We start from the raw sequence: 567,708 nt of genomic DNA, 5'->3' as shown, positions 1-567,708 counted from the left end.
ACAAATTTATGTTCTAGTTAAGGAGGCAAAACATACTAGGAGACAATTATGTAACAATACAAGATACACTGTGGATAGTGCCAACCTAAGTTATAGGAATTCAAAAAAGAAGCAACTGAGAGAAGGAAATTTAAGGGGAAAAATGGGGAGGGATTTTGAGGAACAAGTATGAAAGACACAGGGATGAGGACTGGGGGGGCGGAATGGGAGGGAGGTGGGGAGACAGGGCGGGGGGGCTGGGATGGGAGAAATAGACAAAAAATGTTCTTAAAAAATAACTAAATAAAAATTTTAAAAAAAGAAACAACTGGCTATTGAGCATAAGCAGAGTCTTTGTGGAGAAAGGAAAAGGGTGTTCGGAAAGAGTACACAAGAGAGCAAGACTTTAGGGAGCAATGAGTAGACCAGTCTTGTGGTTGCTCAAATGTGGCATCTGTGGGGAAATATTTGTATATATGAGTGCTTTATATGACTATGTTACACAGAGCGTACCACTGGGTTTAAAAATGACCTTCAGATAAATAGTTTTATCTTCATTTAAAAATGTTAACCCTCAAATGCCACTTCCTATGATAATACATGAAACAGCTAACAATACACTATGAAAATATTTGCAAGAATTATTTACAACAAGATTTATATATTTACCTTAGAAAAATGCATACAAAATGATAAGGAAAACACTGATTTTGATAGGCAAGCTTACAAACAACCAATTCAGGGAAGAGACAATGCCCAAAATGTGGAGAAAATTAGAAATACAAAATTAAATTAAAAAATTAATATTTGCTTTTTTCACTTTTTTATTTTTAATATGTTTTTATTTGAACTTTTAAAAATTTATTTAATGATTTTTTAAGTACAGTTTTCTGTCTTTTACTCCCATCCCAGCCCACCTCCCCAGTGCTCCCCACCTCCCTCCCATTTCCACCCCTGTTAGTTTTTGTCCATGTGTTTTTTATACTTGTTCCTGTGAATCCTTCCCCTTTTTTTTCCCTGAAATTCCCTCCCCTTTTCCCTCTGGTCCCTGTCTACCTGTTCTCTATTTCAGTGTCTTTGATTCTATTTTGCTTGCTTGTTTGTTTTGTTGTTTAGGTTCCTGTTAAAGGTGAGATCATATGGTATTTGTTTTTCACCACCTGGCCTATTTCACTCAGCATAATGCTTTCCAGTTCCATCCATGCTGTTGCAAGGACATACAGAGGATCCAGAGACACAGGAAAAGATGCTCAATATCACTAGCTATCAGAGAGATGCAAATTAAAACCACAATGAGATACCACTTTACACCAATCAGAATGGCCATCATAAACAAAGCAACAAACAAGTGTTGGAGAGGTTGTGGGGAAAAGGGGACCCTAGTTCACTGTTGGTGGGATTGCAGACTGGTACAACCATTATGGAAAACAGTATAGAATTTTCTCAGAGAAATAAAAATCGACTTGCCTTTTGACCCAACAATTCCACTGCTAGGATTATATCCTAAGAACCCTAAAACACCAATCTAAAAGAACCTACGCACCCCAATGTTCATAGCAGCACAATTTACAATAGCCAAATGCTGGAAGCAACCTAGGTGCCCAACAGTAGATGAATGGATCAAAAAAACTATGGAATTCTATGAAGCAGAAAGAAAGAAGGAGCTCCTACCTTCTGCAACAGCATGGACAGAACTGGAAAGCATTATGCTTTTTTAACTTCTAAAGTTTGCAAATATATCTTTCAGGGGCAGATTGGCAGAGGGGTGTTTCTGTGAACATTTGCTTTTTAAATTAATAATTTTTATTCAGTAATAACATCTATTTCATTTGAAATTTATAAAAATAGAGTAATACTTTCTCACCTTTTCTAGTTGATGAGTAGAAGGAATTTGTGTCAAAGGTCATAAAAATGCTCACAAATTTGATTCAGTGATTTTTTTGCATTTAGTAATCAATCCAAAGAGAGTATTCCAAAGTATTACAGTAGGCATATGTGCCAAATGTCCAGTGCACTGCCATTTCTAATGGCAAGAAATTAAAAAGAGCCCAGTGTCCAACAATAAGAAAGTATACAATTTCATTAAGGAACATCGTCCATACAAGGAAATGTCATACAACTATTAAACAGATTGGTTGTGTAGTCCAACGTAAAATATAAAAGAAGGCAAAACTGTACGTACAACAATTTTAAAGTAAGAAAGATCGGAAAAGATAAATCCAAATGATTCAATGACTCACTTGGGTGTTAGAAAGGTGAGAACACAGATAGTTTTGTTTACCTCTTTTATTTATATGGTTATATTACTCATATAATAAAAACATTGCTGTAAAATTATCAAATATAAATTGCCTGAAGGTTGAATGTTCCTTTACATTCAGCATTCACAGTGCCAGGAATGGGAGTGGGAATAGCCAAAGCAGAAACTCAATAAATGAGAATGGCTAGAGTCAGTTTTTCCCACATGGAAAACCCTCCTTCTGATAACCCATTACTTCCCCTGTCCAGCTCCACAGGCCCCATTGGCTTCTCAGACTCTGACTCTCAGTTTAAATCACACTGCCTTACCTCTGGTTCATGAACATCATGACTGATTTACACTCACTTGCTCGGCTTCCTTCGTTGACCTCGGTGTAATGTTCATGTGGGAATGAAACTGACCCTCTAAACATCCTGTTTAGGTCAATGTTGAAAGATTCCAAGGTCTTTTGCATTTGTTTGGTTTTTTTTTCTTCCCATTTCTGTTAGGTACGGTTGACAAGACTGTTTTGAAGACTGAAGCACATATTTGCCGTTAAAAGATGCCTCCTGTTTTTAAACATATGTCCCTACATCAAGAGGGAGCAACTTCAAGACGGATCTTGTGTGGATGTTCTTGGTGCCACATGGAAAAAAGTTTAGACCATGGAACCATTTCTTTTAAAATATCTTTTGCAAAATTTCCTTAATTTAAAACATCTATTACTTTAAATACATAAACAACTCAAAAATTTTAGAGTAAGTTTTAGTTTTAGAGCTAGAAATAAATTTATGCCACCTAGATATTTTGCCTATTGCTCTTAGAGAAAAAATGGTCTCACTCTATGAAAAATAAAATATTATTTATTAAAATGTAGTTGAAATGTTTGCTCTTGAACCAAGTATTGAGTTTTGTCATTCATTGTACTTCACCTATCTTGGGTGTGCTTGGTGAGTTGAAATAATAAAGAATAGAAACTGATTAAGACCGAATCATAGGACTCAGACATAAATGAACTTTCCAGTGTTCAACATTATATTTACACAATGAGCACAATGCCTGTCATGTATTTTTTAAAATAGGCTTAACAGTTAAGAATTATTGTGTGCTTTCTGTATGCTAGATTCTACACAGTTACTATACAGTCAAATGCTGTAGTTACAAGCTTATATAATCTTCACAACAAGCACATAAGGTAAGTACTATTATTCCCAATTAACAAAAAAGTAAAGTAAAAAAAAAAAGAGTGTAATTTGCTGAAAAATTCACAGCTACTAAGAAGCAGAGCAGAGATTTGATAACAGCAGAGATTTTATAGTAGCTAATCAGCTGTTATATCATGTAGCCTTCCAGCATAGTAAGTACTAAATAAGTATCTGAAGAATTCATAAAAATTTAAATATTTATCTTCAGAATGATTCTTTCACAAGAGGTCAGGAAATCTAAAGGCTGTTCCCAACTTTGTTCTTGCTGCAGCTGATGGTAAGCACATTTCCAGAAGTCAAGTGTAGAGACTCCATTCACAAAAATGTCCTTGTGGAGTAGACAGGTTGGTTTGTTCTCACTGGGAAAGCCAAATCAAACTAGTACAACTTTTCTCTAAAATTAACCTCAACCCATTTTTTGCCCCAGGAATAATTACATAGTAGCTCTTTCAGTGTTTGAGGGATCCTGTCAATGAGTATCCTTCCTTTCCAGAGTTCTGAACTAACTGAAAATTAAAACAAAGGGTTAAGACAGGTGGGCACTAAAACACACAACCACACGCATATCTTTAGTAATGACTAAGCTAACATAGAGAATGTGGTTGCCTTCTGACCTACCGAATTGGATAGATTGACTACAGTAGGCATTTATCATTAAGCTTACTGCATAGCTGAGAACAGCAGAAAATACAATTTTTTACTTTAATATATTTTATTGATTATGCTATTACAGTTGTCCTATATTTTTCTCCCCTTCACACCTCACTACCCTGCACCACGCCTCCCACTATCATTCCTCCACCTTAGTTCATGTCCATGGGTCATATATATAAGTTCTTTGGCTTCTCCATTTCTCATACTATTCTTCACCCCCCACTGTCTATTTTGTACCTGCCATTTATGCTTCTTATTCCTGGTACCTTTTCCCCCATTCTCCCTACTCCGTCTCCCTACTGATAACCTTCCATGTGATCTCTATTTCTGTGATTCTGTTACTGTTCTAGCTGTTTGCTTAGTTTGTTTTTGTTTTTTTAGGTTTGGTGTTGGTAGTTGTGAGTTTGTTGTCATTCTACTGTTTGTATTTTTTATCTTTTTTTAGATAAGTCTCTTTACCATTTCACATAATAAGGGCTTGGTGATGATGAACTCCTTTAATTTGACTTTATCTGATAAGCATTTTATCTGGCCTCTCATTCTGAAAGATAGCTTTGCTGGATAGAGTAATCTTGGATGTAGGTCCTTGCCTTTCATGACTTTGAATACTTCTTTCCATCACCTTCTTGCCTGCAAGCTTTCTTTTGAGAAATCAGCTGATAGTCTCATGTGGGAACTCCTTTGTAGGTAACTGTCTCCTTTTCTCTTGTTGCTTTTAAGAGTCTTTCCTTATCTTTAATCTTGTGTAATGCAGTTATGATGTGCTTTGGTGTGTGCTTCCTTGGGTCCAACTTCTTTGGAACTCTCTGAGCTTCCTGAACTTCCTGGAAGTCTGTTTCCTTTGCCAGGTTGGGGAAGTTCTTCATCATTTGCTCAAATAAGTTTTCAATTTCTTGGTCTTTCTCTTCTCCTTCTGGTACCCTCATGATTGGGATGTTGGAACATTTAAAGTTGTCCCAGAGGTTCTTAAGCCTCTCCTCATTTTTTGGAATTCTTTTGTCTTCATTATGTTCTGATTGAATGTTTATTTCTTCCTTCTGCTCCAAACTGTTGATTTGGGTCCCAGTTTCCTTCCCGTCACTGTTGGTTCTCTGTACATTTTCCTTTATTTCATTTTTCATAGATTTCACTTTTTTCTCTATTTTGCAACCATACTCAACCATTTGTGTGAGCATCCTGATTACCAGTGTTTTGAACTCTGCATCTGATAGAATGGAGAGTTCAATCACTTAGTTGTACTTTTTCTGGAGCTTTTATCTGTTCTTTCGTTTGGGCCTTTTTTTTTTTGGTTGGAGTGCCTGTTACATAGTAAGGGGTAGAATCTTAGGTATTTGCCAGCATGAGCAACTAAGCTGTTCAATATTCTGGCAGTCCTGTTTATTTTTTCATTTTTAAATTTGTTGTTGTCTTCCTTTCGGTGTGCGAGGAGTCAAAGTGTATATACCTATGGCTCCATCTTGGCCAGATAAAAAATACAAAATTTCTAAGTGCAATTTCTCTTCAAAAATAAATCAGAAAGAAGTGCCTGGAAAAAATGTCCAGATTCTGCTTCCAAATTCATTGACTTGGTCAACCGTACCTCAACAGAAAGGAAGTGGTTCTGTCTGGCTCAGCATGATAGGAACATGGAGAGTAAAGCCCTGAATCTGGAACAAGACACCAGGAGGGAGAAGTTCTCTTCATCATAGTAGTTGTCAGTCACAGAGATCTCAGTAGGCAGCAGACACTCTTCTGAGGGTTTTGCCTGCATTAGCTTGGGCAATCATCCCATGATCTTTAGGAGGTGAGTACTATCATTGCCCCATTTCACAGAGAAAGTAATAAAGTTTAACAAATTCAGATCAATTGCTCAAAGTCAATGTTAGATGTAATGACACTGGGACTCAAATCCCCTAAGCACATTCAATGTAATTCGAAGTGATTTTTAAGTTCTCTCAAGTTCGTTTTGGATATCTAAGCCATTGGAGAAGTGAAGGGTGCTCACCACAAATGGTAGTCATTGTCATTGTCTGACTAGGTTTGTGTCCTGGACTGTAAACATTGTCATGTAGGGAAAGAACCCTAAACAAGGCACTGAGATATGCAATAATCAGCAGCATGCATGCTATATACCAGTGCTCATAAACAGGATACAGTAATGCTCAGGTCTCTTCCTTCATCTGAGAGAATTGCATGCACAGACTTTGGCCTGAGGAGGGCACTCAGCCCATGTCGATTTGACTCTTCTGAGGAATCCCACTTATTTGTTCACAAAGACCAGAAGATTGTCTGCTTCGAAAAGTTTTAAATAAAAGGCTTCCCTTAGTCCTTTGATTTCTTGGAATGTTTTCTTTTTTTAATTTAGCTTTTAACTTTCACAGTGATTTAAACTAGTTTTCATTTTCCTCCAGATAGTTAATGTTCTATATTCTATGTTAATCTTACTAAGGAGAGGCAGGGAACTTTACAGAAAGAGGCATTCTTTCCAAGGGTTGTTCACAGTCCAAACAATGACAGGGAGGTGCTGGAGCATCCTCCTGCCAGTTACATTCTGAGAAGCCCTCTCAGTGAGCTAAACAAATTCCTATTGTATTTTCAAACAGTCGCCCTGCCATAAAATAACCCTCTGTGTCATTATTGCTTCTGGCAAGTCAGTGGAGCTATGTGATAACGTTCCCACCAGGAAAGAAAATCCCAGCCCCAACATTTATTTAGAGAGATCCTGGAACTCTGCTGCTCCCTCCTCTTTAAAACCAAAAGCTCCTTAATAGAAAATATCGGCAATTAGTTGTCAAAGATTTCAGACACAAATTAGGCAATTTCTCTGAAATTAGGCAAGATTCCTATCAGCTCATATTCAGCAGCAGGAGTAAATAGTTAAAAAGTACTCATATACTGGGGAAGACTTCTCAGCACTGTTCACTACAGTCTCCATTGTCTCTGTGTACTTTCTGGAGGGAAGTAGGGTAGGGAAGTCTTAGCTAAGCTGTATGATTCCTGATTCTAAAAAAAAACTCTTAAATAAACCAGTCCTTTTTCTGTCATAAAATGTACCAAAAGCATTATCCTTATGCATGAGTAGCTCTCCCAGCTTCCTTCTCTAATCACAAAAATATAAAAAGGAGTAGGCTAGAGCTAGATTGATGCCATCCAGTTCTTTGAGACTAAAGGAGCTCAGAGTCCCTTAACTGAGAGGCCTCTAACCCGCTTTGGCAGCTGAGTCCAGCTGCAACTTTGAAAACCACTCAGAATCTGGGGAACCATAACATACTCCAAACACACAAACAATGTTTCAGCCTTTCCAGAGACACTGGAGTGATATAGACCAGAGTTCAAAGCCAAACATATTTTTCCACAGATACTTATTAAACAGGACAATGAATAGATAGATAAGGTCCACACCCTGTTTGAACTTATCCTCTAGCTCTCTCGCTTACTATTGGGGTGCCCTTGAGTAAGTCACTTTACTTCTATGAGTCTGGGTAGGATTTATTCCAAAGAATTCTTGCATGAGCAAATGAGAAATTGTATCTAAAGCATTTAACACACTATATATTATAGAAAGTTCTCAACAAATGGTTATTTTGATTATATTTGTTATCCTGTGATCTTGGAGGTATAGCAAAACAGTCTGCACTGGCCATTCATTCTTTAGAGTAATGCCAAAGGACAGGAAAGTCAATTTAAAAATTCTAGCTCAAATTTTCTCTAATTTCACCATTATCTGCTTACAAACATCCAGGCTTTTATTTCCAATTCAGTTTATGTAATTTTTCTCTGAATTATTAGCCACTGGGGAGAATAAAGAAAGAATGTAAGAATCAAAGATTTGTTACTTAGGCTTCTCTGGGTGGGGGTTATGTGTTGCTATGCTTTCACTTGTGGAGCAGAGGTAGATTGTTTAGTCCAGAGCCAGTTTCACAGCGATAAATGTATACAGTATAAATGTACTGCTCTTTCCCACCACCATACACAGTTACAAGAAATGTTCATGGTTAGTGAGTGACCTGGATCTCAGAAAAGAAGTAGCCATGTTCTTGGGGAGAAAAGAGCCAGTGAGAGCGTGGATTTAGGCCGGGAAGATGGCGGTGAGATAGGTGGGAGCAGAGTCCACTTCCCCGCACACAGGTGAAACACCTGGCTGATCTTCTGAGGAACAGAGCAAACAGCCAACAGTATCCCAGCATATATGAAGATTGGAGACCAAAAATTGTAGCGGACATTGAAAAACCAGATGGTAAGGAGAGTGCTTCAGGACAATAAGGTCCCCGGTTCCAGCGTGGGGACCAGGGCATCTACAGCCCCAGGTCTGGCACCCGCCAGGTCTGCCGCGGGGTTCTTGGGGGAGAGCTGGGTCAACAGCTCCCTCCCCCGAAACAAGGTTCGAGTAGCACCAGGATGGACCTGGTTGCTTAAAGTTGCAGGAGGGCAATAAGGATGAAGTGGTAAACACACAGAGGCTGTGTGCACCCGCTGAGACTGTGGACACTGGCTGGGGAGTGTTGGGCCCTGACGGACCCTGACCTGGTCAGTCCCCAGTCTGGTTGGAGAGGTGGGCTGTGTGAGAGGCCAGGCCTTTAATGGAGTGGAGTGGCAGGCTTGAGCAGGAAGAATTTTTCAAAAAAGAAAAGTGAAAAAAGAGGCATTCCATGGCAGTTTGGGGAATTCTCCTGCAGCAGCCACCCCGACCTCTGCTCCCCTAACCCTGCCCAGCTGTGCGGTGCTCCTGAGGTGGCAAAGAAGGCCCCGCGCTCAAGCGTGGAAGAGAGTGCTCACCCGAAGCTGCAGGTTGGGTGGCTTCCTGTCCCGTCAAACCCGTAGGCCCGGGATGAGGGAACCTGACCCCACTGCCCAGAGACACTGCCCACCCAAGGGGGGGGGAGCAGTAGAGGAGGCGCCCACCTGCATTCACAGCGGCAGCCACAGTGGCAGCCCTACCTTGCAGGGCCAACTGGCTCTCTAAGAGGAAGGCAGAGACAACCTCTGCAAAGGAGAACTGCAGGGCTCAGGGAATCATCAATCCCCAGAAAGACTTAACTCAGTGGGAGCGGGGGCTGAATTCGCCTGAGTGTTGAGAGTCCCTAGCATCTAGGACAGCAAAGAATGAGAAGGTGGTGACTTGCCCCAGTTGGTGCGCCTCAAGGACAGCGCAACTGATGGACTGAAGGCCTAGGCTGGGCGCAGAAGGGCAGCTTCTGGGCAGGCTTTCAACACACAAAAGCCCTGGACCAAATGGTTTCACAGGAGAATTTTAGAAAGTATTTAAGGAAGAGATAACCCCCCATCCTCCACAAATTATTCCAAAAAATTCAAGAAGATGGAAGACTCCCAAACTCTTTATATGAAGCCAGTATCACCCTAATCCCAAAACCAGATAAAGATATGATAAAGACATTACAAAGAAATAAAACTTGAGGCCAATATCACTGATGAACATAGATGCTAAAATCTTCAACAAAATATTGGCAAACTGCATCCAGAAAAGCGTTAAAAAGATCATACACCTTGACCAAGTGGGATTCATCATAGGGATGCAAGGATGGTACAATATTCACAAATCAATAAACATAATACACCACATAAGTGAAACAAGAAAAAAAATCACATGATCATATCAATAGATGTGGAAAAAGCATGTGATAAGGTACAGCATCCATTTATGATAAAAGCACTTAGCAAAGTGGGAATAGAGGGAGCATTCCTCAACATAATAAAGGCCATATATGAGAGACCTACAGCCAACATCATACTCAATAGGCAAAAACTTAGAGCTTTCCTGCTAAGATTAGGAACAAGACAAGGATGCCTGCTTTCACCACTCCTATTCAACATAGTACTGGAAGTGCTAGCCATAGCAATCAGACAAGAAAAAGAAATAAAAGGCATCCAAATTGGAAAGGAGGAAGTAAAACCATCATTGTTTGCAAATGACATGATAGTGTACATAGAAAATCCCATTGACTCCACCAAAAACTACTTGACCTAATAAATGAATTTGACAAAACAGTGGGATACAATGTCAATATCCAGAAATCAAAGGCATTTTTCTACGCCAACAGTGAAATATCAGAAACAGAAATCAGAAAAAAATATCCCATTTAATATAGCAACAAGAAAAATAAAATACCTAGGAATAAAAATAAGAATACCTAGGAATACCTAAGAATACCTAAAAAATAAGAGTACCCAGGAATACCTAGGAATACCTCCTAACCAAGGAGGTAAAAGACCTATACTCAAAAATTATACAACACTGAAGAAAGAAATTATGGAAGACGCAAACAAATGGAAGCATATACCATGTTCATGGACTGGAAGAATTAACATCATCAAAATGGTCATACTACCCAAAGTGATTTATAGAGTCAATGAAATCCCTATTAAAATACCGATGGCATATTTCACAGATATAGAACCAACATTTCAGAAATTTATATGGAACTATAAATGACCCTGATTAGCTTCAGCAATTCTGAGAAAGAAGAACAAAGCAGGAGGGATAACAATACCTGATATCAAACTGTATTACAAAGCCACTGTAATCAAAACAGCCTGGTACTGGCATAAAAATAGGCACATAGACCAATGGAACAGACTGGAGAGCCCAGAAATAAACCCAAATATCTACAATCAATTAATATTTGACAAAGGGGGGGAAGAAGCATAAAATGGAGTAAAAATAGCCTCTTCAACAAATGTGTTGGGAGCTCTGGACAGCTACATTCAAAAAAATGAAATTTGATCACCAACTTACACTATACACAAAAATAAATGCAAGGTGGATAAAAGACTTAAATATAAATCATGACACCATAAAAGTCCTAGAGGAAAACATTGGCAAAAAAATCTCAGACATTCCATGCAGCAACATTTTCACTGATATGTCTCGTTTATGCAAGGGGCATAAAGGAAAGAATAAACAAATGGGAGCTCATCAAATTAAAAAGTTTCTCTATGGCTAAAGAAAACAGCATTAAAATGCTGTTTATAGACTTGAAGTTTGGCTTGAAGTCTGGCTTTTTGTACTTATCATCACTTAGTGTAATTTAAGATCCTGCCGTGTTGTTGCACACATCAGTAATCCATTCCTTTTCATTTCTGGGCAGCAGTCTACTTGTGTAGATGCAACCCCTTAGGCATTCATCACTTTTTATGGGGCAATTATAAGAAAAGCAGCTATATCTTGCTCGCCTGCAGGTTTCCTGAGGGTCTTCATTTTTTATTTCACTTGGATAAACATTTAGGAGTGGGATTGCTAAATTGCATGGTAAGGCTATGAAAAATTGCCACACTGCTTTCCCATCAGCAGTGTGTGAGACTGCTAGCTGTTCTGCACCCCTTGCTAACACTTGGTATTATCAGATTTTGTTTTGTTTTCAATGTTAGCCATTCTGATAGATGTGTAAAGGTATTGCATTACAGTTTTGATTTACATTTCCTAATGACTTTTCCAGGGTTTATTTGCCATCTGTATATGGGTGTTTTTTTTATCCTCACCCAAGGACATGATTATTGATTTTAGAGATGGGAAAGGAAAGGAGACATTGATTGGTTGCTTCTCATAGCAATCAATCAAACCTGCAGCCTAGGCATGGGTTCTGACTGGGTTTACAACCATTCTCACTTCACAGGATGCCAGTCTAATCAAGTGAGTCACACAAGCTTGGGGCCATTGTATATTTTTCTTTGTTAAAGTGTCTGTCAAATATTTTGCTTATTTTGTTATTGGGTGTCTGTTTTCTTCTTAGTGAATTTTGAGAGTTCTTTGTATGTTCTGAATAAAAATCTTTTTATCAGATATAAGTTTTGCTAATATTTTCTACTGTTCTGTGGCTTGACTTTTAATTTGTTTAAAACTTCTCTTGTTTTAAAACCAAATTCCCCCCTCTCACTTTTCAAATGCTTTAAAGTGGTTTAATAAACATAGGTGTCTGAGGGGGAAACTTCATGGTTTGTCTATAATTGCAGAGGGGGCTTCCCCAGACACTGAAATCTTTCACTGACCAGTGACTCTGGTGAAGACCAATGGCCTGGTTCTTTCAGGCTCTGACATTTTAAGAAGTTGTGCACGTGTGTATCTCTGACTATCTTCTCTCTGGGCTCCTCCTCCCCTCTGCAGAGAGATATGCTTCTCCTTTTAGCTCTCTCTGCACTGGTGGCCAGAACAGCACAGCTCCCTCTCTGAGTCAGAGCTACCCTGAAAGAGCTCAAGGCCCGCAGAAGGGGAGGCACCTGGAGGACTGAGAGGATGGGGAACTCTCTCCTGAGAGAAAACAGGTGAGTCCAGGCTCCCTAAGAGGGACCAGAGGAGATGGGTCTGGGCAACGTAGTCAGAAAGTGAAAAAGAGGTCTGCTTTTAGGTGGAAAAGAAATTGAGTAAGAAACTGATGAGGATGAAGGGCCTCCTACTATGCCATACACCAAGTTCAATTCCTTACAAGTGTGGCCTTCTCCCAAGACCACAGTGAGCAGCTGGTGGAGAACAGCTGAGAGGGAGAGGACTTTGTCAATGGAGGTCTAGGCCACAGACCATCACCTGGGAAATGGAACAACTTTCTGAGACCCAGAAGGGACGCTCTCCTGAGCTCTTAATGACCTACAAAGGGCTCAGAGATACCACCACCTTTTTAATCACTGTTTAAGTTCAAAATAAATCACAAACTTCCCACCATTATGAGGTCATGCCTGGTGCACACTTCCTGCAACAGGTAAGCAGAGGTCATTGAAACTGGTAGAGAATTTGGCTTAAGTTTTCTGGACCCCAGTTTCCTCATTTCAAATGGAAATAATAATATAATATGTAGTTTGGAGGGTGATAGTGTGTGTGATGCTAGTACATAGTTCTTGACACACAGTCAGGTTCAATAATTAGAAGATATTTTTTTCTGGGGCCATCATGTTCAGTAACATCAAAGCAGTCATTGTATCACCAAAACAAGGAATCCCTAGGGTACAAAGCAAGGTGACCTAGGGAAAATGAGCTAATGAGGTCAGGGGCAGGGTGTCTTTACAGAATTATGCTTGGTGTCCCAGGTCTTGGTTCATCAGTTCGTGCCACTGGGAGCTACAACAAAATCCAAAATGCCACCTGCCGAAAGGAGGCTTGGGGAGCCTGTGACTTGTCTCCTGCCCGCCTCCTGAGAGCCAGTGAGCGCTGTCTGAGACCTCGCTTCCCAAATCCTCACAGTCCTTGGTCACTCTGCTACTCTGATTCTTTTATCAGATTATAAATTCCTGTTTTTGTATCTAGATATGAGATCCTCAAATAGAGAGATCGTTTCCTATTCATCTTTGAATCCTTGTTGTCAGACATTATTTCTGATGTATTGTAGCTACTCAGTGTTGGGTGAATGGTTGGAAATGTGGAGAAATACTGTTGAGAAGAAAAATAAAACTAAATGCAGATAGACGTGACTGAGAAAGTCATTATTGATGTCACATCTGTATTTTTGTTGTTTAGAACTGTGATGTGGGGGTAAAGGTTTACGACATGAATACTGTTGTAAAAAATTAGAAAATATGTAAAGTATAAACAAAGAAATAAAGTGGTAAATCACAGTTATAACTGCTGATAATGGTAGATTCATTATCTTTGCCAATATCTATATTTTCTAGCCATTTGTATTCCTTCATCTGAGTCAATAATGTCCTTAGCCCATTTTCATTTTGGATTTTGGTCAACTTTGTTTTACTGAGAGTAAATTTTATTTGTATTTTGAGGGAATTAACCACTGCTCATTAATATTACAAAAAATATTTTTCAGTCTGTGTTTCTTGTGCCATCCAGACTTTTTAATGTTTTTCTTATTCTATTTTAAACACATTTGAATTAAATCTAGAATGCCTTTTGGTTTCTACCAATTTATGCTGAAAATTCTTTCCCTACGCCAATATAAGGCAAATCCACACTATGATTTCTATGGCTGTATTGTTTTATATTTAGCCTCATATATTCAATATATGGTATCAGATATACCTCGTAAATATTTTTTCAAAAATACTAGTTAATAGTTGGCCCAGCATCTTCATTTCCATGTTGATTCAAAATGTCCCTTTTAATATATTCAAAAGCCTCACATTTACTTGCATCTGATTTTCAACTTCACTCCTACTACCCGGTTATCATGCAGTCTGCACACCGTACCATGTCTCTCCGGATCAAATCTGTTACAAAAGCCAGGAAAATTTCCCACACGCCCTCCCTCCAGTCGGAGGGAGGCTCTTTTCTAAGCTACTTATTCATTTATCATATATTTATTAAAAGTATAGTTGCTACGTGCCAGACACTGGGGCCTATGTTGGTGCTATACACCACGATGAACAGATAAATATGGTCCCCCACCTTGTGAAGCTCACAATCCAGTGTGGGATATACAGAAGTGAACAGGCAATTATAATATGGTGTGTATAGGAGAAATTCAGAGTGCAATAGAATCCTTTATAAATATTGCCTGACCCATACCTGGAAGAAATTTCTATAATGTCCACACACTATACCTTGCTTTCCTGGAGGTAACTCTTGTGTGTCCTTCAACACAGGAGCCAAGTAAATCACTGGAAGTGAGCATGAGAGACCCTTTCCCTTTCCAGAGAACACAGCAGACAGTTTCTTCCCTGACAGTGTCATCTTCAATAGTCCCAAAGGGCTGGTTAATGTCCTGGAAGGACAAAGGCATTCTAGCAAGATAGATGTGTCTAGAATGAATGAATACTCATTCGATGATCTAGAATGAATACTCTCTTGGAGAAAAAGAAAAAAGAAAGATGTTTCACAGAAATGGCAGAGGGAATAGAGTCACCCCAACAAAGCTGCCGAAGTTAACCGTGTGATTTGTATCATCTCTCAGGTATTTTAGGCGCTGGGGCCGCCACTTCACAGAAGGGTGTTTCTGCCTTCCATGGTGAGTGGAGCATGAAACATGAGCGTTGTTTTCTGGAGTTATTTCCTGAAGTGTGGTTTCAGTGTGTCATTTGCTGTAAGTTACCTGTTAACTACCCTTTGTCTGTGGCCACAGTGGAAGCCTGTCACTAGCCCGGATAATCATCTGAGAATCGGTCAGGGAAGCGATGCTTCGAGCTTGCTGAGAAACAGGAACAGCAGTCTCATGGGTGGTACGTGCTCCTCAAATAGGAAAACCATGGCAGCAGGGATGAAACTGGCTACCCATGCAGAGAAAGCCCCCTTAGCCACGCTGCAAATCCCAGAGTCTCCGTGTACGGAAGTGCACATTTCTGTCCCTTGCACAGAGAATTTATAACCAGGGTAATTATCCACCCTGGGAGAAACCTTTGAGAGTGAAAATAGGTAAGGATCGCTAAGTGATTGGTATCGACATTAACTGGACTGTCATAGCAAACCATGACATATGGTCATTCTCCTGAGAGCAGATGTCATCCTTGGCTACTGAGATGACAATGAGCTTCTATTACATTTATATAATGTTTTTTTCAAGGAGTCATCTATATAGTGTGATTACCTCTGTGCTCATATTGGACATATCTGTTTGTGTGTTTGCTTGTTTGTTTGGAAATCATAGATTGGGGTTAGGGCTGGGGCTGGAAAAAACCATGGCTTCTTAACTCACATGCTATGAAAGAAATCAGTATTTTGTCATAAAAATATCTCCAAAAATGTTACCTATAACATCGCCATAATTCCCCATCTATACAGCAATTTTCTATCAGCCTTAGAAAAGGGAGAAGAGAAACACAAAAAAGTGTCTCTGTCTCCTTCACTTTTTCTTTTTTTTCTATCCTCTTATTTTACCTATGCTGAAGAAGACATTATAAAGGCCTATACCTTCAACAAATAAAAGAGTTAAAAATAAGTTTTTATAAGGAGTATAATTTCTGTTGAGAGTTTCTGAACAATGAAACAACCAATCCTCTTTCTTTTACAGGAAAAAATTACCCATTTTTAAAGCCAGACAAGATTTCCCAAAGGAAAGTAAGTTATTGCTTTCATATCGCTTTCACTTTTGATAGACTTGCATTTCCAAACTGCCCCTTCTCTATGTTTCCAAAGCACCTTGGGCGTATTTCTATGAAACTTACACATTTTGCTTCAACTGGTCCAATTGCATGTCTTTGTTTCCCCACTTGACTGTGAGCTCCTTGAAGGAGGGACTGGCTGATTGGTGTCCGTATCTTTCAGTTAGTCCCTGAGGTTTGGAGGCTGAAGGAGTGAACTGGGAACAGTAAGCACAAAAGGTGGATTGCAGGGGCCCTCAGAAGGAGCAGCAAGGAGGCCGGCCTGGGCACAGAGAACACACAGCACGGGCAGGGAGCGCCTGGTCATCAAGTTTAGTAATGGAGCTTTTGTCTTGAGACTTTCAGAAAGTACTGAAAGGCTTTGCAATAAAAACACCACCCAGGTTACTCTGCAGAGAACGTATTGTGGTAGGGACTGGCCAAAGCAGATGCTGGAAGACCACAGAGAAGCTGGTGCAATGGTGTCTGGAGACACAACAGGGCTGAAGTTAAGGAGAAAGAAGAATTCGAGGAGAGGGTAGCGAATGAAATCATATGTAAGGAAGAGACTAAGAAAGCTTAGGCCTGACGAGAGGTCACTGCATTTCTAAGGAAGAAAAACAAAGTTTGCATTTTCCTTCCTGGGTTTACAGAGGAGAGCCTAGTTCATTGACTCCGAGTCTCAGAAACTGACCCTGTCAGGTGTGCGAATAATGGAGGACTGCCACCCCTGGCCGGTTCACGGGGGAACTGTGGTTCCTGGGAAACCCCAATCTGCGTCAGAGCAAAACATGGTAAAAATAAGACCTCTTCTGCGGCAACTCGCAGTCCCTCTCCCTGTAGCGACGGTCAGGGCAGTCCTAGACAGCCGTGGGGCTCTGTGGAGATGTGAGCGTCTGGGTGTCAGTGCTGAGGGGGTGTAACTCCAAATGCAGATGCTCACGGCCCACCCACCTCCTGTGTAGGGTGGGTTCCATGGGAAAGCACGGATTTTATATGCTTATTGAGCTGGTGTGTTTGCAAAAGGGTAATAAGTATGTCCGTTTGCCTCTTCGTTGAATGACCACAGCCAGTTGCCTTTAAGTAAACCGGCTTTTGAAAACTTGGGCTGCCAGCAGGTTCAGGAGTCGGAATGCTCGGAGTGTCCTCAGCAGTGCTTTCCTGGAGCTCCTGCCCCCACACTCTCACCCTCCCCTGGTACCTACAGTAAAAACTACAGCCCTCCCCTGAGTCGTGGGCCTCTCTTAGGCCCTTGTCTGCCTCTTGTGCTAGTGTGCGAGCCCCTTAAATGCAGGGTGTTTCTGTCTTTGTCTCCTCAATGCCTGGCACATGCAATGAATTTTGTGTAAGGAAGGAGAGAAGGGAGAGAGCAAGAGGGAAGTGTGGGAAGAGAGGGAAGAGCTCTGGCTGTGTCCTGTTTAGATGGCCCTGTCATTCCCTGGGGATGTGCCATAGGTCGGACAGTCTAGTAAGGGCTATCCCAGCTGTTCTGATTTCTCACATCCATGCCCCTCTTTAAGGCTCTTCACGACCTGAAATTCATTGAGTGTTTTCTTCCTCCAGGTGAAGGAACATCATCTGCTACCAACCAGGTATTATGAACATCTCTAAGCCGTTCCCTAAGTTGACAGTAAAAATGTAGACATTCCAGATGGCAGAAGTTGACCTGCAAGACCCCTTTTGACCTTAACAAGAAAGAAAGACTTTATTTAGATGCTCATGTTTGTAAGCCCAGGGGTGTATGCGGGCCTGGTGGCAGGAATAGCAGCCACCTTTGTTGCCCTGTTCATTGAATGAAACAAATATTTATTGAGCACTTAGTTTGTGCCAGGCAGTGTGCTGAGTGCTCCACATGCATCGCCTCACAGAACTGTCACCACAGCCCTTTAAGATCGGTACTATTATTTCTGCCATTTTATAGGTGAAAAAACAAGAGATGAAGTGAAATTCCCCAAATCTAAATAGCTTTCAAGGCGGCAGGGGCCTAATTCAGAAGCAAGCCTCCCTCCCAAATCTGTGCTGTTTACTGAGTACTTTGCTGCTTTGCCTTTAAACTTCTGAAAACTTCATTGAATGAGACCTCCTCTTGCATTATCTCCCTTTATATTAATGCAAACCTTTCTAGAATGGGTGGTTAAATATCATAAGCCATTCAGTAATATTTAGGTGTCATCCGAGCATTCTTTTTTTTTTTTGTAAGAATGGGCTGCTTTCAGGGCCTGAGACTGGGAATTACATGGAGTGGTCAAGGGTTACTCTGGAGCATGGGGCAGAGAGAATCCTGAGTAGGCTGAATACTCTAGGCAGCATGAGCACTCTGGCTGCCTGAAGTAGGTGCTGGGGTAGGGGCAGCCATTTGGGGGAAAAAATCCAAGAGATGGAGGGGACGAGCCTTGTGGAAGACAGACTTTGCTTAGTTGATACTGAAGTATAAAAAGAGTGACAAGAGGCCACGTCTTGATGATGGCTCTCTTTTGACCAGCAGGACAATGCTGACCAGAGCTCTGCAGAGGAGCTGTGCTATACCCTCATCAATCACAGAGTCCTCAGGAGAAGGCCGTCGGGGAACTCTGCTGAGGGCTACTATGAGAATGTCCCTCCCCTGGCCGAGGGGCCCAGAGAGTTGTGGAGAGGAACCGAGACTGACTACTCACTTCTCTGTTTGCCTTCCACCCCTAGGCATCCTTCTTCCCCAGAAAATGAATATGAATTTCTACCCACTAGACGCTCCTCTCACACCCTGAAATAGCCACACCCACTTATACCACTTCTGAGGCTCAGTTTTCCCATTTGTAATGAAGCAGTTGGACCAAAATTTGTTTCAGCCCAGCAAATAAACCTGGGAGTGGAAGGGCTCTGCTTCTCTCTCCCACCCCACCCCCACCCCACATACACAGAACAGCTCCTTCTACAGGTGTCTCTTAGCTCCTACTCAATATTCAACATCCAAAAATCAACCAACTGTCCTGAACAGTCTTTGACAAGGGAGTCACCATATTTGGCTCTAAGTGGCTTTGGAAATGGGCTGCTGCACTCAGAAGCAGGGGTGGGGGTGGGAGGGGGGGAGGGGGGTCCCCTGGTCTCCTACAGCTATGTGTATCACAAAGGGTTCAGCTCCTCTGTCCAGGTTCTTCAGAGAAAATGTCCCCAGGCTTGTCCTCTGAAGTCACAAGGAATCTGTACCCAAGGAGGAGTCTACTCATTCCACATGTGTTTATAGGCCCAACTGTTCACTCACATCTTTCTAGGTGGGCACCTGCGTGTTCCTCTTACGCCATGCCTCTAAACGGCATCTTTTGCAGTGTTCTTTGACTTTCTGGCCCTGGTGGCTTGGCTGGTTACATGGGTTGAATCTATAAGTCCCAGGCCAAAAATTTTACAATTTTTATGTCATTGTAATCCCTATGTATTTTTTAATTTTGCATTTAAATCTTAATAAGAAAATCATAGTATCAGAGAATGATAGTGTAGACAGATGTTTGGAGATCCTCTATTCCCAGTATTTTTTTTTTTTTGGCTCATTGGCCTTGGCCCAATGTAACATTGCAGGTTAGTGGCAGAACTTCATCCGGAGCCTGAGTCCCTGGTTTCCAATTTAGCACTCCTTCAATGAACTACATAAAAGAGCGTCTACTCCACAAAATATGTGCGTAGTAAGTAATGCATCACGTACAAAATAGGAATAAAATATCCACATAAAGAAAATAACACATACACACAATCCTTCTCTAATGAGCACTTCTTCACATGCTCGTTATTTTCCCTCATCTGTTCTGCAATGTTCCTAGAATTATATCTAGTCCCTAAAATAGTGGTCATCAAACTATGACCCCTGGGACAAATCTGGCCAACTGCTTGTTTTGTAAATAAAATGTCATTGGAATTATATGGCCATAGTCATATGCTTATGTAATGTCTGGGAATACTACAGATTTAAGTAGTTGTGATACAGATTTAAGTAGTTGTAGGACCTACAAAAAAAGCAAAAATATTTATTTTTGGCCCTTTTCAAAAACCGTTTGGAGACCCTTGCCCTAAATAATCAGAATTAAGATAAACTAAACAGAAATGTGTTGGGGTATTCATTTGACTTGTAAGAGCTGATACCAATAAAATGGTATGGAAATATGAAACCACAAATTAGATGAGTAAGTTCAATAACAATTAACAAATGAGGCTATTTTTATATTCCCACCTGTTTTCTCAACTTCCTGTTTCAACCCCTGGCTGCTGTCTTAATTTTAAGGATTTTAAAATAGTAAGAGATTTGTTAAGACAAACAATAGATGTACGTTTAATTACTGTTTTGTTCCCCAAACTTCTTTTGTTTGTTTAACCAAAGTTAGATAATCTCGTTATTTAAAATGCTCTACAAGGACAATGGGGGAGAGGATTGAATGGGTGGGGAGTGTCCAGGGTGGGGGAGAGTGATGGGGGGGTGGAATGGGAGCAACTGTCACTGAAAAACAATTAAAAAATTAAAATAAATAAGTAAATAAAAATGCCCCCCAAAATAAATAAAATAAAATGTTCTAAGTGCCCACTGGGGATAAATCCAGTGGTTGGAGGTTGGCTGTTTCAACACAGGTTTTCTGAGACTTCAGCCAGTTGATGGTCTTCAGCCCAAAAGCCAAACAAATCTCAGTGTCTTATCCTCTACCAACTTTCTCTTATTAGCACAATTCTTTTATATTGAACTCTAACTTTGACCTTTGGCCAAGATTCACTCAAGTTCAGTATGAGGCATGGGTGGAGGTAGGGAATACTGTGTGAGACGTCAGTATGGCTTAGGGGACAGAGCGTGAACTCTGGAGTTAGACAATCAGTTATTCAAATCCTCCATGGGCCTTGAGTGTGTAACTTGAAGGCTCGGCTTTTTCACCCACAAACAGGAGAATTCCATCTAATGTATGTAAATCCTTCATCACAGACGCTGAATAAATGATATCAAAAAGCAAAATGAAACAAAAAGCTTTATGATGTATATAAAGCAACACGTGCTTTTGTGCCTGGTGCTCCAGGTCACCCAGCAGTCTTTTAGCAAGGCAGAAACACAAAATTCTGGGTTTTGTGCTGCAATTTTTCACTTGGATATTGGGAGGCTGATGAGTTCAAATATTCTTAGTACATTATGTTACATTCGGTTGAGTCTTATCCTTACCTGTCTAAGATAGTATTTGCCTTTTATCAGGAATATATTAAGTACAAATGCTTAGCCAAAAATTGTTGTTCTTAAAATGAAATTTGAGAGATTATGAAAAAGAATTACATTTGAGCAGAAAAGTCCTTTGGGAGTGCTTTCAAATATGTACAATGTCTGTATAAGAGTACTAACCCCTTTTTATAGATATCAGGGTTTCTGGTGAAAATTGTGCAACACCTTCACAGAAAAGGCACATGAGACAAGGCAAGAAGCCAGGACAAGTGCAATATCAAAACTGAGACAGATAGTTAAACAGGAAATTTGTAGCCATTTAGTAAATTCTATCTTCCCTAAACCAAGGACACATAAGAGTAAATGGTGCGCACTTCTCCTCCCCAACCAGAGGGTAATCAGGGAGCAAGATAACAGAAACTTAATTAGTGTCATTTGCTGACCTCGTCCAAGGACAGATGAAGTTAAAAGAATTGATCTCATTTTGGCACATGAGCATACATTTGATGAATATTCCATTGAGATTGTTTCCAAGACTGCTCCTAAACTCCAAACCTTTAAACACCTCAAAAGAAAGGTCCCAACGCGCACTCTCCCTCCCAGGAACATGCCCGTGACTTTCCCTTCCCGTCTTCTTCCCCGACAGACAAGCATCTCCAACCCTAAGGGACCACATGAGGCTTGCAACCAGGGAGCAATGGGCAGAGGTCCCTAGGTTTGCCCCCTGACCCTGTCCCTAAGACCCCCTTTTCTCTGACTCTTAGTGAGCCAGAGAAGCCCAGCCTAGACTCATTTCCCCACCTAGTCCCTGTCCGGTTGCTTCCTCTATCCGAGGTCCTTCGTTGTTTCACTGTCCCCAGCTTTGATAAACACGCTCTCAAAATTACCTAGACTGGCAATTTGAAATCTTTCCTGCAGAAACTTAAGAACTCACACACCACCAGCCAGCCCTAGGCAGACCTGCTCAAGGTCAGGTCCTTATCAGTAACACACACACACACACATGCACACTATTTGTATGCAATTTCAAAGAATTGGGAATACAACTAATTAGTTTTAAAAATTCTTGTTCTTGATTTTTTAAAAAATGAGGCTAGGAATTTAAATTGTCCCCTCAAGTCCCAAATATATCAGAAAACTCGCCTCCCCCAGGCCGGTCTCGGAAGCGTACGCAGCCAAAGTTCACGGAGGCGCGTTTTACGCAGCCACCGAGGGCTGTGGTTTCCTTTTTATGATTAACTATCATCTATAAATAATCCCTAAGTCTGTGAGTAGATTTTTATTTAGAACAGAAAAGCGGCACAAGAAAACGGCAAGTGAGGAAAATCTACCGTTAACAATAAGTAAATTCAAATGCTGACATTATAAGAACAAATGGGTTCTACGACTATTCTCTGGGATGGAAGGACTTAGGCAGAAGTTGGAAGGTGAGCCGCAGGACTCCACAGAAGACTTCAGAGAATAGGATATTCTATCTACACTTCCTGACTCTGTTCTCTTCCTAGCCAGCTTCTTGTCTTCAGAAAGCAACTTGAAAGCCACTGGATCTGAGCATACCTCAGTTCTGCCAACTGTTAAATGGGTCAGTATAAGTCCCTCCCTCTTTCCTACAGACGAGTCTTTTGCAAGGCACTTGGGGAAGGATTGAAAGTCATCATAATCCCAGACAGTCTTCTACCATCTGACAATCACATTTCTCAACTCACCCTTCCCCCTCTTCATTCATGGTACTTGTGGATTCTCAGATATCCCACAAGCCAAACACTAACTGAACATGACTCTGAGGTGCCCGGCTGGGTGAGAGGCCACTGATGCTTGTGGTTGACCAGGGGGCTGTGCTTTGCTTCCCAAAGCCGGGGAGCTCTGGGCTTGTTCTCCTACTTCTCCTGGCCTTGGTTTCTTAACTATGAGATAAGGGGACTGCTTTCTAATGTTAATCATAAAGAAAAATATTAAAAGATGGGTCTGAATGAAGCTGCCAGAAATGCACTAGTGAACAGTGTGAATTAACTTATTTTTTTAAATATATTTGATTGATTATGCCATTACAGTTGTTCTATTCCCCCCTTCATTCCCCTCTACCCTGCACACCCCTCCCCCACCATTCCCCCCTTTAGTTTATGACCACGTGTTTTAAGTTCTTTAGATTCTATATCTCCCCTACTACTCTTGCCCTCCCCCTATCTATTTTCTACCTACCATCTATGCTACTTATTTTCTGTACCTTCTCCTCCTCCTACTCCCCTGTTGCTAACCCTCCATGTGATCTTCATTTCTATGGTTCTGCTCCTGATCTAGCTATCCTCTTAGTTTGCTTTTGTTTTAGGTGTGGTTGTTGATAACTGTGAGTTTGCTGTCCTTTCACTGTTCATCTAGAAGGGGCTGGAAAGATGAATTAACTTATTTTAAAGCCATGGAAAAGAAATGAGAGCAGAGAAGAGAAAACTGAGAAATGTCTCCCATTATTCTCAACACTGGTCAGTCTCTGAGTAGAGCAGAAGTTTATATCCGGAGTCCACACCTAAATGGGAGAGGAGAGAACACTCATTGAATGAATCCTGATGAGGCACGAACACACATAAAAAAAGGCAAACCTGTTTATTCAGATCCCACCACTGCTTCAGGATCAGTCGATGTTCTACTTCCTGGGCAAAGATTTTCCCATTTAAACTGTACTGGCTACTCTTTGTTCTGTCTTTATTTAATTTTAGTATATGACTTTTTTTTCCTGTTGCTTCTTGTATCAACATAAGAAATGCCCAGACCTATAAGAATTTTAATGAGTTTATCTGAGCCAAACTGATAATACTTGCTGGGAAGCAAACCTCAACAAATTAGAAAATGCTCTGGAAAGTGGCAATTTCGCACCTTATTTTATACATTACAATCAAAAGAGAAGAGGTAAGTGCCTTACATGAAATCCACTGGTAATAGGTTCAGCAGGCAAGAGAAAGCAAAGTGGGGGAGAACCTCTAGGATTGGATAAAAAGTAAAATGCTAAGGCACATATGAGGTCTGTCCAGAAAGTACCCAGCTGTGCACTATGAGCGATAGAGACGTTTGCTGAAGAAGGCACGAGACCCTCACACAGTCCTCCCAGCACAATGTTCCTTCTGCTCTGGTAGCAGAAACCACAGAACAAATTTTGCCCCATGTTTCCTGCCAAGACCCTGAGTCAGAATCTCAGACACAGTAGTTTTTGGAATCCCCAGATCAGCTTCGAGTTCTCGCACTGTGAGTTGCCGATGTTTGTTGACTACATCCCGTACAGTCCAACAGTGTCCAGCCCACGACCTGTCCCACCATAGGTGGCCCAGGATGACTATGAATGTGGCCCAATGCAAAATCATCAACTTACCTAAAACCTTTTTTCACTCATCAGTTTTCGTTAGTGTTTATGTATTTAATGTGTTGCCCAAGACAACCTTTCTTCTTCCAATGTGGCCCAGAGACGCCAAAAGGTTGGACAGCCCTGCATACATGTTCAACATTCTTGGGTGTTCTGCTTGTTGCAGGCCTTCCAGAATGTGGGTCACTTTCAACAGATTCTCAACCATCTTTGAAGCCTTCGTGCCACACTTTTATTTGCACTGCACTCATTGCACCCTCCCCAAAAGCCTTCTGAAGCATCCGAATAGTTCCCACAGAGGAATATTCAAGCTTAATGCAAAATTTGATACAGATTCATTGCCTTGCTTGTTCAGTCATTTTGAATGCGATGGCCACACAGAGCACATGCTCATTCAACAACATCTGCCACCCCCTCTGACTAGTACAGTGAAGTCATCATTGTTCACACACACACATTCCTGTCCACTCTCCTTGGCTGCCAGTTTACATTCATGTCATGCAAACTGTTCTCATTATATTAACAATAGCTGGACTTCTTTCAGACAGACCTCATACTTCTTTTACATAAGTGGGTACAATAGTTAGTGGGTACAGTAGAATAGTTAACAGTCAACAATGAACACAGTGACAGCAACAATGAGAGGGTCTGTGGTGCCCCTCTTTCACAGTGCCAGTACTTTGAGGGCTCTGGAAAAAGAAAATTTGACATTCCAAGGTATGTTATCATAGATGCAAAAAGACAATAAATAGACAGGCATTCAGTTTGTTGTGGACCACTCTGCCTGGTTTCAGGAATTGTAACTCGACCCCCTGTGGCTAAGGGCAAGGGACAACCTCTGGAATGCAAGCCGCAGGAGACAAAGCTTGTCTGGTAGCAAACGCTGCCTCAGTTTCCTCTCCCTGCCCCCAAAGTTTGGTCGGAAGTCAATGATGGGTAAGACCCCTCACAGTGGGGAGCAACCTAAGCCAGACACAATCACTTAGGAGGCCTTCATGGAAGGACTGGGGTGGGGGAGGCTGCAACAAAGAGCAATGGACTCTCGCCCCCTCCCCCGCCTTGACAAAGCCTGAGTCCCCTTGTCCTCTGGGAGAAGATTGTAGCCTAGGACATGACTGCTTGCCATGAACTGCTTTTAGAAAGTTTTTGATTTCAGACATTTCCATGTTGTTACTTTATGTCCCTGAGTTTGTAAGTCCATCACTCAGGCCTCACCTGGGCTTGCCAACTTTGGTATGTGGCCCCTTTTTGTCCACATTTGTTTTACCTGTGTGTTACCAGACAGCCTCATGATGTTCCAGAACTGTCAGTAAGGTCCTATTGCTTGCCACCTAGAGGCATAACTTTAAAGACAGGAGTTTGGTGCAAAGGAAAGGGGTTGTTTATTTAAAGGTTATAGAGTTTTAGAGTGGTGGTAGGTTTCTGCCTCAGGGCCCCTCCCCCTTTAAAACACCCAAAGACAAACAGCCATGCCACCCTCTGCCAGTTCAGGAATGTACCTGAAATCCCTTTTCCCACTCCTAAAAGTACCGCCCTTTATGAAATGCAGATAACTGCAGCAGGATTATGCAGGCAGCTGGGCAAATTTCTGGTCGCAGTTCAGCCAACGCTGCTGCTTTCTGTGCAGGTGGGGTGCAGGGGCTTGGTGCCCAGCCACGTGGCCTCAGGAACCTGCTAGTCACAGGAACTCAGGCTTCCTGCAGCTGACCGGGCCAGCCAGGGGAGAGGAAAAAGCCAACAACAGACGTTGTGCTTCCCGGCTCCATTTAAAAGTCCTCTCCCAGAATCCCATGTGCCCTGGAAGCCAGTGGGAGTGTCCAGCATTCCAACCAATGAAGGCCAGTGCTGGCCATGTGTGCCTCTGCCCCCTCCAGCTGCCTTGTTTAGTAAGGGAACAGAGTCCTGAACCATTCTTGCTCTGTACACGCTCCCTCCCCTGGTGGCCCCTTCCTTCACAGGGAGAGGGACCCACTCCTAACCTTCAGTTCTGCCCTGGGGTTTCCTCTCAGGCCCTGTGTTCTCCAGACGAGTGGTGTGACCCCTCTGTTGCCTATGCAGAGTCTGGCTCCCTGTAAGACCAGGATTTCTTTTCTTATTGTCTTCTTCTTCACTGGTGTCTCTTACAACCTTCCGCAAAACTCATTAAAAAGTCTACAGAACTCATTTAAATTGCAAGGCAAAAAAGAATTGTGCATGTAGATAGAATTTTTGCTGGGGCTGGAGGGCAGGTTTCTCTGACCTGGCTGTATGTATTCTTTCCATCCCTATCTAAAGGACTTCCAAAATAGACCAGTTTCACTTCTCAGATCTTTCCATTATTTTACGGATATGTGTTAAAACCTTATTATGCATCAGACATTATGCACATAATTAGAATGTGTGATGACCAACAAATTTGCCTCTGATAGCAGAAGAGTGTGTAAGTATCGTTATTGTGCAATGTATAATGTGCACTTTAGCCCAAATTTTTGAGGGAGAAATAAGGATGTGCATTACACATGAGTATAATGATTACATATCATGGGTATAAAAATGGGTATAATAATCCCATGTATAATGCACACAAAAATTTGGGTGAGTATTATATACAGCAAAAGATGGTGCCTTTTTTCCAAAAGCCTCAAAATGCTTTAGTCACAAAGTTCAGTTCTTTCCACACCAGTTGGGCCAAAAAGCCCGCCCTACAGAAAACCCTATGACTTGCAAGTTGTCAAAGCCCCAGACAAGACACTTGCATCTTGGTGCTTTCCAGAGGAGAAGAAAGGTCCAAACCAACCCTGTGTGGACCCCATAGGAACCAACTCTTCCTTCCAGCCCCAGGCCCTTCAGATGCCTGGCCCTGCCTGGGAAGACGTGGAGGGGAACTGAAGTACCCACCCCGCACCCACTGAACAGAGAGGAGGTGCCTCCCACCCCAGGTCAGTCTCATTCTCCCTCAAGGGGAAGCCGCCCTCAGGGAAATGAAAAGACCTCTCCCAACACCATTTACTGCACGAAAATACCAACCCGAGACATGGCCCTGGAGAGTCAGCATCAATGAAACAAACGTAAATGCAACAGGGTGGAGGCAAAAATAATTTATTGCGAATATTTTAAAATCCTTTTCCATTAAGGTTTTCCATTATTTTCTAAAAAGTACAAATATACTAAAGTTTCCACTTGACATGTAAAAAAATAAAGAGGAAGAAGGATAATTCACCTGTTTCGCTAGTTTGAGGAACTATCCTCAAAATGAGACCCTGTGTTAAAATAAATGTATCTTCCAGTTAAATAAGAAAGTTCACATTATGCAGAGTCCTGGGTCACAGGGAGCTCAAGGCCAATCCACCAGAGACGACACTCAGACACAGCCCCCCACACAGCTGCCCCTCACTCTCACTCCCACCTAAGGCCAATCTGACTGAGACGTCAGGGTGAAGGAGCTCTCATCACCGGATGACAAAACTCTTTCTCCTGGAAAATCTCCAGCGAACAATTTCCCCAACAAAACAAATATCCTGTTCCTTCATGACAGGCGGTGCCATGTCTGCAAATGACCGATCCAGGCACTAATATCGCCCCCACCCTGCCAACGAACAGGCCTTCCGCTTCCAACAGTTTGTTGCAGAGAGTGCTCCTTCCTGTTTCATCACCATCTTCGGTGAGACCCACGGGCAGTGAGTGCGTGAGGACACTGGGTCGTCCAGGAGGGCCACTGACACCCGGCGATGCGAAGCCAATGTGCAGCCGCTGCAGCAGACAGGAGGGAGTCTTAACGATTCCCTGATGCAGGGCTGTGAGAATGCACACAGAAGAACCATCTAAAACGACAGCGGTGTGTTCAGAACTCTCGGGGGAGCATGTTGCTAAAAGAGGTGTTCAGGAGCCACAGGAACAATGAGGAGATGCAAAAATAATTTAAAACCACACATCTTATGTCTGCAGCTATAGCTAAGACAGTCACATTGGACGCTGTGCCTGCCTACAGCTGGTTACCTAAGAAATGTAGCCGCAGGTTAGGAGAGCAGACAGAGAACGATGCTGCTTTGATCCTGCAAAGTGCCCTTCTTTTCCTCGCAGGCTTGCTTAGAGGTAGATCAAACATGGTGGTGAGTGGGTGGGGGATCTCAGTGAGCCGTCTGACCTGCCGCCACCTTTCCCTGGGCTCACTCCAGCAGCACGGGTCGGCGGGATCCGGCGGAAAGACTACTCTAACACTTAAAAGAAAGTGCCCACACGTGGGTGGAAACAGCCGGTGCTTCCATAATGGCCCGCCCTGATCTCACCCTGCAAGGTCCGTCCCCCAACCCCATCACCCCTGCCCCATCTGGCTTCCTGCCTTTATCACAAGTGGGGCCAGGTCAGCTCTCGGCTGCTGTTCTGCTGGACGTCATAACTGCGCAGGCAGGAGAAAAGGGACTGTGCCCAGCCCTCTGGTCATTTCGCATCCTTCAGTGTTAATTCACAGTATTTTTTTCCTGTAAAATGGAATGAATTCTCCTCATCCCACGATTCAGGGGATCACTGCTTTCAGACACAGGCTGACCTCGACCACTTCACTCTGAAAAGAAAACACAACCAACAGGCACTAAGTTTTTTAGAACCATGCTTCTTTTAAACATTTTAAACATATATGTCTTTATTTTTATCTGTTTTGAATATACATTCATATGAAATTGGGATATTTGTAAGTTCCTAACAAATGTACTCTTTAGTACACACACACACACACACACACACACACACACACCTCTGAGTCTTTTTCAAAAGGCAAGTAGCACACTGTTTGCTCATTGGTGTTGGTGTAATTCATGGAAACATTTGATGAGGCCGATGGGTGCTGTGGACATGTTAACATTCAGCCTTTTCTCACGATCTCACTATAAAAATACCTGTAAGTTTTCAGGGGGTTCTGGAAAGGTGCACAGTATATCGTGAGAAAGTCTGATGAGGAGAACGGTGTGGAGCTGGCCTGACCCGGGGGTGCCGCCCACACAAGGACCTGGGGTCACTCCACGAGAGCCCTTCTCCCCCAGGGCCTCACAGCTGGCACTGGGGGCCGGGTGGTTCCTCCTGGTAGCGAGCACTGGACGATGCTGGAGGAGAATCCCCGACCTCGACACTGGACAGCAGTATCCAACATGCACTCCCAGTTGTGACAACTAAAAATGTCTCCAGCCCTGACTGGTGTGTCTTAGTTGATTGGACCCTATCCCTCAAAGTGAAAGGTCACCAGTTCGATTCCCAGTCAGAGCACATGCCGGGGCTGAGGGTTCAGTCCCCATCTGGGGTTTGCACAAGAGGAAGCCAACAGATGCTTCTCTCTCACACTGATGTTTCTCTCCCTCTTTTTCTCCACCCCTGCTTCCCTTCTCTCTAAAGTAAATAAATAAAATCTTTTTAAAAAATTAAAATGTCTCCAGACATTGCCAAATATCCGAGAGGGGTAAGGGGGTGCAAAGGCGCCCTCAATGAGGATGAATTCTCTTTGGCTACACTCTCCAAGCCTTCCCGGGAGTCTGTAAACAGCCAGAATGGTTTCCCTTGACACCCCAGGTGGTTCTTTCAAGGACAAAACTCACACTGGCTTCTCTGCCCACAGCCGGCTCATCATTTTACCCAAAACGTGCAAACAAGATTCACTGTTCTCACTTCCTGGACCTTTTCATCTTCTCTCTCACAGAAATCCGGCTGTGCCTTTGCTGCCTCCTGGTGTACTGACTGTTGGCAGGTGAGAAACCTGTGCAAAGTAACCAGCCCAGATCCAGAATAGCTCACGACGTCCAGAATAAGTCACTGTTTTAGGTGTTCACAACAGACTTCCCCTCCTTAGACCCAGGCCCCAATCACACATTAGGTGAGCAAGCTCAAAAACAGGGGCGGTGGAAGGCATTGATGCATTAAAAACATTTCTTCAAACTACAGGGTATCATAAGTGAACTAAGTCAGACAGGGAAGGACAAATGCTACATTGCTCTCACTTATATGTGGAATCTAAAAAATGAACATAGACAAAGAGAGCAGATTGGTGGCTGAGTGTGGGGGGTGGGTAATTCGGATGAAGGTGGTTAAAAAGGACAAACTGCCAGTTATAAGATATGTAAATACTGGGCCCCAGCTGGTGTGGCTCAGTGGATAGAGTGTCAGCCTGTGACCCAAAGAGTCACCGGTTGGATTCCCAGTCAGGGCATATGCCAGGGCTGTGGGCTGGGTCCCCAGTAGGGGGTGCGTGAGAGGCAACCACACACTGATGTTTCTCTCCCTCTCTTTCTCTCTCCCTTCCCCTCTCTCTAAAAATAAATAAATAAAATCTTTTTAAAAACAGATATATAAGTACTGGGGATGTAATGTACATGTTCACTATAGTTAACACTCCTGTACGGTACGTTTGAAAGTTGCTGAGAGGGTGGACCTAGAAAGTTCTTATTACAAGGAAAAAAACATTTTTATGTCAAAAAGAAAACAACAGATCAAAATGAAGTCCCTTTTGCTAAGTCCCACCAAGACTGACTTACTGCCTAAGTCACTTGCAATGTCAGCCTTTCTCGGGAAAAAGACTGAAAACCAACGAGTCTGGAACTTCCTGGTCAGCCAGTGAGGTCATCTGCCTGGAAATTCCCCCCCCCCTCCTTCCCTTGAGGGAAGGTAATTTTGCCTGAAATAATCCATCCTTTCAATTTCTTTGCCCTGCCCTCTTCCTGCTTATAAAAACCTTTCCTCTTGTGTAATTTCTCTGAGCAACTCTCTATTCACTGGACAGGATGCTGCCTGATTCCTGAATCACCCACTAAAGCCAATGAGCTCTCTCAGTTCACTCAGGTGAATATCCGCTCTGTACCAGCAACCCCGAGGCAGCAGGTACTAACTGCACTCACTGGGGCAACCCCTCGGTGCGTGTGCTAGTCATCGTGACGCACGCCTTAAACCTGCCCTGGGCACGCCAGCTACACCTCCATAAAACCGAGAGGCAAAGGTAAATATTTAAAAACTCCCCTCTGATTATAATAATAAGGGAAGTTTTTATTTTTATGAGGCAGCAAAATATGCCTGCAGCTGGGTGGATGAGTCACTGTAGCGCCACATCCGAACGTGGAAAGCACGCACACACTTCCCCAGGGACCGGAATCAGAGCCCAACTTAAGGTTCTGACCCTAAAGGGCAAATACATTTGGCCCCAGGGGAACCAGAGGCTGGCCTCAGGGAATTCCCGGGAAAACTGAGATTGTAAAGTTTTGGGCAGAGGGAGAAGTTACACAGTTGCTTTTCTGGGGAGAAGGTATTTGGCTGACTTCAAATTCTCTAATGGGAATACAAAACAAACAATTAAAAGAATCTCTGCTCTTTGAAGAATTGGAGCATTATCTTTGTGGAAAAGCAGTTGCCCAGCTCATCACAGGGGTGGGGACACTTGTGTCCCCAAGTCCACAGTGCGTGTGAACGTGGGGAACTGGCCTAAGAACCGCACTGGGTCTCACTCGGCCCCTCGCGGGGGCCTCTGCCTGCCCCGACCACAGCCCACAGCCTCTCTTCCCCTCCTTTGGATTTTCCCCTCAACTTGTCCCCTCCCTTGGCCTACCTGCCTCCTCTCATTTGGTCATGGTGTACCCTTCTCTTTGAGCGCAGACTGATAGTCATATTCCTGAAAATATTGAACGGCTAAAATGCATGCCCTGGGAAGGGGATGTGGGGTCACAGGAGTCCCCTGGGAAAGAAATGTCCAAGAGAAAAGCACAGTCTCCTGAGGCGCTGAAACAGTCTACCTCATGCTGACCCCTGGGGCCAGAGGCAGAGTGTGGGCCTGGGGAAACGTCTGGGTCTGAGGCTGCCCGACTGAGCCGGCCCTGGGCCGGAAAAGCAATGTGCCCTTTACCACACTCCCAACCTCAAAATTAAATCCTCTTAAACCTTTTCTCACCCTCCTCTGCCCTCCCACACCTGTGTTTGGAAAGGGCAGGTAACCACAGAATTTACAGAGAGGCCTGAGGAATTTGAGATCAGTCGCACCACTGAAGCGGGTACAGTTCCCTTCTCTCGCCCCTTTACACAAGATGAGGTCATAGGGGTTTTTTCTTTCTTTTAAAAATTCTTGTAGAAAGTGCATAATCCTTCACCCCACACATGCGTGTCATCAGCCTAGCCCACAGACACACGTTATTTATTCAGCTGCTCTGTAAGTAAACTATTCATTTATGAGACTTTCCCAATGAGCCGAATGAGCCTTCTAAATGTCATTCTTTCTATCCGCTTGCTGACTACAATTTTCTGTGTTCTCAGGCCAAGATTCATCTGCTCTCACCTCCCATCCTCAAGAAATGCGCCATCACAGGGAGTGCCTCTTCTCGCACTCACGACGAAGTCACACAAGTGCTTCATAATCTCGGTTCGCACTTCTGAGGCCAGGCTGCGGGCACCGTGCCTGGTGCTAACCACATCTTCTTCTGACTGGCCTTTTTCATTCATTCAACTAGTATTTACGACCACGAATGTGCACAGAATGTTTCTGATGGACGGTAGGTGAGAATATAAAATACCCGAGACTGTTGACATTTGGGGCTAACGAGAGCCACTGCCTCTGCAAGGGAGGACTCAGAAAGGAAAAGTGAGAAAGTAAGAGGGCAAAGCTTCAGTGCAGAGAATGGAAGGATAATGCAGAGTCGCGGCTGTTCCGCCTCCCACCTTCCCCTTTTCTAGGTCTTGGGCATAGCACGAAAAGTTGACAAGCAGGGTGTCGTCTATGCTTATTAGACAACACATCACTTTTCTTGTTCTGCTGTTAGTCTTAAAAGTGAATGAGCGAATTTATTACAATTTTCTAAGGAAAGAGATTAATTTGACTTTTATGCCCCTCTGTCAATTTGTTAATGAACTCACTGGCCTTCAGCAGGAAAAGAGTGAAGCTCCCGTAGGGAGATAATCCTTCAGTGATTTAACTCTACTGTTTATCTCAAATTCTTTACCACTTACTTCTCTTGCAAAACCATGGTGTTTCCATGAAGGTTGCATTCATATCTCAGAGAAACTGAGCCTTGGGTTCCAGACCCAAAGAGAGAATAAAGACCCAATAAAGAGAGAATCGCAATAAGGCGTGTAAAAATCCTCTTGCTGGTGAGGGGTCTTGCCTTTGATTTGTAAAAAGTGCAACATCCATGAAGCACAATAAAGTAAAGCACAACAGAATGAGCTGGACCTGAACTAATAATATGACGAAGTGAAAAATGGGGCTTAGCATGTAAGTGAACTACAACAAGAAAACATTCAGCAATCCTCATCTTTATAGTTGAGTTATTTTTTCCAGCATTGTCCCCCAACTGTGCAGCCTGATCATGGGGGGCAGGGACTGTATCACCTTCACAGGAAACATCACCCGCACGGAAATCAACCAGAACCCGCTGTCCCCAGTCTGTCTCACTTGCTCACCAGCACAACTCTGCCTTCTTGACTTGCTCGACTTACCATCCAGCAAGAGGGACTCTGGATCAAGCTCCAGAGTCTCACAACCAGACAGCTTCTGATCATGGAAATCCTGTAGCAAAATGCCCAGCACCAATTCCTCGCTCATCATGTATTTCATAAAATTGTTATCTTCCGATGGAACCCCAAACTGCAGATGGTAGGTTATGGTGGCATTTTCTCCTCTGAAGGCCAAACTAAACAGAGACAGTCAAACACAACAAGATCACATTGCAACTCCGGATTGGTTTTAGCAACAACATTTTTTATTAGTTCTGTGTGCTCTCCCAAGTACCAAATAGCAAAGGGTGTGCTGCCTGGCAGAATCCCATTGGTCTAGCACAAAAGGTTCAGGGGGTCCTCACCCACTCCTCCCTCCTCCAACGCATTCCCTACAGGAGCCCACTGAGAGGCCAGTGAAGGGAGAGATGGGACCCAGCTATCGTCAAGGTGGATCCAAGCGCCGGCACCTCGTCTGCCCCAACACCAGCCTTTCTTTGACCTGCCCCTGCCTCCTGCCAAGGCAGACCAGGGAAGTCCTGTTCTCTTCCGCGTTCCCTTCTCCACATTCTCACACTACATCCATTCCCCGCCCCGATAAGTGGGGGTCAGTCAACCCTTCTGATTAATTATTAATTATTAATTATTAATAAAATTATTAACTGCGGGTCAGTAGACAGTTAACAATTTTTTATTTTTTTAATTTATTGGTTTCAGAGAGAGAGGAGAGGAGACAACAGACAGATGCACAGAAAAACAGACACCGATTTGTTGTCCCACTTATTGATGCATTCATTGGTTGATTCTTATATGTGCAGTGACCAGGAATTGAACATACAACATCCTTGGTGTATAAGAATGATGCTCTAAACAGCTCAGCTACCCACCCAGGGCCCTCGTGATTGTTTAAAGTAGCGTCCAAAGCTCTCTGCCGTCAGAGGTGCAGAACTCCTGGGCTCCCACCCTCCGCCCTGTCGTATCAGCAGCAAATCATACGTCCCCGGTTTGTTCCCTGAGAAACTCATTCCGTCCCATTTCCACTCCCAAGGCCGCCGGCCTCACAGCTCTCAGGAAGGACACCTGAAGAAGAGGAGTGTTCATCTTCCTAGAAAATATCTTCCCCGTTTCCAAAGTAATAATAAAAAAATCATAGAACTATTCTCGGTTGAGTAGCGTATATCATTTGTTAAATGGTACATCAACATTTAGGTTTTCCAAAATTATCTTATTACTTTCAAAACAGACCCAAATGAAGAGCAGGCAATAAAATTATTAAGAGATGGCCAAATCTGAAACTCACACCCCAGGGCAAGTTTTATAGACACACTAGTCCCAGTAGTGAACACAGACCTTCTCAAGGACAGGCAAAGGGCTCCCTCTTGTGGCCAGAGGTTGCAAATGATAAGGTCCATGGATGGACCTAGAGGGCATTATGCTAAGTGAAGTCAAATCAGAGAAACAACACAAATACCATGTGATTTCAGATATGGGGAGTCTAAAGAACAAAATGAACAAAACTGAAACAGACTGACACAGACACCAGACAGATGGAAGGGAGTTTAGGGGCGGGATGAAGAAGTACAAATCGGCAGTTATAAAACAGTTACAGGATCTAAAGTGCAGCACAGGGGACACGGTCGGCAATATTTAGTAACTATGTGGGGGGTCAGAGTGCGAGAAACTGCAGGGACAGCACGTCATAAAATATATGGCCGCCTAACTACTATGCTGTACAGCTGAAACTAAAACAAATTAATATTGAACATAAACTGTAACTGAAAAGTAAAGTTTAAAAGACGAAAGAAGTCACCAGAAGCTAACATGCGCATAGCGATCCACGAAGGAGGAGGCCCCGTGCTGCCGAGTCAACCTGCCGCTGCCTGCGTGTCCCCCCCCCAAGCCGGCTGCCACCCGCTTCACACGCCCCCCATCCCAGGACTATCCACACAGTGGATAGTGTGTGGCGACGGAGGGGACGTCAATGTGATACAAAGGCCTTGGACTGTCGCTTTCCAGGGATCTCTTAGGGATGGTAGATAATAATGTTCAGGTAAATTTTGTCCTAACAAACAAAAGGACAATCAAACGACTCTTCTGTATGTGTATACGCAAAAATATTAAAGATCAAGAGGAAACTTAAAAAGAAAAAATATGTGTTCATGCTATCCATGTATAGTACATAAAGTATACATGGTAAATACATGTGTAGAAGTCCCACCCAACTGTTGATGTCCTTCATTTTGTAGAAGGGCGTGCGTTCACTGTGAGTATGGAATTGATCGGCACGCACAGTGTCCGGCGACAGGAGGGCGGTGGTGGGGAACAGAAGGCAGACTTCCCCTGTAATATGTATCTTTATATCTTTAATATTGGACAGGGACTCTGGTATTACTTGCGTCCCTCGAAACCGTAAGCGGATGCACGCCTTCCATCGCTTACACCACATCACTGGCTGAGCTGCAGTTCCATTTCCACCCTTAGCTCGCGGGAGCGCCCCCTGTGGACAGGAATGGTGTGCCTGCGACTGGCTTTTCCTCCCTCCCGTGTGACTTTATGGAGTCATCTAATTAACCTGGGCTTCATTTTTCTCCTTTGTGACATAAGAGAGGTGGGCTAGTTGGTGTCCACAGGCCCTCCCAGCACCGACACTTGACAAGTCTATCCCTTTGAGCTTTGAGACCTGGGAAGTCCTTCTAGGCAGACGGTGGTGCCCCTTTCCAGATCCTCCAGGGTCTTACCTGAAGTTTGTTTCCACCGAAGTAAAGTAACGGCTCAGGGACGGTGATGAGCTGTACACATCTACCAGCTGAAACAAACAAGAACAAGTGAAACAAACACACGCATTACTGCTGGGTTTTACTGGGTGTCGCCTGACAAAGCAAAACCTCTCCCGGACCACGGGGAGTGCATGCCAGCTGGAAAAGGACTTATCCAGGGACTCTGGGTCAAAAAAGAACAAAGAAATGGGCCTAGCACCAAGCAAAAGTCAAGTTCACGCTCACTTAAAAAATCTCGTTTTATAAGGATCATATGACGGGGCTGAGGTATCAGCTTCTCTTATGTATTGCACAGGTCGTGGCCTTAACAATGAGGGGGGTCAGCAGCCTGAGCCCACACAGAGCCGAGGACATGGGCAGGAGAGAACAGCGCAGTGGCTTGGAAGACCCAGAACAGGCCACTCAGCTCTTCTCTCCTTTCTCCAGAGCTTCACTGTAAGAAGAAACACCCATTTTAAGCCACAGGTAGGGTACTCTCCCCTGGAAAATGGGACCAAGTGGGAACAGCGTATAATCGCAGAGACAGTGGAGTTCTTATTTTATGGTCAAATGTGCAGACTGAGCTAGAGCCCAGTGAGCTGATGCCCAGAGCACAGAGGCTAGTCAGAAAACAGCTTCCAGAATAAGAGAGCTATACCTCCCCTAGGTTATCAGAGGCACCATGCTTAACCCTTGCATCAGGCACACGCACACAGTTAATGGGATGACTTTAGCAGAGCAATGGCCCCACTGGAAGAGAACACTGGCATGGTATTATGAGATATGAGAGGGGCAAGGAAACCGTGTTCATGAAAGCAAGTCAGTAAAGCAAAGGAGAGGACACAGTGTTCCAACATCCACTCCCATTTACCTTCTGTATCCAGAAACTGTAGGAAACTGTCCTAACTGGAAGGGGGGGGGCTCTCAACTGACAATAAGGCAGTGACATTTCCAAGCTCCTTATTTCTGTTGGGAAGCTGGGCACCAGGAGTCTCTTTCACTTCACTGCACCTTACTTTCATCATCCACAAATCATTTTTTAAATTTTGTACAAGGTTCTTTATATGAATCTTTATATGCACCTGTAAGTACACAGGAGAGCGCGGTGACTCCCACCAGCCAGAGAGAAAGCAGCTCAGAGGCCCAGGCAGCACTGCCAGGCCCTTCCCCACCCCACAGCCACCACGAGCCACAGAGACCCATGGCATCTGCTCAAGTCCAGCTCTGTGCGAGAGATGCGGGTCTGAGGTGCATAATTAACATCCATTTCGCTTTAACATCGAGAGTCCAGAGTGTAACAAGTGACGTGTGGTTGCTGATTTGTTTCATTTCTGCTCATCCAATACAAAACCCCTCGGTTAAAAAGCAACCAAGAGGGAAGCAGCAAGGGGCTCTTCACTCTGCAACTTGCTCTGGAAGCAGCTGGAAGGAAAGGAGGAAAAGGGAGCTGCAGAAAAGACATGAACGAGGGAAAGGAAGAGGAGAGACGGGAATAATCTTCCCGGAGTGCAGACTCCAGTGACCCAGGCAGCGGTCGCTGCTAGGCACTTGGGCACTGGGAATGGACTCGGCCTGACCAGGGTGGAATCGCCTCCTCCCGGAGCTTCGGCAGGAACCAGACGGAGGTCGAACAGAGGGCTCACCCCATCCGACCTACCACTGCAAACAAGAGTGCGATGGACAGCAGGCTGGCCTTGCTCAGATTTTCTTATCAAACCCTTTTGGGTCTGGCTGTGCACCGCCCCGTCTTTGACAGGATGAGCAGACTTCCCCAGACACCCTTCATGGTCCCGCTGCAGAGCACCCATATCTCACAGAGGGTGCATTCTCCTGAATTTCCCACTCTGTAAATCACGCCATGTTCACCCGTAGGGCCACCCAACCAAGAGCCCAGAATCACGGTCTCCCTCACTCCCACACCAACTAGCCATTAATCTGGTTGAGTGAGAAGACCTCTTAAATCTCACTTGAATCTTCTTCTTCCCCCTGATATTGCCCTAATTCAAGGCTCCCTCATTTGCCATCTGAACTACTACAACACCTTCTAAATACACTCTACCTCTAGTGTTTTTTCACCATTGAAATGAAAGTTGACCATATCAACCTGCAGATTAAAATAGCTTAATGCTTTCCCAAAGAGTAGGAAAACCTTCAGGACCTGACCCTCCCTTCCTGTTCAGCCTCACCTCTGCAAGTCCCCACCACACAGCATGTGGAATCCATAGTACACCGCTGAGCAGACTCCCACCCAGAGCCTCACTTCCTCCAGGAAGCCTTCCAAGCCTCCATCCCCACCTCAGGGCATCCCCACCTCTGTGGTTGCAAAACACATACATTTTGCAAAACACATATGTTTGCAAAACAAAATGCATTCTCAACAATAGAATATATCACACCATCTTATTCTATATCTATTTAATCCCTTTCTCTACTTGGGCTGTGAGCCCCTACTAACGGCACAGAATTTGAGGCCCTGGCACTTGGCATGCTGTCTCGCACAGGATAGATCCTCAACGAAACTATAAATTAAATCAAATTTAAGAGCAGAGTGAAACAGAACACCGCCCTCCCTCCAGGATGCATTTAACTGGAGACCAGCAGAGGGCTCTGCTCTCTGGCTTTGCATGAGAGAAAATCCATTTGTGAGTATCTATTTCTGCCCAAACCCAAGCTTGAAACTACTTAGTCTGTAGCTCTATGCCAACCGTTGTAACAGAGTTCATATTTGCCTATGTTAGGAACTCAGTAAACAGTGTGTAAGGTCCATTACCCTCTTCTGGAGCAGGTGAGGCAACTCCTCTTCAGTAACACACTCCTCTGGAATCTTCAATGTGACCAAGAACGTTTTGTTTGAGGATAACTCAGGTATTTCATTTTCATCTTCATCGATGTAAGTTACTAAAGAGAGTGGAAGACGGAAATAAAAGGTAAACATAGGCACAAAATAATAAACTTATTTTACTTTAAAAAGAAACAAAATAAAACCAACCATTCAAACAAACAAAATGATGGGCACTCATCAAGAACAAAGGCTGGCAAGAGAAAGCAAGTATGAACAGAAATGCTTTCTCCTCTTGGAAAAAACAAATAAACACAGGGTCTTGCCTCCATCATGATAACAACTTTACCCATTTCCTGCCCTAAGGGGTCTCAGACTCCACTGAATATAGATGGGGGAGGGGCCAGGGGGATGGAGTGAGAAGAATACAAATTTTTGTGTTAAACTGGACCTGCAGCTTAGCTCTGTATACAGGTGTCAAGTCAGGTGCTGGGGGACAGTCAGGGCTGGAGGGGCAAACAATGGGGGGCGGGGGGCAGGGAGTGGGCGCAATGAATCATCATCCACCAGACAGAAGGGGACTTGCATGTGAGCATGTGAGCCCATGTCTTGAAACCTCCCAGGAAGACTCGGGATGGGCATGAAGTCATCACCCGAGAGTCTGTCTCACAGGAGGAATGATGACACAGTCTGTTTGCAGAAGGGAAGCCAAACAGCCCTGAGAGCCCCACACTGCAGCACCCACACTCCTGGGACAATGTGTTCTGTGTGGCTGCTTGTGCTCCACTGACTGAGCTCATTGGTTTGTATGCAGTAGAGCTGAAGGAAAAACACACAAGTCAGGAGCCAGGCGCTGGAAGCTGGCCCGCCAGGTCCTAATTACACACCTCGCTTCTCTCAGCCTCCCCAGCTGAGCTCACGCACAGACCACCTCTCTGGCCTGAGAAAAGGTGTGGGTGGGCAGACCCAGGTGTTCGAGTGCCCGTAGACTTTCTGTCCAATCCCAGGCTTTAAACTTCGAAAAGAACATAGTGGAATCAATTCTGCGTTTCTGTTAGAAGGGCAGGTGGAAAGAAGTAAAAATTCTGGCACCTATTCCCCAGTGAAGTCTGGAAATGGGAAGGCTGAGGAGCAAAGGTGGAGACTGGCAGCTGGGGAGGCCCCGCCGCTGGAGGCTGGCCCGGCCGGCCTCTGGGAACTTCGGTCTCGGAAGGGTCCCCACCGTTCCCTGAGAAGTGTGGCTCACTGTGCCGCAGCTCTGTACAAACAACGTGTTATGCTGACATCTCCTTTCCTTTTGAAAGCCTGGAATTTTAGTTTGTACCAGGCACAGGCTGCCTAGGTGACCCGCCCCTATAAAACCTGGGCACTGAGTCTCTCTCTGATGAACTTCCCTCGAGGAAAGATTTCACCCACGGTTGACACAACTCACTCACTGCCCGAGGAACTGTGTGTGCTATGGGACTGCTGGGAGCCTGCGCCTGATTTCTCCTGGATTTCCTCTTTATATTCTTCCTCTATGAACAATGACAGTCATTTCTACCGCTCGGTGGGGTCCTGTGAGCCCTCCCACAACCACTGAATCTAGCAATAATCTTGGGGACCAAAAAACACACGGAATTCTCCCTGCATCCTTATTTGTTGTAAGTCATTACATTATGTTGCCTAACAATAGCAGAAAACTGGCAAAGTATAGGAAATTGCACCAAAGCAAGATATTAACAATTCTTTAATCAAAAGGTTTCCCCCCAAAATTTTGTATTATATAGTTGAGGTCTTAATGAAAAGGTTATTTGTATCCTGCTTTGTTGTTTGTCTTCATTTTTTGTTGTTGTTAACATATCAAAAGCCATTCCCCGTGTGTTTGAAATTCCTTGAAAAGATTATTTTAATGGATGCATAATGTTCATAACTAGCTTGCTCATTTCCTTAAATCTTTTAGTGTTTTCAGATTTCACTGCTATAAATAATGCTGCAGTGGGTATCTTTGAGCCCTACGTCCACTGCATACATTTCCAAAGTAGATGTCAGTGCCCGGAAAAGGAAAAGGAAGCCAGAGCGTGGATACCAAGTTCACATGACTGCTGACCTCAAGGGCCCTGAGAAGAGATGCCAAGTTTGAAAAGAAACCTCCAGTAGTAGTTTCAATGACATATACTCAACTCGGATTATTGAGTAATGACTCTGTCCCAAGACATGGCCAAATAATTGTGTTTGTTCAAATAAACAACAATAACCATGGGTTTATCTAGTCAGCTAAGGTTGTAATGAGACCTCAGCTGGGCAGCATTTTCCATGTAGAGAAAATGTGTTTTAAAAAAAGAAGCTTGAAACATGTAAAATACATTGCAGGCATTGCAAGCCTACAAAATCAGCTCTTTGAAGAGCTAGAATATCGGAAATGAGGCAGAAGGGGGAGGCCTTAAATGCCGATGTCTAATGAGGCACTGGAGATTGCACGATGTCTCCCAGGAAGGAGTAGAGGTAAGTCTGGTGGTGACGGATGGGATGAAGGGGAACCAGGAGAGAGTGGAGGCAGAGAGGCCCAGAGGTGCAAAATTGGGGGAGGTTTTGATGGACAACAGTAGGAAGTACAAGGAAGGAAGGAAGGGAGTGAGGGAAGGAGAAAGAGGGAGAGGGAGGGAGGGAGAGAAAGCCAAGGATAGTGGAAACAGAGCTGACTTCAAAGGTAGTCAGACTTAGTTTGAATCCCAGCCCAGCTATTTATCAGCCATGTGATCTGAGCAAATCACTTAAATGAACTCTGAAGCTGTTTCCGCAACAGAAACGGCAATACCAACATTGTAAGTGATGATGAATTTGAGAACCAACATCTATAAAGTATGTGGCAGGGCGCCATGCAGTAACTGGGTAGTCACAATGAAAGTTGCCATGAAAACACGACCAAGGAATGACGGGTAAAACTTGGTCATTACCTACATATATGGAAGAGGAGAAGAAATAAAAAATGTTCCAGAGTATCAAGCCTGGGGAACAGGAAGAGTGATGGCCACTATGGAAAGCGTTATGTGCAGACACTCTTATAACACTTGTAGATATTACCTCATGTAATGCTCACATCAACCCTGTAAGTTAAATATTAATGTTTTCATTTTAAAATAAAGATACTGAGACTTAGAGAAAAGGCATAAGTTGTTCAGGTCAGTTGAGCTACTCAGTAGTAAGGTTGAGTACATTTGTAGACTCGGGTTTAGAATCATTTATATTTTACCAGTGTGGAAACTGAGGTCAAGTAAGTTGCAAAATTTACCTGAATTCACACAACTGGCTGGTGGCAGGGCTGGAATAAACCTGGTCTCATGATTCACTGTGAAACTACAAAGGGTCAGCTCGGTGGGAAAGAGGACACGTGTGAATTGTTGTTTCACATGCATAACGATGGACACGGTGATAGTTATTTTCAGGTAGAGATGTCTGGCCAAATGTAAGACTGAAACTCAGGAAAAGTGTGTGGACGTAGACCTAGGCGTCGCCTCCAAGAGGAGATGGCTATTAACGCAGGAGCAAATGAGCTCCTAAAGGGAAGAGTCAAAAATACAAAAGATAGGACAGCTGAATAGAAGCTTCATGCACCACATGTGAAGGTCAAAAGCAGAAACAGCAGGAGACCTAAATAAAGTCTGGGCATTCTGAGTACATCACAGTTAACAGAGCTGAAGGCTGCGAATAGATCAGGGGATGGAAAAGGGGCCAATCATTGGGTTTCAGGATCAAGCAATTGCCCATGAACTTGGGAAAAACAATTTGGGACCAATGGACACAAGTGGTTTAGGAATGCACAGGAGGCAAGATCCAAATGCAGATCTCTCTAGAAGCTTGCCAGTGCAAGAAAAGAAAGAGAAAAAAATGCCTAAATAAAGTGGCAAGATTCTGATGAAAGACTGCTTTGAAGGAGAGACGGTGCTAGCACATCTGAAGAGGCCCAAGGTAAGAAGAGTCTGAAGATGCCTGGAGAGAGGAATCTGTCTGAAGGTGCACAAGTCAGAACAAGCTGGTGAACCTCCGTGGGGAGCCCAGGAGAAGTGGTCAGTCTTGGGAAGGCGGCAAAACATATGCAACTTGAAAGGAAAAAGGAACAGGTGAACATGCAAAGAAATTTCATCGGACTGGGCCTGCAGAGTTGCTATTATGTTCCTGCTCCCACGGACCTTGGTAACTCAGAGCGTGCCAAGTCTGTCTGCCAAGGATTTTTCCATGAGTCACCCAACACCGGGGAGCCTTGACCCTATCTGTCTGCCAAGACCTGTCATATTATAAAATGGAGCTTTTTTCCCCAACTCACAGGCAAATAAATCCATTCAATACACCAACACTTGGGAAGTGCCCGCTTACATCTTACTACTAGAGCATCTTCTCATGGAAAAGCCTGTGCGTTAGAGAGCAAAGGGATTCCTAGACTTGAAATCACATTTCTGAGCATCCATTTACTTGTTACAGTTTGATTTTTATAACACTTAAAATATTTCGCCCAAACCAAAGAAGGTTTCATTAGTAGGATGCTACTCAGCATCTCTCTCCTCCCTGGTTGGGGCAAATTAGTTAACAAAACAGAACCCTTGAGGATACTTAACTGATTCTCCAAATTAACCAGAAAGGAGATCACTTAGAAAGAGGAAGCCTTTTTCTACCTTTAGTCTTCACACCGAGGAACTGATCACTCCTCTGCTAATGAAATTCTCTATTTAAAATGACGTCATTGTGGACTGTGAGCCTGTGAGTGCACCAGCTTCTCCTTCACAGTCTGTGCACAGCCTGGCTCAGCACCTTAAACTGAGCCACAACCCTGAGTTTGCTATCACTCCAATGGCATGCCACAGGCAGGGTGGCAGGAGGGCCCGCCCCACATGCAGGCAATAAGGGGTGCTCAGTTTGCAGAGAAAACAATAAAACCAACCACAGGTGGCTCTGCTTGCATTCTTAACAACGTCAGTGACAAGACGCACCTCCCAGCTGGGCGCCTCGCCCTGGGTACTCCATTGTCTCTTCCCTGGCTAGTTACCCTTTGCATTCTGGGATGCATGTGCTGTCCCATTCTGGGTCCATTCCAGCTCCAAAGTTGGAGCTCCTCTGCAACCAAGCCTCAGTCTGAGAACTACAGAGCCCCGACACATGAGATGGAGGAGTGGAGAGGAAGGGAAGGAAGAGGCGAAAGGCAAATGTAGTCCTGAGGAAGTAGATCACTTCTCAGTGAACCCAGACAGCCACAGGTACAACCCTTGGCACTCCCAGCATGCCCCTGTCCCACACGGCAGCATCTTCCACACAGTGCCTAGAAATTCCACAAATATTTGATTCCTATCAGTGGGCTTGGTAATTGGGCGACAGCTGATTATCACAGACTGACATCCCAGAAGCACCTCCAGAGCTGCTGTGGGTCAGAAGAGACTGTCCCAGCAGGCAGCCCTGCTGCTGCCCCATCTGTCTCTGCTGCACCCCACCCCCGCCTGTCCTGGCTCTCCCACAGGCCCGAACCCCTGAGGGCGGAGGTGCCAAATAAAATAAAAGTATTCCCCTGATTTAAAACAAAAGTAAAAGTTTGGGGCTTTTCCTTTCCTTCCACCATCTCCTTCAAGTCGAAACTCGAGCTAGTTGTCCACCAGCCTAGCATCGTTTTCCCCATGGCCCTCAGCAATACTGACGTGTAAAAACAGTTGGAGCATATGATACTCTTATTAAACAAGAAGCCAGAGAAAAAGAAGAAAGAGATGCAAAAGCAGAAGAAGAGTTCAACCACGAGAAACATCATCCTGTGCAAACCCAGAGACTGAAGATTATGGAATACCATAAGAGAGAAAGGCAGACAGAGCAGCAGGAAAAAATTCCTGTGTCCAACCTGATGAATCAAGCAAGACTCGAAGTCCCCAGAGTGAGAGATGACCTTATTATACACCTACTAAATGAAGCAAAACAGAGACTTGGCAAGGAGGTAAAAGATACAACCAGGTACCAAGTGCTGCTGAATGGACCGGTCCTCCAGGGTATGTACCAGTCATTGGAGCCCCAGATGACTGTTTGTTGCTGGGAACAGGATTTCCTGCTGGTAAAGGCTGCAGTGCAAAAAGCTATCCCTATGTGCAAAACACCCACCAAAAAAGATGCTGATGTCCAAATTGATCAGGAGGCCTACCTGCCTGAGAAGATAGCTGGTAGAGTTGAGATCTATAACGAGGATTGTAAAATAAAGGTTTCCAACACCCCAGAAAGCCGGCTAGATCTCACAGCTCAGCAGATGATGTCAGACGTACAGGGAACCTTGTCTGGTGTAAATGCCGCGAAGTTTTTGGACTAAGCCTTTGGGAGGCAGTTTATGTACTGCTATGATGTGGAAGTTTCTGCTATCTGAAGAGTCCGGATTATCTATAAAGCTTCCTCTTTGCTGTGCTAATATTCTGTATTTATCAATAGATATCCTTCTGTACTAATGCCTCTGGCCTAATTGTTAACAATGGGAGAAGGTTTCATTCTACATGATCGGGAAACCTACCTCTAGCTAATCTAGAAGTAACACAACTTTTAGCTGCTTCTGTATCATGAAGGTGAAGACATTAGGTGGTGATTGCACAGACTTCACCCAGTCTGCTCTTCCTCTGCTTCCAGTTACTATTCTCGAGGCTACGTGTACGGTGCTCTCTGCCACTGAGTCCCTGCTCTTTAGGCTGAACATACATGTGGCGCATGGGTTCCTTCCAGCAGTAGTAGCTCCACTGTTACCTGTTTGGGCCTAGAAGGCTCCTTACCTATAAATGTAATATGAAATCCAAGCCCTGGCTGGTGTAGCTCAGTGGATTGAGCACGGGCCTGTGAACCAGAGGATCACGGTTCGATTCCCAGTCAGGGCACATGCCTGGGTTGCAGGCAGGTTCCCTGCAGGCCAGTTCCCTGCAGGGGATGCACTAGAGGCAACCATACATTGATGTTTCTCTCCCTCTCTCCTTCCCCTCTAAAGATAAATAAATAAAATCTAAAAAAAAATTAAAAAAAATAAATGTAATATGAAATCCAAGCCATAATGCTTTATTTATAAAAACAAAAGGTTTGTGTGAAAAATAGTAGGACAAAATAAATTAAAATAAAAAAAATTTTAAAGTAAAAGCTTTAAAATCTCTCTTATAGCATTAACTTTTTAATAAGACAATTTTCTAACCAAACAGAAAATGATGTTTGCACTACAGTTCTTCTCCGCGTATCACCCTATGGACCTTGATGTTCCCTGAGAAACTGCTGAGGGAAATGGAACGCCTTCCTCGGCAGACTGCTCTTTGCAGACTGAAGGGGCAGGATAACCTTCGATAATGGAGGACAGCTCTTGAGTCTAGTGCTTTAGAATCCTGGATATTAAAGCACCTAGGTCTGTTGCACATCTTTTGTCATAGGCCCCAGATGCCAACAGGCACATCCGTCAACTTTCAGGCTGGCACCCACCAGCTGTGACAGAACAAGACTGTGTGACTCAGCTACAGTTTCCACATCCCCGCGTGGGAGTTGAAGGGAAGAGGGAGTATCAATGCTCACGCAAAAACTACAGTCCTCAGCATGATGGGGAGGCTTGGCAACTCTGATTAACTTCTCCCCACCTCAAAACCGGCCTGTGGCCTCAAAGAATCACCCATCCCACCTCAACAGCATCCTAAGGAAGTAAACACGGGGCCTGCCAGAGAAACTCACATGCTGCCAGCGTGAGGTTGGCACATGTTATCAGTGCTTTCCTGTTCCTTTGGGGCCGTAACACTTAGAGAGCAGCTGAAGGCATTGGGAGGAGGAGGAGGAACAGGAGGTGCAGGGCAAATGCAGCTCCTGAGGAAAAGTCCCAGGCCCCCCTCTGGAGAGACTCAGGAGCGCCCCTTCCCGCTCTCACTGTGTGCCCGGGTCTGCTGCGCAGTCTGACTCCGCCCGATACTGTCGAGACTTACCCCCAAGATCACCCCAGCTCCAGAAGAGCCCCCGCCATAATCACTCCCACATACACACAAAAGCAGTTTTCTTCCTTCCTGTTTTGAAATTGAAATGATTGCCCACTGGAGGGTGCTATTTTTATGCATCATAAAAACCTTAATATTGATAATCATAAAAAATTGATAACAACCTAAAGGGTTTTAAAATGATGGGGTCATTTTAAAATGACCACATGAGGTCATTAGAAATGGAGATTTTAGACTTATTGCAGCGATCATTTCACTAATACAAATACTGAATCATGTCACACACCTGAAACTAATAGTGTTATATCTCACTGATACCTCAATTTAAACAAAAGTTTTTTAAGATGTTGACAAATAATTTTTAATAAATTTGCAAAATGATCTCAAAATAACTAAAATCTTACAAAATAAGGAGGCCACAAGACTACAAAAACATCTAAACCCAAATTATTTTTAAAATGCAAGTAGCATAAAGAAAATATAACAGAAAACTAATAATATGAATGAATTTTATGAGTAGCTTAACATGAAGTTCTTATATTCATAGTAACTAATTTTTAAATGAGATGTTTGTAAAATATATAGTTAGCATCATATTAAGTCTTTGTTTTGTACATATATACAACATAAATATAATAAACAGTTATTTCCAAAATAAGTTCGAATAATAACAACTTACAGGTATACAATTATACAAAGTTTTTAAAACTTTCAAGTATATTATTCATTATTGAATAACGACAATTATTAATTCATTATTGAAAGTATGACAATTACTTTCACCAAATAAACTATAAGAAAAAAGTCAAACAAGAAGGTTTAAATATATAAAAAATATAAATTAATGTTTAAATAAGTGAAATACTTAGAAATCTTCAGGATCCAATGGGCAGAGTTTAAAGTAAAACAATGGTGCTCCTACTACTTCAGGGGCTTAAAAAATGAACAACGAATAAGAATCATATATTTCTCCCACCCGTATAACATACTCCAAACCAGTTTTAAACTCAAATTATAAATATCAAAATATCAGTGAGTACATCTACCAGTGCAGTGCGAATCATAAAGCATTAAACAAGTTGTCTTAAAAAGCATCGGTTTAGACACGTCTAAGTCCTCTTACCTTTCATAAGACACAAGCTTATGGTGATCATTATAATGAGACCTATGAAAATGGAGAGGATAGCCATCCACAGTTTACACTTTCCAAACAATTTCCTATTGCAGGAGCTCCAAGGGCTTTTCTGCTTAGCCTGAAAAGCAGAGGGAGACAGTGAGGCGGACATTTGGTTTCAACAAGCACGTTTGAGTACTTAGCATGGGCAGTGACACAGAAGTGAAGGCCGCAGGATCCTGACCTCAAGGGACGACATTTTACCGAGTCACGTTTACAAACAGGTAGAAAGGAACTTCATAAAAGTTAGCATGAAAATGGCCTAGGGATTCACAGGTGGGGGGAAAAGCAGGATTTTGAAGGTTAGGCAGAGGGAAGTATTCCAAACCCAGGAAAGAGCACCCTTGGTGTTGATTCATGATGGAAATGGCCAAGAGACTCATGGGATTGATTTTCGGGTTTCAGGAGCAAGTAAGGAGAGTGAAGATTAGAAAGAGTGGAAGGCTGGTGCGTGTTTGAGAGGGTTTTGAATGTTGCCAGAGCAGTTTGGACTTAACTGGTGTGTACTGGGAACCTGATGAAGGTTCTGAAACACAAAATCTGAATTAAAGATGCAGAGAAAGGCATTGAGTAGTTTAGAGCGACTTAGCCTCGAGAAAAAGCTAAGAAGCTCCTGTGGCGACCCCGACTCTACGTAACAAAGGCCTGGGAAGGGAAGGGAGAGGCACCAGAAAATAAGCTGTAATGGGCCTAGTGATTCACAGTGTGGGGTCAAATAAAATAATCATGGCCAACACCGTTTCACTTCATCCTAACAGCCCTGCAGGGAGGCTTTAGACCATTTAAAAGATGCAGCTCAGAAGCAGTGACCTGGACTGACCCCTGCTGTGTGCCACTGTGAAGCTGGGGCGCTCTCTGTCTTGTCCTCAGCCTCTCTGTGTCACTGTGCAGAGCTCCAGGCTATGAACAAGGCTGGTGGCCACGGGGCTGCCTCCACTCCCAGCATGACCGCCTGCTCCTAAATGTCCCCGGCCCTTCTCCTGCTTCCCACTGGGCCACTAGGTAATTTCCACATGGACACCATGGGAAATAATGGTATGTGAAGGGGGAAAGTGTGTTTCTGTATCAGAATTCCAATCCCACTTATACCACTTAAAGTCAGGGTGACCATCAGCAAGCTCCTAACACTCCCGGTCCCAGTGCCCTCAACTGTAAACACAAATAATAAATGTAGCTCACCAGGATGTTGTAAAAACTAGAGATCACGTATGTGAAGTACTTGCTAAACAAATATCAGGACCTCGACAAATGGGCGCAATCATTACTAAGTGTTCACCTGTCCCACAAAGCAACTGCAGGCCCTTCCAGATGCTCGCTCTCAAATTAACTGACAGCTTGCTCGGTTTTTCTCCCATCATGATTCTGGGGGTGGCCATCAGAAAACCGTCTGTCCCGTTTGAACTGTGCACAGTTCAGACATTCTCAGTGAGAGGTTCCTAAGCCTGGCTGCAATTGGAAGCACCTGAAGAGTAATTTAAACTACAGAGACCAGGGTCCTGCCAGGACCTAGAGGGCCAGATCGTAGGGAGGTGGGGGCAGGTGCCAGTTTATAATTTTAAACTTCCCCAAGTAAATCAACTGCTTTTACCAGGGTTGAGACCTCTGGTCTGAGGCCTTCTCACTCTTCAGGGGCAGGTCAAATCTGTCCTTTTGTGGAGGCCTCCCCACCACGGCACCCGTGGAGAGATGTCCCACCACGGACGTTGTCCACACATCTGCCGCTGCCTTGTCTGGTTTCATGTTCAAATACAGACACTGGCCTTGTCTCCTTAGCTAAAGCGAAAGCATATCAAGGGAAGGGTGGTTCTCAAACCTCCCCATTCTTACATCCCACTCTTGTGAACCATACAGATAACAGGCAGTTACTAAAGTGCTGCTGAGTGACAGAGGGCTCCAACAATTTTAAGAATGTACTCGAAACCGGATCATGGAGACACACTGCCCCCCTCACTGGCTGCTTCATCCTCTTTTGCCCAAATTTTAGGTCATGACGAGAAGCCACAGGCAGGTAGGTTCTTCTGGAAGGTGACTTAGAGTTTTTTGCAAACTGCATCTTACATTCCATGATTACAGTAAGGGACTCAAGAATTTGTGTGGCTTTCCAAATACAGGACAAAGGTCCTTCAACAATGGCAGGACTGCCTATCTCTTAGATACAAAAAGCTTTTCTTCCCTTTGGCTGAATCAGGGACAGATATGGCATAGATCTGGGACAATTTTCTTAGCAGCAGGGAACTCTGTACTTTAAAATCTCCCTTGTGGGACTGAATCCACTTGATCCAAGCACAAAAGCCAGTTGATTCTTGTCCTAAATTCTAAACAACTCATTGAACCTGAATCTTGTGTTTGTGCTACCCAATGTTTAAAAACTCTACATTAGTTGATTTTTCAATTTAAAATACACTTCAACTTATTCTACGGAACCAAAGAGAAAGATCAACACATTAGATAAGGGTTTTTTCCTCTTTGTAACCTTTTTAAAAAGTGTTTCCCATTCAAGCATTTCTAAAATGCTTTTCAAAAGTTCATGAACCCTTCACCTTCACGCCATTCAGTCACTCAACCCAAGTTTCCTATTCAGTGACATACAAAGCAAATGCACAAGGAACTCTAGGATACTTATGTATACCTGACTCAAGAGGAAGTAATTAGAACATGAAAGAGCAATCTATACCAGGCAGGTACTAAACAACTGTAAAATACTGATGTCCTACATGTGCTTGGCATTTTCTTCCACCCCACTGTTTTCATCAAGACACAGCCAGGCCTCACAGAGACTAACCACAGTACATTCCACCACGAGACAGCGGGGAAAATACAGACCTTCACACCTTGCCCTGGGACACATCTTCTAGCGGTGATGCTGTCACCAGGATCTCTGGCTTCAGTCCCAAACCGTGAAGTCTTTGGGGTGCCTTGGGTCTATCTCACATGAGGCAGTATTTCCAGTTTGCATCCCTACGCACTTCATGGAGGACTGATATAGCAAGCCACAGTGGTGGCCACTTGCACAAGAATTGGACCACCTTCCTCCAACTTTCGGTGGTTCATCTGTCATTCCAATATAAGGTACCACGGTACTCTCCAGGGTACCTGTAGGTCTACAAAAGCAGACTTCACAATATTCCCAGGAGTCAATGTGGAAGCAAAAATCAATGCTTTCACCACTGGAATTTCCTGCTTATTCCCAGAAGGAACAGTTAAGCAGCCAAAGGGTGGGAGAGGAGGAGTGGAGTTAGAAATAGCAGGATGGAGCCATGTACCTGGGGAGTTCCATGTACCCAGTACAACTGAAGCCAGCCTCAGAGGTTAATCACAAGCTACAAGGCTGCGTATTCCAAGTCTCTGCTGTTTTACAAGCATTTGATGAGGATGAATAATGCTCCCGTCACTGCTACGGCTTAGAGAAAGGAGTTCAGCCAAAACATTACCAAAGACTTCCTTAAAGACCAAGTTGAGGCTGAAGCAAATGAGACGCAGCCTGGTTCTTTGGGACTAAAACTTTTAAATTATTTCTCTTCATAATGTCCCCCCCCAATCCTTGTTGTTCTTGCTGCCGTTTCCCCCCTTGCCATCTCTCTTGCTGTGAAATCGAGTGGCCACACCGGTTAAAGACATCAAGTGTGTGTTTAGCAGGTGTGCGCCAGGCTGGGGGTGGCGGACGGTGGGCGAGAGGCGCGCGGTGGGAGGGAGCAGCGAGGTAGTAAGACGGACGCCAACAGATTCTGAAGACGAGGAGAAGATACTGTCTATCACTAGTTCTCTCTACTCGATAAAGAAAAAACCTAAATTAAAAGATACAGGACTTTTTTCAAATCACCTCCTCCTCTAGGGATTCTCCCTCGGAAGAGAGCAGCCACGCACCTCCTAGGTAGGATTCGTCCAGTCCCACGGGGGCCGAGGGCCGAGAGGGGCCCGGGGCGGCTCCGGCTGCAGGCGTTGCGGAGTCGCTCCGCGGAGAACCACCCGGCGCGCACCACTCGAACGCAGCGTCCGCGGCGGCGCCGAGAGAACCGGCTGGAAACCCGACACCGCGGGTGTCAGGCTCGGGTCTTGGCGGGGAGCCCCGATCCGAGTGCGCTCGGACGGCGCAGCCGGCGCCAAGAGACCTTACCTGGGCTGGACTTCGCTCCTCGGCCGGGAAGGGGACGATCTGGACGGCTCCATTGAGAGGCGTCCGCTCGTCCGGCTGCCTCTGCACCTCCGAGAGCTCCAGCTCGTCTCCCGGCGAGGGGGGCCTGGCTCCTTCCATGGACAGCAGGCCAGGACGAAACGGGCCGCGGGGAAACCGGCAGCACACACCCGAGGGTGCAAAGTCCAGAGCTGCCTCCGGGGCGGCGCGCTCTCCACCCCGGGCGGTGGGACAGGGGGCAGGAGGGGGCGGGGGGAGACCTCGGGCTGCGGGCGGGGCCGTGGGCTCGGAGCAGAGCAGAGGAGGGCTGTTTTTCTGGTTTGTTCAGGGCGCTGCCTGCATTGCCGGTCCCTGTGCTTGCTGATAGGAAGCCGAAGCCGAGCCTTGGGCTGGCTGGCTGGAGGTCTGTGGCGCGGATGGCCTGGCCCTGCCGTGCCGCGGAAGGAAGTCGGCATTCCACCGCCAGGAGCGGTCTGCTTCTGGGACTTGACCCAGCTTTCGCTGCCTAGCAAAAGTTCGTTCCTTTAATGAACAAATAACTATGAAGCAGCTTTTGCTGCCGGCAAAGGTCCTGAGCATATGAAGATGAGTAGTAATACACAAGAACACGCTCCTGCCTTTTACAAGTCCATGGGGCCGGCAGAGACCGGGTCCATGGTGGAAGGGACAGCTGGCCCTGGAGCCAGACCGCCCAAGTGACTTCCCTCTCACAGGGCTCCTCACTCTGAGACCTTGGGCGTCAGTTCCCTGGTCTGGAAAGTTAGCATAATATTACTGCCCACCTAATGGAGTTGTTGCCAGGGTTCAAGGAGTTGATGGATGTCAGTGAAACAAACACTCACAACAACGACTGACACATAGTGAATATTCATAAGTGCTGTATATTACTTTCTACATTTGTGAAGAGGAGTAACAGCCCCCACCACCACATACATGCCCCTACACACCCTGGGGGGAGAGTATACACACCCACACACGATCCATAGTTCACAACTTCTGGCGTCAGGAGCCTGCAATCATGTTTGCTAAGTTGGGTATGTACTGCTTCTGTCCAGCTCCTGTTCAGAGCAGGCTTGCTTCCCTGCTTCCCACCCCTGCCCCCAACACACACACACTGAGAGCAGCTTGAGGTGTGGACAGGACGTGTATAAACGAGCTCCACTTCGGAAGACCTTGACTTGTGGCACCCTCACTGCCTGTTCAGACACTGCCTGGATATTAGGTCTCTAGCTGTCTAGTACCTGCTCCCAGATCCTCTGGACCTCGGACTCCATCTGCCTGCTGATTGCAGTCACTCAGCTGCCGGCTTGCCCTGACTTCTGCTTTCTCTGCTTTTTCTATATTAGAGGCAGATCCTGCAGGAATCGACTACATTCTCCGCTGGAAATTTTTGTGTAATGGAAGAGCAGGGTTAAAGAAACCAAGAAGGGGCACTGAGGCACCTAAGGAGTAGGCAGCACCAGCAGAAAGCCATCATCACCCTGAGGACCACTGAGGAGGGCCCTGCTGATAGAATCTGTAGTCACAAAAGTTGCCACCACTGTCAGAACTACAGCCCAGCAGAGAGAACTAAATATTCTCATCTCTCTCCTAAACTGCCAGTCTGCTGCCTGAGATTTCTACTAGAAACTGGGGATTTAGACTGGGTTCCAGCCTCCCGGGGCTCAGAGCACAAAATGAGTCTGAGGTGCAAAGAGAGAAGACCCTGAATGTGTACCTTTCCCTGCAATGACTGACATATAGTCTCTCCTCTCAGACATTCAGTAGTCAGTAGACCCCTCTGGTCCGACCGGATTCCTCCTCCTGGCAGGCCCTTACCCAGCCTATTTTACTGCCACCCCCACTTCTTCGTATGTGATGTTTGCTCTGCTAGAAATATTTATCCTCCCACTCCAGCTCACTTTCTACATGGACAACACCCATTTACCTTTGAATCCCAGCTGAAACACGGTTTTTCTAGTAAGCCTTCCCTGACTCTGCTCCTCCACCAAAGTTATCCATACTCTTCCCTGCTACCAATACCTATTGTGCTGTGCTTAATGTGCCACATATTTCATCCAATTTAATTTACTAAGGAGTACTGCGTGCTTGCTATGTGTCAAGCATACTTCTGGGTGCTTAAGTTATATATGAAGAGATAGCTGAATATAAATAAAGCTTATATTTAATGAGGGAACCAAACTTAATAAATAATGTTTCTAGAATGTTAGAAGGCAATGTGTGTTGTGGGCTAAAAAGTCTATCAGAGTAAGAGAAGCTGGAGTGCTGAGTCGTGAAGGCTGGGGGAAAAGAAAGAGTTGACATTGTAAATAAAGCGATCAAGTTACACCTCATTCAGAAGGTGAAATAAGTCCTGGGGATGGAATGCACAGCATGGTGACTATGATTAATAATACTGTATTGCATGTTTGGAAGTTGCCGAGAAAATTGAGAGCAGGATGGCGGCTGGGGCTGGGGGTGAGGTTAGGGGGCACAAGGACTGAGCAAAAGGGAAAAAGGACTCCTGGACATGGACAATCGTGTGGTGACTGGGGGGGACAGTGTAAGGGGACTAAATGGTACAGGGAGAGTATACAACAGAGGTTAAATAAGAATCAAATAAAATATTTAAGTTTTTAAAAAAGTTTTACTGTGAGAAAAAATGTGTTCCTATGTATGGAGATAGACGTTGACTTACTGTGGAGATCACTTTATACAAATATCAATTACTTATCTTGTACACTGGATGCTAATGTAATGTTATTTATTAAATATGCCTCATTGTTTAAAGGTGAAATTTGAACGAAGGGTTGAAGGTGGTAAGGGAGTGAGTTAGCTGCTCAGATGGTGAAAAGACTAGGGAACTCCAGCACAAAGGGCCCGACACTGGCACCTCTGAGAATCGGGAAAGAGGCCAGAATGGCTAACGTAAAATACGACCAGTAAATTTCTCTCGTCTTTCTTCTTCATTGGTTAAACTTTGGAGGTATCTATGTATGCCCAGTGCATAGCTCTTCGTCCAGCACAGTGTTCCCTATAAGTGTTGATCAACTCGAATAATATTCTCAGCAGTGATGGTTTCTAGGCCCAGGGCTCGAGACCACAACTAGCAGCACCAAGACCTCTCGAACTCGACTCCCATCTTTTCCCGGGGCCCAGACAACCTTTCTCTTGGTTCCCTTGTTGACTGTGGGATCTCAGCCTTAGTGGGAGATTTCCTGTCCTGTCCGATGGATTGCAGCTATCTTCCAAACTATCTTCTCTCCATGAACAGATGCCTACCATCATCTTCACTCCCCCAAAGGATCAAAAAGCCTTTTTTTCCTGTCACAAACACACTCAAAACTAGATTTCCTCATACCTTCTGAGTATGGCAAAACAAAGTTTGTGTGTTTTGTAACCTAGACCACATTTCTAGAATTCCATGAGCCTAACCCCTGTATGCAATTGGCATCCACAGGGCAGTGTAGGTTTTGACCACAGGCAGAATTAGAACTTTCACAATCTAGGTGTTCTCAGGCAAGGTTTAATGTGAGATTCTTGACTCATTGCAAGATAAGTTTTACTCAGTAAAGTTAGGAGGATTAAATAAAGCAATCAGAGTAAAGCATTTATTACTGTGCCTGGCTATAGCAGAGACTCAGTAAATATTCCCTTACATTCTATCAGCATAAGTATCTTTGCAACTGATACCCACCCATGACCTTTAGCATCCAGCAATAACCCTTGATTCAATATATTTTCTTACAATATTAATTGGTCTTCCTGTCCTGCCATATTTGCTTGATCACAGACACTTGCTGGCACCTCCCAATATTACCTGAACCTCTTAAATTCTTACTTGCAACCGGTTCCTGATTTCCTGTAACTGCAGATTTCTTCACCTCCAGACAGCTGACCTAGAATGGAGATGAGCAACCCAGCCTCTACAGGAGGACTTTTTTTTATCCTCCTAGGCTGGCTCCAAACTAAGAATTCAAAACAAACTAGAAAGAAATGTTTCTTCCAGGAGGTAGAACTGAGTTTAGATTAAACAATTCTTGATGAAAGTTAAAGATTAGTGAATGAGGAACCAGATTCTACCTGGATTTCTTTGTGCAATTTCTTCAAAATCTATTCCTATGCAGGTAGCTTTTTAAAGGTCTTGCTCTTTCATAGATATTTCTTTAAACATCCTTTTAAAAAATGTACTATTATTGCAAAATTTGATTTATTAATAAATTTTAATATGATTTATTAATAAATTTTAATATAATTTATTAATAAATTTTAATATAACTTAAAATTATTTCTGACTCAATTTCTTTAGTTTGTTAAAGGAGTTAAATGTAAATAACATTAAAAAATTAAAACATCCTTGTTTCCAAGACTTGCAGACCAATATAAAATTTTCAATTTTGCTTTTCTTGTCGTAGCAAAGACGTTTTGCCCTTCTTCCTGTCCTCTTTGAGAGCAAATAATTTCCCAAGTGATTATTTTATAACCCCCCAAATAAACTAACATCATCGAAGTGATATCATCAAAGAACCAAAGCATCTTATTACCTACAAATAGATCTGTTCTCTTGAAAACTCAACAGTTTCTACTTACATGTTGTTAGAACACCAGAAATTGAGTCAGCCACTCAGGCTAATCAAACAAAAATAACTGAAAAATACTTTCTTGGCTTGTGACGTTTCATTTTGCAGGTTTTGAGGCACTCATGAAGAAGGATATGAATCCCTACCAATTCTTCCCACTTGCAAACACTCCTGTCTTAGTACAGGAAAGCCATTTCACTCTGCCAACTAATCCAGTCTTAGGATTTGCCTCTATTCACACCTTTGCAAGCGTGAAGTGGTCATGCCCATAGAGTTCAGGTTCTCAGGGCATCTTGGCATGAAATAGCCAAGTAAGTCAGGTTGGTGTTTTCCAACCTTCTCCCCACCTCTGCACTGCTGCGGAATATGCTGCACTCTCACATTTGCACCAGCAAGTGTTCAGGGTGGTAGCATGCATGTGTGGTTTGAAAACTCCCTCTGAGGAACCTGATAAATCTCACCAGCCCTCCTCCTTCTCCTAACCGAGATCACAAACTGACGCAAGGTTTTGGTGTGTTTTGTTGGGTAGCAAATCTTCTTAGAAATGACCAAAAGTAAAAAATATAATTTACCTAGTATCTAGGTCCCGGCAATACCAAGCAAAATAAAGGTAGACCTGAAGAACTGTTGGCCTAATCTGCTCTTCTACACAGTGAATTCAGTGTCTGAGTCCCCTTTTGTGAATTAAGGATACATTTGGCCCTCTGAGTGCTTTATGTCATAGCCAATTTACTGAATCCTTAGAGACCTATTTGGGAAGGTATAGTTCTTTCTGAATAGGTCCCTAATGTTTTATCCAAAAATGGTTTATCTTTTATCTGAGGGAAACAGTTTTTCAGCAAGTCAAAATATGTTTGGTGTACTGGAAAATATTTACTGTCTTAAGAAAATCATATCAACAATTCCATCTTCCTATCTGCTCCTGGGGCATGACACCTGTTGCTCTCTCTCCTTCTAAGGTTATGTTAAGATTTTCCGAGGTCCTATAAAAGCCATTTTTATTATTCTGGACCCTAATTAAAAATGGCATTATTATTACTTTGACTTTGTCCCAGAGAAAATAAAAGGTATCACTTTCCCCCTTTCTACCGTTTTTCCCTGGCTGGTGGTATTGTTAACCCCACTCCTGTTAATCACAATGTAACTCTGAAATCAAGTGTGAAGCCCTCTAAATGAAGGCAAATCAATAACTATGATGTGTTGAGTATATACTATAGTTTTACGACTATGCTAAGTACTAAAAGTCCCCAAAATTCTTGGCAATTGGAATTTTATAAAAGAACCAAAATTCACATGATAATATTTCTAAAAATGTTCACTTTCAAAGCAATCATTCAAAAATTTTTCTACTTTCAACTGCAGACCAGAATTACTGCATTTCCTTAATGGCACACAAGTGCTTTTAATCCAACTACCACGAGGCTGCATTCTATCTTTCAGTGAAAATTACTGTCAGGTCTGTTGGTTGGATGGTTAATTTCTCTGAACATAATATTACCATGTGCCATGGTTAAAGAAAGTTTGCTATGATATGGTTACACAAATCCAGACTGGAAAGCAACAATATACCATGTTTTTCGGACTATAAGACGTACTTTCCCCCCAAATTTGGGAGAATGGGGGGTGTGTCTTATAGTCTGAATGTAGCTTACCTGGCTCGCTGTGGGGTGAAGGTGGTGGTGGAGAGGGGTCACAGGTTATTAAATATTTTACCACATTTTTTGCTTCAAAAATGTTTTTCCTATTTTCCTCCTGTAAAAACCTAGGTGTGTCCTATGGTCCGGTACATCATATAGTCCTAAAAATATGGTAGGTACTTCCTCTGTTGATAACTGAGCTTAGCTTTACGTGCATTTGTGAAGGAGACATTTTTTGTGTATTTAAGTTCATTAGAACACTGAAGATCAGGCATGTTGTTTTCACAAATTTGTTACTTCAATAAATCAGATTCGTCTAAAACCTTATAAGTAGCCATATCTTGAGGAAGAACATAAAAAATGAATATCTTACCATCTCATCCATTTCTGATCTTATTTTAGAGGCTTAGTGCATAACATTACCTGATATCTCTTCCATTGCTGAATCAATGGCCTTTAATACTTGAGAATGAATACAGTTACATCCTTAAGCCAATGTTTTAGGGAATAAAATGGCTCTGCTTTTCAATAAATGTCAAAGCTATGCAATCTGAAGTTTGCTGAAGAAAAAAAGTAGGTGTCTCATTTTATTTATAATTACTGCCATGTTTTAAAAATAATTTATCACATAAATTACAGTCACAAATCCCACTTGCACTGTTACAAAAGAGAAGGGACGTATTTCTGAATCCAGGGAACAAAGTTGGACACCCTCGTGTAGACGCCAGGGAAGTTGGGTCTCCCGCATCCATGTCCCCAGCTGACGATGCCAGTCAGAATCCATTTCCCGTCACTTTTTCTTTGACAAGACAAGGGTCCACCCGAATCTCCCTACACAAAAAGATAAGTATGAAGCACATTCGCCATTAATTTTGTCATCAGTCTATCTAATAGGTTGTGTTCAAAACTTCCATTCTGACAGGTTTTTGCTTGACTAATTACCATACAGTTTGGGCAAGTGTCAAGAAATAATGTGCAAAAAAAAGAGAGAAAAAATAATGTGAAATTTCTAATGTCATTTTAGAATTATTCTTATAATCTAAATGCTGTATTCATCACAAGAAACTTAATTCTTTAGGCCAAGAGTAGCATTAGACTACTCTTGCAAGGGAAGAGCTCTTACATATGCCCCCAAAATAATAAACCTCAACAGTAATAATAAAAATAACTAGGTAACATTTAATGTGAGCTATGTGCTAAGCACTGTTTTGGGTCATTTAATCTTCACAGTGACCTTATGAGGCGTGGTTACCTTGGAAGGTTGACCTCTACCTGTAGTCCATGCAACCTCAGGAGTTGGTGCAGGGTCCCAAGGAAGACAGTAGAGGTGACCTTGTGCATTTAGCTGGGTCCGGTGAAGGAACCCTGAGGATCACTGTCACAGACGTCACAGGTGTATCACCCTCACCTGAGAGTCCCTTCTGATATCTCGACTCCACAAAGCAAAAGTGGAAATCATTCAAAGAATAGAGTCATTCCTCTGTTGATAATTGAGCTTAGCTTTACTTGCATTTGCGAAGGAGACATTTTTTGTGTATTTAAGTTCATTAAAACACTGAAGATCAGGCATGATGTTTTCATAAATTTGTTATTTCAATAAATCAGATTCGCCTAAAACCTTCATCAATTAAATTATAATATCTAGAATATCTAGATTTTTATTTTCTTATTTTGGAAAATAAGAAACGCTATAACGTACTCAGAGGCAAAGATAAAAAAAGCACTTGAAATTCCCACTTGTATCCCACCCCCACATTTCTAAACCTGATTTAGGTAAATTCCGACTAGCGGAGAAACTGGACTCTTTTTATTTTAACTGTTGCCAGCTCTACTAGGTCTAATTTAACCCATAGCCCTGGTGGCTAGGTGCAAAAGTACTACAATTGACTAAGCTGAGTGAAGCAGCCAGGACATAGTGCCTTAGCGTTAGAGAAACAAGCGTTCAAATCCTAGGCCATACGTTTACTGACGAGCACTCATCTAGCTGTGTGAACTTGGGTAATTTATTTACCCTCTCTACATCTCAGTTTCCTCTTCCATAAAATGAGGATGGAAGACTAATTTGAATTAATCTACGTAAAGGACCTAGCACAGTGCTTGCGACAAAATGGGAGTTCGGAAGATAGAAATCTTTATTATATTAAGGTGCATCTCTATGGCACGGTGGCTAGGGCTGTGGGAAGATGTGAGAGCAACTTCCACTGCCCTACTCATTCTGTGAATCGCCTGTTCACTTTTTGGGAATTATTTAGCTATCTGCATAAACTGGAATCTGAAGCTCAAAGCACTGTACCCCCAAAAGGGACCTCCCACTTTACCTCTGTCAGGAGATGACAGGGGCAATGAGTGTCTTCTGTCACCTTTCTCAGTCCTCTTTCCTTTCCCTCAACCTATGTCAAAGGAGTCATTGAATAAAACCTTGTTATTTCATAAAGTAAATGGTTGCTGCTAAGGTAATATACCTATACATCTGTGTGTGTGTGTTGCTTTGTTCTTCAGTATTTGGTTTTAAGAAAATCACAGCAGAATGATAAATGCTGACTTCATCCTCTAAATTTTGGGGGAAAATACATGAGGACTAGACAACTAAGTTTTCTAGACCAAATTAGGTAATCACCTTTCTGTGATCTTAGACAATTGGATTATAATTAATATCTGAATTTAGCGAAGCACCAACTAAGTTATTTTCCAGTGTTGTGTAGATCAATTGCGAAAGCATTTATGGAAAGTGTAACATGTCAGGCAAGGGCACAGTAGGATGGATGACTTACTCTGCAAGCATCTCTCTTGCCTGACATGACACCCGCGCAGAGCATCCGTGAAGTGATGATCCCATAGGTGGAAACACAGATGGTTTGGTCAATGAGCTCTACCTCTGCTTGCTGCAAAACAGGGGAGCCCTTATTGTCTGGAAAACATATTGGAAGCAGAAATTAGGGAAATGGCTATACTTATTCAGAGTCTTATTAAACAATTTACTCATATCTCCTTTCATCCTCAATAACAATTTTTTAAGATAAATCCTATTCTGATCCCTATTTTCCTAATGAAGCCATGGAGGCTCAGGAGGTTAAAGGATTTGTCCAATGGCACTCAACTAGCAAGCTACAGAGCAGGATTCAAACCCAAGGCCTGACTCGATCACCTGAGCTTCTGTGCCCTTCTCCTCTACCATGTCTTCTGCATTCAGTAGGACTGTGAATCAGCAACCGTTATTACCAATACTTATTCGTCAAATGGAGCGGCATAACTCATATGTGGGGGTGTCCTGGAAGCCATAACCACATAGCACTTTGGGTAGAGCCCTTTCACTTCCTTTTTAACCTATGTGGCTAAGGTGGCTCAGAAAAACACACACATATACTCATGCTTGTACAGCAAGCTGGCTGAGTAGACTCTTTCCTCCTGCGACATGTGATAATGTAATTAAAGTCCTGGTAGGTTATAAGTGTTCAAGCAGTTAGCCGATTTCCCCCATGAGTCTATGGAGACCTCAACAAACCCAAACTGGTGGTGAAGATCATAACTTTAATAACTAGGTAAAGGCAGTGAGCGTTTGAGAAGCTGCCCACAGTGAGTCTTTAGTTTGTTATTCAGGATGACTTTGCTGCAATGTACTTGTGATTCCAGTTTGGTCCTGGGAGGAGGTTTGCACAGCTTCCACTCACCGCCCCCACCACCACCACCACCTGGGTTCTCCGCCCGCTCTGAGATGGCTGAGAGGTCAAGAGAAAGTATTAGCACTAACTCTTGGCGAGATATCCACCAAGTTTGGGGGTTTTCTCTTCACTCTACATTTAGAAGCAGCTATGAGTCCTAGAGCATGGAAAACCTTGGCAGGGCAGATGCAGGGCTACCTTATCAGAGACTCAGACTCTTGTGCACAATGAAAAAGATTCCCCTTTTGGCTGGAGGGAGTTTAGAAAGCCACCCCCTCTCAGTAGACCAATTCTAGGCTGATGGAACCCCAGGCTTGAATGCACAGCCTGGAAAGCAAAGGGTAGGCTGGATTTCAGCCCCCACTCTCATCACCTTGGTTAGTTTTCCGATGCAAGACATACTTGTATAATCCTCCAGACAGCTGTCTATGAGTTGACACATTAAGGTGTGTGTGTATTTGTATTTTTCCCTCCTTTATGAAAATGAGCCCCTTGTTTGGGTGAAAAGGGAACCTTAAAATAAGAAAGAATTTCCTGCTCTTTTACACTGGAAAACGCCTCTGAGTTTACAAGGAAATCTATTCAGTCCTGCCTTGCTCATAGATCCCCTTACGGGGTGGATTCTGCTTCTTTGGGGGGTAAAGGTAAAGCATCATAAAACAAAACTAGTAACACTATCCTCCATGCTACTGCTCAGAGTTGTTAGAAAACTCAAATGTGACCATGGATGAAAACCCTGTCTATGAACACCAAAGCACTGCATCAGCGCAAGTCATTATTATCTGGAGAGGAAGAGCACAGCCGTTCAACCCCACACACACCTGCTTCGTGCCTTCGCCCCCAGCCGGTTACCCAGCACTTTTCCCCAGTGCGTACTTTCTGGCCCGCGGGAGGGATGCATATTGGCTGAATGAGCTGCTTGAGAGTCTCAGGCCAGGCGGTGCTGAGCTGTAGCAAGGCAATATCATAGTCAAAGGTCTGGCTGTTATAGTACTCATGGACCACAATTCTTCTCACTGGGGAGACGAACTTGGCATTCCCCTGCACATACATCCCAAGGTGAGCAGTCCACGGCGTGGGGTCTGATAGCCTGGTAGAGAAGGAATGCGGCATGAGGTCAGTGGCTTAATGAACCACACTTGGTGAACACAGCTCTCGCAGAGAGATGAGGAAAGGGAGGCCTGACTCTCAGTCCCTCCCTGTCGTAGTCACTGGCTCTGTCCTCGTACATGGCAAGAACCACTTCTCTGAGCCTCCCCCGTCTCCACAGTAAAGCCAGAGACAAAGGCAGGTATAGTAAGGGCGATAAATGATAGCTATGTGTCAGGAAATTCCCCCAGTGACATCCTAAGGGAATGTTTTAGATTTCCTTGCCACTGGTACTTCACAAACCGCACACAGGCCAAGAATGTTAGTGCCTAGAACTAATATTATTTTATTCCTATTGATGCTGGCAGCAGTACTAGTATTTGATGGAGAAGCCAGGCCCAGTAAGACAGTGGTTTGGGAAACCTCCTGACAAATTCAAATGATATGAATACCATGATAGATTAGAAATCAACATGCTATAAACAGGAATTTAACGAAAGTCTTTTTTGTAAACTGTTGGAAGCTTGGAAGATCACGGCCCTAACTGTTTAGGCATGGCCATTCCTGGGGGCCGCACTCCCTGTTAGTCCTTCCATAACTCTATCCCTGACCCCCGTGGCCTTGGGGGTCACCAGGGGTCTTGTAGTCTCCCTGGGAGGTTTCCGTCCGCACCAGCACAGCAGCCTCACTCTGGTGGGGTGAAGAGAGTGTGGGAAAAAAGGACAGAACCCAGAGTGTGGTCCCTGATTTGCATAGCTGACATCTCATTGGTGGTCCCGAGGACCTGGAAGGGTATTAAGGTTAACATGTCACTTGGAGCACTTTCATAGCATAAAAGGCGAAGGGTCAAACAAAAGCCACATTAGCCAATAATGAGAATCCTGTCCTTTCCAGCAGAAGCAAACACTCTAATTGTGTAACTTTGTTGAAATCTTCCATCCACTTAAAAATTTTTTGAATGAGAAATTAATGAGGGTTTCCTATCTAAGATACAGTAGGTTCCAAATAAGTTTATATTCTAAGTGAATTATTTTCTGAGCTTTCCTTGCCCCCTTAGCTGGAAGAGCCTCTGCCCCATAATAGTCCCACTGGCAGAGGCAGGCAGAGCCCTTCCAATGTCAGTCTCAGTGGCCCTTTCCATAAAGCCCTTCTGGGGTACTGGGATTTATGATAAGAAATATCTGTTTGGTCTTCATCTCCCTTCTGGCACAGAGCTCCTAAAACCCTTAGAATTTCCTAAGTGATGAGAGGCACAAAGACATCTTTTGTTATGTTAATGAGGGGATTTGGAGATTCCTGTTGCCAGGTTGCCAGGAGAACCAACCACTTGATTAGAGAATTGAAACTTTCAGTCCTACCCACCTGACCTCTGGAAGGGGAGAGGGGCTGGAGCTTGAATCAACTGCCAGTGGTCGATGATTTAATCAACCACATATATAATGAAACCTCCATAAAACCCCAAAAGGACAGGGTTCAGAGAGCTTCCCGGTTGGTGAACACATCGAGATTTTAGGAGAATAACACTCTCACAGAGGGCACAAGGTCTCTTTGTTTTTTCCCCATACTTTGCTCCATGAATCTCTTCCATCTGGCTATCCCTGAGTTATATTATTTTATAATAAGCTGGTAATCCAGTAGTAAACATTTCTCTGCGTTTTGTGAGCCACTCTAGCAAATAAATGGAACTCAAGGAGGAGGTGGTTTGAATTTCCGTCAATCTCTGGTGGTTCAGAAGTGAAGGTGACAACCTGGACTTGAACTGGCATCTGAAATTGCGGGGTGGGGGGGGGGAGGGCGGAGGGAGTCTTATAGGGCTGAGCCTGTAGCCTGTGGGAATGGCATTGTCTAGGCAGGGAGTGTCAGAACTGAGCTGAATTCAGGGCACCCAGATTGTGTGGGAGAACTGCTTGGTGGAAACTCCCTTCAGCACCTTGGAAATGGGTGCAGAATTGCTACCTTCCCACTCTACAGAGGGATCCCCACGCTCCAGCCGTCCTCCAACGCCCACTCTTCTCCACACACTCCACAAGTTGGCTCCTTCTGACTTGAAAGCCCTATCCTGTTTTCTCAGTTTAGTAAAAGGCTACCCACTCCATGTCCCTTTGTGTTGTTTAATATGCATCAATAATTCCTAGAAGAAATGTTTGCCACACAGTTGGTTCAAAAAAAAAAAAACCCACAAACTATCAATTGGATTAAGTGAATGCCACCAACAGGAAGCTTCTTCCCACAACGCGGGGCAGATGTATTGTGTGTGGTCAGAGTGTGCCACTTTCAAGTACAGATTGAGATGCCCTACCTGTTACCATGGAAACAGTGGGCCGCAGAGAGAAGCCACTCCCTGGAGATGACAGAGGCTCCACAGTAGGCAGATCCAATGAAGTGGAGGCTGACTTGCCACGGCCACCCACCCTCCAGCGTGTCGGTGCCCCCGATGATGCGGTGGAAGGCGGAAGAACTCCTGCTGCAGCCTTTAGGAGAGGAAAGGTCACGTGGAACAAAAATATAACTAAGTAGGGTTTAGTGCTGAGTTGGTAACTGATTAACTCTGTCCGCAATTTGAAATCTGCTTATCTAGATGGGAGGCGATATATGGGTCTTTGCAAACCAGCACCGGCTCCCTCTGTCCTCAAAGCAGGCTAGGGTAGTGCGTTTCTGGACGATAAGGTGAGGGCGGCAGGAGACCTGTTAGCAACCGCTGCACTGATTGGAACCACAGCCGTGGGCTTAGGTTGTTGGGTAAAAAGGCAAAGATTAGTTCCAAATGCAACAGTATTGAGAGTGTCTTTGAAGTTGAGCTGATTGGAGAAAAGCATTTGGGAACGAATTTGTAAGTCCAAAACTAATGCACAAAACCCATGCAGAAAAACTGGTTATCAGAGCAATTCTTTTCCAGTGTAAATAGTATTGATAAGGACGCAGAGTGACCGTGGCACCTCGTTAGAGGCCAAACAAGTAACAATGACAGGTGGCAGGTTGCAGTTCTCAAACCACAGCTAAAACAGAAACCAGCGCTTACATTTGACCTCACATGGCACAGTTCACAGAATCGCCACGGTGTGCCCGCATGCATTTCTTTTCTCATAGTTTTTTATTACCTTCATTACAGTCGGTACAAATTGAAGTTCTCATTAGAAACATCTGGTACATTAATGCTTGTTTTCAAGAAAGAAGGTGGAATCTACTCTAGCGTTTCTATTCTAAGGAACGGTTTCAGACTCAGTTCACCAATATTCTTCTCCAGGCCTACGGCAACCTCTGCCGGGGGGGTCACAGCAAGAAGGGAAAGCAAATGAAAACCTGAAGTGGGAACAGAATCGGAAGGAATGCACCGCTACTCACTGCAGCCTTCTTCATCGCTTCCGTCCGGACAATCCACAGTCCCATCGCATTTTGCATTTTGTTTCCTAAAGCAAATATCATTGCCACACTTAAAAGTTCTGTTGTTGCATGGAATGCCTAAAAATGAACAAAAGGAGACAGGGTTTTTCCTAGCCAAAACCAGATTTGAGTCAATGACACTGAACTCTGCGAAGGACGGCTTGGGCCCAGCTTTAGACCATGACCTCCCTGCTGTTATCTTGTTTTCCAAGAAAAATGTTGAGCAAAAAGCATCACTGTACTCAGTCCTTTTATACCCTTAGTGAGACTAAATGGACAGACTGGACTATAGCACATTTGTTCACAACCCTGGCAGCATGTGTTTCTGTAGGGGCTGGAAAATATACTGTGTCCCTTCACGGTTTCTAGCAACTTCCTCTATATCAGGTCTCCGGGTCCTTTAGCCTTGAGCAGCATTAGAAGCAAGTAAGCAGTGAAAATCTTCCAGTATTCACACACACACACACACTCCACCCCAGCCAGTGACTGACTGTCCCATTCTGTGCATGACTGAGAGAATTCCCAGGCTGTGGGATTTTCAGTCCTAACACAGAGAATGTCCTGGGAAAACTGGGACGAGCTAATTATCCTAATACAACAGAGGTATTTTGATTGGCATTGAAGACAATTTTGTAGGAAGAACAGCGGCGGGCAGAGGACCCTTCCTCACTCTGAGTGCAGTTCTGCTCATCCCGGCCATCCTCACAGTCCCTGAAGCCGTCGCAGACCAGAGGGCTGTGCTGCCTGGAGGAGCTGGTATTGCAGGTGGGCGTGAGGGCCGCTGGAATGAGAACAGACAGACTGCGCATGAGCCGGAGACTGGGCGGGGCTCTCGGATGATGAGCAGCGCCCCGCTAAGGGCGCACAGGGTGAGGATGTCAAATAAAATGAAGTTCGTTTTCCTCAAAACTGACACATTCATGGAGAAAAAGTAAATGTTTGCACTTTGGTGTCATTTCTAGCACTTTGATTTGCTGGACCTGATTTCTGCTTTTCCGTCAATGTATTAAACTCGGGGGGGGGGGTGTTTATTTAATTACAATTAAATGCATCATAAGATTTTATTTTAAGAAAAATAAAAAACTATAAGCTGTGACTTAGATTGGAATTATCTACCTTCCTAAACAAAGTGGGAATGTCCTGAGATTGCAGATTTTGCCTTACTCTTCTCTGCACCTCAAGCCTTTGACCAAGTAACAGGTGTTCATTAAAGGTTTGTTGAATGAATTTTACATGTGGAATCTGAGAGGACCACAGGCCTATAGTCTATATGTAAGGGAAAGTCTCTTCAAAATGATTTCACCCTGAGAGAGTCATATTCTGAATTAGGAAATACCTGTGTAAGTGTATCACAATTTTTCCAACTTGTTTTCAAAAATTACCTTTCTATCAGTGTTAGGCACAGTATATTAGCAGGCACTCTTAGAAGGTATGATTTCTTAGACATTTCTGGTTTCGTGAAAGTTAGCATTTTTGTTACCTGCTCCCCTTTTTGCAGGGGCAACTCTGTGAGGGGCGGAGAGAGACCACTGCCGCCCTGAAACGGCTCGCCCAGCCTCTGGGAGCCCCTGGCAGACTCCTGGGGAGTGGCTCTCAAACGGCACGAGGAGGGGCAATGAGCACCAGAACACAGCCCTTATTAGAAAGTGGCAATAACTGCTTTCGTTTGGCACAAGGAATAATAATGGTGTAAAAACAATCAAATGAACAAAAGCAACCTCAATTACTGTAATGGTCAGTCTTTGTTCTCTTAATAAATAGAGGACCCCACAGATTCAAAAGGCCAATGAACCATATGTGAAAAGGGTCACATATGTTTATTCTGTTTTGCCAATTAAAAAAAGGTATAGTGTCAAAAGTTATTTTTCATGAATATATTTTTTTCACAACTAGTTATTTTAACCACAATATAAAAAAGATTAAATAGCTTCACCACCACAATCAGCTAAGTCGAACTCTGGTCGTTGGGAGAAAGAGTTACCAACAGCGTCACTGGACGCTGTGACCTGTCATCCCCACTTGGCTCCCTGAACCGGGACACAGTCTCAGAGACGAAGCGCAGATAGTCACGAAAAGCCAAGGTGAATTTTCTGCCCAAACTAGGAGTAGCCAATACCCCACCTTTGACTCATCACCAGTGCGACGTTGATGTGAACTATACAGATAGAAGATACAATAATTATTTTATTCACAACACCTGTGCCCCCTAAATGAGCTGAAAGAGTTTACTTCTCTGCAGACAGAGATTCTCTCTAGAGGAAAGAACTGTGCTTTAAAATAGGATTGTTGTGGAAAATAAATAAAGAAATAACATAGGATTGCTGTATTTAAGCTTGTGGTTGACCCAAGCACTGGCCACAGACCCTCCCTCCCTGTGGCTACGTTAGCACCCCCGCCCTCACCATGACCTCAGACGGTGCAGGGTAAATTCCCCTCCCCTGACTGCGGCTTTAGCTCTCTGACTCGCTTTAACTGGTGAAACCTGACACAAGGGATGGGGTGCCAATGCCAGGTCCACAACGAAAGAGGAACCATGTGGTTTTGTTGAGTCTTCCTTTGCTTTTGGCACCGCCCTGGCTAGCCCCCTAGGTCAAAGAAGAGAAGAGCCATAAGGAGCAAACTTGTCCCTAACCTAGGAAGAACCAAAGTCAGGAGGAACCACTGCTTGAAGCACAGCCACCCAATGAGTCTAGCCTAGACCAGTCACATCTCAGAAGACCCACAGATGCAGGATGCAGAACAGATGATTGCTCTAAACCACTGGGTCTGGGGCAGGTCTGTATATAGCTGCAAGGACCCAGGAGACACACCAGGAGCAACGGTGGCCCCCGAACAGTTATTTGCTCATAAGGAAGTTGTAGTAGAAGCTTGATTACCCACCACAGAACAGCTCATCACTTTCATCGAAGCAGTCATTTACCCCATCACACCGCTGGGCCTGAGGGACGCACAGGCCGGAGGAGCATCTGAAAGATCCAACAGGGCAAGCTACAGAAAAGAAAAAACAGCAGATCCTGTGTGGGTCCCTAAAAGTCACCAGACCACACTAATAAAGAAATACAGGGGGTTCAGTGCTTAAGGGGTTGACAGTGTAGCAGTAGTAGTTACATAATTTCTCCATCAAATCCAGGTTATAGGTGGTAACTGAAAACCAAACAAACTTAAAAAAGCAAGATTTAGGAGAGCAAAGAAAGCAAACAAATTTGCCAGAGACTCTGAGTCAATGCTGCAGCCAGGTCACATGGACAGCCGAATTTCTGCTGCCTCCATCACTGACACGGCTCTACGGCTTATCACAGACTCAAAGAAAGTGCGAGCCGTAAGGTGCCTACAGAGGCCAGCACCCTCAGTGTGCAATCTTTAGATATCCCAGAAAATTATAAATGGGCTCTGGTGTCTGAATCCTCCACGATCGGATGCATTATTCTGAGGAGTCTGTGTCTTTCATTATATTTTATATCATTATGCATTATATCTCTGTCTCAGAGATTACTTGAAAATATATCAGTAACCACAGAGCTTAGAAATTTAGACCTAGAAAGTACTCAGTGACTGGCCTTAAAACTCAGGACTCCTGCCTCCACCCCAGTCCATTTTTTTTTTTTCACTTCAATCGGCCTGCAAGTTAGAGATTCCATCCCTGGTCTTGAATTGTGAAGACTGGCTTATAGCTGCATATAATAGAAATGACAAATCCTTCCTCCCTGCTATGGTCTGAATATCTATGCCCCTTCCCCAAACCCACACACTGAAATCCTAATGGCGGCTGCGATAGTATTAGGAGGTGGGGTCTGTGACAGATGATTAGGTGCTGAGGGCGGCACCCTCCCCTGAGTGGTATCAGTGCTCTGACGGAAGAGGCCCCCCAGAGCTCCTGGCGTCTTCCACCATGAGAGGGGACAAGAAGACATCAGTGATGCTGCAGAGGGCCCTCACCTGACCGTGCTAGCACTGTGGTCTCAGACTTCCGGCCTCAGAAACTATGAGAAATAAATGTCTGTTCTTTACGAGCTGCCCATTCTGTGATATTTTCTCATAGCAGCCTGAATAGACTAAGACACTGCATGTGGGCAAAGGAGTCGGGAAGAGCGTGTGGTCAGGTCACCACCATCTCAATGGCGCTCAGTGGAAAGGATGAGTTCCTGCAAAATAATCATGGTTTAAAGAAAAAAAACAATGAAAAATAACATGGCTTCCTATGTACCTGCGTCTTTGCTGGAAAAGCCAATAGTCTCATATTCAGACGTGTGCTATTCTAAGTCCAGAAACAGGTATATTGGGGATCAGCAAAAAAAAAAAAAAAAAAAAAAAAAAAAAGACGTGATCGAGAGGAGCTTTCTGTCGGGCTTTATCCTCATGGGGTTCTATGTGGTTAACCCCGACCTTTCCCCGTTTAAAACACATCAAGAATTTCCTGAGCAAGTCGGTATCGAATCCCTCCAGCGCTAATGACTTGCCTCAAACGTTGCTTTTTTCTACCGACTGCTTCCTGGACCCTGTCGCAGCCGTTCTCAGCGTGAAGTCTGACACCCTGAGGACCGGTAGCCGAGCCCCCCTTGACTGACCAGCTCTCCCTACACAGCACAGGCCAAAATGACTCACGACTGTTGCTCTCTGATTTCTCAAATGTTGGTGTACACGTATTTACCAAGAGTTATGGCCGGCAACAACAAATGAAGAAATGGGCTTGTTCTATATCTCGGGAGTAATGTGAGATGTTATTTTTAATTAAAAAAATTTTTATCCTCACTAGAGGAGATTTTTTCATTATTTTTAGGGAGAGAGAGAAATATGGATATGAGAGAGAAACATCAATCGGTTGCCTCCTGTAAGTGCCCCAGCCGGGGATCAAACCACCAACCTAGGCACGTGCCCTAACTGAGAATCAAACCTGCAACCCTTTGGTTACAAGACAGTGCTCTCAACGACTGAGCCACATGGGCCAGAGCGTGAGGTCTTATTTTTCAAATATTTTTATAAAGCAATAATACGCAGTTATATTACTTCTTTATAAATTATAGCAGTAATAAATATGTAACTTTGTGCATTCTTTATTATATACTTATTTTATATTATATATGTAGTCATGTAGTGTATTTTATAAAAATAAAAACATAATAGAAAACAGCAGAAATAAAGCAGCTTTCATTCCTTTAAATTCCCCAAGTTTAGAGTTAAAAAGTATTAGCCTCCTTTTACTGATTTGTTAAGATCTTTTAAGGAGCTGACCCCAGGCTTACGTTGACTGATGTTGTAACTGCCATATTCCACCAGGAGCGGCTTGTCTGAAAGCCTCGAACTGCACTGCAGCTGAATGTGAACCAGGGGGCTCGGCACTCGGAACACAGTCTGATGGTCCATGTAGGTGCCACAGTACCTGGGGAGGCCAGAGCACACAGGGGACAAAGACGCCTGCGGTGAGGATCTTTCCTTTGCATTTCTATTGACAGTGAACTCACTAATGAGTTGGTCATCTGGGTTCCGTAAGCATTTCTTTCTTCCTTTTTAAAAATTCTCACCTGCACCAGAGGACTTTTTTTCCCCGTTGCTCTTAGAGAGAGAAGAAGTGAAAGAAGACTGAAGAGAGGAACATCAGTAGGTTGCCTCCAGTACACACCCAGGCCATGAACCGGACCCACAACCTGGGTATGTGCCCTGAACCAGAAATCAAACCTGCAATCCTTTTGTTAGGGACCGAAGCTCCTCCCAACTGAGCCACGCCGGCCAGGACATGAGCATTTCTTATGGAAAAAATGGTAATCACTCTAAACTAAATGTCTGTGTTTGAGTAATGTCTGCCCCTTAGATGTTCTCCTCGGCTAAGTAAAACAAGAGCAGTACTATTGACTGTTACCTCCCCCTTTGCTCTCCTCACCAACACAAATTGGAAGAAATATGGGTTTCAATGCTCCTGGTCCCCACTCTGTTTTTCTGTGTAAGTCGCTCTGTAATATTGCCTGCTTTTGCCTCATTTTGTCTACAAACCTCTCCACAGAGCAGAGGGGAATACATGAGCTCAGGCTGAAAATATACCAAGAATCCCAGCAATGCTTAGAGCAAAAGACATTATTTCAAACTAAATTGGAATCTGATGCACACTTTAGAGATTGTCCTTGGCAGAATTTCTAAGTAGTAATGTCTGTCTGCAATATTTCTCTATCTCAGTTTTTCTTACTTGTCTTCAACTGATAGAAAATTACTCTTGTTCAAAATTCTTATCATATGAGCACTGCGGTTAGTGACACATGAAGTCCCACTACACAGGGGCTCGTGGTAAGGTGGGCCTCTGCCTGTGTAGGTAAGAAATCTGCAGGGTCTCAGAAGGAAACAGGAGACTCAAGGCTGAGGGGACGTCTTCCACTGGTATCTGTGACTGTCAGTCCTTCCAGGTCCTCATAGCACTTGGCACTCAATTGTGTTCCAGGATCAGACACTGGCATTCAGTGGGAGGAGCATACAGGTATCCTATGATGTCAACGCTTGAAGCAGGAAAGCATTCATGTATATTTAAGAAAGTACCTTTTGCAATTGGCTGAAGTTAGGACTTGTGGACTAATAAACCAACTCCTGGTGAGGCAGGAGACAGCATAGGAAGAACTCTGAGACCTCAATACTGTTACTGGCCAGCAGAAAACGCCTTTTACCAATTAGGTAGATTAAATAGTAAACCGAGGCAGGAAGGAGGAAAGAGGCATGTCTCAAATGCTAACTCAGCAGTCCTGAGCCTGGTCTGGTAATATTGCCAGGTGTTCCAGCATCACAAGAAACACTATGTTAGCAAGAAAGAAGAGAAGTCCTTGAAATTCCATGTAGCATTTCCACTATCTGGGAAAGAGAACCTTGAAACTGTGCTTTCATCCCAAGGCCTGAATGTGGGAGAGGGTCCCTGGTGCCCAAAGAAAAAGCCCATAAAACAACTTTGGTTAATTTCCTACCTCTGGTCACTATCTGTTTCATAAGGGAGTCCCTGATGCTTACAGAAAGAGCCCATAAATAACTCTGTGACAGACCTAGGTAGCCTGGGAGGAATGGAAAATCACCAGGCGGGAAAACTGTACCGTGGGAAACTGCCGGCCGACTCTACCCAGGACAAACAGACTGGGTAAGACTGGGGTCTGGGGTCTGGGGTCAGCCGAGCCGGCATAGCAGGATGCGGCTTTAACTTGAGCCTGACAAGATGTATCAAGAACATGGTCAGGAGAAATGGCACCCAGCAACCAGCTGTAGCCAGACAGACTCTCACAACCCAACCAGATAACCTTCATGGGTCTTGCGCTTAAAAACCCTGCCCTGAGAACAACCGAGTGGGTCCTAACCTCCCCTGGTTGGCCACACTTCCCCTCTTATTCCCGCTAAAAAACCCTGCTCCTTAGCTTGCTGCGTTTGTCTGGTTTCTTGAGAGACTCCGACCAAACATTTTGGAAAGTGCCCCAATTTTAATGAACTTCCTCCTGTCACGTATTTGTTTACAACAAAATGAACAAATGGCGTCTGGAGCAAGATAAGGATTAGGGCTAACAGACCCCCACACATACCTAAGTTTGGGTGGTCACATTCCCCCAGGAAAGCTGGCACCACATTTACCCCTTAATCAAATGTAACTTTTTTCCTATCCCACCAACGATATAAGTCCTCAGAACAAAGGACTCCCTCTCTCTCAGGGGCTCCCGGGCCACTGGGCCTCTGGCCACCCAGCCTAAGGCTGCCCAGGGACTTGCCACCCTGGTCTTCAGCTGCTCTTACGTTTGCCGCCCTGCTTTGCCCTGAAACTTTGCTTTTCACGCCCACTCTACCCAGTCCTGTTTTCATCCATGGGAACGGGTCACTAATAAACTGATTACATGCTAACAGAGCAAATCTATTAGTGTGTAATCACGTAACTCTTTGCATGCGTCAGCAAGAAGAACCAGGTCCCTCCCGTCAACACTGGGATAAGAGGAAGAGATAACAGCTGCAGTGGCCGCTGACCAAGTGGAAGCCAGTGTGAGAGGAACCTTAAAGCCACGTCAAGCTTCTAAGGCCAGAGCCCACTCTAACTGGTCATCTTGGGATCGGACTACAAACTTATATGTGGAATCTAAGAAACAACATAAATGAACAAACAAAATAGAAACAGACTCATAGACACAGAGAACAGACTGATGGTTGCCGGAGGGGAGGGTGGTTGAGGGACTGGGTGAAAAAAGGAGAAGGGACTGAGAAGTTCGGGTTGGTAGTTAGACATAAAGCACAGCATAGGAAATAAGTCAATAATATTGTCATAACAACGCATGGTTCCATTTGGGTACTGGGAATATCAGCAGGAAAACTTTGTAAAGTATACGACTGCTAACCAATATGGTGTACATCTGAAACTAACACAATATAATATTGAGGGTCAACTGTAATTAAAAAATAAATTAAAAACAAAAAGAATACGAACTGTGTCCTAAAAACACAATGATTGTAATCTGTGTTTTATAGTGACTTTATTCATGTTCTCTATGAACATTTACTAGAGTTTTCTTTCAAAGAGGCGCCTCCCCTGAGCGTTCAGGGAGAGTCAGAGGGGACCTTTGAACCCACGCTCGGGCCGAGGCTTAGAGAGGAGCCCTGTGTCGTGGAGCGCGTCGTTGGCTAGCAGAACAAAAGGTTTTAAAAAGTGAAGGATTGCAGTAGTTCAGCAAGATTTTGTTTACACGTACAGGCATGTAACCGGTAAGAAAACTGAGCTGTAAAGAGGTGAACTTGTTGAAGTTCAAACAGCAAGCAAGTGGAAGCAGGATTTGGACGCAACTCTGCCTGACACTAAACCCTAGCACTTTCTAGCACACCAACAGCATGCCCCTCAGGAGCTTCGTTTTGGGGGAAGGCCTTCCATTTTTTCAGGGTTCGCAGCTGCATTCAAGCTGCCCTGAGCACATATGCCCTACCCCTCCGCTCTTCAGCTCAGGATCACTGGGCTCACTGGTGTCGGCGTTCCTCCTCCCCCAAGACAAACCCTACGCTCTCAGGCTGAACTTGTCAGCAAGGTGTCAGAAATTAGTTCAATCAGTCTTTCCTTTGGGGGTGAAAAGGACTAATAATGAGAAGGGCTGGTATTTTTAAATCCCAAGGGTTCAGCTAGTATCAAAAGAATCTGATAGGATTTCAGGCAGCCCATAAGACACAGTGAAGAGCTGGCCCTTCAGAGAAAGTATTTGGAGTAGAAAGTTTTCCTGGTAGTGTTTGGAAGGAACTCTGCTCATATGTCAGCAGCAACATCATCCGGGTCGGGCCAACCTTACCTCCGGGTAAGGCCTTTCATCGCATTCCACAGATACGGAAATCAGGTGTGGTAGGGATTGCTACTTGGTGGGGAGAGGGTGGTATTTCATTGTCAAAATAGCTCTATCTTAGGCATGTGGCTTTACAAAAGACTTCTAAAAATTTATTTTATAGATCTCTAATTAGAATACCAAAATGCAGTATTCTTAAAGCCTTGGGAAACATTCTATAACATTTATCCATGCAATGTCATTTCCAAAGCAATCTTCTGAATCATTGTAGGGGAACTCACTGTGATGAAAGATGCAGTTGGACTCCCAGCAGCAAAAGTGCTTGGGAAACGTTGGACTCTTAACTCGCTGTAGCTTCAGGCTTGGCTGAGGACCTAGGAAAACCAGTGCTGCCCAGAGATAAATGTCATGCCCCCAGGAAGGAGGTTAATGAATATACCGAGTGTGACACCTGCCTGATGTTATCTGTTAGCTCAGGAATGCATTGTTCTTTCTGGTGGACTACGTGAGGACCCACCATATGGTTTTACTACTCACCCCCTATTAAAAGGGACTGTCCTGGGAGGGGTGTGGATTCTTCCCACCGGCCACCACTGGGAGCAGCTGCTCTGTCCCAGTGTATGTAAGTTTCTCTTATTAAAGCCCTTATGAATTTGAATAAGCCTACCTGTCAGTTCTTTGGAGTTGATCCTGAATTTAGACTTTCGGGGCTTTCTCCCAACAAACATAATAATGGTTAACTTTTTTTGCTATGTAATAGGCATTATTTCATTGAACATTTACCAAAAAATCCACATTATTAACTAGAAATTATTTTCTCATTTTACATACTGAAGATCAAAGAGGTTAACTAATGTGTCCTGGTTAATGCAGCTACTAAATGTGAGGGCTGGAATTTGAACCCAGCTCTTCTGCTTTTGATAACATAGACCTTTGATTCAAAGATACTCCCAAAGGAGTACAAGGCACATCTTCATGATGGATCCAAGAATGCCTCCAAATCAGATAGAATCTATTCCAGGGAGACTGGACCAATGACTAGTTAGCAAGTAATCTAAGAGTCTAAAGAAAATGAAAAGTGGTTGTTCAGGTTGTTCAAGAAAATGCTTTGGAAAGGAAAGGTTCTATTCACGGAATAACAATGAACAAAGAATGAGCAGACAAATCCCTCAGGCTAACTTCACAAGCATTCTTATCTCAAAGTAGATAAAGAAACTATTCTATTGCCAAGACAAAGAATCCTATACATATATTTTAAATATAAAACCTATTATAACTTTAGGAGCAAATAAACAATAACAACAACTAAAGGACAAACTAGGGATGAGAATGAGGACCTACTCTGTTGGTTCGGGAAAGCCAGACATCTAGATTTCTCTCAGCCTCTCTCTGCTCAGCCTCAACCCATGCCTCAGCCTCAGAATACAAACCGGCCCATGGGCCATCTCCGACTGGACGGAACTGCTTTGTGTTTCTACCTTTTATACCACCAGGGCTCCTACTTGCTATTTTCCTCCATGGTTTGAGACCCTATCTGCCAAACTACCTCTGTGAAATGTAGCCTGCACACCCACAGCCCAGCAGCACAGAGCAAGCACTTGGGGGCCATGAAACCGAGTTTGAGTCCTGCCTTAATCACCTGTGACCCGAGTGGCCTTGAGCAAGTTACCTAATGCCTGTATTTCTCAGTTTCCCCACCTGTTAATAGTAAAGTGTAAACTTTGGGGGGACAGGAGACTCAAAGTTTTGAGCCCCTGAGCAAGGCCTTTCATCAGGTTCCTCAGATGCGGACACCACTCACATGTGCTCATTAATTTCCCACCATCCGTGGTCACAGCCTTTCACGCTCTTCTTGGTGATTGAATAGTTATGGAATTTCAGCGCTATGCCTAGAGTTGATAGGGGAGTCTGTGAAAAGTAAACATAAGTAGGAAAAATTATTCAATTGAAGGACATGTTGCAGGCTAAGATTTTCTTACTCAAAACCCATTCCCTCAGCTTGCTGCTTTAAGGGCATTTTTATTCTTCCTGCCCTGTGGCTTGTGGTGTGGCAGACCACTTCCCCTGAGCAAACCCGGCGGGGAGTGGACAGCCCGGTGCTCAGGGAGCAGCTGTTAGGCCCCAGTTTGAAGTAAGTGACATTAGATCATTTCTAGGTTTCACTTTCCTCCTATTATATGAGCTTAACTTGGAGAACACCCACTTGTTAATGAGTATACACATTTTCCTCCTTCGATGGGAATGAAGTAGTCTATTTAAAGTACTATTCAGGTTCTTCAGACAAAGAGAAATGAATCAGCAGCGTTTTCACAGGAAACCTGGTTATTTCTAAGGGCAGTTGCTGAGTCACCCCGAGGCCTTCTCAGAGAGCGCGCACAGAGGGAGCTGCCGCAGGCGCAGGTACAGGCGCGGGCGTGTGCGCACCCCCCCCCCCCCGGGTCTTTTTATGAGCGCCGCATGACGCGTACGCACTTTATGTCTGATATGCCACCCCTTTAGTTTTAATTTTCATTTGGAACCAAGAATTATTTGAGACTTCCTCTATTTCCGGAGAGTGGAATTTTGGTTCACCCATTTTCAAGTTCTCTAATACAACTGTAATTAGATAAAAGATTGTTTATTGCCTGTACTGCTTTAAACTTTTTAAATTTATTAAGAATTATTGTGATCAAATTTATGAATGCTCTAAGGTCATTTTAAAAAGAAGGTAATTTCTGTGTGTGCCATATCCTCACTATTTGGATGGTTTAATACCCTTCCTAACCTTATTTGTCTCCCACTATCTCTGTCATGCACCAAGAGGAAGGAATTAAAAACTCTTTATTTTAGTATAGTTTATTTCTCTCTGTATGTCTTACAGGTTTTGACTTAGCAGTTCTAACGGCACGTCCTTTGCTGCATGAACAGTGGCGCAATGACGTCTTCACTGTGGACCGCCCCCTCTGTCGTACAGACGCCCGCCGTTTGCAGCCCTGACCTCAGCGTCGCTCCGCACTAAGGTTGCGTTCCCTGCTTTCTTTTCGCTGTCATTTGCCTGGTGTGATATTGCTCATTCATTTATCTTCAGCTTTATTAAATAATTTCTTTTCATTTTTGTCTTTTGAAAACAACATACTGCACAGTTAAGTTTGTACGGTACAAACTTAATACTTTGTAATTCGATTCTAGTCTCTTTTTTGTTGTTATTGAAATATTCTGACACAAACATTCTATGAGTTTCAGGTGTACAGTGCAATGATTTGATATTTGTATATATTGCAAAATGCTGACCACACTAAGTCTAGTTAACTCCATCACCACACAGCTAAAAAATTCTTATTCTGATAAGAACTTTTAAGATATTCTATCTTGGCAACTTGTCAATACACAGTATAGTATTTTTAACAACAGTTAAAAATATTAACTATACTGTTATTAACTATAGTCACCAATGCTGTACATTACATCTCTATGAGTTATTTACTTTACAATTTGAAGTTTGTACATTTTGACCACCTCCCCCCATTTTGCCCAATCCCCACACTTAGCAACCAGCAATCTCTTCTCTGTCAGTTCAGCTTTCTCCTTTTAGATTCTCCATCTAAGGACATCATATGGCATTTGTCTCTCTCTTCCCTTTTGCTTTCCCAAGCCCTCCTTTCACCTTCTCTTTCCCTCGCTCTCTCCCCAAACTTCAGACTTGATAGTCACCAAGGCCCTGAGATTCTGCTGCCTTGAGCCCTTAAGACTCTGGCAATGAGCAAGAGTCCCATACTTTTATGTTTTAATTATTTTGTATATGTTCGAGATAATGATTTAAAAAAACTTAAGGATGCATGCCATCAGGACATTGTCACTAAGGACAGATTTAGGCCTATGAAATTATAAGATTAATAAATATTATTTAAAACATTTAACTGACTTGTACAAATCACATGCAGCCAGTATGCTTCTGCCTCAGGGCCTTTGCTTAGCTATTCCCTTCGCCTGCAACACTCTTATCCTGGGTACACACGAGGTTAATTCCCTGACCTCTTTCAGATTTCTGTGCAAAGGTTCCCTGACCATCTTATTTAAGACAACAAATCCTTAACTTCCCACCTTTCGTACACCCCACCACTCACTCGGCCACGGAGCCCTTCCCTACTTCAGTGTTCTCCACAGCACTGTACCACCATGTAACATGCTACATATATTGCAGTTGCATGTTTGTTGCCTGCCTTACTGAGTGGTGAACTCCATGAGAACAGAGCTTTGGTACGTGTGTCTGATCTTATAGATCCCAGTGTCTAGAACACTGCCTGGCGTGCAGTTGGTGTTCAATAATGACATGTTGAGGGTATGCAAGCTGCATACTGCTTGCTGCTTACATTTAACCACTATGTCAGGTGACAATCATTTTAGATGTATACACTGAAAGAGCAAAGGTGGCATCTTGCCTTGTCTCCCTACACATGATACTACAGTTGGAGAAATAAAACTAGTTTACATGCTAAGATTTTTAAAAAACGCAGGAATACCATGTCTAGCGCCAGAGGTAGATGTGTGATTTCATATAAATTTGCATCCTGGTTTGCTTATGCAACTGAAATATATATTGCCTAATTGAATTTATTATTTCTGTATTATTCCTATTATAATGCTGATGATAAAGTAATTAAAAACTAATAAATGAGATCTGTGGTAATAAAATAATGAATTCTTTAACTCCATAATAATGTCTTTGCACTTTTAATACAAACAAACAAAATAATAAATTGGAAAAACAAGCCCCAGGCTTCAAGAGGCAATTTATTTGTGGGCACAAGGTTGAAATTGCAAAAATGTTCATGTTCTAGATAACATACTTTGAAAATGTTTAAACATTGTACAATTAACTAATACTTTTTTGTAATTAAATTTAAAAATAAAGGCAATTGAATTAAAAAATAAATTGCTACTAAAAATAGGATAACAACATTTTTGCAAGAAAACAGTTAAACTAAGCTACCTGAGTATTTTTTTCAAGAAAGCAGTTGAACTAGGCTACCTGAAATCTCCAGGTGCACTTGCATTTCGGAGGATAGTAGCTGGGGTAATACGGACTTGAGATTTTCCCTTCAAAGCCAATGGTTTCTTTGACCAACACCGTGTTTTCACACTCTGAAAAAAATCCGGTCATGCACAATGATTTGCAGTTGCGAGATTATGGGAAATACAATGCTTCTATTGCTTTAACTACACATGCATAGTTTCTTAATTGATAGGCTAATACATTTTTTGGAATTTAAACTATTTAAAAAAATAGTACTATATATATGTATAGCCACGTTATTTGTTCATATTCTGTATTTGTTTTCAAATAATATATTTTGGCTACAGATTACAGGATGCTATTACTTTCTAAAAAGCGTAGTTTAAATATACTTTTAAAAGCTTCTGAGCTTATTTTGTTCAAATAAGCGTATACTTGTTGAAATATACCCAGTTTACATGACATGTAGATTTGTCTAAATGAGACAATCTGAAGGACTGTTCTTACTGATATGCTGATTCTCCTGCTAGAAGGTGAGCCCCTTGAGAGCACTGATTCATGTCTATTTTGTTTGATGCCATTTCCCTAACACCAAGAGTCATTCTTGGTGTATAATAGATGCTCAGCAAATATTCACTGAGTGAATAGACAAAGTCCATGACAATATTTCTGACATAATCACAGTTTTAACTTTTGGAGTTAGAGATAATTTTCAACCCAACAATATCTCATATATAGTCTAATTTTGTTCAACAAATCCATTTTACATTAGGCTCTGTAATAATTTGAAGCAGAAAAACTATCAAATAAGTCATTGCCCTAAAATGTAGATGAAACTATAGCTATCAGTATTAAGCCATACCCCCTTCCCTCCTCACATAAGTCCATTGGATAAGTCAATTGCTTATCTCCCATTCTGATCCCTTGGCTTTATTGATGCTCATAATAAGTTACCAAAACATGACTAGCAACATCTGATCAGTTGCAACAAATATTACAAAGAGACTAGAGTTTCTTTTTGTTTTGCGTTACTTCACTAACCCAAGTCAAAAGGAGAAGAATGGAGTGGGGAGGGATCATTTTTGCTGCCTGTTACCTAGTAAAACCCATTAAATCCTCGAGGTTTTTGATTCACAGTACTTTCTAGGACGGCGTTTGCAGGCATGGCTATAAATCAAAAGCCACAAAAGACAGCCTACTGTACTAGTCACTGAGCTACTTGCCTGTACGCTCAGGCTGAAACCCTGCAAACCACTTCCTTTCTTTACTACTTGGTTGCCTGGTAGGTCTGCCACCAGGGGGCGCCATCTTATTCCCAGAAGTGTCACCCCAGTGACTTTTCTTCACCTCACCCCCCGAGATACACTTCATTCCTGTGCAGTCGGATCCTTTAGCAGTTTTGCCAACGTCCACATTATTGTCCAAAGATAATACCAGCCTCAACTGTCTGGCACCCCCTCCTTAGAGGTCCGGGTCCGAGGTCCAACGGCCCCCCTGCGCCCCCCCCCACCCGCTCTGAACGCAGAGACACAAGCACCAGCTGAGCAGCGACACTTCCTCAGTTTCACTCAACGGACCCCTCCTCCAAGCTCCAAACTGTACTCGTTCTGACCGATTTCCTTTGTTCCCCCAGACCTACAGGTGGGAGTTGCTTCCTACGTGTGTTACAGCCATGATAGCTTATGTTTGGTTTGTTTGCCTTTTGAGTTATCTGGTTAATACCTTTATACGGAGTTAACAGTTCTTAACATGAGATTTTCTCTGTTAGAGTAACTAATATGACCTGTCTCCTGAATGGACCCTGAGTCAGAGTCCCTGACCTACACAACCCGTGTTGGGACGCAGCCTGGGGAGAGATCACACAGGAATGTCGCAGATTTCCAAGGGGGACCTTTTGTTGCTGTTGGGGAAGACTTACTTTGTTCTGGGATGACCTCGAAATACGCCCGGATTCCCGATAGCCTCCGAATCTGAGGAGACTTAAATGTCACCAACATGAGATTATTTGTAGAAACAAATGACATTAATGTTCTTGTGGGCTCACAAATTCTGAAACCAGATAATAAAACAAGGGTACATGAGTCATAGGAGTGGAGCTCTGTCCATTGCTAATTCCCACACATTTTCTGGGCCGTCCACACTGTTCCTGTTCACCACCACCAGCCAGGCCGTCATCAGCTAGTGGCTACAGGGCACAGCAGACGGACAGGAGTTGATACAAGCACAGAAAACCACCAGAGAATTCTCTGGGATGGCCGTCCCCGGGCCCTCCTTCAGAGCAGACAAGGTGGAAAGGCAGGGTACTTAATGGCTAAGGGAAACTGTGTTCCCAACTCAGCTCCATCACTTAACTAACTAACTGCTTGAAAAACTCTGGGCAACCAAGGAACTAAGTCTTCATAAATGCCAGTTTCCCTGCTATACAATGGAAGTGGTGATAATGGTGTAGTGCTCACAGAGCATTGTGGTGAAGACTGAAGGACATAATAACCAGATGTGACCAGAAGGGCGAAACGAAATCAGTCACGATGATTGAGCAGTGGGAGCCAGTGACAAGCTTATGGCTCACTGCACATCTTTATATGCTGGACGAATTTTTAACATGCACTTTCATCCCCAAAATATAAATAAATACGGACACTGAAAACACTGTTGCGTATAGATATAAACACTAATAAGATAAGACATAATTCATACACATTTTAGCCCAGTGACTAGCAAATGATAAATTCTTACTAAAGCCCAACTGCCACTAGATGAACAAAATATTAGCACTCATAAAGCAAAGTAAAAAATACTAGCGTATGTATATGTATGTGTAAGCGTATATATGTAAATGAGAAGATTTATGCAAGAATATAACAGATACATGTTCTGGATTATGGGTTTGTGAAATAGTTGATATTGTTTTCTCAGACTTCACTTTCACAACGAACATTGTGTTACTTTATAATAGGAGAAAACATTGAATTGTTTTATTAATGGTATGTAATCACCACAGAATATTTATTCTTACCCTTATTGAAACAGTATACCTCATTGTGATTGCAATAAAAGCCAAATTAAAGGAAAAATCGGTCAGGTTTCAGAAATATTGGCTGAAGGTCCTGCTGCACTGATTTTGATTCTCCTATGCCGCAAAAGGACAGAAAACGCTGTGTCCAATAGGCTAATACAGAGGGCACTACGTGGGCCATGGGGCATGGGTCAGTCACCGACCTCATGTGCACACACAAAGATGGCTCACAAAGAAACCAAGGAAAACCCAGGAACTACAAAAGAGGGACTTTGTCAAAGAAAAAGCCTTTTCCTCCACAACCAGAGTGTCTGCGTAATACCTATACAAGATGGTGCTCCGGATTGGCAAGAGGGAGTCGTGAATGGTCAGGGAGTCGGTGATGCAGTTGTCGGCTTCGATCTGGACGGACTCTATGGACAGACGAATCAGATAGCCCACGATGGCCACCAGCTTGAAGTGGCACATGAGCCTCCCCGAGGTTGCAGAAATCTCCAGAGGGTAGCGAAGAGACAGGTGGTCTGCGTACAAGTACTCAGAGCAGCCTTTTTCTGTGGAGACAGCACTTTGGTTTTGTTTTAGGAATGACATTTCTGGACATCGTGATAGAAGAGTAAAGAGCAAAAGAAGTCACGTGGAGGACATCTGCTGTCTTTGCCAGTCTGGAGTCCACTCCCCTCTCTCCGGATCACAGCACTTAGATTTCACTCTGAGGAACTATCCCTATCACGTCTATATGGTTTAGTCGGGGTTAAACTCACCCCTAGGTGCAGAGGAGAGCACATGACTCAGACTGGCCAATCAGAGTCAAAGGAGCTAGTTCAGGAGTGTGCATGTCAGCCAACCCAAGACAATGAGACATAGTTGCAGCACCTTTGCAGGAACTATTGAGAAATATACTCGTATGTGGTTATTTTTTTCCACCACGTTTACTAAACTGATAAATTATAGCTTGGATCTGCACCACATTGGAAGAATACACTTGGTGAAACCTTAACAAGCGAGAGTAGAGATGCAGCATCCTAATGATATTTTATCTTAGAACTTGGCCCAACCATACCTGAGGCCAGGTCTCCCCACCCCAGGTGTGTCCCAGGTTTACGAGTCAATCAAGTTTCTTTGATGCTTAAACCAGTTTGAGTATATTTCTCTCATTTGCAACTTGAAGAGAGCACTAACAAATATCATCACTTGAAAAGGAAAACTATAGCTCCCAAAGACACTGATTTGGAGGCAGTGGGTGGGGGAGGGTGGGGGAGTGTGGGGGAGGGAAGAAACCACATGACATAGTTTACCAGATCCTATGGTTGAAGAATAATCTGACCGAAGCCCAGCTGCATTGAAAAAACACAGAAAAAAGACCATCGTTCTCAACTTTTCATGTTAGAATTTTGCCTAGAAAGCAAATATTTTCAGTCCTTTAAAAACAATCCAGCATATCTGGTATTTTTTTTAATTAATCCAGTGAGAATAGGGTAGGTTGTTTAGGAATTTAGAGATAAAATAGGCCAGGTATAAGTTGATAGTTTTTGAAGTTGACTAAAAGGTATATCAGAGCTCATTATACTATTTCTCCTCTTTTATGCTTAAAGTTATCCATAGTAACAACTTGTAAACAATTTTAAATGTAAAAAGGAAATGAAACAAATATGATAACAGTCATACTAATTAGTCATATATCTGAAATTGTATATGTGGTACAGAATTTTCATTCATTAAACAACTACGTATCAACTACCTAGTATATGCCTAGCGTATATAAAATTGAAATCAAAGGAGAAAGCCACATAAATTTTGGGTCATACAATGTTAAGCAATTATACTGTCAAGACAAATGGTGGAATTTGCATTTGACAAGGCTCTGGAGAAAGTCATTTGGAACACTGGGCAATGCTACATAGAATAGGTTTGGTTCAGTCTGGATGAAGAAAGAGGCAAGATAAGCCTCAGAAAAATTGTCCTTCCACAGGACTTATTCCCTGGAAACTTACTTTGAATAAGCCAAATTAACTATGGGGGGTATGCTCTCACAAGTTCAAATATATATAGATATCCCCCAACTTTACTGTCCAATCAATGTATGTAACATTTAGCAACTTCATCTACCAACACAGCTGCACGTCTTCAGCCCATCCTGCTGCACTGGGATTGTGGAAGAGAATGCTTCGCTTCAGCAGTGACTACACTAACGACAGTGTCAGGAGAGCTGCTGGAAGGAATGTGCGGAGAATTACCCAACATTCACCATTTAGCACCACAGAGTCCATGTCCACGGCCAGACCCTGCAAGTTTCCCACCGAGGTCCGGTTTATGATGCTCGTCTGGATGGAGTCCTTCAGGATGGCAGCCACGCAGTCCTCACAGAAGATGTGGCCCTTGGCATGTGGCATGACAAACACGATCCAAAAGTGTACAAGGAGGCCACCTTTGTTGTTACTGCTGCGGTGAAAAGAGGGGTGTTCAGGGACACCTCCTAGGAGGTAGACATCTGTAGGCAGCCTGCGACCCACCCCCAACATCTCACTGGTTAAGGCCAGTGAGCACACCTTTCAGCTACACATAACTCCTTCTTTAGTAAGTCATCCACTCCTGCTGCAGAGACTGGAAAGGGGACGCACCACAGTACGTGTGGTTTTTTCTGGGGAGCTCGGATCTAGAACTGTTAGAGAATAGTTGTATCTCCGTGACTAAAAATCAGTACTCACTGCTATTACAAATAGCAAGTTACGATTTTTGAAACCTCCTGGCGGGCATCCATACACAGTGTCAAATCTGCTTTATCCCATTTAACTTTACGAGAAAGGTCCTATTATTATGCCAGTTACTGATGAGAAGATTGAGGCCAACTGTAACAAGACCACACAGCCAGTACGTGGCCAGTCCAGCGATCCACCCCACTTTGGTTTCAGTCTGACCCTGCGGCAGGGATTCCTGACTGCACAAGTATTGTCATGGTTTATGGGAAAGAAAACATCAGGGAGTGTTCTTTAGTAAATAACTTGGGAAATATTATACAAGTGAAGAAAAGTAAACAAATTACTTTATTCTAAGATTTTCATGCCGAAGTGGATTTTGACTCCCTGCAGACATACTGGGGTGGTAGAAGGTGGGGTGCAACCCAGGGCTTATGATTTTTGCTAAAAAGTACTTGACCGTTGGATCCTTTTTTTTTTTCCTCAAAAGATCTCTAGTGATCAGTTGGGGGTTTTTAAAGAATTGTTTATCTTCACCTGAGGACATGCTTATTAAATTTTTAGAGAGGAGAAGGAAGGAAGAAAGAGGGAGAGAAACACTGATGTGAGAAAACCCTGAGGGAGAGAAACATCCATTGGTTGCCTCCCCTGTGCACAGCTGCCCCAACCAGGGACCAAACCTGCAACCTAGGCATGTGCCCTGACTGAAATCAAGCCTACAGCCTTTTGATTTACGGGATGATGCTCCAACCGACTGAGCCACACCAGCCAGGGCTCTAGCAATCAGTTTTTTTACTGAATGCATTTTGCAAAATACTGGTCTTTGTCTTCTTTTTGCCCTCGTCTAATCCAGCAGCCAGGTTAGCAGTCATTTTGTCCAGTTATGGGGTCCGGCAGGCTTCTGTAGGTAGAAACTCAACAGGACAGCACAATAAGGAACTGGGTCGCTTTTGTGCTAAAAGGGGGTTAACCCACAGCTGCCCCCAAGAAGTGACTGGAGTGGAGTGGAGAGCGGTGATACCCTGGCCCTTCTGCACCTTTGACAGGAGTTACCAGCAGTGAGGGGAGCGATCCCAAAGCAAGGGACACACATTACCTGACATCTGCAACGACAGACTGCTTGTAAAATTTGGAGAAGGCAGATGTTGTATAAACCAGGTTTACCTAGAATAGAAAAATGGAGGTGTCTGAAATCTTCCAAACTTGGCTCTCCTCGAAGTACCTAGCATGACCTGGGTCCAAGCTCTAATTCACTATCAGTGAGGAAAATGAGGAAATCAAGCCTCAAACTAAAGGTCTCTAACTCCAAACCCAAACATTATCCCTTGAATTCAAGTAAGTTTTTACTTCCTATACCAGTCTTAGTTACTTTACTTTCATTCTGCTTTCTCTGAATAATAATTTGTTACCTTTTTCATTTATTTTTGTTTTTATAGACCCTAATAAGCTTAACTTCTGTATTCTGCCTACTCAAAGGTTTGTTTTCTCCATGGTTAAGAAATCAAACTGCTTTAAGCACATTTTCAAAGTTTTTGACCCAATCTCCTTTCTATCAATAAATGGTGTTGAAAAATTATATTCTTAAGGACACATTCCTATATTAACCACTAGGGGGCGAATGATGCCCACAACGGGACTACCAAGCCTTTCCCAGGTCACCAGTCTCTGGGGAAACACCCAGCCCTTTTAAAACTCCGTCATTGGATCTCAAAAATAGAGCTATTTCAATCAATTTACCTTCTTTGTCCTTGCTTACCACTTCTAAAAGCAAACTGTCTCATCTGTCAAATCTTCCCTTGGATTTCCCTTTCTACACAGCAGCAAAAAGTCACCCACCTAAATGGCCCAGGAGGGGAAAATACCACCTTAGACATAATATAGCCCAGTGGAAAAACTGAGCTGTGGAGTTTTAATTCACTGTGCAACACAGGACATGTTACCTATACCGGCTGGGTCTCCGTTGTGTTTTGCTCCCCCACCCCCTTTTTCTTTTCTTTTTTTTTTTAATCTATAAAGTGGGGATGAACTAGGTGGGGAAATGATGGTGGGAGGGGGGTACGGGGCAGAGGGAAATAAAGGGGGGGAGTGGGACAACCATAATGGCATAATCAATAAAATATATGTTTTTAGAAATGCCCACCTCTTGGGGATAATTTGAGGAATAATGGATGTATATTAAAGGCAAAGGGGTTAGCCAACACACCCAGTGTGTAGAAAGCCCTCGATAAACAAGAGGCGCCGTGCCCACTCCCGTCTGTGCTGACTCGCTCTCTCAGCCCTTCCTCCCTCTGCGCTGCAGTGTGCCTGCCTCCGGAGTGAGTCACCACTGTGCCACCACCCTCTCCATTGGCTCGCAGACACCACTTGGCAGGAACTGTCTAGCTGGTCACATGTACCAAGATCGATGAATCAGTATCTTTCTATTTGACCAGTAATAATTTTAGAAAATCAGCTAAGGAAGTAATTAGAGATACACACGATTTATGCCCCAGGTTTGCTGTAGCATTACCAATAGTAGCAAAAATTGGAAACAGTTCAAGTACCCAATAAAAAGGGATTTTCTAAATTTGTAGCTTTGAAAATTTATTTTTTTAATTTTTACTTGCATAGAAATATGCAAACTAATAGTGAGAGTTAAAGCTCAGATTATAGAACTGAATATCTACTAAAATTTCAATATTACGCTACCCCCTATGTCTTTGCGGTCCAGAATAAAACGGGTTTTATCTTTGGTGATGTTAAAGATTTTAATGTTCTTTTGATGATTTTATGGGTTTTACTCTTCACACGTTTTTTATTTATGATTATTAAATTGACACTTTTACTTACTTATTCTACACCTCTTTTATGTTTTTAGATTTTTTTAATCCTCACCCAAGGACGTTTTTTCATTGCTTTTAGAGAGAGAGGAAGGGGGAGAGAGAAACATCTATGTGATAAAGAAGCACTGGTCTGTTGCCTCCCATACACGCCTGGACCAGGGATCAAACCCAGAACCCAGGTGTGTGCCCTGACCAGGCATTGAACCCACAACATGTCGGTTACGAGATGATGCTCCAACTGAGCCACACCAGCCAGAGTGACTTTCCTGTTTATAATATATATGTACTAGTTCTTTAATGAGAAAGCTTTTGTTTAAGTGAAGAGATGCCAGTGCATCGAGGTTGAAATGAATGGGTACTGATCACAGATTCAATCAGCACACATGTAAAGTCAGTACTAAAAGGCATTTTAAAGATGACCCGATCCAATTCCTTTATTTCACAGATGAGAAAACTGAAACTGAAGCTCAGAGAGCCATTTCTTTCTACTTCCAGCAGAAAGAAAGAAAGAAGCAATTCTATCAAATAAGCAATTCTATCGTATAGCCAACATGAGCAAAATCCCATGATTCCCGGACTGCCTCCTTCGCCGCCCTCCACACTGTGCCGCTGACCCTCCCCACACCCCGCCCTCCGGCCCCACCCTGCCCAGTCTCTCCCCACCCGCCATCACCTCACCACTTGCTGTACAGTGCGTGCCACAGACAGGAATTCCCTGGACTCCTTCTCTCGGTATTCAGGCAGAAACTCAATGTTGGTGATGCGAAACATGCCGGCAAAGTAAAAAGCGTCTTTACTTTCCGTCTTGCCTGTAAGACAGGAGAAAACGCAGGTAGGTGGTATTCCCATATGTGAGGGACTGAGGCATTGTCTGATCTATGTCATTCTCAGATTCCTAAAATGGCTTTATTTTAGGCAACTATTATTTTACTGGTTCACAGCATGCAGAGTTCTAAATGTAGTTAATAACATCTCTTCCATCATTGATAAATCACCATATCCCTTAGCATACTCCATTCTCTCTTTCAGCTTCTGAAAAATACTTAAGAACAGGATTAGAAAAGATGAAAAGGTAAAAGATGTACCTCTTAGACTCTATACATGCGTAGAGTAACTCAGGGGCCAAAAAGAATGTATACGATTTTTATGGAGCCCAAGTCTGTGGAAGGTAAGAAGGTAAGAAGGTAAGAAATGTCTGCTCTCAGGCTCTGAGGTGAAGTGAGCACAGTACAAGAAGAGGGAAGGTCCCCGGTGGACTTCCACGGAGCCCCCGGCTGCTCATCCCCTCTCTGACTTGTGTGGCTGAGGCCCGGGGTGCTGGGCTGGTCCGCAGTGCCATGCAGCGCAGGGAGAATTCACCCTTTTAATGACCCACAAAGTGTAGTCCTCAGCCCAGTGTCAGGTTGCTTTTGCTCAACTGCTTTGCCTAGTGAAGACCATGACCATGGCCTTGGGCATCAGGCTAGCCCCCAAACATGCAAAGACACTACTGCACCTGAGTCACCTTCAGACACTGCTGATGTTGAGAACAGCTTGGGGAAACGAAGGCTCTCTTTTCTCCCTTTGTTGTTGTTACCAAGGCCTTTCTGCCATGTGGCTCCGTCCCCCCAGCCCTCCCAGCAGGAGTAATTTCCTCCCTGTGGCTCCTGCCCTGCTGTATCATAACTTCTGTTTGGATGTCTGTCCTTCTAGAGGAATGGAACCTTCTTTTTGTCTCTCAACCTCTAACACAGGGCAGCCAGTGCCTGATTTAGCTTTGAAGCTCAATAAATGTTTGGGAGAAGGAAGTAAGAGAATAAGGGGGATGGAGGAAGAGCACACAGAAATGCTAAATAGGTGATGCGAAGTTAGAAAGATGGTGTAGAGACTTCCGGCCAAGATGGAGACATAGGTAGACACACTGTGTCTCCTCACACAACCAAAATAAGGACAACAATTTAGAAACAAAAAACAACCAGTACTGAGTTGTTTTTAGTATTCACAACTCAGTTGTGTATTAAATTATACACAATTTAGTGTACAATTGTGTACACTAAATTTAACTGTGTAGAAGTCCAACAACCAAGGAGTTAAAGTAGACACATTCATCCAGACTGGGAGGAGGGGCAGAGAAGGGTCTCGGCAAAGCGGTGGCTGGCAGACCAATGAGGTGGTGGATTGTGGAGTGGCTCTAGTGCACAAGGCAGCTGGCGGACCAGGTGGTCCCACATTTGGGTGCAGATAAACCAGGCAACACTGGGGAACGAGACAGACCACACAACGCCAAGGTCCCATTATGGGGAATAAAGCCTCAAAACACTGACTGAAAACACCTGTGGGGCTTGAGGCCCTGGGAGAGACTGCCAGTCTCTCAGGAGAGTTGGTTGGAGAGACCCACAGGGTCCTAGAATGTACACAAGCCCACCTACCGGTAATCAGCACCAGAAGGGCCCAGTTTGCTTGGGAGAAGCAGCGGAAGTGACTGAAAACCAGCAGAGTGAAGCAAGTGCCATTGTTCCCTCTCAGTTCCCTGCCCCTCATACAGTGTCACAACACAGTGACTGGGCTGCCCCGCCTTGGTAAACACCTAAGGCTCTGCCCCTTGCTATGTAACAGGAGGGTCAAGAAAATAAAATGGCCCAAGCGAAAGAACAATCAAAGCTCCAGAAAAAATACAACTAAGTGACAAAGAGATAGCCAACCTATCAGATATACAGTTCAAAACACTAGTATGTGTTTTGAATCAGGATGCTCACAGAGTTGGTTGAATTTGGTCACAAATTAGATGAAGAAATGAAGGCTATGCTAAGTGAAATAAAGAAAAATGTACAGGGAACCAATAGTGATGAGAAGAAAACTGGGACCCAAATCAATGGAGTGGACCAGAAGGAAGAAAGAAACATCCAATCACAAAAAAATTCAGAAACAAGAATTCAAAAAAAATGAGGAGAGGCTTAGGAACCACCAGGACATCTTTAAATGTTCCAACATCCGAATTATAGGGGTACCAGAATGGGAAGGGGAAGGGGAAGAGCAACAAGTGGAAAAGTTATGTGAACAAATAATAAAGGAGAACTTCCCCAATCTGGCAAAGGAAAGAGACTTCCAGGAAGTCCAGGAAGCTCAGAGAGTCCCAAAGAAGTTGGATCTAAGGAGGAACACACCAAGGCACATCATAATTACATTTCAAGATTAAAATGAAGGAAAGAATCCTAGAAGCAGCAAGAGATAAGGGCACAGTCACCTACAAAGGAGTTCCCATCAGACTGTCAGCTGATTTCTCAAAAGACACCTTACAGGCAAGAAGGGGCTGGAAAGAAGTATTCCAAGTCATGAAAGGCAAGGACCTACATCCAAGATTGCTCTATCCAGCAAAGCTTTCATTTAGAATGGAAGGGCAGATAAAGTGCAGATAGGGTCAAGTTTAAGGAGTTCATCATCACCAAGCCCTTATTATATGAAATGTTAAAGGGACTTATCTAAGAAAAAGAAGATAAAAAACATGTACAGTAAAATGACAGCAAACTCACAATTATTAACAACCACACCTAAAACAAGAACAAAAACAAACTAATCAAACAAGTAGAACAGGAACAGAACCACAGAAATGGAGATCACGTGAAGGGTTAGCAACAAGGAAGTGGGAGGAAGAGAGAGGGGGAGAAGGTACAGAGAATAAGTAGCATAGATGGTAGGTAGAAAATAGAGAGGGAGAGGGCAAGAACAGTATGGGAAATGTAGAAGCTAAAGAACTTATATGTATGACACATGGACATGAACTAAAGGAGGGGGATGTGGGTGGGAGGGGGTGTGCAGGGTGGAGGGGAGTGAAGAGGGAAAATGGGGCAACTGTAATAGCATATCAATAAAATATATTTTAATATTTTGTTTATTTATTTTTAGAGAGAGGGGGTGGGGGTAGAGAGAGGGAGAGAAACAGCAATGTGTGGTTGCTTCTTGTGTGCCCCCTACTGGGGACCTGGCCCACAACCCAGGCGTGTGCCCTAGACTGGGAATCAAACCAGGACCCTTTGGTTCCCAGGCCCTCGCTCAATCCACTGAGCTATGCCAGCCAGGGCAACAATAAAATATATTTTTTAAAAAGATGGTGCAGGACTATTATGCTAAGTAAAATAACTATAAAGAAAAAGGACAAGGACCATATGATTCCGCTCACATGTGAAATATAAAACAAAAAAACAAATGGACAAACAAAGTCATAAACGCAGACAACGAACAGTATGGTGGTTGCCAGTGGAGAGGGAGATGGGGAAAGGATGCAAAGGCGAAGGGGCCAAATATGTGGTGATGGAAGGAGACTAGTCTTGGGTGGTGCACACAGTGAAGTATGGAGATGATATATCATAGATTTTACCTCTGAAACGTATACGGTATTATTAATGAATGTTACCCCCAATAAACTTAATTTTTTAAACAGAAGGAATAAACTGTGAGTGATAAGAAGCAGTCTCCCTTGTATGACCCATTCAGGGTCTCATTAGTTGCAGACAGTGTAGGGAAGAGAGGAGGGGCACAGGGTAAGGGGCAAGAGGCCTCAGCTTCTGTCCTAGATTGGTTCTTTCAAGTTAAGTGACTTTGGATAGATCCCCTTGCCTCATGAAGCCTCTCCTATAAAATGAAGGTTGCTTTGTGTCTGATTTTACCAGGGAAGGGCTTGTTTGACTTTCTTCAAACTCTTTAAACTTTGAATGAGAGCTATGACTTCCATCTAGAAGCTCACGCATCCCTCTGGTATCAGTAAGTACTCAAGAGGAAGCATAACAGCAATGTGAGGGAGATCAGTTTGGCCCTGTTTATCTCTCACCTGACTCTTTAGCTCAGCCCAACACACAAGATGCTGCTTGGTCTTCCTGATGAGCTCTCTACCTCATTTCTCAAGGCTGCCCCCAAGCCCAAACTTCATGTATCAGAACTGACCTCTGCTGTTTGTTGAACAGTTCTTACTTGTCCATACCAGTTTCCCTTTGCTCATCCTGGTCTGTCTTCCTGAAATGCTCTTCTCTCACCTTAGCACAGCCAACAAACTACTTCTACACAATGAACTTCCCAAACTACTTCTCCACAATGATCTTCCAAAACTGCACACAAAATTCTAGGGCAGCAGTGCAATGGTACCCACTGAAGCCAGAAGAGAACTGATGGGAAGTAAGTTGTTTTGTTATGGGTGGGGGTTACATGTCTTCATGTTTGTGCCCATTGACTTGACTTTCCCCACTAGTCTATAAGGACAGAGATTCTTCCTGTCTACCAGGAGGTGAGGAACAAATACCTCGGTCTCCAAGCCCATTACAGGGCCCAGCTCACAGTGGGTACCCCAAGATATGTCAGATAAATTTGCAGAAGCCAGTTCATGAAGCCTTCTCTCGACTCTATCCCTGGGCATGTTGGGTGCTTCTTTTTTGCAATTATAAAGTAATTGCTTAAGATAACCAACCATATGGGAAAACATATTTGCCAATGATACCTCAGACAAGGGTTTAATGTCCAAAATATATAAAGAACTCCCACAATTTCACTGTGAGAAGACAAATAACCCAATTAAAAAATGGGCAAAGGACTTGAACAGACACTTCTCCAAGGAGGATATAGAAAAGGCCCAGAGACATATGAAAAGATGCTCAGCATCACTAGCTATCAGAGAAATGCAAATTAAAACCACAATGAGATACCACTTTACACCGGTCAGAATGCCATTATAAACAAAGCAACAAACAACAAATATTGGAGAGGCTGTAGAGAAAAGGGAACCAGGACCCCTTTTAGTGGAATTGCAGACTGGTCCTGCCACTATGGAAAACAATATGGAATTTCCTCAGAAAACTAAAAATGGACCTGCCTTTTGACCCAGCAATTCCACTGCTGGGATTATACCCTATGAACCCTGAAAATCACCAATCCAAAAGCACCTGTGCACCCCAATGTTCCTAGAAGCACAGTCTGCAATAGCCAAGTGCTGGAAGCAACCTCAGTGCCCATCGGTAAATGAGTGGATCAAGAAACTGTGGTACATTTACATGATGGAACACTACACAGCAGAAAGAAAGAAGGAGCTCCTACCCTTTGCAACAACATGGATGGAACTGGAAAGCATTATGCTGAGTGAAATAAACCAGGAGGTGAGGGACAAATACCATATGATCTCACCTTTAACTGAAAACTAATCAACAAAACAAACAAGCAAGCAAAATGTCACCAGAGACATTGAAAGAGAAAATGGACAGTAACCAGAGGGGAGACGAGAGGGGATAATGCAGAGGGAAGGGTGAAGGGCTTTTAGGAACAACTATAAAGGACACGTGGACAAAACCAACTGGGGCCGGGATCAGGGGAGGGAGATGATGATGGCTGGGGTGTGGGGAAAGGTGAGGAAAAAAGACAGAAAACCATACTTGAACAACAATAAAGTTAAAAAAAGTGATTGCTTAAACAAATAAAAAAAAAACCAAACTCACACTCCCTTCCAGCACTGAACTGTGAGATTTTTTGAAAGTAGAGAATCTATCTGCCAGCATCCTACAGGTAGAAGATGCCTGAAGATTCTTTTTGAAGGTCGTGGTATGCCTGATGTCTTGCATTGTACCACACCAATTATAGGTGACTTGAACTGTTCAAGACAATATTCATTCATTCTTTGCCCATGAATCTCACGTTCCAACCAAATTTTAATGTCCTTGACAGACTCATATCTTATAAGAAACATATTAAAATGTACGCAGTGGGAAGTCTAACATGAGTCAGCAAAGGCTATACTTGCTGAACTGCATGGGTGTGTTATGACTCATGTCCAATCAATCAGATTGACACAAAAATAATAAAACAAAATAGCAGAGGAGAGAAAGGTACAAGAGTACAGTGAAGCTCAGAGAGCTAGAATGTAAGGTTGCCTAGAGACAGGCAGTGGGTGGAATGAGGAGAGGAAGCAGCTTAACCTTCCATTCATTTTTAAAGCTAAAACTGGATTACATGGCTGAACTAGTCAGTATTTGTTTCTGAGCACACTCCTCGGCAGTTCTCATCCTATCACCCATCTCCGCTCCTCTTGCTTACCTGTGGGAGGAAAGCAGTAGTCGGAAAAGAAGCATAAGAAAGATAGTTCTGGTTTCTTCCTCCTTAAAAACCTCCAGAGTTTCAGAAATGGCTATTAGTCTGAGAAATGAGAAAATCCTATGAGATACACATAGGGGCAGACTGGGTCTGACTTTCTCCTGCTGAACTCACAGGGTGAGCCCTGACCCCGGGGCAGCGTTGGGTTTTACTCACTGATGTAGAGCCACAGAAGGGTCCAGGCTATGACTGCCAGGATGGACAAAAATACCGTGAAGAGGATGATTTTATTTTGGACATTCCAAAAGCGAGCTTTCTTCGGGGGCGGCTTCTTGAGTTTGGCTTTGTTGATGGGTTTTCTCGGTGGGCGTCTACCGGGTCTCACTGGCCGCCCCGGCCTCACTGGTCTCCCTGGCAGCTTCCCTGGGGCGCTGACCACCTCGACTGAGATGTTGGATATCTTCAAGGGAAAAAAGGCGTATTAGCAATTAGTAGTCTAGAGGTTAAATGGAATCACTCAGTAAAGGGAATCTTGGTGCTAAAAGGCCTAAAGATGTCAGGCAAATTATTTCCATAAGTGTAAAAAATTGACCTGTATTGAATCACACAATTAAGATCAGGAAAGAGAAAGATATTTATATGAACTCTGGTGAAATGGTTCCCAGGCCCTCTCTCAACTCCCCAGTTTGGCTAAATAGATGCTGTGGACGATTGGCCTGAATTTCACAGAGCAAAGACCAGAGAGGACCTGAGGTCAGGAGGTCAGGGTTTTCTGTTGGGCCAGTTCCTGTGTACACAGCTGGGGGGACATGTGTATGTTTAAAATGTTTGTATTACATAGCTTTTCTCCCACAACCAATTTCTTCTGGGCTAAAAGGGGATTGAAAATAAGAATATAAGTTTCTCAGAGAAATGAATTGATTTCCCATCATGGCTTCGGGACTGAGTGGGAGGAGCAGAGAGTGAGGAGAATGGTGCGGGGTGTGTGGGGCTGTGGGGTCGGGGTCGAAGCCCTCAGGTCCCCGGTTCCTCACATGGTTGCACCTGTAAGCCAGCCACCGCACTGATCAGCTTCTCAATCACAAATAAAAGAATCATTAAAAATAAAGAATAAAATAGAGGGTTCAGAGAGAATTATTGGTCTTACAGTATTCGTGTGCAAAGTGTTATATGCAAGAGGAAAAATACATTATTTAGCTGTTTCCCTTCCCCTTTTTTTTTTCCTCCTCTGCCCTCTGCCATTTGATCCTGTGAATTCTTTAATAATGTAGAGGAGAATTTAGCTTCTTTGAAGGAGAGATTTATACATGTCAGGGTAACTAAACTCCAGTGATGAAATGACTTTTAACCACACATTCTCTTAAAGGCAACCACCTAGAACATCAGTTCCAAAGAATAATCTCTCTTTTGAGCTCTTTTAAGAGTTCTCTCTCTCTCTCTTTGTTGCTTTCTCTTACTCTTCCCTTCGAAGTACATGTCTTTTAGTCTTTAATCCTATCAATTAATGGAATAATATGTGGCCAAGTTCATTCTGAATTATTCATGGCTCCCTCATTCTTTTTTTGCCAAACACCCTTGTCAACCCCTGGAGTGCAATGCAGCTTATATCCCTCCTGGTGAAATTGAACCAGACCAGACCTCATTTAATGTGATGTCCAGCAGGAGAGAGGAGGACATTTCCAAAGAGAAAAATATTCCATGGTAGAATGAGTTGATTATGGCGTCAAGCCATTTTCAAATATTGCCCCAAAGAAATAAAAATAAGACCCCCCCCCCCAAGCAAAAACGTTAGCACACGTAGAACCGACAAGGCCAAGGTTGGGTTTTTAAGTGCAGGAACACATTATAGGCAGTCTCAGTTAGCACTGATTAAATTTTAAAATGGAATTTGTGTAGAGATCAGTACAATTTCCCTGGAGTTTCAGAAAAACAGCTGCGAATCCATTGCCAAGTTCAGCGCTTCAAAACAAGGCCACATTTGTAAACTCCATTAAGTACCATAGAGGATAAAGTATTTCATTATCAGTTCCTTTATTTTTACAAAGTAACATTGTCTCATTTTACTAACAGGGTCAACTATAAGTGGCACTCAAGCAGCAGAGAAAGCTTCCCACACTGCACTTACATGCACATCCGCAGGTTTGGACGGAACATCGTCGTTTTCTTTGTCCATTGTTAGCTGTTCCGCCGCATGGGACCCTCCAGAGGTGTCTCAAGCCAGTGTTCACCCCCTTACCTTCGCTCTCGAGAAGAATTGGTCTCTGCATTCAAGCTAGCTTTCAGAGGAAAGGAATCAATTTACCTCCACCGGGTCCAGTTCAGAAACTGAAGCTGCCTCCTTGCTATGTAGTGAATGTTAAAGGGACCTAGCAGGCAGTTTGCACCCAAAACTAAAGGTCTCTTAATGGAACTCTAATGGGGGTCAGACCTCCCCAAGCTGAGCCTCGGAGCAAGGTTGTCTCACATGGATATAGTCCAACGACCCCCAAATATTCACAAGTCATTTAAATTTTTGCAGCCTCTTATAAAGACTATTCAGAGACCTGTAACCCTCAGCTCTGCTTCCCACTGCCCTTTCTCCAGAAGCTTCTTCACTCTCCAATTCAGGTATCCACAGTCCAGCCACCCTCTCTGGAAATCCAGATCCAAGAGGTTTGGGGTTTTTTAAATTTATTTATCTTTAGAGGGGAAAGGAAAGAGAGAGGGAGAGAAACATCTCTCATGTGTCCCTGCTGGGAACTGGCCTGCAACCCAAGCATGTGCCCTGACCGGGAATCCAACTGGGGTTGTTTGGTTCTCAGGCCCGCCCTCAATCCACTGAGCTACACCAGCCAGGGGTTTTTGTTTTTTAATTTTCCTTCCCTATCCTTTCTCCATTCTCAATAAACCCAAGTCCTTCCTGATAAAAATCGTCTGTTCACATCTCTCCCATTCTTCCCCACATCAGCCTAAATTAGGTTCAAGCTGGAGACTGGAGGGAACTGGCGAGGGGCACAGTCAGAATTTTCCTTAGGAGGCAGGAGACATGGGAGGGAAAAGCTAGGAACTGCTCACACTTGTCCTTGCAACGCGAACACGCTCTGCTGTCAGCTCTAGGCATCAATGGAAACCTAACTGATCGCCCCTTGAAAGGGAAACAATGTTCTGCTAATCCAAACGCAAACTTCATTCTCATTCAAGGCGAGGTCATAAGAAAACAAACGGGAAACTGCCTGGTGAAGGCGGTGACAGATTAGTGAGTGAAGACAGAACGGCAAAAAAATTATGTCACGTTGTACACATTTGCTTCGTGGCTTTTGTTATTTACTAAAAGTACTGATGAAATAATAATGCCTTAGGCCTTATAAATATAAGATTGAGATATTTGAAAATGAACTCCATACTCTGGTTTCTCTTCAGATCGTATAAATCTTTCGCCTTTTACAAAAATGAACCCCTTTTACTTGCCCATCTTTTCTGTATTCTTTTCCTTATTTCTAGAAGTGCTTGTTTTACTGATGTAAGTTAATGGTGTGCCCTGGGCAGTGGTGTGGAGAGCAGGATCAGTAAAATGGCCTTGGTCCGGTCAAGACAGCACAAAGTGCATGAAACAAAGTGGAGTCACTCGTGTCAACCAGGATGGCTGCCTGTCAGCAGCGACACTTTGGTTCAAGAGGGAAACTGCCTACCTCAGCAGACAGACCTGGCAAGGGGACACACTGAAGATATTTGTCTTCCCACGTGGTCAGAACAGCCAGATCTACAGAGCCGGACCACTCTTAAATAGGCTCCTGGGAAAATTCCCCACTTGGCATCAGGGGTGCCAAGACTGATCAAAAAGACCCAGAAGGGTGGGGTACACCACTTTCCAAGTACAACTGAGGCAGGCTCCAGAGCACTGCTGAGACAGCCGAGCGCCACACACCAGAGTGCTGCTCCGCGCCACGCTGGTCTCCCTTGGCATCGACCGCCAGAGGCTCTGCCCTGCTTGACTGAGGACTTTGCCTGCCCTGCTGCCCACCTGGCTCCCAAGGTCCTTCCCAGCAAAATGCTGACAGCTCCCTTACCCTCTGTGCTGTCTCCCAGACCTGCAGAGCGAGACTCTGGGACTCGGGTTTGTTGCCCCCATTGATTACTCTGTGTGTGTGTTTTATTCCTCTTAGATTGTTAGAGTGTGAGTAGGACATTAATGTATGCTGACATTCTCCTTTGAGTGAACCCGTTCTCAGTAAAAGCTGAGTGAAGAGCATTGTTACCGTGTGTGACTCTCGACGACTCCTAAGAGCCGGGCTGCCAGCAGGCAGCTGGCAGAGCAGTTACCCCGCTGACTTATGGGAAAGACTGTATCACAAACAGGTGCTCATGACATTTGTCAAGGTCGTCAGCAGAACATGAACCTATGCTCCTGACAAGTGGCCACTAACAAAGACTCTCTCCTTAAGAATCAAACCTTAGGCTCCTTTGAGCTCTCTTTTTGACTAGACTTCACCCTTGGGTTCAGAGAGAATCTCCACCTTGAAATTTGATCAAGTTCTTCATCCCTCAACTTGGTCTATAAATCCTTGGCCTGTCTTTAGCAAGAAACCCCCTACCCTTGATGTCTCCTCTTAGTAATTTTCTGTTCACTGGCCCCTCACTGTGCTCATTGGCCATAAATCAACAGCTATCTTTACTGTATTTGAAATTGAGCTCAGTTCTATTATGAAGTCTCTTTCCCATGTAGTGACAGGAGTAAAGTCCATCTGTACTGTCTTTCTCTAGTGTCCAGCCCTGTTTTTCTTTGGCACCACCAAGAATAGGAAATGACAGCAAATGCTAAGAGGCTGCACTCTATGTACAGAATTTGAAAGCAATCCTAAAACACACTAGGGGCTTTTAAAAATTATCACCATTTTCTAATAATTTAAAATAATGTCAGTGATAAAATACTCCTCTCTGAAAAAAATTTTGCTATAGGTTTTTATATATATCTCCAGAAAGTATCCAGCCGTATACTATGAAAAATAGACATTTACTGAAGAAGATACAAGAGACAAGAAACATTGTACATAGGACAATGACGCCTCAGTCCCCTTCAAAGTAGGCACCTTGGGACCTCACTCAGTTCTCCCAGCATATCTTCTACTGTTCAAAACACTCTGCAAAATTCTTTTTTGGAATTACCATCAGCTGCCCCGTTGTATTTTCCTAAATCTCATCAATGGCCTAAAATCCCTTGTCCTTCAAAAGTGATTTTAGTTTTGGGAAAAGCCAGAAGTTGCAGGGTGCCAAAGCTGGGGTTGAGTCACCTGGGTGATTTGACGTTTCACCAAAGAACTCATGGACATAAAGAACAAACTGACAGTAACCAGAGGGGAGGGAGAGGAGGATAATGGGGGAAAGAAGGAGAAGGGTTGCGAAGGAACATGTATAACGAACTCATGGACAAAGAGAACGGGGGAGGGAGGATTGAATGTGGTAAGTGGGGATGGGTAGGGCAGGGCAGAGTAATGGGGGGAAATGGGGACAACTGTAATTGAACAACAATAAAAAGAAAATAACTGTGCGTGAGATGAGATGCGTGAGCAGGTGCACTGTTGTGACGAGGCTGCCAATCACCAATTGTCCATAGCTGCAGCCATTTTCATTGTATCACATCTCTCAACTGTCAAAGAACATTGAGGCAGTGCTCCTTATTAATTGTTTGGCTTAGAGGGCCATACTCCTGATGGACAACACCTTACCAACCAAAAAATGCATGGTCTTGATCCTGCTGCGATTCTGGTGCGCCTTCTTCAGAAGTGGAGAACTAGGCAACTTCCACTGGGGCAACTGGGCCTTCATTTCCAGATCATAGCCTTAGACCCACAAGTCACTGCCAGTTATGACCTTCTTGGGGAAATCTGGTTCACTGGTAGCAGTATGAATCAAGTCGTTAGCAACTGCACAATGTTCCTTCTATTCTGGTAGAAGAAGCTCTGGAACGAATTTCATCATGACACATTTCATGCCAAGATCCTGTGTCAAAATCTCAGACACAGTAGTTTTTGTAATCCCCAGATCAGCTTCTAGTTCTCTCACTGCCAGGTGCCGATCTTTGTTGATTGCAGCCTGTAACGTTCAATATTCTTGGGTGTTCTGCTTGTTGCAGGTCTTCCAGAATATGGATCATTGTCAACATATTCTCAACCACCTTTGTGGCATCTGTTCCACACTTTTATTTGCACTGCACTGATTTCATTGTCTCCAAAAGGCTTCTGAATCATCCAGATACTTTCCAAGGAGGAATGTTCAAGCTTAAAGCAAAATTTGATGCAGATTCATTGCTCTCCTTGCTCAGTCATTTTGAATGCAATGGCCACACAGAACACCTGCTCAGCCAACAGCATCTACCACCCCTGCAGACTGACTAGCACAGTGAAGTCATCATTGTTCATGCATGTAAGCACCATCCCACTCTCCTTGACCGCCAGGTTACATCAGTGTCAAAACAAAAAACCATGTTCTCATTGTATTAACAATGGCTAGATCATTTCTGACAGACCTCATATAGGTGCTTCAAATGAACACATTTTTATTATTCACCTTTTATTAAGTAATAAATGTCATATAGAAGTCAGTTATACAGAACATGAAATGCCAGGTATGATATCTTCATACATAATATTCTGTATGCAATATCTATTTTGTTCATTTATTTTTACTAGTGTAGTTATATCTATAAAACTGAGTAAATTGTTTACTTTTTCTAGCCATTATCACTTATTTTATTTCATAATTATTAGTGAAAATGTCTTCATTGTTAGTGAGAGACACGAGTTATTAAAAAATGATTGATGCTGGCTGGACAAATATATGATCAAGCAAGTATAGCAAATGTTAGTGGTAGAATTTAGGTGTAGGTATATGCATTTACACTATAGAGTTTTTTAAACTGCATTTGAGATTTTTCTTGATAAAATGTTGAGGGGTGTGGAATCACCATCCCCAGGAGTCAGATACTCCAGATAAGCCACTAGATTTGACAGACAATAGCAAAGGAGGCTGAGGCACAAGATAAAGTCATGGTCAGTGAGCTTGCACCTGTCCCCTCGTTGCTTTCTCTTGCACGAAAGTCCTGGTGCACAGCCCCTTCGGTCCCAGAATAAATGACCAAAGACATTCACAGTGGTCTGATGTAGGTTGGTGCTTCCCATCAAAAACAGCTTGAATGACAGTGAAGAGGTTTTTATAGCTTTTTCAGGGACAAAGGCCCCCATGCGGAGGGGAATGGGGCAGATGTCTACCTGCTGGCCATCTGAGCAGATAGAGTGCAGTGACCTGGATCGAAGAAGAAATACTGCTCCATTTAATTCAAGCAGGGGTCACTGAGAGTACATAACTTATCCAACAGAATCAGTTCAACACCCAAAATCATTCTAAATATTTCAACCTTCTACCACAAAGGCAAGCCCAGTGCGCCTCTGGGACAGACGGCCTGGAGGCAGGGCCAAGTCATCTATCTAACCTGAGCAAGGTTGTGAGCCCCTGACACAGAAGGCACTCAGCATCAGGGGTGCCACATCCATCCTTGTTTAACCAGAAGAGAGGCCAGCTCTCCCATAACCCGCAAAGTTCATTTCTGCTGCTTAGGACCCACGTTTCTCTATTATGATAAATGGCCACGTGCAAAGGTGCCGTATGACCACCAGTCACCACTGTGCTCTCTGCAGAGGGGACGTGGATCCTGAGGAATCACAAGGTTTCACAGGAGCCTGGGAAGCCAGCTGGCCACCGAACACTGTCACCCTCAGAGTCCTGTAATAAAATGACAAGACAGTGATTGCGGCCCTCCTTTCCCTGCCAACTCACATCATTCTAACCCTTAGCATCACATCCCATGGATCTTTTGGAAAAAATGAAATGATGGTAAGACATCTTAGAGAACCCTTAGGTGGACATTAATGTAATATCCTCTTAACTGTTTTCCCCTTTCTGGGCTCATTCCTCACCTGTGCATATCCTGCTAGCTAAATCTTTGTAAACAACCCTAATGTCACCTCCATTGTTGACAATTGCAGCCCGGTCCCCCTCCTTGATACTCAAGGTCTTTCTCAGTGTGACACCAGGCTACCTCCCTGTGTCCTCCTGCCAGGTCAACCAAATTTGCTCTTTCTAAGTGTGCCTTTTCTTTCTTATTCATCTGTTTATTCACCCCTACATCTGTTTGCTCAACATTCATTGCTCGCCTACTATTCGACAGATGCCAAATATTTTTTTATCTTCTTTTTCTTAGATAAGTCCCTTTAACATTGCATATAATAAGGGCTTGGTGATGATGAACTCCTTGAATTTGATCTTATCTGAGAAGCGCTTTATCTGCCCTTCCATTCTAAATGAAAGCTTTGCTGGATAGAGTAATCTTGGTTGTAGGTCTTTGGTTTTCATGACTTGGAATACTTCTTTCCAGCCCCTTCTTGCCTGTAAGGTCTCTTTCGAGAAATCCACTGACAGTCTGATGGGAACTCCTTTGTAGGTGACTGTCCCCTTATCTCTTGCTGCTTCTAGGATTCTCTCCTTCATTTTAATCTTGGATAATGTAATTATGATGTGCCTTGGTGTGTTCCTTCTTGGGTCCAACTTCTTTGGGACTCTCTGAGCTTCCTGGATTTCCTGGAAGTCTATTTCCTTTGGCAGATTGGGAAAGTTCTCCTTTATTATTTGTTCATATAAGGTTTCCACTGGTGGCTGTTCCTCTTCCCCTTCTGGTACCCCTATAATTCGGATGTTGGAATGTTTAAAGATGTCCTGGAGGTTCCTAAGCCTCTCCTCATTTTTTGAATTCTCGTTTCTTCATCCTTTTCTGTTTGGTCATTTTTTTCCTCTTTCTGGTCCACTCCTTTGATTTGAGTCCCAGTTTCCTTTCCATTATTATCGGTTTCCTGTGCATTTCCATTCATTTCAATTAGTTTAGCCTTCATATGTTCCTCTAACTTGTGACTAAAATCAACCAGTCTGTGAGCATCCTGATCACCAGTGTTTTGAACTGTGCATCTGAAAGTTTGGCTATTTCTTTGTCGCTTAGAGTTATTGGCTCTGGGGCTTTGAGCTGTTCTTCTTGAGCCATAATATTTTGCTGTGTTCATGCCTGTTAGGTATGAGGAGCGGAGCCTTAGGTGTCACCAGGGCGGGGCCACCCAGGTTGCTGGTTTGTGACACTATATGTGGGCGCGGGGTCAGAGAGGGACAATGGCGGTCCCCTCTGCCACTTTCCGCCACTGGGGCCTGCACAGTCTGTCTCACTGCTTCGCTCCTTCACAGGTTTATCTGCGCTCGACTGTGTGACTTTGGTCAGCCCTCAGTGAGTCCACCGCCCTGCACCCTCAGTGGGTCTGCCCGCTACTCCACACCTGGGATCCACCTACGGCTGCCAGCGCGCCTTGGTTGCACCCTTGGGTTGCACGCCCGGGTTGCGCACCCAGGTCGTTTCAGTGGATCTTTCCTGCCCAACCCCGCTCTGCTGCTGGCTCTGCCCCTCTTACTGGTTTGGCTGAAGTATTGGTTGTTGTCAGACTTCCGTGTAGTTCAATTTTCTGTGGTTTGGCTGCGTTTTTGTTGCTAAAACTTTGTTGTTTTTAAACATGGTTGTGTGAGAAGGTGCAGTGCTTCCACCTATGCCTCCATCTTAGCGGAAGTCCGCCAAATATTTTTAAAATGAATTAAACATAGGAAGACCTTTAAAAAACTCTCAGTCAAAGAAGCCATCATGCAAACCACTGATTACAATGTTACATAAGAAATGCTATCAAAGAGGTGTCAACAAAATACCGTAGAGTCACAGAGGAGGCTGACAGTAGCTGCCCTCTGCTCTGAACCTCGGACCCCGTGCTCGTCACATTATTCCAGCCCTCACACTTCCCACGCCTCACTTGTGGCTCTCCTGCCTGCTTTTCCATCCAGCCCGCAGCACCCTCTTCTTTTCCTTAGCTTAAAAGTTTTATTGTATATACCGATATGCAAGAACTAAGTAATGTCATAATAATTAATTAAACACTACTTTGTAGTGTCTCTCACGTAGTGTTGGTTATTTCACTTTGTTGTATGTAGAACCTATCTCTAAAAGTCTTGAAGGCAAGGTCCTTGTTTAACCTCTTCCATGTAATAGCCTTGAGAGGCCGGGGGCAATAGCCCCTTCAGGAGTTGGTTGCATTTGTGGTGGCTCCAGCTTATCTACAACCTAGTAAGCTAGTCTGGTCTCTAACACGGATGGTGGTGGAAGACTCAAGACTCATGTCTCAGCAAACAGCATGAGTGTGCACATTTGCATGGCTTCCCCTTTTCCCTTAAGTCCCACAGGGTGATACAATGTAGTTTAGATGAATGGAGTTTAGGCCGCAGCTGAGAAATGCTGACCATGGGGCATCCACCATTTTTATAGCAAGCTGTAAGTAAGCCTGCCCACTGACTGACACATTCATTTGTCCTTCAGGTTGCTGCCTGAAAACACATCCTGAGAAATAGCCGAGATAGAGCCGTCTGGACATTGCATTCTTAGCATACACAGCACATCATTTTCTGGGGCCGCCATGACAAAGTACCACAACCTGTGGGGTTTAAAATAACAGAAATGTGTTATCTCACAGCTCTGGAGCCTAGTAGGCCAAGTCTGCAACATGTAGGGAAGGCCTTGCCTCTCCGCAGCTTCTGGCGGTAGCTGGTGCTCTTCGGAGCTCCATTCGGTGGCAACGCTTCGGTGGCAACGCTTCCGTCTTACTGTTGTCAGTCATCGCGTGAGCTCCTCCCCTCGGGTGTGTCCGTGTCTCTACTCTTCTCAGTAAGAACACCAGCCAGATTGGATTGAGGCCCCACCTACCCCGGTATGACCTCATCTTAACCAATTATATCTGCAATGACCCTATTTCCAAATAAGGTCATATTCTGAGGTAGTGGGAGTTAAAACTTGAACATATATTTTGGGAGACATCCTTAAGCTTATAACTCCTAGAAAAGTTTGTAGGACTGTGGTAGTGGGAGAGACTGTTAGAGAATGTTCTCTTTCAACAGAGTAAACCTGCTTCTAACAGCATCCCCCAGGTTCTGTAGCCTGGTCATAGTCTGGGGCAGCTGCAGGTGGCACTCTAGCCACACTGTCTAGAGGTTGTCCTGAAACCGCACTGTACACTCGAATGACTCTCTTTCCCTCCGTGGTGAGGGAAGGGAAGGATGACACCCTGGGAGTCAGTCACGATCCAGGAGGAGCCTTTAGTACATCTCCGTGGTGAGCCACGTGGACACCAGGGGCCCGCTGGTCCCCCTGCATCTGATCGGTACACGGGGAGCAAGAGGGTGAAAGCTCATGTTTCTTTTTTTTTTTTTTCTGGTCCAGTGAATTTATTAAAAAGACCTTTCTCTTTTTAGGTACCTGGTACAAGACTTCTCCATTCAATATAAATGTGTAGTCGAGCTAATGGGCACTTGGGTGAATTAATTCAGAAGTCCTTCTACAACATCCCCAGCCAGGCAAACCCTGGAGGGCCCAGATCCACCCAGGCTGGTAGACAGCGCTTCCTCGGAACAGTGTCAACATCCTGAGCCTTCAGAGCATCTGGCTCACGGCGGGAGCTGAGTCGGCTCCATGTTTGGTGAAGAAATGAATCTGCGGCACTAAAAAGTGTTGATTCTGGAAGTTATTCGAAGGTCACAAGATAACAAAAAAATGCTTTAAAAAAACTTTAAATATCAGATTAATCAGGTAAAAGAGATAGGGTGGAGGAAATAACTGAATAGTGAAAAATGAGAACAATAATGATAGAATGAAATGGAAGAGACGAATCAACTGAACTTGGCAAGGGGAGGCGTGAAGGACAAGCAGAGCCCTGATGGATGTGGCTCTGCTGGCTGGGTGTCATCCCGTAAAGTGAAAGGTCACCGTTTGGTCCCCGGTCAGGGAAGATGCCTGGGTGGCGTGTATGAGAGGCAACCGAGCGGTGTCTTTCTCATGCATAGATATTTCCCTCTCTTTCTCTCTCCTTTCCCCTCTCTCTAAAAAATAAATTAATGCATATGTATTAGGTACAAAAATTTAAAAAGCAGAAATAAAGGCAAGAGGAGGAGAAAACAAAGGGACAGCAGCAACGATGTTATTTCAAATGTGCATCCCATTGCTGATGGGGTCCCGGAGAGCATCTCAGTCCCCACGCAGACCCTGCCCGCTCTGCAACCTTAGCTTCCCCACCAGTTTCGTCTCTGCCACGCTGTTGCATGTGCTAAACTGCATCGGGTCTCTGCGCCTGGTCATGCCAGCCTCCCCACAGGCCACGCGCATATCCTGGAATCTGATATAAATACCGTTCACCTATTTGCTCATATCCTAACTCAGTCCCAATTAGAGGTCCCAATGGCCCTGGTGTAATTTACAAAGAGCAAAGGAGAAGTGCTTCCATAAGCATTCTGGTCATTTCTGTCAAAAGTCAGTCGCTTGGGGGCACAGCTGAAATCCAAATAAAAGCATTGGTGATGTGGTAAAGCAAAAATCCTACCCTTCCCCAACCCCTCAGCACCCCTACCTCAGAAGAAAAAACTATTTCAGAATTAAATTACACCCTTTCTCCTTAGAGTGTTTTGGCTCTCCAACATTTTCTCCCCTGACTGAGGAAAGTTACACAGTATTGAAACAGGGTTTTGTTTTTCCTTCTTTTATTTTTTAAATTACAAACTAACTGTAGGTTCATGTTTTGTTCCAGCCAATGCACACAATGTCTATATAATTTCTGTAGCATCAGCTACCAAATTAATTTTTATTCATTTCTACCAGCATCTCTATTTGATCAAGGCTTCCTTAAAATGGTAGGGCATCTGAGTTGGGTGTTTATTTGCCAGGGGTCCCGGCTGGCACACTGTTACTGATCTCACTTGAGAATTCTGAACTATGGCTGGAAATGCCCGTGGGCCTCGAGTCAGGGTGCAGGGGCCTCCGGCAGAACCTCACTGCCTTTCCCAGCAGGCTCTGCACATCTGACTTGCTGGGGGCGTTTGCTGCCTCTTCTCACGTTCTTGTCAAGCATAAAGGGCATATGAGTGGATGTCTCTGCTGAGTTATCTATCATTCAGCATGTCAACGTGCTCCAATGGACCAGAAAAGAGGTTTATCTGAAATGGTATTTTGTTTTACTTCTTTCACAAGTTGGATGTCATTAGAAGTCCTTGATAGCCCCAGCTAACAGTTACCCACAGCAGCCAAATTCTCTTTGTCAAGATTTAGGCTCTTCAGCCTCACTGATAAAATGACGTAGTGTCTTATAGCAAGCCCGCACAGGACAGAGTCTGTCCCCTGGGTCGGTATCAGAATGTGAGGGCCATCGTTCTCCACAGTAATCCGGAGCCACGAGGCAGGACCACACAGGTGTGGTGGGGCAGGGGGCCTTGGGGGTGGCGGGGTGGGGGTCTGATTTCTGACTTCCCTCAGCATAATACTGCATCAGCAGAGGGAGTCTGCTCCTTGCAAAAACCCAGGGGGCAGCGTGAGACCTGACATATAGCAGGTGCTTAGTGTATCTTAGCTAATGTCCTAATTAAATACCAATAATAACATCTACCAATTACTATGGATTAATGAGTACAACACTGCTAAAGTCCTAGCTTCTCCATCCTTATTTCTTTGGCCACAAATGGGAGTATTACAGACTGGCTCACTTCACAAAATTAAATTTTGTGCCCAAGGAGAGTGTCTGACTCATTTTATCTTAACTCTGGGCCTAGTTAAACAAACAAAAGAAAGATTTATACAACACTGACATAATTTTGCAGGAATAATTCTGATCAAGAGTTGTAGGTAAAACAAGGTACCTTACATATTGGTTACTTACGAACACATAATTACTTATGGCCTTCGTAGTTCTGGACTCAGGAAGGAATCAGCACATCTTTGGAGCTGGGTCCAGAAATCATTCTGTCTGTATGAATTACAGACAGCTCTTTCCTGAGAGCTCCTGCCGCGGAAAGATTAAGTGCTGGCTCCGTGCAGGAAACACATCTTCCCCTGAGTGTCCCCAGAGCCCATCAATGTGTCTAGGATCTAGAAGACAGTGTTGTATAATGGAATTCATAAAACTTCCAAATCATAATATTCAGAGTTCAAATTCTAGTTTCCCCTCTCACTAACTGCATGAGCTTGGGCAATTCTTTTGACCTCTCTAATCCTTATTTCCCTTCTCTGAAAAACTTTGCAAATATTTACTTAGCAGAATTGTTACATGCATTAGATGAGATGTTTTATGTGTAGCCCCTGATGCTTAATAGGTGCTTAATAAATATCTTGGAAGTGAAATCCTCTTAGGTCATCATTTTTTCCCTTCAGTCATTCTGAAGCAAGATTTCTTTCAGGCAGCCTCTTGTTTTTCAGTCTATGTAAGCCAAGCTCACCCCATCTTAAGACTGATGAAATATTCTCCCAAAGAATTATTCATCCAAGAATGTGGAACCAGAACGGATCTTTAACTTTATCCAGTAGACGGATACCCAATGTGTTTCATTAAAATAAAGGCCAGTAGGGCAATATTTGCCCTACACTCACTGGAACCATAAAGAAATTTAACCTTGACCTTTAAAATAGCTTTACATTTTTAGCTCGAGACTATAAAGTCAACATATTTATTTGGAGAATATATAATAGGCTCTGGTGTGAGGACAGATAAGGGGACTAAATGATAACAAAAAATACAATAAAGATTAATTTAAAAAAAAGATATATAATAGACTCATAGCCACATCAGATTTAACTGAGTGGCAAATTAACTAACCACATTTTGCTGTAGCTCTCTTGTCTAAGACATTCAAATTGAATTCTGGAAACAGTAGTTTGTGTTTTGGCCCCGTGTTTTTCAGTGTCATTTTTACCAGCTGACGCTGTTGCCCACCCTGTGTGCTACAGAGTCACTAACAAGCATGAACTGTTCATGGATTTACTATGCTCTTTGGCAAAGGTGAAAAATTCAGGGATTTGGGGCAAGAACACAGCAGCCATAAAATTCTTTTGCAGCTGCCTGGGAGGAACACCAAGTTCCACCAACATCCTAGTGAGCAGATGGTGTCCTTCAAAATATTGACAAACTTACTTTTAAACTGATGAGTGTGTAGAGAAATGGCCATGCTTACACTTTGCAAGTGAGACTGTAAACTGGTATGGTGGATGGTAGTTTGAGACTATTAGTCAAAAAGTGGAGATTTGGTCTCCAGGAACTTATCCTAAGAAAATTATTGTGAAGGTATATCTATAAGAATATTTTAGAGAGTTCTAAAATTCAGCAGTAAAGGATTAATTAAATGGAATGTGACCCATCCATTCAATGGATTTTTAGTAAAAAAAAAAAACACTTATTTAATCTTTTTCATGTAGAAGAGCTTTCCATGTAGAAAGGGCAAGTTCCTCTTTTTACTTTGTTGGGAAACCCCCGTGAGTCACTTACTCCTGTGATAGAATATCTGCTCATTTCCTTCCTTGTCCCTTCCTTCCTTCCTTCCTTCCTTCCTTCCTTCCTTCCTTCCTTCCTTCCTCCCTTCCTTCCTCCCTCCCTTCCTTCCTTCCTTCCTTCCTTCCTTCCTTCCTTCCTTCCTTGTCCCTTCCTTCCTTCCTTCCTTCCTTCCTTCCTTCCTTCCTTCCTTCCTTCCTTCCTTCCTTCCTTCCTTCCTTCCTTCCTCCCTTCCTTCCTTCACTGCTCCTCTCCTCATTTCTGTGAAGCTTCACTGGCTTCAATGGTGGACAGGTTGTAGCAAAGAGAAACTAATTTACTGCCAAGCGATAATATAGATGTAGACTTTCTAAAAATACTGTGGGAATTATGTGCGCCTTTTAATATTCTACAATCATGTGCACTAAATTGTGAGCAGTGGTTATCCTGGATGATTGAGTTAGAAAGTGCCTTGTATGTTCCCAGAATTGCCTGACTATTGTACAGAGTCTTATCAAGGGGGTGGGGATCTATTTTGAAATATAAAAAGGAAAAACCATCATGCTGGCCCAATGTACAAATACCTTGAAGCTAGAGTGGTAGTCAATAAATTAAGTAGGCTAAGCCTAATAATCCATGCTACTAATAAAGCAGTAGCAAGATAATAAAAGGAGCTTCCTGCGGGCTTCGAGGAGCATTGCCTCGGGCACTCAGCTGTTGTGGATCAGGTCACAGCTCCTTCTCGCCATAGCAGGCAATTTCGACTTAGTCATGTAGTACAGAAGGTATAAATGTTAAAACATATTCACTTATTTTTCTATTGTTTCTTAGGTGCCCATACAGCGAAGGGCCGTTCTGATGGGGAAATTCCCATTTCTGCAATGTCCAGCGCGTCAGTATCCCATGGAGGAATGAATACCAAGCACCAGAGGCCTGGAAGATCGCTGCTGAGGCCCCCTGCTGGCAGCGTCTCTGAGGAGACACAGGGTTTGCACAGAGACTATGCAGCGTGCAAACCCTGCATATTGTCTCTCCATCACTTCTGCTTATAATTGAAAAGAATACATAGCATGCTAAGTAGATCTATGATTTAAGAGAGGAAAACGTTGCTCTTTTTATTCAAAAAATGGACTTTACTCTGGATCTAATCAAACCACTGGATTTTTTTAGGGAACCGAAGTAGGTAGAGAAATTACCAAGGACGAGCACCTGCCACTTGAAGTGGCTCTTAAACAATGCTTAGGAGCAGAGAATGTTGTGTTACTTGGGGGTTATGGTGGCCTTAAGCTTCTCCATTATCTGCACGAGCGAGGACATTGCCAAGGCCACGTGAAAGATGGACTTAAATCTACATCGTTCAAGAAGCGGACCACGGCCTATGTAAATGAGGAACTGTAGCCTTCAGAACGTGCAAAGGCACAAAGCTCACAAAACAACTTGCAGGAATGGGGTTCACTCTGCCCCCAACGGTGCTCCCATAATTGAGAAGTTTATCTTCATGCTTTACAGTTCGCATCACAGTGAAAAGATGCACAGTCAACAGGATTATTTCCGTTTCAGTGACTGGTGAGCTTGGCAGTTTCGTGAACTTGACGTCATGGTCATTAATTGACTGTCAACAAGAGCGCTGCCGCCTGCAATTTCACTAGATCTTTCTGTAAATGATAACGAAAATGGCAGCAACCTGGGAAAAAAAGACACTGTAAAAGAGTGAGCTTCGTGTGTCTGTAGACCAGCTTCAGTCACAGCTGCTGGTGGGAGGACTGGTAGGAAATAGAGCGCTCTGGCCTGCTCTGCCTGGAGTCACATTTCCTTAAATCGTCTCTCTGGCTCTGACTTACTAGGGAATCAAAAAAATGGGACATGCATTCACGCTGCAGCCCAGGACCACCCTGCCGAGGTCATGAGCCACTGGCCAATCTTTTTGCTCCTATGCTCTACAGGGGCCTTCGCCCAGGCTCCTGGGTTGAGGCAGCGCATGCGCAAAGCTGAGATCGGGAGTCTTTTTTTTTTTTTTTTAATTTTATTTAGTTATTTTTCAAGTACAGTTTTTTGTCTATTTTTCCCATCCCAGCCTCCCCCGCCCCTTGCTCCCCACCTCCCTCCCATTACCACCCCCCTTAGTTCTCGTCCCTGTGTCCTTCCTATTTGTTCCTCCAAATCCCTCCCCCTTTTTCCCCTTAACTCCCCTTCCTTCTCCCCTCTGGTCACTATCCCCTTGTTCTCTATTTCAGTGTCTTTGTTTTTTGTTTTTTTTTTTCTGCTTGCTTGTTTGTTTTGTTGTTTAGCTTCCTGTTAAAGGTGAGTCTTGATTCCACGGTGGACCTGCAACCATCGTGGAATACTTTGTATCTTTGATAGCAAGGTGAGCTCTAACTAAGCTGACTGAATTTAGCCTTTTAAAAAGTAACTTGGAAACAAACGAATTTCACGACTTAAAAAAAAATTCCTGACTTTAAACCCTGCTCCCTAGAGGTCCAAGTTGGGATAAGACTCCCAGGCATGGGAGCCAAGGATGACTCTCCTATTGCTAGGGCCTTTGCTCAAACCCACCCGGGAAGGATCTGTCTCAAAATCCAAGCCCCTTCTTCACTGTTTCAACTTTATGGGGTTCAGGCAGGCTGGGACAAGTGGCAGAAGCATGCAACACATTCCTATATTGGCACAAAGCAGAGGTTTCTAAGTTCAGTCTCCTCTAGCAAACATTTCCTGACCATCCCAGGCCAGAGAACTCTTCCTTCAGAGGATCCCGGTGAGCACTGCTCTCATTTGGCCCCCTAAACTTCAATAAGCAACTAATTATACAAGGAATTGTAAATTATCAAAATATTAAAAATGAAACTGCCTTACAACCCAGTGATTCCACTTCTGGGACTATATCCAAAGAAACCTGAAACACCAATTCAAAAGAACTTACCTCTACATTCATAGCAATGCTGTTTACAGTAGTCAAGTGCTGGAAAGAGCCTAAGTGCCCACATCAGTAGATGAGTGGCTTAACAAACTGTGGTACATTTACACAGTGGAATACTATGCAGCAGAGAGAATGAAGTCGTGCCTTTTACAACATCATGGATGGAACTGGAGACTATTATGCTAAGTGAAATAAGCCAGTCCATGAAAGATAAATACCACACGATCTCACTTATAAGAGGAGTCAGTCTAATGATCAAAATAAACTAATGAGCAAAATAGAAGCAGAGGCGTAGAAACATGGAAGAGACCGGCAGCTGCCAGAGGGGAGGGAAGGGGGAATGGTGAAAAGAAGGGGAAGGAAAGGGTTAGTCAAAGAATATATATGAATGACCCATGGACATGGGTGTCGGTATGGGCAGTGACTATGTGGGTGGTGGGGTGGGGCAGAGGAAGGCAGAGGGAGAAAATTGGTACAAGTATAAGAGAATAAACAAAAATAAAAACAGGAATATACTCTTGGGAAAGTTATCCTTTAAAATAAGGGGAATTAGTGCCACTGTGCTTTTCTGTTTGCTCTACAACACCCAGATTATTGCTTCCGTAAGCCACTATGTTACCCAAAGGAGAGGGGATGCCTCTCAGGCTAACCGAGTTTGACTCTGACCTTGTAGAACATAGTCGCCTACTGGAAACACCTGGGAATCTATGCGCTTGGTTGTCCACTCAATCCACATAAAAGCTCAGACGCAGGACCTGGCTCAGCCCAGCACTGTCCAGGACAGAGAAAGGTTTGCGAATTCCAGATGTTTTGGTACAGGTGCCCTTAAGTTGAGTCCGGTGCTGGGTTACAGAAAATGGGCTTCTGGTGTTCTGTGCCAGTGACACAGTCATCTGGGGGGGGGGGCATGTGAGTCTCTTGAAGACAGGACCCACCCACTTTCCCACCACCCCTCTGACTACAGTTTTGTCCGTTGCCTAGAGCAGGGAGTACGCATGCTCTCTGTGCAGACATTCCTAGTACTCTCGGACCTCGGGCTGCTGTTCTACATTAAAAATTAATAAGTGGCACGCTGGTTTAAAAAACCAAATTAATTCACTAAATGATGTTGGATGAGTCATATCACCTTTGATCTCCAGTATTATAAATAAAATGCAGGGCTTGGAATTGGTGGTTTTAGAAGAGGAAAAAGGAAGCAATGAAAGAATGGAATGTGGGTCCTGGCTTTACTCCAGGCCAGCTCTGTACGGGGGTGGGGCTCCAAAGAGCCCGTGCAGGTTGTGAAGAAAGAAAGAAAGAAAGAAAGAAAGAAAGAAAGAAAGAAAGAAAGAAAGAAAGAAAGAAAGAAAGAAAGAAAGAAAGAAAGAAAGAAAGAAAGAAAGAAAGAAGGAAGGAAGGAAGGAAGGAAGGAAGGAAGGAAGGAAGGAAGGAAGGAAGGAAGGAAGAAAGAAAGAAAGAAAGAAAGAAAGAAAGAAAGAAAGAAAGAAAGAAATGAAGGAAGAAAAAAGAAAACGGATCATTCTAACAGATATTTAAAGTATACTGTTGGAGTTACAGTTTATTTTATAGAATCTTTTACGTCTACATTCTCCAGTGAAATTGCTCTGTCATTTCCTTTTTTAATTCTTTTTGGGCTTTGAATCAATGTGAAATTGGCCTCATGAAGTGAGTTGGCTTTTCCTAACAATTTCTTAAATTTATCACTATCTCTATATTTTATCCAAACAGGACATTGTCCTTAGCACATTCTCACCTACCCTTTTTCTCTGTCCCCTCCACTCGTGCTATACACACAGTATTGGTATTGTCTACACTTTTAGTTTTGAATTGTTAGAGATACGATTTTTATCTCTTATTTTTTTAGTTCATATTTATTTAAACAAGAATAAAATTCACTTAATCCACATTTCCCATATCGAATAGCACATTTCTAGTAATATATCTTTCATACTGGAATACTAATTGTTTTTTAAAGGGTCTTCATTAATATATTTGCTTTCAGTTTTTAAAAATTAGCTATTTATATAGAAAATTATGTGTTTAATTTTTTTCTTTAATACCTTGAAAACAGTACTTTATGGACCCAGAGTTACTGTTGAGAAGTTCAGTGTCAATGTAATTCTTTTTTCTTATCTATAATGAGCTTTTACTCTTTAAGAGCTTTGAGAGTTTTGTACTCATCTTCAGTAGTCGTACATTTTACTCTAATGTTTTCCATTGAAGTTTATTATTATTATTAGTAGTAGTAGTAGCAGAAACTTGTCTTTTAAAACTTAGCTCATGTCCTTTTTTTAACTCTGGAAAATACTCAAAGTTATTTCTTCAATTTTTTTCTTTCCTTTTGAGATTCCAATGATATAATTTTTGACCCATGTCACCTAACACTTATTATGTATTTACCATGTATCTGTGCCTATCTTTTTTGAGGGGTGGGGAACAATGTCTTTTAAAAAAATCAATTTTATTTTTGTGTATTATAAGCATTTTAAATGCAAAATGTAGTATTCTTTTTTTAAAATCCCACTGCCCCCCAAAATGTAGTATTCTTAAAGAATACACAGAAAAATAAGATATAAATTTTATAAAATTTTATAAAAGAAAATAGCCTAATCCACAATTCAGTTATAAAAAAAAGTGTGCTATGCTTCTTCTACTAAATCTGTTGTTTAAATAACAGCATCACGCTAAATGCCACCTAATCGATTTGGAGGGGTTTCTTCGCTTGAACTTTCAGGTTTAAATTAACACTGGTTGGTCCTTTCTTGCTTTTCTTTGTGTTGACGACCTTGAAGGTGAGATCTGAAAGCCGGGACAGGATCCTGGTGGTTGACGGCAAGCTCTGCTTGTTTTACATTCTCCATCCAGGCTGCACCTCCTACTCAGGGGTGAGTGATTCCAGTTGTCCTCTCCCAGAGACTGTTCATTCTTTCTCCCATCTCTTCTAGTGTATGACTTACTGCCTTTGGAGGCTTTCTCCTCCCTACCACCTGGAACCTAAAAATAGATATTTTCTCATGCCCAGCACGGGTACATTTGCACAAGGTAGAAATTCCACAAGGGTGGTGAAGAGGAACCATAAAAGACAGGAAAGAGCCGTTTCACTCCATGCGAAGCATTGGGTATGCCTGTGTTTTTCACAGAGTGCCTTGTCTTAACATTCTAATGTATTAATTTGTTCTTCTGACCCATTCTTCTATCAATCTTTATTTTATTTATTTTTATGTTCCATATCTCCAATTGATTTTTTTATTCATTATGGATTGTTGCTTTATGTTCCCAATATTTTCCCTTATTATTTTTAGTATGTTAGACTAAATTTAAATGATTCTTCTTCTGGCTTGTGAATTCTGCTCCATCTGATAAGAGTCGTTCAGTGTGTCTTTTGATGACAGAATTTACTACACATCTTGGGGGTTTCTAGTTGCTGCCTGTGGACTCATCTCCCTGAGGTTATCTGCTACCTTAACTGCAAATGCAAAGTTAGGAAAAGGGGAAAAAAATCTCAGGCTACAGGTTGGTCCCTTCTGATGAGTTTTGGGAGCTGGAAATACAGGGTCCAGCAGAAGTAACGCCTGCTTGAGTGTCGTTGGTAGGGTAATAATAATAAGGGTGAAATAATTTAGTTTTAATTTGAACATTTCACCCAATATGTTATACAGTGTACTTGAGTGTGATATTGTTATGTTACAGAATTACATGCTTATGTTTTATAATAAAATAGGGGTGTTATTTGTGCTAGACCCTGTATATGGAAGCAGGTAGTCTTTCGAATTACACACTGAGCTATCTCATTCCCTGTTCCCTCCTACCTCAATTCCGACCATTCTGCCCTAGGAGCTCACATTTTTCAACAGCCTCATCTCCAGGCTGTAGTCATCTGATGGGACTGAAGGGGTGGGAGCCCGAGGAGGTGAGTGGAACATGTCAGAAGGAGGAAATGCCCAGGTGCTGGCAAGTTTACCACTGTTCTTGTTACCTGCTGCTCACTCCAGCTGGGCTCTAGCACTGCCCTGGATTTGGCAGGCTACTTCCTGATAGTTCTTTGCTGACTTTGCTGTATTTCTGCTTCTCACGGTCTCTGGCATAGCAAAAGTGGAGCCTGGGCAATGTGGCAAACGGAACAGGCATAATGAAAGCTCTTTCCCTAACCTATCACCCCTCTGATAAAGGCTATTTCCCATGTTCCCCAACCCCCAGTCCCAAACAGAGAGCTAGCCACCTTCCACCTCTCTTTCTCTCTGGGAACTTCTTCCCAGTTTTATTTCACTTTTTGGGACCCACCAATCTCCCTCTTTTGCTTTTGAGACAACTCCAAGGTCAGATTTGAGGAAAGCACTCAGCAGCCATGTCCCTGCAACATCTTTCCTGGAACAGCGGTTGTCAGAGGTCATCAGAGCTTTGTCAGGCCCCTTAGGTGACAACTCACAGGCTAATTATGCTAATTTCTTTAGCATAATCTTCTTCTTGTTTTTTTAAGTCCCTTAAAAATCTTCTGCTGAGTCCTAACGTGTAAACTAGGTGAGATCTCAGCCTCGGCAGCCCGGCCCCACCTGCCCTGTGAATCCGACAGAAGTCTCCATGGAAACTCGTAGCTGCACAGAACAGTCTGAAAAACGACCACCCAAGCAGTGTGTGCGGCAATGCCTGTAGTTTCATTTATTTTACCTTCTCTTGCTTATTAATAATTTATTATATGGATAAAAGACCTTCTTTTCTTATTTAAATGCATCATTTTCCCTCCACCTTTTTACTATATATAGCAAGAATGAGATGAACTGGTGGTCCCCAGGCTTATGTGCCTTCCTGACTTTTCTGTGGAGGAGAAAGTCTTTAAAATGTATCCTGTCTTTGCTAGATCTCAGTCTTAGGTAGTAGTTTAGGGGGTTAGACCTTATAAACAGTGGCGAGCAAGCAATCCACATTGCCCATCACTCCTGACTGATGAAGAAACTGTGTAAATGTCAAAATCGGACCCATGGTCTGCCCTGTAGGGAGATTATTGCTAGAGGAGTGAAAACTGCTCATTCCTTCAACCATTCATCACCCATCCATTTGATAAAACCAACCATCCTTTATACACTTCCTGGGCATCTACAGAGAGTGCCTTAGGACTGGGGCTTTGGCTTGCTCCTTCCTCTGGGCCCCTCGAAGTTTAGTAAGCACAAGGTAGGTACCCCCAAAACATGTAGGTGTCAAAGACCTTATTCTTGAACTTGTGGCAGCTCTCAGAACAGGCACAACTATTTCTAAACTTTCTAGTACAATTGCAGAGATAAACATTACAAGCTTGTAAGGGCTTCCTCAAAGCAAACCTTCATTTTCACCGCTAACAGCTTAATTGCATCTTGCTGGCCCTTTGAATGAAATAGAAATCAGCCCTGCCTGCAGTCTCTGAGACAAAGAACGAACTTTACGCTTTAAGACACAAGACTAATCTGTTTATTCGGTGTGTTCTGTAAGTGGAGGAGGGAAATTGTTGGCAAATAAATAAATAAATAATCAGACGAACAGAGACTTCGGGGCGAAGAAGGAGCCGAGGGAGGGGAAGCGGAGTCTTTGCATAGTTCTAAATGAACACAAGGTGGCAGCGGTAGGCAACGCGGATTCTCAGCGGTGGTGCAGCACTTGCAAAAACCAAGGACGGGAGGCTTTGAGAAAGGTCAGAAGGTGACTAACTATTTGTCTTAGAGACCGTGGTCTTACAAGATCTGTCTGGGCATCCCGTACCCAGTCATGCCCGCCTGGGAGGCGCCTTTGTTGCTGCCCATCTGCAAGCCTATCACGTTCTGTCCCTGACGAAGCTGCTCCTCTGAAAATCCTCTTCGATTCTGCTGGGCTTTCCTGGGCAGAGAGAGTAAGATGGAATAATGTCATTGTGACAGTGTTGAAACCCTGCCCAAGATATGCAGTTATACAGGCGTTAGTGTGTGCGTGTGGGACAGGGTGGGGGAGGGGAGTGGGTCACCAGATAGGAGAGCAGGCCCCATCCTACGCTAGCGTCTGGGAACTAACTAGGCCCTACTCTGAACTGCGGCCTTACCCTGAGCCCTGATTCCACCCCGAGCAGGGCCCCTACCCCGAGCAATCCCTTCCATGATGCATGAGCTCCTACTCCTTAGAAGTCCAGGTGGTTTTCTAGACTTTCCAGCATCAAGGTCAGTAGCTGCCTCTTGGGGGACTTCACGCTCAGCTTTCCTGTCTCACTCTCCCTCAGCTACTTCAAACCCTTACGAAAATTAAAATCAGCTCTTATTACAAAGCATGTCATTAATCCCATTCCACCCTTCCCTGTAAAGGCCAAGGGTTCAAGTTCCATTTTAGAGGCTAAAGGTCCTAGGAGTTATAAGGGGAAATTTCTTACTAGAGACAAAAAGTCAGCAAACTTCAGTAAAGAACCAGATAGTACATAATGTTAGTTGGGGGGTCACAGAGACCATTCATAAGGTTAGGACTAAAACTGGGATTCCAACTGGTCAGCATCTAGGAGGTTTTCAGACCAGGTTCTTCTAGAAGACGGACACTTGCACATTCCTATAACCGCCAAGGAGAAGAGGGGGTTGGGGAACGGAAGAGCCAGTTGTCTGGTACAACATGCTCCTTTCTCTCCATCCCTCACTGAGTTACCGGGCTGAGTTTAAGCTCCCTTGCAAACCCCAACTGCCGAAAAAACAACAAAACAAATCTCCTTAGGAAAAGGCCTTTCACTGACCTGAACGTATGATTTATGAGTCAGACCAGGCCACTTCTGAGAGTGAAACAAAGGCTACTAATAAATATTCCATGACAACAAGCATTAACCACTGTCTCAGGCAACTAGGACACATTTTCCCTCCATTATGTAGATGGATAGATAGACAGACCGAATGACTCTGGGCTACTTGGGTTATGATAAAACCACGTTCAGATCAAGCCACCTTGGAGAAGAGCAGTTCAGTCTCAGGAGAGACAGCCTGGGCAGAGCTGAAGGATCGAAGTATCTGGCAGCAAAGGCCTGACCATTTTGTCCTGGGTGGGATGTGGGTGTCAGCATCGGTCTGTCCTCGCTCTGGGGGCTCAGCTGTGGGGCCAGCAGTGCTTGTCCTGAGGGATTTTGTGTGGAAATAGCCTCTGGGAGCTACAAGGCTTCAGATGCTCCCTTTGGGTAAAGTCATCCTCTGATCCGGCAGGGCTGAGAAGGGATTTTACCTGTGAAACCAGGATGGCTCTCCCCGGTAGCAGCCGTCATCCTTGGTGACCGCAACACTGCCTAGAGCCATCAGGGTCCTCTGCACAGCCGCCATGTCCTTCCCTGGAGATCAACCAAGAGATTAAAGCCAAGCATAGGTCGGGGCCACGGAATCTGGAAAGATGGGGCTGGACCTTCGGGAAGGAAGTTCTGAAAGGAGGCCGGCCACAGGCGATCACACTCAGGGGAGGGGGTATCAGATGTTTCTCAAAGTGGCCTGAAGACACCACAGCCAAACCGCTCAGAAAGGAGCAAAACGTCACCTGGCTCATCCTTTTCTCTATGGGGCAAGCCAGAGATGCCCAGTTTCTAATCCATTCAGAGTCGCTGCATGAATAAAACATTCCAAACACCCAGCAGCTCAGATCTGGGTTGGTCCCTGCCCCGAGCAGAGGCGCTGGGCTTGGCGGGTTCTGCAGGTTGTAGTGAGAAGTCCTGTGGCGAGGCAGGCACGGGGGCGCCGCAGAAGAGGACTTTGCTCAGGATGGGAAAGAGAAAAGGAGACTGGAAAGAAACTGGTTGGATGGATTAGCGGCACGAAACCCCAGGTGGCTTCTCTCTTTCATTTTATCTGGGTTAAAAGGGTCTCAAGTCACCCATGTGCATCAAATTGAGTATTCACATGGCTATTTGGGCTGGAGGCCCGGCAAGTGAAGAAAACAAATCAACACAGAAAGCACTTAGTGACACAAATGATAGGCCCTTTATTTTCTGCTGCTTGAAGGAGTTAATGGAGACAATAAATAACTGGCGGGCATGCGTGCATGAGGTGGGGGGCAGGGAGAGGTGTGCTTATGGGAGGAGAAGCACTGTTCATCTGAGGGGTCCAGTCACCCCCCAACCCATGGAGAAGGCAATTGGACCCTCCAGGTCAGCCTGCTTCTCCCATCTTCTCTCCATTCCTCCCTTCCAGTTGCCTGACACATCCTGGACTAAGAAAGATGCTGTTGTGTGATTAGCCCAGCAATTAAGACCTAGATCCAAGGTCCATTCAAGCCAAGAATGGAGCACGAAAGCTAAAGGTACAGCCTAACAGAGGAGGCTGGATCAGCCTGGTGGGGGGCTGGGAAAGTTAAAGGCAAATATTAAGATGCACTTTTTAGACCGAGTGAACTATCCATGGTCTCCCCAGCCCAGCTGCTGCAGCTCAGTCACTGGGAAATACAGAATTATGAAGGAAAGGCAGATGGAAAGTGAGAATAGAGTACAACTCTAATAAAGTAAGCAATTAGGGCTCACAGAGGAAGTCTAGTTCAGGATGTCCATTTATTCAAAAATGAGAGAGACAGCAGATCCTTCTTCCCTCGCCGCTCTCCTCCACCCCATTAACCACGGGGCGATTTCCTGGACCCTGAGTCCCTGTGGGACTGGTAAATGGATACGGGGATAAAAGGCCCTCCTCTGAGAGACCCCCAGACTCGAGAGACAGCTGGGGTGGTGGAGAATGGAGAATCGGGGCAGCAGATGGGAGGAGGGCACGAGGAACACTGAAAATTGAGACAGAGGTGATTATTAGAATGATTCGTCTCTACTGCAGATGAAAAACATTTCTGTCATTGTCATTGGATAACAGAATACTTGGATACTTTTCTAAAAAACCGGAACTGTAGCGATGATCTTCTGAAGGATCACTCTGGGAAGAGAGAGAGAGAGAGGGTTTGCTCTTGAGTTGTGAGTTGTTAAAGAGAACCTAGCAAAATGATTAAGCACAGGGAGGTTTAGGAAGGTTAAGGTATATCCCTCACCTCTGCCCTGGATAAGGAGCACACCAGAGAGGTTTCTGATGGTTGGAAAGCGTAGGCCTGGTATGTCCAGGTTCTGGGAGTTTGTGGAGCCTGACGGCCTGGCAACTGAGCCAGGCCCTCCCCTGGAGCCGTGGGTGCGGAAGCAAGTTCTGGGAACCATAGAGCCAGCCTCCTTCCCAAGTAGCTGGCTAATGTATCTGCTGCATGAACCCATAAAGGAACGAAGTTATGGGCAAATGGGAGATCCAGGAACCTAGAACTATAAATATCACCCATCCTCATCCCAAAGAAAAGGAAGCAATTCCACCATTGGGGCAAAAGGAGCTAGGGGAGGAGGCACTAGACAGGAGCAACGTGGAAAGTTTCCCTTAAGACAGTTCCCAAGGCAAGAGCTTTGATAGAGAGCATAGTCCAGACACTTTATTATACGTGGCATCGACCCCATAGAACTGATGTTATTCCTCCTGATGTGCAGATAGAAAACCTGAGTCAGTCTTGCCCAGAGACACCCAACAAGTAAACCAGGGCCTGGCTCTAGCTCTGGTGTCTGAAAATAAAGCCCACAGAGTCCACTGTACACGGGTCCCCATCGCAGGCTGGCCGAGGCCCCTGCCTCAGTGACGGGGGAGGTCTGAAGGGAGGGCCAGGCCAGAGGGAACAGGCTGGCAGGGGGAGACTGGGCCACAGTCTCGGGCCCCGTGAGATCAAGGGCACCAACCCCAAAACAGTGGTTAAGTCTTTGAGTGTTTTTGCCCAAAATATTTTCTCCAGGTCTCAACTCAAGTAAGATTAAAGCAAGAAAAAGCAGTTGGAGCCTAAAGTCCCCCATCCGTGTGCAGCTCAAGTTCATTATTGTCAAGACTCTAAATAACATAATGAACAGAAATCTGCATCTGCAACTAGTTCACATCTAACTTTTCTTGCCACATCTGGTCAGTTTTCTAACAGACGCTCCTGAGAAGAACTCCAGCACTCTTGGGCAGACAAAATGGCAAGGCGGCCTCTGTCCAGCCTCACTTCTCCTGCCAGTTCAGAAGCCCAGGTCAAGTGCATTGGTGGAGGCTGTTTCCTGCAAATGAGGGTCACAAATCTAAGTGACTAGTAGAGCAGGGAGGCGAAGCAACATCTACGAAGTGTGCAGGGTAGAGGCAACCAGAGCTAATCCTCTGTGTCACCACCACATGTACCACCTGCCTAGAGCAAAGCCTGCTTCTGGGCAGGGTTTCCAGAGCTTCTTGGATCGTCTATGGGAAGGCGCAGGGGATCTCTTTAAAAATGTAGGATTGAGGCCGTTCCCCTGAGAGACTCATTTGACAGGCCTGGGGTGGGGCCTGAGAGTTTATATTTTTAATAAGCTCTGCCAGGCAAATTTGAGAAATATAGGTTTCACCTGCTGGCTTGCAAACTAGACTGATCATCAAAATTACCTGAGAATCTTAAAAATTCAGGTTTCGGGACAATCTCCTGAGATGATTCTGATGCAGCCAGATTGGAAAGAGAAGCGCTGCTCCAATTCTTTGGTTTTCAATTTCTTAAAAAATCAAAATGTCTGGCATGTGGTAACTGCTAAGTAATATTTGTTAAGCAATAACTCTTTCCTTCAGAGATATCTTCTGCAAAGTCAAGCAATAAAATCAATAATTAGAAGGGCTCTGGTCCAAGCAGTGAGCCAGCTCAGAGGCTGGCAGATTCCAAACGAATCTCTTTGCTCCTGAAAGCTACTCCTAGATTCTTTGGAAAGACAGCTTGAAAAACACTGATCAAGGCTATTCTTCCAAGATGAAAAAGAGAATAGTCCTAAAAGAAGCACCAACAAGGTGCTGGGAATTTTCTAGATGCTCAAGAGCAGAAATAGAGACCAAGTCCTAGTGCTGATCTAAAAATGAGCCCTGGCCAGGCGTGGCTCGGTTGGCTGGAGCGTGGTCCTGTAAACCAAAAGGTCATGGGTTTGATTCCCAGTCAGGGCACATGCCTGGGTTGAAGGTTTCATCCCTGGCCGGGGCGTGTTCAAGAAGCAAATGAATGATGTTTCTTTTCTTCCCTTCTTCCCTCTCTAAAACCAATAAGCATGTCCTTGGGTGAGGATAAATAAATAAATAAAATTTAAAAAGTACCTGAAGCCTGGGTATTTTTTCCAAAATAAAAATAAAGCGCCCTCTGGCCATAAGAAGGGAAGTGACACAGGAGAGTGGAGAGGCCAAGGCACACTCATAGCTTGGAGTCTTCGTCAGGCTGCTTGGACTCTCCCAGCCCCTGCCACAGGGGAGGCTATTATCAGACTTGAAGTTTCAGACAATATAGGGCAGCAGAGTAGCTTCCCTGTGTCACCAGCAAACCTTTTCAGAGAGTCTCAGGTAGCAACAGACACTTTTACTCTGCAACGGAGTTTCCCCTGTCCCTGCGCTATCACAAAGCAGTGTTTCTCCCCGTGTGGTCTCACACGCCAAACGACTGAGAGACGATCCCTGGGGCCTGGGGCCAAGGGCACTGCACTGCAAGGACCCCGGCCCCACTCAGGGGGTCCTCGATGCCCGAACAGCGTGAGGTCTGTGACCCTAAAGATACTAGAACAAAGATTTTGTTCTCTTAAATTTAAAAAATTACTTTCATGGCAGCTTATGCGTGTCTTTGAAAATAAAAAATAAACAGATCGGTGAAAAAAAGGGGGAGGAACACCTGAGAGAGGTCACATTGGTGGGGACAGTCGGGTTGACACTCTGCTTCAATAGTACAAATCAGTCTTACAGTCAAAACTCTGCGTCAGAGCTTCCTACATATTATATCTGTTTGGACTTCTCCTTCCTGCTATTGGATTACTGGCTTTTTCATCTTTCTGGGACTTACAGAGAAAGCAATCTGTGGATGAGGGAACCATTTCTTATTTCCCTGAGCGATAACTTAGACAGAGCCCCCAATTCTCCATTCAAAGTAGAGGAAACGTTAGTCTGTCAGAGTGTAGGTTCGGCTTGCCCTGTGGTTTTACGAACTTTCGTTGCTTGTCTCCCTGAAGATTCTCTAGCACAGTGGTGGTCGGAGTGGGGTTCTCAGGCAGCAGAACGAGCACCGCCTATGAATTGGTAAGAAAGGCAAATTCCTCAGCCCTGCCACACACGTAATAGCTCAGAAACTCTGGGGCTTGGGCCCAGCAATCTGTGTTTCTATGAGGTGATCCAACACACACTGGAGTGTGAGAACCCGTGCTAGAGGGCAAACCAGCCAAACACAGTTGTGAGCAACACGTGGAATAAATGCTAGGAAGGCTTTTTGGCTAGAAAAGGAGGCTTCAAACAGGAGGCATCTGCGATGTCTCAAGTCCCTGCTGGCACCTCACAATACCCCAGAATATCTCCCAGGCTCTGGGTGAAATGTCTCTGCGTTGCTGTTGAGGAATGACAGGAGCGGTGACACCTCTGCGGGGAATGTGTCTGGACCTTCCAGGCGCTCCGCCCGGTGCGAATCCGCACCTCCTCCCTGACACCCCGTCATCGGGGGCGGGGGACAGGAGGCCTGATGCAACCACGAGGCCAGGATCATCGTCAGTAGGGTCACCGAGAAGAGTGATGGGATTGGGCTGGTCCTGAGCCTTGCCTGCTGTGACGTGCTGGAACGCCACGTGCGTCACGCTCACCCCAGAGTTGTGCGAAGAAACCCGAAGAGTTAGATGCTGGTGGACTTATAGCAGGGGAAATAAGCCAGAATGTATTAGGTACCTCTTAGGCACTTTACACATTTAAGTCTTATAAGAACCCTCTGAAGGAGGTGCTAGACCTATTTACAGAGAAGGGAGCCCAGCCGCTGAGGGGCTAAGTAGCTTCAACAAGGTCACACAGCAGATGTAGCTAAAGAAGAGTTTCAAGCCTCTTCCTGGCTCCCAAACTCACGCTCTTTCCACTGTACCAAGATCTGGGTCTGGAATTGGGGAAAGACATCAAGGGGGTGATGACCAGGAGGTGGGGAAACAGTCAGTAAGGTAACCTGTAAAACCTGTGAAGGTGGCCTGTAACCTCTCCGGAATGGCAGATGAAGTGAGGGCAAAGGTCGTCCAGGCAACCCTACCAGCTTCTGTGTGAGGCGTTAATGAAATCCATTTGTCATCAGACAGAACTGGTGCCTTTCCAGCCTTGCTCTTGTGCTCTTGTTTTGTGTTTGTCTTAAAACAAAGGCCAGGCTAATTACAGCAGCAGTGTTTACATTTATTATACTCTATTACTGCCAGACACTGTGATAAGCACTCCTCATGCTTTATCGCACTCACTGCCCACATGGACCCTGTGAAAGAGATACGATTACTCCCATCTCACAGCTGAGAAAGCAGGAGCGTAGAGAAGTTAACCAATGTGTGGTAGGGCAGAGGTTTGAACCACGAATTCTAATTCCTCACTCAAGTGTCTGCAATCGACTGCATTCCAGGATAAGTGTTCTTTGGGTCTGTCTGACCAGCATACTCACTAGGTCTCATGTGTTCTCTCTCTTTTGCACACACACACACACACACACACACACACACCTCCTTTTCTTGCTCCTACCTTTCTCTCCTTCCCCCTTTGCTTCCAAAGGTACTGGCAATCTAACCTCCAGTTCGCTCTCCTCTGAGCCACGGACACCTGAGACAGCTCTACCCCGGCCCCAGCCCTGCCCTTTCCGGTGCCCCCAGAGCAAATCTGAAAGTTACCTGTCAGGCATTCACCTTCCCTCGTCCTAGAGGGACTTGCCCAGTCTGCTCGCGTTGCTCTAAGCGCCTCAACTCCTTCCACGTCTCCAGCTTCCTCCCAGAGGAACTTCAGCAATCTCGTCTATAATGCCCCTGTGGTTGGGCTGTTTTCTGGACCATTCAGGCCTGGGCTCCTTTTTAAAACCCTGAGCTTTTCACGCTGGTTGCCCCTATTCCGTCCCAACGCTGCATGTTGCATCTACAAGGGTTTTCGGGATGGTGGGTGCATCTGGCACCTCTCCCTGTCTAGATAACTGAAGCCTAAAAAAGATGGCATTTGGAGAGCCTGAGCTCCTGCAGCTTTACGTGTCTGCGACACAGTGGCAGCAGAGTCACTGGGCAGCCGTGGGCAAGCAGAGCCCTCCTTGGACAGATGCCGGGCAGGGGGAAAGCTGCCTGCGGAGAAGGAAGAAAGGTACTCGGGCAAGGAAGGCTGGGCCTGCAGGAGCCGGAGCCACAGCCACAAGCAGAGAATCAGGAGTAAATGTGGGTAAACCGAAAACCACTGTCAGGGTGCAGAATTGGAGGGAGTATGTGGCACTAAGATAAGCAAATGGCTAGTCTAGTACTCTGTATACAAACATGTATGCACTCATGCACACAGACCACACACTAACCGTGCCTTGCAGCCTCCCCCAGATGCCAGCAAACTCATTCCCAAACTCTGGAGGACAACCAGTTCTTGCAGAAGGGACCCAGACTCAGTTGCTCAGTCCATGTGATGTACCGTGGGTCTCACCACTGGGCTTGCTAAGGCCGCCGCCTCCTACCCCAGCTTTCTCTGCTGAAAGCGATCCACCTTCCCACCTCTCACTGCACTGCACAGCAATCGGCCTGGCCTGCACTTCAGACAGTGCTCCTGGGGGATGTCAAGTGTCCCCTCTGACACTTGGAATGATCTCCCTGAACTTCAGTCCTCAGTTGCCCCTCCATGGAGAGGGCATCCAGACCTGCGCCCTCTAGAGGACATCTGGACACTCCTAAGCCATCTGCTTTCCTACGGCCAGCTATCCTTACCTAATGCATGACTTACCTGTGGCAGGTCAGCCATGGCACCCTTGGAGCAGTTTCCTCCAGTTTGCTCTCCAGTTTCTTTAAAGGAACTTTAATAGTTCCTTTAAAGCCCTATTCTTCTGCCCTGTGGGTGAGACCCCTCAGTATCTGCCCTGTTTATTTTTTTCTGGGAACATTAACCTGTCCTGGAGTTCACCTGTCCACTGTCCTATCTCATGCCCCTCAACCTCCCTCTTCCCTGTGGGGCATCTAACACATAGGGCTTGGCAGGCGCTGTAGACCTCCACCTGTTCTATTTATCAGGGACGCAAAGCAGGTGTCCCTCTGCACTCACTGTTGGCACCTCCTGGGTACCAAGTTCATCTGTATGGTCTTTGGAAAATGGGCAAAGGTGAGCAAAACATCCTCAGTAATTGAAAGAGAGAAAAGCACCCTGGGAATCCACACCTCCCACACACCTCCCAGGTTCTTCATCCTCTTACACTTCCTGTGCTAGGGGGGCCTCGTGAGGCCCCTTCCATTTACACAAATCCCCTAATTGGTGCAGGGGCTGCAGCCTTTTGTCCCACGCAGCCCTGACTCATCCTCCTCCTCCTCCCCTCACCAGTCACATCATGAATCAACAGTGTGCTCAGAGTATGGGTGAAGGCAGCAGCCTCCTGGCCAAAGTGTGCCAAGGCAGACTAGTTAAGGCGTTGCTGTTTGGCATCAGAGAAGCTGGGTTTGAATCTTGGCTCTGCTATTGACTAGCCAGGCATTGGATGTACATATGGAATCATCAGCAAAAGCCTCAATTTTGTCTTGAAAAAGGGCAAATTAACAACACTTCATGGAACTGTAGGATAAGTGACTGGCAATAGGTAGTAAAGCACTTGAACCCTGCCCAGCACACAGAAAAATATCAGTAAGCGGTAGCTATCTTTACTAGCTGAGGGCAATCATCATCATTTTGATCTAAAATGAAAAGTCTCAGCTGTGATATTCCATGGTGATTCGAAGGCAAGTGCCCATGGATTCAGCAGCCTGCCTTAAAGGTCTGGATATGTGAGTTTCTAAGGAATGGCAAACACAAGGAAAACTGCTGGGCATCTCTGTGAGGGGGACAGGAAATGCCAGCTCTCTGCCCGACACAAAGTGGGGTGTGAGGATTAGGAATGCAATCGTTTCTTTATAAGTTGTTTGGCAGAATGGTCCTCTGTTAGAAATCGCTTTCACCCATCACCTGCATGCCCCTTAATCTCACCGTCTATCCATCATAGGAAAGTTGGCCCTGTTCTCACTGTCGGCAGGACCGGTTTCATCACTGCCCTGAGTATCCTATTGGTTGGGCCACTCATGATGGCCAGTGACAATGAACTTGAGGAAGCAGAGTCAACGTGGAAGCCCTGCTTGGAGTGGCCCGCACCTCCCTGGGCACGGGCAGGCGTGGCGTGAGCCGTCAGCTGCAAGGGTGTGCGCCTACGTCTGGGCTCAGGGACACAGTGAGGACTGCGATCACAGGTCCCAAAGTCTCTGGCAGTGTCCCATTCACGTCATTTCTCCTAGTAATAGTGGATTGTTAAATATGTCCAGGATTGGGATTTGAATTTTATGCCTCTTAAGATTTCTCAATCATGTCAATTTGCAAATGCAAAAGAAGAAATCATGTGTCACACTCTCTGAGAAAAATACATATCTGGAAGGTATAGTCACCGAGCTCCCAGATACTAGTATAATAAACGGCTGAGGTGCTATTTATTTCTCAGATTGAAGGACAAAATGGCACCAGGTGGCTTTTATCCAGGAGCCCCACTGCCAGTGAGTCAGAAACACGGCCCCCACCCCCACCCCAGTCTTTCAGTCGCTATGATTTGTTCAGGAAGAGTGAGAGGTGGGAGGATGGCAGGAATGATAGGCAGCTGTGTGGGCATTTTAGCTTCCTCTCTGTTTACTCCTTAGTTTGCTGAGCTTCCTGCTGTGTCCTGGGGTGGGCATTCCCTTGGAGGAGGACACACCTTTCAACAGAGTATCATAAAGGGGAGGCTAACAGCACCCCCGGGTGACAGCTCGCAACCACTGCCCCGCCCCAGCACACACACACACACACACACACACACACACACACACACACAATGAACTCACTGGCCCAGGGAAGAACATCATGAGCAGGTTTCACAAAGAGATAGGCAACGGGAGGGGAAGGGGAAAACAATCCCCAAAGGAACAGGGCTGTTTACCTTCCCATAAATCCACGGTCTGAAAAATGTCAGTGGTCCTGACACCGTAGGCCTCTGCAGCTTTCAGGAACTGGGAGATTTGCTCCATCTGCTTAAAAGCCATCTTGGACTCTGAGATCTTGGCAATGGGCTCTTGTCCAGGCGGGTATAAACTATTTATCAGCTTGCACAGGACCTAAGGGGAGAAAAGGAGGGCCGCCATCAGTTTTCCCTTCACATTTACCCGTCACTAATGCAAAGTGAGTTCCAGCCCCCACAGGATACAGCTGCCAGGTTTGGGCACAAGCAAGTCTCGAGCCCAGGAAGGCATGGGCTCCAGGCTGGGCAGCCAGGCTCTCACACCGAACCCCAAGGACCCCGACAATCTTATTCCCGGGGCCACTGCTGACCTCAGGGAGTCCAGGAGCCCAGGAATCCCCTTCCGTCCTTGCTCCCCCCTTCCTTTTCTGGGTGAGGGTAAGAATGTTTACAGACAGGAATGCTGTGTGGGATTGGGGCCACGAGGCCAGACTTCAGTGCAGGGATGAGCTAGTGGTGGTGCCTGGGGTGGTCAGATGATACAGTCTCATATTATTTCCTCTATCAAAAGGCAGATCTGAGTCAGGCTTCAGCAATTCATCCCGTATGTGTGAATGATGTGGGCACCAAATGCACCGGGCACCCTGCTCCCAGGTACCTGTAACCCAAGGGCTCGGCACCCCAGCAGAAGTGTGGGAAAGCAGTTATGTAACCAACAACAGTTAATCACTCCCTGCAGGGAAAAGATGGGCTTGTCTGAATCAGCAGAGCCTGTGCTGCCCGATTCCCCAAACACACAGGCGCATCTGACGAGAAAAGCAGTTATCAAATAAGGATTCCCTTCAGCTTCTGAAGAACGCGTCCATTCAACAGACAGACACGAGCACCCCCAGGGAGCATGGCTCTGGGAAGGAAAAGTGGTTAGTCCCGGCCCCCCTTGCTTTGTTTTACTGTGTAACCAACCCAATCCCCTGAGAAAAGAATGGCCCCAGATGAGCTGATGCACTAAAAAAGCCTGAAGAGATCTCAAGGAAATACGCATCTCTATTCTCACTGGAAAGAGCAAAAGGGCTTAGGATTTGCCAATAACTCAGAAGGAAGCTGCGACATTGGATGGGTGGAGAATCCTCTGAGCTAGCTAGGGAATTGTGCACGGGGCTCAGATCTTCCATCCCCGGAGAAATAGAGGCTTTTCCTTGCCCTCCCCCGGGGACACACAGTGGGCAGCAGCAGCTCCTCTGGCAGCCTCATCTGAAAAGAGAAGGCCCTGGGGGTTTCCCTGCCCACCGCTTCCCCCGTCCTCACCGTCCCGTCCATTAACCATTGCTGAAAATGGGCCCGGCCGGGCGGCGGGTGCTCTATGTCTTCAGCGCACTGCAGGATGATCCAGTCCACCAGCTTGTTCTCCAGGTCAGCGTCATACTTCTGCTCAATCTTCTCCTGCACCTCTCGGCTTAAGCCGTAGCTCGGGCCCCTGTTAGCCATCTCTGCAAGAGAAGCGAGGACACGCGCGGCATCCACACAATAGCAGCCAGGGCTCCCTGCGCGCGGGGCTAGGACGTGGCTGGGCCGCCTGGCCCAGCGGCAGCAAAGCGGGCAGAAAGCCGGGCGTGGTTTAAATCAAGGAGCCAATGAAGCCACTGGGGTTTCACCTACAAACAGAAAAGAAAAGCGCAGCCACGCACCAGTGACTCTAGAATAAAGCCCCGGCGGGTCTGGGGGGTGAGGGTGGGGAGTGTCTGGAATCTGCCTCTTAGTCCCGCCTATCAAGCAGATGAGATGATGCACAAGGACTCACGATCACAAAGAAGGTTTCACCCCGGGGAAGCAAGGGAGCTGGGTGGTCGTTTCTTACCCCCTCTAGTAGCACTTTGCAAAGGCAGGAACCCTGAGATGCAAAAGAGCCGGTAATTAACAGGCAGAGGGGAAGGCTGCCTTGACGTTCAGCCGCGGATGCTGCATGGCGCTTGAAAGAATAGTGCACTGATTCGATTTTCTCCCGGCCCAGGAGGGTCACACCAGGGTCGTTGCTAAGAGCCCTCCAAAAAGCCAGCCCTCTCATGTGTCAGTCAAGCCTGCCGCCTCCCTCCCACCGAGAGCTCCTTTCTCAGCTGCACAATTCTTTCCCCTCCTCTGCGGGAGGCAGCGCACGTTGCACGGGGCCTGGGGCCTGCGAGAGGGTCGCTCAGTCAGCTGTCCATCTGTCAGGAGTTGCCAAGCCACTCTCCGCCCTGCCCTGAGGGAACAGCTGTCTGGCAGGACAGGACAGGAGGGACTGAGAGCTGCAACCATTAACTTATTCTGCTGCCAGCCAGATTTCATTTAGAAACTTCCATCCTGGTGGGAAACTCATGCCTCAGTTTGACTTATTCAAGGAAGGTAGCTTTTTAATGCTGTTTTTAATAGAAAGACAGTGAGAGTATGTTTCATAAATTAAAAAGAGCTCAATATGTTAAGAACTCTTGGAATAAAAGATTTGGATACAGTGTAAAGATTTCATTTATTTTAGTTAAGGAACAGTAAAAAAACAGCCGATATACTATCAGTGGTAACTGAGTATTTGATATTAGCCAACAAGACCTCAGGAGAAATCAGATTTATGTTGGCCTGAAGTTTTTATAACAAAGAGTCTGGCTTAGACCGAGGGTGAGGATTGAGTCTTAGTGGCTTTGTCTGTCTCTGGGTACTACTTACCACGAGAGAAAACCTAAAAACCTGTTCTCTGGTTCATTCAGAAAATAGTTTTTGAGCACTTAACTGTGTGTCAAGGACTGTGCTCCAGAGGAACAAAGTATAATTCTTGCCTCTGAAACAATTGATCAATTGTTTCAAAAAATCAATTCTAGAACATGGCATGGCAATCCTTGTTTCCGTGGGAAATTGATTAAACGCTATGCAGGAAATGACTCCTCAAATAATACAAGTATTAAGAAAAACCTACTGCCATCTGGGGCCTGGACTAGTGAAAATATAATTACTTAGCACATATGTGGGCAGTGTGCCTGAGAAAAGACTTAGTGGTCAATAGGCAAAGGCCTAGGAGAGAGGACTCTCAAATATAAAGGGTTGTGGGAAAACCAGGAGCCTTCAGGAGAACAGCCAGCTGAGAAAACGGCACAGAAGGGCTGACTCATGCATGTCTGGATGCTGCATGGATCCCTCAGATGAAGAAGCTCTACCGACGGATGACAGAGCTGTCTCCAGAGACTTGGAGCTCAGAGAAAGGGCAGGACAGTTGTCAGCAGAATCTTAAAAGTCACTGAATTGCATCATGGGTGGCAGCAACAAGGTCAATTCAAACCCAAGACCAAGGAAAGGGAGGCCCAGACAGAAGGCATGTCACTTTCTCTGTGGCTGGAATTGCTCTAAGGTAGATGCTGGCTTCTTAATAAAGAAAGGAGCAATTTTAAAAAGATGTATGTTTGCTCTCTCCTTACATATTTTTTCACATTGTGCTTTGCAGATCTTTTGTACCCAAAGATTTCTTCCCACCGTAACAACATAACTGGGTGTTTTAAGCGAGTGCTAGAGCTCAAAGTTTGGGAGGAGGTACAGTGGCAAAGAGGGGGGCAGTCTTTGCCAGTAAGAAATAGGTTAGACGTGTTCACAAATCCACAGAAAGTCTTTGAAGAACAAAGCATGATCCATCCCCTGGAGGAGTGACCGTGGAACTTGGCTCAGCCCTGTATTTACTGAGTGCCTACCAGTAGTATCATTTTTCGGCAATGTTTTTAAGGGCCTACATAGCTGAGGTTGTTGTTGTTGTTTAATGAATAAGACATGGCAACATGGTTTAGTGACAAAGTCAAACTTGTAAACAATAGATGCTGGGCAGGTATCATGCTAAAACTATGCACAAGGTACAAAGGTATAATTCTACCTACAGGAAGGTGGTAGGGGGCTATGGAAAAGGTCTATAAATGAGATGATTTTAAATCTTAAAAGATGAGCATGTTGGCCATGTGAATGGACCAAGGTGTTTGCCAGGTGGACGGGTGAGGTAAGAGGGATAGGCAATGTTTGTGGCAAAGGCAGCTTGTTTAGGGTGAAAGTGTTCTAATATCAGTGAAGCATAGGGTTACAGAGAAGAGACACACAGTAAGAAAATTGGGCCAGAACGGCAGGCAGTTTCCAGATCACAAAGTGGTGTGCTCGCAAGTGCCCATGGTTACATGGCCAGCAATTTTGAGGGCCGGTTGTTAAATTCAGCCATTATAAGTAATTAAATTATGTAAACTTATACTGAAATAAATGATATTACAAACCAAAGTCAAAAACTCAAAACAGATCCCTTTCTAATTAATTTTGCTACATTTTAATATTACCTATGTTTTTGAGGATATTTATGTATATTGTCTGTATATAGTTGTTGAAGAAAGAATATCCAGCCTAAGAAAAAGTCTCGTAAGAGTTGATTAATCCTAACTGACAAATATTACCAGGTGGCAAAATCTCAGCGGATTGGGAAAGGGGTCTGGAGCATGGCAGTTTTGCAGCTTCTTTGGGACATTACAGCCAAAGGAGAAAACAGGCAGGGTGCCACGAACCCCACTGGTGGCAGATTAGGAGGGTGGGAGAAAGCAAAGCAGGAGAATCTGGGTCTGGAAAAGAGTATCACTCTGATATTTCAAAGGTATGTCATCCTAGATGCACAAAGACAATACACAGTGTCAGAGGTAAAGATGGACCTTCAGCAAGGCAGCTCCGGGCATATAGGACATGACTGACTATCCCCCAAGCCCCACTTTTAGTTAGAAATGTTTGTGTTCAGACCAGCTTGTCTCTGAGTGTGTGAGGCCCATCACGCAGGCTTCCCGACCTTGTTAGATTTAGTCCACGTAGTGTATATCCTATGTAACAACACGCTGCTGGCCACTTCTTCCCAGCCCCTCGTGTTCAGTGACGCCACAACAGTAGCTTGAAGAGTATTTATGCCTTGGATGTTGGTATGCCTTGGATGTTTGGATCCACAGAGGATCCAAACCTCTGTGGATCAGGGTTTCCTTCCTCCCTGGAAATCTAGACTTACATATCATGGAAAAGGTTTTTTTTTTTCCCCATAGGGAAAGAGAACTGTGAGTTCTGATTTGGGAGAAGGAAAGGAAGAAGGTCAGATGACTCACAAGTGTGACTTGTATACAGGGGTGATGATGGTACCATTTATTATAAAGGGACTCATGGTGAGGGAGGTGCATTAAGGGGGAAAAATAGCAAAGTTTGTCCTTACTGCATTTCGGAGGCCCAGCATTCATCCCAGGTCATTAGGCAATGGTTTTATGGATTTGGAACTCAAGAGAAAAGTCTGGGATGAAGGAATGTACTTGAATCATCTGCATGCAGGTAGCTCTTAAAACCCAGAACATGAGTACGTTCACTTGACATGTGTAAGTACCATGGTCAGAATGGAAAGGAAATATTGACATTACACAGTGGATAAGAAGGAAAAACCAGCAAAGGGGTTGGCGTAGCATGGTCAGAGACTCCTGGGGGGAAGCGATGCCAAAGCCTCTGCAGAGGGAGGCTGGCGTATAACCTGAGCATCTCGAAGTAGTGAGTTCTATCAAAAAGGCATGAACAGAGCGCTTGCTTTTTATGAGAGAGCACAGAGGACCCACCAATGAACTTTTCTGGAAAGAGAGAGGAGGACGAAGTCAGGAAAGGCTTCAACTGAGCAGCTGATATTTGAGCTTCTTTTTAGTAAAAGAAAGTACATCTGTCAGCAAAACCCTGGAAGCCCGAGAAAAGAGAGAGCCCAAATGGGAGAGTCATTTCCTCTGTGGACACATTTGGTTTAAAAACACTGCCTGCCTTTTTCTAGGTACATTCTCTAAATATAGCCAATGATCACAGGTTTTCATCAAACCAAGTTATATACACAATTATGTTCTAAACTAAGAAGTTACTGTAAATTTGTATCTCAAGGGACCTTAAAAATGTTTATCCGAATTCCATCTACCTTCCTCCAGAAAATGAAAGTCCTTTAGTTTTTTTTTTTTTCTTGTTAAAAGTCCCAAATTTAATGGATATTTGACATGTCCCTTTGGGGCACTGCCCTGGAAGTGGTTATGTGGTGTGTAACGTTCTCCTTGCTCTCTATCTCCATCCTTCATAAACCTCAGTCTTACCTGAAGCCCCTTTCCGCCTCTCCTCCACACAGGCCTTTCCACTGGCTTCTCAGACAACAGCATACTGTTTAGATTTGTCTGGAAATGCCTCTGAGCTCAGCAGATGCAGCAAAAGCAAGTACAGTACATTATGTGGCCTCCCTTGGCCTTTTTTCCACTGGCACTTGCCTGATCCCTTTCCACTGCATGTTTGGAGACTGTTCAGAGGGGTTGAGTCGCTTTTAAAGGGAGTTCCATATGGTAAGGCACTCAGGGGCTGCTGGCTGTTCCACATTCTCCATGTCACTGAACACAGGGGACGGAGTGGTTTTAGAAAAACAAACAAAAAGCTTTGGGGGAAAATGAAGAACACTGAAGCAATTAATAATGTACTAGAATACACTAAATCTCACTGATTCAAATTCATGTGGAATTTGTGATGCTACCTTCTATAAAGCTAAATTTTAAAACAACTTTTTCTGTCTTTAGAGTGCAGATTTTCCCTCCCCCCTCTCACCATTGAACATTTGAAAGGATACCACACAACACTCCGATTTGGGGTCATGAGGTTAAGAAGGTCCAATCCAGGTCAGCTTTAGAAGCCCAATGCACTTTGCCTTTACTTTTCTTTCTAAACCCTGATGGCTTTTGTGTTCATGTTTCGCACTGGACTGTGCTCTGCGGGTAGTAAAAATGAAAAGGCAGTGACTCGTGTGTCATTCATTGTGTTGTGCTCAGTTAATTCTTATGCTTTATTAGGCAGGTTTATGTTGCCATTTTACAGATGAGGGAACCTCAGGTAGGGTAAGTATATTGCTGTCGCAGGGCTAGTTAAGTGGTGAGGCAGGCCATAACCGTTATGCTATACTCCCTCTGCAGATATACTAGGAATCTGAGTTCATATTGACTACACTTTATTACAGCTATATTTAACCCTAGAAAACACTCATGGGCGAGCACTCTTCCCCTTTAATTATTGTAACCCTCATGCCTAGCAGTGGCTGGGGAGAGAAGACCCTGAAATAGCCTCCCTGCCATCCACCATCAAGTCCCTGCAGTCCCAGGAACAGTGGCACACACACAGTTCATGTATTTTTATTTGTAAGTAATTTGTCTGGTATAAAGGAGACCAGAGTATAGTTCTACTGCCTTGCGGGAATTAACCTGCTTTGTATCTGTGGCAGGCGTCCCGAAGACCACCCCCAGGCTCGATCTGTCAGGACTCACAGAACGCAGTTGTACTCATAGCTGCAATTTATTACGGTAAGGATACAAAGCAAAGTCCACACAGGGAAAAGGAACTGGGGTGAGATCTGGAAAATCAGGGGTGAAATCAGGCACAAGTTCTGAAGAATTCTCTCCCAGTGGAGTCACACAGGATGAGCTTAAACCCAGCAGTGTTGAGACAGCACATGGGAAAGGCTGTCCGCCCCGGAAACTTGGTTGGACCCGGTGCCAGAGTTTTCCTCGGGAGCTGGGCACTCAGCCTCTGCCTGGCCCTACCAAAACTCCAGACTCCCAGAAGGAAAGCAGGTGTTCAGCACAAACCACATTGTTTACACAGACAATTTGCACAGTGAGCCACTTTCATCAGTGCTGGGAACCCTCCTAAAATTCAAGTTCCCGGATGCCAGCCAAGGGCCAATCTTGTAAGCAGGTCTCCAAGAGTAAGTGGTCAGGCTCTGTTAACTCTTTGGCACAAAAGGTTTTTTCTCAACATTATTTCTCAGTGTTGTCAACTTAAGTGTTACTTTGACAGACATAACCCAAGCAAGCTAAATAAAGTCCAAGCAAACTTAAAAGCTAAAAACCACCAACCCAATAATACCAAGACTGTCTACTGCACAGTAGTTTAAAAAAGGAAAACCTTTATATTTATATTTCCTATTTTCTTACTATATTTGCACTTCTGGAAGTCCTCTAATTTAGACAGCTACCATTTGGCTATTTAAACTTAAGGCACATATTAATAAGAAATAAACGTTTCTACAGGTAGGCAAATAATATATAAAGATTACTTCCCTCTTTAGAATATGAAAACTACATTAAGATGAAATACCCCCATTTCAATACACGTGAGCCAAAATTTAGAACATATCCCCTTTAGAGCTCTGTAGTTTTGAGCCTTTATACAAAAAATAACCTTAGTTTTAGCTCAAATATAACATGCAAAATATATAAAGTACTATTCTTTACTTTTCAAACTTTATTATGCTTCAGACATTTCCTTAATCACTTCAGATTTTCCCATATTTTGTGAACTGCATTTTACAATAGGAAATCTCCACATACAATGATACCAAACAAAATACGAAAATTTTAAGCTTTATTAATAATTCTAAGGAGGAAAGAACAGAATTAAAAGCTGGCAGTTAACTAAAGCACTAGAAGTTAAACATCTCTTGAATAAAAAAATAGAAAACATATTAATGGAAAAAAGCAATCAGAGAATGAAGGAGGAAGAGGATGTTCCAATTCTCCAGCAGCTGGTACAGCTGGCCTTTTGTAGCTGTAGGTTACACATTCTTGGATTCAACTAACCACAGGTCAAAAATACTTAAAAGAAAAAAGAATTCCAGAATGCTGATTCTTAAACAATACTGCGTAACAACTATTTACATAGCATTTACATTGTACTGGGTATTATAAATAATCTAGAGACGATTTAAAGCATACAGGAGCATGTGTGCAGGTTATACACACATACTATTTTCTATAACAGACATGAACATCTTCGCATCCTGGTATCCGAGAGCTGGGGGTGTCCTGGAACCAATCCCTGGAACATTCAGAAAAATAACTGTATTCTCTTCACAATTTGTATCACTTATGGGCAGACATCATTAAATAAAACCTCATGTGATATTTACAAAATAGTGGTAAGCGGAAAAAACCTTCTAAGTGTCAGGGTCTTCCATGTGTTATCCCTCTCTCAATCTCTGGGTCTACTGGTTTATATACAACGAACAGTGTGATTCTAGTTAACTACAGTTGAAAGCCTGTCAATTAAGTCATCAATAGTGTAGACAAGAAGTTGAAGGTCCGCTTTTTCCTTCATGCGGTGATCACTGTGCTTTCGAAGGATGACGTCTACATCTGTGCTGACTACTCGGTCAGCAACCTGAAGGGACGTGTGCCACGGCACGACGTCGTCCTCCATGCCGTGCAGCAGTCTCAGAGGGCAGTTCACAGGAATGGGGCTGTGTAAAAGGCAGTGGTGTTCAGCCTCTTTAATGAAACTGTACTGAATATGGTAAACTCCCTCTTGACTGTATTTTGATGGCATGCTCCAGACGCCTTTCGTCTCTATTTCCTTTTTTACCTATTGGAAAAAGTAGGAAAATAAAAGTATTTATTAAACACTAAGACATGCAATAATATTAAACAATCCAAAAATTTAAAGAGTAAAATAAATATACATGTATGTATTTAGGCATTTTAATATATTTCTTAATTCCAAAAAGATTTGATTCAGTGAAACTGAATGGCTGAAATCAACTGATTTCAGTAAAAAAGCCATACATATGAAAGCTATACTTTGAAATATGTCTCAAATGACTTAAAATTAATGAAATTTAAAAAACTATAAAATGTATGAATCTAAAAGCAAAAATGATACTAGGGTATCTTCAAAGTACTTGGGATTACTCCTGAACTTTCAATTTTAGTAATTAGAATTTTGTGTCAGTGGTTATTTAATAAATGGAAATTATGCTAATTACTGAGACACAACAACAGCTGCATTTTAAGTATCCTTGCCCAAACAGCTATTACCTGCCCCTAAACTAATATTGTTCATATGAAGAACAAACTTTACAGAATGTTATATATCCTGAATCTTTTTAAAAGAGGGGCTCAGCTCTAACTGGTGTAGCTCAGTGAACTGAGTGCGGACCTGTGAACCAGAGGATCACGGTTCGATTCCCAGTCAGGGCACATGCCTGGGCTGCAGGCCAGTTCCCAGCAGGGGACCCACGAGAGGCAACCACACATTAATATTTCTCTCCCTCTCTCATTCCCTTCCCCTCTAAAGATAAATAAATAAAATCTTTTAAAAAGGGGGGGCTCAAAAATAGCAAAGACAGAATTAATCAAAGAAAATGTACAATATGCATAAATTCTACTCCAAGGAGAAACTGTATAACGATAATGTGGTTGAGAAGCTTGGATTCCAAACAGCTGTACAGCCGTCTGACGCCCTCTGGTGTCCAATGAAGGAGACAATGATTAGAGCTAGTTAAGAGGCAAGCTGAGCTCCTACACAATGACAAGTGCTGTGTTAACATCCCTCTTCTGCTCCCTGGACACTGTTAGGCTAGCTGTTTGGGTGGAGAAGACAAGACAGTGGTCTCTGTCTCCCTGCTCTCCCTTACACATGCTTTTAAGTTAACAAGGCCCCACGTGTTTCCATTAACAACTGTTTCCTGGCCTAATTTAGGATTAGCGACGATAAGCTCTGATTTTCAGAATATAAATCTTCTCAGTCACTTGGGCAGTATCTACTATATCCCCTCCTTGAGTGTGGTAACACATGCCTGTAAATAGAAATGTACATCTGCAGATCTTGTCATCTGCCAATAACCAAAAGAAAAAAAAACCTTAAATCAAACCCTTTATAATGTGCCATATTTGTGCAATAATTTCTTACCATGAGAAGCATGGTATCAGTAAGTTACAGTGGGGTCCCCAACCTCTAGGCTGTGGGCCTGCACATGTCCATGGCCTGTTAGGAACCAGGGCACGCAGCAGGAGTGAGCTTGAATGTAATGAGCTTGAATCCCTGCACCTGGCCCCCTCTCAGTCTCTGAAAAAATGATCTTCCACAAAACCAGTCCCTGGTGCCAAAAAGGTTGGGGACCACTGAATTAAAGGATGGAGTCAAGAAGTCCAAGGTTTATACACAGAAAGGTGCAATGGTAGGAACATTTAGCAGCATCAAGATACTGAGCAACTATGAGAAATAACCAAGACAGTGTGTGGAGAAGGTAAGTGAGTGCAAGGAAAACCAGCCTCACAATTTCAGCCTCTACAGGAAATCGTAACAAACCTGGATGTGCAGAAAATGAATACCATTTCTTAAGGAGATGGGAAGAACAATGTAAGCCAAGAATGAACATAGAGCAGATAATACATGGCATTGGTTTTAAAGCAGAACTTGAGACAAAAGTTAATGACATTCTATGATTCAACACTTTTTTTTTCTTTTTCTTCTTTTTTACTTTTCTCTTCCCGCTCCTTTACTCCCTAGAGCAGTGGTTCTCAAACTTTACCTGAGGGACTTGTTAAAACAGCTTGCTGGGCCACCCTCCCAGTCTCTGATTTAGTAGATCTTGTGTGAAGCTCAACAGGCCTTTTGATTTTTATTGAATTAAATTTAATATGGTGATATTGATTCATGCTTTATATAAGTTTCAAGTATACAATTCTGTAGTACATCACCTGTACGTTGCGCGGTATGCACACCACTCAAAGTCTAGCCTCCTCCTGTCACCATATATTTGTCCCCCTTTACTCACTTCATCATCCCTCCCCTTGTTCTTTTGGTAACCACCATACTGTTGTTTGTGCCTGAGCTTGTTAACTTTTTTGCTTTCTGGTTTATATTTATACCCTACATGAGTGAAGTCACATGGCACCCCTATGTTCACTGTGCACTGCAGCATTATTCATAGGAGCCAAGACATGGAAACAACCAAGTGTCCTTCAAGGGATGAATGTATAAAGATGTGGCATATACATGCAATAGGAACACTACTCAGACATAAAGATAAAATCCTGCCATTTGCAACATGAATGAACTTTCAGAATATCATGCTAAGTGAAATATTAATAAATTCAAACAAAAAAGAACAAGAACCATTTAGAATATGCCTTTCTAACAAGCTGTGGATGCTGCTGCTGCCGGCCTGGGCACCATGCTTTGTAAGTCCCTGCTCTAAACTGCTTCCCTTTCCTTACTTTTCTCCGTCACAGGCCTGCCAGGATCTCAGTTCCACAGTTAAAACTGAGATTCCCTAAGAAAAGATGCTCAATGAAAACTCACTGATTGCAATAAATAAATAACACAAAAATAAACAGCTATTACTACTATTTTTTTTATCCTTGCAGGCAACTGAAGTGCTTAAACATATACCCAATAAGAAAGTATAATAAATTACCTTCCCAGTTATTTCAGAAACCTCATTTCTACCATAATTTGCTGAAGACCATTCTAACAATATGAACCATTTTTTTAAGGTGAAAATTTGGAGTAAAAAAAGAATGTCAACCAAGTGTCTAAGCCAGAAAGGCCCCTCTCAGCTCCTGTGAGATGACCCTGACGGACTGACAGTGTGCACTTGGAGAGCTCTGCTGAGAGGATCGGAGGCTAAGAACAGTCTCATAATCGAGGAGTCAAGTTTAATGTGATCGTAAGAATAGGTACTATTTCCCACATGCCTTAAAATAAGAAGAGGTCATGATGTACCATCCAAAAGAGTAAACGTGATTAATAAAACAAATATTGCTCAAAAAAAAAAAAGAAAAAGAAAAGAAACATAAAGTGTTATTTCATTAATATGGCTCAAATATTTGCCAGAATGAGTTGAAGGGACGGAAGAAAATGAAACCTTAAACAAGAAACCAAACAGTAAAGAAAGCAAAGAAATTTTATATAAAAAAGCAGCTAAGACAAAAGACAGGTCAATATAAGTCAAAGGAAGGATGACACATGAGCAAATACTCAAAGAAAGCAGCAGCAGAATGGTAGGAGGTACACACTGAGGCTGCCTGTGACTTACCTCAACAGGGAGCTGATTAAACTTTGTCACCAGGCCGTCTACAGCTGCGGCTATCCCAATAAGAGCCACAACCTTCTGTGGCCGTGCGATTGCAGCATGAAGCATCAGCCACCCACCGAGGCTAGATCCAACTAGTATCTAAAAATAAAAATGTGTATAGTTTTAAGGAGGAATTTCTTCCCCGCCTCATAAGTGGAGTAATTTCATAGAATGTATGTACTTTTTTTCTTTTATACCCTTTGGCTCCCATACTTTTAATATTTGGCACAAAGTAGAATTAAAATTATGTTTACTTCTTGTTAAAGTATTCAGTCTATAATAAAAAATTATAAAATTAAAATAAAATTTGTAAAATAAGTAAAATGATACTTGCATTTTATGAGAAAGTGAAAATGACAGAAAAGTTTAAGTCAAATGATCAAAATTGGTTGTTAAACATTTAAATAAATTTTCATACCTAGAGAAGAGCAAAAATACCATGAGGTTATCATCAACAATGACATCATATTTAACAAAAATAGTCACCTGTGGTCCTTCAGCTAATTCATCAATTATAGAAAGAACATCTTTTCTCCATCTTCCCACTGTACATTCTTGTAAGTTACCATCTGAATTCCCAACTCCTGAGTAATCAAACCTGAAAAACAGGAAAATACAAATACCTGTATCTAGGTATCCATGTGTCTGCTTCTCTGATTTTTAAGGAATATAGCACACACATCACTATACTGCGGGCAGCCTGGTCCACGTCACTATCCTCTCCTGACCAGACTAAGATTTTCCCTTTCCAATTTTCACCCTCACAGGTCATTCCCCATATTGTGGTCAGTGATCCTTTGAAGGCAAAAATCATGTCTCACACAAACCATCCAAAGGCTTTCTATAATCTTTAAATAAAATCTAGAGTCCTTAACACAGTCTGGCCCCTGACACTGCCTCTCCGATCTCCTTCCTCGCTGCTCTCTCTCCCTCTCAACTTTCTCACCTTCCTCAAGTTCATGGAAAACACCACCCATGTTCCTGCACGGGAGTTTTACATCAGCCTTTCTCTCCACATGGAATACTCTACCTCCAGACATCCACTCAGACTGCTCCCTCACTTGATTCAGGTCTTCCTTCCAACCTTAGAGAAGTCTTCTGTGATCATTCAATCTAAAATTGTGCTTCTTTCATCATTCTCTATTTCCTTACCCCGCTTTATTTCCTTCACAGAAAATAGTGCTACTTCACATTATATATGACATTTGCTTATTCATCTGTGATGTCTCCCACACAAGCGTGGAAGCTCCATATGAGCACAGGCTCTGTTTTGTTCACCACTGCTTTCCCAGTGCCTAGATAAGCGCCTTGCACTGGTAAATGCTTAGTACATATTTACTGAATTAGTGGGTGGGAAGAGATCAGAATCAAATTCATCATCACCAGTCCATCTACTTAGTTTGCTTCTCCTTCCAACTTCCTAGTTCTCCAGGATTCAAGTCTGCCTGATCTGTGAATTTCACCTCTCCTCAAGGTCTCAAAGTCAATAAATCATGAAGTATCAATGCCACTCCTGTAGATTTCCATAAACCCCATCATACTGAACTACTCCCAATTCCTAAATGCACCCATTTATAACTTTGAGCCTTTGCATGATGCCCCACTGCCTAGAAGACCTTCCTTCCCACCCAAATTCCTAGTCATATCACCTCTTGGAGGACCTTTCTTTGACATATATGCCATATATACCCTGTTTAGTACCAGTCACTTCCTTTTGTGTGTACTCAATCAACACTTTTCACATTGTGTGCTGTAATCGAGTTCTAAATATCTGTGTCTCCCTGACTAGAACATCGGCTTGAGCGGCAGACTGTTGTACTCAAGTTTGTTTTTCCAGGACACAGAACACTGCCTGCCCTAGACCATTCTCTCTCACTCTCATTTTTCCCTTACATTCACTCCTTTCTCTACAATTTGGTAAACCAGCATCTTGACACAGGTCTTTGTCATCTTAAACCAGCCACAGCAGCCTCCTAACTGTGCCTCTATGACTATTTTCTCTCCTCAAATAAATCTACTCTGTAACTGTCAGATTTTTCCTAAAAGATGATTATCAATATGGCATTAACTTCACTGGTTCCTGGTAACTCACAGCACAGAAATTTAGTACTTTAGTATGGTGCTGACCATCATAGTCTAGTCATCTCAGACTGACCTTTATCATTTCATCAAAGGGAACTACTGCTTTAAACAAATTGATCGACTTTCTGTTCCTAAAACCGGCTCCATGTTTTCTGTCTCTGCTTCATTGGTCATACTATTTCCTTCACCTGAATTATCTTCTCCTGTAACTTTCACTACTAATATCCTCTCTGAGAGCTTAATACAATGAAACTTCTGTTGCGGGAAGGCTGCCCAAATTGAAAAACAGATCTCTAACCAATGAAACTTACATAGAATTCACTTTTATCAGTCACATTAAATTATTACATCCTACTTTTGTGTGCATATGTGTGTCTCATCATTCCTCTGAAGTTTAAGATCTTGGATGAAAAAATAAAAACATTATCTTATTTGTCTTTGTATTTTCCAGAGTGGTTAAGTATGTAAACTTCACACACCGAGTATTACAATACATTCCAAATGAATAGGACTGGAAGGTAAAAGTAAAAAAAAATTATTCAAATTTAAAGCTTTCACATTTTTCTTATTCTTAAAATCTGAAGAAAACTAATAAAATCCTTGTATGTTTAGTATAAACATAAGAGTATATATGCGATATACAGTGTACACTTATTTATTTATAAGTGATGGAGGAAGAAAAAAAATTTTTTAGGTATATAGTGAAATGATTTTAGATCCTTGGGAAACAGCATAGCAAAGCGACTGCTTAAGTCTAAATCTCAGTCCAGTGTACGTAGGAGACCAGCACAGGAGAAGAGAAGAAGAAAGGCACTAACTAGTCCTCCTTTCCCCTCCTTCATAGACGTTCGGATATTTCTCCTTGCACCTTCTAAATATATGATGAAGACGAAAAATGTGCAAAAGGCCCTTCATAAAGGAAAGTATAACCACTGAGTGAGACTAGCAGGTTACGAGAACACCCACCAAAAGAAAAAGAATTCAAACACATTTAACAGTTTTAGGACCTTTAAACACAGTAACCGGTCTGTCCTAGCAGCCTCAATACTCTAGGACATATTCCCAAACCTAGAATTAAATAGTCTATTAGAAATAATGATGACAGAATACCAGCCCTAAAATGATATGCTCCACTCCTTAGCGCTGACTTTCTCTTACGCAAGGTGACAATCGGATATTAAGAAAACGTTTTCATACAGCCCTGTGTACTACTTGTTGTATAATACCTAACATTAACCATTTCCTCATTCAAGATATAAATTTTACAGCCAAAAATCACAACAAAAGTAAACTGAGAAACTAGAATGCAAATAGAAAATAAAATCTCTCATAATAGGTTATATGCAATCAATAGTTAATAGTGATTAGATTGTAAGACAGTTTTGATAAAAGCAAAAAAAAGAAACTTGATCAAATAAAAATTTATAGTGAACGGCTGTGTTTTATAAAGGTTTATAAAGCTATACATATGCTATATTTTAATACTGTACCACTTAATAGTCAATATACATTATAATTTCATCATATGAAATTATATCTCAATCATCAATTTAATATACCTTTAAAGAGACAATGTATTTCACAAGTAACCAAAGTGAGGAAAACCCATGTATGTCTTACAGGGAGACAGGCACTGACTATAGCTCTCACGGCCTCAATTTAAATTCAAGAACTGGTAAAAAGGTGATTTCTTGATTCAAAATCTTTTAGGGACATAAAGGGAGAATGATGGTAATATTTCTGTTATCATGTTTCACTCAGGCTACTCCTTCGTAGACAGCACTTCCTTCTTGCCCCAATCCTAACTGCTCTTCAGGGTTCCTTCAAAAAGACTTTTTCATCCACTCCAATCCCGCTTTCTTTCCCTCACCTGATACAATTAAGTGTACTGCTCTTTTGCCACTACCACACTCTGATGAATATTCTTGCCAAGCTTCTTGTCTGTATTTTATCCTGTTTCCTTATCCCAATAAAAAAGTTCTTTAAGGGCATGACCATGCTTTATATTTGAGAGCACCCAGTACGGTGCCAGGAAGACTACTTGCAAATACACCAGTCTTCCAAATCACCATTAAGCCAGAACAGATGTGTAAGAGTTCTGAGCATGGAAACAAAACAATTCAGTTAATCTGGTAAAAGGAATAAAACTAAATCCATATAATTGACATAATCTCTGCTAACATATTAAACAGATTAAGTCTGCCAGTTTTTTGTGTCCATTTTTTAATTTCTAAAACCTCTATTTTCTAGATCTATTGAGCAAATGTTAGTGGAACTACTCTTTTAGGCTGTTAGTGTTGAAAAAGAATTAAGAAATTACCTTAATTCAACCTCCTTTTTTTTTCATGATGAGAACAGGCCCAGTGTTTACAAACTGACTCATCCTGCCGCAGTTATCACTAGAATTGATTCCAGAACCCAAGTTTCTTGAATTCTAGGCCAATGCTCCTTCTATTAAATCATACTATCCTAAATGATTGTTATAGGTAAACAAACCTAATAATAACAATATAAACACGTTATTTTACTAAAATAATTGTTAGCATATTATGAATTGTGAAATCAAGTTTTAGTTAACCAACACATACTCCCATTTATGTTCATACATATTCAGATTACAGGTGTGAGGAGAAGGAGAAAACTCAGAGGAAATGTGAATTATACAATACTAACTTTACAATACAGGAGGTCCTCCAACGTTTTGTTCGCAGTTGTTTCATTATAACATTGATGAGATGTCATAGGAATTTAACTTTTGTTTATATCAATTAGTTTATGGTGAAACTGGTTTAATTATATGTCAATTTACTTCAAGTCACAGAACTTATCAATGATGTAAGGACTCTCTGTACTTTTAAATACATGTATTATTTTTTTTCCAGGGGAGAACATGAACACAGTACCCCACTACCAGAAATTATGCAGTCGAGTTTCCCACATTTGGGGAAATCAGAGGGGTCAGCACATCTGGAGTGCAATGGGAAAACCACCTTCGTGATCATGGCACCACCTCTGCCAGGTTAAGTATAAAATACATATGTTATTTAAATATGTATTTTAAAAAGTAAGGTAATAAACAGTAGTCAAACAGAAGTCGTAAAGTCCCTAGTGGAAAACCTCAATATAATTACAAGAAAGCCAACTAGGAGATTGGTTTGTCATCACATTATTGCATCTAAAGATCTTAGCACTTTCTGCCAGCATCCTAAATCACAAGAAAGCCTACAGACTGTTAAAACCAATTAGTCTGTGAAAATGCTGGCATTTGCTTCAATTGGTTAGAGCAGAAGAAATTCTCTGCTGCCATGCTAAATGGTAGTAATGTTTTCTCCGTAATGTGTTATTCCTACCTTATATAGGCGTGACCTAGAGATTTGCAAAACTCCTCAATCGCCAATGCCTTTGTACCATTCATATTAGAAATATAGCCAGGGATGAAGATAATTCCTGGACTTTTGCCTTTTAGTCTCTTATAAGCCAGGCTTGGAAGATCTGGTCGACTAAGGAAAGAGATTGATGTCTTTTGTCTGAAAGCTAAACAAAGTACATAAAAAATAAACCATAGTTTGCAAATACAGCTTTTGTAAAACTATATGTATATATATATATATTTTCAATCTTAACTTTCTTGTTGAACTAATGTCAAACACTATTTCAACTTCACAGAAAAAATAAATAACAGATTTAAGAGTAATAAAGTCACAAGTCTGTGCATATCCTTTAAAATCATTTTAAAATCAGTACCTTCTTTGAGCAAGGTCCATTCTCGATGCCTCCAAAATACACGATGAGGTGGAAATTTCAAGGCAACAAGACAGAGAGTCATCAAAAATGTTTTCCTATTGCTGCTATCGTATCTGTCCGAAATAGTATCAATGAACATTCAGATTTACTTACACTAACTTTAGCACTCTTGTGGAATTTTTGTCTTTTTAAATTTTTTAAATGTTTACATCCTCTACTTTCTGGTGGGGAGAGGGAAAAACAAGCTTGGTATGCCCTTGGGGGAAATACTTCCAAAGGGGAAGGTGCTTTGCCCCCTTTATTACTGACTCCCTCTGCACCCACTAAATCATGGGTCATAGCCAATAACAATTCTCTATCAGCTGAGGTGCATTCAATGAGCAGTTTCTTTACAAGTAACCTCAAAAAATGTATCATAGTGTTAATTTTCATACAAAATTTTATGATTTTCTAAGACTGTGAGTTACTGTGTTTTATTTGTTGGTCAGGGTTTCTGTGATTGGTACACACAGATGTTAATGTAACTTAAGTCCAACAGCACAAATGGTAAACCTTACAAGGTTACACCATTCCATTGTTTTTAAGTTCTTTCCCTACTATAAAATCAATACTTTATCTTCAAAAAGTGTGGACAGATATATTTAAAATAACAACAAAAACGTCATATATAAATCTACCTCCCTCCTCCAAAGAAACTGAGTTTGTGCATTTCCTTAGTCTTTTTCTGGACCAACAAAACCTGTTATTTTATATTATATGAAACCCCCCTCCACTTTATTGGGGCAACAAAAACTTCTCGGGCTCTTCTATTTGAGTCGATAAAGTTTACCTCATTCTGGATTTAAGAAGTTGGTTTTTAAAAAATTAAATTTGAGACCTTAAGGCTATTCCTTTTATGTGTAGTGAAATATTCCAAATTTAAAACTTTTAGTGAAAAACGGGGCTAGTATCCAATTATGTTGGCTGGCAGATTACAAAAGGAAAAATCTTCATTTCCCATTTCCTTAGCTCAGCACTCAAAAATACTTCCTATCCTCTTACTACTACTTCCCAACACAAGAATGTCTTTGTGAGACCATGATAATTTATTCCACCTTGGTAAATTGTGAGTGCACAGGTTAATATCGTATCTACAAATGCTCTTTGCACAATAAGGATGAGCTCAAAGCCTGGTGCCTAAGTGCTCAGTGACTAAATAAATGGAAGAATGTTAGTCTTTAATAAAATGACATACTAAACTCCGTTAGAGAAACATGTATCACTTCTTTTGGTGTGTACAATTAAATGTAAGTTAAACTGTTTATACACACTTAAAATTTTTTAACTCCAAACAAAGAGCATCTGCAACAATTCCCATTCCAAGCAATCACGCATCTTGGTGGTCAAGCTGTTAACACCGACAACTAAAAAGGCATAATTTACAAAGACAGAATATATATAATACATGAGGATGTGACTGGGGATGGAGTAGGAATGGGGAGGAACCAAACACAAGATAAAGAAAATATTCAAGGGCTCTGATTTTTAAGTTCCAGTTTTCTTTGTCAAACAATGATTATGGTTTTCACTGAGCGGGAGCATCGAGAAAACAAAACTAGAAATCAGGCTTGATCTTTATACACTTTTACAAAGAAAATGTTCTAATTGTAAATCGCCTCAAGTCAAAAGAGGGCAGGTCTAACTAAGCACGTCACAGAATTACAATTTGGACCCCCCCCCCCCTTAAAACCTGCAGAGAAAAGAAACAAAAGACAACTAATAATGAAACTCATTACATGCACATGTTACTTTTCCCTACTTTGAGCTTAATGCAGAGAAAGCAGGCAGAGAGCAGGATCCTTTAACTAAACAGCGTAAAGCGCTAGCACTGGTTGGGGCTGTCCAGGGTGCCCCCGGGCCACCCCAGAGCTCTCTTCACAGCCTTCACCAGAATTATCGCAGACGCCTACAGCTAGGGTGCCGAGAATGGGGGGAAGAACATTTTTAAACAGGGCGCCAAAAACGCACCGAACAAGAACTGACGAAAGTGGGATGTTCGAAAGAACGCGTTCTACTCCCGCCTTTCGGGCACTAACCTGGGAGCCTCCGTAGCACCCTATCAGACCTCCGCGCAACTACCGCGCTGAGGCCACGGTGGAAGCCGAAGGAGACGGCCGTCAAGCCCCATCTCCTACACAGATCCCAAGCACCCGTAGCCACCATTCCAACTCCAGCCATCTTCCCAGCGGCCCCTGCACCCCGCGCTGCCCTACGTAGACTCGCGGGGCGCACCGGAACCGGAGCTGCGCATGCGCCGCCGGCAGGAAACGCGATTTGCTAAAGAGCGTCTGGACGACTAGCGTCGTCTAGCCGTGCGCCGGGGCAGAGCATCAGTCTGTCAGTCTTTCGCCATTGGGTTTTTGGTTCTACAGTTTTTGCACGTTACAGCTGGAAATGCACGAGTGCTCTCTCGGCAGGCTACTTATTCAAGGGGAAGATAGTGCAGGGCTGGAAGCCCTGCGGAGAGGAAAGTATTCAAGATTCCTAGGTTGGAAACCTCATCAACCCCAGGATATCAGGCAGTGGAAGCATAAAATGCCAAGTTTGCTGCAATGCAGGCCGCTTTCACTTTTAACCTGTGCCGAAAATGCTTCCAAGACATGATCTTAAACCTACTTGTATAAATACCAAGAATAGAACGAAATAGTCGTATTTCGTTCTATTTAAAAGGCTCTTCTTTGCCCCTTTTAGTTTTTCTAGCTCGTCATCTGCCTGGCTACTGAATTATTTTGACCTCTGCCTCATGGTAAATGCAAAAATAAGCCGCAGTAGATTAAAAAAAATCTCAAAGAAAGAATAAAATCTAGAGGATTAAATACATTTAGGAGGATATTTTATAGTCTTGGGGTAAAAGGAACTTAAGATTTGAAACCCCAAAATCATCAAGAATAAAAATGTTAGACTATATACAGATTTAAACATTCTGAATTGAAAAAGGTATCTCTACTCCAATAAGTACAGAAAAACTCATTTTACAGCACAGCAGAACATTAATATTCCATTTAGTCTGCTTCTAGAAATGAAAAAAATATATAATTCCAGTAAAATTTTTCAATAGCAAGGAATAGGCAGTTCATATGCATAAACGTGGTGTTCAATGTCACTAACTGAAAAATGTTAAATATATAACATGCCATTTCCACCCACCCTTTAGATTGGCAAAATTAAAAACTGCAACTACTGCCCTAGCTGGTGTAGCTCAGTGGATTGAGTATGGGCCTGTGAAGCAAAGGGCCGCTGGTTCCATTCCCAGTCAGGGCACATGTCTGGGTTGGGGCCAGTTCCCCAGTAGGGGGCGAGAGAGGCAACCACACATTGATGTTTCTCTCCCTCTCTTTCTCCCTCCCTCTCTCTAAAAATAAATAAATAAAATCTTCTTAAAAAAATAGCAACTATCGGCAAGAATCTGGGAAATTGGCACTTATCTATGGTTGGTCGAACTGTAACTCTCTAAACTCTTGTCAACTAACTTGACTACATCTTTATAATTTAAAATATGCATCACTTTTAATGCCCTTGATCCAGTGGCCCCATTTTGTGACTATGTTTTAGAAAACAACGTTAACACATGGGGTGCATATTATTACCACAGCACCATTTTTAGCAGCAAACTAAAGAAAAAATGGAATGGTCAATAATAGAAAAATGGTTAAATAAATTGTTGTACAAGGGTTTCTGAATTCCAGCTCTGACAGCCTTCATTGTAATTCGGGAAGGTCTGAAGCAAGATCAATAAGCAAGGACTTATCTAGTTTTTTACTACTTAGAAGTTGCCGTGGTTAGTATAGTACTTTGAGTAAAGCCACTTTTGCTGTCTTGGTCTTAAATATTGGATAAGGGGTTGGGGTTAGAGTCAAAGGCAAAGACTAATATGAATGAGCCTGTCTTTGGAGTCCTGAGAACCTGTCCTATTGGAACATACTGGAAAAGTTAGCTACATAAAAACTGAATGGGTATATTTCTTGAGAGGTGTAAGACCAGAAACAGATAGCAAGGACAGCCGCTTTATTTCAGGACATACTTTGAAAGTTGCTGAGTTATTCTGATCGTTTTCCATTAGGCATGTTGTAGCTGCTGAAGGGACTAAGTCAATATGGTGATGCCCAACACACACCACGTCATCCCTTTTATCAGAATGGTAAACACTAATCCTCAAGGTTTTTGGATAATTGCAAATATTTGCAATCATTCCTGTACCTATTTTCTTTATTTTTGCATGTCTTCTTGCATTTTATGTGCAGGAAAAAATGAAAAAAAATCTGACTTTTTCTCATCATGGGAAAAACACTACACACAAAAGGCATGGACACCTGTCCTGGCCAGGTAGCTCAGTGGGTTAGGGCGTTGTCCTAATAAGCCAAGGTTTTGGGTTCACTCCTGGGAGGGCACACACAAGATTTAACCATGAATGAATAAGTAAATGGGACAGAAAATCAATGTTTCTCTCTCTCTCTCTCTAAAATCAATAAAAATATTAAAATTAAAAGGCTGGGAAACCCATTATTTCCTCTACCCACTTTTGTCAGTCTAACAAATCAGAAAGAAATTGTGGCTACTGTCAAATGAAGATACTTTTACTGACTGAGGGGCTTGAAGTAGGCAAACTTGTTTCCACTGACCTGCTGTATACGTTGTCTTCATTGGGGCAGGATGAGGGGAGACATGCTGAGACAGGGGCGGGGCAGGGGGAGACATATTGTTGAGGGGCAGTTTCTCCCTCTGAAATCTGCTGCTTTAGCTCAGGGAGACAAATGAGGTCCCCACAGAGTAAAGCCCTGGAGCTTTACTTCGCACCTGCATGATTTATTCCTTGTCAGAAGAATAAGTAAATGCAGTCCTCGTAATCCTCAGTACTAACTGCCTCTGCCCAAGAGGACGATGAGATGTCAGAGTTTTCTAGGTTTATCTTACTTTGTCAGCAACAGGAATGTGAGCAGAGAAACTTCTAAGCACTTGTTTTTAAACTACAAATCATATTGTTAGCACACAACATCCTTTATATAAATTCTACAATGGCCTTCGGGTGATTAATCCATCCCCTCAGGCCCCCTCATGTTACCAATCGGTAACATCCTAATGAAAGATGAGTTTATTTTCAAATGTGAAGTCTGATCAACACTTTAATCCAAATTCAACATATTTTAACACACATAGTTCAAAGGTTTACTACATCATGCAAGATATAAAGTTGATTAGAATATCTTTACAATCCTATGGCAAAAAGTACAGTACAGAAAAATGGTATCTTTACATTAACCAAGAAAATTTTAGCAATGGCGTTCCACTCTTTCAGATCATTACAGAATCTAGGGGGGATGTCTGATAATAAAAATGTCTTCTGCCATCGTAATGCTGTCCTCCAATGTTCAAGTGGAATCATGTGTCATCCAGTTGCAAAACCTTATGATTGGCAGTATGTACACATGCGGATAAAGCACACCGCAAGTGTAAAAAACCTGTACCCAGTCAGGCCTGACAAACATAGACACTTCCAATGTAATCATCTTACCTTGTACTAGGAAGTAATGTCATTATTTCCTACTTCTATTCATTTGCCAAGTTTTAGGAAAGTATACATTCATACTTACAAACACACAACATAACAAACCATGACAAATGGCACTTAGAAAACCGTTATGAAAAAGACTTGCCTGAAGTCATTTAATTCAACAAAAATTAATTTAACTCTAAACAACAAAGGCTTATTATAAAGAAATATATAACAAAAGAGTACATTACAGAGAACATTGTTGAACTTCATTTGACTTTTTTATAAAACCACAGCACTTCTGTAAATAAGTATTTTAATTGGTCTGTTCTTTGGTTTAAAAAAAAAACAGCTCTGATTTCATAGTTATATCACGCGAGGCTGCAATTAAGAGGTGTGCTCCACAAGAAAGAAAGATCAGACGATCTAAGGAAATTGGCTAGTGGTTATCTTCATTCTCAGCAGTGGGAATGGAGAACTCTTCAGGAAAATAAGCACCTAACACTAAGTACTCCGTTTTATAAATTGCCCAGTGTGACAGAGTATCTGTCTAAAACAGCTTCTTTCTAAACCATACAGCGTTTTGTTCTTTCTCCTTTTACAAAAAGTGGTTTGCTGTACATGTAGACTAGCTTACACTGGTGGTGACTCTTCCATGTCAACTTCCTGGGCACTTGATGTCATCGAAGTACCATTTTAAAGTGTAGAGTAACACTAGTGAAGTTTATCTCTTGAAACTACTGTCATTAAACAGAAGTCACATCAAGTCTTTGGTTTTGGTGCAATACTTAAAAAATTAGGGCAAAAGCTCCTCCTACAATATATTCTTCTCCAAGCCCTTGTTTGCTTATATTTATAAAATAATCTTCAGCAAAATGTTCCTAGTTTTAAAAAGCCAGTGGACTACAATAATGTCAACGCCAATGATTTGGGCACTAAAATAATTTCATATTTCCAAGTATATACATTTTGTAAACTGTTTAGTTCACCAAAATCAACAATGAATAAAAATAGTTTATTAGAAATGCGCTTATAAGTGATGCTCTTTACCAAAATAGTGTTTTCTTTCTCAGAGGTGCTTCAATTTTTTTGCTATTTTTGACCAAGCCTTGCATTAAAACTTCTTATTTCTCATTCACAAATGACTTCCTGTTAATACAAAAGGAGTTCTGAGTATACACAGCAAAAGGGATGGGTCTGTTGGGTCTTTCCCTCTGGGACAGATTATGGCTTCATTCTTGTAAGAGATTATTGCAGTATGCCCTGAAGTGGACTGTTGCTCCAGTTCACTACAACAGGAAGTGAGTGTAACCCTCTGCCCCAGTCACTATAACATCCATCCAGATCCGCATGGCTTCCGGCGATGGGGCCACCATATAGTAGATTCTGTCATGTGTCTTGACACTGAAGGTGAGTAATGGATTGGGGCTCTAAAATTCAAAAAAGGAAAAAAAATGTAACACAGCATCTTAAAATTGTAACATGAAATAACACAAGTCCCACATCAAGGCTTCTTCCTATTTAAAAGTTCCAATTTATGCAACTCTACACAGGCATTATTGTTGCTCTAGTACAACCCACAATCAGTCCTAAGACTCTTCTCAAAACTGACCATATTTCTAACCTTTCTGCAGAAGAAATTTCACAGAGAGCTCACCAATCCCCTTAGTAGCTACTTTGTAAAGCTCTCTGAGTATACCTAGTTGATTGTGGGTGCTCATTAATAAATAATAACTATTATTCTTAGCCTTACTAAAATCGTTCCTCATAAGCAGGCAGTATCTTCTAAGAACCTTAGCAAAGAATCATTTGGTGGGGTCTCTCCCAAATGAGGACGTCCAAAATATTTCCTCACTTTACCGTGACTTTCTTCCACAAAAAGATCAGCTATATTAACTACTTCTATGTTGACTTTTCCAGTCTCATTCACTCATAAATCTCTGTTACGTCAGAATAACAAATCTAAATTGCTTCAAGTTAAAAGAATTTTTCCAACTTAATTATGCATTCAAATTGTAGGAATCTGAAAACCGTGTTTACCTTATTAGCATTCTTGAGGTGATCATAGTACACTTCTTCAATGGCTTGGAAGTATATTACTCCTTTTAATTTAGTTTCATGCTTGTCTGCAAGGGTAGATGAGTGTTAAATACTTTATCACCACCAGTGGACAGGAAAAATTAGAATTCCTTATAATCATTATTAAAACATTTACCTAGTATAAAATGATTTAAGTTTAAGTTTAGTTGAGATATTTAGGTTAGTGCATTAGCCCGACTCTCTATTGGGAAAAGGGGAAAAAAGATAAAGCTATCAACCCAAATTGAAGGGACTAAGTGACTTTGCCCAAGGCTATCCAGCAAATTAGCAGTCAAATGATAACCCAGAACTTCCGACTGTTAGGTTAACACATAAAGTAAAAACACCATTATTACTCTGCATTCTCCAAGATGTTCAAACGGAAATATTAATAGGCAGGGCAGGGCTGTAATGAAGTGTGTAAGAACTGTGTTTTTGACTTATAATTTAAAAGAATATCCTATGTATATATGTTTTCTATCCATTTCCGGTCCAGCACGCTAGATTTACTTTTCTGCTCCCAACAGAGCTTCACATCAATCACACCCTTTCAATGCCGCGTTCTCCAAACTGTTTCAAAGGTTCCATCAGCTTGGCCACAAACACCAAGCAAAACATTAAAAAAAAAGCCAATAACCAAATCACCAACCAAATAAATCACATCAGGTGTGTGATCTAATAAGGTCCTGAAATATTGTGTAATTTAAATTCCTCAGGAATTGTAATACATGTGAGCACACTGAAACCTGTTTAAAGCCCGAGAAAGACTCCGTCATACCAGGTCGGTGGAAGTGCAGATAGAAAAGCCTCTTTCAGAAGGCAATTTGATAAATCAAACACAGTTAAAAATGAAAAAAAAACTCTCTTGCTTAGCAATTCTTCTTCTAAAACTTTACTGTATAAAACTCCTCCTGCACATGCACACGGATTTGCCTTTGTTACAGCAGAAGAGGCTGCCAAAGATCTGCTGGAACTTTAACAGGGAACTGATTCCATCTTAACACAGGCATAAAGTGGGGCCTGCCAGCCCTTGTATAGAACACTGTGAAATATTGTTATGCGAAAAATCTGAAACGTGAAGAGTAATTTGGTCCCAACTGTATTAAAGAAGAAGAACACATGCACATACTGAAATTTATATATAAACAAAGGAAATCTAAAAGGATATATCAGGTACAACAGTGGGAAAATATCAGAACTTTTGTGCTGGGAAAGAAGCAATTTCTTTATAGAAACATTGGTTGAATTTTTATTTTTATTTATTTTTTTACTAATGAAAGTCCCCCCTTTTTTTTTTCCCAACAACAGTAAAAACCTAGTCTGGAAAACAGCAGCCCTAAGAAGTTCAGTAGAAAATATAGTTTAATTGCATTTAACCCGTGTATCTCTCACACATTCACTAGAAAGAACGCTGCAATATTCACGAGAATACAATGAACTTTGTTTTCTGAAAACAGACACAAAACAACATCCTGAGGTCAAAGTAAATCTTGTCAGCATTTAGAACAAGCAGAAAACTGGGGACTGAAACTTGTTTCTAAGGCCTTCATATATGAGAAAGGACTGAAAAATACAGGCCTCACAAGGACACTGTGAATTAAGAGAATCGATAACGTTATTGTAAGTTGAAGAAATAATGCTATTCATTCTGTTTCAATAGCATTATCCTATAAATTTACATCTACATTTTCTGTGCCTCAGTGTTTTAGAGACATTTCTAAAGTGACCCAGTTAATATGTAGGAGGCCATGTACAGGGCCCAGGGTCAAGGTCAACAGAGAGACCTAAGACTAGTTTTCAGCACCCTCGTTCACAGGTCCTTCACACATACCACAGTATCTACCTCACTGACAAGCTGAAGGGGCATGGTGAATATGGGATCAAGTCCAGCCTGAACTGCAATCTGTATGACATCCCGAGGACTGATCTATTCTTGAACTTGGTGTTGTTTTTGGAAAAAGTGGGGGTGGACGTGGCTGGAGCAAACGAAGCTGATGATGGTTGTAAACAGCCAGATGGCTAGTGTTCACCAAACTAGGTCTCACCAGTTAGCTATATAATATTAAATACATATTGAAAAGCTGAATTAAATATCATTTTGTCTGTTTTATGCACTAGGATTCTGAGTAATCTTTCATACACCAAAAAGGTTTTGGTATTTATAAAATGTTGAAGACCAGTAACTAAGAAGTTTAAATTTGGAAAACTCACTTATATGGGTCAGAAGGAAGGAGTCCTTAATGTGGGGCTATTAAAAAGAATAAAATAAGAGAAGAGAAGAGAAGAATAAAGCTGTTTTGTCTCAAGTTATTTCAAAACTTTACTTCGGGAAAATTCTGGGGGAGACTAGCACACAGCAAAGTTTCATTTATGCATTTTGCAGACACTAAATTGGTATTTCTTATTAAAAAGATATTTTTTCTATTGTACAAACTAAAGATAATGTCTCTGGATTTTTATAAAACCCAAGGTCAGAAAGCCCCTCCGAGAGGCCGAGCAGGGGGCCTGCAGGGGTTTGGCCACTTGCTTCAGTTACCACCAACCACCACGGTAACCGGAACCCCACCCAACGGCTCCCAACCGGAAGGCATGGGTTGTACTCCCACCCTCTACTTACCCCAGTTCTGGGCTCCAGAGCCAGCATTTCATTTCTCTCACACATTGCTTGGCTTCTCACACCTCTCTTCATAAATATATCCTCGCCTCATATTATCGATTAAATGACTGGACCGTTATTTTTTACTTATCACATAGGTACGCTTTTTAACAATTCCTGACAAGGCTTATAAATGCTGATACAGTCACCCCAAAGCAGAGTCCCCTCATAACCTCTGGGCTGATTCCACCCCTTCTTCAGCTGCTGAAAAGAGGGCAGAACTATGCTCGTGGTAATAATGGACATATTTCATGTGTGACCAAGAGTGAGTGAGAGGGTTGTTGATAAGTATACCAGTTACACCGATATTCCTGTGTTTATGGAAGACTAGGTAAAGGTATTTCTCACTAACCATCAAGTACCCAAAAATATTTCAGTCACTTAATACTTACTCACTAGTTCACTGACTAGCTTTTCTCTCTGTGCTTAAAAGGCCATTTCAGTTTATAAACTAGAGCTGAATGACTGTCAGCTATGGCTGCCTAATTGTGTGTGACTTAAATAGGGCATAGGACAATAAATAAAGAAATAAGTAAGTACCCTTTTCTCCTGGCCTCATGGTTTAAAAAGACAGTATGTGGGTCTCAAAAATATAGTCTATTTAACATTTACTTGGGTTTGAGCTAATTTCATAACTAGAATAGACTAGTTCACACCTTTTATATAATGTAACTTATTATTTCTAAGAGAAAATTCATATTATGTGGACCATATAATCTGAACATAAAATATACATTTACAAAATTAATATTGTCAATATTTCTATTACTTCCCAATCTCCCTATTTATACCGAATTATACCATCTATTCTCTTTAATGGAGGGCTCCTAATTTGAATACAATACTTAGATTTCTCTCATCACTCACCTGCATAATAAGAGAATGTACGCTTGTTCCGATCAAAAACAAACCAGCGTTTTTTCCAAGTTTTAATTTTCCCGCCCATTTTGATGAGGAACCCTCGGCAGGTCTTCTCCGTGATGGACACGTGGTAGCAGGTGTCGATGCTGTGGCCCGCAGTCTCCACGTGGCTCCGCAAATCGAAGTCCTCCTTCCGGACAGGCAGATAGCGTGTCAAAGGTCGAGACTGGAAAAAGGCAAACCCATGGCATCTGTAGCTAATTATGCTTTTGTTTTAGGTCACAGGTATGTAGAAGCAGGAGGAAAAAAAATCTGAAAAGCTTAAGCGTTAAAATGCCTGTGTGGTTGTGAGACTTTAAGATAAACATTGTCCTGTGGGGTCGAAACAGTGATGGCACTTTAAGAAGGATGCTACAGTGTGGGGGTGGGGGGGATACACCCAGGCCAACAGATTCTATTTCTTGGAATGGACAGCTGAGAAAATAGAAAAGTGTCATTAGCTTAGCTTTAAAAAAGGTACGTAGTACTTAAAAACTGGTAACTAGAAGTTACCTGGGCTGCTTCCTGCAGATAAGGTCTCCTCCACTTCACAAGGTCCCAGGGATTCTCCCCACCACAACCTCACCATAGTTCTTAGATAGCCCCAGACATGATTGATGGGACAATCTTTAGTAAATGCAAACCTGACAAGATCTCCCAAAGCTGTACAAATAAGCTTCCATATACTGTCTAATACACAGGGGGCAAACACAAGGCCCACGGGCTGAATCCAGCCCTCCACCTTGTTTTATCTGGCCCGGCACCTTGTTTCTACCTGGCAGTACTGCCAAACTCTCGCTTAACTGTTAAGGAGTAGTTACATTTACACAGACCTAAAATTATATTCGGCCCTCTGAGGCTGATGTGGCCCCCAGTGACAATGAGTTTGATGCCCCTGCTCTAACAGGAACTGAAGGCAGAGCTGTGTTTTGCAAAGCAAGGCCAAAATAAGGTGAGAAGTGGAATCAAAACACAGTCCAGGACCAGACATTGAAGAAAGGGACATAGACGTCTTTTATTTTATTTTATCGAGGCTAGAATGGAGGTTCATCTAATCTAGGAAACAGATTACTATGGGTAATATTTCTAAAATAATGTTTCATTCCATGCTGTTAAATTATTCAACTCCTTTACCCTGGGGAAAGTGACCTCATCATATACTTGGAGGCAAAACTTATAATTAGGATTAAAACAGAATGGTGCTTTTTGGTTTGGCTTTCTCCCTTCACGGTGAGTCAAAATTTGGCAGAGGTTTGGCATAATAAGAGAAAATGAACATGTTTTACTTTGTAGCTCCCCTTCAATAATTTGCCTTTGACTCTGACTGTAGACAGATGTCGCAGGCTTATGACACATCAAAGCCTGAAAGAAAGTCTCTCACTGCTGTACTGCCAACTGCCAGCAACTGCAAAGAACAAGGGAAACAGTACCTTTTATCTTTGTGTTTAGTAATCTTTGGTAAAACTGATTTGAATGTAAATTACATGGACTTAAAATTTTATGAGTTTCTCAGAAAATATAGATTATGTAAGCAGCTCTAGTGACAAGGTCAGAAACTCAAACTCCCTAATGACCAAGACAGGAAGCTGAGCAGAATGGGTGATCTTCCCAAGTTTTGCTCGAGTCCAGTAATCTGGTGCACAGGTGTGTGGGCTGGTGTAGCACAGGGAACACACGTGACAGTACAGCGATGAGAGGAAAAAACAACAAACACTAAAACCACCACCAAGAAACAGGGCTGCTAAAACTGTCTGGTTCTGGAGTGTTTATTTCCAAATCATGGCTTAATGGAACCTGTTCTCTTCACCAACCAAAGGATGCTGAATTTGGTTTTATTTTTTTATTTTTATTTTTTTTTATTTTTTTTTTCTTAGAGGGGAAGGGGGGGTTTTTCCTTTTTTTTTAGGAGCAAACCCAGCTGCATTTCTCGAACCTGCTCAAAACGCATTCTCCTTTTTTTTTTTCTTTGTGAGTAGTTTTTTTTAAATTTATTTTTTATTGATTATGCCATTATAGTTGTTCTATTCCCCCCTTCATTCCCCTCCACCCTACCCCCCTCCCCACCATTACCCCCCCTTTAGTTTATGACCATGTGTCTCAAGTTTTTTAGATTCTATATTTCCCATACTATTCTTGCCCCCCATCAGTTTTCTATCTACTGTCTATGCTACTTATTTTCTGTACCTTCTCCCCCCTTCTCCTCCTCCCACTCCCCTGTTGCTAACCCTCTTCGAGATCTTCATTTCTATGTTTCCACTCCTGATCTAGCTGTCCTTTTAGTTTGCTTTTGTTTTAGGTGTGGTTGTTAATAACTGTGAGTTTGCTGTCCTTTCACTGTTCATGTTTTTTTACAAGCCCTTATTATATGAAATGCTAAAGGGACTTATCTAAGAAAAAGAAGTTAAAAAACATTCTCCTTTTAAATATATTCCAAAAAATAGGTAGAAGAAAAAGTGTCTTTCCCATCAAATGTTCCATGCATGTGCAGAGAAAAGTGTCATTAGAATTTTTTTTTCTTTTTTGCCTACTAACTCATATCTTTCCCTCAGCCATTACATGTCAAGAATTTAATAATCCGTGGAAAACATCGGGACCCAGTATTTCCATCCTCTACAACAGAACAGCCACTAGGGGGCAACATACTCTTATTTATCCAGATTGACCCACCAACCTGTGCCCTTTGTTTCTCCCTTATTTTCACTTCCTTTTCAATTAACTTCTGCCGCTGGCTCGTTTCCTCCTGCAATCGTTTTTCCAGGAGTTCTCGGCGTCTTTTCTCTTCTTCCAGAGCTCGTTTTTTGGCTTCCATTTCCCGTTCCTACATATCATTAGACAATAAATTTTAAGACAGAGTGGTTGTACTTGAATGATTCCGATTATACTATCAAAAAAAAAAAAAAAAAAAAGAAAAAGTCCTTGCTAGAAATTGGGCATTATAAGCTAGTCGCTCCTTACAATATAAAACCTCGACTAAAATGCTTGCAAACACCCCTCACGTAGCTTTCAAAGTCATGCTACGCGGAAAGGCAACCACTAACTTGAGTTAACAATAGAATGTACGTGGAAATCCATCTTGTGATTGCATTCAAGTCATTTGATGTTGACAACCACAATAGCCTCATTTTAAATAAAAATCCCCACAAATCGTCAGCCAACCCTCGTCAAGAGGGATTTAGCCTTTCTTTCAATTGCTGTCTTCCAACTGAAGGTCATGCGTGGGTCCTTCCAGTTCCTGTTGTTGCTCAGCAGCTTCCTGGCCGCAGGCTGCGGCGGAAGCACATGGGGAAGTCGCTAGAGGAAAGGAGGTACCCTCAGAGCAGGATGCAAAGGCATTCTGGGGGATTCCTAAGGAAGTCCAGATTTTGGCTTGAAATACAGTCACAATAATAAGGGGTTTTTAATGTTACAATAGCGTAGTTAATGCAAACTGGCAAGGAACAAGAATGCACACAGACATGACATTCATCCTCATTCTTTGGCAGGCAAACAAACTGGCCATCAAAGGGAAACATAATACAAAGCATTTATTTCGGTCTATATCAACACTATATATTCTGTTAAATTATGAAAAAATGTAGTGCAGTAAAAAAGCCTTAGAAATCCTCTAACACCCTTAGTTTTCAGATTAAGAAAATGAGGCCAAGAAAGGCTGAATGACTACTCCACGGTCATTCCGCCTTGTGCAGCCCAATGACAGCTTCCTGGTGTCAAGTGCAGGGCATGCTGAACCACCTCATCACTGCCTTCTGGCATGAAGACATTACACCTACCCTGGATTCAAGCAGCCGTGTCTTCTCTGCATGGGCCTGCTTCAAAAGCCTCTCCATTTCTTCTATTCTGGCAATATTTGAAGTGCTGGCACTAAATAAAACAAAAGCCTTTCAAGAATGTTGTTTCAGACTGAGGTCTCTTCAAGCACATCCACACATGAGCATCCAGGTTCTCAAAAATGTCTGACAAAATCCAGTACAATTTACAGGGTCACTGGTCTGAAAAGGCAAGTCAGTTCAACTCTGAAAACTGGGTAATACTGACTTACCTCAGTGTAGGAGGCAAAACACAGGCAAGCAAAATAACACCAAAGTGCTTTACTCATAAATAAAACCCAAACCAAGTTTTACAGAGTGTTCTCCAAAATGTTTCCTGTGAAGTCTAAAAATGAGGGCCCACGGGAGGCCCTTCCCATTAGCGGAATCATCAAAAAATGACAGACCGACAAGACTTTCACCGAAGTTTTATTAGGTAGATGACACCTAAGCTTTGAAGTCACTTTATTTGGTTTGAGAATGTGTCTTTAGCCACTTTTTGGTTGTGCGTTCACATACGTGGGCATTTTATTTCTCAAATGATGATGCCAATTAAAAAAACGACTTCTCTTATAGGTGCAATGGGAGGGTGGAGGCCAGTTTTGTCAATAAGTGCGCACTCACCAATACCAAAGAGCAAACTGTATAAATGGACCCAAGAGCTTCAAAAGAAATGCATCTTGGGAAACATATCACACAAATGAGAAAAGGAAAAAAGAAAGAGCAATTGAATGCTGCCAGAACAGTTAGGGATAACTAAACGAGAAATAGAAGAACTTGGAAATTTTTAACTTAGACAAAAATTTATGTTTTTCACTTGCTTACCTTTTATGTCCCTAGTTTGGAAAAGAGACTGTAACCTAGGTCAGAACATTTACTCTGATGTTCCAGCCATGGAGAACCAGTTGTTTTATGCACATTCACTTGTGTAATCATTTACGCTTCTCTCTTCTAGTCTCTCTTGAGAACAGAAAGGCCTTCATACCTCCACCTCCCGGAGCATACAACATGGCACCAGTAGGAACTTGTGTTTGTAAGGCACTCCAATAAAAATAAATTCACATAAAATGCATGAGATAGTTATTAATATGATCTTCCAAAATCGCATTTCGGATCATCTCAAACCTAGGTTGTTTTGAAAAGATAGATGACCACAGCAACATAGGACATATGGTTTATCTTCAATTCAGTACTGTGAACAGGAATGTTTCTGGCAGCTGTATTTGCCAAAAATTGGAAGCAACCAAGACGTACTTCAATAATAAATGAATAAATAAACTGTGGTTCATCCAGATGATGGAATATTATTTAGTACTAAAAAAAATTAGCTAGCAAGCCATGAAAAGACATGGAAAAACCTTAAATACATATTACTAAGTGAAACAAGCTAATCTGGAAAGACTGAAGACTGTATGACTCCAACCATATTATAATCTGGAAAAGGCAAAACTCTAGAGAGAGTGAAAAGATCAGTAGTTGCCAGGGTGTTGAAGGGTGGGGGGGACAGAGGATTTTTAGGGGAGCGAAAATACTCTGTATGATACTATAACGATAAATACATGTCCTTGTACGTTTGCCTAAATCCATAGAATGCCCAACATGAAGAGTGACCCTTAGTGGAAACTATGGACTTTGGGTGATAATGATGTGCCAGTGTAGGTTCATTGCTAGCAAAGGTGCCACTCTGGTAGGGGGTGCGGCTAGTGGGGGAGCACAGTGCATGTGTGGGGCCGGGGGTAAGTGGGAATTCTGTACCTTCCTCTCGGATTGGCTGTGCACCTAAAACTGATCTAATTGTGTTTTAAGTCTTTAAAAAACAAGCATCAGTACCGCCATCCCCGTTACAAAATGCATCTATCGAGGAGAGAGGCCTTAGGGATGCTGAAGTCTTACGAACTTAATAATCAGGCTGTCCACCACAGCGTTACCTTAGGCCGGTCTTTACCCAGGTGTGTTCTCCTGAGAAAGAGAAGAACATGGTGATTTCTCCTCCTTATTTCCATGAGCTGTTGAGGGAGGTACAAATGGGTAAGCTCTGTACTTTTCAGCCAGCAAGACTGTTTAAAAAAAATGTTTAATGTCTGTGCAGAAATGAATGTTCCCCTTTGTTGCGGATACCCAGCTTCATGAACTGGAAAGGGACAAACGTCACCGAGCCAGTGGAGAAGGCCTGACGAACATGCAGGCCAAGTCACGGCACAAACTTATGTTCAGGCTCCACAGCAGCAACCGTCAACCCTTCTCACCCCATGGGACACGGGCACGGACCACCACACTTCTGTGGCACACCAAAAAATATATGTTTTACCAATCTGACCAAAAAAGGCATAATTTTGATTTGTTCACACCAAGATGGCTCTTGTTGTGTTGGCTGCTGTCATTTTTTTTTATTTGAGAATCTAAGGGAAAAGAGGTCAGTGCCCCTGACTAAATAGTCAGGAACTGCATGTTTTAAAATTTTTTGTGGCACACCGGTTGACAATTGCTGTTTTACTGCATTGTCTGTGACATCAGATATACATGTCTTATGTCTACAACTAATTTGGAAATGCATAATCTGAGTTTCACTAAGTCTCAGGTTTTAAGAACTCACCCATAGTCTGACCCTTATCTGTCCCTAATTCCTTCGACAACATTCCCATTTTTCACCCAGCTGTGCCCTGAACACTGTTACCAGAAACTCAATGTGTCCACTCCTTCGCTGTTTGTGAAGCATTGTTAGAACGTTGATTCTTATGTCGAGTCAAAATCTATCCTACACTTCCACTCACTGGCCTGAGCGTAACCCCGAAGCCACGTGAAACCGATCCAGATGAACTGGTTACAAATAACTTGGTTGGAAACAAATATTTTCAGGCCATGATTTTTCATATATTTGTAATTTGGGCACATCCTAGACATTAAATTTTCAAACATTTATCCAACTTTAAACATTTCTGTTCATTTTTAAAGAATTTTTCAGGGTGTTTTCTATTATTTTATAATATTTCTAAGTAATTTTCTGCCAATTATATTCAATTTATTTATTTGGCAATGTTTTCACAGATGTCTTCATTTTTGCTCCAAATGAACTGAATTTGCTGAAAACAGTTGATAGAAAGTTCATGGTAATATTAACCACTTCATGTCTTCATTGCTTTTAGGTACATAAAGATAAATGTGTGTATGTACATATGTATATGCACATGTATACACATATATACATGTACATACATATATACTGCATACACTTTAAAAGGTAATTATTTTATTTAAAAAATATTTTTTATTCATAGACACTTGTTCTCCATAGCCACACTCTTGCTATTGTGGAGCTTTACTATTTCCTTCGAATTTAAGCCTCTTTTCTCCAGCAGAACTCTTGCTGCTTTCTGATATTGTGTTGCCACCACTCGATAAGAGAGTCACCTGAAAAAAGAGTCGGGAGGCTATTGAGGAGGTGGGGCCTGTGCACATCTGCCTGGGTTTTCAAAGCTGCTATTCAGTTGCTAGTATGTTGCTCCCCTCAGCTCAAGGCTGAGTCATAACCATTCTGGAACTACTGCTGAATGGACAGCTATGGACTTTTCTTCCTCCTCATAATTTCTGACACCCTTATTTGCATATGGGAACTACCCAATCCCTGCACTTAGCCAGACTCCTTCATTTGCACAGCGGACTGAAATGGGAACCACACTTGTAAATTTAACCTCCACAAACCCCTGCTTTTCTTTGTCCTCTTCGGAGCTCATTTAAATTGCTACCTGAACCCGTGCCCTCCTCAGGAGTACACCTTTTCATTCGATAGGTACTTTCTCTTTTTGATTGCAGCCTGAATCTCTTCTCTGGTTAACACTATCCAGGGGAGAAAGCCGAAAATAAGCCTGAACCCCAAATGAAGGGATTAGAAACATTTAAAATTCTGTTTCAAATATGTTTTTAAAACCAAGTTCAGCCATGGATTGCATTCAGTCCTATTCCGAGTCTCGCTTCTCCCCCCTTCCATGCAGTGCTGGTTGGTGTGCAAGCTCTCACAAGCCATCAGCTTCCTCAACGTTTTCTCAAAATGTGAGCACAGGGTCAGGACTAGAAACTTAATAACGGCAATAGTGATAGTAGTGTCATTGTAGGTGCTATTTAAAATACTACATTGTATAAGTAAACTCAGTAACTTCAGCAGAGTAGGGGTTTTGTGCAGAACAGGCTCTGTTACTGTTTTTTAAGATCCAAGACTGGTTTTCTCAACTGTTTGTTTACAGGGTAGGTAATAATGCTGAAAAGGCAAAAACACTGTCTGACTCACGTAACTTTGTAGTAGACACAAAAAATGATGTCTCAACAAAAACTGAAGGGCAAATGCACCCACAACTCTTGAATAATTCTACAATATAATTCTACAAATGCTTTTTTTCCTGACATAATAAACCACAAGACTAAGTTTATGTCACTAGAATTTCAGCATGGAATTACCTCTTTAAAATGTGTATAATTTCAGGATATCTTAATATATAATTACTTAAAAATCTTAAAAAGAGAAAAAATGAAGCCTTTATTTCTTTCTATCTATCTCCACAAAGTCCCCATCAAGAATGTGCTGTCATTAGGATTAAAGATGGCAGAGGAGTAAGTAGAAGCTGCACTAACCTCCTCCCAGGACCCAACTGGAATTAAAACTAAATTGTAGAGAAAGCATCCTGAATAACCAACTGAACACTAGCTGGAGAGAAGCCTTATAACTACAGATAGACAGGAAAACCACTTCACCACAATGAGACTGGTAGGGAGGGTAGAGGAGGTGTGAAGGGCTGGCAGGGCTCCCACTGGTGGTGCCAAAGTTCCAGAGGGACATTTCAGCAGCTGAGAAGTGTGGGGTCTAAACCCCAACCTGGGCTCCCCAGCAGACAGCACCAGAGCTGGGAAAAGAACCCACATAACATTAAGCTGTGAAAAGCAGAGGGGTTTCTGTCCACCAGGGAGAGACAACTATGGATGCAGAGAGCCTCTCAAAGGGCTAACACAAAAAAATTCCTTTTACAGCCACTTACCCTGGGCTCCAGCAGAGGAAGCACAGACACATGAGGAGAGTCTGGGGCTGGTTGCTCAGGGGAGAGAACTGAAGAAACAGCCACCAGGAACCCTGTGCTGAGTCATCCCCCATACTGCAGAAGCCATCTCTCAGGCAGAGCACTCCCCTCCAAGTGGCACCAGCCTGAGGGGAAGCTATAGCCCCACCAGGAGGAATTGCTCTGCCCAACTCTGTGGAGCTCAAGCTGGGATGCTGAGGAATATACTTGAAGATTATTTCAATGATTAAATTTAACAATTAGGGTGGATCTCTGGGATACATTAGGTGACATTCCCCTGGGCCTGGTGCTGGTAAAAGCTGCCTTAGTGTACAGCCTGGTTCTTTCTGCACATACCCAGGACCAGCAGAGGGAACCACAAGCTGTGGATCACTGGTAGCTCCAAACAGGTTTGACCAGGGCCAGGCACAGGCAGTGACTGATACAAGACTGCACTAGAGTCTTGCAGGTCTACCCAATACATAGAAACAAACACAAAGAGGCAGCCAAAATGGGAAGACAGAGAAACAGACTCCAAATGAAAGAATAAGAGAATCCTCCAGGAGAACAACTAAATGAAAGAGAGGCAAGTGATTTATCTGATAGAGAGCTTAGAGTAATCATTATAAGGATACTCAACATCATGAAAAAAGGCATAGAAACCATAAGAAAGGATGAGTCAGAAATAAAGAACATGATATCTGAAATAAATAATACACTGAAAGGAATAAGCAGTAAGTAGGTTAGATGAAGCAGGACTGAATCAGAGATTTGGAAGACAAGGTGGAAAAAAACACCCAAGCAGAGCATTGAAAAAAAAAAGGAATTAAAAAGAATGAGGAATGTTTAAGAAACATTTTGGACCACATGGAGTGTAACAACATCTGCATCATGGGAATACCAGGAGGAGAAGAGAGTAAGCAATGGACTGAGAACCTATTTGAAGAAATAATGACCAAAAACTTCCTTAGTCTGGTGAAAGAAAAAGATGCACAAGTCCAAGAGCACAGGCAGTCAGTCACTAACAAGATGGACCCTACACCAAGACACATCATAATTGAAATGGCAAAGCTTAAAGACAAGGAAAAAATCCTAAAAACCACAACAGAAAAGCAGGTAGTTACCTTCAATTAGACAGTCATCTGATTTTTTAACAGAAACATTTCAAGTCAGATGGGATTAGCATGAAATATTCAAGGTGATGAATACTAAAGACCTACAACCAAGGCTACTTTTACCCAGCAAGGAAATCATTTAAAACTGAAGAAGACATAAAGACCTGCCTAGACAAGGAAAAAGCTGAAGGAGTTTATTAGCAACAAATATTAAAAAGAGAAGGAGAAGAAAAAGGAGAAGGAGGAGGAAGAGAAATAAAAAGAAAAATAAGAACAGGAATAAAAACAACAAGAAGAAACAAAGAAGAACAAGAAGAGGAAGAAGAAGAAGGATAAGAAGAAAGGGGAGAGGAGGAGGAGAAGAGGAAAAAGAAAAACAGAGGACAACAGTATAAAAATAAAATGGCAATAAGTACATATCTGTCAATAATCACTCCTTAAATATAAATGGCTTAATTCTCCAATCAAAACACATGGGGTAACTAAATGATGAGAAACAAATACACACACACACTGCCTCCAATAGACCAATAGACCCATCTCTGGTCAAAAGATACACCCAGACTAAAAGGGATGAAAAATATATTTCATGGAAATGAAAAGGGAAAAAAGTTGGGGTAGCAGTACTTGTATCCAACAAAATAGACTTTAAAACCAGGACTATAAGTGCTGGAAACAGCCTAAGTGTTCATCAGTAAATGAGTAGATCAAAAAACTATGGTACATTTATGTTGTAGAACGCTCTACCTGGTTCTAGGAATCGTATCTTGACCCCTTGTGGCTAAGGGTGAGGGACGACCTTTGGAATGTGAACTGCAGAAGACAAAGCTTGTCTCTGGAAGCTAACGCTGCCTCAGTTTCCTCTCCCTGTCCCCAAAGCTTGAAGTCCATGACGGATAAGACCCCTCACAGTGGGGGGCAACTTAAGCCAGACTAAGTCTTCATGGAAGGACTCCAGGGGCTGCAACAAAGAGCAATGGACTCTCACCCTCTGGCTTTGACATAGCCGGAGTCCCCATGTTCTCTGGGAGAAGCACTTCCTGGCTCTAATCCCCTTAAGCCTGAATACCTGTTGGGGAGAGGTGCAGCTCCTTGCCTTGCTAGAGCCTGTCCTGGGGAACAATCTGGCATCACAAAGACTTCCTGATAAACCTGTGAAATCTGCTCTGCTAAGAGTGCTTTCATTCATATGTTAAGGGTCTGAGCAGGAAACCCTAAAACTCTGTTCCTGACAGACTAGGACTCATACTAAGCTCTCAGATTTCTTTGAAATGTTATCTACTGTTTGATCCTTGCCACCCTGTATTCCTGTGTATTACAACCCAATAAAAGGCTCTGGAGGATGGGGCTGGAGGCCTTTTTTTCCTTGGAGAAACTGGCCGCTGCTGGCCTTTGTCTCCCTTGAGAAACTGGCCACCCCTCCTCCCCAGGCAGATCACATCATGTCTCAGTCATGATTACTTTCATTCTTGGCACACAGGGGGACTTGCGAGGAAAGTTGCCCCCCACACATTTAAACAACAGAATACTACACAGTGGAAAGAAAGAAAAACTCCTACCCTTTGCAACAGCATAGGTGAAACTGGAAATTATTATGCTAAATGAAATAAGCCAGGCAGTGAAAGACAAATACCATATGATCTCACCTATAAGTGGAAGCTAATCAACAAAACAAACAAGCAAGCAAAATATAACCAGAGACATGGAAATAAAAAACAAACTGAAGTGACCAGAGGGGGCTGAAGAGATAATGGGGGAAGGAAGGAGAAGGGTTAAGTCAAGGAACATGTATAAAAGACCTATGGATGGGGGGTACTGAATGTGGGGGTAGGCAGGGCAGGGGAGAGTAATGGGAACAAAGGGGGACAACTGTAATTGAACAACAATAAAAACATTAGAAAAAAACCCCAGGGCTACAGTAAGAGACAAAGAAAGGCACTACATAATGATAAAGGGAACAATCCAACAAGAGGATATAACCCTAGTAAACATTTTAATACCCTATATAGTAGCTCCTAAATATGTGAAGCAAATCTTGATGGACATAAAGGGAAGATTAACAGGAATACAGTCATAATTGGGGACTTTAACACCCTACTGTCTTGTATGAATAGGTTTTTCAGACAGAAAACTCAACATGGAATCAACAACCCTAAACAGCATAATAGATAAAATGGATTTAATTGATATCTTCAGAGCATTTCACCCTAAAGCAGCAGAATATACATACATTTCAAGTGCACATGGAATGTTTTCTAGGATAGACCACATGTTATGACAAAACAAGTCTCAATAAATTTAAGAAAATTGAAATCATATCAAGCGTTTTCTCTGACCATAATGCTATTAAACTAGAAATCAATCACAAGGACACTGAAAAATGTGCAAAGAAAGGGAAGCTAAATAACATGTTATTCAACAATGAATGGGTCAACAACGAGATCAAGGAAGAAATCAAAAGATACTTTGAAACAAATGAGAACAAAGACAAAACAATCCAAAATCTGTGCAACACTGGAAAAAAAAAATCCTAACAGGGACTATTATAGCATTACAGGCCTATCTCAATAAACACGAAAAAGCTCAAATCACCAATCCAACTTCGCACTTAAAGGACCTGGAAAAAGAACAACAAACAAAGCCCAAAGTGAGTAGAAAGAATAACATAATAAAGATCAGAGCAGAATTAAATGACAGAGAGTCTATAAAAATATGAAAAATCAATGAATCCAAGAGCTGATTCTTTTAAAAGATAAACAAGATTGACAAACTTTTAACTTCACTCATCATGGAAAAAAAAGACCCACATAAATAAAATCAGAAATGAAGGAGGAGAAATAACAACTGACACCAAAGAAATACAAAGGATTGTAAGAAAATATTATGAGCAACTACATGCCAACCCATTGGACAACCTGGACATAACAGATAAATTCCTAGAAACATATAATTTTCTAAAACTAATCAAGAAGTATCAGAGAATCTGAATAGACAGATCACAACTACTGAAATAGAAGTCGTCAAAATACTTCCAACAAACAAAAGCCCTGGACAGAATGGCTTCACAGTTAAGTTTTACCAAACATACTGGGAAGAACACCTCTCCTTCTAAAACAATTTATTTTGTTAAATGTTATTTTGTTTTTAAGTATATTTTACTGATTATGCTATTACAGTCTCCCAATTTTTCTCCCTTTTATTCCCCCTCTACCCTGCACCCCCCCCACCCTCCAGCATTGCCCCCTTAAGTTCATGTCCATGGGTTGTACATATAAATTTTTTGACTTCTCTATTTCATACACTATTCTTAACCTGCCCCTTCTGCTTTACGTCTACCAATTATGCTTCTTATTCCCTGTACTTTTCCCCCCAATTTTCCCCATTGATTATTGTCCGTGTGCTCCATTTCTGTGATTCTGTTCCTGTTCTGGTTGTTTGCTTAGTCTTTGCTTTTCTGTTTTGATAGTTATGAGTTTGTTGTCATTTCATTGTTAATAGTTTTTTGATCTATTTCTCAGACAAATTGCTTTAACATTTCAAATAATAAGGGCTGGACACTCCTTTAACTTTATCTGGGAAGCACTTCATCTGCCTTTCCATTCTAAATGATAGCTTTGGTGGGGAGAGTAATCTTGGGTGTAGTTCCTGGCCTTCCATAACTTCAAATACTTCTTTCTACCCCCTTCTTTCCTGTAAGGTTTCTTTTGAGAAATCAGCTGACAGTCTTATAGGCACTCCTTTAGGCTCCCTTATAGGCTGTCACCTCCTGACAGTAGGTAACTGTCTCCCTTCCTCTTGCTGCTTTTAAGATTCTCTCCTTATCTTTAATCTTGGGTAACTTGATTATGATGTGCCTTGGTGTGTGCTTCTTTGGATCCAATTTCTTTGGGATTCTCTGGGCTTCCTGGATTTCCTGGAAGTCTACTTCCTTCGCCAGATTGAGGAAGTTTTCTTCATTATTTGTTCAAATAAGTTTTCAATTTCTTGCTGTTGTTCTTCTTCTTCTGGCACCCCTATAATTTGGATCTTGGAGTGCTTAAAGTTGTCCCAGAGGTTCCTAAGCCTCTCCTCATTTTTTTCTGAATACTTGTTTATTCATTCTGTTCTGGTTGGATGTTTATTTCTTCATTGTTTTCTAAATGGTTGATTTGAGTCCCGGTTTCCTTCCCTTCATTGTTGGTCCCCTGTATATTTTGCTTTATTTCACTTTGTGTAGCCTTCATTTCTTCCTTCATTTTGCAACCGCGCTCAATCAATTCTGTGAGCATCCTGATTACCAGTGTTTTGAACTCTGCATCAGATAGGTTGTCTATCTCCTTGTTGCTTAGTTCTTTTTCTGGAGTTTTGATCTGTTATTTCATTTGGGCCACATTTCTTTGTCTTGGGGCACCAGTCTAGATGAATGTTTCTTTAACTCCTTGGTTGTCAGGGTTCATGAAGTTTGCTATTATACCAGCTCTGGCTGTTTATTGTTTTTAAATCAGTTGTTGTCCTTTTCTTGGTTGTGCATGGAAGTGAAGTATTTCTGCCTATGCCTCCATCTTGGCTGGAATTTCTCCTAAAACAATTTCTAAACATTCAAGAGGAGGTAAAGCTCCCAAGCTCTTTAATGAGACCAGGATTATCCTAATTCCAAAACCAGATAAAGATACTATAAACAAAGAAAATTACAGGCCAATATCCCTGATGAACATATATGTGAAAAATCCTGAAAAAGAAATTAACAAACCAAATACAGCAATGCAACAAAAAGATCATACACCATGATCAAGTGGGATTTATTCCCGGAATGCAAGGTTGGTATAAGATTCACAAATCAATAAATGTGATTCACTACATTTAAAAATGAAGGATTAAAACCACATGATCATATTAATAGATGCAGAAAAAGCACTGAATAAAATCCAGCACCCATTTATGACAAAAACTCTCAGGAAAGTGAGAACAGAAGGAACCTACCTAAATACAATAAAGGCCGTATATAACAAACCCACTGCCAGCATTATACTCAATAGGCAAAAACTACAAACTTTCCCTTTAAGACTGGGGACAAGACACGGTTTTCTGCTTTAACCTCTCTTATTCAACATAATACTGGAAATTCTTGCCACAGAAATCCAACAAGAAGAAGAAATAAAAGGCATCCAAATGGGAAAGAAAGAAGTAAAACTGTCTTTATTTGCCTGTGACATGATATTATACATAGAGAACCCCTAAGATTCTACCAAGAAACTACTAGAGCTGATAAATAAATTCAGCAAAGTAGCAGAATACAAAATTAATATCCAAAATCAGTTGCATTTTTATATGCCAATAATTAACTAAATTAAATGAAAATTATGAAAACAATCCCACTTACAAATGGTTCAAAAAGAACAAAATGCTTAGGAATAAACCTAAAAAAGTTATAAGAGACTGTGCTTGGAATATTATAAGACAATGAAGAAAGAAACTGAGGAAGATACAAATAAGTGGGAGCACACACTGTATTCATGGATAGGAAGAATTAACATCATTAAAATGTCCATACTACCCAAAGCAATGGGTAGTATGGGCAATTGAATGTAGATTCAATGCAAGTTCTCTCAAGGTTCCAATGATGTATTTCATAGAACTAGAACAAATACTTCAAAAATTTATATGGAACCAAAAATGGCCCCATATGGCAACAGCAATACTGAGAAATAGGAACAATGTTGGAGGAATCACACTAGCTGATATCAAACTATACTGTATGGCCATAGTAATCAAAACAGCATGGTACTGCATAAAAACAGACACATAGATCAATGGAATGGTATAAAGAGCCCAGAAATAAACCCATGCTTTTATAGCCAATTAACATTTGACAGAAGAAGCAAACACATACAATGGGCTAAAGACAGTTTATTCAGTAAATGCTGTTGGTAAAATTGGACAGACACGTGCAGACATGTGCAGAACAATGAAACTAGACTACCTTTTTACACCACACACAAAAATAAATTCAAAATGGATTAAAGACTTAAATGTTAGAGCTTAAACCATAAAATCCTAGAAGAAAACATAGGCAGCAACATTTTGGGCATTGCTTGTAGTAATATTTTCTCAGATATATCTCCGCAAGCAAGGGAAACAAAAGAAAAAAATAAAACAAATGGGACTACATCAAACTAAAAAGTTTTTGCACAGCACAGAAAATCATCAACAAAATAAAAAGACAACCCACAGAATGGGAGACCATATTCACCAGTACATCTGATAAGGGATTAATGTCAAAAATTTAGAAAGTACTTAGAAAACTCAACACCAAAAAAATAAACAAGCCTATTAAAAAATGGGCAAAGGACCTGAATAGACACTTCTCTAAAGAGGACATACAGATGGCCAGTAGACATATGAAAAGATGCTCAATGTCACTAATCATTAGAGAAATGCAAATTAAAACCACAATGAGATACTACGTCACACTAGTCAGAATGGCCATCATCAATAAATCAACAAACAGCAAGGATGTGGAGAAAGGGGAACCCGTTTGCACTGTTGGTGGGAATGCAGACTGGTGCAGCCACTGTGGAAAGCAGTATGGAGATACCTCATTAAATTAAAAATGGATCTACCTCTTGATCCAACAATACCACTGTTGTGAATATATCTGAAGAAACCCAAAACATGAATTCAAAAGAACATAAGCACCTATGTTCACGAGGAGGAGGGTATACAGAAGCTAAATGGTGATGGAAAAAATACAATAAAATAAAAAAAATAATAATGTGCTGTCATAATGAACATTCCAAACATTAGTTCCTATTACTCCACTTACCTGATATTTACCATTTATTTTCCATCACAATTATGGATATAAGTTTATTTTAGGGTAGCATGCAATTTTTTAAATGTACATGGTGGCACAGAGGAGAAATGCTTGCTTTTCTCTTTTCCTTTTTTTATATTAGACCATTAACAGGCATCTTTTACTTTGGCTTCAAGTTTTTGAACTTCTTAGGATCTGACAGCAAAGTTAAATAAATGCTGTTAGTAGTTTCTGACTGTGGTGATTGGTTATCCACAATTGCTAGCACCACCAGGTCAGCTCTGAAAGGGGAAAGCCAGCCCCATCTGCTATCATGGCACCATTTGCTGAGCAGACATGTGACCTTGTTGAACACAACTGCCATTTTACTCCTCTGAGCTTGTCCCCAGGACTGGAAATCACTGGAAAGCAAGAACTGAAGGTGACTAACCGCGCCCTACAGCCACAGGCAGAAGATAACATTGGAACAAACTGCAGCCTTCAATTATGATGCCCCCAACAGCCTGGGGCCTCCCAACAGCAACCCCCCTTTTATAATCCAATCATAATTCAATAAAAGCTCAAAGACCCCACCCATCAATGTTGGTGTATCTCTGCACACCATGCCCCTCTCCTTTCTTGGAGAGTGAATAAAGTCTTTACTGTCTATACTTTATTCTCTTTGTGAATTCCTTCAAAGCCCAAGTCACCGACCACCCTAACAAGTTCTGTGTGAAGTGACTGTGGCCACATCTAACTATCATACCTGCCAAGAGTGACCACCCCAATAATGCTGCTTTCTAAATGTAGCATGTTCAATGGAAACATTCTTATTTCCTGCCCTTAGACAGCATTCTAAGAAAAAGCAACTGAATGAGCAACTAAAAATAAATTAAATTTTTGCCAGGCACTGTAATTAAGTGTTCAGATCTGAACTTCTAAGGCTTGGTCAATATAATCAAAGCGGCCCCTGTCTAGGTCATTTCCAGTAGTCACTGCTGCACTGTTCTTGTTTACCAGCATTAAATGTGAGAGATGGAGTGTGAGGAGTGAGGATTTGGGAAGATGCACATGAACTTTTAACTTTGGAAAAGAAGTGGGGCGCGAGAAACGGAAGAAAAGCCATTAAGACAGGAAAAACCTTAGAGTGTATTTATTTGTTAAAATGGCTCAAAAAGAAAAAGGAATGAAAAAGGTCAAGCTATCAAGAGTTCACCACGGGAATATTGTTATAACATATTCACGATTATTAGGAAAGACGGGACAGTAGTTTGATGTTTTCAAAATAACAACTAAGTACAAAAGTGCCAAAGACATGAGGGAGGTCCATCTGCGATAACTACGCTGGAAAACTAAATTGCTGCATTTTGCAGTCTCTCTGTTAGCATCCAACTTTTATCCCCCCATCATCATTATGTAACAGTTGCTGAGTTTCTGACTTTTGTTTGTGTCCTGTTATTCAAAAATACCATACCAAATTGGTCAGTTTACATTGGACACCGATCATTGATGAATAACTACTCAAAGTTCTAGGATTTCTGTCCTGAGAACCTTAGCTGCAGGCCCACTGGCGTGTCCCCAGCGGCCTCGGCGGGACAGCAGGCACCACCTGAGCACCTGGTGGGTGACAGACGGTTGGGTGCCCAACTGTTCCACACACCCAAGTGTCTTCTCCCAATGGTCATGTTACATTTTTTATTCGTGAGATGCTGCATCTCCTAATATGGAATAAAGTGAAATACTAACGCTTCTTACATTAACTAATGATGGCAGCAAAAATAGCATCTTTATTCATTATTATTATTATTACATAACTCCCTCCTTAAATTTTGGTCATTTCCATGTGACAAGCAAAACTACAGTTGTATGGTTGCTTTGTGTTTTTTTCCAGGAACTTCAATGGAATATATCCAGTAATATTAACATTTCACCCGTTAATGCCTGAATTAAAATACACTGTACTGTACTTACCACAGAAGGTAGTATCTATCCTTTTCTTTTTCCCCTCCTCCCAGATTTCCTGGCTCTAATGGCTGGTTACATTTGAGTCTCTCATATTCTTTTCATTAAAGAAATACTAACTAAAACTAACCCAAAAGCTAAGTATAACTTGCTAATGTTACTTTCCCTCTGCCTCTGTCACTCTTATTTTTTTAAAGATTTTATTTATTTATCTTTAGAGGGGAAGGGAAGGAGAGAGGGAGAGAAACATCGATGTGTGGTTGCCTCTCATGTGCCCCCTGCTGGGAACTGGCCTGCAAGCCAGGCATGTGCCCTGACTGGGAATCGAACCTTGATACTTTGGTTCACAGGCCCATGCTCAATCCACTCTGTTACCCTTTTTAATTTTATTTTTTTGCAGGGTGGGGGGATAATTATTGAGACCTTTGTAAGAAAAGAAATTACATTTAGATAATAGAAATGTTCTATCAAGATATTTAAAAATCCAACACCCCTTTATTTTCAAAAAAGAATCCCTCCATTTCACAGAGTAACAGTCGGGCCGAGAGAGGTCGGAGACTCGTGCGGAGCAGCGCAGGTCTCCCAGCCGGAGGCCTCGTTCCAACATAGGAAAGTTTGACGGCAATTATCCAACCAGACATTTTCTTTTGAGACACACAAGTGACCAACTGACATTGACTGAATATTGGATATTTTAGAGGGTTTAAAATCAACATGGTTCTCAGCCAATTAAATAATCCAAACTGATAAATATCAAAATTAAAAATATGTTCATCTTACTATATCCTGAGGCATTTATTTAGCCAACACTTATTTATTTATTTTAAAGTATGGAACTTTTAAAAAAGATTTTATTTATTTATTTTTAGACAGAGGGGGGTGGGAGGGAGAAAAAGACAGAGAGAAAGATCACTGTGTGGTTGCCTCTCGCACACCCCCAAACAGGGACCTGGCCCACAATCCAGGCATGTGTTGTGACTGGGAATCAAACCAGTGACCCTTTGGTTCCCAGGCTGGCACTCAGTCTACTGAGCCACACCAGCCAGGGTAAGCCAACAGTTATTGAATACTTACTGGGTATTCAATATCTGTCAATATCTCTACTGGGTGTGGAAAATGAAAGATGATTAGACATCTCCCTTGAAGTCGAGGAATTCACCAATTAATTACTGAAGAAAACACCTTATACTGCAATGAGATCAGTGATATAATAGAAAAAAATTATCTAGTGCAATGAAAACACAGAAGAGAAAGCCATGAAGGAAAAAATTTCCGTGAGTTTACAACTTAAGTTTGAACTTGAAGGATGAGGAGAATTTCCCCAGGTTTAGATGGGACGGGGCAATGGGAATGGAGTAGATATTTTGCAACGCCAGGCAAGATCCGTGCTCAGTAAGTACAGGTTGAGTGATTAACACATGAAAACATGAACCAACCACAGACAGTGGTGTGCTGGTAAACCAGTTCTCTGGAGAAAAACAAAAACCCCTGATGCATGGCAATTGTTGATTAATGGGTGAAATACACTCTCACCATGGCTGATCTCATACTACTGACATGACATCGCTGACCACAGAGTCAGGGGAGAAAGTGCACATTTCACACGTGCCAGCCAGTGTGAGCCGACTCCAGCCCACCACTGACTGTACAGCAATCTGTGTGTGTTTGCGGAATGAAGGGGCCTATAAAGGAATGAATAAACAAACTATACAATTCCAGGACGAGGACCCATACGGTCAAAGGCACAAAAACCTGAGAAGCCTTCACCTTGTCAATTAATAAGAAGTTCTGCAAGAGGTACCAGGAGGAGAGAATGACTGGGGAGTTTGGCTGAATCTAGACTGCCACGTTCTGGGGTCTGACTGTATTCAAATGTCATCAAAGCTTTTGAAGAGAAGCGGGTACCGTGACTAGATCTATGTTTTAGGTGTGCGTTTAGCCATAATTCCATAAAACATCTTTGCTTGTCTCAAAGTAGGAAAACAAATGTCAATGGTTAAATGCTTACAAAAATTTTAATATGCAGAACAGGTAAAGCCTCCCTTTTAATGAAATACAAGGGTAAGAAATCCTTCAAAGTTCATACTCTGTTGTTGGAAATTTTAAAAAAAAGATTTTTTATTTTATTTATTTTTAGAGAGGGGGAGAGGAGTGAGAGAGGCATTGATGTGAGAGGGAGACATGGATCGGTTGCTTCTCAGGGACTGAACCCACAACCCAGACACGGACCCTGTGCCCTGAGCAAGAATTAAACCCATGACCTTTCACTTTGCAGACGACACCCAGCGAACTGAGCCACACAAGTCAGGGCGAAATTATTTTTCATTTAATCAAAAATGATCCTTCACCTGGCTGGTGTAACTCAGTGGATTGAGCACGGGCCTGCAAACCAAAGGGTTGCCAGTTCAATTCCCAGTCAGGGCACATGCCTGGGTTGCAGGCCAGGTCCCCAGTTGGGGACACATGAGGGGCAACCAGACATTGATGTTTCTCTCCCTTTCTTCCCTCCCCCTCTGTCTAAAAGATAAATAAAATCTTTAAAAAAATTTTTAAAAATGGTCCTAATGAAGCTAGGAGTCAACTGACAGAAGCAAAACGAGTTCAAAGCACAGTATGCGTGTACACTCTAATGTAATAAAGGAGAAAGGTGAATTATATGGCGCCTGACTAGCTAAGTCACACAGGGTACAAAGCAATTATTTGAAAGGCCACCATCACACCCAGCCTTCTTCTGCACTACAAACTCTTTATGCACAGAAATCTGGGCTTGTCCATGTACACGTACATTACCCAAATTGATGTCCTTACTTTCTGAAACCAGCAGGTACTTCTCAAAACCAGAAACCTTACCTACACATAAATCTTACCTGGAAATATTGTCAGGAGAGCAAGCAGAGATGCTGGTCTCCATGCTATCAGAGCTGTCTAGGCTCAGAGTATCGAAGGCCTGGTCCTTGTAGCCGTGATCTGGGTAGTGGAAACTGTTCAAGTAGACATTTGATTCCGACGCTGTGCGGTTGTAAAATTCGGAAGATTTCTGCCTTTGTCCTTCACTCATCTGTTGGTGATTATACCCTAAGGAAAGAGCCATAAATAAGTTACTCTGCCTCATTTTTCAGTGTTAGATCTTATAAGACTCAAACCAGCAACCCAAAACATCTGCCTATGAAACTTGGCCCTTGGTCTAGTTTGTTTTGAAGCCAAGAAGATCAAAGAAACAGCATCATGCTCGGTGCAAGCAAGAATTTCAAAGTGCTCTCGCGAGTGATCTTCTTTTGCCAGCAGATCAGTTGACACTTTCCTGTACCAGGCCCACAGCTCTGCACAATGCGGAGCGACGCGCCAGCACACACAGAGACAGAGGAAAACCAAAACAGAAACTCAAGTGCAGGCCCTAGTTCCTCCCCAAATCGCTGGGTTCAAGTCCAGGCAAAAGGCCTCCTAGGTCAGGCCAGAAGGAGCAAGGGGATCACCTCGGGGTAGGGATTTGAGGAACTTGTCACTCACTCATCATCACTAACACTTGTGATCTGGGTAAGAGCCAAACTGCACATTTTTCTCATCCTTTTTTTTCAATTTCCTTATCTGCCAAAAAACTTACTTAAAACATTCAGAGGCAATAATTCTTTCAATGACTGTACTCCTAATTACTGTATACACAGTAAGTCCTAACATCATCGGCAGGTTCTTGGAACTGTGGTGAAATGAGCATAAGAAAACCAGTTTTTACCAAAGGCTAACTGACGTAAACAAGTTACGTTTCTACGGCATCTCACCAATGTTATAACCACAAGACATTACCCGAGGACCTGCTTATACAGATGTCTTCTTTTTCCACTTAACTGTCAGCCCTTTGCTAGTTGATGATATCAACTGCATGACACTGTAGGAACTGTTAAAATACAATGGCAGCAAAAGTGCCATTACTAAGGGGTGTTTTTCTTACCCTGGTACTCGGTCCGCTGCACATTAGGTCATTGGTTATTGCTATGGCTTTCTCTCAGGTAGCTGATTTTGGGCATTGTGAGTCAAGCTATTTTTTTCCTTTCAGTTCCCTGTATTTCATACACTCAGGAAGCAGGGAACATACTGATAAACAAATTCTTCACTTCATTTAAAAGATTTGTGCTAGCCAGGACTGTAGTTTGCATCATCTCTTTCTCCCTGAGTAAACTGACTGTCTAACTAAAAGTTTACAATTGGGCCATTTGAATTTTGCTTCTTTTCTTGTGCTCTCTGCCCATCTTTCAGTGAGGCTTTTAATTGGCCATGAAATGACCAAAACGCAGGCAAGAGGGTGAGAGAAGGTGAGTGATTCCAGACAGTTTCCTGTGCTGTGGGTTAAACATTTCTGATCAAAACCAGAAGCCACATCCATGATGCAAAGCATCATACCACCAAAGTTACTGTGAAGTGATTCTAGTTCTATGAGGAGTTTTCATGCATTAGTATCTGAAGCAGTTTTAGCTAAGTGAAAATATGTGAGTTCAGATTAAGACATCTTTTGGGAAAGTAAGTTTCCTTAATACAAAGTGTAATTATAAATACCAACACAGACACATGCACATATGTAAAAGCTACATATCACTTAGCTGAGGGAAGATGCACTCCAGGAGACATTAAGCAGATTATCATTAATTGCAGTGATCAATGCATAAAGCATAAAATGAAGCCAGTATGGACATACGCATGGATCGTGTGCTTTTATTAGGAAAAACAAAGGCAAACTAATTCACTACTCAATTATTTACCTTTGATATTTGAACTTTTTGAATTACTGACTGCTCCTTTGAAATTGTTTCCAATTATTCATAATGAAAAGGAGGGGGACAAAAAAACCCACCAGAAATGATTCAAAAAGATCATAAATGTTATCTTGCCTTACACTTTCAAAACAGGTTTATTAGCAAAGAAAACTTCCACATTGTCACCAACTGCATGGATGACGTTTCTTTGTGTTCGTATAAAAACTAAATCCCGAAAAGACAACCATGTCATGTAAAACATACAAGGGTCATCCGCTTGGCAGTGACATGGGCCCTGCCACTACCTCCCCTTCATCTGCAGTTTTCCGTAATGGGCAAAAGTCACCCCCTCCAAGGCAACTAATGCTTCCTTAGAAAAGCAGGGAAGAAGGTAAGTCTATTTCTCCTTAAAACAATGCACGCCCTGCTCCTCGGATCTTCCAGGATTTCCTCCCCCTCACCTCTAAGTATCACAGAATAAGAAAATGAACTTACCACCTCAGGTGAGCAGACAGTACATTAAAATGACTCAGAATGCTGAGATGCGGGCACGAGGAAGAGCAGTGTGACGGTGTGCGGGACTAAGGAGTGTGCGCATAGATTCCCCACAGCCCCTCACTACTCCTTGCGGTTTGGCTCTACGTCTCAGAGACCCTTCCATCATTCCGGTGGTAAAATAAGCCTTAGTTTTTACGGCAGCTTAAATGAACAAGCCTGCTGCTAATAAGCAAACATTTCACAATGCAGGGTTTTTATTTCCTGTGGATCCAAAGTGATATGGAAATGTTCTACCTTACGGAGCTTCGCATTTCTCCCACTGGCAACCCTTTACTGAGTACAATGAACTCAACTGTCACCTGGCTTAACCTCCTCCCTCCTGAACAATTTTCCCCCCCAAACAAGTTGCCCCTTCAGTTACAAATAAGGGCATGGGGCTCTCCTCTGGAATTGTACAAGTGGGATTCCAAAGGGCTGGTTTGGGGATTCAGCCCCTGGCCTGGCCATTCAAAAGTCTAGGTACTTTCGATGGAGGACACACCATAGGTGAGCAGGAGAAGGAAGGTACCTGGTAGGAGGCCCCAGGAGAAGCTCTGGAGCAGTGAAGTAGCACAGAACAGGTGTGCTTTATCAAGGCACACCTGTGCTGTTCATCACAGAATCCCCATTTATTTAGCATATGGATGTCATGAAATGAAGAGTCGCTTGATGAATTCATTTCCCATCTACAAACGGCAAACGAATTGGTGGCTAAATAAGAAAGTGGAATGCATTTACTGTTGGGGGGGGACAAAATCAGTGGATTGGGAAATATGATATTTTCCCAGCCTCTGAGACTGCTTGTGTTGCTTTTAAGTTATGCAGCAAGAATAACATTCAGCTGTGGACAGCAACTGAAAAGCACAATAAAAAGGGTCTTGTACATGCTTCAGATCCTCCCTATCCAGACAGAAACAACTAATTGAAAGGGTATCTTACAAGGTTTACACAGGGAGACCTGATAATATCTGAGGCTAGTTCCTAAGCATAACACATGCAAGGAACCCAAACAAACCAAGTCTCTTCGCTGCCCAAGAAGAGCTAGTATTTTGCATGTACCAGGTCCACTTACTGCTACTCTCTTCAATGCCAGTCTCTGTGACTTCTGTCTAATGGGACCTGAGAAGTGCTGTGTGAGGTGACCATTGTGAGATATGCATCTTCCGAATGTGTGGAATACACTTTCAACTACTATCTAGACCTTAGTATAGAAAATGAAATGACTTAAAAGTATAAGCTGGGCTTAAGAGGATAAAATCAGTCAGTATTTCTTGCATTTCAACCTTTCATCGCTCACCTGCTGGGAAATTCATTCTTCCTAACCGTGTTCCACAGCCGGAAGGTGAAGGACAGGACAAGTCAGAAGTGAAGAGAATCACAGGAAAAGGGAAGAAGAGACAAGATCAAAAAGGATGATTGGGGGGACGGGAAAAATATACACTCCCAACATGCAGTCATTGGCGGTGTTAGTAACGATAGATACCAGGTTGACAAGGCAAGATGTGCACATTTTTAGATTAAATCTGAGTTTATAGAGAAGAATTCAAGAAGTTAAAAAAATGAGCTTATGATACATGCACACAGTCAAAAAAGATTTGTTAAGGGGAAAAAGTCTTTTGCACACACCGGTCAACCAGAAAACAGGGAGAAGAAAAACAAGATTATATCTATAAAACAGTTCTTCTTTTTCATGCAGACAGTAACACACTGTTTTTAAGAGCTAAGGTTTATAAAATACCATTCAATTATTTGAAGCAGCTTCCATCAAATTTCATAACTGTCCTCTAACAGCCTACATTTCTACCAGCTAGCCACGGTAATAACATCTTATTTATTCAGGCCAGCCATTTCAACTGTTCTTCACGCTCCATCCAGTCTGTCATATATATAGTCTTAAATGGCATGATTAAGTAGGAACCTTTTAAGTCCTCCCATCCTCCCAGGTAGCCTGCTTTATTGTACCTGGCCTTTTATAAAGGAGTAACTTCCTGTTTTACACTTAGCCTATCTACACCACAAGGCCCACTCTTTTCTTTAGGTAGATTCCGAGTATTCATGTTTCCTGCACGGTCTGACCTCATCACAAAAAAGCAAAACAAAGAGGGTCGTGCAGCTGCCTGTGAGTGAACAGCAGCTGCACCCAGTGAACGTGCAACATTGTTTCTCTATTGTGTAAAAGGAATATAATCCTTACACTAAAAGTCTGCCAATTGTACAGCTTTAAAGCTGACCATTTCTTAAAGATGACTTAACAATGACCTTTCACTACGCGCTGGAAACAAAGACACCACACAAGGAGGTTGTCATACCTTTCTTGGACTTTCCTGCATTAAACGGAAGACAAAAGGACAAAGATTTCATTCATTCTAAAGCTTACAAAGCAATAGTTCAAAGTTGTACAAAAGCCAATAACCATTACAACTTTAAGAGCTCAGTTCCTGGGCTCTCTGTTTTCAACTCCGCTTTCTGGGATCGTCTGCGTGATTCACATTGTCGATTCCATTCAAGCAATGCCGACTGAAGGAAAGCTTATACTTACTTACACCATGGTCCTTGACGTGTCCATTATGAATAAGCAGCAAAAAAATAGTTCATTTAAGTTAATTGTGTACGTCAACAAAAATGGTATGACTATTAAATTTGAGTTCATGAAAACGTATATGCTAGATCCAATTTCTTTTGAAACCATGGAATTTTACTTGTGCTTGCTGTTTTAATGAAGGCAACAAGTGAAACACTTCTAAATGAATTATGATTCAACCCTCCGGGTCATGGTGGGCCACCGGTATGGGCCAGTTACACAGTCTGCTGTGGCCCCAAGAACTGCAGCCCAACCCCTCCCCCTCTGGGTGGGGGGGCCAAGGGAGGCAGGCTGGCCTCACGAGACACATCGCATCCAGTTGGATCCACATACACACGGTAGTTCTCTCCTCCCTCAGAAGCCGTCTCTCCAGCACCACAAACACTGTTTAAGGAACACCACTTTAGAGCTACAGAAGGAAAGGGCTGGAGCTGCGGCCTTGCAGGCACACAGAAGGCCTACCGGGGGAGACCCAGGGCAAAATGATCAAAGACAACAGATGTCACAGAGGGCGCATCCCTAATGTGATCTTAGAGGACCAGTTCAGTTTCCCCGGGGGGATGTAGCATGTGAATTCCCATTGTTTGAGGGGAAAACAGATTAAACTGTAAAACTACAGATCAAACATCTGTTCCGTTTTACCATATTCTCACAAGAGTCATCTTACACAATGATATTAACAGCTCTTGATTTTTACAAATCTACCCAGTTAGTATAAAGGTCTAGTTTTTCTTACTATTTTAAGAAAGTATTTTGAACACAAAGTATGGTACTGGGGCCAGTCCATGCTTTGATGTCTTCAGCCAGTGGGAAAAACACATTTAAAAAGAAGTCTATAACTACTGCAGAAAAATGCTTCAATTAAAAAATAGACTTGACCCACAAATGAACAGTGATAAATGAGAGCCAAAATGAGAGCCATTTATGTTTATTATTTATAAGTCATATGATCTGTTTTAGCTCATTAATAAATTATGGTAAAGAAAATAAAAGAGAAGTTCAATCAAATGTATTTAAATGTTAACATAAACATACCACACATTACAAACCTCTCTTATGACTACTATAGCCTCTGTTAACTCTTTTTTGCCTATATTAACTCTTAAAACACTTCTAGTGAATACTAAAAACCTCATTGAAGTTTTATATATATATATATATAGAGAGAGAGGGGGGTTATATACATAAATATACATATTACATATACATACATATATATAAACATGAGAATTTATATATGTATTTTAGGGTTTTTTTTCTGGTAGAAAAATCAGTGATTATCCTGATACCATTGGCAGAAAGGCTGACCAGTCAGAACTGAATGGCAGCCTTCTTGGAGGGAAGGCTTTCAATCCCACTAGCACATGAATACATCTGAGGGCCGAATGCCCATCACTCTGTCAGCCTCCATCACTGCATTTGCCGCATTGCATTAAAATGACCTGTTACGTGTCTTTCTCCCTCACTAGACTATGAGCATTTCAAGGGAAAGGGTCATGTCATTCATGTGCATTCCTGGTCTCTAGCACCATACCTGTTCAAAAGCGAGGGCCAATACAAGCTGTTGACCTAAACAACATGTTAACACAATAAATCTATATTTTCAACAAGAATCTCACAGTGGGAACTGCATTGCAGTACTTTCTTCTCGTCCCACAAAGACTATTTGAGAACCTCATTACAAACGCGTGCAATGTACTTTTACAAAGAAACGAAATATGCTGAGAATCAAAATCTACCTGAAACACAACAACCACAGAGAATAAAGGTTCAAACTACATTAAAAGTCCCAAGAGATTTCTGTCCTGGGCCACTAGTGCTCTATTTACTGTGTCAGCTCAATGAATCTGTAGCACATGGGTCAACACAGTGACTCAGCCACCAACCAGGTGAGTGACTTAGGATCTCAACGGTCATTCTTTTCTTTTTTTCTATAAAATGGAGAAGTTAGTAATTCTCTAGAGGCCTTTCTGGTTTGAGAATACTATTAAATTTATGCATACCAGTCATAGGCATATATAGGAAAAGTTACCTTTGTACCACTTGAACAATATATGTCTATATATAGGGTAGGGGCAACAATAGGTTTATAGTTGTTCATATGGGAAATAATAATTACTAAATAATAATACAAGGATAAACTCTGTGTTTTGCATGCTCACAACCACAAACTTATGTTTGTCCCATCCAGTACACCCCTCTCACAAAGGGGACAGGTTAAGAGTAAAATTGAGGACTTTCCTTGATGCCCTTTCCAATGAGCCTCAACCTTGTCCTCCTTTCCTCTGCCTCTGAAAAATTCTAGTGCTTAACAAAAGACATCACATTTGCTTTTAAAGCTACATACCTCTCAGCATCCTCCGAGACTCAGAGTCTTTGGTCATGGTCGCCAGCGAGTGAGGGAGCACACTGCCACAGCTGTTGCTCTGTCCCAGGGGCAAGTGAGCCTGTGAGAATGGGGGGCGGGGCAGAAACACTTGAAGCAACCTGCAGCTCAAGTGGTCCTTCAGGACATAACAGCCCTGATTCCACAGCTCCTATCTGAGTGCAGAGGGAAGGGGAGGGAGGTCTTCCATCCCATTACGGATGCTCCACGGTAAAAGACAGTCGCTGTTCCTCCCAAGGAGCTCCATGGAAGTCTCCACATCACAGAGATTCTGCCAGCAGCAGCAATTCCAAAAGATGAAGAAAAGACCTGTTCTCCAAAACCCCCTTAGAAAACAACTCAAAGCTCTTCATGCATAAGGAGCAGAGGGCAGATGCAGGGCAGGAATACATGCACAGCATGCACTGGAACACAGAGGACCTACCCTGTACCAAGGGCACCAATTCCCATCCGTCCCCAGCTATCTAGTAGCCTGAATGCTGGAGAAGACTATGAACTCCCCTAGCGGTTTTGGCATTCTCTTTAATAGCAAAATCCTTTATGTAAAATATACTTGGAACACCAATTTAGAAAATAGATAAAAATGTTACTCTGATAAAGGTCAAAGGAAGGGCCCCACAGCCTGTCCCCCTCAGAACCTCCTTCTCACTTGCCTTCCTCCTCTTCCTGCAATGACCCCTCTGGCATGTCAGCAGAACATGAATGAGGTTTTAGGCGTCAGACCCCATGGGTTCATATTCCAGCTTCGTGGCTGACCAGCTGAGGGCACTTGGCTAGTCACTTAGCTTCTTTATACCTCAGTTTATCCATATGTACAGTGGGGATTACAATTAGTACTGAATAGTGTTGCTGGTTTTTAAAATGAGACAATCCACATAAAGCGCTTAGCCCAATGTCGGGTTCAGAAATGGTGCTATTACTCCTGTCAGCTAGAGCTTATATCTTCCAATTTCCAGACCTGGGACACAGCCATGGGAGTGTGCCACATGAATGCCACCTGCCCCTTGTGTGGTGATTACCCTGGACCAGGTTCTTGGTCGCAGAGTGTACAATTCCAAATGTCTTCTGAATAAGAAAGAAAATGCAATTTAGTCATAATGTCTGCCCAACAAGCAAACTCACTGGTTTATTATTTAGCATTTTCTTTAAAGACCTTTGCACATCAATGAACACAATGACGAGAAGACTCCCTGAATGTGGAGCCTGTGGTTGTCCCCGTGGCCTACCTTTGGGGCGGTGCTTCTCCCCAGAGTAGCATTGCTGAAATGTGGGGATATGGAAGGTGTGGTTTTCTTTCGAGGCAAAGTGTCACTCAGATAGAGGCCTTCTTTGTGCTGTTTTTTCCTCTCTTCCAGACTTCTAAAGTGCTTTAAACGCAAATGTAAAGCAGAATAGCAAAACTTGACTAATTGAAACAGGTCACAGAAGAAATTAAGAAGTATGCATTCACAAAGAAGTTTGGGAACTTCAACAGATTTTTTCCTTTAAATTCAGCTTATGCTTGTGTTCACTAAGAGACTTGGGCTAGCTCGCAGTTGGTAAGATACATAGGCACTGGGAGAATTTATTACTGAACCTAGAAACAAAAGAAAATAATCTACCTTTCACCCTCGTAATGAGTGCCTGCTGCCTTGGGGGCCTCAGGACAACTTACAAATTATTATGATGGTCGCCATGTGGATGGCGGAACAGCCAGTGGACAAATCAAGTAAGCAGTGTCTCCCCTTGTCTGGTCTGGACAGTGCTGTGTGGTGGCACAGATCCCAGTGTGAGGAGGACAAGAAAAGGGAGGAGGGAGAAGGTGAAGAGAAAGAGCGAGTAAACAGGGGAGTTGTTTCAAAGTCGGAAGAATATTTCAGGCACATAAACACACTCCAAATGGACATAACGTTTGCACATAAGGCATTCTTCCAGGCTCCTCTTTTATTTTAAAAAGATCTTGGCCAAGAAGCCCCCATAGTCATTCTGAACATTAAAAAGTCCTCCTGTTGACTATTTCTTTTTTTTTTTCAGATTCCCAAGGCAATTTTTTTGCTAACTTAAAATTTATCCAAATGTTTCTTGGCCTCTCAAAAGAAAAAATGCCTTCAATAGTAAAGTTATTTCCTAACTCAAGTTTCTTTAAAGTTTGGTTATTTTCATACTAAGCTAGGGCTTTTGAAATATGTAAAAATTAATGCAAATTTGAGTGACCAACGTTTTTATTATCCTCCACACATGCCAATCATGAAAAATATCTGCATTTTAACTTTCGCTTTATCAACTTTATTAGCTAATATTTATTAACCTAAAAGTAGTGGGTACATATAGTCCTTTAACAAAAGGTAAGAGTCGTAAAGGCACCTTCAAGAAGTGTAAGGGCTGGGCACAGCACAGCAAGAGCTGTCTACCTTGGGAACTACTGTCTCCGACTCCTTCAGGTCTTCCGGAGCCAAATTCACATAGGAATTAAATTATGATTGAAAGGAGGCTCAAAACAGATTTTTTGAATACCCAAGCATGAATATGCACTAACTGTATTAAAAGGAAGACAACACCGAGAATAATAAACCATTTTTTAAACATCTGGTCAGTATAAACTGCTGTTCTAGGGATCGAAAGCATGACTTCCGGGGTGACCATGGACAAGCTACCTGCACTGAGCCTCAGTTCCCTAAATGGCAACGTGGAGTGAAGTTCACTTCACAGGATTGTCAGAAGACATGAGATTTTATCTGTAAAACATTTAGCAAATTTTGACACATGGCAAGGGAATGATGTCTATTATCATGATTTAAATAATGTGTGAAAAATTTGTGTTGACACAAATTTTTATACCATGGATTTTATGGCAGTAATTATTACTATCTTGAAAACTATCTGAGATAAGTTGCAGTATTTTGATTGAGTGGAAACGGAAGTGTGAGCATATAAAACTAGCTCAAACATATCAAGTTAGGAGCAGGCAGCCAAGCTCTCACACTTTATGTCACTCCCAGAACCCTTAGAACGTGCTAAGTGTCCTTTAATAAGAAAACCAGCAAAGGAGGAGGCATCCTGTCTTTTTTAAAGAACTTCTTTGGAAAAGTTGAAGAAAAGATTCCCAGACTCTGCACACCAGTGGCTAATTACCTGCTGCTCCTGCTGCGGCTGCCTCCTGTGTTTCTTAGCTGGTAGAGGAGGAGGAGTGTCATTTAAAGGGAAAGGATCGACAGATGGAGCCATGGCTTCAGGCCAAGGGGCTGATGGAGGCTGAGTGACAGGATGAGGAGAAAGGGTAGAAGGAAACATAAATCCGGGACAGACAGGTGATCTTTGCTTTATAAGAAAAAGAAAAAGTATACATGTGTCCATATAAAATGAAAGGATAATGGCAAAGGAATGAAATCAATAATCTGATTATTCTCTTTTCTTCTATTTTAATCAAGAAACCACAAATGATTGGCTGTCTCTTTCCACTTAGCCTCTTGTTAGAACCCCAACCTGCAAGCAACTTAGATCAGTAGAAGGTATTTTCATTTACTATTATTTGCCCTTTTCCAGATATTTTAAAAAGGTCCATACTGCAAAACATAATAGAAAAAAAAAACCTCAAACTGGAAAGATGACTCAATCCAACAATTTTAGAAAGACTTAATATTTAAGAAAACTATCATGTTAGAGTACTTAGACATAGAGTTTATTTTTTGAACTTATTTCAGTGTCCACTCTGTGCCACATACTCCATGGTTTCTAGGACTAGAAGTGGGAGACCAGTGCCCCAAATTGGTGTATTTTTCAAACACAACATCACTTTGATTCTCTGATCAACCAGACAATATATTTGTAACAAACGCCCTCATTTTCGGTAACCCAGGGTTAATCTCCGACATGAAGAAAGCAGTGGATGATGGAATGTCATGCCAACACACCTCTTTATTTTGTGGCTGGCTCACCAGTACAGCTGTGGCGGGCGTAGTGGCAGCAGCGTCAGCATCAGCAGGGAACTGAGTGGAAGGGGATAGATTCGTGGAATTGCCACATGGCTCATTAATTTCATTTACACTGATATAGCCCTGAAAGGAGGAATTTAGAAGTCAAACACAAAGGAAGCAAAAGCTGAGGCATGCGAGAGTATTAATGCTCTAATAAAATGGAGTTAGCGTAGAGCGGCGCGGCCAGGTATCTGTGGTATGATCAAGTGTTTCATCAGGTAACCATCAGCAATCAAAATGGGTTGACAGTGCCTAATCATTAAAAGTGGTATTCCAAACATTAAAAATATTTGTTTTCCAGTGGAATCAAGAAGACTGTATCATAAATAACCCAACACCTTCCATTTTAAAATATCGGGAAGTATCAGCATTTATTCCGTTGACTGAATGAGAGTGTCACTACACAGAATTAAAATAATCAGAATAATCACACGCACAAATCTGAGATATAAAATTGACAATGCAATCACTCACTCTCTAATTCAGGAGCCTTTTCCACAAATCACTATTTTTAGATTTTTCATTTTTCTGCTTCCTGACATTTTAATTAAAGTGTGAGTGAAAGGGGCTGAGGACAATGGGTCTTGGCTCTAAGATATTTATAAAGCAGTAATTTATTTGTAATGGAATCCAGCTTTTAGGCATCTGAACTAAATGAGAGTGAAAATGACACTGTCCTCCAGTGAGCTTTCCAGAGAAAGACAAATGAAAACACACACACACACACACACACACACACACACACACACACCCCTAATGTGGAGCTGCAAGTTGAGGGTGTTTCAATTCAAGGCAGCTTCCCCAATGCCCAATGCGAACCCTAGGACAGAGAATTTCCAGTTACTTTAAATTCAATGATTCAGTTTTGGGTTCAGCAAAGAGAAAATATCCATGAATCAAAATATATCATCTTCAAAACTCCTGAATTTATGTTTGAGGAAATGGCACTTGTATATTTTCATGAAAAGCAATGGTACAAACCAATGATTTCCTCTGTACCAATAAAACAGTATGAAAAAAGAATAAAGAGTATAAAATAATATCTCTTTCAAAAGCAAAAGTGTTAAATTTAACAAGTAGGGTCTTCTATTAGCCCATCAATCTTTTCTAAAAATGGCTCAGAGAAAGGCAAGATGTCGTTATGCTGATAAGACAAAAATCCCAGGCTGGAAAACACAGTTTTTACTTAGAATAATTTATAATTATGACAAAGTGGAGAAAGCTGAAATTGTCTGTTTATAAATTGGAGGTATCAGAGTGCAACGAGGAGCAAACAGCGCAGCCCAGCTGGCGTTGCTGGCCCACCCAGTCTCATGTGCGCCCAGCCCAGCCAGCATTGCTGGCCCGCTTCAAGGAATGGGTCACCTACAGGGAAAGGCCCACCATGGAGACCAAGAGAATCCAGCCTCAGCTCCCAGACAAAGATGGTGACCACAGTGACAAAGAAGATGAACAGCCTCAAGTGGTGGTTTTAAAAAAGGGAGACCTGTCAGCTCAGGAAGTCATAAAAATTAAGCAGAAATAAAGGCCACCAAAGCAAATCAAGAACGAGCTTTGGCTGATGGAAGAATCATGCATTAAAACCAGTCAAATGTTCCCCAAATGAAAGATACTCAGGTTTAACAGCAAGTTCAAAAGAGAAAAAGACAAATGAAGATGAAATAAATAAGCTGGACTCAGTTAAAAAGAACTCACAAAAGCAAATAAAAAATGGTACCCTCCCTTCTTTTGACAGTAAAGATGACAATTAATAAGTATAAACATTTGGGACATAGTCTTTAGGAGCCTATGGGTTGTTTTTAAAAGTAATATTATTTTCTTATAAAGATAATACAAGTACATTACAGAAAATTTAGAAAATGTAGCCCTGGCTGGTGTAGCTCAGTGGACTGAGCGCGGGCCTGCGAACCAAAGGATCGAGGTTCGATTTCCAGTCAGGGCATGTGTCTGGGTTGCAGGCCAGTTCCCAGCAGGGGACACACAAGAGGCAACCATACATTGATATTTCTCTCCCTCTCTCCTTCCCTTCTAAAGATAAATAAATAAAAATCTTTAAAAAAAGAAAATTTAGAAAATGCAAAGAATATTTAAGAAGATAAAAATTGTGTATCAATACTCCTTTGACTTGAAATGCTAACTCTGTAGACATTAACTAGTACAGTATACTACTTTGTTAATTCCTGTCTGGGGTGTATATATACATAAATTATATTTTTTAACAAAAAAGCATGCAATGGATACTATGTAAAGATTTATAAGATTAAATTGAAGAAAGGGAGCAAACAACCGGGTTGTCAGATTTCATTTCTTCTTTGATAACAAATCAGAATGAAGAGTAGCAACTCTGAGTGATTCTTTTACTCAGTTGATTGTAGAATGTTTCAAAATCAAGATTTCATTCCTTATATGAGTCACAGACCATACAACCCAATGAATTACTGAAAAAATATATGTCATTTATCAAAAGCGGCACTTGTTTAAAAGAGTTAGAAATTCACCACTCCTTAAAAAACAAAGAGAGAAAAAAATAAAAGAGCGAGAGTCAGAAAGAAAGAAATATGGAAAGGAAGAGAGACAATCAAACATCTTGTGAGTCAAGGTGGTTTGGCCCATGAAAGAGAACACATAGGGACACACAAAAATAATCAAAAAGCCAAATGGCCTTTCCACACCAGGAAGTCTGCAGAGAGAAAGAAGAACTCATTAATTGAAAAGGAAAGATTTTATTCTTCTACTAAACCCTGAAGCCTATTTAACTCATTTAGATGCCATCCATAAGCCCTTCAAACTCAGTGTGTCCTGCGTCAAATGCTCTTTAACCGATTCTTACCCCAGTGCCCCCAATCTCAGGGAAAGGTACTCACGATCCACCTCATTATCTGAACCGGGATAATGGCATCACCCCTGACACCTTCTGTAATTTACTTCATCTCCACCCAGTCTATCACCAAGAACTGTCTGTCAACTCTGGTTCCAAGATATATCTGCACCCAGCCGATTCTCTCCATCTCCGTGCCACTGCTCGGATGCCAGCCGCCAGCAGCTCTAGCCAATACAATTGAAATCACTGCCACACTGGTTTCCTGGCATCTCCTCCTCCTGTTCATAATCCAAGCAGAGCTGCCCAGAGTGATCTCTAACAAATGGACCTCAAAGAATGTGACCTCCAACCTTAAAACCACTCCAGGGCTTCACATCTACATAAAGGAAATCATGTTTCTTTAACATGACTCAAAACCCAGGCCCCTGACCACCTGACTGACATTATCTTATCCCGGGAAACCACCACCCCTTGTCCGTGGAGTCCGCCTGTTCTGTGTTCTCAGCAATGGGAGAGAAACCATTAAACTGAATGATCTGATAAAGCTTTTATAGAAATAGTTCACAAAACTCATCTGACGTACACAGTAGCACAGTTATTATGTGATGAACACTTACTTTACATGCCTATACACACACAAAAAAATTTCTGTGTAGGAATTTTTAACTCTGATTTTTTAAAAGCAGTTTATAAATAAAGGGGTTGTTATTATACCAATTTTTATGCAGAACAAGTTTTCCTTTAGCTTTTTGAAAAAAATAAATATAAAGAAAATATTTTCCAGTCAAGGTCATAGTCTTCCAGATTAGTTAAAATAGTCTACCATTGTAACAGTTTAGCTCTAGAAAAAGATACTAGGGAGGGGGGGTGACAGTGGCTGGGGGAAGATGGATGTTTGGGATAAAGAGCATGTACAGCCTAATGTCAGTGGGATTTCCCAATGTAGTTGGAAAATAGCAGAAATGACATTGTGAGAAAAGAGGAGACAGAGAGAAGACAGAAACCAGACTACCTTCTCAAATGTGAAGGGACATTTTCATGTTTTAGAAGATGTAGAATAAACAGAAGTAAAGTAAAACCAAGGAGAAAGTGGGAAAAGAAAATGCAGGGAGAAAAGAGACTCATTGAGAATTGAAGATTAATCTTGCTATGGGTCCTAAATTTCTTGAAACCCCAAGTGAACCCACCATATCACTGTAAAGCAAAGTACGCACACCACACACACACACACACACACACAGGCCATTCACACTAGACACAAAGATAATCCTTTAGTCCTCAAAGCCTAAATAATGAAAGGCAGAAGAGCCATCCACATGAGTGCTTTCCGAAGACATTTAAGTTAATGTTTTGTCTAGTCAGCTAATTGCATAAAACTGAGGCACATCTGTTGATGTCTAAGGTGATCTGAGCAGACATGTAAAATCGTAGCTTACCTCTTTCAGCACATTTGGATTGACAGGAAACCCTTTCCCCCCAGAGAGGCTGGAGTATTTCTTTTCCAAATTACAAAGATTTTCCTTTTCCTGAAGGAACACAAAATCCATTAAGTTTAGTCAACTTTGGATTTCCCTGATGACTAATGATGTTGAATACTTTTTCATGTGACTTAATAACTCTTCATATATATATTTTGTGAAGTATTTGTATTCAAGTCTTTTGCCTGCTTTTAAAAATATTTATTGAGTGTTTATATAATATTATTGAGTCATAGACATTTTAAATTATTATGGATAAAGTCATTTGTCACTTCCTTTCTAAAAAAAGTGTCTCCTTGCCCCAAGGCTCTGAAGGAGGACCTGCACTCCTATAATATCTTCTGGAAACTCCAGCACTTCAGTTTTTAAATTTAGGTCTATGATTTCTCTCAAATTAGCTCACATATATGGTGCGAGAATGGATGGTGTTAAGGTTCCGCTTTTTTCTTGTTTGCCCAGTTGATCAAGCACCGTTAGTTGGAGAGACTTTCCTCTACTAGACTGACTGTCTTGGAGCCTTTGTCAAAAATTAATAGACAGTGTATGTGTGGGTACTTGTAGACTCCCTGTGTGCTTCCATTGATCTCCGTGCCTAACACCCTTTGCATTTTCGTACACAGAGAATTCTCATTTTCTGTGTACTTAACATTCTATTATGGTGCCATGAACCCTGAATCAGTGAACACTGACCCTTGTTCCTAGGGGGACAACCGCACTGGGTGTCTGTGAGCTTCTAGTCATATTTTCAGCAACTGATTAATCAGTATATAACTTTATGTGTCTCTCTGTTTAAAGATACCTTATTTAATATATATTGTAGACTCATTAACATGGAACCTACAGCCAGCAGCACAACTGATGTCTGAATGAAGCCTAGCTAACACACGTATTTTCTCCATGAGGCACATCATAACCTTTTTGTACTTTGGGACATTAGATAGTTCTTTAGCATTGTGCTTGCAAGCCATTTCCTGTGGCAAAATCACCACCAAAAAACACAAAACTGTGAAAGCATGGCACTAAATAGTCTACCAAAAGGACACTTGTTTATAGAATGAGAGCTGAACAAGAAGGCAGAGGGTTGCTTTGCTCAACCTCAGCAGGGAATGTGCTTGTCCAGTGACTCAGACTTTTCTCTGCTCTGTGCATGTCCATGAATGACTGAATTACAGCACTTACTTTGGGGGTTACAAATAAATTTGAGTGAGGCAGCAAATTCACAAATATGGATTCCACAATTGATGAGGAGCAGCTAGCTTTTAGCAACAACCTGTCAGTCTCTACAGAATGTCTGTTGGGATTTTTATTGGGATTGAGATGCATCTATAGATTAGAGAAAATTAAAATCTTAATACTTGTGGACTGCAGTTTTTTACAATAGAATTATATTTTATATATTTTAATAGGAAAATGGTACTTCTGTGACAGCGCTTACCCATTTTTAAAAATTGATTCCTAAGAAACTTTTTTCTTTTCGCTAAAATTTCAGAAACTGCTTAAACACTACCCAGTTCACTATATAACTCGACCTGTACCTTTGACTATCACGTGGAAGGTAAAGTGGTGGTGGGGAGGCTAATGGCACTGGGTTCATTCCAGGAGCAAGAGACAGGAGTGGGGAATTTGGCTCCATTCACAGGTTCGTAGGTACCACAGAAGCAAGAGGAGAGGAGCTGCTATTGATCGGTGTGGGCTACAGAGGCGCCTTGATTGAACTCATAATTCTACATAAAAGACCAATTTTCCTCTCTTCTCAAACCAGAAATTGATAAAATGGGAAGACTCCTGCTACACTTCTTCTCCGTGGGATCATGGTCTAGCCTCATACTTTAATGCATCATTCTGGATTTGTATATTTTTTTCTGCACACCAGTCTGAGTCCACCTCATATTTTTATGATCTCAAGTGTGTCGTTTGTAGGACTGGCCTGCATGCAAGGCTCTGTCAGGAGACTAGCCCCATCACCTTTAACTTTGGTGCTTATTCCTGAAAGTAAACTATGGCCATTTCAGGAGATCTGGCTGCAGTTTGGGCAGAGGAATTCCTTTCCGTGTAGTCGCTTTAGGTGCTAGGTTGTGAACACAGTCTCTGTGGTGAGAATGACCTTGCCACCCACATGCAGGTATCTACCTCACTGATTAAATCAAACCAAATCCAAGGTGGCATTTGCTAGGAAGACCCCCACAGAAGGAACTGGAGTTCAAAACACCAGAGCAGCTGAGTCAAAATGTTTGATAGCCATAAAAAGAGCAGAACATGTTTTACTTATTTAAAGAAAAATATGATTTCTTAAACAAACAAAAAAATCAGAAAACAGATTTTCCACACTTGGGATTTTGATACTGTGAAAAAAACACAAAGAAAATATCCTTGCTTATTTTCTGAATTATAGTTAGTCATTCTCAGAACATCAGCCTATTAATGTGGAGGATTAAGTAAAAACATATATTAAAAAGTCTTCTTTAAATTACAATCTACTGTGCACTATTAAAAGGCACTTGATTGGAACAAAATGACTTTCCCCAAATTGAAGTCTGTGTTTTATTGCAGCCAGCTCTGAAAAGGAAATACTTACCCTTTGCAGCATCATTATTAAATTATTCTTTTCTTTCACAAAGTGGTCTTGTTCTCTCTGAGCCTGCTGGACAATGTGATTGGCTTGTTTTTTCAATGCAGAAATTTTTTCCTGTAGGAAACAAAGATGATCATAGAAAAGATACACGTGAGATAGTCAAAGGTTTGCCAGTCTGTTCTGGAAGCAGGAGAAAAGGTGTTCACAGCTGGAACAACAGTGAGCATGTCTTCACTGATGGTTGGCAGTGAGTATCATTCAGAGACAGTTTCTTTGACCTGCCAAGCTCATGGATTTTCCTTACCCAAGGCCAACACAGTTCAAGTGGTTTAAAATCTATTTTTAGAACCTAGAAGTCAACAGGAAATCCTGTTTTAGTCTTTAAATGAATTTTTGACATTGTCTGGGGAGACGCCTCATTGGAAAAACAATAGAATTTCTTATTTAAACTGAGAGCTTAAGAAGACACCTTCTCCATCTTCCTTTCCCTCAATTAGGTCCAGAGCGCTGGGGTGTGATTCTAAATTCTGAAACAAGAGCTGAATTCTGGGCTGGGCGGAGACAGTCATGTGCACGGCATTCCATGGGGCCGTTTCTAAGGGTGACGCGCCGCCAGCCAGCTTGGAGAACTATTGAGCAACGGACAGAGAAAGTTTCCAAACAGACTTTGGTCATACGATTATTCTGTATTTAGTGACGATGATTGCAAAAGGCAGTAGTTTAGAAAAAAGATCTAAATTTCACATTTTCACTGCCTTGGTTTTGACATAAAAGAAAAAATTAGATGACTGTAACATGTATATTTATCTAGTTTAAAGCATTTAAGGCGTTTGGCATATAAATGGCAAGCTCCATAATTGTCAAATGTGATATGTAATTAAATATACAAATATATTCAGATGTAAAGATGGGCACATTGATGAAGATTATTGTCACATGGTGAGGGGTATGTTATGATTTTTGCATTGAATGACACCTGGCAAAAGTACCTTTCTAGTAACAATGTTCCGTTGATATTCGGCCATTTCACGCAAGAGCTGTTGGGTCAGGTTCTCCTTTTCCTCGTCTAGACGGCTCTCGTGCTCAAGCTGCTGGAATTCCAGGTCCTCGAAGTGTTTGCTCTCAACATCCAACAGGTCAGCATCCTTTGGAGAAAAGCAAATGAAAACACGACATACCAGAATGGCTGCGGCCTTTTTAATGGGGACAAAAAGTATTGAAAGCAAATACTCCAAAATATTTTTTTGAATTACAACATTGAACAGGGTGATCCTCTCTTTTGGAATTAACCTTCAGTGCAGAGACTGTTGTTGGAATTGAAAGGGACTGCGGTGCGGGAGGTGGGGGACACATTTATTTCACCATTGATCTCAGACTGCTTTGTGGATATGGAAATTCTTGTTTTAAATCTACTAGGGGACTTTAAAATAGATCACAAAGTATAAAAAGAATTTAGTAGATAACCTAAATGTTATCTGCAGACCAAAGATATGGCATAGTCTTTTGAGAAAATTATTATTTTTCCACAAATTTTCAAATAAAATGAGAGTTCAGTATAAAAGTTGTCGACTGTAAGAAAGAAGTTGGCATACATAACACATCAGAGGTGCCTTGGAGGGAGAGAGGTACCGCAAATGGCATGCAATACAATCCACTAAGATGTAAAAATACTATAGCTTCTTTACAGTTAATTTTAGTTTTCTTTCTTCCATAATTTATGCATTCTTTATTGATCATTATATTACAGTTGTCCAATTTTTCACCCTTTGTCCCCCTTCACCCAGCAGAACACACTTCCTCTGGCAATCCCCCTCCATTGTTCATGTCCATGGATCATGCATACAAGTTCTTTGGCTTTTCCATTTTTTATACTTGCTCTTAACATCCCCCTGCTTATTCCGTAACTACCAGTTTGTATTGCTTTATCCCTTCACCTTTTCCCCCATTCTCCCAGAGCTCCCCTCCAAAAGGTGACCATCCCAATGTTCTCTATATCTATGATTCTGTTTCTGTTCCACTTGTTTGCTTAGTCTGTTTTCTAAATTCAGTTGTTGATAATTGTGTATTTATTGCCATTTTAGTGTTAATACTTTTGATCTTTTTCTTAAATAAGTTCCTTTAACATTTCACATAATAATGGTTTGGTGATGATGAATTCCTTTAGCTTTTACCTTTTCTTGGGAAGTACGTTATCTGCGCTTACATTCTAAATGATAGCTTTGCTGGGTAGAGTAATGTAGGTTGTAGGTCCTTGCTTTTCATCACTTTGAATACTTCTTGCCAGTCCTTTCTAGCCTGCAAAGTTTCTTTTGAGAAATCAACTTACGGTCTTATGGGCACTCCTTTGTAGGTAACTCTTTGCTTTCTCTTGCAGCTTTTAAGATTCTCTCTTTATCTTTAACCTTTGGCATTTTCATTATGATGTGTCTTAGTGTGGACCTCTTTACATACATCTTGTTTGAGCCCCTCTGTGGACTTGAGCTTCCTGGACTTGGATGTTTATTTCCTTCACCAAATTAGGGAAGTTTTCTTTAATTTTTTTTCAAATAGGTTTCCAATTTCTTGCTCTTTCTCTTCTTCTGCTGGTACCCCTATGATGCAAATGTTGGAATATTTGAAGTTGTACCAGGGAATTCTTACATTATCCTCAATTTTTTTGGTTCTTTTTTCTTCTTGCTGTACTGATTGGGTGTCTTTTTCTTCCTTATATTTCAAATCATTGATTTAATTCTTGGCTTCATCCATTCCACTGTTGATTCCTGTACATTTTCCTTATTTCGATTAGTGTAAACTTCATTTCTGCCCACGTCTTTTTTATGCTGTTGAAGTACCCACTTAGTTCCCTGAGCATCCTTATAACCAGTGTTTTGAACTCTGCATCGGATTAGATTGCTTATCTCCATTTTGTTTAGTTCTTTTTCTGGAGTTTTGATCTGTTCTTTTATTTGGTCCATATTTCTTTGTTTCCTTATTTTGACAACCTCCCTGTGGTTTTTTTCTATATATTAGGCAAGGCCTCTTTGACTCTGTGTCTTGCTGGCATAGCCTATTGTAGCAGGTTTCCTGTAGGGTCCAGTGGCTCAGCCTCCTCTATCCCCCAAGCTGGATATTCGAGGTGTGCCCTCCATATGGGCTGAGTACTGCCTCCTCTTGTAGATGAGTCTTGATTGCTCTCAACAGGTTAATGGGAGGGAAGGTTAACCACCTTCACAAGCCACAGGCTTGTGAGAGGTGGTTGGGTGGAGCTTTGCCGTGGTTTATAACTGCCCACTGGGTGTGCAGGCTCCGGGGTTTCCTGAGTGGTGCAGACCAAGGTCAGCCTCCACCGGTGTTCTGTCGGGGGTTCCTTGGCATAAACTATAAAATGATCTGCAGATTGCTGCTGCTAATGCTGGGCCTGGGGCCACTCAGCAAGAGGTAGGGGGGGTGGGCTCAGCCATTGCTTGTTTGAGCAGATTAAGGAAGGTCTGAAGCCTGTGCCCAGCCCAGCACTTCATATGGAAAAGCCACTGTTACCAGCTCAGGTGTGCCCATAAGTAGGATGGGACAGACCCTTATGTAACAGTCAGGGCAGGGCTTACCCTGTGAGCCAGGTTGACAGGGATTCAGATATGGTGCTGCCACACTGTGCTGTGTGGCGGGGAGGGCTCACAAAAGGTTTACCAGCCACTGTCTCCAGTTCTGTCTGGCAGGAAGCTGTCCGCCAGCTCTTGCTCTGATGCCAGATGATTCACTTCCTCCTGGCGTGCTACCACTCCCCTTCCAGGTGCTTCCCCAGTGCGGGAGCTCAGAGGGAGTCAGTCTGAGTAAGTCCATGTGTGGTGCGAGGCCCTTTAGGAGGAGCTACCCGAGAGTCCTGCAGTTTCTTCCATTGGCCCAACCCCTATAGATTCTTACAGCCAGAAGTTATGGGGAGTTATCTTCCTGGCACTAGAATCCTGGGCTGGGTGGTCTGATGTGGGTCTGGGACCCCTCACTCCTGAGGTATCCCTCTGTCTTATATCCATCGCATATGGATTTGGGACCAGACTGCTCTGCGTCTTCATGTCTCTGACCCCCCGTCACTTCTACACATCTGGATGAATGGCTTGTTTAACTCCTCAGTTGTCAGACTTTCATATAGCTTGATTTTCTGATGGTTCTGAATGGTATTTGTTCTGTAGTTTAGCTATAATTTTGCTGTGGTTGTGTGAGGAGGTAGGTGAGCAACATTTACCTACACCTCCATCTTGCCCAGAAGTCTTCTTTTATAATTTCTAAACAAATGTTTTACAATGGACATCTATAGAATAGTATATGTACATGATTTAAAATAAATATACATTTTTGAGCATGCATAAATATATATGCTGTATATAATACATATAGAGATGCATGCTCACATAATTTTATTGATGATAAATATAATAAACAATATTTGGAGACTGGGGTTCTTAAACCAGGTTTCTGTAAATCCCTTAAAATTGATGAAAAACCTTTATAGTGGAAAGAACAGAACAACAGCTTTCATCAGGCACAAAGAGTGACTCAAAAGATTACATACCACTACTTTGTGGAAAATCCTAGGGCAGTTAAGAAAGATTAAAACCATAAAAATCACATGGTCTAGAACAGTCATTCTCCAACCTATGAAATGTTTCAGGATAAGGATGATCTGCATCTGTGCAAAGCTGGTTCATGTTGTGTGAATTATTCTCTAATCTACTTTATTAAAAAAAAACCACCTGCCCCTTACTTTTGGAGACTTTGACAGAGCTCTAAATGTAGTATATATAGATTTTTAAAATATATATAATTTATAAATAAGCTGTGGCCAAAAGGAAGAGCCCGCTGAACTACATGGCTTGTAATTCTACATGAGTAAAAGAGCCAGGACATATGTTTTTCAATCAAAACATCAAACAGATTTAGAAAAATAAACATATGATAAATTAGATCTGTCTCAGCATTTAGCTCCATTCACTTGGCTTTTATGTGAGTGATGAAAAATTAAAAATTTTAATCAAGTGGAATATATTTGTTGTATGAAATGAATGTTATTCTGGAAATGATTCACGGAAGAGCTATTAGCAACCATGTAACCATGTAGTTAAAACCAACACTATAGCAACGAGGTTATTACATCAACACAGACCATGTGTTCTCAAAACTTGAGAGCAGGAAAAACAATTTAAAAAATTCATCATTTAAAACTTCTTTACATTTTAATTGGCCAAACAAAATGTGGTTTTGGTTTCAGGTTATTGGCTGACATTTCAAGTTTCTTAGATATTTATTTCATGCTTACAATTTCTAAAGAAACTAAAAAAATTCAGACTAAATCTAGTCACTACTAAAGGAATTTTGAGATAACTCAAGTATTATCTCTCAAAACAAAATACCTGTAGTCTTGAAGCAGTGTTAGATAATATATTTATTCCTACAGGCATGTACACTCAGTTTTAAGGTCTCTCCATTAAGCTTGGTTTGTTTGTGTCTAGAAGTTACTGAGATAAATTAAATAAACTTCCTTTTTTAGTTTATAAAAAATCTATATTCAAAGTGGATAGATGGCTCACGATATATACACTATGCTGGTTGGTCACCCACTCCACATCTGGTTAACATGCAACATGTTATTTTAACCGCTTGAAGGTCATGGAGTCACTTATTTGTAGTAAATGTTTAAGCTACTGCATGAAAATAATAGCACACTAGGAAGGAAATTTGAAAACCAAAGCTAAACTCAGCACTTGGATTCCACAAGTGTAATCATCTGACCAAGTTATCTAAACTACTGAATTGTATGTATGTAAACTTACACCGTGAAAGAAAAACAACTTGGGGGAGACTTTTAAAAGATATTAGACAATAAAAATTCAGGAGATGGAATTTGGGGGCAGGAGGTTTCACTGAGCACAGAATAATATGTGCAGGGAGCTCAAAGTCAAGTGTATGATAAGTTGAATGAAAATTTGAGCTCCAACTCATTACTAAAGGAACATTACAAACCTCTATCAGCTGGCAAGCTTAAAGACCAGGTGTGAAAAGCTATAAAACAGCTCAGTAAAGAAAATTTAATGCAAATTCCTTTTTTTCTTTCCAATAACTTTTTTTGAGAATTTATATAGCAGAGTTTACACTCAGATCTTGATGTTTCTATGCTTACAGAAATAAGAGAACAGATGTGTAATGCCAGGAGGAATTAGAGTACTAATCTAACAGCTCAAGACCAACTCTGAAAACACATTTTAATGGGCCTCAGGGTTTGTCAACATCCTCCATCTTGTGCTATAGTCAAACACTTTAACTGCACACTTTTGGAGTTTGGAAAGACAATGGTACAATGGCCCATCTAGTAGAAATTCCTAATTTTATATATGAGGATGTTGAGGCCCATGGAGGCTGAATGAGTTGTGCAAGATTGTATTATAAGCTGCTTGTACTGTCAGTGAGAACAAAGGTTTCCTAATCAGAGGTATCACTGAATAATTTTTTTTAAATCAAGAGACTGAAATCAACCAGACAGCTGAGTAAATATCAAAAGCACAAGAAGAATGTTTTTGCCAGGTGTTGCCTGCATTTAATAGTGGAACTTATCCCAGCAAATGAGAGACTCATTTAACTTCATCTTTCCTTTCCATGCTACTCCTACCCCAGAAAAGAATTCGATGAAACAGCATCAGATGTAAACTGTATTGTGACTCTTAAAGCAATGATTTAGAGGTAGAAGCCCAGTCGTTAGCCCACAGTGCTGACATTCCAAGTCATTTTAGTTTCACCTTAAGTGTCTGAGACAATATACAGTTTAGGAAAACGACGTTCTCCCTATTCCTTTATTTTGTATAACTTGCTTCATAATAAAGTTTGTTGTAGTAAAACCCACTTTATTGAATCGAGTTAAAGTAAATGCCTTGGGGAAACTTTGTAGCAAAGTGGTATTCTGAAGTGTCTTAAGTCTGAAGGGAAATAAGTTGTGATAACATAGGAAGTTCCTACTATGAATGGACTTCCAATGAAATAAGTGAACTTTTTACTGATTAAACCAAGGGATTGGAGAAGACTGACTCTGGTCATCATTCCTGAAAAACAGAATTAGTAGACTTCATAATATCTAGTGAACAGAAGCTACCACAAGGTAGCTTCTGTCTCCTAAGAAAAGGGGTTTTATGATAACAAGATTATACTTGGGGAGGAAGAGATAGAACTCTTCACCTTCAGTTAGTGGAACAGACTGTCTGCACCATTTTCTTTCCTCCTTTATAGTCAAATGCTTGGAACATATACAAATTAATGAGTTATATCTCCTAGAAGCTAGATTAAGCAAACAGCAATTACATCAGCCTGAGCTCAGGTTATTAATAGAATCTACCAGTTTTTATTCGAAGCAATGTTTATAAAGAATACAAAAATTAACTGCATAACTAAAGAAAGGAAAGAACAAAATACATACCTATGTTACTGACTCAAAATAAAGGATTACAACTGCGTAAAACTTTAGTAATCAGGAGAGTGAATGACATTAAATAACTATAAATGCGCAGTTTCCCAATCTCTTTTGTGAACTGGCATAAACACAAACAAATGAGAAACTAAAATAATTTTACAAATACCATCCTTTTCCTGATCATTTTACCACACTTTCAGAGAACAGTGACACTGAGGAGTGAGAAGTCTCATCCCTCCCACAGCAAACTTAGCTGCACGCAAGGAAATGAGTGAAGGGGCAGAAACACGGCTGGAAGTTTCTTTGATTCACGATTGTAAGAAAGAACAAATATTAAAACTGATGTGCTGCAGTTTAATTTGTCTGTATTTGGTCATCTTTATTAAGATGCTTTCGACCTCTGTAATATATTGAAAAGTTTTAACTAATTTTTCATAACCTACTGATACTCAAGGCATCAAATATTGTTGTATTAAAGGTCCTCTTAAACACTTTCAAGAGTGGGCTATCTTAACTTATTTTTCCACTTGGCACAAACATAATCACATCAGTGAAACTAGCCTTCTTTCCTACCCATGTGCAATCATAAACTGTCAGTCACTCAGGACCAACTACTATTAGGTGACTCCTTTAAAAGTCCAAGACTGTCTCCCAGGGTCACAATTTATTCGGGCTGCTGTTCAGAGGAAGTGACCTGTTGTCTATGACATCATGAGTGGCCTTGCCAGGAACTGTGAAACCACCCATGTAGGAAGTCTTGGTTTCAGAACGTGTGCATCTTAGACACTGCTGGCATCAGGATCAGCAAACAACCTGACAAAGTTCAACTAGAAGGTCTATACTGCTCTAAGTTCTTAAAAGTCATGAACATCCTATGAGAAGATGTTGAGGGCGTTGGTACTGCCCTGCATCTTGGACGTTTGACCGTTGTGCTTGTGCTACTGAGTTCAGTGTCACTAAGAAGCAGAAAGAAAAAGAAAAACAATACAATAAGCAGTGGTGGGGAATAAATCAGAAAATAGGATAGTTTTTGAATGGGAGTATAACATCAAGCTAAAAAGAAAACATTCAAGGGGAAACAGTACTCACGATGCAGCAGAGAGTAGGGCAAAGATGTCAGCTGATGAAATGCTACAGTCTCGGTGACCGTTACATGTCAGGAATCGCTCTCTTTGATTACAAAGAATGACTCCAGAAATGTTTTTACATTTATCAGTTAGGTGAGGGATTCTAACGAGGAATTCTTTAACTGATTAGCATGAAATAATATATACTGTCAGCATGCATATTCTATTTACAAAGTATCTAGTGATCAGAACTTAAGCAAATTTATGGTATGTGAAGAAGGAAGTCAGAGAGGTAAGTGGAATTAAATTGAAAAAAAAAAGAAAGCAAAAAAACAACTGACACATTCCTGTTTGCTACTGACCCTCTTCAGTTGTTGCTGTAACTGTTCTCTCATGGACTCAGGACAATTGTCCAGCTGCGTCTTCTGCTCGGAGTAAAGCTCCTGAAGCCTCTCTAGTTTTTCCCTTTCAGCATCAAGCTTTACCTTCTCCTGAAGTTCAGAAATCAGAAAATAGAAGAATAGAAATTACCTTCATACCTAAGCAGACGTTAGTGCACATTTCCCGGGGACCACACAGACAAGTATACACAAACACTCGATATCCTATGAACACAGAAACATATGTTAGTGACTAGGATGAGGGGTGTAAATGGAAGCAAAGACAAGGGACCACATTTCTGTATTCTCAAAACACAACCTACTTCCTTGAGCACTGGCGTCGACCTCCACCCCTCCTTCCTTCCTTCCCTATTTCCTGCCACCGTGTTACAAAAGCCAGGGAAGCAACGGTAGTTGGTTGATGGTCAACAAAGAACAAAAGAAATGCCAACCAAATTCCTAAGATAGCCCTGCAAAGTCACTGGGCAGAGAACCAGATAATGCAAAGCAGGCATGTGCCTCGAGTACTGTGGCAGTCCCATTTGCTCAAGGCATTTCTCAGGCAAGCTTTGGAAATTACTGAAATTTTGTTCCCATGTCAGAGGCACATTAGGCGCTCGAGCTGATACCCTGGTCATCTGAAACATTCTAGCTATCTGGTAAACTTCAGAGCTTCAGCAATTGGAGAATCTGATTCCAAGGAGAGCATCTAATTCAGAGGCTGAGTGAGACAGTAAAAACGCAAAGCTGATCAAGCAGCAAGAGGAAGGTATAGCAGGCAGCTCAGGGACACCGCAACTTGTACTGTGCAGATAAGAACTTCCTTACAATGACTGACTTAAAAAGTAATTGAAACCTCGGCTGTGAATAAAGAGGAGAGGAAAACACCCAGGGGTCAGAGAATAGAAGCAAAAGTAGAAGATAACACTAAATTCTTCCTAAGTCACACATTCCAAAGTGACCCTAGACATTTTCCAGAGTGTAAGGCAAATACTGCAATACAGTGACTATGAGGCCTTACAATGCCACCTTGTAAATAGAGATACAAAACTTCTACGTGTTTAGTGCTGGCCTTCCCAGTTTGTGTTCCCTTTATGATACTCTGAACCCCTGAAGCAAATTTGAGACCTGATTCTCTGCTTGCCTATCCCTCTGAGACTAAACAGAAGCACTTTATGAAGCGTTGCCACAATTGCACTCTCAGTAGGCAAAACACCACGCCCTTGCTTTCCTTAGTGCATTCTACGTGAATCGGCAGAAAGAGAACTGGCTTCTAAGTCTATCACAGAAGGATATATTTTGTTTGAGGATGAAGCTCTGAAACAGCCGTATAAAATTATACTTACTATAACTTCTTTATCCACATGGCCATGGTTTCCTGTGTAAACATACAGTCAGATTCTTTATAAAAGATGTTACGGTTCAGGTCTGAAACTATATGACAGTAATGCCTATACCAGTTCACTTGAGTCTCCATTTTTGGCTTAAATTTTAAAATTTCAAGGGCATTTTAGAAATGTATATTTTGATTTAGAAATGTATTCTTTTCTCAAAATGATTAGATCCAGAAGTCATAAAACCGAGAACCCTACTTCATCTATCAACCTCAAAATGAATGTACAACTCAAACCTTAGCAGACTATGAAGACAGTATCCCCGTCTTCAATGGTATAAGTTTGCCCATTGCGCACATCTGTTGTGCAGGAATTGGAAAAGCGATGGCACCGTTCTCAGAAAAAAGGAGTCTCGTGTTAATTCATAGTAAATCTGAACATACTCATACAGTACCAGTTGGTTTAGTCTTTACTTTCAGAATTAGTAATGTTTTCCCTTAATAAAGCCAGCAGTACAGAATGCCCTTTGTCTTCTGGCTAAGAAAAGGCATTTCCTCTGTGTGTGGGTCAAAGATGGCCCCATTTACAAAGCAAGAGAATTTTATCCAAAAACAGTTCTATTTCTAAATACTGTAGCACCAGATTTTGCAGCAAATCCAGTTCCAAACAGAAAGTTAAGCAAGTAAGAAAAAACATTCATTTCATTAAATACCATAGGTTGAAAGCCCTAACATTTAAAGTTTTATTTTATAGAAAACACTGATTTAATATTTTACCGTATGAAAAGACACTGGCCTAAAACGCAGGTCTCAGTCCGAAGAAATAATCAAACCATTGCTCTGCTCCTCCCATTTTTTAAAATATTGTTAATCATCATCACAAATAAACAACTAAGAAAAAATACCTTATGTTTACAAAGTGCCTTCCTCCTGAGGTGTTCAAAACCTCTTGCAATTCTATACAAGGGGGCCATTAGAAGAACTGTGCAAGCGGCCACCATCAGAACGGTCTGCAGCTTCTCTGAGACTTATCGGTAAGGCTGTGATCACCACCTAGGTCTCAGAGCAAAAGCTCCCTGGGGCCAAAGCTCGAGCAAAGGAAGTCAAGGGGAAGGATGAAAGGACTGGTGGCAGGTGGGCCTGGCCATAAATCACAGAGGCCCACAGAGGCGACACCACTCCTGTGAGAGCCAGGAGCAGACCAATTCTGAGCCAGAAGGAAATGAATATTCCTGTCTTCTATTTACTGCCCAGGAAGTTTTCAAAGGAAAGTTAGCTCTGGACAAGTAGTTAATTAGGGCTGAAAGTATCACCTTTCTATAGTGAAGGTAAAACAGATGGACAACAAATCAGATGGCATTCCAGGGTTCAGGGGTTCATCCTTTCACAGGGAAAATATTAAAACTGGGTGTTGTTCTCTTCCCCCAGATTTAAAGTGGTAAATGGACTCACCTATTCTAACTAGTACAGGCACAGTGCTATTTTCAAACACTAAATTGTGAAAGATACAATTTTTTAAAGACCCCTAAATCTATATTCAGGAGATAAATAAAGGTAAATTGTCAATATTTCAACGAATTTAACTTTGTTGAAAAAATTTAGATTTCAAGGAATTGGAAACTCAAGGAAAACCCAGATGTGCAAGGGGATGCTTCTAACACCAGGAACAGAATGAGACTTTCCAGCGACAGCGGCTTCCATCAGCACTGTGCTCCCACGAACTTGTCTTCTCTTGATATACTGGCAAAGGTAGGGTAGGGCCCAAGTTCATTGCCAGATTCTGCCTATTTTGTATATTTAAGACTAAAGTATATTTACAGCCAAAGGTAAATTATTCACAGGCAAATGAAAGTAGAAATCAGTACATAATATTGGGCTTATATTTGTTCACTCATGCGCTCAATAAATATTTATAAGGGACTGGAGGTAGAGAAAAGAGGGAAGCTGATCAGTTTCCTCATGAAGTACAGGCTATTTAGCTTTGTGGTTCTTAGCCCTGACTGCTTGTTAGAATAATTTTTGTGAGCTTTTAAATATACTCTTTCCAGGCCTCCACTTAGGGAGAAAGGCTAAGGAAGGAGTATTTAAAAAATCTCTCCACCTTTTCTAAAATGCAGCCAGGTTGAGACCCACCGATTTACCCACCCCGGATGATGTAAGAAGCAAAGGCAATCAGTTACAATTTGGTTTTTCTAATGAAGACACCAGATTCTACCACAGGATCCACCAGAAATTGTTCTTAAAACATTTGGCCTTAGTACCCTTGCTTCATAGTATAAAAGGCCTCTCTTACAAATAACATCCCAGTTGTTTTTGTCCAAAATGTTGACATTCAGCTTAAACACCTCAAGTAAACTAAATAAAAAATAAACTGTGAGAGATTCCAGTATTGAATATGCATTCAGAGAGAAATGATGCATTTTAACTTCAGATGCAAAATGATTATCTTCTAATAGACAAATGGTCAAGAGTATTTATAAATTTACCATAAATAATCTGAACTTGTACACAAGAGTCGCCTATTATCTTGAGTGAACATAATAATAAAAGGTTCATTTTGCTCTATCTGTGGTTAGAAGACAGTAACATAAGTATTCTTTCTTTAAGTTGTATTGGTGAACTGCAATTTAACTCACTGGCTCTATTTGAATTTCAATACCACACAGAAATTCTCAAATACCAGTGAAAAAAATCACTTTACCATATTTAAGTGTGCAATGCTTGTTAAGCACATGTTCAAGGTCACCCTGAAAAGATGCTACTTTATTAGCTTGTCTAACTGCTAGATAAAATAGAGGATACCCAGTTAAATTTTAATTTCAGGTGAACAGCAAATTATCTTTCAATGTAAGTATGTCCCAAATAATGCATGGGACATAATTACACACAAAAATTCTTATTATTACTTTTTAACAGTTCAGAGGTCTTTTATTTTCTTACACTGCTCATGCTGCGAGTTCACAGGGAAAGGGCCCAAGCAGCTCAGGCTCCTTGCCATTGGTTCTCACACTGTGCTGCTCTGGGCGGTGCAGGCTGGCGCTCCAGCTGACCCGGGTACCGGTCTCTTTGGCTTCCTCCTTTTTCTGATCACTTCCTTCACACGTTTCAGGAAGCTATCTGGGCTCTTAGAGTGCTTTGTATATTACAAGGATGCCCACTGCACGCTGGGTGACACTGTAGACCCTTCTGGTTCTGCCACTCAAGCGTTGGAGGGGCATTCCTTCATGAACACTGCCTGCTCCCTTGACGTCCATAATATCACCTTTCTTGTAGGTTCGCATGCTTGTGGCCAAAGGCACAACCCTGTTTTCTAAAAGGCCCAGAGAACATACAGTGGATGCCTTTCCTCTTTTTCTTTGTGTTTGTCATTTGGTGAATTACTGGGAGATGGCAGATATGGCCAAAAGCAAAAAAATTATTTTCTGTTTATCTGAAATTCAAATTTAACCGAGCATGCTATACAAACACGCACACACACACACACACACACACACACACACACACATATATGGAAAAGGAAACATCTGGCAACCTTATTAACTTGAAAAGGTTTTCTTGAAAATTAAGATTCATCTTTTAACTTCCAAACTGTTCAGCACAGAATCCAGCAATGCTGGGTAATCAGGCCATGTTTCATAAAACACTGGTTCAGGTTTTGAATTGATACAATGATGGGTTAAAATCCATAGTCCCTAAGCCAACCAAAACCCTCTTTGTACCAGAGAATCCCTCTCCTTCCAGTTCCTAAATGCTGTGCGGGTGTTTACAAGGCAGGCATCATCCTAAATTCATGGGTTAGGCAACTGTTTTAAGCCCCAAATTCCTAAGGCCACATGTATTCCAGATTTCAGAATACTCTGAATTTTTGAGGGGGAACACAGTTCACACAACATATTATATGAGGAAGTACCCTTTACCCAAACACATTACTACTTCTATAGCTACTTAAAAATATTCACACCATGTGTGACTATTAGTCAAAGTCAGATTTTGCAACCATCTAAACTGTGGTGCCAACCTTACAAAAGGATGTTTTCTTCTCCACCAAATGTTTCAGATTTTGGAATGGCAGAGGAAATAAATCTGTGTCCACAAACACTGATTGTTGAGAACCCATTCCCTGCCTGCCTGTAAGGAGGTATATCCCTGTATTTCCCTTTACGATTTTTTCTCTTTGGCTTTGACATTTTAATTACACAATGAATGGATGTTTAGTGTAGAAAAAATTGGAAAATCAAACCCTAAGATTTATGTAATCAAATAACTACCATAAAAAAAATACCCTAATCTGGAATCCTGTTGATTTAATCCCCAAATCCTATGATATACTTCTACTTCCTCTAACCAGGGAGCTACCTTTGAAATGTAAGAAAGAGGTACGGGAAGGGCTGGGTCCCTCTGAACATCCACTGTGACTTGGCCAAAGCTGTGAACTCAAGAGGCATTAACACTTTGCTGAGGAATTCTGGGCCTGGCTCACTGTCATCCCCTGGCTCTGAAGGAAGGATGGGGAGGAAGTAGCAGGTACTTTGGCAAGATAATAATAGGGAATAAAATCTAACCATTTAAAATATGGTGATATATGCTGACTGTAGAACAATTCATCCAGTAATTTAAAATTTCACTCAGGAACATATTGTATGGCATAGATGATTTAAGCTTCAGTTCACACCTGTAAGCTATTTAGCTATAAGTCAAGATGACTGCAAAATATCATCACTTATCTAAGTAAGGACCATTAAAAAATGCAGAAGATGAGGGAAGTGGAAGGAAGGGAGGCCAGTTCCACACCAGGCCCTCTCCCAAACCAAGTTTTACAGCCCCGGTAGCTCCCCCAACTCTCCGCCACCCAGCCCAGGAAACCGAAGCCGTGTACTGGGGCAGAAGTGAACAACCCTCTCTCCTTGCACTCACCCCAGGAAACATGGCGGCCTCTCTGCTTACTCCTTCATTAAGTAAACATCTCCTCTGGGAAGATTTTTGAATCAGATACTTATATCAGTTTGGGGGTTAGCCATACTCATAGAGACTCTACCGGTGATGGGACAGCTGTCTGAGAACACACAGGCCGGGCCTGGGCTCAGGGTGACATGGAAACAGCTCACTGGTGTCTGTGGCAGTGAAGGGTCAGTCCAGGGAGCTACTGCGAAAATGTTCAATAAATACATAACACATTGTCTGTTTTATGTTGTATATATAACTATGTCTATAGTTTATATTTTATGTGGTAACATATAATAAATAATCATCTCTAATATATATTAACTTACACTAAATATATCAGATAGAATGATAGTTCTCAACTCAGTTAAAGGAAATAATGCTAAAGACTGGTCTTCAGAGCCAAGGAATGACGTCAATGACTTCACACCAGGATTTGAACTCTGAGGTGTTATTAAACCTTCTTCCTATGGAGGCCTTGCCTCCAGACAAACTAGAGCTGGGCCTACAGGATGTGCTATCGGCATCTGAATCAGAACTTGCCCAACAGGGATATCTTTTCAGGTGTTGGTTTTCTCATTCCACAGTTTATATCTGACAGCAGCAACAGGTGTATGGAAAAGGAAATGAGAATCCAAAAGAGCAAAGGCTACTTCCTCCTTCTGTCTTACGCTCTGGCTCGACTGGCAGCGTGGTTACAAGCTCACTGGCATGTGCAGCTGAGCAGACCGGCCCAGCTGTCCAGACACTTGGCTGCTTAGCTGTTGGGCAGGTGTTTGGCTGAGTGCTTGTGGTAAGGCCCAGCCTAGACTTGTTGCTAGCAGGAGATCCATGCTCAATTCTCAAAGAATACTGGGTGCTACGCTGGCACCCAGGGCAAGCTCAGAAAACAGTGGGTAATGCTACCTTCCTCTGTTTCACAGGCTGCAGAAGGATATAAATATCTAACAAGCCCAGAAAAATGTAAATTATCATATATGATTCATAAAAGGACTAAAAGAACAATAGGGAAAACATAGTGTGAACTAGACAGGCTTGGAAGGACTTCGCAGAAAAACGAATGCTAAACCTGAGGCCTGAATGGTAGAAACGATGGGCTTGGACTATGATGAAGGGCGTTCCAGGCAGAACAAACCGATCCACTAGGGACCTTCGGTGGCGGTGGGGTAAGAGAACAGAGCTCTAAACAAATGGATAGAATAGAATACCACCATGAGAGAGGTGTGAGGAAGGAGGAAGTGTGTAAAATATATAAATATTTTATTTATATAAAATACAATTTTATATAAATCTGGAACACGAACCAGAGTGATGTGATCTAATTTCTATTTTTTAAACAAAATCACCCTGACGGCTGTGAAAAGAATGGCCTGAAAGAAAGCAGCTGGAAATGGGACTGAAGAGGGTACTTTGAAGATGAGAAGAAAGTACTGTTGGTGGAGATGAGAGAAGCCGAAGTAACTGAGAAATGTTTTCACAATCAACTGGACGTGGAGTGATGAAGAAAGAAGTGTCAAGGATCTAGGTGGACACAGGTGCCATCTGCTGGACTGGGCAAACTGGAGGAAGAGCAGAATTGGAAGGGGCAGGATATGGAAGGCAAGGGGAAGGATAAGATTGAGAGTTCAGTGATGGGGCGTTTAGTTGGCAATACCTGTGAAATATTTGAGCGGAGATGTCAGGTAGACCACAGGACATGAGTCAGAGTTCAGGAAGGGCGGTAGGCTAAAGACAAACATGAGACAGTCACCAGCATTGGGAAGCATGGCCATAAAAGAATGTGAAGACACAAGAAAAAAGGGTTCAGATCAGAGACAAACACTCCTAATAAATGGTTAGATAGAGATGGAGGCACAAGCAAAGAGGACTGAGGTAGAGAACTCAGAAAGACAGGTAAGAGAGAAAAAAGGAAAACCAGAAGAGTGTGGTATGTGGAGGCAAAGGGGTGCAGGGCAGGGGAAGTGCTGAGGGAAAGTTGTCCCCTGTCTCGAATGCCCCTCAGGAATCTAATCCTAAGAGGACTGAGAAGCACCCACAGGCTGGGCAACACCTCGGTCTTTAGCAGTCTCAGCAGGAACAAATCTGACGTGTGGGAGCCCAGCCTACTGGAATGAGGGGAACGGTTAAGTGGGAGCGGAGAAGGGCAACACACAGAGTGCTAAGAAAACTGAAAAGTTTGGCTATGATGAAGAGAAGTGAAATAAGGGAGCAGCTGGTAGAAAGTTTGTTTTCCAAATAATAATGTTGGCATTTTGACAGTAAAGATCCAGTAAAGAGGAAGAAGGTGGGGGAAGAGGGACAAAAGACTAAAGATGTTGAGATGGCACATGGCATGAGGCCCACGGAGTGTCCACAGGCCTTGGTCTTTGGGGGGAAAAAAAGAAGCTTCCTTAGGCTGTGAAGAGATGGGATGCTTCTAACTTCTCAGTGAAGTGGGTAGTGAGATCCATCTCAAAGCCGGTGGGAGGAATGGGGACCAAACGTTTGAACAAAGAGAAGGTATAAAATCGCCATGCCATAAAATGGTAGAGTAAGTTTGAGAAATACAGTAATGCCACCAAGCAACACTTGAGTCTCTATTCGAGTTCGGTTGTCAAGAATGTGCAGTAACATCATCTAGCCCAGTCAGTCTTCACGTCTCTCGACCTCCTCTGGCATCTCTCACCCAAAGCCAGTTTCTGCCATTCTTCACATCACGTGATGACAGACAATAATCCCATCATCCAAGACCAACTAATCCCCTCACAGCTGCGTGAGCTGATCGTACACTTCAGGCCCCCAGTGTCCCCTCTTCTATGCAGAGCCTCTCTCCAGCCACAGAAACAATCACAGGAAGGATGATGTTCCTGCCCACGTTCCTGGTATTCCACATTACTATAGGTCTGAGAACATAACACAACTCTCCCTGGGAAGTGGGATTCAGCGTTGACCCTGCCTACTTCACTTTTGTGTAGAATCTGATGCTAATGACAACCAAATAGAATTTGTCAGCCATGCCATGCGTGGGCTATACAGAGATAAATAACTACATAAATGGGGAAGGCAGAAAGGTTCCCTGGGGACATGGTACCAGTTCCTATGCCCCACAAGTTCTCTGGAATGACATAAACCATAAAATGCTAGCAATCCCAAAACAAAGACATCTGAGGCCTCCCACAAAAGTTTTTTGCTGTCTCGGTACAGAACCTTTGAAAAGCATAACCTTCCCATACTGCAGAACTAGACAATCAACGCTTTGACTTGGTTTTGAGCTGTTAAAGAAAAATATACCTATTACCCAAATGGGCTCTTTGTTAATTCAAAGTCTGGGGCTAGACGGAACATACATAAAATTTAATATGAAAAAGCTGTGCAGTTTAATCTTGACAAGCAGGAAGCCAAGATATTGATGTGTAGCTTTTAATCTGACTTCAATTTCTGACAATATCTTTTTGAGCTCATTTTCTGGCACCAAGATCAAATGCCCTTATTTATTGGTCTCAAACAAAGAAGGACCTATAAAAAGGAATCCACATTCAACAGAAATCCTTCCACATATTACCAGTAGAACTTACTCAAACTGAACACTGTTTTTCTTTTTCTCTACTTAGTGGAGAACATGAAGAACAAGGAAAAATGTGTTAAAGTTCATTTTCCTTTTTCTTCCCCAAACTGGAATTTTAATTCTTGGTGTAGGTTTAGTTCAGCTGTAACTAATTCAGAACGTGAGAAGAAACTAATCAAAATATTTCCCAGAGAAAATAAACAAAAGCAGACAAACAGAAAACACAACTACCACCCCAGATTCTAAAAACTACAAGTAATGTTTCATACTTTCCCTAGTAGATATCAGCTACCATTCGGGTCATGGCCTCAAATGCATAAACAAGACATTTTCCAAGGTGAGTGTCAACTGTTTCAGAGACAGAGTTTACTGGGCAGTGTGGGAGGATCTCGGGAAAACGGCAATGGGTTTTCCAAAGAGCAGTGCACTTGCATTGAAGACCGTGGCAAGGCAAGGCAGGTGAGATGAATGGCTCCCATTCATCTTTTCTAATAAACAGAAAAAATGAAAAGAAATGCTGCGACCATATCTGCATATGCTTAAGCCATTTCTCCAGGGCCCCAGTGGTAAAGAAGTTCAGTAAGCTAAAGTTAATTCTTTAAAAAAAACACAGTGGAATTAGAAGAGCAGAAAGGCTGATGAAAAAAACAGTTCACTCATCTTAGGTAGAAAATGCTGCCACGAATATCAGCTTGGAATTACACCAGCTGTACTCTCTCAGCGTCAACTACTCGGAACCTGACAGTTCTTAGTTGGTGACGACTTACCTCCTCTTAAGATTTTTCTCTAGTGCCACCATCTCCGGGAGCGGGACACAGAAATCCAAAACCATGGCAATTCATACAACATTTAGATCCAACAAAATGGGACCACCCTTTTGCCCATAAAAATTGCGTTCAAACAGAATTTTCTTTTACCTTGGTCTTTTCACCAACGATGTTCTTTTCCAGTTCTGCTATCTTCCGGTTTAGATGGTCCAAAATTTCCTTCTCTTTCATCAGTTCGGTTGTTTCAGATTTCTGCTCTCCATCCAGAAGAGCACATTCCATATCCAACTGAGGACACAAAACAAAGCCCAGAGGTGTTTCACATTCAGGTCAATTCTTAGCTACTTACTTTAGAGGTGCATTTTTAACAGCTATAGATTTCAGAAAGTAACTACTGAATCAGCCAGACTGTGGGGCCTACAGACCATTTCAGAGAGCCCGAGTGAGGCTCAGGAGTCCTACAGAAGAAAGCTGGAGAGCCTAGAATATGAGAGAACTAGTTATTTCATTTTTCTGTGATGATCCCCTTTCTGCTTATTTCTCAAGAATATTTTGCCTATTTGCTTAGACTGAGGCTCAAGCATGAACCCTCTGGGGAACCACCACGTCTTTCTTTGTTTGTGCCTAGAGCATGGGAAGTAAAAATTACACTCAGCCCAGCATGCAAGCACTGCATTCCTTAGCGATGCCAGCAGGAGGGGCTTGCAGGGTTTCTGCACAGGCTGACAGGTGAGCAGCCCCCTGCCACATATGGTGCTGTCTGCATCATCTGGGAGTACAGACACGCAGATCCTGCCTGGGCAGAATTATTTGCTTTGTGTCATTCCATGGAGGTAATGTAGAAGTTGCCCCTCCCTTCAGTTATGGTTATTAATTCTGTAACCAGAATTATAGTCTGTCTGTGTCTGTCTCCTCCCTGGTTTGCAAACCTCTAGAAAGCTAGGTCTATGTTCAATTCATATGTAAATCCACTATACGACCAACATGACATCCAATTCATAGTAAGCACGCTCAGAAAATATTTGTTGGATTTCTGCTTAAATGCCTAAATTCACGTTACCTCAGCTCAGATTTCCTAGCAAGTCAGAAAGCATATACAGCAAGTCCTCACTTAACATCATCAGTAGGTTCTTAGAATTGTGGCAAAATGATGTTTAATGAAACCCAATTTACCATAGGCTAGTTGATATAAACAAAAGTTCCTACAGTATCTCATTAACGTTAGAATGAAATGAAGTTGAACAAAACGTTATTTGAGAACCTGCTGTACTAGTTACAACAAAGGCAGTTTATACATAAAGCACATAAAATGGCTGAATGTCTCTTTCTTATTAAAAAAAAAGGAAAATGAGATGTAAAAAGAAGGCAGTTTTATCTCACATATGTACCTACTGAACAAACAATGTATTCTGTTTCCAATGCCTAGACCCTAATGGGCAGCAATATTTTTAAGCTAAAAAACAAAACAAAACAGGGAGTTGGTAAAAAGTGAACTCATGGCTTATACCTCTCGGGAAGATTCATCCATCTGGTCATTTATATCTTTGATTTTTTGTTCAAGTTCCTCGAGGTTGTTCAGGATTGCTATCCGGGCCTCTTCCATGGCAGCCAACTCCTGAATCTTTTGTTCCTCATTTATACCCTCTGGCGTCTGTAGTTAATCAAGGCAGAAAAGAGATACTCACACTTCAATCCCAGAATTCCCCAATTCACAAACCAGCCCCAGGTCTAATGTTTCCATCTCCATGCCTATTTGGAGTCTAAAAGCATCCTTGATGGTTTAGTAGGGACTCTGCATTTTCCCACAGAAACACTCAGCTCATAGTACACAACTTAAATTTATGAATTCATATCTTTTTAAAGCTGAAATAACTAAGAAGTTATACGGATGAGGAAACTGTGGTCCACAGAGATTGCAGTGACTTCTCTAAGGTTACACACACAGCGGGGCACAGCAGAGATGCAGAATCCAGACGAGACCGGGGCATATTCCTCAGGTATCTCTTGGGCCTGCCTGGGCCTTTCACTGCAAACTCCACATCCCTCCCGTCTCCTTGTGAGTACACCTGCAACAGTCTCCAGAATCTCTACCATGCTACCGGGTCCCAGTGCTAAGGTTATCTGCATATGGGCTTTCACACTTATTGACTTTCTTTCCAACACAAGGTGGGGGAAGGCAAGGACACATCACACCTGGCCCAGGTTCACAGAAATGTTCCACAAAGTTAATAATTAGGACAAAACAGGCTTAATTACTTCTGTGACCCCCTCTCCAAATGATTTAAAACTAGACTCGATATTAAGTCAATTCACGTTTCACTTTTTGTGTTATCATACTACTTACAACCTATAGGACTTTTTTCCTACATAATGTTTAAGGCATTAACTAGGCCAGTGGCCTTTAGTGACGTGAGACGGGACACTGGCCATCATTCATAAAATGATTTCATGAAAAATTGAGTTCCTCAGTGAGAAATGAGAAAGTCAAGAAAGAAATTAAGTGAGAGAGGGCATATTTTTACTCCTGGACAGTTATGACAGATGCCCAGGGTGAAAAGGAATACTGATCACACACATAGCCAAAATACAACAGCTTGTCATTTTAAGAAGAGAATATGGTGAATTGCAAATAGCCTCTTCTTTTAAGAATTTCAGGTTAATTATCTTGTATATCACCAGGCAGAGACCAGTCTTTCTGTATGTCAAGGAATACTGGTATTTTTAAGTTATATTCCTCCTTTTTTAAAAAATCCTCTTTTTTTTTTTGTATCAGTAAAGTCAGTGGTTCCACAATTTCCCAATTAGAAATTAAAAGCAGCAGCTCAGATAAGTTATTGAAGATAATTCACTAATCATTAAAAAAAATATTCAAATTAATCAGAGCAACCATTAAGATGTATTGTACCTCACTAAGTTCACTTACTTTAACAATCCTGAAAATAGCTTTAAGGAGACAGGCATGGGGTTGTGTTCTTTATTCTTTACCCACTGAAGGAGACTACATGACTGAGAAGTCACAAGTATCTCAGGTTGATTGGAACAAGGGTGTGTAGACCTTCCAAACTTGGACATTTGGCTTCATACTCGCCACCTAAAATCTGAACCTTATTGACTAATAAAACATCTGTGCCCTTTTGATCACAATGAAGCTCATTGTCCTAATACTAAGGTGCCTGCTGCAGGCCCGAGGAATGCCGGTGACAGTGACTGGCATCCGAAATCACCGATGACTAATCCTAGCAGGAAAGCCTCAAGAAGGCCAGTATCCTGTTGGGTCAACGTTTCATATTAGATTTCAACTTCCAACATGTTTTAAAAATATCTCTCCCACAGGTGGAAGGCATGTGGCAAGAGAAAACAAAAAACTGAACAACCTGAAAAACTATAAAAATAGGTAATAGCAGTGATTATAAATATCTATATAATTCAAAGTTCCAAGAAAATTGATCACAATAGATATACTTAATGAAAAACAACTTGAGAGGTTGTTTATAACAATAAATATCATCTAGGAAGTGACTGGTTTTTAGTATTATTTATAAAAAACAGTGTGTCCAAAAAAGTATTCTAAAAGTCTGGTTTGTAATAATACAATGTGGTGAGGATATAGTTATCTCATTTTTATCCAAATTAAGAAAATCAATAGAGAGCCATGGTGTGGTGTCCACTGAGTATCTTCAGTTTTATGGTGAAAGAGAAAGCTTTCAATTTAATCCCTCTGGGATTTAAAAAAATTGTACTGGATAGGATTCCAATGAGAGTGACATGTTTTAATAAGCCATTACACATGGATATGCACCCTAAATATGCCATTTGGAGGTAACTTGATACACACAGAGAAAGGGGAGAGAGAAAAGGAACACACTTTGCCTCAGCCTCCTTTTTGTAGACCTCTTCTTAAAAACCTCCGCAACCAGCAGAGGCTGCAAGGGTGAGGGCCGTCCCCTGTCAAAAGAATTGCTCAGAAGAGTGAAAAATTCTCATAACAAAGAAAAAATTTTTAGTAACTAGATGAGGTGATGAACATTTACAAAATTTATTGTGGTCATCATTTTGCAATATATGCAAGTGAGGTCATTTACTGTATACCTTAAACTTTCAAGGTGTGGTATGTTAATTATATCTCAATAAAAGTACGAAAGAAATGGAGAAGAGTGAGCTACTCCTAACTTTCACCTCAGGTGGTGGTAGTTATGTTGACAAAAGCTAATTAAAATTAGCATATTTCAAAGGTCATCTGCATCTTTAAGTAAACCAAGTTCCAGCATGGTAGATCTACAGTTTCCTAAATATCACTAAAATCTTTGTTTTATCAAAATCAGATTAGAATGTTTTTCACATTCCTTTCTTCATTGAACCTTAGCTTGATGAATAACAAATGCTGTACTTTGTTAATAATTCAGTGAGCAGATTACTCAAAGAGGAAGGGCATCTAAAACTAATGGCCAGGACTTTTTAAAAAGATTCTTCTACCTCCTGGCTTGAGACAATATATGTCTGTCTTCAAAGAGTAATAAGCAAGCCCGGGCTGGATGGTTCAGTTGGTTGGGGCATTGTCTCATACACTATGGGGTTGTGGGTTCAATTCCCAACAGGCAACATTAATGTGTGTTAATAAAGGAAAATGTATTCCCGGGCTCCCATGACCGTCTCCCTCACATTCTGTTAAACTGCTGCGTGGTAAGCAGAGGAGCTCCTGATGTTTCCTGTCTCTCAAGGAGGCAGTCTTCCTTCTCGTGCACAGAGATGCTGCGCCAAGCTCCAGAGGCCTCCTATTCCACAAAAGCACAAGCACGTTCGAGCAGTGAAAAACATCTGTCACGATCTGCTCATTTCCATACCAGCAGCCTTCTTGTCACAGCCCTCTTCAGGAGGAAACCTGTCTTCAAAAAGACAGTCCTTAGAGAGAGCACACAACTTACCACCCTGACAAGACTCGCAGCTGTCCATGAAGGAAGAAATGTGAAAGGACTTAAGATAAAAAGGGGGCAAGGATTTCTGAGAAAACACGACATCTGATGACAACAGGTCAGATTGTCAAATGATGGCTCATTTACTCTGCCTGAACACCAACAACTCTTGATCTTCCTCCCAGATCCTAGTTTCTAACATTTGCATCATTCTAGCAGTAGAGACACCTGTTCTCTTCAGGGTTCCGTTGTACTGAGACAACTCCACGGAGTAAAGCAAATGTGGTCATTAGGAGAAAGAAGGGATGAACAGTCTAGAGTGTCATGGTCTTGGCGTATGCAACTGGAGAACTCAAGGTGGGTAAGGACTTCTGACCAGGAATATTCAAACTTTTTTTTAACAAGAAAAATCTTATTTCAGTCAAACAAAAAAAAAATGAAAACAAACACATGAACTTTCCTGAATAGTATTCCATGTGATAAATTACTTCCGGAATTTAGCATGTCTTTCTCTTAAACAATCAGTATGTGGTCCTTCTCTTATAACAAAAATACACCTGATGTATCTGTTTATTTTTGGTTCTTGGGCCATGACCACCAAGAATCTCAGAGTTGCACTTCACGGTCAGAGTTACTTAAATACATTAATTAATTAGTCTTATTTATCCTTAAATAAATAAATTCTTGTGATTATGGTATTGGCTTCTCCAGGATCTGCTTTTCCTTGTTATTTACTATCTTGGTGTTCTAATTTTATTGTAATAAAATATTGATCTTTTAATATCTTTTATTATAAGCATTCTTAAATCTTTTCTACAAAAACAGGTAAGGAATTTTTTAAAATCTTACAGGGAAAAAATTCTTAACCTGTGTGAAAAAAAAACACCAAATGATTTTCTTTGAACTCCATTTTAAAATTCCTTAAATTTGGGAGATATTTTGAAGTCAGCAAACAACCAGAAGATAAATAATAATTATGATAACATATTAAACTTTTATACTTCAAAAAATGTCGCAAAGAATGTAAAAAGTCAAAGTTACTACTCATAATAAAAGACTAATGTCATTACCATAAATAGTTATAACTCAATAAAAACAAGACATTTTCAAAAAATGGGTGAAGATCATGAATAATTGTGTCAAAATACAAATTAACAACTAAATATGAAAAGATGGCTATTTTTATGTGTATTAAAACAAGCTAATTAAAACACCTACTAACTTAGCGAACTGAAAGTTTTTGATAATACACAGCCTTAGCAAGTGTATGAAGAATAAGATGTTATCATGAAATAAACTTTAGTGAAAGTGTAACTCTTCTGAGAGTATAATTTAGAACTATTCATTAAAATAAATAATATTCACTCTATAATAATAATTCCACTTTTAGTAAGTTATCCTACAGATAACATTTGCCTATATCCTAGAATATTTGCTGTGTGTAGATTTTATTAACCAAAAACTAGGAACAACTTAGATTGCATTTCCAAACAGAACACTAGTCAACCATTGAAATGACTGAGGTAAAGCTGTGTATACTAATGTGCTAAGATGCTCAGGACATTTAGGGAGGGAAAGAATGAAGACCACTATGTGTGTGTGCATGTGTGTGCATGCGTGTGTATCTATGCCTATGATTTGGCTGTATATGCATAGAAATATTAGGAAACCATGCAAAATACTTTAACTGTGTTTATCTCTTAGGAGACAACTAAGATAGGACAAAATGAAGAGAAAACTTTCTTTCTACTTTCCTGAACTGCTACTTATTTGCAGTGCAAATTTATTACTTTATAGTAAACACTACACCTTTGCTGATGACCTCTTCAATGGAAGCTTCACTGAAAACATTTTGGAAAGCAAGCATCATAAAGTGTCTATAGTCTCTAGGCCAATGCAGATGCATTGTCCTAGGCCCTCAATCCCAGTCTTTGTGCTCTGCCTCCTTTACCTTTGGTAGGATACTTAAGTAAGTGGACTCGTTGGAAGCTTTCAGAAAAGCAGAGGGGGGTGGTGGGGGAGTCCTGGTGAGGTCCCTGAGCAGCTCCTCATTCACGGCGCTCCTGGGGGAAAGGAAGCTGGCACTGCTCTGACTGAGGCTCCCGAAGGCTGCCAAGTCTGCATCCTGGCCAGAGCCTTTCTGGTGGCACCTGTATCTGACATCGGGGCTCACCAGGGCTTCTTCAAACACAGACTCCTCATCAGAGAGCTGCAGCTTCTCAAGCTCCTTATTGATTTTCTGTACGTCCGCCACCGTGGTGCCAGTGGACAAGCAACTGTCAGGCTTTGAGTATTCAGCACAAAGGCTGAGGATCGTCTCCAGACGCTGTCTCTCCTAAAACACAGAGGGGAGGGGAGGTCAGTGAGAACAGAGACAACTCCAAATAGAAAGACTGAAGAGGCTGGGACCACTGGTGATTTCATCCCACACATAAGCCCACAGTCTCTGATGGATGCATTTAAGGATCCAGATGACACACAGGCTAACTGTCTGATTTCCCTCCCAAACTCACTTCTGGGCTGCCCCCTTTATCTGTGTATCCCAGTGCTGATCCTAGCCTGGAGCAGCACTCAGTAAGCCTTTTCTTGCTTTATCAATTATCTAAACACTTGAAAGGTTTGTTTTTTTTTTAATTTCCATTTTTTAAGCTCTTCACTTGCACTTCTCTCCCTGTACCTACCTACCTTCAACAAAACCTAACTCTTCCACCACTGCGGATTTAATATCTGCCCTTAAAAACAATCCTCTAACTTCTCATAGAATTATCATTCTCCTGTTAGACATACAAAAAGAAAAATGTGACTTTAAGAATTTTTTAATTTAAAAGGCATTAAGTAGGTCTTCATTTATTTTCTTGAAATGCTCCAAAGTTTTCAAAACGTTTTTTATGTCTTTCCACCATGTAAAGGTATTTTCCACCAATTTCTCACATAATTCAAATGATAAGGTGGAAATGTTGCATAAAAATAAAGAAAATTTTACATCATCACAGAAAGACATCAATGTGTTTCACATTCTGAGATCATCAAACCTTTGATTTATTTGTCTGGAAAATAAGATGATAATTCATTTGTTTTTAAAATAATCAATATATAGGCCAGTAATGTCTATACTGGTAGCACTAACTGCCACTCGCCAAACTCCCCATGCAAAACAAACAGATAAATATGATTCTGGACTCTAAGTAAATTTACTGTATATTTGTGAACAACAGGATATAATCGATGAAATGCTTATCAGAAGCCTAGATAGCACTGTTTGGGTTGGGGAATCTCAACATCTTCACCTTAATTCTAAAGCCTAAGTGGAAAGAAGAAAATAAAATCACAAAAACCATCTATTATGATTTCATCCACTACACTTATAAGAGAATTCAAAAGCCTTCTAAAGAAAAGCATTTTCCAAACTGGTTATCAGTAACAAAATAGAAACATTTTAAACAGCATTGGGCTGCTGTTTTGCATTTCTAACTGCAGCAAATCTGTAAAGATAAAATTCTGAAGGCAGTTCGCTTTTGAATAGTCAGAGGAGTATCAAATGGAAAAGTCAAATAAGTATAGACCAACATAAGTTCTGGTTTCCATTAGACATATTCATTAAATGCCGAGATAGAAGTCATTTAAATTGCATCCAACTTTTATCTGTCCTCTAAAGCACTCCTTCAACCGCACCCCGGCAAATGCGATAGCTTCACAAAAGGACTATTGAACCGGTTGCTGTAAACCGCCGCCTCCCTCTCACTGTCTGAACTCCTGGACTCCAGCTGCAGCTCCGTCCTCACGGCCTCTTCCCACCGCAGGCACTCACAGCCATGCAACCTCATCCCAGGCACTGAGGCACCCTGTTCATCCGGGAGCCCTGGTGCTTATTTATCACCACAGCTGCCACCAGTTGCCAAGCCCTACCCACCTCAGCTTTATGGGGAGGGACTGTAGGGAGGGGGTGGACTCAGCATTCATTGTCTTATTTTAAACTGCTCCAACAATCCAGAAAAGTCTACACAGGAATATGCACAAACAACCTGCAAGGGCATGTATGTAGAAGGGGACAGGAACAAGATGTTATATTTTATACCCTTTCTCAACAGCATCTGCATTAAAGGCTGATCTCCAAAGAAAAGTGTTCTTTCTATCCTGTAGGTAAATTAGGTTGCAGTCTTTAGTAATCTTTCTAGATCATAGTGTGTATACATTAGTCTGGACATTAATTCCATTTGGAATTTCCCGAAAGTTGTCAATTTCCATTTACCAGGGCTCCAAGGGAGTTGGTCTTCAAAAGCATAAAATGTACTTCTGCCTCGCCTGTAATACATAGCAAAATTCCTCCCACATCTACTTCCCAAAATAGTTTCTTTTGCTGCCAGTGCTATTGCTTAATTCCAGAGGGAATAAATGATCCCAGCCTTAAGATGAATTCTATTTCAGAGAGTGAAACGCAGCATTCAAAGGCTTGTGCACAGGAAGTTTGGTATCCTGGTATGTGCTTCTCTCTATTCTTATCACCCCATTCACAAGCCAATCTGTCCAGGGTTGAATCTCTCTCTCTTTCTCTCTCTCTCTCTCTCTCTCTCTCTCTCACACACACACACACACACACACACAGCCCTGCTGCCCATGAGTCTGTAAGACATCCAAGCCATGCTGAGACACACAGGCCCCATGTAAGCAAGCACCAAAGAAAAATGATGAAAGGTGCTTCTGAAGAAAGTCTTCAAGATATTTCAGAAAGCACTATAAGAAGCCTTTTAAGGAAAACCATGAACAAAAGTCCTCAGACAATAATTCTCCCTTGAGCCCTCTTCACTCCAGAAGTTCTGGAAGGAACTTCTTTGTTCCCATTCATCACACCAATATTCTCCTCTCTGCATGACCTAAAACCAGGGCAACTGCTCCAGACCAGGACACTGGGAAACAAATAGGCCACTAGTAATAATTATGCTGGAACATCAAGTGCAACTGGGATTGGAAAACTACCTAAAATTTGATTTTCTTTGGCGTTTCACCTGGCAGTGTGCTGAGCTGGGAGGCTACGCTCCTGGAGATCTGTAACTCCCACCACCTCTCCAAACCAGCATTCTACTGTGCATCCTCCTGAAGAGCTGTGGGGACAGAAACTAGCCACCCAGTGGTCCGAAACACTGCCGCCAAGGGTTGAGAAAGCAGGTCACTTGCAGTCAAATTATTTCAAATACACTTTAACTTTCTCCCTCTCCATTTTCCCTTTCCTACATCACTGCACGCCATGTATATCAAAGCAAGCTTTGAAAAGAACACAAGATATTAAGAAATACAGTTTCAGAAAATGGTGTGCAATTCTTGCCCTAGGGTTTAAAAAAAAAAGGCGTGGGCCGAGTGTATGTTTTATGAGCTCAGAGCTTCCTTTCCTGTTCAGAGGCATGTGTCTGGCTTTGCCTCTCCACACTACACAGCCAACTCCTAAAACCACTGAGTTTCCTTGTAAACAATTTACAGCCAGTCTAGGCCATAGCACTGTAAATATAATGCAGAAGTAAATTATGCAGAAGACCAATTGTTGATACTTATGCACAGGTGAAATCTTTTTTAAAAATCCTCCCCTTATTATTAATTATATCGTGTCATTTATTACATAAAACACAGGGTCGATCTTTAATGGTTATATACAATTTAGCTGAAAGAAAATTGTTTTTTATAATATTAAGAGGACTATTGTAACTGATAAGAATGACTTTACTTCTCTCTACTGTTAACCCTTGAGATTCAATAGCTCCATAATCTTCAATTTAACAAAGACATTTTAAGTAATTTGATGCCCAATGTGCTGGGGATACAAAGATGAAAAAAGACAGCATTTCCACCCTCAAAACTTTAACAGAAGGCACAAATGAGTAATCAGTTAAACAAAACAGCGATAACAAAGGTTTACAGAAAATGTACAGGTTCATGTATGAGGAAATACACAGAAATTACTGAACAAATTTGGGTTGAGTCCTGAAGAAAAAAATGCATCTCTGTGGCCCGTTGAACAGTAGGGTGGCCAGGGAGGGCGTTTCTGTGAAGGAACATCAGCAAACACACAGGTGCGTGGAATACCACAATGCCGCTCAGGGACCAGCAACTACATATGCGGCTAGAGAGATGGGGTTCTTCATAGGAAGAGAGATGAGGTACCTGAAGAGAAACAGGCCAACTTCCTTCCTATTTGTATCAGGACTTAAGTGATCCCAATAGCCCTACACAAACTTCTGGAATAAATTCGTGGGATATGCCAGCGAGAGTCAGAGACTGTGGTCCGAAAGTGGACGGCAGAATGAGAAGGGCCGGGCTGACAGCAAGTATGCAAAATTTCCAGGATTCCACGAACACATTCTCATGTCTTAAATTAAGTAGCTAAAAGTCTTTTATACAAATCTGCTTGTTTTAAGAGATAGATCCCTTGGGACAGTTACTGGGGCTCCTAAGATCAGTTCTCTTCCTGGGCACAGTATAACAGTTCTTCTCTTCCCTGCCCCCAAATTAGATGTGACTGTCAAACTTTCACTGGCCAATGAAATGTGAGAAGCAATGTGTATGACTTCTGCCTGAACAATGGTGCCTGACTCATTACATGCCTGTCTTTGCCATGGCAGAGTGACAGAGTGCTGTCTCCACCTGCCTGCACTGAGTCAGGAAATGTGGAGTGCAGGCGTCATTCAACCCATGCTGGCCATGGGGTGTGAAGGAGAAATAGGCATATGTTGCTTTAAGGCTCTGAGTTGAACGGTCTCGTCTTCTTTTTAACCCCACAAAAGTCCACTATACCTGACAAGTCTTTCCTAATTTCAGGCAGGTAACTGGCCCAAAACTTAGAGATGAGGGACTTGGGGATTCTCCTAAAGGAAGCTGAGTTACTTACTATGTAATAAAGTACTTGGCTTCGCCCAAAGAGCAGTCTGGCCCTTGTTGTTGGCTTCTGGAAGGTAATCTATGTCATACCCAATGACATAGATTTTTGCTTAGGGCAAAGTCGGCTGGCTGCACCTAATAATCTTAAGGTAGAGGCTGGAGGCTGTCCAGAAAGACCAATCACATGAGTCAGTGTAGAAGCCTTGGGTCACGTGGTCTCGGTCATCCTGGAGACAGACACTAACCCCAAGGACAATCCATCCATCATGTTTACATGATGAAGCCCCAATAAAGGCTTTGGACAGTAAAGCTCAAGAAAGCTTCCTTGGCTGACAATAATTCAGTGCATTGTCACACACCTGTGTGGGCACACCTGACTCTATGGGGAGAGGCAGGTGGGAGCATCACTTGGAATCTCCCGACTCTGCCTGACATGTTTTTTTTCCTTTGGCTGATCTGTATCTGTAGCCTTTCCCTTGTTAGTAATAATAAACAATAATTGTGACTATAACCTCTTTCAGAGGGGTCTGTAAGTCTTTCTAGCAAATTACTAAATCTGAAGGAGGCTTTTTGGCAACTCTCTGAACTTGCACTTGGTGTCACATGAAGGTGGTCATGTGTGGAGACAGTGACCTTTTAATTGCCTTCCCACTTGCCTAAACATTACCTTAATATTTTTTTTACCATTTTTGAACAAATGACCTAATTAACAAATTGTATATATAAGTAAAGAATTTTTATGGTTTGGCTTTACTAAGTATCTTCATGCAAGTCAGCTTAATTATCTAAGAACACTTTATTTTATAGTCTGCTCCATGTTCCAGCTTATTGTCAGAAAAGCGCTTTATTCTGCCACCTCTTACTTAAATAGGTGTGCGTGTGTGCCTCATTAGAAAGACTGAGCTGAAAAAGAGGCCCGATGGACAAATGAAAGAGCAATGGTTTTGTATGACTATACCTGTTCCAGAGGTGACTGCAAGTTATTTGGAAATTTACTAAAAATATGTAAGCTACTGATGGATAAACATTTGTTATGCGCAGATTACTACTAGGGTATGGCATCATATACAGCCACTCTCCACCCATAGTAATGGGAAACTATGTACTGAAGGAGAGTAAGATGTGCATAAGTAACTAAGACAGCATTTCCCATGCAGTGATTTTTCAGTACCCACTCCTAAAATATAATCCATGCACTGATGTATGCGAGCACACTGCCTAAGGAGATCAAGGCCAACCTACTCAAACTCCCTGAAGTGTCCTCCCATATCTGTCTCCATCTGTCTGGTCCTCCTTCTTCATTGTATCGTGGTGGTTAAGAGCATGAACTCTGGAGCCAGACTGCCTGGGTGTGTTTTGTGTTTGTTTGCTTATTGGATATTTTTATTACCTATCAAGTTATACTTTGAGCAAATTATAGAGAATGATTTTAATGATTCTAGAATTAAAAATAGGGTTCAGTCTGATGGCTGGGATTCTAGACTTGGTGCTTTTGTTTGACCATTTGGAAAAGGAGGTAGATGATATGGTATAAACTGGTTTTAAAATACTCTTTTAGTATGAAATTGTTTTGTCTTTTTTTAATTTTATTTTTCCTGGTTTTCTTGCTACTTGCGTGGCACTGGGCAAGTCATTCAGCTTCTACATGTCTTAGTTCCTTGCATAAAAAATGAGGTTACTGGGGTGTCTACCTTATACAGTGGCTAAAAGGATTAAAATACACAATAGAATATAACATATGGCTGACATTTAGAATGGTGTCTGAGACAAAGTCAACACAATAAGTTATCTAGTAGAGTCCCTCAGGCTAAACCCTCTTCCTGTGACATTGCACCCATATGCCCTTGCACTGTCCTTGTGGGATGTCCCAATTATCTATTCTCCTACACTTTTATTTCTTCACTATTGACTGCTGCTCCTCTGTCTGAAAGTGTCCTTGACTCCCCTAAAAATAATGAATGAATTATCTTTATCAGACTACTCAGTACATCTACTCTTCTACTTCCTTCCTTTCCTTCACACACCCACCACCTCTACACCCCCAATCACAAAGAAGTTGCTAAAGCTTAAACTTAACTCTCCATCACTTCCAGCTGTTTGCAATCTGGAACTGTGTGTCTTGCTCGTGTGCAGATGGGGAACCCTGTAAGGGATGGGGCACCTCCCATTTTTTTCAGGAAAATTTGGGGTAAAGTGACCAGAAATAGAATAAGTGCTTTGTAATAAATACATCAGGACTTTTTATGAAGGAAGCTCAGTGCTGCTCTTGGAAATCTCCTCCCTATAGATTGAAAAAAACACTAGTATAAAGGAAATAAATTCATGTGATCACTATAATCATAATTTCTACTTGGTGTCTAAAGAGACTATTTCAGATATTGTTCATCTTAAATGGGCAGTGTTTCAGAAGAGAAATCTATAAGGTGTCTGAGCCCCTTCTGTTAAATCTAATAATGCTCTTGTTCCCCACTGGTAGAGAAACAGGACAGGCTCTTCTGGTCAAGATGCGCTATAGGCAGACATGGCTCACCTCCTCATACAACCACATCAAGATTACAACCAAATATAGATGAACCATCACTCAGAACCATCAGAAATCTAGTTGAATGGAAGTCCAACAACTATGGAATTAAAGAAACCACATCCATCCAGACTGGTAGGAGGGGTAGAGACAGGGAATGGGCTGGTCCCACATCCACGTGTGGTGGATAAAAATTAGGGAGGGACATCTTAAGAAGAGGAGTCCCAGCTCCACATTAGGTCCCCGGCCCAGGGATCCAGAACCAGGAAGATAAGTCCCCACAACTTCTGGCTGTAAAAACCAGTGGGGACTGAGTTGGTAGAAGAAACTTCTAGAATCCCAAGCAGTTCCCCTTAAAGAACTAATACAAAAATGTATTCAGACTTACTCCTTCTGAGCTTCAGCACTGGGGTAGTAGCTTGAAAGGCATCAGTGACTAACAGGGAGGAATTAAAGTGTCTGGCATCAAGGCGAGCAGACCATTGTCCCCTCACAGAGCCACAGAACCACAGAGCCAGCAGGTAGGTACCATATCCGAGACTCCATCAGCTTGGGTAAGACGGTGTGCCCCACCCTGCAGATCCCTAGAGACTCCGTCTCACCCAACTTACAGGCCCAACCAAGCTGCTTTTCTATATGAATGGTTGGTCTTGGCTCATGCTTCACAACTTACTGAATTTTCCCAAGCAGCAACAGCTGGCCTCAGTGAGCCTCCAGCCCTTGCACTCCTTGCTAAGTGGCCCCAGGCCCAGCATAAGTAGTAGCCATCTCAGATGGCTTTATGGCTCAGAAAGGGTGCCCCAAGCAAAACACAGGTGGGGGCTGACCGTGGTCTGCTCCACCTGGGAAACCCCAGAGCCTGCACACCCAGTGGACAGCTACAGACCATGTCAGAGCACCACCTCTGTGCCCCTGCACAGCTGATCTTCTACAGAGGGCCAAGGTTAGTGTCAGTGGCCAGTCAGTCCTTACAGCTGACTGGCCTGGGTAAATTCCTCCCAATAACCTGCCAACAGCAACCAAGGCTCAACTACAAGAGGAGGGTGTACTCAGCCCACATGAAGGGCAGACCTTGAGTACCTAGCTAGGGGATAGGGGAAGCTGTGCCACTGGACTCTACAGGACATGTACTACATTAGGCCACACTACCAAGACAGGGAGTCATAGCAGCTCTACCTAATACATAAAAAGAAACAAGGAGGCTGCCAAAATGAGGAAACAAAGAAACATGGCTACAATTTTTTTTAAAAAGATCAAAACTCTGGAAAAAGAACTAACAAAATGGAGATAAGCAATCTATCAGATGCGGATTCAAAACACTGGTTATAAGGATGCTCAAGGAACTTAGTGAGGACCTCAACAGCATAAAACAGACTATCAGAAACAAAGAATATACTAATTGAAATAAAAAACAATTTATAGGGAAACAACAGTAGAGTGGATGAAGCCAAGAATCAAATCAATGATTTCGAACATGAGGAAACAAAAAACAAGCAATCAGAACAAGAAGAAAACAGAATCCAAAAAATCTAGGCTAGTGCAAGCAACTATAGGACAACTTCACGTGTTCCAACATTTGCATCATAGGGGTGCCAAAAGGAGAAGAGAAACGGGGAAATTGGAAATCTACTTAAAAAAAATTAATGAAAACGTCCCAAATTTGATGAAGGAAATAGACATGCAAGTCCAGGAAGCACAAAGAGTCCCAAATAAGATAGGTACAATGAGATCTGCTCCAACACACATCATAATCGAAATGCCAAAGGTTAAAGATAAACAAAATCTTAAAAGCAGTAAGAGAAAAGCAGAGTTACCAACAAAGAAGCTCCCATAAGACTGTCAGCTGATTTCTCAAAAGAAACTTTGCAGGTGAGAAGGGATTGGCAAGAAATTTTCAAAGTCATGAAGAGCAAGGACCTACAGCCAAGATTTATCTGCCCAGCAAAACTGTCATTTAGAATAAAAGTGCAGACAAAGAGCTTCCCAGACAAAACTAAAGGAGTTCATAATCACCAAGCCATTATTATATGAAATGTTAGAGACTTACTATATTTTGCTGTGTATAATGCACAATTTTTTGCCCAAATTTTTGAGGGAAAAATAAGGATATGCATTATGCATGGGTATAATGATTACATACCATGGGTATAATATTCCCATGTGTAATGAACACAAAAAATGGGTGCACATTATACATGGCAAAACACAGTATTTAAGAAAAAGACCAAAACTATGAACAATAAAATAGCAATAAATACATATCTATGAACAATTGAATCTGAAAAACAAGGGGAACAAGAAAAAGGGAGACAGAATCATAGATACAGGGAACATTTTGATGGCTGCCACATGGGAACAGGGTGTGCAGGAATGGGTGAAGAGGTGAGGGGATTAAGAAGTACAAATAAGTAGTTACAGAACAGCCTTGGGGATGTAAAGTACAGCATAGGAAATGGAGTAGCCAAAGAACCTATACCCATGACCCATGGACATGAACAAGAAGGTGTGGGGATTGCTTGAGGAAGTGGGAGCTACCGGGTGGAGAGGGAGAAGGAGGAAAAATTAAGACTACTCTAATAGCATAATCAATAAAATAAAATAAAAATAAATAAGAGAAATGGAAGAGATGTCCAATAGTACTATCATTTATTTACATTTTCACCTTGACTTATATTTCAAAGAATCTCTTTATTTGTTTCCCCTCAACAGCCAGTTTTTAAAACACAATCCATTTATATAACTTTAGAATATTATGTAATATTTTACTTTGTTAAGGAAAAACCAATGCATGAGAGGTACCAAGACCTTAAGCTAAATCTTCAACATTTAAAAACTAAATCTACCCTAAAAAATATAAGGAACTCTTCATGCATAAAGAGGTTGGTAATATAAAAAAGTAGGACAGTCTATCTGTATTTAAAAAAAAGATGTGCGATGTAACTATTTTTGAGAGATTATTGCATGGGTAATATTATGTGTTAACATGTAAACAGCATGCTACAGTATTTTATGTATAGAAACTCAGAATAAGCAATAACATGCCTTCCTTCTATATTTGAGATATTAGGAGAGTAACATTTTCCTTTCTCCTAGGACAACTTTGTGGTACAATAGAAAAGACAGACTTTCAAAGTTCCAGCTCTGTTACTCTACAATGAAAATGATTAATAATTGTCTGAGAATCTTGTTCCTTTTTTTCTACTTAGCATTTTTTCAAAATTGTCTTTTCTTGAAATCTAAATTGCAACCCCAGATCTGGGAGATGGTTTTAGCAATCTTAAGTAAGAAACATCAATTTTTCCAAACCAAAATTCTTCAACAGACCATGTCCTGACAGAAAGGTTTGCCCTGCAGGCGCTTAGTACTCACCAGAGCAAAATTCTTGAATGTTCTGAACTTTGGAATACTAATCTCACTGACCTCTGTTTCTGGGAAAAAACACTAAGTATAACTAAGAACCCTGGACATTTTATAATGTATAAGACAAATATAAAAGACTGAAACGTGGAGAAAAGGCAGCAAGCAAAGACGCTAGGAAGTAGGACCCCAGGAAAAGACACAGAACCACGTTTCTTGGGATTTCCGCTGCAGCATACATCCCAGACTTGGAGCGCAAGACAGGCTACAGCACTCGACACCCTGCCTCAGTCTAAAGAGAATCATGCAGAGTGAATAAAGCCAAACTCAAAAGGTTACATAGCATAATGTTATATTTATATTCTAGTCTTGAAAATGAAGAACAGATGAGGGGTTGCCGGGGGTTAAGGAGATGAGGGTAGGAAGAAAGGGGGAGTGGCTACGAAAGGCAACAGGACAAACTCCTGTGCTGTTAGGAGGTCTTCTGTATCTTGACCGTATTAAGTTCAATATCCCGGTTGTGAAATTGCACTGTAACTTGCAATTTGTTACCACAGGAGGAAACTGGGTACAGGGTACACAAATTCCCCACGTTATTTCTTATAAGTGTACGTAAATCTACAGTTTCCTCAAAATGAAAAGATGAACATTTTTAAGTGTCTTCTAATAGGTCTTAACCTGCAATTTGAGATGGCTGAATCAAAAATTTTCTGTTGAAAAAATGATGTGTTTGTATTATTGTATATTACTTGTTTTGGACTTAAAAAAAAAAGCTCAAACTTCTAAAAACATTCTTCATAGCAAATATTCCCATAAACTTTTCTAGAACGGGGGAAGAAAAATTCTCATTGTCAGAATTAGCCAGCACAGTTACAAACTTATTATGTGATGAGAAAAATTTCAAAGGTAGATCATAAATGGCTTTTAATTTAGAGATATTAAGTAATTTGACAACAAATATGGGAATCGCTTTTCCCGGAAAGTATCAACAGTCCTCCCTCACTTATATGTACCTGCTGGCATAGTTATACCACATTTTGAATGTTCATCTAGTTTGTACAATTTTCTATGAATTTTACTAATGTCATTTATGTCTTATGTAATGATGAGTCCTCATAAATATTGATCTATCATTTCTAAAAAAGAACGAGGCTTTTTCAATAGCCAACACGGTGGCATACAGGGCCTCCTTTTAGTCTAAATTACCTTTTGTATTTCAGTATTTAGCCCCAGAATGCCACAGCACGCTAAGGAAGATTCACAGTACAGGTCCCTGCATTCTGAGCAGGAATTTTTAAATGTGTGGCACCATCAAGAGGCAACAGCTTATACTGCTACTGTAACAAGAACCTAGGGTTTGCCGTCAAATACAGAAGCACCTGCTTTTAATAATAACTGTCATAGACCAGTGTAACACAGAATTACTCTCTAAGAGAGATTAGCTCTATGTTTCCCCAATGTGGAGTTACTAGATTATTGCTAAACACTACTTTTTAGTTTTTCAGCCCCCTCTTGGCCCTATAATTGAAGAAGAAAAATAATGCGATAACTGTTCTTATTCTAGGTTAACTGGGGACCGTTGACAATCCTAATTTGCTAATGATTAGCTGTTTCAATATTTACTGAGCATCTACACATATGCCAGCAATTTGCTTTTTAAAAAGATGTCTTTATTCTCTAGTGACTCAAGGTGATCCAACAACAGAAAACAGTCTTTTTTATATTACTACTAGTTACAGACTTAATTGTATTTTATTAGAAGTGAGAGAAGTCGGCTTAAAGAATGGGTAACTTGTTTAGGCAGTAAATAGCATCGCTATTCGATCCTGTGCTGTCCGCTATATTGTAACTGATTTCACTTGTTTTCTCATCTTTCTTAGCATAAGAAAATTTTTAATTATGTGGTTCACATTTATGGCTCACATTGTATTTCTGAGCTAGACTCTATAAACCTTACAATCAAGGCATAAAAGTGAAAGCAGGCAGAGATTGGCAAAGAACTGGCTGTCTGCTTTAAACATCAAAGCTAAGTAAACCAAACAGAAACAAGTCAGACTGTGCTAAATCTGAAGACTAAATCAATTAATGTAATAATGCACGTTCTGACTCAGAATGTAGGGAATTTGTGATTCCTTAATATCCCTTTAGAATGTTGCAGCCACCAGGTTTCTTTGGTTAGAAAAACCTACCTCTCACCCCATTGCAGTTGAGCTGGCTCCCTTCCCACTACTGCAGTCATTTTTTAAAAAATTAAAGCTACAGTCAGGATGTAGCAAGAGGAAGGGCCACATCAGCAAGGAGATGCCTTTCAAGGCAGATTACAGGACAAAATAGTTTTCAATACTGAAGCTTCCCATCACATTCCAAACACATTCCTCTTAAAAAAAAATACTATGGCTAAGCAACAATAGTCATTCTCTTAACATTATCCATTCTGCACCCACCAAGAAATGATGTTAAATTTACAAAAAATAAAAGGGTGTGAATGGCCTAATTTCTCTTTTGGGGTAGAAGCCACTGAAGTGGACACAGGGAGAAGCAAGTGGACAAGCAACACACAAATTGCAGGTGGTGGCGTGACTTTCACCTGGCGGTCCTCACTCTGCCGGGGTTTGCACCCAGTTTTTCCCAGTTCTAAACCCTGTTGACTCTCAGGTCTTTAAAACAGTATCTGCTATCTGTGTCGTATCACCATAAAACTAGGGAACATATATATTCATGTTATAGAATCCCACGATTCCTTAAATATGCTCAACTGTACTTTTAGTTACTTTTAGAAACAGTAGAGGTCTATGGTCTACTCAACAGTACGCAAGCCTTGGTTTTCGTATGACCCTGGAGAGCACCAATTCTTACAAAGAATGCCGTAAAATTTCCAAAATAAAAATAACGCATGTTCGCCTTTTCATTTTAATTGAAAATGAGGAGTAAATTTCTCCATTTCTAGGAGTAAAAAGAATGCATTTACGCTGAGCTATTTGTATTCTTTTGTTTAGAGCTTCACTGTTACCTGGAACGAAGAGCATGCACTTAAGGTTGACATGTCTGGGAACGAGGGGTACCCAGCGTATTCAGCACAGAGTGAGGAGAGCCTCAATGAATGCCATACGTGGGCATCAAAAACATCCACTTAGTGTTCTCACAAACTAACATATACGCATTTCTTCCCATCACTCCAGTCATCTGGCAAGGGGGCGGATGGACGTTGGTGGGCAACACAGACACAGTCCCAGCCTCTTACAATTTAAAATCCTTTAGTTATAAACTGCTTCCATGGGAGCTGTTGCAAAATACCTTCCAAACGGTGGAGAATCTTTGATCCAGACATTTCACCTATTCAAATAGTAACTACCATGGAAACATTAATATATGCCTTGAAAGAGAGCCAACCTTTATCTTCAATATGCATGTAAAAAGTTAGAAAGCCCTCTTCCATGATGCCTGATGAGAGCTGGCATCATATTACACGGTTGAGAAATGAATGCCAAGTTTGGTCCTACATAGTTCTAAATGGAGACAATGTTGTTTATCAGGGCACCGCAGATGACTGCTGTCAACCAGAAAGTAAATATTGGACTGCTACAAAGCAATTTGTGGGAGTGCACTGGTTCTCCACAGAAGCACAGATGCTTTCGGTAATGGAACCAAATGAATAATCTTAACAGCAGTAGGGTTTGCTTTAACATTGTTTTCCCCTGGCCTTTGTAAAATGACTTTAACTGCCTTCGACCATAAGAAGAATACGATGGCCATCGCTACCTCTGTATTACTGGGAGGGTATCAAATGAAATGAATAAAAGAGTATTCTGGCTACTTTGTAAAGATTTCTGTAGCCTCTGGAACATCTGTTTGTCAAACAATCAGCATTACCCCTACATGGAAAACAGCTCACAACCCGGAAGTTTAAAGGCCCGCCGACCAACGCTCATGATGTCATGACGTCTATGAACTGAAGGGCACACACTTCATGCACACATGACCCTCTCAAGACCTCACTTGCACCTAGTAACTGTTAGTTTTGGAACATTTTAAAACAAGGCTTGATATCTGATTTCTAAAATCATAAAAAAAAGAAAGAAAAGGCTGGCACAATGACAAAACCAAGGTTTGGCAGCTAAGAGCAAGAAAGAAGGAAGAAAAACTATTTTAAAAAACTAAACAACTCAACTAGCATAGCGGTTGAAAGCTATTTAATGTAGACTCCAAGAAAATTATTATGTCTCATTAATAGGTCCTTGGAGATTCATAATTAGGATTCGGCCTTCAAGACTCAATATAATTACCTTGAGTTTTCAAATAAAGATTGAACAAGTAAAAAAAAACAGATGAAACACTGCTATCATTAAAGCTAAGCTAAAAAATACCACAGAAATTATGCTTTGTGAACCATCTTTATGCCTGCTTGGTGTCCTCATTAATGAATTCAATAAATCTTTGGCATCTTTTCATTCTGTATTTGTGTAAGAGTTGTGTTTATTTTTTGAAAATCAGGCTTTGACAATTTGGAGGTCCCAGTGAAATGTCCAAGTGGACTGCATTGCGCATGAAGCATGTATCTCATGGGCTGGAAGCCCAGGCAGAGCTTTTCTTGGCTGCTGGAGCAAATCCCAAATGGCAGTAGAACTTCACCTTCACGGACTCAGTATTCTCTGAAGGTTTTGTTTTCCTACCCTATGCTCTTGTTTTTGTTTCTGAATCTCGGCCAAGTTTGATCCAGGTTTTGGTCTGCACACAGACAATTGTTACAAGCCCTCCGTGGCAGCAGTGACTGGGAAGCAGGTTTTACAGCCTGACCACTTGGTGATCTGTCCAGCAGACCTGGAACCTACTCTTGCTCAGGTGAAAGCTGACTGGACATTTGTTAGCTGTTGGTTTTAATTTGGTGGTTGTTTTTCCTACTTGTGAGTTCAAATCAGGACAATATTTGGTGCCCAACAAATAAGCCACCGGTCTGTTGAGATCTGGAACAGTGATATTGTGTGTTCCAGTATTTACTCTTCACCTGTGGCTGAAGCAGCAGAACTCACACTATAAGTTCTGTATTTATCTGTGTCTCTGTGCCTGAGGGGGGAGATCACTGTGTGGGGGGGAAATATTTTCCTACGTCCTAAGGATAATAACAAATTAAAATAAAGGACCTCTGCTTCTGATTAATTTATAGAGACCAATAGCATTTAAATAAACCTAACATTTCCCAAGTTCTAGAAAACAAAACGATTCTAAAAATTTTAATGTGTTCCTCTTTTAGAAAAAAACCTTTCTCATCTTAACTGCTGACTTTATGAGCATTTTCCCCTAGAAAATAAGTTTACATGATCAAAGCAAATGCTTATATAAGTCAGACTGATTTGATAATTCTTATTCTCAAAACAGCTGTATATCTTTGCCTTATTTTATCAGTGTATATAGTATAATACAAGTATAATTTCATTTTTAAACAAGTTGGATTTGGTTTATCATAGAGATTAATTTATCTGGGTGTCTTAAAGGTCATATATTAGTTTACTTGAAGAGATAAGCTAAGATTACTTCCATATGATGCTTAAGATTATGAAAAATATAAAACTTGTACTCAACTAAATAAAATTATAATGGTAACCAACCTTTTTATATCAATAGTAATTATGTTCTATGATGTATCAGGTTAAATATAATTTCTAGTACCTTTAAGTACCTCTGTCTTAAAGTGTCTAGTTGTCCCAGTATGTGAAAGAAAACCATGAAGAACAAAAGTTGATGAAAATTTTAAAAGTGTAGGTTTGCAGAAATGGAGCTTTATTTGACTTGTTTTATAATACCTGCAAAGAGTTACGTCTATAAAGACACAAGAAAATGTTAAAATTTTGGCATTTATGAACTAATTATTTCTTCAAAAATGATACACACAAGGGCCCAATTAATGCAAAACTAAAATGCAGTTATCTCGATTGAAAAGACAGACTGATCTTGGAGAAATCAGCCTATGCTTACAAAAGGCAGTAAAAGTATATTTTTCCATGTAATCTCCCCAGAAATGCAAACTTTCAGAATCTCATAAGAGCAACTTTGTGCACATTATGCTAACTGGGATGTATCCTTGCATATTGAAAATGACAAAAAAGTTTCTCATTTCTAGATGACTTAAGATTTCTTGTTTTTTATAAAATAAATTACTGCCTTGATTATTAGGTAACAAAACTGCACAGACAACTGGTTAAGATTTGATTCTGCCTTCCCAAGATCAGACCCTAAATTTAGAAAAAAATTTCCCTGGATAGTTTTCATATCTGAATTATCTTTAAATTTTCCCAGAGGACCCTTAGGCAGTCACAAAGATTTATTCCTTAATCTAACCCCCCCCCAAATGCCAGAGATAATTAGGTTTGCTTGCTATGTCCCTTATTTACAAATAGGTCAACATTGTCAGGAACTGCATAGGAAGATTGCTCAAATCAAATGAGAAGCTCAACCTTTCCCAGGCTAATTTCGTACAGGTAAAATGCTGTTATACATGCCCTGGCTGGGTGGCTCGGTGGGTTGGACTGTAGAGTCCAGGGCACCAAGAGGCTGCATGTTCCCTCTTGGTCAGGGCACATGCCTAGGTTGCAGGTTCGATCACCAGTTGGGCTGCACACAGGAGGCAACTGATTAATGTTTCTCTCTACATTGATGTTGTCTCTTTCTCTGTCTCACTCCCCACTCCTCTCTCTCTAAAATCAATTAGCATATTCTTGGGTGAGGATTTAAAAATATAATACAAATAAGCTCAGAGATCACATACTTATAGAAAGATCTTGGATATATGCCAATGTCCTCATCCTCTGGTTTTTACCCTCAGGTGAAACACTGACTAAAAAAAATCAACATCTTATGCCCTGATAGAAGATTTTTAACTCTCCTTCTTGCTGGTATTTGTTAAATCTGCCAAGGATGAACCAAGGCCACGGGCTCTTAACCTCACCAGTAGCCTCTGCTGTTCTCTCATGCTTCTCTAAAGACTCTGCTTACATTACAGACGAAAATGTTCCTTGAACAAAGAGTCTTGGAGCCTCATGGATAGAACTTTACCAGGTAGTCTTCACTCTTAATAATTCAAAGAACAGACTTGCAGGTAGAGGCTTTTGAGCCGACATTACATAGACGAGTAAAGGATGAGACAGTTTCAGTAACAGAAACAGCTAAATCAGATTTTCAGGGCTTCTCTTAGTCCAGAAATAGAGGATTTCACATAATTAAATTAATGCCCCAAGATGCAGAAGGATAAGAATTAACTACACAGAACCAGTGGAACTGACATAGGAAATCTAATTTCTAAATGTAAATATGTGTTTTGGAAAATTATGGGTATTATTTCCAATGTTCTGTTTTCTGATGGGAAAACCCTTGAGCATTCATCTCGATCTATCTCTAACCTTCAATTTAGTTGACTATGATTTTGCAAACTAAATGAAACATTCTTTTAATGGTAGCTGGTCCTTCTTGTTCCCTCAGATTTCAGGGGGAAATGTTTTTTTCTAAAACACTGTACTTTTTAATGACAGTAACATTACTTGCCGAGACTCAAGAATAATCTGTCCTCGGTTTTACTGGGCTGTAATCAGACAAACAGACCATGCAGCAGAGGCCAAACCTAGAGTGTCATACTTAAAAATAGCCTCATTTCATCAGCCATGACAAGCCCATTATTAGGGAAAATAACTGGAACCAGTACCCATAACGCTCTTCCAAGAAGCTGCATTATGACCTAAAGGCGGCTGATAAGACACCAGCTTTACAGGCAGTAAGGCAAGTCACTTCGCCGCCGCTAGGAACCTTAGCAGATGTGGGGACACTAGGGGGAAAAGAAATTCACCAACACTTATAAATGCTAAAGATGAAACCCAGCAGCAATGAATTTTGAGATTGGTTTCATATCCTTGGAATAAAAGTGTACACAAGAGCATTTAAGGAAGATTTTTGGAATGATGGACATCACTGGAATGCTCTCCTAGGTTCTTTAATAAATGATTAGATAGAGAAGTTAATTCTCTGGCTTCATAAATAATAGTTGTTCAGCACAGTACAGAGCTAGGTTTCCTGTCCATATACAATATGGCTTTCATATGTTAATCAAAACTTCTTTCTGATTGAGCAAAAAGGAAAAGGGCTCATGGGTATGGACAGCAGCGTGGTGACTGCTTGGGGGACTAAATGGTAATGGAAAAAAATACAATGAAGATTGCATTTAAAAAATTCTTTGGACTTATGCCAATGAATCGAGCTCAAATCCAATGCCTTTTGTGACCATGAAAAATCTCTGGGGATTATGATAACTAAGGAAACTATCATATTTGAGCATCATCTAACACCCACCCAAGGAATGGCTGTCTAAGGACATACCCACATTTGTGTTCATTCACTATCACATACTAAGATATTTGGAAACTCTATAAGAACAGACATTAACATATCACATCTAAGTAATGCAAATGGTTCTTTTGCTAAAATGTGAAACAAATTTTGTCCTGTATAGATGCAAATAGTTTCTGTTCATTATAATTAATCCAAAGGTTGCAACTGAATTGCCCTATAAGGCATTAACTAGCCTGATATATGATTCCAAAATCTTATTCCTTATTCGTCCTATACGTAAAAACTACACAAATAAGAAAACCTTTATGGTTTAAAGAAAAGAGAGCAGAACTATGTACTAGTTTCTCTCCATTCATTATGAAACTCTCAAGGAATGTTTCTTCCTTTATCATTATTTTCAGTATTTTCCACAACAAGCATAAATCCATTTGACATAGAGAAAGAGACCAGTCAAACCATCTGAGTGTGTGCAGCTGGGAGTCACTGTGGTACTGAGAGCCACGGCTGCGGGGAGCCTGAGGCATGTGGGGGGGCACAGTGCAGAAAGGAGGTTGGGCACCATGTAAGCAAACTCTCACTGTTCCAGTCACCTTACTACAGAGTCCCGCCTAGATCTCGATCCATTGTAATGTCACTAACCATTTCTATCACACCATGTACATGCAAGTTTGATGATATGCATAATACAAGTTGGCGTTTCCTCACAGCCTTTAAGGAAGAAGTTTGTAAGACCTAAGAAATTCAGTAAAATTCACAACTACCTTTGTTAGGTTTCTCCAGAATTTATGCCTATGAGAATTCTAAAGAGCAACTTAACATAACTTTGAGCAAATGTAGCCTACCTACCAAATATCCACAGGTGACTAAAAACAGTGATTTGGGAAGAGGAGAGGCAGCAGTGAAATTCTAGGAAGGGACAGCAGTGGCTGGTGCCCAAGGAAATTCTACATGCCCACATAAATCCTTGGAGTTGGTCTCCAAGAATCTGTTCAATACAACAGTGAGGTCAAGTAGGCTGATTACCAGTCGCTCCATCTCCTGCTCCCTGAGTCTCTCCTCCCTTTGCCGCCGGTGATAATCCATCAGGTCGTCGCGTCCTGAAATGGAACTAATGCTGCTTTTCCGTTCCCGAAGGACGGGCTGCGGAGTTCCTGAGGCCTGTCTGAGGCTCTCCAAATCTGCATCATCCAGCTCCACAGATCCACAAGAGAAGTTCCTCCTGGCCGTAAACACTCTGTCTGGCTCTATGGGAGGAAATGAATGGCCCGAGCTGGTCCCCGAGTAGGAGGCCTTATCAAGGTCGTCGGAGGTACCGGAGGAGGTGGAGGCCAGAAGCATCTTCCGAGCCAGGCGAGGACTGCCCGGGACACTGAGTGTGGAACTTACGTAAGGACTGCCCTCAGACACAGAGGTTTTGTAGGGTAAAGCCCCTGAGCTCAAAGAAGAAAAATTCAGGTAATTGTCATTGTCTATTACGCTACGAGGTAGATCTTTTTCCCCCAATTTTGTTCGTTTGGAATTGCCCAGAGAGTTTCTTGGGGGCAAACTGAGAGGCTTCAGCTGGTTCTCCGTGGCCTTGTGCAGCCTGGGGAGCGATCGGCTATAGGCTCCCATGTGACTCAGGCTGCTGCCCGAATACTTCCTAGTTCTTAAACTGATGTTTTCAGATGCCGGCTCCCTGTGTCTGGTCAACTTGGGCGGAAGCATCAGGTAGTCCTGGATGCTCATTTTTCTGGCTTGCTTTGGACTGGAAGGCATGCTCGCTGCCCCTGACCTGCTGGTGGGGCAGGGGCCAGTGTCCCCGGGGGAGCCTCCATTCCACATGGCCAGAAGCGAGCCGGAGGCCTTTCGGCTTTCCGGGCCCCCGAGAAAGTACACATTGTCGTGCGACTTATTCCTTGAGCTATGTTTGGAATAGGGAGGCTTCTCGGAGAGCCTCAAGGACCTCTCACTGTCCCGGCCAGAATAAGGATCAAAGTCCGCTTTCCCACGAGCATAGCCGCCGAGGGAGGGTGAAGCGCTGCGTAAAGGAGTGGGAGGCTTCACGGCGATATTTTTGTCAGTTCCATCGTAAGAGAACGGCTTGCTTCCCTGGATTTTGGCCAAGGAGGGGCTACTTCTGACACTCGTTCCCAAAGGGGAAGGGCTTCTCTTCGCAGGCACAGGCTGTGAGAGCGTTAAATAGGAACCAGAATAGTCTCCGTTGGCTTTAAATCTCAGGCTGGAAGAATATTTCTTTGAGCTCAGACTCTCCATCCTGTTTTGGGAATCGTTCTCCAGGGAATTTGAGGCAAAGCTTGCCTCTAAACTACCATGCTGTTGTTGCACGTGGCTATGCTCTGCCATAATGTTGCTGGAATCTGTAAAGGAAAAAAAAAGAGAAAGTTTTACTGAAAGGAGATTTAGAAAGACCAAGTGCTTGTCAGCCCACATCTGAACACACAGCCTTGCAGCCTGCCCTAATGTCATCAACAAATGCAATCTCTCTTTTAGTAATAAACCTAATGAAAGTGTACTGCAAAATGAGGGACAACGAAGAACACTGCTGTGGAATATTTTTGTTCAAAAGAAAAAATAATTCAAGAGAACATCAGTGATATTTGAGAGGAACACATCTCTAACCACGGGTGAAAGATTAGGCTGGCACATAAAAAAAGAAAATTTCCCCACAGTGTCCTAGTCCTGGGCGGAATGCGCGTCCTGAGCACCTGGCAAACACCCAAGGGGTGGATGATGCGATGGGCCTTCCTTTAGACGTCTCTGCTAGAATCATCAACTGCGCAAAAGTCAAGTCCCGAGGAAACAAAGTTCACACTCTGGCAGAGAAAGAACATGGTATGTGAGGCTCTGACCAAAAACATCAAGGTTAGAAGAGAACCTTTAAGAAAGGTTGCAGCAAACCTTCTCAACAAAGAAGACTTCTTACAGCTCCTGCAACCACCAGAAAAAGGCGGGTAATAGAGGAAATAGAGGGAAGAGTGTTCCCCAAATTACTGCCCTATCAGAGATAGGGTGGATTGGGGTTTTTAACCTAAAACTGACATATCCTTCGAGTTCCCAGGTACCCCAAGTGCACCACGCTCATCCTTGATTCTAACTCCCTCCTCTCAGAAGCACCTTCTCCATATTTTGCACCTGTTCGAACCCACCCATTCCTCAAGACTCAGATTAGGGTTCTATCTTCCACAGTTACAATTTCCCTGAAAATGTACACGTCCATACAAATATTTTTGGGCTCTAGCTTGAACAACATTAATTGAAGAAACTGAAGTTTTAGCCTAGTCCATGAAACTATATTTGAATTACAAAGTATCACTGCAAATGAGAAGGCTTACGCATCTCACTGAGAAAAAGATTTCCTTTAGATCGTCATCAGAGTGAAAGCATGAATATTCCCCTGGAACTCAGGCACGGCAAGGGCGCTCCTCCGACTCCTCAAGCCCCTCAGACACTAGTTATCACATCTCTGCTCTCCACCTAAACAGTGTCGCTTAGGGCTGGTAATCAATTTCAGAGTGTGCTTGTTTCTGTAACCTGGCCACAGGATGAAGGAAGAGGGTTATGGCTCACATTTCTCTTATCTCCACCCTCGCCTGACTCCCACTGTCCCATAGGTGAGACACTGAAAAGAAGCCAAGATTTTAATTTCAATCACAGCCTTGCCCTCTCCCTCCCAGGCTCAGATGAAGGAACTTCGCCTTGCCTGCTCAGCCTCACAGACTTCGCAGGCAAATTCAGGACAGCCTAATAAGGAACTGCTTTTTGTCCACAGAGTGGGACTAAGAAACAGCCTGGCTGCTTAAATCCTGGCAACGGACTCGGTATTATACATCGCCCTATAAAGCTGCAGCTTTTCCCAACAAGCTCTGCCTTGGGTTCCTTATCTTCCAACCGAAAGCCCTGCCCTGATGGATAAAAGCATAATTATCTTTTGAAATGTCCTCAAAAAAAAAATTCTCCTTTAGAATTGCCTCCAATTTCAGATTCCAGCTGGAATCTGGCCCTGCATTTGGCTCTCGCCAGATCTTTCATTGGTCAGGAACAGCACCATCTCTGCCCCCCCAGACAAACGTCCCTCTCAGCAACTGTCCACTACCACCATTCAGACCTAGAGAGCAAGAGCAGCCTGTTCTGAGACTTGTCTCACCACTCCCCTTTGGACGGAAACCAAAATGACCTCTAGGCTTGGTCCCTTCTATTCCTAACTATCTTCATCTCCGGTGGGTTTGCAGTCCCAGCAAAATGGCCAATTCCCTGAAGTTACATGTCTTTGAAAGGAGGAAACAAGCAAATAGGTGGTGCATAATGAGGATATTACAGCCTAATTTATCATGAGGGGGTTAAGGAACTCCCTCCCTCAGTAACTCTTCTATCCTCTATCAGTGCTCTATCATGTCCTTCCTCATTTTATTTATCAAAAAGTCCTACCAACACTGTCCTTAGAACATATTCTCATCTGATCTTTTCTTACCATTTCCACTGCCATCTCCCTGTACGGGCCAGTATCTTCTACTGCCTTGTCTATATGCCTCTTCTCCTACAACAAGAATAACCATGGACTGGAAGCATGCCAAAAAGTTAGCTGTGGTTTTATCTAGGTGGTGATTTTTAATTCACCTTTCTCATAGTCGTTTCTATTTTCCACAGTTTAAACAATGTATTTGGGTTACTTTAACAATCAGAAAAAATAACCTGCTTATTGTAAAATAGGAAAATACAACCTATAGCAATACTTCATTTTCAGGTTAATTAGACTTATCTAAGCTCCTGACCAATTTTTGAGCCAGGTATTGGCTCTTCCAAAAAAAAGTTTATTTTAAAGAACTTTTGACTAGACTAACTTAATATGCAAATATCTGAAGACTCTGACAAACCTCCTGAACTCATCTACATGGCTCAGACAAAAATGTTAATTATGACAATTTACCCATTTTATATTTTATGCATCTGAAAAACCACAAAATCAAATACAACACCATTCTAATATGAATATTATAAACACAGTGTTTATTTTTAAGTCTCCAGATGTTTGCCGAACATGCCTTAGACAATATTGGTATCCTCATTTTTTAAAAAATGTACTTATTAAGGTATTTTATGATTTCATGTCATTCTGCTTATTGTATAGAAAAAATTAATCTCAACAGGTAGTTTTAGGCACTTCATCAAGTAGGTATTAAGTGCCTACCACATATCAGACACTGGTATGCAGGCATTAACGTTGCCCACTAATATTCCTGCTCTCCTCCTTCCAGAAGCACAGCCGTGTTGCTCTTCCTCATCCCCATGACATTAGATGTGGCTATGTCCCTTGCTTTGAACAATCAAATATGAAAGTGATGTGTCAGTTCCAAGCTGAACCGTCAAGAACTGGAGCATGAGTCGCCATTTCCATCCTCCTGCACACATCCACGTCTGCGGAGGCTTCCTGAGGCCACACTCTCCAACAAGGACACCGTGGAACAGGGCTCTTGCCAACCCTAGATTGCTGTAAGCCCCAGAGATTTGGGAGTCATTACTGGGAAGGTGTTAATCCTTTAAGTGCCTGCATACACCAGGCCTTGAGCTCGGCACTGGAAAGGACAGCATCAAAGATACCCTGTTCTGCCTTTAGGTTGCTTACAGTCCAAAGGGGGAGACATGCGTCTGAACAAATGCTCTAACAGTGTGGTCCGCACATACCTCAGTAGAGGACTGAATTGACAGACTGGTGAAGGGGCCCGAAGGGAGGCTAACCCTGTGAGAGTGGCGGTCTGGGGAAAGAAATGACAATGAACTTAAGTCCTACTGAAAGAAAGGGAGTCTGATGGCTATTATCCGATGGTAGCATAAAGCCACGTCCACACCTGAAATGTTATGATTTTAAGGCTCCAAACTAAATCCCAAACCCATTTCAGGCCAAATTACTGGTACATCCAGCAAATCTCCTGTCTCTGACGGAATAAAAACTGGGTAGAAAAAAAAGTCAGTTATTTTCCATATCATGCTCCTTAAAAATCAAAGATGTAACTCTCTTGGGATAAACTGTATTTAATAATCATTTATTTCCCTCCCATAGTTACCCCTTCCCCACCTCTGCCACTGTGTAAGACATACTGTCCAGGCTTCAAGGCAGGTGCCTGCCCTCAGAGTGACTTAAATTGGACAGCATCTTCCAACTATTTAGAATATTTCAGACAAGGATTCAAAAGGAAATTCATAAGTAAGGTGTTCGAATAAACAAAAAGAGAATTTAGGCCAGTGGGGAAGACTTGGGTTTTAAGGTAATGCATAAAAAATGAGAAACAGAACTAAGATAGAAAAGTTATTCCCACAATGTGCAGACACAGCAACCCAGAAAGCAAGGCAGAGCAGATGTTACTAAATGGAAGTCAGAGCTAAGCAGAAGCCCAAACTTTGTGTGTTAAATATTTACCCTCACAGTACAGAGTTGAAAGGTTTAATACCTCATGTCCAAATGGATATGTGAAAGTTTAATTTTTGACTCAGAAATATAAGGTATTGATATAATTTTAGGCAAAAATGTATTAATACATTTCAACCTGTTTGCCGTTGCTAATGCTACTTAATCAACCCAAGTGAAATATTACCAAACTCTTCCCTTTTTACTTGGGCCAATAAACTGCAGAGTACCTCACTACCCTGCGGGGTGGTAACACTTGGTTCGCCCTCCACCTCACAAACAGTCTTATAAAAAAATAGAAATTAGTTAATTACTAAAGAAGTTTTGTTGGCCAGTCAAAATATAATACCAAAATATTCAAAGTAACATTGGCTGGAAGATCTGCTCTGTGGCCTCCAGGGAGAGACTAGCGGGACATTTGCACACAATAAGCCACATCTGAGAAGCAGCCGTGCAACACTGCTCCTCCACACGTGTTGGTGGGAGAAAGTTACAGATGATTCGGATGGAAGGACATTCCAGAAAATATTTAAAGGCACAGTCATGCCTGACGCCCCAGGTTTTCAGCTCAACCTCATTGGGTCTGTTAAAGCTATATAAAAATTTGTACATTTAAAGACCCATCATTGAGTAGACATGTGGCATTGATTCCTTTTCCTAAAGCTTAGTCGACCTGCCATAGCTGAGTGCTTATGTATAGTCATCTCGGCCTGCCATCTCTCACTCCCGCAAATCAGGGCAACGCTGAAGGTGGACAATCTGCCACACAGGTGGCATTTCTGACCCAAGGACTGACAAGAACGGCTGTCGACACCTCTCTCCATCCCCACTTCCGGAGTATTCTTTTCATTGCCTATGAGATCACCTGAGTGGAGGTCTAGAAATGGGCAGAGGATAGGAGAATTATACAACAGTACGGACCAAGAAAGGGTTCTATGGAAACTAACCCCACAGGGTGATCTGATCATAAATTCCTAACTGGGCAGGTCATGGCGGATGGTGATGCTCACGCTCCAAGCATGTAATCTCTTTAGTAAAAGGTTCATCTTTGCCTTAAGCAAGCCCTGTCCAATGTCCCTATGCATTTAGGTTAACACACTTTTGAAATGCAAACTGCCATTCTAGGAAGCACTGTTGTTTTCAGTGTGCTGAGGTCTTGCTGCCAGGCAAATCCCGTTTGGCTCAAGTAAATTTTTATAAGAATTCTCTACAGGTTTGGACATTCTTGTGTGTGAAAGAGTAACCAGTAACCTTCCCTGAATGAGGGTGAAGGTGTGGACAAGAAGGGAGGCAGGAGGGTGAAGAACATGATGGAAGAGCTTGGGTTTAACTCTCCAGCAAGGAGGGAGCTCTGCAGACAGACGCCAGCCATCAGAGACTGCAGTGGAGGTGAGGAAACGAAGGAAGCCAGGTGGAGGGTGAGAGGAACACCGCAGGTGTTGCCCAAGTGCCAAACAAGAGCCACCCACCCCTCCCCCACCCCGCCGTGCAGGGGAGGTCTGTGTTCACATGTGTAAGAGAGGAGGTGAGGAGGACTCCCAAGTTTCTACACTCTTGTGTTTATTTTGGGTTCCATGTATATTTTATGCAAACAAAGAAGTCCCCGGGAAATTATAAAATCACTGCAACGTGTTACTGTGGAAGCGTAACAGTCCCGGGGGCTGCCATGGCTGCACGTGCGTATCCACGGAAAGGGCCTGGAGAAGGCGTCTGGTGCCCACGTGAGGGAAAAGACGACACTGGGGAGTCTAAACAGGGAAGAAGCCGAAGTGTTGAAACGTTTGCACTTCCTTTCCAAGCCATAAACTTAATCCCCTCAGACCTCTCGTTACTCCGTCACCTGAAACGCACATTACCTCCCGGTCAACTAGAACACGGCAGGAATCAAGAAGGGATCTCAGGGAGATACCACAGACGGTCCAGTACTTTTTTCCTAGAGAAGAAAAAGATCACTTGTCACTTAATCTCAAGGATCATGTTCAAAAGTGTCTTGGTAGATTCCTTTCTCTTTGGATCAATTCTGGCATTCTTTCTTAAATATATAGTTCTCCAGCTCCGTTTGTATCAAATAACATCTCAGTGAAGCTGATCCCCTTCGAACTGTGCTGCCAACAGTGAATTTACTGCACGGTGACCGCTAGAGCCGTAGTGCTGTGGTTTCCAGGCTAGGAGAACATGCCCAGGAGCAAAGTTTTAAAAAAATTAAAGAAGTGTTTGCTGTGTTGTGTTGTGTTGGAGGCGAGAGACTTAGTCTGGCCTATATAAATGCAGTTTTCCAGGTACTTTATACCAAGACAGTTTGGAGAGTCCTGAATTATACAAGTTATTATTTTACGTCGCAGCGCACAGACACTTCTCAGATCACCTAATATGGCAGGAATTAATGAAAGGAAAACTGCAAAAACAAGTGATAGGAAAATGGAAATCATATTTCTGGGGGAAAGCAGGGATATAGATGAGAAGCAAATTCAGGAAAAAGGAATCTCAAACAAAAAAATCAGGAAGCATTAGGTTAACATTTTTTTTATAACAAAGATTGCTTCTCCACCTTGGTCCTGCACAAAGGGCCCTGAGAGCCACGGTGCTGGCTCTGGGGGAGTATTTGTCACAGACAGTGACTGCTGCCTGCTGTTCAAAGCTCTCCCAGAACACTGGTGGTCCACAGGCTGGTCTCTTTCAGCACTGCTGTTTATGTTCAGCGATGTTATAAATAAAGCATGTACTGATGACATGTAATTGAATTCAGAAACCAGCTTAGAACAGCCCCTCAGAAGCAGTGCCATTCTTTTTACATAAACGCTGGCAGGTATTCCTGTGGAGACCAACGGCAACAGATGGGGGCTGACGGGAAGCTTTTAGAGGACTAAAAGGTAATAACCAAAAAGTCTATTTCGGTCCCACACTTCCAACTTAAGCATGGAGAGCGATGAACACAAAAAATCCTCCCTCTTGTCTCACTAATCCCCACATGAAAACATGATGAAGAAGGGGGCTAATTGGAAACTCCAGGACGAACCACTTGCTTCTCTAGCAATAGTCTCACTTCAGAAACCCAAACGCAGCCTGTTTTCCTGCATTATCCAAGCACCACTGTGAGTGAAACCCCCGTCCTTTCAACTGTCCCTTTGCAAACTTCCTTTCCGTCTTCACAAATATTTCCTTTTACCACTAAATCCTTCTCAGCCTCCCCCATCTCTGCAAACAAGCCTCACCTCTTCACAAAGCCCCACGCCCATTGGCAAACACTACCTCCCCACACGTTTCCTGATCCTCTCTCCTTCCTTCCACATGTCACGTTCCCACAGTTTCTGTGAGTATCCCTACACCTGCACCTTCCCACTGTCCCCATGTCCATCTCCGCAGAATGTCATCCTCTCCCACTCACTCGTCGGCAATTCCTAGACTCTGTTCCTTTAACGCTTCCTCCACACTCAAGATTTTATATCCGAGGGCAGGAAAAACAAAGCTGTTAGTCGGTATAGTACTCTTATTATTCTTTTTGCAAATAAACATAGCAGCAAATGAATTCCGTTCCTTTTCTTTTGTACCAACTTCTTTCTCATTTAAAGATCTGCCCATTTGAACAAAATACTTATTATCCACTAGAGACTCGTAGGTAGGTTGATTATCTCCAAGGAGGCCATTTTCATGTCTCAGAAAGCACTTCTACAGAAATAATGTATTTTAATAGCAGGATAATAAGTTGTTTTATGCTTGTAGGTTGAGCCTATTACAACAGGAGGCTGTAAATCTTACTGTGTGTAGACATACACGCACACGGCCCACATGCCCACAGCAGTCTAAACACACAAAGGCTTTCTGTGACTGCCAGAGACAGCTCTTCAAGACCTAGGCAATGCGAGGCATCTCGGAGCTCACCAGGAGTGTCCAGGTGATGATGCACCACAGAGCAGGGATGGAGCGGGGACCGCACTAACCATAATATGAGTCTCAGGACACTGGGTTACACAAGTTTCTTCATTTTCTTTGGTTTTTGCTTTTAAACCTCTGCCTTATTACATTCTGAAAACATGCAGAAGAAGAGGTAAGGCAAACCATTAAGGAAGGTACTGTATCCGATGATGCTACCAGGAGGACAGGAGCACAAAAGGAAGCAGTGAGTGATGGGGAATAAGGAGAACATTAATGTAGAGGGAAGAAGTGAGGACAAAAAGTAAAAAAAAAAAGTTTCAGTTTGTTCCTATCACAATAAAGGAGTCCAACCACACACTACCATGCTCTTCCTTCACCTCTTGCTGTACGGAAGTCTAAGCTTTGTCAAAAAGAAAAAAAAATCACTCCAGATGGTATTCAAAGGTTCCTAAAAGTAATCACAATCAATAGCAATATTTCAAATGAGGATCTTTTTTTTCAGTTTCATAATTTACTTTTAAAAATGAATGAACATTCCTTGAACTTTGTACATTTTTATATTTTGTGACCCACGGGCCACATGCAGCCCAGCATGGCTGTGAATGTGGCCCAACACAAAATCGTAAATTTACTTAAAACATTATGAGATTTCTTTGTTATTATGTGTCGCAATGCATCTAATGCATGGCCGAAGACAACTCTTCTTCTTCCGGTGTGGCCCAGAGACTCCAAAAGGCTGGACAGCCCTGCTAGACCCTTCAAAAAGTGTGGATGCATGCTTCCTGTACTAATGCTCTTCAGTCAGGGAGGAAGACTGGGAGGGGCGGAAAGCAGGAGCAACCTCAAAAAACATCTGGGTCATTCAAATTTCCTTCCCACTTGCAAAATTCCTGATGTTCACCTCAATAATTAAGATAAGAATTTTATCAATTAGTCACATTTGTGTTTCTACGATCATTAAAGCAGCTAGTAATACTTAAAGGAGAGACGGTATTAATTCAATAAATATTAACATATACATTATAAATTAAGTTCAACACAATGATATGGTAGGAAAATTCTCAAATTAAAAGAATGCTGTCTCCTATAACATAAAATACAAGCGACAGAAAAAAGCGTCAAACAACTTCACAAAGATGCTTAAGTCTAATGCTCAATATCACTAGCTATCAGAGAGATGCAAATTAAAACCACAATGAGATACCACTTTACACCAGTCAGGATGGCTATCATAAAAAAAGCAACAAACAACAAATGTTGGAGAGGTTGTGGGGAAAAGGGGACCTTAGTTCACTGGTGGTAGGACTGCAGACTGGTACAACCATTATGGAAAACAGTATGGAATTTTCTCAGAAAAATAAAAATGGACCTGCCTTTTGACCCAGCAATTCCACTGCTAGGATTATATCCTAAGAACCCTAAAACATCAATTTCAAAGAACCTATGCACCACAATGTTCATAGCAGCACAATTTACAATAGCCAAGAGCTGGAAGCAACCTAGGTGCCCGTCAGTAAATGAATGGATCAAAAAATTGTGGTACATTTACACAATGAAATTCTATGCAGCAGAGAGAAAGAAGGAGCTACTACCTTTTGCAACAGCATGGATGGAACTGGAAAGCATTATGCTGAGTGAAATAGGCCAGGTGCTGAAAGACAAATACCATATGATCTCACCTTTAACAGGAAGCTAAACAAGAAAACAAACAAGCAAGCAAAATAAAAACAAAGATACTGAAACAGAGAACAAGGGGACAGCTACCAGAGGGGAGAGGGGAAGGAATTTAAAGGGGAAAAATGGGAGGGATTTAGAAGAACAAGTATAAAGGACACAGGGACAATAACTAAGGGGGGTGGAAATGGGAGGGAGGTGGGGAGCACAGGGTGGGGTGGGCTGGGATGGGAGAAATAGACAGAAAATTGTACTTGAAAAATAACTAAATAAAAAAATTTTTAAAAGATGCTTAAATCTACACTCTGGGAAAGTCTATAGAAAAAAGTCTCCAACCAGCAAATGACAAGAAAAATATCAAAAACAAGGGGAAAAAGGGACAGTTCTAGATTAAAAGAGACTCTGAAGTTGTACCAATTAAGTGCAATATATAGGACTTGTTTGGATCCTGTTTTGGACAATCCACCAATTTCAAAAAATGTATGAGATGATCAGAGAATCTATGCACTAACTAGAAAATAGATGACATTGTTAATCACTGTTTTTTAGGTGTGATAATTATATAGTTTTACTTTTTTAAATCTTAATCTCTTAGAATTACACTGTAAATTACTTACAAATGAAATTCTATGGTGTCTGGAATTTTCCTGATAACAATCCGTGTTTTGGGGGGAAGTGAAACAAGATAATTGTTGAAGCTGAATGATGGGTAAATTGGATTTCACTGTATCATTCTTTTAACTTCTGTGTATGTTGAAAGTATTCCATAATAAAATACTTAAAACTAAATGATGTATGCATTCTGAAAATCAAAATGAATAAAAAGACATGGAAACTGGCTTAAAAATTATAGCAGCTCCCTTGACTGAGGACAGGGTCGTATCAGTGACTCCTTGCTGATTTTTTTTTTTAGTATGAAACGTTGACCCTCTTGAATTAAGCTCCAAAAAATGGATATTTTTTTAAGTACCTGGGAGGAATTTGAAAGAAAATGCATTGTCCAGATCACAAGTATCAGGTCATTCATTATGTTTAGGACACTTAAAAGAAAGGGCTAGGTGAGTAACTAAATTTCACCACTTACATGAGCCCAAATAAAAACCATCTCTTTGGAAAGTTAACATGTAAAAGAGTATTCACAAAACCCACCAAACCTGCCGTATCTTGAAGAATGTCAGCCTCAAAAAGCATTAAAACATTATGTACACTTCTTACAAATTTGTGGTAAGACAGAGACTGACATATTTTGTAGATTCCTAAATTATGTTAATGCTTCTCTCAAAGTGGGAGAATTCTGTAGGGTGGAAATTACAGACCCCTATCTTCAGGGTTCTTTACAGAATTCTAAAACAACTGTAATTCAAGATAAAGATTTCTAAAATGTTCCCCAATAAATCTAATGTTTCCAGACATTCCTTATTCCTGATTACTGGTACAGTTCATGCCCGGTGAAGGTGATTCTGAGGGCAGACCAGGAAGACACCCTCTGCCACGGGATCACCACTGTGAGGCTGAAGCCCGCGGAGTGGTGAGCCCTGGGGTAACTGCACTGGAGGTCTCGGTGTCTGTGCACCCCGCACTTCAGATTCCCTTCTGAAGCAGAGGAGTCCTCCAGGACAAAGCAACCTTCAAGCTTAAAGTCCACTGCAAGAAAGAAAAGAACTGAGCCCTGGGTCACATGGGGATAGAGATGTTCTCTCCTGACCCTGAGGCCAGTGCCACCGGCTTGAATTGGAAGCTGAGTCTGTGGGAGCAAACTCTCTTTCCACCATCCTGTCTCCATTTCACACGACCGATCAAAATACACTCTCAAGAGTCATCTTTGATTAGGGGAACGTCCCCTGAACCCAAACAAGCTGCATTCCCCATTCCCTCACCCAATCTTTGTGAACCAGAAATGGGGCAGGAGTGGGCTCAGTAGCCATGAGCTGCCACACTGCTTACGTCATGGCCAGACAAACACCCTCTGGCCATGTCTTCATGGTCATGCCCTTCCCTTCAACTCGAAAATTAACTGAATGGATTTCAAAAATACTATAAAGTAAAAAAAAACAAAACAATAAGGATACTATCTCTCCATTACTTAAAAGTTGGTTATATGAGGTGGGTGTTATAAGACACTTAATTTTTCCTTTTCCTACCACCTACCTTTGAACTATTTATTTTGCTTAGAAGAAAAAGGGGAAGGGCTTGAACCAGCAGAGATCAATAAACAACTGACTAAATTAAATTTAATCGATGCTTTTCTTTTTATGTCCGGCCCGAAGACCTAAGACAGGAAATGGTTACATCGGGATGTTATTTTTATTGTAATGGACATTCTAGCGCAAAGGACACTGGACAGGCTGCCTCCAACATGAGTCAGGTGACCCATCCTGGTCCTGGTCCTGCCAAAATGACCAACAGACGCTAGAGCTGGAGCAGTCACTTTACCCGTCTGCACCTTGTTTTAGCAGAAGTTTGCACCTATTTTAAAAGGTAAGAATGAACTAGATGTTCTTTCTGCTCCGACTTCCTAGACTCCCATCCACAGTGGTTAAACAATAGGGAGTGCCAGTCACACACTGCAGGAAATGGAAATGACCACAGCACAGAAACATGTTTTAGTGATAAGGAGGCAGCTACCTAACTGGGAAAAGATTCCAGTGACGCGGCTGCCCATGGCATTCCAAGGGCATGTAAATTGTTTCAGCGTATCAGAGTGGGGAAAGGCCGGGTCAGAGTTATGATAATGCAATACAACATGGGCATTTGACTGAGCAGGATGTATGAGAAATATTTTGCCTGGATCCCCATGGCTTGTGATTTCCTTAATAAATCTGAAGCTGTTGTTGAAACCTACTTCTGCCATGACGTAAGCAGTGTGGCAGCTAGACATCATTTTCTAGTCCCGTCTGAGTATCTGCTTGCTCTGAAGCGCTATTCAGGCTGAGCCTGAGCGGGTCAAAAGAAACCAGGAGATGGCTTTCCTTCGCTTTTACCTGCCCTTGTCTCAGCAACACAGTGGTCCAGAAACATATCTGGGAAAACTCTTCTAACCTTTAGCTTTTTTGCTATTCCAGATGCTAGTAATTCCATACGCACACTGCCATCTAGAGAAGTCGTGTGCGACGTGCCAATAAAATACCCTAAGATAATAAACCCCAATTTCTAGTGAACTCTAGATTTAGCACAGACTCTTAGAAAAAAGGCCGACCCTGCTTGAAGTTAGCAATGTTACATATTGACATAAAGAAACTTCTTCTTCCCCTAAATTTGTAAAGAAAGTAAGGGAAAGCATACGATAAATCAACCGACACACACTAAACCAAAAAATTATCTCTTGTAAAAACCTCTCAAGAAGTTCTCCATATAATTTAGCCTGTTACTCTTTAGCTTATTTATCTGTTTCTCTGTATAGCAAGTTTGTCCAACCCCTAGTTTTCCCCCTGCCCCTCAATCGAATTTAATATTTGGGTTTTTCTTACTGACCACCAGCTTCGGTCTCTAACGATCTTGCCTTGAAAGCACACAGAGCACAAAGCTGTTTATGAACACCTAAGAAACATTCCCAGGAAAACAACCGTGTGCAAATTAACCCCAGAAGGTTAGAATTCCTGGGTGATGGGGACGAGCTCTGTCTGCCTTACAAATATTTATTTTTTTAAAGATTTTATTTATTTATCTTCAGAGGGGAAGGGAAGGAGAGAGGGAGAGAAATATCAGTGTGTGGTTGCCTATTGTGCATCCCCTGCTGGGAACTGGCCTGCAACCCAGGCATGTGCCCTGACTGGGAATCGAACCATGATCCTCTGGTTCGCAGGCCCACACTCAATCCACTGAGCTACACCAGCCAGGGCCAAATATTTACTTTTAAGGGATTTGAAAATCTCAGCTTCTTGATTTTATTCACTTTCATAAAAGTCACATTAATCAAATGCCAATAAATATTTTCACCCAACAGTTTTTTCCTTTAAAAATTGACTTGTGTCTTCTATTATTTGGAAAAAAAGGTAACAAGACCTCTTTAAAGAGTCATCACTTGATAATCATTTCTAAATATACCACTGTGCACTTGGCTTTGAGGTGCACCCACTGGCTAGTTGTCAAAATGATAAGAACCTACCTCAGCACAGTTCAGAGCTATGACCTCTTCCAAGAAAGGCATACTAAAAAATTCTCCTCTATTGCCAGAACCTCCCAGACCTGAGGATTCTAACTACTGTGGCAGGACCCCTTTAGCGCACTGAACTGGAATCCATAACCACAGGCCCCGCGGCTCACTGCGGTAATGCAAACAGGGGAGCACACGTGTTTGCAAGCCCGCAGGCCACATGTGTACAGCGCAACTTTTCTGATAATCAGACACTCGATGAGATAACTCCTTTCCATAAACAGAGCCATGCACAGTTACTGTGCTTTTTAAACTATCCTAGGAAATTAACGAAAACTTTATAGAACTGGCATTTTCTTCCCCGTGCAGCCAACGGAAAGGAATGGTGCTACCGCGGGGTAAGGCAAAGTGCGGGGAACCGCAGCCAGAAGAGCGGGCCTGAAGACTCTGCGGCCAGCTGGGGGGATCTTGGGCAAGGCGTTCCAATAAGAGAATTGGTGAGGTTCCTTTTACCCCCAGAATTATTTTGTCCTACTCACCCAAAAAATAGCTAAGTTTGAACCGTCTTCAGATTCCTGACCCAAGTTCTGTGCAACCACATTAATCCTAGATACCCACTCAGCCGCTTATCAATTTCCCCTGCAATGGCCCCGATGCACACTACTTTCTCCCAAAGGAAAGTGTTCATTTTACTTTTCTATTGTGATTTACTTGCAGTAGTATTTTGTAGTAGTTTCAGGTGTACAGCGTAGTGGCTACACAATCATATACTTTAGGAAGTGCTCCCCCGCCCCCACCCTGATATTTCAAGCACCCACATCAGGTGTCTCTTTAAACTCCACACTCGGGAGGCCCTGCTCACTGTCCCTTCTGTCTGAGACAGCCCTATCCATTCACACACTCTACTCTTAGCCCACAAGGCAGGGAGGGGCAGAAAAATCTACACTGTCCTGCTTTGTACCTGGATTCAAAAGCAGCATCTGCTACGTCTGTGGCTCCATCTGTTGCCCCCTTTGCCACGGGAAGGATGGTGCAGGCATCAGATGGGGAGTGTCACAGGTCACACAACGGAATTATCCCCTTCCTGGGGCTGACAGATCTAGTCACAACAGCTAATGCCATTCTTCCCTTCCCAAAGCGTTTATGTCCTCACAGGGAATGGTACCTGTAAACTCTCACGAAAGGTCAGGTCTGCTTTTTTAAAAATCACATCTATCTGAATATCATTCTCTAAATTCTCTAATCCTGGACTCTGCCTAGGATGATGTCTGCCACTAACTCACCTATGAGTCATTAATCTCTGAGCAACTCAGTCATTACACCTATGAAATGAAGAAGTGGAACTCAGTGAGCTCTGGAGCTTTCCTGTGCAGTAACACTCCAAAATTCTGTTATTTTAAGTGAATTAAAAGACCTCAGTGAACACAAGAAGACCCTTCAACTCTATGGTATATTAAAGCCTCTTAATGCTGAGGGCAAAAGAACCTGCTACATACAAAAATGCTTCTATGACATGGTCTCTTTGTTAAGCAGGAACACAATTGGTTTCTTGGGGATCCCAATTAGATTAAAATCTCTAATCTTGTTAACAAATGCCCGTGGGGTAATACTCCAGTGAAGGGTCAGGACTGGATAATTCTTTGTGTGTTCTGTGCACTGTAGGACAGTACACCGCCTCTGAGGCCTTGTCCCACTAGAAGCCAGCCCCAGTTGTCAGGTGTGGCTGTCCCCTACCCTCCTGTTGGGAGAACCAAAAATGTCTTCAGATATTGGCCAATACCCTGGGGGGGGGGGTGAAATCATTCCCCCTCTCCACTGAGAACTGCTATAATGTATACCAGGGCTTTCTTAAAATAAAGCACATCACTTAGTTTTTTTGTTGTTGTTGTTCATTTGTCTCAAGTGGGTGACATTTACACAGTTAACAAGTAAAGTACACCAACACCTAACAGTCATCAGATTTATAAAGCTTGTGCATTCCTCTTGGAAGATGTACAAAACCACAGTCTTTCCAAGTCATTCAGAGCACAGCCTCTCTGCAAATAACTGAGAATTAACACGCAAACTTGTAACTTCAACTGCTTTTTATTTAAAGTATTTAAAAGGAATCATGATTTTCACAATAACTTCTCTAGTGTACTCCAGAATCAACCCTTGCTTACAGACCTCAAAATAGGGCTTTGAAGAAAATAACAAGTACCAGTGGTTGGTTTAATTACTTGGCTTTTTTCTTTCTTTCTTTCTCTCTCTCTCACTCTCTCTCTCTCTCTCTCTCTCTCTCTCTCTCAAAAGTCGGCAACTAAAATGATTGCTAAAGAGTTCCAGCTTTGGCCTGTGCTCTTTAAGACGGGAGTCAGCAAGCTCTTAGCCCCTTTTCAGGGAGTATCATCTCTTCCCCCACTTCAAACAGGGATCCAAGAGACGCCCCCTGTAGTCTGTCCACAGCCCAGAAGAGCAGCAGCTGCCAGCTGCCTGAAAGATTGAAGCCTGCAAATTGAATGGAATGACAGCTACTCTTAACCAAACATTTCATTTTTCCATTTGTGAGAAAGGCTAGGATTTGCAAACCTCTGGGTCTCGGGAGGTGAAGGCTACATAGTTCACTAAGAGCAAAAACTCAACTCCCCCTTGCTGTTAAAGGAAACTCCAGTTATAAATGTTTTTTTGAGACCTCAGAGTTTCTTAATTACATGCTTAAGTTTCTGATTAAATATGTAAGGCAAAAAAAAACCCCAATTTTTAAAAAATAACTAAGCCTAGGATATTAAAAGAGAATCATGAACAGACACAACTGTTACTTTTCAAAGAACCTTAGCTCTTTATTCAAACAAATATTTACACAATCGAGGGGAATAGTATCAGCGATGCAGCCATTCTCTTAAAATTGTGGGCAATTCCAAAGGTTTATTTATCCCGAATTCAACTACTCTGTTGCTATCCTACCAGGAACCAAGAATTCAAGTGCTCTCCGGGCAAAACTTTAACCCTTTAAAATTGTGACCTTAACTTAGACCTCCCCAGCTGAATCCAGATGATGTCTGAATCTCAGAGAAATATCTCAAACGCCTAAGATAAGGTAAACAAAGTAAGAAGTCCTATAGTTGAAAATAAGTATCTTTACCTTACCCATTCATACAAGGAAGGGAAATTAACTGACAAATATTTACACTAAAAGGACTCCGCATTTTCCTGCCTCGTCCCCTAGTTCCACTCCCTGGCTAACACTAGCTGTGCACTGTAGAACTCTAGAGAGCTAATTCGGAGCTGCAGGGACTTCTAGGGATGAGGGCAGGGCCAGCCGCGCGGATTCCAGTCTCAGGGAAGTTTACCAACTTGAAAGGCCACGGGCGCAGCTCTCTCTTTAGAGGCGAAAGGTAGATGGGGGAGGCGCGGGAAGTAAGTTCGACTTCCGAAACTCTTTCCAACGGGAAACCCCAGCCCAGGAAGGGACAGCTTGTCAGCCTTTTAATTTCCTGGCAGTGGCCGGAGTTAGCCAGGTCGAGGGCGCTTTAATAAAGGATGACTGCTAGAGTTAAGTTCTTAAATGTACCAGCCAACCTTTAAAGCAGCGCGTCCGCTGTGCCGGGCGCGGGTGAAACGGGTTCAAAAATTTCCCCTTCGCGTCCAGCCGCTATCTTTAGGAGTGTGAAGACGGCCCTCCAATAAACTTTCGGGGGCATCCAAGGCCAAATCAGAATCGGAGGCTCTGCACGGTTCGAACTCGTGGGCCCCACTCTTGAAACAAAGTGGAACCAGAAGCGTAGTTAGCCGCGTATTTTGGGGAGTTGGGGGGTGGATCTTCTCTGAATCCCGCGCCCCACACAGCGGACCTTCTCCTTCCTCTGCCCACAGCGACAAAGCAGCTATATCCCGACGATCCCCATCCCTCTCTCGGGTATCCCAAAGTTCTCGGCAAAAGTTGCCCCGGGTCCCCCCAAATTCCGCCTCTACCCTACAATCATTCTGCGAGGGTCTCCTTTACCCCGGCAGTACCTTCCCCGGATCCTGGCAACCGGAGGTCCCCCGGGGTTTGGGCCCCTCCGAAGCAGCGCAGCCCGGGCTCCGCTAACCCCCAGCCTGGGCTTTTGTCCCTACAGTCTACAAGAGAAGCAAAGAAACTCCATCCCGGCGCCCACTCACCGCCTCATCTTTCCTCCGAGCCGCCTCTCTCCACGGGCCCCGCCACCCGCTCGCCTGGCCCCAGTCCCCGCCCGCCTGCCCGCCCTCCGTCCCTCCCTCCCCGCGGCCCAGGGATCCGGCCCGCCGCAGCCCCAGCCGCAGCCCCAGCCGCAGCCGACCAGCTACTCCGAACTCGCGGTGCGGTGCGCAGTCAGCGCGCCCCTCCCCGGCCCAGGCGGCCGCTGCCTCCTCTCCACCCCCAGCCCAGGGCAGCGCAACCGGAGGCGACCAACTCAGAGGCGGCGGGGGAAGCAACGCCCTACCGAAGCGGCCGGACGCGCGGAGCTGGCGCGGCCCCCTTTTCCCAGCCGGCCGCCGCCCCCTCCTCACCTGGAGCGGGGGCGCTGCTGGGTGCAGGCGTCTGAAGACGCCAGGCGCGCTCCGTGCGCCCAGCCACTCAGTGCGGTCCCCCTCAGGCCACAGTGGTAGGCTCCGCACCCCTTGCGCCCCCAGTGTCTTAGTCACTGCGGCACCGGAGGGACTTGGAGCAATGAAACTCCTGGGAAGTTTGCAGTTGGCACCCTACTGCTGCTGGCTGCGTTTGGCTGTGCGCCCCATCAACAGGCTGCACAAAGCCGCGTTTACAGCAGCGCGCTTCAGATTTTGTGGCAGTCTTTTTTTTTTTTTTTTCTTAAATGAGCTGGAAGAAGGGCGGAGGTACTCATCCCCGGTAATGATTTCCTCACCAGACCGCGGGGTTTCTACAGGAAAACTCCAGGTGGCCACACCTCCTCCCGGCAGTCCGCCGGCGGGCAGGTACCTGCTGCGTCAGAAATGCAGCGTTGCCAAGTGTTTGGGAAACGGCTCTGCTAAGGGCTAAGGATTTTTATTATGCAAATTTTCTTTCAGTTATTTCTCTTGAAACTTCTATGTTTTTTCCAATGTATTTTCCGGAATCGTTGTAATCAATGAAAACAACGTTAATGTGAGTATCTTCCAGTGAGTGCTTCTAAGGAAGGCAACGCATTGGAGCCAGGGTGGTCCTCAGACCGTGGTTTGTGGGAATGTGAACCTCTGCCAAGTTATATGCATGCCTTGCAGGGTTACAAAGATAAAGGCCGTTGGCCCTCAAGGAACTCACAACAGCCAGAAAGAGCCGAATGAAGTGCACACTAACTTAGGATCAGCATGGCTTTGGGCAAGTTGTTTTAGCTCCCACGACAATTTCTTCATCTGTAGTGTAGTAACAATTATCTTGATGCTGCAGGGTGACTAATAAACGTGCAGAATGCAACGTACCTGGCACCGTGAGTGGCACTCGTAGGTACTCAACAAATAGCTCATTTAATGCACTTTTCATTTCTGCAAGTAATAGTCTAACTTCTAATGCGCAGGAGAGGTTCGCCTATGGACAGCTTGGTGTGTATAGGACTTCCCCCGCCTCCCTCCCCTGGCTCTGGCCCACAGACCACGCTGGGATCATTCCAGCACTGAGGCGCTCCAGCAGTTCTCTCTGCTCTCCCACACCATCAGCTTCCCCATTTACTGCATCATCACCATCATCATAAAATCCTGTTATTTTTCCCATTAAAAAAAAACTCTCTCAACTCCACTTCCTTTTTCTTGCTCATTCACAGCAGTCCTCCTTTAAAGGGTTATTAAGAAAAGCCGATTCCAAGTTCTCCCTTTTCATTTACTCTGGTCAGGCTTTTGCTTCTATTGTGTCCCTGGAAGTCATTTTATGGAGATCAAACTACTCAGTTTGAAGGTTTCTCAGTCCTCACCTCACTTGAGGTTAATTGCTATTTGTAGCAATTAACAGTTTTTTTCTCCTAAAAACGATTTTATTTGACTCCCACGACACTGCATTTTCATGGTTTTCATCCTACCCCACTATCTCCTTTGCTGGTCCCTTTTCTTCTCCCAGACTCTGAGAAGTGGGAGTGCCCGAAGTTCAGACTTTGGATGCCTGTCTTGTCTACCTACACTCCCTCCCATAGTGACCTCATACTGTTCCGTGGCACTAAATACCACCTCTGTGAGGATGACTTTCAGATTTACCTCCAGCCCGGTCACTGCCCCTGAACTGTAGGCTCCAGGCAGCTGCCCATTCGTATGTCTATTAGTCTTCTCCCATTCAACATTTTCAACACTGAGATCCTGAAAGTCCTCCCTCCATTCCCCCAAACACCCAGTCATAACTGAAGCCTTTCTCTTATTGGGGCTACAACCTTGGTGTCATCCTTGACTTTTCTATCTCTCTTACCATTCAAATCCATTCCATCAGAAAATCCTTTTGGCTCTACTTTTAAAATACTGTAAACTTGACAGTCAAACACTTACCACTTCCACTGTTACTATCACCCAGGTTTAATCTATCTGTATGTCTGGACTTTGATTACCCCTGCTCTGTTAATACTTTGCCCTCCGTGCAGGCTGTTCCCAACACTGCAGCCAGACAGATTCTTTCAAAACATTTAAGGCATCTCACTACTCCCTGCTCAACATTGCAATGGTCCCCGTCTCAATCAGAGCAAAAGCCGAAGTGCGTAGAATGGCTCGGACCATCCGTGATCTGACCTCAACTCCAGTTTCCCTCACTTCACTCAGCTAGCTCCCGACACTTTTCCATATATATTCCACTATCAATCAGTTTCCACCCTTCTAGCAACCCTGTACGGTAAACACTCTTATTGTCCCCATTTTTCTAAGTAAAACAATGAGGCCAGACAAGTCAGTGATGCCTCAACTACTGAGGCGGTACTGTAGGGGCAGAATTTGAACACAGGCAGCATGAGTCCGGAATGCACGCTCTTAAATGCGCCCCTCCAACTCTTCCCGAAGTAGGAATGGTATCAGGGGAAATATCTGTGTTACGATACGAATAATTCCCAACCACTAGACAGAAAAATGATCCTCATTGGCCTCCTCTCACTGCCTTTAAAAAAAATCTGTCGACTCTTCAATTTCTTTTATTATATATAGCCAAGCTCCTTGAAAGCCATATGGATCATTTTTTTCATATTTGTGTAAACCATACTCCAAGACTTGATAGATACATGGGAAAAGCTCAAAGAATATTAACTTACTATAACTTTTTTAAATGACTAAATCCAGTGAACCGTCTCACTCGTGATGAGTTTAGTTATGGTTTCCAAACAGCTTTCGTAAGTAAGGCCATGCCAACCCCACGTAGAAGAAATCAACAAGGTGCCTGAGTGAAATGTGACAGGCAGACCCCAGCACCCTAAGATGTATAGACGGCACTCAAAGTTTAATGCCTGCTATTATTGTAATAGTCATTATTACCAGACTTCCTCTTAGTTGTGATATTTTAAAAAATAGGAAGAGCCCTGACTGGTGTGGCTCAGTGGGTGGGGTGTCACCTGCAAACTGAAGGGTCACCAGTTTGATTCCTGGTCAGGGCACTGGCCTGGGTCGCTGGCCAGGTCCCAAGCTGGGGGCATGTGAAAGGCAATGGATCCCTTTTTTCTCTCTCACTTCCCCTCTCTCTAAAGATAAATAGATACAATCTTTAATAATAAATAATTTAATTTAATTAAATAAAAAATAGGAAGAAAAAAGAAATGAGCTCTTGCCTCCTACATTTTCCATTTCCTGGGTTTTTCTTTTTTAAACAAGGTCCCCTGTTTTATCACAGACCAGAGCCACACCTTCTTCTGCCATTTTCTCTTATCCACTTGAGGATGTTGTGTTGTAAACCACACAGGAGCAGCGAATTCCCTGTTTCTTTCCCCAGGGTCCATGATGGTAAGAGCACCTGATCTCACTTTTCTGCATCCTTCACCCTCTCAGTTGGGGAAAGTGAAGCGTCACACACGGTGATATATGAATTATTTCATTTGGAATTAACTTCGCTATTGTACCCTTTCATTAGCAAAGACAGGTTGGACTTCAGTCTTATGTCCCAAATATGTACATTTTGTCCTGTGTCTGCAGTGATAGCGTAGCAGAGAATTAAGAAGCTTCTATTTACAGGGTGCAGTGACTACATCATGATTTTGGAGTCAGGTGGACCTGGATTTTAACCCTGACCTCAGCCCCGTTACTAGCCGAGGAATTTAAATGTTATTTACCTTCACTAAGAAACAAAATTCTATTCCGAAAAGTGGGACGGATAACATCAAACTCATATTTTTATGAATCACTTTGATAATATAGGTACCGTGCTTTGTTCAGGGGCTGGACAGCACACCGGAGCCCTCCAAGTGTAGTCCCTTTTTTTCATTAAAAAATTAAAATGGCATAGATTTAGGGTATAAAGCATGATGATTTGATGATGGGCACACATATAGGGAAAGGATGACGATAGTCAAACTAATGAACATATCTTCTCATGTTTTACCTTTGTGCGTGTGTGTGATGAGAACACCTGTTTCTACTCTTACCCCTCCTCCAATACCCACACAGCGGTGTTAACTACAGTCACCGTGCTGTGCATTAGCTCTCAGACTTCCTCCTCCTGCCCTCCCAGAACTCTGTCCCCTTTGACCAGCATCTCCCCATTTCCCTCACCCCTGGGCATCTGCTAAGCAACTTTCTCCTCTTCTCTTGTATGTATTTGATTTGTTTTAGATTCCACATGTAAGTGAGATCATGCAGGGCTTTTCCCCGTGTGTGGCCAATTTCACTAGGCATTGTGTCCCCATCAAAGAGCAGTTTCCAGCCGCACTGGTCCTTTTCCCGAGGGGCTGTTGTCGGTGGCGGCAATCACTCCGTTCTACTGGCCTCTGTAACTTGAGTTCCTCCTCAGAAACTCTTTTTAGAATTCGGGATTAGGATAAATTTTCTCTCTTACAAAGTCAGTGTACTTTTATTAATTAGAAAAGGTCTCTTCATCACTTTCACACTAGGTTGCAATAATTGTTAAGGAGAACTTTGTAAATCAGTGTTTTACTTTGGATCCTACTTGCCAGGAAGCTCAGCATCAAATTACTGTTAAATTATTTTACTATGGTAATGAAGATTTTGCTTTCTACTCCTGTTTTGTTTATGTCTTCTATGTATTTTTATTTTAATAACATTATTATATATTTGGATTTTACTCTATGTTCTCACTTACATATTTAAAAATATGAAGTATCAATAACACATTAGCTCTTCACATTAACACCAGACAATTAACCAAAATTAAAGTGAAAATTTATCACTATAAGCTGATTTTTGTTCAAACTATTTAAAGACTGGTTCTCTAGTCAATCATGAGAATAATCTAAATACCTTTGGACATCTGATTAATCTCTGTATAAAATGTTTCTTTTTGCCCTGCTCCCAATCTTTTCTGTTAGATTTTGTACGCATTGGAGTGAGACAGGAACAGGATTCTGGGAGTGTGTGTGTGTGTGTGTGTGTGTGTGTGTGTGTGTGTGTGTCCCCTTTAGACAGACCTCTCCCAGCTGTGTTTGTCTGGCCCACTTTTCTAATCACTCGAGGACCTTGAACTGGTCTACATTTCTTGCATGGCAGACTTAAAACAAGGAGTTTTCTTTGTAGCTTATCTGATCATCACAGAAATAGTACTCTATCAGCAGTACTCCTTAATTTATAAGAAACTCAGCCTCTCTTCCCTGTTGCTTTTCATTATTTTTTCTTTCACCTGACTTCCTCCATCCCTCTAGTTATCTTAAAACTTGACTTCAAATTCTCCTTTAATACAATATACGTATATATTTTTTGAGTTATGCTGGGCAGGAATAAGTGTTCCAACAGGTATGTCAGATAGAAGCAGACCTCCTTGCACAAGAGACGTCTGACGACTCAGAGCAGGGAGCAGGGTTCCAAACATGAGGAATGTTAAACACAAGGGCAAATTCACTAAGCATCCACTGTGTTCCACATGCTATGCCGAGACGGGTGGGAGGTGCAGATAAGATACGTGTAATGTGTCTCTAGTAAGGCATGTACTGTAACTGTAATGTGATAATGTAGTATTAAAAATACTGTAAAAATGAAAAGGTATCTCTGCCCAATCAGTCCTCTAAGGAAACATATGAGACCTTCACATTGAAAGACAAGGCCTTCTAGGCAGCGGTGATGACATTACAAAGGCAGCGTCACGTGAGGCCCAGGCCGGTCGGGGAAGTGGTGACCACGCGGCCTGCCTGCGTCCACGGTTCATGGAGGGGGCGTGGGAGAAGAGACCCAGGGAGGTGGGAGGAGGGGACGGATCCGGGAAGAGGAGTGAGAGGCTCTGAATTTTAGATTTTATATCCAATACCATTTTCATTACATCATTTCCTTGTTCTAGACTTGCACTGGCTCCTCCTCGCCTGACAAATGCAGGAATAGCCAGTGGCCATGTGGGAAGTGGAACCATTATGTGAGGCTGGGAAGAGAGAGAAAGATGAGCTCCAGCCACAGAACAAAGAGTCCAATAAAGCACCACAGATTCTGTTCCCTAATGCGTAAAACAAAGTATCCAGCCAAGTCAAAGCGCTCAATGGAATATCCCTAAGGGCCCAGTTAAGATCCTGAATCTCTCTGCCTTCTCTTGACTGCTGTCCTTTTTTTTTGTTTCATCTTATGATGACTCTATAGTCACAGATCCTAATATCCTCACAGAAATAAGCATGGATCAGGTACCTTTATTTTGGCCATTGGGTCAAGTGTTGGACTGGAAACTCAATGACTTAAAATTCCAATGTACTGGCTGAGTCACTGAGGCTTAGGGCTACTTGCCTGAACTTTTTGATGTTTCACATTATGGGGATATTAATTGCATTGTTTCTCTCAGGGCAGTTGTTAAGAGGGCTAATAAAAACATTATTATAGAGCACCCAGCTATGACTAGTGATTTATCAGAGCTCACAAAGTTCTAAATGATTGCTTGAACCATTTAGTTCTGAGCTACAGAGAATGGTGTTTATAACTAGTACAGTTCTTTTAGCCTCATTGGGATTTCTGGCTATCCTCTGGGACCAGGACAGTTTCTGTGGATTACAAATATGCCTAAAGAAGATGATGGAAATTCATTTACTGTGTTTCTCCAATAGGAATAAAAATAAGGTCTATTTTTAAGTCCTTCTCTTATTCATCTCAGGAGGTTTCTGCCCAAGGTATTTGTAGCATACTTATATGATTGACATAAGAACTTCTAGAATTTCAACATGGGTAGACGAGAGTCCATACCTTTACTGTTACTACTAAAGTTAGCATGACAAAAGGCTTAGCAACCCAACAATGCATGAGAGGGGAGTTAGATATATCAACTGGGTTTGCTAAATAAGAAGGCAAATATGGATACGGTTAAAAGGCTGTTTTCCTCCCTCTCCCCATGTTTTCGGTGGTTCTTCCTGTTTCCTCTCTAAAAAGCCCAGGTGAGGTCTGAGGACCCCCAACAATGGGAGTGCTGGAGGGGGGGCCACCTCATTACTTTTCCTTCCTCTGGTCTGGAGAGCACTGACAGACAACGCAGTCAAGACGAGCACTGATGTGGTGGATTATACTTCTGTTGCATGAGCTCGTTTTGTCCTTTGTTCCATCCAGTTTCTGAACTTTATCAAAGTGACCATGCAGGTGGAAAATTTCTTACACAGGCAATTTTGAAGGATCCAAATGGGTGGAAAGCAACAGAATGCCTAATGAATAATTCACTGGTAATTTGTCCTCAAAAGAAAGTTTTATCTCTCCTGGGTTATTAGCATTTCGTGTGAAACTCTCAGTGACTTTGTAAATAGTTGAATGCTTTGATCCTGTTGAAAATATCCATCCCTTGTCTTTTGGTCCAACTAGGACAATCCTCTCATTACAACAATGAAGGAGCATTGAGGGATACAATTGGCAGAAGGTGGCGATAACATATTGTGCATCTTTACAAGGATGTCTCCTGGGCACTGCCAATCACGCATGTCCAAATCTCTATCACCTTTCCCCATTGCCACTTCTTAATTCTCCTTCTTTATGATATTCTATAACTAAATAAAGGTCACGTTCTTATAGTAGTTCATCCAATCCCCCAATTTGGAAAGTGTCCTCAATCTCTTACTTTTTCTCAATACGAAGTCATATCATTTTTTACCTCTTAAATACCTGTCAATAGTACCATTCTCTCCATTCCCTTTGCCTTCATTTATCACGTGATAGTATTCTTAACCCCCACCCCTAGTGAGGGCCAGGAACCAGCTCGAATGTCAGGGGAGAAGTTTCACTGGGCCTGAGGCTGGAGGAACCCTGGGTGTGTGGTAGGCAGGGTTCATCCAAGGCAATGGAAGATGGAAGGGCCTACAGGGAAAGCTGAGATCCACACTTTCAGGAAAGAGTGTCAGTAAGCATCAAATCCAAGACCCTGTGTGTCTGGCTCAGAGAGAGATGGGGCATGGGGTGGTAGCTGAGTGATTACTCAGCATTTGAAGCTTGTACTTGTGGTAGGGATGTGATGGCTGGTGTGAAAAGCAATGGGCAGGTGCTGGGATTATCAAGTTTCTAAATGAAGTCTGTCTCAATAGCACTAATTCAAATGAGTAGTTATTATATTTGTTTTTTTCCTCATTTCCTCACTAAATTCTTGGCTTTGTGAGGTCAGATACCGTTATACCCTGAGAGCCTCCCACAGTACTTCATACATGACAGACACTATCAGATATTTGTTGAATATGTGAATTAGTCCCAAATACTAAAAATCTATTCTCATCACTTCAATCTTAAGAATTCTTCAGCAACTCCTCCAAGTCTTTAAAATAAACCCAGAATCCTCGGTTCAGCTTTAACAATTAAACAACAACAACAACAACAACAAAAGTTGTTTGGTCTCTCCAGGTTATGTTTTCACCCAGTGGCTTGCCATTCCCTCCCTGCTCTTCCTGCAAGGCGGGAAGTGTCCATCGTGCTGCGCTTCTTGCAGTTACTCCCAGGTGTCGTGTTCGTTCACCTCTTCTCTCATAACCAGCCACAGTCAATCCAGAGATCATGCTCTCCAGAAAGCTTACCCAGCTCCCTCCCCAGTCTCGGTCAGGTGCCAATGTACTTCACATCACTGGCTTCCAATTTTTTCTGTTTTCTCTTTCACCTTTGCTGGAGAGATAAACTCCCTAAGGTTAGATAGAGGACTGTGATGCTTAATTTTGTGTCAACTTGGCGAGGCTGTGCTGCCCAGTTGTTTGGCCAAACACCAGTCTAGATGTGTGGCTGTGAAGATGTTTCTTAGAAGTGATCAACAGTTAAATCAGTATATTTTGAGAAATGCAAATGAGTTTTTATCATGTGAGTTGCTTTCATCCAACAGGTAGACCTTAAGAACAAAGACTGAGGTTTCACAAACAAGGAATTCTCCTCAAGACTGCAACATACAAGTGCTGCCTGAATTTCCAGCCTGTGGGCCTGCCCTGCAAATCCCAGACTTCCCAGCCCCCACAACACACAACCCACAACCTCATGAGACAATGTTTCAATGCCTTAGACAAAATCTCCACCTCTTCTCTCTCTTTCTCTCCCCCCCCCCTTTTGCTCTCTTTCTCCAGGGTGGGGAAAAAGTAGGTTTATAGTTGTGAGTACAAGAACAGAGTTTATTCTTGTATTATTATTTATTAACAATTATATTATTTTCCATATGAACAACTGTAAACCCACTTTTGCCCACCCTGTGTGTGTATATCCCGTGTGTGGATGTACATATATGTATACACACACATATATATATGTGTGTATATTCTACTGATTGTGATTCTCTGAACAACCTTTGCTAATGCTAACACAGGAGATTTCTATGTTAACTTCTGTGTCTAGAACTCAGCACAGCAATTAAATGAAAAAGTTAATCTAGCTTGAAGTCTCCCTTAATAAAGAAGACTTTGCAGCGTAGAGAAAAGGAGCTGGTTTCCGGGAAATCCTAATGAGGTCACCTGACACCAGGTTCCCAGCATGTCCTCTAGCACCTCCTCCCCGATCCCCGGTTACTTGACATTTTGAAGCATAATAAAAAATAATGAGGAAAATATACATTTTATGAGTTCATTTATTCAGTTCCAAATGCCAGGGACATACTAAAGACTCCATCAGCAGCACAAGCCCTGTGCATGGGGAGTGGTTGGGTGGCAGCCTCTTCCCTTCTGGAAGGTGACAACAGGGTCAGCCTCTCTTCTGGAGACCCTAAAAACATGGTGCCTTTCTCTGTGTGTCCCATCCACCCCTTTTTGTGGGAACTTTGATGTCTGAATGACCGGGGAAATCACTGGCAGGAACCTTGGCATGCCAGCTGCTTTGCCCTGCCGGCCATTCAGTATCTGGTCCAAGTTCAATGTGTCTTCCTGGCAGTAAGTAAGCCCATGACCAAAGCTCTAGACAAGGGTCACCAGCCTGAGACTATCTTCCTGCTGCTTGCTGAACTCAATGCTTGTCATTCCGTATGTACGGTGGAGAGTAGGTACCCATAAGTATTTACTGAAAATCTCTGAGAATGCAGCGCACACCCAGAGAGTTCTCACCTAAGTGCCGCACATCACTGGCTCCATTCTCCTGGGGCTCCTCTTTCTGGGCATTGTCCTCCTCCATCAGGACCTTCTGTGGAATCTCAGAGGAGAAACTGGGATTGATGCCAGCCTGCACACAGCAAGGACAGAGAAGTGCCGTGATTGGGAAGCTGAGGTGACCTTGACAACTGACAGTTAACCAAGTTAGCATCTCAGGAACACTAATTGCTCTGAATGTATAAAACAGACATCCTGGATCATCCTATAATCCCACTGCTGACTAGCCTTTAGAATGACAAAACACAATCACCACCAATCAGAATCAATGGAAGCACACTTTGGGATAGAATAATCACAGATTAAAAAACATGTCAGCAAACAGCAATGGGTAATAAATACTTAAACAGTAAGAAGAGTCAGCTTCTCAGCATGGTTGTTTCTGCTTGGAGTTTGTTTTTGTTTATTTTCTATTTTTTCAGCGCATGCTTATTATTTGCCAGCTATCCTATTAGATACTTTGTCTTTATTATTTATTTTAGTATTTACATAATCTCATATTGTAGGAAACAAAACCAGTATCTGTGTTCTTAAGAGATCTCTGCAAGGAGCTCTTGAATTTCCCAGGCTTCTCGCAGCTCTCATAGGTCCGGTTTTGGTTTCCTGCAGACTCAGGGATGTACTGGGAGATAGTGTGGTGTCACTACCAAGGAAGGGCTCCCTTCTGCCGTGTTCCTACTATCACTGCCGTTTCACAGAGAGGAAACCTGTGTGTGGCCCAGGAAAAATAAGAGTTGTCACAAGTCACATGACCAGTATGCACACTACCTTGTGAAGTGACAATTCCCATTCCTTATTCAGTTTTTAAATTGCTCTTGAGGTATTAAGGAGGGTGGATTTTAATGGTGGCAGAACTATAGCCACAAAGACCAGTTAGAGACTTCTACAGAACTTCAGGGGAGGGATGCTAAGAAACTAATCTAAAACATTAGATAGCAAGATTCAGACTGTGATACATAAGGGAGATTGAAGTTATCAGGCCAATATGATTTATTGGTACGGGGAGGTGGGTGCAGGGGAGAGTCTGGTGCACATTTGGGTAGTGGTAGTTGCTGATGCTGTTATCTAAGAATGCAAATACAGGTTCACAGTCTGAAGGAAGATAGAGAGGAAAATGGTAAATATCCAGGAGAAAGGTGGGCCAAATGATGGAGTAGGGTCCTGAGAGAAGCAGGAGAGGATAGGATCAAGGACGTAATTGGAGGGTCAGCTTTGACTACATGCAGTGCTCCTCATTCCAAGAGAACAGATGGAGAAAAGCAGATGAGAGCAGACGTCACGTAGATCAGTAGCTGAGTGGGAGGAAAGGTTGAGAGCACAGCCATTTCATACCGAGGGTCTCACTTTTGTCTGCGAAGTACAAGGCAACACTTCCATTGGAAGTACCAACTTGAATATTACTTGAGAAGAAAATGCTGAAATACAGATTTCTATTGTTATATTAAATAGGAACTTGAGAAACTTTTGTGTGCCAATAATACTATCAAGAAAGTGAAAAGACAACTCACAGAATGTGAGAAAATAGTTGCAGATCAAGTAGCTGATAAGGGCTTTGTATCTAAATCATAAAAAGAATTCTTAAAACTGAAAATAGGGCTTCTCTGGAGTGGTGGTGGGACTGTTTTCTCTAAATACACAACATACTTTGAAAAGAAGAGCCTCAGGAGCTAGATGTTCTATTTAAACCTTTGGTTGCTGCTCAGAAAACAATGACAAAGTTAGTGGTTTGTATGTTCTTCATGCAAAAGTAATGTACTAAAGGAGAGAATTAAGCTGTGTTGGTCAGTGACTCAGGTGAAGGCTGAGAAAGTTGAAACCAGTTTGCGGATGACACACAACTTCTAAGGATCCAAGATGATGGAGTAGGTAGAAGTTGCACTCACCTCCTCCCATGAAGAAATTAAAATTAAAACTAAATTATAGAACAGTCAACCTGAATAACCATCTGAAGACTAGCTGAACAGAAGTCCTAAAACTGAGTATATACAGAAGAAGCAACATTGAGACCAGGAGGAGAGGTGGAGACATGAAACCGGCTGGCTCCACACCCATAAGCTATGGTGGAGAGTCTGGAGGGTTATCTCAGTTGATCTGGAGGATCAACGGGTCATAACCCCAAGCTGGGCTCCCCAGCCCAGAGCATCAGTGCTGGAAAGAAGAGTGCACATAACATCTAGCTGTGAGTGAGACAGAAGGCTGCTAGAAACCCAGGCATCTCCTTACCAGGGCTGTGCATACAATTTCACTCACATGCACTCATTCTGGGTGGCGGAAGAGTAACTCAGAAGTTTCCAGAGTCATACATGGAGAGATTGAGTTGTGTGGCTGCAGAGAGAGCTGGAGAGACAGCCACCAATGTCTCTGTGTTGAGTCCCTCTCCTGTACCACCTACTAATGTTATCGTTGCTAGGTCAACTAAATGACATGGGTCTAGGAACCTGCAATAGATCTACCCTGTAGTCTCCTTGAGGCCCTGCCATACCCAGATTGTTCACGGCCGTGGGCTCTGCTGGCAGTGGCAACCCGAGCCCGCATTATAATCTTTCTTTAAAAACCCTTAAAGAATTCAGGCAAGCTCAGGAGTGCTAGAGATACACAGGGAAAAACTGAGTTGTGTGGCTTTAGGGAAAAGGCTGTTTCCCCAAACACCCAGCAGGCATCACTGATCCAGTGTGGGGCCTTCCTCCCACACACATTAACCCTGAGAAACACACTAGCTCCCTGAGTCCCTTCTCTACTCAGTTCTCCCACAGCTGTGAGCTTTGCCAGCAGCAACAAGCCCACATCAGCGTTGTAGCCTTAAAAAAAACTCTTAGAGAATTCCAGGTGAGCTCAGGGTAGTGCTGGAGAAATACAGGGAGAGGCTGAGTTTTGTGGCCATAAAGCAAGGGCCATCTTCTGGCATGCTCTACGGGTGCCACCATTCCTACACAGAACCCTCCTTCCACATGACCAATACTTAATTTGCTCTGGTCTGATGAAATCTATTGGCTCTAACCTGATGATTCCCAGACACCCTGTCCCAACACAAAGGTCTTTGGTGTACCCTGAGACATTTGCTCAGTGGTCTAGGACCAGCAGTGGCACCAAGCTTGAATCTGTACTAACCCGGTGAACATCACTTGCCATGTGGCACTCAAAGAACCCAACTCATGAAACTTGTATACCATCTGAGGTTTGTTCAGTGGCCGTACCTAACAGGTAGTAGAAGATGGCAGTGGCTCTCATGGTGCCTTGGGCCTTTTGCTGACCTGCCTCAGGACAGTACTGATGGCAGCTGGTTTTGGAATGCAGTTTGACTGCTCTCAGGCACATCCAAGCCCAGCACAGACAGCTATCAAATGTGGACCACGTTGTGTTCCTATCAGGTAGCCCAGGACCAGTCACAGGCAGTGTCTGATATTATCTGCATCAGAGTTTCTCCCTAGGGGCCCCAGACCCAATACACCTGGTGGCTGGCTTTAGATCACATCACAGCATGACCTGATTAGTTCTACAAGCAGCACACTTAAAGGTAGCTCTTGGCAGGCACCAGAACTTGCTGGGGCTAAATCCACTTTGAAGGGTTATCACTGACATGGATACTGTGGTAGTGGCTAATTCTCATAGTCAGGAAACCTGAGGGTCAACTCCATCCACAGACATACCAACAGCAATTAAGACTCACTTTCAACAGGAGGGCTCACATGATCTTCAGAAGGGACACTCCTGGAACACCTAACCCAAATAAAAAGGGAGATTGAGCCACTGGACCCTACATAACATGTATTATATGAAGCCATCCTATCAAGACTGAGAGGCATAGCAGACTTGAAATACACAGAAAAAAAAACACAGACAGAAAAAAATGGTGAGACAAAGAAATATACCCCATATGAAAGAACAGGAGAAATTAAAAAAAAAATGAAAGGAGGCAAGCAATTAGTGAGATAGAAAGTTCAAAACAATGGTTATAAGAATGCTCAAGAAACTTAGTGAGAACTTCAAAAGCATAACAATGGACATAGACACCATAGATAAGAATGAGTCAGAAATGCTAAATACAATAATGAAATGAAGAATACACAGGAAGGAATCGACAGAAGATTAAATGAAGCATAGGATCAAACCACAAATCTGGAAGACAAAGTAGCAGAAAACACCCAATCAGAGTAGCAAAAAGAAAAAAAAGGAGGGCAGTTTAAGGTACCTCTGGGACAACATCAAGTTTAACAACATCACATCATAGGGGAACCAGAGGAGGAGAGAGAGGCTAAGGCCTTAGGGACCTATTTGAAGAGATAATGACTGAAAACTTTCCTAATCTGTGAAGGAAAAAGACACACAAGTCCAGGAAGTACAGAGGTCCAAACAGATGAACCCAAAGAGGTCCATATCAAGACACATCATAATTACAGTGACAGAGGTTAAGGACAAAGAATCTTAAAAGCAGCAAGAGAAAAGCAGAGAGTGACTTTCAAAGAAATTTCCATAAGAGGATCAGGCCTCCCCCACACAGAGCCACAGAATGGTGACACCATATCTGAGACTCTATCAACCTGGTTCACATGGGTTGCCCTGCCCAGGTGACTGCATAAGTCTCTGCCCCATCCACCTTAATGTGCTTTTTTATATTAGCTCATGCTTCTAAGACAGGGAGTCAAAGCAGATCTACGTGATAAATAGAAACAAAGACAGAGAGGCTGCCAATATAAGGAGACAAAGACATATAGCCCAAATGAAAGGATAGAACAAAACTCCACAAAAAGAACTAAACAAAGTGGAGATAAGCAATTATCAGATGCAGAGTTCAAAACACTGGTTATTAGGCCCTGGCTGGTGTAGCTCGGTGGATTGAGTGTGGGCCTGCAAACCAGAGGATCACGGTTCGATTCCCAGTCAGGGTACATGCCTGGGTTGCAGACCAGTTCCCAGCAGGGGACACATGAGATGCAACCATATATCGATATTTCTCTCCTTTTCTCCTTCCCTTCCCCTCTAAAGATAAATAAATAAAATCTTTAATTTTTTTTAAAACACTGGTTATTAGGATGCTCAAGGAAATCTTTGGGTATTTCAATGGCATAAAAAAGATCCAGGCAGAAATGAAGATTACACTAAGTGAAATAAAGAAAAAAATTACAGGGAATCAACATTGGAGTGGAAGAAGCCAAAAGTCAAATCAATGATTTGGAACACAAAAAGAAAAAAAATCAAGCAGAACAGCAAGAAGAAAAACAATTAAAAAAAGAAAAAAGACCGAGGATAGGGTAAGGAACCTCTGGAACAACTTCAAATATATCAGATTTGCTTTATAGGGGTGCTGGAAGGAGAAGAGAAAGAGCAAGAAATCAAAAACTTCTTTGAAAAAATAATGAAAGAAAATTTCCCTACTTTGGTAAAGGAGGAGACAGACACACAAGTCCAGTAAGCATAGAGAGGCCCACACCAAGACATAATTAAAATGCCAAAGGTTAAAGATAAAGATAATCTTAAAGGCAGCAAGAGAAAAGCAGAGTTCCCAACAAAGGAGTTCTCATAAGACTGTCAGCTGACTTCTCAAAAGACACTTTGCAGGCAAGAAGGGACTGGCAAGAAATACTCCAAGTGATGAAAAGCAAGGACCTACAACCTAGATTACTCTATAGAGAGGCAACCATACATTGATATTTCTCTACCTCTCTCCTTCCCTTCCCCTCTAAAGATAAATAAATAAAATCTTTAAAAAATATCATACTCCATGATCAAATTGATTTTTTCCCCAGGATACAAGTTTAGTTCAATATCTACAAGTCAATTAACATAATATACCACATAAAGATGAAGAATAAGAATCATATGATTATATCAATAGATGCACAAAAAGCCGTTGACAAAATCTAGAGCTCATTTATGATAAAAACTCCCAGCAAAGTTGGAAAATAGGGAACATAACTAAAATAATAGAGGCCATATGACAAACTCACACATAACAACTAAAAGTGTCTCCCTTAAGATTAGAAACAATATAGGGGTATGAACTTTCATCATTCTTATTCAGCATAGAATTGGAAGTCTTAGCCATAGCAATCAGGCAAGAAAAAGAAATAAAAGGCATTCATTATTGGTAAGGAAGAAGTAATACTGTTATTATTACAGATGACATGATATTATATATACAGGACCCTAAAGCTACCACCAAAAATACTACTAGAACTGATAAATGAATGCTGTAAAGTAGCAAAATACAAAATAAGTATTCTAAAGTGGGTTGTCTTTAACACACTAATAATGAACTATCAGAAAGGGAAACAAAGCAAACAATCCTATTTACAGTTGCATTAAAAAAATCTTAGAAATAAATTTAACCGAAGAGGTAAAAGTCTTATACTCAATAATTTATGAGACACTGAAAAAAAATACAGATAAGTGGAAGAATAAACTGTGCTCATGAATTGGAAGAATTAACATTGTTAAAACATGCATATTATCCAAAGCAATGTATAGATTCAACATAATTCCTATTAAAATATTAATAGCATTTTTCACAGAAGTTGAACAAAGAATCCAAAAAAATTATATAGAACCACAAAAGGCCCTGAATAGCCAAAGCAGTCTTGAGAAAGAACAAAGTTGGAGGTATCACATTACCTGATATCACACTATACTATAAGGATATAGAAATCAAAACATCTTGGCACTGGCATAAAAACAGACACATAGATCAATAGAATAGAATAGAAAGCCCAGAAAGAAACCCACACCTATATGGTCAGTTAATATTTGACAAAGGATGCAAGAACATACAATAGGAAAAAAAGAACATACGATAGAGTAAAGACAGTCTATTCAATAAATGGTGTTGACAAACACATGCAAAAGAAATAAAACTATACCACTTTTTTTCACCTTACACAAGAATAAACACAAAGTAGATGAAAACTTATATGTAAGACCTGAAACCAAAACACTCCTAGATGAAAACATAGGTAGTAAATTCTCTGGCATTTTTTCTCTTAGCAATATTTTGTTGATGTATATTCTTGGGCAAGTGAAACAAACAGACAAACAAACAGGAACTAGAACTACATTAAACTAAAAAGTTTTTGCACAACAAGGGAAACCGTCAAGAAACTGAAAAGATAACCTACTAAATGGAAGAAGAAGATATTCGCCATTGATACATCAAATTGGTAAATTAATATCTCAAATTTATAAAGAACACATACAACTCAACAGTAATAAAAACAAACAATCCAATTAAAAAGTGGGCAGAGGACCTGAATAAACACTTGTCCAAAGAGGGCATACTGATGGGCAGTAGACATATGAAAAGATGCTCAGTCACTAATCATCAGAGAAATGCAAATTAAAACCACAATGAGATATCACCTCACACCTGTCAGAATGTCTATCATCAATAAATCAATAAGCAAGTGTTAATAAGGATGTGGAGAAAAGGGAAACCTTGTATACTGTTGGTGGGAATGCAGACTGGTGGAGTCACTATGGAAAAAGTGCTGAAGTTCCTCAGAAAAATTAACAATGGAACTGCTTTTTGACTAAGTGATTTCACTTCTGGTTATATATTTTAAAAAATCCAAACATTAATTTGAAAGGATATATGTATTCCTATGTTCAATGCAGCATTATTTTCCGTAGCAAGATATAGCAGCTTCTGAAGTGCCCCACAACAGATAAATGGAAAAAGCAGCAGTGGTATATATATATATATATGAATATTACTGGGCCACAGAAATCTTACCATTTGCAACAGCATGGATGGGACTAGAAAATATGTTAAGTGAAGTAAATCAGACAGAAAAAATGGCACATGATTTTACTTATATGTGGAATCTAAAGAACTAAATAAATTAATAAACAAAATAGAAACAAACTCACAGATACAGAGATCAGACTGATGATTTTGAGAGGGGAGGGAGATTGGAGGCCTGGGTGATAAAGGTGAAGGGATTAACCAGTACAAATTGTTGGGTACCAAGTAGTCACAAGGATGTAGAAGCATGGGGAATATAGTCAATAATATTGTCATAAATATGTGTGGTTCCAGGTGGTTACCTTAAATATCAGAGGAATCACTTTGCAGAGTACATGATTGTCTGGCCACTGTGTTGTACTCCTGAGAGTGATTGAAAGGTAAAATAAAATAAAATAAATAAAATAAAATAAATAAAATAAAATAAAATAAAATAAAATAATAAAATAAAAATAAAATAAAATAAAAATAAAATAAAATAAAATACAACTTTTGAACATCAAAAAATGCAGTGGTCACAGATTCTGTATAGACATTTCTGCAAACTGAAAATGGCCACAGGATCTGAATCAACATTTCTCCAAAGCAGATATACAAATGGCCAATAGCCATTAGGGAAAATGCCATTAGCCATTAGGGAAAAGCACATCAGTATCACAATGGGATACGACTTTATAGTTTCTAGGATGGTTATAATGAAAAAGATAGGTAATAATGGAGAGCATCCTCTATGGTGCTTGTGGAAATGTGAAAGGACACTTTGGAAGACAATGAGGATGTTTCTCAAAAGGTTAGCATGGAGCTGCCATGAAACAGAACAATCCCACTAGTAGGTGTATATCCCAGAGTGATGAAAACAAATATTCACACATAACTTGAATGCAAATATTCTTATTATCATTATTCATAATAGCCAAAAAGTGGAAACAACTCAGATGTCCTTGAAAGGGGAAAAGGATAAATGACATGCTGGATACTTATACAATGAAATACTAGTTGTCCTGAAAAAGAAAGGAAGTACTAACACATTCTCCAACATAAATAAACTTTGAAAACATTGTGCTAGGTGAAATAAGCCAGTCACAAAAACTTAGATATTGCCTCATTCCATGTATATGAAATGCCTAAAAGAAGCAAGTGCATAGAGAGAGAAAGTCGAGTAGCCACTTGGAGAGGGTTACGGGTCAGTGGTGGAGGAGGGGAAGTTGGCAACTGCATTGGGTGTGGGGTTTCTTTTTGGAGTTGATAAAAATGTTCTAAAATAAGATCGCAAAGAACTCTCTGGCTATACTGACCACTGAGCTCTGTGCTATAAATGAATGAATGGTATGGTATTGAAATATCTCAGTAAGCTGTTCTAAAAAAAAGAAGCTTGATGACTGAGGTAGAGGTTATTGACAGAGGCAAGAAGTAAAGAACACTGTTGAAGACCAGAAAATAACAATGACAGCCATTATCTTTGAGTGCTCACACACTGAGCACTGTGCTAAATATTTTATCCACATTTTCTCTTGTAATCTTCAAACGACAAACTCACAGGCATTAGGTACTTTTCCCCCAACAATCTTCACCAAAAAAACATATATATTGGGTACTTTTTCCTTATTTCACAGAGAATCAACTAAAGCACACAGTATATAAAGACCCTGTTCAAATTCAACAGCAAGAAAGAGACAGACTTACATATGCAGATTTAGGTCAGTGTCGGTCTGGAGCCTGTTTCTTAATACCTGCACTGTGCTGTCTACCATGAGTTTTGCTTTTCTATTTAGCTCCAGCTTTCTAGGTTCAGCACCAATGCCAACTTCAGGCCAATTTCTTTCAGCGGCACTCCTGCAACCTTGTGTGTCTGCCACTCTTGGAGCAGTAAACGGCAGGCATTTTCATCTCTGCAGTTCTAATAAGGGCTGTAGAATGAATGCATCAGTAATAGAGTTGTAGAATAAAGAGTTCACAATAAAGGAGCACTCTCCTTAGCTCCGCCACACGCAGGAGTCCTAGCTGCAGGGCTGCTGTGCACAGAGGGACTTCCCAGAAGTCAGACACTGACTAAGAGATAAAGTAGCCAACACCTCGACCCAGAGACAACGCGTCTTTCTATTCTCCTCTATTGGAGGAGATGCATCTCCTCTATTGTTATGGGGTGAGAACAAAAGAACAAAAGCTAATCTCACCTTTTAGATAGAAAAACACACTCATACCCCCTTTCAAGATGTTTCTAATAACCCTAGGTATACCTACCGCATTTTGGACTATAAGACACCCCCCCAAATTTGGGAGCAAAGGGGCTGTGTCTTATACTCCGAATGTAGCCTACCTGGCTCACTGTGGGCAGGGGGTGGCAGTGGAGTGGGGTCACGGGTTATTAAATATTTTACCACATTTTTTGCTTCAGTTTTATTTTTCTATTTTCCTCCTCTAAAACCTAGGTGTGTCTTATGGTCCGGTAAATTACTCCCTGGCTTGCAGTAAGGATCAAGACATTTTATCTTTCTTTCCCATTTCTTTCAAACTGACGCCCATCAGAGCTTACCCTTTGCATTGAAACCTCTAAAAGAAGGGACAAAATGCAAACATGACTCACTAAACACATCTGCTGGGGACCATTTCAGCTGAGACACTACGTGCGTCTTGGGGAGACTATATGTGTCCATATATCCTAACACCATGTTTTTTAAAATAAAGTGAGACACATCAGAGAAAATATTGTACTCCTTAATAATGACATGTCTCAAATGTTTATGCGCCAGACATTGTACTGAAGAATTTATAGAAATCTTAACGTTTAATCCTTATACAACCTGTTGTGGTAGGTTTTCTTATCTGACAGATGAAAAAATAGAGGGTAGAAGAGGGGGGGAAATCACTGAGGTCACCCAGTCAGTAAGGAAAGGGATGAGCAACCTCTACAAGGTCTGTGTGACTCTAAAGTCATGTCTCTCCATTTCCCCATTACACTGATTCCCACGGCCTTTCCATGATCACGAAACTCCTTTTGGAGATTGTTCTAAAAAGTGTCCAGTCAAACCTTGGTTCTCAAATGTCTTGGTTCCTGAAGGATTCAGCTCTCGGCCATGTTGCTCAGGGAAAAACTGTCTTGGCTGTCTAACAAAGCTTTGGGTCTCGATCCTCTACACAGCAACAGTTCCATGCTGGTACCTGCATGGCCAGTCAGGTGTTTCTCAGGCAACAGACAAGGAAGATTTGTTTTTTTTTTAACAAGCTGCTTCTTGAATAGTTTTCTGGAATGAATTAAATTCGAGAATCCATAGGGGAATGTGATTCTAACATGGAACTCCATTATCAGCAATCATCCAATATCACTGCAAAAATATTGAATTAAATATCAAAAAACAGAACCCAACACTATATTAAGAAAATATACCATGACCAAGTTGGATTCATTTCTGAAATGCAAGGATAATTCAGTATTAGGGAGTGTTCAGTATTAGGGTCAGTACTAGGGAATCTATTAATATAAACACCATGTTTGTAGATATAAAAGAAATAATCACATGATTATCTCCTAGATGAAAAAAACCACAAACCTTTTGACAAAAGCATCCTAGTTAAAACACTAAAAAAATAGGAATTGATATATATTTCCTAAACGAAATCCCTCAGTCCCAAAGCCAGCACTGTGCCTGGTGGAGAAACACTACAGACATTTCTACTAAGATTAGGGAAGCGACGAGAATGCTCACTATCTCTACTGCTTTCCAACCTCGTTCTAGAGTTATTGACCAGCACCATTTAAAAAGAGAAAACAATAAGAGACCCTGGAATTGAAAAAAGTAAAGGTATTTTTAGATGACATGAAAATTTACCTAGAGGACCTGAGAAAATCAACACTAAACGAACACAAACAATAACATAAATATTTTTAAGTGCTAAAGATAATGTTAATTTTAAAAATGATTTCGAATTTAGAAAAGTTGCATGAATAACACAAAGAACATTTTTATGGAATCATTTAAGAGTACGTTTTGAACATGGCGCCCGGCAGCCCTGAACAGTGTGTAATCATTCAAACAATGGCATTTTCTAGATAACCAAAACAGGAGAACCAAACTCCAGAAATTATCATTGACACTTACTAACACTGAATTCATTATCTCCATTAAAGTTTAGTCAACTGTTCCAATAACATTTTTTACAGGATCGAAGCTAGGATCATGTGTCGTGGTCAGTGGCCACGACTCGTGGTCTTTGTCGGTGTGGAAGACTGCAGTATGGGTGGTGTCTCAAAGACAGATTTATCCTCACTCCCACCCCCACTGTACCAAAGATAATAGAAAAGTCAGAGATTGACCTCAGCCAAATCCCATTCTGCCAGACATCTAAAATGAATAATTGCTTGAGTGTGTAGAGAGAAGCCTGGAAGTGATGTCATGCTTTTATCTTCTTTTATTTTTACGCTGAAAGTTTTAAAGCAGCCTGTAAAAATAGAAATACGTTAAGCCATTCACTCTTTACTAAGTTCTTCCTAGATAGAATGTTCACAAGAAAAAACTGTCTCATTTCCAAGAAGGTTTTTTAAAAATTATTTCATAAATTATTGTTGTTCAATTACAGTTGTCTGCATTTTCTCCCCACCCCTCCCCCCACACCCTCCAAACCCACCTCCCTCCTTTGCTTCCACCCTCCCTCCCCCTTGGTTTTATCCATGTGTCCTTAGAGTAGTTCCTGAAAACCCTTCTCACCACTGTCCTTTCCGCCTCCCCTTGGGCTATTGTTAGATCGTTCTTAATTTCAATGTCTCTGGTTATATTTTGTTTGCTTTTTTCTTTTGTTGATTATGTTCCAGTTAAAGGTGAGATCCTATGGTATTTGTCCCTCACTGCCTGGCTTATAAAACAATCTCTCTTAGGTTAGATTTATCAGTACATCCGTTAGATCAGAGCGTTATCAGATCTGATTGTTTCTAAGTAGCTCTTCTTAAGGATCCTGATCTCAGGTTAAAATTTAAGTGGTCACACAGGGAGCCAAACCATTCCTGTTGTGTTGGATATAAATTCTAAATAAGTTAAATAAACATTCTTTCTCATTTGACCGCCTCAGAGTTATGTTGGGAATTCTTGGAAATCTGTAAGATTACCACTAATTCTGTGAGCAGTAGTTTGAATTTTTTATGTGTAGAGTCTACAACTACTTTTCCCTAATAATATTTTTATGGTAATCAAATCATTAGTTTTCACCCATGTTGAATATCCAAAGGGTTTTGAAAGCATAGCAGGTACACAGGTAACTCATGCTGTGCTTGTCTGATGATAAATATTGGTCCTCATTACATTTCTGGGTAACTTATCTGGACACATTACTGAATATTCCTTATCCCCAGAGTCCAGACAACGTCCTTAAACCAGTTTAAAAGATCACATCAAGACTTTCCAGTTTTTTAACACCGAATCCTAGGTTCCCTTCAGTGTCCAGGATCCATGTCTCTCGTAGCTGACTTGGTAGAAAAGTGGTTACTAATGTCGACATTCTATTTTCTGGTCCTCTCATGGAGGACCCACCTCTCATGGGTGGCAGAACAGTCACTGTTCTCTCCCTCCACCACCACCTCCTGTTTTGCTACTTTTCTTTGCAGGGGCCATTTTTCTTCGAGCAGGTTGGAAAGAAAGAGAGAGGGGGGAATTATGGGAAGGGTCAAATTCTTCTGAGTTGCTTAGAGACAAGGCACCAGGAGGGAGCTCTGTAAAAATACTAAAACAAATTCCTTGACCTCACTCCAGACTTTCTAATCAGAATCTGGAGGTGGATCCAGTAACGTGCATGTTTAAGAAATTTCCCAAGAGATTCTTCCTCGACCAGCACTGAGACGTTGTGGTCCACACGTACGTTTAGCATTATGATCCCTAAAAATAGCTGGGAAGGGTCTGGGAAAGGATGCTGTCCGTGTCCTCTTCTTTGCATGCTGATTTATATTAGCATATCCTTAAGGAAACATCTATTTAATTCTGTTTCATCCAGCATTTTCCAAATTTATTTGTGTAGAGAACACACTAACCTTTGACAAAACACGTATTGCTGTCGCACACCCAGAAACCCAGACTTTGTGAAGAACTGGTGTAGGAAACATAAGTTACCCTGTGGCCCCCTCTTTATTGAGGGAGTCAGCAATGCTTTGATGTTTGGCAGCTCAGTAATGAACGCAACCACAGCTATCCATCAGGGCTATTATGCAAGTTTTCATAAGGCCTTCATGCCCAAATTATTCTTTGGCTCTTATGCTTATTCCTCAATTTAGATGTTAAAAAAATCTGACAATAGTTATGATAATTTGTATGCACCAATTACTTACTATAGGCCAGGCTATCTTCTAAATGAATCCACAGTCTTCTAAGTAGGTTTTATTATTACAACAATGTTGTAACAGGATATTATATCTGAGGAACAAATATTAAGTAGATAAATCTTTAAAAAAACACAGTTGTTACAAATATTAAACTCAGGTGTTTAGATTCAGAGCCTATAGCAGTGATTTTCAACTCGTGTGCTGCAAGAATTTTTAAAACATGCAATACCTGACTATTTTAGTCCTGGGTAGTGACTTCTTTTTCTTTAGATTGTCAAATAAAAAATGACAACAACTGATACAACAGTAGCCATACGGAGTGAATGCTCTGTCTTAAACCATACGTATATAGGTCATATAATTGAGTTGCATCACATTGGACATGTTTCATCCAATGAGGTTTCGTCTGATTCTGATTGGCTAATTCTTGGTACCAGAAATGCTTATGTACAAGTACAGGCACCTGATTTTTTTTCAAAGTCACTTTAAAACAAAAAAGGTAAGTCATTCCTATTATTTATTTGTAAATCAGTCAAAATTATACCTATTTTTGTCAGAGCAGCAAAACTGTATTTTTTGATACGACACAGAAGATCATGGCCTGTAGTATTAATGACTCTATTTTGCTTGAGCTGCAGTCATTGGACCTTCTTTACATGCTCCTTGTTGGCAGTCTTCTCCAGCCAAAGCTTCCCCTTGTTCATGGCTCCCTAAGCCCTTTTCCTAACTCTTGGTCTCTTCCGAACCACAAATCCACCTCACTAGTGGCTTCTGAGGTATATCAATGGAGAGCTATGACAGGAATGTCAAATGCAACATATTTCTTTCCTTCCTTCCTTCCTTCTCTTCCTTCCTTTCTTTCTTTCTTTCTTTCTTTCTTTCTTTCTTTCTTTCTTTTTCTTTCTTCTTTCTTTCTTTCTCTTTCTTTCTTTTCTTTCCCTTCTTTTCTTTCTTTCTCCTTCCCTCCCTCCCTTCCTTCCTCTCTTCCTTCCTTCCCTCCTTCCTTTCTCTTTCTCTCTCTTTCTTTCTTTCTTTCTTTCTTTCTTTCTTTCTTTCTTTCTTTCTTTCTTTCTTTCTTTCTTTCTTTCTTTCTTTCTTTCTTTCTTTGTGTGTGGAGAGAAATTCATCTTCTTTATACTCAAGGAATTAACAGGCATGAGTTATGTTCTATGTTCATCTGCCCTTCTGGAATCTTACCCCTCCTTTTCTGTTCCTGCATTCCACTTGTTCATGCATTTCTTTGTATGACACGTATGAGCACCTACTGTGTGTTTGACACTGTTCTCTGTTCAGGTTATATATTAAAGTGAACAGAACTTGGAGTTCTTGTAGTTTCCACTGCCTCATAACTTCAGCAAGCACAGGCGTCAGCATGTCCTCCTCGTCTGTCTCCATTCTGTCCTTCCAGATCCGTCTCCAGCAGCTATTTTCTTCTCTAAATTGTGTGTGAGTTACATTCACTTGAAAGGGAATTAGGGTGTCCTGGATTCTCTTCCTGGGCCGGTCACTGGCACATCTGTAGGTGCTGTGGTAGGTTGCATTCGAAGGAGGGCAGCACCACCCCCACCTGTTCTTCTTGCAGTGTGACATGGGCAGCCCTTTGTCATGATGGGGGGGTCTACATTTCCTGCCCTTGGACCTGGGTGGGCCTGTAACTGCAGTGGAAATAATACCATATGCTTTCCGAGGCCAGGTTCTACTAGGCAGATCAGCTTCTGCCTGGCCTTTTGGGGATACCAGGCCCCAAGCTGCAAGGAAGGGGAAGATTACATGGAAAGTATGCCAGGTGACAGTCGCACTGAGAACACAGCTGACAGCCGGCACTGACCTCCAGACTAGCGAGTGAGCAAGATTTCAGATGACTCCCAGTCCTGGTCTTCAACCGATGCTGAGGGGAGCAGAGAAAAAGTGTCCTCTTTGAGCCTTACCTCATTGCAGATTTGTGAGCAACATAGTGTTGCCATTGCTTTGAACCACTGAGTTTTGGCCTGGCTTTGAGGTAGAAATAGATAACTACAAAAGGTCCCTACCTTTGTTTTAACCAGCTATACCCAGGGGCAAGGTCACACGGTACAAAGTATGCTTCCTGTAAGAAATTGCTGCCAGAAAGACAGGCACTGTGATTAAACATCAATTATGTGCCATTTAAAAATTTTTTTAATCCTCTGTAGCATATAATAAAGTACTTTGTGTGAGATATATTTCAAATAAGCCCTTTAAAAAAAGATATAATTTATTTCTTTTTAGAGAGAAGGGAAGGGAGGAAGAGAGAGAGGGAGAGGTGTGTGAAAGAAACATCATCGTCTCTTGCATACACCCTGACTGGGGACTGAACATGCTACCCAGGCATGTTCCCCGACTGGGAATCCAATTGGCGACCTTTTGCTTTGCATAGTGACACCCAACCAACTAAGCCACAGTGGTTATGGCAAATAAATCTTAATTGAATTGAAATGTAGTATGATAGTGAGTACATACATTTTGCTGACGAATATACTAAATTTCAAATGACAAGGATAGATGCTACAGTGCTGTGATAAAGAGTAAATTTCCTCCCCAATTAATCAGTTCCCCTCTCCTGACACTGATGTGAGAATTAAAATATCTACAGCATGTGAAAACACTCAAGTGTGTGACTCATGACAGATCTCTCCCCATCCTACTTTCTCTAAAAATTTTAAATAGAAGAAATAAGGATAAAATGAGAAGGATCGAATCTTTCTGGTAAAAGATTTTGAGTACATGATTATGGCTGATTCTTTTAGGCAATAGGGATGCATGAAAGATTGTAGACATGTAACGTGTGCAAGGCAATTTTTGAGATTACAACATGGTTGTAATGTGTAGAATGAGACAAGATATAAAAATAAAATTCAGAAGCTAAAGGCAGTGTCCAGACATATTTGGATCTAAAAATGTAGCCAAGGAGGATGTCAGGTCGGGGTTAAGTGATAGGAAGATATTACAAAGAAATTTTTCTTAGATTTTGAGTTGAAGCTGACAAAGGAGAAAGTTGGTAAAGATAAAAGGAGAAGTGCAAAAATTGTTCACCATGAACGATGTTTAACAAATGCTGTCAAATTATTGCAATACTGTATGATCCAGCAATCTCACCTCTAAAAATATGCCTTGTAAAGAAACGGTAGCAAAAGTTACATATGCAGCTCTGGTTGTGACAGTGTCGTGAAGAAAAGGAAAAGCCATCAGTCAGGTGGTGGTCACGCCAACCACGTGTGTCTATGTAGCGGAGCAACGTGGGAGTGGGGGAAACGTGAATACACTGACCCGAGTAAGTTTTAAGTGGGAAGAGCAAGTTGTAAACCAATGTATGCAATGTCATTTCATTTTTGTTAAAAGCAGAAAGAAAAGCTTCAGTGTCACAAAGGAGAGACACTAAAATTAATGTTTTCTTCTGATGACTGGGAATGAGAGGGTGTGGGGATGGAATGGTCTTAAAACATTTACTTTGAATAATTTGTATAAATGACATTTTGTGTTTTTTGTTTTTCCTTTAATAAAAACATTGCAAATTTCAGACCATTACAAGCAAATAGTACCATTAACAGAAACAGTCTAAAAAGATTTGGGGGAAAAATGATGCTTTGATGTAGATTGACGTGTGTTTGGTTAAAGGGCTGACTTGTGGTTGCCACGTGGTTGCCGCTGGCAGCGGTGGAGTGTGTGTCTGGAAGGCTTTCCCTGCTGGTCTAGTGGGGCTCAGAAGGCGCAGGGCCCCTCTGGGGAGGGCTTGCCTTGAACACCGCAGGGTCAAAGGCGAGAGTCCTGGGCCAGCATCCAGAGAAGAAGCACCACAGACCTTACTCCTCCCTGATCCCAGGATTGGAGGAAATAACTCTGGCATAGTCTGTGTACCCTAAAAATTAGATCTTGCCATCAGTGTGGACCCCTAACAATTCTGGGCCTTCCAACCTATACGACCATCGGTACGGAGTATGACACACTATTGGTGAAACTAGTCTTCATGACTTTATCGATTTACACCTTAAACTTATTTATAGTTTTAACCTCAGATATATATATATGCATATATATACTTATATCTATATTCATAGCATCTATGTAACCTATATGTCCATCTAGATGCATGGACAGATAGCTATCCCTATTTGGATAATCTCATATGAAACAGTCAGCATTTACTCACATTGATCCTTGAACAGTGCTGAGTATTGGGACATATTAAACACAGAGTAAGCACACTATAAAAATGAATTTCATATGGGGTATTACAGTAGTACGTTATAGAGCCAGGGTTTTAGTGAGGGATTACTGATTGCTCTTCCAGATGGATTTAAACTGATGGCTCTAAGACAATTTTTGCAAAAGGGCTTCTTCTAACTTATCGACCCTAAAAATGTGTTTTATCATAGCTCCTGGGAAGATCCCTTTTCCCTTCCTGGCTTCAAAATGTTTGGGGGCAAAAGCAATACTTTGTATTTTATTAAGTGGATTATACATTTTTTAATACATGAGAAGCCTCTTTTAAATTTTATTAATATTCAAGGCACATTGTATTGGATAAATATTAAGTAATACATGTAAAATGTTAAAAAGTGTACATGGCCCTGCTGTGTAAGAGTGGCTCGGCCACTCGTGGGGCTCAGTTGGCTGGGCATCGTCCCACAAAGCGAAAGGTCGCTGGCTCCATTCCCGGTCAGGGCACATGCCTAGGCTGTGGGTCTGGTCTCTGGACGTCTCTCTTGCCCACACTAATGTTTCTCTCTCTCTCTCCCTCCCTCCCTTTCCCTCCCTCTCTCTAAAAGACAAAAGAAAAGCAAGCATATGAAAAGTGATTTGCAGAAGCCCTCCCTCACTATATTTGTAATTCTGCTGTCTTTAGTTTTCTTTTATTTAATCTATCTCCTGTAGACTCTGAACAAATATAGGGGTAACAAAAATCATGCTGTGATGCCCTTCTTTTCTTTTCTTTTCCTTTTTTTTTTTTTTTTTTTTTATAAATCTTGGAAAAAGCCATGGAAGTATCATTTGTTGCCTAAGATCCCACAGCCCTCCATACTGGCAATGATATTCTTAGACTCTGGGATATGTTGCCTCATTTTGCCATTTTCCTTCTTAAGGATACCTACCCAAGAAGTTATATGTATTTGTCGTTATCACTGCTATGGATTCATATGCTATCTCATAATTTAATATAAGAAATGTTGCATTTCAAATAAAGAATTTTAGATTACTTCAACTGTCCCCTTTGCCCCCCCAAAGAGATACACCAGCCCTAATTTCCCAGCTTGTGTTCATGTAGTGTATGTGCCGAACTATGACAGAGTGAAGCCAGTTCATGCTTTTGCTGTGGGTCTGATAGAAGTATGGAAGTGGGAGGAAGAAGAGAAGCTGCCTCTCTGGCAGTCAGGAACAATGCTGAGAATGGGGATGCCTGTCCAAATACCGGCAGTAACTGGTACATCATTTAGTATATTACTTAGCATCGCTAGAGGGGAACAAAATTACAATTTTTTATAATGGTTTGACTAACAAGTTGAAGTTGGGAGTAGACCCTGAATCTAAATCTCTTAGCATCTAGAATCATATCTCATCTGTATCTTTTGAATAATTCTGTCAGTTTCATAAAGAGAAAAATGTAAGACAAAATGAAGTAGAAACAAAACAAAACAAAAAGTATTGTGAGTTTTACTCACTGAAATAATGTGGATAGTCTTCCAGAGTCTTGTTAAATAATAAACAAATAGAATTCTTAGACATGGAAAAATGTTACAATTTCTTTTTCTCCTAAAGAATGATGAAAGGTCCAGGAATCCAGGAGAGGAGAGGGGTGAGTGAGGTGCCTTCATGCAGGGAGGTGACATCATCCGTCTGTCAGTCTGAGTTGTTTTTCAATGTGGTGATGGATCTGAACAGGCGCCCAAACCCTTTCACCCAGTTTCCCTCTGTACTCGTTTGCAGGCCTTGGTGAAATGGGGCAATACGGGCGAGAGGAGAAAGACAAATAGTTCTCCGGTGGTTTCCATGACCTTTATTGTTAGTATCTTGGCTCTGATTGATGCTGGTGATAGGAGAAAAGAAATGCCTTAAATTTGGGGTGAGCTGTCACTTCACTACTCAGAAAAACATTTAAAAATTAGGAAAAAAATTGTAAATATTAGTCTGCTCTTTTTGGCCTCACAAATGGCCTTGTTTCCTTGCTGTGTCTAAGAAAAAAATCCAGGAGAATGCTGACTGGGTTGTAAGTGCCTGAAGATCAATCACTAAGTTGTCTTCATCTTTATATCCTATGGTGTTTGGCCCTGGGCTGAGTCTTGATAATATCAGCTAGGTTTCACTGAATGAACTGAATAAAGAGGGAGATATAGGTTTCTTTTAGAAGCCACAATAATTTTAAAATCTTGATACGTTTATTGAAGTATGTTATGGCTCAATTGAAAATAAGGAATTGGAGAGGGAAAGTCAAAAGATAATCCATTGATATCTATATAATTTAGGGGTATATTTGTGATTCATTTTTCCTGCAACTTGTGGTAAATATCATCAGCATCTAAACCACTCAGTATGCATGAGGATATTGGGGTAGGGGAGCAAAGCAACTTCCTCTGGCTCCATTCTTACAAGCCCAAGATACATCAGTTGCTGTAATCCCCTTGGCCTCTCTCCCCAACTTGAGTCAGTTTGCCCTAGAGGAGAAGGGGCAACTCTTCCCCCGGTGGGAAATAAACTGCTCTGTGTAGGTGGAAGCCAGCCGACCTCAGGTAGTACACATTCCAGCCTGCTCCTTCATGCTCTAAGTTCTGCAGAAGCCAGTCCCTTCATGGGGAGCAGTACAGTGACTGGTGCACAAGTCTGCCGAATTCTGAAGTACAGGTTTAGGAAGTCCTCTGTGGTCATACACCTAAGCCAGGTCCTCCTTTATCAGCTTTATTGGTAGCAAGGATGGCATTTTTATCTTCTGCCAGGCTCCCATATCTATTTTTTCATTGCTTACAAACTTGATAGATATCATTTTTTTTTTCTGTCTGCCTCAAGCACTATGGGAGTACTGAGCTCCGGCAACTCTATACGATAGTCGCATCCGATAATCTCAGCATTCATTTGCTCATTTAGCCATTCATTTGGAAATAATTATCGAGTCCCTAAAATATGCCAAACTCTGTGGGAAACCCTGATCCCCTCCCCATAAAAAGTGCACAGCATAGTGTGTTTATAAAGCAATTTGTCAAGTCAGTGAGCATGGAGCTTCCCAGGAGGTAACAGAGTCTGAGCAGAGATGTTCGGTTTTCTTAACTGAGTCATGACCTGGAAGGATTTGGCCAGGACGTAGCCAGGTCCACCTAGTCTACCTGATCTAATCTGGCTTTCCTAACTGAGCTGAGGCTGAAGGGGCATGCCTGGGCTCAATTCTGAAAGACCCCACCTAAAAGCCAGACTACAGGTCCCAGCCTCTGTCTGGTAGGTAACAAGCGCCTGTGTGAGAGGTTAGAGGAATGATATGACCAGGTGTCTGTCCTAGGCAGGCCCTTTCGATAGCTTGGAGGACAGACTCAGTAGGACAAGACTGAGGAGACCAGTCTGCTGATTGTTCTAGGCAACAGACTATAAAAATGTGATTTAGCAGCATCCCTGTTTATTTTGGTTTTTCCTTTTCTTTTTTTCCTCTTAGTAATCCTGACATTTTGTAAAGGAGAAATTACCACCTGTGGTGATGATGATGATGATGATGAAAGAAGATATGGGCTAACATTTATCGAGTTCTTGCTATGAACTGCCACTAGGCTAAAATGTTTTTGTGCATGAGGTAGATAATATTACTCTTTTCTCACTTTCTATGTGAGAAATCTAAGGCTTGCTGGGGTGAAGAAATAACTTGCTTAAGGGTGCAGAGCCAACAAGCAGCAGACCTAGAACTTAAACTCCAGCCTGTCTGGTTTCAGCGTCCATCCTACTAACTGAAACAACCATGGGACAGCCACACAATGGAATACTACTTGGTCATAAGGAAGAAGAAAACTCTACACTTTGTGACAGTATGGATGGACCTGGAGAACATTATGCTAAGTGAAATAAACCAGCCAGAGAAAGACAAATACCATATGATTTCACTCATAAATGGAATCTAATGAACAAACTGAACTAACAAGCAAAATAGAGACAGACTCATAGATAGAGAGCAGATGACAACTAGTGTGTGTGGGGGGCGTTGGGGGGCATTCAGGGGTTGGAGGGTATGAGCAAAAAGGAAAAAGTACTCATGGAGATGGACAACAGTGTGGTGATTTTGGTCGGGGAGAGGTGGGTATAAGGGGACTATATGGTAGTGGAAAAATTACAACAAAAAAGTATGCCATAAAAAAAAGCTTCATAGCTCTTTACAAAGCACTTTCTTACACAACGTCTCACTAGAGCATTAACAGGATCCTTAGGTCAACATTAAATTCATTGCAAACAGAATTGCTCACTTTCATTTAATAGAATTATGTGATCATGAAAATAGTTTTTGATGCATTTTGAAATTACAAAATATATTGCTCATTTTCTGTGCATAGATGAGCAGTTTAGTGCCTTCTTGGCCAAATTTTAATAGTCAAATGTTTTCACCTTGTCATAGAACAGAGGCAAACAGAATGAATTTTAATGTTAACTTTAAAAAATGAAGTAAATACTCTGTAAAATATAACTAAAATATAACAAGAGAAGTGGTTCACAGTTTTTCTTTTGCTATGGATTACTTATTCAGCACTCAGCAAATACCAACTAAGCACTCACTGTGTGTTCTGCACCATTTCCTTTAAGAATAAGGAAGATTCCTTTAAGAATAAGTTGAATCTATTCAACTAATGAGTTGTATAGATTTGCGATATCACTGGGAGCCTCGCTCAGTTCCATCACCCGGTGGTCCTCAGTCTGGGCTAACAGAACAGATGACACCAGTGGAAGAAAGCAAAGGAAGTACGTATAGGCCTGAGCATCAATCAAATTAATTAAATTAACTAATTAAAATCATTGTACTACCTTACATTTGCTAGCTTTATTCTTTGCAAATCTTTAGATTACCCCTACCCACGTTACTGAGGTAAAGGTGACTGTGCTGCTTACATGCACTTAGCATCAGTTTAGACAAAGAAGACAGCTTTCCATTTATCCAGCATTGTGAGTGCTTCAACACTGGCATTGGCATCACTCATTCCAAGCCTCCCAGTTTTAAACAGAAGCCCTAGAGCGCTATAACGAACCGGTTGTCATTCTTAGTGCATCGACTTATGCTTATTTCAAGTAAAGGAATTAACGATGAAGGGTGATTCCAAACCATACACCAAGCCCTGGGGGTACCAGGGCTACAGTGAGAAATTACAGATGTGTACCCCTGCTTTGCTCCCAGAAACGGACTGCCTCTTCCAGGAGGCTCTGGTTCCTCTGATCTTTGCTTTCTGCCCCACTTGCACCCCCTCACCACATGGACACTCCCTCCTGGGCAGGATTGCCCACGGAGTGGGGGAGGGTGGGCATGTCCTGCAGGCCTTAGGCTACAGAGCATCAGGGCATTACTGTTGGGTTTAAGGATTTTCCCTTTGTTCTACTGTCATCATGTCCTTTTGTGTCCTGACTCTATGCATTTGAGAGTAAATGCAGGGTTTAATTCTTGTTTTAGCTTCCAAGACTCCCCAGGGCTTAGACAAAGGGAAACTAAAAATGGCAAAGTGTTAAATATTCATATACCTCTGAGGCTACACTCTCTAGACATGAATAAATAGTATGCAGTTTAACTGATTCCTGATGGGCTAGGTTTATTTTTGTGAATAGTTGGATAATCCTAGCAAGTACCATATTAAAAGTTTTACCCGTGTGACACATTTTTAAGGCTTCATTTAAAAAACTATTGGATAAGACAATCAAATATTTAGCCTTATATTATATCAATATTAATAACAGTAAATGAACTAAGGAGAGATGACAGAGATGAATTTAAAGAAAACCCCAGAAAACTCTTTCCTAAATGAAGTTTCTTAAAACAATCAAAGAGAAACTAATTGATTGTATTTCAGCTTTCATTTCCTTTTCTAGCTCTCTTACAAACTAATAATTTAAATGAGGCAAAATTAAGAATATTCAAGAAAAAACCTTCATAATAATGTAGCACTGAAGGAGTTGTTTAAAAGTAAATGTGGTTTGTGTTTCCTGCCAATGGAAATGCCTGCTCACCTTACAGCACTACAAGCATTTTCCACTATACTTGGCTTCATTTAGAGTTTAAAAAGATGAGAATCTTTTGACACAACTAGGTTAACGTCTCCCTACAGACCTTTTCTTTTGATGGTATAAAAACCTTTATATATCACCAAAGTAGACCTACTTGTCCTGAGTTAAGAACCTGGATCTAGCTGATCAGAGAAAATCTCAGGCTTTTGTATGTTTGTTGAATTGTTCTATACTGATCTGTTTGTGACGATTACCTAGATTATGGAAATTTGTGGGCTTAGGTAAGTGTTTCCCTATGCATTATTAATAATGTTAAACTGACAAAATAAAACCTTTCTTCTTGGGAGTATGGCATGGAATAGTCATTCTTTGCAGTTACAGATTAAATAAATTTCTAATGTTCTTAGTATGAGTAGATAAAGCTATCAAGAGATAGGAAAAGAAGGTAAAAAGTCTAGAAGTAGGACTACAAAAAAGGACACCCCAGCAGACTGAATTTTTTATGCATCTATCACTAAAGAAGCTAACTAGATCTGCAGCATTTTTTCAACATCTTACATACTCGAAAATGGCCAATAAAGTTTGCGTCTGTGAGGATACTCCCAATTACAAGTCCACTCAGTCAGTTTAAACTGCACAGAGAGTCTCTAACTCATAAAATGGGTGTCATGAGTTCGCTGGGCCTCAGTTCATGCTCCAGATGTGTTTCATCTCTGAGCTTTGCGGAACCCAAGCTTCTGCCTAAGGATAGTTTTCTTCATAAATGCCAGGTAGCCGCCAGCTACAGTCAGGTCTACTAACCTTTTTCTTCCACTTCCAAGGTAAAGGAGACTTGCATTCCATATGGACAAGAAAGCGTTTTTTTTCCTGGAAGTATCTAGCAGAAGCTCTTGATTCTGATTTGGGTCCATGCCTGCTCCAGAACCAATCACGGGAAAAAGTTATGGGAAACCCCTTTGACTCCCAGGCAATTGAGGGACATGGCCTGTGTCAGAAAGAGCTGGATACCTAAACAAGAAAGCAGATCTGTTGCAAAGGAGGACAAAGGAACAAGGGATGCCGTAGGCCACCAGTGATGTCCACTCCAGAGTTCCTGGGAGGAACATGGCTCAACTGTAAGCACAAAAACCACAATGACCATCCATGCACAGTAAGACTGGACAGTGGAAGCTACGAAATGAGCCAGATAAAAGATTTGTTTATAAGGAGAAGTATTGGCCCTGGTTCTGTGGGCCCCCATGGCTGCCAGAGTGAGTGTCCAGCTGTTTCTGACTCAGCGTGCCAGACAGAAACTTGCAGACAAGCAGGGGGGCTGGAGACTGAGAGGGTATGGCTAAGGATTTCTTTACTTGTCAGGAAGAGGAGAGAGTATGGTTACATGTTGTCTGCAAAAAGTAACAGCAATGATTCTGTGACTGACCACTCTACTCTCAAGTATGCTTTGTGTCTGAGCTTTTTGCATCATGCCTGCACGAGATGATCCTTCCATGTGTGTAAGACTTAGAATTGTCGACACAATGGGACCCTCAATAGCCAGCTTCTGGCATCCTAAGTGAGATATTTAACTCCTCAGCAAAGCAAGAGACTAAAGTCAGATTTTTTTTTTTAAGAGAAAGGTACTTCTAAATTTCTTTCTTTTTTTGATCCATTAATACACAAGAGGTAAGGCCTGGTGGATCTGATCATGGTTTTAGAAGAAGGGTGTCTGAGTGAGAGAGGAAAATGAGGCTAAGAAAGTTTGACTCTTTAGGTCTTGCTGGGTTGCTGGGAGAAGAGGGAAACAGACATATGGGAAGCCCACAGCCAGCTTTGTGCCCTGACCTCCATGGGCTGCAAGGGGTGCAGGTAGGGTTGGGGCAAGGCAGACTTGGCCGAGGGAGAAGCCACAGGGTCTGCCTGGCTTCCTGCTTGTGATGTTGGAAGGAGGTCCCCTCATAGAACCTGGGCTGGTGTATCAATTTCTGGGGCTACTATACCAAAGCGTTACAAAGTGGCTGGCTTAAAACAACAGAAACTTATTGTGTTGTTCTGGAGGCTAGAAGTCCAAAGTCAAGATGAGAGCTGAGCCATGCTCCCTCTGAGACCTGCAGCTAAGGATCGTTCCTTGCCTCTTCCAGCTTCTGGTGGCTTGCAGCTGACTCTTGGAGGTCTTCGTCTCCCAGCCACAGCATTTCAACCCCCGCCTCTGTCATCACGTGGCATTCTTCCCTCATGCGTCTGTGTGTCTGTCTCTTCTTCTGATAAGGGAGACGGTCACATTGGGTTAAGAGCCTACTTTAGCTCTGTATGACCTCATCTTAATTTAACCAGTTACATCTGAGGTCACATTCTGAGGTCTGGGAGGTTTGGAATCCAACTATCTTCTGTAGGGACATAGTTCAACCCCTAGTGGGTGGTCACATGAAAATAAAAGTGGTGTGGATTAGAGACAGACCTGGAATTTAGCTTTGTCCCCAAGTGGCATAAACAAACTAAAAAATTCCCACTTGCCGCAGGAGGAGTGATGAAACTTTGCTGAAGGTCACCAAGTAAGGGCCAAGTGGCTTTGGAGCCGGGGCTTGCAGAACCAGAATTCCACCATCAGGGAAGAACAGTCAGACCTCAGGTGGATGCACGGCACCACGGAGGGCCGTGGAAGGATTGAGTCATCAGGAGAAATTCCTGGGCCCAGACGTGCTGAGAGAACAGACCATAAATTTCAAATTACTCCAGCTGCGGCCTTCGGCAGCTGATGCCAAAAGACTCGTCAGTCCAGGAAGATCAGCTGCTCCACAGAAAGGACCAGCAGAGTTCCAGGCAGCCCAGGATCGATCCTAGAGCAATGCCTCCTCTCAGCCGTACGTCTGCACTCAGGTGCTGTCCTGGAGATTCACGGGGGGGGGGGCGGGGACAAAATGGGGCTCAGAAAGACAGTGTTTTTGTGAGTAATCCAAGCTGAGAACAGGTCACCTGAAGAGACAGATAAGATCATTGGGTTGAACCAAATCTCCACCCCCTTTAACCATTCTCCTATTCCATTGCCCCAACCCCAACTCTGATGCAAAGTAAAAAGGAAATAGAGAAAAACACCGCAAGGGAAACTAATACCTAACTTTACTACTTAAGGCTCTGGCTTCAAGAAGTAGACTGGGAAGGTAATCAGTACAGTTATAAGTAACCTGGACCATTCTTATTTATGGGGTTTTATGTATCATCGACAATTGCCAAATACAGGATTTCATGACAACCGAAATTCAAACTCTGGTAGAAACCTGGTTATGCCTAGTAAAGCCGTTACCTTTCTCACATTATATGTCTTTTCAGCACCGACAGTTCTGCCCACGAGCAGTCTGGAACGGAAATAAGATCTAGAGTTTCTGACCCTCAGGCAGCCTGCTGTTCGACCCCCAGCCCCTGGCACTGATGTTTTCCTAGGTGGAGTAGTAAGAGGGACATAATCAAATACAACTTACAAAATGCGATAGCACTCGGCCAACGAGATCTTTTTAGTATCATTATTGCTGTTGTATTTATGAAAACAAATTTGCTGCCATGGAGCCTGTGACGGTTAATTTTGTGTCAACTTTAGGCCACGGTACTCAGATGTTTGGTCAAACACTAGACTGGATGTTGATGTGAATGATGAAAGTAGTTTTTAGAGGAGAGGAATGTTTAAGTGAATGAACTTTGGGAAAACAGCTCACCCTCCAGAATCTGCATGGGCCTCTTCTGATCAGTTGGCGATCTTAAGAAAAAAAAAAAAAAGACAGACCTCCACCCAAGAAGAGGGAATTTTGCCAGCAGACTGCCTTTGAACTTGAGCTGCAACATCCATTCTTCCCTGGGTTTTCCACTTGCTGCCTTACCCTGCAGCTTTTGAATTTGCCAGCTTCTATAATCAATCATGTGAGACAATTTTAAAAAGTAAGTCACATAATTTATTTATTTAGTGATAAAATAAATCACGGATATTTACATTGAACCCCCTTCTCAAGGATCCATCAGCCAGCTTTGAGCTGGAGGCCCGGCCGCTGCTCCCTTGAGGCCAGTGGCGGCTCCTTTGTTGTGTTTTGCCCTCCTCGCTGGTGACGTGAGGTTGGTCACACAGGCGCTCGGCTCTACCTCCTGCCCGCAGGGCCCCTCCCTGGTGTATGACATCCCTCACTCGGGAACTCTTCCTAGCACGTGTTTCCTGAGAGGGCAGGGCCCTGCAGTGGCTGTTTCCCCAAGGGAGCCCCACACCAGCTGTTCTGGGAGACAGGGTGGGGGCCATGGTCCATATATATTTGCATATAAAATCCCCAAATGCTCTGTTTCTCTGGAGACCCCTAATACAGAGCCTTTATACATCATCCCCTTGAGCCATGAGAGATCCAATCTCTTGGGCTCCCTGGCCCAGTGTCTTGGCTTATGGAAGAACTGAGTCTAGCCTGAAAAAGGCATGTGAAAAACCCATCGAGGTGATAAGATATCTGTTTCTTTGGATCCTGTCATTAAAAAGTTGCTGAAGGCAGCAGAATGACTCAGCTCAGACTCATACTAGAAGCTCAGAATCGTTTGGATCTGGAAAAGGGACCCGTGTAAGACCTAAAAGGAAACTTTCCCTGAAGTCTCCAGAGAAGGACAACTTCAGTGATTATCTTGGAATTAACTCTGGCTCCAGAAATGTATTCTAATTAGCACGTTTTGGCTGCTGAGGTCTCAAACCAGAATCTTGCCTGACTCTGGAATTTATTCTAACATTATGCTGCTATCTTAATTCTAAAGTGAGCTAATATTTTTGACAACTCACGGTGCTGGCAAACTACTGTGCCACTCACACACTTCAGCAGGGAGGCGCCTGTGCTGGGTTCAGTGGTACAGAGAGCCCCACTTTGCTCCTAGTCTTCCAGCTTTCCCCTTTTGGTTTTGTTCTTTTTCTTCCTTCCCCTTTTTGACAACACAGTGGGCACTGGAGATCTTGGAATTCAATGCCCCAATTCTTTGTCCATGACCTGTAAGATCTGTTCTATCCAAGGTACATACATGCAGGGCTGAGAAGTGGCCATGGGGCAACTGTTTGTGGGTAACATTGGTTAATTTATAGGTTTGGGCTAGTGTGCGGCACAACACAGTGCTGAGTGGACCCGGGATTGAAGAGAGCAGGGTCTGACGCGGTACCAGGAGCAGCTCCCCTGTGTTGCTATGTTCTAGAATAGAAATCTAGGAGGTCTGAGAACTCTAACTTGAACCTCACTTTTGGGGTACTTGTAAAGATATTTTAGATAGTTTATCAATGTTGGAAGACAGAACCTATTTACTTGACCACTTGAGCTTTGTTTTCAAATTTTAAATATTTAGACATAGGGTATTTTTACTCTTAACCATCTCTGTCAATCACTGTAATGTTGAAGAAATTTCTGACTCAAATAAAGGTTTAGACTAGCTGACTGTGGAGTCCCCTGCCAACCTTGTGATTCCATGTGTGGTAGCTAGAGAGAGGAGAATATGGTCAGCCTCTCTCTAGAGAGCTCAAGAAAAACAAAGAGTAACGACCTCAAGCCACTAGGGCATGGAGGGCTGGATAGTCCAAGTTTTCTTTCGGTTAGACTTTCTACTTGGGCACTAGTTTCCTTCAAATGTTCACGACCACTAATGCCTAAGAGATGGTATTCCATGCCAGATGTGGTTGCTGGATGAGGTCTGACAGCCCTCACCAACTTGCTGGGTTTCCAGCTCAATGATTTATTTGATAAATGTGGATGCATCTTGAGAAATCAATTTTCAGACCCCACTGAGGTTTGTTTATCTTTGGGATACACAGATTAAAAAAATCAGAATGAGCCAGGGTATGGCATCTGTCTTCTGAAGGATAAACAGCATCAGGGTTGGGAAAATACTGGGTCTTCTTCCTGAGAGGAAGTATAGTATATCCATAGAGAATGTACTAATTATATCTCCAGACACCCGCTTTGGTTTTGGGACATTTTAGGCAGCTTCTCAAGCTTCTAAACAGCTTCTACGCTTTTAGAACAGCTTCTAAAATTCCCTGTTCTATAAATTCTCTAAAAAAGAGCAAACAAACAAACTAGAATCTAAAGTGAGGCTTTCTTTGACACAGTGTCTCTCAGGTAAGAAGCCACCACTTCAGTGGGACAGCTCTGGTCATGCCGCGTATTAATCATGCTGTGTATTAAAGATGCAGACAGCCATCCCCTGCAGGGGTTCGGCATAAAAGAGACTAAGCGGCATTTAATTCATTTGGGTTATCTACCTTTAAAAAAACCCAAACAAGCAGATTCTCATGCAGAACATTGCTAGAATTCTACATCTCTAAAGTTAAGAAAATTTGTCTTTGTGAGCTAGGATAGATCTGAACATTAGAAGGGAAAATCAGTAGGATCTGTGAAATAAAAGTAACTTTGAGCAAAAGAAGCATCTGGTACAATGACCAGAGTTCAGGATGTGTAGGGAATGATTGTGCCATAGCATATAGCTGATGCCAAAATTTGCTCAGGATTTGGCCAGTTTGGACTGGTGTCAGCCTTGTGGAAAACGACATGAGAGAGTTACAATGTTGGAACCTTGCTATTGGACATCGCAGTGGTAATAGCACAGTTCCAGCTAGAAAGCATATTGCTACAGAGAGATGTTAGACTTTGTGGGGCCCATCTTTGACAGCGACAGTGTGTGATGTTGAGAACACACAGCCATCATGATTCAATCTGACAGTGACCTTAGAGCGTGGAAGCAGAATTAGTCCACTTGAGATAAGGTCAATTCCTGGAGTTCTGGGGTAATGGGGTTAAGTAGGAGACTTGAGAGTAGATATCAATGGGAGAGACTGGACTCAGTACTAATAATAGCTCATTGGGGAAAGGGTACATTAAGTAACAAAAAAACAACTATGTAACCATATCTTGTGAACGTATTTGAACTGAGTTTAGAAAGTAGATTGTATCACTCATTCTGCATGTTGCCACCAAGAGGATCTCCCTCTCCTCATCTCTGACAAGGGCCAGCATATCTCCACTTGCAAGGCCACTACATTTCCCTCTGATACTTGGCTGAATAGAACACAAACATACACAGTTAATTTTTGCTAGTTCTTTTCAAGTGAGACTGACTTCCCAAAATCCATTTCTGTGAGTCAGCTTATATTTAACAGACACCACAAGTTTCTGTCAAAGGCTTTTACACAAGAGATTAATCTTACAAATAAGCATTAGTATATAAAAAAAGAGACAAACATTACTGAAAGAAAATAAAGTACTACAATTTATCCAAGAAGAAGTAAAGGCCTAATAATCTATAAAATTTAGTTTGTCTTGTACTTAATTAACTCAAAAAATCTATTACCAACCTATCTTCTCTCCCAGGAGATACATTATTAATAAAGTGGACAAAATTCACTGTCTTTTGTACTCATTCTGAATCAATTCCTGTAACTCAGTCAACTAAGCAGTGTTATTATTGGCGTGTCTGTAAAATCCGAGAAGTCTTGGCCCTCACGGTCCAGACATCCTGAACCCATTTTCATAAGCTGGACTTCATCTACCGGAGAGCCATGGTCCTCATACCCATTGGCATGACCTAAAAGTTTGCAAAGATACAGCATAAATGCTAGCAAATATGGGGAAATAAGTTTGGTAGGGATACAAATCATTCTTCAGCCTAAGTTGTAGAGTAAAGCATTAAGAGCTGGGGCTTTTGAAGGGTTTAGATGTGGCATTCTGAAAAAGGGAACTGATGATTTACTTCTGTTACTATGAAATGATAAAAGCAGCCGCTGTGTTAATTTAAAATGACAATGAAATCCTGAGCCTGCATTTACATGATTTCTATGTTTTGTGCACTGTGCCTGTTTTACAGATATGTATGGGGTGAGGCAAAAGTACACTTACAGTTGTTCATGGAAAATAATACAGTAATTTATAAATGATAATACGAGAATAACTGTTTCATGTACTTACAAGTATAACCCTACTTTTGCCCAACTCTGTGTGTGTATACATGCACATACATCTGTGTGTGTGTATTGTATATATAATTGTCCCGAACGAATAGGCAGTAACACCGGCCATGCCCTTAACCAATAAACAAGTCTTGGGTCTCACAATTTCACATAGAAAGAAGAAGAGGTTTTCTGCACCCTGAGCCCTTATACTTATAAGATGGATGATGAGGAACCTCGTTCATATCTTGTATCCAAGAAAGGTAAGTGAACTGCTTCTCTTGTGCATAAAATAACATACGATATTAATTTACAAAACTTAACATCAGGTGGTACAATACAAAAATCTGTTTTTTAACCTTATTTTGAGGACTGCTCTAATTGGCTCATAGTTCTTAATTTACTAGTTTTTCCAAAAGTTTAGACATTCACTTGTACTCTTCATGACTTTTGCCACACCATTCATTACCTGGGCCCTTTATTTTTATTTAAATAATCTCCTAGTTTAATATTTGAATTAATAAAGGTAAATTCTGTATCACTACTATAAAATAAATAGAAGAAAACAGCAAAAGTAAATACATAGAAAATCACACTATTTATTCCATTCTAAGTAAAAATTGTTCATTAGGAAAACTGTAGCCTGAAACCTACTCTCTTTATATATATAGAGAGAGAGCCGTGGTATATAGATAATGAAATATTACTCGGCCATAAAAAGGAAGGAACCCTGAGCAGTGTGGCTCAGTTGGGCATCTTTCCACAGGTTGCAAGGCCTGCGGCTCCTTTCCTGGCCAGGCCGTGCGCCTTGGTTGTAGGCCAGGCCCCAGCTGTGGCACAAGCAAGAGGCCACTGATGGATGATTCTCTCTCACATTAATGTTTCTCTCTCTCTTTCTCCCTCCTTTTCCCTTTTTCTAAAAACAAATAAGTACTTTAAAAAGAAACAAAATCTTACCATTTGCAACAGAATGGAATTATGCTAAGTAAAATAAGTTGGCTGGAAAAAGACAAATTCCATATGATTTTACTTACATGTGGAATCTAAAGGGTAAAATAAGCAGACAGACACAACTGAAATAGGAACTGAGAACAGACTGGTGGCTGCCAGTGGGGTGGGAGGTTGAGGGACTGGGCGGAAAGGTGAAGGGATTAAGTATAGATTGACTGTTGAAAAATAGTCACGGGGAAATAAAAGCACAGCATAGGGAATCTATTCAAAATTAATATTGTAATAACTATATATGGCACCAGGTGGGTAGATGAATTATCGGGGGGACACTTTGTAAAGTGTATGATTGTCTAAACACTATGCTGTACACCTTAAACTAATATAATAATATTGAATGTAAACTGTAGTTGAAAAATAAAATAAAAAAAGATCTAAAACAAAGGCAGATTGGGGAGTGTTCGTGAGGTGTAGAAGACACATAGCACCCTTCTGTGACTTACTTTTTGAAGTCATGAGAAAGAGAGAAAGACAATTGAAAAGGGCCTCACTTTGTGACTCATTGTTATTTCATTCTGCACGAATGTACTTTCAAAAATCATCTCTCCCACTGTCAGTAGTACCTTTCCCTTTGAGAATCACTGATGTGAGCCTTTTACCTGCTACCTTGGAGTATTAGTTACTTAAGCTATAAACTCATCACAAATTTCTGCACTTACACTTGGGTAGGTACCAATTTCTGCACTAGGTTTTGCCAAGTTCAAAGCAGGTTTATAGTGGGTCCAGTTAGTGTATTTTCCAGGCAACAGGAAAAGAGCATATGCACTCCAATGGGGCTTGACAGGTGTTGAGAGCAGAGACCTGCTCTTAAGGCTCCAGGCACTTGTCCTCGCTCAGGTAAATGCTGACCCTGGTCTACAGCCAGGATTCTCAGGCAGGTGCGTGCAAAGAGCCATCCAAGGAGCTTGTGAGAATGTGAATTCCCAACTTCTGTCCCACAGAGTTTGATTTGGAAGGTCTGCAGTGAGTCACCTGATAATTCTGATGTAAAATGTATGACACCCAGAAAAACCCCTGGGAAGGGGAGAGTAGGTTCCAGTTTGGGAGTGGGCGGAGCAGGGAGTCTGATGCAGATGGAGCTGGTGCTCTGAGTGCAGGACACGGGGACGGCTCAGGGGAAGAAACAGGCAATGGGAGGTGGAACCCTACACAAACGTGGCCTCGCCCCCAAGTGGGCTTCGAAAGTGCTCTCCTCCTAGAGTGAGAAGAAAGAAGGCTAAAAAGTATGTTTCAAAAAAAAAAAAAGTGTCTCTTGGGACTTGTGTGCCAATGTATGCCAACCTGTAAGGCTTCTAGAACTTAGAAAAATGTTCAGGTTCTATTCCACTGAGATCTGAAGGGAAACACAATTTTGATGGATGTTTGGAATAAATGAGTTAGTGTTTAGTGACAGAATTATCACCTTAAGGAAGTGCTTGTATTTCCTTAAAATTTATCATAAATTGCTATAAACAATGACAGCCTTTGTATTTGGCACTTTGTGCACCCGAACCTCACACCCTCCCTGAAAGGTGAGTACTGCAATTCCAGTTTGAAGAAACTGGGATTCACGGAGGTGAGGTAACCTGTCCCAAGTTACATGCATAGCTGTCTCTCTTTCTGGATATCTTTGAAAATGCTTTCTTAGTGATTAATGGGTATTTAGGTAGCTGTGTGAACCAATTGTTCCATTTTTAAGAGAAGGAGTATAACTGGGCAGGGGCAGTAGGCTTAGCTTAGCTTCCACCCCTCTCAGTTACATACGCTGGACCCCTTTCCACCCAGGGGGTTGTGGTTCAGCAATTCCGTCCGGGGGACAGATGCTCCTGGAACAGGAGATGAAGAAGAACATGAGATGAAGAAGGACGGTTGGTCCGATAACTCTCACCAACGAGCCGAGCAGACATCCCAGCGCTGTCCTCTTCGGCAACAGTGTCTCCAGACTTGGGGCTTGTCTCACCCCCTTTCCACACCACTTATCTCCAAGCCCATCTCATATTTAGGGCCCCTTTGGAGAGACGAATTGGACTTCACCTCCTTCCCCGGGTTCTCTGAGGCACTCAGTCCTGTGGTGCTTTCCTCCGGGTCTGAGTCGCAGCTATTTGACCTTCTCACTAGTTTTCACCTCTTCTCTCACCAGCCTGAAGGCCAGCTCAGTGTGCTTCTCATCACCACTCACTCACTTACTCGTTCATCAGGCTCTTCCCTTTTCATTTAGGGACCGTGAAACTGCCCTTTCCTAAGTTATGATTTTGGCTTTCAGGAAAAAAACAACCCTACATATGGGTGAATCTTGTACTACCTGGCCTGCTGGATTCCTTGGATCATTCCTTGGATGCGTTTGGTCAGAACTCCCAATTCTTACGTCATTTTGGCTTGTGTTTTCGTCTGGAAGGTGTTTTTTTTAAGGATTTCTTTTGTTCCTATCAACATATCACCTATATTGGTTCTTTGTTATACTTAAATTCATTTGAAAAATAACATTATTATAAATTAAAAAACTAGTATCGCAACAAGTAGAAAATTTAAAAATGAATACAATAAAAACAAAGCAAATCTATTAATTTCAGTTAAATTAAAACCTGACTGTGAGCTGGGGGTCTGTTGTGTGTTACGATCGGAGAACACTAACTGTTAGAAAGGTGATAAAGCTAACGCAACATCTAAACACAACTTTCTTCTGGTTGTGCTGAGATATTATTTTGTGTCGTGTGCTTTGTGACCCCAAGGCAGCCCTGGTCTGGGCCATGTCCTCACAGATGGGCTGCAACTGGGTGATTGGGTGTGTCTGAAGCAATTATTTTCACTTTTAGGCTGGCAAACTGTGAAGGTCTAATTAATATCTCCCTTTGAGACAAAGGTGGGACATTTTGAACAAATATATGAGATAAAAAGGAGCCCCTTGAGCGGGCGTGGAGCGGAGCAGACCTGCGGGTTGGGCTGCCGGAGACAGGCCTGGCCTAGTGCCCCCTTTCACTTGCCACAGTGACCCAGTTTGGATGATAAATTATATATTCACCCTAATTAAGTGGCTTAAATATCACACTTACTTAATGAATCATAGACTTCAGTGTACATTACTTCTTTATTCAGTTGAGAAGCTGATGGCAAAGAAGAGAAAGTACAAACCAGGTTGGAACCTCAGATATGCTTTATAGTTTTCCAGTTAGTTTATTGTTATTAACAATTTTTGGCACTTTTTTACCTTCCCTTCCTTTAGCTGTTCTTTCCTCATCTTTGTATAATTTTCCAAATATACTGAATATGCTACTTCCTTTCCCTCTTTTCAAAAATTTCTGAGAGACTAAAACACCAAGGAAAGTGTTTCATCCCTTTTTTTTTAATGCTTGGACAGTCTCCCTTCAGCAGACATTCTTTCACTCAAATCTGCTACAAACTACCAGATACACTAAAGCATTCAGCTAGATTCAAGATGATTGAAGCCTAGGCCTCTCCTATAGAGAAGCTAACAGTCTTGTGAGTGATAGTTACGTAAACAGGCATCACAAAGCAATGTGATAAGGCTATTGGAAAAGCATCCTGCCAGTTTTTATAATGTCTCTCCCCCCATCTATTTTTCTACAGTCACATTATTTCTCCCCTGCACTATGGCTCTGAAGGTTGCCCAACTGTTCTCCCTCTGTCTTGGCTTTCAAAACAAATTTTAAAATAAACAAAAAAAAGTAAAAAATTAATTTGTCTAACTTCAAGCTACCTTCAGTAACTTTCCTTCCAGGAAGTCCAAGGAAAGTGGTGTGTGATGGAGCCCCAGCCTAAATCCCTTCTCTCCAGGACCTGGCCTCAGGGCGTTGCTTGGAACAGTGGGGTGAAACCAGGCAGCAAGTGACTGTCTTAGAACAACCCATAGTAAGTGAATTCCTATCCTAAGCCTGGAGATGACTTCATAGATTTGAAGAGGTGAATTGAGAATGTCCTAATAAAGTCACTATTCTTCCCTCTTTCATTGATTCCTTCCAAAGTTGAGCAGCTACATTATTAAAGCTTGGCTTATAAAAAATAGTATGTTCCCTGTTCCTTCCCCTGGATTCCTGAATAAATTTGGACTTCATAAACAACTCTGATCCCCTGTGTTTATTCTGTCCTCCTGCATTCCCCTTCAGGGCACTGTTCTCACAAAGTATCAGCTGTTGTGTTCACTGTTACCTTTCATAAAGACACAGTCCATGTACAGAATCCCCCACCCCCCTTCTTAAACTGTCTTCATTTATATCGAGTGAAAACAACTAGTGATCATGGAAAGATGGCCTGCACATACGGATGAGGCTCTCCGTGAGGACAAGGAACGTCCATGATGAGGATATGGTGTTAAAAAACACCCCAAACCCTGAATGGAGCCAAACTCCAGTCACTCCAGTGACCAAATACATCAGGTCACTAATGTATTTGACCTGAAACACATTAGTGACCTTGGAAATGGAATTGGATATAACATACATCAAGGAAGTGGCAGCGTGAGAAGGAAGAAAATTACGTGCTAAAGGAATATTTCAAGGTCTCTCACTTTAGGGCACCATCTTCTTCTGCAAACTGGAAATGGAAAACCACCAGGCCACACAGGAAGAAGGCTGCAAAAATGAACATTTCTCAGGCACCCTATTCCCTCTCTGCTGAACTTCATCATGGTGGCATGGTCCAATGTGCGGAGAGTGAGCAAAACATGCTTGTTTTTAATAACTCTGGTCAGCATGTAGGCCGAATATCACACTTTACTTGGATGAACCTGAGAAATAGACTGATAAAATTTTGAAGGCAGAGAGACTTTAAAAATTGTCAAAAATTTTTAATGTGTATGTGGGGTAGGGAGCAGGGGGCAGTATTCTGTTTACTGCCTGTATACTTCACCAGTAGATACAGAAAATCCCTGGGTCTTGCTACAGAGCAACTTAATCAGAATGGCGGGAAGCTACAGGTCAGAAAACCTACGTTTTAAATAAGCTGCCGAACTGATTCTTATAAACATTAAGTTTTGAGACTCGCTAGCCTATTTTACCCTTTATTCACTGAGGAGGAGACCGAGCCACTCCTCCAGCAAGGCAAACTGGTGGCAAAATGGGTGCGACCAGCGTCGTGCGACCCAGTCCAACACAGCTCCTTTGTGATTTGATAAGGACTTGTACCCTTCACAGGGGTCATTAACTCCTGTTTGAAAAGCTTCCAGTTTTACAGATATTTTGATTTTATCAGTAAAATTCGAAAGGGTGTACATTCTTTCAAGCAGCTTTACCTTGCAAAACCAGTTGCTTTAATTCCCCTGAGAAATGCCCTGATGAGTCAGGATGAGACACCCTCTGGTTGAGCCTCTTCATGCAGCCGGGATCATGGAGAGTTTGGCCAAGTTTGGCTCCAGTCTGCTCCATGGTAACCACGGGGCACAGCTGCTCTTATGAGTTTTCCTGTTGGTAGCAAAGATGTTTCCTCTGAAGGCTTCATGGAGTGTGTGGGTGAGCCGGTTGCCCAGGACGGCAGCCCTGGTAATCTGCTCTTTTCTCACAGACCCGGTTAGACGCAGCAGTCCACTGCCACGCACAGGCGAACCCATTTTCCAGCTTCACCTCCCAGCTTCTTTGTTTGGTCTCTCATTTATTTTTATACTATGTACTGGATATCTTCGTAAAATCTATTTTGGACTAAGGGCTCTGTCGTCAGAAACAAGGCATTTGTAAAATGTTTTTTAAAGAGTAACACTCACCTCAGCGTTTGGGGATTTCCTGTGTGGGTTGTTGGGTCATTGTTATGGACTCGATTCTGTTCCCCCCAAATCCACATGTTGAAACCTTATTCTCTAACGTGACTGTGTTGGGAGACAGGGCTTTCAGAGGTAATAAAGGTTAAATGAGGTCATATTGGTAGCATCCTAATCTGATAGGATTGGTGGTTTTATATGAAGAGGAAGAGGTACTGGCTGGTGTGGCTCAGTAGACTGAGCACCGCCCTGAGAACCAAAAGGTCTCTGGTTCAATGCCCAGTCAGAGCACATGCCTGGGTTGTGGGCCAGGTCCCCAGTTGGGGGTGTGTGAGAGGCAATTGATTGATATATCTCTGGTACATTGATGTTTCTCTCCCTCTCTTTCTTCCTCTCTTCCCCTCCCCTCTCTTTAAAAGTAAATAAATAAAATCTTTAAAAAAATGAAAGAAGAGGAAGAAAGCTAACACAAGTGTCTGTCTCCCCTCCCCCACCTTGCCCCCACTCCTTGCACAGACACTTAGGAACGGCAGTAGGAAGGGCAGTAGGAGCACGCAGCCCGAAGGCGAGTTGTGCACAAGGCCGGAAGAGGGCTCTCACCAGAACGGACCATACCGACACCCCGATATCAAACATCTCAGCCTCCAGAGCTGCGAGAAGGTAACATCTGTTGTGTAAGCAGCCTAGTCCATGGTGTGTTGTTATGGCAGCCCAAGCCGAGTAAGGGAGTCACAACGAGACAGCCTAGTTTCAGAAATGTCCATGGAAATGCAGTCGCCCGGCCCCAGGAAGATGCCTTCCTGGAGCGAGTGTTCCCCATCTCGGTCATCTGTCTGCCTGGGGTGCATGGCGTCTGTGTGAGGAATCTTTCATTTGGCCTGTCCGCCTCCAGTTTCTCTCAGACAGTTTCACATGCCAGTTTTCCTTGGGACAGGATGCTGTGAGTTCTGCCTGATTATATGAATAGTTTTTTTAAAAGGCCTTTCTTTCAACCTTAACATCACCAGAAAGGAGAGCTTCTATATAACTGGTAGACCTGCCAAGCTGTGCCTTAGAAACAAGAAAGAGGAACTTTATTAATAAGATATCAGGGACAAGGACCTGATATATAGTTATAAATTGGCATTAAAAAAAGAGAATTTACCTTAAGAACTGGGGGAGCTGGTGAGTCTTTAGGTTTTTGTGGAAAAACAGAGGAGGCCATCAGGCTGGTGTGACTAGGAAGTGGCCCGCGGCCAGGCCGGAGAGAGGCTCTCAGGAATTACTGACATGCTACAAAACCACAGGCTGGGAGACGGCATTCTCACAGGGACGGGGTTGAGCCGAAGGTCACCCAGAGGCAGAGGAAAATATTTATTTTGCTATTTGGGGTTGTTTTCCTTTCTTTAAACAAACTCTCCTTCAACTCCAGATCAGGAGCTTTCTTGTGGCACTTCTGATTTTCGTGGGTTTATTAGTGATTTTCCCAAGAAGCTGCAGCATTGCGCAGACTCCTGACCCCTTCGCCAGGAATGTCACGTCCCAACTTGGCAATACCATGGCCAAACAGTCAGTATGCCAGTTAGAGTTCGGTCATTGCCATGTCTGTACAGGATTATAATTTATTAATACTGGTTTTCTTCGATGACAGTTGTTAGTTCCTTCTAAAAGTTATAGACTGAGCCATTAACTTTCTTGGGAAACTCAATTTAAATATACTGTTCAGTGATCAAATATATCACTTATGTGTATGTGTTAATGGTTTTAACAGAGATCTAAACTCTCTTTTTTGGACTTGCTAAGTACCAGCAAGAGTCATACATGGGACCCAAATAAAGAATTTGCTCATTATTATATTAGTCATGAGAATTACAACCTTCCAATCACTGTACCTGAAAAATACCTTAAAGTTCATAAAATGAACTCTATTAATTTTATGAATAAAATCTTTGAAGACCAGAGAGGGTGAAGGGTTGTCCTGGGTCTCTGAGAGCTTTCAAGTTAGAGCAACAGTCCATGCAGATTTTATTTGTCTCCTTGAAATTGTTATTCATGTGGAATGCACTTATGGCTTAAGACTATGGTTTAAGCACCCAGGTCTGACTGAAGAGAGAGGAGTGTCAGTGCAGGATGTGCAGGTGGAGGACAGTCTATTCTTTCTGTGCAGAAGTAGGTGATGTCATTCAAAGCCCTCACACCTGATTGCACAAACATCCAATACTAAGAAACCGAGAAAAGATCCTCCACGCGTGAGTCATTTGGGTGGAGACAGGCGGGCTCTGTGGTTTGCCTCTGTCTAAAGTGTCCAAAGTGGTGTATTCTCAAAACAGTTTAATCTGCAATTTGGACCCAATTCCTAAAATCCAGGAAACACAGTGAGTTTTTAGTTTGGCCACAACTTTTTCACAATGGCTATACAGTAACATCACCAGGGGGACCTTTGAAATCCCCAATACCCAGGCCAGTGAAATGAGAGATTCTGGGCTGGGGCCCAGGTATTGGTGATTTTTAATTCTCCCAAGGTATGTAGCCAAGACGGAGAACTACTGAGTTAGGCATAAAACCAGGCAAAAACTACTATTCCTAAAATGTTCTTCCTACCAAGAGAATAAAACAATGTGTCAGTCACTACATTAACAAATTATTCCCAATTTTGTTGGCCTACCTTTGGGATTTTTTTACAATTTAAGTAACTCAGTATTTAAACACTAGTCATCAATTATTAACATTCATTACTTTCCCTCCCTATGTCCTTTGCGTCAAGATGGAATGTGCTTTAAGTGACTTTCCATCAACAGTAACTGTCATTTATCAAATTCCTAATGGTTGCCTAGCCCTCTTATGCATCTTGAACACATAACTTATTCCTCACAACAGAACTATGCATTAGATACTGTTATCCTCATTTTATATAAGGGACAACTTAGCCTCAGGGAAGTTGATTCAGTTGCCCAGACTTCTCAGCTAGGGATGACAGCAGACCTCATGATGCCCAGACCACGTGGTCTCTGGTCTGGCCTGCCTCTGGCAAGAGCGAGGTGCTGCGGACAAGGCCTGGACTGAGCACAGGCTCTTGTGCTCTCATCCTGGGTCGGCCATTCACATGTGACCTCAGACAAGTTCCACAGCCAACTGGACTTGAACATCATCTTATGCAAAAAAAGGAGAAAAAGAAACCAACGGAAATAGCTGGTAAAGAAAGCCAATCTCAGACAACTACATTTTGTATTCTGTAAAATCCTGTTTATATACAATTTCCAGAAAAGACAAAAACAGAGACAGAAAGCAGTGTGGTGGTTGCCTGAGGCTGAGGTTTGGAGAGGGGGCTGTGCAGGCAGGAGGCACGAGGGAACTTTCCGGGCGACGGAAGCGTGCTTAACTGGGTTGTGGTGACAGTTGCGTAACTGCACACACTTACCCAAAGTCATGTAACTACATCCTTGAAATGGGAGAACTTTACAGTATGTAAATTGCATCCCAATGAGCTGTAAGAAATGGTGCTGGGACTTGTAGTATAAGATTAATGGTGTGTTGACCATATAAATGCTACTTGTGACATTTTCACAGTAAATAACTTTCATGGCTGCCTGTTTAACAACATTTGGTCCTGCTTTTTTATGTGCACATTTTAAGTTGGCAACTGTTGACAATGTATATATCTAGGTTACCATCACTACAATCAAGATCAAGAACCCCTTCGTCACCCCAAAAGTCCCCTGTGTCCTGCCCAGTCAGCCCCTACCCACCATCCCTGGCCCCAGGCACAGCAGACCCGCTTTCTGTGCCTATACGTCAGATTTCTCTTTATCTGAGTTCCACAAAAACGGAATCAGACGATGATACGCATTCTTTGATTCTTTGGGTCTGGCTTCTTTTTCTAAGCGTGTTTTTTCCTGAGATTCATCTATGTTGTTGCATTTAACAGTAATTGGCTCTTTTTGTTGCTGAGTAGGATTAGATCCTATAGCTGTATCACACTCTGTTCTGGGCTATTATGAATAAAGCTGCTATAAACATTTGTGTACAAATATTTCATGAGCTTATGTTTTTATTTCTCTTGAGCCTAAGAATGCATTTTCTGGGTAACACGTGTTATAAGTATATATTTAACTTGTTAAGAAAATGCCAAACTTCTACAAAGTGGTTGTATCATTTCAATTTCTCCCGGGAAAGTATGAGAGTTTCACTTGCTCTCCAACCTCCCCAATGACTCAGTATTATTGCTTAGTATTATTCTATTTTTATTTTTATGTTATTAATAAAATCTGACCCAAAGTGGATGTTGTTTAATCATTTATATCAATAAATGATATAAATCTTTTTTCTGAATGAAATTCATTATTGCAAAATTTTAAGGTTTTCTCAAAATAAAAAAATATGGTTGACTTTTGAGAAACTCATTGTGAAATTGACTGATTGTCTTTGGAGTTATTGAAAAATTCAGGTAAATTCTGCAGTTTAGCAAAATTCTCTCATAAAGTTTCAATTGTATGTACTAAGATGAAAGAGGCACCAGCTGTGATTTTAAGTGAGGAATGAAGGTTTAATTGGGCCAAATCTAGACATCTTTATAGAGGAAGGCAGAAACCGGTTAGTCAGTCGACATGGAACTACTCGTAGTAGGCTTAGCCCCATTTGTTATTGCTGCAGCCATGATATCATACTGTCCCAAGGTGGGAAAGACACATCAGGGGTTTGGGGCCTGGGGTCATTTAATGTCTTGCAGCCTAAGCTTTTTCCTTTATTTCAGACGTGTTTGACTTGGACCTTAGGGAAAACAATAGTTAAAACTTAGCTAACTCTCTCCTACCTCTAATAGTAATGAGATGATGACGGGAAGAATGTTCTGAAACAGAAGCCAATAATGTCTTCCTCTGCAGGCTTTGAGACCGATCTCCTCAGCAATTCTAACACCTACAGATCAGACCATGCGTTCTCACTGGAGGCGAGATCACCACCAGAGTGGTGGAATTTGCTTCTTGGGGGAGGGGGCAAACAATGTTGCTCTTTTATTTTTAATGTATAAGCAGAGATATACATATAGTATATAATCACTTGTAATAGTATATCTGTGATATTAAATTTCATGGGGGAGAGGGCAATCAGAAAAAATGTCTATAAAGCCTCTTTAGGAGTGTGATGGTGAATGAAAAATCTGGAAACACTAGAACAGATAGAAGACAAAAAAGGCCATGTAGAGTTTCTGGGGACTGACTAAGTGAAGTGTCTTCTAATTGCTACCTGCATGTGGCGTGGGGCTGATTCCATGGGACCTCCTTACTCTCAAGACACCACCTGGCCTGAGATGATTAGCTTTGGAAAATGAAGGAAGAAATCTAAGATTTGTTAAGAAATATTTGTAAGTTGAAATTTTCATTCTTCACCCCACTTTCTTTTAAAACAACACTTGCAAAGAAACATCTCCATTTTTGTGAACGAGGAAACAGAGGCTCAATGGGATTAACACTGTTAAGTTCTACAAAGGATGTAAGGTAGAACTGAGAGAAGATTCCAGGTTTGTTCCATTTCACAGCCCATGATTCCCTCCACCTCAGAGGACAGCCCCGTTTGCTGGTTGGTGGGAGGGTGTCCCATTCAATTACCCTCAGATCACTGGAAAGTGATTCAAGTGCCTGAGTAAGGAACTGATGTGTTCTCAGAGTTCAAATTCCAGGAATGACTAGGTGGTGGGGGTGGGGCTGTCACTGAGATATCCTGGGAGTTGGGGTGGGGGAGGTCCTCAGGGAGGCTCAACAGACTGGAGCTAACAGAACGCTAGGAGGTTTGGCTGGAAGAGCACCAGTCTCGGGATTGCAGAGTGTCCATTAGTCACAAGCTTACATTCCATTCCATGTTGGTCGGTGAGGGAGAGGCACGCTGAGCCAGACCAAAAGTTGGAGAGTCACAGTTATGGCAAGTTGCCTATTTACTCTGCCTCCCAGCAAAAGGTGGACCTTTTGTTCTCTGTGATCTCCCATATTTTACTGCCAAGTAATGCTTCAGGAATGAACGGCTGCTGATTTCAAAACTAAAGAACAAAAATGAACATGTAGACAACATTTCTGCTTTTTGTTTTATACCTGGAGATCAGTGTAAAACTTTGTGAAAAATCCCCTACACACATTTAGAGTTAAATATTTAATCTCTTTGGTGCTACCTGGTATTGCATACCTGCTTTACTTTATATTTCTGCCTTCCCTTCCTTTTCCAGGGACAGGTTTGCCATTTTAAGTGTGATTGATGGTCTATCTTTGGAAGTAAGACCCTAAGCTTTAACTTCTCCTTTGAGGACAAAACACCACATGTTCCCATCACCTACCCCACTTCCGCTTCATGCGAATCTCTGTGGGGAAAAAGTGCAAGAAAGGCTGTTTGTCTCTTGGTAGAGAAGAAGAGAGGATACCAAACTCAAGGTTAGAAGAAGGAAGTTTTAGTGGCATGTTCGTTTTTCTTTTTCTTTTTTTTTGTAAAAGAGACATAATGCACGATGCTTGCCTTACTCTGCTGTAACAAATGACGCATTTACAAAATGAGACACCCCAGGAAACATTCACATATCACCCATAAGTAAGGACAAGCTGTGATTGCTGTTATTTTATTTTTAGTCAGATTAATAAGCCCAACATCTATTCTGAAGGACAAATACCAAGCATTTCACAAGAGGTTATGGGTCATCTTGCTCCATGGAAATAAATTAGACATAGGAAACAGGAAATAAATATTTAAGGTACCATGTCATACAACACAGGGCCAGTGAGGATAGTGCTAGTTATTTTGGATTCTCAAGCAAGACCTGCTATATAAGGGCCATTTGGGTGGAATCTAGAACAATAAAGAGAAAGTGAAGAACCTCTTGGAAGGTGCCCTGCCCTTGCTCTCTCCTCCGCCTTCTACACACTTCCTGCAGGCCCCAACCTTGGCAGTCAGAGGTCCAGAACCTCTGGGTGAACACTTCAGACCAGGTGGTTTCCTGTGTGTAAGTGCAGAGCACTCTGGAGCCTTAGAGCGAGCTGGTGGTGCTCTGCAAATTGCTGGACAGTATCCTGAGAGACTGGAAAAAGCTGAAGCCAGAAGCCATATTTGGTGCTAGTCTCAAAATTCCACTTCTTAGACATTTGATCTTTTGCAAGTTCCTTAAGTCCCTCAAACTTGGTTTATTTAGTTTAAAAAAGGTTTTTACATTGAGGTATAATTCATGTACTGTAATATTCACCCTCCTTAGAGTATATAATTCATTGGTTTTTAGTATATTCACAAGTTGAACACCATGAACACTTTCTAATTCAAGAACCTTTTAATCACCCGAATAAAACCAAAACTCTCACACCCACTCGCCGTCAGCCCCCATTCCTCCCCTCCTCTCAGGCCCTGGCAACCACTAATTTACCTTCTGCCTCTGCAGACTGGTCGGTCCTGGACATTTCAGATATATGGGACCATACACTGTGTGGCTTTTTGTTTCTGGCTCCTGTCACTGAGCACAATGTGTTGAAGGTCATCCATGTTGTAATATGCAGCAAAATTTCATTACGCTTAATGGCCAAATAATATTTTAATTGCAGTTCTGTATTTAATCACCCATCCATCATCACTCATTTTCGACCGAACACCTGTTATGAATCAGTCTTGTCCCAGGCCCTTGGGACATGCTGATTCCTATTTATTACATGAATAGAGGCACTCATTTATTAATTAATATGTCCAAATAATTATGAGACCTTCCAGTCCACTCAGTTAAGAAATCAGGTGAATAGATTATTTATGGTTTTTTTAATCTTGAAAAGTCTTTGTATAGATACAAGAAGAGCTGTGTATAACGCTGGCTTTGTTGGAAGCATGCTTTTCTGTATTCCGTGGGGCTTTTAAAATTGTAATCATTTTTAAAAAATGGCATTATAAATTCACTTATTTTTCATAATATGCAAAAATGAAAAGGAGAAATGCAGAATTCATGAACAACCCTATTGCTTGAAGGCCTCGGTTATTTAGCTATTAGAGCAACTGGCACAATGTGATTTTGTATGTGTTTCCTAACACAATTGTACAATTGTGTGCAGAAAAAAATTGTACAGTTTAGCTTCTATACATGGTTTTGGCATTCCCAGTTGTTGTTGGTTGTTAGGTCTAAAACTGAATAGTGCAGGAATGGAACAGGGCCTCAGGAGACCTGGGTTCTTGTTCAGATTCTGCCTCTTGGAACCTCTAAGAACTTAGATAAAAGGCAGGAGGTAGGCCTGCTTCATGGGCCTGAGAACAGGGCCCCCTGCTCAGGAGGCCGGTGCTCGGTTTAATGCTTTGCTGTAGCTGTCTTGGAATTCTTCATGGTTTTTGAACAAGGGGCCTTGTAAATTATGTAGCTGGCCCTGGAGAGAATAAACATTTATTAAGTGTTTATCTTTACTCGCCACTTAATTTGATTCCCACAGCCCTTATTGTTTTAAAAAGTAATATTTTTTTTTGTTTTTAAAATAGGAGGATTAGACTTCATATTCTTTAAGGTTGCTCGCTAGTCTAAAATTCTCTAATTCTAGCTCGTGCAAAATGTTCTTGTGAAGGCATATTATACCAATTATTTCTTCTTTTTCAGGATTCATTTAAAAAAATTTTTTATTTGTTTAATTTTAGAGAGAGGAGAAGGGAGGGAGAAAGACAGGGAGAGAAGCATCGATGTGAGAGAGAAACAGAGAAGCTCCGACTGATGGCCTTCTGCACACACCCTGACCTGAGACGGAACAGGCAACCCAGGCCCTGACCGGTAATTGAAAATATGACTTTTCCCTTTGTGGGGCGACGCACAACCAGCTGAGCCACACTGCTCAGGGCTCAAGGTCATCCTAATTGTTGTATTTTCCTGGAAAGCTTCCCTCCTTGATCCAGTCTAACTCTGTAAACTTTCTTCTGCGCCCCCATGTCCCTGTGTGTTGTAAGAGCTTTTTTTCGGAACTCAGTTACATAGAGTAAAATTAGTTTACTAGTTTCTGTCTCTCCGACTGCATCTTATGTTTATGTTCCTTAAAATCAAGTACTTTGTAACTTTCAGAAGGCTAGTTTAATGTAGCAGGAACTTTAAACTGCACTATTTTAACAGATATCTGTGAAGAAAGGGCTTCTTAACATAAGCAGGGCTAGAGTTCAGCAGCAGAAATGAAAACTCAGATTCGCCAGGGCTGGATGTTACTGAAGATGGGACGAGCTGAGGCAAATGCACAGCCCACAGCAGAGTCCCCGGGATACAGATATGGAAAGCATGCGATGAGAAAAGTAGTTAGGACATTTTCCCAAGTACGGTAAGTACAATGAAAAGCACTGTAGCTTTAAAATGATACAGGTATGAGAGTATAGAAATCTAATAAAAATAGCAATGCCTATTCATTATGGAAAAATAATCAAAAGGCACATAAGGGTATAAAATTAAAAAGTAAAATTTCTCTTCATCTCAAGCCACACTCTCATTTCCCAAAGATATACCCCAATACGAGTTTCTTGAGTACCCTTCCAGAATGCTTTCTGAATAGTATATTCATAGAGTGTTGTTTTATAAAAATAGGATTCTATGTACACATGTTTGTTCTTTACCTTTTTAAAAAATATTTTATTTATTCATTTTTTTAGAGAGAGGGGAAGGGAAGGAGAAAGAGTGGGAGAGAAATGTCAGTGGGTGGTTGCCTCTCATGTGTCGTCTCCTGGGGACCTAGCCTGCAACCCAGGCATGTGCCCTGACTGGGAATGAACCAGTGACTCTTTGCTTCACAGGCCTGTGCTCAATCCACTGAGCTACACCAGCCGGGCTCTTTAGCTTTTAATTTAATAATATTTCTTAGACTTTCTCCCTTGTTGGGCCTGTAGATCCTCTTATTCTTTTTCAGAAATGTATGCTATTCTACCACAGAGGCTGAACATTGTTAATTAGATCAACTGTTTCTGATGGATGTTTATGCTATCATCAATTTTGAAAAGTTATATAAAAACACAGTGAAGATTTTTATATGGGAATATATCCACTGGAAAAATTCCCAGTAGTGAAACTGCTTGAGGTCTCTATAATTTGGTATGAAGAAAAAAACTAATTCAGTACTCAACTTAATGACCTAAATATAACCTCAGATACATTTGTTTATTCTTGTATGACAACTGCTATTAGAAAGGTTTTACAATTGGTATGACAGAATTTTTCAAAGTAATTGCTAGTTTCCAAAAAAAATAAATTCTAAGTAATCAAGGCCAACAGAAAATTTCTGCTTCAACAATGTGAAGAATTGAAATGGGATTAATTTTCCTTTTTAATATTTTCTTCCAGAGATAAAATCAGAGACTGCTATTACTCATATTTATACAGTTCTTTTTCAAGTTGTGCTTGTCAGTTTTCCCCATGTGAGTGATCTCCCACCATAAGAGAGCGTGAGTCCCTTCAGGCCTGACTCCGCTCCTTCTCCACCTTCTCAGGGCCCAGTAAGCTCTCCTTTTCATGAAAGTAATTGAGTACGTGCTTTATAATTCATTATTTATATTGAGAACATCAGAAATATCATATCATAGAATTATTCAGATTAAAAATAATGTAATATTTTAAATAAACCATTGAACAATTTCATTGCAGAATTGTGGTCCAGGTAATTTTCATTTATTCTTACGTGATTACAGAAAGCAATACAAAAAGTGAATGCAAACAAGCCGAGAGCATCTGAAGATTCTACCGTACAGAATGAGTTGATTTTTAAATGTTTTTAGGCCTTCTTTCCTTGCTTTCTTTATCTCAATAGTGACGATGAACTAAAAAATCCTCTAAAATATCAGAATAGTCTCAGACTTGGAATGTTCCTTGTTTCTTTTCTTAAATAGAAAATGTGAGAGCCAGTTACTGGGACCATGCTTTTAAAAGGGCGGGCTGTTACCTTGTTTCCATTCCTCTGTAGCTGTGTAATCACAGTTGAATGGCCTTGGGCAAATCACTTCATCTTGCTGAGTCTTGCTTCTGTCGTATGTAAAGTTGAAAGGACCTTGAATGTCCATTTCAGCTCTAACACGGTTTGACTCCAAGGTCACGGTGAGGGTAGAGCGGGTTAGCAGTGTTGTAAAGGAGACATGATGAAAGAGAGAAGACTATGGGATGTGCATCAGGAGTTGATTTTTCTTAAAGTTCATTAATTAAAAAAGTGAATAGTTCTCGGTTTATGCTTAGATATAAATATATATTTATTTCTGACATATATTCCTTCTATTTGAGCTTGTAAACATGTTTGCCAGATGATAGAGGTCTCCCAAATGTCATAAAATGCCACATATCAAATGAATATTAAAATGCACAGATGTAGCAACTATAGAACCAAGGCATTTTGCCCTTTTCTCAAGATGGACGGTCTCATGGAACCCTAAACATGGAGGGAATTGTTTTCAGGTGTGGCGGTCAACAACAATATGAAACAGAAAAGCTGTGACAATGGCATCATGCTGTAACTCTCTGCCCAGAGTCTGAGCAGAGAATTGGGGAAGAGTGGGGCTATTCAATAATGCTGAGTGTGTGTTTGTGTGTGTATCTACTTAAATAAAACTTAAGCCATGCAAGATTCCATATCTACTTCTTTCATTCATTAATTCCTTGAGTGTCAGTCTGTTAGGCACTGATGGTAAGTGGTCGGTAGAAGGGACAACACTGACCAAGTAACCATACCAACACAACCATGAATTGTGATAATGTGAAGAAGGACAAGAAAGTGTAAAAGAGAAATAAAAACAGGGTCACATTTCGATGATGGAACCAAAAGAAGACGTCTCTGAGAAAGGAGGTTGAGCTCACCCTTGAGGCAGGAGCAGGAAGAGGTAGTCAGGGAAAGATTCCAGGCAGAGGACTAGGCTAACCCCGAGGAAGTGGCAAAACTGGTTGTGTCAGCACCTGGGGAAGGGCAGCTGAGAATAAGGCTGGGAGGCCTGTGGGCCGTGTGGACCTCAATAAGGATTTTTAATTGGATTGCGTGATTTTTCACACTGGTTTGTATCTTACCAATTAGAGATGCAACCCACTCAGGTTTGTTTTTAAAATATCCCACTGGAGGTTCTGTGGAGAATCCTTTAGAAGTGAGCAGTTGTGGATTTGGGGAGATTTGTTCATATTCACTATGTCGTCATGGTCCACATAAGGATGATGGTGCAATGAATTAAGGACAGCAAAGATGCTGGAGAGGAGTGAATCAATTTTTAAACATTTCTTGTGGGTAGAATCACCAGAACCATGTCTGAACATGTCTGGAATTTTTAAAAAAGATGTTTACTCTGTCTACTACTTTAGAAGATTCTGGAAAGATGCAGAGGTATTTTTACATTTCATCTCATGGTAATGGGTCTTTCTTTGTGAAAGCAGGGCAAACTGAGGCACGCTGAAGGATCCCTGAAGACAGGATGGGGAGGAGCTCCAAGGGTTTGAGGAGGCCGTGTGGGTGGAAAGAAAGTGCAGTTTCCTAAGACTTGAAGATTGTGAGGGTTGAGGAGCTATTCCTATTTATATACTTACCTGATACTTATGGTGCTTTAAACAAAAAGCAGACATGAGTTGTTACTGTGAATGATGATAATGGTGGACAGTGGGTAGTAGGATAGCACTGGCAAAGAACTGTTGAGAAAATGTTACTGATTTTTCAGAAGGCTGTGGCTGGGTAACCATGGAAACAACTGGAGACCATGTGCTTGCCTTCCCACCTGGGAGCCATGAAAAGCAATGGTCATAGAGGCGTTCCATATGGTTCCACCCCCCAGCCAAATGCTATTGTAGCTCTGTTTCACATCCCCTCTTCCAACTCCAGCCCAAAACAGTCAGGTCTTCAGCAAAGATGAACATGGCTTATCATTCAAGAATCAGGAACAGGACCTGGCTGGTGTACCTCAGTGGATTGAGAACGGGCCAGTGACGCAAAGGGTCGCTGGTTCGATTCCCAGTCAGGGCACATGCCTGGGTTGCAGGCCAGGTTCCCAGTAGGGGACACATGAGAGGCAACCACACATTGATGTTTCTCTTCCACTCCTTCTCCTTCCCTTCCCCTCCCTCTAAAAATACACAAATAAAATAAAATAAAGAATCAGGAACAGAAGTTCTGGTTTCACTTTGTATTTCATGGCTCAGGTAAATCAAATCACTTTACAGAGTAATTCAGGATGTTGTGAATTAGGTACTCACTTTGCTCAATTTTTCTTGAGATCAGATCTGGTTCTATCTATAAATAACCTTAAAATGTCCATTTCCTCCTCTCTCCTCATAGGAAATAAATTAATCGTAGTCTAGATTCATTGCACACACATACTTTTCTTTCTTGGTTTGTTGACCCGCTTCCTTATTTGTGATAAATACGTACAATGCACCACCCCCAAAATGTTCAGATCTGGATAATAACTGACACCTGACCATCACACCCCCGATTTCACCCTCTGATTCCCTCCTAGCTGAGGTAACCTAACTCTCCTATTACCCCATGCTTTCTACTTTACATAGATTTTTGGTAGCATGTGTTTTTCTAAAATTTCATTTTTGTTTATATATATCTATACACAAATATGTGTAGGTATGTGTTTTAATCTTGATGGACTTATGTTTTTATTTAATAATATGTTGTTAAGATATCCATAGTGTAGCATGTTCTTTGATTCACTATTTTGGTTTCTGAATAATATTACATTTTATACAGCACATCTCATTTATGCCCTTTCCTTTTCTTTCACTTTTCAAGAGTGGAATGTGTTATTTTTATTGTTGTTCCCGTTTTTCCCCCATTACTCTCTTCTGCCGTCCCCAACCCCCACCTCCCACATTCAATCCTTTCCTTGCTCCCCTTTGCCTTTGTCCCTGGGTCTTTCATACATGTTTCTTGACTTGACCCTTTCCCTTCTGCCTTCTTTTTTTAATAGGCTTTTGGGCCGTGTCCAGTTTTTGCTGGCTTAAACCAAACATACCAATAAAAAATAGTCAAAGTGTGTGAACAGGCATTATTTCAAAGGAGAGAAAATATATATGGCTAACAAGAATGCGAAATGATATTTAACAACAACAGAGATAAAAAAGTAAATTATGTTTATAATAAAATAGCATTTTATAACAATTTTTGGTTGATAAACATTAAAAACCCTGACAATACCGGGTGCTAGAGGGACCGTAGATCTACAGCTTCACTTATACACTATGGGGGGCTTTGGAAAACTTTTCCATTGTCTCTTAGAGGACAGTGTTCATCTACCTTATGACTAGGATGACAATATGTTGTCTAATTCAAGACATGACTGATAATAAAAAGTAGCACTAATAAGGTGAGCTCCTGGGCCAATAGAAATTACTGGGACTTCTTGGGAAAAATAAGTTTTATGGTCATTTATCCAAAAGTCAAAGTCCACTCCCAGGAGACAAACCATTGCTTCTGCTTAACAGGAGTCCTGTGCAGAGCAGCGGTCCTCACATGAATGACTAGGAACTTGTTGTAAGGAAATGACAGTAGCTAAGTAAACATTTATCTACAATGTTATTCATCAAAGTATTTTTATAAAACTGAAAATCTGGAAGCTATCCAAATATTGACAATTCAGGCTTAGTTAAATGGTTGTGGTACAGTCATAAAACAGATCATTAGGCCGTCAGTTAAGATGCTATCACAGAGGAACATTTATGGGAAATGCTCATAATATATTGAGGAAAAGCAGATTATAAATCAGTATACTCATTATAGAACTGTTTTTAAAAATGATTATTTTCATTAAAAAGAGACTAGGAGAATGCATTTTACAGCACTATTAGTAGATATTGGTGGATTTCTGGGAAACATTTAATTTTTAATTTGTTTCCCTATGTTATTATGCTTTCGTACAATAATTATGCACTTTTTTAACAAGTAAAAAGAAGAAAACCAAATGAGAAGCAAATGCTATTACACATTTGGGCTAGAAGCTGTTATGTTATGATTGTCTGCATAACAAGTCAATTTATGCGTAGTGTGCCCTGGGCGGTAGCTTTTCTTACACTATGCTCACCTCACCAAACAAAATTTCTACTGTACTCGTGAAAGATCATCTCCTGTGTCAAAACACTACCTAGGTGGCCACACATAAAAGTTAACTCTCTGTCATAGTCTGGCTCCTTAACTGCAATCACTGGGCAGCCTACAGAGTCCTGCGGCCTTAAGTGCTGTGAGGAGAGTGTGAAGAGACTGCTAACTGCATGGATTGGAAACTTCCTGATGGCATATACTAAACTTGAAGACTTTGGAGGTTGGTTTCTTATTAGAGGTGAGACATTGATCAAGGAGTTTGAGTAAATCTGCTTTATGGGTTAGAAAGGAGGCATTAGGAGCCTCGGAGTCACGGGGCAACAGAACGAGTCCGCATGTTGCTGCAATAGCAGGAGTTTCTCTCTGCCAGGACCTAATATTCAGGGCTGTGCTGTGAGGACTTCGGAATCATGGAACCAAGGCCATGGCCTGCTTATGAGTAGGAACAAACATCAGAAGGTAGGCTTCCTTCCACCTCCTGGTAGCTGGCTGAGCTGAAACTCCTCGGAGGTGATGGGAAGCTCCAGGCCAGTTTGAGGCCTCCACACCTCTGCCCTGTTAAGCTCCTCAAACTCATGGAAACACTATACGCAGCTATTCTGGTGTTGGAACTTCATTCCAAAGTTCCACGGTAGCTTTGTCTGGATAGACTCTGATTAACCAAATCATGGTGGTGGTGAGAATCAAAGGGGCTGCTGTTTCCAAGATTTTTTAGGACCTCCATCTCATGTTGTTCAGTTGGCTGAGGATAAGGGTTAAAACTGCTCTGGACACATAGCCTTAGTGATGGTAGTTTGGACAAACCTGGCACAGTTAGTAATCAATACCACTATATTAACCACCATTTATTGACACACCTCATGCAGTTATTAACAACCCTACAAGGTAAGCTATACAATTACCATGTTTACAGATAAAAAAAAATTACTTCTCAGAAAAGCTAAATAATTTACCCAAGTCCAGAGACCTAGTAAGGAAATTTGAACTCATAACCATCTGAGCCCAAAGCGATACTTTCACTCACAGTACATGGCTTCTCATGTATTTAACTCTTTCTTTTTTTTAATGGAAAATGTAATTCTATTTATTTACACAAAACTATTTTGTTCTTATAACCTCTACTACCATCCAGACAGGAAGATATATACTAATTGTGTAACCAAATATGAATGGTGTTTTCTTAATTGTTGGTTGACAAAAAGAGTACTTAGTTCCCACAGAAAGTATGTTATTACACCCTCTAAGAAAAGGGCTAATAAGAAGTTCTACTGAAGACAACAATCTTTTTTTCAAAGGAACTCCTAATCTGGTGCCAGGAATCTGATAGAACCTTGAACTACATGTATAATTTGTTGCTTAGCCAGACCCTCTTTGGCTGTGAGGAGGGCCCAAAACCTGCAGTGATAATGGGGAAGAATAAAGTTCAGTCTGAAAGAGTCACAAAGGGATTTGATGTGTGAATGTTGCTGTTTCTTTTTCACCAATTTGACTCCAACAAGGTAAGGGACCTAATGCAGCTCTCATAATGACACTTCTCTGTCCACGGCCTCACAGTGCTTTCCATCTGCCAGTAACGGAAGAAGGAGGAGTTATTCTTTATTGAGCATCTTCTCTGTGTCTGCCAGGTGCTTTCCCATAAGCCACCCTTTTTATCTTTAAAGCATGTCTATCTTGCTTTAAGTAAGGTTTATCCATTCCAATTTTCCTACCTCAGCTTGGTCTTTTGCCAGAGAGAAAGAATAATAGGTATATAGATTGGAGAAGTAAATAAAAGTCAAAGAAATATTCAGAGGGGTCTTTTGATTTAGGGAGTATCCAATTAATGTCCTTTAAAAGAATATTGACATATTCATTCTCTTCCTGGAATTTTCTCCCTTTAGAGGATGAAGATCTTGACATTAAATACCAGGATCGATACCCATGAGTTCTAGATTCTACTTTTGACCTATACTGAGTCCATCACTATACTAGCCTTAGTTTTCTGTCAGAGAAGGTTGACCATGCAGATCTACCATGGGCATTTATGAGACATAAAATGACAGTTATTCAAGTTACCACCCTGAAGTGACATTAAAGAGAGAAAATGATGATTCTTTTCATCTGCTTGTTCCTTTGCCCGAGTTCCTTTCTCTTGTTCTTTAACCATATTTATGGCTGAAATAGCCCATCAGTTCTTTCCCTAGAACCTTGTGACCTTCTCAGGTCAGAATGAATAAGGTGAATAAAGTGAGAAGGTAATTGTGACCAGGAGTCTTGGCTCATTTCCCATTCATGTATCCATTTCAGTCTTTGCCAGATTAACAGATTCCTACCATGTATTTCTAATATATTTACTAAAAAATGTACTGCTTAATTCTTGAACATTTATTTTGGGGGCCCTACAAAGTCTATGTTTGTTTAAAAACCAACATGTAGAAAATAGAACTTGGTGTGTGTTCAACCTGATGTTTTATTTTAGAGAAATATGCAATACGGTTGGATCTGTCCCAGAAAAACCTGGGTGGGCTGCCAGCAGCTGTACCCTGGGGTGGTCCTTTTATTCTTGGCTATGGCTATGGAATGTCTCCCCTTTCTCCCATGGGGGCCAATGTATTCTTTGACATGGGGTGGACTAGAAAGGAAATGACACAGTCAGATGCAGAGGCCCAAAGAACAAGCGAGAGAAAGCTCAGAGTCAGCATGGGCCACCAGCCATGGTTTTGGATATGGACAGAAGTAAATTGAGCACTATAGTTCCAGCTTGAAAGTGCTCTAATCTGTAGCAGGTGCTCGGTCACAGTCATACCTCAGAAAACATTGTGAGAAAAGTCTGTGGATGACACAATGGCGAGACCCTCACTTTCAGCCTTTGACAGCCAAGTGCAGCAAAGCATCCAAAGAGGAAGAAGGACCTTTTATTTAGGGCAATTTGCTTTTAAATTAATGGCTCTTTAAAGAAATTCTGATAGCATTAGCTCACTATAGAGAGTACAATAAATGCCCCCCCAAATGGTGAATTATTGAAATGCTTACGTAGAGCACACATTCACCTTGAGTAACTTGAAGTCATGAGGATAAGCATTATAAGCTGGATTTTCTGTTTCTATAGGGGGCACCTAAAGGCCAGGTATCTCAGCTCTACTAGACATCATAAATACCAAGAAAACAGAAGAACTGGGATATTCCTGAGGAATGGGAGAAACACCATAGTTGGAAGCATGATGCTCTGAGGGAAGGTGTCGCTGTCTTTCCAACACTGACTCACAATAATAGGTCCCTGGTTCCACCTACTGTGTATCGTGTCCATCAAAGGCCTTGTTCTATTTCTATTATTTCTCCTGGTCTCAGTGAACTGTTAATGATATTTAGTTGCATTTTTCTTTATTCCGTGCATTTTATTTTATTTTTAACTTTTTATCATATTTACTCCATTTCCGAGAGAACTCTCTGGGGAGACCATTAGTAGACATAAAAGTCTGGCTTGGCTTGAGAAGTTCTTGGAGAGGTGTAAGCATTTATTAGGTATCAGCTTACTGTCTTTTAGGACAGTGGTTTTCAGAGTTTGGTCTCCGTACCAGCAGCAATAGCATCAGAGACAATTTTGTAGGTACCATCCCAGACCTACATGAAGCAGAAACTCTGAGATGTGGGTCAGCACTCCATGTTTCAATGGGCCCTCCGGTGATTCTGAGACCACTATTCTTGGACATGTTTTTCTCCCTTGGGCTGCTGCATACCTGGATAGGTTTGTATCTGAAATCTAGTAGTGGGAGCCACAATCATGAGTGTCAAGGTCCTGTGGAAATGTTCCGTTCAGGCAGCTAATGTATTTTCTTTTCCTCTTGGTCAGGTACTGCCAGGTTATTCTTGATGAAACAAAAGCTAGAATTTCGTGAGAGTATGAGGGCTTACTGCTATATAAATTATAATGTGAGAAGCCTTCTCCAAATAGTTTACAGGCTCTACAAGGCAGATCATACAGCTAACACTACAAAGGCCAACTCTGGATGCTAGATGAGTCATCACCCAGTCATCACTGGAATCAGTGCCCCATTACAATCACACCTAAATCACAGTGTCTTGTCAATAGTACAGATGTGTCACTGGATCCTTACCTAAAACAAAACATGCCTTTTTTGAGCAGGTTGCTAAAGCATAAGAAGGCTGTCTCTGCAGATTTTATTTATACCATATACTAGGAAATCTTGGATGAGTCAGCACCATGGAAAATGTCCATAGAAGGTAATTGTCAGGAGGAATTTGTGGAGGTTATTTGTGGTTTGCTTGATTGGGACTCTAGGGGGGACTTTAATTTTAAACAAACAGTTGTGATCAAGTCTCTGACTTGAGCCTTGGGGGCACTGCTCAACATTTGTCTTTATACTACTACTGGTTACCCCTGGTGCAGTGGGGGTGATGGGCTGCTTTCCTCAGTTCAGAAGCATGTGCAAGATGTAGGGATGCAGAGTCTTTAGATATCACCTGACCTACTATTTAGAGACTTGGATAGAGACGAATGCCTCTGAACCTATAGCTGTTACAAACACTCATTACAATTATCACACTATACTGTAATTGTTAGTCTGCTAGGGTGTCATCGCTACTGAACTGGAAGATCTTTGAGAGCACAGATTCATTTTAATCATCGTAGACTCTCTGGTGCTTCACATAGCGTCTGGTGCAACAGAGGTTCTTAAATTTTTGGGGGTGAACATCAAATGTATAAACCTTAGATTTAAGCTCTGGATTTGCTTCTAGAGGCATTAACAAGATAAAGCATCAAAATGACCAGGGTTTATTGAAGAGACCTATGGCTTGGTATTTGGAATTCTGCTTATGTAGTTCATTCTACTTATTTATTAGACACAGAAAAATAGTGTCTTACACTTTGATGGGACCTGTAGATCATTTATAATAATGATATTTTAGTTTACTTCTCTCATTTTAGAATAACAAACACTAGCTCAGGAAAGATAAGTGATTAGTCTGAGGTGTTACCCCTGGTTACTGGGTGGTAGGGCCTGGGCTACCGTACCAGTGTCCTAAGTTAGTGCTGCTGCGTCAGGCCCTGTCTTACCCTCTCACCTGAAAGCATTTTCAGAACTCAGATCTAAGTGCTGGAAAGAAACGCAGGTTGTTTACTAAGCCACTTGCTTCAGGCAGGTTGAACATAGTCCAGAATCGTAAAAATCTAGACTTTGGAAAAGGCCTTAGAGATCTTTGGTCCAACATTCCAATGCAGACAAGGATCTCCTCTCCAGCTTCCTGACAGAATGGCATTTAGTCATTGTTTGAACTTCTCCAGCACTGGGTGTGTCAACATCTTGTTTTTAAAGGGCTCTAGTTGACACAAAGTTCTTCCCTTTATTTAAAACAAGCACTACTGTATATTTTACTGCACCAAATGCTGACATCTAGACTATATAGAATGAATTTAGTAGTTTGTCATGGCAGTCGTTCCTAAATGTAAATAAAATTTTCATCATCAACATTCATCTTTTCTCCAAGCAAGACATTCCTTGAATCGTTGTTCAAAAGATAGGAGTTCCAGCACCACCACCATGCTGGCTGCCTTTCCCTGACTCTCCTTCGGTTGAGATGTAAAGACAAAGCCACATATTTACATGCAGTCTAATGAACAGGGACAGCAACAGAATTCACTTCCTTTTGTGTGTGTCCCAGATTTGTGTTAAGAACACTGAAAATTCCATTAATACATTTGCCTGCCTCACTGCTGCTGCTTCTTTTATCTTAGGTCAGTTAAATGAGCCAGGTCTTTTTTTTTTTTTGAGGGGGATGAAAACATTCTTGTTATAGTAAATACTCATAAATAAATTCCAGGTGAATTAAGATGCGTATGTAAAAAAAATGAGTACTAGAGAAAAACATTACATTTTATTTGGAGATTGAGAGGCTTCTCAAAGCATGATGTCTGAAAATGTAAGTCACACAGGAGTGACTGATATGTGTTGTTAGTTGAAATGTAAAACTTCAATATGAAAGAAAATCATAAATAATATTAAAGAATAAAAAACTGAGAAGTATGTGTGCAAAATATATGACACAGGTTAATGGACTTACTATCTCAAGATCTGTTGTGAATTAACTAAAATAAACAAAAGAAAAACATCCTGAATGATTAACAAAGAAAGAAGTAAAACAGCCCGCAGACATGTGATGAAATGTTCGAACAAAGTAGCTACCAAAAGTGCTGACAAAATTAGATTGGTAAAAATAGATAGAAAACTGTACTTAAACAATAATTAAATTTTAAAAAATAAGTATAGCTAATATATTGCATAGAAAAGTATCTGATAAAACAGGGTTTCTCACACGCATCTAATGGGATTATATATTTCTATTACTTATTTTAGGATAATTTGGAAATATATGAGAAAAGCCCAGGAAAGAAATAGACTTTCTAAATACCACTTTTCTAAGTTTGTCCTAAGTAAAATATTAAACATGTATGCAAAAATGGTCATAGAATTAATTATAATATAATAGGAACAATAAAGTTTCAATGATAGGGGATTAGTTGAGTAATAAATGCAATGTGTTAATGACAAACTATTATTAAGCATTATAAAATTGATGTGTAAAAAATATTTATTTCACAATATAATGAAGTTAACTATATGTTACAAAATAGAGTGGTGATATTTTTATAATTGATGTGCCTATGATACACATGTACTAAAAAATCTGGGAGTTAACACTATACAAACACATTTCTTATGATCTCTGTATTCAGAAATACTAATCATCAAAACAGGTGAGGTTTTGCCGCAACAACAAATAATCCACAAATCTCAGTGACTTAATACAGCAAAAGATTAGTTCTTGCTTATGCTACAACAGACACAGGCTGTGAGAGAGGGGCCTGCTCCTCACACTCACTGGGACACACAGACAGAGGGAGACTCCGGAAGCCCCCATCATCACTGAGGCAGGAATAAAGTTGGGGGAGCTTACATACACTGCATGACACTTCTGCTATTTTGTTGTTAAAAGAAAAATCGTGAGGCCATGTCTCAGTTCACAGGGAGTAAGAAAGTACAATCCTACAATGAACTCAAAGGAAAACTGCTATTTCTATGGACATTTCTAATGATTACCTCACTGACAGTTTTTTTCTCCCATTTGTTTGTTTGTATTTTCTGCTTTTTCTAAATCAACATATGGAACACTTGATTAATAAAAATTACTGTTTAGACATGTGTCCTTAATAGTAAGTTTGCAGAATGTTAGCTATTATATTTACTGTTGGTTAAAATATTTCTCAATCCTGAACTTGATTTTATTAACATATTTTTCATCTTAGTTTGGTGCTTTGGGCAGTTTTGAAAAATGTCACCTAAATTATCAATGACACGATAGCAGGTAGGGTGAACACTATGACATGCCAGAAACATTGGTCCTTGCAAAGGACATTGATACACTGAACAATCCCTTTAATATGTTTTTTTAATTGACTTGGAATCCGTCCCCACTGTTTTCCACCTGGAAAAAGTCCACCAGGACTGTATTGGTATAGTACTGTTTACCACCTGGTTCTTAATGATATTACAACAAGCCTTCTTTTGTTGTAAATATCATTGCAACAACAAAGAAAAGGAGCTCTAGGAACTTCCTTCTGAACAGAAAGGGTTTTCTTATCACCTTGAGGCTGAAGCTACAGACCTCAAAACTCCTGCAAGTACAGTTTCTAAAATAAATGTGTAAAACAAGAATTGTCAAAATTTTGTGCTTATGCCCCCTTTGTTGAATGGTACAGCCACTATGGAAAACAGTATGAAATTTCCTCAGAAAACTAAAAATGGAACTGCCTTTTGACCTGAAAATTCCTCTGCTGGGATTACATTCTAAGAACCCAGAAACACCAATCCAAAAGAACCTATGTTCACAGCAGCACAGGTTACAATAACCAAGTACTGGGAGCAACCTAAGAGCCCATCGATAAATGAATGGATCAAAAACCTATGGTACATTTACAGAGTGGAATTCTATGCAGCAGAAGAAAGAAGGAACTCCTACCCTTCATAACAGCATGGACAGAACTGGGAAGCATTATGCTAAGTAAAATAAGCCAGGTGGTGAAAGACAAATACCCTGTGATCTCACCTATAAGTGGCACTTAATCAACAAAACAAACAAGCAAGCAAAATATAACCACAGATACTCAAATAAAGAACAAACTGACAGTAACCAGAGGGGAGGAAGACAGGCATAATGGGGGAAAATAGGGGAAGGGTCATCAGGGAACATGTATAAAGGACCCATGGACAAAGCCAAAGAGGGGTAGGGTTGAGGGTGGGAGGTGGGGGTGGGTGGGGTGGGTAGAAATGGTGGCAGGAAATTGGAGACAACTGTACTTGAACAACAATAAAAAAGAAAGAAAGAAAAAGAATTCTCAAAATTTTGAAGTGCACAGGGCTTTGGAATTTTAGAAAGAGCTGTCTTGGAATAGTCACTAGGTACAGAGGAAGGGAAAACAGGGACTAAGAAGAGACTAAATAAAACTGGAAGACAAAATAATATGTTATATAAAGTTAATATGTAAAGACTAAATAAAACTACATAATAATATGTAAATATAAATTTGTGCCCTAAACAGAGACACTATGTATAGAAATATTTCAAAATTTCTGTTCTTTCTGAGTAGGCTGAGAGCAAAAACAAGGCTGCATACATCACCTCCTGTGTGCTAAGCACTCGTTCTGAATAGAGCAGAAAGTAGAGAGGGTCATTGTCTCCACAGAATTTACCATTGGTCAGAAAGACAGAGCGTTACAAAGCTGGGACAGAAAGAGATGTAATAAACAGTCTCCTGGGGTCAGTACCTGATGCTACAGAAGCTGTAGCAGGAGTTCGTTTAAGTTAAAGAGGAGGGGAAATGGTCAGGGGAGGCTGTCTGGCACGAGTGATGACTAGCTCACCCAGCTGAAACCCAAAAGATAAGCTAGAATTTGACACCGTGAAGAGGAGGGTGAAGAGCATTCTGGATTGGAGAGTAATAAGAAAAAAAATTTAAATCAGTTAACTGTAAAAGCCTAAACTTGAGCTCAAAGAGTAGTCAACATTTCTGGGAGTCCTTCAGACACAGAGAATCTCTCCTCTTTCCCACTCTTACTTTACATTTTTCAACTGGGGAGCATGAGCCATGAGATGAGCTGAAGGTTTGATGTAGTTGTTGGGAGCTTGATGTCCCTTCCGAGACTGACCATTCAGCTTGGAATAGGAAGTCCCGTATATAACTAAGGTCCTTTTCAGTAGGAATCTAGACATTTGCTATGAACGCAAGAGCAGTCATGGCCTGTCTCCACATTCCATCATTATTGTCATTTTCATGCAAACAGTGACTGTCGGCCTCATAGTTTGTCTCTCTCCTTCAACTCCTCTCCTCACGTGTTGGCTCTCACCCTTGGATCCCCTCCCATTCCTGAGAGACTATGTGAGTAAACAGGATTTTTGCCTGGGGGAAATCAAGCTAAGTCATTCTTGCCTTGCTTGATAAATTCAGCGTAGGCAGGCCGACTGGGGTACTTTGGTGCTAGAACCAGTGTTGCTACTCCATCTGCAGCTGCCATCTCATACTCCAAATACCGAGGACTGTATTTTATTTGCACTAAGGGGAGTATTTGAACCACTTGAGAAAAACTTGCAAAGTTCTCTGGATTCTTTTCTAGATTAAAAAAAAACCAAACTTCTATGCTTAGGAACTTGAGAGTTCAGAGTGTGGGGAGGAAGGAATGCATCTGCATAGCAGAAGGCCGAAGAAAATTCTTGCTTTAAAATGGAACCATATTTGGATAACTAGTGATTATTTCTGCCATTCATTTGAGCCCAACCTTTTTTGTGAATCACACAAAGGAGAGATGATTCGATTGTTATTTAATAAGAATGGTTAGAAAGTAGAAGCAAAGAATGCTAGAAGAAATGACTTCTGGGAGTCATTTCTTATTCTCAGGGAGATCCTGATAAACCCCCCAAAGTAAGCTTAGTACTGAGGTACAGCATGAGTATTCCAGATGGCCCTGAAAACCCTGTTTTAGGAGGGCCATTGATACTGAATTTGTTACAAAATTCAGAGAAAGGGAGAAAAGTAGAGAAGGATGAGAGCCATGTGGGCTAGACCTGTGTGAAAGGAGGCTTTTAAAAGTGTCAGAGAAGGCTTGGATATGAGAAAATCAGGTGCAGAGAGAAAAAAATGTAAAGATATGATCTTTATGGTTAACATATCTCTTTTGTAGTTCTTCAGAAGTAAGCAAAGAAGTTATGTTTTGAAAAGAATTTTATCAATTAAACTTTTATTTGTAGTATTACTCTGTCACTAGACCACAAGGATATCAACTTAAATCATGAAAGTTGGAAAATGACTTCAGAGGAAATTCCATACATTATGATGATGACAAAGATAATGCCAGTGAAAATATTCTAACTACACAAATATGAAGGATGATGCCCATTTATTCGATATCAAATATTCCTCAGCATTTAATCTGTGTATAGCTCTATGCTTGGCCCAGGGGGAAAACCAAGATTCAGTAGGCTCTAGAGGAGCAGACAATGCACTTGTGAAGAACACAGGTCATTCTTGGCTAACACTCTATACATATACCCAAATATAGAAACACCTGTCAATAACCCTGTCGGATTTATCTTTGCTTCTCATGCTATTGCTATAGCTGGGTCCATTCCCTTGCCGTCAAAGCTCCAGCCTGCCAGGGCCCATCATGAGTTTACCTAAAGAATCTCTATGAGATGAGAGTTCTGCACAACCTGAGTCACAACTCTAAGTGTGCTTCCCGTTAGCATGACACCGTTTAACATGATTCTTAGATGCTATACTTTCCCCTCAAGGTTTTATATATTTATTGATAGAGAGAGGAGAAGGGAGGGAGAAAAAGAAGGAGAGCAACACTGATGTGAGAGAGAAACATTGATCAGTTGCCTTTCATGTATGCCCTGACTAGGGACCAAACCTGCAACCCAGGTCCGTGCCCTGACAGGGAATCTAGTGACTTTTCCCTTTGTGGGACAATGCCCAACCAACTGAACCACACTGGTCAGGGCAGATGCTATACTTTTAAATAATATGTAGTATGAGGTTAACATTTGAGAACTCACTGCAAGAAATACCTGACTTACAATCTTTTGACCCACATTTTGTGAACTAGACACATGTCTGAGTCCTTGACTCATGGCTCCACCTATAAGACCTACAGAAGGTGTCACTGGTAAGTGGCTAAATGCAGGGCACCATATAACCCAATCCTTCATTGGCCACAGCCAATTGAGCTACTGCTCGAGACTTACATAGCTAAGGCAAAAAGAAGAATGGTCACAGCCCTTTTTAAGAATATAAATGTTTGGAATCTGAAATGTTGTAGATCAGTAATCCGTGAAAACTGAAGCAGAAATGTCATATTCTAAAAGAGTAGTTCTCAAAATGTGGTCCCCAGATGAGTAGCATCAGCATCACCTAGAAACTTGCCTATTGAACTGGCAACTCTGGGAGTAGGAATCAGCATTGAGTTTTTACAAGCCCTTCAGGTGATTCTGATGTGGCTGAAGTTTGAAAATCAGTCTTGTAAGAGCAGCTGGAGAGACTGCATGTGTGGCCTAAGGACAATTTGAAAGCTAAAGTGAGCAAACTCTATATGAGCAAGAGCAAATTTTAGGTAGAAGAGAATGGATCAGAAGACAGAAAATATCTGGAGAACAAACATGATCTCCACAGATCCCTCAGTTCCATGTTTTGCCCAGGTATGTCTACACAACAACTGTCATGTTTTCTGCACAGATTCAGAATGGATCTTGGGTTTCTTAGGACCAGATTGGCCTTCTTGAGCCCTAGGGAATAAGTAGAGATGTTTTGTACAAGGTACTCTAAGGCAATCAACCCTATAATGAGGGTTGAAGCACATTTCACATGACAGTATGAGTTGTCTTCCAATTTCACTAAAACTGGTCAAGTGCAGTGTTCTGGTAAGGGCAGTTTCAGCCCTTAAACTGGATTGGATCTATAATAGTACTTGTATTATTTTACTGGAGCAACTACAACAAGGTAGCACAAAATAGCTGGCTTAAACAACAGAGAGAATAAATGTATTCTCTCACAGTTTTGGAGGCTACCAGTATAAAAGTCAAAGTGTTGATAAAGTTGCTTCCTTCTTAGGGTGGTGAGGGAAGGATCTGTTCCATCTTTCCTGGCTTGTAGGTGGCTATCTTCATGTTAACATGGTGTTGGCTCTATATGTGTCTCCGTGTCTAAATCTCCCCATTCTTTAAGGTACAGGTGGCAAACACAAGGCCCACGGGCCAAATCTGGCCCTCCATCTTGTTTTATCCAGCCCGGCACCTTGTTTTACCCAGTGGTAGCACCAAGCTCCTAGCTCCTAGTTAAGGAGTAGTTACATTTACACAGTCCTAAGATTACATTCAGCCCTTTGAAGGATACCTTGAGGCTGATGTGGCCCCCAGTGAAAATGAGTTTGACATCCCAGCTTTAAGGCTATCAAAGGTAAATACTGAGGTAAATACTGACCTCATTTTAATTTGGTTACCTTTGTTAAGATCCTACCTTAAAATAAGGTCACATTCAGAGGTATTATGAGTTATGATTTCAACATATGAGTTTGGGGGGTTCATAATTCAACCCATAACAGAATACCTATTTTCAAACTGAGAGTTTGTGTGGCTTCCTTAGGTACATACTTCCTTAGGAAGTAGATGGGTTGTGCAATAGCATGCAAACCCAGAGCTCTCCACAAGATTCTGTTGACTCCTATGTTTATAAAATATATTTTTTATGGCTTAAGTGGTCTGGATTTGCCAGAAGCCAGCCCATTTACCAGGAAAAAGGAGGGCAATGCTGTAAAAGAACATGTGATATTTATACTAGGATAAAACACATGTTTCAAATCTAAAACTAGTTGAATGTTTAGCACCCACGATTTTTGCCCAGTACAATAGTGCCATATACTTTTTTGGAGGGGGATCAGATGAATTCAGCTCATGTGATAAGAACTGCTAATTCTATTCTATTGTTTTTAAACAGGTGGCATTAAACAACAAGTTGAGAACATGAGGCACAAAAGGATTATGAGAATCCAGCGTCCTTTTGAAGACAAAAATGTGGCCCATAGTTGAAGGAAATCACATAAAGATGAATGGAGAGTGAAAGAGCTGAATGAATTACTGTTCCTAGTAATCTGGAACCAAAGTGCCTTTGGCCTTTTTGTTCTTGTAAGTATTCACATTTGAGAGAGGACTGGTCTGATTTATGATGCCACACTAAATGTCCCTTTGTTAGAAAACAAGAGAAAAGACATTATAAATTCTGAGCCTAAATTTTAGAGCTGGATATTAACTTCAAATTATGCTGCGCATGTTTTGGACTGTGGAAGAAGGAATGGGGGAGGGGGAGAGAAAGGAAGGAAGGAGGGAAAGAGAAAGAAAAGAAAGCATAAATCCTCATTTAGGAAATCTTAATGGTTCAATTTTAATAATCTATCCCTTATTACTGTTGTATTGTGGGACTTTCATTTACTAGCAAGAACCGCTATCTTCAGAGAAAACAATTTTCTCAGAACTTTCTGTGGCAAATCATAATGCCTTCTCATCAGAGCCCTTCTGTTTGGCTTCCTGTGTCATTGCATGTATGTGACTGCCTCTTGGCTTACCTTTCCGTCTTTTTAAATGTTGTTTGGTGGCTTTTCTTCTTTTGGCTCCTAATCTTTACACACTGCCCAAATTTGTGTACATTAATCATAAGCTCTTTAAGGCTAGAACCTACTTTCTATTTTCTTAGCAATACACTTGAATGTCTTCAGTCTAAGGATCTTTGGACAGAATGTATTTCTATCATCTCTGCCTGAGAAAGATTAGAATGGAGCAAACCTAATAATTACCATTGACTCTGGGGTCAACTATTAAATCTCAAGGAAATGCATATTGTTAAACTTCCCCTGACTAAGGGAAGGGAAAGTCATAAGCAACATTAAGAGTGAACTGTGACTACTTTGTACTTTTTCTTACACTGACCTATATTCTTGAATTCTACATCCAGATGTATAAATCATTACTAATCTCTTCCTCCACATTTTCCAGTTTTCTAAGACAGGTTACCGTTGATTCAGTATTTTGGCAGGGGAAGATTTACCCTCAGGACTTTCCAGGATGCAGATGGGACATCCCAAAATGATAAACTTGAAGGGTGAGGCATAATCATAGGAATGTGTGCTCAGATAGTAAATTAATATTGGTTTATAAAATAGACATCAAAGCCCATAAATCATAAATAGTTTGGAAGTATGTTATAAGCGTAGAAAGGGACTTTCCATAAATTGAAATGTTAACCTATCTACCATACTAAAGGAAGGCTTTGCTAGTCCCACTTAATTGACAGAGATGAAATAAAATTCAGGAGAGTTCATATAATAAATGGGATTCTTGCCCAGACCCACTTAACCTCCAATTATATAGGTCATTCCCCAGTTCACAGTTAAACAAGGCCTATTTTCAAGAGTGCCTTCTCAAATAGCAGTTATCAGTGTTTCTCATTCCAGTTATTTAAAAGCATTGGATCAGAAGCTTGCTCTGTGCTCTCTCACTGTTTTAAAGAATCCACTGCCATTGGTATTGCTGTGGGGGAGTTTAATATCTCTGAAAGGGAGCTAAATATGTTCCAAAGCTGGGACTGGCAGCTCTGAGACTTCTTCAGGGCTAATTTTACAGCAAAGCGATGAGGCACACTTAAACACCTTATCTGGGAAATGAGTTCCCATTTCCATTAACTTAGTGAGAATTCGGGGACCTCATTAATTTAGAAATAAGATATAAATCGGGTTTCTAAACATGCAGTTGTAGAAAAATTTGCTAAAATTAGCAAAATATAAGGATTTTGCTAATTTACTCACTAAAGAACTTATCTCAAATAATTATTCTCTGGGTTAAATTTCAAGCCAAAATTTCATTATATCAAGTTTTATATATATATTTTGATCATTCTACTCTACTTTTCTTTTTATCTAAGCTTCAAAATAAACTGGAGTCTGTGAACATAAATTGGATGATGTTAAAAAATGTATAATTAGGATACAGTGTGGAAAATGCTGCCCCAAATCTGGATTAGCTATCATTTTAAGAACTGCCAAGATCCATTTATAACACCTTTTCTGCAATCAGAGTGCTTTGGGCCATATCAAATTCACATCACATCTTCAGCACCCATATTCTGCATCTTCCCACTCCTACTTCTTGACTCATTAGTCTTTCTAAACTATCATCTGCATACTCTTCCATGTTATTTTCTTCCCTGGTTACTCAACTTTTTAATCTATGTGGTGGTGGGGGTGGGGTGGGGAACATCTTGACTGAATAGATTAGAACTGGATTCTTGAGGTTTGTTTTCTAAGGGTGTGGACCCACCATGAATCTGGCAAAATGATAGGCCAAGTTAGCTCCCTTTGATCTGTCTGCTCTTCTGTTTCATTTATAAATCATGATGATGATAATAATAATAGTTATGGGGAGGGTTAACAGTGTTAGATATGATATACATTTTTGTTTGTCCCCTATTTCTGCAACTCATTCCCTGTGGTGTGTCCCTCCTATCTGATGTAGGCAGAAGCTATTACATCAAGAGTAGGTTCCCATTCCCTGGTCATCATGTTGGTTTCTAGCAGCACCGAAGGGATGTTGAACTGGGGAGTGAACCAAACCCAGCTGCGGGGTTGATAAAAGAGCTGGATCACAAAAATATTTCTTTTGGGGCTAGGTTTGGCAAACTCCTCTGTTTAAATGAAAAACACCATGAAGTTTGGGCCTAGTAAATTGACATTGTTGTTTGAAATAAAAAGAAGTTAACATGACAGAGGAAGTGCCAGAGTTAGGATATACAAATGACTGACGTGATTTCAAGTCAGCTTTATTTCAGCTTTTCAAAAACAGAAAAACAAGACATGCAAACCACAGCACACCCTGGCAGCAGTGCCCTTTCCCAGGCCCTTGCATTTCTTCTCACATGGCCAGTCCTGGCACTTCCTCAGTCAGCACATCTTAAACCAGACGGGCCTTGCCCCTCAGCACTTTCATCCCTGGCATTTCCATTTCTGATCTCCATCAATTTCCTGGAGATAGTGTTCATAGGCCCCAGGACTTATGGCTGAATTTGTTTCTTCCTGAGTGTATTAATTTCCTAAACCAATAAAACATCCCTGAAGTGTCACGAATCAAAGGGTAACTCTGCAGCCTAAGAGCCAAGTTCTGAGAAATACCGGCTGTGAAATGCATCCCTGCAGCATATCTTCCAGAGGCCACTCAGCCTCTCGGAGCCTTTCACAGACCTAACCTGAGGGCTTCACGAGGGCTCAGCAAGCAGTGCAGTCAACAAGAAAGCAACCTAGGTGCCCATCAGTAGATGAATGGACAGAGAAGATGTGGTGTATACATATCATGCACATGCACACACACACAATGGAGTATTATTGCTTGGCCATAAAAAATAAAATCCTGCCACTTCATCCCTCATGCATGACCTAGAGGCTATTATGCTAAGTTAAATAAGTCAGACAGAGAAAAACAAATACTACATGATTTCATTTGTATACACATGACTAAAAACAAGGACAAACAAAAGAAAACAGGAAGAAATTGTGGATCCGAAGAACAAACTGATGGTTGCCAGATGATGGAGGAAGAAGGACAGAAAAGGTGAAGGGGATTAAGAAGTACAACTTCCATGTGTAAGATTAGTCACGAGAACATAACGCATAGCATAGGAAATGCAGTCAATAATATCCTAATAACTACGTATGGTGACGCACAGGTACTAGACTTAATTGTGGCGATCACTTTGTAAGGCATACACATGTCTAATCATTATGTTGCACACCTGAAATTGACATAGCACTGCATGTCAAATATAATTAAAAACAATAAAAACGATGACAACAAACCAATGAAGGCACTCCTGGCTCTGGCTTTCTCTTCTCTGCTAGCTGTAGTTCCTGCACACACGGAGCAGTAATATGCAAAGGGCCGAATCATCATCGTGCCGCTAAGTGTTCCTAGACTTTGGCTAAATGGAGAGGTCACTTCAGTACTGAATATATGAGGGGGGACCCCCAAAATGGGATTATTTATAAAAAGTGTGTATTTATTCTTACACATTTAAACTTCAGTCACCTTCAAAGTACTCTCCATTTGATGTAATACACCTATTGGGACATTTTTTCCACTGCTCAAAACAGTTTTTGAACTCATCGATTTTGATGCCTTTTAGTGCTTCTGCTCTTTTTTACTTTCACCTCTTTCACAGCAGCAAAACGTTTCCCCTTGAGGACTTTTTTCATCCAGGGAAACGAATGAAAAAAAAGTCACTCAGGAAGAGATCAGGCAAATATGGAGGGTGGGGCATGGGGGTCACGCCATTGTGGGTCAAAAACTGCTGAACACTCGGTATGGTGCGGGCAGGTGCACTGGTAAATCATCCATCAAGAAATGGGCAAATGCATTGAGTCTTCAAAAAAAATTCACTGAAGCCAAGGCAGCCTCTTGCAACACCAGCTGGTACACTGATACAGATGGGTTCCTAGAGCACTCACCGCCCGAGCAGGGGGAGCCTGTACTACAAGGGCTCCAGAACATAATTCTATTTTTTTCAGTCCCTTCTCATATTATCAACTAAACAGCATTTACAACTTTCTCTCTGATTAGGCCAGATTGGCTCCTTCCTGTTCCCAGCACAGCTTTTCCGTGGAGGAGTGAGAAAAGAGAGCTTAAACAAGTGTCTAACTCAAGAGATGATGTGGCAGGATTTGTGATGAAACTACTGTTTTGGGGATATCATAATAAAGGTAAAGCTTCAACCAGTGTTGCAATTACAACCTGTGTTGTAATAAGTCTCAATAGTTTATTGAGAACAAGCATAAACTCTTCGCTAAGTTCCTGATGGGTAAAGCAGCTGTGTTTATTTGTTTAATCAACAAAGGTTTATTAAGTGGGCATTCTTCCAGACAAGGGATGTACAAAGACATAAAGATAATAAGCCATTGTTTCTGCGTGTAAGAGAAATTCAAGTCAATTGATCATAATAATCCAGTGGGCATGGATGATACGCAAAGTTCTGGAGAGATCCCAAATGTGTAGAAACTGAATTTACCTGTCCTCAGGGGACCCCCAAATACATGCTGGGATCAACATTCACATAACCTTTGGTCATCCTACATGCATTTTGGTCAAGCAGTGACTCTCATCTCTTAAAATGCACTGAAGGCATCTGGGAAACTTAATAAAAATGGGATTCCTGAGTCCCCACTCCAAGAATTTTTTATGATAGTTTGGAGCAGACCCTGTGAAACCCTTGTTAATTTTTATTAAGTTTTTCATGCGATTCTCCTAAAAGTGGTTCTCAGACAGATCATTGAATTTCCTGCTTCTCCCAGGACCTTGACAAATTCAGTCCTAGAGGCAAAAACATAACTGCCTATCTTCTTACCGGGGTTTGTTTCTATGCTATGCCTAGGAAAAGTAGGCTGGGAATCAGAGTGTTTGATTTGCACCTGAGTGGCAGTGGATGGAGGAGGGGTTCTTGGCCTGTCTACCAGTTCCCATCTTTCTGTGGAGAGATCCCAAACCGCATTCCTGTTATCACAGCCCCGCTCGGGTGTGCAGACCTGGGGACCTCTGAAGAAAGCATGAGGGAGACACTCTGTTGAGGTGTTGTCTCTATGAAATCTTGTCTTTCACTGAGACATGGGGTCACCCAAGGCAAACAGATAAGCTCTGGGGGATGTTCTTTTGTGGTTCCTTTTACCCATGAATTTGAACTACCAAAAATGCTAAGGCACAATAAGGAGAGAGTTTACAGTTGGCTGGGTCCCTGACACACACTGCTCTATTAGAAGCATTTCATTCCCAGGGTCTACCAAAAACAGGGTGAACCTAGGCATGAATCTACCTAGAACAGGATAGATCAGACTGTGGACGAAGCTTTTTTTTGATGGAGCTTTTTTAAAAAAAAAAAAGAATTGCATTAATTTTTAGAGAGAGGGGAAGGGAGGGAGAAAGAGAGGGAGAGAAACATCAATGTGTGGTTGCCTCTCACATGGCCCCCACTGGGGACCTGGCCTGCAACCCAGGCATGTGCCCTGAGTGGGAATCAAACTAGCAACCCTTTGGTTCACAGCCAATCCACTGAGTTACACCAGCCAGGGCTGGATGGAGCTTTTAAAAGCTCTCTTTAGCTTTGGGGTGAACCTACTGTCACAGAAAGCTGTTGCCTTCCTTACTCACTTATATGCTACACCCTTTCACAGGTTCACTCTTCTTCCTTGTTCTTATTCCTTTCTTGTTCCCTTTTGTCAATAATTTAAAGTATTTCTCTTACTAGAAAAAGTATAAAAATAATTTATAAAAAAACCCAGAAATATAAAATTAAATTCTTGTGAACATACAATTTGTAAAACTTTTCCAGTATCATTTTGGAAAATATTTTTCTCTGAACAGGATATCCTTTCAATAATAATAATAACAATAATAATAATAGTAATAATAATAAGATAATAGATTTTGAGCCATTTTAACTACATTCCTTATTCTTGGTAATGTATACAAGTTGATAGTTCAAGCAAGAGAAAAGTAGTACATTCTCATAACGATGGTGGCCTTCTATTTTAGTAGAGGTCTGTGTGGGGATATTCTGTGATAAATTCAAAGGGTCTTTTGTCAAAATACAGAAATTAATACAAACCCAATGGCAAGCAATTGGCTTTGATTTAAAAGATGAGGATTTTTACCACTGCCCCACTCCGCTCACCTTCTGAGAGGAGCTTAGAGCACACACTGGCAAGTTCCTGGGCTGAGAAGTCAGATTCTCACTCTTGGTTTCTATTCCACTTTTTGTGATCTAACATTGGCAGGTTACTCCACATCTCTGAATAAGTTTTTCCATTTGTGAAATGGGTGCAGTAATATGAGCCCTCTCAAAGTATGCCTGTAATAACTTAAGTTAAAGTGTTTATGCGCTGTCAAGAATTTTCTCAAATGTGTTTCTGCACTCTTATAACCTGATACATGAGTGTGTGCTTGTGTGTGTGTGCTAGAGCCAAGAGGGTTGTTGTTCTGGAATAAAAAAAATAGTGTGAAAGTCATGGGTCTTCAGAAGACACCACTTAACACTGGCATTAAAAATAGTAGCAAAGTAATTAAATGTTAATCCAAATTCACAAAGTCTTTTGTGCATTGGTAATCTCTAAGGAAAAGGGTATATACACACATATAGGGTGGGCCAAAAGTAGGGTTATAATTATGAATACATGAAACACAGAGTTTATTCTTACATTATTAATTATTCTATTATTTTCTATATAAGCAACTATAAACTGACTTATGCCCCACCTTGTATATGCACACACCGGGAAAATAGGAGAAAAAGTAATGAGCAAACAAAGATCTAATACTTGCTGAGGGATGGTAAATGTTTTCCCAGACGGAGCTGCTATATCCCGGGGACCCTGGCGTCTGGAAAAATACACTGATGATGTAATGAGAATGTTTCCCAGAGGAAGCACCTTCTGCTGAGGAAAACACAGGCCTCTGGATGCCGCCAATGGTTTTCAGCTGTGTGGCTCTGGCCTGTCTTTCTCATTACCTCAGTTTTCCATTTACAAATTGATGATTCTGCTCGTTTCTCTAAAATGCTATATAAGAATACTGGAAAGTACATTTTGGGAATTATATAAGAAGCTAAAATATACAGTAACTAAAACTCAGCAATAGATTCTATGGGCTAAATGATTTTTATCTTCTAAACTACCAAGATACTTGTAGCATTCACTAATCAAATATACCCAATGCAGCAGGGTTGTTAATCTGTAACTGAACCATATGTGTTTCATCAATTTGCATCCATCTGCCCAAATACTTAATGAGCAGAGAAGCTAAAGATCATACACACAGTTTAAAGATGGAACAAAACACAGGGAGTTGACAGAAAAAAACCCCTGGAGATGAGGAAACCCATTTCTCTTACACCCTCTCCCTTGAGGTTGACTAAGTATGCTGCCAGAGCCTTGGTCCTATGCTCCATTTTTTTAGAATATATCGATGAGACTCCAACGAAAGCTTGATCTAGAGCCACAAAATGTTTAGATTGGGGAAAGATGGATGACGAATACTTGGTTTGCAGAGGTTTGTGAAATAAAAGAGCCTGTCTTAGTTATAAAGAGCCTTTATAATCTCCGGGATATCAGAATATGGGGAGATGATGGTGTCTGTCGGCACCGCTGAGCAGGGGTTTCAAACTCAGTGAACATGTTTATTTGGGCATTGGACCCCCGAATAATTATTAGGCCCTAACAGTTTGGACTGGCTTCCCCATCCTCCTTTCAGCCTGGGCACCTGGTTCCTGGTAAAGAATCTTGGAGGGGACACATTTTTCTCTCTTCCAGAGTCCAAGCCTTCTCCAAACACAGGGTTTCATGTTTCACACACACAACTGAGGTCACTTATGTATGTATTAAACACAGGTCAAGCCCACAGGATAACTGATGAGAGCTTCTCTTAGGTCATAAATAAAAGTCCTGTTAAATGTAGATATTCACTAACAATTTCCATCTGGCAACCCTCACAGTCACGTGTCTGACCACAGGTCAGAGGTGAAAGGGAGGCAGAAGTTCACTCAAGGTATTATTTTCATTGGCTCATTTTAAAGATTCAAGAAACTGCTTGTCTGTGGCCAGAGGGCTCCTCGGGCATTTGTGAATCGCTTCCTCAGCAAAAATGAGAGTGGGAGTTGGTTCCATGGTATGTTAAAGCATTCCAGACATGTATCTAAGCATTGTCTCAGAAGACCTCTGCACGTAGGCCCAGCTAGACAACACAAAATAAGCTGGAGAGGCAGAGCAAACTCTAGGAATGCAGATGGTCCAGGGAGATGAGAGTGTCTTCTTCCAGAAGACAATGAAATCCCTGGCAGTTAGATGAACTTTTATTCAACATGGGTCCATTATTAACATTGCCATGGTGGTGATTCACATGTGTGTGGCCAAAGCGGAGAGCGTGGGTGAGGGACTGACTGGCTAGCTGATGGGTGGATGTGCCACTCTCCAGAGCTCCCCCAACAGTCCCTGAATTCTTGTGGCTGACCACTTCCATTGTTTTCATTCACGGGTTAGGGCTTGGTGAATTAGAGAAAAGGGTTCTCTTTAGGTCGGATTTATAGTTCCATAGCTCTCTTACATTCCCTTCCTCTACAAATGCACCAGAACCTTAGTCTGCTGTTTACAGAAAATAAAAACCTTAACACAAAGTGAAAAACATTTGTTACAAATTATACAAGTAGGTAACTCAGCCATGAATTCCAGTTGAATCAATAGAATTTTCTATTAAATTCTTATTTTTTCTCAACATACATCACTACTTTCTAATATCGTTCCATGCAGAAATTCTGTTTTATTCCTGCAATCCAGTTTCTAGTCAAAACCAAGTGAATCTAAATGAGATTATTTGCCTGGACATTACTCAGATTATTAATGCAATTTATTTCCTTAATAGGGGAAAGTACCCCCATTTGCTGTTTTCTACTCTTGCCTATTCCTAATTTTCCTTTGGGCATGCCCAGTCAAGATTGATCACCTGTCTTTTTGATTCTTCTTCTCGAGTTTATTTCTAAGTCTCACCTGTAGGACATATCACTACCTCCTCCCAAATTCCAACTGCTTCCCTTTCTTTTTTTTATATAACCAATGTATACACTGCTCAATCAGAGCTTTGAAAGTCAAGCCTAAATCATTATAATAATTAATATCTCTATAGACAAATTTAATAGCAATATTTTAAATGATATTTTGGAGATAAAGAAATATGTTTTTTATGCTTTCTCAGGCTAGAAAGTGGAATAGAGATTTAAACAGCAAATTGTAGAAATTTTTAAAAAACATATAAAAACCTCTGCTCCTAGTGAAAGTGTTTTTATTCCAATTCTGATTTATGTAGCCAGAAATATTTGATTACCTGATTTGGCAGCAACAGTCTTCAAGATCTTCTCTGTGGAATGTGGAAGAGTGACAGATGGCCTTTCGCTGGCACAAGGACTTCTTACCGGGAGAACTCAGGCCTGTGAGGAGTTGTGCTTCACTCAAAGCTGAACGCAACTTCCCTTTGCTTGTCTGCACCCAAATCCTTCAGTGTATCAAGCCCTGGGGAAAAGAATACCTTTATAAATCTGGAAAAAAATCTCCTGACTTTTGTACACATTTCCTGTCTCAAATCAGAGGTGACCACACTGCCGTCTACCTGATGAGAGTAACCAGACAGAAAACTTGGAGGCCAGATGCCACAGGGAGGTGAACTTCTTACCTGAGAAATCCATGTGAAGGGACTCCTTTGCTTTAAATCTCCAAGGATATTTGTGTCCCTGTCGCTCCCAGTACCTAGTAAGGGTCTAGTAAGTGTTTATTGCACAAATGAATGCCTCACCCTAATGTATGCCCAGTTGGGAAAATTCTGCATTTGTCCAGAATGCAGAATTTTTCACATTCAGTAAGGACTTTTAGAGCAGGTGATGAGCTGAGGTGTTCAGAACGTCTGTGAACCCTCCGAAATTATGTGCAAAACTTGTGTCTACATGTGGGACATTTGGGAAGGATCATCAGCATTCATCAAATTATTAAGAAGGTTGTCAAACCAAATTATTTAAGAATCACTGGTTTGTGGTTTACAAAGCAGTTACACTTCATTATTTTGTTGGATTTATACAACAATGCTATGTAAAAGACATTATAATGATCTCTAATTTACAAAAGAAGAAACTATGAAATTGAGAAAGATTACATAGTTATTACATAAAAAAATCTGGTGGACAAAATTAGTACTAAATTATAGAATAGCCACACATGAGAATCACCTAAATACTAGCAGAACTTTTATAACCAAGGACATAAAGAAGTCACATGGAGACTAGTAGGAGGGATGGAGACACAAAATGGGTTGCCCCACACCCATGTAAGCAGTTAAGAATTAGGAGGGATATCTTGGCTTTAGTTGTCTCCCCTGAGCAGCTATCCCCCATACTGGGCTCCCCAGCCCAATCCACCAGTGCCAAGAGAAGTCTCATAACATCTGGCTGTGAGAATCAGCAGGGATTCAGTCCATATGAGAGGAAAGAATGCAGGAGTCCTAGACTTTCCTCTTAAAGGGCCTGGGCACAGACTTACTTGCTAAGAGACACATTCATTCTGAGCTCCAGTGCAGGGCCAGCAGCTCAAAAGGTGCCAGGGACATACAGAAAGGAAGCAAATCATTGGCTTTAGGACAAGAGCCTGAGGGGCAACTCCGTGCCATTTTGTTGAGCCCCCACAACAGATATAATAAGTATAGGCTGGCAGCACACTGAGTCTCCATTAACCTGGCTAATACCAGTCAGACAAGGAAAAGGAGTACAAGGTATCCAAAGTAGAAAGGAAGAAGTAAAACAGCCATTATTTGCAGATGACATGATACTATATAGAGAGAATCTTGGAGTCCACCAGAGACTTCCAGTCAGTTTGGAGGCATAGGTAAATGCAGCTCGCCTCCTCACACAACCACAGCAAAAAAAAATACAACTAAACCACAAAACAACCATCACCCTGAATAGTCAGAAAACTGAGCTGTATGGAAGTCCAACAACCAAGGAATTAAAGAAGTAATATTCATTCAGACAGGAGGGGCAGAAATGCAGAGATGCAAAACGGGCGCTCCAACAACTACATGTACTGGATAAAAATTGGGAGGGATATCTTGGAAGACAAGGATCACAGCTCCACACCAGACCACACAGTTCAGGGTTCCAGTGCCAGGAACATAAGTCCCCATAACTTCCGGCTGTACAAACCAGTGGGGGTTGGGGTGGCAAAAGACACTGTAGAATTCTCAGGTATCTCCTCTTAAAGGGTCTGCGATAGATAGACTTAGGACTTAAACAGATTCACTCCCTCTGAGCTCCAGCATAGGGACAGCAGCTTGAGGGACACTGGTAGCATATGGAAAGATACTAAATTGTCTAGCAACAGGGAAAATGCTGGGAGACAGCTTCCTCCTGGAAAAAACTCCAGAGGCCAGGCACTGGCCATTGTCCCTTTTCTGAGCCTTCCCCCACACAGAGCCACAGAATGGTGACACCATATCTGAGACTCCATCAACCTGGTTCACACAGGTTGTCCCACCTAGGTGATTACACAAGGCTCCACTACATCCAACATACAGATGTGCTTTTCTACATTGGGACACACTACTAAGCCAGGGGGCAAAGTATCTCTACTTAATAAATAGAAACAAACACAGGGAGGCTGTCAAATGAGGAGACAAAGAACTATGGCCCAAGCAAAACAACAGAACAAAACTCCAGAAGAAGAAGTAAACAAAATGGAGATAAGCAATCGATCAGATGCAGAGTTCAAAACACTGGTTATAAGGATGCTCAAGGAAATAATTGGGCACGTCAACAGCATAAAGAAGACTCAGGCAGAAATAAAGTTTACATTAAATAAAATAAAAAAATTCACAGGGAATCAAAAGTGGAGTGGATGAAACAGAAATCAAATCAATGATTTAGAACAAAAGGAAGAAAAAATTCAATCAGAACAGCAAGAAGAAAAAAGAATCCAAAAAAGTGATGATAGGGTAAGAAGCTTCTAGGATGACTTCAAACATACCAACAGTTGAATCATAGGGGTTCTGGAAGGAGAAGAAAAAGAGCAATAAATAAAAAATTTATTTGAAAAAATAATGAAAGAAAATATCCCTAATTTGGTGAAGGAAACAGACATACAAGTCCAGGGAGCACAGGGAATCCCAACAACATGGACCTAAAGAGGACCACACCAAGGCACATTATAGTTAAAATGCCAATGGTTAAAGATAAAGAGGTAATCTTAAAAGCAGCAAGAGAAAAGTAGAGAGTAAGCAACAAAGGAATTCCATAAGACTGTCAGCTGATTTTTCAAACAAAACTTTGCAGGCTAGAAGGGAATGGCAAGAAGTATTCAAAGTGATAAAAGCAAGAATCTACAACCTAGATTACTCTATCTAGCAAAACTATCATTCAGAATTGAAGGGCAGATAAAGTGCTTCCCAGACAAGGTAAAGCTAAAGGAGTTCATCATCACCAAGCCATTCTTATTTGAAATGTTAAAGGGGCTTATTTAAGAAAAAGAATATCAAAACTATGAACATTAAAAATGACAATAAATTTACAACTATCAGCAATTGAATCTAAAAAACAAACTAAGCAAACAAGCAGAACAGAAACAGAATCATAGATAGGGAGATCATTTGGATGGTTACCAGTTGGGAAGGGGAAGAGAGAGAATGGGGGCAAAGGTATAGGGAATAAGAAGTACAAATTTGTATGTATAGAATAGTTGGGAAGATGTTAAGAACAGTACAGAAGGTGGAGTAGTCAGAGAACTTATATGCATGACCCATGGACATGAACTAAGGTGGGGGGGATGTGGGATGGAATAGGGGGTACTGGTGCAGGGGGGGCAAAGGGGGAAAACTGGGACAACTGTAATAGCATAATCAATTAAATGTATTTTAAAAAAGAGTCCACAGCACAATTTACAATAGCCAAGAGTTGGAAGCAACCTGGGTGCCCATCAGTAAATGAATGGATCAAAAAATTGTGGTACATATACACAATGGAATTCTATGCTGCAGAGAAAAAGAAGGAGCTACTACCTTTTGCAACAACATGGATGGAACTGGAAAGCATTATGCTGAGTGAAATAGGCCAGGTGCTGAAAGACAAATACCATATGATCTCACCTTTAACAGGAAGCTAAACAACAAAACAAACAAGCAAGCAGAATAAAAACAAAGACACTGAAATAGAGAACAAGGGGACAGTGACCAGAGGGGAGAAGGAAGGGAAGTTAAGGGGAGAAAGGGGGAGGGATTTGGAGGAATAAATAGGAAGGATACAGGGACGAGAACTAAGGGGTGTGGAAATGGGAGGGAGGTGGGGAGCAAGGGGCGGGGGAGGCTGGGATGGGAAAAATAGACAAAAAACTGTACTTGAAAAATAACTAAATAAAATTAATTATTTAAAAAAATAAAATAAAATAAAATAATATATAAAAAACCTATTAGAATTAGTAAAATATGAGGGTACATAACTAATAATTAGAAATTGGTTGCATTTTATGCACCAATAGTGAACTATCAGGAAGAGAAATTAAGAAAACAATCCCATTTATAATTGCATTAAAAAAACTAAATTTAACTAAGGAGGTAAAAGACCTGTGCTCGGTAAATTATAAAATATGGGAGAAAGAAATTGAAGATACTAATGAATGGCAGCATATACTGTGTTCATAGAGAGGAAGAATTAACAGTGTTAAAATATCCATGCTACTCAAAGCAATGTATACATTCCATGGTATCTCTATCAAAATACCAATGGAATTTTTCATAGAACTAGAAGAAATAATCCAAAAACTTATATGAAACCATAAAAAGACACAGAATAGTCAAAGCTACCTAATATTAAATTATACTACAAGGCTATATTAATCAACACAATAGGGTACTGGTATAAAAACAGACACATAGAACAGAATAGAGAAAACAGAAATAAATCCATGCTTATGTTTAATTGATCTCTGACAAAGGGAGCAAGAGCATACAATAAGGTAAAGACAGTCTAGTCTATAAGTAGTGTTGGGGAAACCAGTAAGATATATGCAAAAAAAAATAACTAGACCAATTTCTGATATTATACACAAGAATAAACTCAAAATGTATTGAAGACTTGAGTGTAAAGCCTGTAAACATAAAACTCCTAGAAGAAAAAGTAGGTAGTAAATGCTCTGACATTGCTCTCAGCAATATATTTTTAGATATGTCTCCTCAGGCAAGAAAAACAAAATAAAAAGTAAACAAATGGATCTACATTAAACTAAAAAGTGTTTGCACAGCAAAGGAAAACACCAGCAAAATGAAAAGACACGTTCTGAATGGGAGAAGATATTTGACAATGATACATCTGATAAGGGGTTAATATCCAATATATATAAGAAACTCAAACAGGAATGCTGGCCAAGATGGAGGTGTGGGTAGAAACCTTTCACTTCCTCGTACCACTAAAAGGAGGTTAACGACCAATCTAAAATCGATAAACAACCAGAAGTGCCAGAAAATCAAACTGCATAAAGTCCTACAACCAAGGAATTAAAGAAACAGTCAAACAGAGCAGCCAGATGGATAAGGTGGCAGATGGAGAGAAAACATGGTGAGGCAGTAAAGCTGAGTAGGGGGGAAACACACTCAGAGCTGACTGTGGATTGTGGTGGTTGTTGTGGTGGGAGAAACTCCCAGTCTCACATGAGAGTTCACTGGAAAGTGGGCTATAGAGACAAGCAGAGGAGCTGCATCATTCCTTCTTTGGCCCAACCCCCACAGGCAGTGGTGCAGGGAGGGTTGCCCTGCCCTGGTGAATACCTAAGCCCCTGCCCCTTCACAATTTACCAGGCATGCCAGTTAAAGAAATGTGGCCCAAATGGAAGAACAGAGCAAAACTTCAGAAGCAGCTATGCGATAAGAAGATAGCTAACCTATTTGATGGAGAATTGAAAGCCCTGCTAATCCAAATGCTCACAGAACTGATCGAGCTTGGTCAAAAAATGAAAAAAAAAACCAAATGAAAGATACCCCAGAACAAAATAAAGCAAAATATTCAGGGAACCAACAGTGACAGGAAGGAAACTAGGATTCGAATCAATGATTTGGAACAAAAGGAAGAAATAATCATCCAACTGGAACAGAATGAAGAAACAAGAATTAAAAAAAAATGAAGAGAGTCTTACAAACCTCTGGGACAACCTGAAATGTTCCAATATTTGAATTATAGGAATTACAGAAGGAGAAGAACAACAGCAAGAAATTGAACACTTATTTGAGCAAATAATGAAGAAAAACTTCTCTAATCTGGTAAAGGAAATAGACTTCCTAGAAGTCCAGGAAGCTCAGAGAGTCCCAAAGAAGTTGGACCCAAGGAGGAACACACCAAGGCACACCATCATTAAGTTATCCAAAATTAAAAATAAGGAGAGAACCTTAAAGCAGCAAGAGAAAAGGAGTCAGTTACCTACAAATAAGTGCCCATAATACTATCAGCTGATTTCTCAAAACAAACCTTATAGGCAAGAAGGGGCTGGAAAGAAGTATTTGAAGTCATGAAAGGCAAAGGACTTACATCCAAGAATACTCTATTCAGCAAATCTATCATTTAGAATGGAAGGGCAGATAAAGTACTTCCCAGATAAGGTCAAGTAAAAGGAGTTCATCATCACCAAGCCACTATTATATGAAATGTTAAAGGGACTTATCCAAGAAAAAGAAGATCAAAACTATGAACAATAAAGTGAAAACAAACTCACAACTATCAACAAATGAACCTAAAAAAAGAGAACAAAACCAAAATCTAAGCAAACAACTAGAACAGAAATAGAATCAGAGAAATGGACATCACATGGAGGGTGTTTAGTGGGGAGGGGGAAGGGAGGAGTGGGGGGAAAAGGTACAGGGAAGAAGCATAATTGCATAAAACAGATGGAGAAAGATAAAAGTGGTATAGAAAACAGAGAACTCAAAGAACCTATATGTAGAACTCATGGAGATGAACTAAGTGGGGGAATGCTGGAGGGTTGAGGGGTGAAGGGTGGAGGAGAGATAAAGGGGGAAATTTGGGAAAACTGTAATAGCATAATCAATAAAATATACTTTTTAAAAAAAGAAACTCAAACAATTTAACACCAAAAAGACAATTTTTTTTTTTCAAAAAGGCAGAACACCGGAATAGTCATTTCTTCGAAGAGGACATACAGTTGGTCAATAGACAGATGAAAAGATGTTCAATGTCAGTAATCATCAGAGAAATGCAACTTAAAATCATAATAAGGCCCTGGCCTGGTAGCTCAGTTGGTTTGAGCATCATGGTGATAGGCCAAGGTTGTGGGTTTGATCTCCAGTCGGGGCACACACAAGAAGCAACCATAAATAAGGAACAACAAGTCGACCTCTCTCTCTCTTGGTCTCTCTGTCTCTTTCTCTCTTCCCCTTCCTTTCTCTCTCTAAAATCAATAATAATGATAAAAAATAAAACCTCACACCTGTCAGAATGGCTATCATCAAAACTCAACAGCTAACAAGCACCGATGAGATTGTGGAGAAAAGGTAACTTTATGGGACTGGAAATTGGTGCAGTTTCTATAGAAACGATATGGGGGTTCCTTAAAAAAATAAAATAGAACCAGCAAATGACTCAGTAATCACACTTTTGGGTATTAATCTAAAGAAAGCCCAAAACACTAATTAGAAAAGGTATATGCACCCTTACATTTATTGCAGCATTATTTACAATAGTGAAGATATGGAAGCCACCCAGGTGCCTATGAAAAGATGAGTGGATAAAAAAAGTGGAGATACATATATACAGGGAAATATTATTCGGTCATAAAGCAGAGTAAAATCTTATCATTTAAAACAACAAGAATGCACCTAGAGGGTATTATGCTAAGTAAAATAAGTCAGTCAGAGAAAGACAAACACCATATGATTTCATTTAGTTGTCAGGTCTCAGACATAAAATAAGCAAATAAAACAGAAACAACTCATAAACACAGAGAACAAAGTGGTGGTTGCCAGGTGGGAGGGGGGTTGGGATACTAGGGGGAAAAAGGTGAATGGATGAAGAAGTACAAATTGGTAGTTACAAGACAGTCAGGGGAATGTAAAGTACAGTATAGGGAATATAGTCATTGTTATTGTAAAAAATAGGTACGGTGTCAGGAGGTATTAGACTAATTGGGAGATCACTTTGTAAGTTATATAAATGTCTAACCATTATGATGTATACCTGAAACTAATACAATATTGAATGTCAACTGTAACTGAATAATTTTAAAAAAACCCTGGTGCTCTGATCTTCCCATTTGCTGTGTGTTTGTGTTTTCAGAGGATGAAATGATAACAATGAGTTGTCAAAGAGGAGTCTACAGGACTGGTGATTGGATTTTATCCACCTCAAGATTCAAAGAATGGGACCATGTCTTTTCATCTACCCATAAGCTTCAGTTCTCAGGGAGCTGCTTCATAAACGCTGGCTCTGGCCTTCAGCTCTAACTGGATCCCTCCACATATTTTCTAGCCCAGCAGAGTAGTTTAAGAACCAGGAAGAAGATATATTACCTTTTGCTTTTAACTTTATTTTTTGTCTATATAACAGAATTAAAAATGCCAGTTACTCTGACCTAAATGCACTTCTCTGTCCTTTTAAAGTCAGTTGAAAGCATAAATAACTTCTGGATTGATCATTTTTCCTGGATCCTTGGTACTGCCTGACACCAGGGATCCACTTCCTCATCTGAAAAGTGAGGGCCTTACGACAAGATAATTTTGTGGATGACTTTTAGCTGTAAGGTGCTCTTTGTATTGTGGAAGAAGAGGGTGGTATGGGGCAGGGCAGGGTCAGGGAAGGTATAAAAGCAGAACAGCCACCAGGCTGTGGTTCCTGGGGTCATTACTTCCCATTATCTTCCTCCACTGGCTTTTGGGTTTATCCATTTTTTGTTACTACCCCTGAGTACCGATATCAGTCTTTTCTCCGGCCTTACCAGGAAATCAATTAGTCACACCAAAGTGCTTAGAACACAGGTGCTGTTGGAATGAGCTGAGTAATGGGTTCCTTACCTCTGCCTGTTTTCCCCACCCCCCTTCTGTGAGAATGGCAGATTGGTGAAGTCGAACACTCCTTGGAAGTAGTTGCCCGAGGCTATTTTTTCTTCTCTATTGATAAAAGACAAATCTCAACAAACCATGGCTCTGACATGTTCCTCTTAGGGCACTGGGGAGGGTTGACCAGATGACCTGGGTAGGTCTTCCAACTGTCAGACTCGGTGACTCTGAAGTTCCTCTTCACCATTATATCATGGGGGGGATTAGCACTCCTCACTCAGCAATTACAAATTAAGGCTTGGAAGACAGAGTCTGACTCATGAAAAAGAAGGGAGGTCGGAGTTCAAGCCTGACTAAGTGGGCCTTGTTTCCTGTGCTCTGGCATCAGAGCTACTCTGTTACACAACTCCGAGAGGCTCTTGTTCTGCTGCACTCCCTATAAAAGACGACGGGGGCACAGTTTTTACATGATTGGTCAGAAACCGTGCCCCTGAAATTGAGCGCTACGGCTGCCTTCCTTTCCTCATGCAAAACTTCGTATCATCTGGAGGTTTAAATCTGAAGGTCCGGGGAGGACTTTCATCATAGCTGCCTTGTGAAACCTGGCAAAACTCTGTATCAGCAAGCACATGCTGGGGCAAAAATGTGATTGATCAAGAAGGGAGGCTCGAGTCGGGGTAGGGCGTTGAGTACTTTATAACCCGGGCAGCAAACCAAGCTGAACTCACAAGACAGAAAAATATACAAAAGACTACACTATTTTACCCATCATGCTATGTGTGTGTGTGTATGAAGTGCTTTCAGGAGTTAATGGGTTTCTTTGTTCATGTGATCCCTTTACCATTTAATAAATGCCATTCCCTGGCTGCGACCAAGGGCCAAGTACTTCCCAAACATTACTTCATTGGATCCTCCCAGTAACCCTATGAGGTAGGTGTTATTATCTCTATAAACAGAAAACTGGATTTCAAAGAGGTTCATAATTTGTCCAAGATCGCACAAGTTAAGTAACAGTGTCAAGGGTCAAACTCAGATCTGTCTGATTCCAAGGCTGTGACTTTACCAGAACAGCAAACTTATTCCTTTCTACTATGGCATTATATTGTTTTGAGCTAATATAGCCTCATCCCTAACTCTAACCCGCACTAGGGTAGAAGCGGTAATAATGATAATAGCAACACTTGTGGAGCTTAGTATGTGCTGGGAACTGTCCTAAATACTTTATAATGTATTCAGTAACTTATTCCATGTAAAATCTTACACCGAAGGGTCAAGACCCATTTCTGGGTGAGGGAACTAAGACATGTGAAGTTGAGAAACTGGCCCACAGTCACCCAACTAGCCAGGACGGGGAATCAAGGCCAGATCATTGGCTCCTGAGCCTGTGCCAGCCACCTCCAGTCTGAAATAGGTCGTCAGAAAGATAAATCACTCAGTGAAAACCCTGTGTACTGTTCAGACTGGTCCAGGCCCACATTAGAGACAGCTTGTGAAGCATTCGCACTCTAAGGGAGAAGAATCCTGGTGAACCTCTAAGTCCTTGGTTTCCATTGCCTGACTGGCCAAACAGCCAGGCGCAGGCAGGGTCATATTGCTGAGGGCAGCCTGGCTTTCCTGTCTTTCCTTGGGGGAACCTGTGGTAGCAGTAAGGGGCTCAGGAGAAGTAGATATATATCCTCTATCAAAAAGGAAGGTAGTTTTCATTTTTTCATTTCTCTTCTCGCTTCTTAGTTATTGCTCTCCTTTTTCAGGAAAGTGAAATCGATTCTTTGGAATTCTTAGGAACCCGAGGGTTTGTAATCTGTAGCGTTTATAAACTTGCTAAGAGCACTGGGAAATGAGGTGTCATTTTGCACATGAAGTCATATTTTAACCCAAACCAGAGAGAGAGAGAGAGAGAGACTTGAGTCTGTGGGGATCAGAGCTGGGTATTGTGTTACAGAAATTTTCCATTTCAGACACAAAATACATACAGCAGTATGTGAGCCAAAAAAGGCTGAGAGAGACTCCAGGAGGGCCTGAAGAAATAATACCTCCTCCTTTAATCCCGCAGAGTATAGCCAGGTTCTTGGGGAGGGCTGTCCAGAGGTCTGGATCAGATCCCTCAGCCCTCTGGGATTACTATGATGATAATAGCAGCATCACCAAGTAAAACTTCAGAGAGTTCCCTACAACGCCCTTGGGCAAGAACCTTAACTTTTTAGTCCTTGTTTCCTCTATCTGATGATGAGAGAAGCACCTCAAAATTCATTGAGAGTAGTAAAAATCTTATACATGTGACTGTGTGTGATAAAATGGTATGTTAATGCTAGTTAGATTATTATTAAACAATACTTACAGCTAGTATTCATTTAAACCTTACTATTCTTGGGGCACTGTCTTACAGCTTTCTCAGCGTTACCTCAATCCTCACAACAACTTGAGAGATTGGTGGTATTCTACTTATGATTTTATATGTGAGAAAATTGCCATTTAGAAAAACTAAGGGTCCTGGCTGGTGTAGCTTGGTGGATTGGTGGATTGAGTGTGGGCTGCAAACCAAGAGTCGCTGGTTCGATTCCCAATCAGGGCACATGCCAGGGTTGCAGGCCAGGTCCCCCCAGTAGGGGGTGCTTGAGAGGCAACCACACATTGATGTTTCTCTCCCTCTCTTTCTCCCTCTCTTCCACTTTCTAAAAATAAATAACCAAAATCTTAAGAAAGAAAAGGAAAGCTAAGGGACTGGCACAAGTTCATAACCTCAAGTGGTAGACCTGGTCTCAGACAGAAATCTGGTCTGGTCCCCATGAACTCATACCTTACCCTGTCTGCCTCCTCAAGGGCAGACCAGCCCGGGCCCACACTGCTCTGGTCCTGGGCTGAAGCTGGTGGACTGGATAGGGGGCATCATTTGTCTGCAAATGTGTTTCTTTGGCTTTTCACCCTATCTATTAGCAGTGCCCCATTCCAGTTAGCATAGAAGCATCTATTTTGAAGAAACTTTGGGGTGGTTTTCCAGGTAAATAAATTGTTTTTCCCCCCCTCAGGCTCAATTCCAAAACCGATATCACCTAGAGCAGTGGTTCCTGCGGCTCAGGATCTCTGACAAGCAGCCTCAGCCTCCCCAGGAAACCTGGGAGAAATGCAAATTCTCTGGCTCCACCCACATCCACTGAATCAGAAACTCTGAGGGGGGCGTGCAGCCATCTGGGTGTTTAACCAGCCCTGGAGCTGATTCTGATGCAGCTAAAGCTTGAGAACCTTAGGCCTCTGAGGTGGATTTAGGAGAGAGTTAAATCAGGAATTGAGGTCTATGATTCTTAACAGCTGCTAGTGACTCATTTCCCCCCAGTCATTCCCTCCTGGGTTTCTGTCCTTTTTAGGATGAAGGATTTGCTCTGGACCCATCCTGTGTGATAAATACCATCAACGGTGTCGTTCCTTTCTGAATCGAGGTGCACGAGGAGACTGAGCTTCACCCATTCCCATGTGGGTGCAGAGCCCACTTCTGTTTTTGGAACCACAGGCTCGTTTTCCAGTCTGGATGACTAGCTTCAAGTTATCCTTCATGCCAGAAAGGGAAAATAAGGTTTAATGAAACTGTGGTTCTAGGTTGAGCAATTGCAGAAATGGAGTAAGCTCTCCAACTGTGCTCAGTTTTAAAGGTTCTGAACGGAGTGATGTATGAGCCCTGTCTCCATCCTCCCCATCCATCCCTATGTAAAATTCATGGCAGAGGATGAAGCAATTAAAGCTGAAAATGGGAGAAATCATTGCCTCATTATTTTAAGGGAAGCTCTGACTCAAGCTTTGTCTGTTCTCAGGCTGGGGGTCCCACCAGTCTCTCAAAAGGAAAACAAAAACCGAATGCACATTTTCTTCTGTCCAGAGACTGCTGTAAAATGGGTTCCCCATTCAACAGAAACCTGCCTTTTAATAACTGTGTAAACATAAATTTCAACAACATTTACTCTAGGTTTGCTAGTTTGGTCACAAAAGCCTTTCCTGTCTTCTGAGACACTGCTTTTCCTAATTAAAAAAATAGTGAGAAATTTTATTCAGCTTTGCCAGAAAATGGTTACTGATGTGGGTTGTATTTCGCATCCTTGGGGTAGAAGGACATTTTCTTTTGTTTCAACAAAGACTCACTGAGTTCTGGTTCGAGGGGTCCCTGGAGTGCATCCGACATCTCCAAATTAGGTAAAGTGAGAATTTACAAAATGTAAACACGGTTTCTGTTGCTGGAAACTCTATTTGAGTTTCAAAAGAGTTTTGCTCAGCACTTTGTGTTATCTGGTCTTACTTTAATTCACTGCAGACATACTGAAAGAATACTAGTCATGAGCGTGAGTGAGCAGCACGAAAATGAAGGCAAGATGTGCTATGGGTATTAAACCCTGACCTAGTGGAGGGAAGACTGCCCAGAAATGTCTTTCCTGAGATGCTTTTGCAGAAGTATTGTGGCTACAACCTAAATCCAATAAGGGAGAAGGAAGAAACTGGGATTTCACATGGCCTTCCCTATTTGACAGATAGAGCAAGTTCTCTGCCCCTAAAGACCCCTTCCTTATAAATTGTGGCTATTAGGAGATTTCTGGCCAAGATGAAGTTGTAGGTGGAAATACTGAACCTCCTTGCACAACCAAATTTAAGGACAACAAAGATTTAGAAACAAAAACACAACAAAAACAGACAGAAAAGTGAACTATACCAAAGTCAGACAACAGTGAACCATTCATCCAGACCAGTAAGAGGGGCAGAGTCAGCTGCTGGTGGAGAGGGGTCCAGGCAGGAAAAGATGGTGGTTAGAGGACCTGGGCGGGTGCAGGAGGAAAACCCAATAGGCTAGCAAGGCAGCTGGCTGACCATGGACACACATTAACGCGCAGATAAACCAGGAAGATTTAAAAACAATCAGTGAGACAGACCAAGCAACCCAGGGCCCCAGCAACAGGAAATAAAGACTAAAAGCACTGATTGGAAAAACTTTCAGGGGTTGAGGTGCCGGGAGAGGCTCCCAGCCTCACAGGAGAGTTCGTTGGGGAGACTCACAGGGTCCTAGAATATACACAAGCCCACACACCCAGAAACCAGCGCCAGAAGGGCCCAATTTGCTTTTGGGAAGTGGCAGAGGGGACATAAATTTAAGAGAGAGAGGAACAAGTGCCATCGCTCCCTCTCTGACCCCACCCCCACATACAGCATCACAACCCAGTGACTTGGGTTGCCCCACCCTGGTGAATACCTAAGGCTCTGCCCCTCATACATAACAGACTCCACCAGACCAAAACATTATGGCTCAAGCAGAAGAACAGCTCAAAGCCCCAGAGCCAATACTTCTAAGTGACCAAGAGATAGCCAGCCTATCAGATGCACAGTTCAAAGCACTGGTGATCAGGATGCTCACAGAACTGGTTGATTTTGGTTGCAAATTAGATGAAAAAATGAAGGCTACACTAGGTGAAATGAAGCAAAATGCACAGGGAAACAATACTGATGGAAAGAAAACTGAGACTCAAATCAATGGAGTGGACCAGAATGAAGAAAAACAACAAAACAGAAAAGAAGGAAGAAACAAGAATTCAAAAAAATGAGGAGAGGCTTAGGAACCTCCAGGACATCTTTAAATGCTCCAACATCCAAATTATAGGGGTACCAGAAGGGGGAAAGGAACAGCCACCAGTGAAAAACTTATTTGAACAAATAATAAAGGAGAACTTCCCCAATCTGGCAAAGGAAATAGACTTCCAGGAAATCCAGGAAGCTCAGAGAGTCCTAAAGAAGTTGGACCCAAGGAGGAACACACCAAGGCACACCATAATTACATTATACAAGATAAAAGTGAAGGAGAGAATTATAGAAGCAGCCAGAGAAAAGGAGGCAGTTACCTACAAAGGAGTTCCCATAAGACTGTGAGCTGATTTCTCAAGAGACCTTAGAGGCAAGAAAGGGCTGGAAAGAAGTATTCCAAATCATGAAATCCAAAGATCTATATCCAAGATTGCTCTATCAAGCAAAGCTTTCATTTAGAATGAAAGGGCAGATAAAGTGCTTCTCAGATAAGGCCAAGTTCAAGGAATTCATCATCACCAAGCCTTTATTATATTAAATGTTAAAGGGACTTATCTGAGAAAAAGATGATAAAAAATATGAACAGTGAAAGGATAGCAAACTCACAGTTATTAAGAACCACACCTAAAACAGCAAACTAAGCAGACAGCTAGATCAGGAGAGGAGCCACAGAAATGGAGATCACATGGAGGGTTAGCAACTGGAGTGAAAGGAGGAGAGGGGGGAGAAGGTACAGAGAATAAGTAGCATAGACGGTAGGTAGAAAATAAGCAGGGGGAGGGCAGGAATGTATGGGAAATGTAGAATCTAAAGAACTTATGACACATGGACATGAACTAAAGGGGGGAATGTGGGGGGAGGGGTGTGCAGGGTGGAGGGGAATGAAGGGGGGAAATGGGACAATGGTAATGGCATAATCAATAAAATATATTTAAAAATAAATTGTGGCTATTAGGAACCAACAATAAATATTTTATCTCAACATAAAAGTTTGAATAGGAATGGAGAGAGACAAACCTGAGCCTAAAATTTGACTTTATCTTTTACTAGCTGTGTGCCCTTGGACCAGTTATTTACTGGGACCTGTCTCTTCCCCTACAAACTGGGGGGAACCCAACTCATAGGGTTCCTGTAAAGACTGATCTGGATAACAGCCAATTCTGGCACTTAGTAGCTATTACTACTGTATTTTTTTGGTCATGTTAAACTCAGTTGGTAAAAACAGTAAATTTACATGCTAAAGCAAATATTCTCCACTGCCTGTACTAAGGATATTATATATATCTTTATATATACATATATATATATATAAAGATATACATGTAAAATTACATTTTTTTTACTTTAATCAGCTCTGAAAAGCAGTAAGTTTACTCTTGTCTTTCCTTAAATTTCACAGCGAACACTACAGACTTATTCCTGGCATTCTGAGTGATGCTCCCAAGCTGAAGATGGCCTTGACTCTCCATTAATAGGACTCATTAGTAAAGTACAGCTACTGACATCTTTCTGTCTTCTGTCTACTAGGTTATAAAGCCACTGTCCTGGTTTCATCATGGTTGTTGACTGACCTCTCCCATGGAGTCAACCGTATGAAAAATGTAAAGCTATGGATTCTTCAAAGAATATCCACACACACACAATTCATTTGGAATATTTTGCTAGAAAAGAATTTAATGACAATTTGATGTTTCTAGTAAACTCTGATTTTGCAATTTAAAATAGATATACTCAAAAAGGCAAGAAATAAACTATTAATGTCACATTACTGTTTCCTGTTTTGTAATCCAGTTTATTGTTATTAAAGTGGTTCACAAATTCAAAATTACAAAAAATGAGGAGTCTGTGAGGAAAGAGGATGGTAGAACTTTAGAATGTATTGGAATAAGTTCAGGCATTTCTTTCATAAAAATGCCCACACACACATTTTGAAACCCCCGCTGGCTGGAGGAATGCAGAGAGAACCAGAGCTTGAACGGTGGGGGCTGGTGCAGAAATGCATGAGCTCGTGGGCCCCGCCCTGCCACAGTGAGATTAGCCCCCATGTGGCAGTTCATGTTTCTGTGGTTTGCTGAGGGCTTGGGCTAGTTTTAAGTAATTTTCTTCAAGGTCCTCCAAGCCAGTTTAAAGTTATTTTGTGAACTACTCATTCTATCATTTGCTTTAACAAAATCTACCACAATCTATTAAGCATCTGAGTGTGTTCTCTCTGAGAAGCAGCTTAGAGTCCGCTTTTCTTAAATTTCAACTTTCTACCTCATTGCAGCTAAATCTGTTTATCTCCCTGGTGTTTACATGTTTCCCAGGCACTGAGCTTTTTGACTCAGTCTTGCTACACAGTCCACAAGAAACTCTGAAAGATTCATGGTCTGTGTCTCTAACTAGAGGTTTTACAAAATGAATGGAACATTAGCTGGTAACAAATAGGTCATCCAATGCTTGAGGGCTACTGCTTGTTTCGTTCTTTGCCACATTTCTAATTCAGTCAGCACTAGGTACTTCTTGAGGGTCCATTCACTGTGTGAAGGACACAGGGTCTTTGCTCTTTGGCCCTGGACCTTGCACAAGTTTTCTCTCCTTGTTCCTTCTCCACCTAATTACTATCTATCACACACGCACACACGCTCACTCACATACACATCTTTGTCTCCATCTGCTTTCCTTATTCCTTTTTTTCTTTACATTTGGTACTTGTTTAATGTTTTATTTTCTGAAATCGCAAGATTGATTTAGAACAGGTTTCCTCAAACTTCCCAGTTGAAAAATAGTCACCTGGGATGTTAAAAATATATAGTTTTTTGGGCCATCTAAGCTGGTTTAAAATTGTTTAAATATAAATAAAAAAGGAACCATATATTTCCTGGCACATACAACTCAACAGGGCTTGAGGAAGGGTTCAGGGATTTTATTATTTAGGGCCCAGGTGGCAAACCGGCCCTCCCCCTTGTTTTATCCGGTCCGGCACCTTGTTTCTGCCCAGTGGCAGTGCTGAGCTCTCGATGAACAGTTAAGGAGCAGTTACATTTACACAGTCCTAAATTACATTCAGCCCTTTGAAGGCTATGGTAGATGCCTCAAGAGAAGGGACAAAGTTTTATAGATTTCTTTTGATTCTTTCATTTGTGTTCACACAATGCCTTTCCCTCAGATGAATGAGGTTTTGTTCCTGATTTAATTTTCCCTTTAAATATTCATATCTTTCTGCCTTGATAGGGAATATATCATTTCATCTCATATACCAAGAGACATATGATTTGGGAAACCTAGTTTTATTCTAGCTGGTGCAGCTGTTAGGTACTCAAATAACACCCTAATCCTTTATAAAAACTTAATCGAACAGCTGCCTTGATAATATGCAGCTTCAATAACAGCCTTTGTTGAGGAAAATAATATCCCATTGTAATAAGTCTCACAGATTGATGACGTTCCTCTGCAAAGACATGTCTAATGGGCAGGGGTCCCCCAAACTGGAAATCGAGATACACGCTGAAAAAAATCACCTGTAATTTCTGCCATGAGATGGAAATATATTCTTTGGGCTTAGCAACTGTTGGTATCTTTGCTATATTCGTGGTTTAATTAGACCATCTCAATGCAGTGGAACAGCTCTTTAAAGTACTTTGTAACAAGGATACTATTGTTAAAGAAAAATAGCTCTTTCACTTGAGCCATTAAAATTATAGAAGAGAAAAATGAAAAAAAATACCCCTGGCAGCATATTTTCTCATTTGGCTGTGACTTCTCGAGCTTAATCACCAAAAAGCCTCTGCAAAGCCATTCTTGTTTACACAGCAGTGTGATCTGGATTCTTGTAAAATTAAACATAGTTTGACGAATTAAATTTAACACCACCCCCCTCCAGGATGTTGTAAATGTAAAGGAGACTAAAACAAACATGGGGAATATTATAGTATTAAGGCAGCGTAAAGTCCAATCTAATAAAACATAATAATCATGCTTACAAATATAATTTAGTGTAAAGAATATTAACAGTTGGTATTAACTTTTAAAAATATGTACCTACATCATCTTTCATACAGATGTCTTTGTTTCCCCACAGATTTTTTTTTTAAACCAGAATTTACCAGAGACATTTATTTGAATATTGAGTTAAGCAGTTCGGTGGTTTTGCATTGTTGTGGTTTAAAATCTCTATGGAGAATTTGTGAAATTGGCATCTTACATTATTGATGGTTAATTACATTAGAAAGTGCAGTCTCTTTGAACTTATCTTCAAAATGGATTTTTTTTAATCAAAAAGGTTGACAGGTAATCTGAAAGTTATGTCCCAGTAGAACTGAACAGAAAAGACTCCCCAGCCATGTTCAAATTTATTTAGAAGTGTTTCTCTCTGGCCTTTGCAGTTTTCTGGTAAGTTCCCTTTCTGCTAAAAGATTCAGAGTCAGTGTTTGTTTGTGACGAACTATAACACAGAGGTTCAGTGCCAGATCTTTAGGACCAGAAACTCCAGTGTGTCCAAGTGCCCACAGCTGATCGGGCTCGGGGCTGCACACCTCACAAGAAGCTGATGTTAGTGTCACTAACATCATTTACGTAAACTCCTCAGTCCAAATAAGATTCAAGATTATACAGAAAAACACAATCCTCCAAGATGGAAAAATAAAAGAGGAAAATAGGAGGAGGCAAAAATAAAAGTAGTGGTGCATAAGTCAGATTGCTAAATGTATTATTTCACAATGAGAAATGGAACTTGTAGGCAAGTGAGAACACTCTCTTCCCTGCAGGAGAGGCTTCCTGGGAAGCCGAAAAATCAGAGGCTGCTGTTGGGGGCGGGCAGGGGGAGTGATGAATATGGAGTCTAAACAAAGGAAACTCTGCTACCCTCAGAGGTCGGTCACTAAACAAATAACATCCCCTGGGCTCCTCTGCCCTGGCTTTGCTGTGGCTGGTGAGTGTCTGCTTTCGGCCCTGCAGTGTCCTTTAAGTCTTTTTGGAAATGTAAGTATATTTGGAATAGAATACACGTAAAATCACTTACTTTTACAAAGTATTTCCCAAACCTCAGTCATTCCTATACTATCTTCACAATCTTGCTTATTCAGATACTCTCTGTTCTATTGCTTTTTTATACCTAAATACCTCCAAAACTTTTGTTCTAAATAATATACATTAATGTAACAGCTTACCATGCTACATATATATTTTTAATCCTCACCAGATGATATACTTATGGATTTGAGAGAGAGACATGATAGGGAGGGAGGGCAAGGAATGGAGAGAGAGAGAAAGAGAGGTTGATGGGAGAAACATTAATTGGTTGACCTTCAGTACATGCCTCTACTAGGGATTGAACCTGTAACCTAGGTGTCTTTCCTGACCAGGAATCAAACCCACAACATTCTGGTGCATGGGGCATTTTTCCAACCAACTGAGCCACCTGGACAGGGCTGTGCTACATATTTTTTTGTGCTTATAGAAATAAAACTCATAGTATTAAAATTATTATGTATCATCACCTTGCATTCTGCTGAAAGTTTACCAATTGAACTACAATTTTGTTCTTGTTTAAAAAATCATGCATACACGTTAAAATTTTTGGAGTTCTTACCTACCAGAAAATGTCTATGTTTTTCTGTAATCCTTAATTTATAGTTTGGCTGGGTATAGAATTCTCCATTGAAGTCATGTCTCCTCCAATCTTGGAAGGCATTCTCCCAATATCTTCTAACATCATACAGTGATTGATGTTCATGAGAAGTCAGAAGCCAGTTTAATTTACATTTTTTGTAGATTCCTTTTTCCTCTCCGAAAGTTCTTATGTTCTTTTAATCTTTGGCATTCTAATTTATTGTAAGGTTACCTAGTTGTTTTCTTTTTAATTTAATTGGCTAGAAATGATCTCTTTTGATCTAAACATTATGACTTTTGTATGCTAACATTCTTTTTGATAATTTCTTTTTTTCAATTTTCCGTGCTGTTTCTGAGACATCTGTTGGTTAAATATGGCACTTCTTGAATTGGGTCTTGATGTTTGGAGCTTGTATCAGTCTGAGCTGGTCAGCACAATAAAAGCCTTTCTGTGTATTCCCAGTAGAAAGCATTTCAATACACAGAATAAACATTGGAAGAGGTGGAGGAGTGAAAGTTTCTTGAACTGTCACTGACTAGCTCAGTCTGCCATCTCAGTGTGCATGCTTCTCTAGATGTTCACCTTGAAGATGCTTCTGACCTTGGGTGCCCCACTGCTAATGCGTCTGCTTGAAACTTTTCCCATTACTCTAGAGAAAAATGACCTCTTTGCTTCTACCTTCTAAGTTAGATACCCAGGCTCTAACCTGGAACCATGTGGGACCGGAAAATGCATTTCCTGAGATTGGCAAAAATAAGTAACAGCAGGTACTGGCTTGAATGTGGAGGACAGGCACTTTCACACACTGTGATGACAGAAGTGTGAATTACTACAACCTCTTTTCTCAGGGAAGTTTGTAAAAATTATATTAAAATGTTTTATTGTAGGTAGATTTTGACTTAGAAAACTCGCTTCTAGAATGTAAAAGACCTGTACCAGAAAATTAGATGACACTGAAGAAAGATATGAAAAAAGATACAAATAAATGGAAGCATTCACTGTGTTCATGAATAGGAAGAATTAACATCATTAAAATGGACATACTACCCAAAGCAACCTATAGAGTCAATGGAATGTCTATCAAAATACCAATGGTATTTTTCACAGAATTAGAACAAATAATCCTAAAAGTTCCAAAATAGCCACAGCAATCTTGAGGAAGTGTGGGAAATTGCTTCACATGCTGTGGAAATGTAGCTCAGCCCTCACATGAAAAACCAGTGGGGCGCGTGTGGGCACACAGGACTCATGCCCACCAATAGGTTTTCCTGTGGGGAATCAGGCCTACATTGTACCTAGGCCACAATGGGGCTTGCTTTTGCTAAAACTCCTTTACCCTGAATTGAGGCAAAAAGGGCTTACTGCAGCTTCCTAAAATCTGAGCTTAACCTCCTAAGTACAGAGTGTTAACAATCCAACCACTTTTCCCTTTACATTTGCAAATAGCCTTCCTCTTTGATGTGATTAGCAGCAGTATCTCCTTTGTTGTCTGTAAAAGGTAACCACCTAATGTGAACCTGTGCATAGTAAATGAGGACTACCCTCCTTGTAATCTACCCAAGAAAACAATAAAAGCCCGTCTAGGCAGGGGTCAGGGCTCTCTCTCTCTGACTTAGAGAGTGGCTGTGCCATCCCTTTTTTCCCCACAGGATTCCTGTAGTCCATGTGTATTTGTTCACAAGCAACCACAACATACATGAATTCTGATGGCCAGGATCCACCACAGGAAAGAACAACAAAATTGGAGGTATCATGCTACCTGATATCAAACTATACTACAAAGCTATAGTAATCAAAACAGCCTGGTACTGAGATGAAAGCAGACATGTAGATAAATGGAACAGAATAGAGAGCCTAGAAATAAACCCATATCTATATGGTCAATTAATATATGACAAATAGGCCAGCACATACAAAGGGGTAAAGACAGTTTCTTCAACAAATGGTGTTGGGAAAATTGGATAGATACGTGCAAAAAAATAAAGAAAGAAAATAAAAAGAAAAGAAGAAAGAAAGAAAGAAAGAAAGAAAGAAAGAAAGAAAGAAAGAAAAGTCTATCTTCTTACACCATATACTATAATAAACTCAAAGTGGACTAAAGACTTAAATGTAAGACTTGAAACCATAAAACTCCTAGAAGACAACATAGACAGTAAACTCTCTTACATTTCAGTTAGCAATATTTTTATCTGATATATATATATATATATATGTATGTATATATATATATATTTTTTTTTTTGGCAAAGGAAACCAATGAAAAAAATAGAGAAATTAGACCACATCGTGCTATTTTTTTCTCACAGGAAAAGCAACCATCAATAAAATGAAAAGACAACCTGTTGAATGGGAGACCATATTTGCCAATGATATATCTAATAAGGAATTAATGTGCAAAATTTATAAAAAACTCATATGACTCACCATAAAAAAATAAAAAAATTCACTTGAAAAATGGACAGAGGACCTGTATCGACCCTTATCTAAAGAGGGCATACAGATGGCTAATACACGTATAAAAAGATGCTCAATGTCACTAGTCATTAGAGAAATGCAAATTAAAACCACAATGAGATATTACCTTATACCAGTCAAAACAGCTGTTGTCAATAAATCAAACAAATGCTGGTGAGGATGTGGAGAAAAGGGATCCCTCATGCACTATTGGTGGGAATGCAGACTGGTGCAGCCACTATGAAAAACTCTATAGAGGTTCCTCAAATAATTAAAATGGAACTGCCTTATGACTCAGCGAGTCCACTTCTGGGTCTATATTTGAAGAAACCCCAAACACTATTTCAAAAGTATGTATGCATCTCTATGTTCATTGCAGCATTATTTATAAGAGCTGAGAAATGGAAGTAATCCAAGTGCCTATCAATAGATGAGGGGATAAAGAAGAGGCAGCACACATATACAATGCAATATTACTCGGTCATAAAAAAGAATGAAATCTTGCCATTTGAGGCAGTGTGAATGGACCTAGAGGGTACTTTGTGAAGTAAAGTAAGTCAGACAGAAAAAGACAAATGTCATATGATTTCACTTATGTATGGAATCTAAAGATCAAAATAAACAAACAAACAAAATGGAAATACATTAATCTCTATAGAGATCAGACTGATGGATGCCAGAGATGTGTGGAGTTGAACAGCTGGGTGAAAGGGTTAGGAAGTACAAATTGGTAGTTAAGTTACAAAATAGTGATGGGGGCGTAGAGTGCAGCAAAGAGAATGTAACCAATAATATTGTAATGACTATGTATGGTGCTGATGGGCACTGGAAATGTGTGTGGGGGGAAGTCTCTGATTACCTAACCCTATGCTGTGTACCTGAAACTAATGCAAAATAATGTTGAATGTAAATTGTAATTGAAAAATAAAAAATGAAGTATTATCCCAATGTTTAAACCTGCTTTTATTTTATTTTTACTGTGGCTAAAGAGCTTTTCATTTGATTATAGGTCATTTAATTTTCTTCTTTTGTGAATTGTCAGTTCAGTTTCTGCCCAATTTTCTCCTGGGATATTGCCATTAGCTGGTATGAATTTGTAAATATTCCTTATAAATGGTAATATTTTCCATGTTATTTATGTTGTAAACATACTTTCCAGGATCACTATTTCTATTTTTACCTTTGCTCATAATATTGGTAAAAGAAGTTTTAAATATTCATACAGTCAAATCTATTCTAGTTTACTTCTACATATTTTTTCCAGTGGATAAGAAAATGAAACCAGGATAAAAGTTGGTCCATTAGGCATTCAATAATCTTTTAGGTCAAACTTCAGGAAACAGGAACTGTTTAAGAGGTGAAAATTTTCACTTGCATACGAAATATTTACCTAAGCTAACTTACGAAGGATTTCTAGCCATGCTAGGTTGAAAGCTACTAAGCTTGCCCTTCTGGCTTGTATCCTGCTTAAAATGTGTGGCATTAAAGTCAGTGTTGGATTTGGATGTTAATGGAGGCTGTTGGGATGAGAGTTGAGTAGGTCAGCTCTATTTTTCAGCCCTGAGCTTTTTAATTGCTACCAGCTGCTGACATCAGAAGACAGTACTGTATTTCTCCAGTGTTTTGTTCTTTGTTCTTCATGTCTGTTTAAAGTTGCTCCCAGGATAACTGTAACTCAAGTCATAACTGAGTAGCGATCAGATTTATAACAAGACTGTCCACCAGGCAAAAGTCCCCAGAGTTTGCAAGAGCATGAGAGACGTGCAGGGAATGGTTCTAAATGAAGGCCCACATTTCAAGGGCTGTGAATTAGGCATAGGCTCTGATTCAGAGTAAAGTCTTAGCTCTTTCTGTTTCCACCAGTTAATGAGAAGGATCTCTCTGGCCCCTTCTATGACTTGCCTTCAAAACTTCCTCAGTCACACCTACTGCTACTGTCTTAATACTACTTTCGCCTCCTTAGGACATTCAGACGCATTCCTAAAAAGAAGTAGCCTTCTCTTCAAAATCTGAATTCTTAGAAAAGGAGGGATGCAAATGTTAATTTTTCTTTTAAAAACACCGCTTGGACCTGAGCCTCTCTGAAAGTCTTCCTCAGCATCCATCTATGACTTTCCTGGGCTGAGTTCAGTCGCTGTCGCCCTTGCAGCCTCACACAACGCTGCCTTGGCTCCTCACTGGTGTCTCTGCTCTGAGAGATGTGGGTCTTCCTTTGGGCGGAACTGAGATACTCATCTTTGTAGCACTTAGCACAGTGTCAAACATGTATTAGGCACTCTATAAATGTCTTTGTTTGGCCCTCTGTTAGAACAATGGAAAATATTTTATTCCAACATGCTATTATGAACTCGGCTTGGGGAAAGTGGAAATTAACCACTTCTGATATAAATGCATGTGAAAAATAGTAGTATCCCAGTTGAAGGCAATATTAGACAGGGATTCAAAGAGGAAAATGGTGACTCTTAGATAATCCCCTTAGGAGAATAGCAAAAGGTTCAGCATAGCTACACATGGTCAGAGGGGTTATTTGCAGAACAGAAAAGAAAAAAGTATGTTTGGAGACTGGGATAAACTCATAATGTAACCAAATAATGCCTACGCCACTGTGTTCATTGATAGGTTTACTTTAAATTTATGGGCTAATCTTACCTATAAGATCATGTAAAATAAAATAGTAATGGGATAAAAAATTTAGCTTGCCAAGAGTTACTTGAAGAGCCCTGGCTGGTATGGCTCAATGGATTGAGTGCTGGCCTGTGAACCAAACGGTTGCTGGTTCAATTCCCAGTCAGGGCACATGCCTGGGTAGTAGGCCGGGTCCCCTGTTGGGGGTGCACAAGAAGCAACCACACATTGCTGTTTCTCTCCTTCTCTTTCTCCCTCCCTTCTCCTCTCTCTAAAAATAAATAAATAAAATTAAAAAAAACCCAGTTACTTGAAGACATCTGAAATGTAGTATAATTGACCAACTGTGAAGTTTATTTTGGCATATCTAAAAAATTTTTTACATGCCAAAGATTCTTTTACATGCGAAAAGATAGTTTGCCTTTTCTAAAAATGATCAAAACATGTTGTGGTGATTTTAGAGAAAGGTGTATAATATCAACAGAAGTCTTTAAGGCCTATAATTAGGACAGTTATTTGCTAAATTAATTCTGGAAATTAAACAAGTGCCGAAGGTTTGTGTAACTCACACTCAGAAATAGTCCAGAAGAGATTTTTTTAAAGCAAAATTGATCAAATGTGTTTCTCATATCAAAATTATTCCTGTGCATTACACACACACATACACACACACATATACACACACAACCTATAAATTAGTTTTGTTCCACAGCATTTATAGCAAAACACTCGGTGCCCCAAAGTGCCTGAAGATTTATGGCACGAAAACACTGGTTCAAAATGCCACCTACCTACCTTTGGCTTGGTGAAAAATGGATTGTCAGGGACAGTCCTGCGTCTTCTGAGAAGCCCCTACTGGATATGCCTCTCCCCAGCTTTACTGTCTGGCAGAGTTTGGGTGCAGATGGCACACCTATGGGCTCCAACTCATGGGCCGAGGAAGACTGGGGGTAGGTGTACGTGTGGCCAGACAGCTACATGAAAGCTATATAGAAAAACAGAGTTCCCTATTGCCTCATGCTCTGAAAGGCTCTTTTTCCTGCTAGAAAACTGGCAAGCTGGAGAATCCAGTCCAGTATTAGAAATTCAGTTTAATTTAAGAAACAATGGTGTGCTCACTGTCTCTCTAGAAGAAGTCTTAAAGGTGCATCTGGCACTTGGTCATTTGGTCCTTAGCATTTGAGTACGTATGAGATTGTGCCATGTTTCAGCACCTTACCTGGTTTTTTAACTTTATTGGTGTACATTAAGATCTATATCTGAGTTAAGTTTGATCATTGATAATGATTGTTGGAATCATGGGCCATTTTAGTTCTCTGGTCTCATGAAGAGGTACTGCATGGTTGAAACATAAGCCTACCCTCTTCTTTTCCCACCTTAACTGAATATATATGATGGGTAATTCAAAAGTGACTTTTAGTGGTTGTTTGTTTTTGTGACCAGGAAGTGAGTATAGCCAATATAGTTGTATGCAGTATCAAGTGAACATTATGTATTAGGTTGCTCATCTCTCAAGAGACTAGTAAGCTGATTAGGTGTTAGGAATAAAGTGAATACTGAGAAGTGCAAAAACTCAGTAAGATTTTTTTAGTACAACAGAAAGTCATTTGAGGACCCTGTCAGGAAACCAGACTCTTCTTAAAGAATTCATGACATTCCTCCATCGCCCGGAAAATTACCAGTACCTCTTGGTGATAAAATTAATATTGTGTTTCTCTGTCTTGTATCTAAAAAGGGACAAAAATGGACAGTAAGGTGAGGCAGCCTCTGAATGTAACTGAGACATAAGACCATTTATGCTCAATGTCTTTCAGTGTTTTTCTTGTTGGATCAGAGGTTCCTGGCAGTGACTTGTGAGAGTAGTTCTTCACGGCCTGGGAGCTCCCTGGGAGCAGGTCTGGGGCGATCAGGTATACGGGGTGGGCCATGATGCTACACTTCTTACTGAAACTTTCAGTCATGCCTTGGCTCTTGGTGCAATGAGCAGTTTCCTCTGAGCAGTGTTGCCCTAGGCTGCTGACTGTCACGCACAGCAGCTGAGCATTATTCTTTCCTCTGTATGGGAATACAGCAGAAAGCAGTGAAATAACCCCAGAGGTGAACAACAACAAAAAGTCAACGCTTGGAATGGAATGGTGTCATTCTGTCAGTCATTCTGATGACCATTCATTTCTGTAGAATGTAGGGGGGAAGTCAGGGGAATCAGAGCCTCAGGGAAGATCCTTGGTGCATTCTTCTTCCTCCTTGTGCCTACTCTTCATTGCAAATAGCCTTTCATGAAGCTTACAAGAAGGGACATGAGAACGGGCAACCATTACCAACAACCTGGGTGAGTAACCCTGGGTGGGGCAGCTGAGGGGACTTGGGGGTGGGCAGGAGGACAGGGATGCTCTCGGGGTCCAAAGCAAACTTAAAGCCCCTCTGTGGTCCTTGACCAATGGTGTGTGAACTTCAGAGGAAGCACAGATCTGCCCCTCATCTCATTCTTCTACCTTTTGTTTATGTAACTGGAACTGCCCCCCCCCCCACAACACTCCCTCCTACCCTGCCAAGCTCATGCTGTTCCATCTGACTCACTGCCATGTTTCTGTAACCCTGGGCAAGTCATATCACCTCTAAGGGCTTCTGTTTATTTATAAGGGAGGATAATAGTCATGACTGCCTGCTGGCTGCAGCTTGAATTAGTGAAACGCAGGTGTGGCAGAGCTGGGTGTCAGTGCCAGCACCGCAGCTGGATGAGACAGCTCAGATGCGGTTCCTGCGTTTTTCCAGCTGAGTGGGCTCCTTCTCTAGAACAGACTGACGTCCAGCATCTCCAGTTTATAACAACCTCAAGGTTATGTTTCCGAGATCTCTTCGGCACTGTTTTATTCCCCCAAGGCCATTTACCTAAGAGATATGGATGATGGCTCTAAAGATAAAAACCATTGCTGTGTTTAATTTTTAAAAGAACTTTCTGATATTAACTTTTCTAGTTTTGCACAGAAGACAGATTATTACAACTGGAGTAGAACTTAAAAACAATGAAGCCACCTAGTCTCTATTTTGAAAAAGAGCAAATTGAGGCAAGGGTAGCTGACGTGACCTGCTCAGTGCTGTCGTGTGGCTGGCTGGCATGTGGCTAACAAAGCCATGACGTCCGCTTTGCTACGCCACTGGTACCCACAGCAGAAGAATAAGGAACTCTCATGCACAGTTCCTTCTGCATCTCAGGTTAAGGCTTCTAGTTTTTCAGTCACTCCTGGCAATTTTAAAAGTCACTTTGTATACTAAATTTACAGTCAATGATCAATTTATCACCACACATTAATATTTACTGAGAGCTTGTAATCTTCAGGGTATTGTATAAATAATTAAAAATACACACACACACAGGGGACTCTAAAGATACTGGTTAGTTCACCTGATAAGTGTAAAACTTTCAAGATTATTTAATCTTGTTTCAAAAATAGTGTCTAACATGTTTCTGGGAAAGAGTAGGCAGGTGACTATTGCAGAACTGAGGGTCACTCATCAAGAAATGTTTGTGGTTATTCACAGTGAGGCTACATCCTTTCTTGAAACTGAGTCACCACCATGAAATTTAAAAATTGGCACCAACTCACGGACCAAGGCCAGGGCAGAGCCAGGACGAGGATGTCTATTCTGGGTTGTGCTTTACGTTCTATCTGTTGGACAGCATGTTACCAATGTCCTATAATAATACTTCTTATCAGGGGCATTTCCACTTTACAGAGAGGAAGAAAATGAGGTGAATTTTGGTAGACAACAGTCAGGTTTGGGGAAGTCTAGCCTTTGGATCTTGCCTTTTTAAGATTCCTATCTGGCAAGCAGAGCTAAATTTTGTGGAGTAAATATATTTGAACTTGAAGGTTACATCTTCTTAGAATTGGTAGAATCTGATAGAGGTACCAGTTTTCCCTGGGTCATAGAGAAGCCTGCCATTTGCCATTCACTGTGACATCTCTGGTTGGGCCCTGGGTTTTCTCTTCCCTTGCAACCTGCTCACATACTCACTACAAGTTTTCAGCTTCTTACCTTGTGAAATCTCCTAACACCGTGGTAGGCTCCATGGGTGAAATCCATCATTACACAGAAGAGTTCCAGCTGGATGCACTATACAAGACTTATCTTAAGAAATGAAACCTTGGACTTCCAGCCAAGATGGAGGTGTAAGTAAACACATTGTGCCTCCTCGCACACCCAAAAGAAGGACAACAGTTTAAAAACAAAACCAAACCAGAACTGACAGAAAATCGAACTGTATGGAAGTCTGACAACCAAGGAGTTAAAGAAGACACATTCATCCAGACTGGTAGGAGGGGTGGAGTCAAGCAGCCAGTGGCCAAAAGACTGGGCAGACCCACATTTGCATGCAGATAAACCAGGTGAAAGTGGGTAGCAGGACATACCTCACAACCCAGGGACCCAGCGCAGGGAAATAAAGCCTCAAACCCCTGAGTGAAAACACCTGTGGAGGTTGAGACAGCAGTAGGAGAAACTCCCAGCCTCATAGGAGAGTTCATTTGAGAAACCCACAGGGGACTAGAATGTACACAACCCCCCTCACATGGGAATCAGCACCAGAAGGGCCCAGTTTGCTTGTGGGAAGCAGGGGAAGTGACTGAAATCTGGCAGTGAGCAGAGCAAGCACCATTGTTTTCTTTTGAACCCCTCCCCCACATAGAGCATCACAACTCAGTGACCTGTCTCTGAGCCCTGGTGAACACCTAGGGCTCTGCCCCTTACTACGTACATAAAGGCGTGACAAGACAAAAAAAGAAAAGATGGCCCAAACGAAAGAACAGATCAAAGCTCCAAAAAAAATACAACAAAGCAACGAAGAGATAGCCAACCTATCAGATGCACAGTTCAAAACACTAGTAATCAGGATGCTCACAGAATTGGTTGAACTTGCTCACAAATTAGATGAAAAAATGAAGGCTATGCTAAGTGAAATAAAGGAAAATGTACAGGGAACCAATAGTGATGGGAAGGAAACTGGGACTCAAATCAATAGAATGGACCAGAAGGAAGAAAGAAACATCCAACCAGAACAGAATGAAGAAACAAGAATTCAAAAAAAAAATGAGTAGAGGCTTAGGAAACTTCAGGACATCTTTAAACGTTTCAACATCTGAATTATAGGGGTACCTGAAGGAGAAGAGGGAGAGCAACAAGTGGAAAACTTATTTGAAGAAATAATAAAGGAGAACTTCCCCAATCTGGCAAAGGAAATAGACTTCCAGGAAGTCCAGGAAGCTCAGAGAGTCCCAAAGAAGTTGGACCCAAGGAAGCACACACCAAGGCACATCATACTTACACTACCCAAGATTAAAATGAAGGAGAGAATCCTAGAATCAGCAGGAGAAAAAGAGGCAGTTACCTACAAAGGAGTTCCCACCAGACTGTCAGCTGATTTCTCAAGAGACCTTACAGGCAAGAAGGGGCTGGAAAGAAGTATTCCAAGTCATGAAATCCAAAGAGCTACATCCAAGATTGCTCTATCAAGCAAAGCTTTCATTTAGAATGGAAGGGCAGATAAAGCTCTTCTTAGATAAGGTCAAATTAAAGGAGTTTATCATCACCAAGCCCTTAGTATATGAATGTGAAAGGGATTTATCTAAGAATAAGAAGATTCAAGATATGCATGGTAAAATGACAACAAACTCACAATTATTAACAACCATGCCTAAAATAAAAACAAAAACAAACTAAGCAAACAACTAGAACAGAAACAGAACCATAGAAATAAAGATCACATGGAGGGTTATCAACAGGGGAGTGGGAGGAGGAGAGGGGGGAAAAGGTACAGAGAATAAGTAGCACAGATAGTAGGTAGAAAATAGATAGGGGGAAGGTAAGAATAGTATAGGAAATGTATAAGTCAAAGAACTTACATGTACAACTGATGGATATGAACTAAAGTGGGGGAATGTGGGTGGGAGAGGGTGTGCAGGGTGGAGGTGAGTGAAGAGGGGGAAATGGGACAACTGTAATAAAGTAATCAATAAAATATATATTTCTAAAAAGGAATGAAACCTTGAGCTGTAGCTGGTGTGTCTCAGTGGATTAAGTGCTGGCCCGCAAATCAAAGGGTCACCGGTTCAATTCCAGTAAGGGCACATGCCTGGGTTGTGGTCCAGGTCCCTGGTAGGTGACATGTAAGAGTCAACTACACATTGATGTTTATCTCCCTCTCTCTCTCTTCCCCTCTCTAAATTTTTTTTTAAATGAAACCTTGAAAACAATCCAGCAACGACAAAAAAGAGTTCTATCTAGAGTTCTCTTCAGGAAGTATTTTTTGTATTGTTTTGGCTTTACAAAGAAATTACTAAGCTTTGTGGGGGTTACCTACAGTGCACAGTGAAACTGCCAATTCAGACTGTTTGAGTCCCACCCTCCACGTTCAGAGGTCTTATGTAAAAACAATTTCATTTTCATTTTGCTTTCTGGGAACCCCTCCAAGGGACAGTGAATTGCCAGTTTTTTGTGACCTTCAGTTTTTTAACTGCTCTCATGGGAAACTTGACCTTGGAACTGTAGAGAGAAGGTGAACAATTTTCAGTTTGGTGAGGGACAGGAGCACAAGTCCTTTTCTTTCTGTGTGCTCATAGTCCAGAGTCTATGGGTTCTCCTGTACCTCCGAGTTCACAGAAATGAGGAAAAAATGTGCAATGCAGGTGCACACTAACCCCAAAGTAAGGATGCAAACAACAAGGATGTCATATGGGATGGAGATTCAGGCAGCCAGCCAGGAATGGCTCCCAGTGAAGCATTAGGAGTGAGAAACGCTTAGTGCCCTCTAGGTGCACAGCTGATGCAGGGCTCAGTGCTCCTCAGAGCATGTTAGGACTGAGATGGAATTCACAGGCACCAAAATTGCCCCTGTAACTTCAGTCAGTTTCTGTAAGGATTGGGCCACACCCATGATGGATTCCCAATCTGTGAGAGAACTTCCTTAGGTGTCCTACAGTTTGGTGACTGGTTGGTCCACGAGACCTCTGTTTGGTTATAGAGTTAACCAAGAGAGCGTTCGTGTCTATCAGGGTGCTGCAGGGGTCTCTTTAATGCCAACCCGTGCATCCTGTCCCACAGGCATGCGACATAGCAGAGAAGAGTGGTTTCTTATTTTTCTTGCAGCAAGAATTCCTTCAATATCTTACTTAGCTCATGGGAATGTGGGCTTGAAAGACTTTTATCTTTAAAGCAGATTTTATTAAGTAGCTATTAGTGTCTTCATTTTCATTACTCAATGAAAATGGTCAGAGTAACAACATCACTCACGTTACCCACAAATCCCATTACCTATGGGACTTGCTGGCTGAGTGATGTTGAGAAGGGTGCTCATCTTGATGGCGTCTCAGGTTCCTTATCTGAAAAGATACCATCTGAAAACGACACTCCCCTTACAGGGTTGCTAGAAAGGTTAAATAAAACCATATGGGAATGTTTTGGCCTTGTTAGCTTTCTCAGAGACAGAAATTTGACAGCAAAAATAAACTTGTGAAAAATCCTGGCAAAATATATATTTGTTTCTATGTTACATTAAAATCAAATAAACAAATAAAACAATGTCTATAAACCAGAAGGTAAGAATAATTTTCCCTCACAGCTTCAGAAAAAGATCAAATTGCTGACCTATGAGTAATTGTTACTGTGTGAATGTGTGTGCGTAGTATGCTTGTGTGTATGTGTGTTTTGTGGTAACTTTCCTGGATGAGACAAAAATTACTGTGAAGCTAAGTTTTATGTTTGTACAGGATCAAGAACACCTGCAGAGGAGGTAATAAATATATACTTTAGGACCCACACAAATAATCTAGAAAGCACTCCTTACCCTTTTTCACTTAGAATACAAACAGCATAGATAGTGCTGGTTGGTAATTTTTCCCAGAACAGAGTGCTAAAGAATGTGAGCTTTGGAGTCCAAAAGACTCCAAGTCAAATTTCACCTCATCTTCCCAGTGCTGTGGTTTGGACAGTGGCATAAAATTGATCTAGGAGTTAAATGAAAAAATGTAGGTGAAAAGGCAGTAGCTCCTTTTCTGGTCATAACAAATACTGGATAAAGGTAAAATGTTGTTATGAGCCCTTGTATTTCAGCTTCATTTTTTCCTCTTTATGCTAAAAAGGACAGCATGTGCATAAAGTTCACGCAGGGTCAGCAGCTTAGAAAAAGGGACTCAGTGCACTTGGTGGTGATGCAATCCTTGTCCGTAATGCCTTCGCTATCATACTCTTAGGTATGTGTGAGGCAGGTCAGTAAAAAAAAAAAAGAAACCATTTGTTCAGAAATCTTTAGCCAACTACATTTCACATGGTACTTCTTTATCTTGATTTTGTGAATGCTCAGGAATTGTGACTGCTTTGAAATTTCTGCCAGGCAGCTAATGGGATTGGATCGAGAGGGAAACTGGGGTTGGGGAGCAGAGGAAGGCTTGTTTCTGCACATTACTCATTTACCTCTTAGATGACACCAACAAGCTGTCTGGACTCTAAGCTAACATGGGTCTGGTTGGGTTTCAGGTACTAGAAACTATGATACAATAGTATGTTGATGTCTCCTTTTGCCTTTTGCCTTCTTCTGCTCAAGTCCCTTGGATTTAGAGGAGTGTATATTAGCTTAGGTGAAAGGAAATAGCAATTGAATTCTTTAGTTCCCAGGTAAGGCCTGGGATGGTGTCATTTCTTTTCCTGGAAGCAGTTCAGATGTTCATTGTACTTTAGTTGGGCTCAGAGATTTGAGTCTCTGGAATATAAGGAGGTAGAGATCTAGCCTGAAAACTGCCTGGGTTTACTTAGAAAATACGCCCGATTATTAGGTAGACTCCAGTGACCGCCAGCCCTAGGAACACTCTCTGTTGTCCCCCGTCTGTTCCTCCCCCTGCCTGCTCTCAAAGAAGGTCAAGTCTAGTGCAATGCTGATCTTTCTGTGATAGCGGCACCCAGCTGGTCTGGGCATGACACATCCAAGGGTATGGCACATACCTAAGAGTATGATAGCAAAGGCATTAGGAACAGGGATTGCATCACCAAGTGCACTGAGTCCCTTTTTCTAAGCTGCTGACCCTGCGTGAACTTCATGCACATGCTGTCCTTTTCAGAATAAAGGTGAAAAAATGAAGCTGAAATACAAGGAGGGCTCATAACAACATTTTACCTTTACCCAGTGCTCAGGTATGGCCCATCCAAGGGCCAAGATGAGAACCTCTGACTTTGTTAGTCGGCCTCACTTTCCTCAGTGAACCCCCATCCCAATTTATGCTTCTTCATGCGCTCACCTCCACGACTGCCTGGGAACAGCAGCAGACTGAGCGTGAGGCAGGGCTGAGGAGAGTCCCGGTGCAGCCTCCGACTAACTGCAAACTTGGGCAAATTAATTAACTTGTAGTTTCTAACTTCCTAATATGTAAAAGGAAGAATATCTATCTAGTCTAGTCACACTCAAGTATAATCTTCCTCCTCTCTCACTTAATATCCAATTTTCATGAAATGGGTAGAAAGACTGAACGTACTCTCCGAGGTCACCAGTGTTTTGGTCTTGAGCCAGATGCTGCAGAGAAAGAACTGGTAAGACCCGAGTGTCTGTCCCCAGGGGGCCTGAAATATTGCATGAGACTCTGGCCAATGTATCTGAATGTCCTGACACCCTTTCCCCTCTTCAACACCACCTCCATCACTTGCATTATCTACAGACATTCTCTGGAAACCGGCCAGAGAGGACTTCGTGTCTTCACAGAAATCTACCAGTTTTCCATAACCCTCCACCACATTCCTGGAGTTAGCTGCAGACTCAACATCTTACCCGGCGTTCGTGCCTTTGCCACACTGTGTGCTGGCCTCAGCTCACCTCTAGTTAACTGCCTGAGCCACGTAAAAATTCCAGCCACAAACCTCACCAAAGGGGATTCACTTCAGTTTTATAAATGATTGACTAAATTAGTGCCAATCATTACCTCGTCTAATACATGGGCCAAGCCCTTCCCGGAAGAGAATTCAGAAAAAGAGGACTTCCCTATCGCCAGGCTTCTAGTAATTAAAAGAGCCAGAAATGATTGCACAGACCTGACAAGCAGATACGGTGACAATATGACAACATTTCTAGAAAAGTTATATTCAGATCTAAAGAAGAGTGGATAATGTTCATTAAAAATAATGTATTTCCAGACTGCGTAGGCTGGAAGGAAAAACTCATGTTTTTTGATAATTACTTAATAATCTTTTCCTCCTCAAAAATCACTTAATAGCTTTTCCTATAGTTCGTTTATTCCTTTTCTATAGCCCCCCACTGGTAGAGAGAGCTCCTCCAAAGCCACAGGCTCTTATGTCCCAGGTGATACGAGGTATCCAGTTGTTTGTTTATTGTGGAGATGGGAGGATTCCTGTGGCATTCACTACTCCTCAGATAAAACTTCACTCTGCGCAGAACAGAATATGGGCTAGAGCGTCAGAGAAGGGTGTCTGCTATGTTGCCTCGTGTCCATTCTATAGAGAGACTCAGTCAGGCACGGGCTTCAGTGGTTCTGCATCAAGGGGAGGAAAACAGCCCTGAGTCAGTAAATGATTGACCTGCTGCCCGGGCTGATAAGCTTGGGTAAACAGGCTTGATTTTGCTCCAGCAGCTTCAAGACTTTTAACTCCCTAGGTTCCAAAGGGGAAAAATGCATAGGCCTGCCTGAGGGATCCTATCATTTTAAGCTGACAGCCCTCTGTGGAGTGTCCCTCAGAAATATATGTAAACTGTCCTCTTTGGTATATCTTGAGAGAGGAAAGAATTCATACAAGCAAAATTCTGGAACAAAGCCACGTTCTGCAGAACCCAGATGATAGAAAAATTTAAATAAATCACAAATATAATTTTTATAATGAAAGATAAAATACTCTGCAAGCTTTTGAACAGTTTTGTAGAACAACAATTGTCAAAGATGAGACATGGAAGAAAAATAGAGCCCACTTCCAGGACATGCTGTTGGACAAATGACTGAATTCTCCCTACACAGCCACATCTAACACATTCATTCCCTCGGTAGACCGTTGTTGGACACTCTGGCTACAAGGCCAGGAAAAATGCTTGTTTTCTGATCATGGGAGAAGGGCCTGTGACCAGACAGATCACCTACCTTGATTGCTGAATTCAGCTGAAAGTCTTCTCTCAGCTTCCTTCTTGACTTAGTAGTGATACCCCAGGACTATTCCAGTCCTTGCTGAAGAGTTTGGGACGTTGGGAAGAAGCATCCACACTGGGCTTCTACTTTTCTCCAAAATTTTCCACAAAATTGAGGTGTTCTCCTCTGTTTTCTTTCCTGCTTTCTCTGGCTCTGGCAGACAGTGGTCACGGGCAGTGACTTGCTTGCAGCCAGGTATGTTGACAGATGTGAAGGAGGGAGCCTGCGCTGGTCTCAGCTGCCTGGTCTGGCCAATCATCGCACAGCAGGTCAGGCCCTCAGTCTTGCTCAAATCTGACCAGAGAGCTTGGTGACAAAAATAGAGAGCAGAACCAAGGGAGGCAGAGAGCAGGGTCTCTTAGCCACTGACTAACCAGAAAATAAATTTCCTTGCAGTTGGGTCTGTGATGTAGGTAAGTATACAGGACTAAATTCCCTTTCATTTTATTCCTTTCGATTTCAGCACTCTCAGAAGGGGATTTGGAGGCGACTTTATCAAACCTCACTTTTTGTAACAAGGTTTCTTCTATTGGATTCCTGTCTGGCGAGAATCACCTGAAGTTCCTTGAACAACTACGGCTGCCATTTTTTGTGAGTGCATTATATATGTTAGGCATCTTATTTGTATTATCATGAATTTTCATAATAACATCCATTTTATGGATCAGGGAGCAGAGGCTTAAAGGGATAATGGTCATGCAACTAGGCGCTAAAGCTAGGATTCAAGCTCAAGTCTGCTCAGAAATCAGTACCAGTATGGGATGATTTTTCCATGATTTACTCTGTGGTAGGCTGAATAAAAGCCCCCAAAGATGTCCATGTCCTAATCCCCAGAACATGAGAATATGTTACCTTACACGGTAAAAGATAGTGTAATGTGATGAAGTGAAGGCTTTTGAGATGGGAGACTACCCTGAACTGTTCAGGTGGGCCCAGTGGATCCTGGATGTCCTCTTAAGAGATTAGAATCAAAGATGATGTGATGGGAGAGGCCGAGTCAGAGGGAGGCGGGAGATGCTACGCTGTTTTACGCTGCGCTGCTTTAAGGGTGGAGGAAAGGGCTGCAAGCCAGGGAAGGTGGCTTCTGGAAGCTGAAAATGCATGGAAATGGACCTTCCTCCAGAGGTTCTGGAAGAAACCCAGCTCTGCAGGCCCAGTTTAGACTTCTGGAAAGGTAATACACGCGTGTTATTGTAAGCCACAGAATTTGTGATAATTTGTTGTATCTGCAATAGCAAACTGATAATACACCCACTGGCAGAAACACTCTTCATGGTGAGCTCACTCTCTCACATCTATTTTATGTAGGAACACGCTTTATTCAGCCAAGCTCTCCATTCTTATAATGGCAGCTCATGGGTTCCAGCTTTTCCCTGCCCATTGGGCACTCAGGGGTCCGGAAATGATGGGAAAGGACGCTGGGAAGGGACTCAGAGCCCAGACTCTATTCCCAGCTCTGCATTGGACAGTCAGTCTGGCTTTCAGTTTTCTCTCCTGTGACGTTAGTGCCGGGCAAATGTACTTTGGCCCCTACCTCATCTAAAATCATAAGAATCTAAAACCTCAGTTATATAACAATTTGAAAACATTTGAAAATACTCCTGCCACTTCGCTCTCTTTCTTTTCCAAGCTCAATCTCCCAAGTTTCTCATGTGATGTAAGTTCTGGACCCTTCACGCTCCTAGTTGCCCTTCCGTAAGAAGGCGCCGGGCACCCACTTCCTCTGAGGCGTGTACTCAGATCTGCACGCAGGGCTGAGACACCTGCCCCCATCTGCCAGGTGCCTGGTTTCTTGGGCTCTGCCACCACCCTCTCCTGCTTGAGCCCTTCTCATGATCCCTTAGGATTTGGCTTAGGTAGTTCCTTTTTATCTTATTCTATCCAACCTTGCTTCTTAAATAAGGACATCTATAGTCAATAAATAAATGTCTTAACTTATTGTTTTTAACAGGAAGGACTGCAGCTTTCTAGTGCTGATTAGTCCTCTCTGCTCACTTACCAACATGTACATGATCATTCTCACAGGCACTTGAAAAGCAGTGGTTTACAATTTTTTAAGATCATAGATTTCTTTAAGAATCTGATGAAAGTTCTGAAGCCTCTTCCAGAAAAAAAAAGTGTACATATATCTAAAATTTTGTGTGTCATTTCAGGGCATTCTGGCCTCCTAAAGTAGTCCACTAACCCCTCTGTTGTGCGGCAAATTAGTTCTATGCCCACAAGTTGTTGGTGAGAGCAGCTTTGGCAAAGGCAAGCCAACATCTTCTTTCAGATCTCCTTGTAATTCATGGAAGCCTATGGATGGGACTCTCTGAGCCTGGATTGGGCTAATACCCAGTGAGGGTCCGGGCAGGAAAGTCTTTAGGCTAAAAAGCAGAGAAGTTCTCAGGTTCAACAAAGAATACCTTTCAGTGGCCTCCTTTTGCAACAAGAGCTCTACTCCTTAGAGGTTTTCTCCATGGAATAAACCCTGTGCTTTGGACACTAGGACCCTTTAGATTAAAGCCATCTGCTTGCCTAGGGCTTCTCAAAATCACGTGATGCCACCAGACAGAGGCTGACACTTGTGTCCCGCTTCCCCACCCATGCTGTCCCAAAACACTGCCCAGCTGTGCAAACACCCTGGTCTGACCAGCACTTTTGTGTTACTGGCGCTGGTCCAGGCCATCCTGGGCGAGGCCTGAGGCACGCAGGCTTTGGCCATGGTCCCTCCCTGTGCCCTCCCATCCTCTCCGAGAAGGAACGTTTTTAAGTCTTAAAAATCATAACACTCCTCTGGTCATAGTGAGCAGATTTGTAGAGGTGCAAACAAAGAGGCATACTGCTGAGTAAGAAGAATGAATTCCTTTGGGGGAAAAAAAAAAACACCACGACAAAAATCCATGATATTCAGGCGCCTTCACCTCAGGGATTCACAGGAAAGCCATCGCTTTCCAAGCTCAGAAATGGGGTTTGCTCTCTGCATTCCACGTGAACCCGGGAGCGGTCTGTGCGACTGAGGGATGCCGCAGCTCTCTCCCGCTGCGCTGTTTAAGCTGCAGCTCAGGACAAGGTCAGGAGAGGATGATCTGAGTGTGGACTTCCGCAGGAAACGTGAAGAAAGTTCCGTTAGGAAAAAATGCAATACAAAGTGATAATAAATGTTAGCTGGAAACTATTGTCTTTTCTGTATTTGCTAGATAAACAAGGGCTAGAGAGGTTTCATCACTGGGCGAAGACACACCTTTTGTGTAATCAGAATGGGTGAGTGGTTAACGGTATTAATGTTATTCAAGGATCTGGCCATCTTCGGCCCCACACTACCACGCGTACCACCTGTGGCACGAGTTGCACTCTCTGAGCAGTGTGTGTCTGGTCCAGTGATTTTTCAACTTTCCCTTTCACTGTCTGAACTGATCTGCTTTGTCTTACATTACTGAAATTAATGTTTGCTAAATCCTTCACTGCTAACCACAGTCAGCCGTGTGGAAGGGTTGTGCTGGGTGCTATTTGGAGGCGAAGGGTGCACAGTTCCCACCCGTACTATTAAGATGAATAGTTACTCTTGAGTATTTATATGGCCAATAATAAAATGTGCAGACAAACAAAGGAGAAGTGTCTGCTCAAGTTTCGTATTTATTACTAGATTTAAGCTTATTTAGGTAGTTCAAATCAAATACAAGAAAAGACATCATATCATCATATCTATTGAACTTTTTCACAGTTAAAATGAGGTAATCTGGCATTATTAAACTTCAGTTTGAATTAAGCAGTATGACTCAGGTCACAAGACAGAAATAGAGAGATATATTTGAATCATTATTTCCTAGAGGAAGGAAGCCAAGTAAAATGTACACGAATACGATAATTATGCCACCAAATACATTTCAGCATATCAAGTGGCATATATGTAAAAATTGAATTCTAACCTTAAAATTGGTATAATTTACTATTATTTTACTGAATGTAGCAAACAGCATGCATTGGAATATAAAACAAGCAAAGAGGACAAAATATAATATCTAACAGAGCGTTTTCAGATTCACACACCCTCCAAATTTACCAAGACATATTTTCACTATGACACTCTGTATGCAGTAGTCCAACCTCACTCAAGGTTTTGCTTTTCATGGTTTCAGTCATCCATGGTCAACAACAGTCGAAAAAAATGTCAGATTCCAGAAATAAACAATTGATAAGTTTTAAATCGTGCAGTTCTGAGTAGCACAATGAAATCTCGAGCCGCGCTGCTCCATCCAGCCCCGGACGACTCCTCCCTTTGCCCAGGGTCTCCGCGCTGCATACACACTGCCTGCCCAGGACTCATGTAGCAGCTTTCCAGGTTCTCAGATTGACTGTCGCAGCACCGCAGTGCTTGTGTTCGGGGCACCCTTATTTTAGTAAATAATGGCCCCAAAGTGCAAGAGTAGTCATGCTGGCAATTCAGATACGCCAAAGGGAAGCCATAAAGTGCTTTCTTTAGGTGAAAAGGTATGTGCATATAGGAAAAAACATAGCATATATAGGGTTCATTATTGTTACTATCCACAGTTTGAGGCATCCACTGGGGGATCTTGCAACATATCCTCTGCAGATGAGAGGGGACTACTGTATTTTTAAAATGCTAATCAGTGAAGTATTACAGTTGGCATGTACACTATATTTATGCATATACAATATAACAATGCATACACAGTCTGTATGTAATTAGTATTAACTGGGGTATACTAATTAACTGGGGTATAAATTAGTAAGTATAATAGCAGCAAAATACCACTGCCTCTAGAATATGACTAAGATTTATCATGTTGCTATTATAGATTCATGACTAAGTGTTATTAGTGCTATAAACTAATAACAAATGTAAAACTGCAAATGTCCAAAGCTATCAAAGGCCTATTTGACTTTTCAAAGTGCTGTGCTTCTGGTTGGGCTCAAAGGTTATGCCAAGCCCCTGATATGTGACTGAAGTACTGGCCCCGAGTTCTGGGCTCCGATCAGGTATAGTTCTAGTGGTTGGGTGGGGGTGGGGAGGGGCGCCGAATCATGCATTTGAGAAGAGTAAGGAGCAAAGACCACTCTGAAAAGAGCGTGTTTAGTCATCATTGAATGTATGTGCCTTTTACTGGAAGTTCTGTCAGCGTCCTGTAATCAACAGTCCTCAGCAGATGACAAAGGATGGCCAGGAGACAAGAGGAGAAAGTGGTATTCTCTGAAGGAGATGAGAAGGAACGAGATGGAGAATATCTCTAGACTACTGATGAGTTGCCTCGACCATGGGATTGAATTGACAATGTCTAACGGGGCGCCTTTGAGAAATGTAGCTAAGTAGCATTTCTCCCCACATGCCACACGAGGAAGAATCACAACTGTACAACCCCATTAATATAAGGGATTTAACCTCACCCCTGGGGGACCTGATATTTTGAGGAGCTACTTGACCAAGGTTTGCAAAACAGCACTAAAGCAGCGGATTGAATCTGTGTTCCAGATGAAAGAACCAAGGCAGATCTAGCCCGGATCACTCTGTTGCCCAGCCAGGGGAGAGGGTCCCATGGCTGTGCCTCACACGTTAGCCAGTTTCGCTTAGCAGAACCTCAGGGTAAACATCCGCAGTCAGCCAATAAAGGACACCACAGAACTTCCTCTGTGTTGTGAACGGATTCTGTCAGACGGTCTGGATTTGTGCAGCCCTTTTGCTTCCCAGGAAAGCAGGTGGCTTCATTTCAGTCTTCAGCCCTTCAGTTTTTCCACCGCTTTGTACTAAGCCTTCTGGCTGGGTTGCAATAATGGCTCAATGGGGAGTACTTTCTTATAGTAAAATTCAGAAGAACAAAAACAGAAAATCCTGACTCACCACAAAGCCACATTGAATTCCAGAATGTCCCACTATATTCCTCTTGAACAGAAACTTAAACTTCGTGACATGAATTTGAGGTCATAAAAGAATAACTAGGACTCTGAAGATTGATCATTCCCTGGACCCAGGTCTTGTGCTTTTCTTGAAGTTTATATAAAATCCTGCCTTTAAGCTGTGATAGTGATTCTCAAAAATGCAGGGGTCGGGACTCAAAACTAAGAAAAGTAATTAAATGTAATTACTAGAGAGTCCGACACAGCAGAAACATATTTTTTTTTTGCGCGACCCTTTTAGACTTGCCATTAATTTAAAATTTTAATCCTCAATAATTTATCGTTTTACCCATTCTATCTTGACTTCTCTCTCTATTCCTAAGAATATCTTCTGTACCATGCAGCTGCAGTGGTGCCCCTGATGGGCTCCAAGTTCAAGCCTTTCAACACTGCTTTGATCTGACTGAAACCTGTAACGGTCCCCGGTGCCGTGATGCCATGGAAACACGGGAGCGCACAAGAAACTCAGTCCGCTTTTTCGAACAGCCATGGCCCTGAATACTATGGTCTTCTTTTGGATCAATCAAGTAGCTTTTCAGCTGATCTTGAAGCTAAGTCTGAGCAAATATGATAACACCATTTGATTTGAAAGGCGCCCAGAACTTTTGAGAATCAGCGCTATGGCTGGGTCACCACTTTCACTGCTGGCGGTTGCAGAGCAAGTCACAGACCCAGAGCCTACTTCCCTCCATCTGGTCACTGAGTCTCTCTGCTTGGCTTTATGTCAAGGGGCAGAATGCACACATTCCTTATAATATGTTGAGTAACTCTTTTGGGGGTAGAAATCTTGCTAATTGAAGGGTGTTTATCAGGGTGAACTGTGAATAACCCTCCTCCTATCTCCTAGAACTCCTGCACAGAATTTCAAAATGCAAGCCAGGCTGGCCATCCAGAGCGGCAGGAAGGATCAAGCACCTGTGCTCACCACGCACAACAGGACTCTGTGCACATGACCTTGGTACCACTGTCTGTGCTTTTTGTGTCGTGTTCAATGACTTTTATCATGCAGACACTGAGGTCCACTTACATGGTACAACCCAAGTGCAACTATATATTTCAAAACTAAAGGGAAAAATCAAGTAAACATTTCACTGAACAGTCAGCAGCCCTTGAGTGTCACTGGTATCCTGCACAGATACCTGTCACACACCTGGCCTCATAGCACCAAACACCTGGACAAAGCTGAGGCTCAAATAAAACAGAGAAGAAGAATTCTCCTCTTGCCTCCTTATCTCTTTGCCAAGTAACACGGGGTTATAGAAGGGAAGTGGTCTAGTCCTTAGTAATTGACTATGAATTAAAAACAAGGCCAAAAGAAAGCAATAACAACAAATAAAACCCTGAGGGTAGGCCAGGGATTTCAGAGCTTGTCACTGGACTTTAATACCAGAAGTGAAGGAAAATTGAGAAGTGAGGGCACTCACTTCCTTACTCCTTTTCACAAAAGGCCCTAAAGAACTTGATGATAAAACCCCAGCAACCTCTTTGAAGAGGGGTTCAAATGCAAGGAAAGGAAAAGTTACACCAGATTTTCCCAGAGGCATTTGTGTTGTGACCTCCTCCAGCTGCGGAAGCTAAAGGGCAGGGCTTAAATTACTTCACAGAGAGTAAAGGCTGGAAGACCGATAGTTGGGGCTGTGCACGGGCTTCCAGTAGCTCCTCTAGTGCACCCCCGCCCCCGCCCCAGCAATGAGCATCGAAAAACAGAAACGAGGAACTGCTGGGATGAGGCCCAATAATCTTTAGACATGCACGCACCCACCCAGGATGCTGTGTTTACCTTTTCTCCTAAGAATCCAGAAGCTAAGTCCTGCTTATGGATTCTCGGACAGTTCTTGGAGCACTGAAGAGCACACATTCCCATGCCCAGTTTTGTTTCTGGCTGCTTCCTTTTCGATCCTCTTTTGGAGGATCTTCCTCAAGAACTGAGAGTTTTTCTTGACCCAGTTTATCCTCTGCCCTGGGGCGTGGCTTGGGAGTGGCTTCCCAGATCTGGACCACACTCACACAAGAACACTGCCCGCCCTCCTGGCTGAGGGAGTGGGACATCCACAGCGGAGTCACAGGTCACTCACAGTCCTGAGCGGCAATGGTCCTGTTAAGGGATGAAGACCATAGCAGCATCGGGCCTGGGCAAGAAAGTTCAGGAAGCTCCTTTGTGAGTGCTCTTGAGGTAAAAAGCACTGAAGATACTTAATCTATAAAATAAATAAATAAATAAATAAATAAATAAATAAAACACAAGAGGGCCCTTTATAGATAAGCACCTCTTATCAATAAAAGAACACCCCCTCTCGAGTTTCAAAGTCCTCATGCAGTGGATTAGTAAGCTTTAAACAACCTGCAGAAAGGAGCACAATCAGGACATGAACTGGAAAATTTCCAACACTGGGTATTTCTCGCTTGATGACACACGAGTCCCCGTGACTGTCCCCGAGGTAGTCTTGTTTTCAAGGAGTTACAGAACGGCTCCACAGCCCCTGGGAGCACCCTCCTGACACCCATTGCACTTTCCCACGCCTCTTGTGTCTGTGTCCACGGTGTCACAGACCCTTAGGCGTTCTGCCCCGCAGAGCAGACTTGAGTCCAAGGCAGACAACAAAGAAATGCAATTCCAAGATCTGGCTTGGAAGACTGCACTCCAAAGAAGACTTTGCCAAAATGATGCAGGTGCTTACCTGGCAGCCATTTTGGGAGAAGCTACAGAATTAAATACATAACAAAACCTGATGTGCAACAAACATGCATGTCTCTCTGTTGTTGGGCCCCACGCTGAAAGGATCTCTCATCCTTGCTCCTTTCATTTTTAAGAAAGGGCCAAGAAAAGAGAAAGGGATCAATGCTTTAAAACTGGGAAACACATTTCTGACACTGAGGACACTATACAGTATTTATCTAAAGAATAAATTGACCAGTTGCCAAGCACGAGCTATGCAAGAACAACTTGTGGCTGAAATACCTCAGTGATAAATGTCTAACTCTCTGAGGAAAGAAGGGGTGACCTTCAACATGTCTAGAGAGAACTGGTGCCTGGCCCTTTCTACCCTCGAAGGCCAAGCTTGATGTTAGAGCTGCCCATGGGGCAGTCTACACCCACAAGGAGCCACTCTTTTGACCAGGAATGTTTTTCTCGTTCCGTTTCCTCACCAACTCAAACAGAGCACCCTGGAAGACAATAGGGAACTAGGCCTATTAGGGCACATTCAACACCCCAACGGTTCTTGGAGACTCCATTTCCACATTACGTTCAACATCATCACCCATCGAGGAGATCCTGGCCTTGAGCTCATGAAGCATGCTTTCTTCCCACAGACTTATTTTTCAAAAGTCTCATTGGGAAAAATGCAATTAAACGGACTGTAATTTTATCCAAATGGCCGTGTGAGGAGGGGGCAAAACACCCTCCTCCTCTTACTCACTCCACCATCACTGTCCAGGGGCCATCCTAACAGAAAACCCTTCAGACCTCCAGCTGGATCAACAAATTCAACATGAAGATAAAGAAAAAGTTAAATCAGCATTTAGCGAAAGCTCTATCCTCCAGTAGGAGGTCGTTCAATTCAATGACAGTTGTGGCAAAGTCCACCAGGTCCACGAAGTCAGACGTGATGATGTTGACACCCGTGGCCCCGGGCTTCTGAGCTTTCACCCAGTCCAGGATGGCAGGAAGATTCCTACACAGCGGAGTGTTGGGGGGAGAGAGAACAGAGAGCGGAGGTTAGCCAGAAATGGAAATCAAACATTTCCCTTAGGGTAACAAAAGTGTGCCGATAACAGCGTGAGCACCCAGAAGTTTGTCCTCATAGCCTTCTTGTCCTTCTGGGACAAAGCGCTGTCTACCCCGCAGAGGATGGTACTTCAGGGTTGCTGTGTTGGCAGAGAGATTATTTGCCTCAAGCCCCAAAGAGATGCAGGAGAACAGGATCTTAAAAACTAATATCAAAAGCCTAATGATTAATAGGTTCTTTATTTTTTATCGTAAAAAGTTTCAAGAACATTACAATACTGAAATTTACAGTAAGTATATCCACCATCTAAGTTTCACCAGTAATGTCTTACTGTACATACCATATTTATCAGTCAATCTGTCACTCTATCCTTCTATCAATCTATCTTACATTTTTGACAAATTCCAACCGCACACATCCATGCGCATAGCCCCAACACCTCAGTATGCATACCATTAACTAGGGTTCTAGATTTGTTTTCAAGTTCTCTTTTGGGATAATGCCTATATCCACTAAAATGCACAAATCTGAAGCATCTACCAGTTGAGTTGTGACAAATGTATACACATGACCCATCCTCATATCAAGGTACAGAACCTTATCAGCACCCCAGAAAGTTCCTGCATGCACCTTCCCCTTCAATCCCTGCCCCCATCTTCTCAGAGGCAACAATTACATTGATTTTTTTCTACCACAGATGAAGTTTGCCTGTTCCAGAACTTCATATAAGTCATGCAATATGTATTCTTGGGTATGAGGTTCTTTCTTTCAGTGAATGGGTTTGAAATTCACCCATGTTGTGGCTTGCATCCACACTTTGCTCTTTTGTTTAAATAGCTGCATAATATTCCATTGTATGAATATCCTGTAGCATGTTTTTTTGCCTTTTATTTTATTTTTAAATATATTTTATTGATTATGCCATTACAGTTTTATTTCCTCCCTTCATTCCCCTCCACCCTGCACACCCCTCCCCCACCATTCCCCCCTTTAGTTTATGACCACATGTCTCAAGTTCTTTAGATTCTATATTTCCCATACTATTCTTGCCCTCCCCCTATCTATTTTCTACCTGCGGTCTATGCTACTTATTTTCTGTACCTTCTCCCCCCTTCTCCTTCTCTCACTCCCCTGTTGCTAACCCTCTATGTGATCTTCATTTCTATGGTTCACTCCTGATCTAGCTGTCCTCTTAATTTGCTTTTGTTTTAGGTGTGGTTGTTGATAACGGTGAGTTTGCTGTCCTTTCACTGTTCATCTTTTTAATCTTCTTTTTCTTAGATAAGTCCCTTTAACATTTCATATAATAAGGGCTTGGTGATGATGAACTCCTTGAATTTGATCTTATCTGAGAAGCACTTTATCTGCCCTTCCATTCTAAATGAAAGCTTTGCTGGATAGAGCAATCTTGGATGTAGGCCTTTGGATTTCAGGACTTGGAATATTTCTTTCCAGCCTCTTCTTGCCTGTAAAGTCTCTTTTGAGAAATCTGCTGACAGTCTGATGGGAACTCCTTTATAGGTGACTGTCCCCTTATCTCTTGCTGCTTCTAGGATTCTCTCTATTTTAATCTTGGCTAATGTAATTATGATGTGCCTTGGTGTGTTCCTCTTTGGGTCCAACATCTTTGGGACTCTCTGAGCTTCCTGGACTTCCTGGAAGTCTATTTCCTTTGCCAGATTGGGGAAGTTCTCCTTTATTATTTCTTCAAATAAGTTTTCCACTTGTTGCTCTTCCTCTTCCCCTTCTGGTACCCCTATAATTCAGATGTTGGAATGTTTAAAGATGTCCTGAAGGTTCCTAAGCCTCTCCTCATTTTTTTGAATTCTTGTTTCTTCATCCTTTTCTGTTTGGTCATTTTTTTCTTCCTTCTGGTCCACTCCTTTGATTTGAGTCCCAGTTTCCTTTCCATTACTATTGGTTTCCTGTGCATTTCCATTCATTTCAATTAGTTTTGCCTTCATATGTTCCTCTAATTTGTGACTAAAATCAACCAGTTCTGTGAGCATCCTGATCACCAGTGTTTTGAACTCTGCATCTGAAAGTTTGGCTATTTCTTCGTTGCTTACATTTATTGGCTCTGGGGCTCTGAGTTGTTCTTGAGCCGTGTTTTGATCTGTTTGTGCCTGGTACATATGGGGAGTGGAGCTGGCTTGCCTGGGTCACGCTCTCGGGTCTGTCTAGTGGATCTTTCCTGACCGACCTCGCTCTGCTGCTGGTTCTGCCTCTCTTACTGGTTTGGTTTGTTGTTGTCAGACTTCCATATAGTTAAATTTTCTGTGGTTTGGCTGCGTTTTTGTTGCTAAAACTTTGTTGTTTTTAAACTTGGTTGTGTGGAAAGGTACAGTGCTTGCACCTACGCCTCCATCTTGGTGGAAGTCTAGCACATTTATCCATTTTCCTGGTGATGGGTAAAAAGGCTATTTTCAGTTTTTTAATGTTATGAATAAAACTTCTATGGGCATTCTTATACAAGTCTTTTAGTGAACATTTATGCATGTTTCTTGGGATAAAATAACAAGGAGTGAAATTGGTATTACACTCCTTGTTACATTGGTATTTGCATGGTAGGTTTACACTTAGTTTTATAAGAAACTTCCAAATCTTTTCTCAAAGATGTCTGTCCATTGTACATTGCCATCAACAAAGTATGAGAGGTCTGGTTGCTTCACATCTTCTCCAAAATTTGGTGCTCCTGGTCTTTTTAATTTTTGCCGTGTCAGCGGGAGAGTGAAAATACCCCCCGGTGTTTTACTATGCAATTTCCCATGACCATGGCACTGAGCCGCCTGTCCTGTACTTACTGGCAGTTTGAGTGTCTTCTTTGGGAAGCATCTGTTCATGTTTTCACTCTTTCTTTTGGCTATTAAGTTGTGGAAGTTACTTATATATTCTGGATACTAGTTGTTTGTCAGATATAAATTTCGATATACCCCTGCCTCAACCTGCCTATTAATTTTTTCACTGGCATATTTTGGTGAGCTGAATTCCTTAATTTTGATGGAATCTAAATTTTTTAAAATGGTTTCTGTGACTGACTTAAGAAAATTCTGCTGGCGCCCAAGTCACAAATGTATTTTCCTGTTTTCTTCTAAAAACTTTGTGGTTTTAGCTTTTATGTTTCGATCTAAGATACATCTCGACTTAATTTTCATAATATGGTGTTATAAGGTTCAAGGTTTACCTTTTCCGTGTTCATATACAGTTATTCTGGCAGTATGTATGGTTTCTTAATAGAAAAATGCTCACTTAGTTGCTCACATTTTATCATTTGGGGACTCTCCATGTGATACAATGTTTTGCCAAAGAAGCCCATACTTTAGTGACATAAACAGTGATGACAATTTAGTGTGATACTTTCTATATTAGTGGTGAATGTAAAACACCACAGGGAATAGAGAGGGGGGCGCTATGAATTGTCTGCGTAGTTTTGCATCACAGTCAAATAGAGGAGCGTGCAGGAGGCAACCGATGGATGTTTCTCCCTCATCTTATCCACGTCTCTCTCTCCCTCCATCCCCCCGTCTTCCTCTCTATCTAAAATCAACAGACATATCTTTCTGTGAGGATTAAAAACTAACAAACAAACTTTCCTAAAGTGGTCAGTCACATTCTGCTGCCCAGGTGGCAAAACGCTGTGGCCCAAGAACGAAGGGCCCAGATACAGCCTTGTCTTGGAGACAGGGACCTGGAATGCATGGCGGTTCATGAGAAGGCCACAGCAGTACTGATGCATTTAAGACTTTAAGAAAACCATTACTCAGTGTTTTACTATGAAATGCAGTCGCCATCTTCTGGTGATGGTGAGGAAATGAGAATGAAAGGCCCCGTGGCAACTCTTGCTGACTCCATGGGAGGCAAACCTCAGGGCAGCCCTGGAGCCTGTGCAGAGAAATGTGGGAAAGGCACGCATCTGCAGTCTCGGGTGACAATGAGCTCTCTGTCAGCTTGGGTTGCAGGTGTCAACCAAGGCAAGGATCAAATAACCAGGATTATGTACAAGGAAAGGGAACTGTAGAACCCACTGTGAGGAGGAGCCACTTTATTTTCTTAACTCCTGACATTTACCAAGATGAGGGATCAGAGGAGAAGACTGAGCCAGGTATTGCTGACAGACCGTGGGGAGTCAAACCCCAGGCTGCAGAGCAGCAGGTTGGGAATGTCCCTTTGACTGGGAGCCCTGTGCACTGTTTCCGAGTTTCCTTGGACAGGGATGCCAAACCTACTTTGTACCAGGTACTGCAGTAGGCAGTTTCAGGTAAAGACTCTACAGTTTTATGTGGTAATATTGGCCCCATTTAACTGGTGAGAAAACTGTAGCAAACTTGTTAAAGGCCACTCTGTTGTTAAGGGACTGCATTAATTTGGTAGGGCTGGCATAAGAAAATCCCAAAAGCCACAGACCAGGTGGCTCAAACAACAGAAATTGATTTTCTCACTGTCTGAAGGCTGGAAGTCCAAGATCAAGGTGTTGGCAGGTTTCATTTCTTCTGAGGCCTCCCTCCTGGCCATGTACATGGCCACCTTCTTGCTGTCTCCTCACATGGTCTTTTCTCTGTGCACACACATCTCTGATGTTTCCGTGTACCCAGATGTCCTCTTCTTGTAAGAGCACCAATCAGATTGCATTAGGTCCCACCCTAACTGGCCTCATTTTAACTTTATCACCTCTTTAAAGGTCTCTCTCTAAATATAATCACATACTAGCTACTGAGGGTTAGGGCTTCGGCATATGAATTTTCAGGGAGCTAGGTCTCTAGCCATGCAGGGACCTAGTCAGGCCACATCTCATCCCCTGCTTTCAGCCTGTGTCCCCTTCTACAGCCCCATGGCTGCTCTGTCCTCAGGCTTGGGCAAAACTTCCTGTCATTTGATTTTAGTAGGAGTGCAGTTTTTTAATAATCCAAGGGAAATGATCATAGAAATTCAGTCAGAATTCTATTCATATTCCTTTTAGAGTAATGAACCAATAACACAAGATTTCAGGTCTGCAAGTCACTTAAGAGTTGGGGTGAGGCGAGGTTAACTCTCTGCTGAGAAAACCCCCCTCCACATTTTAGGAAAATATACCTTGTCTTTTTCCTCTTGGTTAAGCTGATAACCAGTGCCCAAAGCCAGTTGGACAATGCCCCTATGTGCCACAGATAGGACAGATCTTCTGGGTGTTGACACTCCGGGGAAGGCCCTGTGACAACTGCTTTTTCCCTGTGCTTGTTCGATAGCCCAGAGGAAATGACAGGCCGTGCTGGGGTTAGGGAAGCCGAATTTCTTCCTTCAGCTGATGTGGAGGCCTGGGGTGCAGGATGCATCTCTGTAACATTCTTGAGACCAGAGGGAGTGCAGATGCCCATGTGTCCTTCAGCCCTGGAGACATCTATCTGCCTGCTGCCACTGGGCCAGGGCTCCAGCATGCCAGGACGCCTTGGCTTTGGGTGCAGACTGCCATCGTCACCACTAAGTCCGGGAGCCTGGTGCTTCATCCGCAGCCAGATCACAGCTCTGGGAATTTACATGTACGGAAAGCATTGAGACTTCATGGGTTCACAGCTGTAATCAGAAAGATCTGACCAGATTTAGGTGCTAATCAGGCAATCTCAGGCCAGTGGAGCAGAAAGAACAGGACTCTGAAATGTCTATATCAAGTCATTGCCGAACACTGAAAAGGGCAACAGTCCAGCAATCAGAAGTCCAGAGTTGAGACATATTATTGACTCTTACCAGCTATGTAGGTCTGGGTCACTGAACCTCACTGAGCCCCATCTGAAATGGAGACAATAATGTGTTCTAGACCAGGAGTCCCCAGTCTCCAGGCCGCAGACTGGGCCTCTTAGGAACCGGGCTGCACAGCAGGAGGTGAGCTTGAATGTAATGCACTTGAATCATCCTGAAACCGTTGCCTGCAACCTCTGGTTGATGGAAAAATGGTCTTCCATGAAACTGGTCTCTTGTGCCAAAAAGGTTGGGGACTGCTGCCCTAGACAACATCCCCTCCTGGTAGCTGGCTTAATTTAAGAGTGAAATAAAATCATCTACAAGAGGGTACTATATATTCAAAATACAATATATAAGTATAACTTATCCTTATTTTAAAATATGCTCTCTTCTTCATTAGTGTGGTTATCTGGATGGACTTTTGTAATAGTGATTTTCACACTGTTTTTAGTCATTTGTATGTTTATTTTTCCTGCTAGACCCTAAGTTCCATGAGGGCAGAGACTGCATTATTCACTGGGTATCCATGGACCCAGCTGCCCCTAGGCACTCAGTCTATGAGTACCAAATTTTAGTATCAAATTTGGAGAGTATTTATGGATAATGTGTACATTTTCATGAAGTATTTAGGGAGCCTTTGGACACAGTTAATGAAGCCACTTCAAATGTACAGCTTTTTCAAATATAAGACAGTTTGTATTGCTATATATTTTTTAAAAATTTAAAAGATTTTATTCATTTATTTTTAGAGAGGAAGGAGAAAGGGAGAGAAATATCAATGTGTGGTTGCCTCTCACTTGTCCCCTGCTGGGAACTGGCCTGCAACCCAGGCATGTGCCCTGACTGGGAATCAAACTGCAATTGTCTGGTTTGCAGGCCCGAGCTCAATCCACTGAGCTACACCGGCCAGGGCTGTATTGCTGTATTTTAAATCTTCATACTATATGGTTTTACTGCTGTTTTTTCTGAAGAGTCTCAAGAAAATTTAAAAAAACCCAACAACTTTATTTTGGGGATGGAAGTAAATTCTCACCTGTGAACCAGAGTGTTCTTAAGGCCACCCACCAGGCCTCGGGCGATGGTCTTCGCTCTGGGGGTGAGGATCGCTTGGGAGACGTGGAAGGCCCCGCGTGGGGCTCGCTCCCCCAGAGTGGTTTCCAAGAAGAGGATGAGCTTGCGCACACTTGTGGTATTTGCCCAGGGCGCTGGGATCTTCTTTCCGGGCCACAGGAAGGGGTATTGCTTGTAGAAGGGGCAGTGGTAGAAAATAAGAACCTGAAACATTCAAAACAGAAAAAGGTGCACGATTCATGAACGAACTGAATATCAGCTCCTTGGCTTTTATGCTGATTGCCAGGAGGAAAGGCAAACAAATATAAACACATGGAAATTCAAATTACTACATATATTTTTAGAAAAACCAATAAGCAAGGGTTAGAGCACTTGCATTTGTCTGACTTGAAGAATCTTAACTTTATCTTTGTCAGCATTTTGAAATATGGTAAAATCCTGAATCCTTGCTCAGACTATGATTTAAAGGAATGCCTAAAATAAAACAGACAGGATCACAAAGGGAATCAACGAGAAGGAAATAGAGCTATTAATCTATTAATTGAATTTGTAATCAATTAACGTATGTTTCATAATAAATACATTAAATAAAAGTATTTTATAGTATGTATAAGGTCTATAATTTTGAATTAATGAATATAAATGATATTTCAAGATATGTGCAGTAACTGATGTGATACAAAAATATATGTGATTTCTACAGGGACAAGTCACAAGTGGGGGCTAATCCCTCATACCTGCCTGCACTCATAATCCATGAGCACCTAATTTTCAGTTAAAGGCTAGTGGGAATAAATACATAGTTTTTTCTATCAAAATTCATAGACTTCTTATACTCTTCAGAACCCATGTGGAGAACCCCTGAGGCCGCAAATTATGGCTCAGATGCTCACAGAATCGACGCTGAGCCTTGCAGTGGGGATGAGCACACTGAACTGACTGGGAGGATGCAGATTTCCAGTGGTGCGTGCCAACTGTGAATGAAACGGTCCTTCCCAGGGGAGAGCAGGAGCAGACTGGAGGCTGGGAGGGCTTCCAGGAGGTGATGAGTCTCCCACGGGACCTCTCAGGATGCTGGTGATTTTGAAAATAACTAGCAAGCTGCATCCATAGCATTAATTAGTTTCTGAGAGGCAGCTGGGGAACAGGGAATTGCTATTTTGGTTGTCCCAATTCAGAGCCCTGCTGCTTAGGTTTCTAGAAGTAATGTATGTTTCCCCCTTGGGGCACCAGTGAGCTCTACCTGGAGGAATGTCTGTGTGCTATTTACACTCCCTGGACTGCAGTGCATGGATGGCTGGACTGGGAGCATGGTCTCCAGGCACCCAAGGTGGACTCTGGGTGTGTGTTTCGTTTGCAGTGCCTGTTTAGCTCCTAACTAAGGTGCCTGACTAACTGCTCCTGAAGGCCTAGAGGTGGGGAGTGCCAGGTGTGAAGCACTGAACAGGCTAAGAGATGTTCTTGTTTTTAATGGTTTTGAGTAATGTCTGACTGACTCTTAATGATGTCTGCGGTAAACGGTGTGTTAATGAGGTTAATCGCGGGCTCCTTGTAAGCAGATTGTCCGGGAGATTGAGGAGGATTTCCTGCTGGCGTTGTAATTGGCTGGTTGGGAAGGCTGGCGTCTCCAGAGTCTGTGAGTGAGGAAAGCTGGACTGTGAACCAGACTGTGGGAAAGGCAGGGGCTGTGTGATCTTCGGAAGGGGCCGTCCACCCACTGCCTGAGATGCCTATACCTGGGCAGAGTGTCAGGGCAGGAGAAGACAGTGCTCCCCTTTCCTTAGCCTTGCAAAAAGTACAAATTATGCAAAAGAAATTTTATGCCTTTCCTCAAGAGCCTTCTTGAGGAATCTGATCCTAAAGGTGCCAGGGAGAATTTCTATTTACAGTAGGAGGGTGGCCTAGCAAACCAACCCTCATTCTGCAGGATTCGAGGGCCAATGCTCCTTGCCCAGGGCCTGCGTTTTTACATCTTCATCGCCAGCTCGCTCTGCTGCGTTTTTCTCTGAGATACCTTCCCTTCCAGCTCAGCAATGTATGTTCAGTTTTTCCTTGAGACTCCGACTTAAAATTTCATTTCCTTTGAGAAATATTCCTTCATTGACTTCCTTTTATTTGGATTGGTCCTTTCCTGGAGGCCTCTGGGTTGTAGATTTACACTATGTACTATTTTTCCATTGATTAAACACAAAACCCCTTTCCTTCATATAGTACATTTGAGGCAGCTTTATTTTGCAACTGTGTATCAGCTGTTTTGTATCTTACCAGTGTTATGTATTCTTACCTTCTCAGTAAGATTCTAAATACTGCCAATTTGTAGATTAAATTTTCTAATTCATTGTACCCTGGAAACCCACAGCCACTAATGTACAAATACGTATCTCTGAGCTGTGATGTAATTGCATGGTAACTAAAGGAAATGTAACTGGATGGGGATACACTTCTTGCTATTAACTTGTACTAATAGTAAATTGCATTTTTGCTCAGGGGCTTACATGCAATGCATCTCATTACATAATGAATAAAGTTTAGCCACCAGTATGGTCCAGTGCGGGCAAATGGCTGAGGACTCTGCCATCTCTTTGTTTTGTTTTTAAGAAGAGACCTGCCAGGGAAAGCTTTGGGAAAGGAAGAACAGGGAGAGCCTAGAATTCAGATTAATGACATTCTCCCTTTTTCTGATGTGTTGTCACAGTATCTTTATAATTTCAGCCTTATTTATAGTTGGATGATACAGATTAGCCCATACTTAAAAGCTGTGCTACATTGTCACTGTGCTGTGAGAAAGTCACTGTCTGTGTTACTATCCATTATTTCTGAAGACACCTGTTACTCCCACGGATTTCTAAGCAATTCAGTATGCAGTACGGCAGCCTGTCCAGAATACCGCCTGTGGGTGCAATTCTAAAGCTATATTTATAACAGATACCTGTTCATAAACTTAGCTGCACTCAAATTTAGCCATGCTGGAATCCCAGGACTCTGAAGCCCTCCCGCGGATCTCCCTCCTTTCTCCCATTCCGAGAGCCCTCTAGAGCCCCTGATAGGAGGGGCTCATGAAAAAAAGAGTGTTTTCATTTGCATGATCTATAACACTAATTTTGTAAATTGCCAAGCCGTGTGAACAGCCCTCAGAGCATGAGGAGCTTCGGGAACACGGGGAGCCCAGCAGCCTGGGGGGGCCTCCCGGCTCTTCTCTCTCACTAATGGTGCTCTCCCAGGCAACTAGCTCAATCTCTCTGCACCTCAGTCTGCTCATCTGCAAAGAGAGAATAATGACCAAATACCTATCCCATAGTGTGGTTGAAAGGATGAAATGAGTTAATCCTTCTACTGAGCACATTGAAAGGCTGGGTCAATGTTAGCTGGTATTGTTGCTGCTGTTATAATTATTTAGTATTGTAAGAGAGAGACTCAATTGGGGGAGAAATCTCTCCACATGAGATCTGTGAGTCTAGATGTATATAAACTCATGTTTGGAAAAAAGAGGTGTGATAAATATTTGGTAAACCATCACTTACACACTTTTTTGTGAGAAATAGCTTAGATAAATTTTAACAGATACTAAGAGTTGATTCATTAGCCGCTGGAGTCTCTGGCCTTAAGCACTGTCATGAGTGTGCAAAGCAAGCTAGTATTTCCAATATTTCAGGCCAAACCTGGAGGTTAGCCTGAATCCTCTCTTCCTTTCACACCCTCAGTCCCAGCCACTAGGCAACCCTGTTGGCTCTCCTTTCCGATAGATTCACAAGCTGACCTCTTCCCCCAACAGTCTTCTCCCTGGTTTCCCTATTGCCCCATTCCACCTATACCAGGTGTCTTCCTGGTAGCCAGAGAGAGAGCCTTATAACCTAAGTCAGATCCCAGCACCCTGTGCTCAGAATCCTCCTCACCCGGAGTGAAAGCCAAGTCCCTGCAGTGCCCCGAGGCCCACACAATCACCCCTCCTTTCTCTGCCCTCCTCTGCTGCTCTGCAGTCCAGCCCCGCCCCTTGCTTTTCCTCAGCGGGGTCAGGAACACTCTCGCTGAGGCCACCCCACCCCTTGCTCCTCGCTGGGAAAGCTCTTCCCCAGTACCCATGTGATTAACTCCTTCGAATGTCATCTTGCGGGAGGGCTGTGTTGATCAACCTATTTAAAATTGTGACCAACTCTCCAACCCACAGAAGTCTGGCTCCCCCTCACCATGCTTGACTCTCTTTTTCATGGCTCTTAATACCTTCTGTCATTATATATAATGTATTTATTATGTTTATTATGTAGGAACTGTCTCCCTCCACATGAACAAAAGCTTCATTAGGTCAAGGATCTTTGCTGTATTTACTAATTTATTCCAAGTGCTTAGAATGGTACTTCCTTTGCACATACGTGGTGTTCAAAAAGTTTTTGCAAGTGAATAATCTTTAATTGATTTCTAATTAAAAGCTCTTCTCTAAGTTCAAAAATAACTGCCTGCTGACGATGCTTTGGTTAATGCATCTATGAGCAAGTGAGCAACTATGAATGAAACATACTTCCTTTTTTTAAAGAGAGTCTAAATTGGAAGCTGACACTTTCTGGAGCTCTTCTCTCCCACTGTGTACCATCCTGTGGGATCAGAGCAGAATGTATCCAAGGCCCACATTCCTTTTCTTGAGTAGGTCCCTCCTGGGTCTGGGTGTAGGGGCTCCTCTCAGCACAAGCAACCTGGCGGTTCGTCTCCCAGCTGGGATCCCTCCCACGGGTTCTTCCTTCCTTAACTCTCTCCAACTATGACCCAAATTCTGTAAAGATGGCCTTTTAAAATATTAACGCACCTGAAAGGATAACTTCACATGCCTTTGTCAGCTAATGCTTTTACTTAGCAAGCAATACTTTGTCGGGGATTATCTGACATTGAGTTGAAGGCAAGATTAAATAGTCTGTCCCTGAGGGAAAGCAGGAGGGTGAAAATGGGATTTTATGGGAGAGAGTCAAACAGTAGAACCAACTGGTTCAATTTCATAACGTTGCCTTGATTTGGTTCTGATCAGGCCACTTGAAGGCAATTTAGATGCCAAACAGGTTGCCAAAACCGTTTTAAATACTTGGCAGGTGTTCACCCCCATTCAAGGACCTCCAGGGGAGCCCATGGAGCTACCCTAGAGCCCAGGAACCTGTGTCAGTGTATTAAATATTCTCCCCCAACTATGCCTTCTAGATTGAGGGCCCGGGATGGAGCTGTCTGACAGCTGGCAATATGGAAAAGGCAGAAATAGTTCTTTTCTCGCCCTGGGAAGCTCATCTCAGTTTCCTCCTACCTGGCACTTCTTCTCCCACAGGATCTGCAGGGTCAGACTTTCCACACTGCAGGCTGAGCAGAGCTTGTTTCCAAAGGCCTCCTGGATTCGGTGAACCAGATGTTTGTGGTGGGCCTCGTCCATGGCGTAGAAATGGTTGAAGTCCAGGAAGACAATCTCTCGGGGGTGCTGTGTAAGAAACGTGTCAATCTCCATCAGCCCATCCCAGACCTTGATGCCGAAAAGCCCGTGGATGAAGTAGATTTCCTGGTCAGCATCCCCTGGCTTGGAGGACACGCGCAGGTCGAAGTAGCGGATCCCAGCCTCTAGCTGTTCTCGGAAGGTCAGGTTCTGAGTCACAGACCATTTCTTCATCAGCTTCTTCACCAAGGAGATCCTGGCGAGGCGTATGATAGCTGGGGTTTGGTCAGGTCCCACGGGAGACTTCTCATCCACCCAGTAGCTGAATGAATCATGGGAGCCTATACAAAGGAATAAAGGTGAGCAGTGCAGTTGAGACTAGACCTGGCAAAAATAAGCCAACTGACAGCAAAACAAAAATTAGGAGCCAAATACACACCAAAGAGTTGTAAACAAATATTTGCAAAAAATTTTCAGCTTGCTAGGAATGGAAAAACCACAAATAAAAGCAATGGTATCTTTTTATCAGCTTGTTAAGCCTGGGGTAAAACTATAATCCTTCTATATTGCTAGTGTAAGCTACCTTAATAAATACCCTTTTGGAAAGCAATTTAGAAATATGCTTGAAAAAAGGAGCTTGAAAATATTCATGCCACTTCATCTAATTTCATTTTGGGAAAGCCGTTGTGAGGAAATAAACTAATTCTGGAAAAACAAAGGTTTGCTGAAGAATAACCATTATAGAGACAAACTGGAGGTTGCTTGAGTACCCCTCACAGAACCATCATCGGAACAAAGGCTACGAAAACCCTGTGCCACCTCGGCAATGGTGGGATGGCATCTAAATTCTAGGAAAGGCAGAATTTGAAAACAAAACCCCGACTTGTTTTTATGCTTCCGTAAATACTAGTTTGCTATTGTACGAATGAGTCTGTAGGGCACATTGTGTCAAGGTAGCACTGGTAGCAGCTGCTCTCCAAGTTCACTGTGCCGCCCAAGGATGACAAGAAGAAAAAGGATGGTGGAAAGGTGGCCAAGAAAGAGGACAGAGACCCAGTGACTAAGTCTGAGAGCAAGCCAAAAAGAAGAAGTGGTTCGAAGGCAAAGTTCAGGAAAAGTTCAACAACCTAGTCTTTTTTGGCAAAGCAACATATGACAAACTCTGTACGGAAGTTCCCAACTATAAGCTTCTAATTCCAGCTGTTGTCTCTGAGAGACTGAGGATTGTGGTTCCTTGGCCAGGATGGTCCTTCAAGAGCTCCTTAGTGAAGGGTCTGTCATTCAACTGGTTTCAAAGCACAGAGCTCAAGTAATTTACCCCGGAAACACCAAGGGTGGGGATGCCCTGGTTGCTGGTGAAGACGCATGAACAGGTCCCTCCAGATGTACATTTTGAAAAATAAAACTTCACTAAGTAAAAAAAAAAATGAGTCCATAGGAATGACTTCTTGACAGATCAGATAAACATCTGGAGGAGTTCCACACAGGTTAGCTATAAGGTCTTTTTTTCAATTCATCGCTTAATGAGTTGAATCTGCTATTAAAGAATCAATCACATGTTTCCTTCCTCTGCCTTAAACTGCAGGAGGGTAGGCTTCCTCCTAGACCCTGAGATGATCTTATTGTTATAAAGTATTAGAAGCCACGATAGACACAGTTCTAACTATAGTGAGAAAATATTTCTAAGGTGAACATGATCTTTAACAAGTACCTTTCAGTTTGTCACTGGTTTCCATCTAGGGTCAGCCGTCACTATCAGGTTAGTCCTGTGACCGGCTCTGCTACTGCGGACTCTGCACAGATGGCTGTGCTTTGCAAGCAAAATCAAGGAGGAAAATGCCCTTGTTCCGACACCGTCAGTGGTGTTCCCAACCACTACCGTGCATGTTTGAATTTAAATGTTTAATTCCTACTAGATCGTTGTTTCACCAGTTGTCTGTGTTACTAAATCTTAAAAGTGTGCATTTCATGCACACTATAGAACTTCACAGAACTCTACTGTTTTGTGCTTTATTATTCCCATTTCCTTGCAAATAAGTCATTCTGGGATGGCTTTACTATTTTATCTTCTCAGAAATAAAGTGGAAAAGGGAAAAAAGGTGACAAGCAATGCATTATTTTTATGTAGTCTCTACAACATGGAGAATATTCAGTAACTATTAAGAAAAAAGATATTTACCAATCATTAGGCAAAGCCAATTTGCAAGCAAGAAAATTACTAGCATATTTCAGGTAAAGAAAATGCTGTTACTTCTAGAAATGTAGAGCAAGTCTCCCTGGATTTTCCATGTTGGTTGTTTCTGTTAACGAGACTCTTTGGATACTTGCCTAATGCTCTGCTTCCTTTGGCTGCACAGAAATAGGAAATCTTTATACCTCCTCATTGAGAGATTTATTATGAATACATTATATATAGATGGTGAAAAGCCAGTTCTCTCCTCTCTTTAACTCCTATTAGCAGCCCAGCTGTTCAGGATTGAGTGTGCAGTACAGCACGAGGTGCACATTGAACTTCATTCTTCTCTGGGTATCAGGGAACAGCCATTATCCAAGCAGGGGAGGGAAGGCAAATCCCCTCTGGAATTGTCTTCTGGCTGCTGAGCCCAGTCTCATTTCCAGAGGGAGATGTGCTAACAACCTCTAATGCTTTTCTCCAAGTCTGAGGGCTGTGCAGCGGTGTGACAGTGATGGGGCCCCAGGGACCATTTCTGCTTAGCCAGGGCCACACGTGGTACCCAGCCCATCCCGCAGAAGAGGGAGCGCCAGCACAGTCCCTGGGAACAGTCTCTCATTATCTCTTTGCTCCCTTTCCCATTGCCCCCCTCCTCTCCGACATCCTGTGTCCAGAGCTGCCCTCCCCTCCCCTTGACAGGAAAGGACAGGACAATGGAGCAGATTGTTTGCTGAATGTTGCCCTACCTAGGCTGACAGCAGTCAACACCAGCCTTCACTCTAACTACTAGCAATGTTTTTTCCTTTCTACTTATTTTTTCCCCCAGGAAGCTTTTGCCTCATATAGAGTGGGGGAAATAAAATTGGTACTTGAGCCATTCTATTTTTAACAGGATAAAATGCCCTCCTCTATCCTGCACATAGAATACTTAACAGATATGCAACCTGCAAATAGTTCTGACTTAAAAAATCCTAATATTTCACACCCCAAGTTCATTACCAGAGCTTCACCTTCTTCCTACACCTGATAGAAGTTATTTCACTCTTCAAAGAATGTCTATAGCAAGGGCTCCTTTTCTCTATGCCAGGGATGTATGGATTAAATTCAAGCATCCTCCTGAAGAGGAAAAGAAAAAACCCTGCTCCGTCGGTCCTTCCTTTCTTCTCTAAGAGAATAGCTGTGTGGGAGTCATTAGAAAGAGCAGCTCCATGATTTCTGGTTTGTTTTATGACAGGGTTAGAAGTTGAGGCCCTCTTCCTGCTGTGATTTCTGCCACAGAAAGTATTTTTGCTGCTACTGGCCCCTAGTACCTATGCATCTTCACTCACCCCTCTCCATGGCTTTTAGAGAGATAAATCGCTCTCTAAAATAGATGTAAGTGGTACTCTTTACCTGAAGAACCAAACAGAGCACTTTCCCTCATTCGCCTTACCCTTTCAAGTCTTCTTTTCCCTTCTCTTATCCTGTCTTCTCTTTCTTGCTGTCAAATTCTTGCAAGCCAGTCCCACTGCTTGGTCTCCTATGATCTACTCCCTTTTCCCATACAAGGCCACTTCCTATCTTTCCCCTGTTGCTTCTGGTCCTTAGAACCTTCGAATCAACAGCTCCAAATGGCTTTCTTCTTCCTGGCTTCTCTGAGGGTTTGCTAAGTTGGCTCTTCTCTGGAACTTTCCATTCCCTTGTCTTCCAAGAAGGTTGGGAATACACTTCAAGGTTTTCCCAACCTTCTGTTAACACTCCCTTTCTATCTCCTTTGCTGGCTCCTCATCTTCCTTCTTATTCCAGATTTAAACGTTTTTCAAGGATCTCTATTCTCTGCCTTCTCCCATCTTTTCATTCACTCCGAGTTCAACACAGTGCCATCATCCAAATGAAACCAAAATCTTCACTTCTAGCTCAGATTCTTTTAAAAGTTCCAACTTTGTCCCCAACTTCCTGCTGTGGTCTTCCACCTAATGGCCCTGCTCACACAACAAAGTACACATTTTGGAAGCCCAGCCACCGTGCTGCCCAGACCCTACAGTACCTCTCTCAAATTTCTGCTGATGGTTCACTCAGTTACTCAAATTGGAAACTTGGATTCAATTTAGATTCTTCCTTCTCCCTCACCCTTTGCATCCAACCAGTTACCAAAAGTTTGCATTTGACTTTTGCAACATATATCAAACCTATCTCTTCCTTTAATGTTCAACTGCCCCTACCTGGCTCATACATTCATTACCTATCACGTAATCAGGACCAAAAGAACCTTGACTTTTCTTCTTTCACCCCAGCCAAAAGTTAATCATCTCAGGATATTGTGAATATGTAATTTTCCTTCTCTCCCCTATCTCCCAAACTGGTTCAAACTCTGAGTGCCGCAGTTTAGGACTCCTTTCAGTGCGGCTTCAGTGCATTGTTTCAGGCTCTGCCAGGCCCCCACGCCAAGCATCTGCTGATGTGCCATACTCATTGATAGGCAGGCTTCTTCCTGCACTCTGTTCACTTTCTTCTGCTGATACCATCCATAAAATATTCTCTCAGCCCAACTCTGTCCACACCTCTCCAGCACTTACAACCCCAGGCAGGAGGTCAGGCAGGTTGCACAGCCCCATCTCAGTTTTCTCATCTGTGAAATGAGCACAATGGTACCTACCACCACACAAGTTGTGACTGTTAGAATGTAGGCAAAGTGCTTGGGACAATCCTGACACATGGTGATGTCTGAATTATTGTTATTATTATTATTAGTTATCACTGTTAGTTAGAAACTAGAGGTGGCAAAGGTGATTAACTGAAACTCTTTATCTTAAATACTTGGGGTCTGGAGGACTTTCTTTCCTGAAGAGGTGAGCCTCTATCCTGCTGTAGCTTCCACTCACTCTCTTGGTCCTAGCTGAAGCTTCATCACCAGCCACTTCTACAATCTTAAAATCAGTATTCTACTTTCTGACCACAATTTACTTTTCTCCTGCCTCATTGTGCCTTGACTCCTACTTCCCTGATCTGAGAGCCCAGGTTCCTGTTACTTGCCACTTTCACCTACAAAACTGTGAATGACAACTTTCTGTTTGGGTCTCCATTAAGGTCTGCTGTCCTTCCCCACATGCGGGCATGGGCATGGCCCCAAAATGTCCCTGGAAATATTAACATAATGTCTAACACACTTTTTGACTAACAACAAATATTTTCTCTTCTCCATTATTTCTCATTTATAGAGAATACTCAACAGAGTTTTAGAAAATAATAGGCACTAAATATCAGATGGCTGTTTTTAGACTCCTCTGTGTAGTGAATTTTGTCGTTATCTCAAGATTATTCCATATAGAGCGGGAAATACAGATATACAACCTCTTCCTTTCTACACTCTGTGGATTGACAGCAACCCTACTTCTGGCTCTGCAAAGATGAGGTGTTTTTCTCTCCAACTTTTGAAAACTTATTTCTCTGCATTCCTTTCATCTTTACAATCGCTACTCCTGTCTCTTCCTGTTTCCTTATACATTCAATAGGCATTACAAATGTCTCCCTTTTCCCTCTTTTCATGTACACCAAACCCTGCGTAATGTGTGTAAAAGCACTTTATAGTCTAAAGAAGTAATTCTCAACTTTGAACACATACCCAGAATCCTCTGCGGGGAGCTTCTAAAAACCACCAGTGACCAAGACTCCACTCCAGATGTGCCGAGTCAGAATCTCTCTGGGGTGAGAGTGGAGAATGAAAAACTTGAAAAGCTCCCAGGTGATTCGGGCACTGAGGCAGGACACCACTTGCCTTTGGTGTAATATTATCCTCTCCCGACAAGTTCTCTGATTTCTGGGATTGCCTTCTTTGGTTGGTCTTCTAGAACTTTCAAACCTGAGATGTCAATCTGTTATCTGAGATAACAATCTGGTGGGCTGGCTCACCCATATCTTGGTAGAAGAAGCTTTCTTCATCACTCCTTTTGTTTCCGGGACGTGTTATGCTTTTGGACCAGTTGAGAAACCAGTGCTTGTAAGTGGAGAAAAACAATGCAGGGAGGCTTTTCTTTCCTTATTATGCCTTCTAGTAAGTGATTATGTAGGTGAGTTAGGTTAATTAGAACCTTCCAGATGTGCATGAAGTTAGAGGAAAAAAATTTGAATGGGGGAAGGCTAGCAAGATATTTCCCCAATGTTATAGCTATTTCCTCCTAGAAAGCACTGGATGACAAGTTAATCCAAGAGACCAGGTAGAAGAGAGTAAGTAGGCCTTGTGAGAACCAGAGAAAACCCATTTGCTGTTTATCTGGAACACCAATTGCTACTTGATTCTTTCTAAGGTTTGTTATTTGAGGAAAAGGAGCTATCAAGTGAATACACTGTGATTTTTAGTTACAGCACTTTCATTACCCACTTCTTGAACATTAGAGTAGTAGCCATTTTTCTGAACTCATTTAAAATAATTTAAAGCAAGTTTCTTCTTGCTTTAAACCTGGTTTTTAAATAAAACAAAAAGAATTCAAACCACGCATCCTGAAATGACAGATTTCATTGCAATACAATAGCATTTCAGATTATATGGTAACCATACAGCTATGGAGGGGAAAAATGAAACAAAAGTACAGTAAGGAACAAATATGAGCGAGTAAGAGAAACTTCTCCATCACACCTCTCGGTGGCTGGGATGACGACCCCAGGTCAAAGAACACTTGACCTCACATATTTAAGAAAATCTCTCCTCCCCATCTCCTTTAGGTACTGCTCTGCCTTTAAGGAGCCCTTTCAGCTTTGAAGCTCATTATCCCCCTCCAAGTCCACTCACTTAAGTCCACCTCCCACCCTGTGTTGACCCCACCACTCAAAATTCAAAATTATCAGTGCCTCTAGGCTATGCACTCTCAACAAGAGGACAAAATTGGTTCTTGGAGGATGAGAAAAAAATCTTACTCTCTTTATATATAAAGCACAGACATGCATATACACACACAGGGTGGGGCAAAAGTAGTTTATAGCTGTGAGTACATGAAACTCAGTTTATTCTTGTATTATTATTTATTAATTATTGTCTTATTTTCTATACGAACCACTGTAACCCCACTTCGGTCCCACCCTGTGTACACACACATACAAATACACGTAGTACCTAAACAGATAAACTATGGTATTAAAATCTCATTGCTATGGTATTAAAATCTCATTGCTATGGTGGTAAGCAGGATAAAGATGGCTAAAAAGAGTCCTTAGTGAAGTGATAAAGGACAAAAGGCTGACAATATTGCTCCAGACTGAGCATCCTGGTAGGCAAATGGGCATCTGACCTAATTGGGCTGGACTGCAGACCCTGCCCCTCCTTTTATCCTTAACAGGCATGTCTCGCAGAGTCTTTAGCAACTGTTCTGCACTGGACAGCCATCCATCCAGTGACCAGTACTATGCTGCTGGTTACATCCCCTGTCGCCAGAGCACTAATGAATTGGAAACCAACTCCATTCCTACTTTTTCAGTTATCTTTTAAATATTTCCTATGCTGCCTGGCATCTCCAGGCAGAGAAATCTCTGCCCACTCAGCCCAAAGGACCCAAACTTGCAGTTTACAAGATGCCAGTTTAGCAAGAAGAAATTGACAAACAGCGAGTCCTGAGACCTAACTTTATGAACTATCACAGCTCTGAACAAGCTGAAAGGAGATGTCCCACAGTGCTTAAGAACATGGAGTTGGTGCCAGGCTGCTAAGTTCATAATCCTGGCTTTACTGCTTACTAGCTATGTGATTGAAATGCTGTGCCTCTGTTTCTCCTTTTGTGAAATAGGGGTAATAACAGTACCAACCATCAATGATTTGTGGTGAAGACAAAATGATTAACTCAGGTGAGCATTAGAAAAGGCCCTGGCAAACAAAATGAGCTCAAACATATGATATCATTATTAAGAAATTTGTGTCCTCTGCTTGGATGATACTATCTGAGAGACAAATAATTCTGGTTTTTAAATAATGTTGTGAAACCTCAAATACTTATATTCAGGTATCTGCCGTGGCTGTTAACTGGGAAAATGACATCTGCAATTTAAATGACTTATTTTAGGTTCCACCCAGAATCAACATCAAAAGGAGTAAATCCAGATCATAGTACTATACAGCTTAAGTATAAATTGGCACTAAAAGGAAAATTATAAATTACCTCTAGTCTGCTCCTATATCAATAACTTAGTAAATAAATATAATGACTAGGTGATTTGAAAGTATAGTAGAGAAAGTTCCAAGGATGTTCTTTTCTTAAAAAAGGTTTTATTTATTTTATGTTTAGAGTGAGGAGAAAGAGAGGGTGAAGAAACATTAATGTGTGGTTACCTCTTACATGCCCCTTACTGGGGACCAGGTCTGCAACCCAGGTATGGGCCCTGCCTGGGAACTGGACCGGTGACCCTTTGCTTGGTAGGTCCGTCCTCAATCCACCGAGCTACACCAGCCAGGCCAAGGATGTTCTTAATTTTTTTTAACCTCAAAAAATAAGACATCTTCAAGTGATTTATAAGAAAATCAAATACACAAAAATAAATCCAATCTATTGCTAAAAGCATGTTGGAGAGCAGACTTATATAGAGAGAAAACCTATAATCTATTGTTTACAATGAAAAAAATTCCCAGTTTACCAAAAACACCCATCAATTTTCATAAATATCACTAAATCAATCACACACCCCCAAAGAAACTTCCCAAAATAGAATATTTTGAACACCAAAACCCAGAATCAACAATATTTTCAGAAGTTTTTCTGTATTTTCTTACGCATTAAAAATATTAGTGCATATTTTGGCTGGTGTGGCTCGGTTGGAGTGTCATGCCATAAACCAAAAGGTTGCAGGTTCAATCCCCGGCCAGGGCACATGCCTAGGATGCGGGTTTGGTATATGGTCAGGACACAAATGAGGCAGCTGACTGATGTTTCTGTCACACTGATGTTTTTTTCTTTTTCTTTTTTTCTTTCCATATCTCTAAAAGTGACTAGCATGTCCTTGGATAAGGATAAAAACAAATGCATTAATGCATAGTTCTTAGGGAATATAAACATGGCTGAGTTTACATGTTTGCCTCTCTCAACTTTCTTTATCACTTCTTATTTTTCTTTGCATGAGTGAACTTTTCACTCATGGGTTTACCTATTTTATTCGCAGGCTTTTTGCTTTCTAGAAGTCAGTTTTACCCAATAGTGTGGTAAGTTGAGAGCACTGTGCACACGGCAAGCCTACTGGGAGAGCAGCTCCGCTACAGATGCAACCCCGTCTCCACCTTCTTGCCTGAACGTACCTGCAACCCACCGTGCAAAGGTGCTGTCATGGGATTTTTGATTCACGTAATGAATTTCAGATAAAACAAATCTCATAGTTTGTTTAGATCACAAGATTTCATTTAATAAAAAACTCTTGATGTTTTTTCTGAGGTTGGAGAAACCACAACTTAATTGTAGAAATGACAAAAACATGTGTCTAAACAGGCATGGGGGCTTGTCAGCAAGCCCAAATTTCCTGAAGAAGAGCCATTTAGGAGATGCTTATTCCACCCACTCTCATCTTCAGCCAGTAACAAGGGATATGTGGGGGCAGCTCCCTGGCCCTCCCTGGACTTCAGACCCACCACCAGTCCGCTCTCACTTCCTCAGGAGGCCATCACTGGCTCACCTCCCTGGCTTCCTGCGCATGGCAGACAGCTCTGGCAGGACTGCAGGCTCCCGGGGACAGCATGCTGAGGGCCCCCCAGCACTGCAGCGGCTGAGGGACCAGTCTACAAGAGATACTACAACGTTGTTGGGCTAGACTGCAAACTTGGTGCCGGCTGATGCTGGCTTTCACCAGTGATTCCTTACAAAATGGGCAAAATAGAAAAAAAGAATAATTCTCTTTAACGCACACAGTAAACTCTTTATCCTGAATATAAGCACATGATAAGAAAAAGAAACAATTTTTAGTTCACACTATCCTCTAAGAAGAGTGAATCCCGGTAACTGTGGTATCTTTTGTTTGTTCCACACAACTGAAATATTCATGTTTGGCATTAATGGCTTTCGATGTACTCGAAGCAGTATTAAGCAGTAGATGGGGGTGGGGGGAGCAAGCTTGGACAGAGAAGCTTAGAAAGACCCAAATTGCTCTGCTGAGGAAAGGGAGAGAGTGGAGAATCAGAAGGGGAAGAAAGGCGGGAATCACAGGGACTGCAGGGCTGAGGAGAGACCTGGGAGAGGAGACAAACCAAATGGGGATTTTTTTCAAAGGTGCGGTCCAATTCCACTTCTGTAATTCTCCCTAAATCATGCATAAGTTTTTAAAGTGAGAGCTTGAAGGGATGTCATAATATTAACTAGTCTGAAGCAAACGTGTGTCTGGGTCCAACCCTGTTTTTAGGCCCTGCCACCCCAGGGAGTCTCTTCCCCTGGACTCCCCAGCTCCTTGTATCACCTCGCCCGGGCCCAGGGCAGTTTGAAGGCTGGGGCAGGCCTAGCTGGGAGTGGTGCGGTACCACACAGAGGAGGAGAAGGTGGAAATGTACAACAGAAGGCTTCTCTCTGATGGACATACACTTCGAAAAGACCCTTTTATGAGAAATCTTTCACTTAGTATATTGGAATTTACACTCTACCACAAGGGCTAGTAATATACAAGTTCTGTTCAGAAGGCATCCAGCCATGTGATGTGAAAAAGAAACATTTGTTGAACAAGATATAAGTAACACTGTACACAGGACAATGACACCTCGGTACCCTTCAAAGTACGTACCTTGGGACCTCACACAGTTCACCCAATTGCCATCAGCTGCTCTGTAGTATTTCCCTGAATCTCATCGATGGTTTGAAATCTCTTCCATTTCAAAGGTGATTTTAGTTTTGGGAAAAGCCAGAAGTTGCAGTGTGCCAAATTTGGGCTGTAGCAGGGCTGAGTCACCTGGGCGATTTGATGTTTCACCAAAAATCTCTGCACAAGACACGAGCGAGGCATGAGCGGACCCATTATCAGATGAAGCTGCCAATCACGAGTTGCCCACAGCTGTGGCCTCCTGAGTCATCCAAATAGTTTCTGCAGAGGAATGTTCAAGCTTAATGCAAAATCTGATGCAGGTTCATTGCTCTACTTGCTTAGTCATTTTGAATGTGGTGACCACAAAGTATGCATTCTCATTCAGTAGCGTCTACTGCCCCCACTGACTAGCACAGTGAAGTCATCACTGTTCACACATGCACATTCCAGTACCCTCTCCTTGGTTGCCAGGTTACATCATGTCACACAAACTGTTCTCATTATAGTAACAATGGCTGGACTTTTTTTGGACAGCCTCGTGTGTGTGTGTGTGTGTGTATCAATAAACAAGATATATAGGCTTTTAGGGGGCATTCTAAGGAGAAAAAAGATGAATAGAGGAACAAAAGCATAAAGTATAAATGAAATGAACACCAGGAATAATGTTTCACAACACCATAGAGGTAACTACAGCAGTTAGAAAATGTACTGTCAGTTAATCTGACCAAATAGGAGACTTCTGTATATCAGGCTGGGAATATGTTTTCATTAGTTGACTTAAGATTTATGGCCACTAAGAGAGTCCAGCGCAAGCTCCATGCTGACCAGGGCAGCCTTGCAGCGGTGTCGAATACAGCATTCTTAGGGCTGGTCTGTCACTGCTGCCGGCGCAGCAGGGTGTGGCCATGCTGCAGCTCAGATGCTCCAACTCTGCGCCTCCACAGCCCTAGAGGGGCCTGATGATGAACTTCCACGAATAATAAATGCCTGGGCCTCAGGTGCTGCATGTGGCTTCTTTAAAGATAACAGAGATTCCAAAAAAGGGTGAGCGACCCCAGGAGCGAGGCTTGCAAACCAGGCAGCTTTTTCTCTGCTGCCGTAATTTGATAATCTACACAAACCTCCCAGGGACTGTGGCGTCTAGAATAAATACGTGTTTAGACAACAGAATCCAGCTTAATTTTTCCTTTTCTTAACATAACCTTTCCTTTTCTTAACATAACCTTTCTTTCCTTTTACATAACCTTTTCCCCAGGTTATGTAAAAACAAAAAGAAAAAGGAACAGGTGATGTGTACCTCTCACCCCGCCCCCTTCCTCAGTTGTACACTGTTGGGCTATTGCCCTCCATTCCCCAGTAAGCTAGTGGAAGACACAGACAGAACCGCCAGGCTCTACACTTCCACTGACATTTAAAGGTCAAGTCTCCTTGTGTTGCACATAATGATATCTCCCTCCCCCTTTGTCTGGAAAGGGCGGCTGTGAGGATTACTTGGGGGAGGAGTGCACCTCTGAAAGTTCACTGGGGCAAGTGGACTTGATTTACTGCAATTCTGCTCCACACTTCAATTGAGTGAGCTTGTTTCATAAAATAAATGAAGTTAAAGAAAATTAAAATCAAAGAATGAATTCATCCAGGTTTTGTTTTCTACCTCTGTTCTTCATTGATTTTAATATGGTTACCCTTTCAATAAATAAAGACTACCAAAAGAACTGGATCAATGTCTTAAATAGGATCCAGTTCTCAAACATTTTCTTTCTTGGTAGAGGCTTCGCCCTTGACTGCCGGACCCTCGGTGACAGAGAGCAGCTGCTACCTTTGAAAGAGGCTGCATCTGTGGGAAAGCCATTTGCCCTAGGGCCATTTCAATTTCCCCTCCTCAAGGAAGAATCTGAAAGAATCACATATTCAGTGCATACTTCTTTTAAAATTTTCTCATTTCTCTCTCCCCCCAGAACTCATGGAAACCCTCTCATCCAAGAGTTAAGAGCATCCCAAATATACACCGCTTACATCCCCATTCTCTGCACCCAGCTCCTTCATCACCAACTCCCTGGTCAGCCCTGGTGGGGGCTTCTTGTCTGACAATAACCAGTAACAACTTCAATTTATTGACCGTGTATTGTGCACCAAATGCCAGGCTGGGCACTTTACTTATAGAATCTCATTGGATGTCCACCACAGTCCTGCAAGACAGAGATTACCTGCATTTTACAGATGAGGAAACTGAGGTTCAGGCTGGTTTTGCAAGTACTTTAGGGTTATAAAGATTGCAAGTGGAGAAATCTAGGTCTGGCTGACCTGAATCCACACAAACCTATACTTGGAATACTACTGATTAAACAAGGCAAATGCATCGCGAATTTATTTCCAGTAACACAGTCATCACAGGGTTTGGTTTTAGAGCTAAATGCCTAAAACCACCCCAGTGCAGTCAGTCAAGTTGATGAAGAAAGTCATTTTAATTTTGTAAAGACCTGAAGAATTCCCATGCAGGGACACACGAGGGCACTCTAATCTTCTCTCAGTTGAGGGAAACATTGTCTTTAGCATTTCCTGCTCCAGAGCCTTGACTTCCATCCAGCCCTGGTTCTGCTCTGATGACTTGTATGAGCTTATACATTTATTTGCAGGTGAGTGAAATGAGCCTTAGGAGCTCTTCCATCTTAAGAATCAATGATTCGAACTTACTAACAGCTACTTAAAGGAATTTACGACCCTATTTTTAACAAGGGTTAATAACTACTACAAAGAAATAAGATGTTTCTTTCATACTTGCTATACTTATGCAAAAAATATGCTTACAGATTTAACTCATCATATTTGCAAATAGCAAATCATTCCCTAGCCTGAGGATGTTCTTTGTTTATTTTTGACTCAACTGTGAATTTTCCCAAACTGCTGGAGAGATGCTTTCCCCTGCTACAGGTTCAGGTTCAGGTTCTCGCATTGCTGTGAGCCACCTGCTGGTTGGCTAGCACTGGGTGTGGGCGTGGATCAACCCAGGGGCCAGCAGTTTGCTTCTTGCTTAGCCAAGTGTGGCATCCCCCTTCATTCCAAAGGCTGGCCTTTCTGTGCTTTGTGGGACAGTTTTATGAAATTTATTGTTGGGACCTTGAAAAATAAACACCTCCAGAGTCACCTAGCTTGGATGAAATTTTTCATGGGGCAGGGAGAGCTATTTGAAGATTCACTTGGCAAACTGCAGAATGGCAGGGATCCAGGGGCGTCCCTGGCTAAATCCCCTCAAGGACAAGAAGGGTTTTCCCCCTTTCCTACAAATGGAGAACTAAGCAAGCCAGGAGCTGCAACAGAGGAAAGGGATAAAGGAGGAGGGGAAATCCAAGTGGCAGTCTAAATTACACAAAACGATGGGTTTAGAAGTAATTTGTCCATTATACCCAGTGGGGAAAGGGAATGAAAACCAGCCCCACCCTGGAAGACGAGTGTTCTGAGAAGCTCGCACACCTGCTGAAAGCCCCCCCGCTGCGTTTTCCCTGCGGAGGCAAAAAGATGTTTCCTCGGCTGGAGCCTTGCGGGGTGATTACCACAGAGACCACTTAAACCACTGGGCTGCTTTTGTTCTGAGTCAATAAAAAGCCTCCTAGATGTCTGGTCTTGGGAAATAAGAAGTGACTTGTTCAGTGAGAACAGGGAAGCAGGCGGTCCTTCCGACACTGCTGTCGGCTGGTGTCCGGGCACTTCATCCCTGGCAGGCAGACGAATGCCCGGGATGAAAGGGAAACTGCTCTTTATTACAACCAACAAAAGGAATTAATCTTCAACTCTATACATGTCTTTTACTTAAATGTAATTAAATAAATTTGGGTTTTACAATTCTAGTATTACTATAAGGGTTTTTGTTGCAATTTGCTTCACTTTCCAGTATCTCCATTTCTTCATCTGTAAAATAGAGATAATAATAATAGCACTTGAATCCCTGGGTTGGAAAGATTAACTGGGTTTACATAAATCAAGTAGAGCAATATCAGGCACATATGAGTAAGTGCTTTAATTATTATTTTTATCCTCACTCAAGGACATTTTTTCATTGCTTTTTAGAGAGAGATGATGGGAAAGAGAGAGAAACATCATCGATTGGTTGCCTTCTGGTATGTACCCCAACCAGGGATTGAACCTGCAACCTAGGTATGTACCCTGGCTGGGAATCAACCCCAAGACCTTTTGGTCTGCGGAACAATGCTCCAACCAACTGAGCCACACCAGCCAGGGGCTAGTAAGTGTTTTATAAGTGCTATATAAGTAAGCTCTTCCTTTTCTGTCACAATTACCATTATTTTTGTATTTTTAAAGGCTTGGGACACCTTGAGAAGACTTTGTGATGCAGTTACAAGATTCTCTCTCACCTCAGGCACTATTACTTTCTCTCTGTGTGTCCCAGTTTCTTTTGAAATTAATAGAAATGCCAGCTCCTTGGGCTTAACATCTTTGTAGATATTTCAGGTCTCTCTCTTTTGCTCCCTCTCTTTTTTCCGTAAGGTATTGATTCTGAACCAGCGTACAGACACCACGGATAGAGACGACAGACACAGCTGTGCAGCGGAAACACCAGCGAACAGACCCAGTGGCACACAGTGTGCCGCACACTGGAGGTGTGCACACAAGCAGTTCCTGAGCTGATTCTCGCAGCCTGAGCTGTCACTGGCCCAGGGAAGTGTGGGGCACTGGGCGATGGGAGGTCTGGTAGAGGAAGGAGCATGTTTATGGACTGGAGTTATGAAAACAAACAGTGTGTTTCCTTTCAGGGCTTTCTTTGGGCCCTAAGTTGTCCCTGGCTCCCCACAGTCTACGAGACAAAGCACGAAGTGTTCAGCACCACACTGGAAACCTCTCTGAATCTGGCTGAAGTCTGTCTTTCCAGTCCTCTTCCAGTTCTTTCTCCTGTCACTTCTACAGTGAGCCACGCAGCCCTGCTCTGTTTGCTGAAGGTGCCCTTGCTTTCTTCTATAGAATTTTACTCGTTTGGTTCCCTTTGTCTGACATGCCCTTCCTCCAGGTACGGAAGCCTTGCCCATCTCTTCCAGTTCTGCTCTCAGGTGCTCTCTCAGCGCAGCTGTTTCTTAACCCCTGTCCCTTTTTCAGGTTCCTAAACAGTTTACTCTCTCTCTTTTTTTTTTAAACTGTGACACTGCATTCTGCTTTTATTGGCTTTAGTTGAACTATAGTATATAGTATCTTTCCTACAAGACTACAACCTATACCTTGTTAATATTCAAAAGATTCCCTATAGTATCCAGTATGAGACTAGGTACATATTAGGTGATCAAAAAGAACTGTTAATAATACTTGCTTATCCAAAATTTATGCTTGTTGTGTGCCAGGCAATGTGGACCCTGAGAAGAAAGATTCATTTGATGTGAACCCTGAGGAAGAATTTATCTGCTGAGACGGACTCTCCATGGCCAACCAAGGGCCCACATTCTGTGAACACTAAGAGCCTAGCAGGCATTTGCTGACTGGGGCTCCCCTGCTCTCTGTGTACTGGGAAGAACCTCAGGCTGAACCCTGGCTTTCAGCACTTTGCCCACCTTGTTTTCAGTCTTTGAGTCAACCACTGAGGGGAAACCCTGGTGTCCTCTTTCTACTGAGACCTGCCCTGTCCAATCAGAACTATACAATTTGGACCCCTCATTTACATAAAACAGACCCAATTGAGAGAACCTGGATAGAAAATTTCTCTGTAACAGGTGGCCTCCCCTTTGTCTCAGTGGAACACCATTTAGTTGTGACCTGAATCCATGTCTCCCGGGCTGCAGCCACTTTTTACTCAGATAAACGTTTTTTATTTTTTATACAGTCTAAAATTAACTTTGGTTTACAGCAATATTCTAAGCACATGATATGTATTATTTATTTAGTTCTTAAACAACTTTGCTGTGTAATGAAGATTTTAACCTCGCCCACAGAGAGTGCTGGTCTTTGTCCTTGGCTCTGGGAAAGAGGTAACCTCTTAGGGGCTTGAAATATCCTGCCTGGTAAGAGAATCTTTTTTTACCTGGTGGGCTTTGGGGCCACATCCAAAAGTCTAAGGAATAATTTATGGTGGTGGCTTTAGTCACATGGGTACAGGCTTGCCCTCTGGAGGCCTGGATACTCTGGATACTGAGGTTGGCCATGTGGTGCCTCAATAAAGACTCTGGACACCGAGGCCTGGGTGAGTTTCCCTGGTTAGCAGCACTCGGTGCATATTTCAACATCAATGCCAGGAGAGTAGCTCTGCCCATGAGTCCAAAGGGGAGGACAAGCGGAAGCACCTAGTTTGGCGCTTTGCTGGACCCTGCCCCATGTACCTTTTCACTTGGCTGATTTTCATCTGTGCTTTTCTCTGTAATACATAGTGACAGCTTTCAGTGAGTTCTGTTAAGTCCTTCTGGCATATTACTGAACCTACCAGAGATCTTGAGGACCCTCAAACTGGCAATTGATGTCAGAGTGAGGGTGGTCTTATGGATTGTGCTTCTTCTACCCTTGCACTTGGGAAGTAGATATTATAATCATCTCCAATTTACAGATGAGAAACCTAAGGGACAGAATAGTTCAACTTTTATTTAAGGCCACTTGAACTTAGGTATGCTAGAACAAAGCCCACACTCTGAACTGCTTGTCTATTCTGCCTCCAATGTGAGCAAAAATTATGGATAGATATAAGATAAAAATATTACAAACAGACCTAAAAATGAGCACATGTCCTTAAATGCTGAGATGTTTAACGTATGTAGCTTTTATAGAAAAACATGTTGTGTTACAATGCAGGTAGTAATCTCTATGAATATTGCAATAAAGTTGATATGAATAGACTAAAATTTTTCATGTTAAAATATTTCTGTGGCCTCAGCTAAGAACATGCTTATTTGCAAAGTTCTGTACGAGAACTGGGACTTATGGTTCTTGAGTACAGCAAAAAATTCAACAAAAATGTTTTATAGTCCTTGGGAACAATCTCATTGTCCCTTGCCTTTCCATTTTAATTACTTGGACGTGACCCAGGCAGTTCCTGTGAGTTCCCCTGACTCCGCCGAGCATATTTAACAGGTCTTTGCCCTGTGCTCCCCTGGCATTTGGTACCCACTTGATGAACATGGGCTGCTGTGTGGAAGGAATCTCCATGTCTGCCACTGAGACAGGACTGGGAGTTTTGAGGATCGGATTACGTCTAATTCATGCCCGTATTTCTTTCTATAGTTTGTAAGTCTCTGGCACATGGTAGGTACTGAGTACATGTATATAGAACAAACACAGTCATGGTTACTAGAATAAACAGATATTTAGAGAGTTTCCCTAGGACAGGTGAGCCTGGGTCTCTTGATCTTTTCCCAGAATTCTCTTTGGTCCACCCATCTCCTTTATTTATTTATTTATTTAGAAAGATTTTATTTATTTATTTTTAGAGAGGGGAGGGGGGGAGAAAGAGAGAGTGAGAAATATCAATGTGTGGTTGCCTCTCACATGGCCCCCATTAGGGACCTGGCCTGTGACCTAGGCATGTGCCCTGACTAGGAATTGAACCAGCAACCCTTTGGTTTGCAGCCCGTGCTCAATCCATTGAGCTATGCCAGCCAGGGCCCAACCATGTCCTTTAAACAGGCAGAATTTTGGCTGTGCCTGCTCACCACCAGCACTGGTATACCCCAGCTCCATGTATCTCCATTTGACCTTTTAGCTTGAGTTATCTGGGTCAGTGAAGAAGAAAGTATCAGAAAACACATGACAAAAATAAACCAGAAAGGATGACTAAAAGAGCAGCCATAATAAAATGCAAAATTCAACATTTTGAAAGGAAAAGACCCATAGAGTAGATTTCTTACAACTTATGCCTTCTAATAACGTCTCCTTGGGGCCTCCTGTCTCACACACATAATTTAGGTCCTTGGGAAAAATGCAGCATCTGTAGAGAACTTGACTCCACAGTGACAGATGCAGACAGGCTGGCATCTTTAGGACATAAAATATAGCTAACGTGAGTCCAAGGTTCACAATCAGGGGACAATTCAGTAATTTCCCAAATCAAAGAATACTATCTTTAAACGTTGCCAATCCAAAGGGATAATAAACTTCACCTATCAGACTTAATTAGGTTTCTATGGAGCATGTGAAAGAGTGGTGAGTGTTAATAATACCCATGATACTGCCAGCGAAATCTGAGAGGGCCATGTGGCCAATTTAATTTCCAATCGTGTGCCTACTGAATTCAACATTATTCTCAATGCAACAAAGCAACTGCATAAGGCAGAACACTTGCAGGCAGAGGACGCTGATAAGCATAGTTTTCAATGGGCTGAGAAGCCAAAAGGCATCCCACTGTCCGAGGACAGATATCAGCGTGGGAATCCACTGAGCCAGTCCTGATCTACTCCTAAGTAGCTGAATGAGCTAGAGGGTTGGAATGAATCTGAGGTTTTTCAGGGCCGTTCACACCTGGAGCACTGTCACACACAGCATCCACATGTAAAAACAAATGTGATCAGAGCCTCTCTGGTTACAGGCCTACTGGGGCAGTCCCCTCGCCTAACCGTTCTGTGTCCTGGGGGCACCTAGGAGACACCAAGCCTCCTTAGCACTCTGCAGGGCACCACGGGGCATTCCAGTGCCCTAGACAGTCTCCAAATCAGCACAGCCTCCTACGGTTTATGTGAGTGAAAGCATTTTCAATTCCGTGTATGGAAGGCATTTTAAAGCCCTCCACGTATTCTGGGTATCTATTTTCCTTTGAAAGACCTTCTCCTCTTCAAATGTCTAAGAGACCCAATCCCCACCCCAATTACGGTACAGCACAGGTAATTCATTAATAAGAAATCTTCCTCTATTTTGCTAATTAGCGCTCTCTCTGCCTCGGAACAGATGGCATTGTCCTGGTGAAGTAATGCCTCACAAAAGGGCACTTGGTCATCCTCCAAGAAGCCTTCTCGGTTCTGAGATACTCACATTTTCTTCAACAACCTTTCAGTTTTTAACACAAAAGAAAAAATAATATGCAAGTTTAGGGGAAAACAGGATAATGTTTATGGAAGCTAGGAGAAAAAGTTAAATGAAATATTCTACCACAACATTATCCTGCTGTTATTCAGCCTCTTGGTGTAACCCTGGAAGTCAGTTGGTGAAATAAATGGTATTCGATGCTGGGTAAGGCACGTGGCAGTTACCACTTCATATCTGGGGGTGGTGTGGTGTGACAGCTAACCACAGCTCACCCTCCAGCTGCCGCATCGTAGGGAAGTAGTTAAACAGGCAATGACAGAATTCATGCAGAGCAAGCAGAACACCAGAGGAGATTTGGAGGATGGTTTGTCCGAGACTAAAAGTTCAAGGTAGAGTTGAGAAAGAAGTAAAACTTTAGTTAAAGTCTAAACAAACATGTAAAAATAAAAACACTAATTCAAACTCAAATACCTTATGTTGAGTATAATAGTGGCTGTGAGTAAGGGGAAGGGAGATGGGCACATTGTGAAATGTAGGATTTGGCTCTAAAGTCATTTCCACTGGGTGCTGGCTATGTCTTTCTCCTAATTCTGAAATGTCCCAAGGGTACCTCAGACTCAGTGTATCTGCCCCAGACTAAGTCTATCTCCTTCCCTCCACCGCTCCTAGACCTGTTCCTTCTCCCACATCCCCATCTCTGGGAAGGCCATCACCTTCCTCCCAGTTACCCAAGACAGTGTTCGCCTTCTCTCACCCCTCCAATTAATTGCCAAGTCCTGCTGATACTTCTTCCTACATGTCTCCTGTGCCTCCCTTTACCTCTCCCTTTTCCTCCTTTCCTACTGCCACCCTCCTTCTCTGGTCAGCATCACCATCCACTTGGATGACCCGATCACCAACCAAAGTGGCTTCTTCCCTGGGTACATCACTTTCCCCCTCCAGTACATTTTATAAACTGTAGCCAGAATGATCTGTCTAAAACACAAAGCTGACCATGTCGTTAACCTCCTTAACACCTTTCCCGTGCCCATTAAGTCAAAGCAAAATCACGTTAACATGGCTTATTAGACCTCTCAGTGTGTCGCCACGCTTCTCCTTGCAACCCATGGCATGCTGCAATGAACCATTGCTGTTTGCTACATGGGTCATTTTCTCTCCTGAAGGTCTTTGGAGAACAAGTTCACTCTCGTCCCTCTTATCCTGGGGCTAATTCCTGTGTATCCTTCAGGTTACAGTTTATTCCCCACCTCCTCTAGGAGACCTCCCTGGACTCCCATCCTATCTCTTTAAGATGCCCCTGCTACATGCCTCCTCCAGCAGTAATCTCTACGTCTGCAACCATCCCAAGTAGCAAATGGTGCTGTGACTGCCTAAGTAAACGTCCATTTCTTCATCTCGACTGTAAGCTCTTTGAAGGCAGGAACCATGTCTGTAATTATCATCAGTGGATCACCAGTGCCTAGGAGACCGCCTGGCATGTGAAAGAGATCAACATATAGGAATCAAAGAGAATGAAGAAAATAATAAATTTCTCATGTTCTCCTCAGCATCCCTGAAAACGGAGGAGTCATTTTGTTTCTCTTCAGCCTTATGCAGTTATTTCAGGCCTTTTCATCCATTCCCGAACAAGCCTTTCAAATGGTTGTTTTTTTGCCTTTGAGATAAGTTTAACATTTAATCTTGGCATGCTACATAAGGCTCATTAGCCTACTTTCTCAGCCTCATCTCCATTCCTTTTTTGAAAAGAAATCTATGCTTGGGTTTTCTCAAGGTCACCCTAACCTCTTGTTTCTTGGTACCGCCACACTCATCTCTCCACCCGCAATACCTGGACATTTACTACTTGCTCTTTATGACTCAGCCCGAGGGCTACCTCCTGCCATCTCCTCTCAGAGGCCTCGTCTGCCCCGCCTTCCTCCCAGTACCAGTAACAGCACTGGGTAGTGGTTTTCTGCGTGTTACAGTCCCCATGCATTCTTCACAGTGTTTGCATTCTGGCTTTCTTCTCTTACAAAATAATAACTTCCTGAAGGGCAATAAGAAGAATCTTCTTCGTCTGCATATTCACCTCATCTAACACAGTACCTGGTACAAAAGGCACTCAATATTCTTTGAATAAATCATTTTCCTTTAAATGAATACATTTAAAATATATGGACAATGAGGACCAAAAGAAACAAAAGGAAAAAGCAAGCACCAATGATTATTTTAGCCACATTGACACAAGGGGCTCATACAGTTCGTATGATTATCCACAGGGGCACCTTCTGCCAGGGTGGTGCCCTGAACCCAAACCCGGGGAGGAAGGCAAGGCGCTCTCTTCACCTTTTCTGTGTAGCATTTTCCCATCTGCTTTCAATTGTACTTTAAGAATATTGCTTTCAGTATGTAAGCCTTCGAATCATACATGTTCATAAAATATTCATCTCAGCCTGACAGAGCCTAGAAATGTTTCAGTTCTACCATTACCGCAGATTGAGGCTGCACAGCAAGACATTTGCACTACAGGCTACAAATGCTTCCTATTTTTTTCTTTAGTTTGATTTTTTTTCAGGTCTGTACAGAGAAAAAATATTGGTAGAATATTGTCAGGAAAGATAGTACACTTTACAGACAATAATTCTAGAATTAATCAGGAATTTTAAAAAATACTTGTGGTTCTTTTAGAAAATGTCAGCTTCTTAGCAGACAATCAAAGAAAGACTGCCCGCGCTTTGTACGTAACAAGCCAGACGTCTCCCTCAGAGCAGGGCAGGCCTCTGTGGCCAAACCTATTTCATGTGGGAGCAACCAGAGATCAACTAATGGAATCCACCTGGGTACTGGCAGCTCCTCATGGGTGTTTAGCAATGTAATCCAAATTCCTATGGGCGTGAGAAGTGAAAGGGATCCTGCTCAACCACATGTGTAGATATTTGAGCAGATTTTGTTATAATTCTCCTCCACCTATATGTAATTCTTGACATGTATTCAGATTCTTTTCACACACATAGACACGCCCACCTATTACATTGTCTGTATCTAATTCCTCCCCCAGCAGCCTAGTTTGAAACTCTAATTAGGGTTAGCTGGCATTTGCACTTTTCCCAAAGGCAAAGTTACAGGACACTAAAGCATCTATTTCACCAACATTGCCTCCAGTATTCCTGTTCTGATAAGCTCTTAGAGGCCGAGGGGAGATGTGAAGCCAACCTGTCCCATGGAGTGGAGGTCAGGTCAGATCACACACTAGAAAGTGAAACCTCTGCCTCAGAAGCACAGCTGTCTGACGCAGCAGCGTGCTGTGGGTGGGTGCATTCTGCAGGATCTTTATAAAGGGTAAACAGTAACCGGCATTAGAATTGGAGTTCTTTTGAGGGTGAGGCTAAAGTTGTGGCTGAGTGTGTGTGCATGTGTGTGTGTTGGGCGTGATGCATATATTGAAAGAGATCATAAAGCTATTCTGTCGGCTGGGGAAGGACATATAAAATCTGTGTAAAGATGTGTTCAAAGGAAAGCATTTTATAATGTTGTTAGTCTTGAGATGGGAAGAAAATGACTGCATTAGGAGGGCAAATGATGGAGAAAGGAGGAGAGCAGAAGCAAAGTTAACAATATGGTCCTGTTGCAGAGGGTTGAAAATTTTCCAAAGGCTTTGGATGCCTGGAGATGATGAGGTTTGACAGCTGAACTTGGAATGGGAGGACAAAGTAGCTAAAGAAGATTTTCTGGCTCTCTTGATCAGTTGCCCTCATGTTACATTTAAGATTCCCTTGGTACTTATACCCTGGACAACCCTCTACGTCGTATTCTTCCCTTAACTGTAAGTCTCCTTGAGGGGATGACATTCAAGCTAGCCGATCTAATCGGACAGAGAACTTTGAGCCACATGGCTTAATTAGAAGGTCAGCTCCTTAACTCGATTGTAAATTACCTGAGGGTATGGACTGCATCTTACACCTCTTTTTTGTTGGCCATTCCAGGGGCAGGTTTTCAATAAAAGAATGTTGTGATTAATGTTTAAAAAAGCCAGATTATATAACAATTATTCTATTGTTACGTAGTGCTCCTTTTTGTGACAGAAACTGTTCTAAGTGTGCTGTTTGAATTAATTCTCACACCGACCGAATGATGCAGTGCTATTATTATCTTTGATTTGCAGAGGATGTTGGGGCACAGAGAGGTTAAGTAACTTGTCCAAGGTCAAAGAGTCACAACAGGCAGAATTGGGGTTCAAATCCACAGTATGATTCTAGCATTAATACTTTTAAACAACCCGCGATTCAGCTTCTGAACAGTCATGTGTGATTCCCTAATTCCTTGTAGCTTTTCTGTGACTCAAAATGGGAATGGGAGAATCGGGAAGTGACGAGCCTTATTAGAAGAGAAACTTACTAACTGGGAACAACAAAGTCATAGCCTCTTTTTATTCCTTTCCATGACCGCCCAGAGGAAAAAAAAGAAAAAGGAAATCAAACAACGAAAAAGACTATTCCCACTGAAAAAAAAACCATTTTGGTCCCACATGACTTTTTTCTTTTTTGTTTTTTTTCTTTGATTGGGTCAGCCCCGATAGTCTCCATGTGGGGCCTGGCTTTGTACGGCCTCAAACACAGTAGGAGGATGGGGCTGTTTCAGGGCCAACTCATGGATCATATTATCCTCAAAGGGAAGCCAACCTAAACTTCTTGTTCCATAGTGTATTTCATACCCTTCTGAGTCCCCACATCTCTTTTAGAAGCACCAGACCTGATTCAACTTCCAGAAGCAGAGTTTGAGTAATGAGCCCTTCATCCTGCCCCCCTAGTGGGAAGTGAGTATGGGATCACAGAAAAACAGCTAGAGAAATCACCAGTGGCCAAAGGCAGAATGCACTGGAAAGATAGGATTTCAGGAGGGCATTGTCATCAGCAAGATGAGAACAGAAAAGCATCAGGGAATTGGAGAGCAGTGAAGAACGTCTGAGCAAGGGTTCACACTGGCAAGGGCATGGCCCTGGTACAGGCCAGGTCAGTGGAAGGAAGGTGAAGGCAGGGCCAAGAAATGAGAGCAGGCTGGGGCTGCAGCCACACAGGAAACACGAGAGGATCACATTTGACAAGGGATGAAGGAAGGCAGCAATGATGTAGGGCGAAAGAACTGTTCCTCGGATAGAAATTACACCAGAGTTCTGCTTCTGACTTCCAGCTGCTTCACTCTGCCTCAGAATTCTCATTTCTAATGGGGCTCAGTGATAAGCCTTATCATGAAGTACAGGAATATTATGCCAAATAACAAGAAATGGATTGGGAAATGTTCAGGTTGCTTCACAAGACTATTTACACAAGGTGAACCTGACTAATCTATTCAGTTTCACTTTAGTTACAGCTGAAAATGATGGTGGCTGCAAGCTCTTTTTCCAACATTTTCATTCTCTGGTTCCGTGCATTAAATTATTTACTCAACAGTCACCAATCACCAAGCTGCTACCCTGTACTAAGATTTAGGAGTATAAAGAGAAATAAATCACATTCTCTATGTGAAACTTGCTCACAGGCAATGTAGGAGACATACCTAAAAATAACGAGTTAACAAGTGCTATAATAAAGATATTAACAAAGCATTACTGAGGGGTAGGAGAAGAAATCTTCTGGCCACTTCCCAAATATACCCACACCCCACAGCTTAATTAGTTTATTTCACCTGGAAAGCCCCCTTCACAATCCTGACCCTCAAGCCACATCCCTTGAAATTTTGACCATCCTTCAAATCCAAGGTCAAATGCCATTTTTTTAACAAAGTAGTTTTTAATCTTAAAATTTAGAATTAATCTTTCCATTCTCTGTGCTTCTATAACCCTTTATTTATATTTCTTTTTACCCCAATTAGTTTTTTTAAAGTATATATAATGTAGGGATGTATATATACATATGTGTGTGTGTGTGTATATATATATATATATATATATATATATATATATATATATATAAAATTAGATTGTAAGCTCCTGTGACAGCTGGGTTGAGGCCCAATTCATCCTTGGGTCTCCCACAGGCCTGAGCCTGGAAGCTTCTTAAATTGTTCTCAGGGCCAGTTCATTCAGAACAACGAATCTACAGTCCATTTTAGGACACTAAAGTGAGGCTACACTGCTTCATTCTGGCAATTGTGAATCCTTGTTTGCACATGCCAAAACTAATTGCTTGTTTTACAGATGCATAAAAGAAATGGCCCTTAGACCTAAAATAATCCAATCATTCTTCCCATCTCTTTCTACATGTGGACAAAGAACAGGCAAAAAACAAACAACAAAAACAAAAAGAAAACCCTCTTAAATCAATCAAAATATTTTCCATTTGAAAAGGACTTTATATTTCATTTAATTCAACATTTTAATTACAAATGGGGAAACTATGTCTCCAGAGATTCGGATACCTTTTTGATATCACATAGGCAGAATCATCAATATCAAATTTTGAGGCCTTTAAGTTCAAGACTCTTTTTAATAGATCAAATAGTTTACCTTCGATAAAAAGAAAAGGACAAGCATGATAAAAACAGCACTAAATATACAAAAAATTCATTGAAAAGCTATGTGCATGATAGAAAAAAAGTCCCTATCAGTCCATTTGTCTCTTAAGAATATCATGCTTTCACTAACATTAGCAAAAATGTTTGTAGAGTTTGAAGCTTTAATTTAAAATCCTGACTGTTGCAATTTCCAGATCCTTCACTCTTAGAGTCTCTAATCATTCTATGCAGTTGGCAATGAAATATGTTTGGGTGATACTGGTCATTAACAGGTGTTCTCAGCAGTTGTGGAAGTAAAATAATACATCAAGGCTTTGTGGAGAGGTGCACGCTCACACATGCTCTCTCTCATCACGACGTAGGCAAATGGAGCAGATGCACTCAAATCTGACATAGTTTATTTGGACCCAGGTCTGCTATTACGGCCAGAATGCCTGCCCTTTCCCAGTCCATTCCCATGTCACTGCTTCCCCAGCCCCATTCTGCCAGATGTGACACTATCTCACAGATGCCCCAGGGCACAGCACATGTGAACACACACTCGTGCACAAAACAGGTCTAAGCACTGAATTTAAAACTTACTGGGTTTATATTCTAAAATTCTATTTAGTATTCTAATTGTAAGCAAGGAAGTATATGCGTATATGCAGAGATAGACAAAAGCATGTTTATAGTTATAATACAAATAAATAATACCATATAATAATACAAGATTAAACTGTTTCACATACAACTGTAAATCTACTTTTTTCAAGATACGTCATATGTACACATATGAAGATGTCTATCTGTCTACCTCGTCACAGTGATATTTAACCTCTCGGATAAAGATCACTTAGTTTTGGAGGTTGGGGGAGGTAGAAGAGGATATAGGGAGAATAAACGGTGATGGAAGGAGACTTGACTTGGGGTGGTGAACACACAGTGCAATACACAAATGATGTATTAGAGAATTGTACGCCTGAATCTATATAATTTTATTTACCAATGTCACCTCAATAAATTCAATAAAAATGTAAAAAAAGAGACCAATTAGTTTAAAAAATTCTTTAACTTGCTGCAGAGGAGGGTCTGTGAAAACTGGTTGTCAGTTAGAGACTGCTCCCCCACCCTGCCATACCCCACTGTTCTGCACTTCCCAAGGTCCCTTTAAGGGCACGAGGACAGTGCATGGGTTTCGGAGCTAGCTACACAGAACCTGAAATATTAGTTCTGCTATTAACTATTTAAAAAAATTACTTAACCTCACTGACAATAATGTTCTTATTTCCAAGATGAGGATATTAATACCTATCTTGGAGGTGCCAGGATTTGAGCTAATGTAAGCCAGTGGGTGCTGCGTGGCTATGCTCAATAATAACAGCTATAATAAAGGTGGCGATGAGGGGGAAGAAGAAGACAGGAAGGGGTAGGAAAATGGTAGCCTCTATCACTTGAATACCTTCTGTATTTCTAAGCAAGGCTTGGCAGAACTCAACTGAGCTAGCATTTAGCCAGGGAATATAAAGCTTGAGGCAGGGGAAAGGGAACTACCGATGGGGTAGGGGTGTGAGAAGGGTGACTAGCACTTACTATGTGATTTTCCTATCTTGAGCTTATAGATACATATACTTCCACTGCTGGGAAAAGGGCATTTACAGTAGTGAATTCAGTATCTTTTGAAGACTCAAGTCCTTTTTTTAATAAGCAGGGTGAACAAATCCCTGTGTCCTACCTGGTGGCTAATCACCGAGTTTCCAGTTACAGCAGTAGGTCCCGGCTGTTTGGAACCCCTAACAATTCTAGTTACTGTGAGGTACCCTGCAGATTGCAGAACAAATGCCCAGCTCCCTTCTGGAGTCCTGGCCCAGCCACAGGCAGAGCTGCTGCTGTGGTCTCTACTGTCCAAAATACAACAGGAAGGAGGAAGTCCCAACCTACTTTGGACATGACAGAGCCATTCAGGGCCTGCCTAAGATGCCACTCTGCTTGCAAACACACACACTCCTTACCTGTCAGACCACTTGACAAAACAGTCCATCAGAATGTCTGATGACAAATGACATATTAAAAGAGGCCTGTGCGTCATTCCAGCAATGACTCCACAGGAGTCAATTAAACAAGGAAAAGACCTGTTCTAAGCATGATCACCCGGCATTTCCCAAGGAGCTGTAGTCAGTGGCTGATACAGCACAAGTGATCATAACTATAAGGATTTAGCAGCCCTCTCCTTGCTCAAAAGCAGAAAGAGCTCATGAGGACAATGAACCTGGAAGACCTCCAAAATTAGAGGTAAAGAAAAGGCTGCATCTGAAGCCAGCACTGTTTTTCCTCATGCATAGAAAGCAAAGATTTGGGGTTGCATGAGGTCATCTTTTAGCTACTACAATGGCAGACTGTTCCCAGGAATGCTCAGGAGTTTGTCTGGCAGTCTAGGGCTGAAGTCAGTTGTTATGTCTCCAGGTGAGAGAAAGGATTGGCAGTAGTCCATCCTCTGCTTCTAGGAGTGCTTTCCAAGTACCAGCATCTAGGATTTTGTCCAGCAGACGTGGCCAAGATCACTGTAGTGCAAATGTCCTTCCCTAGAAACCATGTTTTTACCAGCTTTGAATGGATGGAAGAGGATCACTTAACAAATCTAATGAGAGTGATGTCAAGTTATAAAACCTCCAGGAGAGAGAGTAGCTGGAAGTAGAAGTGCTTTTCAAGGTTGCAGTTCAAGACCAGCCAGGCAGACACCTGTATATATAGAAAAAGCTTCAAACACCACCACCTCATCACACCTAATGACTGCCTGTGACAAGCACTTGCATTCTCTATTTCTGGCTTTTCCAACAACAAAAATACATGTTTTTATACCCAGTCCTGGTTCTGAACCTATTCTTTAGTGCCAATCTGTTTTTTTTTTCCTTCAGTAAGCAAGGTCAGATAAGTTGGAAAGGAAACACTTTCAGTTTTTATTTTGATCCAGATCGAAAATTGTTAATGAGTTTTTATTCCTTACCCTTTTTCTGTGATTCAAGTAAATGCACCCCTCACATACCCTGACCCCAGCATTAAGAGGGAAATATTCTTGAATAAGGCTTTCAAGAAAAAACCAAAGCAAGCCAATAAACCACAAACAATTAAAAAATGGTGCTTCCATTCTCCTTGAGTCCCCCTTTCCAACCATGCAGTGTACTTAAATCCCTTTACAGCAGCTGCTCCAATGTTAGATAAAGTTTTTGGTTTGGAAATAAAAAGAGGTTTAGTTCAGGTCGCTGACAATTATTTTCTCAGCACAATAGAAAAGCAAACCAACCCATTAACAACACTATAATGGCAGAAGCAAACGCGGTGGGAACAAGTAGGAATAGAAGAATACCTGGGATTGCCAGATGGGAAAGGGGGACGTTGTGGAGGTGAGGGGGCAGCGAGGCCATCCAGTCAGCATTGCAGACCTCCGATGATGCCTTTGTCCCGCTGGGGTTGGGGGAACAGATGCTCCCCATCCTGAGTTTCCTCCTCACCTTCCTAACTGCTAGCATCCCTCTGCCAGTCAACAAACTGCCCAGCTCAGTCCAGTGCCACTCACTCAGTGATCATCATTGCTCGGGCTCTCTAGACATTTCAGGGCCACCTTTTGTCACGCCAGTCTCGCCAAAAGGCCTTTCTTCCTGGGAAGACAGGAAAATAGGTGGTTTCCTGTCCCCACTCCCCCAGCGCCCGCAGTCCCCACCCTCTCCGGCCCAGCCGCTGTTCCGCTCCCTTAAGCTGCTCAGTCCCGGCTCCGGCTCCGTTAAACTTCTTATGTTCCCCTCTGGAGCTCGGAGAAGGTAGGCCCTAGAGATAAATCTTACGGTGACTGAACGTCCGAAGACCAGCCACGCCCAGAGCTACTCATAAGACAGGTGCCTACACAGCGTACAGACAAACCGGTGGGTTTATACACACGTGAGCGCCGGGACGCATCATCATCGGCCTGATGTAGACTTCTAGGTATGTCACTGGGCTGGCACATAAGCTGGGCCTGCCTCCTACCCTTCCCTGGCTTCTCGCCTCACACTCCCCGTGCCCCGTGCTTCCCAAAGGCTCTCAGAAGTGTAACCCACTGCGCTCTCGGACTGCCGGCAGCCCCGCCCCGCACTGCCGGGCAGATTTGCCGGGCAAGGAGGCCCGTGATTGGCCGCCGGCGGAACGCGCTTGGATTGGTCCGCGCCTTTCCCGCCCCTCCCCTCCACTGCCTCAGTCCCCTCCCTCTGTTACTCCAGCCTTCCAGCACGCAGGAGGAGACAGCTGCAGGACTGCAGGCAGGGAAGCTTGCAGCCTGGCATGAGCTGGATCTCGGACAGGTCCTCTTTGTGCAGTTCACACCAGCTGTTAAATGTGACTATAAATGTTTACGTGGCCCCCACACACGCACACATGCACGCGCGCAATGACAATTACATAGAAAGTATTACATTTGCAGTAAACCACAATGGCAGCAGAAATGCAAGAGGTGAAGAGGCTGAGAAAGCTACTATTTATTGTAGCTGGATGACAGCGTCAAGAATGGTTTGTGTTTCAACCATTGGCATAGTTAAGATTCACCTACACACCACTTATCCTATTTTACAGAGGAGGAAATAGTGGTACTTTATAATTGTATTCTGTTTTTTTTGAAACTTTTCCCAAATTCTTCAACCCATTTGCTCTTCCCAGTAGCCCCATGAGGCAGGGAGGGTTTCTGGTATGACCCCCTTTTTGTAGATGAAATGGAAGTCTGGGGGCATTCAGGGTTCAGAACTGTTTTGAAATCTCATTTTGGAATGGGGGTGGTAGGCACTCAAACTCATTCCCCCACCTTCTCCAAAGTTCCTTGCTCCTTCAAATGGTACTTTTTTTAAATTGTGGTAAACTATAGGATCTCTCATGATATGAGAATGTAGCATGCCGTTAATCAAAGGGACATCTTGGCAAACTGGCAAATCAGGAAAACACTACGGCTCTGAGAGCAGGGTCCTGGAGGGCCTTGTGGCTCGTAGGTGACTCAGCAGGGGCCTATAGGGGGAAGAAACAGCAGCCATTGCTGAGACCAAAGGTTCATATAGAGATCTGTGTGTCAGCTGACATTAATTATCAAGTGGCCCCACCTCATCTCCAAGGTAACTCCACAGCAGGCCCCAGCCATCTTTCCCTAGGAATAACTGCACATTGCTCCCTTTGGACATCCTGTTTAAAATTGCCTCTTCCAGGCTATTCTCAACATTCAGGTAAACTTGCTTTTCAGCCTTTTGAGCTACACACTATCACCAACAGTTTTGGGTTTTTTTCTCTTTTTTTGATGAGTATCCCTTGGTTAATAAAAAGTGTACACTATTCATTATGTGTCTCCTGATGCTTAAAGGGTACTTCTACAGAGCGCTCTGTTTTAAAGTATATCACAGGATATTGTGAGTATGTCATTTAGTTGTTTGAGTTGACCAAATTTCTCCCTGCCCCCCCAGCAAGTTACTCTGAAGGAATACCCCAAGACTTACCTTTGAAACTTTCTGGGCTTACCTTAAACTTAAAAATTTTAATTCCCAAACATAAAACTTTATAGAAGCTGCCCAAGGCAAAGAAAATGTATTCTCTAAGTGCTACTGTGGAATGTCAATATCAATGCTTTTTTTCTCCCCTCCTTGTTTTTCAGCTTTTGATGGAAGAAGTGAGCATATTAAAAAAGTATTAAACTTTACGCTTAGAAACATCATTGTATGAGAACTTGAAAAGAAGAAGAATGGAACTACTTCAGAATGAGATGTTGTGTATCTCTGGCAGCTTTCAAAAGAAAAACTACTATATTTGCCCAAGAAAACAATTCAAAAGGAGGTAACACTCTCTTTATATATTCTTGTATGAGTCCTGGAAGAAATCTTGCAAATGGAGCTAATTGAGACTTCCATCCAGGATGGAGGCAAAGGTAGACACATTGTGCCTCCTCGCACAGCCAAAAAAAGAACAGGAACAAAATTTTTAAAAGATTTTATTTATTTATTTTTAGAGAGAAAGGGAAGGAGAGGAGAGAAACATCAATGTATGGTTGCCTCTTGTGAGTCCCCTGCTGGGAACTGGCCTGCAACCCAGGCATGTGTCCTGACTGGGAATTGAACTGCGATCACGTGGTTCGCAGGCCCGTGCTCAATCCACTGAGCTACACCAGCCAGGGCAGAACAAGAACAAATTTAAAAACAAAAGACAACCAGAACCTACAGGAAATCAAACCATATGGAAGTCCAACCATCAAGGAGTTAAAGAAGAAAATATTCATCCATACCAGTAGGAGGGGCAGAGACAGGCAGCTGGGCAGAGAGGACTTGCAGCAAAGCAGCACCTGGCGGATGGGTGAGGCAGCACATTGCAGACTGGGCGGTCCCACATTCTCATACAGATAAACATGGAGGAACAATTGGGGAATGAGACAGATCACATATCCCAGGGTTCTAGTGTGGGGGAAATAAAGCCTCAAACCTCTGATTGAAAATACCTGTGGGGGTTGAGGTGGCAGTGGAAGAAACTCCGTCTCATAGGAGAGTTCATTGGAGAGATCAACAGGGTCCTAGAACGTACACAAACCCACCCACCTGGGAATCAGCACTAGAAAGGCTCAATTTGATTGTGGGTAGTGGGGGAAGTGACTGAAAATTGGCACAGAGCAGAGTAAGTGCCATTGTTTCCTCTTGAACCCCTCCCCCACATACAGCATCAAAACGCAGCACGTGGGTTGCCCTGCTCTGGTAAAAAGCTAAGTCTCCACCCCTAACTATGTAACAGGTGCTCCAAGACCAAAAAATTGCCCAAATGAAAGAACAGATCAAAGCTCCAGACAAAATACAACTAAGTGACAAAGAGGTAGCCAATCTATCAGATGCATAGTTCAAAACACTGGTAATCAGGATACTCACAAAATTGGTTGAATATGGTCTCAAATTAGATGAAAAAAATGAAGGCTATGCTAAGTGAAACAAAAGAAAATGTACTGGGAACCAACAGTGATGGGAAGGAAACTGGGACTCAAATCAATGGCAAACTAGAAGGAAGAAAGAAACATCCAATCAGAAAAGAATGAAAAAACAAGAATTCAAGAAAGTGAGGAGAGGCTTAGGAACCCTCAGGATATCTTTAAATATTCCAACATCCAAATCATAGGGGTACCAGAAAGAGAAGAGGAAGAGCAAGAAATTGAAAACGTATTTGAACAAATAATGGAGAACTTTCCCAATCTGGCAAAGGAAACAGACTTCCAGGAAGTCCAGGAAGCTCAGAGTCCAACAGCAGTTGGATCCAAGGGGGAACACACCAAGGCACATCATCATTATATTAGCCAAGGTTAAAGATAAGGAGAGAATCTTAAAAGTAGCAAGAGAAAAGGAGATAAACGAGTGCCCATAAGACAATCAGCTGATTTCTCAGAAGAAAATATGCAGGCAAGAGGGGGCTGGAAAGAAGTATTCCAAGTCATGAAAGGCAAGGACCTCCATCCAAGATTGCTCTATCCAGCAAAGCTATCATTTAGAATGCAAGGGCAGATAAAGTGCTTCCCAGATAAGATGTTCATCATCACCAAGCCCTTATTATATGAAATGTTAAAGGGACTTATCTAAGAAAAAGAAGATAAAAAATACGGACAGTAAAATGACAACAAACTCACAGTTATTAACAACTAAACCAAAAACAAAAACAAACTAAGCAAACAACTAGAACAGGAACAGAATCACAGAAATGGAGATCATGTGGAGTGGGTGGGGAGAGAGGGGGAAAATGTACAGAGAATAAGTAGCATAAATGGTAGGTAGAAGATAGACAGGGGGGAGGTTAAGAAAAGTCTAGGAAATGTAGATGCCAAAGAATTTATATGTATGACCCATGGACATGAACTAAAGAGGGGGAGTGAGGGTGGGAGGGAATGTGCAGTGTGGGGGAGAATGAAGAGGGGAAAATAGGATAACTGTGATAATGTAATCAATAAAATATATTTAAAAAAGAAACCTTACAAATGGAATCACAGAATCTAGTACAGTACATGACTTGTAGCAGGTGCTCAATAACTATTTGTTAGAAGGAGGGAGGTGCTTGGTAAACATGCTCTGCTGGATTCTAGGTAGTACATTAGAACAGTGCTTTTCACACCTTAAGTGCAAATCTATTGAATCCATTGTGACTGAGTTGGTCTGAGATGGCACAAGAGCCTGCATTTCTAGCAAGCTTCTGGCCTTGCTAGATGCTGGTTCAGACCACACTTTGAGTGCAGGGCCTTTGGAAGGCTCATGTTTGAAGGGTTGGACTCTGTGTTGCTTTTTCTGTCTCTTTTCCAAGATTGTACAGTATTTTATGTCACTTTAATCATTTTAAAAAATTGCATTAAAAATAGTAGCAAAGAGTCTCCAAATATTAGGAAATATTTTTTTCTGTCATAAAATGTAATAGAAACTAAATTATCAGTGGGGTTTTTATACTATGTCATAGATATTTAGGGAATAAGTAATTCTAAAATAAAAATCAATATTTAGAATTTGATAGTTAATATTGTCTTACATATTGTATTATGACTTATCATAGGAATACAGGATTAAATGGGAGTATTGAAATCTTAAAGCAAGTCATTGCTAATTAATAATTACAACCAAATAGAGTACTTATTATTTAAAGATCATTTGAGAAGTACTAGAAGTAGAGGAAAGGTTAAATAAAAGTTGCTAGTTAATGAACCTTAGATAATAAATAATCCAGAAAAAAGTTAAAAAATGTGAAATTAAAAATTGTACTGGGAAGCTGAGTGAAGGGATAATAGAGGTCCACGTGGAGGCCAATGAAGAGACAGGTGTTCTGGTGGGAGAAGGACCGAGAATGCATGATTAGAGGAGCTGGCATTCAAGCCAGGTCTGGAAAACTTTCTGCAGATGGAAGATGAGTGCAGGGTTCTGGAGTGGGAAAGAGATTTGTAGCTGAGAAAACATAAGCAAAGCTATGACAACAAATGGGAGATGTGAAAAACAGCACATGGAATAAGTGGGAAATATGACCCCATTTATTCTCACTGAACCTTCATAAGAGCCCAGTGAGTGAGTTAGATACTATTCCTATCACCATTTTACAAAGGACACTGAAGCTTTGAGTCTCCATAACTGCCCAAGATTCCACAGCTAGTTAGTGGCAGAGATGGGACCACAAGTCTCTTGATCACTGTGCCAGTGGCTTCCTGTTATATGTTATATAGTATTATTGTAAACTTTGTAAGGCTGTTTGTGACGGAAGTATATAAAGAGTTCAATTTTTTTTCCTGTAGAAGAAGATGGGTTATTGTAGGTTTTTGAGAAGGGGAATAAAATGATCTACGTTGTACTTCAGGATGATAACTCTAGTATGCTGAAGAATGGCTGGAGAAATACTGTCTTTCAGGTAAGTCACTGAAACAAGTTATTCAAGCAAGGGAGAAGTGACAAGGCCAGCTGAAGGCCCGGCACACAGAAGCCAGATGCACGGCATTTCTTAACTGGAGGGCTTGCCTCCTCATCCCCACTTGTCATCTCCAAGGACCCATAATTCTATAGCCTTGGTGGACAGTCCAACTGCCTCTGAAGTGATTTTCCATCACTTGCAAGTCTCATCAATTTGGTCATTCATTTAGTTACGTAGAACCCAATACATTTATATAAATATATCTACAACTTTTGTTTTTTTTTCTGAAAAATTTTCAGCCTTGTTTGATCAAGGGCCCCATTAACTTGTTAAAGAGTTTACGGCAAGCTTTGCTCTCTCTTGAAGGCTACATTATATTTTGAAAGTGTCTCAGATGGTTCATTTCCTTTGGAATCTTTTCATAAATGGATAGTGACAGTCCCACAGTAAGCATCTAAACAACTTGCCGTTTGGTCATGTCTGGTTGGCAGGGCAAGATGACCTGGATTTTACCTGATTGAAGGAAACCTAAAAGTCTCAGAGGAAATATATCAACTTAATGAGACTGTGGCTTGGGCTGTTTCTGGCCCCCACATCTAATACCCTGTACTGCCTTACCTCCCAGTCTCTATGCTAGAGGGGAAAGAAATAGACCTCAAAGAGAATCAGAACCCAGGCATGTTTGGTCCAGGGACATTGCCTAGAGGTGAGTGTGGTTAAGTGATGCTTGAAGTTCCACAGTGATGTGTTGTTCACATTTTTTTTCCCTGGCTAGAGGGTATAGGGAGGGTCATGGACTGAAATTAGGAGCCAGGTAAATAAAAATCAGGCTGGAGTATAAGGGCATTTTGTTTTGTGCCTCATATGAGCAGAGTTTATTTATCCCGTCATCCCCAATCTCATTTCTGCAGTTCATGTAAAAAACCCAACAACTATGAGATAAGGATCAGAGCAGAATGAAGAAATGTCACCAGCACGGGTGGTGCTGGGGACATAATGACAGCGGCAACAATTATCTCCAGGAAGAGTGACATCATTGCAGCAACTGGGACATTCTGGAGCCTCCAAGGAAAGGGAGATAGGGAAGCACACACTGACTCATGCTTCAGACATTCCTCAGACATTCCTGACATGGAGCCAGAGTCAGCAGCCGGGAATCCAGTCACGGTGTTAAATGGAGCCAGAGCTAAAGGACTGTGACCCATTCCCCGATTATACTCAGGTTAGTGTTTTTGGGAAACTGTAAGAGAGCAGCAGCAACTTAAGCAAGAGTTATCATGTGGGTGTCACCGCCCACCCACCTGGTCTTTATGGCCCACAGCTAGGATTCTGTAGGGAGACAAGTAAATGGCAGCAGTAACTGGCCATGAAACGGTCTCTCCCAGATTTGAAAGCTTGATGTTTCAGAAGATCTTGAGAATTGTTCTACCTTTTATATTTATTGAGCATTAGTTTTTTCTAGTATATTTTAAGAAAAATTTCCTTTAACAACAACATAATGTTCCTATAATACTTTTGAGAGGAACTATGATGAGGGATGACTGTAAAGTTAGTTTAATATGCATTTACAGTCATATGCCACTTAATGATTGAATAGTCCTGAGATGGGCAATTTTGTCATTGTGTGAACACCAGAGAGTGCACTTATACAAGACTAGATGGCTTAGACTACTAGACACCTAGGTTATGTGCTATAGCCTATTGCTTCCAGGCTACAAAACTGTGCAGCCTATTACTGGATTAAATACTATAGGCTATTGTAACACCATGGTAAGTATTTATGTGGTTGAGCATAGTGAAGCTGCAGTGAAAAAAAAAAGGATAAAAATGATACACCTGTACAGGGCACTTACCATGAGCAGAGCTTGCAAGACTGGAAGTGGCTCTGGGTGAGTCAGTGAATGAGTGCTGCTGAGTGAATGTGAGGATCAAGAACATTACTGTACACTGCTGTAGGCTTTGTAAATACTTTACACTCAGGCTACACTAAATTTCTAAAGCAACACAATATTAAATCAATCACCAGACAAAAAGATGCAATCAAAAGACATGATAAATATATGCATGAGGCTGCTGCTGGCATAACAGCATACGGTTTTACAGCAAACATTTTATACAACTAGAAAGAGCATATTCTATTGTATAATATCAATAAAAATATAGTATAGCAAATGCATACATCAATAATATAGTCATTTGTTATCTTTATTAAGTATTATGTGCTGTGCATAATTGTATGTGCTGTATTTTCATATGACTAGCAGCACAGTTGGTCTGTTTACACCAGCACCAGCACAAACACATGAGTAACGCATTTGTACTGTGATGTTATGACGGCTGTGATGTCACTAAGTGATAGGGATTTTTCAGCTCCATTATAATCTTATGGGACCACCGTCTCTCACATACGTTGTCTGTCATTGACCTAAATGTTGTTATGCAGCACAGGACTGTATTACTTTACCGCACAACATATCTGTACCCTCTTCCATTCCCCTTACCCATCCACCCCTGTTGCTAAAATAAGTAATCGAGAGAATATAAAGGCGTTAAAGCTTTTATTTTCAGCTAGTTAGCTAGTTACTTGCAATGTGGCTGATTTAATATGTTATGGAGCCACCTTCTGGTACTAAAGGCACACTTCAAGCATGTGGTAAATTTCCTTTCAATGTCAGTCATCCTAAAACTGTCTCCACTGGCACCAGCAGGAACAACTGGGAATTTATGCAAAAATTCAGTTTCTGCCGAATAAGATCCTCTGAGGGTGACACCCTTTTTTCTTCCTTACTTTTTAAAAGATTTTATTTACTTATCTTTAGAGGGGAAGGGAAGAAGAGAGGGAGAGAAATACCAATGTATGGTTGCCTCCTGTGTGTCCCCAGCTGGGAACTGGCCCGCAACCCAGGCATGTGCCCTGACTGGGAATCGAACTGTGGTTGTTTGGGTCCCAGGCCTGCACTCAATCCACTGAGCTACACCAGCTAGGGCTTTTCTTCCTTTTAAATAAGTTCCTGAAATTTTTTATGCCCTAAATTCTTTAGATCGAGACTTTGAAATGTCAATTTCTCCTTAAAAAATAAACATTAGAATAGGCAGAGTAACTAATTTTTGTCCACATTGTATGTAATCTTACATAATCAGTGAAGAGTATCTTGGCTCAACTGGCAGGAAAACCAACTGTTTTCCCTACCCATTCTGCCTCAAGTTTCCTGGGATTATGAGAATGACCTCAGCTATTGGGTGAATTTAGCCATAACCACTTGACCCTTAGTCACAATTAGAATGCCCTCTGTCCATTTGTTATTCATTTATCAAACTCAATCTTAAAATACATTTTTTTAATGACCTGATTTTGCATTTAGGGTTGCTGACATCGGTTGGAAATAGAATGCTTCACATCACCAAAGGGGTAAATGTCAGGAAAACTGAGAGCAGATGTTAACATTTTCCCCAACCTTATTATTAGAATTGTGCAACAGTTTTCACCAACAAATATGATTTTTTTAAAAAAGCAAAGTAAATAAATTTTAATGTAACAAATAAAAATAATGAAGTGTTTTTTCCTTATCAACTCTATCTGAATGTTAGCTTACAGTCAAAAACCATTAGTATATATCTTGACATTAAAAAAAATCTTCATTGTATTTTTTAAAAGATTTTAGGTATTTGTTTTTAGAGAGAGGGGAAGGGAGGGAAAAAAAGAAGGAGCGAAACATCAATGTGTGGTTGCCTCTCACATGCTCCTCAACAGGGGACCTGGATTGAAACCTAGGCATGGCCCTAACTGGGAATCAAACTGGTAACCCTCTGATTCACAGGCCTGTGCTCAATCCACTGAGCTACACCAGCCATGGCTAATCTTTATTGTATTTTTTCCCACTGCAATGTAGTCCCCTTATACCTCTCTCCTCCCAGAAATCACCATACTGTTGTCTATGTCCATGAGTCATTCCTTTTTGCTCAGTCCTTCTACCCCTCTACCTCTCTTCATACCAGCTGTCTTCCTATTTTTTAATCTATGAGTCTGTCCCCATTTTCTTTGTTAGTTCAGTTTGTTCATTAGATTGCACATATGAGTGAAATCATATGGTATTTGCCTTTCTCTGATTGTCTTATTTCACTTAGTACAGTGTTCTCCAGGTCCATCCATATTGTTACAAAGGGTAAAATCTTTTTCTTTTTTATGGCCACATAGTATTCCATTGTACAAATGTCCCATAGTTGTTGTGTCCAGTCATCTACTGGTGGACACTTGGGCTGCTTCCATATCTTGGTGACTGTAAATAACACTGCTATGAACATGGGAGTGCTTGTGTTCTTTCAAATTAATGTTTTGGGTTCCTTCGGATATATTACCAGAAGTGGAATCCCTGGGTCAAAAGGCAGATTTATTTTTAATTTCTTGAGGTATTTCCATACTACTTTCTACAGTGGTGACCCCAGTTTGCACTCCCAGAAACAATGCAAAAGTGTTTCCCTTTCTCCACATCCTTGACAGCACTTGTTGCTTGTTGATTTATTGATGATAGGCATTCTGATTTATTGATGATAGGTATGAGATGTTATTTCATTTTGGTTTTACTTTGCATTCCTTTGATGATTAGTGATGTTGACCATCTTTTCATATGTGTATTGGCCCTCTGTATGTCCTCCTTGGAGAAGTATTTATTCAGGTCCATTGCCCATTTTTTAATGGGTTGTTTTTTAGTGTTGAGTTTATAAAATTTCAATTTCTTTATAAATTTTCAATATTAACCCCTTATTAGATGTATCAGAAAATATGTTCTCCCATTCTGTGGGTTGTCTTTTTATTTTGTTGATGATTTCCTTTGCTGTGTAAAAACTTTTTAGTTTGATGTAGTCCAATTTGTTAATATTTTTCTTTTCTTTCCCTTGCTTGGGGAGATATAGCCCATTAAATATTGCTACAAGAATGTCCAAAATTTTGCTACCTATGTTGTCTTCTATGATTTTTATGGTTTTAGGTCTAACATTTAAGTCTTTGATCCATTTTGAATTTATTCTTGTGTGCAGTGTAAGAAGGTGGTCTAGTTTTATTTTTCTGTACATTTGTCTAATTTTCCCAATAGCATTTATTGAATAAATGTGCCCACTTCTTCTGTCAAATGTTAATGGACTGTAAAGGTGTGGGTTTATTTTTGGGATCTCTATTCTATTCCATTGAGCTATATCTCTGTTTTTATGTCAATACCATGCTGTTTTGATTACTATGGCCTTATAGTATAGTTTGATATTAAGTAGTGTGATTCCTTAGCCTTTGTTCTTTCTCAGAATCACTATTGCTATGCAGGGCCTTTTGTCACTCCATATAAATTTTTGATTTTATTTGCTAACATTTTGTTGAGGATTTTGTTATCTATGTTCATCAGGGATATTAGTGTGTAATTTCTTTTCTTTGCAGTATCTTTATCTGATTTTAGAATTAGGGTAATGCTTGCCCTGTTAAATGAGTTTGGGAGACTTCCCTCCTCTTGAATATTTTGAAATAGTTGGAGAGGTGTTAGTTTTTCTTGGCACGTTTGGTAAAATTTACATGTGAAGTTATCTGGTCAGGGCTTTTCTTTGTTGGGTTTTTTTTTTTTGATTGCTGCTTCAATTTCACTAGGCATGATCTATCTATTCAGTTTCTCTGATTCTTCCTGATTTAGTTTGGGAGGTTGTATGTTTCTTGGAATTTATCCATTTCATCCAGGTTGTCCAGCTTGATGGCATATAGTTGTTCATAATAGTTTCTTACAATCCTTTGTATTTCTTTTGTATCAGCTATTATTTTTTCTCTTTCATTTCTGATTTTATTTATTTAAGTCTTTTCTCTTTTTTTCTTGATGAGTGTGGGTAAAGCTTTGTCGATCTTATTATCTTCTCAAAGAAACAGCTCTTAAATTCATTGATCTTTTGTATCATTTTTAGAGTCTATTTCATTTATTTCTGCTCTGATCTTTACTATTTTATTTCTTTTATTCACTTTGGGGTTCGTTTGTTTTTAAATGTGAGTTAGATTGTTTATTTGAGCCTTTTCTTACTTTCTTTTTTAAATTAAAAAAATTTTTTTTAGACAGACCTGTAATACTATGAATTTATCTCTTAGGATTGCTTTCCAAGTGTTCCACAGATTTTGGACTGTTGTGTCCACATTTTCATTTGTTTCAAGGTATCTTTTGATTTCTTCCTTGATCTTGTTGTTGACACGTTCATTGTTTAACAACACGTTATTTAGCTTGCATATCTTTTTGCCTGTTTTTCAGTACTCTGCTTGTGATTGATTTCTAGTTTTAGAGAAGATGCTTGGTATAATTTCAGTCTTCTTAAATTTATTGAGACTTGTTTTGTGTCCTAACATGTGGTCTATCCTAGAAAACATTCCATGTGCACTTGAAAAGTACATATATTCTGCTGCTTTGAGGGGAAATGCTCTGAAGATATCAATTAAATCCATTTGATCTAATGTGACATTTAAGGCCGCTGTGTCCTTGCTGGTTTTCTGCATGAAGATCTATGCACTGAAATCAATGGGGTATTCAAATCCCCAACTATGATTGTATTTCTGTAGCTCTCTCCTTTTATATCCATCAAAATTTGCTTCATATATTTAGATGCTCCTATGTTGTGTGTGTAAATGTTTACTAGTGTTATAGCTTTTTTGTTGGATTGTTCCCTTTATCATTATGTAGTGTCCTTCTTTGCCTTTTCCTATAGCACTTGTTTTAAAGTTTATCTTGTTGGATATCAGTACTCCTACTCCAGCTTTTTTTTCTTTTTCATTTGCATGAGATAAATCTTTTTCCATCCCTTTACTTTTAGTCTGTGTGTATTTTTCAATCTGAGATGGGTCTCTTGGAGGCAGCATATATATGTCTTGTTTTCTTATCCATTCAGCTATCCCCTGTCTTTTGATAGGAACATTTAAGCCATTTACATTTAAGGTGATTACTGATAAATTTTTATTTGGTGCCATTTTATTGTTAGACTATTTTCCTCTGTTCTTTTCTTTTTCTCTTTTTCTTTTGAAAGCAAGCTCTTTTACATTTGTTGAAGTACTGGTTTGGTGTTAACATACTCCTTTAGCTTTTTATTGTCTGGGAAGCTCCTAATTTCTCCTTTGATTTTAAATGATACCCTTGCTGAGTAAAATAGCCTTGGTTGTAGGTCCTTTTTTTCATCACCTTGAATATTTTATGCCATTTCCTTTTGGCCTGAAATTTTCTGTTGAGAAATAAGATGACAGTCTAATTGGTGCTCCCTTTTATGTAAATACTTGCTTTTCTCTTGGGGCTTTTAGAATTCTCTATTTCTCCTTGGGCCTTGACATTTTAATTATGATGTGTCTCAGTGTAGGCCTCTTTGGGTCCAACTTTTTGGGATTCTCTGTGCTTCCCGGACATGTGTGTCTTTCCTTTACCAGATCAGGGAAGTTTTCAGTCATTGTTTCTTTAAATAGGTTCTCAGTCTCTTGCTAGCTTACATCTTCTTCTGGTATCCCCATGATGCAGATGTTATTTCACTTTATGTTGTCCAAAATGTTTCTTAAGCTCTCCTCATTTAAAATTTTTTTTTTTTTGCTGCTCTGCTAAGGTGTTTTTTCTACCTTGTCTTCCAATCACTGATTTGATACTCTGCTTCATGTAACCTCTTGTTTATTCCTTCCAGGGTACCATTTCTTTCAGATATTGTATTCTTTATTTCTGACTGGTCCTGTTTTTTATGGTTTGTATGTCTTTTTCATGCTGTCAAGTATCCTTACAATCATTAATTTAAACTATCAGATAAGTTGCTTGCCTCTAATTCTCCATTGTTCTCAGGAGAATTCTATTGTTCTTTCATTTGGAGTCTGTTTATTTGTCTTGCCATTTTGGCTGCTTCTTTGTATTTTCCCCACCTTAGTTGTTAAACTAATCAGCAGCCAGGCCTAAATACCAGCATGGAGGGCAGAGTAGTTCCTGCAGGCAAGGTTATTACTGCTCCTCTGGCTGATACCACTTGGAGACCAGTGCTCTGCCTGAGAAAGATGGCTTCTGCAATATGGGGAATGACTTAGCATAGGGATCTTGATGGCTGTTCCTGCAGTTCTTTCTCCAGAGCCACCAACCTCAGACTCTCCTCAAGTGTGTCTAGTCCACTCTCCTCTCCTTCTGCCAGGGTCCAGGGTAAATGGCTGCAAATGAAATTTTGTGTCTTAGCCCTTTAAGAGGCTCTTTGTATCTCCAACCATCTCTCCCTGGCAGACAGAAACCACAGTTTTTCACAGCTGAATGTTATTCTGATTTTTTTCCTGGCTTTGGTGCTACAGCCTGGGCAGCCCAGCTTGGGGTTTAGACCCCACATTTCTCAGGGGGAACATCCCAGTCATAGAATGATATCCCTCTGGAACTTCAGCTGCGGCCCATGGGAGCCCAGGCAGCTCTCCTCCCTCCCTCCCAGTCATGTTGCAGTGAAGTGGTTTCTCCTGTCTCTTCCTGGTCATAAGGCTTCTTCTCCCCAGCTAGTGTTCAGTTGGTTATTCAGGATGGTTTCTCTACAATTTAGTTGTAATTACAGATTGGTCCTGGGAGGTGGTTAGTGTAGCTGCCACTTACTTCTCCACTTTCTTGGATCTCCCTGTATTTTGGCCTTTTAATGATTTAGTTTCAAATGATTCTGGTCTGCTTAAGTCTCTGCAGCTAATCCCCCCAGCTCAACACACGTCTTGTTCCTCCCCTCCCGAACTGCCGAAGTGGTCATGGAGAAAGTCATAGTTTATCTTAACAGTCTATCTGTGCCCACAGCTTCTGCTTCCTTTTAGTAGCAGAAGTAAAAGAGAAAGTAAAGTTTATCCCACATATCTTTCTCTTTCAGATGAGAGTAAAGAAGCATGTTCTAGAAGTCAGTTTGGCAAACTATGTAGTGGGAGAGAAGTAAGTCCCTATGACTAGAAGCCTGGAAGCATCCACGCCAAGTCTGGAAACAGTAAGCCAGTAACTCTGTATAAAGGATTGAAGCACATGGTGGAAGATTGAGCTAGATGGGCTTTGGAGGCCTTTCCAAACACATTCTTCTTTTCTGTCCTTTAGCTGTAGAACCGTATTTACATACTTAGGCCTTTCTTTCCTTTCCTGCTTATTACCTTTCCTTATGCAAATCTTTGACTTCTTTTGATGGAACTTGGACTACTGGAACATTGTGTGTACAGGTATGGACCTGATAGTCTAAAATAATGCTGCTGCCAGCAAAAGTTTGAAATAGTGGCTTTTAGAGTAGTTTCCTAATAAAGCTTGTATATTGGTCACACACTCTAATCTCTGGGGCAGTTCAGATTTTTCTCTAATCCACCCCCATATTCAGAACCAAGGATGAGATGCTTTGACCTCAGGAAGCCAGCCAGCCTCAGAAAGCACTTAGTAAAGTTCTCAGAATGAGCAGTAAGAATGGCCTGCATGGGAGTTGCCTTTCTATGCCTCCAACACCTTCACAGTGGTAGCACTGGTGTGTGTGCATTCCTAGGGCAGCACTGCTCAAGTCTCTACCTGAGATATCCTGACCATGGACACTGCTTGGAGCCCCATGTGGCAGGCGCTGGTCATGGCACTGTTTTTAAGATGCACGGTTTGTTTTTTCAAAATCTCTCTCTCTAAATACATGCATGTATATGTATACATATACATACATATACCTACACACACGTATATAGTATATATGATATACTATACATATGTACATATGTATATATGTGTATATATACATATACTATATCCTTAATTTGGAGGTACACTCTATTTTAGTGAAACAAAACTTCTTAATTTGCTGTTATTGCTTTGGTATAATGTTCAAATCAAAACTTACAGTGTCATGACCAGTTACCATATAACAAAAGTTTAATATGTATATTGTATGTATATACCTATACATATGTATATATGTGTATATATGTATACAAATGTTTGTATATGCATATACATATTAAACTTTTGTTATATGATATCATTTATATTAAAAAATTTTAATGAATTTGTAATACATATGATTTCACTTGAATGAAATTAAGTTTCTAGATGTACTTTGTCTGTTCTGTGGCTGTAAGTCCCACATCCATATTCCTGGGTGCTCATACTCCCTAATATGTAAGTTTCAGGTGTGAGGAAAAGGCATCAAGAATCCAGTTAGTCACAGTTAACCTCTCTTGGTTTACTCATGCTCTGATCCAGTTCAGCAAAGAAGAAGACTACAGGTGATTTTGGGTTTGAACATCAGAATTGTGTCTTTTTGTCTAAACCTTAGGCAACCTGGGGAAATAGCAGGTTGAGAATCGTGGATATGGGCTAAATTTCTCTTGCCATCACAGGCATGTCTATATTCTTAAAGAGAGTAGAAAACCAAAGACTCTCTAAAACTTTTATCTTTTCTCTTGACTTTATCAGGACAAACTTCACTTGTGCCTGTCTTACTACCAAATATAAAATAGCAGAGCCTGGCTGACTTTCAAGAAGGAGGCAGAAGACAGAGGCCTCTGTCGTACGTAGGTCTAGAGCAGCCATGACAGTCCTTTGACCCACTGATACTTGCTCTTACTCTCAGTTTTGGACCACAGTTCCTCACCTGGCTAACTGGTGTTTTTTTTCTCTCCAGCTTTATTAAGATATAATTGACATATACCATTGTATAAGTTAAAGGTATATAATAGGATGATTTGATGCACATATATCAGGAAATGTTTATCACAGTAAGGTTAATCAACACACCTTTCACGTCACATAATTATTTTTGTTGTTGTTATGGTGCGAACATCTTAAGATCTATTCTTTCAGCAACTTCCGAATGCACAGTACAGTACTGTTTACTACAGCCATCATACTGGAAGAGCCCAGATTGTATTCCTCTTGTAACTAGAAGTTTGCACCCTTTCACCAGCATCTCCCCGCTCCCCCAGTCCCCAGGGTGTTTGTGTTGATTTTTTTTATTCTTCACTGATTTTCTGGATCTGGTTTTTACTTTGCATCAGTGGACACTGCCTGATTCTACCAATCTGAGCGAAATGTTAAAACTGAGTGGGAGGCCTGTTCAATCTAAGGTATCTGCCAAACCACCCTAATTTAGGCCCCAATCTCTCCTAGCTTGACTGACCTAATAAGAATAATGTGAAGAATACAGATGTGAAATGGATATATTGGTCTGTGCCATGGACTAAGTCAAGAAAAGCTTAGTTTGTCATATTGAGTGAGAGACCATCACCCATTTTTAGCTAAATTCTCTTCTTCACAAGGCATTTTTCTTTCTCCTATTCACTCATTCACCATCATTTGTCATTGCTGACACCTATTACCCAATACTTAACTGAGCACCAACTTGTCCCAGGACTCACTCTCCCTCCAGGGGTGCTGACATGTGCAAAGCAACCTCATGCTCTTGAGGAAACTCTAGTCCAAAAGAGGAGTTTGGGGCTTGAATGTGCTTAACTGGCCATGACACTGTAAGTTTTGATTTGAACATTATACCAAAGTAACCAGAGCAAACTAAGAAGTTTGGTTTCACTAGAGTGTACCTTCAAATTAAGGATTTGTTGAACAAATACATATTGGTCATCCTTTACCAATAATTTGAAGAGCGCTGCATAAAGTCTGTAGGAGGAGAAAGCTCAGTGATGGCTGAGCCTTTTGCCTCCAGGTAGGGAAGATTTTGGTAGGAATTTGGAAGGGAGCTACACCCACAACTGCCCTCCTCCCACCCACCATGAGAGATCTGGCTGCAGGGACTGCTCTCGACCTCACGCTGTTTCCCTGGTTTCTAGTACTGTGGTATATAGAACAGAAAACACTGCCGAAGGGCGTGAGGAAGAACTGAGGTTTTCTCACGGGTGAGTCTGGAGAGACACAGCTTAGTCTCCTTTGATATGAAATGGTTTAATGGTGGAGGAAAAGCTTGCCCCGGGAGTCCTGGGAATATCAAAGGGCTCTATTCATTTCCTTAAGAAAGAAACATTGATTGAAGTTTTGGTGGCTCCCAGCCAGTACCTAAGGCAGAATAAGACCCAGAAATAACACAAAAATAGAACACTTGCAGGATGAATGATCATTTATTTTCTTCTGAACTTTTAGATTAAGTAACATCCAAAGTCTAGAGACAGAAAACAGCCTTAAATAAACAAATCAGTGCAACCTGTCATAGTGTTTAAGTGTTGCAATATTTTAAAAAGTAGGTTGGTTTTGAGTCAGTAAATTTAGTATTATTTACTAGTGTTTTACTTAAGTACTTATTAAACTTTCTATTTGTAAATAATTTCAAACTTTAAAGAAGGTTGCAAAAATAAAATCAATAAAAAAACTCCCCACACATTCCTTTTACCTAGATCCAACTAGTGTAACATCTTTATCATCTGCGTTTCTTTCTCTGTATGTATGAACTCATGCATGTCTGCACTCATGCATGCATGTATTCCATATACATGCACAGATAGCCATTTGAGGGCAAGTTACATACATCATGGCCATTTACCACTAAAAACTTCAGTGTGCATTATGTAAGAATAGAAATATTTTCTTACATAAACACAGCAGAGGTACCAATACATTGTATCTAGCCTTCTGCCCATATTCCAATTTTGTTAGCTGATCTGACAAATGTTAGATATGACTTGTTGGATTTCCTTTACGGTGTTTTTCCCCTGCAATAGGGGATCCAATCTAGAATTAAATATTGTAATTAATTGTCATGTCTTTTTAGGTTCCTCTAATCTGGGGAATATTTTTAGAGCTTCTCTGCCTTTTAGACGTTTCTTGTTTTGTGAGGTTTTTAATGTTATTTTGTGATTGGATTCAGTTTATTCATTCTAAGCCTTAATATTGCACAAGTGATATTGTTACCTTCCTAAGGTGTAATATACAGAGGAGCATGATGTCCGTCTGTCCCTCACTGGCGATGTTAATTTTGATCAGTTCATCAAGTTGTCTTATTTCTCCACTGCATAATTACTATTCTTTTTTCCTCTTTTATGATTAATAAGCATACTTCAGAGCTACTTTTAAAGACCATGTAAGTATCCTGATTGTCATCAGAATTTCCTCTTTGACTTCATATCTATTCATGAATCTAGCTTGATTCAATTTTTACTACAATGACTACAAAATAATAACTTTCTAACTCAAGCACTTATTCCATATTTACCAGTTGGATCTACTGTAGGCAAGAGCCCTGTCTTTTTCTTGTCATTTTCTGCCTTTCTTCTTCCTTCCTTCCTTCCTTCCTTCCTTCCTTCCTTCCTTCCTTCCTTCCTTCCTTCCACTCTCTCTCCACCTACCTGTATATCATCTCATGAATTCCTACTTTTGTTCAATGGTTTGTAATTCATTAGTATATTTAATTTTATTGGTGTTTTAATTGTCTCAGATTTAACCCATAGGAGTCCCTCAAGATAGCTTCTGAGTTGTTTTGACATACCCCTAGCATTTTGGGGGGAATTTATTCTTTTTGTTATAAGAAGATACTTCAATCTTATAGCTACTTTGCCCTTAATCAGACATTTGTTGAAAACCTCTGATTTCTTTCAGCAGGAAATGATACTAGAGTCCAAGTTCTGAGTGCCAGTGTTGCTTATTGCTACTGGAATATCTTTGCTTCTTGGTCCTTTCAAGAGACAGATAGAGGAAAGATAGGCATATATATGAGGAAAAAACCCAAATAAAATAGAATTTATTTATGAAAACTTGTGTATTTATTTTTACATTTTAAAAGTTCAGTCACCATCAAAGTGCTTGCCATTTGACGCACTACACCTATCGAGACTTTTATTTCCTATTGCTCAAAACAGTTTCTGAACTTGCCAATTTTGATGCTTTTTAGTGCTTCTACTGGTTTTTTGTTTGTTTGTTTGTTTCACATCCTCCACATCGACAAAATGTTTTCCTCTGAGGACTCTTTTTTATCCAGGAAAACAAACAAACAAAAAAGTTGCTCTGGGAGAGATCAGATGAGTAGGGAGCGTGGGGCATGGGGTCATGCTGTTTTTGGTCAAAAACTGCTGAACACTCAGTGTGGTGTGGGTGGGTGAGCTTGTAAATCACCATCATGAAATGGGCAAACACACTGCATGAGTCTCCAAAAAAATTCACTGAAGCAAATTAATCAATTTAAAAAATATCGGGCAGCTGATGGTGATTGGAGAACTGTGTGAGGTCCCAAGGTGCCTAATGTGAAGGGGACCGAAGGGTCATTGCCCTATATACAATGTTGCTCGTATCTTGTATCTTTTCAATAAATATCTCTATTTTTCATAGCATATGGCTGGATATCTTCTGAGCAGACATACATATGGTTATGTATAGTTATATATACATATAGCTACATAGTTATAATATCTATACACTAAATAATAGTATATGTATATACATATGGATGTATGACTATTTAAATAGCGATAGATATTGATATGTACACACACACACATATATATATGCATATATATACACATATAAAGAAATATTCCATTTTCTCAAGAGGTTCTGTTAGGAATGGGTGTTGAATTTTACCAAATGCTTTCAAAGTATCTATGGGAACTAATCTTACATTTTTCCCTCTTGACCACTATATATATAGTACATTATATTCATGTACTTTCTATTATTGAGCCATCCTTGTATTCCTAGTGTAATCCTTAGGTGAGGTTTTCAAGTCCTATCACTGTGTCCCAGATGTCAGGGTCTCTATTGCATTGCCTCTACCTCTACTGATGGTCTCCTCTTTGAAGCCATTTAAAACTATTTCTCACACTCTGTCTCAAGAATAATGCCCTCTTCTTTATTCTTTTCTCTTTTTTGTATATGCTTTTATTTTCATATGTTTTGGCCTGTACTGTGTTTATTTGTTTAAAAGTCTGTTGCTCCCATTACACTTTATAGTCACTGAGGGCCTACAGTGGTTCTTAAATACTTTTTATATCAGTTTCTTGAGTGAAATCTAAAAACCCTAAACTGGCCATCCAAAAGAGTTACTGGGAGCAGTGCTTGTTGTACTTTTCCATTAACTAGTCACAGACAGTAGAATTAATTCCTATTTATAATTATGTTAGATTCAGATCTCTTAGGCATCAAAGCATGTTCCTCTGTACCAGTGCAACAGCTTTATATATAAGAAAACTCCGATGCAACCCAACCTAGTGGTGCAAAATAGTTCTGTTATCCGTAGATGGAGGTCAGAGGTTCAAGGACTGAGGGTGTGCAGCTGGTCAAAGAATGCCTCTGGGAACCACTGGATGTCATGGGGAGGACATCAAGTTTTTCAGCACCGTGTCAGCCTGCACTTCTGTGATGCATGAGGCCGTGTTGCCCGGGGTAGCAAAACATGTGACTTGTGGACACTCTGCCCGCAGCAGGGAGCTGACAGAGCACCAGAGGCATACCTTCTGTCCCCAAGATGGCAGCATGGGGAGGTTCTTACACTGAACATGCCCAAGGCTAGCAAGATAATTGGTTAGAGGAAAAAGCCCTCCTTCCCCCTTCCAGTACTGGATTGGGGTGGGACCAGGGGTGGCAGGCACAGGCACCATAGAAGTCAAAGTGGTACAGGGAGAGGTGCTAGACCAAAGAGGCCTGTCAGCCTGGCCTGGGGAAAGAAGGGATTGATTGGGAGGTGGACCCACCTGAAGTGTATGAAAGTTTGAGAGGTTGATTGGTCATTTTGAGCAAGCACCTGGTCTGTCCCTCACCCAAGCTAATATAAACTGAGGGGGAGAAAGAAATGCACTCTCGCTTGGCCCTCCTTTTTGGGACCTGCACTTGCACGGTGTTTTCACCTGTTCTCTTCATGGGCCATGGGTGGCCTGAGCAGCCACATGGCCCATGGATTCCAGGAGGGAATGTTATTTCTCTCTCTTTTGCCAACCTGGTGAAGAATGAGCCGGTGCAGTCCTGGGCTCTCTCCTCAGAGCATGCAGCCTTGTGGACTTTGCATCTGCATGACCCACAGCCTCCAGCAGGGATCTGGAAATGGGCAGCAGCCAGGAACAACCAAAGCTACCTGGCTGACCACTTAGCAGCTGCCTGTGGGGCCCAAAGGATGCTACTGTAAAATGGAGCAGGAGCACAGGGCACTGGCTTCTGTTTTGGTCTTACTAGTACCATTGGACTTTGTCTGGATCTTGTGTGATAAATGGGCTTTCAGACAGGGAGTCTGCCATTCTCCCAGATTGTACAGCATCTGAATAAAACTTTTTCTTTTTCGCCACCAACTGCCTCACAAGTTTGGCTTTTTTTGTTTGGTAACAGTTTTACTACATATGGAACTCTCGAATCTCCATTTCTCTTCTTGTTTAACATTACCAGATATTTCTGTCTTGAAGAGAGAAAGTGCGGAATAGAGAGGGTAACTCTCATATACGGTTCTTGGGTTTTCAGTGCCACTATCAAATTTCTCTTCATGGTTCATGTAACTGTTGTTTCATCCCCTCCACTTTGCCTTCTCAGCAGTTTTGAGTATTTTCTGACAATAGCTGAATGGCATAATACTGTACTCAGTTTTATTTGATGGTGTGACTTTTTAAAGACAAATTAGAGCACCCTCTGACAGATCTCAGGGCAAATGTGCATGTTCCCAGCATTCACCAAGGGTAGCCCTGGATGCAGCCCTGTCCACGTTCCCTCCTTTCTGTTGTGATCCTGGGTTTGTTACTCTTCCCCTTTATTGTCCTCAGTGTCCTGCCATACAATCATGACCTTACAGAGCCTTTGAGCAAACATGAGGGATCTGAGTGAGCAGATCAGGCAAAGACTATAATAGTAGTTAGAAAGGTACAAAGATGTTGGTTGGGGAGAAAAGTTCAGATTCTCTTGTTCTCATTCAAATGTTAATTTGTACCCAACCAAGGTCAAGGCTCATTACAGAAGCACTGAACAGGGTTTAATTTCAAAAGTGTTCCCTGGCTCTGACCTTGTCTAATGTCATATTGTCCTGCTCTCTGCTCTCTGGTTACGTCTTCCTGGTTGTGGTGTGGAGAGCTAGTAGTAATCACAGAATCTGGGGGAAAAAGCTTCATTTGCAGGAGCTGGGAAATATAAATACTCTGTTCCCACCAACTCACCATGTGTTTCTGGCTGGAACACAAGCCCATTTCTGCCAGTTGATGTCTTTTTCTCCAATAGTGGGAACTTTCATTCACCACTTCAGCTGTCTCTCTGCTGGATACCCAAGCTTCAGCTAGTTGACACAGCAAATACTGCTGTTGTCAAAAATTCAAGCTATGTATATCAGCCCTTGGAGAATAAGGTTTCTGTATTTCTGCAGATTTAACCTTCAAGTTCAAGCCAAAGCCACACTCCGAAGTTGGAGTTCCAAGAGGGCTGCCTTCCCGGACCTCTTCTGCTTGGAGCCTCTGAGGCAAAGTCAATTTCATTATCTCTGCCCTTAATCAGTTTCTCTAAACTTTCTTTCTGGCTTCTGACCTTGATTATTCCCTTTTCTCTTTTCTTTTTATAGTAATTTTTTTCCACACTTTCTTGACCAGCCTACCTCTAGGGCTCAATTATTTCTACTTTTTCTTTTATTTTATGTCAACAGTTTTGGGAACATACAGCCTGTGCATGAAAAAAATCAATATTTACTTAAATTCACACAAAACAGCTCTGATTTGTAGTAGGATGAGATACAAAAGCAATTAAATATCATGATATAATGAAGATTTATCACACTCTGGACTGGAAATCAGAGAGCTGCGTCCTCACTTTAGCTCTATCAATTCTATCAATTCTAATTATGTGACCTTGGGCAAATCAATTTCACAGAGACTCTAACTCCTTATTCGTAATGTGACCTGTAATGCACATCCTGGTTAAATGTTTTATAATTTTAAAGATCTATATTGTAAAGTGACCTTGATTAGGCCAACCAGATGCTCTTTAGTTGAAACAAAATTTATGCTGAATCAAGGAAAACACTGTTTTTGAGTAAGGCACACACATATTTAATAATTTATCTTAGGCATTTTCACCTGAGCAAAAATATGCCTACCTCTGGACTTCGGTGTATAGGTTAACTATTGCTATAACAATGCTGTGTAACAATCTCACAATTTCAGTGGCATGCAACCATATTTAATCTGTGCATTTTTGCAGTAGACTGGATGTTGGTTGATTTAAATTGAGCATGGCTTGTGTAGTTCTGCTCTTCTCCATGAGTCTCTCATCTTCCTGGGGTTAGCAGGCTAATCTGAAAATGTTCTTAGGGTAATGGCAGAGAATGAGAGTATTTTCAATCATAGGAACACTGTCCGAACTGTGGGTAGATCATATGCATGATATTCCATTGTCCAAAGTAAATCACATGGCCAAGCCCAAAGTCAAGGGATGTTCATGAGGTGGGTAGATAAAAAAATGAAGAGTTCTGAACAGTCTAACACTCTGTGCTTTGAAAATGAGTGATGGAAATACTTATATCTGTCTTCTTTTCAGTGAAAATAAAGGCAGTGATGAAGACATGTAGAAACCTTAAGGATTAGAGTCTACTGCTAACTACTTCTCCTGCTGTGGACCTAACTGAATGCATTTCTAGAGAGGAGTTGCTGCTTTGAGACAGACATTATGGACTTACTTGCACACAATTTTAAGTTGCAGGTAAAAATGTCATTGTAGACAAATGAGGGAGGTCAAGATCATAGCACTGCCTGAAAAGCATTGAGAGCTCCTTTAATTTGCAAGTTTGTAAAAAATTCCTCTGAACCACTGACTGCGTATTCCTCCATGGGAAAGCACCTGCTCACTCCAATCGAGTTGGAGATGATTTTGCAAATGCTGATGAGGACTTATTTATAAAAGCAAAAGAATGTTGCTTCAAAAAGGAGCTAATGCAAAAACATTGTGAGGCACCTGTTATATGATAGATTAAAAAATCACATGACTTATGTTGTACTTATGCATGTAAAAGTGTCTATCCCTTTATTGAAGTAATCTAAACATCCTTCAGCTCTGCCACTTTTTACTCCAATACGTCCACAATGATTATACAAGCTCCAGATGATTAAGTTGTGTTAAATAAAACTAACTACTCATGAAGCAATAGTCATATATTAAAAAGTGAGTCTATTTGTTTCTTGAGAACTAATAAGAAATTGAGGGTAGTTAAAGCAGGCTGGCAAGCATTAGTTTATTTTTTCCACTCATTGGGCTATATCAGAAGTATTAATGATCTCACATAGTGTCTGTGGGTCAGGAATTCAGAGGAGGCTGAGCTGGATGGTTCTGGATCCCATGAGGTCCCAGTCGAAAGATCAAATGCAGGTACAGTTGTCTGAAGACTTGAGTGGGTGCTGGGGAAGCTGCTTCCAAGATGCCTCACATGGCTGGCTAGATGATACTTGCTGTTAGCAAGAGACCTCAGTTCTTTGACAGGTGGGCTTCTCAATAGGGCTTCTTAGGTGTCCTTACAGCATAGCAACTGACTTGTTCCAGAACAAGTAGTCAAAAAGAGATCAAAGCAGAAGCTACAATATTTTATGACTTAGTCTTGGAAATCACACTCTGGTCATTTCTGCAATATTTTATTGGTTATACCAGCCCTAGGACTTGTACTCACTCATAAGATTGTGTAAGTGTATGACCCTGAGTGTAAATATGTCCTTAAAGTTTACACCTTTGCTGCCTTGTTTGCCTTAATCTAGTCCTGACCAGCTGTACATGTCAGCTGTACTCAGAGTCAGAGGGGACTACATAAAAAGCAAGAATCATAGGGGACATCTTGGAGGCTGGCCACCACAAGAATTAAGCACTTAACTGAGATTTTAATCAATGAGAAGGGACTACCTCTCATTCAGCAGTTTTCAACTTTGATTGAATACTTGACTCTGTGAGTGCGTGTGTCTGGGCCTAACCTGATGGAGATTCTGATTAAGTTGATCAGGAGGTACAGACATACTATCAAAAAAGTTCTCCATGTTATTCTCATGTGTAGTCAGGGATAAGTACACTGAAAATTAAGTAAAGGTTCCTCTTGGGACTAAAATTCAGACAGAATTTGGTGTCAGCAACCTCTGTTCTTCCCTCCTGGGGCAGAGGTGTGTGGCAAGGTTTAGAGGAACAAGGGCCATCAGTAATTTATTCACTCACAAACTGTTGCTGGATCCAGAGCTGGTCAGGCTGATGAGGCTTCTTTCTCTACCACCTATATGCTCTGTTTGAAATGTTTTATAAAAGATTGGTAGGAGCAGGGTTAACTCATCAATGCTAGTCTGACTTGAGGCTCTTTATTTGTTTTAAGACATATCAGAACAGGAACACTGAATGAACAGCAAAGTCCCCAATGAAAAAGAGAATAAAGGGAATTAAGTGAGTTGGATTAGCGTTGGGCTGTCCATTTACTTATATAACAGTTTGCCAATGGTTTGACACACACACACACACACACACACACATGCACACATACAGAGGTAAAACTGAGAATGAGATCACTCTTAGTTCATGTAATTTTAGAAGACAGTTAAAGGTTGTATTTATTAGGCTACTTGGTTGTTGCTAGTTGTCTCTTCGATCCTTCCCCGTCCCATGGGTCAGGATCCTGGGCTGAACATAATGGGAGAAAAGGTAAACAAGGATTGGAACTGGGGTTCTTGCGAAGGATATTCTGTTTCCCTCTGGTGAAAGTAAACAGCCGAATTTCAATATAAAGACAAATGGCACTTTCCCATTATTTGGAACTCTTGCTAGAGCTTTATGTTCTTAGGGAATGCGACAAACCTCAGAGATTATCATGTTTTTGGCAAGTAGTTTAGAAAGTTGGCAGATGCCCATAGAGAAAAAGGTCTGGTACGAACATATGCTTGAAACCCTTGTTGTCACTGTAGTCAGATAATTAAAATGAAGAATAAAAACACTGCAAGTATTTTTAATGGCAGCAGCCTAATTCACACTTCTTACATAAGCAAGAACATTCCTACAGATTGCATTGAGTATCAGCAAACATACCCTCGCACTCTTCTTTAAAGGCATATGCAGCTGAAAGGGGACAAGTTGCTGGGAAAGCAGGTCATTCTCTTCTGACACCCACTGCAGCTGTAGGAGAGGCTTGGTTGGGGGCAAATATTTAATAAAGCAAAATATTGACCTTCTCAATAGGATTCTACCAGAGTTTCATTGTATGGCAAAGTCTCAAAGAACTAGAGTGTTTCCATTTCGTGACAGGGCAGATCACTTCCAATGGACTCCTGAATGCAAGTGTACCTGATGGGAGGCGGTGGTGGCTTGAAAGGTGGGGGTCTTTCCATGCTAGGAAGAAAGCATTGTTCATTCAGTACTAAGAATGTGAAAGAATGTGAGGAGTGATAAATTTATACACATATGTCATATATATCACATATGTGATATATCATATGCATCATATCTGATATATATTCTTTTACAGTAGAAAACAGAGAAAGAAGAAGAGACTTACCTCACTAGCTCCCTCAGCATTGTCTTGGTATAACCTTCTGCTTGTTAGTTTTATCATGACAATATCTTTAATGAATATTTATATGGTAATTTTATAGTTTTCAAAGCATTTTTATCATAACATTACTTAATATGTATCTAGAGATGGAATGTTACTGTCACCATTCCACAAAATGAGGCACAAAGGTTTTAAGCAACTTGCCCTACAGAACCAGACAGCAATTCAAGTCTTTTAACTAAAACCTGTACTCTCCATGGCAACTGCTTCTTAGTAGAAGTGTTTCTCTTATGTGGGTTAAAACACTCCTCCAGACAAGCTTTTAAAATTCTTGGGCCGAAGACTGAAACGTTTCCTCTGCCAGCCATACCCCAGACTTCACCCACGCACTCACTGTGTGCCGCGGGGATCTGCTCGAGGTGGGGAGTGAAACTCTTCTGAGTCCCTGAGTTGGCTGGTACTGGATAGATAATGCCAGAACCTCTTCTCTTGGAGCCAGTGAACATTCTTAATATCATCTTTGCATAAAAAGTACTGTTCTCTGGTATATAACTCATCTCTTGTCTGAAATGCCTCAAGTATACAGGCGAGTATATAGGCAGGTATAGGTGTACACTCAAGTATACAGGTGGGATTCAGATACACAACTGCTCCACTCCTCTTGATATTAGAAAACAGAAATATATCTGTGAGCAGATTTGTGTCCATGATGCAAACACCTCCACCTCTTCTGTATCAGTCCATAGCACCTTACCTTCTCCACGTCTCTCTCTCACACACATTTATCAAGAGATTGTTTCTCATCTCTATACAATATAGACATTTGACTACAGAATAACCACAGAAAATCGTTTCATATGATCAGACTCCCGTTTTCTCATTCTAATATATAAATTCCTAATGCCTATTATCTGGTTTTCTGATGCTTTAGTGGAAACAGTATTTATCAGAAAGTAGATATAATATTCTAAAAAAATTGCACATCCATTTTTTCAGGTAAATTATGAATTTCTCAAAATCATATGGTGGCCAAAGTAGACTACTTGGATAAGAATCCACAATTTCTGACCACTGGTTTAGTCCTTCATTTACCACGAAATTCTCTACACATGAGTATAGAGTCTTCAAGGATACTCTCAAATAGGGTAAAGTATTGAGCAACGCTCAATGTTACCTTCAGTAGTAGTCGTAAGATACATGGAAGATCAGCCCTATGTATTACAAAGGTCCCCTCTAATCATGGCCTAATCTGGGCTGATCCAAAATAACCAAGTCGGAAAAGTGAGGCATGACCTAACATGTCGTTTCAGATTGTTGATGGGAGGGAGAATAGTTCTGGAACATGTTTCAATAAGACAAAGAAGGGGAAACTGACTGCTTACTTTCTGTTCCCCTTGGAGAAAAGGGACAAGGGCAGTAAGAACTCATTTTGCTGCAAAGCAGCTGGAAATTTCTTTAAATTACCTTTCTCACTCAATTTCACACTTGAGCATCTAGGCCTGGCTAGGCCTAGGCAGTTCAGAGATGCATGAAAATGAAAAAATAATGAAGATTAAAAGAAAAATCATTTTCAATTTTGAAGTAAGGGGAGGCTTGGTTTTTGACTCCTGCCCAGGGACTAGTTCCGCCTGCTGAGTGTAGTGTTCCAGCCGGAGTGGGCAGAGAGGGTAGGTACCAACTCAGACGCTGTGCATCTAATCCCAGCTGTGTGGTGCTGGGAAAGCTGCCCAGCCTCTCTGAGGCTTATTTCCTGAGTTAAATATGAGAGGGGACTCAATCGATGTAGGAATGTTTGCCGTGCTGAGTGAACAATGCACATGGAAGTATCTGTTTCTCCGTGTCGTAGCGTCATACTCACATTTCCTGTTGGTACTGACACCACTTTCTCATTCCCAGACCAAACAGTACCAGGCAGAAAAAGAGCAAAGCCGATACAATCACTGGCCAGGACATTCCATCTTTGGGCTTATTAGCCACAATATCTGAAAAGGGCATAAAGAGAGAGGAATATTAATGCCAAACTTGGGCTACTGGAAACCAGAATTAATTGCACTATTTCTCCTACCCGACACCTATTTTATGCGAGGGCCATAGAATAGTCCTTGACCATAGTCCTGCTCTGGGATCATATCTGTGCCTTGTTCTAATTTCTAGTCCAGCATTTACATTATTATATTTTTACATGAATGTCTTTCTTTTTTTAAAGATTTTATTTATTTATCTTTAGAGGAGAAGGGAAGAAGAGAAAGAGAGACATATCAATGTGTGGTTGCCTATTGCACATCCCCTGCTGAGAACTGGCCTGCAACCCAGGCATGTGCCCTGACTGGGAATCGAATTGCAGTCCTCTGGTTCACAGGCGGGCGCCCACTCCACTGAGCCACACAAGCCAGGGCGCAGATGTCTTCCTTGTTCGAATGTTCTATAACTGATATTTTCCCAAGGCCCCAGACAATTCCTGACATACAGTGCCTGATGAAATGTTATTTGCAGGAATGAATAAATGAAAATGATAACCTATACATTTGTTCTCCAAATTTACTCCAGTGAAGGAAACTTTACTTGTAAAACAATGGTCTGGCATTGGATCTTCTTATTCTCAAAGGACTCACTAAATACCTTATGGAAGCATGTGTGGCAGGAGGAGAAAAAAGCATCATAACGTTCCAAAGCCCTGAAGAGCCAAAGCTGGAGAGGCCAGGCCAATCCCTATGAAGTTACAGGGCTGCGAAGGCTATGTTCCAGGACTTCTCATTTGTCACTCAAGGAATCGTATCCAGGGTAGAGATTCTCCAAACCTTTTCTATCAACTTCCCTCTTTTTCTTTCTTTCAGAAATAGAAAGAGGAGAAGGAACAAAAGGGGTAGAATGGAAACCAGTTGGTTTTGCTGTTTCTATGGTCCGAAAAGGGAGAAAGTTGAAGTAAATAAGAGACTGGCTAAAATTATATTTGTGAAGAGCCAATGGGCTGATTTTTCTCATCCATGATAACTACACCCATACTCAACTAATTTATTACATTTTTAACATTTGAACACTAAATCAAACTGCATGAATCAAAAAGACTTTCAAATATTATAGATTTTAGACCAGCAGTAAAATAAATATTATATTCTGGATGATTTTACTTTTTAGTAAATGAGGGTGCCTGGTTCTACCTAGCAGTAAATAAAAGCATTTCCTTTTCAAAAAGTAGATTATGATCGTGTTAAAAATTCGAAAAGCACACAAATATAAAATTACAATGAAAAGAAAGTGCTTTTTTTCTGGCTGGTGTGGTTCAGTGGACTGAGCACCACCCTGCGAACCAAAGGGTCACCAGTGCAATTCCTAGTCAGGGCACATGCCTGGGTTGCAGGCCAGGTCCCTAAACATTGATGTTTTTCTCCCTCTCTTTCTCCCTCCCTTTCTCTGAAAAGAAATAAATAAAAATCTTTAAAAAAAGAAAAGGAAGTGCTCTTAATACCTCAGGTGCCAGTTACCCACACTAAGGCAATGACATTCAGTAGTTAATTACATATCCTGCCAGAAATTTTCTATGCATACATAAACATGTATATTACAAATGGGAACATACTAGGCATACTATTCTATCTGTTCCCTGTTTTTTTTCTTTTAAAAAACATTCTTGGAATAGTTTTCAAAAAGTACATAGAAATTTACCACATTCAATTAAAATCCTGGCTAGTTCCCCAATGTGTGGCTCTACCGTAGTTTATTTAATTGGTCTCTTAATGTTAGATGGTTGAATTGTTTCCAGGCTTCTGTTATTTCTAACAGCACTCCAGTGAAATTCCTTGTACATTACAGATACATCTTTAGCTCGTTAGCTTGCATAGATCACTTGGGCAAATGGTGCATATTATATCAGAATTATCTGGATTGATTTTCTTTTATTATTTATGGTATAAACTGCTTGCAGGTGGAGACTAGGTTTTTAATTTCTTTTATTGCCTATATTTATTATATTGCTTTTCACTCAGCAAAGTCTCAAAAAAAAAAGACACAGGCAAAAAAGCCGGATTTAAAAATATTAGGTACCAAGTCTTCTCTTTGCAGCCACATATGTTGCCATGTTAGTATTGCTTCTCAGTGTGGAAGACTTTTCTTTTTACAACAGACATCCAGAGGTTTTCCTGGTGCTAACCCTACCCCAGCCCCATTGAAACAGACACTGATGGAAGCTCATGCAATCCTACAAAACCACGTGGCACTATGTATGGACAGATGGCTAGAGAGAGTTCAGAGTACTTCAAACCACTAGAGTTCTGTGATCACAAAGGAAACAATCATACAGACTACTGACTCAGGACTGCACGACATTCTGTTTTAGTGAAATTGATATTGACTAGGCCCTACAGTAATATTATGGTGGGATGTAACATTTTACCTACCAACGTTTTAGAAAAATAAAAGTACAAAAGGTTTTAAATCAGTGTTTACACTGATATGTAAACATCAGTGTTTACAAATTTTCTTCAAACCAAATATAGAAAATGAGACCACTGACTTCCGGCATGCATGTCTCCGGGGCAGAAGCAGAGCTCCAGTCCCGGCCCATTTCTAAAGCAGGCAGCTCCTGAAGAAAACAGCGTCTTAAAGGCACAGGTAGGACCTCAGTTTGCAACTCTGTTGCCATGCTGTGTGAAGGATGATGCTCTAATGATCTGAGGATTGCATATGAAATGAGCTGAGCACCCAGGGTAAGAGTTCACCAGTCAAGTGAATACCCCCTGAAGTGAAAAGTTGATTATACTTCTGAATTTACAATCAAGACCTGCATTGAGTGAGGGGTGGGTGTCCAAACTTTATGGAATCCCTTGTCCTCTTATGTAACATAAAGGATTATATTTAGCGTTCACAAAATTATATTAGGTGAATGTAGGAATTCTCTTTTTCCCAACTATTTCTTTTTATGACTCAGACTATATTTTCACAAGACTGACAATGTTTCTCACTACTTTCCACCTGGCTAATTCTTATTCATTTTTCAGATTTTAATTGAAATATATTCTCAGTGAGTCCTTTCCTGTTCTCCAATTAAAATCAGATCTTTCCATTAGACTCTGACAATACCTTGTGCTACATCATAGCATGCCACAAATAAATATTATTGTATGATTACTTATTTACTAGATATCATTTCTAACAGATAATCATTTTCTGGAGGTCAGTGTTTTTACTGTATGTCCAACAATTGGCACAGCATCTGGCAAATGGTAGATACTCAACAAATACTTGTTGAGTGAATAGGATACAACATCCAAACAACAAATGGGAAATGACTCACCAGTGATATGGATGTAATTATTTTTAGTAGATCTATTGGCAGTTGTGGGGACTTCTGAAAATGCTTTGCTTGTGCTGGTGATGTCATCTCCTAGGGAGACAAAGGGGATTATCTGCAAGGGCTCAAACTGAATGGCTTAAATGCTCCAAAAATTTTATGTGTAAAGTTCATTAAGGGCAATTTACAGCAAGGCTAAGGTCTTAGGATCTAATGGCAACAGGAAAAAAGAGAAGCTACACAGCACACAAACAAACCAATATCTGCTGAAAAATCGCCAGGAGAACTTTCAGTAATTATGGAAAACTATCATAAGGTGGGATCATAGAAAAATGAGGGCTATCCCTATTCTCTCAGGATGTCAAAGAGGACAAAATACTGATTCTCCCTACTCTAACCTGTTTGAAAAGGTCAATAACCAAAAGGAAAAAACACTCGTGGGCATGGACCAGAGTGTTGTGATTGCAGAGGGGTGGGGGAGTGGGTGGAGGTGGAAAAGGGTAAAAGGTGGAAAAATAGTAATGGAAAAATACAATAAAAATAAAATTTAAAAATTCCTTTGCAACATTCAAATAGACAAATCCATACTGACAGATCATTCATTTCCTGATGGAAAATTTAAAAAAATTAATGTTTAATGGATTTAATTGGTTCAAAAATGTTATTATATAAATTTCATTTTGAAATAAAATAGAGAAACAAAATCTAAGACTTGGTCTCTATGTTTTTTCAGTGTCTGGTAAGAATTTTAGTTCCATTTATTATCATTGTCACAATTGCTGTCATTTTCATTATCAAGATGGGCTTTCAAATACCTAGCTGAGATTGGGTTCTTATCAGTCCTTGTTCTTCACTCTCTGTCTGGAAGAAGCAGACCATTACCTTCCTTGACCCCAAATCCTCCCCAGTACTCACCGTGAGGTGTTGAGCCTGCGCCTGAGGGGAATGAACTGTGTGTTTCACTGGGCGTCCATGAAGCTGCTGAAGGAGGAGTATATTGGAAGAATTATCTGTATAAGAGTGATTTTTTCTCTTCCTGACCTTTAATTAAATCTAATGATTATGAGAATAGGGATATTGATGCACACTTAATGTGACATCATTGAACTTTCTGCAGGACACACTGGAATGCCCCCAAATAAAGAGGGAGTTGAGGGAACGCTCATAGTCTTGATGTTTCTAATAGGGAAGGCTTGGATTTTAGCCACTTAGGTGAAGGAAGAAGGAATGAAAGGAAAACACTAGGAAAGGTTCTTCCAGCCACAGCGAGTTTGTTGTGATTGTTCTTATGTCCATCCATAGACAAGCTGAAGGAATAGGAGAGAATGAAGGCCCAGGTGTGTTATGGTGGACTTTAGTCCAGGAAAGGTGCCAGTTGGACTTGGACTTGGAAGACCTTGGTAGAACACATGAGGGAACAAAACAGCTTGTGGGTAAGCTGACATTCTTATTCAACTGTGCGACTGAACTGTGTCAACAGTGAACTATCAGACCCCTGTGGTCACAGGCCTGTTAGCTGCTAGGTATGTCCTTTTGCTGCTTCAGAGCCAAATCTCCCCCTTGAGTGGTGGCAGCAGACTCAGACAGCACATATGGCTTTTGAAATAGATCCATTGACTCATTTTGCTTAGTTCTCCACCTCTGGCAAGAAAAATGCACTTCTTGGCAAACTTCACGTATCTGTATTTGATAACAGGCCAATAATGAGACTGATGTAGAGTAAAATAACTATCATGGTGCATGAGTAGTATGCTCATACATTCAACACGTTAGCATAAGTGACTTTAGAAGATTAGTGTTTTCTTGTGTGTCCAAAAAAACCCAAGTAAAACCAAAACAAAACAAACATTGAGAAACTCCTTAACCTCTTTTTTCTTAGTTTCTCCCTGAGCATCAATAGCATTTGCAGCTGTAGACAAAGATATGTTATCAGATCCTTTGGAAGAGATATAAGTCAGTACTTTCTAGGGATGACTCACCAGACAATCTGTCATAGCAACTTCCACATGCAGTCACCCCGCAGGTCAGGGTGGTATTATACACAGCTACTTCGAGTGTGACTGGGCCAGAGATGGTCTTATATTTAATGTAATTCTCTTATCTGCACCTATGATCTTGACTCTTTTTCTCTCCCAGATGGAACACGAAGGTCTACAGATGATGGACTGACCATTTTTTAATGCCCATTTTTAAAGGTTAAGCCATTAGGCCAGGAACTTGATTGACAAAGAACGACTATAAAAAGATATGGGGACCAGGCCTGGATCTAGGGGCAACTATGATAAAACAGTTTGTTCAGTTTTTCTTTTCCCCCCAATGTTGTGTGTTTTACTTTCTACTTTTAGAGCTTGATTTAGAGATCGGATGACTTTATATCTGATCTCTTCAAATCAGCTTGTAAGAAAGTATATGACAAATTAATTTATGCTAAGATATAAATAGTCGATCAAATGCTATCCCTTTGGGAAAAACAGGTATTTAAAAAAATTTATCACTTCCTATTTATTAGTAGTAGGTACATAGAGAACATTTTGTAATGATCAGGTACATGTGGACACCAAAGTTTTTTTGTTTTGTTTTGTTTTGGTTTTGCTGTATATAGAGTGCTTTTTTTTTTCCTGGTCAGAAAAAATTTTTCTCTCTAATTGCAACAACCAAGCATAACATAATTTCAGGAACTGGTGATATCATTAGCATGATCTATTCAAATTACAACAATGGCAATATTTAAAATCATGCAAATTATTTGACCATTTCATAAAGCTTCTTTTTAGACTTCTAGAAAATTTTCAGGTGTAAAAAGACATCTAAAAATGTGTGATAGAATTAACAAAACTCACTTTGGAAGAGTAGGGAGTTATTTTAATTTTGGCTTTAAGATTATTTTAACTTTGTTTAAAAAACAGAGCAGGGAGTGTACTGAGAGAGGTGAAGAAAAAGGAACTTCCAGCTGCCAGATTCAATGTCTGAAAATACTTAAGTAATGTGAAGAAAAAACTTCAAGAGCAAGAAATAAAAGTGTTTTAGGAAGATGAAGAGATGAACAATTCTTGCATCAGTTGCTCCCATAAGACAGAGGTCTTCCTAAATAATGCTTGTTTATAGCAGCCTCAGTAAGGCAGAGTTAGCTACCTCCAGTGATTCATTTTTCACCCATGCAGTACTTTTCTAAAATCCCTGAAACTCTATCATGTAAATATCCAATATTCAGAATGTGCTCCACATTGACTACTCCATCTGCCATTTCTAAGGCTCTTTGAGAGTCTCAGCAGAATAGTGTTGCTATTGTCTTTTAACTGACTGAACTATTCTGTATTCTTCAAGTCATCATCAGGTTTGTCAAACACAAAAGTTAAATCTCTTTAAAACCCTTTGAGCCCCCATTTTCATCAAAATCCACAAATGACTGTGACGCTGACGGTTGGATGGTAAACACCAGCTTGATGGATAACCTCCTTTAGCACATCACCATTATCAGTTAAAACATGAACACAGGGGTACTGTGTTGGTGGTATTTCTCAAATACATTTTTATACCCTCCCTTCAGCAAACCCTTCATTTCTCCCACAATTTATTTGAGTTTTACTCTTGGTAAAGCTTGCTCAACAAGGAAACCATGTGATACCATTCATTCTACCATAAGAGTGTACTTCTCAGGGTAGTATTTTTCATTTAGTTGCAATAGCTTTCGTAGATATCTGTCTGTAACCAGTCTAGAGTTGTCAATAAGATTATGATAAGTTAGGCATCTTTCCCTTTTGTAGGAAAACCGTCTTAGTGTCATTGCAAAGTGCGGATTGTCTGAAGTTTGGCAGCACTTCTTTTGATGAAACCATGGATGACATCTTTTGTAGGGTTCTTGTGGCAAATGAACTTCTCTGAAATTCTGGAATCATTTTACACGTCCAGATTTTTTCTTGGTTATCCAGTCTTCCTAAAGTCACTCTGACTTCTTTTGTCCTTAAATTTGTCCTAGAACTATGGCATAGGTGACAAGCAATAGCCAGAGATGAAGAGATGAAGAATTCTTCAGTGGCCCCAGTCTTCTGCCCCATCTCCCTCTTCAGGGTGAAAGTGTAATCAGCCAGCATCAACTCTTCCACCAGAACAAACATATTGGCACTAATGACAGTGTCTACTTTTGCTTTGATCTCTTAGTCCAAAGATGAGACCACCACACTCTTTCCAACCACAGGAAAAAAAATAAGGATGACATTCATGAGTTTTCAATGTGTGAATTTTGTGTGTTAGCTGTGGAGGAGCCCCAGGAACTGGTGGTTTAACAAACAATAAAATTTTAAATCAGAGAAATACATCTTTAATTTGAAACTGACATAATCATAAACTGGATGACAGAGTGGGAGAATGGCAATTTAGAAAAAAGGAGAATGGAATGAGATGTGATCTGAGATGCATAAGATTTTAGAATTTAAGGGTAAGAATGGTGATTTTAGAGAATCAGCATCCCAGTCAGCAGGAAACAGAGGGAGGGACTGAAGATTATCACAGAAACTGAAATATGAACAGGGCTCAGCATTGCTATAGGCTCTCACACTACCACGTCCCTGCCCCTCCCCTCAAGCCTTCAGCTCTAGCCTCTCCATCACCCTCTGCCAGTGGAAAGTAAAAACAGTTGTTATGAAATTATCAGCCACAGCTACCAATGCCTGGGGAGAACCAGACGGAATCATGGACAGGATAAGTGACACATCTTTAAGATTTAAGAGGAACACATAGATTTTGAAGGTAAGGAAGGTGAGGTCAATAAGAGGTACTCTGAGGCCCAGGTTTGTGCGTGTGCGTTGACAGTGAGATTGTTTATTTTGGTAACGGGGAAAGTTGGGCTCATGAAGAGTCATATAATTTTTCTGCTTGTATAACTTAGACAAACTGACTGATTTAAATGTGTCTTTTATCTCCAGTGGACCAGATACATGACAGGAAAAATCAAAAAGAAAAAAGAAATTAGGCTTCAATTTTTTGCTCCTTGGCCTGATTACTTGAGAGTCAGGATGAATATGCACTTGGACATTACTAACCTAACCAGTTTTTGGACTGAGCTGATCAGACCCAGTATCCCTGTTTCATGGGTGTTTCAGACTCAGGAAACTTGGACGCTGAACTAAGATTGGACTCCAATATTTTTTTAAGTAGGTTACTTATTTATTTTTATTTATATACTTTCTTTCTTGACATAGTATATTTAATTTTAAATATGACTAATATATTTCTAAGTACCACCTTTCATTTAGCTTGTTGTTGTAAGTTACCATAAAAATGAAACTCCATAAGTGATGTTTACAAAGAATTACATAGCATTTGGAAAAAGGCATAAGATATTCAATGTATGAGGAAAAAAGTGGAACACAGTTGCATATAAAGTGTTAGTTTTAAATTTCTCTGTTTTCCTAATTTTTTACAATGAGCATATATTATTTTTACAGTTGGGAAACATATTTATTTAGTGGAACCTCATTCAACTCCCACAGTTAAGGTAAAACAACTATAATACCCACATACTTTGTTTATCTTATGACCCTATGGGTGTATAATTTATTATTTTAGCATTTCACATTATGGAACTCAGCTTAGGAAATACATTTATTATCTACCCTTTTATATTAATGGTAATACTCAAGGCAAAACCCTTTTATAAAACACATTTTTAGCCTTTAGCAAAGTGGGTTAAACAGAAGCAAGCTTTTCTGCTAGTTATAGTTATCAGCTGAAACCATGAACTGCATTTTGTTGGTGACTAAATGAGCAAGCAAAAGTTAGTACCATAACTGTTTTGTCAAAATCACCGTGAACTCTGATATTTTTTTGCATATGAAACATTGAACCCTGACTGAGAAAGAGACAGGGTTTGCATAGATACTCCTTAAACAATCTGCTCTTTATTGACTAAAATATCTTCATTTCATTCTAATTTTATGATTTCTTAAAAATCCAGTTTGCCAACTTTTTTTCTGACATTATAATACTTAGCTATAAATTTTCCTTACATTGTAATAATTCCTATTTTGTCTGAGATATTATAGTATTTATTTATTTTTAGACAGAGGGGAAGAGAGGAAGAAATGGAGAGAAGCATCAATGTGTGGTTGCCTCTCACATGCCCCCTAGTGGGGGCTTGGTCGGCAACCCAGACATGTACCCTGACCGGGAACCAAACTGATAATCCTTTGGTTCACAGGCTGGCATTTAATCCAATGAGCCATACCAGCCAGGGCTAGACTCCAAAATTCTTTTTTTTTAAATCTATTTTTTATTTTATTGATTATGCCATTACATTTGTTCTATTTCCCCCCTTCATTCTCCTCCACCTTGCACACCCCTCCCCTACCATTCCCCCCCTTTAGTTCATGAACACATGTCTCAAGCTCTTTAGATTTTATATTTCCCCTACTATTCTTACCCTCCCCATATCTATTTTCTATCTACTGTCTATGCTACTTATTTTCTGTACCTTCTCCCCCATTCTCCTTCTCCCACTCCCCTGTTGCTAACCCTCCATGTGATCTTCATTTCTATGGTTCTGCTCCTGATCTAGCTGTCCTCTTAGTTTGCTTTTGTTTTAGGTGTGGTTGTTAATAACTGTGAGTTTGCTGTCCTTTCACTGTTCATCTTTTTTATCTTCTTTTTCTTAGGTAAGTCCCTTTAACATTTCATATAATAAGGGCTTGGTGATGATGAACTCCTTGAATTTGATCTTATCTGAGAAGCACTTTATCTGTCCTTCCATTCTAAATGAAAGCTTTGCTAGATAGAGCAATCTTGGTTGTAGGTCTTTGGATTTCATGACTTAGAATACTTCTTTTCAGCCCCTTCTTGCCTGTAAGGTCTCTTTGGAGAAATGTGCTGACAGTCTGATGGGAACTCCTTTGTAGGTGACTGTCCCCTTCTCTCTTGCTGCTTCTAGGATTCTCTCCTTCATTTGAATTTTGGCTAATATAATTATGATGTGCCTTGATGTGTTCCTTCTTGGGTCCGACTTCTTTGGGATTCTCTGAGCTTCCTGGACTTCCTGGAAGTCTATTTCCTTTGCCAGAATGGGGAAGTTCTCTTTTATTATTTGTTCAAATAAGGTTTCCACTCATGACTGTTCCTCTTCCCCTTCTGGTACTCCTATAATTCAGATGTTGGAGCACTTAAAGATGGCCTGGAGGTTCCTAAGCCTCTCCTCATTTTTTTGAATTCTTGTTTCTTCATCCTTTTCTGTTTGGTCATTTTTTCCTTCCTTCTGGTCTGCTCCCTTGATTTGAGTCCCAGTTTCCTTTCCATTACTTTTGGTTTCCTGTGTATTTCCCTTCATTTCAATGAGTTTAGCCTTCATATGTTCCTCTAATTTGTGACTAAAATCAACCAGTTCTGTGAGCATCTTGATCACCAGTGTTTTAAACTGTGCATCTGAAAGTTTGGCTATTTCTTCATCGCTTAGACTTATTGGCTCTGGGGCTCTGAGTTGTTCTTGAGCCATGTTTTTATCTGTTTGTGCCTGTTATGTATGAGGAGAGGTGCCTTAGGTGTTCACCAGGGTGGGGCCACCCAGGTCACTGGTTTGTGATGCTGTATGTGGGGGTGGGGTCAGAGAGGGAGCAATGGTGGTCCTCTTTGCTCACCTGGTCTGCCTCACCGCTAGCCCCTGCCTGTTTATCTGAGGGCAAATGTAAAAGCCCACCGCCCTGCGCCCCCCCGTCTCAATGCTTGCCTCTTCACTGGTTTATTTGTGCACAAATGTGCGACCGCAGACAGCCAACCACGCGGAGCCTTCCCTGGGTCCGCCCGTAGCTAGCCCACACCTGGGATCTGCACCCTCGGCTGCCTGCAGGCCACCGGGGTTGGGGGAGCTTTTTGCCCCACCTGCTCTGATGCTGGCTTCACCCCTCTCACTGGTTTAGCTGAGCGCTTTGTTGTTTTTGGACTCATTCGATTTTCTGTGGTTTGGTTGCATTTATTGTTATTAAAACTTTATTGTTTTTAGATTTGGTTGTGCAAGGAAGCAAAGTCTTTTCAACTACGCCTCCATCTTGGCGGAAGTCCCTCTAGACTCCAAAATTCTTGAGTCCCAGCTTAGACTCCTTCAAGTTGATAAACCAAATGACAACCAAAGAATATATTAAAACTTATATTTCTGAATTTAGTATAAATGTAATGAACTCAGAACTGTCTAGTGACATCCAAATAAATATGAGCTACAAGTAGTGCAAGTATAAGCAAATATCCCATAGCACGTGTTGACAAATAGCAAGGGCCTTAGAAACATTGCTGTGGGTTTATTTCACCAGAAATCCATCCATTATCATTCTTTGCCTGCCTTTGAACATTTCATAAATCTACTGAAATAAACATAGGAGGAGAAAAAAATCCCATTACCAGTGCCTGTGCTGAGTCTTGCCAAATGCATCATCTAATACTAGATGTCACATTACAGTACAATCCGATGAGCAGAAACACATTTCAAAAACAGTTTGAGAGTAAGCAATCAATATTCATTTTTTGCATTCTAATGTATTTTTGTCAATAACTACACATAAACTACTCACTGCAGGGGATTTTTCTATAAGTTTATGAATTAAAAAGTGGCAATTAGTTAACAAAAACTTATTATTTTTGCATAAGTAAAAATATAGGTTTTCACTGACAGGAAAAAAAAATGTTGGGTTCTAAAGTTCCTTTCTGGATTTCACAATTTCTAAGGCTATTTTGTGGTAATAATGATAAAAAGGTGTGAGGATAAATAAAGTTTTCAACTGAGAAAAGATAGAAGATGAGAAGGATTACAATAGTTTGTTTAAGTGTGAAACCTATTAAAAAGACCAAGAATACACTTGTGTAAATGATAAAGTACTTTAAGCGAGACCCTTTCAGTTTCACAGTTTCTGAGGCAGGAAGAACCTCGGGGGCCTGTGTGCTTCATAGTGATGTGATTCCTGGGGTGAAGAGGATTTCCTTTCAACTGGCACATATGGTATTGTACTGACGATTTAAATAAAACAAGTAAATAAAAAGTTCAAATATTCCACTTTAGTGGATCATTCTTTTCACTGTGTTTATGTGTTTGCTTTCTTGTTCTTGCCCATATGTTACATATATTCTTTCAATCCCTCAAGAAATATGTGCTAAGCGCCTATGATACCCACTGCTGCTGCAAGTATCAGGAAAGCATAGTGAACAAGACAGAAAATGATTTAGAAACCTGTTCTTGTGACAGTCTAGTATAATTTCAATAGACAATCAAATAAATAAAATAAGGAAAACATCAGACAGTCAGTTATGATTAGAATAAATGAACAGAATTTTATGTGTGTGTGTATATATATATATATATATATATATATATATATATAATGGTGGCATAAATTTAAGTTGGAGCTCAGCTTTTTGCTATAACATTGTCCAATAAACTCTTTTGCCCACTACTACATAATTTCCCTCTCATAACCAACAAGTATGATTTAATTTATCTGTTCATCAATATTTGTTGAGCATTAATAAAATGCCAAGCCTTGTCTTAGACATGGGGAATACAGGTAGGCCGACAAAACAAATATCTCATGGAACTCCCTTGTGTTGCAGTGTCATGAATAAAGGATGACAAATTAGCGCAGGTAGAGTTTCAGCAGAGTTTATTAGGAACAACCGAATTTTATGTTAACACCATATAAAGATAAATGTTAATCTATGAAGTACATACTTTCATCCCCAGCCTAACTAATACTTTTATTCTCAATTTATAACTGATTGGTAAATATGTTTCAGCTCCTAGCCTTGTCTACATAATAAGATATTCTGGCTGGCTTAGTACATTATGGCTATGGTTTTAATGGGCTTCATAATATTTAATTGAGTTATTATCTCACCTATTCCACATTCTCTTATTATTGGACAAATTCTTCCTAAACACCCTATCATTCTCACTCACTCACACAGATATTTTGGTTTTTAGTCATATATTATGACTATATTATATAATGTTATTTAACCCCAACCTATCTCTGGTATGCCCATTCAAAAGCAAACCCTGTTTTGAATGTTCTATTAGTCACATATAATTTTTAACAAAATTATCACATATTATACCTAAATTGTATGGTGGTTGGTTATACTTACTTTTAAATTTTATTGAAAAATATTATTCCATATATTGTCACCTGGCACTTACTTTTTTGACTCAACACAATGTTATAAAGATTCATTCATGCTGTTGTATGTGACTATCATTTACTCATTTTTTTATTGCTCTGTGATATTTTATTATATGCATATGCTACAATTTATTTATCTATTCTCTTGGCCATAATGATTTATATTATTCCTAATTTTTGCTGTTATGAATAGTATACATACCTCCTGGGTAGATGTACTAGTATGTTTGCATGTGCAGTGGAATATCTGTCTGGGAGAAAAAAATTGTTGGATTGCAGGGTATGAAAATGTTCATTTGTTAAATGTAATGTCAAAGTGATGGAAAGTGATGGCACCAATTTTCACTTTCACCAGCAATATATAAATTCTTACATTATTTTACAGTCCATATAACACTTGGTAATTACGGACCTCTTAATTGCTGCTAATTGATTAGGTATAAAATAGTTATCTGATTCTAGTCTTCATTTGCATTTCCTAATTTCTAGAGAGGCGGAGAATCTCTTTTTCTGGCCACTTGTTTCATGATTTGTAATATGCCTGTTTGCTCATTTTCTATAGTGTTCTGTTTTTTCTTACTGATTTGTCGGCATTCTTTATATGTTTTTATATAAAATTTAGATACTTTGTGAAGTATGTATTCTTCATTCTTTTTCAATTACATGTGTGACAAGTATCTTCTCCTAGATTATAGCTTTCATTAATTTTACATTCTTTAAGGTGTCTTTTGATAATTTAAATTTTTTAAGTTTGATTCTATTTCAAATTATTTTAATGGTTAGTGCTTGATGTCTCTTCTTTAGGTCCTTCCCTACCCCACAGCTTGGGAAAATATTCACCTTTATTTTGTTACATGTTAATGCTTTGTTGATATAAAGAACAGTCTATGAATTTTTTTGTGTAATGCATATGGCAGAAGTACATTTCAGTGCTTTTTTTCTTATAGATAATCAATGTTTCTAGGTTCATTTGCTAAACGGTCTCTTCTCTTCACAGTAATCTGTCTTGCTACCTTGACACACCTCTATGTTCTACTTATCTGCGAATCTCTTTGTGTGCCCTCTCTTTTTATAATGGCTTTTCAGTCATATTTATCTGAGCAGTGAGTTCACAGGTGTGCATTACAGTTGACATTTGAACAACACCGGGTGTAAGGTCCCTGACCCCTGAGAGCTGGAAATCCACATATAACGTTTGGCTCCTCCAAGACAATTATCAGTAGCCTACTGTTGACCAGAAGCCTTACTAATAATATGCTCGATTAATACATATATTGTATGTTATATGTATTACACACTGTATTCTTACAACAAATTAAGCTTGAGAAAAGAGAATGTTTTTAAGAAAATCATAAAGAAGAAAATACATTTATAATACTATATGTATTTATTGAAAATATTTTACATATAAGTAGGTCTGTGCAGTTCAAACCTGTGTTGTTCAATGGTCAGTGTGTATCATTAACATTTATTAAAAGAGATATGGTACACTAAAATATAGAGTTATACACAGACAAATGATGAAAGTATCTCATGAATTAAAAATTATGATTAATCCAAATCTGTGAAACTGATGTCCATAAAAGAGATGAAGGAAATAAATGAATAGTGCTATGAAAAGCAATATTATACATGTTTCTCTTTTATGTATTTCCTAAGGATGAGTTCCCAGCAGAGAGATGACTGAGCCAGTGGGTACAAAAGATTTCAAGAAGTTTTAAATATACGACTTAAATGCTTTCCAAAGTGAACATACACATAGACTTTGTGGCAAAGGGCCTAGTGGTTTAATTCACAGCGTTTGGCCTCCGAGGTCTTCGCTTCTGCCACATCCCTTGCTATGTCCCCACAGTGCTGATCTCTGTCTTAATACCACTAGGAGACAGTGTGTTTCCTCTTCACATCCTGTCCATATCTACTAAAACAGCAGACACTGTAGCTGCTGGTCGGCCAGGCTGAAAGTAACAGACCAGTTCTGTGCCTCACCCTGGGCTCCATTTTTCATTTTTATTAGTGACATGTATATTCTGCCAGGATGCTCTTTCCCTAGACACACCCGAAGCTTGCATTTTTACTTCCGTTACTTACATCTTCACTCAGATGTCACCTTAAATTTAGGTCTTGAAAGGCCTTACTTTATTTAAAATGGCAACCTACTCTCACATTTTATTCTCCCTTTCTCCCTTCCCTGTTTTATTTGTTCTGTCTCACCATTTGCCTATCTTCCTTCCATCAGTGTCTGGAACTAGGATCTGTTGTTTATTCACAGATGCCTGCCCAGCTCCAACATCAGTGCTTTAAACATGGAAGATGCTTTGTAAATATTTGTTAATTTCATTATGAGTAAAACGCATAGGAGTTACTCAGTATATGTGTTGGATGAGTGATGAGGCCCAGGGGACTGAAAGGGACTCATACTTACAGGTTTCAATGTCTCTCCCACTGGAGGTCCAGGAGTAGTTGAAGCCTTGGGCAGTCACATGGGAATTGCCAGCTGTAAGACAAAATTTCCAGAATATAAACTTTTTATAAAGCTATAATTTAACTCTGCTCTGATGTGCTAAATTTTTAATCTATGGGACTGTGGGGAAATCTGAAAATCGAAAATACACTTCCCTATGCAGGAATGCTAGCTGGCATACTGAGCAAAAGTTCTGCAGCTTACGTTTAATGCCAACTTCTTGCACTCTGCTCTCTTTTTCTGTTCCTGTTACCAATGCACATCACTGGGACTACTGTCAAGATTACTTGACAGTACTCAAATATCACCTTGAAATCCCATGACAAATAAAAGGCATAGTGTAATAACGAATCACCAACCCTTATTTTTAAGATTATAGTGATTGTCACATCAATATATAGTAATCAGATCATAAATGACAAGCAACCAGGCCCAAATTATCAACATCGAATCAGAAATACAGCCTTCTGCCCAAACCTCAACACTATCCGTGCCTGCAGTAAAACTTGTGAGCCTGTTGTCTCCTCTGAATTATTTCAGGAAAGCCTTGCTGTACTCACTTTGAGGCATGTTGTTTGGAGTCGATGCACTCACATCTATGAGGGCATTTGAAGATGTAGCTGGATACCCTATTTTGAAAACAAAATTTCCAAATTGCTGTAGATATTCACATACATGTTTAACTCTGCTACTACTATTAACAAGGGTGGTAAGCAGAGCATGGGATATTCAGCTGGGAAGAATCTTAGTGCCTATGTGATATTCACTTTATCTCATTAGTTATGAAACTGAGTCTAAAAGGTACATGGTTAAGAGCACATACCGAATATGCAACATCATTTATTTGACACTAACCAAGTTTTTCCTAACAAAAGCCGAGGCGTTACATTCACATTTTCCAAACACATTCTTACAGTGTATACTGTGTGCAAGACTCTAGTCTCCAGGCAAATAACAATAAAGACAAGGTTCTCACCCCCGTGGAATTCATCTTACAGCAAATTTCACAACTGTCTATAATATTTTAACATTATAATATTTTAACACACTACCTATGGTTTTATATTTACATCAATTTTTCGCTTTTGGATTAGCTCAGTTTAGGTGTTGTGATAAATCATCATTTCTCATTCTCCTGCTCCCTCTCTCCCCCTTAAAATAAAAAACTAGTTCATATTCTTTGAAAATATTTCTAAAGGTGAAGCAAATTAAAAAGGAAAAATACTCAATCACACTCCACTGAAAACATGTTATGTCTCTTAGAAAGATCAATTTTCAATATATTACATCTATGTGTATTTCTTCTCTGTTCCAAAACATACTTTAGGTGGTTTTGATAAATATGCAATGCAAGAAGATAAAACAAGTGAAGAGAAAGGAAAAACATGGACAAGCAAAACAGTTATAAAGGTATGTTCAGCTTCCTTGAAACCTGAGTGGGGTAGCGTACAAAGTGTACTAGTAGCTGTATCCCCCACATTTAGTCAGAACTTTCTAGTAACAATGCTAAGAAATAAAAAGTACATGTTATGCCATTGATGGACATCATAAGATAAAAACAGTCAATTTTTAAGACGAATCAAAGCTATTTCTTTTATTGTGGTAAAAAATAAATTTCTCTCCAGGCTTTATAAAAAGATACTGAACAGTGTATACAATTCTCAACAATATCCTTACATTCTGACAGCCTGCATGCTCACCCACCCTCAAGCTTTAAATGGTAGTGAACCGCATCCTGGCTTCCCAGGTACCTCAGTTCTGAGAAAAGGGATGCCTTAAATAGAAAATATGGATTATTGAATCTCTGAATAAAATACGTGTGACAAATAAAGAAATGGGCATAGAGTTCACATATAGAGATGGTCAACCACTTTTTTTGCAATGAGCTTACCAATAAACACCAAAGATATGTGTGTGTATATACACTATATCTCAGCTCCATGAATATCGTCGCATATGAAGAGAAGTGTTAGAAGCTGCCTCAGCTCAGATATCATGTTATATCAGAAACTAAAATGGGTGGAAAATATTTTAAATATAGGATAAAAACAGATTTATGTATTTAACAGATACTTATTGAATGCATAGGGGATGAAGTAAAAAGCAAAAAATTTCCTCTGCCCTCATGGAAAATAATTGAGTGAAAATAAAAGTCAATGTGTTAGACTACTGGCTGATCACCAAAGCCAGTCCTCTTCTCTTTGGCAGAGGTGAAGTTCAGTTCCTAGTCTCCTGTGTGGCTAGGTGTAGACATGCATTGGGCCCTAGTCGATAGATTATGAGTGAGAATGATGACTGTCATTTCAAGGCTTGACCTATAACATCTTCTGCATATGATCCTCCATGACCTTTCCTCATGTACCATCCAGATCTTATGATGCAGGGAGACTCAGAGGTCACAACTGAAGGGTGACAGAGCTGCCAGCAGCCTGAGTTCTCGAATGACCGTGGAACAGGGAACCCATCCACTGGCTTGGCCCCTCATTGGCTCTTTCCTTAACTTATACTATATCACTACAAAATCAAGTGTAAATAAACCAAATAAAAATTTGGAATTTGTTGTTACTGTGGTTTGTATCCCTTGGCAAAGAGTAAAACCATGATTGCCATTTGAGGTGGAGAATACAGTCTGTGGTAGAAAAAATATGGCATGGCATGGGCTTCCGGAGATGGAAAACTTACCCCGAAAGTGGAAGCTTAAGGAAGGTTTTCTCAAAACATGACATAGCAACTAGGCCTGGAGGATGACAGAAATTAGTAAGACAAGCTGGGAGTTGCAGGGAGAAAGAGGAGAAGCAAGAATATTCTAAGCAGTGTGAACAGAAAAGGTAGCAGAGAACTGAAGTCAACTAAAACTGTTGGGAACACTGTGCACAGTGAAGAGGTGCAGGTGGAGAAGTAAGCAGGAGCTATACAGCAATGGCCCCATGGGAGAAATGACATTCAACTGGAACTTACAAGGTGCTCTCACCTAGTGAGAGCCGTCTAGTTCTCTATCTCTATCTAGTTCCGGCCACCTAGTGCAAGCTAGTGGTGGCCTGAACTAGACAGTGAAGGCTGTAGGGATGAAGAGAAAGAAATAGGTTTAAAATGTGGACTCAGAGCAGCTTGGTTAATGATTGGGTATAGGAAATAAAAAAGAGAGGGAGAGAGAAGTCAAAATAACTCCAAGATTTCTGTCTCAAGCAGCTATTTGGATCATGCTATTATTAACTGAGAAAATCAACAGAGAAGGAGTTTTAGAAGTGGCCAGAAGCATGAAGATGAATTAAATTTGGGGCTGATTGATTCTGAGTACGTATGAGACACTGAATTCCAGCAGAGGGTTGACCATGTGAGCTTGAATGTTAGCTATGAAACTGGGATGTGAATAGATATTTGTGAGACACCAACATGTACACAAAAACTGGAGTAGCTGTGAACACCAGGGAGGGTGAGTCCAGGGGGAAAAGTGGACCTAAGAAGAAACAATGGAGAATGCTTTCATATAATGGGCTGGCAGGGGAAAAAAGAAGGTTGAAAAGGAGGAGCCAGAAAGGCAGGAAGAAAGGATATGGTGTTACAGAAGCCAAGGGGACTGAGGGCTTCCAGAAGCAGGGCAAGTCAGTACAACTCAGCAAATGTTTGTTGGTGAACCCTGTGTGTCAGTTGCTGGGTCCGTGGTGTCAAACACTGCTGAGAAGACAGGTTTCCATATAGCTCTTGACTGCTAGGAAGCCATTGCATTAGTATCCAGAGTCTGTCTAGGAAACAGAATGGCAAAGCACCTGAAGACTTGTGAAAACATTGTAGATTACCTATTAAAAGCTTGAATTCCAGGGCAAGACTCCTTGGGGTGAATTCTGGCTTAGTTCTAAGTTGGATGTATGATTTTGGGAAAGTCTGTTGGTTTTTCTCTTCCCCTCTAATTCCTCACTTGTAAAATAGTACTTTTTAGTAGGGTGATTGCAAAATTAAGTCATTCCTACCAAGTTATTAGAAGAGTGCCTGGCATAAAGTAAGTGTTAAAAAGTGATCTTAGAAGCTGTAAAATAGGGTATCTATAGTTAGTTCAGGTGTTGAAAATATAAGCATATCTTATCAATGGAGACTCGAATCTCCTGATGAGTTTTACAATTGCCCAATTTCCCTTGGTCTTTCCCTCACCTTGATTCAAGGTAACTAATCTCTCCCTCCCCAGGCTAACCCAAGTGAAGAACTACATTCCAAAAGGAGCACCAGAAAGGGGTAATTGTTAGGGGTGAAGAGTGGCAGCTTTCTGGGGCATTAGCTTTATGATCAAGAAGTAATTTCTACTGGTAGGGTCACTAACATCTCCTTCTCTTCCACTTCTCTGAGCCACCAGCAGTTCAGATTCTTGTGTAGTAATTGTGACTTCCAGCTCACTGCCTCGCAGCACTCATCAGAGAGGAGGGCCCAGGCAGTCCCTGCATCAAGAGCAGCGGCGCTTCTCTTTGGGCAACTGGTTGGTTGTTACTTTGTGAACCTATGTATCACAGAGTCAATCTGAATTTTATTTCTTTCACTGAGATGGCTTTATCTTTGTCCCTTTGTAGCAAATTCTTCAGTTACCTATCTAAAAATTTTATATTGTTCTGTATTTTTAAAGTTATCTCATGTCCTTTTTGGAATAAGGCATCATAAAAATGCATAACAGCAAACAATAACTAGCCATAAATAATACTTAGATACTGTGAATTACTGGGAGATATTATATAGGCCTCCTAACTGAAGAAAGACTGAAACAGAGAGGGGAGAGGAAAGGGGACGAAACTGTACCCATGTTTTAAACAATTTTCAGAAGGATGAAGTAAATGATCTCTTTCGTCTGGCACCATATTCCTCGTGTTAGGCTTTCACTGACAGTCTACAGTCTCTTACCTCCCCTGCCATGGACCAGCATCATCATTCATTCATTCATTCATTCATTCATTCATTCATTCATTCATTCATTCATTCCTCCCTGTTCTCCTCCCTCTTATACTGAGAACTGACCTGCACAGAAGTCACTGAGTGATTTGTAAGAGAAAAGAGAATTGTTTTAACAGTGGTGATGCAGTACTAAGGGTGATAATAACGGCAAAGAAATAGAACTAGGAAGTAATCACCAGAGAACATAGTATTTATTTGTAAGCTATACCAGTATTACCTAGAAATCTCAGATTACTAAGCAATTGCCAGACACCTTTTAAGTACCTCTTACTTAAGAGCAACAGACATTTTTCTTAGCAAGTCCAACTGCCCACACAGGCTGGCACTGATTAGGTCCTTACAATTTAATTCTAGTCCTATCACTGGAACCCTGATGAAGTATGATAACTTCACTGGGAATTCCATTTGTATTAAAATGGCTAATTAAATGTTCTTTTTCGGAGGTCAGAAAATAATGTGAAAAAACTGCGGGTTTACTGCAAAAGAAGGAGCAGTCACAGGATTCTATGCAGCATGTGCTGCTTGCCGACAATGTGGGAGGAGGAGCACGTGTGTGCTGCTGTGACCTTCCTGTCACCGCTCTCTTGTCTGGCTTAGACATCAGTGCTGCTCTTTGCTTCTTCCACATGCAGCACCCCTGTGGAGCTTGTTGAGGGCTGAATAGTGCCAGTAAGCTTCTGGGAACAAAGGGATCAATGACACTCCGTCACTGTCCTGAGACAGTGGAAGGTCATTTCAGTCTTACTGGTCTCCAGCTGAATTTTGTTTGGATCTTGCCCTGAGGGTCTGAACCAGGTTGCACAAGTTGTTGAAAGGGTGATCCCTTTACTATGGAACCTTGTTCCTCAGGTAGCAGGCAGAGCTGAAGCCATTTAGAGAACTATCTAGGTTCCTAGATAAATTAAACCCCACCTACTCCACTCGGCTCTACGCCATAGTTTAAGGTTAAGGCCACTTGGCCTGATATGAGCGGACCTCTAACAATGTCCACATTGTTACCTTTCCCTGGTCACTTCATGCATTCTTTCCTTTATTCACCTGCATTTGGGAGACTCTATCTTTCAAGCGTTGTGCTTCACCTGGCGGGTACAATGATCAGCTTCCCTGGAGTTTAAGTTTATGGAGGATATGTTCATCAATCAGAGAATTAACAAGTCAATTCAAATATTAAAACACATGAAAGAGAGAAGGCTGAGTCCAAGTCCCAGAAAAGCTCTCCTGGGGGAGTAGCAGAAGAACTGGGGCAGGAGGGGGAGGTGGTGAGAATTTCCAGGCAGAGGATAAATGAGTGGCAGCTGTCCATTCCTGGCCAGCCATTACAAGTCCTCAAGGAGTGTTTGTTCTGAGTGTTAAGCTGATGCATGTGTGAAACTGTGGCACATTACATGTCTCAATACACACCTACCGCCTCAGTAGGACACGGCTCTAACCATGGCACACGGGTGCCGGAACACTGTTGACTCCGCAATGCTTTGTGGTTGCTGCTGTTGTGCTTCAACACAGCCCTTCCTAGAGCGTGACCAGGAGCTCCTGGAGCTAGAGCGTGACCAGGAGCTCCTAGACGACATAGCTGACTGTCTCCTGACACCAAGTACATACAGCATTTTTAAAAAATTGTATTTGCATTCCTTCTAGCCAACTCTTTAAAAGACTTATATTGATTAAGATGAAAGAGATAATCTTGGAAGATGGAGAACATAGATATGATTTTTTTTAAAAAGAGCAACTGAAGAAGAGTTTTCGAACCAAAATCTGAAGGTGTAATGGAAGAAAATAGTGATGACCTAAAGATTTATAATTTTATATAAATTTAAAATGTTATTCAATTTATACAAAGAAAGTAGTCATTTATATGTAAAAGCAACAAAATACCATCCTCATATAAATGAGAAATCAGAAGATAAACTTTTGTGGAAAAATTCATCTAATTAAATACTCCAATCAAAAGAAAACCACCAGGTATGGAATTATCATAAAAAGACCAGCAGTAAGTACTGAAATAGGTGAAAATGAATTCATATTGATCACAGTATCAAGATTAAGTTTATTCTTCACAAGGCGGAAAAGCCTCTTCAATATTCAGTAATTGGTTCTATAGTATAACTTAGCATGTGCATAAGTAATGTGCTACACTCAGTGACAGGGTTGTTTGTTGCTAGTTATTTCTTCTTCAGTTTGAATGTTTATTATTATTAAATCCTACTGGTGTCCAGAGATACAGTAAAATAAGTTGTTTCTAGGAAAGGAGTTTAGAAAAAATACCTTGTACAAAATGTCTTGTTTGTATTATTTCATAAACTACCATGAGGTTAGATGAGAAGGCTTAAAACCTTCCTAGCCCATTTCTATTTCTATACTCTAAAAATATCCTCACTAAAATTAAAAATTAACCATTCATATCACCACTGGAAATTCAATTAAGTCAAAAGACACCTCTAGTCAGCTCTGGGTTGAACAGGGAAGACAGAAACACGTTCTGCAGAGCTAATTCTAGTTGGCTCCTCAGGATGTCATGAAATAAAACCAAATCTCTTAACCCAGACTTCTGCTACCTTCTCAGTGGCTGTTCCTTTCACTGCTGGAGAAGAGGAAGGCAGGAAAATGCATGGTGGGTTAATTGGGGGGAAATATTAAAATACTTTCCAAGCAATTTAAATTTTAAAGATCATTCATTAAAGAACTACTACGTGCCAAATAAAAGAGACAGATGAGCAAGCGTGATGTAAGGTAAATGGAGAAGGAAGAATAAATGGTAATAAAAAGAAATGTCGATTGGTCATTGTTTCCTCCTTCATGGAATTCAAAAAGTACAAATTACAGGTCGATTTATTTGAGATAAATATTGTTTACTAGGCTCCTCTTTTGGTCAGAGCATTGCCTTCTCATGTGGGTCTCTGCTTTGTAGTTGCTTTTTCTTTTGCATTTTCACATTTGATGCTCACAATAACTATATTAACTAGACAAAATATTATTCCTGTTTTTAAGATAAGAAAGCAGTATTAGAGAGGTAAAATGACTTGCCCAAGTTACAGAGCCAGTAGGTGACAGAGAATTGAAGCCAAGAACTGAACCCAAGGCTGTCTGACACCAAAGACTATATTCATTCTATGCTGGTAGTCCTGTAGAGTGTTGTTAGCTTTAGTACAGCCTGCATCAGCAGAACCGGGGCTGAGCCATGAAAGAGCTCAGTCATGGTCCCTAACACACAGCTGCCTATAAGAGAAGGCCTTTGATAGCTCCTGCCTCTGCCTCTCCCACCATCACCTCTCAGCTTCCTGTCAGAGGATTACCCAACCTTCATGCTTTGAGCTGGTGCTTTTTGGGGGAGGGGCTTCCTCTGCTGACCCTGAAACCCTTCCTTTGTTAATATCTTCCTCCCTTGTACTTTAAAAAATATCTTTCAGTCTTCCCTCCAAATTTACTGAGTTGTTAATATGTACTGATAATCAGGAGTAGTCACAGTTCTAAGTGTTAAAAATACTTCAGCAGCAAATCAGACACACACACACACACACACACACACACACACACACACACACACACAAGCTTGCCCTCATGGGATTTACTTTCTTCTGGGGACAAAAAAAGACAAGAAATGATACAGGATGTTAAAATGATGCTATAGAGAGGGGACAAGAAGTGAGACAGAGGGAGCTGCAGATTTAAATAAAATTATCTCGGACTCAGATCAAGAACATGACGTTCGAACAATAATTAGAAGAAGATGAAGTATGGGACGTCTGGACTTTTGGGGGAAGACTTTTCCAGGCAGAGGGAATAGGTAAAAGAGCCCTGAGGTGGGAGAAACCTCGGCGTGTCGGAGGATCAGTAAGGAGGCCAATTCGGGTGAAGTAAAATGAGAAAAGGGAGAGAATAGTGTGGTGGGGTTATAAGATATTAATTGGATATAAGATGTGGCCTTTCATGCTAACTTTGTTACCTTCTTCACCGCCCACTTTTCTTCTCTACCCATGTGACCAAGATTCTGGTGGGTTTTATTTACATCAGGATCCATCTCAAATAGATACATACTTCTAGGACTAGAATGTTTGCTTTTATTAAAACACACATATAACTTAGACTGGGTAGTTAATCAACCACTCTAACTTCCTACCCTGAGTTCCAAAAGGGATTTAAGGGGACTAATAATAAAATGCATTTGACGCTGATGATAAACCAGGTACTATATTAGGTGGTTTGCATGTCTAGTCTCTTCTGTTGATTTTAATAACCCATTGAGAAAGGAACTACCCATACAAACGTTCTTCCTTTTCTTCTTTCTCTTGTCGTCCCCATTTCTTTCAAACAACACTACTTTTAGCCATGCTTTTAAAACGATGTTTATTATTTGCCAATCCATCATACTGCTGCCCCAAACTCCAGCTTTCTGTGGACATTTCAATGAGTAAAATATCACCTCATCACGTTTACTTCATTTTCACTACATTTATTTTATTTTATTTTCAAATAAAATTGTATATATATAGGTATACAACATGACAATTTGAGGTACATATATGTAGTGTAATGATTATTATGTGCTAATTAACATATCATCTCTCCTCGTGTAGTTATCACTTGTGTGTGCATGTGATGACGGCTCCTGAAATCTACTTTCTTAGCAAATTTCCAACATTCAATACAGTGTTAACTGTAGTTAATATGCACACCTTTGGTCTCCAGACTTGTTGATCCTGCATGAGTCCCACTTTGCACACTTCGACCAACACCTCCCCATTTCCCCCACTTCCCCATCCCTGGTAACTACCGTTCTACTCTGTTTCCGTGCATTTGACTTTTGGTTTAGATTCCACCTATGAATGAGATCATGACCTTTTTTCTTCTGTGTGTGGCTTATTTCATTTAGCATAATGTGCCCCAGGTTCATCCATGTTGTTGCAAATGTCAGTCTCCTTTTTTAAGAATGAATAATGTTCTAATTATTTGTTTATATATATATGTGTGTGTGTGTATGTATATCATAGAAATCTACAGATGGATAAAGATTTATGACCATATGTATGATCATATATATATGATTTCTTTATCCAATGGAAACAGATGGTGTTCATATCTTGGCTATCATGAATAGCGCTGCAATGAACATCAGAACATGGATATCTCTTAGGGGTGACTAATATCATTCCTTTGTGTATATACTCAGAAGAGAGATTGCTGAATCTTTAGTAGTTTTACATTTAGTTTTTTGAGAAACCTGAAACACTGTTTTTTATTATGTTTTTAAAAAAATTTTTATTTATTAATCTTTAGAGGTGAAGGGAAGGAAAGAAGGAGAGAAATATTCATGTATGGTTGCCTCTCATGCATCCCCTGTTGGGAACTGGCCTGCAACCCAAGCATGTGCCCTGACTGGGAATTGAACCGTGACCTTTTGGTTCACAGACCCATGCTCAATCCACTGAGCTACACCAGCCAGGGCTTTACTATGTTTTCTATACTGTTTTCCATAGTGTCTGCACCAATTTACCTTCTCACCAATGGTGTATAAGGATGACCCATATCCTTTTTCCATATCCTTGTCAACACTTGTTATGTTCTGTTTTTTTGATAATAGCTACTCTAACAGGTGTGAGGTAATACCTCATTGTGGTTTGGGTTTGCATTTCCCTGATGATTAGTAATGTTGAGCGTATTTCCATATACCTGCTGGCCATTTGTGTGTCTTCTCTGGAAAAATGTCTATTCATGTCCTTTGCCCACATTCTAACAGGTTGTTTCTTATTTTCTATTGGGTTCCATGATTTCTTTATACCTTTTGAATATTAACCCATTATCGGATATATGACTTGCAAATATTTTCTCCCAATCCATAGGTTGCCTTACATTTTGTTTATTGCTTCCTTTGCTGTGCAATTTTTTAAAATTTTGACATAGTATACTTTTGTCTTTTGTTTCCTGAGCTTTTGGTGTCATATCTAAGAAATTATTGCCTAGGCCAATGCCAAGGAATTTTCCCCTATGCTTTCTTCTAGGAGTTTTACAGTTTCAGGTCTATGTTTAAGTCTTTAATCTATTTTGGGGCATTATTGTGTGTGTGTGTGTGTGTGTGCATGCATGAGTGTCTATATGGTATAAGATAAGGGTGCAATTTCATTTATTTAGATGTGAATGTCCAGTTTTCCAAGCACCGTTTACTGAAGAAACTATCCTTTCTCACTGAGTACACTTGGCACCCTTGTTGAAAATTAGTTGACCATATGTACTAGGGTTTATTTCTGGCCTCTCTATTCCACTCCATTGGCCTATGTGTCTGTTTTCAAGACAGTCTTGCACTATTTTGATTACTATGGCTTGGCGGTATGGTGAGAACCTAGGAAGTGTGCTCCCCCCAACACTGTTCTCAGGGATCCTGGCCGATGTGCCCTGAAGTTTGGGGAAAAGGGGACCAATGCCTGACTGAGGTTGAAGGGGATGTGCTGGGAGCCCATTCTTGGCTGGCAGTGCTAAATGGGCCTAGAGAGGACAGATATGACCATCATGAGGAAAAGAAGCACTTTCCTTAAGTAAGAGGCCAAAGTGCCTATCTTCCCAGACAAAACTAAAGAATTCAAAGAATTCTCATGCAGGGAGAATTCCCAAAAGAAATTAAGAAGCCCCCATATGGGATGGGCCCCCAGAAGCTCAAGGGCTGCAGGAAAGAAGCAGCAGAAAACTGGAGAAGAAGTGTAACCTGCACCAGAGGGACAGCGGCCACAGGCCAGTCACAGATTTCTGAGGAACGTGCCAAAGTGCCATGTGAGGTTGAGATGACTATTTTTATTCTCCCCATCCAGAAAGCACCTAAATCAGATTATGGAGAATGTGACAAAGAAGGTCTCTCCCTACTTACCTCTCCTGGTTGTCCTCTACCTTGTGACCCCCCCAAATCCGTTCAAACCAATAACTAGGAGTGGAAGAGAGGAAGAAGCCAGGAAATCGTGAAGACACCTCCCACACCTCTCCCCCGACCCCCACAGACACACAGCATTGGACCTCACGCAAACCTCACACCCAGGCTTCCACAGCTGACACAGACCCAGGCTGCAGATGGGTGGAGGGGCAGAAGTTCTGGACCAAATTAACTTTTCCGAGTTTTGACATTATGTTTGAAAAGACTTTTAAATTATTGACAGGGGCCTGGTTTTGTTACTGAAAGAGACCAGACAAAATGTATTATGTGCAAATCACCAAAAGAGAAAAAAAAAAAGCAAAGGAGTCTGCCTGAAATTTCTTTAGAAACTATTCAATAGAACCCTTTTTTGTCAGGCAATGCTGGGAAAAAAATTACTTTTTGCTAACTTACCCAGACCAGCTTATTTATTAACTAACTACAAAGGTAGTTATTTATAAATTTAGGCTATTATTGCTTGAGTGATCTTATCAGTCAAACTAAATTATTCAAGACTTTACCTTCTTCCTGTGTAAGATTGAACCTAAAACTTACTTTCTCAAATAACACTTTCATCAGCCTTCCATTCCATCAACACAGCATCTGTTGGCATAACCACCTAATCTCTCCAACAAATGTGTCATTGTACTTTATCAATGACAGCATCTCCATCAATATCATCACCTGCAGCACAAAGAGCCTTTACACCTGTGCCAACATTCACTGGAGAAGTGTGCTTAAAAGTGTATAGGCTACGCATCCAAACACATCTGAGTCAGCCTCATCAACCCTGGACATCAGGATGAGGTGGGCAGTGACCTTCAGGCCCACATGAAGGAGACACCTCGTGTGCGATCCTAACCTCTGCACAAGACCCTGTTTCCATGTTGGGGGCAGACTGTTTGGGGAAACACCTGCTTCTGGGTAATGAAAGACAACTTGTTTAGCTGGCTTACTGGTCTAGACAGAGTTTGGAGGACTCTCTTGAGAGAAAACAATAGTACGAAGGATAGAGCTCATCACACAACATGTGATGCATTTGTAGACACTCAATAATTATGAAATGAACGGAAAGGTCGTGCGATAAATTTTCCCAGAGACATCTTACTCCAAGGAGGGAAACTGGATAAACAAATATGCAAACTAAACCAGTCATCAAGAAGGCTACCCCTGGCGTATGGGTGACAGGTATGGGAAAATAAAGAAATAAATTCTTTAAGAACTTGTAACATGTGCCCCAGGTGAAATGTGGTAAGAAGGGTATAATGACCAGGTTCCCTAGAATTCATGGGAGAGCGCTGGCATTTTGTATGGATTCTGCACATATCTCTGGGCGATAAGAATTATAATAATGCTGAGAAAAGAGGGAGTAACAAGAAGAGGAGCATCTTTTTCCCTGATTTATTTCCAACTGCAGAAGCGAGCCTCACTTTCAGAGGCTGCATTTCTCAAAAATTGCTGGTCCAGAGAGGGGAAGGATTAGAGGCACAGCCGTCATGTCAGCCTTTTCAGAGCAGCTCTGCCAGCTTCAGACTAGAAGGGATTTAGTCAGAGTCTACAGGCAATTGTTGAGCACCCAGCAGGAGCTCTTGGAGGCAATAGGACTCAGTCTCTGAATTCTGACTGGGTTCCATCCTGGCTCTTCTACTTTCTATATGATATTGGGTAAGTTATTTAACCTCTGTGCCTCAGTATCTTCATCTGTAAAATGGGGATAATAACAGTATCTATAGTGTCATTGTGAGAATTAAATGAGGTAAGCCATTTACCAGTTGCAAATGGTGCCAGACACACTAGAGGCACTCAAATATGAACAAATACTGTTAATATGATTCCTTGCTACTATTGATACAATCATGGAAGTGGGTAGAATACCTCACATAATTACTAGGAAGGAAACCGGGAGCCCTTTGCACGGCAGTCTTCCTCAAACCATTTATTCGTCCCCTGTGATTGGGCAGACAACCCTGTGGAGTTTCCTACTGCAGTCTCTCCATTTCTATATGTGCCCATTCTAATTCAGACCATCACCACTGTAAATCACTTAAAATCTACATCCTTTGGTCTTCTTGCTCCCTGTTCTTGCTGCTACTACTCACCATACACAAAGCTTCTGTTTTACTCACCCACAGTGGCTGTCCGGTGATGCTGAGATCACAGCCCAAGTCCATGGTTCACTAAGTTTAAGTTCCCCCCTCACCTGGCCTCACCTCACCTGAGCCACTTTATAGCCGCCTCCCAAACAAACACTTCCAGCACCCACCCTGCTTGTCTTCTCAGGTCCTGCATTCATTTTATTTTGTTTTGATCAAAAGTATTGTCTGAATATTTGTTGCTCGTCTTCCTTCCATTTGGGGCTATATTTCCTTCCAGATACCTCCCTAATTTCCTGCCTGTGCAGACCTCCCTGATTCTGTTCCCCTCACCACTAGCACTTACTTATTTTCTTACTTTTCCATGCCTGGATACATAACATGTAACGAGGGAGGAAAATATCAGACAGCAGTGGAGGCATCTGGACACTTCAAAGCAGGCGTGGCATGACCAGTGAAGGTTTCAGAAGTCGCTCTCACAAGAGCATGACCAGAGTCTTCTCACTGACTTGCAGACTCTCTCTGGGAACCCCTCTTAGCTTTAGAGCCCAGTACCGAGACCTAAGCTGATCCTGTTTGCTTCCCCTGTGATTTGTATTCGACTACTTTTATCCAATGACATAGTTTCCAGTTCAATTCCCCCCCACCTTTCTGACCTGCTTGCCGACAAATTACTAGTTTGTTGCATCCCCTGGGCAACTGCTTCTTTCAGCTTCTGACCTCCCACTTGCCCAGGATCAGGCATATTCACCTGGGGAGCCCACCAGTGGTTACTCAAGGTGTCCAGGAAATATCCAGACTATGGGGACCAGCTAAGTTTTGAGAGAGGGCTGAATATTAAAAACGATATCACCAGGTCCAAGGGTTGTGCACAGCCACAAAGATAGGAGGGTCTGTGGGCTGGTGGGCAGTGAAATGGGAAGCTAGGCAAGCAGGTCCTGCTAGAACATAAACTCTGTGTATGTGGGGCCCTGCCTGTCAGGCTTATCACCATATTGCCAGCACCTCAAAAATTCCTGGCATGTTGTTGTTGAATAAAAAACTTGCAGACAGTGCAGGGAGCTCCTCGGGGCAGCAGGAAGCCCTGAGTTATGCCAGTATTGTCCCAGACTGTCCTAGACTGGTCAGGTGTCTCTGACTGTCCCATGCGGGCTTGTTTCATCTTGCCACCGAGCTTGTCAGCCCTCTGTCTTTTCCAAGGACAGAAAAGGCAGCTGGGACTCAGCAAACACCAACTAGTTCAGGTAGAACTGAACTGGGTTTCCCTGGGTAACTCGTGAGGTTTGTTATGAGTTACAAGGATCTCCTCTGGTCAGAGAATGTTGTTTCCATTTTTGTCAACATTTGTTTAAAACCTATGCTTTTATTGAGGGGAAAAATATAAACTGGATGTTTGTAGGAAAATCAGTAGCTTAATGGTTACAACTGAATTATGCTCTTCATTACATCTTAGAGTTGGAAATAAAACCATCATCCTTTGAAATGGGCTCCCAAGACATGTTCCATCTTGCTCATTTCCTTTCTTAAAATAACACACAAGGGTGAATCCCACCAGTTTCCAAGGTAGCCAGTGATCATTGCCCTCCAGCTTGCCAAGACAAAATTTGGACTTTTCAGTTGTAATTCACTGATTATTTTAAGAATATAATTTTTATTTAGATGTACTCAACCACTGATTTAACATGCTTTTCCGCATAAAAATCAGACTGAAAATTGTTCCAAACATAATCTATTATTATTATCTTGACAGATGTTGAAATTTTATAAAGCAAAAAATAGCTCCTCTTAGATCACAGCCTGATGTAAAACAGGGTTTCTCAACCTCAGCACTATTGACTTTTGGACCAGATGGTTCTTTGTTGTGGGGGCTGTCCTGGCCTGTGCTGTGTGACATTTAGCAGCTTGGTCTCTACGTATCAGAAGGTAGTAGCACCTCCCAACTTTCCATTGTGGCAATCAAAGTATCTCCAAAGCCTTGGCTGGGTTGCTCAGTTGGTTGGAGCATCACCCTGTACACCAAAAGGTTGCAAGTTTGATTCCTAGTCAGGGCACATACCTAGGTTGCAGGTTCGATCCCTGGTAAGGGCACATAACAGAGGCAACCAATCGATGTTTCTTTCTCATATCAATATTTTTTTCTCTCTTTCTCTCCCTTTCTCTCCCTCTAAAATCAATAAACATGCTTTGGGTGAGAATTTTTTAAATGTCCCCATACACTACCAAATGTCCCCAGGAGGTTGGAGGGCAAAGTTACCTTGGTGAGAACCACTGATCTAAACAGTCATGAAGTCCAACCTGGTGGGTGGGTCCTTATTTTAAGGAAGTCTTTCAATTCTTTAGGAATTTCCCAACTATATCACCACAGTGTGACAGCAGATCAGGTAGTGTTTTTCTGTTTTCTAACAAATATATTTACTTGTGCTCTCTTTCCTTCCCTAATACGAGAGCTCTAATACATTGTGGAGTCCCCAAGGGTAACATTGTCCTTTTCCTTTCCTTGAATTTCTTCACAGACATAAGCATAGTGCTTGGTCTGATGACAACATGTGATGTATGGCAACTAACCCCATAGAAAACTCAGCCAGAAGAAACTCATTTCTGCTTACAGCTGGAAGAAGGGGTAATATAGTATGATTTTTCCTCTTTTGTTCACTGTTGCATTTCCAGCACCTAGAAGAGTATCTGGTACATATTAAGTGTACAGTAAATATGTAATAAATGGGTTACATCACTTCCTTTAAAAATTTTAATGGGGTCCCTGACCAATTTTTTAAAGAAAAACATTTAAGACTTAAGGTTCTCTTTATTCTGCTTTTTCCAATGTTCATCTGTGCTTCTTTGCCACACAATGCCAGCCTTCTGACCCAAGCTTAGCCACTAATATTTTCTCAAATTCTCATCATCACCTTTGCCAATGAACAACTGCTCAGTTTGTTCTCTTTGTTTAGAATGTTTACAAAGCTCTCAATTGAGTCAAATAAATATAACACACACTTCAATAATCAGCTTCCTTCATCTCTCCTAGGTAACACCTGACCGAATTTATAAACTCATGGAGAACTTTCTTTGCTCAAAGCCTAAGACTTATTGGTCTGTAGCTTTCCTTGTGAATTCAGGAAATCCTTTTGAGAGGAAGGGAGAAAAAGCAAGACAGCGAGAGGGAGACACATAGACAGATAGATAGATAGACAGACAGATAGACAGATAGATAGATAGAGATATTGGTGTGAGAGAGAAATATTGATCAGTTGCCCTACATATGTGCCCCAACCAGGGATCAAACCCATAACCTGGGTGTGTGCCCTGACTGGAATCAAACCCCCAACCTTTTGGTGTAAGGACGATCAACTGAGCCACATCAGCAAGGGCTCCCTGTGCATTGTAATTCTGTGAGAGGCCACACCTTTCACCTTATCATTTTGAACCATCATTTCCATGTGTGCATGTCCTTTTTCTCCATGTATTCTGCAACCTTTCTGAAGGCAGGAACAAATTATCATTTTTTAATACCATAGAATGTATTAAATGATATCCATATAGTGAAGGAATGTTCTTCTCATTAATTCTTTTATTCAACTAATATTTTTTACTAGCCTAGTCTGTGCAAGGTGGCAAAACAAATATGTTCCTGTTTTTATGCAGTGTTTAGATCAAACAGAGAAAACATAGTATCTCATGTGGTGAGAACCAGATTTAGCACCAGAAGAGTTTGGTGTCACTACTAACCTGGCCACTTACTATCATGTGACCATTTATTCTGTCAGTATCTCAGTGTTTTCATCTGGAGAATGAGAATAATAATGCTTGTTCTGTCTATCTGTCATATTAAAGAAGATCAAACCACATTACGTTTTTTGTGCCAGTATTTTCTAGCTGACTGTGATGGTGTTAATTTGCTCACACATTCTTTGATATGCTCCCCTGCAAAAAGTGGAGCCTAATTCTCTTCTTGTTGAGTGTGAGCTGGACTTAGTGACTTGCTTCTAACAACAAAAAGAATAAAGCAAAAGCAATGGTGTGCAATTTTGGAGACTAGGTCCTACAAAGGCAGTGTGGCTTTTGTCTTGCTAACCCTATTTCTTGAATTACTTGGTCTAGGGGAAGCCAGCTGCCACGTTGCCACAGCGCCATGGAAAGGCCATGTGGTGAGGAGCTGAAGCCTCCTGCCCACAGGCTCTAGTTTAAAAATTGAACCCTCCACCCTGTGAAGCCTTCACATAACTGAAGCTCCAGCCAAGAGCTTGACTATTGCCTCATTGGAGAACCTGAGCCATGCCATCCAGCTTCACTGCCCTTGATTTCTGACCCCTAGAAACCATTTTTTAAAAGGTTTTATTTATTTTTATAGAGGGGAAGGAAGGGAGTAAGAGAGGGAGAGAAACATCAACATGCGGTTGCCTCTCATGCACCCCTTATTGGGGACCTGGCCCACAGCCCAGGGGTGTGCCCCGACTGGGAATCAAACTGGCGACCCTTTGGTTCACAGCCTGTGCTCAATCCAGGTATGCCAGCCAGGGCTCTAGAAACCACTTGAGACAATATATGTTTTATAAGTTGCTAAGTTTTGAGGTAATTTGCTATGAAGCAATAGATAAATAATTCATAGAGTACTAAAGACATTTAAGGTTTTATTTTTGAATATGCTAATATTTGTTAAATGAAGAATATTATAATCTACTATGGTTTATTGCTGAGTGATAAATTAGAAGTGAAAGAAAAAGAAACTTGAAGAGAAAATGATAAAATCTTAAGAAGTAGGAAAAATCAGATGAATGTGAAATTACTAAACGGGAGATTTGCGGGCACTTCTCACTCTGCCACACGCTTTATCTCTGAGCCTGTGACGGTGGCTGCAGGAGCTGTTCATCTCCACCAACCACATCCGTTTTATTCCACTTCCTGTTCTCATTTTGAGTTAAATTAATAGTTTTAATTAACTAAGGATGAAAACTTTATTTCTACTCTACAGAAAGCATATATTTTTGTGTGTGTATTAGACAAAGTTACCATGGTTCTTTGTTAAACACCAAGGCCATGGACTTGAAAATAATTTGTTTGCATCAGTGACAACTTCTGAAAGTCAATGTCATCTCTTTGCCATAGCAACACTGCCCCAGCCTGACCTCCACTGTTAATACCACCATTGGGAGGCTGAGTTCACAGTCCTCACCAGTCAACTTGCTCGAAATTAATGTGAAGCAAAAGAAAATTAAATTTAAAACTATTTACCTCCATCTGGTCTACAGGCTCTTCATTTGTTACAACCAATTCCCGAAACACCCCACTGAGAACACAGCTGTGGAGGAGGACTGTCAATTTATTAACCTATTTAATAATAAATACAAAATTTAATTTCTCACTGAGTACTTATTGACCCTGATTTTGCCAGGGCTTCAAGTGAAGGGATTTGGAAGTTGTGCTAACTCTTGGAAGCCATGAGAATAGTACTTAATATGCTTATCTAAAACATTAGAAGTTAGAAATGGTTATGGATAATACAATTGTTTTGAAATTTTCTATCAATATGCTTCATTAAAGGATAGTAGTTCATGGAAATTAAAACAGTATGAAAAGCTTCTTACCTGTAGGAGACGTGCTGGTGGCTGGAGAAGGCTGGGTGTCGAGGGTGGATTCTGTCACAGTGGGTGCAGGGTCTGTTGGAGGGTTCACTGAGCCTGAAAGGATGAAGCAGAGATTTATAATGAATAAAGTATTGTAATAGAAAGATCAGCTATTGACTTAGCCTCCCTCCCCAAAAAACTTTGTTTTTCTTTCACTTAACAAAGCATTACTGAGGGCCCTTTAATAGGTGAGGCCGTGCGATGTAGTGGTGGACAGCAAGGACGTGGGCCATGTGTAAGGAGCCCTCCGCCTAGACCACAGGTGGGCAGCCAGTCACTGTGCTGATGCTGTGACGGGGAAGCAAGGGGCCCTGGGAATGGAAGGAAAGGCACTGGCCGAGATCGCACGGGCCAGGGAAAGCTTCCCGGGGAAAGTGACGTTTAGACAAGACCTGATAACACAAATACAGCAGCTCATATTTTGAAGTATTTGAAAAGTAACCACACAGTTTACAAATCCGTAACCCCATAAAAATTGTTTTATCAGCAAGAGTAGAAACAATGATACAACTATGAGACTGAATGTAACACCAATGAACCTGAAATTGTTGGTATTATGCTCTTTCTAAACTGTCTTTTTGTTTTTCATAAAACTTTCACTTGGCTACATTTCTCTCTCTGTGTGAGAAGCAGCCTAGGAATGAAAGAGAGGCTGAAATATGTTATTTGGCTTACCATATATCCACGCTGGTTCCTTAAAATTTCCACTATTTTACTATAAAATATTTCTATTAACAATATGAAACAATCTACAAATACCAAAACGGATCTGATGATTTTAGGAACACATGGGTTAATTATGGGGAGCAGACACTGAGGCTAGGGTGTTTGTGATTTCCCACACAAAATGACATTGGGAATAGCGTCACATATCTGATGTCAATTAATCTTTGCACATTTAATTACAAATTACACTAATGGTCTTATTCTATAACTTACTTTAAGGGAAAACCATATAGTATTTAAGTTATGTCACTTGATATCACATAGCACACTGGAAGGAACTTCTTCTTGTGATCTAGGTTCATCTATGTTTTATTCTCCTTGTTGGAAATGTTGTCATTGCTGTTGGCTGCAGATGGCATGGACAACTGGCTCTGACGCCTGTTGTACAATGATTCCTTGTTATTAATCTCTGAGGAGGTGGGGGAGGGCAGTTCTATGGAGAGCATATGAATAGGTTGGCAAATAACCATCTTCTTCTTCCCATGCCATCCAGACAAGGTGGACCTCTTAGCATGACAGGCACATTTGATCATGAGTTGGCCCCTATCACGTCCCCCACCTTCATTTCCTGGTGCTGCCTATTACACTTTACATCTTTCAAATCACATTGTTTGTCCAACGGGTGATAGTTCAACCCAGTTTCCCTAACACAATTTGCTCTCTGTGACTTCTTGCTCTTGTGCCGGCCATTTCTAACACTTTCCCACCCCAAACCTCCTAGATGCACTTTCTCAAACTTACAGAAGCCTAAGGATCTTTTTGATGTGATCAAAGTTTGCCCTAGCAAAGGCCTTATTACTCATTGGTTATGCCCAGGAGAAGTAATTGCTTTATTCACTTTGCATTTTTGTGTTTTATGCAAGTGGATGATGATTGAGAGCCTATATTCCTTCTTAACATTGGAAGAAAGACCAGCTTAAGTACAGAGCTGACTACTGGTGCAGCATAAGCATCATCTTCCAAAGTAAGAACCTTAATTGGCAGAAGCGTGGACCTGGAAAAACAATGCACAGGTGTTTTTCTCTGTAGATTGTTTAGAGCAGAGGTTGGCAAACTGTGGCTCACAGGTCAAATGCAACCATTTACCTATGTTTGTAAATAAAGTTTTACTGGAACACAGTCATCATGCCCACTTATTTATGTATTGTCTATATAAGAAAAGTGTGTTGCTTCTGAGTGCTAAAGTAGAGAAATTCTGGGAATATTCCAGAGCAGAAAAGAGATTTAGTGAGAGGAGAACAGTTTTTTGCTGCCTTTTGTTCCAGAGAAGAGTAATAATGTTGAAAGGCTGCGACATAAGAGCACTCTGAGGTGCTTCCACCCCTGCCTGTCCCCAGTCTCCCAGGAGTTCTTTGCCCTTTGACAAAAATGATACAGAGCTTTTAAAATGAAACTTGAGGCTAAAACTTATCCTTCTGGTTTTGGATTGTCCTGCAAAGTAGAAACTCTGCTTTGGTTAAAACAAAACTCGGAGGGTGTCAAAAGGAGCAGCTAAAAAAAAACCTAATAGGAGAAAATTATTTTCCAAAACTCAAATACAGAGTTTAGCAAAAACACAGGAGCAAGTTTCAGACTATCACACTGGCTACCTGTCAGGGGGCTGAGCAGTAGGCCTCACGCAGCAACACTTTTCCCGCGTGCGTCTGCTCTGCAGCAGGCCCAGCAGGCCCTCAGGCCCAGCAGTGGACAGCAGTGCCCACGTTTTTGTCCCATAGGGCAGAGGGGCCAACTTTAGGGCTTCCTCAGAGCTTGACTCAGCCCTTAGCTGGTCCACCTAGAAATGAACTCCAGGACACTCTAGGTCCCTGCTACTTGAGATGTGGCTTGTGGCTTTTCTTGGGAACTTACTAGAAACTCAGATTCTCAGATCCTCCCCAAACCCCCCTTGATTTACTGAATCAGAATCTGCATTTTATCAAGGTCCTTGGGTGATCTGTATTTACATTAAAGTCCCCTATTGATATGCTCAGGACCTCAAGATCAGTCGCAGGTATGGGAGACATCACAAGAAGTATTTGTCTGGCACATCCCACTCTAATATTCAATGGCTCTTTCATCCCATTATTGACGTAGCTTCTTTTAATTCTTCACACCCAAAAGACACATGCACACTCACGCACACACTCACACAACTTGTTTGCCCTTCCCTTTCTTTTTATTCCCAAGGTCTTGACTTTGACAGTTACAGTTGGAAATCTATTTAATAAACAAATCTCTGTCGAAGCTGATTTGGCCAAGTTATTCCCCGTCCCAGGGGGTATTCACACTCAACTTTTAGATTAAAACAGAAGAAAAAAATATCCCCTACACCTCAACAAAACAAAACACACTTGGTATATGCCAAAAACTTGACTGCAGTGCTCCAATTTTAGACATTCTGATTAGCTAGGACCACAGGATAGGCTATTTAAAAAAATTAACTATTGAATCATAGGAATCTGCAAGCCTTGGTAACTCAAATAACTGCCTGTCGAGCTACTTATGACCCTCTACCTTGACCCCTTTTATTTCTGAGTGTTCTAGAGAAAAAAATCATTGAGCCTTTGAACTTCCTGGGAGATTGGGGATAAGTGGGGAAGGGAGCACCTCGGGGCATGTTATCTTGCAGCATTCCAACATTATTACTCTTATTTGAGAACAAAAGGCAGCGAAAACTGCTCTCTACTCCCTAAATCTATTTTCTGCTCTGTAATATTTCCAGACTTTCTCTGCTTTAGCATTTAGAGACAACAGAATTTTCTTTTGTACCCTCATCTTCATATCTGTCAGTGATAATAGCTTGACAAGGCAATGATTCTTGGACAAAGAACAAGAATGGACATTCTTGTTCAAGAATGCTTCTTGTCCAAGAATGCTTCTTGGACATTAGAACTTTACTCCAGTGTTTGTACAGCATCCAGTGGCATTAACACAGGCAGAGAAAGCATGTTTGGAAGTGTTTAAGAACTATAACAAATAGGGTAATACGATACAGGGATGTATCATATTACTTTACAGAGTCTCAACTGCATCTTCTAAATTATTCATAAAGATATATGTCAGATGTGACTAGAATATAAGCTATAATTTTGGGAAACTGGACTCTTCAAGATTTATTGTCTTTCATATTTTATCATAAAGGGTAAAAACTCATTATAAAAATTTAAAAATAACCTCTGTTCAGAACCTAAAATTATACCAGATCCAGGGCTATCCTGTAATATTGGAATTATTGTGTGCTTTGGGTGTCAGAATCAGGGCTCCTTCTTATTACCCTAAAAATATTCATTAGTTTCTAATCTTAAAACTAAAAGTAATTTGAGAGAATGAGAAGACAAGCCACAGAATGAGAGGGAAATATTTGCAAAAGACACATCTGATAGAGGACTGTTAGCTAAAATATTAGGTAACCAAAACCATTAAGACATGCAAAGAACTCTTAAAACTCAACAACAAGAAAAAGTATCTGATTGAAAGATGGGTCCAAACTTGAACAGACACCACACCAAAGCAGACATGCCGATGTCAAATAAGCATACTTTATTTGACATGAAATATGAAAAGATGCTTTACATCACATGTCACCAGAGAAATGCAAATTAAAACAGCAATGAGAGACCACCACACACCTGTCAGAACAACCAAAATGCAGAGCACTGACCACACCAAATGCAGGTGAGGAGGTGGAGCAACAGGGACCCTCATCCATTGCTGGTGGGACTGCACAATGACACCACTAACCTTGGAAGACAGTTTGGAGGCTTCTTACAAAACTAATCACACCATTACCATACAATCCAGCAACCATGCTCTGTGGCATGTACTGAAGTAGTCTAACACTCATGCCCGCACAAAAATCTGCACATGAATGTTTACAGCAGCTCTGTGCATAGTTGCCAAAACTTAGACTCAACTAAGATATCTTTTAGTAGGTGAATGTGGTACATGGATACAATAGAACATTATTCAGTGCTAAAAATAAAAATTGAGCTATCAACCATGAAAAGACAAGGAGGGACTCTAAATGCATATTACTAAATGAAAGAAGCCAATCTGAAAATGCTACACACGTACTGTATGATTCCCATATAACATTCCTAAAAGACAAATCTGTAGAGATGGTAAAAAAACAATTCAGTGTTTGCCAGGGGTTGGGCGTTAGAGGAAAGGGTTTAATAGGCAGAGCACAGAGGACTTTTAGGGAGGTGAAACAATTCTGTACGATACTATAACGATGGGCATGTGTCATTATACATTTGTTGAAGTCCCTCATATGTACAATACCAAAGATGAACCCTAAGGTAAGCTATGGACTTGGGATAATTACGATGTGTCAGTGTAAGTTTCTCAGTGGTAACAAATGCACCACTCTGGTGTGTGATGTTGACAATGTGGGAGAAGATGCATGTGTGTGTGGGGAGGTCTGAGGGAAATCTTTGTACCTTTCTTTTACTTTTGCTGTGAATCGAAAGCTGCTCTAAAACAATAAAGTCCTTAAACAACAAGGCAAGTATAGTTTTAAAATAATAAAATAATGGTTTTTAAAACATACTTATGTCTAGGATGGAAATAGACATATTTGTTCTCTGTGGAGTTTGAGGTTGTTTGGTGTTCAGCTCATGTCTTTCGGTTCTGCCAAAGCTACTGACAAGCCTATGTGAGAACCGGTTACATTTACTGTTCCAGGATAGCATCCCTAACTGCACCCACACTTCAGAAAAGAAGCTGTATTTATTCTTTAAGGAATTAGACAGAGTCGCACATGGATCTATCATTGTAAACCCATGACTGCTCTGAACAATTTAACTGTTCAGTTCATGTGACAATTTGTTTATATACACATACTCAGAGAGAGTTACAGGGATGGTGCTACTGCCGCAGTATCCGACTAGCACTTGTGTCTGAAGAGTGGGGACTGGCCTTGCCTGGGCCACCCACACACCTTTCTCCCCCCAGTGATCCCAGGAACCAACTCCCTGAGTTTGGACAGGTCCAGGAAGGAGCCAAGATGGAGACCATGGCCTTGAATCAAAGAGAAACTCTTTTCCTCATCCATTATTCTGGTTTTCATGAGTATGTTGTAGAATACAACACCTCTGAAAATAGGAAGGTGAAAATAGATGTTTAATTCTGTAGAGTTTTTTATTAATGACTTTCAAATCTATTTCCGTCTCATAGGTATTGCTTTACTATTACATATGCATAGTGGACAGTTGTTCCAAACATTTTTTATAGGCAATCTGTTGTCACAGTGTTAAAACACTTGTTCACATCTTCTATGTAGTAAAATCTCCATTGTTTGATATGGTTAATCAAATGTTGTAGTAAGTAGAATAATTCTACATATCAATTTTCAGGTCATGAAAATCTGTGTGCCAGATTCTGTGATTCCAAGTAGTGGGACCCAAACCATTAAGACATAGTCTCTATCACTGAAATATTTATATCTCACACATAGTGTACCCATTATCCTGGGTCTAATTGAATGTTTTTGGTGACTCAGGAGGAATTTTAAGATTAAAAAAATCCTAAATGGATTATCTCACTTGATCATCAATATATTTGTGTTACTTTTCATTATATGGTAAAGAAACAAAATGCCAGTTAGGAGTTATCATTAATGGAATTTGAAAAAAAAAAGCTGTATTCACATGAAATTTCTGAAAATAAGAATTAGCTACTTTTTATTTTCAGTAGTGTCCCATTTGTCAAAAATGCTTGCTCCTTTGAAATTTAATAATCTTAAGTAGGATAGCGAGAGTTTTCTGAGATTAAAATATGGAAATGATGAGTATTCTAAGTGTTCCAATCAGACATGTTCTGAGCTTACAGCATCGTGGCCACCCTGTGCTGACCTTATGCATTAGACAACTCACCCAAGGAAAAAATGATCTTTTCAGATGAGATATTCTGCACTTTATTTCCAGGCACTGGAATCAGAGCCACACACCAGATGGTCAGGTTTTTGGCCTGGGCTGGGTTATTGCCATACCCCGGTGTGAAAACAGACTTCACGTTCAAAAATCCACTTTCGTCTTTTCTCTCTTCATTAGGAATGTATGTTTCTACAAGACAAATAAAAAAAAAAGGTTAGTCACTAACATTTCTTGTATAAGCCTCCAAGTCATGGCTGGTGACAGGTTTATGGTCATGGAAAGCCTAAAGGGGTCAAACCGTAGCTTCTGGGCTGTGAGTGTCTGTGCCAGCAGGCCTAGAATTAACCAGAACTGCTTTGCTCAAGTTCCCACCTGGTATGGGTCCAGGGTCAAGGTGTGAGATGTACTGATTCAGAGTGTTGCCTTGTTTGTAACCATGGTTCCAGGGAATTTGGGGACAGGACTGACGAGTTGCACCTGCCCTGGAGAGAACTCGGGGGGGCTCTGCTGTGAAGCCTGGATACACGTAAGGATTTATCTGAGTGACCAGGAGAATACAAAATGACCTTGGCTGAGCCTCCATTTTGGGGTCCCCACTTGTGAGGTGTTCTGTGCCCTATCGGTGGTTCCCCAAGTCCCCCTTATAAAGAGAGGACAAAGGACCAGACCTGACATCAACAGACCCCTTGCTGTAAATGTACAAGTGATGCATATTCTTACTTTAGTGGCACTGCTGTATTGTACCCTTTTCCTGCAATAAGCTTTAGATTTATAACCATTGTCATTTTGGGTCCCATGAGTCTTTTTTAGAAATAGGAACCTATTTAACTGCCACCGCTAGTACAACCTCCAAATAGCTTACATGGCAGCAGGAATTTAATGTAAAACCATCTGTCACCATAGGCCAGGACTTTCTAAATTCTCACAGCTTCTTTACGTTAAAGGTCCCAAATGCTCGTTCTGAAGTTATTACTTGCCAACTCAGCACTAACTGGAGTTGTATACCGGTAGCTATCTGACCACACTCGCTGGTCTTATGGTTGGGAGCATGATTGTAACTGCACAGGAGCTTCAGTGCTTTAATATAATTTTCTCCTTCATTTACACGAGCTCTGTCCAGCCTCACAGTGCTATGACTCCCTTGCCTCCTCTCCCAGCCCCTTCCACCTCTGCACACACTGCACGTCCATTCCTTTCATCATTAAGCATCATCACCAAGCCCTTATTATATAAAATGTTAAAGGCACTTATCCAAGAAAAAGAACATAAAAATATGAATAATATGAACAGTAAAAAGACAGCAAACTCACAGTTATTAACAACCACATCTAAAATAGAAGCAAATTAAGCGGACAGCTAGATCAGGAGCAGAACCATAGAAATGGAGATCACATGGAGGGTTAGCAACAGGGGAGTGGGAGAAGGAGAAGGGGGGAGAAGGTACAGAGAATGAGCAATATAGATGGTAGGTAGAAAACAGATAGGGGGAGGGCAAGAGTAGTGTGGGAAATGTAGATGCTAAAGAACTTATGACACATGGACATGAACTAAAGCAGGGCAATGTGGGTGGGAGAGGGTGTGCAATGTGGAGGGGAAGGAAGGGGGGAAATGGGACAACTATAATGGCATAATCAATAAAATATATTAAAAATAAAATTAAAAAAATCAAGCCCTTGGGACATTAGGCTCTGGTCAGCATCAAACTGTCTTAAGAACAAAGCCTCAGGTCTATTAACCACGATAACAGAGTTTCTGCCAAACTAAATATAACAATCTCACTCTCAGTTGTGTTTAGCCTCAGGCCTGAGAAATCAGAACATCCCTACCAACCACATGCTCATGAAATCAGGCTGGACACCGCAGCAGCCAACATTAGACCTGAAGCAGTGATCAACTACTTCCTGCTCTAGCTCAGATGACTCAGCAGAGCCCATGACCCCAACTCCCTTAGCTACCACTACTAATGATTTCCCCCTATATAATCTATCATCTAGAGGCCACTGGAGAACTGCATCTTAGTGGCACCTGGTGGGCAAGGTGATGTTTGTTTTGGAAAAAGATCATCTTAGGCAACTGCAATTATTATCATTCAGAGTACTGCCTCATCCGTGCCTCTGGTCTTGGTGCCCACTCCCTAAATAAACCTTTACTTTTCTTTTCTGCAAGCTCCCATTTTGCATCTTATTGGGCTTTGGTGCACATAAGCAAACTAACCCCTTTGGTTCAGTAATATAATGGGCACATCAGATCAGGGATTATTTAACAGGAGAACAAATCTATAATGACATTTAACAGACATTATCAGGCCCTGGCTTGTGTGGCTCAGTTGATTGGGCATAGTCCTACAAAACAAAAGGTGACTGGTTTGATTCCCAGTCAGGGCACATGCCTGGGATGTGGGTCTGGTCCCTGGCTAAGGTACATGAGAGAAGCAATGCTTACTTGATAAAGCATTGTCAAATGCTTGACATTTGACATTGACATTGACATTTGACATTGACAAAGCAATGTCAATGTTTCTCTAACTCTCAATCTCCCTCCCTTTCCCTCTCTGTAAATAAAAAATAAATAAGTAAGTAAATAAATAAATAAATAAAAATTTAAAGACCAGATATTATCCTGATCATGTCCTGTCATTATTGTGGGTGAACTGCTTTTAAAGAACTAATAACAAAAACCAGTAATAGTCTCAAAATGAATCAAGTAGATAGACACAATCATTCAGAAACATAAGCCTTTAATTTTTTAAATTAAAAGTAATGCAGTAAGAGCTATGCCATTCAGTTACTGTTGAAAATACATTGTACTTTGAGGAAAAATGACTCAGGAGAAAGGAGCAGAGCTGATGCCCAGGCAGGGAATGGCTGGGATCATTCTGGCAGAGGCCGTCAAGCTCCTCACCTATGAAAACTGCAGCTTTGAGCAGTTGCGCCTGAGCTTGTTTCAATGTGTTCTTGCTCCAGGAACTTTTAATCCCACTGGTGAACAGGGCCAAGTCCTTTCTGGGCACTTCCCCCAGTTCCCCTAACTCCCACTCCACCCAGGTCCTTACAAGAAAGTCAGAAATCATGTTTATTGACTTAAAAAGTGGTACTATATGAATTATTAAATATAAAAGCATTAATAAATTTATGTTGAGTTAAACATTTTGCCCCCATGTAACAGACCTGCTTTTACCAACTGAAATGAAACATTAGTGTTTATGTGTAAGTTGATGAAAGCAACTGTATTTCTTACATGCTGGGAAATGTTACGCCCATCCTCCTGAAGGGGCCAGAAAGTGGCACCTGGTGGGCAAGGTGATGTTTGTTTTGGAGAAAGATCATCTTAGGCAACTGCAATTATTACCATTCTTTGTTTTCTTTCTTTGCCCACCCCGTTTCCGCTGGACGATTTCCTTACCTTTTCTTTCACCTCGAGGAAAGCCACTGTCTGTAAACCATGTGAGATTCGCTGTAGGGAACACATTCCTCAGTGAGCAGGTAAATGTTCTCTGGGGCAAAGACAGGACACAGAAAGGATCATTTGCAAATTCGGAAGAAACAGATGACTCTTATATCTTCACTGAGCCTCACCAGGGGCAAATCAGCAGGGAATACTTTCTCCACTTTCAACAGTGCAGTGTTTACATTTAAGAGGTTGTATGAAAATTTTCTCATATGTTATATATTAATGACTAGAATTCAGGATAATACTAATATTGCAAATTTGGATTCTTGGTTTTGAAAGAGGAAAATCACAACTACACATACAGAATAAAATAGTACTAAATGGAAATGAAAGGACAGAAGGAAGAAGCTGTAACAGAAGCTGGAGAAGAATATTGTGTTAGACTAAATGCCACACTTTGGTAGTTTCCATTCTCCAAATAATGTAAAGTACTATGTGTAGCAATAACCACAGTAACACCTTAATATAAAAGTCTCACTTTTGACTTGTAGAGACTTTTCCTAATTCCTTTTTCATTTTATTATCTTAATACTATAGGGTAAGTGGGTGATACCTTATTATTGCCACTTGACAGGTGGAGAAACCAAGGCACAGACTCACAGAATGGCAGAAGGGGGTGAGTGGAATATAGTTGTTCGCCCAATTGGGAACTCTGTTACCTAATTCCAGTCCAAAATATTTCCCAGTAAAACACATTGTATTGAAACAAGAGAGAAAGAAACTCAGGTAGTTTATGCTGCAGCACTAGAAAGTTTAGAGGCAGGGTTGTATTTTCAAAACTCTTTTCTTTATGAGATGGTGGTTTCTTTGATAGCTTGGTGAAAATACCCAATAAGACTTTATTGGATCCTCATTATTTTATCTGAGATACTGCAAAATTATAATGCCGCTTGTAATTGCTTGTTTTCTCATCAAGAGATGGGTATAGTTTTACCTATTACCAGTTCTTGTTCTTAGTTCTCAAATATGTTCCAATTGATGACTATAAAGAACTAGTAGTTAAGTAACAGAGAAAAGTTCACTGTACGTCATGCTTGGTGGGCCAGCTTCCCCACAGACTAGTTTGCTGCAAAATGTCTGCACCTATGGAGCTGAGAAACCAAATTTAAACATACGGAGTTACATTTCTCTGGTGAGATCCTACTGAGGTGTAGTGTAACATCTCTCAGTGTGTGATTATAAAAATCTCAAGGAAATAATGTGACTTTCTAAGGAAGCTATCTGTTGTGTATCCAAGATGGTTAGCAGCAAACAGTGCAGCTCCCAGTCTTCCCACTCATTCAGCCCTTGAGAGTGGGGATACATGCAGTGGCAGGAATGCAGATCTGTGAAATTATTTCACTTGCTGCCCTAAAAAATCAAAAGTAAAATCAGGTCACTTAAAATATATTAATATGTATTGAAGAAAAAAGAATCCAGTTTATTTAATCCAATAAAATGCCAAAGACTGATGATTATCTAAAGGTGGTGCAGGAAGGTACATAAGAGTCACAGGAAATGAAGCGTCATGCCAACCTTTAACCACCCTTATGATTCATTTCTTCCATGGTCAGTTAACCCACCCAAAGATGATGCTGTGGTAATATCAGTAACCAGTGCGGGTTCCGTTATTTCACAAAGATGCTGTCTCACTGAAAAAAAAATCTCTCATCAACTTAATAAACATGTTTAAAAGATTTAGCTCTTGTGGATTCTTTGAATTCAGATTTTACGGAAGTCAGATTTCAAATATTGTATTCCATCTCTAGACTGTGTCCCAAGGTTTTCTTTAGGAATATGGGTCTTATCCTGAAACTTCTTCCAGTTTCTCTAAAATTGAAAAACTATAGACTACACTAGTTCAAGTTGAAGTCAAACACCTTGAGAAATATCAAGCATGTATGGTTTTACTGAACAAAGGGAGCTGTCTTTATTTGCAAACTTCTACTTGGCCCAAACGCGTAAGAAGAAATTGTGTTAAATTAAATAAAAGAAGTAACTATGCATGAACATCTGTGTGCACACATACAAGCATACCCAGTGACACACTCCTCTGCTCTAAAGTAAAATCACAAACTTACTCATCGTGTGCCTGTTGCTTCTGTGAGATAAGCAAAATTATGGATTTCTGCAACATGTTATGCTAAGTCCACCTGGAATAAGTGAGCAATAGTACAAAGAATTATGTAATAAGTGCCAGAAAGTGTTTGGACATTTTTTTAGGAGTTCCAAGAAGAATGAAATCTGAAAATAACTTAAGAAACAGAGTTGTACTTTGTGGACAGGGAAGAGATGAGCCCGGTCTCTACAGGTGGGCTCTGTTGGGTGGTACTGAGGAATCTGCAAAGCTGCACAAAGGAAATGGGTTTGTAGACCAGGTGTGAGCTGGGAATGCGGTCCTGCAAGCCAGTGGACGTTTGGAGCACTAGGAGATCGAGGGGCAGGGAAAAATGGATCCAAATATGTCTGTAAAACTAATCATTTCCTCATTTCCATGGATGAAATACTGAACTGGTGACCATTTGTCAGTTAACCCATATTTAGTTTCCCTAATTTTGGACAGAACTTTTTCTAAATGGCTTTGCAAAGAAGAATTTTGAAAACATTAACCTTTTAATTTAGAAAGAGAAATCTTATACAAAGTTTCCCCGTGTCTTTACTAACTCTTCATTCCTATTTGCAGTCTTTCCTCCTCCCCTACCCCTTTTCTTCTCATTTGAAATTTTACTTTGTCTCCACAAGTTTTTACTTTGCCCTTTCTATCTTTTCTCCTATAATGCAAGGTTTTTTCTTCAAAGTATACCTTCTTTAAAATGTTTCTGTCTCCTCTCAGCAGGCTTTTCTTCTTCAATTAACATAATATGTATATTCATTTATTTATAACGTGTATGTATACATCTTTTTGCTTAAACTGTGATTATCCCTTTATTTTACTCCAACTCAAAGTAGAAACCAATAGGATTTCAGCTTTTCCAACTCTAGTTACATAATATAATACAAAGCAATTCCAAATCTGTTTCTCAATTTGCCATGCTTCTTCAAATTTGCTTTTTTAAAATTTAATCTTCTCTTTCCTGCAAGTTCTTTGGCTTTTTACTTACTGTATTTACAACACCTGTAGCTTCTAAACCAGACTGAGACTCTTGGTCTGACAATTGGACAAAATACTTGAAACCACAGATGCCCCTGAGGTGTGTGGTTTCCCTGCCCAGATTCACCCTTTTCCTCTTAAATCTCGTTTGCTTGAAAGCCAGATAATCTAGTCATCTGGAAACAAAACTGAGAAGTGTAGGTGCTGGATTTACTGTTTTATTACACGGCATTTGCCAGGAACATCCTTTTAGTGCTGGAGGGGGTGGAGGAAATATTTGCATTTGTGTCTCTTGTTGCAGGAAGACCCACAGGCAGGGACACATCCACTTGGAAACAAGGCTCCTTTGAAACTAGGAGGGGACAGGAACTGAAGGTACCCTCCTCCTGGGGCAGGAGCCGACTAATAGCTACTCATGGAGCAGGGAGCACTCACCCTGCAACCGAGCCACCAGAGACAGGACCAGAGCCTCTGGCGACTGTAAGTACCCACCAGTGGCTGGCAGGTGTCTAATTGTTTGGAGTTGCAAATCTTGATGAATGAGGCTCTCATTCACTTAAGAAACAATCCACATAAGGAGTCAGAGGTCAGGCTGCTTTTAGAAGGTAATATAACATTCCATTAAATTTTTTTTAAATAGGGTAAATAAGCCAAACATCTGGAGTAGGCTGCTGTCCGAAAGGTCTTATCAGCTATTGGCTCTGCAGGTAATGGTGCCAGGGAAGGCCGAGTGTGCAGAGCTTCTTGCCAGGACCACCAGGTGACACTGAGCCTGTGGAGATGCGTCCCACCTGTTTCTCCTCTGTGCCTGCCAGCTCCTCCTGCTAAGAACAGCTCAGCCTGCTGTTTGGATTTCTTAGAATTCCGGCCCCACAGGACTTCTCTAGGGATAGACTGACCTCGTGTTAGGAACTTTGCTACCTGGACCCTGGCAGGCTTTTCAGCCTCTGACTGCTTGTTGCAACAGTTCTGAGGAAGCAGGAGTCTCTCTCACATGAGGATCTGTCTGTGCGTGCTGCTACACTGAGAGAGACTTGGGGAAGCTCCAGCCTTGGGCATCCTGAACAGCCTGGACCCTGAGGCTGCTCCTCCTGCCTCCAAACACGTTTCACAGGTGTCCAGAAGCACAGAGACAGTGGAAGCAGCCTGGAGAAAATCTAAAATTTTCAACATTCAAAAACACCAGAGTGGTGTTTGATGTACATAGAACTCTGAACTCACTGAAGAGCTAGCTTTTTAATTGTTGCAATAATTTGTTTTGACTTTCTGGCCCAGCCAAGGAGGCATTGGAACATATCCGGGACACACGGGACTGTGCAGGAGAACACTGGAGACCGTTTTGCTGGCCTCTGAGTCACCCTGACTCTCTAGTGAATCCGAAAAGAGAAAACATATTACCCCAGGGTGGCCAGCCTTTCTTTGATCATTATTGTGAGTCACACAGTTTCTTTCTAAATACACAGTTAGCCATAGTTGTGGTTCAACTAAGACTTTTAGCTCAAGGAAAGCTGTAGACAAGGAGATAGTATGAGGCGGGAGGAAGAGGAAGAGGAGAGAACTAGGACAGGTGCAAAAGGGAACTCACAGGCAAAGGAGGAGGAGGAGATCCACGAGCTGAGAGAACTGGTTGGCCCCTTTGTGAGTGCCATGTCCACCCCAGTGCCCCACAACAAGGCGACCCGGTTTTCTGAGGCCTGGGAGTATTTCCACCTGGCCCCTGTCACGCTGGGCACCACCCTAACCAATACGCCACTTGCCACCTGTGTGGAAGGCAGGTGAGCCGTGGCCCTGGGGTGAATGTGGGTACCACCGCCCTGTGGAAGAATCTGGAGAGCATGCACAGAGAGGAACTGGAGAAGATTGGCCACAGTTACGCAGGGCAGCGCCAGGGAAGGAAAGCTGTAGACAAGGGCCAGGACCCAAGGGCCTGGACCCAAGGGCTCAAGGGCCCCAGCTCCCCATGGGCATTAAGGGCGACTGGGCCAGGCTCCTAGAGGAGGTGGGGACTCTGGCTTTGTGGGCCAGCCAAAGAGAAAAGGACCTTCTTAGGAGGGAGAGGGCAGTGGAGTGGCGGGAGCGGGCTGTGGAAAGGAGAGAGCGAGCTGTGGAGGAGGAGGAAAGGGCCATCCTGGAGATGAAATGGAAGGTGAGGGCTGAGAGGGAGGCCTGCCAGAGGGACACAGGCCAGCCCGCAGCTGCTCACCCCTTCCATTTTGTTTAAGCAGGTTTTGGGGAGATCTATTCTGAAAACACTGACTTTAGACTCATGGCAAAAAGCCATTTTTGTTCCAGCTTAAATATATAGCAAAGCAATTTAGTGGGATTTTGTTTTTAAGAGAAAGAGTGCATACTATGAGTTAATCTCAGCAGGTCTGAACTAACCAAATGCCTATCTACAGGGTTCTTGGAGCTGTACTAATCAAAAAACGTTAAGATATACTAACTAAATATAGATGTTGTTTTGCCACTGAGGGTCTGTGACTTGTTTGTGGTGGAATGTACCAGGCAGTCACCGTTGTTGAGTGAAAAGAGTGGGAGTTATGGTTTTGTTGGTTGAAGCCAGTCTGGAATGCACCTGCATGACCAGCGTCCTCTAAGCACCCCCAGCATGAGCAGAGCTTAGGCTTCCTGGGACCAAGGTGTTTGTATGCATATGGTGCTGATTTGAGAACTGGATACAAGGCTTGTTCTGTGGAATCCAGCAGTGGAAGGACAAAGAAGCTTCGGCCCGAGATTTCCAGACCTTTCCACTGTGTACCTTCCTCCCATTGGCGTAGTGCTGTCCCATCACTTTTATTAAAGCTGTTCCCTCACTATTACCTGTCTGAATCTTGCAAGTTTTTTCAACAACTTCATACATAAGTAATTAATGCTTAATTAGCACAGAGCGAACTAAAGAGTCTACAACATCTTTGAATTAAACATTAAAGATAGAGGACATAGAAATTTTTTTCTAAATGGTTAAAATAGAATCTAGTCTCATATTAAGGTCTGTTAAAGGAGAAAGGGTTAGTGAAGAAGACATGAAAGCAACTCAAAAACAAATGTAAATAGATGGAGAGGTGGGGTAAATAGGAGAGATACAGACCAGAGGCAGAAAAGTTAAAAAAGAAAGAAAGAGGGATAGGGAAGAATGTGAACACAGAAGAAGAGAGACAGCTCTCATGAAAAAATTCACCGCCGCGTGATAAAAGAAACCATGATGGCCTGGGAAAGAAGAGGATGAAGAGCATTTTCTCAGATTCTGAAGTCAGTTTTAGTGAGTTATTAGGTTGTTTTGTTTTATTTCCAGAGGACACATGTGTCCATTTGAGCAGTAGTTTTTGGATTATGTTTTCTGCCTCTGAAATGCTAACTGCATATCCATCCATTGTTCTCAGATTAAAAAAAAAACAATTCCTCATTAAATTTCCAGAGATGTTTTTGTTTTTAAGGAAGATTAACAGTGCATAGAAGAGATAGATTCCCCGGGTTCTGAAGAAACACCTAAAATGTTAACTCAGGGATGGAATAAAATCAAAGTGGAAACTATTCAGCCTTTGTGCTAGAGCTGACTTTTGTTTTGGGTGATTCCTCTAGAATCTATTTAAAAAAACACCTAAGGTGGGAATAAGAGAAGAGGAATGATGAAAGCTGGGGAAAACAAGAAGAGATAAAGTCAGTGGTATCTCACTGTCTTGTAGAAGCCTTGGTACTTTATGGGCACTGTCGTCCCTGAACGTGGACAAGATCCTGGAGCACTAACGGTGTCTTCCCTCCTTCAGTCCTAAGCGCATCTGTCTGACTGCTTGTTCTTAGAGTCCGGCAGCAGTTCTGACAAACGGACCTGTCTTCCCTGTGAGCTGTTCGTGGAACAGACAGAAGTTCAAACACCAGGCTTGTGAAAAACCCAGGCTGTACTGTACCCCTGTAATCCCCCCTTTTCCCTGGAAATGTGACTGGTATTACAAATGTCACCTCCCATGTGGTTTCCCCACCAGGATGTGGTTCTCCTCCGAGGTCCTTCTCCAGCTGTGGAGAAAGCTCAGGCCTGAACCACTGCAATGGCAATGGCAGCTGGCAGACAGATGGCCAAGCACTTGGACTCGAGCCTTACTGTGCCACAGTATGCTAGAGAAAGAGAAAAGAGGCCACAATACGTATACCTAATCTTACACACACACACACACAGACACACACACACTCACGCAGAATGTTGTTTAAGAAGGTCAAGGAATCGACTAAGATTCAGGCTTTTACCAAAACTAAATAAACAAAAATTAAAATAACCAAAGTTAAATAAACAAAATACCAAATACCATAAATAGCCACTAGCACTATCCTGCTAACTTCTATGTGTGTTTTTTAGCTTATGGTATCTGTTTTATATGGTTCTTATTATTCCCTTCTTTCTTAGGCATTAAACACTAACTGCTTCTGTTCCCTATGTTTCATGTTCAAGGTAGTTTTCCTTATATTTTCCCTAAATTTTGTCAAACATAATAAAGATTAGGAGTGACAAGGACAGGACCTATGGAAATGATGGAGTGACAGTATAAAGCACAGGTGTAAAAGAGACGCTTGTGGCTTGTGCAGAGACTGAACTGTTGAGTCACTTCTGGAATTTTCATGCATCTCTGTGCCTTCTTCTGCTGCATCATCAGAGCTGGGTGAGGGGCCAGTGGCTCTGGGCTGAGGGGTTCTTTCTCAGCACCTTTTGCTTTAAGGTAAAAATCTGCTCTGTGGTAGGCCCCTGAGGTTTAAGTTGAAGGTCCCTTTTCCATCTCAGCTATGAAGACAAGTTACACGCCATGTTGGAACCCTGGTGAAGCTTCACTCTCAGGAACGCACAAGAACATAACATCCACAGGTGTGACACTTGGACATTCTTGGCCTGTCCAAGCCTGAGAGGCATCATTGTTAGAATAACCTGGGGCTTTTCCATTTTACAGGATAACTAAATTAACTATAAACTTTAAAACTTTAACTAGTAATTCAGGAAAACACTACTCATGACTGACCAAATCCCTGTTGTTCTAACAATGATGAGCACTGCTGGGGTAGTGAATATGTAGCACATAGTAGGCATTTAACACCTGCGTGTTGACTTAGTAATTCTAGAGAATGAAGGGAGGGGGTAGAAAAATTTCCACTGCCCAACACTTATGGTAGCCAGGTGGTAGCTTCTTTGCATATGTTCTCTCATTGGATCCTTACATCATCCTTGTGATGTTGGGATTGCTGTCCCTGTTCACTGACAAGAAAGCTAGAGAACTGGGATTCCAGGGGCCAGAGTTAGGAAGCAATGGATGAGAATTCAACCCAGGTCTATCAGATTCCAACATCTATGTCTGTTTTTACATTATCCTGTACTGTCTCCTAGAATCAATCACATAGTAGATTTATGAGTGTAAATGGAGAGGAAGGAAGGAGTGAGAGAGAGTGAGTGAATGATAAATAGTGGGGAGGAAAGAAATATGCCTGAGACATTTACTCTGTGTCATGTACTTCATTACTGTGCATAAATTTAATTCACCTAAGAACTCTGTGAAATATTTATTATTACCCCAATTTTAGAGATGAGTTAGCTGAGACTCATGGGGGTTAACTACTCGGTGAGGATATGTAGCTTGTAAGTGGTCAAATTAGGATTTGCCATTAGCTCTACCTGCCCCTGAAGCTGACTCCTTTCATTATGCCCCCTGGCCTGGATTTGCACGCTGAAGTTTCATCACAGGTGGGCCCCTTATTAGTGCCTCAGCCAGTGGTTCAGACTCTCCAGGTCCTGATTGCTCATGTATAAAATGCCAGATACCCTACCTATTTTGGAGGCTCATTAGGAGCATCTCAGGTTAAAAGCATGTAAAAAGGATCTAAGGAGGTTATAAGTTATTAAAAATACAAAAGGGATTATAAGAATACTAGCATGAGGAATCTATAATGTTCAGCAGGCTGTTAAAAGATCCAAAGACAAGCTGTGTCCTGTAGCTGGTTATGTGGATTTGGTGAGAGAGTGTTCACTAATTCCCCAGGAAAGAATGGCCTAAGGTTTTCCTTCCCAGCCCCAAGGCAAACATGGGTACAGAAGAGGAAATTTGATAACATGGAAGACAAAGTCCTTCCTTTTAAAACTGGAATTCTTGGGTTGAATTTTATGGTTACATATCTGATTGAGTACATATTACCCATAAACATTGACACCAAGAACCTACAAGAAATCCTTATAACAAAAACACCTACTAAATATTGTACCATTAGATTTTTTTTTTGTTTTATTTAAATTATTGAAATAAAGCCCACTGTCAAAATTGGAAATTATTTGTGGCAAAACAATTTAAAATCTTTTTCTATATGCTCAGAACTACAATGGCAATTATCTAAAAGATTAATATGTAAAATCAACAAAAGACACAAATACTTGGATAATGCATAAATATACTCACCTGACACCATTCCACAGAGTCTGAGCTATTTAAAGAGTTCATAAGTTATTAAAAATACAATGGGGATTTGTATTCCACTGTCAAATTAAATTAGTGATATTCAGCAGGACTGGAAATCATAAGTTATTTAACAGTCTTGGGACTAGAAATGAAACAGAATATGAGTATAATTTTCTCTCATCCCATGTAACAGAAAATGCTTGAGAGTTAATGTGGTTATTTCTCCTAGTTGAAGTTTTGAAAAGCTAGAATGAAATTATAGTGCTACAAAATAGCTAACACAAACAATAGTGATAGCAACAAAACAATAAAATGATGTTTATTGAGCAATTAATATACACCACACTATATACTAAGAACTTTTCACACATCGTTTTAAAAACCACAACAGTACTTGTGCAGATACTTGTTTTATCCCCTTCATATAAGTGGGAAAGCAACGACAAAGATATGAACTAATTTGCCCATGGTCGCAGCCAGCAAGGGGAAGAAGAGCTGGTAAGCGAGCTCAGATTCCAGTGATTAGAGGCTGGGAACTACCTACTATAAACTGAGGGCAGAGGGCCTACTTTACTTCCCCTTTTCTCTTGCCTGGTCTCCTACTGCCTAAGAAATAGCCCAGGTTCTGAAGGGTATATAAGGACAGGTTTCTTCCGGTTAACTTCAAAATAAAAACAATGGGAAAGCTGGTACAGGAAATAGCTCTGAACAAATTAAATGTCTGCTGAGCATAAAACTCATTCTTTCACCAGGATTCACACTGCTCTTTGCCCTACTTTTCCTTCACTATCTGCTTCAATCTTTATCAAAAATAGAAATTTAAGCTATTGAGACTATTTTTTTCCAGAAATATTAAGGACTTGGGATCACAGATCACATGCTCTGAGAGTCCAAAGTCAGACAGTAAGAATTCCCTTTAGGTTTCCAGAAGCAATTCAGCTTCCCTTCTTCCTCATTAGGAATTAATTGGTTGAGGGCCAAGGAGTAAGATCTTTTGAAAAAACATTCTGAGCAACAATGTGACCTCACACACCTTGGCATGTTATATACTGCAGATTTTCAAAGGCTTTAATGTGACTCACCTTTCCCATGGAGTTATTTCCCATAATCATGGAGATCTCTGGCTTAGCTTAAAGGCAAAGAAAACACAGTTAGTGACACAGAACTCCATGTTACCAGGCCACGTGTGTGCACATGTGTGCATGTGTATGCAAGATTCATGTTTGTCAGATGTTAAACACCTGTTGTGTTAGATTTTTAGGAAATGAAGGTGGGAAAATTGTCTTCACTGTCTCCAAGAAATTTATATTCTCATGAAAAATACAGACAAACTAGAAATTAGAACACACTGAGATAAGTACCATAATTGAGGACATGCGGGATTTGAAAAAATGCTTTTAAGGGAAGCTGCTAACCCAACCTTGGGGTACAAGAGGACGCTTTTGAAAGATGAAAAATCTGATACTTGAATGATGATTATCTGTGAGTCAGGTGAAATGGGGAAAGTGGAGGAGGGGAGGGGCAGGGGGTCGGGAGAGTATAGAAAGGAGTAGTCTACGTGTTCAAAGGCCTATAAATACAATGTAATTTATAGGCCTCTGAAAAGGACATGAAAAACACTTGATACTTCAGTTGTTTGGCACTAGAAAATATGAGGGACTCCTGTAGTGATTTTGTTGTCCTGCTAGTTTCTAGGTGCCTCAAAGCCAGGCTGTTTTACTCATCTCTTCCTCTCAAGCACTTAACAAAGCCCAGTACAAAGCAGACAATGAGCACATCATGTTGAACTTAAGTGGTTTTAAGTAAGTTCTGGAGTACAGCAGACAAAGCCACCTACGAAGCAGTGGAGGAAGTAGGAAGACCGTGCCGTAGGTGCTGTTACTGCCTCCAAACCCACTTGTCATTTACCTCTACTCGCTGAGGCCGCTTGCTGGGCACACCTGTGATTCTCCCCTAAGGATTTATTGGGGTTAGGAGAGAACACTGAGTCCACAAGTAGGGCAAACTAGAAGTCCCAGAGAGTTTATAGTGATAAAAGATGGGGAGTTGGTGAATAATACCCCAGCTTCCTGGTCTTCCTTTGGGATAACTCTGGTGCATGGTCTCCCAGAGTTCCCCAGGGACTGAGCTCCAAGCCCACAGCTTGATCACGTTCATTCTATTATCTTCCCTTCTGATAATCTTTTTCTTCCTCTTCTGATATTTCCCAGGATTACTTCTCAAATGAATAAATTCAACTCACATCCTTCCCTCATTGTTTTCTTTCAGGGGAACCCAAACCAAGATATAATCATAGAACATCAATGAAAGGAGGTGTATTTCTGACCTGCCATTAGCAACCAATACCAGTAGAAGGAAGAATGTGAAAGGAAGAAAAATCACTAAGTTATAGGGTTGATAGAGATTCTTTCTGAGGTTCAGGACAATCAGGTGCAGAGCCAAGGACTGGGGAAGAGCAAACTTGTAATGGTACGTGACTTCCCATGAAGAAAAGTAAAGTTAAGGGAGAATAATATGGGAGATGAAGGAAGCAACAGGGGAGCTGGGCAAGCTTCTGATCCCTAGTCTGCTGGGGAGTGAAGGCATGTATGTTAGAGAATGAAGGCATTGTTCAGGAAGAGGACATAAGCTGTATCTAGGGCACGTAGAATGGGTCTGTGGTACACTTGGGTATTTAAGGTTTTCATATTCTCATTCTTGGCTCATTCTACTTGAGGAATCACCAAGGGATGCAGAATGAGTTCTGAATAAGACATGTATTGTACTTCTGTGCCTGGGCCACTATAATATATGTTCAGATGGCACTCAATACATTCAAGGCTAGATGAGACTATCCTGACACAACCTAGCCAGCCCATTTGCTAAAGGAGAAAGCCCATGAAACAGGGGAAATCTAATTCAATCAACAAGCAGACAGGGTCTCATATTTTTAAACATCTACTGAAAGGAGTTCAAAGAAGAAACAGCAATATTAAAATAAATGAATAGACAGGTAGGTTGATAAGGGTGATATGTGAGAGTCAAAAGCATTTAAGACCAAGAAATACCGACACAATTTCACTGTTGACAAGGCAATTAGATCAAATTATGGTGCAAAAACCCTTAGTCAAATGGAATATGGTTTGCCTTACTTAGAACTGATATTTCTTTGCACAACCCAGATAGCTGCCTGCATTGATTTGCTAATAGTCAGGACAGATGAACCCGTTTCATGTTTGTGCTAAGACAGTCACGCCTTGGTGAGAGAGCTGAGGTAATAATCAATAAACAGTCTTTTCCAACTTTTCATAGGACATTGTTTGGGCTCCTAAGGAACCTGACCATTAGAGGCAATGGGTTATTTCCCAGCCTATCCACGGGGAGAGTTGGAGACCAAGGGAAGTGGGGGCAGGAGGAGGGCAGGAAGAAAAGGATGAGAGCCAGAGAGAGAAATATAGGAAAACCTATAAGCCAGAGGCTTCAAACTGTACTAATTTATTGCTGTAGCTACTCCATTGTTATGAGCTACAGGGCTGTCATTTCCTGTAAAATATTGAATTGTATGACATCTAATAATGATGCAATAGATTCTAAGGAAACAGTAAAAGCAAAGATTTTCCTAACTTGTTCTGCCATTCATGACTTATATTTTGTAAAGTTAATTTCCTTTTGTTTACAGCATTTCCAAAAACGATTAATTGCTCATCCACATACTGCTTTTCTCTTTGCTTCAACTGAAAAATGCTGTTTTAAAAAACACAGTTCTTTGTCACAGAGATGAAAAAAATATTCAAAGCTAGAGAATTCTGTTGACTCGTATTTCCTTGCGTCACTGAGCAAAATAGAATTTTCACATTTCCCCCCAAATCTGGACCCCACAGGCTCCTTGCTGGAGGAGCTGGACAGGCAGCCTCAGCGCGAGGGTGAGGGCGTGCAGAGCTTCTCTGGCACTGTGTTTATCATCTTCCTTTCTTTACACTGACCTTATCCTGTCCTGCTCTGGCAAGCAACTCGGACACTTAGACAATTAAGTAATTACACTTTGGCAGTTATAGTTAACGAGATTTCCAGTATTATTGGGAAACATTAAAATTGTAAATAAGGGGGTGGTCACCAGGAAACTTACCAACGTACAGCTTTCTGTGTGATTTCAGCCTATAAACTGAATCATCACTGTTTTACTTCTTACCCTCATCCCCACCCCCAACACGAAGGACAAGTATCAAGGTAAACAGACCTTCAGAATAGCTACCCTCTCATGGCTACTCCAGGTGAAACAGGTTGCTTCCTCTCCAGGGAAAAAGGTAGGCAGGCAACACTGACAGGAGGGTGGTAGGAAGTGCAGAGTACAAAAACTCTTACCAAAAACCTTGACCGTGGTAGAGCTCCTCAAGGTTTTGCCAGGCCTGATTGTAACTTGGCAAGAGAACTTCCGGTCGTTATCATGGATTTGGACTGGAGAGAGGTAGAGCCCGTAGTCTGCCCCTAGCTTGACTCTGTCTTTAAATGATATAGAATTGCTGATGAGCTGACCTTGGGTGATGAGCGTTTCCTGGGTTCCATTATCCTCCTGTCAGAAAAACAGTTACCAGTTATTGACACTCAACTGTGCCAGCACGGAGCCAGGTATTCCACAAGTATTAACTCATTTATATACTGTAAAAATAGAGATTATGAATAAAGAAATTAAGAGCTATTTAGTATGTTACTGGACAAAATATCATTATACTTGACTTTCAGTTAAAAACTACTGTCACCATCTCCTAATATAAATAAAAACTTGCTGCTCTTCTATTAGGAATTCCCCTTTGTAACCCTGTCTAAGCTGCATGTCTGAGGTGAGATTTGAAGGGCACACCACTGGGGGCTACTGGCAGATCATCATTCTCCTTTCAGGTTCACAAATTTTAGTGCTAAGATATGCTGAGAAGGCTTTATAAGCTTTGCTTTTAAAATTTTCAGCTGAACTGAATGATTATAGTTTTGCCCTCTCTTCCCAGCATTACTTTAGAAAAGGTCTCATTTTAAGGCCAAGACTAGGATGAGGTAAGGAGACTCCTAAGTCACATAATTTAAGGAGGCACTCACTCTCAGTGTTGTAAATGGAGGCTAAGCACCTGAGGGTGAGTGCCTCCTTAAATTTTGCACTGTAGTCACCTCCTTTCCTCCTTACTCAGTCATGGACCTGCTCCTTCTGCCCTTGTTTCTGTGTTGGAGCTACCTTCAAAGAAGATACATGAAGAGTAGGCTGTAAATATTAATCTGAACTTTGGAGATCAGAGTTCGTTTGGAGCATGTGGCTTCTCTATTCCATATCCTTTCTTGGGTCTGTGAAGAAAAGCTCTCGTTATTCTTGCCCTACTCAGAATTCCCACAGACAAGGTCCTGGGGGCATCACAGTGTTGGTCAATGTCAGTACTTGTGCTAAGGGCCCAGTGAGGAGAGGACTCTTGAGGGGCACAAGGGTCAAGGAAGGGTTATGTCCTTATACCATTTAGTATAACTCCATATTCTCAATTGAGTTGCTTCAAAAACATTCAGATGCATAAGCTTCTCCTCTGGAGACTTGAACTCAGTTGTTCTGAGGAGGGACCTAGGTTGGGGCATTGTTTTTGAAGGTGTTCAGAGGAAACAGAGCTGAGAATCACTGGTCTGCCTCTAAACAACAGGTGAAACTCGTGCATAGGGCTCAGGGGAAATGGAGGGAACTGAAGTGGAGAAGAGTGAACAGGAATGCATCTGATGGGGAAGAAGCCATGAAATCATGAAAACGAAGATCTGATTTGGATTCTTCTACCCTGAATCCAAGTCAGGCAGAAGAAGTGGAAGCCAGGTGAGAGAATTCAAGTATGGACTGGGAGCAGAAACAGTAGAGATATGAACATAGACTTCTTAAATAGTTCATATAAATATTTCCAGAGTATACTTAGAAAATCTTATGTAAGACTCAATTCTTTAAGTGAGTATGGCTAAGATTGGTATCAGCTTTACAAACAGCGAATTACACACCTTTATAGCCACATAAAGAAGGACCTACAAGTCTATTCTGCTGCCTTCTTAATGAAGAACGGTATAGAAAATTAAAGGGAGAGAACTTATTTTCTGGAGACAAGGGCTGCAAAATTAGCTTTAAGTACTGGGTGGCATTTTACTCAGCATTTGCAGATCTGGAAAATGCCTTTTCCTTTAGTGTATAGCTGGGTGTAACTAGACGGGGTGATTTAATTGGTGGAGGAAAGATACACTAAAAACAAAACAAACAAAATCCCAATTTATTCAAAGGTTTTTGTTTAATTGTGGGTTTTTTGGGGGGGAGGGGGCACAGTTGACTCTTATAGAGGGAAGGGTTTTTTTCTTTGCTGGGAAAGAGGGGATTCAGTTGCCAAGTATGCCTTGTGACCTACCAGATCCAGAAATCCTGAAAGAATCTCAAATCTCAGTTGTAAAGGGGCCAAAGAAAGACTGCACATGAGTGGCTCCCTTCACACAGCAAATGGGAGGAGAGGTGGAAAAGACTAAAGCAGGTGAACATTTAAATGTCTGGAGCTGGGAGAGGGAGAAATATTAACACCCATATCATGCTGCCACCACTACTAAAATTTTATATTCTTAGTCATAGCTTAAATTTATTTAGCACCTACTGGGTAAGACACTGGGTAAAGTCTTATCTTTTTCTTTTTTCCTGCCTGGAAGATCTCTCTCTCTCTTTTAAAGTATATCTTATTGATTATGCTATTACAGTTGTCCTGTTTTTCCCTCCTCTTTATCCCCCTCCACTTTGCACCTTCCCTCCCTGCCTCAGTTCATGTCCATGGGTCATACATGTAAGTTCTTTGGCTTCTCCATTTCCTGTACTATTCTCACCCACCCACCATCTATTTTGTGCCTACCAGGGTTTTTTTGTTTTGTTTAAAAATTTTATTTCTTTATCTTTAGAGGGGAGGGGAAGGAGAGAGGAAGAGAAATATCAATGTATGGTTGCCTCTCATGCATTCCCTGCTGGGAACTGGCCTGTAACCCAGGCATGTGCCCTGACTGGGAACTGAACCACAGTTGTCTGGTTTGCAGGCCCAAGCTCAATCCATTGAGCTACACCAGCCAGGGATACCTACCAGTTCTTATTGACTCTTTACAGCAATCTGGAGTAAGCTGAGGTTAAGTAACTTACTCAAAGGTCACACAAAGTAAGAACAAAGTAAGAAGGTACTTGAGTCACAGCACCAAAAAGCAGGGATGCCCAGGACCAGGGGCAAATAAGCCTCAGACACAGAACATGCTAATGGAAACCAAATCATCACGCTTACACACAATAAAAACCTTTAGGGAATATCAGAAATGAAAAAATTAAAAGAAATTCTTAGAGGCCAGAGGCCTTTATGTAAATTATATACTCCAGAGGTGTGGGCAATTTGCTGATTGAAAGGGCCGTTGGCAGTCATACCCACTATGACTCTAGGGGTCATAAAATATAGTTCAACTGCTACCTGCTAATAACAGTCTTAGGGTTCACAGGAAACAGACTGGTAAGGGAATCTTATTTTGTAGAGTCTTTATTCTTGCCTGTTTTTTTCTTCTTGTTCTTTAAAGAAACAATTTTGGCAACTTTTAAAAGTATAAGTAAACATATCTAAAACTTCATGGGACTCTCAATTTGATGGACCCTTATGATTTAGTGGAAAATGTGGATTGAACCAACTAACCTCTACTAGCCCTGACATGCAGTACACCAATTACGTAATACAGACTGACTGCCCTCCAGCCTCTCTGATGGTCAGTGATGGTCAGCTGAGGGTCAGCTTCCTCATGACTATTCCTTATCTGCCTGACTAAACTAAGGAGTTATGGAGAGTCATAAAACTAGCCCTTTGAATTTAGAGATTAGTTTTTAATACCTACTCCGTGTGGGACTGTGCAAAGCTATGTAGTTGTGTTACCCTATTTACAGCTCATCACAATACTACGAGGTCAGCACTAAAATGAGCCCCTTTAATAGGTGAGGTAATCAAAGCTCACATTTGGCAACATATCCAAGATGCGAATTCCAAGACAAAAGGAAAAACACATGCCCCTGTGTGCACTTATGAAACTACCCTCCCATATTTTGACTAAGTGGAAAAAGTTGACAAAAATTCTACAATTAGGTTTTTAAAAAATTGCTACATAAAGCCGTGCATTGCTCAATCTCTTCTCCTCTGTCAACTCTTACACATGCACCTGCTGGGGACACAATGCCCTGAAGGCTCAGGAAGCACAGACTGGTTGGAAAACACTACTCCCCGAACAGCATAGCTGGGTCTCAGAACAAACAAACAATAGCCTGCCTTTATTTAAAATGTTGATATTTTGTTTGTCATGGATTTTCCCAAAATGTTGATTTTCAAAATATTCTATTAATCATTATATTGTGATTACTGATGTTTTGAGCACTCCCTTAAATTGTGCACCCAAGGTGAGGGCCCTATGTACCCTAATCCTAGCTCTCGGGTCACACAGCTAGTAAATGGTAAAGCAAGGGCTCGAAAACAGCAATTTTTCTCCCAAAGTCATGCTGTTTATAATTTTGCTATACACAGCCTTGCGAGCATAGTAAAATAAACAGTCCTTGCCTTTTCTGCTTAGGGTCTATTTAAGAGGAACTCATTCACAGGAAAAGCAAATACAAAATCATACTACAGAAGAGAAACACCTAATTAAGTTGCGTACAGGAGTTGGATAAGATGATTTGCATGATGAGGACTGGCTGGGTCATTTTGAAACATGAGATACTGCTTCCCTATGTCCCTAAAAGACCCTACAAACATGAAAATGGTTTGTGGATGCTTTCCTATTTTTGTACTAGAATCAGAACTTTCAATTCAGAAAAGAGATCAGAGTACAATTTGATTTAGTGATATTATTTTGTCTCTGGGATGGCACACGCTTTGTGTCAGAGCTGGCAGTGTGGACCACAGCACACTGGGGTGTTGAGTATATAGAGCTCATCGATAAATTCTGTTAATGGAATTCTATGCAGCAGAAAGAAAGAAGGAGCTCCTACCCTTTGCAACAGCACGGATGGAACTGGAAAGCAGTATGCTGAGTGAAATAAGCCAGGTGGTAAAAGAAAAATATCATATAATCTCCCCTTTAACAGGAACCTAGACAACAAAACAAACAAGCAAACAAAATATAACCAAAGACCCTGAAATAGAGAACAGGCTGACAGGGACCAGAGGTGAGAGAGAAGGGAATTTCAGGAGAAAAGGGGAAGGATTTATAGGAGCAAGTATAAAGGACACATGGACAAAAACTAAGGGGGGTAGAAATGGGAGGGAGGTGGGGAGCACTGGGGAGGTGGGCTGGGATGGGAGTAACAGACAGAAAACTGTACTTGAATAATAATTAAATAAAAAAAAGAGAGAAAAAGAATAAAAGAGCAAAGCTGCTTTTTCTCCTTCTGGCTGTGGACAATTTCACAATGACTATTATACCTTCTGGAAGGAAGCTGAATAAACTAACAAGCAATGTAAAAAAAATTCTGTTAACAGTATTGATTGCTGCATGTTTCTCTCCAAATTGCTTCCTATCTTCACATTCCTCCATTTATTTTCCATGCAGTCCGTGCTATCAAAGCAGCTTCTTGCGAAGCTCCCCACATCCACTTTGCAGAGCACCAGAACAATATTTTTCTAATGATCACAGTTGGTTGTCAACACTTTGTAGGTTGGATAGCACTTTAATTTGAGCTACGGTGGGACAATTAGAGTCAGCTGTCATCAGGTGGAAGGCCACAGTTTGTTTCCTGAATAGTGAGGCTTCCCATAGGCACGGGGAACCAGCATTGTTTATTAGCATCATGTGACTCTTTGCTTAAATATAAAACATCAAAAATATTTTAAAACAATATATTGAAAACATACATTTATAAGTAAAATTTTTTTAAATATGAGTATTTAGGTTTTAGTTATATGCCTTTATCACTAATATTCAACTGCTTTCTGAAATGTTCCTCTCCTTCTTGCCATGATTTTACAAAAAAAATCATGGGTTTCTCTTTAAACACCAACTTTGAGAACAAACATTTCCTCCACACCCCCCCCCACCAACTACCAACTTGTACTCACTGGTCCCAGGATCTTAGTATATGTCTATCATTTACTGGCCAACTGATTTTTAATTATTCAGCTTAAACATAATTTTTGAAAGAAGTTATCTCAGGTCCATCTAGTAATAAACTATTTTCTCTGTTTTTTTTTAAATAAATTTTAATCAAAATTGTATTTCATGGCAGGAAACGTGTATTATCATTTGTATCCCTGCAGGACCTAGCAGTCAAACAGATTCACATGTTTACATGTGAATTGGGATGATAATTTAGAATGAAAACAGAATCCTAGGGGCCACGTAGAAGCTCTCAGAAGAAGCCTGCAGATTCCCCTGATGACTGTATGTTTGTGGCCCCGACATAAAATGGGAAACATTTCACTTGTCCTTTATCTACCATCTGTATCCTATCTAAGCAGACGTGTATCCTGTGGTCTCTTATCCATCGCCCCACCATTCACACAGACCCTCAGTGTCCACTGCGAGGTTAACTCTGTGTGTTCACTTAGTTCCTCTCATTCTAGGCCTGTGTTATATACGTTATTTGCACCTGACACTTGCCTGCTTCAGAGTAGTCACAGTTCTGGAAAGCAACTTCCCTGGTTCAAAGATCCACTCTATGAACTCATTTAATCCAGCCTTAGTATGGGGTCAGATACACCCACAAAATAGTAATTCTCTAATGATAACTGAGAATCCCAATAATAACTTTCTTCATGAGGGTCATAACTGACTTGATTAGGTTCTATAAAATTCCACATCTGGGAAGACATGACTTTTATTTTCCAGTGACCGAGATTAAAATAATTTTAGTTTATAAAATAGTCTCCAGGATTTAATGCAGACTTGAAGTGGGAGTGTGTGCAGCTTCCTGGAATTACTGAGTTCAGTATCGCAGGTTTCTGCCCTCCCGAGCTCATCTTTGCGTCTCTACATTTTAATCTTTCTCTAACAGCCTCATTATATGATGTTTGGGAGACCAACTGGCTTATCATTATGATTGCTATAGCTAGTTTAACACGAGATTAAAGAACTAAAATATAGTTGGAGAGGATATTTATGTCCTCTGCGGGTGTGTAAGTCATGACATAAAAAAGCTGCAGTTTATTTCTTAATATGAGGAAATTAGATAATTTCATATCAGACTCGCTGAATCAGGCAGCTGTCGACAGCGAGGAGCACAGATGTAAATCAGAGGAGCAAACAGATTTGGGCATTTAAAAATGGAATGCACAGTAGGAATTTAATCAGCACATTTGCCAATATAATATTCCCTTTGAAGAGAGGTTTCTTTCAGAAAGATACCTCCAGTTGTCTGTATGGAGATGCATTAGTTAAAGTGACAGCATGGCTTGAGGTTCCAGCAGAAGTTTAGAATTCAACCTCTCTGTGTGTGACCTTAGGGCACACTCTCCGCCCCTCATTTATCTTAACTGTCCTTGCAGGATCCAAAGATGATGTCTATTTAGACTTCTTAGTTTCTTTAAAGAAAAGTACCAGATAAGGATGTCTTTTCAGTTATCTAGTCACTGATACTTAATGAGCTGCTAATCACTAACTGATGAAATGCCCAACATCAATTTGGTGACCATCAATTTAATATGAGGACAAGAATAGAGCTGCGGGGGCGGGAGACAAAGAGAAAGCGATCCATTCAATTATGCATTGAGTGTCTGGGTTCTAGCCCTGTACCAACTGCCAGGAATTTTTGAAGTGAGTGACAGTTTTTTTTGTTTGTTTGTTTTGTTCTGGAGATGCTCAGAGGCACACAACTGATAGCTTTACATTTACTTGGAAAAACAGATTACATACCCTAAAGATAAGGTAAGGCACTACAGGTCAACCCACTAGCCACCAAAGAATCTCTACAGTGCACATTTATTAAACTTCATTATTATTAAACTTTATTATTCTTATTGATAGTAATTTATGATAATTAGGGTGGAGACTCTTTGCCAGCTGGTGGAAAATATTAAAAATGTAATCAAGGTATAGAAAGTGCATTTCCATTACTGTCCTGTTCGGTGTGGTTTCCGCCCTTCTGAGGTCCTTTCAGCTTTACAGTCTTTTCCTAAGAACCACATGGTATCCGTTTGTCAAGAACAACGGACTTGTACTAACCACAGGCATAATGCCCAGGAAGTCTAATATTTCAGAAAACAAACCCCATGGAAGAAAAGTGTTTTCTGACAGATGACAAAGAGACATTGTAAAATTTGGCACAGTTTGAGAAAGTTACTTTAGTATATGTTTTCTTTTCCTCTTACTGACGACCCAAAAAATACCTAGAGAGTGAAAAACGATCTGCAGGTTGTGTTCTAAAGCCTATTTGCAGGTCAGTTTTATTGGATTTGCCACATTACCACAGAAATCTTTTTCTATGAAGGATCTAGTTTCCAAGACAGTGCATAAAATCTAGATAACTTGTGATAGAAATGAAAAATTCCACAAATACAGTCTTTTGGAAACTCTATCAGTTGCTACATTCATGAAAGCCTATGAGTTCTGTGAGGATTTTTATATTTTGTGTTTTTATTGTGATGACAATCTAAAAAATACAGTCACATTCTGGAATATCTAAATGAACACTCATGTAATTCTCTAAATTATTTCTAATTATTTTTTCTTATAATTGATTTTTAAATATAGTTTATTGATTATGCTATTACAGTTGTCCCATTTTTCTCCCTTCACTCCCCTCCACCCTGCACACCCTCTTCCTACCCACGTTCCCTCCCTTTAGTTTATGTCCATGTCATAATTATAAGTTCTTTAGCTTCTACATTTCCATACTGTTCTTACCCTCCCCCTGTCTATCTTTCTACCTACCATCTATGCTACTTATTCTCTGTGCCTTTTCTCCCTCTCTCCTCCTCCCACTCCCCTGTTGCTAACCCTCCATGTGGTCTCCATTTCTGTTGCTCCACCCTGGTGAACACCTAAGGCTCCACCCCTCACTGTGTAACAGACGTGCTGAGACGACAAAAAAAAAAAAATGGCCCAAACAAAAGAACAAATCAAAGCTCCAGAAATAATACAACTAAGTGACAAAGGGATAGCCAACCTATCAGATGCACAGTTCAAAGCACTGGTGATCAGGATGCTCACAGAATTGGTTGAATTTGGTAGCAAATTAGATGAACAAATGAAGTCTATGCTAAGTGAAATAAAATAAAAGAAAATATACAAGGAACCAATAGTGATGGAAAGAAAAATGAGACTAAAATCAATGGAGTGGACCAGAAGGAAGAAAGAAACAACCAAACAGAAAAGAAGAAAGAAACAAGAATTCAAAAAAAATGGGGAGAGGCTTAGGAAACTCTAGAACATTTTTAAACATCCCAACATCTGAATTATAGTGGTACCAGAAAGAGAAGAGGAAGAGCAACAAGTGGAAAACTTATTTGAACAAATAATAAAGGAGAACTTCCTCAATCTGGCAAAGGAAATAAACTTCCAGGAAGTCCAGGAAGCTTAGAGAGTCCCGGTTGTAGACCGCTCTGCCTGGTTCTAGAAATTATATCTTGATCCCTTGTGGCTAAGGGTGAGGGATGACCTTTGGAATATAAGTCTCAGGAGACAAAGCTTGCCTCTGGTAGCAAATGCTGCCTCAGTTTCCTTTCACTGCCCCCAAAGCTTGGTCAGAAGTCAATGACGGGTATGACCCCTCATAGTGGGGGGCAATCTAAGCCAGACTAGATCACTTGGGAGGTCTTCATGGAAGGACTCGGGGGGCTGCAACAAAGAACGATGGACTTGCCCCCCAGCTTTGTCAAAGCCCGAGTTCCCATATTTTCTGGGAGAAGTGCTTCCTGGCTCTAATCCTCTTAAGCCTGAATACCTGATGGGGAGAGGTGCAGCTCCTGCCTTGCTAGAGCGTGTCCTGGGGAACAATCTGGCATCACAAAGACTTGCTGATAAACCTGTGAAATCTGCTCTGCTAAGAGTGCTTTCATTCATATGTTAAGGGTTCGAGCAGGAAACCCTAAAAGTCTGTTCCTGACAGACTCACTCATACTAAGCCCTCAGATTTCTTTGCAGTGTTATCTACTGTTTGATCCTTGCCACCCTGTATTCCTGTGTATTACAACCAAATAAAAGACCCTGGAGGAGGGGGCTCGAGGCCTTTTTCTCCTCGGAGAAACTGGCCACTGCTCACTTCTCCTCTCCAAGCAGATCACATCATGTCTCGTTCATATTTACTCTCCATCATGGCACACGGGGGACTTGTGGGGAAAGTCGCCCCCCTAAGTCCCAAAGAGGTATTTATAATTATCTTTATAATACTTTTGTCTTGTGTTATTGTAACCATAGGGAAATCTTATTTGCTTCAGTTTGCCCTTTATTTTGATTTTTTCCCATCGTTTCAAACTGACCTCATCCAGTGTCCTGACTCACCTGCCTCCCTCTCCCTTGCTCAAGCATTAAGCCTTCAGGACAAGGAGGTTCTGGTTGGCATCCTGTAGTCGTAGGAACAAAGTCCTGGGTCTACTGACTACAGAGACGGAGTTTTCAATCAAACTAAACAAAATATCTCGACCTCAGTCGTGTTTTAGCTCCAGACCCAGGAAAGCAGAACGATCCCACAGGACGAGTCCTTTTAGAGTTAGACAGAGCAACTCCATGGCTGACATCAGGACCCGACGCAATGATCAGCGACCCTCTACCCTAGCACCAACCTAGCAGACAGACCACAGCCCTAACTGCTTTAGTCACAGTGATTAGTGACTTTTCCCCTCTATAATTCATCCCCTGGAAGCCATCGGGGAGCCTGGTCTTTGAGCATGAGCTACCTGTGACTCCAGGCATGCTCCATCTTACTAAATCCTTATTTTCATGGCTGCAAACTCCTGTTCATGTTATTGGGCTTTAACATGCACAGGCGAAGGGACCCCTTTAGTGCAGTAACATTATCATCTAATGTAACCTTATTAGAAGTCTAATGTGTATATTGGCTAATAGCTGGCTGCCATTTGATTGGCTTGCCTTGGAAAATTTCGTATAACAAATCCGGATATCTGGATTTTTTTTGAAGTCAGAAAACACGGTTTTTATGGGTCTGCTGGTCCCTGTGGCAGTACTAGAGCTGAGCAGGGGCTATTTGTCACACAGACCCTCTGTCAGATACAGTTTCCAGCTGTATTTGATAAGCATTAGCATTTGTGTTTCCCAATCCAAAGCAATGACATGTACTTCCCAGGATGTGATGGCAGTATTCTGAGAAAAGAGGATCGACCCCTTGGCATATGCTGCTTGTAAAACAAACATCTGTGAGTAGGGGCTTCTACTGGACGTGGCTCCTCTGCCGGGCAGCATCATACTCTTTTCTGTAATCAGAGCTTGGTACATAGCTTGAAATAGAAATAGAAACTAACCCTTAGAAACTAATTTTAAATCAGTGCATGCATAGACCTAGAGGCTTGCTGAGTGCTCCCCTCCCCCACCACAGCCATTCCCCAACCTAACACATAATACCCGTCTCTCATCCAGTATGTTTCCTTCCCTATTATTAATTTTATTCATTTTTACTTCATTAATATTTAAAGATCATTGCAGTTATCTACTGAAAAGGGCAACGCTTACCACCAACCATGCAAAGGTAAATTCAGAGGAAATTTCTGAGGTGATATTTTGAAAGCATGGTATTTCCAGAGTCTGATTCAGCTCTACTTCTTTTGTATTGTTTCTTCTCCATTCATCCTGTGTAACTGTAACAAAACGCAAGGTGAAAAAGACATGGATCTGGGACTGGTTTATGAAGCACTTTTTATCAAAGGAATGAGAACCATTTTAGTAAAAGATTTATCTATCCTCAGGGTATACCTATGGAGTAACAAGGCAAAATCCCATTATAGTCCTTACCATATACATGGCAAAACACACTGAAAAGTTATCGATAATCTGTCCTAAAAGAATCCAGCTCACAATTTGACATGTTTTTCTGCTTTACCTGCAAATTCATGCTTTAGTCTTCAGATCACATTTACTTAATCAGACAGAGTATAAAACATTGAAACTTAGCCTCTCTCTTTTTAAATGTTAATAGACACATTTCTAAGTCTGAACCTAAAACAGCAAAATGAGTGGAAAGTACAGAGAGTTCCCATGTGACCCTTGGCCCCTTGCCTGCACGACCTCCCCCACTGTTAACATTCCTCACAACAGCCCACGTTTGTTACAATCAGTGAACATACCCTGGCATGTCATCGTCACCCAAAGTGTGCAGTTTATTTACATTAGGGTTCATCCTTGGTGTTGTAGAGTCTGTGGTTTTAGACATATGTATAATGACGTGTTCACTGTTTTGTTATCATACAGAATAACTTCACTGCTTTCAAAATTTTCTATGCTTCATATATTCATCCTCCCTCCCACTAAACTACTATCAACTCCTCATCTTTTCCCTGTATTCACAGTTATAATTATAAAGCTTATGAACATTTCTTCAAAGAAGGAACGATACAGAAAAAAATATAAGGAAAGTCTGAGGAAGCATCATTAATAATTAGGTAGTTATATTTTTAAAGTGATGTGGGATAGATAGCTGTCTATAGTGTTTTGAGGGGGGAAATTTTTATATACATATATACCCATTTTTGATTAAACTCTAATGGCATCAAAGAATAAATTATAATGAAAACAACTTTATAATCCTAAAATCCTGAAAATCTTTTCATATTTATATAAATCTTGTTTGTATACGTGTTTCTCATACTTTGCGGTCCTATGAACCAACAAATACTACCTTTCATTTTTATTAAAAATGTTTTGCATGATTCTTAAACTATTTGTGGTTGGGATTTTTAGAGGCTTATGTCATTCTGTCATAGAAAACCGTCATTATTTGTTTAGTCACTTTCAACTATTGAGTAATCATGCTCTTTCATTTGGGGCTTTTGCTTTACTTAGACTATTACAATCTATTAATATGTAGCAAAGATCATTCTTATGCTAATAACTTTCTTCTGACCATTCAGCTACTTCAGAAAAATTCTCAGAAGCACAATTAATGAATCATGGGGTATGAACATTCTCATTATTAACAGTATACCAGTATGTCTCAGTTTGAGAATGTTATGTCTAGCCTTTAGAACTTCATTATATTTTAATCTCTCATAAATTCCAGCTATTCTTTTTACTCTGTCCTCTTTCTATCCTTGATTAAAACCAGACTGTCTCATTAGGGAACATCACCCCTGCCTCGTTCTCAAACAGTGCTTGTTTATTTCCTTGTACCCTTGTTTCCTCAAGATCAGGAGGCGGGTCAGTGCCCTCCCTGCTCTCCACAGCTACTTCCAACTATTACTCCAACTGCTTAACTTAAAAAACAGTCTGTCTTTTATGGTTAAAGGTGTTTAGCTATAACAATACTTCCAAGTAGAATTATTAATATACCACTATCACAATTTTTGCCATATTTGCATACTGCCATATTTGATTTTATTCTTGCAATTATTGTAATTGTTTTACTTACGTACATTTATTTTATTTTTAAAAAATATTTTATTTCTTTAATTTTAGGCAGAGTAGAAAGAAGAGAGAAAGAGAGGGAGAGAAATATCAATGTGTGGTTGCCTCTCATATGCCCCATACTGGGGGCCTGGCCCACAACCCAGGCATGTACCCTGACTGGGAATCGAACAAGGAACACTTTAATTCACAGTACTTACATGAATTATTTTAAACAGAGACTTAGCTAGGCATTAGTATTTGTGATCTACTTTATATGTTAAGTATAGTTTAAGGTATATTATCCAAATATGTTAGTTTTAGATTTTTGTAAATTTTGTTATATCCTGAGGTTGTCACTGAGGAATTAAAAATCTGTCACCATACAATAAAATAAATTTAAAGTAGATAAAAGACTTAAATATAAGCCGTGACACCATTAAAGTTCTAGAGGAGAACATTGGCAAGAAAATCTCAGATATTTCATGCAGCAACATTTTTACTGATATGTCCCCTTATAGCAAGGGACATAAAGAAAAGAATAAACAAATGGGATCTCCTCAAAATAAAAAGTTTCTGCATGGCTAAAGAAAACAGTATTAAAATAAAAAGAGAACCAACAGTATGGGAAAACATATTTGCCAATGATACCTCAGACAAGGGTTTAATCTCCAAAATATACAAAGAACTTACACGACTCCACTCTAAGAAGACAAGCAACCTAATTAAAAAGTGGGCAGAGGACTTGAACAGACATTTCTCCAAGGAGGACATACAGAGGATCCAGAGACACATGGAAAGATGCTCAGTATTGCTAGCTACAAGAGAGATGAAAATTAAAACCACGATGAGATACCACTTACACCGGTCAGAATGGCCATTATAAACAAAGCAACAAACAAGTGTTGGAGAAATTATGGAGAAAGGGGGACCCTAATCCATTGTTGGTGGGATTGCAGACTGGTATAACCACTGTGGAAAACAGTATGGAATTTTCTAAGAAAACTAAAAATGGACCTGCCTTTTGACCCAGCAATTCCACTGCTAGGATTATATCTCAAGAACCCTGAAACACTAATCCAAAAGAACCTATGCACACCAATGTTCATAGCAGCATAATTTACAATAGCCAAGAGTTGGAAGCAACCTAGGTGCCCATCAGTAAATGAATGGATCCAAAAACTATGGCACATTTACACAAGGGAATTCTATGCAGCAGAAAGAAGGAAGGAGCTCCTACCCTTTGCAACAGCATGGATGGAACTGGAAAGCATTATGCTGAGTGAAATAAGCCAGGCAGTGAAAGACAAATACCATATAATCTCACCTTTAACAGGAACCTACTCAACAAAATAAAGAAGCAAGCAAAATACAACCAAAGACACTCAAATAGAGAACAGGATGACAGTGACCAGAGGGGATAGGGGAGGGAATTTCAGGGGAAAGGGGGAAGGATTTACAGGAACTAGTATAAGGACACATGGACAATAACTAAGGGGGTGGAAATGGGAGGGAGGTGGGGAGCACTGGGGTGTTGGGCTGGGTTGGGAGTAAAAGACAGAAAACTGTACTTGAACAATAATTAAATAAAAAACAAAATAAAAATAAAAATCTAAATAATATTTTTTAAAAATCTGTCAAAAACAATAACCTAAAATATAATATCAAACATCAGGAAGCAATTTGATGGGATTGAAATTTATTGGACATCACAAAAGATGGGCTCATGAGTTAGAAAATAGGTCAACAGAGAATTTCTAAAGACAATCACAGAAAAGAATAAAATAGCAAATATAGAAAAAGCCATTAGGGATGTATATAAAACTAGGTACTTTTTTTTTTACACTTGAAACCTAATATTACAAATTTAAATGTTAATTAAAAAAACAATGCAAGTGTTAGAAATAACATTTCTGAATTTCTATGTAATCTGGAAAAAGAAAAAATTTTTCTATGATTCATAACAAGCCCAAGAAGAAAAAGGAGTGATAGATTTTATTTCATAAAAGTACATTTTATTGTGCACTGAAAACTTTATCTTTACAAAGTAAGGATAGATGACAAACAGAAAGTATTTGCAACTTTTATCATGAAGGGTTAAAGCTTTTATATATGGGACATTTTCAGCATCATAAAGATAATAACTATAGTGAATCAAAACTCATTAATGTTTTTAAATTCATGTGAATTCATGACACTTAGCACAAAATACTGTCATTTAAGAGTGCTCGTGAACCCATTTATTTTTACAATTGGTAAATGGAAAGAATCAATTAAGTGTCTATTTTGCTTTTCACATTCAAACTATACATCAGATAAATAACTGGTGGATGAGAGGAACTTACTCTTTATAGAAATAATCCAGCTAATAAATGAAGGAATGATAGGATTAGAACATTTATTTGGCTATGCATAATGAATTAATAGATCCAGGCAATATTCCTCAGTGGCTGTTTATATTATACAGCCAAACATTATGTGCCTCTGATGAAATTATACAATATTATATATGTATTCCTGCCAAAAAACACTATAAAAACAAAAACCTTAATGTGATCAAATCTCTGAATCTAACAAAAATCTGAAAGAGGAACATGTAAATACTGTGGGGATAATCAGGCTGTAGATAATCAAATTTACTCAAATGAACACATTACCAAAAAAAGGAAGTATAAAATGGTCTTCAGATTAAAGAATTTTATTAAATAATTGCAATACTTTTACCGTATTTGGCTCTTAATTTAAACAAAATGTAAAAATAAAAATTATAAGGCCAACTGGATATTTGATAACATTAAGGACTTAACTGGGTTTTCTTTTTAAAATTCTGGCAGTGGCATTGTGGCTATTTTTTTCCTTATCTTTTAAAGACATTCTTTTAAAAATTCTTTTTAAAATTGTAATTGTTCAAGTACAGTTTTCTGTCTTTTTAAAGACTTATTCTTTAAATGATAAGAAAACATCCTTATCTTTTAAAGACTTATTCTGAAATGAATTGGATATCTTTGATTTTTTTTAAAGCAATCTGTGAGGGGGCAGTTGATAAGAGTTTTAATGAAATAAGATGGTCTATGAGTGGATAATTGTTGAAGTTGTGTGGTTAGTACCTGAGATCTCATGATACTGTTTTATATAATTTTACATATGTTTGAAATTTTCCACAACTAAGAATTTTAAAGTTTTTTCATTACCCACTTAAAATCATTTCAGGTAGTACTTCCAGCTATATGTAACACACTTTGAGAAAAACTAAACAATCCACCTTTCCCCCAGTCCATTCCTATTATCCAAGGGTTGTAAAACTATGGTCTGTGTGTCAAATTTGGCTTGTCGCCTGATTTTTTAAATAAAGTTTTATTGTAACACATATTGTTTAGAGATGCTGTCATACTATAAAGGCAGAGTTGAGTAGTTGTTACAGAGACTGTATAAACCACAGAGCCTAAAATGTCTACTATCTGGACCTTCAGAGAAAGTTTGCTGACCCCTGCTCTAATTTCCCAGTCATTATCCATTTTTCTTTGAAAATGTCGATATTTGGATTGCAATCCTCTTATCCAGCCTAAATGCTGACATAATCAGCATTTCAGTGACCATGTAGGTGACCTCTCCAACACCTGGCCTCTAAGGTCTTTCCACTATAATGTCCACTAACTGTCTCCACTGCATTTCAGCCATATACTCTCACAATTGCATTTTGGACCCATTACCATGCACAACTGCTTCACTGACTAAATCACTCATACCTACAAACACACCTTCTTTCAGTTTGCTTGTGCAACTGGTCCCATCTCAACTGTTCTCTGACCTTATCGAGTCTTTTAATGAGTTGATCTCTTTACTTTTTCCCAACTCATAAGATTTTTTCTGTTTTCCTTTTCTTTTCTTTTTCTCATTATGTAGATAAAGTTTCATATTTTTTACCATTTTAAGAATGTTCTTGTTAATATCCCAAATCTCTTGCTTTTTTTGGGGGGCAGGGCTGGTTCTTATTTAAAGAGAATTCAACTGTGGATTCTCAGACCCAACCAACCAAACACTACTGGAGAAAGCCATAGTACAATTGTTCTCACTACACTTTCATATCACAGTCCAGTGGATGCTCAACACTGATCAAAAATCCAAATATATCTACCTAGTGAACTCATTTTCCTTCTATCTTTAGAAGGTGCTTCAGACCTCTCCAAATGCTTTTTCTATAGCCCCCTTACTTACCTGAAGAGGATTTTGGTCTCTATTTCAGAGAAAGAGATATGGGATAGCACATGCCTAATGGTATGTGCTCATCCTAGTTTCCTTCTCTCCTGGTACAATAAAGAAGTGCTTTTTCTCATTTAAAGATAGTACTACTACTAATGTTATGGATCTCATTGCCCCATCTTTTCAGAAAATTTAATTTATTTATTTTACCTTTTTTATTGTGTATTTAATTACTCCCAACTGTATTCTGCCCATTGTCTTTGAAGCATAGTCAATGTTTTGCATTAGTTAAAACCATCACCAGCACTGCCACCACCATGATCACATCAATGAAATCCCTCATTGGAGCACTCATATTCTTCAAATTACCCTTGACACATTTCTTAGAGGTTGCGTCAACATTCGCTTTCTCCATTTCTTTTACTCTTACTTATACCTCTTCTCCCTCCAGTATGACTTCCAACTCCAATGCTGCCACAAAATAGCTCCTGTTAAGGTGATCAATAAATTACATGTCTTCAAATATAATCCAATAACCATTTTGTCTCAGAAACATCAGAATCATTGACTATTCCTTTTGTTAAATATTATTGTCATTGTAGGTTTTTGTGACCCAGCTCTCTCCAGATTTTACTCCTGACTCTTTGGTTACTATTCTATACCCCTTGGATATTTATTTTTTTCCATCCTAGACCATAGACACTGTTGAAGGGCCACATTGCTTTTCTTTGTTGATTTTTTACTACTAGATGATTTCTTTCACTTCCAGAACTTTAGTTAGCACCCATACTCAGATGGTTCAGCAGTTTGTGTCTTCAGCTTACACTTCTATCATAGATCAGGCATTATATCTCCAGATGTTCACCTGACATCTCCTGTATGTTTCAACTTCATGTTTAACTCAACCTGGATGAAGTCAATCTTAAAATAATTTCTATGTAATCTGATTGTTAGTGTTTCCTAACACAATGAGTAATTTCCCAATTTTTTTTCTGTTCTACATATTTTAAACCAAAGCATCATCCTTGATGGTGCTTTTTATTCCTCACTCTGCATATGCAATCTGCCACCAAATTCGGTAGGCTGAATCTCCTAAACATGTTTCTTATCTGAATATTACTCTTGTCTACTTCTCTAACACTTTTCTCAGTTTTACTGGCATCTCTCACCTACATTTCTGCCATTGCCTTCTAGCTCACCTACACTATCTCTTCTGCTCTTCCCTAATCTATTTCTACACATTGGCCACAACTATCTTTTTGACATGCAAAATAAAACAATAAAAATATTAAAAAACCACCTTTCAATTAGTTTTCACATTTTTTCCTGTAGCCTTAATCTTCAACTGCTTTCTTTTCAAGTCTTCTACTTTTTTGAAATATTTTTTGTTAAAAATATTTGTTAGATAAAGACTAAATACAAAAATTTAATAAAAATCAGTATTCAAGTTCAAGAACAAACTATCCTATAAAAACAAGTACATAGGTCAATGGGATAGAATAGAGAGCCCAGAAGTAAACTGACACATATATAATCAACTAATTTATTACAAAGGAGCCAAGGGTATTCAATGGGCAATGGACAGTCTCTTTAATAAACAGTGCTGGAAAAACTGAACAGCCACATGGGAAAGAATAAAACTGGATGTCTATTTTTACCATACATAAAATTCAATTCAAGATGGATTAAAAATTAAATGTAAAATCTAAAGCCATAAAACTTCTAGAAGAAAATATAAGGGATAAACTCCTTGAAATTTGTCTGGGCAAATATATATTTTTTTTTTGATTTAACACCAAAACCAAAGGCAACAAAAGGAAAAATCAAGTGGGACTACTTCAGATGAAAAAGCCTTTGTACATCAAAGAAAATTATCAAATGAAAAGGTAACCTACTGAATGGGAGAAAATATTGGCAAATAATATTTTTCATTAGGGGTTAATATCCAAAATACATAAAGAACCAATGGAACTCAAACAAAAAAACAAAGAACCTGATTGAAAAATGGAGTAAGTTTCCCTTATCATTTCAGTGATGGTTTCTTTAGCCATGTAGAGCCTTTTTAATTTGATGTAATCCCATTTTTATATATTTATTTCCCTTGCCCTAGAAGATATATTGACAAAAACATTGCTACATGAGATATCTGAAATTTTACTCCCTATGTTTTCCTCTAGGACTTTTATGATGTCACAACTTATATTTAAGTCTATTATCCATTTTGAAAAAGCTGTGGTACATTACACAATGGAATACTACACAGCAGAAATAAAGAAGGAACTCCTGCCTTTTGTGACAGCATGGATGGAACTAGAGAATATTATGCTAAGTGAAATAAGCCAGTCCATGAAAGAAAAATACCACATAATCTCACCTATCAGAGGAATCTAATGAACAAAATGAACTAACAAACAAAATAGAAACACAGCCATGGAAACATGGAACAGACTGACAGGGACCAGAGGGGATGGGGAGAGTGGAATAGTGGAAAAAATGAAAGGGGACTAATTAAAGAGCATGTAGGAATGATCCATCGGCATGGACAACATTGTAAGAATTGACTGTGGGAGTGGGGGTGGGATGAGCAGAGGAGAGCAAAGGGGAAAAATTGGGACAACTGTAATAGAATAACAATTAAAATCTTAAAAAATAAAAATAAAAATGGGCAAAGGAACTAAATTGATATTTTTCCAAGAATACATAAGAGATGGCCAACAGGTACATGAAAAGGTGCTCCACATCACTAACCTTCAGGGAAATGCAACTTAAAACCATAATGAAGTATCACCTCACAAGTGACAGAATGGCTACTATCAAAAGGACAAGAGATGATAAGTGTTGGTGATGATGGGGAAAAAAGGTAAGCCTTATACACTGTTAATGAGAATGTCAATTGGCGAATATGTTCCCCCATTCTGTGAGTTGTTTTTTTATTTTCTTAATGGTTTCCTTTGGTGATATCCTTTCCTTTTCAGTTTGATGTAGTCTCATTTGTTTATGTTTTACTTTTGTTTCCCTTGCTTGGGGAGATATATTAGATGAAATACTGCTATAAGCTATGTCTAAGATTTTTGTTGCCTATATTTTCTTCTTTGATTTTTATGGTTTTGGGTTTAACATTTAAGTCCTTAATCCATTTTGAATTTATTCTTGTGTGTGGTGTAAGAAGGTGGTCTAGTTTCATTTTTCTTCATATATCTATCCAATTTTCCCAACACAACTTACTGAATAAACTGTCTTTAGCCAATTGTATATACTTGCTTCTTCTGTCAAATATTAATTGACTACAAAGTTGTGGGTTTATTTCTGATTTCTCCATTTTATTCCACTGCTCTATATGTCTGCTTTTATGCTAGTACCATGCTGTTTTAATTACTATGGCTTTATAGTATAATTTGATATCAGGTAGCATTTGTCCTCCAACTTCGTTCTGTTTTCTCAGGATCACTATTGCTATGTGGGGCTTTTTGTGGTTTTATATAAAATTTTTAAATATTTGTTCTAATTCTGTAATATACATCATTGGGATCTGGATAGAAATTGCATTGAATCTACAGATTGCTTTGGGTAGTATTAATACTTCCTATCCATGAACATGGTATGTGCTTCCACTTATTTGTAACTTCTTCAATTTCTTCAGTGTCTTATAATTTTCTGAATATAGGTCTTTTACATCCTGGGTTAGGTTTATTCCTAGGTATTTTATTCTTTTTTGAAGAAATTATAAATGCAATTTTTTAAAATTTCTTTTCCTGTTAGTTTATTATTGATATATAAAATACCAACTGATATTTGGATCAGTTTCATTAATCTCTGGATTTATTTTGTATTCTGCTACTTTGCTGAATTTATTTATCAGTTCTAGTAGTTTCTTGGTGGAATCTTTAGGGTTCTCTATGTACAGTATCATGTCATCTTTGAATAAACAGTTTTACTTCTTCCTTTCCAATTTGGATGTCTTTTATCTTCTCTTTTTGTCTAATTGCTATGTCTAGGACTTTCAGTACTATGTTGAATAAGAGAGGTAAAAGTGGATATCCCTGTCTTGTTCCCAACCTTAAGGGAAATGGTTGTAATTTTTGCCCATTGAGTATGATACTGGTAGTGGGTTTGTCACATGTGGCCTTTATTATGTTTAGGTATGTTCCCTCTATTCTCACTTTGCTGAAAGTTTTTATTGTAAATGGGTGCTGAATTTATCAAATGTTTTTTCTTCATCTATTGGTATGATTATATGGTTTTAATTTTTCATTTTGTTTACGTGGTGAATCACATTTATTCATTTGCTAGTGTTGTACTAACCTCACATTCCTGGAATAAATCTCACCTGTTCATGGTGTATGATCATTTTGATGTATTGATGTATTTGGTTTGCTAATATTTTGTGGAGGATTTTAGAGTCTATATTCATTAGGGATATTGGCCTATAATTTTTTTCTTTGTAGTGTCTTTATCTGGTTTTGAAATTAGAATTATGCTGGCCCCATAAAATAAATTTGGGAGACTTCCTTCCTCTTGAATTTTTAAAAATAGTTTGAAAAGAAGAGGTATTAGTTTTCACAATGTTTGGTAAAATTCACATTTGAACCCATCTGGTCCAGGGCTTTTAATTGTTGGAAGTTTTTGGATTACTACTTCAATTTCACTAGGTGTAATCTGTCTATTCAGATTCTCTGATTCTTCTTGATTAGTTTTGGAAGAATGTATGTTTATCTGTTAAGTGCTTAATATCCAAAGTTTATAAGGAACTTACAAAACCCAACACCAAAAAACAAACAACCCAGTAAAAAATGGGCAAAGGACCTGAATAGACACTTCTCCAAGAAGGATATACAGATGGCCAATAGACATATGAAAAGATGCTCAACATCACTAACATCAGAGAAATGCAAATTAAAATCAAAATAAGATATTGTCTCATACCTGTCAGTGTGGCTATCCTCAATAAATCAACAAACAACAATTGCTGGTAAGGATGGGGAGAAAGGGGAACTGTTTTGCACTATTGGTGGAAACACAAATTGGTGCAGCTACTACGAAAATTAAAAATGGATCTGCCTTTTGATTTAGCAATCCCACTTCTAGGAATATACCTGAAGGGACCCAAAACACTAATTCAAAAAAACATAAGCACCCCTATGTTCATTGTAGCAGTTTTCACAGCCACCAAGATATGGAAGCAGCCCCAAGTGTCCATCAGTAAATGAATGGATAAAACAACTATGGGATGTTTATACAATGGAATACCACTCATCTATAAAAAAGAAGAAAATTTTACCCTTTGCAACAGTATGGATGGACCTGGAGAACATTATGCTAAGTGAAATAAGTCAGTCAGAGAAAGTCAAGTACCATAGGATTTCACTCATCTAAGCTGAATTAACAAGAAAAATAGGGGTGGAGGGATTGAGCAAAAGGGAAAAAGGATGCATGGACTTTGACAACGGTGTGGTGACTGTAGGAAGCATGTATAAGGGGATTAAAGGGTAATGGAAAAAGTACAATAAAAAATTTTGAAAAAGAGAATGTAAATTGGTACAACCACTATAGAAAACAGCATGGAGATTTCTCAAAAATTAAAAATAAAACTACCATGTGATTAAGCAATTCCATTTCTGGATATAGTTGTAAATGATATGAAATTATTATCTCAAAAATATCTGCATTGTACCTGGCTGGTGTAGCCCAGTGGATTGAGCGCGGGCCTGCGAACCAGAGAATTGTGGTTTGATTCCCATTCAGGGCACATGCCTAGGCTGCAGGCTGGTTCCCTGCAGGCCAGTTCCCAGCAGAGGATGCACGAAAGGCAACCATACATTGATGTTTCTCTCTCTCTCTCTCCATCCCCTCTAAAGATAAATAAATAAATTTAAAAAATCTGCATCCACATATTAAATTTAGCATTATTTCTAACTGCCAAGATATTGAAACAATGATGGATAAATAGTAAAAAAAGTTCTAATATGCAATTGAATATTATTTAGCCATAAAACAGAAATTTTGCTATTAGAGACATTATGGATGGAACTTGATGGTATTATGCTAAGAGAAATAAATAAGGCACACAGAGAGAAAGAAATCCTGCTTGATCTCATTCAAATGTGGGTTCTAAAAAATAAAATAAAACTGAACATAGATACAGAGAACAAATTGGTGTTTGCCAGAGGCAGGGACTGGGGGATTGGGAAAATGAGTAAAGGTGATTGAAAAATCCAAACTTTCAGTTATGAGATAAATAAGTTTGGGGACCCAATGAATAGCATGATGACTAAATGTGGGAGTGCCTGCAGGCTTTCATTATAATCTAGGAAGTTAAAGCCCCATTGTAATCTTATACTGAGTCCTAATAGCTACACATTTTAAAGTGCATGGAAATCTTATAATCTGAAGTACTGTGGGATGCAGTAGCACTCAAACTAAGGAAATCTAGTTGACAATAACCCAAGGCTTAACCTAGAGAACTTTCTTGCAATAACTTGAAAGCTCCTAACATAAGAGGAAACCCTGTCAAGTAAAAATGGGTAAGAAGCAAACGCCAAACTGTTTATTATATTTTTACCCTCACCTCTAGTTTCAGAGCACTAACTCACACACAGGAACAAAATACTGTGAAAAGCAAAAAACCTTCTCAGCTGGGCCCTCAGGGCACAGGACGCAGGAGCCAGACACACCCTGCTGTGTGAGTAGACAAGGGGAGAGAATAGCTCAGATGGCCACAGAAAGGAAACAGGAAGAGGTCTCAGCTGCCTCTTGTCTCTCAGCAATTTCTGATTTAGGTTCCTATATGCTACTTCAATTTGCATTTGTTTTTGTACATCATAAAGGTTTGTGCGTTGTGTGTGCTTTGCTTACCCAACTAACTTGCAAATGTGAAGATCTCACAGGGATGTAAGAGGGAAATTGCACCGGTAAGAGAAGTGAGAGAAGATCAAAAGGATAAAGGGGTAAAGATGTATCATCATTGCACGGGGACTTGACGGGGCTTTTGAAAGCCCTTCACCTCACCTCCTCTGAGTGAAGTGTCTGTCTCTTCTTAGCTCTGTGGCAGGCTTACAGTTTTGGTCAATCCATGGTGAAGGATTTTCTCTCCTTTCTGTTTTGTTCTTTTCTTTTCTGCACCCCTTGTACCCAAATACACAATACCAGAACCGTTTCCTCCACACTGAGGCCATTGCTTTTCATCTGATCCAGCTGACCAGCAGCGACATGATAATCAGAAGCCTGGCTGGTATAGCTCAGTGGATTGAGCGTGGGCCAGCAAACCAGAGGATAGCAGTTAGATTCCCCGTCAGGGTACATGTCTGGGTTGCAGGCCAGTTCCCAGCAGGGGACTTATGAGAGGCAACCATACACTGATATTTCTCTCCCTCTCTCCCTCCCTTCCCCTCTAAAGATAAATTAAAAAAAAAAAAAAGAAGACTGGGAATTGTGCAACTGCACAGCATGCAGACCTGGCTCTGTCTCTCCATTGATTTGCAGATTTTAGTAGCTACAACTGGGTCCTTGAGTTGTCCTTTGTTTTAAGAAACTCTTCTTTTTGGATAACATACTATCTCTGCTTCATTTCTGTCTCATGATGAAGACAGCCAACTTCATATAGAATATGTGTCCTATTTCCTATAGAGCACATCAACTCAAGTTGCCAGTCTCAGTGAAGTAAACATCAGGTCCTCAGATATGTAACAGTATAGTTCACAGGTCTGGGAAGAAGGTACACAATCTGTGTCTAAGCCAAGGTCAATGTGTACGTGTGCTAATGTAAAACAAATGTCCTGTTGGGTTCCAAATTAGGCAAGTATAAAAAAGAGAGGGAGGAGGACTCATTTTTAATAAGAACTGAAAAATAGTTCACTCAGTACTGTATAACCACACCTAACGAGAACTACCATTTACCACATTCTTCTCCTTTGTTAGGAACTGTGCTAAGTGCTTTACATAGATTATCTCATTGAATCATCAAAATGATGGGTATCTATGAAGAAGGCACTATAACTATGTATTATGTTTGTTACACAGGGAAACGAAAGTTTAGAGACTTGAAATAACTTGGCAAAGATGATGTATATGGAAATGACAGAGCCAACAATAAAGACTGAGCTACCTGACTCTGACATTGTGCAGCTAAATGATGCTCTACACAGCTCTCCTTCTTTCTGTTACTCAAGCATCCCCTGCCTCCTCCACCAACTTCATCCCCAACTGAACTCAAGTTTGTTTTCTGGAAAACAAACAATAATAGGCCTAGAGCATTGTAAGGTGGTGGTGGAGGAGGTTCTGGTTTACAGGTGGACTATTTCATTACTATGGTCTTATTTATTTGTTTGTTTATTTATTTATTTATAATCCTCCCCTGGGCATATGTTTATTGCTTTCAGAGAGGAAGAGAGGGAAAGAGAGAGAATATGAGAGAAATATCCGTTAGTTGCCTTCTACCTGTGCCCGACCAGGGATCAAACATGCAACCTATGTATGTGCTCTAACCAGGAACTGAACCAGCAACCTTTGTGGTGAAAGGGACGACATTCTAACCAATTGAGCCACCCAGTCAGGGCCATGGTCTTATCTCTTGATAAGAAATGGAGAGGAGGGAATAAATCCACACCTGCTTGCACTGGGCAGCCTTCTGACCCCCTTAGCATAATTTTCATGAGTTATTTGTTGTTTTTCTTATATTACCAGGCCACTTTGCCTTGAGTTAAAAACATTCCATTTCCAGTGCATTTTCCATTTTTTTTGGCTAATGTTTTTATTCTTTTTTCACTAGTAGAAATGGAAGTAATTTATTTTAGGACCAAGTACTGTAGGGTGGGAGTTATTATGGTCATTTTTCAGATGGGCCCAGGGAACTGACATAACAGACCCCAGGAGAAATTTACTTCTAGCCAAAAAGGAGCTAGAACTTACCCCTAGGATTCATGCCTGCAAATGTGGGTGTCTAAAGCATGTTTGTATGAATGCTACATGTCCACTAGCTTCTTTGGCACCCTTAGATACTCCGTACTAAATATCTCCAAAGCCATTTTCATGAATTCTCTCATGAACTTGCTCTATCTCCTCTGCCTCCTGTCTCAGCAAATAGTACCATCATTCCAGTGTGCATGCCATCAACTTCAATTTTCTCTCTCCTTCACTCACACTGCCATTGTCCTATATTACCAAGTCATATCTCTTTTATGCCCAACACATACCATTTATCTTTTTCTTTCCACATCTACCCAAACAATACTATCTCCTCTGGGCTACCGGAACTGTCTTTAATTTGTCTCTATTTTTTCCTCTTTTCCCACCTTGACTTCATTCTCATACTAAATCCAGGTATATTTTTATAACACAAATACAATGAAGCTCTAAATGTCATCCCATCATTCTGTTAAAAAGATTTCAATGTCTTCCAATGGCACTTAAATAAAAATAAAAACCTGAGGTGTGGCTGAGAAGGTCTTGCATGATCTGGCCCTTGCCATATCTCACACTTCATCCCTCAATCTCTGCACCATGGTCCCACCGACATTTTCCCGTTTTCTCAAACACTACGAAGCCCTTCCTTCACACAAGCTCTGGCCTCTCCCTGGGTCCCTCACTAACCTCCCATCTCTGAAATGGAGTTACTGCTGACTCTTTCCTCAGACCTCAGCTCAGATGTCGCTTTCTCAGAGACAATTCCTCTGACCTCTACTATATGCTCTCTCACAAGACCATTGCACTTCTTATCACTTATCACTGTTGCAATTTTACATTTATTGGTGGAATTAGGTGATCGGTTTCTGTATCCCGTACAAGCAATACCTTTTTTTGTTCTACCTTGGGTACACACCTAGCACATGGTTGGCACATGGCACATATTTGTTATGCTTACCACTTTTCTGAATGAGAAGGTTGTAGGTTTTAGTCTGAATGCCCTCTGGGTACAGAGTAAAGCTGCACTCATACTTCCCACTGAGTGAGGTGGACATGTTCCTTAAGTGCAGAGTCCATTGTATCACATTCCCAGGAATTTCTTGGAAAGTCACCAGTGACTGGCAGGGAATCCCGCTGAGACAGTGGAAGCCATGTTGGGGATGATAAAGAGCAATGAGGTCCACCTCCCTGGACCACTGCGTTTGTATCAAGCTTTTCTTCTGTGTTTGGCAGGTCAGGTTGACATCAGAGCCAGGTAAAGCATAAACGTCTTCTCCTGCATTGACTTTTCCTTCCCATACTCCTGAAAAGGAAGAACATTAGTTTGCATGCTTCACATAGAGTGACTCTTAATCATAAACTTTGATGACTTGGATGAAGTGAGTGAGCAGCAGGGGACTTCTGTCCCTGGCTGCCTTAGGGGTTGGGGAGAGCTTATGTGTGACCCCAAGAGAGAAGCATGATTTTCAATACATATGAGGAGGCATTTACTTAAGGACTAGAGAAACAGACTGACTTCTGCATATTTACTTCTTTGTCAGTTGGTCTATAACTTAAGATCTCTGACTACCAGTGAAAAAAAATGAAGACTTTGAAATTGAAACTCACCATCAAATTTGTTATGGCAACTATTCTTACATTTAATACAATTGGCTTTTTTTGGTTATAGATCCACACTTGTGTATTAACACTCAAGTGGTATTTTTTAAAACTTCAAAAAAACTACAAGCTATTAGGTATAGAAATTTTTTAAAATACATGTTTACAAGAGGATTTTACATATACTGTCTCATTTAATCTTTCTCTGATACCAAATAGTGAAGTTGTTAATGGTCTTTTTCAAGGAGGAATCTGAGGCACAGATTAAATGATTTTTTTCAGAGTCGCATCTCAGTAAAAGGATGTGAATATGACTGACTAGAATCTGTGCTCTGTCTATAAACTCATAACCTCCAAACATCTGCCAAATTGGTTGATACAGGTAGGAAACTTGATATTCAGTATATATAAACTTGCGAGGGCCTTGATTCCCATGTAGTTAGTATTCATAAGGGAGGAGAGAATACCTCAGCTAAAGATAAATCATTGGTTAGCATCATCTATAATCAATGCTTTGAAATAGGGAAGACTCACTCCCGTCAGTGCTCCAACCAAATGGTACAGGCATTTAAACCATGTTAAGTATTGAGTCTTTGACATGCCCTCAATAGTACAGACCTCAGTTTTAGAATGAGCATGGAATACTTTTACAGAAATGATACATTATTGTGACAAGTACCGCAGAAACTAACAAAGGGAAAGATAAAAAGGTGACAAGGCACTGAGAAGAAACAAGCCTTTTAAAGGTACTCGATAAACAGGAATTATTACACTTTTATGAATGCAAAAGTCTGGGTAGGCAGAGGTTAGGACAGTTTAATGCAGCTCCTTGTGAGCTCCCCTTTGCTGGATAATATGTTTCTAATCCTGTCTACAGCATGATATTCCCAAGTGCCCTTTGATTTAGAAATTCTCCTTAAAATCTTAGTGGCTCTATCTGAAAAGCACAGTTAATTCTTAATACTCTCATGGCCACTATAATACCCTCATGCCGTGGGACACAGTACTAATCCTTCTTCTCACTATTTATAAATAGGCCCTTTAGATACTGGTTCCCACCGTCATGAGGACCCCCGCGTGCCTCCCAGGTCTATACCTACATGTGCCTCATTAAACTTCAACATATGTTCAACTCCCAAAGACAGCATTTGGAGGAGAGATGTTTGTTACACACAAAAGAAAAAGAAGGAGAGCTGAGAGAGAGAAAAAGTTGAGCAAGGATCTCTGAGCATCAGTGGCTTTGTGATTTATTTATTTATTTGTATTTAGTATTCCAGAGTTGTTCTGACTATCGTTTGGAAAGCATTTCATTTCCAAGACAGAAAATTTCCCAGTTACCCCAGAGATCCTCTCAGGAGGGAAATGGGTAAAAATGTCTCTGAGCAGTGGCACAAACCACCCATTCCCTTCCCGGTTTTAGCGTTTGTTAGTAGTCACTTCTAGACTCTTAACAGCTCTCCCGTAGCTGCCACTTACACACATAACTGAGAGCCTTAGTAACCATCTGCCTTTGGTGCTGGATTTCAGCATCACTCATAGGCATTTTAAACAAACGGAGGCCTCATTTGCCCCCTAAAGTGGCTGATTTGACAAGAAAGGACAACTGGAAGCCTTACCCCTGACAAAGTGTATCTGGATGATGGAATAGACTGCACAGTATGTCCATCTTTTCTCCATCGTCTCCCGAAGGCCTTACACCAGCATTTTCATCGTGATCACAGAAGTCAATTAATGCCTTTAAGCAAACTCCAGCCACCCTATTTGTGCTGAAAAACCCCAAATCCACCACACGCCGAGGTCTGTTTATCACTTGGCAAGACTCCAGGAAATGAAACGTAGACAGGAAAGTAATGTGGTTCAGAGCTCAGTATAACCTTCAACGGAACAATGTTGAAATTGTTCTCTGAAGCCTTGTGTTTCACCTTTGTTAAAAGACTTTTCAGCATCTGATGAGTTTTCCCATCAGGATCTCTGTGTCACTCAAGCCGCTTCTAAAATCCAAAGGCAGTCACGCAGAGGAGTTCATAATGTACTTTTCACATACTTCTTTTCAAGAGCACAAAGTCATTTAGCAATTTTGAGCTATGTGTCTTTGTTAATAGTTTTTCTGTTCAATTTAAAAAATATATGTTTTCTTTACAGAATTACTCTGGAGTGAGAGAACAAAAAAATTGCACATTGAATTTTAATAAAATCTGAAAAATAACTGAGGGGAGCATCAGCTCTCAAACCAAATTTTATTGTCTCCTCTTTTTGCAGAGAGACCCTCATTTTCTGGGCAGTGGAGAGACGAAGGCTCCTTTTCTACCCAGTGTCTGGGATTGACTAGAAGTTAGGCAGGGAAGTCTCTCACCCTGCCGGCTGGAGGCCTATTATGCTGATGACAGAAAAGCTTGTGCCTCAGCCCAAAACCGTACAGAGAAAGGCTGCATCATTCGGAATCCCAAGGCAGAGAATCTGTTTTCTCCACTGGCCACCAAGCCTGTTAAACCTGCCCAGTCACTTCCGTTTGCAGAGAACCGAGACTGCAGACCTGGGAAAGTGACTCCTGGGACATGATGACTGTACCCCTGACAGATGCGACTGTATGGTTTTCCAACATCACGAAAACAAGCATTAGTCTTAAGACTCGGTGCAATTTCAATGAACAAAGAATAACCATAAGTAAATATATGTGCACTTGGGGACACATTCTGTGACCTCAGTCTCACTGTTACACTGCCACCTTTGGCAGCACTCAGCAAGCCTGAAGACAAAGAAGCAGGCTGAGCTTCATTCCTGAGGTGATAATTTTTTAGAGATAATTTTTACCAGATTGTCATCATATTCACGTTATCATGTATCATGACATCATATCATGTCGTTAAGTATATACTGACCTGTCCGGTTGGTAGGGAGGAATACAGATTACCCTGAGGCATAAGGCATCATCCTCGTCACTGAGGAGATTAGAATTTAGCTGGGAGAAAAGAGATTAGCATATGGCCAAACCGGCTTCTGCCTTCCTGGATGTCCAGGCTGCCCTGTACACTATCACTGCAAATACTTGCCATGACAACTGGCATACTTATTACTTCTCAGCTAATGATGTTTCCTGTAAAGGCCAGAAGATGCAGTTACCTATTTCCTAATTTAGGGCTCTCCCAACATTTGCTCTGGCGCCCCTCCCCACAACCTCCCCACCGAGGCTCAGGTTACTGGTAATGAGGAGGCTATTTCAGAGAGGGTGTGGAGTTCAGTCTTTGATTGAAAGGAGAAGGGGAAATCATTGCTCTTGATGGCTTTATCTCCCTTCTTCATTTCTCCTAAAAATTCCTGTAAAGTACAGTGATGGACTATGGAGCCAAAAACAGTCCAAGAGATACAGGGGGAAGGTCCTGATCGGTAGTTTGGCATCCCTGTTAAATTTGGAAGACATTACAAGCCTGGGGAAGAAACTTAGCTCACTCTACTTGTGATATTAAGAGGAAATTACCTAGATGGAAAACAATAAAAATCTAAATTTATTGAATTCTCTAAAAACAACACCCTCCTGCTCTTGACATACTAACACATCTCCTATTTTTTATTCAAAAAAATTAAAAATAAAATAAGACACCCTAAATTTAGAAAAAAAGAAAATCATCACCCCCCCCCCCCGCAGAGTTACTGACTCCCTTTTAATGGAATCCTTACCTCTTATGGGTTGAACTACCCAAAGCACTTGTTCAATAGCCTCTGGGCAAACTGTCCCTCTTTGGGTATTTTCAGGGCCTGGTTCATGGTTTGGATACTTAGAAACCTCTGCATCCTGGAACTATCAGGTTTGACTAGTTTTCCTTTGGGACCCACCTGGGCTCTCAGAGAGGAAAAAATCCAGATGCCCACAGAATCTTAATTGAATGCACCTGTGCCCCGCAGCTGCGAAACCCAGGTGACAGACTCTCCATGGCTGTTTGTGTGCAGCAGGTGGCAGCAACGCCCTGCAGACTAACCAGCACAGCTCTCCCTGATGATGGAAATTTTGGCTTCCACTGCCTTTCAATCCCAACAGTATTTTCTAAAGGCCCTTTCAGCATGGGGATAGGCATTCTCTAAGCTTAAAAATAACTCTTCTATGGAAGTCATGTCAATCTCTTCTATTATCCTCCCTGCTCCCCAAATCCCAATTGCAGAGCATTTCTTCTGTCTTAGAGTATAGGCTGACTGCATGTAAAGAGAAAACAGAAGCAGTCAGTTTCACACACACAAAGAAATCCCTAACCTCTTGAACTTCAGAGGCAAATTCAATTATTTACAAAGAGAAGCAGGAGCACACGTTATTTCTGCTACTGGCAAGCCATAATTCTGTGTTTTGGACAAACTTGTTATATGGCCCATTGAAACACTTAGCCTCAATGAGAAAAAGACATTTTCAGAAATAGGAAGTTGAGCAAAATGGTAAACTCACTTTAGTGGTTTTCATTGTAGTTATCTCAAACATTACTGACCGGTCTTTTATTCTATTCTTTATTTATAAAACAATGTGGAGTGTTAAGTTTCTCTTCTATAATGTTTAGAATCCATGGCATTTAATATGTTTGCAAATCAAAAATTATTGTCAACTCTTAAAAGATTATGAAGAACAACAGATCTAGGTGATTTGAAAATACAAATGCTAATACATACCTCTTGCCCTTCAGACACTTATCATTTTGCTGGAGAGAAAGCATTCTCATGCACCAACATAGCTGAGTTTCATAATGCACAGAAACGAGAGGTAGGCAGGCCAGGCCTTGGGAAAGGGCAGATCTCCGGGGACCAAGTGGGGCAAGAACATCTGAAGTGTGGAGCCCAAATCTGCCTTTATTTTATAAACGTGAGTCTGGTGAAATCCATGAGGCAAGTCACCTGAGGCAGAGAAAACAGTCAGAACCGACACTTGGTAGTATTGAAGTCAGAGGTTAATTCAGTGATTTGTCTGCTATCATTGAACGAAGACTCCCCTGGGGGCTTGGGGCAGACAAAATTGTCCAACCAGTGAGCTTAGAATATGGAGAGCTTTAAATTTTAGCTGATAGACCCTTTTCTTATATTAGACATAATTATAGAATTTCCAACAAAAGAGAAATATGTTTAAATGTAACATTTGAGAAAGAAGAATGAATTGAATTGACATGTGCAGATTGAATAAAAGAAGAGAGAAAAGGGAGGCAGAGCCTCTGCTGGGAATTTTACATTTCTCTGGGCCCCAGAGGACAAGAGTTTGACTACTGGCAGTGATTACAGTGAAGAGTGATGGACGAGAGGCGAGAACGTTCAAGAAAGGGGAGGTGAGGCCTGTTGTCCGATTGGGCATGGAATCAAAGTCTTCTGTCAAGTTTTTATGCATCCAAATTAGGAATAAAAGAAAAACTGAAGTAGAGCTGGATTTCTGCTGGAAGAGCCACCCCACCCAAGGAGCAATTGTCAGTGGACTTTGGATGGGAAGTGAGGAAGCCCCGGTTAGGGTGCAGCATAGAGGCTCTGCCTTCAGGAGAGCCACACTCCTCCTTTAGGTTTTCACTCAAATTGAACGAGTTTTAGGAATTACTGTCTAATGAAAGAGAAAGAATTCTGTGAGACTTTCATAGCAATCTGTTTCATCACCATCATTTCCACCATGCTTGAGTCTATCAAAGACTGATTCTGATTTAATACATTTTTCCAAAGACAACATCAATATCTCATTGCCAGAAGCCATTTTAAAAGATTAAGAAAGAAAATAAAAATCAGCTGGCGTCCTAACCATCCAAAGACAACCAGTACCTATTTTTGTCTTATATCTTTCTACAGTTTTACAGAAATACATATACATGAAGAAAATTGGTACGTGCTGTTTTTCCCATGTGCACTCTAACTTGTGCTTTTTTCATTTCACAAAGATTGTAGACAAATCTTCACACAACAAAGATGAACTTCTTCCTTTTTAAATGATGGTATAAAAGATATTGTATAGATATACAGAAAATGATTTTAAGTAAAATAATTATAAAACTTCCACCTAATGTTTTACTTTGAGAAATACAATTACAAAGTTTAATGGAATAATTATAGTTAGTAATCTTTAAATATATCTTGTTAGTGGTAAGTTGAAATATGGGGGTGGAGAGAACTTGATTTTTGCCAAAATGCTGGGAAGCTAATTTTGCCATCAATAACTCAATAACTCAATACTAAAATGTATTTTGCAGAAATACATTTTAGAAATCACCAATATTTCTAGAGTTGACATAGTCAAAATTAGGAGAAATATTTTGAGTTCTACAATCTATCTGGTTTCAAGATTTGAAAATTTATTTAAAATGTCTCCTCACATTCAATGAATTACTGAGCAGTATTGAAACCAGTTTTAGAAAGATAGCATAAAGCTAAATTATATACTGAGATCCTTTTGTAGGCAGCTACAAAAATATTCTTAAGTATGTTGTATTTTTACAACTGTAGAATTCTCATAGAAATATTGTGTTTCTGTACTTGGTAAAAACAATAGGCTAGGTAAAAATCAACCAAGGACTGGATCGACCTTTTGCTAGTAAAACCCCCACCCTCTATCCTGAATTTTTTTCAATAATTTCCTTTTAAATGTAGTTCTGAGCGTGAGAACAAGAAGGAAGGTGGGAGGGAGGGAAAGAAGGAAGGAGGGAAAGAGAGAAGGAAAAAAGGAGAGAGAGAGAGAGAGAGACAGAACCCGTATGTTGGTATTTGTTACTGTTGGTGATGGTGTAGCTCAATGCAACCTCAATTAAGTAATGGTATCAGGAAATATATTGTGATTAATAGCATTTCCTTGGTAACTGAGAACTAACCCGAATTCCTGGGGGAGGAAGAATTGTGATGGGGAAGGGAAACAAATAAGAGAGAAAGTCCTTGTTACTGAATATCTTTTTAAGATTGTTGTTTCACATTACTGGCTCAGTGCAAACCTTGTAATGGCATTGTTTTATTTTGTTTGGTGACTGAGGTTCTCACAAAGACCTGGAACACAGACCCCACAGAGGACCATTAGAATATAGGGGATAGTTGTGAATAAAACCATCCTTCTCTCCTCCCCAAAAGAAGTCTAGCTGTTGAAAGTTTTGCCTCTGTTGTGGAAGAGTTAAAAACAGGCATGAGCACACTCTCCCACGAAGGATATCTATTTTCTGTCTGTAGAGCTAGAAGGAACTGCACCAGTCAGCTAGTAAAGAAACAGCTCTTATTTTCACAGATGAAGAAAGAGCTCTGAAAGAGTGTCTCGCCCAAGGTTACAGAACTTGCACTCATGGTGTTGTACATCCACTACCTGCATCTACTTCCAAGACATTTTCACCACCTCCCCAAAAAGCCCCAGTCCCTGTCCATCCTCACCCCCTCCGGCCCCTGGCAACCACCAACCTATGTTTTGTGTCGATGGGCTTACCTGTTTTAGATGTTTTACATAAATGAAATCATACAGTAATTTAAAAAATTCTATGCTACTTGTTACATTGACACTTATATTACACTATTAAGTTACTTAGCTTGACATGATCAACAGCTAAAACCAACCATTCTTCAAATGAAAATGCAAACCGCCTCTAATATCTGGACCAAGAAGATCCAATTATAAAAAATACAATTCCCATGACATTTCTTTTATTAACTTGCACCTATACATCATGGGGGAAACACTAATAATTTCCATATATTTTATATATATTCAAGAAGCTTCTGTTTGTGTGTTTTGTTCACTGGCTTGCTCTTCAATTTGATTTCCTGGAGGAACTCTGACCAACTCTCTGAGTAAAACGAGGCACACTATTTTTTATCGAAGTTATTGAGTGAAACACATACTGATGTTATATAACTCAGCATCAATTTTCACAGTTCTTTAGCCACTTACTATGGATTTTCCCCATTGGTTTTGCTCAGAAAAGTCAGTGTAGGTCTCCTATTTACACCCCCAAACAATTCTCTTTCCTTTTATAGCCTCTCTTCCCTCCTCCGTGCTCGCAATGCCTGGGCCAGTGGGGAAGCTGCTCTCATTCCCCGCACCCGGCTGGGAAGGCCACATTTCTAGGAGAACTGGATGATGACGCAGACAAATGAGCAAAGAAAAACACTGTGTGGAGAGTCCTCTTTTTTTTTAAAAAGATTTTATTTACTTATTTTTAGGGGGGAAGGGGAGAGGGAGAGAAACATCAGTGGAGGAGAGTCCTCTCAAGCAAGCAGATCATCCTCAAAGTTTTTCTACCCTACAACAAAATCATGCCTTTTTGCCTTTGAGAATGTTAGAATCTCTTCAGAATTAGAAATATGTGTATCAGTTTCACACTCTAACTATAGTTATGGAACTACAGAACTTCAGAAGAATCAACCCCTTTATTTTATAAATGAGGAATCTGGTGCCCAGTGAAGAGAAATGACAAACTTAAAGCTACAGAGTTGTTTATGCCATAAACATGAACTCTCGAAGGTTTGGCTTTACCCTGGGCCATTTCTTTCCCCATATGGATTAATCATGTCACAGATATTGCTATGTACATGACCAGGGATAAAGGAACGAGGCTGAAATGTGGGTGCTAAGTTGCCAGGACCACTTCCCAGCAAAGTGAGTCACCCCCATACAACAGGTTCAGAGCACCCATAACTCAACTGTATGCTTCCGTGACAGAAAATTGCACAACACAACATCATCAGAGACCCTGACAGTTCCTCATGAGAGGTGTGAACCTCAAATGTCAGCTCTGCAAATGTCCAGGTTTCTCTTTGCATATCTGTAAATGTGCAAAATTTCCTACACACACTTGAGAGGAACCCAACATTTCACCACGGCTTGCCAGACTCAGTATGACCCTGCTCCTTCTCCTCCCACCTCAGTCCCACACTGCCTCAT

General features: G+C 41.3%; 9 protein-coding genes and 6 pseudogenes across 28 annotated transcripts; 6 read left to right on the top strand and 9 right to left on the bottom strand.

The window, feature by feature from the left end:
* Positions 1-12,161: 12,161 nt before the first annotated feature.
* Positions 12,162-19,914, top strand: GCSAM (germinal center associated signaling and motility). Its single transcript, XM_037144301.2, has 5 exons — positions 12,162-12,333; positions 14,904-14,957; positions 15,957-16,003; positions 17,590-17,618; positions 18,509-19,914. Exons 1-5 carry the CDS (start codon positions 12,305-12,307, stop codon positions 18,773-18,775), a joined length of 426 nt encoding a protein of 141 aa, XP_037000196.2. The 5' UTR covers positions 12,162-12,304; the 3' UTR covers positions 18,776-19,914.
* A 7,678-nt stretch (positions 19,915-27,592) lies between these two features.
* Positions 27,593-52,935, bottom strand: CUNH3orf52 (chromosome unknown C3orf52 homolog). Its single transcript, XM_037144302.2, has 6 exons — positions 52,723-52,935; positions 48,558-48,687; positions 39,486-39,613; positions 36,698-36,765; positions 33,963-34,156; positions 27,593-29,070 (listed from the first exon to the last, which is right to left on the bottom strand). Exons 1-6 carry the CDS (start codon positions 52,858-52,860, stop codon positions 29,066-29,068), a joined length of 663 nt encoding a protein of 220 aa, XP_037000197.2. The 5' UTR covers positions 52,861-52,935; the 3' UTR covers positions 27,593-29,065.
* LOC119048639 (V-type proton ATPase subunit E 1-like) lies at positions 45,134-45,804 on the top strand (annotated as a pseudogene).
* Positions 52,936-59,528: 6,593 nt separating the features above from the next.
* TMPRSS7 (transmembrane serine protease 7) lies at positions 59,529-99,063 on the bottom strand. 2 transcript variants are annotated; one of them, XM_037144322.2, is made up of 18 exons: positions 99,016-99,063; positions 97,107-97,350; positions 90,525-90,655; positions 88,121-88,188; positions 86,577-86,770; positions 85,627-85,665; positions 84,654-84,882; positions 83,234-83,364; positions 81,331-81,443; positions 78,124-78,230; positions 72,306-72,442; positions 69,946-70,053; positions 67,736-67,846; positions 67,027-67,143; positions 65,984-66,155; positions 63,417-63,685; positions 61,708-61,844; positions 59,529-59,767 (listed from the first exon to the last, which is right to left on the bottom strand). In XM_037144322.2, exons 1-18 carry the CDS (start codon positions 99,061-99,063, stop codon positions 59,597-59,599), a joined length of 2,526 nt encoding a protein of 841 aa, XP_037000217.2. In that variant the 3' UTR covers positions 59,529-59,596. The 2 variants fall into 2 exon arrangements, with proteins under 2 accessions (XP_037000217.2, XP_037000218.2); XM_037144323.2 differs by lacking the exons at positions 85,627-85,665; positions 97,107-97,350; positions 99,016-99,063 and having other exon boundaries at positions 86,577-86,767; positions 90,525-90,617.
* A 21,540-nt stretch (positions 99,064-120,603) lies between these two features.
* Positions 120,604-133,826, bottom strand: TAGLN3 (transgelin 3). Its single transcript, XM_037144321.2, has 4 exons — positions 133,422-133,826; positions 132,099-132,273; positions 122,373-122,475; positions 120,604-121,028 (listed from the first exon to the last, which is right to left on the bottom strand). Exons 1-4 carry the CDS (start codon positions 133,599-133,601, stop codon positions 120,887-120,889), a joined length of 600 nt encoding a protein of 199 aa, XP_037000216.1. The 5' UTR covers positions 133,602-133,826; the 3' UTR covers positions 120,604-120,886.
* Positions 133,827-139,384: 5,558 nt separating this feature from the next.
* On the bottom strand, positions 139,385-153,114 carry ABHD10 (abhydrolase domain containing 10, depalmitoylase). Of its 2 annotated transcripts, XM_037144304.2 has the most exons (6): positions 152,940-153,029; positions 150,865-150,977; positions 150,471-150,654; positions 145,525-145,636; positions 145,000-145,137; positions 139,385-141,542 (listed from the first exon to the last, which is right to left on the bottom strand). In XM_037144304.2, the coding sequence occupies exons 2-6, from the start codon at positions 150,944-150,946 to the stop codon at positions 141,198-141,200; spliced, it is 861 nt and encodes a 286-aa protein (XP_037000199.2). In that variant the 5' UTR covers positions 150,947-150,977; positions 152,940-153,029; the 3' UTR covers positions 139,385-141,197. The 2 variants fall into 2 exon arrangements, with proteins under 2 accessions (XP_037000199.2, XP_037000198.2); XM_037144303.2 differs by lacking the exon at positions 150,865-150,977 and having other exon boundaries at positions 139,386-141,542; positions 152,940-153,114.
* LOC119048652 (uncharacterized) lies at positions 150,000-150,148 on the bottom strand (annotated as a pseudogene).
* Positions 153,115-156,005: 2,891 nt separating the features above from the next.
* On the bottom strand, positions 156,006-391,005 carry PHLDB2 (pleckstrin homology like domain family B member 2). Of its 15 annotated transcripts, none has more exons than XM_053663054.1 (23): positions 390,744-391,005; positions 354,699-354,883; positions 277,839-277,953; positions 248,261-249,597; positions 228,116-228,499; positions 222,762-222,905; positions 221,405-221,542; positions 210,652-210,780; positions 202,786-202,941; positions 201,800-201,910; positions 199,183-199,272; positions 194,863-195,006; positions 194,084-194,269; positions 192,199-192,339; positions 190,934-191,033; positions 188,315-188,329; positions 187,303-187,323; positions 183,591-183,798; positions 165,797-165,887; positions 164,698-164,844; positions 161,994-162,213; positions 158,432-158,517; positions 156,006-157,821 (listed from the first exon to the last, which is right to left on the bottom strand). In XM_053663054.1, exons 3-23 carry the CDS (start codon positions 277,903-277,905, stop codon positions 157,681-157,683), a joined length of 4,056 nt encoding a protein of 1,351 aa, XP_053519029.1. In that variant the 5' UTR covers positions 277,906-277,953; positions 354,699-354,883; positions 390,744-391,005; the 3' UTR covers positions 156,006-157,680. The 15 variants fall into 15 exon arrangements, with proteins under 15 accessions (XP_053519029.1, XP_053519031.1, XP_053519032.1 ...); XM_053663056.1 differs by having other exon boundaries at positions 194,084-194,203; XM_053663057.1 differs by having other exon boundaries at positions 194,863-194,937.
* LOC128627051 (uncharacterized protein KIAA1143 homolog) lies at positions 196,130-196,676 on the top strand (annotated as a pseudogene).
* Positions 391,006-394,392: 3,387 nt separating the features above from the next.
* Positions 394,393-443,006, bottom strand: PLCXD2 (phosphatidylinositol specific phospholipase C X domain containing 2). Of its 2 annotated transcripts, none has more exons than XM_053663129.1 (5): positions 442,989-443,006; positions 442,262-442,553; positions 412,470-412,930; positions 407,154-407,395; positions 394,393-400,354 (listed from the first exon to the last, which is right to left on the bottom strand). In XM_053663129.1, the coding sequence occupies exons 2-5, from the start codon at positions 442,422-442,424 to the stop codon at positions 400,195-400,197; spliced, it is 1,026 nt and encodes a 341-aa protein (XP_053519104.1). In that variant the 5' UTR covers positions 442,425-442,553; positions 442,989-443,006; the 3' UTR covers positions 394,393-400,194. The 2 variants fall into 2 exon arrangements, with proteins under 2 accessions (XP_053519104.1, XP_053519103.1); XM_053663128.1 differs by lacking the exon at positions 442,989-443,006 and adding an exon at positions 442,831-442,974.
* LOC119048628 (40S ribosomal protein S25-like) lies at positions 413,101-414,006 on the top strand (annotated as a pseudogene).
* A 24,390-nt stretch (positions 443,007-467,396) lies between the features above and the next one.
* On the bottom strand, positions 467,397-560,656 carry CD96 (CD96 molecule). 3 transcript variants are annotated; one of them, XM_037144316.2, is made up of 14 exons: positions 560,471-560,656; positions 558,214-558,558; positions 542,292-542,416; positions 530,988-531,195; positions 527,729-527,775; positions 517,107-517,197; positions 513,705-513,893; positions 507,085-507,177; positions 488,149-488,217; positions 487,550-487,621; positions 475,895-475,957; positions 474,983-475,072; positions 471,551-471,674; positions 467,397-469,529 (listed from the first exon to the last, which is right to left on the bottom strand). In XM_037144316.2, exons 1-14 carry the CDS (start codon positions 560,529-560,531, stop codon positions 469,421-469,423), a joined length of 1,686 nt encoding a protein of 561 aa, XP_037000211.2. In that variant the 5' UTR covers positions 560,532-560,656; the 3' UTR covers positions 467,397-469,420. The 3 variants fall into 3 exon arrangements, with proteins under 3 accessions (XP_037000211.2, XP_037000210.2, XP_037000212.2); XM_037144315.2 differs by having other exon boundaries at positions 475,895-475,960; positions 560,471-560,655; XM_037144317.2 differs by lacking the exon at positions 488,149-488,217 and having other exon boundaries at positions 475,895-475,960.
* On the bottom strand, positions 477,854-483,386 carry LOC119048645 (cytosolic 5'-nucleotidase 3A-like; annotated as a pseudogene).
* Positions 486,638-486,708, top strand: LOC119048653 (uncharacterized; annotated as a pseudogene).
* Positions 521,723-522,445, top strand: ZBED2 (zinc finger BED-type containing 2). The gene is given in 3 exon segments (XM_053663125.1): positions 521,723-521,941; positions 521,944-522,112; positions 522,154-522,445. Coding segments are annotated over 3 exon segments (651 nt in total). The 5' UTR covers positions 521,723-521,751.
* Positions 560,657-567,708: the final 7,052 nt, after the last annotated feature.

The sequence above is a fragment of the Artibeus jamaicensis genome, unplaced genomic scaffold, assembly GCF_021234435.1.
Source record: "Artibeus jamaicensis isolate MK-2021 breed Jamaican fruit bat unplaced genomic scaffold, CSHL_Jam_final contig_3126, whole genome shotgun sequence".
Taxonomy (NCBI): domain Eukaryota; kingdom Metazoa; phylum Chordata; class Mammalia; order Chiroptera; family Phyllostomidae; genus Artibeus; species Artibeus jamaicensis.
This window is presented reverse-complemented; position numbering and strand designations above follow the sequence as displayed.

What these genes read in the sequence shown, in the direction of transcription:
- GCSAM (XM_037144301.2), top strand. Translation starts at nt 12,305, where the DNA reads ATGGGGAACTCTCTCCTGAGAGAAAACAG. An exon ending in GGGTGTTTCTGCCTTCCATG is followed by an intron (nt 14,958 to 15,956) that starts GTGAGTGGAGCA and finishes TTTCTTTTACAG; the next exon opens with GAAAAAATTACCCATTTTTA. An exon ending in ACAAGATTTCCCAAAGGAAA is followed by an intron (nt 16,004 to 17,589) that starts GTAAGTTATTGC and finishes TTCTTCCTCCAG; the next exon opens with GTGAAGGAACATCATCTGCT.
- CUNH3orf52 (XM_037144302.2), bottom strand. Translation starts at nt 52,860, where the DNA reads ATGGAAGGAGCCAGGCCCCCCTCGCCGGGAGACGAGCTGGAGCTCTCG. An exon ending in AAGCTTGTGTCTTATGAAAG is followed by an intron (nt 39,614 to 48,557) that starts GTAAGAGGACTT and finishes CACTCTCTTTAG; the next exon opens with TAACTTACATCGATGAAGAT. An exon ending in CTCACCTGCTCCAGAAGAGG is followed by an intron (nt 36,766 to 39,485) that starts GTAATGGACCTT and finishes TGTTTGTTTCAG; the next exon opens with CTGGTAGATGTGTACAGCTC.
- TMPRSS7 (XM_037144322.2), bottom strand. Translation starts at nt 99,063, where the DNA reads ATGGACAAAGAAAACGACGATGTTCCGTCCAAACCTGCGGATGTGCAT. An exon ending in CGAGGTCATCCCAGAACAAA is followed by an intron (nt 81,444 to 83,233) that starts GTAAGTCTTCCC and finishes GATTTTTTTCAG; the next exon opens with AGTGTGAAAACACGGTGTTG. An exon ending in CAGTTACAACATCAGTCAAC is followed by an intron (nt 70,054 to 72,305) that starts GTAAGCCTGGGG and finishes TCTTTTCTGTAG; the next exon opens with CTTGCCCTGTTGGATCTTTC.
- TAGLN3 (XM_037144321.2), bottom strand. Translation starts at nt 133,601, where the DNA reads ATGGCTAACAGGGGCCCGAGCTACGGCTTAAGCCGAGAGGTGCAGGAG. An exon ending in GACCGTGGATTTATGGGAAG is followed by an intron (nt 122,476 to 132,098) that starts GTAAACAGCCCT and finishes GTTGATCTCCAG; the next exon opens with GGAAGGACATGGCGGCTGTG. An exon ending in GAGCCATCCTGGTTTCACAG is followed by an intron (nt 121,029 to 122,372) that starts GTAAAATCCCTT and finishes CTCTCTGCCCAG; the next exon opens with GAAAGCCCAGCAGAATCGAA.
- ABHD10 (XM_037144303.2), bottom strand. Translation starts at nt 153,081, where the DNA reads ATGGCTGGAGTTGGAATGGTGGCTACGGGTGCTTGGGATCTGTGTAGG. An exon ending in GGTGCTACGGAGGCTCCCAG is followed by an intron (nt 150,655 to 152,939) that starts GTTAGTGCCCGA and finishes TACTTTGTTTAG; the next exon opens with CTTTCAGACAAAAGACATCA. An exon ending in TTAATCAGCTCCCTGTTGAG is followed by an intron (nt 141,543 to 144,999) that starts GTAAGTCACAGG and finishes TTTTTCCAATAG; the next exon opens with GTAAAAAAGGAAATAGAGAC.
- PHLDB2 (XM_053663054.1), bottom strand. Translation starts at nt 277,905, where the DNA reads ATGGAGGAGGACAATGCCCAGAAAGAGGAGCCCCAGGAGAATGGAGCC. An exon ending in CAGTGATGTGCGGCACTTAG is followed by an intron (nt 249,598 to 277,838) that starts GTGAGAACTCTC and finishes TTTCCTTTACAG; the next exon opens with ATTCCAGCAACATTATGGCA. An exon ending in CACGGCTGCTTGAATCCAGG is followed by an intron (nt 164,845 to 165,796) that starts GTAGGTGTAATG and finishes AATGATATGTAG; the next exon opens with GAACGGGAAATGGAAGCCAA.
- PLCXD2 (XM_053663129.1), bottom strand. Translation starts at nt 442,424, where the DNA reads ATGCTAGCAGTTAGGAAGGTGAGGAGGAAACTCAGGATGGGGAGCATC. An exon ending in TTCCCATCTGGCAATCCCAG is followed by an intron (nt 412,931 to 442,261) that starts GTATTCTTCTAT and finishes TCCTTTGTATAG; the next exon opens with GCTCCCATGATTCATTCAGC. An exon ending in TGTGGGAGAAGAAGTGCCAG is followed by an intron (nt 407,396 to 412,469) that starts GTAGGAGGAAAC and finishes TGAATGTTTCAG; the next exon opens with GTTCTTATTTTCTACCACTG.
- CD96 (XM_037144315.2), bottom strand. Translation starts at nt 560,531, where the DNA reads ATGGAGAAAAGATGGACATACTGTGCAGTCTATTCCATCATCCAGATA. An exon ending in CCAGATACACTTTGTCAGGG is followed by an intron (nt 558,559 to 560,470) that starts GTAAGGCTTCCA and finishes CTTCCTTTTCAG; the next exon opens with GAGTATGGGAAGGAAAAGTC. An exon ending in GAAATAACTCCATGGGAAAG is followed by an intron (nt 517,198 to 527,728) that starts GTGAGTCACATT and finishes TCTTTGCCCCAG; the next exon opens with AGAACATTTACCTGCTCACT.